The sequence below is a fragment of the Saccoglossus kowalevskii genome, chromosome 8 (assembly GCF_978046115.1).
Source record: "Saccoglossus kowalevskii chromosome 8, keSacKowa6.1, whole genome shotgun sequence".
Classification (NCBI taxonomy): domain Eukaryota; kingdom Metazoa; phylum Hemichordata; class Enteropneusta; family Harrimaniidae; genus Saccoglossus; species Saccoglossus kowalevskii.
The window spans coordinates 24,893,729-25,468,420 of record NC_140648.1 but is presented as its reverse complement, the minus strand read 5'-3'; the positions used below and the strand labels follow the sequence as shown (position 1 = coordinate 25,468,420).

The following is a 574,692-nucleotide window of genomic DNA, read 5'->3' as shown; positions in this document are numbered from 1 at the left end:
TATTTCATTTCAAGTGAGAATAATCTCTCATACGGTATTTGACGTTATAACACAGCACATCATGTTTGATACACGCACCATGCAACATATGCAATATGTAGTGTTTGTGTCGATAGTGATGCTTTGATTGTATCAATCGTATAGTTTCCCTCAAATGGTTAACCAAGCTTCTCCTAGAAATATCCAATATACAAAACTCTAGTACAGCTAATGCATGCTGGATAGCCTTTTAATTTTGGATTCCTTTTCCCTACCCATAATGCCTCAGTTTGAAATAAAAATACATTTTAGCAGAAATTAGGAACCATCGCTTGAGATTAATATTTCTGTGTTTGTGCAAAAGTTAAAAACTGAAGCAACCAAGTCGTCAAGCCCATTTCCCTCAAAAATTTTTTTTTAATGTTAAATTTTCAGGGGGGGGGGGGGTAAATATTGGAAAACCAAACAAAAAGGCTTACATTTGGGCTACATTGTTCTTAGAGTTAGTGTGGTTATTATTAGGCCCGAAACAGCATATTTTACTGATTTACTGGTGTCTCTGTACACTCTAAATTTGTATAGCTTGTTACAGGTATATTCTTTAAATTGTTGTATAATATTATCATACATCTCAAATAAAATACACAAATGTTTCATTTATCTTTATGTTTATGTTTATTTATTCGTGTTTATTGTTATTTATTCTTATTATTTATACAATCCTATTCTCGCATCTTTCTAAAACAATCTTGTTGATGCTATACCGAGTACAGAAGAGTCTTGTTGGTTCGGGGGGTTCTCTTGATCAATGATTGGCATTGTCTGCGTTCAAAGTTCGAAACAGGGACTTATAATTTGGTTTCTGTTCGTATGTTTGTCAGAAGTCATATTTCACAACCCTCTTGATCAAATTTGTTCATTTTTTGTATGTGCCCAGTACTATATGCGGGACATATGCACATGCTGTGGTTTCATGATTCGAGATAACAACTGGCCGTCAGTCGTCTTGTTACATGTACAAGGTAATTCTTTTGTGCATGCAATTAAAGATTGACTTCCTATTACAATAATTACATCAATAAAATTATTTTATTGTTGCCTTGCCCGTATCATAAAAGACGGAAAGGAAAATTTTCTGTCCGTCGTTGTCGGTGTCGTCATCGTTAATATTTATTATTGTATAATTCTATTCCAAACTTTATCGAACTTGGTCACCTTATTCATCAGTATTAAGTCTTCCCTTAGTAAGAACAACAGATGTCCTGTATGCAAAAATTGATAAAATATTTTGACTGTTGCTACTTGACTGATCACTGGTGATACACATTCAAAGGTCATTGATCTCAGTGGAAATATGCATTGTTGTATGTGTTCAATGAAGCAAATCATTTATTTTGTAATAATATCGTTGGTAATGTATCTCCCAAATCCCATGGGTATACTAGACTGGGTTGCAAAACCAACTCATGGTGAGAGTTGTTGCTCAGTCTGATACACAATTACAAACCTACCAATAAAATCTTCACAGAAAACAAGATGTCAGATAATCAATATAAGCACTCCTACTAATTGGGTGCCAAACTTTTGATCAGTTACCTGAAGCCAATAGAAAATCTGTTTTAGTCCAAAATTATCAAATATAACAATGCAAAAATACATAAAGAGCAAAACGTTGCATCCACATTTTGAAAGGAAAATTTTACTCAAAAATATGTATTCTATATTTGACAAACTGTTCATTTGACAAATGAAAATCAAAATTCACAGAAATTTATTTCAGCTATTAGAACAGAATTACAGAGCTTTTATAATACTAATTTAAAAACAAAGATCACAGAGCTGGCAACATGATACGAGAGGCGTTCTAAGTAATGTCTCTGACCCATTTCCCAAAGCAGGAGATTACTGAAACTTGGCACAGTTATTAGTCTTTCTCTACATAGGAACCACCCAGAGTTATGCATTTCTCCCATCGTTTGATGCAGCTCTGGACACCGTTTTTGTAGAGCATCCTAGATTGGTCCTCCAACCATGTCGTAACTTCAGAAATCAAGGCTGCATCGTCTGGGAAACGCCTTCCTTTCAAAAACAACTTCATGGCTGGGAAGAGATGAAAGTCAGAGAGTGCAAGGTCAGGAGAGTAAGGGGGATGGTGGGGATTTAATAGCCACACGCCCGTGCTTCTGATCTGGCGACATGCTAGTTGTGGACCAGAGTGTTGTCCTGCAGGAGGAGGATACCCTCTTGATTTTGATAGCTTCTCTTAATTTCATCAAAAGTGAAGCGTAATAGGCTTCTGTAGTTGGTGGTACCCTTTGTCGGGAAATCTGTCATCACTACTCCGTCCTGGTCCCAGAAGACTGTGAGCATGACCTTGCCAGCGGAGGGCGCACCCTTGCCTTCTTTGGAGGTGGCGAGTCCAAGTGTTTCCATTGCATTGACTGGGCTTTGGTCTCTGAATCATAGTGATGGACACAAGTTTCATCCTTTTGAAAAACTTTGACTCATCTTCTTCCAAATTCATCCTCAAACACTTTCATGCTTTCTTGCTTCTGGAAAGGTGTGAGCAACCTGGGAATCCATCTGGCAGACACCTTATGCATATGCAAATGGTCATGAATGATAGTTTCCACAGACCCTGCACTAATCTTGACCTCTTGGGCTATTTAGCAAACAGTAATGCGCCGATCTTCCAAAATGGCTGCCTCAACTTGAAGGACAGATGCCTCATCAATGGCAGAAGAGGGACGACCAGGTCTGGGAGCTGTTTCCATAGAATTCCGGCCATGTTTGAATTCACAGAGCCAGCGTTTTACAAGGGCATATCACCATAAGTTTCTTTCATTTCATCAAAAGTCTTGTTTGGTGTGCGTCCTTTCAAATACAAAAACCGGATCACTGCGCGACACTCAACTGGCTCCATTTCCCACCACTGTTGTTTCAATCCCAAAACTTGTTTATATTCAAAATTAATTATATTCATATTGGAACAAACTGTGATACAGGGAATAATATTATATAACAAAGGGTCACCAGAGTTCAACTATGTTTATTATAACATTACCAGGGTAATGGTTTTTGATTAATTCATTCAATGATTTGTTCATTCATTTGTCAGTTGGTTGTTAAACCGTTAATGGAACCAGTTGTATATTTTTTTCAAAAAGTGGTTTATGAGAATAAATGAAGACGAAACTACTAAAAGATAATGTTACATAATTATTTACTGATAGGGCCATTATTTTATTTCGACTTAGAGGGTATTTGTGTAACCATTCAAAACATTTTATACAATTCGAATCAAGGCAAAAAAAGCGACAAGAAAATTGCATTCCATATTAATAAATTGAATTATAGTTTATTTGACTATACCATAAATTAACGAACTAATCGATTAATCATGCGTCTACAGTTCAGAGTCTTGACTCGCGAGGGCGCTCACAACTCCGTTTTTTCCTGAATTCTGTTCACTGCGAGCTGGTGTGATCATGGATTACTAAGAACACACGTCATACTTACAGGCATTACCGTTTCTACGACAGTTGCATGTTACAATGCTCGAATTAGTCGATTGAAAAAATAGTTGCAATAGTTGCCTGTAATGTGCGACTCTGTACCACTCACTTCCAACTGCCTCCCGCAAATATAAGCGTTTGTCTCGAGTATTGAGAGCTTACTCAAGCTAAACTTAGGCAAAGTCCACGAATACGACACTCCCGTGTGCCCCGGGTGAAAGGGTCCGTGGTTTCGTAACTTATCCTGTTATTCAATAGTTTATAGTCAGTTTTAGATTTAAAATTAGCTTGTTTCAGCATCGTAACGAACGTTTGTTTACGATAACAAACACATCGAATATCGGACTATGCTCTCTTGACGACGACACTGCGTCTGTTGCGTCATGGATATAATCGCAAAAGATTCCATGTGTTCGAAGCATCAACACAGTGCGGATGCGCTATAGTTTCGGTGGCGAAATTTCTTCTTTTATGGGATTATTACGGCATACACATGTATACCAGCAGCCAGAATGGTTTTACCACCACCGGATACATCATAATGACACGTTTGTAAGTAGCACAGTGTTCTCTATCCCGTATATTGAATGGATCGAAGTGATCGTGGTGTTGAGGCTCAAACTCGCTCACGACTCAAGCCGGAAAGTGTTATAACTCGTGTGATTATTATTGAAATGTGAGCGCAGGTTGTTTGTACTCAATTAAAACTTAACTGCACTTGAAAGTGATCAGCAATTCCTGTACAGATGAACGTCATGACTGTGGTGATTATTAATTTTCAGTTACAAAACAATTTGACAATACGTTTATGCAATAGATATAAGTTCACAATTTGCTGGCTATTATACGTCCAACAAAACATCAATGTAAATGATTTTATGCATTCCACGGAAGAATTGCATCATTATTCACGTCATTTTAGAACAAATAATGACTGACCGTCAGTCATCCTGACACAATGTAGCTGTTAGCATTCAATTAAATGACGGCTTCTTATTATTACAATAATTGTATCAATGTAATTCATTTATTGTGTATTACAACATTGTGATGGTTTTTGTTTAATTCATTCATTCATGTTCATTCGGCGGGCCTTTCATTCATTCATTTCTTCATTAATATCGTTAACGAACCATTAATGGACTAATTAAAAGATTCACTGGACTATTCACTCATTTATTCATTCATTTGCTTGTAAGGCAACATTACGTAACTATTCACTAATCGGAGCGATAATTTATTTTCACAGTTCCAGGGCTTTTGCATAAACTTGCCCGAAATTTGAAAAATTATGTAAGCCGTTTAAAACAATTGGAATCAATGTCCAACAGAGCAAGGCCTCAAATTTAGTTAAACCAACAACAATTAGCATTCCATTAACCTAAATTGATGTATAGTTTATTTGACTATACCATAAATTAGCGAACCTATCGATTAATTTTGACTGATCACTGGTGATACACATTCAAAGGTCATTGATCTCAGTGGAAATATGCATTGTTGTATGTGTTCAATGAAGCAAATCATTTATTTTGTAATAATATCGTTGGTAATGTATCTCCCAAATCCCATGGGAATACTAGACTGGGTTGCAAAACCAACTCATGGTGAGAGTTGTTGCTCAGTCTGATACACAATTACAAACCTACCAATAAAATCTTCACAGAAAACAAGATGTCAGATAATAAATATAAGCACTCCTACTAATTGGGTGCCAAACTTTTGATCAGTTACCTGAAGCCAATAGAAAATCTGTTTGAGTCCAAAATTATCAAATATAACAATGCAAAAATACATAAAGAGCAAAACGTTGCATCCACATTTTGAAAGGAAAATTTTACTCAAAAATATGTACTAGTATTCTATATTTGACAAACTGTTCATTTGACAAATGAAAATCAAAATTCACAGAAATTTATTTCAGCTATTAGAACAGAATTACAGAGCTTTTATAATACTAATGTAAAAATGCACTTTAAAAACAAAGATCACAGAGCTGGCAACATGATACGAGAGGCGTTTGTAAGCCCTCTCTCAGTGACCTTTGTAACCAGTGACAACGGGTCTCCCTAACGTCACAGTAGAGGCACTCGAAGCAGACAAATTTATAACACAGGTTTGGGTTATGGCATGGACAGCTTCACCGATATTTACCAGTGCAAGGGAGGTGTATGACCAAACACAAATGAAATAGTTTCTCACAAAAAATGATTTAATAAATAACAACAAAAAATTGCACACTGGCTAACTATACACAACATCAATATAAGTTAGCCTAAAGCAGCAAAAGGTATACAACAGACTACTTAGTAAATTCAAAATAGAAAATACTAAATGCCCAATTCAATTTCTCCTATCAGTAACAAGAATCCACTCAAAATTTACAACTTACTACAAAGTCAGTAAGTATAAAAATTTAGTACTCGCCCTTTAACAAATAGGCCAAACATAAGCATAGTTAAAAGGGTCTATGTAAGATATACCACAGAACAATCTATGTTTAGTTCTCCATACAGGAATATGTAACAAACGCAATAGAAATACGGTTTATGCTCCCTAACGCTTAAACGCACAAACCCGTATAACAACAATTTTAGCCGGAATGGCCGAAAATGTAAAACAGAAAACTGAGCGCGCGGTATGCTGAATAGTGCGACGGAAAGGCCAAATATTAAGTCAGTCGCACAGACAATGAAAACGTCAAAACACACGATAAACGCTAAGTAGCCAGATTCATTGAACAATCAAGAGAAAATTACTATAAATGCAACTAGTTATTCATTGAATCCGGTACTCACGAAACTCTTCACTGATAGTGTACTCTATAGGGCGGTAAATTCAAAGGACGATAAAATACACTATGTTGTAACAAAAATTAAAATTATATGCTACAATAAAAACAACTCATACGGGGAAATTACTAAGGAACCTTAGATTATAAAACATATGGCATGCACTATCGAAATGGGTCCAACTGAAGTTTTTATGGACACAGTATACGGGACTCACGTATCTTCAACGGCGGTTCTGTCGGTCCACAAACTTGATTTCTTCGTGCACAACAAACAATGCTTGAAAAACTTCAAATGATCCGGAATTTCTGTCACATCCACGCTGAGTTTCTCTGCAGCTTGATTATTGAGTTTCCGAGCACATAGTCCGTCAAAAATGTAGAAATATTCAAAATGTTCCAGAGACTTCTTGTCGCACGTCAGCTCACAACATCCTCCTGCTGCTCTTGCCTCCAATGCATGGGCGACATACGGGGTAGTGCAGACTGAGTTACCCACTCCTCCACCTGAGCTTTGTCATGCTCCATGACGCTAGCAGCTATACCCATCACCTCAACACCAGGGACTATGGCTGTCTTCTCACCTTCCTTTACCTCTGAACATAAAGCTTTAACTGATTGTCTTCCCATCTTTACTGTTTCGACAGGCGGTACCCAGTCCATCCAATGATGGTGGCCCTCACTATCGGTGGAGTGGCCTTGAGAAGGTCTTCGCGACAAACCATCAGCATCTCCGTTTAATCGACCTGGCCGGTACAATATCTCAAAATCAAAAGCAGCAAGTGCTTGCAACCAACGATGCCCTGTAGCATCTAATTTCGCAGTTGTTTGGATGTATGTAAGCGGGTTGTTGTCTGTGATTACAGTGAACTTCCTTCCATACAGGTAGTCTTTAAAGCGATCAGTCACAGCCCACTTGAGGGCGAGAAACTCCAGCTTGTGAGCTGCATAATTTCTCTCACTCCGAGATAAACGCCTGCTAGCATAGGCTACAACCCGTTTCAGTTTCCCCTCTTGCTGGTACAAGGCTGCTCCCAGCCCCAAAGTACTGGCATCAGTGTGCAGCTCAAATTTCTCAGCATAATTAGGATAAGCAAGCACAGGCGGGTGGATCAGTCGATCGATTAAAGTATCAAATGCGTGCTGGCACTCGTCTGTCCAAACAAATGAGGGCATTTCTGCTGCACGAACCATCCTCATTTTTCCTTGCTTATTTACTCTCTGATATAACCCTATTGTCAGGTCGTTCAAAGGCTTGGCAATCTTTGAATACCCTTGAACATAGCGTCTATAGTATCCTGTGACCCCCAAGAAAGTCTTGACCTCACGAGCATCCCGAGGAACAGGCCATGACTTCAGAGCCTCTGTTTTGGCTGGATCTGTCTGTATCCCTTCAGCTGAGACAACATGCCCCAAAAACTTGACTGACTTTCTAAAGAACTTGCATTTCCGAGGCTTCAGTTTCAACCCTGCCTGTTGTAACTTCTGAAATACCTTCCTCAACATGTTGAGATGATCTTCCACAGACTTCCCATAAACAATTATATCGTCAATATATAGGCAGTCTTCTCAACATCTCTAGGATCCATCATGATCTGCCAGAAACCATGTGTCAGATCACACACTGAAAATACTGTTGCTCCTCTCAAGGCATCAAAGGCTTCCTCAATACGAGGCAAAGCGTAAGCATCCTTTATTGTCTTCGCATTTAACCTACGATAATCTATGCACAGCCTCATAGAACCATCCCGCTTGCCAACCAAGACAATGGGTGCAGCATAAGGGCTGTGGGATTCCTGAATAATCCCACAGTCTAACATTCCTTTCAATATCTGGCGCAACTCCTCATACATCCCTGGGGGAATACGTCTGTGTCGTTCACTCACTGGAATATCATCCGTTAATCGAATCCTGTGTTGAACTAGGGCACATACTCCCGAATCATTATCATTCTTTGAAAACACCTGGTGTTCTTCCTTGAAACACTGTTTGACAGCAGCTATTTCTCCTGGTTTTAGATCGGCCTCTGTCAAGTCAACATCAACTCCTTTATCATTATCTGGAGATACCAAAAGCACCATGTCATACTCTTCTATGGAGTCAAATAGCTCCAATGGGAATGACAGCTTAAGCTCAACATATCCTATATAAGGAAGGACCTCTCCTCCAGCTCCTGTTACCACAAACTCACTCGGCAAGGGATCCACAGGGCAGTCCTTGAAATTCTCCATGTAACATGAATGCGAAATGGTTGACACCTGAGAACCAGAATGAAGAAGACATTTAAAAGGTTTCCCATTAGCAAACATTGTCTCTTCGGGAGCAATGCCCACAATCCGCTTCCATGGATCAGTCTTCATCAGGTATGGTATTCTCTCCTGCTTAGCAGACATAGCAAAACCTCCTTTTGAGGGATGCCTCCCCTGGTTAATGGGTGGCCTAGCAGCTCCACTTGGACCATTTGGCTGAAATTTCCCCTGGACAGAAGTTTCAGCTGTAGTACATGTGCCCACCTTAACATTTGTCTCAGGGCATCGCGGAGAAATATGTCCCTTTTCACCACAATTGAAGCATACTACTGGTCCACCAGAACGTCCACTTCTTTTTTGAGCCAAAGGACAACGGCTGACCCTGTGACCAATCTCACCACAACCGTAACATCTCATAGGTTCTCTCTGAGTGCGTATAACAGGTTCAGTATTTGTATTAGTACCCGTTATTTGAACAGGATTTACAGCAGCAGCTGGTTGTGTTGAGTTGTGTGGCGGAACACCAGAGAATGACTGATACTGTTGTGTGCTATGCATTCTCAACTCTATTTCATTCTGTCTAGCCCACATTTTATCCATCTGTTCCTGTACATTCGCCATCATCTTAGTACTCATTGATACTGCCTCAGTCAACAATTCCATCTTTTTATCATCTACTGTGGTCTGTGCACTTTTTACATGAGGACTTCTTTTAGCCGACTCCTCCTTATCATCCACCCTCGTCTGGTGTAGTCTTGCTGCGACCGTCTTCTTAGGGGTATCCTCTCTGCACTCCCTTTTCAACCAATCAGCGTTCTCTTGTTCAACCACTCGTGCCTCTAACCAGAGTTCGCGAAAAGGCTCTTTATCCAGGTATTTCTGTCTTAATGTCTGTTTTATAACTGGGTCTTTCAAATGGGACCAGAATGCAGTCTTGAGTGTTTTGTCCACATCAGCCTCTGCTATTCCTCCTCGTTCTTTAACAGCATTCAATTTCAGCTGCAGTCTCATACCAAACCGTTTAACATCTTCCGATTCTTTCTGGTCACAGTTCCTATTGAAACTTTGCATAAATGCATAACCATCACCTACCTCTCCATAGGGGTAGTCCAATGCCTTAAATATTTCATCAATTGTTGCATGGGGTCCCAAATTAATAACGTATTCACCTGCCTCCCCTTTCAAACTTCGACGTACAGCAGCTGTTAGAGAGCTAGCTGACAAAGTCGGGTCAGTCTTAAGGCCTTCAATTTGTGCTTTCCAAGCTCTGTAGGACACATCTCCCTTGCAGCCTTCTCCAGAGAAACTAGCCACTGGCGGCTTGGCATAACTCTGATGACTCGCCACTCTACGCATATGGTCATCTGCTTCTCTACCACGATCACTATCCCAGTATCCTGGGGTAGATGGAAGTCTATTATACTCTCGTCTCTTTTCTCTTTGGCGGCGCTCTTCACTTCGTCTCTCCCTTTCTAGACACAAGACTCTTTCAAATTCCTGGGCTTCATCTTTTTCACGTTGAATATTCTCTTCCTTGTCTAGTGCTTCACGTGCTTTTCTCCTATATTCCTCCTGTTTAATCTCATATTCCTCCTGGTCCAACTTAATATTCACCAAGTCTAAAAGGCTACACTTATCATCCTCTATCTTCGCTTTCTCTTGTTCTCTTTCTTTACTACGGAGGGACTCCCTCAGTCTGCTATACATACCATGTGGCTTAACATTCATGGGGGTGTTCCATCCATTAGCCTTATCGTCAACATTCTTTAGACCAATGCCTCCTGGTTCTTTACCTCCAGTAGCCATATTATAGTGGTGTGTGTATCCCTAGTATCGAGAAACCCCCACCAGGCAATAAGCTCAAATAATCACAATACACTTCCAGACTCAAACTCACAGTAATATAGTCACCAGTGAAAAAACTCACAAATCAGCGTAGGGGACAATAAAACTTGAATGAAAAAAAACACTGTGCAACACTACGTGTTTACAGGTCAACAATATAATATGTAAGGTATGATTCGCACAATCACCCTACAAAATAGGCAGAGAAAAAAAAACTAAGCCTACATACACCACAAAAAAAAATCAACAAGCGCGCATAGCAGGATGCAAATCACAGGTTCAGTGACATAAGATCTCACTAGGCAAAAAAATACAGTTTCTCCACTCTACAAACTAAAAGGACAGAGCATGTGAAAAACTGGATTTTCTCTCACACCTTTTGCACAAGTAAAAAAAAATTCTGCTGTCAACAATTTGTTTACACCATAACACGAGCCCACGTTGGGCGCCAGTCTGTAAGCCCTCTCTCAGTGACCTTTGTAACCAGTGACAACGGGTCTCCCTAACGTCACAGTAGAGGCACTCGAAGCAGACAAATTTATAACACAGGTTCGGGTTATGGCATGGACAGCTTCACCGATATTTACCAGTGCAAGGGAGGTGTATGACCAAACACAAATGAAATAGTTTCTCACAAAAAATGATTTAATAAATAACAACAAAAAATTGCACACTGGCTAACTATACACAACATCAATATAAGTTAGCCTAAAGCAGCAAAAGGTATACAACAGACTACTTAGTAAATTCAAAATAGAAAATACTAAATGCCCAATTCAATTTCTCCTATCAGTAACAAGAATCCACTCAAAATTTACAACTTACTACAAAGTCAGTAAGTATAAAAATTTAGTACTCGCCCTTTAACAAATAGGCCAAACATAAGCATAGTTAAAAGGGTCTACGTAAGATATACCACAGAACAATCTATGTTTAGTTCTCCATACAGGAATATGTAACAAACGCAATAGAAATACGGTTTATGCTCCCTAACGCTTAAACGCACAAACCCGTATAACAACAATTTTAGCCGGAATGGCCGAAAATGTAAAACAGAAAACTGAGCGCGCGGTATGCTGAATAGTGCGACGGAAAGGCCAAATATTAAGTCAGTCGCACAGACAATGAAAACGTCAAAACACACGATAAACGCTAAGTAGCCAGATTCATTGAACAATCAAGAGAAAATTACTATAAATGCAACTAGTTATTCATTGAATCCGGTACTCACGAAACTCTTCACTGATAGTGTACTCTATAGGGCGGTAAATTCAAAGGACGATAAAATACACTATGTTGTAACAAAAATTAAAATTATACGCTACAATAAAAACAACTCATACGGGGAAATTACTAAGGAACCTTAGATTATAAAACATATGGCATGCACTATCGAAATGGGTCCAACTGAAGTTTTTATGGACACAGTATACGGGACTCACGTATCTTCAACGGCGGTTCTGTCGGTCCACAAACTTGATTTCTTCGTGCACAACAAACGATGCTTGAAAAACTTCAAATGATCCGGAATTTCTGTCACATCCACGCTGAGTTTCTCTGCAGCTTGATTATTGAGTTTCCGAGCACATAGTTCGTCAAAAATGTAGAAATATTCAAAATGTTCCGGAGACTTCTTGTCGCACGTCAGCTCACAACATCCGCCATAACAACCGCCTGCCTCCATCTCGCTCTTAGGTAGGCTCGTACCAATTGCAAGAAGGCCGGGGGACCAATCTAAAATCCCTGCAACTCTAAATATTTAAACCCTAACTACGAAATTTATATCATCTAAAATTATAATAATACTATAAATAATACAACCTATGGAGCAAAAAAAAACAACGCGCTGACACAATACAAAGTCATTGGCAGTGCGCAGCAAAACCCTCTAAAAAAAAAAACTGGTCATGCCCTACGCGTGTTGAAATCATGACGTCACTCACATAGCAACTTTCCAAGACCAACTTGTCAACAAAAGTCACGCCGTTCAGCCCATACTGCGTCAAATTAGAACACACTCATAAATGTTATAACACAAGAAAATTCCCTATCAAAATAGCATGATAACGAACAAAAGAAATACTGCTTACTCCTAGGAATATACAAGACAAATATATAAATAACTCAAAATATAAATATAACTCAAAAACTAGGTCACCGACATAATTTATACAAATTATCCTTGACACCAGAAAGATCTTCAAAACAAAACGCGCTGGTTAATACAACTCAATGCTGACTAAATAATAAAAATGAGGGTCTCGTTCACAATACAAAATGAACTACTCTAGGTGATTTTAACCCAATCATGTGTGGCCTACCTACACTAATATCCTCCTTTGAGGACAACAAATTAACCCCATGGGTCTAATACCCATTGGCGCAACTCGACAGAAGTCGTGGTTACACGTTCTAAGTAATGTCTCTGACCCATTTCCCAAAGCAGGAGATTACTGAAACTTGGCACAGTTATTAGTCTTTCTCTACATAGGAACCACCCAGAGTTATGCATTTCTCCCATCGTTTGATGCAGCTCTGGACACCGTTTTTGTAGAGCATCCTAGATTGGTCCTCCAACCATGTCGTAACTTCAGAAATCAAGGCTGCATCGTCTGGGAAACGCCTTCCTTTCAAAAACAACTTCATGGCTGGGAAGAGATGAAAGTCAGAGAGTGCAAGTTCAGGAGAGTAAGGGGGATGGTGGGGATTTAATAGCCACACGCCCGTGCTTCTGATCTGGCGACATGCTAGTTGTGGACCAGAGTGTTGTCCTGCAGGAGGAGGATACCTTTGCTGATTTTGCCCCGCCTCTTGATTTTGATAGCTTCTCTTAATTTCATCAAAAGTAAAGCATAATAGGTTTCTGTAATTGTGGTACCCTTTGCCAGGATATCTGTCATCACTACTCCGTCCTGGTCCCAGAAGACTGTGAGCATGACCTTGCCAGCGGAGGGCGCACCCTTGCCTTCTTTGGAGGTGGTGAGTCCAAGTGTTTCCATTGCATTGACTGGGCTTTGGTCTCTGAATCATAGTGATGGACCCAAGTTTCATCCTTTTGAAAAACTTTGACTCATCTACTTTGCACATCTCCAAATTCATCCTCGAGCACTTGACGCGTTCTTGCTTCTGGAAAGGTGTGAGCAACCTGGGAATCCATCTGGCAGACACCTTATGCATATGCAAATGGTCATGAATGATAGTTTTCACAGACCCTGCACTAATCTTGACCTCTTGGGCTATTTAGCAAACAGTAATGCGCCGATCTTCCAAAATGGCTGCCTCAACTTGAAGGACAGATGCTTCATCAATGGCAGAAGAGGGACGACCAGGTCTGGGAGCTGTTTCCATAGACGTCCGGCCATGTTTGAATTCACGAAGCCAGCGTTTTACAAGGGCATATCACCATAAGTTTCTTTCATTTCATCAAAAGTCTCCTTTGGTGTGCGTCCTTTCAAATACAAAAAATGGACCACTGCGCGACACTCAAATGGCTCCATTTCACATCTGACTCAGTTCAAACACCTGTAAATAAGAAACCACAATTAGTTCAGAGCTGTTGTTTGCAACATAACCCATAGAGATGTAAATCATTAGACATGCAAAATTTCATCTAGATCAGACAACTGGAAGTGGGTCAGGGGCAGTACTTATTGAACCCCCATTGTAATATTCATAGAGGGCGTTTTTTTACTTTTCAAATAATACAGTAGTCATACAATGAATATAATAAGGCAGTTCATATTAGTCTCAGTAAATCATTAATTTTTGACAGACACCTGTACAAAATACTTGGGCAAAAGCCAGCTAAGATTTTCTGTTGTCTTTTCTGTTATGAATCTATTCATGATCACGTCTAAATGCAGCACAGGTGAGGCATTTGTTTTTATATTAAAATATCTGAATTACTTTGAATAAAGCTTGAAATTATTTACCTAAAAATAATTAAACAAATTACGCACCAATGTTTTTGTAAGATATTTACATCAATCAAGGACATTCGGTAGACTGTTTTCCCACCACTGTTGTTTCAATCCCAAAACTTGTTTATATTCAAAATTAATTATATTCATATTGGAACAAACTGTGATACAGGGAATAATATTATATAACAAAGGGTCACCAGAGTTCAACTCTGTTTATTATAACATTACCAAGGTAATGGTTGTTGATTAATTCATTCAATGATTTGTTCATTCATTGGTCAGTTGGAACCAGTTGTATATTTTTTTCAAAAAGTGGGGTCTTAGTCTTTTAATAAGTTATGAGAATAAATGAAGACGAAACTACTAAAAGATAATGTTACGTAATTATTTACTGATAGAGCCATTATTTTATTTCGACTTAGAGGGTATTTGTGTAACCATTCAAAACATTTTATACAATTCGAATCAAGGCAAAAAAGCGACAAAAAAATTGCATTCCATGTTAATAAATTGAATTATAGTTTATTTGACTATACCATAAATTAACGAACTAATCGATTAATCATATGTTTACAGTTCACAGTCTTGACCCGCGAGGGCACTCACAACTCTGTTTTTTCTGAATTCTGTTCACTGCGAGCTGGTGTGATCATGGATTACTAAGAACACACGTCATACTTACAGGCATTACCGTTTCTACGACATATTGCATGTTACAATGCTCGAATTAGTCGATTGAAAAATGAGTTGCAATAGTTGCCTGTAATGTGCGACTCTGTACCACCCACTTCCAACTGCCTCCAGCAAATCTAGGAAGCAAATAACACCGAATAAACGGCAAGGTAAAGACTATGTCTAATTATAGTAAATACGTACTGCGTGCGTGACTCGAACCGGCGCTCGCGTACGGCACCTAATCGCCTAGCTACACGCCACTACACGTCTTCCCCTCGGCCACCGGGCATCCCCAAAAAAGGATGCTTAATAACCGAGCTTATTACGTGCAGAGAACGTGAAACCCGTCCACGCGATACGCGCCACACAGCATGGCCAGAATGCGGCAAAGGCCTTCAGATCTGGCTGTAGTAGGATGGTGAAAGTAACGGTACAGCATTTTAACAGTGAATAAGTACTGAGAAATAATTTTTAAACTCATAGTTGCTGTCGACATAGGAAGTAAAGGAAGCAAATAACACCGAATAAACGGCAAGGTAAAGACTATGTCTAATTATAGTAAATACGTACTGCGTGCGTGACTCGAACCGGCGCTCGCGTACGGCACCTAATCGCCTAGCTACACGCCACTACACGTCTTCCCCTCGGCCACCGGGCATCCCCAAAAAAGGATGCTTAATAACCGAGCTTATTACGTGCAGAGAACGTGAAACCCGTCCACGCGATACGCGCCACACAGCATGGCCAGAATGCGGCAAAGGCCTTCAGATCTGGCTGTAGTAGGATGGTGAAAGTAACGGTACAGCATTTTAACAGTGAATAAGTACTGAGAAATAATTTTTAAACTCATAGTTGCTGTCGACATAGGAAGTAAAGGAAGCAAATAACACCGAATAAACGGCAAGGTAAAGACTATGTCTAATTATAGTAAATACGTACTGCGTGCGTGACTCGAACCGGCGCTCGCGTACGGCACCTAATCGCCTAGCTACACGCCACTACACGTCTTCCCCTCGGCCACCGGGCATCCCCAAAAAAGGATGCTTAATAACCGAGCTTATTACGTGCAGAGAACGTGAAACCCGTCCACGCGATACGCGCCACACAGCATGGCCAGAATGCGGCAAAGGCCTTCAGATCTGGCTGTAGTAGGATGGTGAAAGTAACGGTACAGCATTTTAACAGTGAATAAGTACTGAGAAATAATTTTTAAACTCATAGTTGCTGTCGACATAGGAAGTAAAGGAAGCAAATAACACCGAATAAACGGCAAGGTAAAGACTATGTCTAATTATAGTAAATACGTACTGCGTGCGTGACTCGAACCGGCGCTCGCGTACGGCACCTAATCGCCTAGCTACACGCCACTACACGTCTTCCCCTCGGCCACCGGGCATCCCCAAAAAAGGATGCTTAATAACCGAGCTTATTACGTGCAGAGAACGTGAAACCCGTCCACGCGATACGCGCCACACAGCATGGCCAGAATGCGGCAAAGGCCTTCAGATCTGGCTGTAGTAGGATGGTGAAAGTAACGGTACAGCATTTTAACAGTGAATAAGTACTGAGAAATAATTTTTAAACTCATAGTTGCTGTCGACATAGGAAGTAAAGGAAGCAAATAACACCGAATAAACGGCAAGGTAAAGACTATGTCTAATTATAGTAAATACGTACTGCGTGCGTGACTCGAACCGGCGCTCGCGTACGGCACCTAATCGCCTAGCTACACGCCACTACACGTCTTCCCCTCGGCCACCGGGCATCCCCAAAAAAGGATGCTTAATAACCGAGCTTATTACGTGCAGAGAACGTGAAACCCGTCCACGCGATACGCGCCACACAGCATGGCCAGAATGCGGCAAAGGCCTTCAGATCTGGCTGTAGTAGGATGGTGAAAGTAACGGTACAGCATTTTAACAGTGAATAAGTGGCCATGCTGTGTGGCGCGTATCGCGTGGACGGGTTTCACGTTCTCTGCACGTAATAAGCTCGGTTATTAAGCATCCTTTTTTGGGGATGCCCGGTGGCCGAGGGGAAGACGTGTAGTGGCGTGTAGCTAGGCGATTAGGTGCCGTACGCGAGCGCCGGTTCGAGTCACGCACGCAGTACGTATTTACTATAATTAGACATAGTCTTTACCTTGCCGTTTATTCGGTGTTATTTGCTTCCTTTACTTCCTATGTCGACAGCAACTATGAGTTTAAAAATTATTTCTCAGTACTTATTCACTGTTAAAATGCTGTACCGTTACTTTCACCATCCTACTACAGCCAGATCTGAAGGCCTTTGCCGCATTCTGGCCATGCTGTGTGGCGCGTATCGCGTGGACGGGTTTCACGTTCTCTGCACGTAATAAGCTCGGTTATTAAGCATCCTTTTTTGGGGATGCCCGGTGGCCGAGGGGAAGACGTGTAGTGGCGTGTAGCTAGGCGATTAGGTGCCGTACGCGAGCGCCGGTTCGAGTCACGCACGCAGTACGTATTTACTATAATTAGACATAGTCTTTACCTTGCCGTTTATTCGGTGTTATTTGCTTCCTTTACTTCCTATGTCGACAGCAACTATGAGTTTAAAAATTATTTCTCAGTACTTATTCACTGTTAAAATGCTGTACCGTTACTTTCACCATCCTACTACAGCCAGATCTGAAGGCCTTTGCCGCATTCTGGCCATGCTGTGTGGCGCGTATCGCGTGGACGGGTTTCACGTTCTCTGCACGTAATAAGCTCGGTTATTAAGCATCCTTTTTTGGGGATGCCCGGTGGCCGAGGGGAAGACGTGTAGTGGCGTGTAGCTAGGCGATTAGGTGCCGTACGCGAGCGCCGGTTCGAGTCACGCACGCAGTACGTATTTACTATAATTAGACATAGTCTTTACCTTGCCGTTTATTCGGTGTTATTTGCTTCCTTTACTTCCTATGTCGACAGCAACTATGAGTTTAAAAATTATTTCTCAGTACTTATTCACTGTTAAAATGCTGTACCGTTACTTTCACCATCCTACTACAGCCAGATCTGAAGGCCTTTGCCGCATTCTGGCCATGCTGTGTGGCGCGTATCGCGTGGACGGGTTTCACGTTCTCTGCACGTAATAAGCTCGGTTATTAAGCATCCTTTTTTGGGGATGCCCGGTGGCCGAGGGGAAGACGTGTAGTGGCGTGTAGCTAGGCGATTAGGTGCCGTACGCGAGCGCCGGTTCGAGTCACGCACGCAGTACGTATTTACTATAATTAGACATAGTCTTTACCTTGCCGTTTATTCGGTGTTATTTGCTTCCTTTACTTCCTATGTCGACAGCAACTATGAGTTTAAAAATTATTTCTCAGTACTTATTCACTGTTAAAATGCTGTACCGTTACTTTCACCATCCTACTACAGCCAGATCTGAAGGCCTTTGCCGCATTCTGGCCATGCTGTGTGGCGCGTATCGCGTGGACGGGTTTCACGTTCTCTGCACGTAATAAGCTCGGTTATTAAGCATCCTTTTTTGGGGATGCCCGGTGGCCGAGGGGAAGACGTGTAGTGGCGTGTAGCTAGGCGATTAGGTGCCGTACGCGAGCGCCGGTTCGAGTCACGCACGCAGTACGTATTTACTATAATTAGACATAGTCTTTACCTTGCCGTTTATTCGGTGTTATTTGCTTCCTTTACTTCCTATGTCGACAGCAACTATGAGTTTAAAAATTATTTCTCAGTACTTATTCACTGTTAAAATGCTGTACCGTTACTTTCACCATCCTACTACAGCCAGATCTGAAGGCCTTTGCCGCATTCTGGCCATGCTGTGTGGCGCGTATCGCGTGGACGGGTTTCACGTTCTCTGCACGTAATAAGCTCGGTTATTAAGCATCCTTTTTTGGGGATGCCCGGTGGCCGAGGGGAAGACGTGTAGTGGCGTGTAGCTAGGCGATTAGGTGCCGTACGCGAGCGCCGGTTCGAGTCACGCACGCAGTACGTATTTACTATAATTAGACATAGTCTTTACCTTGCCGTTTATTCGGTGTTATTTGCTTCCTTTACTTCCTATGTCGACAGCAACTATGAGTTTAAAAATTATTTCTCAGTACTTATTCACTGTTAAAATGCTGTACCGTTACTTTCACCATCCTACTACAGCCAGATCTGAAGGCCTTTGCCGCATTCTGGCCATGCTGTGTGGCGCGTATCGCGTGGACGGGTTTCACGTTCTCTGCACGTAATAAGCTCGGTTATTAAGCATCCTTTTTTGGGGATGCCCGGTGGCCGAGGGGAAGACGTGTAGTGGCGTGTAGCTAGGCGATTAGGTGCCGTACGCGAGCGCCGGTTCGAGTCACGCACGCAGTACGTATTTACTATAATTAGACATAGTCTTTACCTTGCCGTTTATTCGGTGTTATTTGCTTCCTTTACTTCCTATGTCGACAGCAACTATGAGTTTAAAAATTATTTCTCAGTACTTATTCACTGTTAAAATGCTGTACCGTTACTTTCACCATCCTACTACAGCCAGATCTGAAGGCCTTTGCCGCATTCTGGCCATGCTGTGTGGCGCGTATCGCGTGGACGGGTTTCACGTTCTCTGCACGTAATAAGCTCGGTTATTAAGCATCCTTTTTTGGGGATGCCCGGTGGCCGAGGGGAAGACGTGTAGTGGCGTGTAGCTAGGCGATTAGGTGCCGTACGCGAGCGCCGGTTCGAGTCACGCACGCAGTACGTATTTACTATAATTAGACATAGTCTTTACCTTGCCGTTTATTCGGTGTTATTTGCTTCCTTTACTTCCTATGTCGACAGCAACTATGAGTTTAAAAATTATTTCTCAGTACTTATTCACTGTTAAAATGCTGTACCGTTACTTTCACCATCCTACTACAGCCAGATCTGAAGGCCTTTGCCGCATTCTGGCCATGCTGTGTGGCGCGTATCGCGTGGACGGGTTTCACGTTCTCTGCACGTAATAAGCTCGGTTATTAAGCATCCTTTTTTGGGGATGCCCGGTGGCCGAGGGGAAGACGTGTAGTGGCGTGTAGCTAGGCGATTAGGTGCCGTACGCGAGCGCCGGTTCGAGTCACGCACGCAGTACGTATTTACTATAATTAGACATAGTCTTTACCTTGCCGTTTATTCGGTGTTATTTGCTTCCTTTACTTCCTATGTCGACAGCAACTATGAGTTTAAAAATTATTTCTCAGTACTTATTCACTGTTAAAATGCTGTACCGTTACTTTCACCATCCTACTACAGCCAGATCTGAAGGCCTTTGCCGCATTCTGGCCATGCTGTGTGGCGCGTATCGCGTGGACGGGTTTCACGTTCTCTGCACGTAATAAGCTCGGTTATTAAGCATCCTTTTTTGGGGATGCCCGGTGGCCGAGGGGAAGACGTGTAGTGGCGTGTAGCTAGGCGATTAGGTGCCGTACGCGAGCGCCGGTTCGAGTCACGCACGCAGTACGTATTTACTATAATTAGACATAGTCTTTACCTTGCCGTTTATTCGGTGTTATTTGCTTCCTTTACTTCCTATGTCGACAGCAACTATGAGTTTAAAAATTATTTCTCAGTACTTATTCACTGTTAAAATGCTGTACCGTTACTTTCACCATCCTACTACAGCCAGATCTGAAGGCCTTTGCCGCATTCTGGCCATGCTGTGTGGCGCGTATCGCGTGGACGGGTTTCACGTTCTCTGCACGTAATAAGCTCGGTTATTAAGCATCCTTTTTTGGGGATGCCCGGTGGCCGAGGGGAAGACGTGTAGTGGCGTGTAGCTAGGCGATTAGGTGCCGTACGCGAGCGCCGGTTCGAGTCACGCACGCAGTACGTATTTACTATAATTAGACATAGTCTTTACCTTGCCGTTTATTCGGTGTTATTTGCTTCCTTTACTTCCTATGTCGACAGCAACTATGAGTTTAAAAATTATTTCTCAGTACTTATTCACTGTTAAAATGCTGTACCGTTACTTTCACCATCCTACTACAGCCAGATCTGAAGGCCTTTGCCGCATTCTGGCCATGCTGTGTGGCGCGTATCGCGTGGACGGGTTTCACGTTCTCTGCACGTAATAAGCTCGGTTATTAAGCATCCTTTTTTGGGGATGCCCGGTGGCCGAGGGGAAGACGTGTAGTGGCGTGTAGCTAGGCGATTAGGTGCCGTACGCGAGCGCCGGTTCGAGTCACGCACGCAGTACGTATTTACTATAATTAGACATAGTCTTTACCTTGCCGTTTATTCGGTGTTATTTGCTTCCTTTACTTCCTATGTCGACAGCAACTATGAGTTTAAAAATTATTTCTCAGTACTTATTCACTGTTAAAATGCTGTACCGTTACTTTCACCATCCTACTACAGCCAGATCTGAAGGCCTTTGCCGCATTCTGGCCATGCTGTGTGGCGCGTATCGCGTGGACGGGTTTCACGTTCTCTGCACGTAATAAGCTCGGTTATTAAGCATCCTTTTTTGGGGATGCCCGGTGGCCGAGGGGAAGACGTGTAGTGGCGTGTAGCTAGGCGATTAGGTGCCGTACGCGAGCGCCGGTTCGAGTCACGCACGCAGTACGTATTTACTATAATTAGACATAGTCTTTACCTTGCCGTTTATTCGGTGTTATTTGCTTCCTTTACTTCCTATGTCGACAGCAACTATGAGTTTAAAAATTATTTCTCAGTACTTATTCACTGTTAAAATGCTGTACCGTTACTTTCACCATCCTACTACAGCCAGATCTGAAGGCCTTTGCCGCATTCTGGCCATGCTGTGTGGCGCGTATCGCGTGGACGGGTTTCACGTTCTCTGCACGTAATAAGCTCGGTTATTAAGCATCCTTTTTTGGGGATGCCCGGTGGCCGAGGGGAAGACGTGTAGTGGCGTGTAGCTAGGCGATTAGGTGCCGTACGCGAGCGCCGGTTCGAGTCACGCACGCAGTACGTATTTACTATAATTAGACATAGTCTTTACCTTGCCGTTTATTCGGTGTTATTTGCTTCCTTTACTTCCTATGTCGACAGCAACTATGAGTTTAAAAATTATTTCTCAGTACTTATTCACTGTTAAAATGCTGTACCGTTACTTTCACCATCCTACTACAGCCAGATCTGAAGGCCTTTGCCGCATTCTGGCCATGCTGTGTGGCGCGTATCGCGTGGACGGGTTTCACGTTCTCTGCACGTAATAAGCTCGGTTATTAAGCATCCTTTTTTGGGGATGCCCGGTGGCCGAGGGGAAGACGTGTAGTGGCGTGTAGCTAGGCGATTAGGTGCCGTACGCGAGCGCCGGTTCGAGTCACGCACGCAGTACGTATTTACTATAATTAGACATAGTCTTTACCTTGCCGTTTATTCGGTGTTATTTGCTTCCTTTACTTCCTATGTCGACAGCAACTATGAGTTTAAAAATTATTTCTCAGTACTTATTCACTGTTAAAATGCTGTACCGTTACTTTCACCATCCTACTACAGCCAGATCTGAAGGCCTTTGCCGCATTCTGGCCATGCTGTGTGGCGCGTATCGCGTGGACGGGTTTCACGTTCTCTGCACGTAATAAGCTCGGTTATTAAGCATCCTTTTTTGGGGATGCCCGGTGGCCGAGGGGAAGACGTGTAGTGGCGTGTAGCTAGGCGATTAGGTGCCGTACGCGAGCGCCGGTTCGAGTCACGCACGCAGTACGTATTTACTATAATTAGACATAGTCTTTACCTTGCCGTTTATTCGGTGTTATTTGCTTCCTTTACTTCCTATGTCGACAGCAACTATGAGTTTAAAAATTATTTCTCAGTACTTATTCACTGTTAAAATGCTGTACCGTTACTTTCACCATCCTACTACAGCCAGATCTGAAGGCCTTTGCCGCATTCTGGCCATGCTGTGTGGCGCGTATCGCGTGGACGGGTTTCACGTTCTCTGCACGTAATAAGCTCGGTTATTAAGCATCCTTTTTTGGGGATGCCCGGTGGCCGAGGGGAAGACGTGTAGTGGCGTGTAGCTAGGCGATTAGGTGCCGTACGCGAGCGCCGGTTCGAGTCACGCACGCAGTACGTATTTACTATAATTAGACATAGTCTTTACCTTGCCGTTTATTCGGTGTTATTTGCTTCCTTTACTTCCTATGTCGACAGCAACTATGAGTTTAAAAATTATTTCTCAGTACTTATTCACTGTTAAAATGCTGTACCGTTACTTTCACCATCCTACTACAGCCAGATCTGAAGGCCTTTGCCGCATTCTGGCCATGCTGTGTGGCGCGTATCGCGTGGACGGGTTTCACGTTCTCTGCACGTAATAAGCTCGGTTATTAAGCATCCTTTTTTGGGGATGCCCGGTGGCCGAGGGGAAGACGTGTAGTGGCGTGTAGCTAGGCGATTAGGTGCCGTACGCGAGCGCCGGTTCGAGTCACGCACGCAGTACGTATTTACTATAATTAGACATAGTCTTTACCTTGCCGTTTATTCGGTGTTATTTGCTTCCTTTACTTCCTATGTCGACAGCAACTATGAGTTTAAAAATTATTTCTCAGTACTTATTCACTGTTAAAATGCTGTACCGTTACTTTCACCATCCTACTACAGCCAGATCTGAAGGCCTTTGCCGCATTCTGGCCATGCTGTGTGGCGCGTATCGCGTGGACGGGTTTCACGTTCTCTGCACGTAATAAGCTCGGTTATTAAGCATCCTTTTTTGGGGATGCCCGGTGGCCGAGGGGAAGACGTGTAGTGGCGTGTAGCTAGGCGATTAGGTGCCGTACGCGAGCGCCGGTTCGAGTCACGCACGCAGTACGTATTTACTATAATTAGACATAGTCTTTACCTTGCCGTTTATTCGGTGTTATTTGCTTCCTTTACTTCCTATGTCGACAGCAACTATGAGTTTAAAAATTATTTCTCAGTACTTATTCACTGTTAAAATGCTGTACCGTTACTTTCACCATCCTACTACAGCCAGATCTGAAGGCCTTTGCCGCATTCTGGCCATGCTGTGTGGCGCGTATCGCGTGGACGGGTTTCACGTTCTCTGCACGTAATAAGCTCGGTTATTAAGCATCCTTTTTTGGGGATGCCCGGTGGCCGAGGGGAAGACGTGTAGTGGCGTGTAGCTAGGCGATTAGGTGCCGTACGCGAGCGCCGGTTCGAGTCACGCACGCAGTACGTATTTACTATAATTAGACATAGTCTTTACCTTGCCGTTTATTCGGTGTTATTTGCTTCCTTTACTTCCTATGTCGACAGCAACTATGAGTTTAAAAATTATTTCTCAGTACTTATTCACTGTTAAAATGCTGTACCGTTACTTTCACCATCCTACTACAGCCAGATCTGAAGGCCTTTGCCGCATTCTGGCCATGCTGTGTGGCGCGTATCGCGTGGACGGGTTTCACGTTCTCTGCACGTAATAAGCTCGGTTATTAAGCATCCTTTTTTGGGGATGCCCGGTGGCCGAGGGGAAGACGTGTAGTGGCGTGTAGCTAGGCGATTAGGTGCCGTACGCGAGCGCCGGTTCGAGTCACGCACGCAGTACGTATTTACTATAATTAGACATAGTCTTTACCTTGCCGTTTATTCGGTGTTATTTGCTTCCTTTACTTCCTATGTCGACAGCAACTATGAGTCCAGCAAATCTAAGCGTTTTTCTCGAGTATTGAGAGCTTACTCAAGCTAAACTTAGGCAAAGTCCACGAATACGACACTCCCGTGTGCCCTGGGTGAAAGGGTCCGTGGTTTCGTAACTATTACTGTTACTCAATAGATTATAGTCGGTTTTAGATTTAAAATTAGCTCGTTTCAGCATCGTAACGAACGTTTGTTTACGATAACAAACGCATCGAATATCGGACTATGTTCTCTTGACGACGACACTGCGTCATAGCGTCTGTTGCGTCATGAATACAATCGCAAAAGATTCCATGTGTTCGAAGCATCAACACAGTGCGGATGCGGTATAGTTTCGGTGGCAAAATGTCTTCTTTTGTGGGATTATTACTACATACACATGTATACCAGCAGCCAGAATGGTTTTACCACCACCGGATACATCATAATGACACGTGTGTAAGTAGCACAGTGTTCTCTATCCCGTATATTGAATGGATCGAAGTGATCGTGGTGTTGAGACTCGAACTCGCTCACGACCCAAGCCGAAAAGTGTTATAACTCGTGTGATTATTATTGAAATGTGAGCGCAGGTTGTTTGTACTCAATTAAAACTTAACTGCACTTGAAAGTGATCAACAATTCCTGTACAGATTAACGCCATGACTGTGGTGATTATTAATTTTCAGTTAAAAAACAATTTGACAATACTTTTATGCAATAGATATAAGTTGACAATTTGCTGGCTATTATACGTCCAACAAAACATCAATGTAAATGATTTTATGCATTCCACTGAACGATTGCATCATTATTCACGTCATTTTACGACAAATAATGACTGACCGTCAGTCATCCCGACACAATGTAGCTGTTAGCATTCACTTAAATGACGGCTTCCTATTATTACAATAATTGTATCAATGTAATTCATTCATTGTGTATTACAACATTGTGATGGTTTTTGTTTAATTCATTCATTCATGTTCATTCGGTGGGCCTTTCATTCATCCATTTCTTCATTAATATCGTTAACGAACCATTAACGGACTAATTAAAAGATTTACTGGACTATTCACTCATTTATTCATTCATTTGCTTGTAAGGCAACATTACGTAACTATTCACTAATCGGGGCGATAATTTATTTTCACAGTTCCAGGGCTTTTGCGTAAACTTGCCCGAAATTTTGAAAAATTATGTAAGCCGTTTAAAAAATTGGAATCAATGCTCAACAGAGCACCGCCTCAAATTTAGTTAAACCAACAACAATTAGCATTCCATTAACATAAATTGATGTATAGTTTATTTGACTATACCATAAATTAGCGAACTAATCGATTAATTATGTGGTTACAGTTCACAGTCTAGACTCGTGAGGGCGCTCACAACTCTGTTTTTTTCTAAATTCTGTTCACTGAATGCAGGTGTGATCATGGATTACTAAGAACACACGTCATACTTACATGCATTACCTTTTCTACGACAGATTAATTTGACAATACGTTAATACAATAGAAATAAATTGACAATTTGCTGGCTATTATACATCCAACAAAACATCAATGTAAATGATTTTATGCATTCCACGGAACGTTTGCATCATTATCCACGTCATTTTAGGACAAATAATGACTGACCGTCAGTCATCCTGACACAATGCAGCTGTTAGCATTCAATTAAATGACGGCTTCTTATTATTACAATAATTGTATCAATGTAATTCATTCATTGTGTATTACAACATTGTGATGGTTTTTGTTTAATTCATTCATTCATTTCTTCATTAACATCGTAAGCGAACCATAAATGGACTAATTAAAAGATTCACTGGACTATTTATTCATTTATTCATTCATTTTATTGTAAGGCAATATCACGTAACTATTAACGATAATTTATTTTCAGTTTCAGGGCTTTTGCGTAAACATGTCCAACATCAAATAGTTTGTAAAGTTTTGAAAAAAAGGTGTACGCCGTTTAATATTAAAAATAATTCGAATGAATGCACAACAGATTACCACTTTCAATTGAATTAAATCGACAACAATTTGTGTTCAATTAACATGAATTGAATTATAGTTGATTTGGCTATACCATAAATTAACGAACTACTAGTAATCGATTAATCGTGCGTCTACAGTTCACAGTCTTGACTCGCGAGGGCGCTCGCAACTCTGTTTTTTCCTGAATTCTGTTCACTGCGAGCAGGTGTTATCATGGATGACTAAGAACACACGTCATACTTACAGGCATTACCGTTTCTACGACACAGTTGCATGTTACAATGCTCGAATTAGTCGATTGAAAAAAAAGACTTGCAATAGTTGCCTGTAATGTTCGACTCTGTACCACTCACTTCCAACTGGCTCCCGCAAATCTAAGCGTTTGTCTCGAGTATTGAGAGCTTACTCAAGCTAAACTTAGGCAAAGTCCACGAATACGACACTCCCGTGTGCCCCGGGTGAAAGGGTCCGTGGTTTCGTAACTATTGCTGTAACTCAATAGATTACAGTCGGTTTTAGATTTAAAATTAGCTCGTTTCAGCATCGTAACAAACGTTTGTTTACGATATCAAACGCATCGAATACCGGACTATGTTCTCTTGACGACGACACTGCGCCATAGCGTCTGTTGCGTCATGAATATAATCGCAAAAGATTCCATGTGTTCGAAGCATGAACACAGTGCGGATGCGCTATAGTTTCCGTGGCGAAATTTCTTCTTTTGTGGGATTATTACCGCATACACATATATACCAGCAGCCAGAATGGTTTTACCACCACCGGATACATCATAATGACACGTTTGTAAGTAGCACAGTGTTCTCTATCACGTATATTGAATGGATCGAAGTGATCGTGGTGTTTTAGGCTCGAACTCGCTCACGACCCAAGCAAAAAATTTTCATAACTCGTGGATTATTATTGAAATGTGAGCGCAGGTTGTTTGTACTCAATTAAAACTTAACTGCACTTGAAAGTGATAAGCAATTCCAGTACAGATTAACGCCATGACTGTGGTGATTATTAATTTTCAGTTAAAAAACAATTTGACAATACGTTTATGCAATAGAAATAAGTTGACAATTTGCTGGCTATTATACGTCCAACAAAACATCAATGTAAATGATTTTATGCATTCAACAGAACGATTGCATCATTATTCATGTAATTTTACGACAAATAATGACTGAACGTCAGTCATCCCGACACAATGTAGCTGTTAGCATTCAATTAAATGACGGCTTCTTATTATTACAATAATTGTATCAATGTAATTTATTCATTGTGTATTACAACATTGTGATGGTTTTTGTTTAATTCATTCATTCATGTTCATTGGGTGGACCTTTCATTCATTCATTTCTTCATTAATATCGTTAACGAGCAATTAATGGACTAATTAAAAGATTCACTGGACTATTCACTCATTTATTCATTCATTTGCTTGTAAGGCAACATTACGTAACTATTCACTAATCGGAGCGATTATTTATTTTCACAGTTCCAGGGCTTTTGCATAAACTTGCCCGAAATTTTGAAAAATTATGTAAGCCGTTTAAAACAATTGGAATCAATGCTCAACAGAGCACCGCCTCAAATTTAGTTAAACCGACAACAATTAACATTCCATTCACATAAATTGATGCATAGTTTATTTGACTATACCATAAATTAGCGAACTAATCGATTAATTATGTAGTTACAGTTCACAGTCTTCACTCGCGAGGGCGCTCACAACTCTGTTTTTACTGAATTCGGTTTACTGGGAGCAGGTGTGATCACGGATTACTAAGAACACACGTCATACTTGCAGACATTACAGTGTCTACGACAGATTGCATCTTACAATGCTCGAATTAGTCGATTGAAAAAAGAGTAGCAAAAGTTGCCTATAATATGCGACTCTGTACCACTCACTTCCAACTGTTACATAACTATTCACTGATCGCAGTGTTATTTTTTTTTCACAGTTACAGGGCTTTTGCGTAAACATGTCCGATATCAAATAGTTTGTAAACTTTTTAAAAAAAAGGTGTACGCCGGTTAAAATAATTCGAATCAATGAACAACAGAGCACCACTTTAAATCGACAACAATTTGTGTACAATTAACATAATTGAATTATAGTTTATTTGACTATACCATAAATTACCGAACTGATCAATTAATCATGCGTCAACAGTCCACAGTCCACAGTCTTGACCCGCCAGGGCGCTCACAACTCTGTTTTTTTTTCCTGAATTCTGTTCACTGCGAGCAGGTGTGATCATGGATTCCTAAGAACACACGTAATACTTACAGGCATTACCGTATCTACGACAGATTGCATGTTACAATGCTCGAATTAGTCGATTGAAAAAAGAGTTGCAATAGTTGCCCCTAATGTGCGACTCTGTACCACTCACTTCCAACTGCCTCCCGCAAATATAAGCGTTTGTCTCGAGTATTGAGAGCTTACTCAAGCTAAACTTAGGCAAAGTCCACGAATACGACACTCCCGTGCGCCCGGGGGAAAGGTTCCGTTGTTTCGTAACTAGTGCTGTTACTCAATAGATTACAGTCGGTTTTAGATTTAAAATTAGCTCGTTTCAGCATCGTAACAAACGTTTGTTTACGATATCAAACGCATCGAATATCGGACTATGTTCTCTTGACGACGACACTGCGTCAGAGCGTCTGTTGCGTCATGAATACAATCGCAAAAGATTCCATGTGTTCGAAGCATCAACACAGTGCGGATGCGTTATAGTTTCGGTGGCGAAATTTCTTCTTTTGTGGGATTATTACTACATACACATGTATACCAGCAGCCATAATGGTTTTACCACCACCAGATACATCATAATGACACGTTTGTAAGTAGCACAGTGTTCTCTATCCCGTATATTGAAATGATCGAAATGATCGTGGTGTTGAGGCTCGAACTCGCTCACGACCCAAGCCGAAAAGTCTTATAACTCGTGTGATTGTTATTGAAATGTGAGCGCAGGTTGTTTGTACTCAATTAAAACTTAACTGCACTTGAAAGTAATCAGCAATTCCTGTACAGATTAACGTCATGACTGTGGTGATTATTAATTTTCAGTTAAAAAACAATTTGACAATACGTTTATGCAATATAAATTGACAATTTGCTGGCTATTATACGTACAACAAAACATCAATGTAAATGATTTTATGCATTCCACGGAACGATTGCATCATTGTTCACGTCATTTTACGACAAATAATGACTGACCGTCAGTCATCCCAACACAAGGTAGCTGTTAGCATTCAATTAAATGACGGCTTATTATTATTACAATAATTGTATCAATGTAATTCATTCATTGTGTATTACAACATTGTGATGGTTTTTGTTTAATTCATTCATTCATGTTCATTGGGTGTGCTTTTCATTCATTCATTTCTTCATTAATATCGTTAACGAGCAATTAATGGACCAATTAAAAGATTCACTGAACTATTCACTCATTTATTCATTCATTTTATTATAATGCAACATTACGTAACTATTCACTAATCGGAGCGATAATTTATTTTCAGTTCCAGGGCTTTTGCATAAACTTGCCCGAAATTTGAAAAATTATGTGAGCCATTTAAAACAATTGAAATCAATGCCCAACAGAGCAAGGCCTCAAATTTAGTTAAACCAACAACAATTAGCATTCCATTAACATAAATTGATGTATTGTTTATTTGACTATACCATAAATTAGCGAACTTATCGATTAATTATGCGGTTACAGTTCACAGTCTTGACTCGTGAGGGCGCTCGCAACTCTGTTTTTTTCCTGAATTCTGTTCACTGCGAGCAGGTGTGATCATGGATTCCTAAGATCACACGTCATACTTACAGGCGTTACCGTATCTACGACAGTTGCATGTTACAATGCTCGAATTAGTCGATTGAAAAAAGAGTTGCAATAGTTGCCTGTAATGTGCGACTCTGTACCACTCACTTCCAACTGCCTCTCGCAAATCTAAGCGTTTGTCTCGAGTATTTAGAGCTTACTCAAGCTAAACTTAGGCAAAGTTCACGAATACGACACTCCCGTGGTCCCTGGGTAAAAGGGTACGTGGTTTCGTAACTATTACTGTTAGTCAATAGATTATAGTCGGTTTTAGCAGTTGATTTGGCTATACAATAAATTAACGAACTAATCGATTAATCATGCGTCTACAGTTCACACTCTTGACTCGCGAGGGCGCTCACAACTCTGCTTTTTTTCCTGAATTCGGTTCACTGTGAGCAGGTGTGATCATGCATTACTAAGAACAATAGTTGTCTGTAATGTGCGGTGATGCCTGTAAGTATGACGTGTGTTCTTAGTAATCCATGATCACACCTGCTCGCAGTGAACAGAATTCAGGGAGAAAAAACAGATTTGTGAGCGCCCTTACACTGTCGATGTAACAGACCAGGAATTTTCCGAAACGGACCAGTACGAGATAAACGCACTCAATCGTTTTACTCGAATCACATTATTTCTCTCAAAAAACGACCCAGCGGTACCTCAAGTTCAACGGGGCCCACCTCAACAAAATGTTCAACTACCGCGCCTATAAATAACACCGTTTCATCGCGACCCGCTTACTTGGAGTGAGTTATAATTATTCATAATGACGGCGATGATCAAACCGTACACCCAATCAACCAAGCTACCCAGTCGTCATGTAAATCATTTAAAGACCCGTTTCATGTAAATAAACAATGTATTTTACACGCGTTGTATACGTCGCTATGAGTCCCATATCCAACAGAACGCGGCGCGACGACTGTCGCCCTTTAAATAAACAAGTTATACTACTTTACCCGCCCCAACTTCGTCATCTGCTTTAACGCCGCCATGTTGCTCCATAACAAACGCATGCGCTATCAACTGCGAAGTATGCACTCTGACCTTTGAAGTATGAATTCTGAAGTCTGAACTCTGACGTATGAACTTTGAAATCTGAAGTCTGAATGTCCCTTCTCGGTTTTCGTTAAAATACCAAGTCGTGACCTCGAACCACATCGAGGTCACGACTTGGTTAGCCTTGCTCAACTTGTTCGTAACCAGTCTTGTGATTGGTTGTTGACAAAATGCTGAACAGGCCACGAACTTTTGAACAAAAATAATAGAAACAATGTAATAAATTGAAATATATTGAAATATATTTAAATTGAAATATATTTAAATTTGGTTCTCCCAGGCTGAACTGTGCCGTGCGTACGGGCAAACCGTTAGAAATTCCTAAATGGAGTCAATTTGTGTAGTTTTCTTGATTTATTCTGCAGATATCGGTAAAATGTAGGTAAGGCGTAGGCGAAATTTGAAGGAGCAACTAATATTCTTCAACCTGGTATTTTTTTTAGATTTTATTTTTCATTCTTTTCGTCTGTTTTTTCGAGTTTAAAAAAATGTGAGCTGGCTGGAGCCTTCGTCCCTTGTCTATTTCTTAGACTAGATACCAGCCGATACCCCCCCCCCCAAACTCATAGGGAGTGTGTACAGTTGATCATAGTTCCTGGGCTCCATGTGGGACAACCATGCGCGTTTAAATACACAGCGACCCTGTCCGCGTTTAACAATTATTTACTGAGGCACAGGTTCACGCTTCTGCTTCAGAATTTCAAATAAGTAGTCAAGGCAAATAATTCAGCAAACACATTCCTGGGTCAAAAGTGTGTCGGGCCGCTGTGATTTTCAACCGTCATTCAGTTGATTCTTTGTGCATATCAGTTGCACTCGAATCGCAGCAGTCAATTTTGCTCTTTGTTGAACCCGTCAATGTAGTATTCAAAACCTTAATTTTCATTTATTTAAATTATACAATTTGGAAAATATGTTTGGCTTACACAACATAACTATTTTAAAAGTATCAACGAACGAAACGCCTGATCTTGCAAATTTGGTGTTTTTCGTTTGCGTTGCCCATACCTGACCCGACCCTAATGCCAAGACACGTTCCTGTTAATAATTCCGTTGCCCATACCTGACCCGACCCTTACCCTAATGCCAAGACACGTTCCTGTTAATAATTCCGTTGCCCATACCTGACCCGACCCTAACCCTAATGCCAAGACACGTTCCTGTTAATAATTACGTTGCCCATACCTGACCCGACCCTACCTTAATGCCAAGACACGTTCCTGTTAATAATTCCGTTGCCCATACCTGACCCGACCCTAACCCTAATGCCAAGACACGTTCCTGTTAATAATTACGTTGCCCATACCTGACCCGACCCTTACCCTAATGCCAAGACACGTTCCTGTTAATAATTCCGTTGCCTATACCTGACCCGACCCTAACCCTAATGCCAAGACACGTTCCTGTTAATAATTCCGTTGTCCATACCTGACCTGACCCTTACCCTAATGCCAAGACATGTTCCTGTTAATAATTCCGTTGCCCATACCTGACCCGACCCTTACCCTAATGCCAAGACACGTTCCTGTTAATAATTCCGTTGCCCATACCTGACCCGACCCTAACCCTAATGCCAAGACACGTTCCTGTTAATAATTCCGTTGCCCATACCTGACCCGACCCTTACCCTAATGCCAAGACACGTTCCTGTTAATAATTCCGTTGCCCATACCTGACCCGACCCTTACCCTAATGCCAAGACACGTTCCTGTTAATAATTCCGTTGCCCATACCTGACCCGACCCTTACCCTAATGCCAAGACACGTTCCTGTTAATAATTCCGTTGCCCATACCTGACCCGACCCTAACCCTAATGCCAAGACACGTTCCTGTTAATAATTACGTTGCCCATACCTGACCCGACCCTACCTTAATGCCAAGACACGTTCCTGTTAATAATTCCGTTGCCCATACCTGACCCGACCCTAACCCTAATGCCAAGACACGTTCCTGTTAATAATTCCGTTGCCCATACCTGACCCTACCCTAACCCTAATGCCAAGACACGTTCCTGTTAATAATTCCGTTGCCCATACCTGACCCGACCCTTACCCTAATGCCAAGACACGTTCCTGTTAATAATTCCGTTGCCCATACCTGACCCTACCCTAACCCTAATGCCAAGACACGTTCCTGTTAATAATTCCGTTGCCCATACCTGACCCGACCCTTACCCTAATGCCAAGACACGTTCCTGTTAATAATTCCGTTGCCCATACCTGACCCGACCCTTACCCTAATGCCAAGACACGTTCCTGTTAATAATTCCGTTGCCCATACCTGACCCGACCCTTACCCTAATGCCAAGACACGTTCCTGTTAATAATTCTGTTGCCCATACCTGACCCTACCCTAACCCTAATGCCAAGACACGTTCCTGTTAATAATTCCGTTGCCCATACCTGACCCGACCCTAACCCTAATGCCAAGACATGTTCCTGTTAATAATTCCGTTGCCCATACCTGACCCGACCCTTACCCTAATGCCAAGACACGTTCCTGTTAATAATTCCATTGCCCATACCTGACCCGACCCTAACCCTAATGCCAAGACACGTTCCTGTTAATAATTCCGTTGCCCATACCTGACCCGACCCTAACCCTAATGCCAAGACACGTTCCTGTTAATAATTCCGTTGCCCATACCTGACCCGACCCTAACCCTAATGCCAAGACACGTTCCTGTTAATAATTCCGTTGCCCATACCTGACCCGACCCTAACCCTAATGCCAAGACATGTTCCTGTTAATAATTCTGTTGCCCATACCTGACCCGACCCTAACCCTAATGCCAAGACACGTTCCTGTTAATAATTCCGTTGCCCATACCTGACCCGACCCTAACCCTAATGCCAAGACACGTTCCTGTTAATAATTCCGTTGCCCATACCTGACCCGACCCTAACCCTAATGCCAAGACACGTTCCTGTTAATAATTCCGTTGCCCATACCTGACCCGACCCTTACCCTAATGCCAAGACACGTTCCTGTTAATAATTCTGTTGCCCATACCTGACCCGACCCTTACCCTAATGCCAAGACACGTTCCTGTTAATAATTCCGTTGCCCATACCTGACCCGACCCTAACCCTAATGCCAAGACACGTTCCTGTTAATAATTCCGTTGCCCATACCTGATCCGACCCTAAACCTAATGCCAAGACACGTTCCTGTTAATAATTCAGTTGTCCATACCTGACCCGACCCTAACCCTAATGCCAAGACATGTTCCTGTTAATAATTCCGTTGCCCATACCTGACCCGACCCTAACCCTAATGCCAAGACACGTTCCTGTTAATAATTCCGTTGCCCATACCTGACCCGACCCTTACCCTAATGCCAAGACACGTTCCTGTTAATAATTCTGTTGCCCATACCTGACCCGACCCTTACCCTAATGCCAAGACACGTTCCTGTTAATAATTCCGTTGCCCATACCTGACCCGACCCTAACCCTAATGCCAAGACACGTTCCTGTTAATAATTCCGTTGCCCATACCTGACCCGACCCTAACCCTAATGCCAAGACACGTTCCTGTTAATAATTCCATTGCCCATACCTGACCCGACCCTAACCCTAATGCCAAGACACGTTCCTGTTAATAATTCCGTTGCCCATACCTGACCCGACCCTTACCCTAATGCCAAGACACGTTCCTGTTAATAATTCCGTTGCCCATACCTGACCCGACCCTAAACCTAATGCCAAGACATGTTCCTGTTTATAATTGTAGCTCAATAATGATACTCTCTTGTGCACTGTCTGCGGGTAAGTTGGAATGATGTAAAATGATTAAACAAGTCGCGTTTAATTAATTCCCACAATTACAAGTTATTAATTGTGAAAATATATGTGTGGACAAATATTGGAGACTTATTTTGGTGTAGACAACTCGCGTTTGATTAATTCCCACAGTTACAAGTTGTTAAATTGAGAGAATAAATGTATGGGCAAATATTTGATACTTATTTAGGTGTAAGAACTCGTGTTTGATCAACTTCCACCATTATACTGGTATCATTGGATATTTGATTTAATTGTGAAACTTTCTAACAAAATGTTAACTGCTGGCTTCGAACCCTCAATCAACAATTCCGCAGACACAGTATAAATTCAACAACACCACAGAAGATATTCGTCTGTTGCCTGAATTGTTTTCGTAATATACGGAACGCGGCCATCGAGACTTTAACAAAACTTACCTTGACTTGGGTCTTGTTTATCTCTTGTCACAATCTGGAAACTGTTGAACAAATTGTGAGTCGTCCAGTTTAAGACGTAAGTTATTTTATTATTTATTCATTCAGCTTTGCATGGTGGAGTTTCGTGAGGTTCATTAATTTTTCGTTCCTTGCTTACTTAAGCTTCTTATGGTTTGAGGGATTTTAGTTTATTTGACCTACGTTTCTACGGTAGCTCTGAGCGGGACTCGAACCCACTGCCTTTTCAAGCTAATTTTGTTTTATTTCGATGGCACGCTTGTGTCCTTCGCCACGACGTTGGTCGTTGAGTGGTATTCTAACTACTTCAATGTTCTGATGCCATGACCCAGTTTCAACCACACGGCCATTTTGCAACCAAGTGCGTGACGTTTGGCGTGACCCCACTGACTATATGATCGTTTTTGCTAGGATTTATTACCGTTATTATCATTATATTGTCACGTGATTTCTTCCACCTTATGTGTAATGTCTTAAGTATCTTTATTGTAATTTGTATATACCAATTCGTATATACCGAGGAAACGACCCTGATTGAAGGTCATATATTTTGTGACGTCACCAATTCGTGTGTAGGTACGGCTTCTAGAACTGTGCCAAATACGCCATAAATTCTTTCTTTGTCGACACCCACGCGATGTGTTACGTCACTGCGATGCTATGCTATGACCTTTGTTTCTCCTGTTTTACTTCACACTCGACTGAAGCTAGCAGGCAAAAATATTGAGTGTGCACCTAAACCATATAAAACATACATGTATTGACTACAATTTTTGATAGGTAACATTTAATAATTAGCAGACAATTTAATAATATGGTAATCATAATTATGGTAGAAAGTCCCTATTTGTTAGCAGACACTAACTAATTAAGTCACTAATTATAGTAAAAATATTGAGTGTGCACCTTAACCAATTATGTGGTTTGAAACATACATGTATTGACTGCAATTTGTGATAGGTGACATTTAACAATTAGCAAACAATTTTAAAATATGGAAATCATAATTATGATAGAAATTCCCTATTTGCTAGCAGACACTAACTAATTAAGTCACTAATTATAGTAAAAATATTGAGTGTGCACTTAAACCACTTTCGTGGTAGAAAACATTCATGTATTGACTACAATTTATGATGGGTGACATTTGATGAATAGCAGACAATTTTTAAAAATGGCAATAATAATTATGGTAGTGTTCTCAGTTTCGCATCATAGACCTGACAATTTAAATCACCAATTTTATTAAAAATATCAAGTGTGCACTGTAATTGAGCTACCAGTCATTAATTATGACTATATTGATGAGAATGTCGCAATGTATATGCACTCTAGCATTACGGTAACTTATCAACCTCCGCTAGGCTTCTGTCGATATGATCACCATACTGCTATTGTGTATACTTTGTGGTATTTTTGGAATAAGTTTAATATTATTATACATCTTTTCCCTGATTTTAATAATAATTAATTAATGAAAGATAACACAGAATCGCAATATAGAACCGTTATCACTATGCACTAATGGCGCTATTGTGTCCGACGTGAACAAAAAGAATGTGACGTTAATATGACACATAATTTTCCAAATAAGGAACACGTACAAATGCATTCATAAAACTTTCGAACACATCTGTGTGTTAGACGTTTCAAAGATGGATGAATTTTAGATAATAGGCGCTAGTGTTTAATATGTGCTCGTGGTATATATGGGTGTTGTACGGCAACCGAGATGGCTCACAACATGCTATTTATAAAACAATTTTTACAATTAATTTTTATTTTTTAATTTATTTTTAAGAACCATTTTCGGTTCTGAAATCGATTTTTAAAACCCACTTTCGTTTCTGATATCTGTTTTCATTATAAGAAAACAATTGTTTAAAGCCATTTTAAAATCCGTTTTCGTTTTCAAAATCCATTTTCATTTTTAAAATCCATTTTCTTTTTCAAAATCCATTTTCGTTATCAAATTCTATTTTCATTTTCATTTTTATGAGTTTATTTAACAGTTTTCTGTAAAAAAATAAAAAATAAACAAAAATCCAATTCCAAAAATGATTCATTTCTGTCAAAACAAATTTCATTGTGGTACACAATGACTATAGATTTCCCTAATTTAATTTAAAAAAAAAACATATTCACTAACAAAATATAAACTGTGATTATTTTTGTGTGGTAATTATTGATAGGTCAAAAATGTTCAAAGCCTAGTGATAATCATGCCAACATTTTAGTGAGCTTTTCCATTTCAAACTTGTTTGTATTAATTCTCAAAAATTAATAGGTAATTTTGACTGATGACTTATCACAAAACATCCTATGCTCCTGGGAGTGCCTACATTTTCCCTTTAGATTATGTCAAGAATACACGATGAATGCAGTAAAACACACAATATCTGCAAGATATAAAATCGTAATGTTAGGAAAAACAAAATGGATAAGTTTCAGATGATGTGATCTCAAATGAAACACTCATGCACTACTGTCTTGTCATATTTGTCTTAACAGTGTCTTATGCCATAGCAGTTACCCACAAAGATGTGCATTGTGTGATACATGAAGCCCAGTAAAGGGTGGGTGGGGGTTAATGACATGAATACCATGGCTTTGAATTCTGAAAAAAAGGAATTCTGAAATAAGAAATATTTGAAATTACCGAAAGGTAATTCTGGGATACTGGACGGCCTAAAATTTTGTGGCTGTTTCGCAACAGCTAGATTTTTTAGTAATAGTCACTTAGAGATGCTTGCATTCCTAGGCTGTTTTCCAGCACCCTCGTGATCAGATGCTTGTATTTCAAACTTTGAGCTTATTGATGGTAAAGCCGATCAAGTTATAATCAAGCCGATCAAGTTGTAGGTAGGCATAACTGAACATAGTAAAACTAAGCTAATTTTTATTAGTCTACTGGAAAAGTGCCACAAGCATCAAATCCAAGATCGGAAGGTGCAATTGGCAATTACTCTATCTGGATTAGACACCCTTTCCATGATGAAACTTTCTGCAATTCATTTCCACGAATATCTGTCAAGTCATTAAAAATATTGTTGATATCACTATTGGTATCCATTTTATATTTAATTCTTTTGTAACCCGTATTCGATGATTGTCATCATATAAGTACGCATGTCCAGTGTCAAGTTTAAGGTAGCGGGACTATTATTTGCATACTTGTTTTCATCTTCTAATTGTGACTAAATGACTACAAATAGACCCAGGAAAGTATATATTTTTAGAATCGCCAGACTTCAAGCTTTTCACAAGTGTATTGTGCATGCCCGTATCTGCATTCTACGACGCGTTACTCAACCAAAGGTGAAAAATTACTTTTTCTGTAAAAAAAAATAATTACGCATTTATGCTGGCGATAAGAAGTATTTTTTTCACTTTTCCTAGTTGTTCAATAGTCTGGTAAATTGAATGTGTCTGGTCAGTTTTATTCAAGCAACGCGTTTTAAAAAATAGTGTGCTGAATTTCAATTACTGTTTTAGTCGCATTGGCCCCAACTCAAACCACAACTCGTTGGTAAATAATCGATGAAATAGTTTGTCTGGACACATTCAAGTTCCTCTCACTGTCACCTTAAAGCTGTGAAAATTTGGTGTTAATCCGACGATAATAAGTATACGTTATTTTTTGTTAAAGACCTTGTATTTTGAAAAACATAAACTCCTAGAAAACGTCCATGAAGTAACAGCAAAGATTTCCAAGCTTGTTTATCGGCACAATCAATTAGTTTTCCCATCAAGGTCTGTTTTAACATGTGTAGGGACATCCAAATGTGTAAGGCTATTGGAAACCAAAAAAATAAAGGAATGGGATAGCTATAATTGGATAAAATTGGCAGATGAAAACACCAAAATCAATGATTTTTTTCAGTGGCTGTGTGACCTTGTGTCTGACACATTCATATGCAAATGACTAATCTGTGAAACAAATAGGGGCGGAGACAAACCACTCAAATGTTTGGAAACACTAATTGTGTGTCAGATAGCTACTGATAACACATCCTAACATTGCTTTGTCTTGAGTTTATCTTTGAAACTTATAGACACACAGATTAAACCTGTGTTGTTGATTTTGGAAAACACTACTGAAGCTGCCTTGCTTCCCTTCAGAAAATCTACATTTTAACCAACTTACATGACATTCTATGTTATGTTGACTTTATCACATGAAAGTTTATAGTGCATTTCATCAATTAATAAATAAATGTGAAAATCGTAATTTTCAACACAAATAATAGTCTCGCTACCTTATCTGAGAGTGTAAGTGGTTCTGAAATTTGGAAATTTTCATGTATAATTTTTGGTTTTATAAATCCATCAAGAAAGTCACCTATCTTGCTTGGATTTGTAATTCTTCTTCTATATACCTCCCGATATATCCAAATTACAGATGTTTCTACCCATTCGACTGACCGTTTATATAGTTTAGGTATATTACCTTTTCGTTTATCAAGTGAAAATCCCCTTGTGGTTTTTTTTTAATGATTTTCTTGCTTTATTTTATCTGCTGTTTGACTGGTTTTAATTATTATATTGGTTTCACTTGCTTTATAACTAGGATTTTCTGTGAAAACAGTTCATATGGCATGGTAACTCTCATGCTGTTTAGCATCTCTAAGCATGTATCTATTGAGAATGGTGCATCAAGCAATATGCACTTGGCATATGAACAAATTGTGTGTGTCATTCTGCTTTATGAATAATGTATTTGGAGACAAGACTTTTTCAGTCCATTGTGTAAAATGATTTTTGTTTCCTTGTCATAATAAATGTATAAATTGTATTATTTAAGTAACTGTTCTAAAAGGTGTTCGCCATTACTATCAAGTGGGCCATACGGATCAATTACATATATTTCCTGTAGTTTAATTTTGACAATAAATATATTCAGTGTGACCCCCCTAACATTTGAAGGTGTATAAATATATTCATAATTAAACCAGTTTCTTTGCCTATAGGGCATTAGTAACCCAGCACTTGACAGTTTTTTGAGTGCTCAACAAGCATCTTGCACTATCATTGTATGTTTACTACTGGCTTCAACAAGAATTCTTATATACGATGTAATCAAAAAGTCATCTAGCCAATGTCCATTTATTAGATAAAAATATGATGTTTTTCTATATTTATCCTTACCACCAAAATATTACCAGTATCTTGCATATCCTCCGCCATTGTGTCATACTTTTTCTTTCCAATTGCTATTACAATTTTATTTTTTACCACAACTATTTATATCATTATCAGAACTACGTTTAAATTTAATATCGGACGATGTATATTTACTCTGAGTTATTCTGTCATAAAATGCAATGCATTCCTCTGCCTCACAACAGTCAGTGTGAAGTTCACTAAAAGTACAAAATGATTTATTCTGTTGGCTGCACATGGATGTGAGCTCCCACTTCCCAACATTTTAATATAAGTCTTCTACTGTACGTTTCCGGAACTAACAAATTTACAAACAACAATGGTCTTCGTTGAAAATACAGTTCTTTCACCTATAAAAATTCGAAATTCATCAACAACCGTGGAAAGATCTAGATTTGCTGTTAGTTAGAAGTCAGTTTTTTTTTGTGTGTGAAGTATTATTGTTCGACCTACTTGTAAAAGAAAGGTAAGGTTCTGAACTAGGTTACTGTAATTAGTAATTGGCAGTCCTACCATAATTATGATTTCCATATTTTGAAATTGTCGGCTAACTATTAAATGTCATCTATCACAAATTGTATTCCCTGCATGCATGTTTCATACTACATAAGTGGTTTAGATGGAAACTCAATATTTTTACTGTGGTTAGTGACTTAATTAGTGTCTGCTTACAAATAGGGAAGTTCTACCATAATTATGATTTCCATATTTAAAAATTGTCTACTAATTATCAAATATCACCTATCACAAATTGTAGTCCATGCATGTATGTTTCATACCATATAAGTGGTTTAGGTGCATGCTAAATATTTTTTACAGGAATTAGTGTCTTAATTAGTTAGTGTCTGCTAGTAGACAGGGCAGTCGTACCATAATTATGAAATTGTCTGTTAATTATTAAATGCCACCCATCACAAATTGTAGTCAATGCATGTATGTTTCATACCACACTCAATATTTTTATTAAAATATTAGGAATAGTGTTTATATACACGCACATAGAAATACACTTTCGGAGGGAGTGAATACATTTGTTAAAATTGCTCTGTTTAAGGTAGAGATGCAGTTTACCTGACAGGTATTTTAATTAGTTAATTAGGAAACCAAGATGACCTCCCTTGTCCACAAAACTATATATTTTCGGAAAGCTTATTTTATGAATTTTAAAATTTTGTTAGTATTTTTTTTATATGGTCAATGTAGTTTGAAATATGTACAAAAATGTGCTTTTTTGGTCAAAAGTGATTTAAAAAAAAATATCTTCTAAACCATGCTTCTGTTTCCTGTCAAAATTGGTTTATGGGTACATCTGTTTACTATGAAGAAAGTGCCGTCTTGAAAACTGTCTACCAGTGGTCAATTTTGCAGGGCAGCAGCTCAAATTTCACTACTTCAAGTTTATGCATAAATTAACATCCAGGCTAGTTGTCTGTACGATTGTTGTAACACTGTTCAACCGAAAACAATGTCCCGACGGCGTTTTGAAGATAAACACATTGTCAATCATTTGTGAAAATTTCAAAACAAAAGGTCAAAGCGTCTAAGCTATTTTTTTTAAGTTCTGGGATGTGCACACAAACAATTCACTCAGTAAGAAGTTTGCTAATGCTCATAATTAAAATGGCTGTAACAGTTCAAAATTTAAATGTATTATTGTTTTGTTAAAAGTTAAATATAGTGCATACTATGGAGATCCCGTAATTTCTTTTTTTCACCAAGTTTCTTTTTTATTATTTATGTACAGCCTTGCTAAATCTTGCTAAGCATTCAAAAGAAAGAATGTTTGCACCTGTTATCTATATTTTAAAATCGTTTTTTGAATATGTTCCACTATTCACAATTCTACAAAATTTTCACAGTCTATAGCCAAGATTGTTTGGATAATAAAAAGCAAAAAAAATCACTCCCAAGTGTCCACGAACCTGCATCTCTACCTTAAATGTATATTATGCATTCACATTAATATATTGAAGTTAAACCATGATTAGTTGATGCAAACCGATATGATCAACTTTGATTCAAATCATTGTTATGCATGAACGACTGTGGCTGCCAGTGTGTCTGCTAGCTTCCACTGACCGCTAGGAGTGTCTGCTTGCTTCAGCGGAGTCGATTTCACGCATTACGCGGGATCTCGTGTCGAACGGGAAAAAAAGGTCTAGTAATTATCGCTTGAGACTTCAAAGGCAAGTACCATATTCACTGTTATCATACCAGCTTGTCTTGAAAACAACAAATTAGTCTCAAAAAAGAACGTTTTGAGAACCTTGGGAGTGAACAAACTATCGTGTAACCCCTCAAAGGGGAAGTCCCGAGAAAGAAAGGTCACACAGAGGCTGATCACACCAGTCTAATAACCATTTGAATGTGTCGCTGAAGTGCTCCACTACGTTACATTGAACTTAACTGGCAAAAAGACGCAATGAGTCAGTCAATATCGACGAAAATATCTATATAGAGGTATCTGTCCTCGTCATTTTCATAGTTGTCGTTGTTGCTTAAATATGGCGGCCATTGTAGCCAAGCTCGGGACTCTCCACATGTACTACAATAAGGAGTATAGGGAAAGACATATTATTTAAAAAAATATGCGTCTTTTAGTTACCCCCATAGATTAGTCACAAAAAAGAACGGTTCTAACACCTTGTGTGTGTATCTTCTCAAAAGTTTGTCTTTTATCTACCCCTTCCTGTATAGAGTTATTATTATCAACGACCTTCATTACCTATTTACAGAATGAATTGCGCCGCTCATAACCTTATGTATACTGATGTTAAGCATACATTAAGGAAGGTCATTAGTGCGGAAGTCCAAAAGAGGGACTTAAGTATCTTGGGCATATCTATACCTAGACGTGCATATAGTTGCTTATTTATTTATTTTCAATAAAATAAAAGAAAAAAATAAACAAGGAACTGTATGCAAGTCTATCCTATCCCGATATTTTGCACATAGCTGGTACTTGGCACATACGCATTGATTGTGTGTTCTGATCAAAGGTGGTTGAGTGATAGCATCTACAAATACACTAAACTTGACATGACAAGCACACTTAGACTGATTTGCGTCACATTCAGTATGAAGGTTGTACATGTTGAGTGCCTGATTTATGTCTTATGTTTTATTGATATCATTATTGGTATCCATTTTATATTTAATTCTTTCGCAATACGTATTCTATGATTGCCATCATATAAGTACGCATGTCCAGTGTCACGTTTAACTAAGAGTGCCTGGTGTCTGCTCATTAGCCAATGGATTTCAGTGTCCTTATTAGTCAAGTATTAGCTAATTGCTTACGGTATACAGTTACTAACCGTGAGAATATATACAGTAGCAGAGTATTAATAAACCAATGGCTCTCGGTGTACTTATTACTAGAATATTAATCAATGGTGTACAATGTACTCATCAACCAAGTATTAACCATTGGCTTTAATGTACATTTTAGCTAAATATTAACTGTTGGCTCTCAGTGTACTTATTAGTAGAATATTAGTCAATGGCTTTCAGTGTACTCGTCAACCAAGCATTAACCTTTGGCGCCCAGTGTACTTATTAGTAGAATATTAGTCAATGGCTTTCAATGTACTCATCAACCAAGTATTAACCATTGGCTTTAATGTACTTTTTAGCTAAATATTAACCGTTGGCTCTCAGTGTACTTATTAGTGGAATATTAGTCAATGGCTTTCAGTGTACTCATCAACCAAGCATTAACCATTGGCGCCCAGTGTACTTATTAGTAGAATATTAGTCAATGGCTTCCAATGTACTCATCAACGAAGTATTAACCATTGGCTTTAATATTCTTTTTAGCTGAATATTAACCATTGGCGCCCAGTGTACTCATTAGTAGAATATTAGTCATTGGCTTTCAATGTACTCATCAACCAAGTATTAACCATTGGCTTTAATGTACTTTTTAGCTGAATATTAACCATTGGCTCTCAGTGTACTTATTAGTAGAGTATTAATCAATGGCTTTCAATGTAATCATCAACCAAGTATTAACCATTGGCGCCCAGTGTACTTATTCGAAGAATATTAGTCAATGGCGTTCAATGTACTCATCAACGAAGTATTAACCATTGGCTTTAATATTATTTTTAGCTGAATATTAACCATTGGCTCTCAGTGTACTTATTAGTAGAATATTAGTCAATGGCTTTCAAAGTACTCATCAACCAAGTATTAACCATTGGCTTTAATATTCTTTTTAGCTGAATATTAACCATTGGCGCCCAGTGTACTCATTAGTAGAATATTAGTCATTGACTTTCAATGTACTTATCAACCAAGTATTAACCATTGGCTTTAATGTACTTTTTAGCTGAATATTAACCATTGGCTCTCAGTGTACTCATTAGTAGAATATTAGTCATTGGCTTTCAATGTACTCATCAACCAAGTATTAACCATTGGCTTTAATGTACTTTTTAGCTGAATATTAACCATTGGCGGCCAGTGTACTTATTAGTAGAATATTAGTCATTGGCTTTCAATGTACTCATCAACCAAGTATTAACCATTGGCTTTAATATTCTTTTTAGCTGAATATTAGCCATTGGCTCTCAGTGTAATCATTAGTAGAATATTAGTCAATGGCTTTCAGTGTACTCATCAACCAAGTATTAACCATTGGCTTTAATATTCTTTTTAGCTGAATATTAACCATTGGCTCTCAGTGTACTCATTAGTAGAATATTAGTCAATGGCTTTCAATGTACTCATCAACCAAGTATTAACCATTGGCTTTAATGTACTTTTTAGCTGAATATTAGCCATTGGCTCTCAGTGTACTTATTAGTAGAATATTAATCAATGGCTTTCAATGTACTCATCAACCAAGTATTAACCATTGGCTTTAATATTCTTTTTAGCTGAATATTAACCATTGGCTCCCAGTGTACTGATTAGTAGAGTATTAACCATTGGCTTTATTGTATTTTTTAGCTGAATATTAACCATTGGCGGCAAGTGTATTTATTAGTAGAATATTAGTCATTGGCTTTCAATGTACTCATCAACCAAGTATTAACCATTGGCTTTAATATTCTTTTTAGCTGAATATTAACCATTGGCTCTCAATGTACTCATTAGTAGAATATTAGTCAATGGCCTTCAATGTAATCATCAACCAAGTATTAACCATTGGCGCCCAGTGTACTTATTCGAAGAATATTAGTCAATGGCGTTCAATGTACTCATCAACGAAGTATTAACCATTGGCTTTAATATTATTTTTAGCTGAATATTAACCATTGGCTCTCAGTGTACTTATTAGTAGAATATTAGTCAATGGCTTTCAAAGTACTCATCAACCAAGTATTAACCATTGGCTTTAATATTCTTTTTAGCTGAATATTAACCATTGGCGCCCAGTGTACTCATTAGTAGAATATTAGTCATTGACTTTCAATGTACTTATCAACCAAGTATTAACCATTGGCTTTAATGTACTTTTTAGCTGAATATTAACCATTGGCTCTCAGTGTACTCATTAGTAGAATATTAGTCATTGGCTTTCAATGTACTCATCAACCAAGTATTAACCATTGGCTTTAATGTACTTTTTAGCTGAATATTAACCATTGGCGGCCAGTGTACTTATTAGTAGAATATTAGTCATTGGCTTTCAATGTACTCATCAACCAAGTATTAACCATTGGCTTTAATATTCTTTTTAGCTGAATATTAGCCATTGGCTCTCAGTGTAATCATTAGTAGAATATTAGTCAATGGCTTTCAGTGTACTCATCAACCAAGTATTAACCATTGGCTTTAATATTCTTTTTAGCTGAATATTAACCATTGGCTCTCAGTGTACTCATTAGTAGAATATTAGTCAATGGCTTTCAATGTACTCATCAACCAAGTATTAACCATTGGCTTTAATGTACTTTTTAGCTGAATATTAGCCATTGGCTCTCAGTGTACTTATTAGTAGAATATTAATCAATGGCTTTCAATGTACTCATCAACCAAGTATTAACCATTGGCTTTAATATTCTTTTTAGCTGAATATTAACCATTGGCTCCCAGTGTACTGATTAGTAGAGTATTAACCATTGGCTTTATTGTATTTTTTAGCTGAATATTAACCATTGGCGGCAAGTGTATTTATTAGTAGAATATTAGTCATTGGCTTTCAATGTACTCATCAACCAAGTATTAACCATTGGCTTTAATATTCTTTTTAGCTGAATATTAACCATTGGCTCTCAATGTACTCATTAGTAGAATATTAGTCAATGGCCTTCAATGTACTCATCAACCAAGTATTAACCATTGGCTTTAATATTCTTTTTAGCTGAATATTAACCATTGGCGCCCAGTGTACTCATTAGTAGAATATTAGTCAATGGCTTTCAATGTACTCATCAACCAAATATTAACCATTAGCTTTAATGTACTTTTTAGCTGAATATTAACCATTGGCTCCCAGTGTACTGATTAGTAGAATATTAGTCAATGGCTTTCAATGTACTCATCAACCAAGTATTAACCATTGGCTTTAATATTCTTTTTAGCTGAATATTAACCATTGGCGCCCAGTGTACTCATTAGTAGAATATTAGTCAATGGCTTTCAATGTACTCATCAACCAAGTATTAACCATTGGCTTTAATATTCTTTTTAGCTGAATATTAACCATTGGCGCCCAGTGTACTCATTAGTAGAATATTAGTCAATGGCTTTCAATGTACTCATCAACCAAGTATTAACCATTGGCTTTAATATTCTTTTAAGCTGAATATTAACCATTGGCGCCCAGTGTACTCATTAGTAGAATATTAGTCAATGGCTTTCAATGTACTCATCAACCAAATATTAACCATTAGCTTTAATGTACTTTTTAGCTGAATATTAACCATTGGCTCCCAGTGTACTGATTAGTAGAATATTAGTCAATGGCTTTCAATGTACTCATCAACCAAGTATTAACCATTGGCTTTAATATTCTTTTTAGCTGAATATTAACCATTGGCTCTCAGTGCACTTATTACTAGAATATTAATCAATGGTTTTCAATTTACTTATCAATCAAGTATTAACCATTGGCTTTAATGTACTTTTTAGCTGAATATTAACCATTGGCTCCCAGTGTACTGATTAGTAGAATATTAGTCAATGGCTTTCAATGTACTCATCAACCAAGTATTAACCATTGGCTTTAATGTACTTTTTAGCTGAATATTAACCATTGGCGCCCAGTGTACTCATTAGTAGAATATTAGTCAATGGCTTTCAATGTACTCATCAACCAAGTATTAACCATTGGCTTTAATATTCTTTTTAGCTGAATATTAACCATTGGCGCCCAGTGTACTCATTAGTAGAATATTAGTCAATGGCTTTCAGTGTACTCATCAACCAAGTATTAACCATTGGCTTTAATATTCTTTTTAGCTGAATATTAACCATTGGCTCTCAGTGTACTCATTAGTAGAATATTAGTCAATGGCTTTCAATGTACTCATCAACCAAGTATTAACCATTGGCTTTAATGTACTTTTCAGCTGAATATTAGCCATTGGCTCTCAGTGTACTTATTAGTAGAATATTAATCAATGGCTTTCAATGTACTCATCAACCAAGTATTAACCATTGGCTTTAATATTCTTTTTAGCTGAATATTAACCATTGGCTCCCAGTGTACTGATTAGTAGAATATTAGTCAATGGCTTTCAATGTACTCATCAACCAAGTATTAACCATTGGCTTTACTATTCTTTTTAGCTGAATATTAACCATTGGCGCCCAGTGTACTCATTAGTAGAATATTAGTCATTGACTTTCAATGTACTCATCAACCAAGTATTAACCATTGGCTTTAATATTCTTTTTAGCTGAATATTAACCATTGGCGCCCAGTGTACTCATTAGTAGAATATTAGTCAATGGCTTTCAATGTACTCATCAACCAAGTATTAACCATTGGCTTTAATATTCTTTTTAGCTGAATATTAACCATTGGCGCCCAGTGTACTCATTAGTAGAATATTAGTCAATGGCTTTCAATGTACTCATCAACCAAGTATTAACCATTGGCTTTAATATTCTTTTAAGCTGAATATTAACCATTGGCGCCCAGTGTACTCATTAGTAGAATATTAGTCAATGGCTTTCAATGTACTCATCAACCAAATATTAACCATTAGCTTTAATGTACTTTTTAGCTGAATATTAACCATTGGCTCCCAGTGTACTGATTAGTAGAATATTAGTCAATGGCTTTCAATGTACTCATCAACCAAGTATTAACCATTGGCTTTAATATTCTTTTAAGCTGAATATTAACCATTGGCGCCCAGTGTACTCATTAGTAGAATATTAGTCAATGGCTTTCAATGTACTCATCAACCAAATATTAACCATTAGCTTTAATGTACTTTTTAGCTGAATATTAACCATTGGCTCCCAGTGTACTGATTAGTAGAATATTAGTCAATGGCTTTCAATGTACTCATCAACCAAGTATTAACCATTGGCTTTAATATTCTTTTTAGCTGAATATTAACCATTGGCTCTCAGTGTACTCATTAGTAGAATATTAGTCAATGGCCTTCAATGTACTCATCAACCAAGTATTAACCATTGGCTTTAATATTCTTTTTAGCTGAATATTAACCATTGGCGCCCAGTGTACTCATTAGTAGAATATTAGTCAATGGCTTTCAATGTACTCATCAACCAAATATTAACCATTGGCTTTAATGTACTTTTTAGCTGAATATTAACCATTGGCTCCCAGTGTACTGATTAGTAGAATATTAGTCAATGGCTTTCAATGTACTCATCAACCAAGTATTAACCATTGGCTTTAATATTCTTTTTAGCTGAATATTAACCATTGGCGCCCAGTGTACTCATTAGTAGAATATTAGTCAATGGCTTTCAATGTACTCATCAACCAAGTATTAACCATTGGCTTTAATATTCTTTTTAGCTGAATATTAACCATTGGCGCCCAGTGTACTCATTAGTAGAATATTAGTCAATGGCTTTCAATGTTTCAATGTACTCATCAACCAAATATTAACCATTAGCTTTAATGTACTTTTTAGCTGAATATTAACCATTGGCTCCCAGTGTACTGATTAGTAGAATATTAGTCAATGGCTTTCAATGTACTCATCAACCAAGTATTAACCATTGGCTTTAATATTCTTTTTAGCTGAATATTAACCATTGGCTCTCAGTGCACTGATTAGTAGAATATTAGTCATTGGCTTTCAATGTACCTTTCAACCAAGTATTAACCATTGGCTTTAATGTACTTTTTAGCTGAATATTAACCATTGGCTCTCAGTGTACTCATTAGTAGAATATTAGTCATTGGCTTTCAATGTACTCATCAACCAAGTATTAACCATTGGCTTTAATATTCTTTTTAGCTGAATAATAACCATTGGCTCTCAGTGTACTCATTAGTAGAATATTAGTTAATGGCTTTCAATGTGCTTATCAATCAATGTAACTGAATATTAACCATTGGCTCTCAGTGTACTCATTACCAAGTATCGGCCAATGGTTTTCAGTGTACTCATTACCAAGTATCGGCCAATGGCTTTAATGGTATTAATTAGGCAATGGCTTTCAGTGTACTATGACTTTACTAAAACCATTAGTCAAGTATTAGCCAATAGTAATGTACTCATTACCACATTATTTAACTAGTGATTTTCAGTGTACATAATAGTTAACTATTAGCTAATGGGTTTTAGTGTACTTATTAGCCATGCATTAGTCAATGGTATTCAGTGTATTCATTATCCAAATATAATTACACATATAGTTTACATTGTACCATTAAACTAGTACTGTTTCTTCTTTGATCGTTTTAATATTCGTTATAATTATTGTTGATGTTCATTATCGTACATGTACAGACTATGGAAAATCTACATAATTCTAATTTTTTTGTTTCAGGCATGCTGTTCACTTTTCCAAGCAACTAATCCAATGATTTCAATTTCTTCGTATGTCTAAATTTTACTGCGTGAAAACGTATTGAAACACAATCAGTATGGGTTGGAAGCGTGATCTAATTTACCTTTGTGCAAACATAGGTAAAGAAATCACAGAAATCGATCTTGAAAAAATGAAATACTTGTTGAAAGATAAAATACATGCAAGACCTTTAGAGCAATGTCACAATGTAAATGACATTTTTATAAAGCTATACCAGATGGGGTCTATTAATGACAGTCAAATTGGTCTAATTTTCCAAATTCTTGAATTAATCGAACAGCAAAGTCTGATAAAAGTAATCGAAAAAAGCGAGTTTTACAAAAACCATCCTGATTGCAGGTCTTTCACGCAATACGACGAACCGATTTCAGCACATCGTATACTCTTATATTCCGTTGCTGCTAAGCTTAGAAAAGCTGATTTTGAACAGCTTAAGTTCCTGTGGAGAGATCAATTGTCGGCGCAGATGATGGATTCAAAATCCGTCTGGACTATCTTCCGTACCCTGGAACAAAGAGGTGTGATATCTGAAGACAATTTGATGAAAAGCCCCGGATTATGTGAGAAACTAAATCTCATGGGAAGAGACGATTTAGTTGAACTCATTTCAAGTAAGTCTCTATATGTCAACAGTAAATAATTTACAGACAAAAATATTACAAGTCTGCGTGGAAAATACATGTATATATTGTTGTCTGAAAGAATTCATTATATACATAACGTGAGCGTGAAAAATTGTATATAGCGTAAATATTGACAATTATTTAGATACAATTTGAGTATGCTGTTTTTATAATTTGCAAATAATATTTATCTTACAATTGAACAAATGAAAATTAGTTATACATAATGTTGACAGTACAATTTATTTATATATACTGGAAGCAAAATTGTATATAAATAAGTAATGCAGTCTGTTTTATTATATAACATATAAATTTAGGGTTACTTAGTATGTTATACTAATCATTTGTAATAACATTTTATTATAATGTATATATTACAAATAATTTGTTTATTACAACAACATGTCAAATTCTTTAAGTATAATATATTGGAAGCAAGTATATAGTATGTAATCTTAATATAATATGCGCTATCTTGTATTAAATACAAATAAGTTTAATAATTCACTTTATTATATATAAACAACTTGTTTATATTAATAAATGCACAAAACGCCACCCCATTGAGAGTACATTTATGTAATTAGACCATAACCATGAACCTACTAACATATGTATTGACTGTACATCACTGTCTTTATTGAATAACAATAATCACCTGTTTATGTTTGTAATTGACATTTGACATCTACTTCAATTATTCAAACTTTCTGAAAACACTAGTTCTAGCACGTTAGTTGACTGCTGCAACAGTATTTTGTCTAAAATATGTCAATGTATTTTGTGACATAGATAGCAATGGTCCACACATTTACAGTATTGCAGTTTGTCTAATGTAAATTCAGGTCGTTTATGGATCGGATATTCAGATTTCTATGTTTTTTGCACTATGATTTAATTTTCGGTGTTGTTCACAAAAATTACATTAAAACATATGGTCACAAAACTACTTTTAGTGTAAAACATGCTATAAACCACGAGAACAGAGATGTTTCAGCCATTTAACGTTGGTATGGTTGGTGGCATGTAGTGAAAAACAGTATGTATAAGATGGGCAATTCCTGATAATAATTTTCATAATAATGCCCTTATATGAATTCCTATTAAAAAATTGTTTCAGAAATTATCATTTTTAGCAGTTTGTAACACAATCGTCTCTAAAACTATGATTTGTACCATGTAAAAAACATTAAAAAGCTATGGCATATATCCACATGTATAACTAAATAGCACTTTTTGAAACAAAATATTGTGATAACATGGTCAACCTATTAACCGTAGGATTACGACTCTAATAATTGTTTTCTTCTAAGTGGATATATCCCCAATAACCCCCACCCCTCTCTTTTTTTTTTGCAGAAAACACTTCCCAAAAGCCCAGCGATGGTCAATTAGCTTGTGGAATAGAAGAAGAAGGCAAAATGGATTATACATGCAGTGATGACTCGCTGTAATAAAGTCTCTTGTATACAGCTTTCTAGTAGTGTGATATCATAAACATTAAAATGCGTAGCAACCCAGCGATGTTTAAGGGGCATGTTGGAGCCAAGACAATCTCTCCTTGTTACAAAAACTAGGACTGGTGTCAGCCAGTGAATTAAAAAATAAGAAAAATGAACAAAAGGGCATTTACCTAAAAATCGTAGGCGAAAGAGTATTTATCACTTCAGTAAGTGAAGGTAAATTGTGTGAAGATCTATAAATGAATCATGAATTGGAAACAAATGTATGATACAAATGACAACCGTTGGGGTTAATCCTTAAGGTTAGTGGCACCCCAGCAAGCTTTGTATGATTATTTCGAAGCTGGGGGAATCACTGCTGGTGAACTTAATTTATCGGGAAACATGTATACTTCTCAAACGTGAAAAGCCAAATTTAATAGGTTTTGTATCCTTTATTAAGCAAATTTATTACTGTGAAAATATCAATGGGGAAAAATAACAAATTAGGCTTGCACTTTAAGAAATGGGTTCCTATAATAACAGATGCGAGATAAAACTTTGTATTTAACATGGAAATTACAGTAATATGTACTTACAGGTGTTGCTTGATTTCTGTACTTAATCTGTATACGGAACATGTAATTTGTCAGATAATCTGTAATGTACTTATTAGAAACTGTAGAAATTTGCCCAATAAAACTTCTTTAAAATAAAAAACAAAAAATTACAACTTGGGATAGAAGAACATGATGTAAAAGATACATTAATGCCGAGCTATGATGACTCGCTGTGATTCCGTTAACCGATTCATTAAAAGAAGCTCTTAGATCTAGAAAATTACATTAGAAAAATGGAAAAAAAAACATGAAAATTTACAATAATGTGTCCAATTAAGCATTCAATTGTATACAGACTTACCAATGATAATGTTAATACACGTTCTACGAGGCATTGTATAGAACATCGTTAATTTCCTTTAATGTTTGCCTCCTGTCCCTGTAAACTTTAGTAAACCTGAGAATCATGGTGAATATTTTCTCTACTGGTATACTGTCGGCATTATACACTGGGCATTATATTTAAAAACTTCAACCAGAAAATAAAATTCATTCTGATGTGACCTTGGTTGAATAAGTGCCAATGAATTTTTGCAATGACGCTAAATTGTAATGCATGAATTGTAAGGCTTGTCATGCTGAGAAACGATTTCTACACAATGCCTCATATTGTAATAATTTTAACCTATTGAAACATTTTTAATTGTATATAATAAAGATGATTTTTAATGCAATTTTAGCTATGATATCTTTTATTCAGTTCAATCTGATTATTAACCCCGAAGGAAGAGTAAGGACAGGCCATTTTTCTGGAAACATTTGATATTTTGTATATTTGATATTTAGGTGCTTTTGGTGAACATCTATTCAATAACCCGTGTTTCTGATAATAATTTAAATTCTCACGCATTGTAATTTTTGGTGAAAAGTGTATCTTGAAATATTATCAGACTGGTTAAAGTTCATTTTTCAGTGTTTTGTCTGTACATGTTTCCTTTTCTTTTTCTTGTATGTGTCAACCTGTCATTCATGTTTTTTCTTTGTATCTAGCTATAAAATTAAACGTATATGCATAATTTATAAAGAGGTTTTACTATAAAATATCAAACGAAATGTGACTAAACTTTATAAAATCCCTGATGTCTTAACGCGGTGAAATGAGGTTTAATAATGTCATTTAAGGTAGCGAGACTATTATTTGTGTTGAAAATTACGATTTTCACATTTATTTACTAATTGGTGAAATGCACTATAAACTTTCATCTGATAAAGTCAACGTAACCTAGAATGTCATGTAAGTTGGTTAAAATGTAGATTTTCTGAAGGGAAGCAAGGCAGCTTCAGTAGTGTTTTACAAAATCAACAACACAGGTTTAATCTGTGTGCCTATAAGTTTCCAAACATTTGAGTGGCTTGTCTCCGCCCCTGTTTATTTCACAGATTAGTCATTTGCATATGAATGTGTCAGACACAAGGTCACACAGCCACTGAAAAAAAATCATTGATTTTGGTGTTTTCATCTGCCGATTTTATCGAATTATAGCTATCCTATTCCTTTATTTTTTGGTTTCCAATAGCCTTATACATTTGAATGCCCCTACAGCATGTTAAAACAGACCTTGATGTGAAAACAAATCGCTTGTGCCGATAAACAAGCTTGAAAATCTTTGCTGTGACTTCATCAACGATTTCTAGGAGTTTATGTTTTTCAAAATACTAGGTCTTTAACAAAAAATAACGTATACTTATTGTCGTCGGATTAACACCAAATTTTCACAGCTCTAAGGTTACAATGAGAGGAACTTGAATGTGTCCAGACAAACTATTTCATCGATTATTTACCAATGTGATGTGGTTTGAGTTGGGGGCAATGCGACTAAAACAGAAATTAAAATTCAGGACACTACTTTTCAAAACGCGTTGCTTGAATAAAACTGACCAGACACATTCAATTTATCAGACTATTGAACAACTAGGAAAATTGAAAAAAAAAATTCTTATCACCAGCATAAATGCGTAATTATTTTTTTTACAAAAAAAGTAATTTTTCACTTTTGATTAAGTAACGCAGAGTAGAATGCAGATACGGACATGGCAAACACGCCTTTGTAAAGCTTGAAGTCTGGCGATTCTAAAAATATATACTTTCCTGGGTCTATTTGTAGTCATTTGGTTACAATTAGAAGATGAAAACAAGCATGCAAATAATAGTCCCGCTACCTTAAACAACCTAAGCATTTATCATTTACATTGGTTTTGCATTGAAAACTATAATTTTCATTCATCGTACGGCATTTTATCGTAGTCAACCAATGTTGTATCGATTTTACGAGCAAACTCAATGTACAGCGTAACAACAGTCATGGTTTTAGTGAAGAGGCCACAAGCACGCTGTATTTATTTATCTACCGAGTTTATGATGTCATAAACATGGTGTCACGTGTTACATTACATCGGGTATTGTCTTCAATTACAACGCTAGTTGATATTTCCAGACGGGCGTTCATTGGCGCGTTTGTTGTATTAGATTGTAGTTAAAGGAACAATTGTGAGATAATAACTTTGACGATAACAATTAGCGGTATTAAATCTATAAGATAACGCTATCAAGTCGTTACATCAAACTACCTGGACGTAAAGGAGCACGCAAACTTGCGTTTTAATTAGAGCAACGTGAAAGCAAATACTAAATACCGAATAAAACTATAACAACTGTATGTATAACTATGAACAATATTTATTTGTATGATGCAAAACTACGTTTTCATTTTGATAAAAAAAAAACGTTTGTTTTTCCAAAAAAATGTTCAGAAAACCAAAAATTAATACGCTGAATTGTAGCCTGAAGTCTACAAAGACATAACAATGTCACGAATATCTCAAGCTGTGATAATATTAGAAATTTCGAATGAGGATATGACTATACGGTTTTTTATTTTCCTAACCGGATAAAACAACCTATAACTGAACCATTGACCATGGCATATTCACTTCTGTGTTGAATATTTAAGATATAGGATAACGATGCAGAAGCTGTTCTCCGTCAACCCAGAGTTATGGGAGAAGCAGAATTGTAATTGCATATTACAGAGTTTGATATGGCATGGAGTGTGTACAAATCTTTTTGCAATCTGGGCAGTCGTTGGGTTGGTGTGGCTTGTTAGCTTGCTTATATATCTGGTAGCGTCGCGTATGTGCGGGTGTTTGAATACGAACATAACGTTCAGCACCATCAATAAGGTTTGATTGGCAAACTTCACTTGCATAAAACGCATAAACGTCAATTGCAATTGACCTCACTGTGATGACGCATTCGTTGTGGAATACGGGAAAAAAGGCCCGAAGCATGCACACTGCATACACAATATGCTAATAACCTTTAATGAGTTTATATACATATATCATGAATATTATTTTAAAGGGCGGTAGTCGTCTTGACCCCACTCTGTCTACTGTGGTTATTGGAAGACTGTACACGATTTCTAGCATACTAAACTTTAAAATTTAAAAAGTGTCTCCACTTTTTACACTGTTAGCCGGCGTGAGTGTTGGCATGCCTAAATAGGTTTTCATTGTATACAGCGCCACCAGTGGCTGTTCTCGGCTCCATGCGTCCAAGGCAGTACGTACTTATCCCAAGACGGAAACGTAGCGTGCATGCCATCTACAAATGTTTGTATCAGCCAAAATGCAATTAATGAAGATAATAAAATCTACAAAATTGGAAAAGTTGTTTTTTAAGGGTGGGTAGTTATTGGGAATGTCTGTAAAATGGGCGAAGCTGTTTTTGATTGCTAGAAAGGTTGTGAATGCGAGGAATTGTCTGAAAAGTCAGAAATATAGTTTGAGAAGTCCTGCATTTCGGCTACCGTGTCGTGAAATTTACTTTGGGAGGTTGTAATGTAGTTTGGAAAATTGGTAATACATGTATAGTTTAAGATAGCTATTTTGTATTGAGAGAAAGAAAAAGGTTGAAAAGCCACGAGTCCATCTGCAAATTTGACAAAGCTGCTTTTAATGATGGTATAGTTGTTTGGCGAGTCTTCAAAGCAGTTTGAGATTATTGAAAAAGAATAAATGTAGTTCGTGAGGGCGGTGAAGTTGGAAAGTAGATTAGACAGTCAAGAATGTCGTCTGCAAAGTTGCTTTTGAAGATAAGAAAGTTGTTTGGAAGGTCCCTAAACAGTTTCACAAGACAAGAAAGCTGCTCACAATGATCCTGAATGTAAGTAGTAAAATAAAGAAAGTAGTCTGAATAGCAGCAAAACTTGCTTTTGAAAGGGGAAAATTTGTTTGTAAAGTCGCAAAGTACAAAATGTCAGAAAGATTCTCTATCAATGTACACTTTTCCTAGTCTTTTTACTTCACACGTAGACTAAACATTGTAGACTAGAAGATTCACTCCATTTTAGATCACCTTCTGTATATATACCGGTAAGATTGTTTTTACAACTCAATGCGTTAATGTTCAATAAGGGCATAATACGATGTACATGCATTAACAATACATTGTTAACATGACATTCAAAATGGGTTATATGTTCTATTCAGTTATTGTGATTTCAAATGAAAATTAACAGACTGGCAAGAGCCAAACCATTCTGTCTTTGTTCCAAATTACAAACAAAATATGTAAAAGTATATCTAGTAAATAGGTAGATCACAGCCAGTGGACCATTCTAAATTGTGTATGTATTAAGCAACTGTGAGTAAAATGTCAATGCTAAGTTTGATCAGCCCAGACATGTCTGGGAAATGGTCCAAATATTGATTTCGTTTTTTTAGGACAAAAATGGTCACCAGTCAATCAAAATTATAATAAACAATAACAATCAAAGTGTATAAATATTTTATTAGGACTTGTCTTCAGCATGGTTGAGGAGTGAAGATAGGCAGAAAGACGCACCTATGGATGGATGGATGGATGAACAAATGCAGCCCAACCAAGTATAAAAGAAACTATCAAAGAAAAAAGTAATACAATGTCCAAGTGATAATAATAATTTATTTGACAATAAAATTCCAAGAAAATATTTATCGAGAATAGACAGCGTATAATCTAACCCAGAAACATTCCACACAAACATAACTAACTTGTCATGATGATAAAAATTATTGCTTATAAATGCAATATAACTATGCATTTCAAAATATGACTAAAATTCACCTTATCTTGTTTGCGAATTTGCAAAACGTCAATATTATGAAAATGCTTTCCATGTTTTGATGCACAAGTTGACCAGCCACTGTACTATATGTGCCTCTAATGAGTAGTACTATGTGAATGTAAAAGTGATATTCTCCAAGTCTGCCGACCACAATATACACAGTACTCCTAAAGCACCAAATAAAAAAAATAAAACATTACAAAAATAAATTTGATGATTGCTTGTCTGCATTTTAGACTCAATACTGTAGACTAAGACTGTACCACAGCTGCATACTCTCCACATTGCTGTATTGATCGGAATGCTTGAGGATGACAGAAAGATATCTCAACAAACTCCACCTGTCAACACCAAGAACCTCAGAAGGATCCTGCTTATTATTTGGCCTGAAACTATTCTACAACCAACAAATGCTTGCTCACTGCAACCAGGACAACAAGGAAACCATCATCATGCAATGGCAATGGAGATGGAGATGGCCTGGACACATCACCCGCACAGCCCTGCATTGGACACCAGAAAGATGATGTAAATATGGAAGAGGAGCTGAGGACCATCCAACACACCTGAGGAACTATACAGAAGCTAGCCCAGGACAGACAGAAGTGGAAGACCGTTGTTGCTGCCCTACATGCCAAGTCATATCTCCATTACAAGCCAATGCACTCAATACATTAATGACATAAATTCAGTACAAGTTTAATTGGTGATGGTTCAAAACTTATGGTGCATAAGAGATAAACCAAAACAGTCATCTTTGGGTTAATTGCACTGTTGGAGATGTCCTTTTAATAGAGCAAAACTTTCACATTCGATTATCTATGCTGCAGTAAAGTTAAAAAAAGCAGGATTCTTACAACAAATTATATCTCTCTCTTTACGGAAGTAAGCCTTTATCAGCTGCCTGCTTATCTGTATAGAGAAAACAATTAATCATAAAGTAGAAATAATTTTATATATTTTGTTTGGATAATTACAGTGTCCACCGTGACTATCATGAATGGGATATTATTAACTGGTGCAAAATAACCAAACTTAATATCCTATCATTTCAAACCTTTTACAAATTACACCAAGCATTGTATCATAATGGTGAGTAAAGAGATAACAGTACACTGGTGTATATGCAGTAAAAGTTATTGTGCTCACAAGTTTTAGAAAGTTGCAACGAACCTATCTGTGTATCCAATCGTAATTCTGGTTTCTCTGACCATAGTTGATGACCTTCTCGTGTAAGAAATCTCTTGACTTGTTTGCAGAATATACATGTTACCACTAGATGGCGCTCTCTTTTAGCTGCATAATTTAGTGAATTGAATGAATATATTAAATAAAAGATACTATGTTAGGTAGGTCAAAGTTTATGAAAGAAATAAAGTCCAAAATGAATTTCACAATATAACCAGGGGTTTCGTTAAAGCCGGCCGCCGGCCATATGGCCTGCTACAAGCCCAAATTGGCCGTCTACTTTCTGGTCTGACCACCTACACCGGTCACACTGCTGAGAGCCTTTTTATTTATTTTTTGGCCTGTTGTTACAGGATGATGGCCTGCTATTAAATGCATTTGTGAAACCTCTGATATAACATTTAGCTACTTTTTTTAAATGTTATTCGTTTATTGATATGAGGTTATCACAAGAATACTGCAAAGTATACACGAAAGCAGGACAGGTAATCACTGCATAGTCGTTGCATTCCTGTATTGCTCAAGTGCAAAATTTGCAGTATTCTTGTGATAACCTGATTATTATACATCTTTCCCTGCTTGTAGTACTAATTAACAGTTTACATCCCGAAATGGCAACAAATAATGCAATCTGGGTTTACATGCATTCTTAAAGATAAATATGGTGTAAATATGGTATAAGGTGTGATAAGGTGTAACATAACATGTCTGACCTCTCATTCTAACTGTTGAAGTTATTCCAGGAAGTAGTAAGGTATGACATCTTTTACATATTGTTCTCTTGACAGAGGGATCTCTGAGAAATAACAAAAATATACTTAAGAGTGGGAGAGTCATTATTTTTCATGCGACAAATGGCCTATCATTGTTTATAAACAAGTGTATATCCATGAGCCTTTGCATTTTTATTGTCGCTTAGGACTCAATTCCCACACAATGCACAGGTGATGAATTCTCTGCTTTAATTTTAAGAAACTTAGTTAGGTAACTATAACAATAACAACTAAAAATGAACTGAATGTTAATTAATTGCTAACTATGAAAATTAAATGAAGTGATCAAATCAAAACTAATATAAAGACATTTTTCTGGTCCAAAGATTTTTACTGATAATATAAATCAACTTTTTTCTTGTATTGGTATGATACGGAAAAGAAAAAGCTGTGACTAAATGCAAATTAGCTAATTAAATTTTAGACTACCTGGTAGTATAAACTACAATAATTATGACCTGATTTATCTACCCAAAAAGCAAGCATGTTCATAGTTTTGGCTGTGAAAAAAAATATCTCTGTTTCTTGTTTCCGCACGCATCATTTTGAACTATGCGCCCCAAACATTTTTTTTCCTTCTAAAGCATTCCAAAATTTTTAAAAAAAATTTAAATTTCCATGAAACGAGAAACAGAGAATTTGTTTTTCCTGGCCTTACATTCATTTGTATAAACTGTTGACAGTGTTTCTCACCAGGAATTAAATACATGGTGTGGAATTATTCCATTAGTTTAGAAAGTATGAGACAATTACCCATCCATGTGTAACTGAAGACTATTACTATTATAGTGATTATAGTGTACTCAAATGTTTGAATTTTATTCTACAATTACAAATTGTCACTTGTATTTGGTTACCTATCTGTGAAGTGATTGGTTTCATGAGAGTAAAAAACATGTTTCATGTCTGGTGAGAACAATGTGTTGATGAAATAAGCCATGATGGAAATAATTAATTAGCATACAAACTAGCTAAACCACCACCACCCACTTTGGTGATTAATATCAGTATGGCCCCTGAACCAATATATGACTTGTCATTGACGCACAGTGATGTATTGTCATGCAACTAGTTTTTCAATAGCACGTCATTGATGCAAAATCATACATTGATATTGTACATCTTTAAAAAAAATCATACTATACATACAGAAGTTCTAATTTGATAAAACAAAATTCATATTTTATGAACAAATTAATAAAACAAAGAAAATCAGGGAACTCAACATTTTAATTTTGGGCCTTCAGTTCACCTCATCTATAAGTCATATAGAATTTTTTTACTTCTCAAAGTTCTCTGTCCCCAGCAAATTGACTCAACTCGATTTTTGGGATTCCATTTTGACCATAGATACCTATTAAATCAGTCCTGTTAGGAGGACTGATAAATATGCACACAATATTAGAACCTGTTCTGTTCATCTTTACAAACTGCAAGCTTGTGGTACTGTGAAATACTTTATTTTAGCTGGAATTAATTTTCGCTGAAAAGACTTTTTGGGTGTTTTGTATGGAATTTATTTATACTGATTTTGACGAGCTGAATGTAAAAGTATATTTGCTAGATTTTATTTTATTTTATTTTATTTTAAATAGCGAAAATTAATTGCAAGCGAAAAATAAAGTATACTACAGTAGTACAAAGTTTAAATTCACTTCTTGCAAAAATCTACAAAGCACTCAGAATAATTACCAGTCATGAAAAGACACAAGAATTACATACAATTAAGAACAAAATGTCAACCCATTTGAGAAAGCTGTTGAAATATACACAGAACATTCTGAAAGTAGTGAATTAGTATGCAAATTAGATAATTATCCATGTGCAAGTTTCACAGCGAAATTATAGAAAAATATATAAAAATGTGTTAAATGTTGCACCAACTTTTTGACTGAAAAATTTAAGTTGACTTACATTCTTAATACTAGTCTCTTTGCTATAGTTTTCATTGTTGCAATATAAAACCTAGATAATTCAATGTTATTAGGATTCTGCACCAGCGTAGAATGAGCTGCCTGGAAACAATAAAAAGATTATATAAATGCCTCTGAAGATCCAATGTTCATGTGCATGCTTAGACGCTACCTTGGGATGTCTGGTGTATGGTAAATCCAATAACTGTGACATGATTATTTCTCCTTTTTTCAAAATGATAATAGCTTTTTTTACTAATTTTTTTCACAGAACATGCAAATTGGCCAATTAATTTGTAACTTATTACGCAGATATTCAACTACATAATAATATAAAACATTTATATGGAAAAGAAATAGATCATTGTACTTGACCATGGAAGGACTAGTAAACATGAACATAGTACAAGAATACTATGAGGTTATTACGAGGATACCTCAAAGTATGCATGAAGACAGTACAGCGCAGATGCAGCAAAGGTCTATGCGACGGCGTACTGTCTCAGTGCATACTATGAGGTATCATAATAACCTTATTATTATACATCTTTTCCTGCAAAGATACATCATGGGATGCCGAAACCCAAAAAGTTTAGAACAGAATCAGCGAACTTCTTTGTGTGAAGTCCGGTCAAACTCTGGTGGCAGCCATGTTTGTTTTTTTATTATTAGGGACACTTACATGTGTAGTCATTCCATATTTGGAATTCACATTTCCTTATATGGTAGGATGAAAATATCCCATAAAATACTGCAATATTATGACACTCTGTAACTTACGTCATTACAATGACAGATGTATAATAATGCAAAGTATGCACATTGATTGATATAATCACTATACGCACCGCCTTCATGCACACTTTGTGGTATTTTCATTATAACATGTAGGGGTAATTATGTGAGATATAACAGCCCAAAATGCCATTCATGGACATCCAAACACTTTCTTACACGCCCATATAGCATTTTACAGAATAATATATTCTATTGTTGTTTTCTGTGTCAGATGTAGAATAGAATAGAATAGTATATTTGACTCAAATTAATGTAAAAACTCTGTGCGAATCCCCCTTGATTCTGGCTGCTGGCCATTTTCGATCATGAAATTGTCGGATATCACCAGAAAACACGCGATTTGTGCAGTTTTGAATAAAACCTAGTTAGCGATTATGAACAATGGTTATTAACATAACACCTGACCCCCTCTGCACTTTTTGTTTCGCATTTTAAGGTAGGAAATCGACATTTGAAACCGACAGGGTGTCGATTTACTAGGTGCAGTGTTTCACAACTTGTTTATTTATATACGTATAGCAGATGATTTTTTTTGAAAATTAGTATTTATTGATTTTCAGCCCCCAAGTGACTGTGGTTTCTGTGCCAGAATTGGGGAGGGGTGATTTCTAGCTCACAAAATTTATTTCTATGGTTCCCAGCAATTTGATGAGCTATCGAACATTCCACATCAAAATCACACCTCCTCTACAAAATTGGAATACTTATAACACCAGAGTGTTTCTAAGGTAACAGTGGAACTTGTTAGAAATTGGAAATTGCAAAGGAAAAAATCATGGAACAAATAGTTCTTTTTATACTTCTGTCCGCCCACCCCAGCCCCCTGTTCAATTGCATGCGCCTCTCAATGAATTCAGTATGGGTATGGTTACTAAAAATGCCATCCTCCCATCCATAGTTTGTATGGTCCACCCTTTAAAAATTCTGACTCCTGTACTTAATAATAACTACGTTCTCACCTGATACAAAAAATTCATTCTATGAAAAGCCTCTCTGTTTGGAACATGGTACTTCCTTTTTTCAGCCTTTTTACCTTTTTTGTTTTTCGTCATATTTCGTAGATTCGAAATTCAAGATGACAACAAGTATGTTTCGACTTCACAGGTCAGGTCACAAATCCGGGAGTTCGTGATACTATACAAATGCATGCGCATGCGTAAGGTCAGCAAAATGGCGGCCGCTCGTCATCTGTGCAGTAAGTTTATTTTGTTCGTAAACATAGCGGATTTCTGTAAGAATTTTGCAATGTTTGTGCTCACTCCGAATTTATTTTGATCATATTACATTCTCAAAATGATTGGTTTATTATTTCTCCAAAAGGTCTATGTGGAGGGCCGCCGTTGACGAGCCATGCCGGTTATCGTGTGTTGACCTCGATCTGGTGCACCGGCCAACACGAGACTGGTGTTTACAGAAACACGAAGTTCCGTCCATATCATAGTGGCTTTGTAGGAACTGCCTCGATGGCTCGTAAACTTACGAATTTCTATACGTATAAGTGCAAAGGACCGATTGTGGAACACCGGATAAGAAGTTCTCTATTTGTAACGCGACAGGTAATTTGTACAACTTTAACTTGACCTTCGATCTTAACTTAGTTTAGACCCCTGCTGTTTACATGTAAAGTAAAGGTCAGTTTCATCATGGAGCTCCACTTTACTGACCAGATTTAAATTATACTAGCAAAAATAATAATAATAACCATAAATATAAACAATATTCCTATACAATATATTTTGTGAAGTTTGAATTAGTTTTACCTAAATTTTTATGTTTTATAATTTATGATGACTTTCTGAGATTATTTATAGGTATTCCATAAATAAGGATATTCTGTATCTATAATGTAGTAATCTAGACCACAAAGTCAGCTAGCGTACAAGTATTAATAAAATAAATGCAATTAATTTACCGATATTTTCTATATGCAGCCTTCTACATCATAATTTATAGTTAGGAGCATGCGGGCTCCTAATTTATTTTGGGAGCCAAGCCAAAAATGAGGTAGTCAGCTGGCTCCTTTTGTAAATAAATTTAGGTTGCCAAAGCAACTATTTAGGGGCCAAACTTAAATTTTTTCACATTACAAGAAGAAAAAAAAAACAATAACATTTAACATACTGATTTTATTCTTATTTTATGATTTGCAATGTCAACAAAACATTATTAATATTCCATGATAATTGAAATATTGGCTGTTGAAATAAAATATGTAAGAATTTAAGAATTCAGAGGCTAAGTTTCAAGACAGGATACACACAAACAATGCGCAGACATTAAACATTAAAACAAATTACCATACTTATAAATCTAGAGTACGTAATTGGAAGTGTGTGTCCTAATGAATTTATTTTTGCCCATAATATTTTTACTCTCCATTTAAATATCCTGTATTTTTTCTTAATTTGTCATGTGCACTGTTTGGCGCCTGTTCATATTTTTTCTCTCATCATGGCGTTTATTCAGTCGCATTTGATGAGCCATCTTACAATTGTAAAGGTCTAATATGGGTGCAGCTTATAATAAATCTAGCCCAGTTTTAAAGCATGTTTTCCAGATACTTACAAATCAAGATAAAAATACCAAACTTTCACAGCCAAATAATCCATTGGGGTAAGAAAATTGACATTCAACATTTTTGCATGGAAAAATCCCTTGCATTTGAATACCTCATCACACATAGAATCTCAAACACTTTTCCAGAGTATTTAAAACCAAAATCATCATACAACTCTGGAGCTAATCAGTGACTGCCTTACAGTTGTATGGTACCGTGTGGTTTCAAATACCCCAGGGAAGTGACTATGATTTAGAGTGATTAACCAATAGACCCATCTCACGGCCATGCTGGTGTTTTTTCAATAGTCCTATACTGTAAAACAATTTATTTTCTCTTGCATTTAATTTTGTTGATGTTTTGAGCAATTTCACTGGGTTTTGAATTCACAAACTTGTCAGGGAAACAATAAGTTCACATGGATTTAGCTAATTTTACTTATCAACAAAAATAGCAAAATTAAAAACCAGTGAACAGTTTACTGTTACATGTAAAACAGAATGTGGTGGAGTATTCTGGATCCACTGCATAATTTATCAGAGTGGGTTATTTATATTCAGTCATCGATCGATTTCAGGAGCACAATTTTGAGTATATAACCAGTGTTCTCCCCAGGCCTTTCAAGCACTGCGGGCCCGCGTCGCTTAGACAAACAGCCGCGTCGCTTTTGTTTCGCCCGCGATCTTTGAAATCCTGCCCGCGATGCTTATTCACGTTGTATTGTTTACAAGTGTCAGCTTCGTCTAGCACATCTTTAAAACAATAACATGTATTGATCGAAAGGTAATCCCGCCTTTGTACATAGTTAGCCTTACAAAAACAGTGATAAAAACGGAAGTCTACAAGAAGTTACCAAGTCTATCAAGGATGCGGAGCTGGCAAACCCAAAATACTAGGGTAGTAATAATTTGCCCATTGTGTCGGGATGGTCTATCCCGAGTTGCTGCACTGCGGTTAATTGTGTTTTTACTATTTCATCGCCAGTGACACTAATTACCAAGAATTAAAAAAACAAATAAAATTAAGTCGCATTGGAAAGAAAACTGTAAATAAATCGGAGTAAAAATTATTCAACTGCAGACGAGATGGACGAGGAAAAAACGAACTCTGACCTCTAGAAATACCTCATTCATAGTGCGTCATTACCGAGGAACGCCACCCTAAGGCGACGTAACACATGTAGTGACATCACAACCGATGCATGCTGGGTTACAACGGAGATTCTGATTGAGGTAACAAAGATGGCGGCGCAGAGTGCACGTTTTTTCGCGATGTATAAAAACAACATTTTGTTGGCGATTTTGATGTCATTTCTAAGTTAATCATCAATGAATCGTTTTAATTAAGCAAACATTCTAAGTTTGTGTATTTTTAAACAAAAAAGTCAGGAACCGATGATCGCAACAGCAGCGGTGAATACCCGTTCAACGCAATGCCGTCAACTGACAATGTTACGTGATCGTAGCGTTACACAAATAATAGACAGATCAATGAAAAATCGCTGACTTTAGTTTTGAAATGCCGTTGTAGAAAAAAATGTCATTATTGATTTATTAATTTCTTCATATTTTGATAACCCGCAATCATGCAGATTTTACAAATTTAACAAACAAATCCCCCCCCCCCCCCCCCCCCCCCCCCCCCCCCCGTATGTACTGGCAGTAACACTGGCACTAAAACTGACTGTACTTGTACACAAAATAATGACGAACCAGTTACCTCCACGGATAAACAATATATTCACGATTGGCTATAAGTATTTCCATTTCTTTCCTATTCTATTTCAAACATTATTTGACTTGATGCACACATAAAACACAATGAATTTAAATGATATAAAATATATGAGATATGTATCTCTCCTTCATTGCAGTTATAATGTTTGTTGGGGAAACTAATTATTATGCAAACAAAATTATGCAAATAAAATGTATTGTTATGTAAATTAGCCGCGATGCTTGGCTTAGAGTCTGGGGAGAACACTGTATATAACTGTATATCATATGAAGTTATTGTTTATATCATATAGAGCTAGTAGATATTCCTAAGATGGCAAGTCTGGGGTTTCATCGATGTAGATATGGATTCATTTATTTATTTATTTCATCACTATACTAAATACTATTGTTTGTCTTTAGATTACAAGTAAAACAACCACAGTTTATGGTGAAGCCAAGCCAAATGTGGAACCTATTTCTCAGACATCAGTCACAAATACAGATAAAAATACGCCAGTTAATTTATCAGACACATTGCCCAGTAACAAGACAAGTGCATTGAATACTGCTCTTGTAAACAATATTTCTAAAATTTCCCCCTGTCCACTGGAGCCTGAAGATGGCAACAAGGATGTGTTTACACTAGACAAGAGCTGGACCGAACAAAAATTAGATTTTTCCAAACTACCTTACTACTATATGCAACTAGGAAAGAGTCGACTTACAGGTGAGTGTCTGTGAGCTGCTAGAATTGAAGTCACTTGCATGGAATTCTTCCAACTCATCTGTTATTATTCCAGTATAGTGCTTTCCCCAATTGACATAACATTATGATATGCTAATTACCTTCATTCTATTCATTGTTATGCTAAATTGGCTGTATTGTTACAGTAATTGTGGATATGTATTATCATCATACAACTTTGTTATTGCATTTTATAGCTGTTGATATTCAAATGCCGTCATGAAGTTATACTGCAAAAGTATCAGTTGTTAAAGTCATTTTCAAGCTCAGAGCTAGCACAACAAAAACAGTACAAGTTATAGTGATTGTAGTCAAATAGTGATACTTTCTGCATTTGTAATTAATTAGGTTGTTGTTCTATTTCCAGCTCTGGTGGTGCTGACTGCTGCTGGTGGATACGTAATGGCTCCTGGTGATTTTTATATTGGAACATTATTATTCACAACACTTGGGACATTCTTGACGTCAAGTTCAGCCAACGCTATAAATCAAGTATGTTTGCTATGATGAGTTGCTTGTAAGCATTTTTCCCAATAATCACAAATTTAGCTCCAGTTTAATTCTCATACAATATGCGATATGTAGTAGTCAACTTTTTCCTCTTTCCTAGTTTATAGAGGTGCCATATGATTCCCAGATGGCAAGAACAAGAAACAGAGTACTAGTTCAGCAGTTGATCAGGTATATGTTTTCTAGTTTTCACCATTACAATATATCATGTTTAAGTTGCCTCTTATTTATCATTATACCATCTAACAATTTCATTAATTCACAGTCCACTTCATGCCGCAACTTTCGCTGCTGTGTCTGGGATTGCTGGAACTGCCATCCTGGCATTGGGATGTAATCCATTAACTGCTGTACTGGGGCTTGGTAACTTAGCCCTCTATACAATGGTGTACACACCGATGAAGAGAGTCAGTATTCTGAATACATGGGTAGGTGCTGTTGTAGGAGGAGTACCACCATTGATGGGATGGGCCGCTTGTATGGGGCATCTTGATCCTGGTAAGTACATTCTCGGCTAGCGCTAGGCTAGTGCTTCTAATCAAACTACTGTTTTAAATTGTATTACTCAGTCCTCAGTTGTGTACAGTGTTACAAAATGTATTTATCTCAGTCAGGATTTTATTAAATTTCATATGATTTGCAACAATAAACCAGTCATGTCTTTTGAAAATGACTGGCTAGCTAAAACTGAACACTGTAACTTAAATCAATCAGTGCAGTTTGACAATTAGATAGTGACACATTTGTATTAACTGAGCCAAAATGAAGTGGTGACAAAGAAAGTCAGAGACAATGTATCTGATGATTATTACTTTGAATTACTTTAAATTCAAGAATTCACGCTAGCAGCCTGGTGTTCATAAACATGCACGTCCCATATAGATCCTTATTATGACAATATTAAAAGCTCCCAATTATTGTTTCAGTAAACCACCAAACAAAAACAAAATGTTGCACGCTGCTTTTGTTGATCTGCCAAGCAGAATCGATTTCCACTGTAAGTGTTTAAGGGGAGCTATGCTATTCAAATCTCTACAAAATTATCTGAATTACAAATGGCATGCCCTGGTTAATGTTCTAAAACTAAACATCTTTTTTCTTGTAGGTGCATGGCTCTTAGCAGGATTTCTTTATGCATGGCAGTTCCCTCATTTCAATTCCCTCAGCTGGAACCTACGAGGAGAATATTCTCGTGGTGGATATCGTATGATGGCGACTACTAACCCAGCTCTCTGTCGCCGAGTGGCTTTACGCTACAGTTTCGGAATAATTGCACTTTCAACACTTGCGCCAGTGGTGAACCTAACCACATGGGCATTCGCCGTGGACTCGCTACCAATTAATTTATACATGTCATGGCTAGCATGGAGGTTTTACAAGAATAAAGATTCAGAATCTGCCAGGAGACTTTTCCGCTTCAGTTTGCTGCACCTTCCTTTGTTGATGCTGCTGTTACTCATAAGTAAAAAGAAGCTGTATGAAAAGAACATTGATGCGAAATCCAAAACTGTTTAGTGTATCATACGTCATTAGTTTATTCCCAAACCACATCCAACATTCTAAAAGAATACATCAGTTTACCTCTTGCGAACTTGTTACTTACAACAAATGTCGTTGTGTACTTTGTGTAAAAAAAACACTTCCCTCTGGAGATGCAACATAACACATCTCTTAACTGAAATTCATACTCAGGGATTGATGTATCATCAAATTGCATAATGTAAATACTAATGATTGTGTATGATAACAGCTAATTATTTATTCAAAAATTTTCAATGGTTTTGGGGTTATTAAAACTATCCAGCTTGCAGTTGGTGATTGTGTAAACAAAGACTTGAATGCTGAGATGCTGCCAGGAACATTATACTATGAACAGTATCAGTTGAAGTACAAGCATTGTAAAATTGAGTTTTTGCTGTTATTTTCTATTTTTAATTTATGTGTAGTATGGACATTTTAATTGCTGAAGTTATTATTGAATGCTCAACCAAATTGTCTTTCATGTGCAAAGACAATTAAGACATTACATGCTATTTCAATTATAAAAAAACATTAACATGAGTGTTAAGAAAATTTGTAAATATAAAGTATTGTAGGTACCCATAACTGGTAGATGATTTAATTTACTTTTTATTTTGCCCACCACCAGTTCAGTGAGTTACAATTGATCGACAGGACACACTGATGAGCAGTGCTCAAAACAGCCCAGTGATTTAATGTACAATTTGTCTACAGGACACACTGATGAGCAGTGCTCATACACACTCCAGTGATTTAATGTACAATTTGTCTACAGGACACACTGATGAGCAGTGCTCAAAACACACCAGTGAGTTAAATGTACAATTAGTCTACAGGACACACTGATGAGCAGTACTCAAAACACACCCTGGTGAGTTAATCTACAATTGGTCTACAGGACACACTGATGAGCAGTGCTCAAAACACCCGAGTGAGTTAATGTACAATTGGTCTAGAGGACACACTGATGAGCAGTGCTCAAAACACAGCCCAGTGTAATGTACAATTGGTCTACAGGACACACTGATGAGCAGTACTCAAACACACTCCAGTGGGTTAATGTACAATTGGTCTACAGGACACACTGATGAGCAGTACTCAAAACACACACCAGTGAGTTAATGTACAATTGGTCTACAGGACACACTGATGAGCAGTGCTCAAACACACTCCAGTGGGTTAATGTACAATTAGTCTACAGGACACACTGATGAGCAGTGCTCATACACACTCCAGTGATTTAATGTACAATTTGTCTACAGGACACACTGATGAGCAGTGCTCATACACACTCCAGTGTGTTAATGTACAATTTGTCTACAGGACACACAGATGAGCAGTGCTCATACACACACCAGTGAGTTAATGTACAATTGGTCTACAGGACACACTGATGAGCAGTACTCAAAACACACACCAGTGAAGTTAATGTACAATTGGTCTAGAGGACACACTGATGAGCAGTGCTCATACACACTCCAGTGTGTTAATGTACAATTAGTCTACAGGACACACTGATGAGCAGTACTCAAAACACACCCTGGTGAGTTGATCTACAATTGGTCTACAGGACACACTGATGAGCAGTGCTCAAAACACCCGAGTGAGTTAATGTACAATTGGTCTAGAGGACACACTGATGAGCAGTGCTCAAAACACAGCCCAGTGTAATGTACAATTGGTCTACAGGACACACTGATGAGCAGTACTCAAACACACTCCAGTGGGTTAATGTACAATTGGTCTACAGGACACACTGATGAGCAGTACTCAAAACACACACCAGTGAGTTAATGTACAATTGGTCTACAGGACACACTGATGAGCAGTGCTCAAACACACTCCAGTGGGTTAATGTACAATTAGTCTACAGGACACACTGATGAGCAGTGCTCATACACACTCCAGTGATTTAATGTACAATTTGTCTACAGGACACACTGATGAGCAGTGCTCATACACACTCCAGTGTGTTAATGTACAATTTGTCTACAGGACACACAGATGAGCAGTGCTCATACACACACCAGTGAGTTAATGTACAATTGGTCTACAGGACACACTGATGAGCAGTACTCAAAACACACACCAGTGAAGTTAATGTACAATTGGTCTAGAGGACACACTGATGAGCAGTGCTCATACACACTCCAGTGTGTTAATGTACAATTGGTCTACAGGACACACTGATGAGCAGTGCTCATACACACTCCAGTGTGTTAATGTACAATTTGTCTACAGGACACACAGATGAGCAGTGCTCATACACACTCCAGTGGGTTAATGTACAATTAGTCTACAGGACACACTGATGAGCAGTGCTCATACACACTCGAGTGTGTTAATGTACAATTTGTCTACAGGACACACTGATGAGCAGTGCTCAAACACATACCAGTGAGTTAATGTACAATTTGTCTACAGGACACACTGATGAGCAGTGCTCAAAACACACTCCAGTGAGTTAAATGTACAATTGGTCTACAGGACACACTGATGAGCAGTGCTCATACACACTCCAGTGTGTTAATGTACAATTGGTCTACAGGACACACTGATGAGCAGTGCTCATACACACTCCAGTGAGTTAATGTACAATTGGTCTACAGGACACACTGATGAGCAGTGCTCATACACACTCCAGTGTGTTAATGTACAATTGGTCTACAGGACACACTGATGAGCAGTGCTCAAACACACTCCAGTGAGTTAATGTACAATTTGTCTACAGGACACACTGATGAGCAGTGCTCAAACACACTCCAGTGTGTTAATGTACAATTGGTCTACAGGACACACTGATGAGCAGTGCTCAAACACACTCCAGTGTGTTAATGTACAATTGGTCTAGAGGACACACTGATGAGCAGTGCTCAAACACACTCCAGTGAGTTAATGTACAATTTGTCTACAGGACACACTGATGAACAGTGCTCAAACACACTCAAGTGAGTTAATGTACAATTTGTCTACAGGACACACTGATGAGCAGTGCTCAAAACACACTCCAGTGTGTTAATGTACAATTTGTCTACAGGACACACTGATGAGCAGTACTCAAAACACACTCCAGTGTGTTAATGTACAATTTGTCTACAGGACACACTGATGAGCAGTGCTCATACACACTCCAGTGTGTTAATGTACAATTGGTCTACAGGACACACTGATGAGCAGTGCTCATACACACTCCAGTGTGTTAATGTATAATTTGTCTACAGGACACACTGGTGAGCAGTGCTCAAAACACCCTAGTGAGTTAATGTACAATTTTTTGGTATAATTCACAAAAGGGGTACCCCTTTTCAATGATGCAAATACATAGTAATTTATTTCAATCCAAGGATCCGCAAAAGATATTGTTCGAAGCATTGTTCAGAAATAAGCAAAATTATCACGTGCGAGACTCGCCTTCCTTCCAGGTAATAAATAGACTGACCCATGTGGTTGACTTTCAGATATCATGAAATACATATTTTCAAACTAGCAGAAATGGGTTTAAAATGTTGACTACATGTATACCAAACGTGTTTAATTCCATCTTCTGGGTCATATTTACTACAAAAATTTTATTCATCTTTTCCTTTGCGACATTTAAATTACACAATCTTTCAGAAGCACCAAAACCATGTTGTGTGCCAGCATCAACAGTAAGGCGGGCCGAGGGACGCTGAAAGCGAGTAAAAGATTGTACAGCTTTAAAGAAAAATTTTAGACAGGTGTGTTATACTTGAAACAACATCTGCGCTTTTTCTGATTGCTTATCCCGAATGGTTAGCAAGTAATGTAAGTAAGGTGCTCTGATCCATGTGTAAGCGGAGTGTCGATTTCAAATGGTTAAACCTCAGATTGTAAAATGTTGCTTGCCGTTTACGAAGAACGTGAAATATCTTGATTGTGTAAACAAATCCAAAAATTTTAATTCATGAAACATGCCAATTTTTCAGGTAACAGTGAATCGAATTCCAAGAACTTATTTGGCGGAATGATGGGGATACTTACCATACGCTCGTATATACTAGTACACATTTCCTGCAATGAAGAAGCGCCACCATCGACATTATACAGAAATGTACATGTGTTCAGCGCTGCTAATTCCATACCGAAAGCCACGGTGACTAGTATACCGTGCTAAAGACGGAACAGTTCCTATGATAAAAATATGTATTTATTTAAACTACATATTAATTTCTTCCTTTTTTTTTTTATTTTAATTATTAGTTTAGCACTTGACTGTATGTTCTCTTCAAACAGAATGATGTCAATAAAGTATAAAGTATATGATAAGGAGACTGTGCCTAAATGTAAAACTGACCGGAAACTCTGTTTATATGTAGTATAGCACGTGTTCGTAGATAAACAGTCTCGTTGCCGTTACCGTGACAACACGCGTGGACTACACTTTAGTGGTTCATCTAAAGTCAGAACCAGAGAGACGCAGTTTTCATAAACACGTGCAAAATGGGAACAACATCCGAGGACAACACATAATGACGTATTTGTACACGTCATTCTGATCCTTGGTCCGATCCATTATGGCTAGTAGTAATAATCTTATTGTCCGAATACAAATTTCTCTTATGATGCAATCTTACTCAAATAGCCATTGATGTAACTACGTAGAATACTATTATTCATTTCAGGACACGACTTATAATTAGATACAATGTATATTGTATATTTATAGTGTATGTAACACGCATGCACTTCATGAACAAATAAAAAACGCTCGTTTGACTCGCTATATTCGAGAGACACGCAATATTCTCTTACTTTGGCAATTAATCAAAGGCACGGGGACTTTTATGCCAAATAATGCAGTTATATAAAGGGCGGTAGTCGTCACGCTGCGCATGTGCGACATTTGTGTTGTACATTGATTTTCCTACAATCCAATGCGCTCTTCTAATGAAATCACATGAGGTTCGCAACTAGCACTAATTGCCGCTCGTGACTCCTTCATACCTTCTAAACACTTAATAAACTACCTAATTAAAGCTGGGCAACATCTCAGTTTGAACTCGTTGATCTGTCAAAGTCGCCATCTTCAGTTTGTCTATACGAGACCCATATATATCGCGCATGCGTGGAGCGACGACTACCGCTCTTCAACCAAAGTTGAGTTTGTGAAGAAATAAAAATAGTTACTAGTACTAGACAACTATTACGTATACATCACCAGAAGAACACCGGCTGAGTCGTGTAAATGATATTTGGCCGTACAGTTGCAATTAGTTGATTAACATAAAACAAAGTAACAGTACATGTAGTGCCCCCCCCCCCAAAAAAAAACGCACAACTCGTATTAACTATTCGTAAAGACATTTTTGTCTGTGTGTAGTCTTTATTTTCATTTAATTTGACAAGTTAAAAAATACGAATTCTATCAAAATGCAATAAATAAAATAATTCAAAATATTTACTTTAGATAGCCACCAGGAAAGACACTTATATATTTATCATCCTCACGAAAATTCTGAAAGCATAAAAAAGTAGTTTTCTTTTCTGGTGCGCAATGTAAATACAAGTATTAGGAGGCTTATCAATTAAATACAAATATTGAATTGAAGTTTTAAAATTATACTAAAATTGGCCAACTTTGTAAAACGATTACCCAGAAATTACCAACTTTATATTTCGTCTGCTGTCATGAATTATGCAAAGTCACCTGACGTGCTGCAAAATTCAAAATGGCGGACGGATCTATTAGAAAAACAAAATACTACCGGTAAAACACTTGTTAGTACTTGTATATTGTATTTACAATTACAAATTTATCATGAATATAATATGAATATGTATGAAGAGTGTAGTCGTTACCATGGTAATTCCAATTGCTTGAAATTGTCTCACAAATGAACATGTCATTAAACAGTACATGTACTAAGAATTGAGCGCCTTCTAGTTATAACAATGCTTGTAATTGTGATTGAAATCTAGTGATTGTGCTTTGGCCATTCCAGCTAATACTTTCACGTTGAGCCTGACAATTCAGACGTATATAGTGCCATCTATCGACTGCCCCAAGCAAGATGCCGCAATTTTCTTAAAACAATTCAAATACAGAGATTGGTGTCACGTTGGCACCACATTACTGGCCACCGGAAGTGCATTAAATACGTTAATATGACGTAGACGCGCACTGTACTGAACATTTTTCAGTCGTCTTGAAAATTGTCCTTAGCTTTCGAAACAACAAAATGATGGCTATTACAGTAGTTATATTCTTCAATAAAAGTGTAGTTAAAATTAAAGACTTGCGCAAAGACATAAATATACAATGTTGATAATAAAGATAGAAACTCTGGAAGACGGGACAGCATCGATGTGTCAAACGCAAAACTTAATTACTGTATATCGAAATATTAATCTCAATTAGTCGACAATTGTCATTTTTCGTCAAGGTTCCATCGCGGAAATAAAAACCATTTCCCGTTCACTGCGAGATCCCGCGTTATGCGTGAAATCGAACGTAAATCAGGACAAACAAAGGTCATAGTGTCGTAGTGGCGACAAACATCGCGTGATATTCGACACACACCGTAGTATTTTGGGATATATTTCCATGCTTAACAATGTGCTTCGTTGAAGTAAGGGTATTCAAACGCAATATTCTCGTGTTAATAATCGGCCTTTCGATGTCAGCTACAAAATAAAGAAGTTCAAGTTCAAAATCAAATCGTTCGATTTTTGCGGTAGACGGTTCGGTGCGCGTCTTTCACGCAATTCGCGAGATCTCGCAGTTGGACGGAAAATCACCTATTCAGTGGGCTACGAACGTCATTATTCGGAATTGTGAGGACGCGCGGCCTAGTATTCCAAATCGATCTTGAATACCAACACACTTTTTCTGTAAGTCACGCCTTTTGGTGACGAATCGTTTCTAAACAGATGGCGCAAATGACGTTAGGATCGTAGATTTCGTTCTAATCCACCAATTAAGATTATGATTTCTGAGAGATTTTACTAATATATTCTGGATGACAAACGTCTACACCAAACCAAACACAGTGAAAATGCATAGGTGGGAGGTAGAATATGCAGTTTGAAAAACAATCAATATACACTACTTCGGTTTAGGGTTCACGACTTCGATCGATAATTAATCATAAATTATCAGTGTATTGATACAGCATATCATCACACTTAGTTTTGTCACAGACGCAAAGACTGCCTTTTTTTAAGATCGTGGTGGAAATGCGTTACCGACAACGTTTTTCTGTAATTCGGTTCATCGGGTCCATAAGTGACCTGACCCGAGACAGTTACAAAACATAACGAGCGCAGTGAAATGGTTGCTATAGTAGTATATATTATGGGCGATCGATTCAATTGAAGTTCCCCTATAACGAGACATTCCAGTGGAGGTACATTAAAAAAACAAATTATGTTTTTAGCTTGGCGTTTGAGACGAGTTGACACTGAGAATATTATTACATCCTCTTACTGTATCATTGTCATCTGGATAAAATTTAACATTCTAATAATTTCAGATTTAGTAATCTACAAAAGCAGAGGTTTGATCGTTTGAAAACTGACGACTGGTTTGAGAATACTTACTTCGTTAATAATGGAGTCTCCACTCTTAATGTGTACCTGTAACGGTTAGTAATCTCAAATATATAACACAGTATTAGTCTTTAGAAAGATTGCTACTCAATATGCCACCATTGCATGGCGTGTTTTCAATGAAACTAATCAAGTGATAATCTAGAGTGTACGAGACATTCCACTCGCTATGATACGCCATCCCACTCACTACATTGATAGCAATGTCTCATTGAAGTCAGCTGCTGCCAGTTGGTTTGATAGGTTGAAAGCAAATGCCGTCGACGTAAACAGTAAAGATCGCGTGATTGTGGATGAATTCCCAGCATGCAGTATTTAAACTGGCAAATGTATATAGAGTATTGTGATTTCTGAGACTATTATGACAACCAATAATGTGTAACGTTTGCATAAATGTGATTGAGCAATGAGATATTACATTGTATTTATGCATATAGTGAACGGAGTCATAGACGCCTGTGACATCCCCATAGTGTGTGATGTTTGCATAAATCTAAAAAGGTAATGAGATATCACTAGCACAGTGCCTAGGCATATAGTGAGTGGAATGTCACATAGGTGTTTATGACATCCCATAGTGTGTGATGTTTGCATAAATCTGAATAGGTAATGAGATATTACTAGCACAGTACCTAGGCATATAGTGAGTGGAATGTCACATAGATGTTTATGACATCCCATAGTGTGTGATGTTTGCATAAATCTGAATAGGTAATGAGATATTACTAGCATAGTACCTAGGCATATAGTGAATGGAATGTCACATAGATGTCTATGGCATCCCCATAGTGCGTGATGTTTGCATAAATCTGAATGGGTAATGAGATATTACTAGCATAGTACCTAGGCATATAGTGAGTGGAATGTCACATAGATGTCTATGACATCCCATAGTGTGTGATGTTTGCATAAATCTGAATAGGTAATGAGATCTTACTAGCATTGTATCTAGGCGGCTGATCTGCACTGGCTCGGAAGATGAATTCTGATTGGCTAAAAAAACAAAAAAACTTGTGGCGTTGAATGCACGTTCATTGTCAGTATTGTTATGCAAATTCAAACTAGCTAATCATTTACAACCTTCCGAGCCAGTGCAGATTAGCCCTATCTAGGCATATAGTGAGTGGAATTTCACATAGATGTCTATGACATACCATAGTGTGTGATGTTTGCATAAATCTGAATGGGTAATGAGATATTAAGAGCACCGTCGATCGAGTTGCTAGAAGCGATCGAGCGTGGATAAAAACTATACAGAAATAAAAATATGAAAACACAGTAGTCTTTGATTCAGAGCATGTCTTCCACGTAAAGCCTCGTCAACCACACAAACGTGCCTCCCGTCAGCATCGAAAAGGTGAGCCCAACCCACATCAAAGCGAACGACCAACTGAAATTGTACGTCCAGTTAGGCGGTGAACCAAGCTCAGAAGGCCACCATTTGATATGATGCGTTGCCATAGTTATGTAAAGACACAAACCAGCCAAAACAAAAAATCCTGTAAAACAATAAAAAGTTCATATAATATTTTTGAGTAGTTGGGTTTTCTGTCTATCCTCGGGGCGGACATCCGGGCATTTTCTACCGCCTGGCAACCCTCGCGGTGAAAACAAAGGCCCAAAAACTCGCAGAAAACGGTACTTTGCGATGGTTGTTGAGAGTCCCCTGAACAGTGTAACAAGATTAGCCCTACGTGTGTAACATATATGAATTTGGTTGTTCGGGTTTACTTCAAAGTTGAGTTTGCGTTGTTTTCTCGAGTTTTCACCGGCTCCACCGGCGTTCCACAGCAGCGCGCACAAAGCCCATAGAAATACGTGGTACAGTGGTGCGCGTCTAGCAACGTAGAACGTCCGTGACGTAGCTCCGCCCCCGAGGATAAGTAACACAAGTATTCTGGAGGAGGTTCACAAATCTTCAGTTGCGTGTAAGGATTCGCAAAATCACGATTGAAGGAATGTTCTCATTTTTTAAATAAATTAGCACGAGGTATAAGTAAATAAACAAATCAAAATACGCCGTAATTGTAATATACGAGCTATTAGTAAAAATTATAAACACATCTCAACGTAGAGTTATATATGTATATGGCAAGAACACAATCGATACAAAATAAAACGTGTGTGGTCAAAACTTCTTGGGTGGCAAATTGTCTACAATTTTCATGAATGTTAGGCTTGAATAAAAGCGTTATATTTTAAAAATATACGACTGTCATCTGTCACTGTTTATATACTAATTTATATAATGCGACGCTCGAATTAAAACGATGTATTGCAACAGATGCGACTAAAATGATGCATTTTGATAGAAGTGTCTCTCCCGATACATCGCAGGTGCTGTAAAAGACGTCAATTGAATAGAAATTCGGGTATCTTTTGTCGGGAAACCTTTTGTTATGCAGGGACGTTTCGTCCGACACTCTCTTTAAAGCGAACCTAAATGCGGCCTTAATTTATAGTTGTGTATATTCTAAACTGTATTCGAAATAATATTGCAGTGGTTTAATTTTGTTTTAATTATAACTGTAGCTTGGATAGACATTTGAAGTGCTTGCCATGGAGGCCATTCATGGAGGGGAATAATTAACGAACGAACATATTTAACATCCGGGTACTTTTCAAAGCTATGACGTTTTAGTATCTGATCGCATTCGTATACGCCATTGTACATAGCCGTTCATGCTGCCAAGCATTGTGTACTATTAGTATAAACTCAACTTTTATATGCACAATGTGCTTTTTAAAACTTGGGTTAGAGCCTTATGCGTTTGAACCACAGTATTCTGAGAGTGAAAGCCCAATTGCGTCAAAGTACCGTACTTTCCCGATCGTAAGCCCCTCCTGAGTATGAAGCCCATCCCTATGTTTTTACTTGTTATTTATCGAGTTGAGGGCATTCACGATTATAAGCCCAGAGTGTTTTTACTGGGCGTCGACGATATTCTTTAAAATATGCGTGTAAAAGGTGTGTTTCATTTCATAATAATCGTGATTGGCATGTTAGTTTGGTTCATGCTTTTAGTTTTATGAGAAAACTCGCATTAATTTCAAATTCAGAGTGCATGGCGAACGTACACATTGTGATTCGCATCGTTTCTATTCTGTCATTTACTCAGGATGAACATCGATGTTGCAATTCTGGAGTAATCCATATTTCTTTGAGTAGTAGCCTTCGAAAAGCCAAAAATGTGATCGTCAAGGCGTGTACCTGGTTATTGGGCATGGTTTACTTTGAGACTATCATGAAAGGCCTAGGGTTTGAACGATGAGACATGTTGGCGACCGAGAAAGGTGTTTAAATTCTTCCTCCACACTCAGTTTACCCACGGTTACTATTAACCGTCGTTTATATTTCGGAAATTGCGAATCGCCAGTTTTTAGGGAAAAAAATCATCGTTTTTTCGTTGCAATCAGTGCTACAGATCGCATTTAACATTGCGGTAATTCACTTCCGCATTGCGCTAAAAAATCATCGTCAATAATCGGAAAATTTCATCATTACGACACATCATTTTGATTGGTTAATGAAAGACATGACCTGTTATGTCAAAGGAAGTTGTTCCAGGTCAAATCGTGCTGAAAAACCTCATGGTGGAAAATTGTTTTGCGTCGAGAGTTTGCGTACGATCGAAAACATACCAAAACGAAGATAATGATAAATGCCTTCGTCCACTGTTTCCTCACAGACCCTACCCATTATTTCACCGTAAATTCAGACGGTATGTAAATCGTATTGTAATAAAATGTGTGTGTTTTTTATGAACATGTTTGTTTCTTCATTGTAAGTATCGTTCAAATCAATGACGCATTTTTTTTTCAAAAATAAGTATTATTTTCCCGAGCCCGGCGTGGTGAACGAATATTTTTTTTGGATAATTTTTCGTTGTTTGCAAGATGGTTACAGTGTTTAACCCCAAAACAAAATCATTTTTTCTGAGTTGGTCCTCGAGTACAAGCTCATCCCTTACTTTTCCTTTACGTGTTCATGCCTCCGGGCTTATGATCAGGGAAGTACGGTATACTGTGACGATTCAGATCAGTCCAGTGTGAGTGATGAGAGTATATCGTCGACGATGCCCCTTGTTCGGATGAAAGTTATATTTCAAATTACACGGAAGTCTGAACAATCTGCTTGGTGTTCCTGTGACACTTGTCCCATGATTTGACAGTGCAGCCCCGTGAATACATGGACGAAAATGTTTCCACCACCACCCTACGAACTCAAGATTGCATACTCCAGCATCCATACTTTGAATAATTTGCACGCCGCACAGTGCAGTACTGGAAACAGCATTTATTAGACAGTTAGACAAAAAACAAAACAAAATGCCTGTCTCGATCAATCGCACATCCATAATGTTTGTATGTTGATATGCTTGTAAATAACATTAACGTAAAAGTCGAAACAACCTAGACTAGAAGTCAATTCAATCATCCAGCCAACTATGGCTCCCTAAGTTGGTTATATTTAATCAGATACTATTTCGTCATCATGCTTTGTTACCTTACCTGTTTATACCTCATGAGGGCGTTTTTTTATGGCAAGATGGCGCAAACGGAAGTCCTTCGCAGGTTTATGGTTTCTCATATTTAAATCATCATAAGTCTGAAGATAATCATTTTTTTTTATTTTTTTTTTCAAATTTATAATCAATATACATAACTTGATAAATACAAACACCAAAATAAGCTCTATTTAGTTCCCCTTTAAGGTGAGTAGACGGGGGTCCAGCACAATATAGAAAATAGATAAACACATCTACATTTTGACCTTTTACATATATTTCAGCTATATATTTTGATGAAGTCACGGTTAAAAGTTACACCACCTGGTCATTGATGGACAACTACGAGTTGAGTACCGGTTACACGGAATGGTTTGGTCTGAACTACGTCGATTTCAGAAATGGTGATATACTTCGCACTCAAAAACACTCCTCATTGGTTTATTCTAGCATAAATTTGGCTAATGCATTTCCAGTCCCGACCCTATGGTCTAAAACAGAGCTTTAAAATCGCGTCTACTACACTGCCCATTCTGTCGTGTGTGTTTTTTTTTCTACTTTTTTTTTATTAATACAAATACAAAAAAAATGAACAAAAACGGTTGATCGTAATATAAATACAAAACACAAAAACAAGGTCAAAGTCGCTCATGTTATACAGTGGCCCCTCGCTAAGTCGCGGGTATCGGGATCCAAGCAAAAACCGCGACTTATCGAGGGCCGCGACTTACCGAGGGACCTCGTGAAAGAGGGAGATCGTGCATTGAAAAACATATAAAAAGCGCATATAAACCCTCGGTTTAGCTAATTGATGTATCATCATATGTGTCAGGCAGTATTCCAATAAAATCATGATTATGTTTGCTGTAAACATTGCGTTGATTATTTTGTTTGTGTCCGATATTATGTGGGTCGCTTGCTGTTGCTTGCGACTTCGACGGTAACAGCTTCCAAAATAAACTAGTTTCATCGCAATTATAAACTTGTTCGTCAAAATAACCACCTTCATAGATAATTTCTCTCAGTTTTTCGGGAAAAGTTCTGACAGCGTCCATGTTCACAGATCGAGCTTGGATTGAGACTGCGTGTGTCGATAGCGTGTCCTCTTTGCCATCGCAAGAACCACCCTGAAGTGGCCTCAAATTCAAAGTCGTCATATCTGAGTTGTGTGCTTTGCATTGGGTGATGGGACCAGATAGTGGAGTTCTGTCAGACCGTTCTTGAAGAAACGTAAACAGCTTTATCGGTGTCATCATTGTCGGACACTTTCGCATGTTTTTCTGTTCAGTCCCGCCTCTTGGTCAACTTTGAAAACAAATTTACTTTTCATTTTTTACCCACCCACGAATAGTGGGCTCAACCACGGCTAGATCACGTGCAACCCATAACTTGGTTTCACCTCTACTTGACGCGGTCGATCGCCGTGAGTTTATGGCGTACGAACAGGCTGGATAGTTTTTGCTTTGACATGCTGCTCAATTGAGAAATAGAGATCAGAATTCTATGAATTCAACTCATTGTAGCGAGTTTTTTTAGAGGTATACCAAATGGGACCGGGCAAGAAGTATGTACGGTCACTACTCGACACCCCTGTTGACACCTTGAGTAAGGCCGCCGTCACCCATTTCGTCTCAGCAATTGACGGACAGTAGGTGTTAAGTTGTCTCTTTAACGGTTAGTTAAAAACACTATGCCACGAAACATTAGTCTTTGTACTTCAAAACTGCTGTCAAAACACAAGAGAAATTTTGGGAGCCATCCAAGTACCCGCGACTTAGCCGAATCGCGACTTACCGAGGCGCGACTTAGCGAGGGGCCACTGTATATGTATATATTTACAGTATTATAATTTTTCTAGGCATTTCATTATATTTTCCCATTTGTTAACAAATATTTCGTGTTTGTTATATTGTTTTGCGGTCGATTTTTCTAGGTTAAAGGTCTGTTTTACTCTTTCAATGAATAAGTTTAAGTTCGGTTTAAAATTATTGAACCTCGCAATATATAATTCGTATTTCCCAAGTAGAATTAAGTGCTTCCACAGGGCTTGAAAGTTACTTTTGCCACCAGAATTAAAGATTACCTCTTTTTTACAAATATTGATATTTTCGGCACATATATTTATCCAAAATATTTTTAATTGTTGCCAGAATTTCTGGCTTTCTTCACATTCCCACAGCGTTCCAAGTGTTTTTTTCTTGTTTCTACTTTACGATTAAGTCCGATTAGTGTAGCACGAAGAAATCAATTGACTAACACCAATTAGAGCAGACGCTACATTCAAACTAGGTATTCGTGTCAATGATTTCGTTTTAAGGTTCATAAGTAGGGGGTTGTTCAAAGTGACGAGATCATTGCAGATAACAAAGGTCACAGACATGCCAGGCACGACTAACATAGTATAATGCGCGGTATGGATGAGGAGTTTGTGACTCATGTACGAAAAATTCAACCAGGTATGGGATCACATACCGTAAGTGAGTATGCTTAAAAAGTGAAACAATAAACAAAGGAACTCAAGGAATTCGAACCAAGATAGATTGCCGTATGTCAGTATGAGATTATTATTATTATTAATATCATTATTATTATTATTATTATAGATGTAATAAGTTTCATAAAAACGATAAACACGGTTTTAAGGATCTGTCACTTATATTTTTAGTTTTTCATTTGCACTGTATCATATCACTTCTTTCACTGAATCTGATGTATTTGTTGTGTATTACCTAATTCACGGAAATTTGAGTTTGCATTGTTAAATTTGTCATTAATTAAGCAATAAAAAAGTTTTCATCTTCTAACATCCCACATGTTTTGCATAACACTTCATGGAGTGGTGTTTGTGGCGTATTTGTCTTGCTGTTGCAATTTCAATTAGTTAGGAGCAATTGTGCTAGTATGATGGTATTTTAATTCCATCATTATGAAGTTGCTTATACGTCCGAAGCTTTGAATTTCATTCAATTCCATTGTTTTAATGTAATATTCTTAGAAATTAGGTTATAGCTCACTTTTCTGAATTGCATTAATGTCAAATATCGTACAAAACCTTTATGTCATTAAGTTTATGAAACCATAAGATATGGCTCTGTGTTGTTCAATAGATAGAAGTGGTAATCAACCCAATTCCATACGGCATCCAATATTAACCAAATTTGTAGTTTGCGTATAGTATTTATCGTAATAATCGTTTAGTCTCATGTAAAAGTTGTCAGGGTATTTTAGAACCTACTGTTTTACATTCGTATATATCCTCCATAATTCTGATTCACATAGTAGTCGTGGTCTGCATTCACGATCATTATCATGTGAATAGTAATATTGAAGTGGGGAAATAGTATATACAAGTAATAACGTACCTCCAAAAAGAAAAAACGTTCCCGCTGCAATAAACCACGGTCTCTTGTGTATTCTTGTTGTACATAGTGCTAGAATATCGCCTAGGAACACTAAAATAAGTCCAAATATGACGGATACAATCGCCGATAGTCGAAGTGCTGAAATCAGAACAAAATATTGTATACAGCTTTCTTGAAATTATTTTTTATTATAATATTAAAGAAATGTTTTTTTTTTTTAAGTTGCATTCCCATTTTGTATGATCTGTAGAAAACCTCTCACCGTCTCCTATAAAAACAGTAAGGGTCTTACAGAAATGTAGTGTTGATTCAGACAGAAATGACAATTATGGTTGATTTGATTTAATGACTAGACACCACGGCCAGTATAGGCTGGCTTCAGTACCCAAATATTTTAGGATTTGTTGACAAACCAACTTAATTTATTATTTTTCACGGTAATCCCAATAATCAATGGGAGGTGTCCTGTATATAATACAGTCGGAATGCTATAGGTATTCTCCTAAATATTGAAAGGCTTATGTTTTCACTAATTTCACAAAACCGCAAATTTGGCCGAAAAATAATATTGATATTTATCAATTAAATATTACGGACGTTGAAACTAACCTGCCTAAAAACCCGTTATGTCACGTCTGTGAATATACTTTGCATTCGGCAAAACTTAATTGTCCACGTATTTCCTTTAATTTGTAGCCTTGTGGCTTAATTCATTTCATGTCCATTAGTGTGTATTTGTAATTAATAACAACGCATGGATAATAATTATTAATTGATTGATTGAGTTGAAAGACATTTAATATCGCATCAACGGGTGAATGAATGCGATTCAAGTCAGGCGTTCGAAAAAGTAACGGCTTTCTATAGTTACGTAGTTGTGTGGTCAAGTATATTACCACTAAGCATATACTTCAACATAGACTTGTAATATCACTTATGATTAATAATGTTGATGTGGGCTCTTTATAATAAACGCAAGGCCGTTGTTTGATATTACAGGGGTATAATGTGACGGAATTATGCCAATGGCTGAAGTGTAAATCAGAATGTAACGAGTACATTACGTATTATATCGCATGCGGTAAATGAAATACATACATTGGTACAAGTCAAGCAAATACCTGGACATTTTATTACTATTTTGAACAGTGTAATGGCTTTTGTTGAGACTAACACGCAATGATATTCTCATTACCAGTGACAGTCTTTCTATCCATACAATGGATGTCGATGTTTCTATGTGTGAGATTCCACCATCGTGGCATTCACATGACATAAAATTAATGAACTGCAACAGCTTTAAGAAATCCTCTCGTTGGATTGTTTATGTCAAATGTGACCCACTTTCAGTCGCCGTCACGTGCAACACGCGTTCGCAATTCGTGTAAACAAACAATATATTCCACACGCGTCGTATACGTCGCAGGGGACCCATTAGTCCAACACGACGCGGTGCATCGATTATGGCGCAATAAGATGTGATTCTCGTCACGGTGAATAGTTTGAAAGTAAAATGTAGATTCAATTCACTTGTAGATAAATTTGTTGAATTCGGTATTTTCTAAATTAATAATGATTTAAAGCGCCGTGTCATGTTTGATATGGGTCACATGCGACTTATAGAACGCGTGTAAAATTAATTGATACGCTGAATACAAACGCGTGCTAAGCGAAGATTGCAACTTTGTATTAGCTATGATTATAACATCAGTGACTCTTCGAATTGAAATTGCGAAGTCGTCGTATTTATGTATGCATGGCGCGCCATGTGGGTATTATATTTATGTCCAATCCTTATTTTACAGTTCTCAGTTGTTGTTTTTCAAATTCCTTGAACGCTGTCAAGTGTGAATGAAGCACTAATTGCCGCATTTTTTTGGACGAATGATATTTTTCACAAGAAAGTTGTCCCAATATCGAGTACCGAAAACAGAACACCCGACTTTCTAACACCATTATTGTATTGAAACACTCGCTAAACCATATGAATGTCGTTCTAGTGCATACAAAGTCACTACATAGCTATGCTTTCGTCCATGAACAGTGAGATCACATAGAACTACTACGTTAACATGAATAGGTTCGGCTTAGCTCATTGACAGTACCGTTCACTGTTCGAAATTATTGGGATAGTTTTTGGTATTCATTCATTTTGTCCTTGAGTCACCTTGACGTACAATACATTCATTATACTGTCAACTTTTGGAATAAATAGTACTAGTGTGAACTGAACGGCCTCGTCACTTGAATACAAAATAGGCGTGTATTTTTTTTATTTTTTTTGGGGGGGGGTAGTTTTCTTACGGAATCGCGGCCCTGTTTTATATGCTGTATGGTAGATGGTCAACAACATTTTTATATTTTCCGTTTCCTATTTTAGATTACTTTCATTCACTATACGATAATAAATGTATATGAGAAGATTTATAAATATGTTTGTATGGGTTTCGCATAAGAACAAATAATTTACCTAAATGTATTATATATACAAGTTAAGAAACATTCCAGGTATGCCACACCGACCTTTGCAGCCAGATAACATCACTACTTACCATACATTGTCAGTTTGTAATCGTAGCCCGGGGATCCCTTTTCTGGAATGTTTGTGAAGTTGAACGTTTTACATTCCATTCCTGTATAAGATGAATAAAAACAAAGAAAAACAAATATTATTCTGTCATGTCTTCTGTAAATAGTATTGCAGTACAGTTTCCATTATAATGTATTAATTACTGGTGTAATCTCACACAAGCACCTGCGGACCTTAACCAAGGTTCCCCCAAAGTCGCATTCGTGAGTGAATAAATCTCGGCCAGTGGAATAGGCCTTCCCATTGAGTCTGTGACACACTCACCCAGGGTAGAGGTCGACCCTTTTGATGTTCAGCCTAAGGTAGGATTTGAACTTGGGTCTACCGGCCACGAGTCTGATGCGACAACCACTATGCTACCAGTGACCAGTAATCACAGGTGTTTGTATAACGATTATATTGAAGCTAAATCTTCTAAATGTTTGTGATAAATGATGTTTTCAGAATCGGGGAATAGTAAGCGACGACACAGTCGCCCCACTGCGTCGTGTTCTATCGGTCCCACACTACAACACGTGTAAAATAGACTGACTGACTCACTCGAACGCGCGCTGTATGATGACTGTGGTGCTTTAATTAATAGGAACTCTTAAATAAATAGCAGAGCAAGTCCGGAGTTCCATAACACGGGCTAAGGTCGCTTGAAATGATTTAGAAACCTTGGAGAGACTTAAAGGGTCATTTGTCTGGGTCAAGGGTATTTTGTATTTACATGGAACGAAAGATTTGAGGAAATTGTAAAGAAAGAATTGTTTGGAAATAATCGTACCACTGACCTGTGGTGTTGAATGCATGTTTATGTTTACGTCCATGGTATAGAAAACCTATCAACATCCATGGTATAGAAAACCTATCCACGTCCATGGTATAGAAAACCTATCTACGTCCATGGTATAGAAAGTCTATCAACATCCATGGTATAGAAAACCTATCTACGTCCATGGTATAGAAAACCTATCTACATCCATGGTATAGAAAACCTATCTACATCCATGGTATAGAAAACCTATCAACGTCCATGGTATAGAAAACCTATCTACGTCCATGGTATAGAAAACCTATCTACGTCCATGGTATAGAAAACCTATCTACGTCCATGGTATAGAAAACCTATCTACGTCCATGGTATAGAAAACCTATCTACGTCCATGGTATAGAAAACCTATCTACGTCCATGGTATAGAAAACCTATCTACGTCCATGGTATAGAAAACCTATCTACGTCCATGGTATAGAAAACCTATCTACATCCATGGTATAGAAAACCTATCTACATCCATGGTATAGAAAGTCTATCAACATCCATGGTATAGAAAACCTATCTACGTCCATGGTATAGAAAACCTATCTACATCCATGGTATAGAAAACCTATCTACATCCATGGTATAGAAAACCTATCTACATCCATGGTATAGAAAACCTATCTACATCCATGGTATAGAAAACCTATCTACGTCCATGGTATAGAAAACCTATCTACGTCCATGGTATAGAAAACCTATCTACGTCCATGGTATAGAAAACCTATTTACGTCCATGGTATAGAAAACCTATCTACGTCCATGGTATAGAAAACCTATCTACGTCCATGGTATAGAAAACCTATCTACGTCCATGGTATAGAAAACCTATCTACGTCCATGGTATAGAAAACCTATCTACATCCATGGTATAGAAAACCTATCTACGTCAATGGTATAGAAAACCTATCTACGTCCATGGTATAGAAAGTCTATCAACATCCATGGTATAGAAAACCTATCTACGTCCATGGTATAGAAAACCTATCTACATCCATGGTATAGAAAACCTATCTACATCCATGGTATAGAAAACCTATCTACATCCATGGTATAGAAAACCTATCTACGTCCATGGTATAGAAAACCTATCTACATCCATGGTATAGAAAACCTATCTACATCCATGGTATAGAAAACCTATCAACATCCATGGTATAGAAAACCTATCAACATCCATGGTATAGAAAACCTATCTACGTCCATGGTATAGAAAACCTATCTACATCCATGGTATAGAAAACCTATCTACGTCCATGGTATAGAAAACCTATCTACGTCCATGGTATAGAAAACCTATCTACATCCATGGTATAGAAAACCTATCTACGTCCATGGTATAGAAAACCTATCTACATCCATGGTATAGAAAACCTATCTACGTCCATGGTATAGAAAACCTATCTACATCCATGGTATAGAAAACTTATCTACGTCCATGGTATGAAAAAACCTATCTACATCATCCATGGTATAGAAAACCTATCTACATCCATGGTATAGAAAACCCATCTACATCCCGTAGCATTGTGGTAATATTATTTAATGGTCTAACTTCACTGAAAATGCAATTCTGGGTCACGGTGTCTCAACATAGCAATTCGTTACACAAACGTGACATAACTTGTCTTATAACGCCTGTAAGCACATACATATGTCGTTGCGTTGGGTTTGATCCCCAGTACGTTCACCTACGTCACACTGCAACTGAAACTCAGTCTGTTGCAATGTGAAATTTAAGCAGTCGTCCTTTCTTTAACCACAATTAGTGCATACGCAGTGCCACGCATGCGTTCTGTAGAATAGATCGCATACCAGAACATGTACGTGAAGTCACGTTGTGTACGGTGATAGTAGCGTTGGTGGTGGCGACGGCGGAGGAGCAGGATTTGAGGATGAATAATGATGATCGGTGTGGGGTACGTCAAATATCAAATCCCACGTCCTATCCACATACTTTCTTATATGATACAAGCTTGTTTCAGGGGACGTAATTCAACGGATATCCGTGCGCGTATTTGTAATCACTTGTAATGTCCAGTTCAATGGCACGAAAACCAAACATCCATAGACTGCCACATCAGTGTAGAAAATGAGCTGCGGCAGCTGAGAATCCTCAATCCGCATGGTTACCTTCGGTATGGCAAGTACACTCGACCGGCATCAACTATGACGATACTGCAGCGAAATGTAACAACCAACTGTTTGAATGAACCCGTGAAAGGCGAGATTCGACAGCCTAGATTCTGAGCAAATACGATGTATTTGGTGATATGTAATTTACCTGAGTCTGCCGGTACAGTGTCCGGGTGGTAACAGTTCCTCCATAAGCCGTTGTGACTTTCAAGGTAGGTCCTCCCAGTTGTGTTGGTGTGAGTAACAGTGGTCCAGTAATCAGTCCCCGAACCGACTCCCAGAAACAGAAACGCCGCGGTGCCAAGAACAGCTAAAACTATGAGGTATTTAGTATACGGGTGCCAGTCTTTCGATGACATCGCGGATACCGTAACGCAACCCCTTCGTTATAACCACAGGGATTCGCACAAACCGTGATACTCTCGCTGTTTCGTAGTGAAATGATTAATCGGTTTTCGCCGGGCATTCTGGGAAATAATTTACATAACAACACTGGTGCGTAGCACATACAGCTGCCATGCGCACACTGAGTGAAAGTGAACCGAGGTCAACAGAGGTTATGTATAGGTGTGCTCCATTGTTGCTGCGTATTTCTGCATAGTCGACGCATAGACGAGTTGGTTTTCTTTTTATCGGTTGATTGTTCCTCGTCAACCTTTGGAGCAGATTCCCGGATGTAGCACAAAGGGTAATTCTACACTCCGTTATACAACCAGGACTAAAGGGTTGGTCATTAGAAACTCTGGATCGTCGATGGCAAAACAAAAACTATGCATCTTTTTAAAATCTTCCACTGCCAACACCGCAGAATTTCCATTAGGAAAGAGTTTATTTTGTTCAACCCCTAATCTTTACCCAAGCCCCCCTCCCGCACAATTCAATTGCAATTACATTCATTATGAGGGGCATATACAATTAAATTGGAGAGCGCTGGAGGGTAGGGATGGGTTTACTGTCATAATAAGTGGTGAAAGGGGTTTAAAAAAGGAACTCTTTCCATCCATGGTTCGAATAAATTGATGTTTTTTTAAAGCTTGAATAGCTTTTTCTTAGTTTTTTTAAAAGTATTTTTTTTTTTGTAGTTCAATGTTCAAATATGTCACGTGGTCAAGGGCTGTTCAACAAAAATTATAAAATGAACAGTGTAATAACTATATTTCCAGTTACATTGTGAATAGAACATGAGTAAAACATTACTATTCATCTAGTTGTTTTTCATATCGATTAATTACAATATAGTTGATTTGTGTTATGTTAATGTCCATAATAAAGGTTACGATGTCCACATTTCACATATAGAAATCAATTTAACACTGTTATTAGAAATACTTTCTAGTTGTTGTTTTCTTTTTAACAAATATGTAATCGGAAAATGTCTCCCTTTCCTTTGAAACATATTTTACGTTGAATCACCACAGTCGTCGTTCACATTTCTAAAAAGAAAATGTATTTTATATGTGTTGTACATATTCCATGTTACCCAGACCCTGGCAGGGTGTGACGACTCTGTCACTCCCAAAATTGCAAACCACGTTGAAAGTGATGCTAACAATTCATTGTTTATAATTTGCTAAAATACGCAACTGAATATAATGAGAGATTTAACATATTGACAGTCACGTGATTAACAATATATGGCATAATTATCCACGAAAATATGTATTCTCAGAATTCATATTTATAAACGTTGCAACATAGTTTGGACTTTGGGCGGTGTTTACTTTTTATATCAACCTGTGGAAGTTCAATGCAGTTCGATCAAAAATATCTTGACGCCACTTTGAAGTCGCATTGAATCAAAACAAGTCTAATTAAACAGAAGATTTAATACATATAAACAGGAATAATATTATGTAAAACGTTGAAAAAAAATCTTTAAAACCTTCCTCGCTGACATTAAATAATTGGGTGCATGCATGCCGTATGTGATAATCGTTTTACAAGAAGTATATTTTCGCACGTTGATAACAATATCGAAACATCTTATCCTCCAAGTAAAGTACGTACTAAAATAACTTGAAGTTGCCAGGATTTCTTTTTCAATAAATTCCTACCATTCATTGTTGCAGAAATGCCATACGATAGCCTTTGACCTGTAAAAGAATCGCCAATGAACTTTCATACATTAACTTTTCTTATTAACTAACAGACCGATGACCCACATTTGTTGACAATTTCTAAATATATTGTTGCACAGTGTATACATGCCAAATTTAATATAAATTTTATAACTTACAAATCGGGAATCATTCTACCTTAACTCTTGATATGATTGCTGACCACTGATGCACTCAGTTTCGGAAAGGTCAAGTTGTTGCCCGCTGTTCCCACGGTGTTATTAGTTTTTAGAAGACAATGGCTGCTCTCGCTGAAGACGATTTGATTATTTCCGTTCGTATATTTTAATGTATTTTACAAACTTGAAATTTTACCTGGACCGCGGGATGAATTAAATTATTACACCATTGCTATTTATCGCGCCCTCTTTTGGCAGAACGTTACTGTGACGTCAAAATGAAGATGAAGGCAATGTCGTTGAATAGGAAACTGGATTTGGATGTATAGTCTTTCGCAATACGATCTTCTTTAATGTACGACTACAATACGAAACGATATCGACGCTTAAAGTGTTCACGTCCTGGAAGTCATTCGTTACTAGAGAGCGCAGTTCATGAAAAAAAGTATGGACATCATTTTATCTGATTTATAATTTTCTCGAAAAAAAATAAAACGTATTGTCTTCAAACTAGATAAATAAAGTTGAATAATCGTAATTTGTCCTCCATAACATAGTATGGATTATATAATCCCATTTTAAAGACATCTAGGCAACTTTTGAAGTGAACTTTGAAGTTATGAAAGTCAATTAATTTACTTAATCGTATATAATCCAGTATTTGAGTTTTTAATTGTTGTTTTTTTGGTCATCTTTACGGCTAATATGTTTGGATATTATAACTCATTCAATTGTCAGCCAAGGCACACATGATATTGGCAACATCTGGACATGGTCTATCTGTATTTCAATCCGTGTGCTATCATTGCTAGCATAGATATACGTAACTTAATTATGATCATTTGCACAAAGTCATGAGTAGTAAACAAAACAAAAAATAAGTGTAAAATGTTTAAAATCACTGATAAATATAATTTAATGTTTTCATATTGGGGCTCTGGCTTATATACTAATGTTGTTCTTTTCACCCACAATCAGTATACATGTTGTTATCCATAATCAGGGCAACCATTCTCAACGCAAAATTTGATAAACAGCCTTAGTATAAAATAAGAGAAGAGTTTTTTTATTGGAAATATGTCATACCACAGATTTCTGTTATTGATTGATAACATTCCACTCCTTTGAAAATGTAAAATACAGGAAAAATAGTACAGGGGAAAGGTTTACTAAAGGATGGTTCTCTTAAAGAGCACCAAAGCAAACTCCTTTGGAATATAGGCAACATGCAACTGCCTACTCCACGCTCAAGCTCTCGGTAACGTGATATAATTCAAAGAAGTCAGATAAATTGTACGTATGTACCTAACCTACCATATATTGGTGATAGAAATACAGGAACATTCACATCACACCACAGAACTATGTGGTCGAATGAATGGCTAAACTGACACATGTATATTGGTAGAATAATTACCCATTATTATATTTAATGAGCGTCGGCAAGCGGTATTTTCGTAAGCTGAAATCAATTGTTTTTATTTCCGTAATAATGTAATTTAAATAAATAAAAAAATGTAAATTCGTAGACATGGGCAAGGTGTAAAATGTAATCAGTTATTTTATTCGTTCGTAATTTGTACAAAGATCGTTTTTTGTAAGCGTGTGAAGCATTTTCCACATTAAATGTCGTAATTCGTATGCAATTTCCAATTTTGATTCTTAAACTCAAATTATGAAAAATATTATAAAAATATAAAATGTAAATAGGAATTTGCTTTATCTGTAAAGTGTAAACCCCAATTTTTTACTGTAAATGGAACTTTCATTTTATTTCCTGTAAACACGTAAAATGCTGTTTTTTCCCTATAACATGTACCAGATACCCCTTTGACCCCCTCTTTAATGTCCACGTGAGTACAATGTGGTAAACTGCTAATGAAGTCGGAATGAATATTCATCAAAACAAAACCATTGACAGTTTCAATGCTGAGAGTACATAAATAACAAAACGATCGAGAAATATCAAAATAATTTACTTGTGAACATGTAGATGTGCTTTTAAACATGAATTCAATAATAGTGATCACGCAAAAAAGATAAAACGGTCCACATATATCGTCTAGGTACGACGATAGTTAATAAACATTCGATTCAAGTTGACACATCTTAACAAGCACCACTGGATTACTGCCCTCTATTGATGACTTATGTCTCATCCACCGTTTACTACAGATGGCGCTGTTAGCTACACCTACATGGTAACTGGAAATTTGTTGACGCAAACCTCGTTCACTAAATTCACACTGGCCAATCAGAATGTAACATGGTAACGAGTCGTTGATCGCTGTGACTTCTGACGAATCACATATGTTGGTATGCAAATCAGTGACGACAACTTGCATCACATGAGATAACCAAAGGGGTTTCTTCACTTGAGGGTCGGCAAAGGATTATTTTCGTAATCTGTAATCAATTGTTTTTATTTTCGTAATAATGGTATTTAAATAAATAAAAAACGTAAATTCGTAGACATGGGCGAGTTGTAAAATGTAATTAGCTATTTTATTCGTCCGTAATTTGTACAAAGATCTTATTTTTGTGTAAATCAAAAGCATTTTCCAAATTAAATGTCGTAATTCGTACGCAATTTTCAATTTTGATTCTTAAACACAAATTATCAAGTATATTATAAAAATGTAATTAGGAATTTGCTTTGTTTGTAAAGTGTAAAAACCTATTTTTTACTGTAAATGGAACTTTCAATTTGATATCCAGACCTGTAAAAAACGTAAAATGCATTTTTTTATTTCCTGTAACCTGTACTAGCTTTCCCCTTGCTCCCTTCTCACTGAACATTGCGTAGTTCCTAGACACATTCTTTCATTGCCTCGAAAAGTTTTTTTTTTTAAATTGAACGGGTCTTAATTTATTTTTTCCAATAGATTCCCATGTATTAACTACCGTGACGAAATCTACATACAGTAGTATCACGGGCGCGGAGGAGAACAGACACGAAAGACAGCGACAGAAGCGACTGAGGAGTAAAGCATCTACCAGCTCACTCGACAACTCAGTTTTCATCTGCGGGGACTGTGACAGTGACTATCACTCGAGGATCGGGCTCTACAGTACAGCCACCACAGACGCTGCTCAAGTTCAACCATATCATGGCGCAACCCATCGTCTTCCTAGACGGACGGAGGCCGGCGATAGGAATATCACGTTCATCTATCGGTGATCTACACCCCAGTATTTCCCATATGACTTTGTATAGAAATTAGCAATCTATTTGCAAAATGTAAAAAAAAAATCATAGACTTTCGTGCTACTTTAAACCAGGTCGCGTATTGGGGCTTCGTTTTTACGCTATTCTTTTAATTTATTTCTACTAAGCAAAACTTGTATATCTTTGCGTCTCCAATTGAATAACACATGGCGATATGCATTATCACTTATAGTAATGATGATTATGGTTATTCAGTATAATAAAAATCGACCAAAATCGACCAAATATTAATTTTTCAATTGTAAAGTATTGATGTTGATTTATCCACGTGTGTTCAAATGTCGCCCTTGCTCAATACATAATTAAAAAATAGGCTAAAAACGTATATCTTGTCTCTTTTCTTTATTTTTTATCTGAATTTGCCAAATCCTCTTTTATTTATTGCAATGTCTTCATAGTACAGCCATCATGATACACAATATGGAATGCAACGTTAATTTTCTATTTAAATATGCGTCTTTGGTAACATTGTCAAAATTGTATCAGTGATTGTCATCGTCTCGGAGTTCTCTTATTTGATTGGTCTAGACAAATCACTGTGACGCGAAATGAAATCTGGCTACTTGTCTTGGGATTGCTGTCGTCGGCAGAGGGTGCAAATTATGTAACTACTTACTAGTAGTCTTACAAGTATAAATAGTCTTCGTCACACTTACGACGGCAAACTAGTGGGGTCACGCACACGAATCAACTTTTCTTCGTTCATTTTATTCGTGTATACCGGAATACACCGATAGCTTGAAATATCGTTTCATTAAAAAAAATACATTATTATTCAACGGCCCACTGAGCCGTGATTTAAGGCACGGTCCATGATACATTGCATGGTAATTACATTTAAATCTACCTGGAATGCATCACAGAAATAATATCATTTATTTCATACGTACTTGGCGATATTATTGAAGCGAAAACAAAAACTCATATAACGAGTAAGAAAAATTCCATTCCATTAACGGTTGTCCACCTGGCAAGCGTTAATAATTTCACTGAACTATGATACCATCATGGTGTACATACGATAACCATGTGTATGACTTCTAGATTATTTTATCGCGTGAATGGTTGTAGACACAAGTTAACTGATGCGATATTTTATTTATCATTACCGTTTTTTTTTTATTCAACATGTACTGAAGAATACCACGAGTGGATTTATAGACATGCGCACTTGGCAGGAGTCGTGTCTGTGTGTTGAAATGGGCATCAGTACAATCAGTTTACAAGTTACGAATTATGCACGACTCTATAGAATCAACCTGAATCAGATTTTTCACCTCCCTCTTCCAAATGGAATGATTTCTTAGTTTACAAACAGTTGAACATTACAGCAAAAATTCGGTATATTACCGGGAATCATTGCTGTTAAAAGGCTCGGTACCCCCATCCCCATCCAAGTGTCAGGGTGTATTATGTGAGGTCTGAAGTTCATGGCGATGTCACGACGATATGTCTCCTATGTCGGACTTGAGCAACTTCTTGGACTTATTTTAAATAACTCTTTATCGTGGACGAAATATATAAATTCTCTGATTAGTAAATTATCATTATTTAGACGTATGTTTTTTTCTTTTACATGTCTGTACTCATGACACTTTAATATTCATTTTACCCACTGTTGATTATTTTGCGGTGGTTCTGGGTCAGTGTGACCTTGAAAAAAGTTGAGTACTGTTACCATAGCACTATATATATGTGAACATATTTTTTTTCTAGGTTGCATCAGCACGTTCAATCATGGCATGATAAATGAATTCAGAAAAGTTTTTAGTATATATGAGTACACTTGTTGGGTTCATTAATGATATAAATTTGTCAAATGTTAAAAACGTTGTTAATGCGCGCGTGTCTGATAAAAAAAGGCAACCCATACAAACATAGAATTTATCCTGGCTTTGATTTGCCTGTTGTGGAGATGTCTGTAAATTGTGGGATGAAATTCGAATTCTAGTTTATTCGACAAGAAACATTGCAATTATATTTAAATAATTTTCTTGACCAAAAGTTTTAAACTTAAAGAGAGTGGACAATTTTGGAGATTGTGTTAAATTATTCTGTCATTCTTGCATGTCAATATCTCCAACGTCATAAACCGATCAATAATACTTCTAACTTTACGTATACCTACTGTAAATAACAAATGTTTTACGTTCATATCACTTGCGACGGAGATCCTTGCGCAAAATATTGGTGAGTTGGAGAAGACTTTTGAACGAAACGACGAAATTTATTTTATATTTCAATTTCGTTATCTAAAAAGAATTCCCAAAATTTCGCTTCCGTAAATCAAAGCTTTAACATAATATGAATCAAATATTGATCATAAAGTTATATCACCAAATCCTGAAATTGCTTGCTTTACTGGAAATAATAAAATATGATCATCATACCCAACTAAATTCAAAACAATATATGGTTACCGTTAACGAGTGTTTATGCGTTATATTGATTATGGTGTTACGAAATGTCTTTGACTGGAGCTTACATTCAATAATTTCTTGCTCGAAACACAGTTTTCACTTGTGAAGAATAAGGGCAGAATTTGATAGGAGTCTTCTGTGTTCAATGATCTAACAACAGACAAGCTGCCCTCCTGAACAGTTTTAAAACTCGTTTTTATAACCATGTGTTAGAGAACAAATTTGGATTAAATACGCCGACACTTCGAAAGATCGAAATTCGACTTCAAGGTCGAACAAATTGTCTACTTGAAATAAAGTTAAGTATTATTACTAAAAAAAATAACCGTCACGTTAAAATTAGTAAAAAAAGACAAATTTACAGAATTGTAATTTAGTCAATGCCTAAGAACATGCTATCAAGGTATTCAATGATGGAAACTATATCATACCATTATACCCCACGCCATAGACGGAGAACGCGACCAAACCGAGAAGAGGTTGCGATTTACGATTTTCGCGTGTGTACATAAGGGTGATTGGAAGGGAGGGTTCAGATAAAAGTGACACTATGTCTTTGAAATTGAGTTAATGACTCCACGTACGAATCACAAAGCAGTAATCTTCTATCACAATCGCGAAACTGCTAATAAAATGATGTTGTCGTCGTTATTTCCAAAAGGTGGATTTTCTGTACGTTGAACCTATTATTCCAAGTCTTTTCTTTATTGCCTGTCGTCGTTGTTACTTTACCCTTAACACATACGCGTACAAAGTTGTAAAATTATATTGCCCGAAAATTGTTCCTACCCAGTCACCTTGAATGAATCGTATTACAATAAAATGTAGGAATATAATTAGATTTTTTTTCTTGGCTGTCTCCATTATACTCTTATCCTGGTATGGTACGTTTTTACAGTCTCTCGTCTCATCTGATTGCTCACCGTGTTAGTCTTCCCACGCACGCAATTAGCCGACAAAGCTTTTTGAGTTATACGCATGCTCAGTAACTATTGGCGACGACGCCTAGTCCAGATTGCGTAATATATAGGTATATAGGTATATAGGCAAGTTGTCGGTAACCTCGTCTCTGAAAAGTCGGTGCAATGATGAACACCGTGTCACTGTTGTTTGGATTTTTGTTGGTCGTACTTTTACCACCGTACACGGAACAACAAGGTAAGACTACACCGCATTCGCATCGGATTCTCGGATTATTAGAACTTGAAGTTTAGTGTACACAAATATGTATTTTGGTTAAAATGCTTTGTGCAAACACACAGATCCGTCTTTCATACAAAGTTTGATCGTAAATGTCAGTTTAGTGTATAGCATTATAGACAACGGAGTTGTTAATTATATGAAATTGAAGAGCGGTGACTGTCACGTGACGTTCGACATGGGTCCCACGCGACGTTTAGAACGCATGTCAAATAAATTGTTTGTTTACTCAAAATTCTAACAAATCAATGTACGTAAACATAACGGTTAGATAGCAAAACTACAAATCTACGAAACAGTGTTCAAAGTTACCATGTTTACGCAATAGAATGAGTGTTATGCCATGCACCAGCGCTAATAGTATGTATTATGTTAAGGTAGAAAAGTCTACTCATGATTTCACAAACCCAGAATTTATTCATTTCCCAATAAATTGTGCATCCGGGCAATATAAGGATATTGACCAGCTTAATTTTCCCGAAAATGATGATTTTGTTTTAGTGAATAATGGCCATTTTGGCAGCATTATAGTGCTTTTACCATGGGTCCCGATGGCAGAGATATTATGCCATATCTCAAATTGTAGCATGGTGACGTAGGCTGAAAAAATTATATATTGTCATATATTATATATTTAAAAATTCTGGGTTTTAAAAAGTGTCAAAAAATGCAATTTTTTTAACACTGTATTCTATGGTACTAGTTCTAAAAATAGCATTTTTTGCAAAATAATAGGACAAGTTTCTCAAAATACGTCACTGTAAAACACGAAAAAATGTTATTTCATGTTGCCATGGGCCAATAGTTCCGTGTTTTTACATAATAAACAAGAAAACATTGTCATGCGATTTATGACCAATTTTCTCAAAAATTATGATTAGGCTTCTACCTTAAACTGTATACGTTATCAGCTCTTAAGTTACAAACGCATTGTAATAAGTTTGTTTCTGTTTCATCCTTTCGCTTTGATATTTGTTCGTTTTGGTATAATGTTTCATCTTTTTTTTTACCCATTCCTTGTAATCGGTTATGTAGTTGCGTATTTACATGATGCTTCGTCATTTTGTTTTATAAAACGCCAGCCTCGTTTTAAACGTTTTTTTTAATGCTTGAATGGCAGTTTTATATATTCCTAGTATCATATTTTGAAAGGTATTACAACAACATGTTATGTTTCATTTAAATCTGGCATTTACTGTCACTTTAAAACTTCACAAATTGCGTGAACAAGTTACAGATGACCTGGAATGACACCAAAAACGTAATCAACGTAACTTCCCGGTGTGAAAAGAAGCTTCAGATGTCGCGCGGAAGGCCGTGGTTCATGTAAGATTTGTTAGTGACTTCTGTTATTGATAATAGTGTTGCAACCTGTTTCAAATGTACAATAATAATCAAGCTACAAAACGCTTTGAATGAGTTCTTGGTGTTCACGTCACGGTAACGACTAAATTAAGTTTACTCACCGCATCTCCTTTAATGTGTCGCCACGCCTATCACATGATGCCGGCAAATCCGTTCTTTTGGTTTCTCGCATGGATGTAGTGTTTCGCACCAAATCTTATTTGAAAAACTTCACTACCCCGCCTTATTTTCAAGAACTCTGCGAATATACACGGCAACATTCGGAAGTTTTATTATTTTTCTCATCTCAGTTGATCGACAATTGTGTTATGGATGTGGCACAAGTAAACTTTCAATTTATTTACACGTTATTAAATCAGTCAATCGAATAACTCGTATTTTCATTTTTTTTTTGAATAAGAATTCATGTGCCCTGACAATGTGAAAACTTGTGTTCTTTGTTGCATCATTTACAATAATAGGTGATTTTCCGTACAATTGCGAGATCTCGCGAGATGCATGAAAGACGCGCGTCGAACGTCTGCCGCAAAAATCGAACGATTTGATTTTGAACTAGAATTTCTTTATTTCGTAGCTTACATTGACCGGCCGATCTTCGACAGAGGAATATTGCTTCCGAATAACCTTACTTAATCGAAATTGCCTATCATCAAATGTGGACAGCACATTATTAAGCATGGAAATGTCCCCCAAAATACTTTCGCGTTTGTCGAATCCCACGCGATGTTTGACGCCACTACGACGCTATGACCTTTGTTTGTCCTGTTGTTACGTTCGATTTCACGCATAACGCGTGATTTTCGCAGTGTACGGAAAATGGTCTATTGAGCTACTAGTATCTCAAACAATTGTTGGTCTAGCAACTTGAATGTGTTACCACACAAGTAACTGCTGTAAAATCATTTATTTTTGCTATTTTATAAAGGATGATTGAGGAAAATAAAATCCAGTGAAAATACTGTTTTCCTATATTTACATTCAACTGATGAACAAACACTGAAAATGAACTTCAAAAATGGCCAAACTGCAAGTGTCGTTTTTGCAACAAATAAAATAATTCCAGAAAACACAGTGTTGTACAGTATTATTAGATCACCTGGTTCTTTTCCCTAGTTCATAAATGCTTCCGTGTACTGAACGAATAATACTCACAGTATAACATACGATTGCGTCAGTGCAGAATGTGGAATTGATCACATGCACACGAGTAGTTACGCGAGATGAGAACACATCTATCCGTGTCCACGTACTGTACTCACCATCATAGGTCGGGCGAGGACGTCGCAATATGTTAAACTGTGAAAATAAATTAAGAATTTTCAGCAATTTAAAACAAATTTGTTATGAGACATGTCCTCAGTAAACATAGTAGTTCAAATCATACAGGTATCTAACATACTACTCCCAAAGCAAATGTAATGTATTCCTGGTGGGAAAATGCAGCAGAAAATAAAACGTACTTTCATATACTTTCTTTACATCTGTCGAATATGACGAATTAGTATAAAAAACCCTGTTTGATAAAACCAATGCTAGTCGGTTTCCAATCACTAAAATGACGCTTATATCTATATAATGAAATAATTCGTGTCTTGGCAAAACTTTGTATCGAGTGTATTATCTAGTGTAAGTATTTTTAGTATCTATTACTCTGCGCATGTCTTTATCAAGTGTTACACTGATTTGTATGATCCATGATCCATGTCTGTAATTATTTTGTTTTTCCACCCCTTTGGATTAGTGACGGTTTCCCCGAGGAATGGAAATAATAAATATAATTTAATAATGCTGTCTCATACTGCATGTTGATGAATACATTGGACACGAAAAAAAAAACGTGTCTTTTGTGACACGCAGTTGAGTATTCCTCCCATGAAACAATGACATTTCGTATTGCGCTGATTGTTTTAATACGTGCAAAAAACATTTCTTGCATATGTGTGCCAGTGTTATTAATTTTTCATCGAACGAATATTATACAGTGAGCTGCAAAACAATATTCATATTTTAGGATAAATTATAATTTAATGTGGTCTTTACAGCAAGCGCAAAAAGGATTCGTACAGTTGGCGAACTCCCTTGGAAAGTAACTATGAATATTGCAATATAGGGAGGGACTTTGTTATTGACGCTATCCAATGATCTAATGTTATAAAAACGATTTTCTAATTTTTGTGAAAATCTCACTTCCCTTGGCGCCACTTGTTTAATTAATTTTGTCTAGGTACGTAATATGGACATGTTAAGATCTGTTTTCATATTACAATATTGTTGTATCTAAACAAAGGCGTACAAATATTATTTGCAGTCGTATTGCCGTCTGGGGGAAGTCGATGCGGTTATACATTGATAAGGACCCCAGGGAAGTTACAAGATACCCGTACGGAAATTCGATTGCGTCCGCTATAAACATGTCATATCAAACAACAATATATTCATCCATATTGCATCTTTAATTGCACAAGGGCAGTAAACCAGTAATTTAAACAGAAAAACAATATGTGTTCTCCAAACAAAATGGCGACCGATTGGCAGCTACATCAATCATTGAAACGTATAGCTACATTTCTGGCTATTAATCAAATAAATAACATGCTCGTAGAATGTGTAAACACAATTCGGTCACAATGCAGACATGCGGGCAACTCTGAGTTGTTAAGCTCACAGTATAGTTTACATAATTATGTTACCATGGAAACCAAATGATTTTTGTTATCTGCGTCGCATATAGCGGCAGCAGTGAATATAACTAAATAACAAGCGTGAACGTAGCTAGCAACTCCTGAACACACAGTGGTGGAAATCTGATGATTTAAAAATTGAATAGTCAATGTTATTAAAATTATTGTAAATTATTCGCGTTCTTATGGCAACTTAAGATTTGTGACCATTTGAATTTGAGGGGGGGGGGGAGTGGCTTAGAACTTTTCAAAAAGCCTTGAAGTTTTGAAAAAGTAGATCCTGCACAGTGAGTATGCATATCTTATCTTACAGATTTACAAGTTATGAATTAATGAACTGAATAAAATATCCCGCCGTAATCGACCATGCGCCCCCTCCCTGGGTATAATTAGGCTTTTTTGTTTTAATTATCCCCTTATTGATGCGTTTGTTTTTTTAGTTATTTTTATAATTTTATTTACAGCCATGGTTGGACATAATCGCTGTATTCATGCCTTCTCTGATTAGTTGACTAATCTGTTTAGACCTTTTAGCGTTCGTTGTCAGAAAAGTAAAAAATAGAATTAAGAAGAAAGATTTGAAAATATAAAATAAAATAATAACAATTAAAAGAATAACAAAGAAAAAATACCCAATACAATTCGATTTTAATCACATGATCCATACATTATTGAGTATTATCTGTTTCAGAATGCGGCACTGGGCAAAGCATTTCGAAGCGTGTTGTTGGTGGAAGTGCAGTATCAGATGTACATAAATGGTCATGGAGTGGAATTCTACAATATAATGGTGCAGATCTATGCGGAGTTACCTTGGTAGCAGATAGATGGGCTGTTACCAGCGTGCTGTGCATGTAAGTACAATAATCTTACAATAAATAAATAAATAAATAAATAAATAAATAAATAAATAAATAAATAAATAAACAAACAAACAAATAAATAAATAAATAAATAAATAAATAAATAAATAAATAAATAAATAAATAAATAAATAAATAAATAAATAAATAAATAAATAAATAAATAAATATACAAAGGTAAAAGGGGGTTTATTCCAACAGCAATCCGATACCCGAATATTAATATCATCTTCCATTGAATCATATAGATTACCATTAGCATAAGAATGGTCAAATATGTGAATTGAACTAAACCATTCACAACTAGGCTAGACCAAACCAGACCAGACTAGACCAGACAGGGCAGAACAACAGGACATATCACATACAAGTCAACATAAAGACCAGAATATATCAGACTAAACCAGATAGAGCAAAAGAAGACACACCCCATACAAGACCACACACCAGACCAGACCAGACCAGACTAGACCAGACCACACTCGATATACTAGTATATTAAAATGTTGGATAAGAATAGACCATTAGATCAGTTTTGACTAAATTGGGCTAGACTAGACTAGATATACTGTGAGAGAGTTTACTGGACTAGGATAGGTGACTTGAAATAGAATAGAACACATTAGACTATATTAGATCTGTGCACAAATGCTCAATCACAGCTACTCTCATTATATAAACCCTTATACTATACACAAATTACTGTATGAATACAGGGTGAATTGGAAGGACACGAGCGCGTTCTCTGTTGTATTCGGCAAGGGGGACGACACAGTAATGAGATCTTTCACCGTGGATGAAATACGAATCCATCCTAACTACGATGCCACGACATATGCCTACGACGCATGTCTACTAAAATTGTCGGCGTCAACAAGTGGTGACTTCACGCCGGTATGTTTGGTGGAGGATGACGTTGATTACGACAGTTTCAAAGAATGTTGGCTCACGGGATATGGCAGTACGTCTCCAAATAGAGGTGAGACATGCGTAGTACTGATTTATAGGCACTGATCTAAAGCTATCAGTTTTTATAATTACGAATAATATACCAGCCAGTGACGCAAAACACCGTTCCTATAGCTTGCGCCCTCTAGTGACGGAGCGCTTTCGTGACGTCAAAATGACGTTATTGATTAAAGGCTATGTCGTTCAAATCGTCAACTGTGTTTAGTTGTGTAACCATCGAGAATATAGTGAAATCTCTCGAACACGTGACCTTCATTGATGGGTGACTAAAGATTAAAGTTATATCGACGTTCTTAACGGTTCTCATATCAACCGTTTACGTCATAGAGTGCCTCGTCACCAGAGGGCGCATTTATGAAAAGGGTCACGTGTATTCCATTTTGGCTCAAAAGTCCCTTGCATACAAACACCTAATTACACTGAGAACATAGAACACTTTCCCGAAGTTGTTGAAACCGAAATTGTCATCTAACTTTAAGACCACCGTATATTGGCTACTGAGTTGGATGACGTGAACATTTGTTAATTTGTAGAATGGCGGATGGCGGCCTTCATATAGTAAATATCGGTACTTATTTTATTATCACGTGCACGCCAGCAGACTATGATCTGCGTCACATGCTCATTATATCTACTGAAAACCTTTTAGCTCTAGTTCTCTAGAAAATCCTTGATTTAACTTAGACTTAGTGAATGGTATTAATACAAAACTAAAATTTTTCATTAAAAATTGTATCATACATACAATGATGAAGGATCCTGACAATGTTTATTTGGAATGCCTCGTAAATTACGTTATAGTGCCATCAAGATTTGGAAAAAATAATCAGCCATTTTCATAGAAACAATAAACGTGTATTTACGACTTTACTGTAATATGGATTATTTATACACGAATTCACATATAACTAACATAGTACTATGACCTGGTTAATTCTTATCCTATCAAGGTTACTATGGCAATCGACCTGAGCAGATTCACGAAATATTGTTATCGTTTGTTAGCAACAGCGAGTGCAGTAGCAGGTACGCACAGACGACTACGAGAATCACAGAACAGCACGTGTGTGTAGGAGGAGAACGAAGCAAAGGATATTGTTTTGTAAGTATTAATAGTGTAATTTTGTTTTTGCTTTTTTGATTTGTTGAAATTACGTGGTTTTTGTGTATAATGCGTTGTATTGTGTTTGTATGCTGTGTATTTGCACTTGAGATAGTGATGCGAGAACCAGCAATTATGTTTACACTTGTTTTTTAATGATGATGAACTTTAACCAACATACTATTTTTAATTTATCGCATGATCTATGTGTCATGAATTAGTTTTCGCGTATCTGTTGTCCGACTTATTTAGCTGGTTACCAGTGAATGGCTGCGTTATATCTGTCATCATTTAGGCTCATGCCAGGTCCTGGACGGAACTTGACTCAGTGATTTGGAACTAATTACGATATAACCGTCGCCAACCGGACTAATTTCTGACGTTTGATATTTGCAGTTATTAATATAGTGAACGATTAATCAAAAGATATGACGTATCCAGTACTTAGTGTGATTGGCAAGTTGAATGTGTGAAGGTTACGCCTTAAGTCTTTAAACTTCTTTGTAATTGGTTAAGTTTTGATACGTAATAAATGGTCTAAGTCCTTGGTCCCGAAGAGAGCTCCACGAGGCGAGAGAGTCTTGGTCAGTCCGGGGCAGAGACCCCGACGAGGCAGTTTGCCTTGAGGACTTCTCGATGTGGCTAAAGACTAGCTATTGAAACGTATTTCGTTGTGTGCGTCTATTGACTTTCCCGGTTCGGTACCACAAGCAGACGTGATATAGAGACATATAAATTCCCCCTGACATATGACTGAACTATTTAAATACAACAACCTATTTCAGTTATATTTTCATAATTATATTGATATCGCTGCAGACAAATTTCCCATTTATACCATCCTGAATGATAACAGTTTATGTATAGTTTAATCATTAAACCAAGGGATTTCAAGACCGTAGAATTCATGCACGTGTTACGAATATGCCTTTTTTGGTAGATGTAATGAGCTCGTTAAATAAGATCGCACTCTTATACAGATGACGTCATTGTCACTTTTCTGGTGTAATGACTATAAATAAGGTTAATTTTTTAACATGTTTATGTTCTTAAAGATATATGTTTTTATCTCTTTTCACCTGACACTGGCTGTTATCACACCCGCCCCCCCCCCCTCAGGATCCATAGGGGGCCGCATGCGCGTTCCCATATTCTCGGGAAAGAGGGTACTGTTTGAGATCTGTCTCGGGAACATTTTCCCGAGAAAATCGTAGAAAAGTGGGTGCATTTCAAAACACTTCTCGAGATATACAAAAAGGGGGATTTAAAAGGAGTTCTAGACTGAAAAGTTCCTAAATAGGGGTGAAATTCATCGGAAAAGCCTGTGAAAGGGGGGGTGGTAAATTTTCTTATTTTCCCTAGATAGGGGGGGGGGGTAAAAAAAAATGAGGGAACAAGCATAGACCCCCCTTAAATATAGGGAGTGGGGGGCCGGGTTATCACACTACTGATAAATGTTATCTGTATTGTATGAGAAGGTTAGGAAAATAAATATGTGTACGTCATATCCGTTTTGAGTTTCAAACATTTTCTTTATGAATTATGCTATTTTTCGGTTTTAGTTGTTTAACAATTGTGCATGAATTACAGCAGTTAAACGTAGTCGAGACGTAGTTGAACACAATGAGATTGAAATAATAGGAAACAAAAATGACGTTTTACAGACGGCCATCATGTGCTAACGTCGAAAGTAATAGTAAACTCTGTTCATTCAACAGGGGGACAGAGGTTCGCCACTCAGTTGTAAAACAGATGATAGCGGTCCATGGTTTCTCGCTGGCATTTTCAGCTTCGGATTCGGCTGCGGTTCTGGGTATCCCGATATTCTTACAAAAACATCTTCTGTTTATAGTGGGTTTCTCGAAAACGTTATTAATGGCGAGGATCCGGAATCAAGTATGTAAACATGTTCAGAATATCATCAAAAAACGTTTTGATTTTGATGAAACATATGTTTAGTCTCATTAACATTTAAATCTGGTATCCTGACAACAGATAGTTAATACCACATACACATATCGTTAATCCTCCTGTCTGTTATTTATTACACAGTACAACATTCACGTTATAACATCATTTGTGCTTGACTTTTACAATGCGGCTTTATGTTATGTTGTTGTTCAAAAATTAAAGTATGGTCACCAAACTACTTTTCAAGAAAATGGACCAAATTGCGATTTGACCGGGATATGAATACTATGTTAAAGATATTCATAAACATTGTGCTTTGTGACATGTGTTGATGATGGGTACTTATAATTGTCATAAATGTTTCGGAAATTCTGACGAATACTATTAATGTTTTATTCAACGAGTATTTCTATGAAAATAATTCTAAAATACCAATACTATAATTATAAGCTGTTATACCTCCTTCCCAATTGCGAAACTTTTTAAAAACCTGTGTTAGACATCTAATTTATTAAAATATGTGCCAAGTACGCATGGTGGTTAGAAGCTATCCTTATTTCAGGAACTCTGGATTGCTATGATATGGAGGAATTCGCCTGCCAAAGTACACAGTGTATCTCTTCTGAATTTCGATGTAGTTCTACTATACCGTACTGTACTGATGGAGCCGACACCAAGTTCTGTGGTGAGTTGAATGTCTCTACCTTATCATGTTCAAAAGATCCCATGCATATGGTACATTATATAACACATTCGTACATCTATAATTAGAAGCAACCAAACGTAAATAAACGATTCTACGCAACGCACTATTTTGTCTTTAGAAGCACCGACTTAAAATTAATCCAACCTAGGAAGATACGAGTACACATTTGAGAATATGTGCCTTTCGCTTGTACAATCCGTGAATATTCGTATTTTGCGAGTGAATATTGAAGCACGTGTCACACCTATGAATAAAGTTGTGTTTGATTAAATAAAAGACTTGTTTAATCAAAGACAATAGAAAGAGATCTTTCTATTGCCGTTGGTTTAATTGTCAGTTTGGATCTTTATAGTCGAAATGCATGGGCGTGGGAATTATCCTGTTAGATGCGTATTTACTCATTATACACTAATACGATCCACCAGCAATGATTGGATGGCCGTAGAAAACGGTGAAACTTTAGCCAGCCAAAAGACAAACTTTTGTTTTCTCACATTAATGCAACGAGGGTTTATCCGTCAAATATAAGCAACCGAAAAATCAACGAATTTCAGGATTATACTGGTGTTTACCACTTTCTGGCAAAAAACACTTAAGTGATATGATCTTAAATCGATTGGTTAATGTATTGACAAACGTGTGAATTTAAACACAAACACACTTATTCTTATGCATAACAGCTCAAATTATGTATTTTACATTGAGTGAATTCCACCATACTAAGTTTCGGTTCATAGTTCATAAGTACCCTTACACCCCTTACCCTTACCACATTTACAGGTGACTCTGTAGAGCTGTTCAATCCTATCTATGGCAGCTCGTTTGATGATGTACCACGTGACATTTATTCACCAATCACGCTGGACAAATGTGCTGAAACGTGCCTGACATCTGAAGGCTTTATCTGTCACCACTTTGACTACAACCATGACACATCTACATGCAGACTGAGAGCTGAGAACTTTCTCGACGTCACACTCTCTGCGACCACAAGGACCGACTTTCTCAGTTTGAAAAATTGTGGTGGTATGTATATTCTGCTTAGGTATTTATTTATTTACCTTTGGATTTCAGCGACAGATAAAATATGATGGAACGGATTGTTTACACTTTGTTTTAGATCTTGTTATTGTTCTGAATAACGATGTGACGATTTCATCCTAAATGCCTATGTACTACTTCGTTGTCAGGTTGTAACCAAGTGATCGAAGGATGTCGAGATGGCATGGGATTGGGACTGTTTTCTAGTCCCAGATACTTTCTGTCTAACACACGGAGAAAACGGTGTTCTTTTACTTTGAAAACCCCTGCCGGATCTAATATGGAGATTGAATTCAAACACATGTTTGATGACACAGATCAACCACAGTGTAAGTTCAACTGCAAATCACAGCTTTCAATCCGTCACCCGGGAAGCACCTCCAATCTGTTGGAATTCTGTCTGAATGGAACAAACATCCTCCCGACTACATTTGTAGTTCCCGCGAACGAGGTCGAAGTTGAATGGTTTACACAACGCCCTCAGATGTCGGGATTCATTGGGACGTTCAAAGCGATTTAAGAACGGCCATTTGCAATCTGATTTACATGAGACACGTTGTCTATTTATTTAATTATACATTTAAATTTTAACAAACGAGTGTTCAATAAACTATTAACATACATATTAATTTCTCAGCCGATTACGCTCATCGATATTACACTGCGGATTGGAACGCCGTATAAAAGATAGAAGGTGATCATGCTCATAAGCATACACGTGGCGAGAGTATGTCGATATTTTCATTTCCTTATTCACGTTTAAAAAAAAAATACATCGACACTTTAATCGATGTTTTACCGTCCATAATTTAGATTATGTAATTGTAGAATAGACACCATCACCATGCATATCCATATATATATATATATATATATATATATATATATATATATATATATATATATATATATATATATATATATATCAGACTATCCACAAAGGGGTGTCATGTTTATTGACAAAGTCTACTCATAATGATTACCAAATTTGACCATAAATCACACGACAGTATTCATTGGTGCAATTATGTACAATCATGGAGCTGTAGTAACATGCAACATCATTCTTTTGTGTGTTACAGTACTGTATTTAGACAAAATTTGGCCAAATATTATTCAATTTTTTTTATTTTGAGAACATATCCATGAAACTAAATGTATTGTTCATCTATTTTTAAAACCCAGATTTTAAAATTATTCAGGATAACAAAAAGTATCTCGTCACTGACGACATATAATTTTTTACATTATGTCACCACTCAACAATTTGACATATCAGTCGGAACCCTTGTTACAAGCATTATAACTGACAAAAGTACCCTCTTTTTCTAAAATCTAATCACGAGTTTCTTGAAATGAAAACTGGTAACCCCAAACTTTTGAAATGTACAATTCATCTTTATATATATTTATTCGTATTTATACTTTAAAAATGACCATTGTTCATTCATTACTACTAAGCGTGTGCATACTCAAATGTATACCCAATATAAATGCCGCCACTTGAAAACAACTTAAAAACGATGTCGACCACTGGTTCATAAAACAGATGGTATTGCTATGAATATCATACAGATAAACAGTCATATATTTATAGAAATCCAGATATATAAACTTTATTAATATATTAGTATGTAAATCGCATTGTATGGTGATGTACCGCTGATAAATGAATCATGGAGTTTGGCAAGATTTAACCGTAATTCTCATCTACAAGTTCCCCAATGACTGTCAAATCAAAGGTGTATTAAAGTCTTAATCCAAAATATTAGCAACAATACGGCCTTTCATGGCAGACAATGGTGCACATAATATTAACACCTCTGATAACGGTTTTATACGTAGAAAACGATGAACAGGTCATTCAAATTACGTTTTCCATGGCGCACTAGTGAAATTCCGTGGTGATTTGCGGAGTTGCGCTTTAACATATACGGTAGTCATGACATAACTAGGTGTACTTATATGCATATATGCACTCATGGTATAGCTAATCACTGAAATGGGTTAATTCCTATATATTTAAGATATTTGTCAGTCGAAGTCATTTCCTATTTGTCTTTCAAGGTCGTATTTGTTGTAATTGTTTTTATCATTGTATTCATGCAATCATATTGTGCAACCAGGCGACCAACGCATTTCATGATAGCATACAGTAACATGGTAAGCCAGAAATGAGAAGTGCTTATATATTCACTAAAGATTTGAAGAAACACGTTTACAGTGATGTTTTTTTTTTCAATTTCGCTTTGTTGTGATACTGTTAATGATTGTACATGCGTTGCTTGGGTAACTAATGCATTATTGCGATCTCTCTAGGTGTTCAAAAGTCTGTTGCTGTTATATCGAATAAAATAATATTTCTATGATTTAACTTGATACTAAATTTAAATGTTTATTCATTTCATCATTAGTTTCACCATGATAATCGGACGATATTATGTTATAAGATCAGACGATTCAAGTTGTCCTAAGTATGGAATTCACTACTGTGTTAGGATAAACTTGGTGTCTTATATTATGTAATTAAAAATATCATATCATACTTTAAGGGGACATATGTAAGAACAGTCATTATTCACTCTGCTGAACCAACTGGATTTAGCCCTAATATAGTGAACTTAAAACTCGACATAGATTTTATTAATATTATTACTATTATTCAAACCACGTATATAATGTTTCTATGACATCCACACACACAAAAAAACATCCTGTGATCAGTGGCAATTCTTGAAGACTATCAATACAATATTAGTTACAAATTCGTCTAATGAGTACTAGGTTACAAATGCAACAATACTGTCAATCTTAACAAAACAATCACCGAGGTTCGTTATGCTTAGCGTGTGATGACCAGCAGAAACGTTTTCATCAATATGCACTTTTGATCTTTTCACTGATAACTTATTGTCTAACTTAAAACTTAAAAGACAAGGGGAAGCTTGTGATAAGAATACCGCAAATGAAAAATTTGAACGTCTATAGGACTGAATATCAAACTGGAATTCAATTGAAGCATTTGCTTTCTTGCAAACCCAGAATCCCTTAACATCTCTTCGCTGAATGCCTGACATGTGTACTTCTCCATACTTCCAGTCTTTTATGCTTGACGGTTTTAGATCGTGATCTGCACTGTTGCTGAGTATGGGTGTATAAGAAGATTTCAATGTGGACCAACACTGCGAATGTAAAATTGTTACAGATTCAAACAATGGTGGAGTATGTAATAATTTGGAGGAAACGTTTCTTCGCTCACTCGGCGTGCGTCGATTTGAAATTGTTAGATTTTGTAATGCATCAACGAGAAGGTACCGAACAAAGACGGCCACCATGTCGTGTGCCTTTGTGGATGGATGTTTTCGAGTGTCACTATGAACCCATAAGTCACTAGCATTGTTCATTTTTATAAGAGGACACACGGCTTGTGTCTCACTGATGGATGGAATGTCATAGTATTCACTTAATGGAACACTGCCACTTTGTTCATTTGTCCGACAGTATTGTGCATTAATCATGTCGCCTTTGATAAAATTAATGTAAATTAGCTGTGGGGTATTCGGAAGTGACATCACATATCGCGTCAGATCTTCCTGTCCATTTGGACTTTCACCATTGTCATTGACTGCAAACTCCCAGAAGAAAATATCAACATTGTTTGTATCAATAAATCTATTTAAACATAGAAGACACATCTTGCTATTCAGTGCCCCTACTGCCCCATTTCTGACATTGACTTTGATCCTCAACAGCCTTTGCAATGATTTTGCAATGTCGTATACATAAACGTCTTTCCATTTATCCAACCCACCGCCAGCAGAGATAGATCCTCCAAGTACACCAAGTGTTAATGCTCTGCCTGTGAGTAAGACGTCTTGAAAAATATCAACCATTCTTTCTGTTGACGTTTTGTGAGCCAGTCCCATATAAAGCATTTCATCTGTTATTCCAAGTTCTTTTCTCTTGACTTCCAACATCGAATGTTCCGCGGAAAGAACCAATTCCAGCTGCGTGAGTTGTTCTTCAATTGTTGTGTGCACACCCTTGGCTCCATTATCGTCAAATTCTTTGGGAGGTACCCATACTGTGTGTTTCAATTCAACACTGACTTGCAATTGAATAGCAACATATAACATTGCAGACGTGCATGTTACTAAGAATATAACAATCTTGAAACAGTCAGACATCATGGCTGAAATAAATAATGACGTTGTTTAGCCCACAATCAAGTAATTGATAAAAGATTACTATATTAAAGGGCGGTGGCCGGCGCACCGCGTTCTGTCGGATATGGGACTCATAGCGACGTGCAAACACGTGTAATATACATTGTTTGTTTACTTGAAATTTGAACACGTCCTTTAAAATCTGTTTATTGCATTGTCTTACGGATTCAACCGGAGTACTACAACTAATCTGGCTTTAATCTGGAGCATAAATTTCTACATCCAGTTTCAATATCCCGATTTCATAGTTCAACACCTCATTAGTCAATATTATAAATACATCTTGAAAATCCATATTTTACTTTAATTTTGGACTTAATAATAACATCCAATGCGGAGGTATAGCAAAACATGCATGAAACAATACATTTTCTTATTCATGTGTATGGCAAATAGGCATTTGGCAAGGACTCACCTGGAGGAAAACAAATGTAACTATCGGTGACATTGCCCTGGATCGCTTCAAATGAATGAATGTATTGTTGGACTATATGGTAAGATCAACTATATACATTAGGCATGTGATCTCACGGCAGCTGGTGCAATTGGAGTGAATTTAAACACTTTTAAAATAAAAAAATAATTAATCGTGCAACATGAGTGTATAATCTCATTGGAATTATGTACACACACCTTCGCAGTATGTTGGTATTATATTTTCATATACCATCAGTAAAAAGTCAAACGTTCTTGTGTGCATGGTATTTGATCCGTAAGCACATGTGATTCAAAGCATTTCCCTGTAGAAAGTGTGACTTTCTTGCCTATATGTATTGAACTGGTGTTAATACAAAGAGTAACATACAACGCCACTCACCTGTTGACAACCACAGTGCAACTGTGCACCTTGTTACGATTTAATTAACCAATAGGTTTAGTCGCTCCAGTTGTTTTGGTAGACGTGTGGTATTATATTACCATATTGCGTGTGTTTAATAGCCATCATACTATAGAACTGAATATACAATAAACATATTAGACAGGGACAAAAATCAACAATCACGGCAACATTAAAGGGTGGTAGTCGTCACGCCGCGTCCAGTTCCTGTATGGGACTCATAACGAAGTATACAACGCGTGTAAAATACATTGTTTATTGACATGAAATTCGAACACGCGCTGTGCGACGACCACCGCCCTTTAAAGCGGGAGGGTCGTCACCTGCACACGCGCGGGAATTGAGTCCCAGGCGACGATAACAACACACGCTAAAACGCAAAGGCTCATGGGTAGACGCTTGTTGTAAACAATGACACGCTATGGCCATCTGACGCATGCACATGTGACGACTCCCCCGCTTTAATTAACACTCTTAAGTTCTTTGGAGCCGATATGAACTTTTAAACGTAGTTAACAAGAGTAAATTACGTGTTTTTAGCGTTCAAATTATTAATTGAAATAAGGTCTCATATACGTAAATTCACAACAACAAACGTTCAAAGTAAGCAAACAGAGTACCAAGCAGAAATATTCTGCTGACATCCCGAATTATACTCTACTATCTTCTTTGCATATACGTTTCTAGTATTTTAAGAAATAAAATTTGAATTGCAAAGCCCGATTTGTGGCGTCAATTGGCGTTTGATATATAAAGCAAGAATCTTCCACCAGGGGAAATTAATACATCAAAATGAACTAATGATGAATAAAAACACATCACAAAATGTTTTGGAATTGTTGGCGCTTCAGCACGTGTAAAATAAACTAATTTGCAATTTCCGTTTTGACCATTCACGTTGACTAAGCTGATGTTTGGAGAAGAAAACACGTTCATATGGACATAAGCTAAATGTTAAAGTTTTGTCATTTGAATATATCATTTGCAGGGAATTTTGTGGAGTTTCAAATGTACTTGCCATGCAGTGGTGTGATAGATGCCTAATTCGAGAACAATGTTAGTGATGATTGTACGACGGGGTACAAGTATGTGACAAAGTTATAGCACAGCGATCTAATGGTTATTTAGTGGTGTTATAAGGATGTTGTATTTTCAAATATCCATAACAATAGGAAGAATTTAAAAGAGCTACACTGAAGAAAAACAAATTTGTTATATGATGAAATTTATTTGTCTAACGACGTGTTCGTTGGGCAGACCCAAATCATCTGTAGATGTATAGTTTTTTTTTCATGGGGGGGGGTCTTTTGAGGGCATTTAGAAAGTCCTGTCAACAATTCTCAGCACAAAAGTTGAACTGGTAAAAGGGCAATCATTTCCTTATTTTTAAATGGAATATGATATGAAACCTTATGAATATCAAAAACATCATATAACCAAAAAATCTAATGACAGACACCGTGTTCCAGAAACATAAATGAACAGTATGTTTATTTTCACTTTTTATTTGATCCTTTAGCCGAACCCAACCATGCTGTTTTACTAGCACGGCCATAACGCATATTGGGATCTTTCCTTTTGCCCTGATAAGATAACCATGTCCAAACACATCGAGACGTGTGCCAAGTTTGAAGGGGCTGGCTATTTTTCCATTGTTGTTATATTGCGAAAATTTACAGCGTTGCCATGACATATGACCTGGAAATATAATCAACCGTGCCACATTGGGAACATGTGTGTCAAGTTTGAAGGGGCCGGCTATTTTTCCATTGTTGTTATATTGCGAAAATTTACAGCGTTGCCATGACATATGACCTGGAAATATAATCAACCGTGCCACATTGGGAACATGTGTGTCAAGTTTGACAATGCTGGCCATTATTACCAAACGCTTCAGCGTGGTATTAAGAGTTTGTTTTCAGGGTGGGTGATACCAAGGTGGGAAATGGATGCACATAAGGGGTTAATTCCTTGAATTGCAATATAGAGGGTTCAGGCCGAAATACAATATATAGTGTTTTCATGTTTCGTCTGATATTTCTGTGGTATTCTGCTGCTGTAAGTAATGCACGATTTGTTCCGAAATTCAGTATTTTGTGTGCATTCCAGGGTTATTCGTTTTTTGCTGAAAACACCCCTATTTTTTAATGGCAGAGTCGAATAGTCTCACTCCCACTGGGAAATCTGCATTGTTGCTTGAATGAGAGCTAATTAAACACATTTCCCAGACCGGCGAAAGAGTATGCAACAGCCAATTTTAACAGCCTGTCACATGATTTTAGTCTGAATGTCAACAAGAAAAGAGCCTAGTCCATTATACACAGGAGTAATTGGGAGTAGAATATGTGAGGGATAGTATTAACTGAGATGTGTATACTGGATAGTAATAACTATCATACTTTTGCACTCTGAGCATTCCTGTTTTAGTATATTGGTTTGAAAATGTTGAACTTGCATGATTTGCAATGTGTTTTTTTTACTGAAACTCCCCTATTGATCGAATTCCGGGTTTGAACGAGAATGACACACCACGTGATTCATTTGAATACAATGCTGAAGGCAAGCATGCCGTGCTACTGTGGTACTCCACTGACGGGATGACTTACTAGTACTGCATGCTACAACTTCGCTTCTGATGTTGCTTGCTAGCCGTGGATTGAATGAATCTTGATTACCGGTTAAAATGTTGCTCATTTGGCGTTGGTAATCTTTATTTGGAACTGGGTAACGCCGCAACGTCGCCAGCAGAAACCTCCTGGTACTTCGTACTATGATAAAACTCAGTCAACATACATCAAGTTCTCTCAATCGTAGTATTCCATGTGATGTACACTTAATATGCAAAAAATTTTGCTAAACTGGATAAAAATAGCAGACGAACATTTATTTACAAAATAAAAATACTTTGGTTGCCAATGAAAACAAGCCGGTAAAAACAAGCAATATGTTTTCGGCTGTTACCATGGTAGGACATGAACGTGAAGCTAACGTCGGTTTATAAGTAAAACCGGGCACCTTATACGAGGTTCGCAAAATAACATTCAGTCTTTAGAAGTCACTTTATTTTATTGCTAGGACGTATTCAGCCATTAAATGTATTATTTCCAACCGTTTTGCGATAGTATTTTCTAGATTGGTGGCAGCATTTAGATTTTATTCAAAGTTCAATTGGGATTACGTTGACAGTGTAACAATGTCGGCGCCAGTGATCTCTTACCAGTGCGCAACGTAGACAGAATAAAAGGCATGATCATTTGGCCACTGCTATTACAAGACTGGTAGGAGGTAATAAATTTGGGGCGAAAGTATTCAAAAAACAGATTTTGGCTGTTGCCATGGTAGCGGTGGGTCAGGATTGTTTTTCCAATTAGTGATGGTACGATCTGCCTATCAAGTTTGAACAAAATCAGCCAAGCCAAAAAAAATCACAGAAGAGTTAAAAAGCCATTCCTGGTGAACTCTAACTTTGGGGTAAAATTTCTCATTAATGAAAAAAGATATAAAAAATTCAAATAGTAACTTTGTACCCACACTCAAACCGAGTACAATGAGCTATGTCTGAGGTGTTGTATCACAGGGAGTTGGACAAACTTATGTATTTTAATAAATTATTGAATAATAAAATGTTATATAACTTTTCTTTTACCCCCCCTCCCCTTCCTGGTATCTAAATCAAGTAATCACTATTTTTATTTTGTAAACACATTTCCGTCTGCTATTTTTGTCAGGTTCAAATCGTTCACCAATCGTTCATTTTTGGCATGTTAGATGTACATCACATAGAATACTAGGAATGGGAGAACTTAATGTATGTTGACCACCTGGAAACTGAGTTTTATCAATCTTTAAGGGCTCTCTGAACATCCACCCGCAGCCTGGACCCGCAGTAAAATCAGCCTTTTCACTTTGGCGCGTAGATGTTTTGACTTGACAAGTTGTTTGACAGCTAGCAAAAAGATTGTGCGACGCGCATCGTCGGCGGCGTCTTTTTTATGACGTTTTGAACACTTAGTCAATTTGAGCAGTATTTATTCGGACAATGACTCAAGTTTAGACGTATGATTATTTTATTTTCACACGTATAGTGACACGCGTTCTACACTGACACGCGTTGCTAGGTCGCAGCACTGTCTTGGAGCATATTAATGGGCAATTGGGTTCCCCGACCTAAATTTCTATCCTGATTTGTTGCACGTTCTTTCGAATATGAAATAATCAAATATGGGACATATGTAATAATAACAGAACCCCATACTCTCCCAGTGGCTTCGCTCGTGAAAGTACGGCAGCAGGATACACCGCATCACTCGTGAAAATAACTTCCATACGCAATGAAAGCCACGGGGAGGGTATGGGGTTCTGTCATAATACTTCATTATCACTGAAAACATTTTCCCCCTGAAATAAATTCCAGTGAAAATGCCATTTCCCTCACACTCTATTGAGACACAGCACAGTGAAAATTGGATTCACATGTAATGCTTGAAAACATGTCAGCAAAAATTAATTAAGTGAAATTTTACGTGACTTCATAAGAGTTGGAAATGAACAAATTACACCCGACCCTACCACTCCATACACAATGTAAACTACACCCCAAAACACCCTTTCGCCCATGGGTACTATCGTGTTTCACCAGTATATTCTATCTGACTTCAGGAGAAATTGAAATAAACGAATTAATTATAATTTCAGCCTCTAGTTGAGCACTGATTAAATTATAAACTACCTCGTCTTTATGTCAACTTTAAGTTATTCATTGCCTACATCAGTGACTTCAAAATATATGTTTCAATCCCAAGAATTTAACTCGCTGTTAATTGCATGGGAGTGCCAGTCTTTCATGAATTTCTATTGTCATGTCAATTTCTTGCGATTACTGGGAACATGAAGCTGTAACTAAATCCTGGTATAAGCACCGGTTAGGCAGGCTTGAACTATGCATGTGAAGCCACCTGAGAGGTATATTCAATCCAATAGATTTCTCATTGTTTGGTAACTATTTGCTGCAAATACAGCAAAAATCAATATAAAAATATTACCCACACAGCATTCTACAGGTTACTTGTTCCTTTTAGTGTTCTGTTGCAAACATGAAATGAACATTCTTTATGCACACTGCATTGCTCTCATGTAGGTAATAATTTATATCATAAACATTTTGAAGATAATTGTAAGTATCTCCACGACTCCAATTGCACATGCCTTGGCGTGCTCAAGCTACTGATTAAAGGGCGGCAGTCGTCGTGTCGCGTCCTGTTCGATATGGGTAAAATACATTGTTTATTTACATGAAATTCGAACACACGCTGCGCGACGACCACCGCGCTTTAATGTGTCGACAATAAACCGTTTACTTTAAAGTTACTGATTAATATTCTCAAAAATATATCATGATATTCAGTGTCACTGCCACTTAAACACAATGTTGAACGGTGGGAATGTAAAATTCGCACATGATATTGACATTGCGTCCAATGCATATGCCAGGTGGTCTAGCTGGTAATACACATATTTGCGTTTCAGGCGGTGTGAACAGGTCTATCAGATGCATTACCCACAGGACAAACAAGCTGTTCACCAGTCCCTGTGATACTCGCCAATCATTTGAATATGGCTCGCCACCTTCCTTTGATCATATCTGTCCATTCACTAATTGAGGGCAATTAGATATTTAAGGGTCCACAGCAGTCCCCAAGCAACCTGTAGCGTGGTGCATTTTCTGAATTAGGAGCTTTGGATGATAAAGCCCAAGAAGTTATATTCACTACCTATCAATCATATGTAAGGTAGGTATAGCTGAACATAGAACAACAATTTTCAAACGATAAAAACCTTTCGATTTATTGTAATCATAACAACAGCAATTACAAGATATACATTTTCTGACAATTTGGTGATTCAAGAAAATACAACAAAAACAAGATATTTTGTGAAGGAAATTGGCTTTTGTGCTTATAAAAGGGCTAAAAAGTGAGCACTCCACAAAACAGAAACACAGTCACAACATCTGTTTGGAATAAATTTTATTTATTATCACCCATAATCCAAAGCATTTAAACTCTTGCTGATTGAAAAACAAATTTATAATTAAAAATTTGCATTGATCTGTTGCTTCAAGTTTTGGGTACATTTTAGAGATGAAATAAAACTTCATTTCGAAATCAAAACACTAGAGGGGGATCTTCACAAAAAAACAATAAAAAACCAGGGAATAAATTGCGTGAGCTTGAAATCCATTCTCACATGGAAACCAACTGATGGTGCTACAACTCAAAACTTGTCTATACATTAGTCATGAAAATACAATGATGCTGAATTAGCGCTTAAATTGTGGATTTGTTTGCACATTTCAAATCAACATTGGTGTCATTACCACTTTATGGCTAACAATGATAAAACTATTAGTGATAATAAAATCTTTTCATACAGGCAAGTATGTGTGCAGTTTGAGACAGTATGATTGTTTGTATGTCTTGTCTCCAATTAAAGAACAAATTTATATTACTTCAAATAGTATATCACTTCAAATAGTGGAGCGTCAGGTGAAAGAGTTCTGATTGTGAACAAGACTTAGAGAACATGAGTTGTACAGGAAGCTGGTCAGGTGTGGTTTACGCATGTCCACAAGCAGCCATGAATTTCTAACTTTATATTAAAAATTAGATTATAATTAGATTCTTATGCATTATAATTAACCTCAGTGATAGCTGCAAAATAATGCATTGTGGGACATGTATACAGAATTATGGTAAGCTATTTTTTTTATTTTTGTTTTTACTTTTTGTTTTATCATGCATCAGAATTCAAATGTCAAAATGACTGAAATTCTGCATCTTTCACTTGACCCCTGACCTCAAGGTGAAAATGAAAGTACCGGTATAACAACTTGCTCAACTCAGGGAATTTTTACCTGGACTCCATTGATTATTCCTGATTAGATCATAGAAAATGGAAAGATTAAATTCATCTTGCATTCAAAATATTTTCTTGTTCAATGAAAGGGCGGCAACCATCACACAAGTTCATGTTCAATTTTTTTGTAAACAATGTATTTTACACATGTTGTATACAAGTCGAACACAACACAGTGTGACAACCACCGCCCTTTAATACTTTAAAAAAACCTACATAAGCATCGAAATAAAATCGGGAACTCAAAACCAAATTATTTAAAAAAAAAATTACCTGTAATAATCAAGAATTAATAAGATCCATAACAATATGCAAATATGATAATGACCAATGACCAATGGCATAACAGAATGTGAATGATGGTTATCACCCAGTTTGATTTAAAAAGACAAAAACGTGTAATACACAGGCAAACAAATCAACGACATTCCCTGTTCAGTTTTTATAGTGACTCCCAACATTGGTGCCAAATAATTATCTAAATTCATGTGACAGACATGATACAAATTGGAGCAAGTTTATTTGTGTGATTTCTTCTTTTATTCTGCCCATGACATTCACATAATGCATTTAGAGCAGGAAAATGATGATCAGCCATCTTGAATCAGATTCATGTGCAAATGTGTTACATGGTGCAATGTTTGAACATGATTAGTCCAGCCATGTTACTAATATGGCTCTAAAAACAGCATTAGTTAAAAACAAAATGGCCATCAGTCAGTCATTTTGAATCAAATCTGAGAGAAAAAAAATCATGTTTCATGAACGTACCATTTTTGAATAAAATATGTTCATGCATGACCAAGATCCAGTTCCAGATTTGCTTGACTTTGATGAACTGTTAACACTAAAATGGCCGCCATTTGGCAATCTTGGATTGAATCATTAAACAAATGCATGCGCATATGTATAATATGATGAGTGATGTGTGTGTGAAGTTTGAATAAAATAGGCCTAGGCATTTCTGAGATACAGATGCAGATGGACGCACAATGGACATATGGTGGTCAAATTACAAGTCCCTATTTTGGACTATCGGTACTTTTGAACGAACTTGTGCGAATTGAAATTGAATCTTCATCGCGTATAATGCCCTTATCTTCTAACACCTTTTTAATATGAATATAAGAGTGGAAAATATGAAGTATGTAAAGGAGGACTAAAAGTCTGGATTTTCAATGGCATGTTTATCATTACACGTGAAGGAGACTGTAATGGCGTAACGGGTTCCTGATGAGACTTTCTCAACGTAGTGAAGATTTTCAGATCCTGAGGTGAACAGAGACAGACGACCTGAAAGATACGAACACATACAGTATAATATTACCCACTTGAACACCATAATTTGTTCTACTAAAATAATGGTACAACAATTTGGTATATTACTCGATAATTTTTGGACCAAATTTAATGGACATAATTTTCCATTAGCAGGTTTTTCAAAGCAATTTCCAGCAATGATGCAGGTCATTAATTGGTTTCCATGGAAATCTTACATGTCAAATCTTACCTGAAATTGGTACAAATATATTATTGTTAAATGATTATTTTGCTGAAGCCAATTTTTCAAAAATTTGTTTTGGGGTCACTGAAAACCATGAAAATCTAAAGACACAGTCAAATCGACTTTTGTAAAATTTTGTCACCATGTTGTATGGGACTCATAGCAACAGATACAACACATGTAAAATACATTGTTTACATGACAACCAACGCAAATCTTGAAAATTCCTAGCGATGAAAATTAAACAGACTTACAGTTATTCTGTAATACTTTATACAAATTTCAGAAACTTGTTTTGTGTATTCTTTGTTAAATGAATGCAACAGGAAATTTTACTAAAAATCTGAGCGCTCAATGTACAAACAATAGTATTGATGCACAGTAAAAGACAGTGTTTTAATTTTCACTCTATTTCACTCATATTTTTGCCACAATAATGTCACTCAGGTGATTTTATTTTGAACAAATAACAGAAAATTACCATAGGCATTCTATTAGAAGTGCCCATACATTTATTGTATAATATGACCTCGGTAACTTACATAAGCAATGAATAATAGAGCAAATACAGTATAAGATAAATCATGTGATGGGTAATATGGCATATAAACTATGAGTTTGAAGCAAGAGTGGTTATGTGCAGTAAACCACAAGGGAATCATGACTTTTCAGATATGTATCACAGTTGCCAACCTTTAGTCCTTTTAGCGTGATCGCGAAAACTAACCTGACCGCTTAAGAAATTTCGACTGGACGCATCTGTGAGCATTTGACTGCGAAGTGCGAAGGCAATACTTTCATCCATGTTTACTGAAAACAAGTCTATTTAAATGTCTAATGTATATAAGTAGTCTTTCAAAATTGCCTGGACCTCAGAAGTGAAAGGTCAAGTACATTAACATAGATAAGATATGATGTATACAGCTGCACTCTGATTCATTGTGAATGCTGTCAACAACTTTTAATTAGCATAATCACCGGAGTGATTCTGCTCCGGTTTTCACTCCAACGCAGGGGGTCACCTGCAGATGCGTCCAGTGGGGATTTCTTTCGCAGTCACGCTAGCTTTTGCAATCGCGTTTAAAAAGGCTAAATTGACAATTATATTATTTTGGTAAAACAAAAAAGAAGTCCCGACGTTGCCAGTCTAGCTTGTTGCCAGTACTCTTATATACTGTAGAATACTTTATTTTCGCTTGGAATTTATTTTCGCTATTTTCGCTGAAGGGATGATTCCGTGAAAATAAAATCCAGCGAATACACTTTTTTTCCTATATTTTACATTAAGCTCATCAAAAATCAGTGAAAATAAATTCCATACAAAATGCCCAAAAAGCCTTTTCAGCGAATATTAATTCCAGCGAAAATAAAGTATTCCACAGTACTTCAACCAACTTTACAACCATGGTAATTCATCGACCAATTCAAAACAAATTTAAAATTTTGTTATCCACATGAACTTGTGTTTCTTGAAGTGTGTGCAAGTTTGTTACAGGTGTGCGTGTTCTATCCCAAAGTTCTACCCTGGCATTACTGTGTATGATCATATACCAATATATCTATACATTATTTATATTGTGTATTTTGGGATAAAGAACCCAACCACAAGGTCGGTGATTGTACTTTATTTTGGCCGTTGCATTTCTGTATTACGTTTGGTGATTCTACCACACCATAGTACCTCACCGTATAATTTATCTTGTACATGCCAAATCACAACATCATTGTAAAATTTAATAAATCTATGCTAAATTACATATTTACCAACTCTAGGCTCCACTGTCCAGTTTGCTTCTTTGTCCACAAATACAAACCTGCCTCCATCAAAATCTTTTCCATAGTCAGTTAAATAGACCAGCGATGTGTAGTCAAAGGTTTCGTACGTAACCTGAAAATAGAATTTGTTACATTCTGTTTGACCAATGTGTTGAATAATTCAGTAAAACAAGAACAATCAGGAATTTTTACAACAGAACTTTGTTGTCTTTATATGTTCATACACTTTTTTCATTTGTACTAGCGAATTTATAAACATTGTCCCAATAGTTATTAGTTTGGCAACAATGTAGACAAACATAGATTTGGTATTGCTGGAATGAACAACCGCACTAACACATGTACATGCACACAGTTTTGGATGTGTGTGTATATATATATATATATATATATATATATATATATATATATATATATATATATATATATATATATGTATGTAACCAGGTTTTTTGCATCTTCTCTCATAATCTTTTTTAGTAATAATTATCGCTGTGTTCCACTTATTTTATAATAGCTGGTGAGCTAGTCTATTCAATTCACAGTGTGGGGCAGTAGAAAGCATGATAAAAATATATAATAATAGCACAAATCCAATAAATGGACAATGCTAATGTGATATTTGGGTAACACATGAACAACAGGCTGGGTTCAAGCCCAATTTTAATTAATATAGATCCTACTTTAGGCTTAAAATTTTTTTTTTACATATTTTGTTAATTGTGAAAGCCAACAGTTAATACAAAATGAAATGTACATACTACATGTAATAATAAAAAGCAAAGTACAAAATAATAAAAAAATATAGTACAAATAAAAATAAGTATAAAAAATCTAAAAAAATACATGCTGTACAATAATATATCAGATTTTAAACAGATTTGGTGTAAGCCATAAATAAAATTCAGCTTACCTAATCAATATACAGATTAATTCTAAACAATTATTAGATGTTAAACTAAACGTACATATAGCAAGCTGAGTATAATTGACATATGGTACCTACCTTATCAATATGCGGATGCCAGTATTCATCATGAACTGTCTGTGCTGGTTTATTATTCATTCTTGAGAAGAACGTCGGGTGCGTGAGATGTAGTCTACTTTTAGTTACACCAAACTCTCTCGATATCACAGCTTTTATCTTATTTTTCACATGCCTATATAAGGAAAACATTTGTAACTATCTCATTAATTATAACACTGAGAAATGATAGTAGCTTCTAAATTGCCTAGCTACACATCACAGCATACATCTCTTTGGTAATTGCCGAAAAATGAATGCATAATAACTGTGCTTATTACATGCAGATACATGTACTCTGAAAACCTGTCCATGCTAATCCATGTCACACAGCATAAGCTTTGGCATAAAGGACATCCAATGTTTAATGTACATTTACAAATTCAAGTAAAGGGTTGACCGTTAGATGGAGAGAGAATAAAAAAACAAATATTTTCTCTTCATTTTAATTTTCCTGTATCTAACGTTTTTTTGTTTTTTTCATAAATATATTTTTTTTTGTGCCTTTTTCCCAGCATGGCTTTTTTGCCCAATTTTCTGTGTAGATGTTTTAGTTCAAAATCACCCGTCTTGATTTTTTAATGACAGTATTATTTTCAATTTTTACATCATTGATCATCAAAAATGCAGTGATTTATAGAATTAAGATTGGCAGTTTTAAAATGAAATAGATGTGTGGTCACTAAACAACTTTTCGCAGGAAAAAAAAAAAGGTAAAACACCCATGAAAATGTTGATTTTTGAGCCATTTGCCATTGGCTTCTATGTAAAAAGCTTACATCATTCTCAAAATTTTGTTGAGTACATATAGTGAAAAATTAAGTACTTTAATGTTATGTGTCTTTATGTTTGTTTGTCCCAAATTATTGTGAATTCTAACAAATACTATTCATTTTTTATAAAATAAAAATTCCACAAACACAAATTTCTAAACAGTTCCAGGGCTATTTTTGTCTGTTTTCAGACTGGTTTTCTCCCCCGAAAAAACCTAAAAATCAATGACTGATGTCTAAATCAATAATTATGTAATGCTTTTAAAACAAATAAAATGGATAATTGTTTTGACATTATTTGATAGGTTGAATACCTGCGAACGACCTTAACAAAGAAGACTGTATACTGTAGAATACTTTATTTTTACTTAGAATTTATTTTCGCTATTTTCGCTGAAGGGATGATTCTGTGAAAATAAAATCCAGCGAATATACTTTTTTTCCTATATTTCACATTAAACTCATGAAAAATCAGTGAAAATAAATTCCAAGCAAAACGCCCAAAAAGCCTTTTCAGCGAAAATTAATTCCAGCGAAAATAAAGTATTCCACAGTAATACAATTTGGGAGACAAATCCTGAGTGTAGATTTGTTGATGAGAAAACTTCACTGAACTCACTTGTAAACTTCTACGTCGTCTTTTTCAAATATATTATCAAGGTTTTCATTTTCAAGATACCTGAAAAAACAAAATATCAAAAGAGAATTTGTTAAAAAAATTAGCACCATAATCAATGCAGAATACAATCATTGGATATATAGCGCCATCTAGAGTCGGCTTATTGTAGCAGTACTGTAAAACGTGTTTAAATAGCTACATGCCATTTTAGCAAATTTGACTCCATGCATGAATTAACTGAATCTTAATTTAGCTAAAGTGCCAACAATCTCATTGTGAGAATATACTTTATTTTAAATTAGCAACATCTTGAATTAGTGAAATTACAGATTAGCTAAAATAACATGCTAGCTAAAAAGACATGTTTACAGTATATTATTAACCTTACAATCAACCATGTTCCCTTGGTGATTTTCTGAGGGAAACTACATTTACCGAGTCATTTGTGAGCGAGTTAGTCTCTATCAGTTTTTCAAAACTTGAAACAGCATACTTGTATGTTGTCACCAAGAAATATCTTCCACATATATGCATGGAAACCAAATATCATAAATTATATTTTGTCCAATTTGAGTGTGTGTGGAAATGAATACTTGTTTTCCATATTTTAAGAACATTTTAATATTGAAAGTAATGTACATGTCAAATGCAGAATAAACATATTTGGTACAACTAAAGTTGTTATATTATAAATTATATTTTTATTTTTTTCTAAAATCAGTGAAAATAAACTTTATATAGAACAGCCAATATGTCTTTTCAGTGAAGGTTAATTTCAGCTAAGATTAATAAAATTTTTCTAAAACTGTATATTTCTTGTGAAAGGAAATTAATTAAGATCGATCACCCACCCCTTCAGACTAATGGTATCTAAGCAACCAGAGAAATCAAGAGGAACTTTCTCAGCCCATTGTTGTCTTCCACATAGCAACATAAACTATGGAGTTTAGGATATTGCAAGGTGTTTTGTTATCTCTCACAAGTATAATGTCATATTAAGTCTGAAAAAGTCTGGCACTAAAAACTGTCAATATTGAAGTCAGTTATTACCCATTAGGCTTTTTTTTCTTGTGAGTACTTTTTTCTGAACTCAGTGTAAAATTCAGGTTAAAATCTTTAAGTTACGTTAAAATGTGAAGGTAAATCAGATTTTTGTTTTGTGTAAGTTTTGACAACAGTATACTGAAGTCATTAAAGGCATGGCTATAATTATAAATAAAAAAATCTACAAACCAAACTGTTTTCATTTGTAATCAGTCTCATTCAAAGCCAAATGAGATACATCATAGATTGGCCAAGTCGGTATACCACTCCACTCCACTTCGCATAGCATTCACAGATAAATAATAATAATAATACTAATAAACTTAGAATGCATAAAAACAGCCATCATCACTATATGAGCTCATACAATGTGTAACTGCCATTCCAGTTTATAAATATTTAGCTTTTTATATAATTTATAACATACATGCCTTTGCTAACTTCAGTGTAATATAACTTACTTGAAAAGGTTAATGAAGCTATTTCCTTTGGAGAGAGCACCTGAATGTAGATCTAATATAGATGCCTGCAACGAAGAACAAACATAGCTAAAATACCATCACCGGGTATTCTCTAAAAGTGATGCCTCACAGTCTACTGATGCGTATATATTTCTTATGATGTACAACTTATAGAGCTTTTGCCTCAAAAAAAAAAATGTTTCTGGTCAGGCACCACCACTTGTGTGGTGTTAGTCGATCTTTATTTTGCAACTGCACAGGACCTTGAATTGATGAATTGTTTGAACCACAGTTCCTTCACAATCTAAGCTAGTTCACACCTTTTGACAATAACGTTTCATAACCGGTTGTGGAGGGACTGTGATTGAACCAGCAAAATTTGTGCCTCAAAAATCGCCTATCACTGTTTTTTGGAAAAATAATTTGACAAGAAACATTTTTTTAACCTTAAATACCAACAAAATAAATTTAAAGCAAGCTTATCAAAAAAGTATTATTAAATTCAGAACTGATATATTCATTGATTATAATTGAGGGAATATGCTAAATTCTTATTAAATAGTCTACAATTGCTTATTCCGCTTTAAATAAAAAGTTTGATTAAAAGTTAGTAAATTTTCAATGAATGAAGATGAATATTACATTAAAATAGATTACAAATGAAAACAATAGCTTTTGTTTTCTTAATCTGTTGAGTGCCATAATTTTGGTACGGCATTTCTAGAATTTTCTTCATAATTTTTGAAAAAATGGACACAACCTTTCATTGCCTACAGGTCTTGATCGAAATAAAAAAAAATATGGAAATAATCATGTGATTTGTGAATGTGACAAAATGTGGCTATGATGCTCAAAAGAATGAAGACGGATGTCCGCCGTGTCTTGTTCGATATAGGACTCGTAGCAACCCACGTAAAATACATTGTTTATTACATGACATATCGACCACCATCCTATAAATAATATCCCAGTCACAAATCCAGAGACTTACCCCTCCATTGGAACCACCTAATGCAAGGCCATTTTTGGCAATTCTAGAAAACACAGAAAAATATATGCATAAATTTCACTGTGAACTAATTGTGTTTTTGTTAGAAGCACGACAACATTTAGTGGCATGTCTAGATCGAGAATTATTGGTATCCTAGATGTTTCAATTCTAACCTTTTCACCACCAGCTCCTTATTTTCATTAGAAATTCACAAATTAAATAATACCGAAGATTGGGACAAAAATAGCCATATTTTTTGAGTAAAAACTGTAAATTGACTCAAATTTTGTCTGTTGGCTTTAAAATTAGGGTTCATTTGCAGAAATATTGAAAAACGTAAAAAAAGGTGCAGAAAAAATTCGGCAAGAAAGTCTGGTGGTGAAAAGGTTAAACCATGTATAGAATTTTGTTTATTAGGTACAATGACACTTTCTTGATGTCATACCAGCACATCTTGTTATTCTACTGTTTTAGAATTGTTCTTCCATTCTCTAGATCGTTTTCACCTGCCAGTACATTGCACATGACAAGACAGTTCATGTAAACATACAACAGTAGGTGATACCAATATCACTTTGTTGTAACAAGCATATTTAATTATCACAACAAAACTTGACCCACTGCCAGTAAATGTCTCATAAAAAACTTCTAAAGCTACAGTATCACATGATTTCAATCAAAATTTATTCACAGGAAATATCATAAACCAAACAATTTTCAGTCCATGTTTTCACTTAAAAAAATGTTTTTGTTTCTAGTCCTGATATGTTCCAAAAAATGAGTTTGTGACATTCTATTTTTCACTTTTACTTTTGCAAACCCAGAAGAAAAAAGTTGTGATCGACATTTTTTTATTTATATATTTATAGACACTTACTGTAGGAGTTGTCTAGCTTCTTTTTCTGTTATTAGTCCATCAATAACAAGTCTTCCACACCGCGTTGGTGTACAACCTGCAAAAAAAAAAATAGTGAATATAAACATGCCTTTGATGTTTGCAGGTAAAGTATACTAGTATTGTAAACTGTTAATTTTATAGAGAAACAAGTTTCATGAGTCAGTCAACATTTTTTTGCAAAAATTTCTAGCCTTTATAGGTTACTTGACCTTTTCACTACCATTTCAATTTTTCCATCACAAATTCACAAAATAGTCCCTTTTATAGTCTGCACTTTCCTTTAGAAAATTGGGACAAAAATAGAATTTTTAGAAAAAAATGAAAAATTTACTCAAATTGTGTCTTTTGGCTCCAAAATTAGGGTTCATTTTTAGAAATATTGAAGAATTTTAAGAAAAAAGTGCAGAAAAATTTGGGGACAGAAGTTTGGTGGTGAAAAGGTTAAACATTATGCCTTGGGAGTGTCTAAAAATGGTTACTATCGGCAGATGGTCTTGTTATAGAGGTGGTTAATAACACAGGTTTTACTCTGAAAACAATAGCCGCCTTCTATAAAAATATTAATTTGCATTTATTTTAAACGTATGCACACTAAGACCAAGAGGCTTTAGAGGGAAGCTATGTTTTTCAATTTTGTTATGTTATATTTGAACGATTTTTTGTGATGTTGAGTTATACTGCCCATATTCAAATAATAATAACGTTATCACAAGATTTTCAGACATCAACCTACGATCACTGCCTTTTTGCATAGTTTTAAGGTATTCTCGTGATAACCATAATATCCCACAACTCTCGCTATAAATGAAAATAATATTGAAATGCTTTCATATGACACATTACCTGGGAATTTTTCAAAGTCATCATAATCTTTAGAGCACGAGACCTGAAAAGTTTTTTTTTGATAAAATTCTTTCTGTGATGCAAGTATTTTGAAATCTTCTTTGCTTCGGATGAACATTAAACCAATTAGAAACGCTGCTATAAATAGTACTCTGACAAGGGCTCGACTCACTGCCTTCTTATAAACACCCGGGTCTGTTTTTGTTCTGTCAAGTAATAATTAAAGGTTATTTGCAGATAATCTACACATATGGTGAAAGTTAATTAGATAGACATATGGTGGAAAGTATTAAATCAAGAGCAATCAGAATTCCAGTAAGACTATTTTAAATCTGGGGGGGCCTTAGGGAAAGGTGTGTCAATAAATAATTTCTCTCTTTTTTTTCATTTTCAACAGTATATGATGCAGCACATGGTAAAATTTGTTGGAAACGAACACATTTATGTTACATGTATTGTAATTGTGGCACAGGAACCATATAAAACAAATACATCTTGGCGCAATGACAGGAGTGCTTTAACAATCGAATGCGTGGCACGATGACAGGAGTGCTTTAACAATCGAATGCGTGGCACGATGATAGGAGTGCTTTAACAATCGAATGCGTGGCACGATGACAGGAGTGCTTTAACAATCGAATGCGTGGCACGATGACAGGAGTGCTTTAACAATCGAATGCGTGGCACGATGACAGGAGTGCTTTAACAATCGAATGCGTGGCACGATGACAGGAGTGCTTTAACAATCGAATGCGTGGCACGATGACAGGAGTGCTTTAACAATCGAACGTGTGGCACGATGACAGGAGTTCTTTAACAATCGAACGTGTGGCACGATGACAGGAGTTCTTTAACAATCGAATACATACAAACCTACTGTGGTTATACAAAAACATCATTGCTCAGAAAAAATTTTCTGGTCAATTTGTAAATCTAAAATTGTTGCGAGCACACATTTGTTTTCAACTTCAATCAATATTGTGCCTTTATTTTGATTTTTTCATAAAAATTGAATTTATATATTGTTTTTTTATGGATGTGTGCGTGCTGACTAAAAACATTAATCTATTTTTCAGGTCATTCATCCTACCACAAAATGACCTGTAATTGTTGTTTTTTTAAAAACAAGGAACCATTTTAAGTACAACTTGATAGAAAGGTGGTGATTTATAGACCTAGCAATGGGTGAGAGTAGGACAGAAATATAAAAAATCAAAAGAACAAAACAACCTGTTTTCAAAAGATAGCAGAGTGAGAGGGTACAAAAAGGATGTCTAGAAAACTATATGCAGCTGAGAAATGTAGATTACCGAGAGGTACCAGTTGAAAAAGATGATTTATTCAGAAAAATGAACTGTAAGGCGTTGGTTTGTGTGTGTTTCGCTGAGTTAATAGATGTAAAACTATTAACTCACAAAATACCCACTAAAAATATGAGAATATTATGCCATACTGTAGAATACTTTATTTTCGCTTGGAATTTATTTTCGCTATTTTCGCTGAAGGGGTAATGCCGTGAAAATAAAATCCAGTGAATATACTTTTGTTCCTATATTTCACATTAAACAAATCAAAAACCAGTGAAAATAAATTCCACACAACACGCCCAAAAAGCTTTTTCAGCGAAAATTAATTCCAGCGAAAATAAAGTATTCCACAGTAGTTAAATATAATTTGCAAATTAGTTTTTCTTGCTCAAGGAGATTTTTTTTATGTTGGAAACATGGATGACCAGTGTGCTATGACTCTATGCATTTGGATCTGTCTTACCTTCTGGCTTGTTGATCTCAGGTCATGCAATACTCGCAAACACACAAACGATAAACGCACATACGCTATCAATTAGGGAATCAGGGATTGACTGACAAAAATACAAATAACAGAACAATACCAAGTACAATAACACTGAATTTTGGAAAACAAGTTTTTAGTTATTGTTTGATGCAATTAACCTTTTTTTGAAACTAGCTAACTAGAGTGCGCGAATAAACATTTTTTTTCATTGAGGTTGCTCTGAATGCTGTATGATTAGATCAACTGATTACTTTGTTTTAAAATATTGTTGGTTACCTGTTGACTTTGAAACAATGTAAATAAAATATGTCAAGGCTGTAAATATCTGTTTGTAATTAACAATATTTTGAAATGAAATATGTAATTAGTTGTTCTGATCTCAATGACAAAATGTTTTTACTGTAAAATTCCAATTGACCAATTTAACAATGGTGTTGTGACATCATAGAGAAAATAAATTATTATTAATGCATAGGTACAGATATATTCAATCATAACAAAATTAAAAATATATATAAAATAAAAGACATGACTATATAAGGGGTTACAATTTGAAAAAGTGGGGATCTGTAGAAAAAAAAATTTTATGACTGGAGAACAGATAATAAAATACACAAGAGTTTTAAAATGTTGAATTTTGATGATTTTTTGCAAATTTTAAAATTGAAACAGACATGACTTTAGATAGCACGGAAGTAGAAATAGAACCGTGCTCTGACCGCCACTGTGTCCCGTTTACGTATGACCCTGGTGTAATGATTTACCATGATAACATCGTATGATGTTGCTTTTCAGTTCACACGAGGTGCATGAAAACTCACCTTACCAGATGGGATTTTTTGGCACTCTCGTTATTGTCCTTATCATCGACGACATTTTCTTTTGTTTTCTTATTTTCTTTGCGTTGACGGGTTGACATGCTTGTAATATGTTAAGATTATAACATGTGTCGGCGATCCTGATAAATAGGTCAAATATAGGACAAACCGCAAAATAAGGAAACTAGCCCGGGCTCAGTTCAGGGGCAGAGGTCAAAGTTGACGCATGCGTAACTCTTCAAGGTATTACTTCCGGTTGTAGACGACTTTGTGTTTTGAAAGCGGGAATTTACAAAGTGTGTTTAGGCTGCAGTAGGTTCGTGCACAGTCCCTGTGATAGAGGGACTGTGGTGTGGGTATATTTTGTAGGTACGTAAACAGTTACAGATATGTCAGTTGTATGACAGATGGTGACAAGTGCTTGCACTGCACTGAAGAGGGGGGGGGTAGGTGGTACAGTTTTACGGGAAATAAAAAGGGCTTTTTACAATTTACAAGGAAAAAGGACGTTTTTACAGTTTACAGTTAAAATTTAATTTTGCAGTGAATTGTGTCATCTAGTCGTTTTACGGTTTCAAAAATGTAATTTCCCTGGATTATTCTTTACAACTTTTTTTATTTGGATGTAAATTCTTGTACGTACCGAGAAAAAAATGACACATTTTTACAGTGTACGAAAAAAATATTTGATTGATTAGGTTGTACGTCTAGCCTGTGATTACAGAATTACGGAATTTATTTTTTTCAATTTACGTTGTACGAACAAAAAAATATTGCAATAACCCACCACTGAAGTGTTGCTTTCTACTCTAGTCCTCACTTAAAATTGTTCTCAGTTTTGCGGAAGCCAGTGCACAGACTGTTTGGCTGCACGATCTGGAGCTTAGTTGGTGTATCGAGTCAGTTATTTTCGGGGTTGTTTTCCTTGATTTAATACACAGGACCTGTGTTTATTTATTAGTACTAGTATGTAAATTTCACTGACGGACGCCTTTACTGTATTTTATATTATCAGCGGCGATAATAAGAAAATTTATAATAATATACATGTAATAACTTCATTGTTATCGTATCTTTACTAAGATATTGACTTAAAAGATAATATAAAGAATGCTGTTTAAATGAAAACAACAAAACATCATAATGGGACTGTGGCAGCGAGATCCAACCTCTTTTAATTGTGAACTGATCGAAATGTATCCTCTTAGTATGTAATAAATATTTTCAACTGTTTATCCTTCCATGGTAACTAAGAAACACATTTCAACACTACAACAAAACATAAAAATATATCCCGGGCTCCACCCCCAAGTTACAACATACATGTATTTTGTTTTCTTTGGTGTAAGAGTGTTCGATGCAAAAGAAACGCAAAATATTTTCGATATAACAGCAGGCGCAAACTAGATTTGTAAGGGTAATGTCCTCGGTATAGTCTTTATTAACTTCCCCCCCAGACGATTGAAGCGACCACAATATGACTCCTATGGATAATTTGCAATTCCCTTTGTATACGGTAGTTACAAAAATATTGCTGTATGAACACAGACAACAACTTGGATAGCTCTGATTCCATAGCTCTTCTTGTGTCGGTCTGTAGTCTTGGTTATGTTATTTTAATCATTTCTGATAAATTTGGTGTCATTGAATTTGTTATTTTCAGACATTAGGGTTTTGATTTACACAGAAGAGCTATGGTTTCTCCTATAAACAAATGTGTGACGCCAAATGGCACTTCCATTAGAAAAGCTACTACTAGTGTTTTGCTATGGACTTTGTGGTATTTACTGTTGTTGTCTATTTTCCCTGCATCCTACAAACATGGAAAGACATTTATTTGTATATTTCTCTAAAACAACTGTGGGCAGTATACGGATGCATCTGAAGTAGACAACGAGTATTTCGCTTTACAGGAGTATCTAACAATACCTTCTCCAGTGACCTCACATTGTCCTTGGTTCGACCTCCAGAAAATGGCTGCCACAGGAGAATCGTGCGGTTCAGAGCATTAAATCCCATGAAGAAGAAATCAAACTAATGGTTTTTGTCAAGGTTTTGGTGAGAGTTCATTTAACATATTATTGATTTGCATTAGTGTGATGTGATGCCAACAAATATTCTGCTTTGTCAACTTTTATTTGCGACGCCATTTGGCATCGCACATTTGTGTGACCCAAGTCTATGGGAGGAACCATAGCTCTTCTGTGTTGATAACAATCTAAATATTTGAAAATAACAAATTTAATGACACAAAATACATCAGAAATGACTAAAATACCATTACAAAGACTAAAGACTGACACAAGCAGAGCTATGGTTCCACAGCTACAAAATTGAATTACTGGTAGTCCAAAATCAAGTGGCGCAAGGGGAATTGAGATTGTCTCTATTCACTCTATCAGTGGTGTTTGTGCTTATGTAAATGACAGAGACATGTCTATGGTAAAAATAAGTCATCCAGCAAACAATGAACAGAAAAGTTGGTTGAGGGCGCTTCTATTTAGATACGCAGTACTACTGAGTGGAGGTGGTTTGAAATGGAAAAAGAATTGCATAAAATCACCCATCAATAAGGCTGTAGCACCTGCTCTCATTCTCAAGAAATGCACAGAATTTTACAGCAGGAGAGATACTGAGCTAAGAAATTGCAAAATGTTTGCATATCTTAGTGTCGTCTGCATATCTTACTAAGAGCAGGTTGTACATTCATACCAAAAGTAAATGCTTAATCACCACTGAGGGCAGTATTGTAGGTCGGTATCATTACTCCAGCAGCTTAACAACTGAGCTTCGTATACATCCGATACTATGGTAAATGGACTCTATAGCAACTATGGAAATTGACTATTACGAATACATGTACATATGTAAGCTTGCTCTTTGAAAATTGAAAATATATGCAAGAAATGGGGAAATTTTGAGAGTGATATTTGTCACCTTTACATAACATTTTATTCTGAGCAGGGATTTTTTAAACAAGTGCAGTGCTCTCATGCCATGGCCATGCACCCTCTTACCCTAGGGAGCAGATCCTCTGGCAACCATGAAATTCTCATTGACCAGGGATCACATGTGGACACAGTCTTCAACTGTGACCTGTCTGATAGTAATTTTGGCCCCAAGGAAGCCATAGAATGCTCCATTTTACCTCCACACGCTGGTAGGGAGAACCCTATCTCCCCCACTTAGTGGCGCCACTGAATAGACCATTTTCCGTTCCGTTATGCGTGAAATCGAACGTAAAAACAGGATAAACAAAGGTCATAGCGTCGTAGTGGCGTCAAACATCGCGTGGGATTCGATAAACGCGAAAATATTTTGGGGGCATTTCCATGATTAATAATGTGCTGTATACATTTGATGATAGACAATTTCGATTAAGTGAGGGTATTCGGAAGCAATATTCCTCTGTCGAAGATCGGCCGGTCAATGTAAGCTACGAAATAAAGAAATTCTAGTTCAAAATCAAATCGTTCGATTTTTGCGGCAGACGTTCGACGCGCGTCTTTCATGCATCTCGCGAGATCTCGCAATTGTACGGAAAATCACTTATTGCAGTGCTCTCTCGTGCAGTTTTTTTTCTAGAAAATCACCTGCTGAGTATAATATAATATACCATTTTGAAGATGCATACCTGCCCATTTGCAGTCAGTCAAAGCATAATATACAAGACAGAATTTGTTATTATTAACAAAAACCTGTCAATAAACAAGCTGCTCTCTAGTTGGTCTGACCATTAGGTGTATGAGATGGGTAGCCAATCAGGGACATTCTTGTAAATAGTTTGGCACTGACTTCCATTTTGCAGATTTATTTATTTTTCATTTATCGGGTAAGTAAATGTTTTGTGGAAAAACAGTAGTCAAGTTAAACAAACTGAGGATTTGTGATTGGCTATAAAAATCTCCCTTTAAACAGTTCCATTTTATATAGCCTACCCAATGGCAGATGGTAACATGTCAATGTCAAATGATTTTGATGATTTATTGTTTACAATAAAGGGATGACAATAACAAAACTCAAGAGTTGAAAGCAACAACGTAGTAAAATACCAAATACATCTTAGAATTTATTAAGAAATGCAGTACAATAAGACAGAAAGCTATGTAGGTGAGAGACCCGGCATAAAAGAAATAGCGTTAAAACCACAAGAAATGACTGTACAAGTCAATAAACCGGTTCTATCACAGTTCTTCTGGTAACCGTGGTTCTATACAGACTTGCACAGTCACAGAGATTCCAAAGAGTTTCTTCTTTACTTACGCCCTATTGACAGTCAGTACACTAATTGTCAGTGACTGTATGGGTGGTTACAATGATGTTTAGACTACAATAGCGGTGTCGCTGTTAATGCCGTCTTCTAAATGTGTCAGATAGTGTGTATTGACCAGGATGTGGCCATACTGTAATTAGTTGAGACTTGCACCATTTTCATCTCTGTCCTTGTCAATTATAAAAAGAATTAACCAAACTGTTGCAAAGTTTGACACAATGAAGTTTGACACAATCTGGCGACCTTAACTTTAAGGTCACAGCCGAGACTGAAGTTGAAACGATCTCGATTGGCCTTCAGATAATTTGAATAAAATCTTTAAGTTACAAGTAAAGCTCAAAAGGATAACGCAGACGCACTTGTGTCCACTCGAAACAACTCTGGATTGCTTCGCACTTGTGGGTTTCCACGTGCGTATGGGTAATATTAAGTGACACGAAGCAAAAAGTCATCGATACATTCACGCCCACATCGACGGAAACACGGTGTCGATACATCGACCTTTGCAGGTCTACATAGTATTTGAGATCGTTTCCCATTCACGGGAATATTCACCTGTGTCTATGCGATGATTGAACGGCACCCAGTCATTGAGTACCTGGTGCTGCAACATAATGGAATCGTCTGGGGAGTTACGGTGTAAAAAAGACAAAGCGACTGTTGGGTAAATATACTACAGTAGCCGTTCACACATCGCTGCACTTTCAGGGGTTTTGGATACTTTGACAACGGGCCAGTACAGCGTCGTTGAGATGTAGACCATCTCTCAATATCATAGAACTTTTGAAGTCAAGTCGTGTGATTTAACAGGCATCACCATGACGACGCGAGACGAACTTATTGAAGAACTGACAAACGGCACAGGCGGTCTGGAGGGACTTTTTGAGCGAAAGCGGTCCAGCATCAACATGTTAACGGATCCCCGTGTGTTGGCTCACCTGCGAACGGTACACCTGCAAGCACAGGCAGATAACGAATCTCCGACGACCGACGATCAAGAGGAGACTGTCAAATTAGATGGATTGGCGGATAAAATCGCCAGTTTTAACAGACGAAACCATCTCGGTGCCTTTCAGATAACTCTAAACGAAGTAAGTGTTATAAAAACAACAACTTTGAAAAAAAGTCAACTTACAATGCATTCGAAAACCTCGGGGATTTGCGCGACTATGAATGGCATTTTTTAAAGTATTGCCTCTCCATTTCTTTTTATTAGGGACTCAGCTATGAAGGAGCTTTGCGATTTTACTTGGAAGACGCGAATGAAGATCGCCAGGCCAGTAAAGCAGTTAAACTCGACAATGAAACCACCGTGGGAGAACTAATTCCAGTGTTAATAGAGAAATTCAATCTTCAGAAACAATTGCTAGAAGAACCGGCGAGAAAACGGGCTTTGTATCAAGTCATTGGCCGAGGTAAGGACTTCCAAAATAGATTAAATTGTTTCTTTTTTCAAAACGTTACTTGGTTCCCTGGTTTATTTTCCAGGTCACCTGTTCCCTCCCGTCGCCGAGAGACCCACTAATGGACCTCTAAATTTCCGTTAGTGTTTCTAATTTGTTAAATGGGGCCGGTGAACGCTCTTAAGCACGCAGCGCATGGATCCAGCAACCGAAACTGTGGGACGAGAAACAATCATGCGGGTTCCGCTGTTTTCTCCAAAGCTTTGTTTTCTTTTTTAAAAACCGTTATGTTTGTTTTATTCTTTGTCACGTATTTGTTACTTCAAATCACGCACGGGAAGTCTGCGTTTTTAACGGATGCACAACTAAAAACGGTGTTTACATTTGACTTACATAACCTTGTGTTCTCGGGTCCAATATTTGTGAATATGTAAGATTTACAGTCGTACATTTGTTTTGTTTTTAAATGCCAACACTATTTAAAGCATGCCGTGTCAGGTGTCTAGTTGTGTTGACGTTCGGCCGTGTTAGCGGTGATTCAGTCAGTAACAAGTGGGTTTCCATTACACATATCATGCTACATTGTTTTCGCCGGATTTTTGTCACCTGAGCCTACAGTAACGCGCATTATTTTCCGTATACGTATTATTCTCATACGTTTGCATTCACAACACGCCTGCCAAGAAAGCTGTCTAAATTTCCGATTTTAAAAAAGCATCAAAACAACGCACAAATAAGACCATAAAGCGTTGTTTAAAAAAAAAAATCAATCAGTATTGTGTCCTTCTTCTCAAGGATCTATATGTTTTTTTATTGTTCTTTCTTTTTCACCAGCAAATTAATAAAGAAACGACATTTAAAGTTTAAAGCGTAATAAAGCGTGCTCACGGCATTGACACTAGACCAACTCTTACTTGCTTTTATCATGGCCTGTTTACTCTCTTGATTCATAAAAGTCAGTACAATTTACCTGTATTTGCAGTTGTGGTATTAAGTTGGCAGCTTCTTAATAATGATGTCTTTTCAAAACTGCCGAAGTAGATGAGAGATGTTGGTGACTTTCTTTATTATGCTTAGTAATCAATTGTTTAAGATTTTTATATTTGAACAAGTATGAATGTTGGAAAATCCTTTGTCCTTTTTTAGTTAAGATCTCATTCAAAGTACCCACCATAAACATAAAATTTGAAGTATTCTAAACAGTTTTTTTTGAAGTCACGCAGTTATCTCTCAACGTTGTGTTTTGATATGGGTCCCATGTTACCTATACGACGCAAGTACTGTAAAATAGTTAATTATTCACTGGGTTTTAATTTTGCTTATTTCGCTGACTGGAAAATGCGCTAAATTAAAACCCAGTGAATATGTAAAATTTAGCATAGAACACATTATCTAAATGATAAAACCGTGAATTTAAAACCCATTGAATATGCCTGAAATGGTAAATCTGCGAAATTTAAACCCAGTGAAAATTAGTCATTTTGCAGTAATAGTCACCTTATCTGCACAGAATTTAAAATTAAACATATTAATGATTTGATTGGTTTTAATTTCACAATGAGATCTACTGAACTGAATTCATGTGAACAAGCTAAAATATGAATTTTAAATTTAAAACCCAGTGATTATGTTTTTATTATCATTATAGAAAAAATTAAATACCAGTGAAAAATTATTTTTCAACAGCATTTGTATGTCTGAATATGCTATGTATTGTTTCATTGATCAAATGAAACCAGTGATAGAATACTGTAGAATACTTTATTTTCGCTTGGAATTTATTTTCGCTATTTTCGCTGAAGTGATGATTCCGTGAAAATAAAATCCAGCGAATATACTTTTTTTCCTATATTTCACATTAAACTCATCAAAAATCAGTGAAAATAAATTCCATACAAAATGCTCAAAAAGCCTTTTCAGCGAAAATTAATTCCAGCGAAGATAAAGTATTCCACAGTAACCCCTTTTCAGGATCAATGTCAATGTGAATGATTCCTGATTGAAAGGATTTATTCATTTACACATGTAATGCCTAGTAAAATCACCCAATTTTGCTATATAGTTTTCCTTAAAATTTTTTTTTTATTTTTTGGCAAAAACAAATTATGATGCAGTGATGGATTTATTTTTAATAGACAGTTCTAATCATCACCACATTTTTTTCTTGTTTAAATAACCAAAAAATCCCCCCAAAACATGTGTGTATCCATTTTAAACTGATACACATCGTAGATCCTTTTAGTGTCGACGCACACATACAAACCAGAAACAGATGCATTTTTTTGTTGGTCTCACCTGGAGTTACATTTTTCGTGCTGGTCTAGAAAGAAAAAATAAACATAAGGTGGCAATCATCAAGACTTATCAAATCAGACACATAAGCAGTTGACTGTAGAAATCCACTTAAACCATCGTGTGATCTCAATTTGTGAATACGCTACACATAATTAAATTGATTTGAAATTTAAAACTACCTAGCCTCTAAGCGTAATTCTCTTTTAATAGGCCATTTTCCGTTCACTGCGAGAATCACGCTTTATGCGTGAAATCGAACATAAACACAGGACAAACAAAGGTCATAGCGTCGTAGTGGCGTTAAACATTGCGCGGGATTCGACAAACGCGAAGTATTTTGATGGACATTTCCATGCTTAATAATGTGCTGTCCACATTTCATGATAGGCAATTTCGATTAAGTAAGGGTATTCCGAAGCAATATTCTTCTGTCGAAGATCGGTCGCTCGATGTGAGTTATGAAATAAAGAAATTCTAGTTCAAAATCAAATCGTTTGAATTTTGCGGCAGACGTTCGACGCGCGTCTTTCATAAATCTCGCGAAATCTCGCAATTGTACAGAAAATCACCTATTCAGTACAGTGTATTTACAAATGAGCGCATGCATTCTTTTGTTTGAAATGAGAAATAACGAATCGTGTGCTGTTATCTCATAAGGAAACAATGGACATCATAACCTAAAGATTGATTGCAAATTACAAATTATTGAATATTGGTTCTGAACTAAAGATTTATTGCGCACAAGTCTATGTAATAAAACATTCGCATTTTAACGAGTGTATAATCTACTTAACAGTATATAAGCAATAAAAAATGACAACAAGTCGTGATATGTTACTCATTTTTATTGTTAATATATAATCAACTCCACTAAATAATGATTTACAATTTATTAATTAATTTCCGTTTTTGTTTGTTTCTTGTACAGCACATTTTTATTGACATTAAATCGTAGTCCACACACATAGCTCTATAACTGTTCATCCCACTCTCCATGAAAACATGCAGGCACTTGGCTGGAACAGTATACCTCACAAATTTGAGATGTCAGTTTGTTGATTATGAGTTTTATTTTATTTTTTGTTCTTAAGGTGTATGTAATAACAGTAATTATAATTATTAGATGATATTTTAGAATGAAGGGTTTGACAAAAATATTAATTAAAATCAGAGAAAGTTATCGTCACCAAATGAACAAATCTGATAGAAGTTCACGCAAGCTGCATAACGTTAATGGACCTACCGATATGTTACCATGGTATGTTGCCATGGTATTCAGAAGAGTGGACGCAATGACTAGACAGAATGCAACACTATTTAAGAGATTCAATGAGATCCTTCATCCATTAGGTATTTGCATCTAAGGACTTTACAATTCTATACTTTTCTTAAAAATGTAGTACCGGGTAGTGCCTCAAAGCTGAAGTAAAGTGTAATCAATTTCCTCGCTATCCTCCCCTGAAAGCCCAATATACAAATTTTACAAGTAGATGTAAAGTGAATGGTTTTTGTCTCCTGAATATTCACTTTAAAATGAATGAGGAAAACCATCAGTCAAATTAAACAGTGATGTTTAAATTCACAACAATACCTCTGCATTAATATTTGAGAACATATCATTGATATCGTTCACTATTTTAAACAAGCACATAAAAGAAGAAAATAATTAAATGTCTGTGATTGCAGGACCTACCAATCAGAATACCTATTTACCTACCTATACTACTTTATATTAAAAATTCCAGCTGGAATTTTTTTTAGAATGAATAACGAATGTGAAATACTTAATTTGTATAGTCTGATTATTTCAACGTATTATTTAAAATCACTATCACATACTGCATCACATCTCTGTTGCCTAGAAACAGTCGTCATGGTAGATTACAATGCATGGTTGTATATTTTCTCTATCAGTATCCCATGTGCTTACAGAAATTATAGAGGTGGGTCTATGTGGAAATAAATTATATTTTTATGATTCAATAAATAATAAATACATTTTTTGGTTTATGTGCAGTAAAGTTCAAGAGCAATATGGTATTTCGATATGGACACCTGTACCATCTCACGACAATGACAACACAGGAAGAGGGTCTTCAATCGCTATGAAATATAACCATGTTTCACTCTCCTTGCATTTCTAATGTGATTCTATGTACTTATCATTCAAATTCAATTTCATTATTTTGACATTTTGATTATATTCACTTGGTTTTAGCAAATTCACAAATTTTCCTGCCAAACAAAGAGTTTGGGTCGTTCTTTTGTACCATCCTCTATGCTTGAAACTGGATGTTGATAGATAACACTCATTCTTTTTAAAATTTTATTCATCTGCATTTGTGATGTCAAATTCACTGTTGTTTTGTTTTGTTTTGTTTTTTTTTTGTTTTTTTTTGTTTTGTTGTTTTGTTTTGTTTTGTTTTGTTTTGTTTGGTTTGGTTTGGTTTGGTTTGGTTTGGTCAAACAAAATTTCAACAATTGTTTGAGTTTTTTGAATGTTACATACATATTTATAAATTACTGTAAAATACTTTATTTTAGCTGGAATTAATTATCGCTGAAAAGACTTTTTGTGTGTTTCGTATAAAATTTATTTTCACTGAATTTTGACAAGTTGAATGTAAAATATAAGAAAAAAGGTATATTTGCTTAATTTTATTTTCACTGAATCATTCCTTCAGCGGAAATAGCGAAAATTAATTCCAAGCGAAAATAAAATATTTTACAGTAACCATGAATCTCATACATGGGTAACCTGAAAAAAAAAAAAGCTTTTCTCAACTATCACAAAATGAAGCTCAAATAATTCTTTTCACAATTAGTTTGAAAATAAGAAGCGTAAGAGAAATTACTGTAAACTAATTTAATTTTGTGGGAAACAAATTACCATGAATTATGTGAGTTATTGAAATTGGGTATTTTGACAGCATCATAGCAGGTTTACTTAGACACAAAGTCAAATGAACTTTTGATGAATTTAGTTCTCACAAACTTTCATATGTTAGGCAGTACTGTAAAATCTGTATTAGAAGCCCTGGCTTCTATTAGAGCATCTACACATATGAGAAATGATGAATTTTTGGTTCTCAAATATTCAAAAAGAATGGGGCGACTTCTATTAGGGATGCGGCTTCTAATACAGATTTTACGGAAATTTTTAGCACCAAAATTTAAACAGTTTACAACATAAATTATAAATGTGTTAATTGCAATATTTATGGGAAAAAACGGTGGCTTTTAAAAATATTAAATAATAGCGAATAAATAAATTCATTGAAACTTGAAGCCAAATTATTATTATTCCCTAATCCCAACAACTGAACTCTATTTTGTACGCATCCATTAGACTTTGCATAGTCTGGGGGATTTCTTTTCTAAATTTAAATTAAATAAAAAATATCACAAAATGAAGGTGTTAACGCAAATCCCCTGTAACCGCGAAATCATGGTAGTTTATCGCTCACCCCAAATTTCGAAAAAACTATTTTTTGTTACATTTGTATTATTATAATTTAACAGAAAAAAAATTATCACCAATCTACACATCAATGTAAGTTTCACAGTATAATTTTTCGTTTCTTCTGCTATGAGATGCGAGATCCACATTTTCTAAGTAATATTTAATTTTTCAGCATATACTGACTTGATGACTGGGTATAAACACATTCATCATTGTCAGGTATAAGTGTCAGCTTGTCATGTGCAGTTCCCTATTCATTTCCTCTGATTTATAAAGCCATACGACTTATGTATAGTGTCTAGGCTTCCTCCTAATTAAATTCTTCATTTTCATTCTGTACATTCTGTATTCATGGTGAGGACCATTAGCATTCCAGCTGTAAATCTTGCCACGCAACCCAGTCAAAACTTATTCCTCAGTTATCAAACCAAAATTATGGAAATTAAGTTTATTACAAATTTTACATTATGTTTTAATATTAATGATAACATTCTACTGTGTAGGACTTAATTATTTCACTGTTTATTATGCTACTAATAATAAGATTTTGTATATGGTCAGTTCAGATACAGATAAACCAATGCAAAAAAAGGGAAACAAACCTAGCCGATATACAATAATTACTATTCTTCTATAAGCATGCGTGCCTCTAATAGAGAAAATACGGTATATTTGTTCTTAAGACTTTGCTGCTAATGGCATTTAATAGAACAGGTTACTGATGTAATAGAACAGAATACCACACCCACCATTATACACTGACAAATCATCAGGGCAGCAGTGACTAACAATAGGTGCAGTGATTAACAATCACCATTTTGCCAATTTCAGAAAACTGAATTGTTATTTTTTATTTAATTGTTATTTATTTTGGTATGAAGATCTCCTATTTGTTCTGAGAATCAGAAAAAGTAAGGGAAGTCATATATGGGAATAAACCTCAGTATATTCTATTGTATCAAATTATGAGTTCATGCTATTCAAATAATTGCTCTTGTAAAAATACAATAGACTTCAATACATTGATAAGCCTGCCTAATTTTGACCTGTTATCATATTAACCATATTAAGTCACCTAGTCCTAAAATTGTCCAATTCTGTGTCTTTAGAAGCAGTTTTTTTCGTGATCACATACAGGTATATATAAATAGGTGATTTTCCGAACAATTGCGAGATCTCGCAAGATGCATGAAAGATGCTTGTCGAACGTCTGCCGCAAAAATCGAACGATTTGATTTTGAACTAGAATTTCTTTATTTCGCAGATTACATTGACCGGCCGATCTTCGACAGAGGAATATTGCTTCCGAATACCCTCACTTAATCGAAATTGCCTATCATCAAATGTGGACAGCACATTATTAAGCATGGAAATGTCCCCGAAATACTTTCGCGTTTGTCGAATCCCACACGATGTTTGACGCGACTACGACGCTATGACCTTTGTTTGTCCTGTTTTTACGTTCGATTTCACGCATAACGCGTGATTCTCGCAGTGAACAGAAAATGGTCTATTGATGCCCTCTCTGAAACCATTGCATGTGATCAAATATGAATCCGTGACGTTCTCTATACTGTGAAATACTTTATTTAAGCTAGAATTAGTTATCGCTGAAAAAACTTTTGGGATGTTTTGTATGGAATTTATTTTCACTGAATTTTGACAAGTTTAATTTAAAATATAGGATTTTATTTTTACTGAATCATTCCTTAAGCGAAAATAGCAAAAATTTGATTCCAAGCGAAAATAAAGTATTCTACAGTATGTGAAATAAATAATTCTGCAAGTCACTCAAAGTCCTTGAATGTACCTTATAAGTAGCCCATCTGATTGGCTGGGAGGTTGTCATACCGCTTAAGTGAACTTTCGAGAGAAACATACAAATCTGAGTAGCCAACATTCCTACACAACTACTGGTGGTTAATCACCCCCTTAGGTTTTAGTCAAACGTACAAACACTTCACACTCTTTGACCAGTTACCTGTTTGGATTTGAAAAAAAATGGAAAATCTTGAAAGGGTTTATCAAGGGTTAAGATGATGGTTTTGACTTTCTGAGTAGCCATGTTTTGTATACAAGTTTCTTCTCAAAGCCTCTCCTGTGATGCTAAATAAAAGTAGTGTGTACACTTCCCAATTTGGCATTATAAAGATCGATGACGTTTCGTCGTTGTACTAAACCATGAGTGGAATAAAAATATTACCGTAAAATTCCTAATTGAAGCCGAGGCTTTAATTAAAATTAATTTTTTAATGGGCGACTTCAGATGCGTGAAGTCTTGGTGTGGCTTTAATTAGGGCATTCACTTCGGTAACAGTGGTAATTTTTTTCAGAAAACAAAGGCCTGAAGGGATAATGATATGCTAATGAGATGCACGACACTCTATTGCAACATGAAAAGCTACATGAAGATTATAATGTGCCAGGTTCGATATTGGTCCCATGTGACATACTGTAAAATACTTTATTTTCGCTTGGAGTTAATTTTCACTATTTTCGTCGAAGGAGTGATTCAGTAAAAATACAATCCAGTGAATTTACTTTTTTTTCCTAGATTTAACATTCAACTCACCAAAAATCAGTAAAAATAAATTCCATACAAAATACCCAAAAAGTCTTCTGATATGATTAATCTGTGCTATCAAAATGGATGAGATTTAAACCAAATTTGTATGAGTTTTTATTATTTTATGGTAAAGGGGGTTCAAAATAAAACCAAATGTCTTGGACATCGCCAAGATGACACATATTTGACACATATATATGCTATAGAGTGGGGTTACATTATAAAGATGTCCTATTAATATTTTGTAAGTTTCTAGTAGTCAAATTGGACTACAAACTTTTAAGAATGGGCACCACAGGACAAGATATGGTAGGATGCGTGCCTTTCCGTTGGGGTTCTGCTAATTTGAAGCCCAAGTAAACATTATGATATACACAAGTATCAGAAAACGTACATTTCTGTGACTATCACCAGCTGCCTTCTGTGAATCACAAACTCTTTAACTATGAAATCTCATTAAATTAAATTTGCATAAACAAGTTCAAGTTCATGTTCAATTTCCTGAAAACGTGCACAATGTTGATGTACATGTGATTTGAAAAGATTGATCGCTCCGCCTGATCACCTATAATACAATACAAATGATTTTATACAACAAATTTTGTTTTGAAAGATGTGGCTGTCTCAAAATGATTTTTTAACATTGCATTCAGTAGAATTTCATTTTTAGATGGCTCATATAAGTTTCATACCACAATTATATTGATTAATTTTAATAAGACGCTGGCTCATGTAATCACTGGCCCATAAGTAAAATTCCCTTTATTTTGAAAAAAAAACTACTTTTGCTGTGATGGCATGCTTTTATTTCAAAATGTTTTTTATTTATTATGATATCAGATTATGAAAGCCTTAGATTTCTTAGTGGAATTTTAGTGAAAACCAGGTGGTTTTAAAATGGCGGAGTGATACATTTAGAGTGAGTAGTCAACTGGGTCAACTTTTCTAATATTGCCAATACAAGTTTAGTTGAATCTGCTTTATTTTCAAAATTTTCAACATCTGTGATGATGCTGTTTAATTTTTTGTTTTTGAAAATTAGTCAAATCACTCTTTAATTTTTGAAAATGTTGGATACCAGGATTCATTGATTCTGCGTGTAAAATGAGCCATGCTTTTTAGGTTTAATTGTATACAAGACCTGTACATTATCATCTATAGGAAGTTTAATTGTAGTCCTATATAGAGATGTACATTGTCATCTATGGAAAGTTTAATTGTAATCATAGAGCTGTACATTGTCATCTATAGAAAGTTTAATTGTAGTCCTAGAGCTGTACATTGTCACCTATGGGGAGTTTAATTGTAATCCTAGAGCTGTACATTGTCATCTATGGGGAGTTTAATTGTAGTCCTAGAGCTGTACATTGTCATCTATGGGGAGTTTAATTGTAGTTCTAGAGCTGTACATTGTCATCTATGGGGAGTTTAATTGTAGTTCTAGAGCTGTACATTGTCATCTATGGGGAGTTTAATTGTAGTTCTAGAGCTGTACATTGTCATCTATGGGGAGTTTAATTGTAGTTCTAGAGCTGTACATTGTCATCTATGGGGAGTTTAATTGTAATCCTAGAGTTGTACATTGTCATCTATGGGAAGTTTAATTGTAATCCTAGACCTGTACATTGTCATCTATGGGGAGTTTAATTGTAATCCTAGACCTGTTCATTGTCATTTATGGGGAGTTTAATTTTAGTACAAGACATTAGTATCTAGATTATATTCATATGATTAACATTTTTGAAAAACAATTCTGTATGTTTATTTTCTGAAAGTTGACAATAAATGTTACAACTCTCAATACATGCAGTACATGACAATGTTTTTGTAGTTAGGAGTACATTGTATATGAATTTAGGACACTACACAAGGAAACCTGATCTAAGCTTTCTCATTACACATGACAAATTGAATTGTTTCAATCAAATTATTTCATGAACGTGTGAGAGTATGTACATACACAGTACCGTAGATCATAATACCTGCACACAGGTGGGTGGGCGGTAAATGTTGATCTCAATCAGTGTGCCCACTAACAGGACTGATTTTGTAGAGATTAAATTTAAATTTCCCAAATTCAAGTTTAGTCAGCTATAGCTGCTCAGGAGGTCGGTCTTCGAGACTATAGGTGACTTGTTTTTATACTTAATATTTTATTTGTAAAATGTGAATTTTATTTCACCAAATTATATATTTCGTAACTATAGTAAGATGTTTTTCAAGATTCCTATAGCAATATACTGTGATGTATCAGTGAATTAGCACAACTAGGTATGTCACAGCAAATTTTTGTACGTCAGAGGAGTGTCTCAGAGGACACACTGATTTCAATTCAACTCTATTATAATCAGTGATTATTCTGAAAATGTTAACCCTTTGAGCGTCAAAAGTCAACTACAGTAAAATACTTTATTTTCGTTTAGAATTAATTTTCGCTGAAGGAATGATTCAGTGAAAACAAGTCATTGAAAATGACACAGTCCCCGTTAAGTTCTCTTTGTGCTCGTCATATTAAAGCGGAGGGGTTGTCGCGAGCATGTCCTTGAAACTTGAGTTCCAAGTGGCGTATACAACAGATTGTTTATTTACATCAAAACACATGTTTCGTGTCATAGTAATATGGCCAAAATAAAAACAGTCGTTATTCAGCAATCTTTGATCTGATTATGAAACACACTGATATGTAAGATGTATGTGCCAAATACGAATGAAAATGGTACATAAATTGTGGAAATATAGTAGTAAGGCCAAAAAGTCAGATAGTTGTCAATCGGCCATCCTTGACCAGATTTTGAAACGAATTGTCATGGACATGCATCCTAACATGTATAAAGTACATGTATGTGCCAAATTTGAATGAAAACTGACAGAGCACGTCCAAGATACTGCATAAAAAAACAAAAACAAGATGCCTGCCAGTCGACCATCTTTGATCCAATTGCAAAATAAATCGTCATGGACATGTATCCTAACATGTATAATCTATGTACCAAGTTTGAATGACAACTGACAAAGCATGTCCAAAATACAACATTTTCAAAAAACAAGATGACTGCCAGTCGGCCATTTTGAATTGAATCGCTAAACCACTGGATGTGCATATGTCCCACATAAGGTACTAGGCACATGCAAGGAATGAACGGAATCGGTCCACAGGATTCTGAAATATGACGGATAGACTGACACACGGACAGACGGAGACACAGACGATCGGACAGACAAACTCAGGAACTCACGGACGGTCGGGGACATGTATCCTAACATGTATGATCTATGTACTAAATCTGAATGAAAACTGACAAAGCATGTCCAAAATACGACATTTCAAAAAAACAAGATGGCTGCCAGTCGGCCATCTTTGATCCAATCGTGAAATAAATCATCATGGACATGTATCCTAACATGTATAATCTATGTACCAAGTTTGAATGAAAACTGACAAAGCATGTCCAAAATGCAACATTTTCAAAAAACAAGATGGCTGCCAGTCGGCCATTTTGAATCGAATCGCTAAACCACTGCATGTGCATATGTCCCACATAAAGTACTAGGGACATGCAAAGAATGAACAGAATCGGTCCAAGGGATTCTGAGATATGACTTTGGACGGACGCACGGACACACGGACAGACGGAGACCGAATTATAAGTCCCCGTTTTCGGACTTCGTCCGAACGGGGACTAATAAAATCCAGTGAATATACCATTTTTCCTGTATTTTACATTAAACTTGTCAAAAATCAGTGAAAATAAATTCCATACAAAACACCCGAAAAGTCTTTTCAGGGAAAAATAATTCCAGCTAAAATAAAGTATTTAACAGTACAGGTACCATCCACATTCCATTTAGATTCTGCTACTCTCCACATAAAATGTTGCGAAAATTTTGCTTGTTTGTTTCACAATTGAGATTGAATTCAGTGAAAATTACAGAACATTTGAACAAATTTTAAAATATGATAATTTTTATTGGTCTATGGAAACTGATGTTAGATTGCATATATTGCATATTATTTCACAGTTTTCTGAAAAAAATTACCGGTACCCTAATTAGAATGGGCGAAAACAAATTGATGCAAATGTGACTTTCATTTGTCCAGATTACAAAATCCATAACTATAGTATGTTTTTCAAAATCATTATATGAATGTATGATCCTCCGTTGTGCCAATGACATGCCGGGAAACAGGCATAACTAGTTACATCACAAAAAATCTCTGTGCATCTTATCCTATTAGATAAGACCTGTCTCTAAATCTGTTCTTAGTTCAGTTGTGCCAATTTTCCTCTTTATCTAGGTATTGGATTAGATTACGCTTGATTAAATTGACCTTAATGTTAATCAGTTATTTTAAACCAAGGTTTTCTAAGATGGGAGTATGCAAGGATATGGTATACGATGAAGATCTCATGCAAATTGAAGAATCAATTTGTGAGACGATCGCAAAACCTACATTTTAGTGTTAATCTTGGATTATTTTGGTATTGATGCAAAAATATGTTAATTTTGTGTTTTTAAATGCAGTTATATATTTCGCTCATTTCTGTTTATGCAATTGAACCTTTTGAAATGACTGCTGCATTCTGTGACTTTATTGGTGCTTAAAAATACGTGCTTGATGATGTTCACTGAAATGAATCACTTTTAAATGCTTGCAGAGTCCACGAGTTGACTTTTCATGAGATCTTCATCCCATATAATCATACATGGTTATAAAAGTTGCATATCCTTATTTTATAAATCTTTGTTCACAGTTAATGTAGTCTGATTTCAGGAGTAATGAAGTATGTGTGCATGTATTGTTACAATTTCACATGTGTTTACGTATGACCAGAGAAACTTCATCATAAATTTTCTGTTGTGCTCATTCAATGGCTTTTAAAACTCATTCATCTCTGCACTTATTACCATTAGCATGTCAGTATTGCGTAAATCATCTATAATCTATTAGCAAACATATTTATCAAACCATAAACAAAAGGGTTTTGCAAACTGAAAAGTTGCCTCTAGAGGGCAGTGTATCAATACTCTTGTTATCAGATTTTATATACCTGCTACCCCCTCATGCCATAACAATGAATTGTCTTGTATTATTCAAATACCAATAACATCTGGTAACTTGCTCAGATTTGTGGCTCAGTTTTTTGAGGAAAAACTGTCCTTTCAAACTTCATTTTTTGCTTTTTGCTTTCAAATCTTCTACAATTTTGATTTATGTAGCTTCAAACCACAATTTTGAATTATACAAAGAATTACAATTCTCCCAATGAAATTTGTATTAATATTGTTTGTACCTGCTTAATTTTTTCTATGAATCTGGTTATTTTAGGGCAGTAATGAAGTTGGCAGAGAAATTTTCACTGCTGGAATATCTCACAAATTTTACTGACTTGCGATATACAAAATTTTGTTTCGTGAAATTAAAGCAGATTACCGGTACTGTAAAATGACTAATTTTCACTGGGTTTAAAATTCGCTGATTTACCATTTCAGGCATATTCATTGTTTTAAATTCACGGTTTTATCATTTAGATAATGTGTTCTATGCTAAATTGTACATATTCACTGGGTTTTAATTTAGCACATTTTCCAGTCAGCGAAATAAGCAAAATTAAAACCCACTGAATAATTAATCTTTTTACAGTACATTATGTTGCACTACACTTTCAAATAATTTCTCAATACACCCTTTGCTTGACGGATTCTGTTGATAATTCTGAAAGGTTTCACAAAATTTACATTCATGGCAAATACCATATTCTCTCTTTTAGAAGTACATCTCTTCTAATACATTTATGCTGGAAACAAAAATTGCATTTATCGTATGCTAGATCATTAATATATGACTTATTTTGATCACACATTAAAAGAACAAATATGATTTTTAATCCATCAATGGATTTCATGTTCTTGGTGCATCCCAGGTGTTGAAGGTTGGCCTATTATCTAGGTACATCAATACCCTGTGTGATTGCAGTTCCTATTGTTAAACTCACGGATTGAATAATTGAAAATTTAGGGGGTTCTCGTACAAAGTAGTATTACAGACATCAAAAGACATAGATTTTCATGATGACTGAATGTCTCCTTAATTGTCAAAGGAAACTTTCCCACATTAATACTTGAGTGTTTGTTTTGTATCTGGCTTTTAATGTTCCCTCTATACAGAACTGATTTTGTAGGCATTATGAGTCAAAATGAAATAGGTCAGCTTATTAGCTACTGGGGAAAAAGCTGTTCAAGACAGTTTCTTGAAATTAAATATTGATACAATTTAGACAAATAACTTACCATACTACTAAACATTTCACTACAATTAATCTATTTTAATAGATCATTTAAGTTCCACAGTTGTAATGTAGCAACAATTTATTTTAAACACTTTGTATCAGTTGCATGGGACCCATATCAATGTGGAGTGACGTCTGTAACCTCTTTTGCCATATATGGTTTGCCATTTTGGTTATATTTATTTTAAATTACTTTTATTCCACACTCTTGGTATTCTTTTGCTCTAGTGTGGGTATAAACAAGTTGGTTGATTTGATGATTTGCTTTGACGAAAATATAATGTGACACTGAAACATGTGTTTGACAGTAACCATGGCAACATGGAGAAATATGCTAAACTTTTAGCTTGTTAACAATGTCTTAGTGCGTAAAATAACATTTGTAAATACAAAATCTTTTGAATTTACTTGTTAACTAATTAATTAATTAGTTAGGCATTAATTAGGTATTGCAAAAGTATGTAAGAAGTACTACATGCCTAAATATTAAATATAGACGAAAAAATAATTATAATAGTGGTCACACACACACTCAAAATTGCCCTTTATTGCCATAACATTTCACAACCAGTTCCCTTTTTTCATGGCAAATTCACATAATAGTCCCGTTTATAGTCTGCACTTTCCTTCCGAAGATTGAGACAAAAATAGCCAAATATTTTGAGTAAAAACTGAAATTTGACTCAAATTTTGTCCGTTGGCTCCAAAATTAGGGTTCATTTTCAGAAATATTGAAGAACATGAGGAAAAAGTGCAAAATAATTTGAGCAAGAAAGTCTGGTGGTGAAAAGCTTAAGAGCAACTTTGCATAGATGTATTCTACCTATGATAAAATGATATCCTCATCAAAACAATACAGTCAGTTAGCATTATGTTACCGGTAATGCTGTCAATTCACCAAAAATTATATCGCTTTCATTGACATCATATAAGGGACAACATCAAAAGTTCAATGTAGGATAACAAACTTAATTCCTTTAGTTTTTTCTCAAACCCCCACACCCCCCACTGAAACTTAATTGATGAATATTGATCATGGCGTCAGAGTACATTCACCATTAAATACAAATTGATAATCGGACAGTAGTATGGCATAGCAGTTGCTTGTCAGGTGGATGGGAAAAAAACTTAACAAATATATACACATATTTACACTTGCACCTTTAAACTTTTTGAGATCAAAATCCCTCCACCCCCAAACTAAAGCAAATAAGTTTTTTATCTGACATCGATCTTTTGACGTCGCCCCTAACAAGGTATGTGTGTTTTAATTTGATGGATTATGTCAGCGTTCTAATTTCCTTTTTTTAAGAGAATCAAACTTTGACTTCAATGGTGTGTTGTCATTCATTCAAAAAGAAATTAATTTTAAGTCACTCTATCAATGTCACATTGATGTCAATCTTTAATTTCCTGATGCCCCCTTTGTAATTAAATATCACATTAAATAATGCATACCCGGTAGATGAAAACCATTCCCAGTAACAGGTTGGTGTCATAGCGCCGGTGTGAATATATGATCACAGACAAGTAGAATTGCTCAACTTGTGAACGGGTGAACAGAACAGCTTGGAAGGGATTTGAGACAATCCTTTTGGAATAGATGATGCTTGTTGAGTGGAGTGAATAGATGATCCAAGGTGATGGAAAACAGAGTTTTGAACAAAGATAATTAGCATATAAAAAATAGTTTTTTTAATCCACACAACTGATTAGACACGAGGCCTTTCATATTACTGAAATAATATCAGATTATACATCACTTTATAAGAAATAATAATAATAATATAAACAATTTGAAATGATATCATTGGTAGTTACTTATTTATTTAGAAGTCAGCTGACTCAACTGTATTCTCTATGGGGTACCAGTAGTTTCTGGTTTAATTACACTACAACATTCATTGGCAATCCTCACACACGAAAGAAGATTGCATTATCTTATTGATGTTAAAATTCCATCAGCTGTGATTTACATAATTACTGATTTATAATTTATAATTGTATGGTTCATTATGTGTTGTTTATTATTATTATCATTAAAATTATTAGTTATTCATAACATAATAATTGTTGTTTACAGTAGTCAATATTTATGCATATTTATCTCATGGTAGAGCGCATAAAAATGATTTAATTAGTGTCTACTTTAAGTTTTTTAATAACTTCACCAAATCGATAAAGTTTTTCACAGTCCTCTTTAATAATGGTTGTGTGATTAAAACTCCCTATTGGCAAATAAAATATTCATTGTTGAACACAGGAGATGGAGGGAACACAATGCCATCAAAAGGAGGCTCGTTAACATATATGTGCTTTTACTACACTATACAAGCGGTTCCGCTTAAGTGGACACTACCGTACCTTTAAACCGTGCTGTACAGTTCAGCGGATTGTTTCGTTCACACAGTTTACTCGTTTTGCATCAACGTTGTTATTTTTCAATTATGCCCAATTCCAGACATTTACCTTTCGTTTGAGGATTTTTTAAAGTGAAGTCCAAGGTATGTGTCAGCTTGATTATATGTTTTAAATTCATGTAAATCGGATTACTATGTTGGTAAGGTTGTCATGCCGTAATGGGATTTCATTTTGATCTAGTACCGTAACACTAGAATTGGTGGCAGATCTCTACACTCGCACACACAGGTAGGTAGGAGCTCTCTGTTATTGAAGTCCATTATCCATTATGCGTTCGGTTGTGTCAGCGTTTTAGCTAGACTGCATGGCCGACAGGTAGGTTAGCATAATTTCATTTCTCACCTGGAATCATGATACTAAAAATTTAATGAAAAAAAATTTCAAATTTCAGTTCTCATTCTTTTTTAGGCAAAGCCTTTAAAAAAACAAGCAGTGTGTTGTACTTTTAAATAACCAGTTTGTTGATACTGTTGTTTTTTGTTTAGGTGTTTGGTTTTTATTTTGTTGTCACACCTCAACAGAATGTTTAACCTACAGTATTATAAGTCAAAGGGAGGAGGAAGAATAAGGCCCCCCCTGATGCTATCAATTCATAAAATTCAAGGATAAAACAAAACAAGATATGTAGATTCTTAGGAAGTTTAGTAAGAGTAAATTTTCTGAGACAGATGTATTGCGACCATTATTTTAGACTCGATAAGTTTTAATTTTCTAACTTATGGCTATTCACTGTAATTGGTTTCTCAACGCATGACCCAACATTAACAAATGGTTGACCCTAAACTGAAACAGTTTGTATTAACAATGGCATGCAGCAAGGTTGTCCGAATAGTCGCTATCTGGATAGAAAGAATCCTTTTTATTTATTTTTTTTAACCTGAACTGTTTTTGTTTGTTTTAAGTTTGGAAAATTCATGTTTATTTATTATAAGGTTTTTTTTTTACGAATAAAGATGATTTCACTGAGTTTAAAGCCCACAGTTGGTTGTTTCAGTGAGAGGCTTAATTTTGTATCATGTCACACACTGGCTTATATCCAAAGTTCAGATATGCCATGGCAACAATCACATAGAAAACCGGTCTTTTTTTGAACGGTAAAGAAAACATGATTTACATTTAAATTGTTTCTGTTGTACTTCCCCATTTATGATATTTCCGATTAAGAGTTAGAATTGCGTCTTTTGAAAGCAAGGAAAATAATCTTGAATTTGATTGTAAATAATTTAAATCTAGTTAATGTGAACGAGGAGCTTTTATCATATTGGGGCTGTCTGTCAGTAAAAAAGTTTTATATAAACATACAAATCCTTTACTATAGGTATTGATAGATGAAATCTTCTAAACTTTAGACATTCTAACTGTCCTATTGTCAGTTATTGTCACTTTTAAATCTACATATTTTTTTTCCATTTTTGTGAAAACAATTTATCAAAACCATTTGCCGGTAGCCATTTGGTTAAAAATTAACAAAGAATTAATAACGATAGTGTAAAATATGATGGTGTTTAAATCAGAGTTGCTGGATATAAATTTGCATATATCTCATGCTGACACAAAACAACCTTTGCCTGAGGCATCTTACTACAATATATTATTACGTCTCATAGCCCTATTAGCCAATCAGGTCAAATGACTACAACATTTTCTGCTCATCAAGATATCGTACATTGGTTTGTTACATTATTAGTGTTCTATATAAATGCTTGTAGTCAGAAAATAATCTTTAAACAGCATGACTGTATGCTCTGGTCAGTGCATAATCACCACAGTGCGTAAATAGCTACTGTAAAAAACTTTATTTTCGCTTGGAACTAATTTTCGCTATTTTGGCTGAAGGAATGATTTTGACTTTCAAGTGTTTCTGAGCAACATATCAAATCACACAACACCATCTTCCAGTGTGTTGGATTACCTGTTACTCAAAGAATGTTACTGTTTTGGACGCCAACTAATATTACGGAGTAAGGAACACGTGATTTAAAACTTCATTGTTTTTGCAAATAATAAAACAGCTCACTTTCAAGTGTTTCTGAGCAACATATCAAATCACACAACACCATCTTCCAATTTTTTTATTGACTTTATTGACCAAAAATGTAGGAGAAAACTGACAATACTTTCAGACTCGTAAACAGTATAAAGATTGTGGCAATATTAAGTGAAATATATTACCGGTACTGTAAAAGACTTTATTTTCGCTTGGAACTAATTTTCGCTATTTTCGCTGAAGGAATGATTCAGTGAAAATAATATCCAGCGAATATACTTTTTTTCCTATATTTTACATTCAACTTGACAAAAATCAGTGAAAATAAATTCCATACAAAACACCCAAAAATTAGTTCCAGCTAAAATAAAGTATTTTAAAGTAGTTTAAGTTTGATGTAAAATACAAACTTTCTCACTAAACATCGCCCTCTGTTGACAAATTTATCAAACCTTCAAAATATGTGCGCCTTCCAATCTTTTAGCCAAAAACAAATAAAAACATTCACCTCATTTTTGAAAACAATTTTAAGAACTAGTACACGTAGCAATCAGTGTTGTTCAAATAATTTCCATTTAGAGCCTAGTATGCATACAAATTGTGTGTAAATAATGTATGTTCCATTGATTGTATACGTCACATGGGACCCATATCGATCATGTTGCATCATGAAAACAACTACCTTTAAAACTTGTAAACACAATGGTGTAGCATAATTTGTGATTCCTTGGTTTTGATCGATGGTATTCTCTTGTTAGACAATCCGAAAGACTGCACTTCGGAGCATTGATCATGGTGTTTTATTCTATGTTTGCTGTGATATTTTCGGCATAGGTTATTAGTAGAATTACTGGTTTACATCAAATTACAGTTTGGGTGTAACGTTTCTTGTAAAAGTAACTGTAACTTTGCACCGTGATTGTTTTGATATGTGGCGTTGGACTATTTGCATACCTGTGTATTCTCTGTTGTGATAGCTCAATTGTCGCTTGAAACAACAGTAGCATATTAATCATGTGTTGTTTTGAAACTGTTTCACTAAGGTATCTAGGAATTTCCTTGGTTTGTGAACTTCTTTCATGCGAATGCAGTCGGTTTTCTTTTCATCAGGAATGGAATGCCAATTATGTGGTTCTTTTTTATCGTTTTGGTATGCGAGGTAATGTTAGTATAATCCTAGAACCTATTTTGTTTAACTATATGGTGCGGTAAATATGGTTACATCTTTATTCCAAATTTTTTAAGTCATACAGTTTTCCATGCCCATATTTGTTTCTGTTGCATGCACAGTTCATCTACTGCAATGCTGCGACAAAACACTATAGCTGTTTGGTGATTCCATTCTTTGTATGGGTAAACTACCTGTTGATTCAGAGAGTGTCATCCTGAGTCAGTGCGAGGAATAAAACTGTTGTTATTCAGATATCACTATGTATTTAAACCCAGGTAGAAAATTGGGGGGAACTCTGAAATAAATGACCTGCTTTTGACCCATAACAAAAAACTTTATTGCCAGAGTAATGTGTCTAATTTAAAATAAAAATACCATTAAATAATAGATCACTCCCATTTAACCCTGTATTTTCTCACTCCATTAAAAAGAGAACATTTAATATATGACATTGGTCTTGATAATTTAGTAATGAATTTTTGTTTTACTCTTGTTGATAAGTCTTTAGTTTACCTGTGAACATATTACAAAGTTGTTTCTTTATTTAATTTTACTTTTATTTGACTTAACGCCATGTATTGAATGACGAGTTCCCTGTGTACTGTACATGTATATATACACATCTCATCGTTCAAGGGTAAAGTCACTTGCAGACATAAATCTGACATGGGCTGCTGATTATTGTATTTGATTTTTAGTGGGGTGGTAATTTAGAACAAAATAAAACTCATTGAAGTGAAAAGTCAACAGTTAAATTGCAACATGCTGTCAATCTGCACTCAATGTATTGCCCTAGTTTGGTCCATGTCAGTCTGAACTCGTTCAGTTGGCTGGGTTACTGACTCTGACTTGAGAAAAAATGTAGCACGCTCATCACAGTGGTGCGTCTAGGGCGTTGTTTCACAACAACTGTGGTTTGTTATTTTCACCTTATTGATGACTCTTTCTTGTTGAAAACTTGCTTGTATCGTGGCACGTTTCCTCCACAATGGATGGTTGTACTGATTTATTGCACCATGTCTAGTCCGCCCCTCCTGTCTCGCATTGATACCTTACTTGGTTTGAAAGTTAATGTGTGTTTTTTTTACGTAGATTTATGCTATATGTTATAACCCTGTTGTCGTTTCCCTGGCTGATTGTATAACCAAATAATGAAAGACGAACCACCTCTTTGCAAGCTGCTCTCTGTGGATACTCCTTTTCCTCTGTTCACATGTAACTATTCTCATTTGATTTTTCCCACAGCTTTGCTGATGTTATTGCAGGCTCTTCTTCTTTTAAAAGGTTTTATGCCAGGCAAGAGCTGCCTAACTCCCCTGACATTGAATGTTACAGTTGTCTTTCCAGACCTTTTTGTTCTTATGTGCAAAGTGATTATTACTGTAAAATACTTTATTTTCGCTTGGAATTAATTTTCACTATTTTCGCTGCAGGAATGATTCAGTGAAAATAAAATTAAGCAAATATACCTTTTTTCTTATACTTTACATTCAACTTGTCAAAATTCAGTGAAAATAAATTTTATACGAAACACACAAAAAGTGATTATTATGTAAATCCTTTTATATAGAATCAATATTCTATGTTTTTGGGGAGGAAGCTGTATGGCTATCTTCCTATCATAATGGTATTGTGGCACCATTGTTAATTTATCAGTAGCTTTATACACAATGATCGAGGTATATCTATAGTCAAAATAAGTCATATTTTTAATGATCCAGTATACAGTATATGCAACTTCAAATATATCACTGTTTTAATGGTAAATTTAAATCTGAGAGAAAATCAATGCTTTTACAGTAACTTCTTTTTTTGGATATAATAAATTCCACTTCATACAAAATCTTGCATTTATTCAATTTTAACTAGCATTTAACATAAACAAAAAGTTTGTGACTTTTGTCCCAAAATATGCCTGAAATTACTTTGGTATATTTTAAACTGATTTAATTTGGCGAGGGAAAATCTTCTTGAGGAGTTTAGAAATGAAAAACTGTAGTATTGGTTATCTATGACTAGGACTTGCAATGACTGAAATGACATCTTAATCAAATGATTTCTGACAGCACAAGAAACTGTTGGTCCTGATAAATTAAAATGGTTTCTGTCGCAAAAATGAAAGTGACAAAAAAATAGAAAAATAAAAATCAATAACTTGAGACCTGACAATTTTTTTTCTTTTTAGCCGCATACAATTATTAACATGTACATTACTTGTGATTGGTCTACATTCAAGATCTGTTTCTAGTCCCGGTGCGTGTGTCAGTTTTAATGGGACACTCACATGTTCTTTTTTAGACGTGCATGTATTTGGAAAAAAAACAACGAGAAACATAAAATAAAAAAAAAGAATTAAAAAAACTCATTGGGAAATACAAAACAAACAAAAAAACATCATCATATCAGTTTTTCAAGAAACCTTGGACCAGAAACACATTGTCTGTTGTGTAAAACTTATTGAATGTATTTTCAATGCTCTGAGTGATTGCATGGTGGTTTCGTCTGTATTCATTATTTCTGAGTTCACAAAATGAAAAAGCAGGAAGTGCCATGTGACTAGGTTACTATGGAACCATGCTCCGTGAACATTTCCCACTGTTGTTGTAGAAATCTTCAGAAAATTAATTCTTTGAATATTGTGGAGCAGTTGACTGATTTGAAAAAGGGATTCAAAAATATGTACATGTACATGTATATGCCTATAGTAGACATTTTTCTGGTTCATACAGGAGTCATTTTAACCTTTTGAATGTCAAAGACAAATTTTGTAACATTTTACAAATTACTTGACGTCATTTTTTCCAAATTGTTTAAAAAAAATTTAATTAGGCCCAGTAGCAATGGGAAATTTTGTGCATTTTGTCCAAAATTAACATAGAAATTATAGACAAATACATATTAATGTGCAAAATTGTTGCACCAAAATTTGGTTTGCCATTCCAAGAGTTAGTGGATTGATTTTATACATGTACAGCAGAAATTTCTTTATAGTTTTTAATAATATACTGTGGAATACTTTATTTTCGCTGGAATTAATTTTCGCTGAAAAGGCTTTTTGGGCGTTTTGTATGGAATTTATTTTCACTGAATTTTCACGGTATCATCCCTTCAGCGAAAATAAATTCCAAGCAAAAATAAAGTATTCTACAGTACATCACTTTTAATATGGGGTAAAATTAGAGTGCAGTATATGTACCAGATAATGTATAATAAGGTTCATTGCTTTTCCCAGTTTACATATAGATTAAATAAACTTTTAATTTAAAAATTTCAATGGCAGACAAGGTGAGTATCACACAGTCAAAATAGATGTTACTTCCTGTCAAAGACTTTAATGTCAAAATCAACTTTATTTGCCTTTGACAAATCAAAGCATTTTTTTTCCAGATTTTGTCAAGAAATTTATCAAGAGCTGTAACCATTAGGTCTAAAATTAACAAAGAAATTGTCGAAAAATACATAAAAATGTGCAAAACAATACACCAACATTTTGGTAGAAAAAATATGGTGGCCATTATAACTTTGGAGGAGTATTGTGGTTAGGCTAGAAAAAAAACACTTTTTGCTTTGGTCAGCATGTGTGTCAGTAAACGTTTCAGGACAAGACACAAATAGTAGTTGTGCAGAGATATCCATCTAAACCTAACAGTTTTAAGTAAACAGAGATAATATGAATCCTTGGTTCATGTATTATGAGCATATCAGTTTTCAAATAAACTCTCTTTGTTATGCATGGTGTAATTCACGGCATCCCAGTAATTCACCTGCTTTGCACTACTAAACCCAATCAGATCTCAAGATAAAATCAGGATATCTGTATAGTAAACATCCAGAAACTGAAACTGAACTTGACCTACTGATGGAGTTGACATTGACTGCGTGTCGTAGTAAAAATCTGTGCATGAGTATTGGTTTTGTGGGTCTGTCCACTTAAATTTGGGAACAGGGCTTTGGTTTTGATCAGTCATGGGAGAGTTGAGCCAATCACTACCTGCAGTGACTGGAACCGTCCCTTAAAATCAACAGGTAGTTCACCCCCACAATGGAATGGAATCACCTATGTGTCCTCAGGTTTTTTTTTGTTTTTATGCAAATCAGATCATTTTAAAAGGCTCACAGCTCTTAAGAAAACAAGTAGATAACCTATTGTTAGGTAATTTCCAATATCACTGATGTGACAATGTGGAGATAAAACGGAAGGTGTAAAGCTTTCGTTGTAAGTTGTATACAAAAAACAAGTATTCAAATTAGTTGTGGTTTGTTTAGGCTTGGTATTAAGTTACATGCTATACAGTAGGGAGTAACTCCACTTGGGGATTGCTTAGTGGTGTTGAGTTGACGCCTCGTACTATTCACGTTGATCAACGATGCACACTCGGTGCATCATGATAACATCTTGGTGAACATACACGGTGAGTGTCTCCCATTCAAGTTGTAAATAGCTCAACTAGTTCGGTGAAAAGTATCGTCGTCATTCAATTGACAACTTGATATCTGGTTTACTCTGCTCCGGGTACCTGCTTGCCAAGTTTTTAAAACTTTTAGCACTTGATCTATCGCATTTCTATGCAGTTTTTAGTTGCAGACAAGGTCAGGGATCTACAGATTTAATTTCAGAATGCTTTACTGCTCAGCAAGAAATGTATTATTGTCAGTGACCTGAAAAGTACAGGATTGCATCAAATATTTACGATCACTTTACAAACGTAATGGTACACGAGTTTTGTTTTTTACGACCAACTCACTAGAGAAAAATGGTATTTCGACATTACTAGCAAGGTTATGTACTCTTTGTACATTAGACAAGGTTATGTACTCATTACAGAGCTGAGTATATTTCTGGTATTTCCAGTGTGCATGGATGTTTGTTATTACTTAACCCTGATGCGGGGACGGTAAATTTCTCCCAAGCTTCAGGCATTTTGCCTGTATAATCACAGTAAGTACATTGCGTGAATTTTGCCGGTTTTTGCCAATTAATCCCCGGATTATCATCTTGGTCATGTTGCTAGTCATTAAAAATTAATTCAGACCGTTAACAAGACTAAAATGTTGCTTATACATGACACACATTGTTTGAACATGTTTTTTCAAACAAATTTTACTGAATGATTTCATGTTTACCTACAGCATTGTCTAGTTCTTTGGGTGGCAGCCAAAACATGCACAGTTGACAGGCCTTTAAACCAGTCGATGAGTTGATCACGTTTTATCACAGTAAATCCAAAGTGGTGTTGTAGTTTTGTCTCTTCTCTAACTTTTGATGTGTTCTAGATGTGGAGAAGCTCATTTTTATGATCCTTAGAATGTGATCAACTGGTAATTACCAATCAGTTGACAACAACCATCTCAGCTCTTTAAAGTTACACAATAAGACAAGTAAGACAATAAAATCGTTTTAAAGGTAGTAGTCCACATAATTGAGTTAAATACAATTAAACTTAATTTGACATCATTGATTTTAGTGCTAAAAGTTCATCAACTATTTTTGCTGTATTTTTATTATTATTTTTTCTCCCATTTACTTATTAAGCAAATGCACTTTTTAAGAGCAATTAATTTATTTGTTCTGAGACGCTTCCTATTATTTGTGCATTGGTTATCCATTTGTCTCATTTCATTTTTAAAAAATACAAGAACCAATCATATAATATCTATTTCGGAAAAAAACAAAAACAAATATGGTTCCAAATGAGTGAACACCTGGTGATATGCTATGTAACATGGTAGCATGATTACAGTTTGCATGTGCCTATTAAACCAGTATGTATAGAAACTGTCTAGGTACCATTTGCATGTGTCTATTAAACCAGTTGAATATGTATAGAAACTGTCTAGGTACAGTTTGCATGTGCCTATTAAACCAGTTGAATATGTATAGAAACTGTCTAGGTACCGTTTGCATGTGTCTATTAAACCAGTATGTATAGAAACTGTCTAGGTACAGTTTGCATGTGCCTATTAAACCAGTATGTATAGAAACTGTCTAGGTACAGTTTGCATGTGCCTATTAAACCAGTATGTATAGAAACTGTCTAGGTACAGTTTGCATGTGCCTATTAAACCAGTATGTATAGAAACTGTCTAGGTACAGTTTGCATGTGCCTATTAAACCAGTATGTATAGAAACTGTCTAGGTACAGTTTGCATGTGCCTATTAAACCAGTATGTATAGAAACTGTCTAGGTACAGTTTGCATGTGCCTATTAAACCAGTATGTATAGAAACTGTCTAGGTACCGTTTGCATGTGCCTATTAAACCAGTTGAATATGTATAGAAACTGTCTAGGTACCGTTTGCATGTGCCTATTAAACCAGTTGAATATGTATAGAAACTGTCTAGGTACAGTTTGCATGTGCCTATTAAACCAGTTGAATATGTATAGAAACTGTCTAGGTACCGTTTGCATGTGTATAGACATACTGTGGAATACTTTATTTTTGCTGGAATTAATTTTCGCTGAAAAGGCTTTTTGGGCGTTTTGTATGGAATTTATTTTCACTGATTTTTGATGAGTTTAATGTGAAATATAGGAAAATAAGTATATTCGCTGGATTTTATTTTCACGGAATCATCCCTTCAGCGAAAATAGCAAAAATAAATTCCAAGCGAAAATAAAGTATTCTACAGTAGTCTCGGTGTTGTTTACATATACATAGACAGCTGTCTAGGTGTTGTTTATATGTGCATACCCAGCTGTCTAGGTGTTGTTTATATGTGCATACCCAGCTGTCTAGGTGTTGTTTACATATACATAGACAGCTGTCTAGGTGCTGTTTACATGTGCATACCCAGCTGTCTAGGTGTTGTTTATATGTGCATACCCAGCTGTCTAGGTACAGTTTGCATATGCATAGAACTGTCTAGGTACAGTAACATGAGAAAATACAGTATTGGGGGAAAAATTTGAACAAATAAATTGCTGTCGGGCATATGTGAATTCAATATGTACAAAAAAGCAAATTACTCCAGCCCCTTAATTTCAAAAGGTAAATATAGATGATTCTGAAATCATCACAATTCATTGCATTACTGTAAAATACTTTATTTTAGCTTGAATTCATTTTCGCTGAAAAGACTTTTTTGGTGTTTCTAATGGAATTTATTTTCACTGATTTTTGACAAGTTGAATGTAAAATATAGGGAAAAAAGTATATTCGCTGGATATTATTTTCACTGAATCATTCCTTCAGCGAAAATAGCGAAAATTAGTTCCAAGCGAAAATAAAGTCTTTTACAGTACCGGTAATATATTTCACTTAATATTGCCACAATCTTTATCCTGTTTACGAGTCTGAAAGTATTGTCAGTTTTCTCCTACATTTTTGGTCAATAAAGTCAATAAAAAAATTGGAAGATGGTGTTGTGTGATTTGATATGTTGCTCAGAAACACTTGAAAGTGAGCTGTTTTATTATTTGCAAAAACAATGAAGTTTTAAATCACGTGTTCCTTACTCCGTAATATTAGTTGGCGTCCAAAACAGTAACATTCTTTGAGTAACAGGTAATCCAACACACTGACGCACAGTAATCGTAGAGTAGAGCTCCTGACACATGAGCCCCACACAATAATGTTCACTGAACTGAGATCACCATACACTTAGTTTAGGGTGTGCACATAACCGGAAAATGTCTATTCTTCTTACTGCTCGGATGCCATTTAATGGGTGTTATTCTCCACCATTGTTCAAGATTTTTTTTTAAATTCAGGTTTACGCCACCGTGTGAGGTCAGTGTTGAATTTGTCCCGAGGCGTATAGCTCGCTCAAAAAATACACTACATGTTGCTTTTCATGTTTTTTATATATCGGTTCTCTCGTGATTGGGAAGTTTATATCATAACAAATTCTTTGTGCGAGCTGTTTTGTTTAATTGTAATTCATTGCAAAGTGATACATGGCCGACGACACGTGGATTGTTGAATACCATGTTTACCATTCCATATGCTCATAAATTAAACAATTGTATATATTTTTTTACAGATGAGATTTTACTTGACAAAGAAGAATGTCCATTGGATATTGCTCTGAACTCCCGAGTGACTCCTCGATTTGTCTTTCGTATGGACCCTCATCGCAATAGTCCTGTCACCCACCCTGAGACTGTCCCCACACCAAGCCCTTCAAATAAACGCCGCAGCCTGTTCACAAAATTCCAAAACATAAAAAACACTATGAGTGAGAACAATATGGCTCAGAATAGCCTCCGGGTTTGCCATTCCGCTGAACTGCTCACCAATGGCATGGACTGCAATCTCACGGACGACTCAAGCATAAGTAGTGACCTGAGTAGCAGCATATCAAGTTCTAGCATGACGGGAAAGAAAGAAAACAAAGATAGAATAGCCATGACAAACGTTCAAAATGGTGGCGCCACTGGTTTGCTCATCAATGCTAATCTGCCACAAAATAGAAAGAATGGCAAAAACAAGACAACCCGTCAACCTGCTCGAAATAAAGCAAAGAAAAATATGAAATCTTCGTCATCTATGGCGCTCATGTTTCAAAGAAGATTCAGTCTACGTAAGCGAGATAAAGACGAACCTGTTACGTCGATGAATGTGGAATTGTCCACTGAGACGGCAACACCTGGTGTATTAAAAATCTATGGTGATCAAATTCGGCCCGGAGCTGAGTATAAAAGTGTACTGGCATCAATGAGATCTTCGGCTGTTGAACTTGTCAAGGAGGTGCTAGAAAGGTACGGTCTCGCAAGAACTTCATACAAGGAATACGTTCTTTGCGATGTGATTGGCAAGTTTGTGAAATCTGAAGAAAAAGGACAACGTTGGCAGATGGAGTGTGTGCGAGTTGTTGAAGACAATGAGAAGCCTTTAGTTTTGCAGTCATTCTGGAAACCCGGGGAAGGTTTGTCGCGAAGGTTTGAAGTGCGAAACCGATCCTTGGTTGCAGAGGAACTTGGTGAAATTGACACTATTACATCTGGTATTAATGCGAATGCAAGGCGTTTACAGCTATCACGAGTGAAACTAAACCGTAGTGGGAGCACAGATGCATTGTTGGATTGCTTGGATAGCGAGGACCATCAAGATTCAATAAGCTCCACAACAGACAATGACTCTTTCGATAAAAGCTCTTTACAACAATTAGAACCAGAGGAGACAGAGAGTAATGACGAACCAGCGGCGTTTTACAACATAAAACCTCCGATAGACTTTCCGTATTTATTGACAATTCGGGGTTTCTCGCCTAATAATGATCTCTTGCTTTATGTGCTGAATGAACAAGTAAGTATGGTTGGCAAAATACAAGAGGGTATGAAGGAAGCCAACAAACCAGATATACAATTAGCGGCACCCGATGTCTTGTCGCAACACTGTTGGGTTTCGAAGAAGCCAGCCAATAGGAACTACAGGGTCAGGGACAATCCTGAAGACTGCGACATGATGGTTTCTGTAGATCCTCTTCCGAATGCCAAGGTCACCATTAATGGAGTCGCGATCACTAAGGAAACCGAACTGAAACCGGGTGATTTAGTCGCTATTGGACACCATTATGTTTTTCTCTTCAAGGACCCGACAATAATGAGGGAAATCCCGCAGAACTTGGCGTGGTTGAACTTTCAATCATCGTCACAAATCCAGGAATTAAGTAATGTTGAAATGCTTGTGAATCTTCGAGAAACTTTCAATGAACACCTCCGAAAGAAATCCCAGGAATACGACAAAAATGACGACAGGCTTAAGATAGTGTACAGTGCCATGGAAGAGGATGACCTATTGGAAAAAATTACATTTCTGTTAGATATTGACAGTACTGATGTATTCAAATTAACACCTGCCTACTTAATATGCATGTGTGTTGAATATTCAGCATATCATTGTGACCAATCAGCAACCAGGAAATTACTACTCAAGATATCAGTATTAGTACAGAGCATAGCATGGGTAAGCTGTTTTGATTTTAAACTTGACTTTCGTCTACCAATTAAGTTATGATTTGTATTAATTTTTAAGTACAAAAACAGGGTTACTATTGTTGGTCCCATCAATCCAATCATTCAGAATCATTTTTAAGATTTGAAATAATGGTACCCGGTATATGCATACGCATCAGTTTAAATTGAAACCTCATCAAATATGGCCGACTGGCAGCCATGGTAACCAATTGGACCTATTCCAACTGTGGCAATATAAACCATGGTTATTGGGCCCAGACAATGAATAAATCTTTTGAAATCTGGCTTGAATTCTGTTTTATTCAGAGTGAAAATGATATTTATTTAGACATAAAACGGAAAGCCATTTTTCAAAAAACAAAAAAAAACAAAAAAAACATGAATGACACCAGTGAATTGGAACAGTTAATAAATTCACTGTGCCTGTGCAATGTAGTGAACGAGTGTATGTATAGAGTTGTTCAAAAATGTTTTTAAAAATTATGTTTATTAATATAGGATGTATATCTGTGGATGTATTTGCTAAAAACAAATATCTAAAAAGATATATGATGAAAAAGATTACAGTGCTGCTTGGTGTGTCTTAATGAATAAAATGCTTGGTCTTGGATGTGTTTAAATGCTTCATTGGAGTTTGATTCATTATGCAAAATTTTTTTATATTATTTATATAATATAATTAATTACTATAAACAATAGTCCAACCATGCATTTAATCATTCTACTGTAGAATACTTTATTTTTGCTTAGAATTAATTTTCGCTGAAGAAATGATTCAGTAACAAATAAAATCCAGTGAATATACCATTATTTCCATATTTTTACATTGAACTTAACAAAAATCAGTAAAAATAAATTCCATACAAAACACCCACAAGGTCTATTCAGCGAAAATTAATTCCAGCGAAAATAAAGTATTTTACAGTATTTTACATAGAAGTACCGGTACCTGTACTCCTACGGGAACTATCCTTATGTAGTGGTACATCTCACTGAATGATCGTTGATTTTCAGGTAATATCTTTGGGTTAAATAAACATCCTAAGTAATTGTCGGTCCGCCAGGGGTAAATGTTGTCTATTAATTATTAATGTTGATTGTTTTCCATCTCAGGCTTTTCATTGCCAAATTGCATGACTACTTCAATAATTTCTCAACTACTTTGAAAATTTGAAATTAATAATTCAATTGGGGGGATGACAGTTTATGATCCCCCCTAATATTAATATTAATGAAAATAGATGCACTTTAAAAGCTTTTTTTTTTAAATGCATATACGTATTTGTTCTATTAAAAGCATATCTCTAATAAAAGCACATGTTAGCATTTATTGTACGTGTATACTGAATCACTCAAATAAGAATTTTGTTGATGATAGTTAGTCTTTCATGTAAGCGCATACACTTCAATAATACATACCGGTAAATGGTCATTTTTAAGCTAGTCTGAAACACAAATGATATAATGTTTTATGCAGGTCCTGTTAATATTCATCTGTAAGTACATTTGGTATGAGTTTATGTGAAAACTTAATACTGTAAAATCTGTATTAGAAGCCGCGACTTCTATTGAAATGGTACAATGCAACAGAGGGGATGCGGCTTCTATTAGAGCATCTACACATATGAGAAATGATGAATTTTTGGTTCTTAATTGTTCAAAAAGAATGGGTGCGACTTCTATTAGAGATGCGGCTTCTAATACAGATTTTACGGTAATAGTTTTAGAAAAATGACCACATGACCAGACTCAATTTGTTTTATGATTAATATCCCTTATTGCGTCATTGGATAAAGAATAGAAAACCACAATCGGAAATATGCATTTTTGTGCTGAGAAATTATTAATTACTTTGAATTTTTACTCCTAATAGGATAAAACAAAGGAAATTGCCAACAAGCAGCCTTCTAGGTAAGTGCACGTTAATCGTTTCTTTTTATAAGAAAACCATAAAAACAATTTTATACGCTTGGTTTCATCATTGTAATCCTAGCAGGTGGGACATTATACCTAGTGTAATTTCGATATAATACATATTGGCATACTACAAAGAAAAGTGTTAGAGGGCATACTTAGAAATAATGTCGAATAAAGCGATTCATACTGGTATTTGCCAGAATTTTTGAAGCCTGGTTTATTTCTCTTACATTTATCACACAATATATACATTGTAATTTGACTTGAAATACCTTGTGTTACATTATGTAAATTAGAAAAACATCTCAAGGTTTTGGTATGAGAAATATACTGATCACCAGTGCCTATTGTGGTTGTTACACCAACCCATGTTCAAATCCTACTTGCGATTGAATACAAAAAGGGTCAAAAGTTCACCAGTCAAGATTCATTCGTAGCCTATATGTTACTTCTAAGCAACTTTATTCGTTAGAAGCTTTGCTATCTTCACCAGGAATGTCAAATGTTAATTTTGTTCTTGTTGATGTAAGTATAAAATTGTGCGTTTACTGACATTTTACTGGGCAAATTGGTGATGTCACTGCCCAAATTGGTGATGTCACTGCGTAAATTGGTGAGGTCACTGAGAAAATTGGTGATATCACCTCACAGATTGGTGAGATAACTGAGCAAGTTAGTGATGTCACTGAGCAAATTGGTGAGGTCATTGAGCAAGTTACATCAATGCATAATTTGGTGTGGTCACTGAGCAAGGTGGTGATATCACTATGCAAATTGGTGATGTCACAGCATAAATTGGTGATGTCACAGCATAAATTGGTGATGTCACAGGATAAATTTGTGAGGTCACTAATAGGATACTTGTTACATCGATTAAATGTATGTGACTTAATTGTTCATTGTAGACCCAATGACGCTGTGATGTCCATGAAAGAGCTGTTCTCAGATCTACAGGGCATACTCTTCTGGATGGCAAATGCCTTAGAAATGCTCAATCACTTCCAGAATTGCTTAAACGATTATCTAATGAGTCCAGAAGAAGGTTTACCTCCTGGATCACGGTCATCGCTAGCAACGGCAGACGATGAAGTTCTCTCAGTTTTGGAAGAAGTGGTTATGTACACATTTCAACAGACTGTCTACTACCTCACTAAGGTAAGGAACCAAGCATTATTATTTGGGGTAGCATTACCAGGACAGTTTGGTATTAAATTAAAATTGCACAGATGATTCATTGCGCTGAGCATTTCAAAACAGGTATTTATAGTTTTTTGACACCCCCCCCCCCCCACAAAGGGTTTTGTGGAACTCCACCCACAGCCCAAAATGATTAAGTCTGTTAGACCCCAAAACAATGCCCAATCATCAATGCATTAAACAATCAACTTTTGACCAATCACATGTTGTTGAAACATCATGTGACACCTTCCCTGTCACAGATGTCTGATTGGTTTTATTTGATTGGTTGATGAGATTCAAACAAATTTACCCATAAATTTTTATCACTGGATTTATCGACTGCTGTTGAGTTTGCAATAAAAGATACGTTGCCTAGGTGATGAAAATAAATGAAAACTACGTTAGTATTATAGTATTATGTTGGTAGACACCTGTTGGATTACATGTCCATATGAGGTGATGTGTTGGTAGTTTGGGTTAAATATATCAGAATGGTGTATTTAATATAGGACAGTGTTTCATGAACTCATAGAATAAATATATTTTGAATGCAGACAGTGTTTCTGGAGTTGGGTTTATTCTTTTGCAGTACTGAACAGTACTCCTCTACTGAAAATGAAAAGTTAACTTCTTTGTTTAAGAATTAATGTGGCTGATATAAATAACAAATTTGGAAAGGGCATCAAATAAATGTACCCCATCATTCATTATCAAAATTTATTTTACACAAAGATTTGGGTTTTTAGAACTTGACAAGTTGATGCATAACAAGTAGTCCCCCTGAAAAATTATTTTTCAAGTTTGGTGTAAGTTATTGATGTAAAGAACACTCAGTATTTTGAAGCGCTGATAAAGGTGTCAATATTACCCTTTATAACTACGGGGTCAAAAAGTAAAAAAGACAACTTGGTGTCTACTAGTTACAGTGATATGAGTTAATAAAACCCTTTCATTTAAGTCAGTTTTGAGAAGGAGATTTGAACGAGGGCAGCTACTTATCGACAGTGACGAGGATAATTTGCAGGTGTCACGACTGTTGGTATGTTAAGGAGACGACGAATGATTTCGAGTTATTGATCTGTAGCAAGTAATTGTCTTCTATTGTGGCCGGGAATACCATGTCGCACATGATATGAATACGTAATGAGCGTTAGATGTCCCTTTATTGAGTCACCGATGTCATATGCTGGAACAAATGGTGTAATAACCATAGGCAACTTTCAGAAATACCTAAGTGCGTTTGACAAAGAATCCTTATAGAGTGACATTGATCTGTATGTGTTTGTATGGCTGCAAATGCCGAGTCAACAATGATTTTTCCACTCTTTACGGACATTGGAGTCTGAAGGAGGTACAAATCAAATATGAACCCAGACGTACACTTAAAGTTCTTGGCTTCTTCATTCTTTTATATTTTTACAAAAATAAATAAATCCCAAACGACTTGAAATTTGATATCCTGATATAGAAGGGCAAGGATTCACGCATTTTCTGATGGCTGAAGCTGGTGGTAATATTCACACATTCTGCGGAGAGCCAAATGAATGGGAAAAACAATGTCTGCAGGCTATGTGTTAAAAGAGGCAAGATTTTGTTTTGTAGGAGCACTGTTATTTATCTCTTCTTATTTGGAGCATGATCATTGTGGTGGTGGTATTTCTAATTTTTTTTAGTTCACCTGTTGATCAAAAAGTCAATATTTGGCTAAGCAAAAGAATATGTATTATTGGAATTAAGAACGAAAGATTTTATTAATGGACTACCAATGTCAAAACTGTTGGACTCAAGAACATATTGTCATTGGATTTTTACAGCTACTAGGCATAGAAATTGTGCCAACATAAGTGCCTCCAAAAACAATCATATTTGTATTAAGTATATGTATTTGCGCATTTTTTTTGTTTATGCTGAAAATAATGTTGTTTGAGTCATGTGTATTTTTTTGGTTTTTACTTGATTTTCACTAGTGCTTCCTGACTGGAAATTATAACCCCTATTAAAGTACCGGTATAAGATACCCATGGCTAAAACTATTTTTCGTTTTGCACTCAGTGGAAGCCCAGGAAGGTGGTTGCATATTGAAAATGCCAGAATTGAGGCCAGTGAAATGAAACTTAGAAATGAAGTGATGAAACAAAATTTTACTTTAAGACGGTTAGCAACTCAATCTGAATTCCTGAGATGGACACAAACATATCAGAACACCTTCTGCACAAACACATTCTCATGCTGTTATTAACCATTTCTTTTCAACAAACCTTGATAACAATACCCTGTGTTGAGATCATTGTTGTTCCATTGTTGTAACCTGTCCCCTTCAGTGACAAAACTGTGAGCCGTTGTGTTTTGTTATCATGTTCAATTGGTTGAATCAATACAAAAACTGAAAGCCTTTGTTGTAAGGGGGTCATTGATTGATACATGGATACTAGATACTGACGTTTTCCCTGCAAACTGTTTTTGCGTTTAATCAGAACAATTGGGCCAGGAGTCCCTGCCCATAGACAGAATAACAGTTACCCGTAGTTGTACAATACTTGCATCATTTATTCTTGATGGCAACTTTTTCATGTTGCCATGATTACTATTGAAATTGTACAAAATATGATTTAATAGTCTTGAATCTGCTTTGTTTATATCATATAAAGTGAAAAATCAGTTGAATGAGAAAATTTGTAATTTAAAAATTCAATAAAATGATCTGTTTTTTGTTTAAAACAAGCATAACAGGTGGAAGTGAATAAACAGATGCTTTTATAATATGATGCGTGTGAAAATGAACACAAGGGTATGAAACTGTTGGTTAATTTAATTGATGTAATTCATCACCCGAGATGCACCATTTGAACTTTGGAAGCTCTGTAGAGCTATTAAACAGCTGTGAAATTTATTTTAATATCCTTGTAGCTCGACATTAAACTCTTTTCACCTACCCGAATGTTTTGATTGAAAATTAATTTAGTGAAAATTAAACCTGCCAAGTAACTAGGTAGTTGAGCAGTGTGGACTGGTGAAGCAAAAATTAATCACTCCTGGTATTTTTCCATGCTGAGGCAGGTAGCTGCACATTCAACACGTATTCTGGATTGCTTGATGAAGAATTTGTATCTAAATCTGAGCTTAACCTGAATAGGAAACTAACAAGACTTATTACAATAAGTGGAATCCTTGTATCTAAACTGAATATGAAACCAACATGACTAGAAGGATTGGCTCTTATTATTGGCAGTTTTATCCTGCCCCTTAGGTTTACATACATATAGGTCGCCATGCATGGTGAGAAAAAGTATGAGATTACAACAGACAACTGCAGTCAAGGGTAAAATGAGTATTGAACAGGTTGACCGGTATTGAACGTGTTGACCCCTTTCTACTTGACTACTTTGAACTTCAATAGAAAGTATTGTTTTGTGAGATGAAATCCGATCACTATCGGTAACCTCAAAGGTAATCTGTACATGCCACCCATGGCCTTCTCTGTCCTCAGTGTACATTAAATAACCTAGGAAACTGAAAAAAAGATGTCCATTGGATACTAATATCTCCAATTAAGATGGCTTGATACAGCTTTATGAAAGGCCGGAATATTGTTGCATTTTGCGAATAGATTGCTTATTACTGTGCAAGGTTATATGTGAACAAAAATGGGGGGCAGAGACCTAATTATTGAAATAAATATGATATCACTGTATGTGGATTTAATAGAGGGTCAGCAAGGGGTATTTTCGTAAGCTGTAATCAATTGTTTTTATTTTCATAATAACTTAATTTAAATAAATAAGAATTGTAAATTCATAGACATGGGCAAGGTGTAAAATGTAATCAGCTATTTTATTCGTCCGTAATTTGTATAAAGATCTTTTTTTTATAAGTGTATAAAGCATTTTTCACATTAAATGTCGTAATTCGTAGCAATTTTCAATTTTTTTTCTTAAACACAAATTATCAACTATATTATAAAAGTGTAAAATGTAAAAACCTATTTTTTACTGTAAATGAAACATTCATTATATTTTCTGTAAAAACGTAAAATACCCTTTTATTTCCTGTAACCTGTACCAGCTATCCCACTTGCCCCCCCCCCCCCCCCATACATTGGACTGTATGGGGGAAAGAGTGAAACACAACCTGTTGAATTAAAAAAGTCTTTGTGATTTTGACTTGAGGAATCTGGCTGTTTTAAGTCATTTGTTTGTTTTTTTTTATTTAAACAATATTTTTATTTTGTTTCAATAATGGACATACAACACAAAATATTACATCACATAATGGAAAAATAAAGAGAAAAAAAAAAAAAAAAGAAGATCTGGTATAACATCTAAATTTACCCATTATCTAACCAATTAGTTAATGGTTCCCATTTCTGATAATGGATAAGCTCTTTGTTTTTGTTTATTGCGATTTGTAATTCAATATTTCTATTTTCCCTGATCCAACTTTTATATGCGTATTTTGTTGGATGAACCTTTTGAACCCTACATGTATATACATATTTTTTAAATAATAAAATAAAATGATTTAACAGTATATTTTCCGGTTCACATAGACCTATAATAATATTTTTGACATTACAAACCAAATTGGCAATAAGTTTGCAATCACTTTGCAACAGTCTCCACAGTCTCTTTACAACAATACAGTTAACAAATAGGTGTTCTAATGTTTCTTCTTCTTTTTCACAAAAAGAACAGTGGGGGGAATTGATTATTTTCCATTTATACAGTTTTACGTTAGTTGTTAAAACTCTGTGTAGAATTTTGTATTGGAATGTTCTAAGATCTGTGGAGATTGTTGTCTTGAAAGGTAGTTTGAAAATTACATTTTGTTTCATCCCATACAAATGTTGGAAGTCTATGGCAATATTTGGCTCTTCAATAATGTTTTCACACAAAGACTTGTACACCTTTTTGCTCGTCAGTGTATTAATTGCAACATACTTAGAATTCCATTTGACTTTGTTTTGAAAATCACACCACTCATGGGTATTAGCAGAGATTAGGCCTTGTATAGTATGGTATTCTGTCAAAGTGATACCTTTTACCTTCCAATATTGCCAGTCATGAAAGTTTCCATAAAAATCGATTAGGTCTATTATTCTTAATACTTTTTTCCTTGCCAAACTTTTCAGATAGACTGTACGAAAGCCAATTTTTAAAAATCTATTGTTCCATAATATTTGTTTATCAATTTCAGATGTTGTTTTTGGAGTGTATGATGTCAGAGATGACCATTCCCGGATGATATCATAATAAAAGGGTGGGATTTGATTTTCAAATTCTGATTCATCATAGTTGCAAAAAAACACAAGGTCCCCAAACTTTTTCAATAGTCCCTTCAATATATCCTTCCATCGGGCTTGGCTATCAGAAACAAACCGTTTCACCCACATAATCTGTTGTGCTTTAAAAAAGGAGTCCACCTCAATCATATTCAATCCACCTCTTTCAATATCTGAAATAAGGATGTTTCTTTTAATTTTATCCTTTCCATTCCAAATAAAATTGTAAATAATACTATTGATTTTTTTTATAATAGATTTTGGCACAGAAATCATTGATGCTAAATATATGAATTGGGAAAGGCCAAAGGTTTTAAGGATCTGTATTTTACCAATTATTGAGAGTTTTCTTCTAGACCTTCTTTTCTTCTTTAAGTCATTTGTCTTATGCTAAAACAAAGGTGAGAACGGCTGCACGTCCACGTCAAATTTACCACAATCGGGAAACTGTATTGACAAACTTTAATGTCATATCAACCCAAGAAATAAAGGTTAAGGTTGGTTGGTGTGTTCAACCACGCCGTCTTGATGCTGGGATAGTACGTTAAATTGACATATAACGCCAAAATGTTAGGTAGATGATGTAATATGGTTTCTATGACAACATGCATTACAGCAGTACAAAGACTGGTGCAGTTGACAAGGTTGACACAATTTAACAAAAGAAGAAGAAAAAATGTTTTCCTTTTTCTCTTACAGACACTCTACGTAGCACTGCCAGCTGTTTTGGATACCAATCCATTCACAGATGAAGATGAGACTAAAGATGAGAGCAAAGATGGAGTAGAGAGCATCATCAGTATCTTCCAGTCAACCTTTGACCTTGTACATAATTTACATGTACATCCCCAAATCATTCATCAGTTATTTGCATATTTATTCTTCTTCACCAACGCATCATTATTTAACATGTTGATGGAGCGAGGTGAGTTGTCATAGTTACCGGTTCATGTAGACATACATAGTTAACCGGTTCATGTAGACGTACAGACCCATAATTGGGGAAATCCTACCTGTACTTGAACTCTTGATGAGTGCATCACAGACTTGATGGGGAGGCCAAAGTCACTGTATCTTAGGTTAGTGTGTCGCATACTCAATTGGGAAGGCTAAATCCACTTGCCAAAATTTATTCACTAACGAATGTGACTTTGGAGGAACCTCCGTTGAGGTCTGCTGATGCTTATATTTGACCAGGCCTGGTTGATACCAGCATAACACATCAAATTGCCATACTGTAAAAGGGTTAATTATTCACTGGGTTTTAATTTTGCTTATTTCGCTGACTGGAAAGTGCGCTAAATTAAAACCCAGTGGATATGTAAAATTGAGCATAGAACACATTATCTAAATAATAAAACCGTTAATTTTAAACCCACTGAATATGCCTGAAATGGTAAATCAGCGAAATTTAAACCCAGTGAAAATTAGTCATTTTACAGTAATGTCAGGATGACAACTCATGCATGGCCAAACTACCACAAATGTGGAATATGGTTTGTGTGTCAAAATAATCAACAAAATTTATGTGATTTTTATATCATTTGTTCGTATCAGGATGGAACTAATTTTCATCATCAACTCTTTTTGTCAACTGGAACATCATGGCAGTCAATCAGTGCTCTTACAATTTAAAAAATTATATGTAGTGATAAAAATATAAAGTATAACACTCCAGAAATAGTTTTTCTTCATTTTCATGAAAATGAAGACATCATAATCATCCAAAAGTTTTTGGTGAGAGGGAGATTCAATTGGTTCAACTCTTTTCTGCACATTTCAATGTTTTTTACTAGGAACTGGTGGCAAATTCTACAAATGGTCAAAAGGAGTTCAAATTCGCGGTAATCTTGACCTGATTGAATCATGGACACAGGAACACGGGTTACATGATGAGGCAGCTAGCTTCTTGAAAACATTATCCACAGCGTCTGGTCTCCTAGCAACACCCAAAGTACAACTCTTACATGTGAGTAAATATTAATAAAGATAAAGTTTAATCTCAGAAAAAAATATTAAATGACAAACACCACAGGCTTTTTCCCACTTTTCTCAGCTTAAAGATGTATAATTAAGTAATCAAACTACATGCATGTGTATGCATACCTGGACTAATCCCATTCACATGTATCATGCACCTTGGGATACATATGCATATTCATTTTTTCCACAATTCGATTCAAGATGGTCGAATAGCCGCCATTTTCTTTCAGGTAAATATGATACTACGCTGTTGGTTCAATTAGGAAAAATTCTCCTTTTTTTTTCAACTCAAGATTACTATTTAATATACTATTTATAAAAAATGAAAAAAAAAAAAACAGGTTACAAATCTATTTGTAAAAATATAACAGTTTGCCCTATACTGATACAATTTGTTGAAAGAACACATTCTTTTGAAAACTCCTGTGAGTCAACTTCAAACTCACACATGACATGTCATGATGAAACCTGAATCACCTTTAACTTAAGAAAACAATTTTCGTGAAATTGTTCACTGTAATCCACATTTCCCAAATACGTGAATAAATGTTTGTTTGTTGTGATTCAGATGGACTGGAGTTGCATCAGAAGGGAGTACCCAGCGTTAAATGCAGCCCAAGTACAGCAGATATTGAGTGAATATCACTTAGGTTCCAATAAAACAAGACCTAGAGGCTGGTTTCCACCACCGGAAGAAGTAGAACCAGCTTTACGAACAAGTAAGATCTTTTTCTTCACAATCCCTTGTATCCATCTTGATTAAAGCTTAATTTGTCAGTATTTTAACCTTTTCACTCTTTTCATCACAAATTCACAAATAGTCCTGTTTATAGTCTGTACTTTCCTTCAGAAGATTGAAACAAAAATAGCAAATTTTTTGAGTAAAAAATTAAAATGTACTCAAATTATGTCTGTTGGCTTCAAAATTAGGGTTCATTTCTGTGAAATATTGAAGAATATAAGAAAAAAGTGCAGACAAATTTGGACGAGAAATTCTGGTGGTGAAAAGGTTAAACTATTGGACACCTTGCCCTTTACTTACAAGTCTTAAAATTCAGCCTTAAGCATAAATATTTAATATTTATTTCTGCCAACCAAAATGTGTTCATATTTGAGTAGCTGAAGGACAGATAAAATGGTAAATGCACAATTTTTTATAATACTAGTATTGTTTTGACATACTGACAGATTATGAAATCAATGAGGACTGCATGCAGGACTATCTTGTGGAAGGTGGTAACAGTTGACAATGGTGGTTAAGGGTCAACATTGTCAAGGGTGGTTGAGGGCCAAAGTTGACAATGGCGGTAATAGGGTCAAGGGTCAAAGTTCACAACTGTGATAAGTGGGTCAAAGTTCACAACTGTGATAAGAGGGTCAAAGTTGACAATGGTGGTTAGAGGGTCAAAGTTGACTATGGTGGTCAGAGGTCAAAGTTGGCAATGGTTGTAAAAGGTTTAAGGATCAAATTTGAATGGTGGTGAGCGAGTAAAAGATCAAAGTTGACTAGTAAAATGTTTAATGTTCAAAGTTGAAATAGTGAAGGTTAAGGTTAAACAGTAGTGAGAAGGTTGAGAGTTAAAAATAGAAATGGTGAGGGTAAAAGTTGACTTAAATGGTGATGAGATAATTTAAATTGGAAAATAAAAAAAAATTTAACATTAGTATTTACACATATATTTCTTATTTTTAATTTTCAGGTGAAATTTTAGAAAGCTTTAATAATCATCCTCCACTGGTGTTGCCTAATGCTGATTTTATGATGGATTTAAATAAACGAGTTACACAAGCATCATTTTATGACAGTCTGCAGTCATTGGCTGATGACCTTACAAGTGTCACCATCTATACAGGTGAGAGAAAATATTAGCTGGACTATTCTAACTCACCTAGGGAGTATGGGTATGTAATAGCTTGGTATTAGGGATACAATAATTCAACTCACTTAGGGAGTCTGTGTATAGTACTGTATGTATTAGGGAAAAGTTTATTCAACCGACTTAGGTAGTCAGGTTATGTAATAGCTTGCAGTGATAGAATTGTAGTGATAGAAAATAATATAACTCATGTTAAGAATCTGAAAATATCTATTTCTTAATTCAGATTTTAATCATATGTAACCTTTCCCAATAAAATTTAACAATATTGTAGCCGCCGTTTAGTTATATTGTATTTTTATCGTACGTTCGACTTTTTGTATTTATGCCCTCTAGTGGCTATACTATTTCACGCTCCGATATACGTTCTTTTTCTGGAACATTTAGACGGAAAAGTCAAAAGTCAGTTCACAGTTAGCGCTTCGACGGAGATGGACCCAAAATCGTTTTTACCTACGTTAAGACGAATAGAAGCCGTAAAACGTGTAACTGAGGTCAGTTACTCCCTAGACAGTTGTTAATAATGGTCTGATGTAGCTATGTACCAGTTTAGTTTGTAATTCAGTTAAGAAGTATTTGGACATTATATTTGTATTGTTGAGGTGAGATCGCCTTCGTGTGTCAATGTATTTCATACTTCAAGATACTGATGGTAACGCTACGTAAGGGACGAGTAACAACGATTAGTGTCTAATTAGAAAGCTATACACGTACAATGGTGCGCGCATAAATATAATGCAAAGCTTAGCTCTAAGGGACGGTTCTATGGCCAGGGCAAGTAAAATTGCCATTCAGTCAACTAAATAGTAAACTGAGTTTAAAAGTTAAACTCTAGACATCCTTGCAACATGTGTAAAATTTTCCTTGTACAGTATGCTAACAGGAGATTGTCTTATTCTGCAATTTGAATTATGCCATGCAATGAAATGAAATAGTGATGGTATTTGTGTGTTATTTCAGGGAATAGTCCAGTTACTGAACCACAGGAGTCTGCCGACAAAGTGATGGCTAATCTGGTGAGAAAAGAACTGGCAGAGAATGATGCTATCTCGGTCAAGATGAAGAACAAAATTAATGATGTCTCTGCTGTAAATAGACACTATAATAAACCTTTTGATGATTGTCGCCGTCATTCCACGAACAGTTACACTGAAAATCAATGTGGCACAGAAAACAATAATAACATGGGATCAAACTTGTACATTAAACAAGTAATGTCTCCTGAAAGTCAAGTTAGATTAAATACACATGGTGTTCAAAAAACTGTGAAATTTAACACTCAAGCAAACCAGTATCAGTCTCTGCCACCTACTTACATTGGGCAGAAAAAACAATCTTACGGCTCTTCATACAAGCCACCAGTACCCATGCATAGTTACCAAGGGAGCCAAAGCCCTAGTAACCAAGATTTTAAATATGAAGTGTCATGGAGACAGGAAGATGGTCATTATGAAATAAAACGTGTGGAGAACACTGTTTCAAGTCCCCATAGAAATCAACAAGTATTTGTTTATTCGCAAGGTTGCTCAGAGTTTAATCTGGATGATCCCCAGCACTTGGTGCACATTGTTAAAGTCCACCATGATTATGATGAACCATATGAAACGGATGATGAGAACTGTGACGATAACGTAGAAAATGATGCTAATCACACCGCATCAGCTTGCCAAGAACTCACAGTCAAACAGATAAATGCTGAAACCATTGCAACTGATCATAACACTGATAGTGCCATTCCAGTTGTTGCTATCACCCCACCAGACACTGAAAAAACAATGTTGCCATCAAAACCCAAACTGTCGGACTCGCAGTTGCAATCCCAGTCGCAGCTGAAACAGCAAATACATCAGTTTCTGAAGCAACAGCAACAGAGAAAACAACAGATGCAGCAAAAACAGTGCCAACAATTACAATCGTCTCCATCTGCGACAGGCAGCCCTGAACTACTGACAGTATGCAATAATCAACAGCCTACATCTCCGACTCATTCCCCCTCACCCCCCACCTACTCACCTCCTCCCCCGCCTGCCAGTACATCATCCACCAAGCCTACAGTATCGAGAAATGTGCAATATAAATTGGAGGGTAACTCAGATTACATAGAGCCGCTGTCGTTGAATGATATGGAGAAGCTCGTGGAGGATGTTACCAGTGAGTCAGAATCTAGCGAAGATGGTTAGGAAATATGTTATTTGTCCCGTCGCTCAACAAAACATAAAACAAAACTAATACAGAAAAAAAAAATAGTTTTGTTTTATATTTTGTTGTTGTCTCTTGTTTTTATTAGCATCCCATTTCTTATAAAATAAATCTGTCTTCTTATCTTGTTATATGAACTGTACATGCTGGTCCTGGTGTGTGTGTTTGTGCTCCAAAATTAGTTTTTGTTTTGTCCGAGTCTCGTTTTGTCATATATATGTTCAGTTATGAGTCGTAATTCATCTCATGATTTCTCACAATATGAAAGTATAGTTTTACTCTGCTTATAGATAGCAAAGTGTTACTGAACATTTTGTTTTATAATCAATGAATGAAAGTTTCAAACTTTCAAACCCTTTTGAACATGAATGGAGGTTTTGTGTTCATGAATTCATGACAAAGTAACTGATACTGGTAGTGAGGCCAAGAAAAAAAAGTGCTTTCGGTCTATTTGTTTTTTAAAATCAAGACACATATTTATTTGAAATCAAGACATGTATTTATATGTATGCTCAATATGATTTTTCATTTTTTCTGAATTTATGACAAAACTACCTTTTCAAGAAGGAAACCACACCTTTTCCAGTTTTTACAGTTGAGTTGTCTGATACCTTTTTAGGAGTTACTGAGTCCGAAATGGACCTGTTATTGCATCGAAATACGATGTTGCAATCTCCAAAACAGTGTCTAGAAAGCATGGAAAGATTAAGAGAAACAGACGATGGTCAGGAAGATGTATTCGTAGTGGATTTGGTCAAAGAAGATAACGGCATTGGATTAGGACTTATTGATGGACTGGTAAGATATGAATCATTCTAAATCCAATGGGAGTAGAATAAAATTAGAAACAGAATAGAATTAACACTGATAATGATATTATTTTGATTTAAATTGTGTATTGAAGTTTTTAAAATAAATTATTTTTCAACATATTTGACGCATAAATAAAAATGTAGAAACTTAAAGAGGAACCGATGTATCGGTTCCCCTTTAAGTGTTACTACAATCTCTGGTAATGCTATTTTTATAGTATCGGTTCCCCTTTAAGTGTTACTACAATCTATGGTAATGCTATTTTTATAGTATCGGTTCCTCTTTATGTGTTACTACAATCTATGGTAATGCTATTTTTATAGTATCGGTTCCTCTTTATGTGTTACTACAATCTATGGTGATGCTATTTTACAGTATCGGTTCCTCTTTAAGTGTTACTACAATCTATGGTAATGCTATTTTTATAGTATCGGTTCCCCTTTAAGTGTTACTACAATCTATGGTAATGCTATTTTTATAGTAACACTTAAAGAGGAACCGATACTATAAAAATAGCATTACCATGGATTGTAGTAACACTTAAGATATGTTACACATTATTATACTTTGAATAAATTATTCATAAACAGGAAATTCAAACTTTTACTGAGCAATGATTCAAAAGATCGATGTCGGATAAAAAACTTATTTGCTTTAGTTTGGGGGTGGGGGGGTGACCTCAAAAAGTTGACATCCTACAAAAACGATTTTATTTTTTAATGTAGTCAAAAAAATGAAAAAAAAAACACATCCAAGACAAGAGAAAATGGTTTGGTCCGAGTGTAAATATGTGCATCAAATGAGGTCAATTTCAGAGTATTGACCTAGAACATGCGCAGAACCCAGAAAAGTAGTTTGCGCATGCGTATATTCCGCTTCATTATTACAACCAACTGCTATGCCATACTGCTGTTCGATTATCAATTTGTATTTATTGGTGAATGTAGTCTAACGCCATGATCAATATTTATCAATTAAGTTTCGGGGGGGGGGGGACTAAAAGAATTAAGTTTTTTATCCGACATTGATCTTTTGACGTCGTCCCTAATTGTCCCGACTATGTTATTGTAGAAAGAACTTTTAGACATCATACTTTACCATGTGTATAACTGTATTTTCAGTATACTCCTTTGCGATCAGCTGGTATCTACGTACGTACACTGCTACCCAAAGGTGCGGCTGCCAGAGATGGTAGACTCAGACTTGGAGATAGAATACTAGCAGTCAATGGTACTAGTCTAGTTGGTGCCGATTATCAGAGGTAAGCATGTGGCAGGGTATGATGGACTGATGAGCTGGACAATTTTACTACTTGTCCATCAAAGTCACTCTTCTTGGACAGCGTTTGAAATTTGACGTTTTGTACATTCACCTGTGTTAAGGTAGAGATGCAGTTTACCTGACAGGTATTTTAATTAGTTAATTAGGAAACCAAGATGACCTCCCTTGTCCACAAAACTATATATTTTCGGAAAGCTTATTGTATGAATTTTAAACTTTTATTAGTATTTTATTTTTATGGACACTGTAGTTTGAAATATGCACAAAAATGTGCTTTTTTGGTCAAAAGTAATTTAAAAAAAATTAGCTTCTAAACCATGCTTCTGTTTCCTGTCAAAATTGGTTTATGAGTACATCTGTTTACTATGAAGAAAGTGCTGTCTTGAAAACTGTCTACCAGTTGTCAATTTTGTAGGGCAGCAACTCAAATTTCACTATTTCACTATTTCAAGTTTATGCATAAATTAACATCCAGGCTAGTTGTCTGTACAATTGCTGTAACACTATTCAACTAAAAACAATGCCCCGACGGCGTTTTGAAGATAAACACATTGTCAATCATTTGTGAAAATGGTCAAAGCGTCTAGGAGCTTTTTTTTTTTAAAGTTCTGGAATGTGCACTAAAAAGAAGCTGAGATAATTGCTAATTTGCATAACAATTCACTCAGTAAGAAGTTTGCTAATGCTCATAATTAAAATGGCTGTTAAAGTTTCAAATTTAAATGTACCGGTATTATCATTTTGTAAAAAGTTAAATACAGTGCATAATATAGAGATCCCATCATTTCTTTTTTTCACCATGTTTCTTTTTTATTATTTATGTACAGCCTTGCTAAATCTTGCTAAGCATTCAAAAGAGAGAATGTTTGCACCTGTTATCTATATTTTAAAATCGTTTTTTGAGTATGTTCCACTCTTCACAAATCTACAAAATTTCAACAGTCTATAGCCAAGACTTTTTGGATAATAAAAAGCAAAAAAAAAAAAAATCACTCCCAAGTGCCCCCAAACCTGCATCTCTACCTTAAATCGTTTTCATTTAACATTCATTTAAGTTTATTAGGGCATGCTTGTTTTGTAGGGTGGGATGACGGCACACAAAAAAAAACGGATAAATTAATCAACAACAAAGTATAAAATAAATTTCATGAAAGCATTGCTCTGAGAAAAAATGATTTTTTTCTGCCTTGTCCTCTTTCAGGAATTTTTAACAGTTAACTCCCTAAGTGTATTATTTTGTATTACAGTGTTTTAATGGTTGTCACTTCTATTAAATTTGGAACAGTGATGATATAATATAATAGTACCGGTAATTGCATCTTTAAAAATATAAATTTCTATCAGCATGTAGCAATAACATTTCATGAAAAACTAGTACAAATAAGATGAAATATGAAATGAAAGATGAATTTACATAAATTTACCATACAACGCTGTACATACACTTAGATGAATTGATAATTCCATTTTAGGATCTCCTGAATTGCATGTGTCCACTGGTGAAATCATCATGTAGAGCGCCCTCATTTGTATAAAGTGAACTGTAGAGGGCGGCAAATGTTGAAAGCATCAAGAACATCAAAATCATCTTCCACAAAATAAGCTTACATATTTTTTGTTCATATTTGGTTCAAAATTATTGAAAAATGATATTTAAAATGTGTGTGAGGAAATTATTATTTGTATAGATCTTAAATGTAGGAATCAACCTAATGATTTTGTTGTGTTTTCCTTGCAGTGCCATGCAGTTGATAAGAAATGCAGGTCCAAGATTACGATTCATGGTTGCAAAGTCTGATGTTTCCATGGCAGCCAAGATAACTGCATCAACTACGTGTTAATTCCAAACATGAAGCCTGAAATATCTAAAACCTCTAATGCCACTTTGTAATAAAGCCAACAAAAATAGTTTATTTGTTTCTTTTCATCGTGCATGTCAGTTCAAAAAGAGCTGCTCATTATTTTTCTGCTAAAAGTGAAAAAAAAATTGCATCACTACACTATTTTTTAAGAACATCTCTGAACCATAAACAAATGTTTTTTTCGTTTTTTTTTAAACATTTATTACAGACAATCCCTCCTATTCTAGTTCTCGTATCTAAGCTCTGGTGCTAACAGGAAGTACTTGAACGTTTTATAAATGTGATAGGAATGCATATCATCTATACGTTTCGCTCCAAATCGTATTCTAATGAACTTGAATAAATTATATATTTCATATATAAATTATATGTTAAATATTTTGGTAACAAGCATTCCTTCTACGCATTTGGACTTCATGGTGATGTAATATTGTATTCTCTTGCTTGTTGCCATGGTTACAAAGTATCGAATATGATTTAATACTAAGACTGTATGCCAAAGTCTTATATTTATCTTTGCTATTAAATAATATTTCTCAAAACTGCATTGTATACTTTTCCATATACCTAAGGCATTTATTTTGACACTTTTCTGTCTGATGACATGGAATAAATTTTTATACTGTGAAATATTTTATTTTAACTGGAATTAATTTTTGCTGAAAAGATATTTTTGGTGTTTTGTATGGAATTTATTTTCACTGATTTTTGACAAGTTGAATGTAAAATATAGGAAAATGGGTATATTCGCGAGATTTTATTTACACTGAATCATTCCTTCAGCGAAAATAGCGAAAATTAATTCCAAGGAAAAATAAAGTCTTTTACAGTATATGATATACATATGACATTCTATATTCAGGATGATTAATTATGAATGATATACCACTGAAGTGTAAGAATCTTTACTTTGTGGTATTTGTGGTACCTATGTGGTATTTTTCATGGCAGTGTACTTTATGTGATATTAGTTCCCACTAATATTAGCTAATATATGGTATATTTATCTTACTATGTTAATGACATGTAAATTAGTTCCATATATGGTGTTTAGTTGTATTACACAAATGAGGTTCCATATAAAGTGTGTGTAATTGGATTATGTAAATGATGTTCTGTATATGGTGTTGTGCATGTTTGTTATATAAAAACATATTTAGAAATATGCCAATATTATTTCAAATTTATATTTATATGGTTAATATGGTCTGTGATTTCACTAGTACTTTTTAAAGAATTATTTACAGCATTAATTTATTTTATTTATTATTTGCTCACATATAAGTGGGAAGAGTATATTTGGTTTATGCTAATTAGTGAATGACCATATATGGACTTTCTATTGACTTGTATATAATATTTATACATGGGACTTGCATGAAAGCCATTTTTTTATGAATACTGATATTTCTTGTTGCTGTTCTGTGAAAATTTATGCATAGTACAAAAATGTATTTTGTGCATATTTCTTTTTCATCAGCATACCAATTGCACCTTTTTTGGTGTTGCCAGGACAACCTGGTGTGCATTTTATGCTTTCATCATCATCATTGCCAGCATTCATCCAGCTGTAGAACAACATTGTTTACTAAAATCTTTAAAGCAGCATCATATTCTGTCTTATTTAGTTCAAATTTGGAATTTTGAAGGGAAATTAGGGGAAGAAACAATTGGAATCCTGAAGGAAAATCAGGTATGCGATGGCAGCTGAAACTACCTCATTGTTGGGTAGTAGTTACCTTATATTTAAACCAGTGTGATACAGGCAACATATATACATCATATTAAAATGATTCAGTATTCTGGATATAGTTGTGATGTTTTTTTTTTAAATAATCTGACTTTTTAAATTGTACATAAGATTTTTTCTTGGTAAATTTTATTTATTGTAACTTTATTATATTTTTATGCTGTGATGTTAAAATTATTAATTTTTGCACATCCAAATAAATGTGTTTTATACTACAATTTCTTTGTGTTTTTCAAACTATGGTGAGAATATTTTTCACTCGTTAGGGTTATATACCTTACTTTTAAAAGTGGGGTAGTGGTGGGAAATATAATTTCAGAAAATTGAAAATTTATCTGTAAATTTGTATTCGTTCAAGAATACCAGTTTAAACTTATTGGTATGTTATGTGTGAAATTTTAACAAGATACCTGCTTGTGGACTCAATTTACAGGTGCTTTGGATAAAATAACCGTTGACATACAAGGACGCCCTTCCTGCCAGACTCAACCTGTGCGACTGTGGCCATAGAGGGCTATCCTTGGGGGCGGACATCCGGGCATTTTCACCGCCTGGCAACCCGCGGCGGTGAAAACAAAGGCCCAAAGCTCGCAGAAAACGGTACTTTGGGATGACTGTTGAGACTCCTCTGAACAGTGTAACAAGATTAGCCCTACGTGTGTAATATATATAAATTTGGTTGTTTAGGATTACTTCAAAGTTGAGTTTGTGTTGTTTTCTCGAATTTTCACCGGCTCGACTGGCGTTCCACAGCAGCGCGCACAGAGCCCATAGAAATGCATGGTACAGTGGTGCGCGTCTTAGCAACGTCTGAATTAACTTTCAATCTTACTCCTCATCACTTTGTAGAGCACTCTGAAGACTGTGAAATGTGCAATAATATCGATGAGGGAGAAAACAAATAACATGCATCAGAGATGGAAAAAGATCTTCATATCAACTGTTAAAGATTGTATTTTGGGTGCATAGCTTGAGTGAAGCATTTGCACACACTTAGTTAGTTTGTGCTATGGCTCTGGATCAGGTCAGATTCAGCATGTACATTTGCATATGTTTCATTATCTTGTTTCCATTTATTATTGTTTTAAATTCACTAAATAAACAAAGGAAAGATCTTTGTTGATTTTAGATTCACAGAAACCCTTCTTCAACATTACTAATCTTTAAATATGGATTTTTAGTACTTCACTGAAAAACAACAAAAAAACAATTCAAAATGCACTAATCACAGACAATAGAATTATTTCCTACCCACAGTACCTTGCAAAGGCCTTTAAGTATGATGTAATAATGTATGTCACCTTCTATGATGTATAGTTTAATAACCTATTGTACCACAGTATAATATTAAATCAATAAGATTAAATGTACAATCTGTGGTTATTTGTAAATGTCTGCATTTTTAACAAACAAATTTACCCAAAACTTGATATTTTTGTAAACATATAAAATTCCACAAATTGTTCAAAATCCTGTACTGAAGTGGGAAAGGAAACCGAGAAAGAGGAAGCTGTCAATTCCTGTGTGCCATTATATCTGTGACATGAATAAAATTGGCCATTTTATTTATGTAATGAAAAATAAAATGACCACTATACTACCCATTAAAATGTTTTATCAACTATCCGCGAAAAAAAATTGCATTTATTCTGACCAGTATAAAAATAATGGTCATTATAAGTTTCAGTTTAAAAAAAACACTGGTCATTATTCTAGCCAATAAAAACATGATTTGCAATATAATGGCCACATTTTTAAATAACACTTCGTATTACGGAAAAAGTTTTTAAAACATGAATGGCAAAATGCAATGAGACAAAAACAAAAGATTCCAACATATTATCCTCAAGTGGGCGCTGTTCACTAGCTGCATACATCTCATCAGTTTCATTTCAGGGGTAATTTGTTGATCAATGACTGACTAATTATAAAAGAACAAGCATTTTGTTCTCCAGATATAATTGTATTAGTCAACTAACATTTTTCCAGTCTGACTACTGTAAAATGACTAATTTTCATTGGGTTTAAGCTTAACTGATTTACCATTTCAGGCATATTCAGTGGATTTAAATTCACGGTTTTATCATTTAGATAGTGTTCTATGCTAAATTTTACAAATTCACTGGGTTTTGATTTAGCGCATTTTTCAGTTTACAGTATTTTCTTTAGGGGGAGGTGCCATGGTTACCATAGTAATGTAGTCTACAAACTTGAGATCCACACTAGCTTTTATTCCTTCAACAAATTGTTATACAAAATTTAAAATTAAATAACTCTAATCACACAATAATTACAACAAACATGACATTATATAGCTCCTGTATAATGTAAATTATGAAACTAATTTCATCAATTGTCAAAGTAACAATAACACTCAATGCTTAACGTGTCAGTCCAACTGACTTTCGCTGTTCGTAGTTGTTTTGTACAATTTCAGAGAAAACGTGCAGAAATTATTTGAATTAAAAACTTTCGTTAAAAGTATGGAATAATAGCCTGATGTTTATCTTTTTGTTTTCTACCAAATAATTTTATAACACCACTATTAATCTGCCAATCAGCCAATGAGTATTCTTGTTGTATCAACCTCATTTCCATATAATAAAAAAAAAAACATTGACCAATGAACATGCAGTTTTACACGCCTTGGATTCTCACTATCTCGAACACAGCACGTCGAATCATGCCAAATGGAATCACCACATTCCGTGTTCTACAATTTGAAATGTTCCTTGTTTTACTGGAAAGTGATTTTAAAAATAAAGGGAATATAACAATCAAACATTATACACTTTGTCTACCAATGTATGTACGCCCAATGAATTACATCTTCAAAGGTCGGTGGCCGAGTTTGTAAATGTCTTTTATGCCAACAACATTACGTGGAAACATTGCAAAAATCACAGACGTTGTCTTCAAGATAATGAGAATTGATGAAATACAGCAATCTAACACAATAACAATTATCAATTAAATATTTAAAACATATACAATTTTGAAAAATTCAGCCTATATCTTTGATAGACAAATTTACAAGGCATTCAACGATGTGATAAATTTATTGAATTTGTCCATGGCACTGTTCTATGTATACAAATCAGTGAACGGCTATTTCTCAGTACTGTAAAATCATTTATTTTCACTATTTTAAAGTTTTGAGCAATTTTACTGAGTTTCAAGTTCACAAACTTGGCAGGGAAAATTATTATTGTACATGTTCATGTCAATTGAATTAAGCAAATTTCCCTTATCAGTGAAACAGCGAAATTAAATTATTTAATAACAGTGAATAATGAATGTGTTTACAGTAACTCTTGATTCAGTTCTTTGCAACTAATACACAAACATGAAGTTAGCAACACATTGTTAGCATGATATTCAGAAAAAGATAACATTTAAGAACAAGTATATTATTGTACATAAATGTTGAACTACCCATGTACAGTATTATGTTGCATTATTTAGCATAATTGAAAATTGATCAAGAAAGGAATGCGTTGATCAAATGAAATGTTGAGAATGAATGAATGTCATGCACTGATCGACAAAAATCAGTGAAAATAAATTCCAAACAAAACGCCCAAAAAGTATATACAGCAAAAATTAATTCCAAAGTATTTTACAGTAATTAAGACATCAGTTGTAGTGTCAAAGTGTTATAGTTTAATAATGATTGTACAATAAATCATAGTAAACAGAGACATTAATTAAAATGAGTGAAAGTGTTGAACGGGTCCCGGTAGGAGACGGGTGTGAAATTAATTAGGAATGACTGTCACAGTAAGGCAAAGAACAACAGTTCTGTAGTATAAAAAATGGTTAGATAAGGCAGGAAGTATATAACCATAGGATTAATTATGATGCTAACTTGATGGTAAAACAGTTGCAAAGATTTATCTCAAATCATCCTCAGTATATTGTGAAATTGATCTTACTTTTTGAACAGTTCCAATAGACCTTATGTGTAACACATGCAGGTTTTAAATCCTGACATTTTCAGTGACATCATTGCAATTTTTGGCATGTTAATCAATTTTTGAACTTCATTGAAAACAGGTTACAGAAAATATTTAGAAAGTCTCATTGATATGAAATTTGTCGTACCAGGATGCGTGACCTTTTGGGGTCGTTCATATGACCCACTGAATATTTTTTTTATGAATTTATTATTAAAATTTTTGATACACATGGCAGTTTTATACTGTGCGTAGTGAACAAATCCAGGATGGTAAATTTGATCATGATATGCTGTCGTAGGTAATATAGTAGGTATTAAAGCGGGAGAGTCGTAACCTGTGCACGTGCAGGAATTGAGTCCCAAGCGACGATAACAACACATACTAAAAACGCATAGTTTCATGGGCAGACGCTTGTTTGTAAACAATGACACACTATGGCCATCAGACCCATGCGCAGGTGACGACTCCCTCGCTTTAAACTCAATAATCCAATACTTGGCAAATACAACAAATTAAAACATAAACCATATTAATCAGCAACACCTAACATGAGAATCCTTTTTAGGTTAGACCAATCACTGTGTAATATATCAGTGAATGGTCATACAATTTAAATAGAAAATAATTAAATCTGCATAAATTATGTACATTATTTGCTTATTTACATCATTAATATCCAGTAATTAGAAATGGAAGCAACAAGTTCAAACTCACAGCTAAAAAGTCCTTTCACCACCAATGTTCCAGTACCATCCAATAATCCATTTTATCAATTATTGTGTTCAATTCCTCTCAACATTTTGAATACAAATTGTAAGAAATTTAGTTTTCTTTGATCGAAAATTATCCCCATAACTCATGAAAATTACAGAATTTGTAAAAAAAAGTTGTGCCATTCATTTGGGCGGGAAACATGTCTGGGTAGTGAAAGGGTTGATACAATGACTTACTGTAAAATAAATTATTTGGCTTGGAATTAATTTTCGCCATTTTCGCTGAAGGAATGATTTAGTGAAAATAAAATCCAGCGAATATACTTTTCTTCCCCATATTTTACAAACACCAAAAAATTCTTTTCAGCGAAAATTAATTCCAGCTAAAATAAAGTATTTTACAGTACTTATAACTGAACACACAATAACATTGATGAAAGTATAAAAGAAAAGTCAGGTGCATTGTGGGTGAAAATTGTTAATACCTACAGTAAAGTCATTCACATAATGCACATATATGTGAGTGAATTTAAATTTGTATGTTGAGGTCATTCATATAGCCATTCTCCTTTGCAGAGACTATGGGTCTTTTATCACTAAGCTAGGTAGTCACCAGAAAACTCCCATCTATTTGTGGCTCCCTAGGTCAGGTCATAAGCTCAAAGACTCTACAAGGGAGAGCGACATATAGCTGGAAACTTTCGACTATTACAGGAAACATTTGACTCTTGGTTAATCTTGGTTAAATTTAAATATTGTGGATTTTTGATCATATAAATTTTGCAACCATTTCTATCTCTCGGTTCAGATCATCCCTTGAAAGTGTGGATGTCAAGCACAGAATCAATTCCTGATGATGTCATCATACTATATATTGATATTGTTCAAATAACTCATTAAAGGGTAACGGGGTAGTTGTCATTGCATGTGCGAGATTTAGGTCCCATGGCAAATTTGTTTTAGACACTACCAATATATTAACAGGCAATTCCTGGGATGATTGGTGGAACACATCAAAGGAGTTAAAATTGGTAGTTAGTGTACATTGTGGCCGATCAAAACTTGAATTGATGCTTGCCACTGTGAGAGCATGTGGAAAAATAACCATTTATCCAAATAAACATCGCACATGCATGGCACGAACACCACTGCCCTTTAAGTAATAAACCTTTGAAAAAATCATTGTAATCATGAATCCTTGGACAAATATTGTAAAATACCATGGCAACAATAAGACATCCAGTTACTATGTAACATTAAGTAGTACCGAATAATAATATAATTACAACTTTTTACAAATTTGCTCAAAAAACTAGCAATAATTTCAATGCATTTGAAAAAGCAGATTGCGAGTATGGTAAATTCATGAATATTAGAAATAAGAGTTAAAAGTTAACTTGATAAATGGTCCTGTTTAAGAACCAGCACATGGCAAGATATGTGTGTGTGATGATAAATATGACGAAAATAGAAATCTGTCTTGAGAATTTTTAACTGTATATGCTGAAATGCATACATAATTACTGTCTTAGTTTAAGGAGGTCCAGTTGTTACAGAGAAAATTACAAATTCTTGTACTTTAATTGGTTGACAGTTGAATTATTCGAACAAACGAAAATCTAGTTTGTCAACTTTTTGTGCCAACCAGCTTATCTGATAATCAATATTGTGCATGAATCAGCTCTCAATCTGCCTGTGACAGTATTGCCTGTACCTGTAAGTTGCTTTATTAACTAGAACATGTATACCAGTAACAACAGTAGTAAAAGGTATCTTCAGTTTTTGCAATCAGTCACTGGGCATTATACACACAAAATGTAAATCCTTCGATAGAAACCATCGTCAATAAATCAATATTCATCAAGTACAAAATATTTAAGTTTTCAAACATTCATCAAAATAATCTCTATTTACTGTCTTATAAATAATGTAAGTATGATAATGTTAAGCAGTATTTGCCAAATCTGTGATGTATCATCGCCTAACCAGTATATACACTACAAAATATTGATATTGTGGATGGGTAATGGAAAAATTAGCTTAAAATTATTAAGCACCCTTTTTTAAAATAAGTTAGATTTGTAAACACTCACTGAGTTAGTGGGGCTTTGTTGGTCCTTCAATGTCAATTACATTGTAGATATGTCTGTTTGTCTGTCTGTCTGTCTGTCTGTCTGTCTGTCTGTCCGTCTAAAGGACAAGAACATCCAGTTCTCTCAGAATGAAATGTGTTGAAAGGTTGACAAAAGATACAAAAGTTTAAAATTTTTTAAAACAAATTTTGTGTTTTGATGTTTTACAGATTTTCTTGATGTAAATGAAACTTTAACCCACCGTTGAGGGACGGTGTTTGACCTCACTGATCACTCCAGTAAAATAGTGATTCTGAAAATATTTTAATTTCCCCATTTCCCATGTGACCGTGAATAAGATACATATATTTGGCAAATTACACAATACTTTCAAAGCAAAACATTGAAAAGTAATCAACCTTCAAAATTGTAGATTGCTTTATTTTAGCTGATTTACCCAACAACCAAACAAATTCAGAGTTAAAATAAAGCAATCTACAGTATTACGAATAGTTCACTAAAAGGAGTGAAAATAAAATATTCTGATATTTAAAAATTTAAAACAAATTATAACATTCGTCTTTTTTAATTTATTATATATATATACTCACAAAAAATTGCTGAGAATTATTCCAAGAGTAGATTGGCTCATTGCAACACCAGGACAAAATGTAAACTAAGCAAAGCGTGTACAAGGTATACTGGGAAAATACATCATGTAGACACTGAATACATTGGCCCCTGTCAACAACATTTGTATTAAATATACCCACTCAATAAATATTTTACAATTTATTTTACAAAAGCAATTCATGAGACAGCATCTCTCTTCAGTTGCATCGTTTTGTACAATCTAATGACATCGCCAAGATGGGCCAGACAACAATGATTGGTAAACAATCAGTTATTCAGGTAACTAGTTGTCTGTTATCTGTAAACTAGGTATTCCCTCATAGACTGCTTTTGCCTTATGTAACATAGTCTCACTATGCATATAAAAATAAATATTAAATAAGATAAGAAAAAAATATAGTTGCAAGTGAATTTTCAATAAGACTTTATAATTTGAATTTTTAGATGAATTTATAACTAAACACAATGCTTTGAAAAAAATCTTTCTTATTATTGGTATATTGGTTCACTTGTTTAAGAGACTTGTTCATTGAATTAGTTTGATGCCAACACTGGCAGCATGATTAGGAAATAGCAATAATTTAGGGAAACAGAAAATGTATGAAACCAGAACGATAAATGTTAATGTTTCTGAGTATAATTGTTTGTCTACTACTACTACTAATGACATGAATGAGTACCCTGTTATATTCTGGCAGTATTACAAACATTGTTTCCCTCTGAATGCCAACCATTAGCATCTTTCAAAATATAAACCTGTAAATTACCATTTGCACCTTTTTTTTTGTAAAATTTTGATTGAGACCCGTACCCAAAAGAAAATTTGATCAGTGGTTACAAATTATGAAAGAAATAACCAAAAGAAATATGCAAAATGCTCCATCAAAATTTGTATGAGAAAAATTATGGCATTCAAGGGAAAGAATGTTTTATAAAGATAATTTATTTCATATAATGTTGACCATGGAATTTCCATTACATGTGTAAACATTTGTGCTAGTGCTATTTAAAAAAAAGAGAGTATATGACCCCCCCCCCCCCCCCCCCAACAAACACTGAACAAGTTCGCCTCAAAATGTCATTTCCAGTCAGATGCAAAGATCATGTAAAACCATGCCTTATGTGAGATCTTGTCAGGTCACGCGAGATCTCACCAAGTCTGGTGAGATCTCACAAGGTCTTGTCAGTGACTGAAAATGAGCAAGTGAAGATTAACCATTTATTCTTTGTCTTCTCCTATCAAGTACGCTGCGATGGCATAAAAGTGAAAGAATGCACCTGCTACAACAAACAGATGCCAGATAGCATGAGCGAACGGTATACGACCATCACTTTTGAAGAATATCACTCCCACGATGTAGATCATACCACCAGTGGCTACTTCATGAAGCCCTTCATGTGATGAAGTCTGTTGATAATAAACCCATAAATTGAGATACAAGATTTGACAGTATCAAACTAACAAATATAGTGCTAAATTGATGTCACTGAAACAAGCGTTGGATTGTTCACCCACCAACAGGGAACGTGAGCTGGGATTAGACCGTCGTGAGACAGGTTAGTTTTACCCTACTGATGAGGCAGATGTATTATAGAACTTTTGTGGCATTGAAATAATTTTGCTGATGCTTTCAGGGCAGGTAAAACTTCCTTGGGTTTCACAACAGATCACCGATCAACAACACCAAAGTGTAGAAACAGTTGAATTTGAAACAAAATTAATTGTCTGAGTATACCATAGTTTTGGTTACTCACCATGGTAAGCAGTGAAAGAGCAGGACATGTACCCATTAGTAGATATAACACAGTCTCAAGTTTTTTGTATCTAAAATGGAAAAAATACTATTAGTATTATCATACACTTTGTATTGCCCAGTCTTGTTTACGTTATGAGAAGTGCGCCCTCACATCAGAGCAATAATTTCCCATATCACGCCCAGCCCAGTGCACCTGGCTTTCATCAATCACAACAAAAAGCACCATTCTAAATTACATCGTGTGTACACCTATAAGGTGTATGATAACAACTTTATGGACTAAATACAGCTTTTGCTGTTCTCGATCGTACTGCTAATACACCCTCGCAAGCTTGGGTGCTCCTGCCGCCCGACCTCGGGCCGCAAAAGATATATCTGGTTCATAAAGAATAATGTCACACAACATCCAACCTGATGTCGCCCTCTAGTGGCAGGCTATAACTCAATATCCATTTTATTTCTGTCAAGGGGAACATATTCCATGCGAAATTATCAATGTCAACCTCAGTCACTATGGAAACCACATCAATTGTTCAGCGGCAACATCTAAGCTACCTGGTACTTTGCATTTCAGAGTATTCATGACATGTGAAAATAGATTGTACAAGCTTGCACTAAATTTGAAGCTGAATCAGCAATTTATGACGACAACATTTACAAGTTATCAATTCTTAAGAAAGTGCTTGCCATTTATTTATTTTATTTCTAGCTTTGTCTATTTTTGGTTTGATTTAAACTGTTTTCTTGACCATTCATTTATTGTCCGTTTTTCTTCATACTTGGGTCAAATAATATATCAATCGATGTACCGGGTATATCACAGGAGGGTCACATGTTTGGGTGCCCCAGATTGAAATCCAGAAAGAAGCGTCTTTAATTTACACCCAAACAAGTTTATTAGAATGCTTTGATAAATATAACTGATGGAGATTTCTCGTTGTTTTTTGCAGAGAAGATTCTTTAGGTAACTATTGTCAGTCTAAAATTTTATACGCATAAATTGAGTTCACTTATTGCAAATTTTTTTCCTCTTTTTATCTTCTTAAGTAAAGCCATACACGTAGTTTACTTTACAATGAAACATAAAATATCCTCAACAAACTAGCTGCTCTCTGATTGGTCCGACTGTTAGGTGTTAGGGTTGGGTAGCCAATCAGGTACAATCTTGTAAGTAGCTTCACATTGACTCAATACTGTAAAATGACTAATTTTCACTGGGTTTAAATTTTGCTGATTTACCATTTCAGGCATATACAGTAGGTTTTAAATTCACGGTTTTATCATTTAGATAACGTGTTCTATGCTCAATTTTACATATTCACTGGGTTTCAATTTAGCATTTTTCAGTCAGCGAAAAAAGCAAAATTGAAACCCAATGAATAATTACCCCCTTTACAGTAGGTGGTTGACAACATAGTGTACTGCTAACTGGCTACAAGCACTTCCATCTCAATCTGGAAAATTACTGACCTGACAAAAAGAGGCCAGCCTTCCTGCTGGGAGGCACATCAACCAGTTAACAAAGTACAGATAAAAAAGTGTTCACTACATTACAATTAATTGTCTATACAAGTGGCAAGCCAATCCAATATCCCAATTCTAATTTTGCTGCACGTACGTGAAGACATGTAATAAACACATGAGTTCTAGACTTACTTCTCATAGAATGTGTAATTGTAGATGATGCCAAGACCGGCAAATAACCATATTAACCATCGCATGTGAATGCCCAGGAAACCCATATCTTTGAGATGTAACCTATATAGAAAGTAGAATATCATGATATATACATAATACAAGTGTACATCTTTTGAATTTTTAATATCCAAAACATATTTTTATCAATGATAGTTTGATATTTCCATGAATTATGATATTGCAGCAGACAAATAATATGTGAATGGTAATTAAATTAAAGCACCGCTATTAGCAGCACAAATTCAAATATCATTTTAATAAACAATATTTGTTTAGAGAACACATTGTAATTCTCACATGAGTACATAATGAACATGTTAGTATGCGACAACTCCAACACTTTAGTAGACCATTTGCAGGTTTCTATGCCATGTGGTATTTTCGTCTAAACGCATTATAATTATTCATCATTTTCTCGTTATTGCGCAATCAAACAACATATCACGTACACTTGATACTCTCAAATCAACTGTTCACATATAGGTACAAATAGCTGCCAAGACTGATTGGTAGTAGGTAATTATTCACAATAACTGGATGTTTTGAGCAGTATGACCAAGGACGTTAGGCAAAAGTTTTGGATCAGTGATGCAATCTGCTTGAAAAGATTTAAAAATAATATTTGTATTAAATATACACACAAACTAGATACTGCGCCATTATATCTATATTTAATTGCGTCCTACATTCGAACCTTTTCAAAAAGCAAGTGGCCATGTCTTGTACCACTACATGTCCGAGTTCGATCAAAACATGTCACCACAGAATTTTTTCCATTTCTAGAATGTTACTATAAATAACTTATTTTATCCAAGAATGAAAATATTCATGTATTATTTCTAGTATTGTATTAACCCAAGCACTTTTGCCTACCTCCCTTGGTATGACCCATCATCTGTACCACAGTCTACCCTGTGTATAGCGACCGCCCAAAGGACTGCATTAAAATGGTCTTTATAGACAGGTAGTCTTTATACATGTATGAAGGTTGGATTATTTTTTATTGAATGACCAACTCATACATGTGACAGAAATAAATGAGATTGTACTTTTGCAACGAATACACATTTATTTGTATTGGTCAAAATCAAACAAGTTTGACTTGAAGAAATTCAAAATTGTTTTATAAACAAAATGCTTATTTTTTTGGTCTGTAAACAAAAGCAAGATTGTCTTTATACACATAAGACATGGCGCGAGACCTTCTAAAACTGGTCACTATAAGTAGGTCTTTATACACAGGTTAGTCATACATTATGACGTGAGACCATCTAAAACTGGTCACTATAAGCAGGATGTCTTTATACACAGGTTAGTCATACATTATGACGTGAGACCATCTAAAACTGGTCACTATAAGCAGGATGTCTTTATACACAGGTTAGTCATACATTATGACATGAGACCATCTAAAACTGGTCACTATAAGCAGGATGTCTTTATACACAGGTTAGTCATACATTATGACGTGAGACCATCTAAAACTGGTCACTATAAGCAGGAGGTCTTTATACACAGGTTAGCCATAGAGACTGTCCAATACCTAACAGACATAGTGGTATGACAAGTTAAATATAGACAAATTATTAATGACTTAAAAAACAAGTGTTAAAACACCTGTGTATAAATAAGAAAATTAACGAGTTTTAAATGTATTCAAATTAACATCACAGACATCTCATATTTGCGCTGTGTTTGTTTATAACTGTTTATTATAACCCAATTAGAAACTGTGTATCTAAAACATCAATGAAATGGGTACAATGCCGTTTATTCAATACTCATGATACCCACTGAGCGACAGTTCCATTTCGCAAGGTGTCACCACTATGCCTCGGTAGGTGTCACCACTATGCCTCGGTAGGTGTCACCACTATGCCTCGGTAGGTGTCACCACTATGCCTCGGTAGGTGTCACCACTATGCCTCGGTAGGCGTCACCACTATGCCTCGGTAGGCGTCACCACTATGCCTCGGTAGGTGTCACCACTATGCCTCGGTAGGCGTCGCCACTATGCCTCGGTAGGTGTCACCACTTCGCCTCGGTAGGCGTCACCACTATGCCTCGGTAGGCGTCACCACTATGCCTCGGTAGGTGTCACCACTATGCCTCGGTAGGTGTCACCACTTCGCCTCGGTAGGCGTCACCACTTCGCCTCGGTAGGCGTCACCACTATGCCTCGGTAGGTGTCACCACTTCGCCTCGGTAGGCGTCACCACTTCGCCTCGGTAGGCGTCACCACTATGCCTCGGTAGGCGTCACCACTATGCCTCGGTAGGCGTCACCACTATGCCTCGGTAGGCGTCACCACTATGCCTCGGTAGGCGTCACCACTATGCCTCGGTAGGTGTCACCACTATGCCTCGGTAGGTGTCACCACTATGCCTCGGTAGGTGTCACCACTATGCCTCGGTAGGCGTCACCACTATGCCTCGGTAGGCGTCACCACTATGCCTCGGTAGGTGTCACCACTATGCCTCGGTAGGCGTCACCACTATGCCTCGGTAGGTGTCACCACTATGCCTCGGTAGGCGTCACCACTATGCCTCGGTAGGTGTCACCACTATGCCTCGGTAGGTGTCACCACTATGCCTCGGTAGGTGTCACCACTATGCCTCGGTAGGCGTCACCACTATGCCTCGGTAGGTGTCACCACTATGCCTCGGTAGGTGTCACCACTATGCCTCGGTAGGCGTCACCACTATGCCTCGGTAGGTGTCACCACTATGCCTCGGTAGGCGTCACCACTATGCCTCGGTAGGTGTCACCACTATGCCTCGGTAGGTGTCACCACTATGCCTCGGTAGGTGTCACCACTATGCCTCGGTAGGCGTCACCACTATGCCTCGGTAGGCGTCACCACTTCGCCTCGGTAGGTGTCGCCACTATGCCTCGGTAGGCGTCACCACTATGCCTCGGTAGGTGTGCGAGTATAAAAACCAATATGAGTTTACAAAAATGACTAATGAGATCGTTAGTGGCAACAGATTTCGCTATTGTGCAATGTTATGTTACATCCCTATCACTATGGCAACAAAATTGCGTATCTCACCATATTTTGAAACAGTTGAATATATATATACATACCATAGCAGGGGATTTTCTAGAAAAAAACTGCAAGAGGGAGCACTGCAATTCAGCGGCGCCACCAAGTGGGGGGGGGGGGGGAGATAGGGTTCTCCCTACCAGGGTGTAGAGTTTTTGATAATTCTAAGTTAAAATTGAGCATTTTATGGCTTCCTTGGAGCCAAAATTACTATCAGACAGGTCACAGTTGAAGACTGTGGCCACATGTGACCCCTGGTCAATCAGAATTAAATGGTTGCCAGAGGATCTGCTCCCCAGGGTAAGGGGGCGAATGGCCATGGGATGAGGGCGCTGCACCCCTGTTCCCTTGTTTAAACAAATCCCTGCCAGAGCCATTAACTCTTTGAGCACCATGATTTTTCTCGCCAACATTTTGCCTATTTCTCTGTATTTTCATTGAATTTTTTTGATCATTTTGGAATAAATGAACATAGTTTTCTATTGGCTACAGGGCTTGATCAAATCTGTGAAAAATGTACTAGTAACATGTTTTATTTACTGTATAATACTTTATTTTCACTTGGAATTAATTTTATTTTCGGTGAAGAAATGATTCAGAGAAAATAAAATCCAACGAATATACCTTTTTTTTCTATATTTTACATTCAACTTGTCATAAATCAGTGAAAATAAATTCCATAAAAACACCAAAAATGTCTTTTCAGCCAAAATTAATTCCAGCTAAAAAAAAAGTATTTTACAGTAGTGAATGGTGACGAAAGTTTACTTTTAGGTCAACTTTTTATCACCATTCACAAAATATAAACCTCCAAAATTGTTTACATATTTTTTTCAAAATTTTTATAAAGATCTATAGGTATATCTGGTCTCAAAAATTTACAAAGTAATAAAAGTAAAACACATAAATATACGCAAAGTATTGCCACAAAATGAAAAAAATTATGGCATTCAAAAAGTTAAAGCATGATTCAAATATGCAAATTATCAAGCCTCTTCCAAGGATAATTTATGTAGTGTCGAAAGGAAGGGATAATAACTCACCATGGTGTGTAAGAAGCTGCAATAAATAAATAGATAATGGCTCTGTCACCAACATGGAAGAAGAAAAACAGATTCCTGTAATGAAGATAGAATATACCATGTCAGTTTCATTTGTCAAACATTCATCAAAGTATTAGTGAAGAGACTATTACGAGGTTACCATGTGGATGCCACAAAGTATGCACAAATAGAGTACAGTGGAAGTTTCGATTTAACCGCTTTGGGTGAGATGCCCAGAACTGAGCAAAATAGTGAAAATGACTGGAACTTTCTCGCCCGAACCTTTTTTTTTAAATACAAGTACGTCCACCATCTTGGAAATACTACATAATTGTTTCACATTTGGAATAAATTTTTCCCAATAAGGTGATGAGCAGATACCCCATGCAATACTGGAAAAATTAAAACACACTCAAACTTGTGGGGATTCATTAACAGATGTATAAAAACCCAAATTTCACAAAAGTTGACCAAATTGACATTTAAGTTCAAACCTGCCTATCCATTTATTTTATATATATACATGTATAAACATGGTAACTGAGACGATAGCATTACACCACTTGCTATATGTACTGTAAAGGGGGTAATTATTCACTGGGTTTTAATTTAGCTTATTTCGCTGACTGGAAAAATGCGCTAAATTAAAACACAGTGAATATGTAAAATTTAGCATAGAACACATTATCTAAATGATAAAACCGTGAATTTAAAACCCACTGAATATGCCTGAAATGGTAAATCAGTGAAATTTAAACCCAGTGAAAATTAGTCATTTTACAGTACTTAAGCGCATACCCTACTTAATAGCACAAATACAGTATTTCAAAAGTACCCTGTATACCATATTAGTAGCGCATACACTTCGGTAAATTGCAGAGGTGTTTCTATGTTCAAAGTATGTAATATTTCAATAATGTACTTTATTATATATGCAATTGTTGTCTTACATGCACTTCTATTGGTGCTTCTAACAGAACAAATACAGTCCAAATAAACCATATTTCCTTTATTACAACCACATCCTTGATAGAAGCGCACCTAAATCACCAATAACATTTAGTTATTGTAATGTAGCTGGATTATTAAAATATACATTTGCATATAAACACCAGACATATCTCTTTCATTTACGTAAATACATACGTTATTGCTAGGGTAAATATTGTAACTTTGTTCAATCCATTTCATTTTAAGTCTGTATTTGTTTTCTAGACAGCTATCATGTACATATGAGAAACATAATATGACGCCTACATGATTTTATTTATAACATCCTTCTAGGTAACTTGTTAACAGAAATTAAACACTGTTGGTTCAGCCCTGGGAGACAGTTCACATTACATGTAGGCACTGCCACTGTACTGTACACTGTCTGGTCTGAAGTAAAATTCACATACTTTGAAGACTGGGTCTGTATGGTCCACACGATTTTCTGTTTCTGAGTTCTGGTATATGTGGTCTGAAATGGCATACTTCCATGTTTTGAAATTATATAGCATTTAGAAAGACGAAATTTCATAAAAAACACAACGCTGTCACATTTTACAAACGATAACAACAACACAAACATGTAGTAACCAGGATAACTTGTTGTGATCTTTATTATCATCAAAATTTTGCACAATATTTTTTACCGTCAAAATTTTGTTGCAACACTTTGTATATTTTCATTTAATTTTCTATAAATCTTTCGATAATTTCTGACCAAATGAAATAAATTTTCAATTGGCTACAGGCCTGTATCAAAATTTTGAGAAAAATTAACAACAAACTCATTTCCTGTAAAATACTTTATTTTAGCTGGAATTATTTTCACTAAACAGACTTTTTGGGGTGTTTTGTAGAGAATTTATTTTCACTGATTTTTGATGAATTGAATGTGAAATATAGAAAAAAACAAGTCATTGTCAATGGCTAGTCCCCGTTCCGTTCATATTTGAGTGACATATACATTCAAAGCAGCAACAATATGGATGTTGAACTGCATTCAGTAAAACAAAATAGCCACCAGTCAGCCATTTTCAACACAATCCAAAAAAAAATTTAAACTAAATTTGCCCACGCATGACAGATTCAGTTCCGGTATGGTGAAAATGTACAATTTTTGTGAATTTTTGACCTTAAAAGGACTGGCCCAAATGCGCAGGCATATGTATGATATAATGTATGATGTGTATGTGAAGTTTGAACTTGATCTGTCCAGGCATGTCCGAGATATGGATTGAAAACTAAATTCTTTAAAACAAAATGGCCGCCAGTTGGCCATTCTGAACTTGATTCGAAGAAAAATTGGTATGCATCAAGCTTATATTATGTTTAATATATGCACTAAATCTGAACAAAATCCATCCATGCATGACTGAGATCCGGTTCCGGAATTGTGAAAATACGTGATTTTGATGCATTTTCGACCTTAAAATGGCCATCATTCAGCTATTGTTAAGCGGATCATGAAACAAATGCACATATCTATTTGTGACATGATGTACCATGTGTGTGTGAAGTTTGAACTTGATCAATACAGACATGTCTCGGATACGGATCCAGAACTGAATTCTTTAAAACAAAATGGCCGCCAGTCGGCCATTTCGAACATGATCCGAAAAAAAAATGACGTACATCAAGGTCCTATTATGTTTAATGTATGTACCAAATTTGAACAAAATCCATCCATGCATAACTGAGATCTGGGTCCGGAATTGTGAAAATGTGCGATTTCAATGCATTTTCGGCCTTAAAGCGGCCGCCATTTGGCTATCGTTAATGAGATCATGAAACAAATGCACATACATATTTGTGACATGATGTACCTTGTGTGTGTGAAGTTTGAACTCGATTAATCCAGGCATGTCTCAGATACGGATCCAGAACTGAATTCTTTAAAACAAAATGGCCGCCAGTCGGCCATTTTTAACTTGATCCGGAAAAAAAAGGGCCTGGATCAAGGTCCTATTGTGTTTAATGTATGTACCAAATTTGAACAAAATCCGTCCATGCATAACTGAGATCCGGGTCCGGAATGGTGAAAATGTGTGATTTTGATGCATTTTCGGCCTTAAAATGGCTGCTATTCGGCTATCGTTAATCGGATCATGAAAAAAATGCATGTGCGTATGTCCCATATAATGTGTGATGTATGAGTGAAGTTTGAACTTAATCGGTCCATGCATGTTCGAGATACAGGTGATCACGGACGCACGGATGCACAGACGTTTTCGGACTACGTCCGAACGGGGACTAATTAAAAGGTATATTCGCTGGATTTTATTTTCAATGAATCATCTCTTTAGCGAAAATAAATTCCAAGCAGAAATAATTAAAAGTATTTTACAGTATTTATTTTGTGATTTTGGTGTTCAATGGGTTACAGGAAAGATAAAGTCTATACCATCTAAACAAACGGCCAAGGATAACTTAAAATACAATAGATTTAAAAGAAGCATGATTGTGAAAGCAATAAACTGATTGTAGTGTCACTGCAGGATGTCACAAAATTTCTATTGACTGATGACACATGCCAGCAGTTGTAATGCTTTGAAACATGTTACCTAGCAACAATAAATACTAAGAATATCTAACATAAATGTACACAGTGAATGCATATAGATCATATAATAATATATTTGTTGCACTATGTATTGGTTATTTAATTAACTTCAATCATAAAATACATGGGTGTCACACAGTTCTCTTCAAAAACGTTTTTTTTTTGTCTGAGGCTATTTATCTTGGAATATTTAATTGTTGGATGTAATATTTCATTTTTATTTATTTTTCATTACACTAGCTCTTTTGTTCACTGTACAAAAATGTTTTTATCTGGAATGTGTCACTGTTTGTATTATAAGATTTGATATTCAGTGTGAATGAGGGAGTCCACATGTACTTGAGCAATTTACTAAAATCTGAACAAAGATAATTTGACATTGCCATAGTGGATAAAGAATTTTATTCAAATTTTTAAAAGAGACCATATGTGTGCTACTGATTTAATTCAAAATGACCAACTGGTAGCCATCTTGATTTATTCAAGTTTACAAACCAAATTTTCAATCATGTTAAAGAATTCATTTTGTCAAAACAACTTGTCAACAAACAAGCTGCTCTCTGATTGGTCAGACTGTTAGGTGCTAGGATTGGGTAGCCAATCAGATACACTCTTACTCCAAGTAGATATTGGCAGACAATACTGGAAGAGTCAATCATGCACACAAATTGCCATTTTTAAGGAAAATTACTTTTATCCAAAACAAAGTAATAAATCATGAGATAATAAACTTGAATGAGATTATATACAGCTATATCCTATGATTTACTGTCTGCCAGGTTTTCTTTATTAAAATCTGGGCTGATGCGCAAGCCATACACAAGTCGTACAGTATTAGCCCCTTGACAGTTACGTCATTGTGGAGACACAATAATAAATGAAATATCATGCCATGTCAAGAGATAATGCAAGAGTCATGTCTTCACTTGTTGCTAGGCAACCATCTGGACAGTGCTTTAATGTCAATCCTGTTTTAAAAGGAGGGTATACATGTAGATTCACGTCACCATGAATGTGTAGTTTTTTATATTTTTTACTAAACGTATTCGATGTAGTCTAGTGTACATACTATAGATATCTTGATATCCAACATATTAAATAAACGCCATGGTGTCTTCGAAGGGCAAGGAAATCTACACTTGTAAATTCAACTTAGTCTCACAAACTGATTCCTATTGTGAAATTGACAATAATGTGCACTTGCAAGAATCTAAAACATAGACTGGAAGAGTCTTATCCCATCAATAACTTACAGTTTATTAGTGCTGCATAGGTCTTAATTGTTTAATTGGTTCTATTTTCGCAGATAGTTAAAAATTAAAACCCAGTGATTCAAAGTTAACAATAGAATGTAGCGTATACCTCAATAACCAATAAATTTGAAATCTAGTGAAAATTCCCTGCAAAATCAAATCTGCTAAAATTAAACCTAATATTAAATATTTATATTAAAATGTTAACCACCATACATCAACCCCATGCACATATATATATACATGTATATAATTAGCTTGTTTACTTGTGTATACAAATGTACAATAGCAACACTGATGGCTATAACCTTTGATTTTAGGGAAAAGCTGTCACCATGGAATGGAATTATCAGATGTCATTGTGTACATTGCTATGCATTCATGTAGTTATTAATATTTATTCATTTATTTCAAACCAATTATCTCCTGTTAATTACCTGCATAATTACATCAAATAATATGTTTCTCTTTTGGACAGTTAGTAGTTACGCAAATTAATTATGCATATGAAATATGGAAATTATATTTAAATTAATTTAGTTTGGGTTGCAATTATTGAATATTGTACAAAACAATGCGTTTCTTTGAGTGGGAAAAATGACACATAATATATTTCAAATCAGTTAATTGTTTTGAACTCGTATTTAATTTGACCTAAATTATAAATTATGCTGTTTAAGGTAGCGAGACTATTATTTGTGTTGAAAATTACGATTTTCACATTTATTTATTAATTGATGAAATGCACCATAAACTTTCATATGATAAAGTCAATATAACATAGAATGTCATGTAAGTTGGTTAAAATATAGATTTTCTGAAGGGAAGCAAGGCAGCCTCAGTAGTGTTTTCCAAAATCAACAACACAGGTTTAATCTGTGTGCCTATAAGTTTCAAAGATAAACTCAAGACAAAGCAATGTTAGGATGTGTTATCAGTAGCTATCTGACACACAATGAGTGTTTCCAAACATTTGAGTGGTTTGTCTCCGCCCCTGTTTGTTTCACAGATTAGTCATTTGCATATGAATGTGTCAGACACAAGGTCACACAGCCACTGAAAAAAAATCATTGATTTTGGTGTTTTCATATGCCGAATTTATCCAATTATAGCTATCCCATTCCTTTATTTTTTTGGTTTCCAATAGCCTTACACATTTGGATGTCCCTACACATGGTAAAACAGACCTTGATGGGAAAACAAATTGATTGTGCCGATAAACAAGCTTGAAAATCTTTGCTGTTACTTCATGGACGTTTTTTAGGAGTTTATGTTTTTCAAAATACAAGGTCTTTAACAAAAAATAACGTATACTTATTGTCGTCGGATTAACACCAAATTTTCACAGCTTTAAGGTGACAATGAGAGGAACTTGAATGTGTCCAGACAAACTATTTCATCGATTATTTACCAACGAGTTGTGGTTTGAGTTGGGGGCAATGCGACTAAAACAGTAATTGAAATTCAGGACACTATTTTTTAAAACGCGTTGCTTGAATAAAACTAACCAGACACATTCAATTTACCAGACTATTGAACAACTAGGAAAAGTGAAAAAAATACTTCTTATCGCCAGCATAAATGCGTAATTATTTTTTTTACAGAAAAAGTAATTTTTCACCTTTGATTGAGTAACGCGTCGTAGATTGCAGATACGGGCATGCAAAATACACTTGTGAAAAGCTTGAAGTCTGGCGATTCTAAAAATATATACTTTCCCGGGTCTATTTGTAGTCATTTAGTCACAATTAGAAGATGAAAACAAGTATGCAAATAATAGTCCCGCTACCTTAATCATCTTCAGTAATATAACCATATTAATTGTTTGATATTTTGAATTTGTGGGGGAAGGGAAGGATCGGGTCTTCTCAGTCACGGAAGTGAAAACTGAAACAGACAAGTCATGTAAACTGGAACTCAATCTCGTTTATTCTTCAACAATGTAATACAGATGTTAACTCGTAAACAACTGCAAAGCAACTGCTCAAACGAGCGCAAAAACATACAATGTTGCCAATTGCCAATATCGCGTCAAGTAACAATTTGTAGGGCGGGAGGCTTTCTCATTGCTTGATTACAAATACGGTGTTTACTCCGACGTTCGGAACAAATATTGGCCAAATTACAACTGGGTGTGCTAGTTTCTCATAGCATTACATGCAAAAAATGAAATACGAAGACAACACGGTTATGAATAAACGATCAATAATTCAAATGAATCTCCCCACAGAATTGTTAAAATCACCTTTTGAGCAAATAGTTCAAGTTTATTGCTATTTGGAGACTAATTTGTGAAATATGTGATGTCATCTATGTATGTGTATGGAATATTTATCAATGTGACTAATTTCTGTAAATCAACTCACATTTGAATGCAATTGTAAGCAAACAAAATTCAGACAAAGCAAATACTAGAATTGTTATAGGCCACTAAAAATTATTGAAATTTTTAGGGCACATATATTTTTTACATAAGGTCAAAAAAATGTCATCACACGCACTAGTTTGAAAAATGCACGTTTTTTGGCCATTTTTGCATACTGGTAACATTTTTTATTTCAGTTTCAGAGAATGTGTTGTTGATCCAAACAATAAATACTAAAGGTTAAATTTGTATTTGTATTTGTATTTATTTATTTACACCAGAAAAAGAAAATATACATAACACAATTAATTTTTCCTTTTTACCACTGCAAAGGATTCTGGTGTGGGTCATGGAAATAGCTCATTTGAGCTAGTCGAGTCCTAGACCCGGAATAAGAAATAATACTGTACTGACGTGCGGATTATCATAAATTTATCATATACATATATTTTTATCGTGAAGTGGCGCAACATTATAGTTCAATTACTAAATATCAAAATAAAATAAATAAGTCATTGAAATTGCTGAGTGAATATAAACATTATTTTGTCGCACAATAAATAAATCACTAAATTTAATAAATCATTTTCTACAAAATAAACTAATCACTAAACTGCAAAATCAAGCAAACAATCAGTCTGTCAATGAAAAAAAATATCAAAAGGTAATCATATATATGTATATGTGATTTTTATACTCTATCCTGATATGGTGAATAATCATAATTCAATTGAATAAATAAGTCACTTAATTGCAAAATAAATAAATTAATATTTTTCTAATCGCAAAACAATCAATCACATTGTACAAACTACCAGTCAATTAGTCGGCTTGTCAATCAGTTAATCAGTCAGTCTGTAGTGAGTTGTCAACCAATAGTCGTGTAATTAATCTGAATATTCAGATATAAGTTCAGCTTTCAGACAATTTTTAAAAAAATATCTACTAATATTGGCATTTTGTAGTTCTGGTCTTAGTGAATTCCAATGCTTAATTGATGCAAACTTTATGTTATGCTGGGTTATAGAAAGTTTTGTTTTTGGTATAGAGAGGCTGCCACTTCTATTTATTTTAGTGGGATAATTATGAGAAGGAGTGTTGATGTAGGTATCAGGACAGCGTGCGAAACGATTTTTATTTAAATCGAAAATATATAGACAAGAGTGGAATTTACATAGTTTGTGAATGTCCAGAATTTGAAGAGAACGGAACAGTGTTGCAGAATGAGAGTTCCATTTTGAAAAAGTGATAAGCCGCACAAGTCTTTTCTGGAGTCGTAGAATCGGTTCAAGAAGGGTAGGATAAGCGTTTCCCCATATTTCAACACAGTACGTTAAATGTGGAAGAATCAGGGTATTATATAATAGAATAAGAATATACTTTGGGACATAATGTCGAATTTGTGAGATTATACCAATTTTAGAGCTAAGTATGTTAGTGACTTTGTTAATATGAGATTTCCAGTTCAAAGACGAATTTATATTGACACCCAAGTAAGATACTGATGTTACGCCCTCTAACGGTACATTATCAATTTCTAGGGATCCATTAATATGAACTTGTTTTTGTGGAGTTTTAATTACCATATAATTTGTTTTGTTGGCATTAATTGTTAGTTTGTTAGCTTTACACCAGTCAACGACTTTTTTAAATTCTGTATTAATAGTATTAAGATTAATTTGGTTAGATTTATGTGAGTTGAATAGGTTAGTGTCATCTGCAAATAAACGAAAATCAAAGGCATTGGTACTGGAGTTAATATCATTAATATAGAGAAGAAATAATAGAGGGCCGAGTATTGAACCCTGGGGAATTCCACATTTAACTTGGTTTGGGGGTGATACGGTACTATTGACATCCACTGTCTGGAGACGATTTTCTAGATAACTGTGAAACCATTTAAGTGGCAGGCTCCGAATCCCATAATGCTCTAATTTTTGTAATAAAATGTGGTGGTCAATTGTATCGAATGCTTTCTTTAAATCTATAAATATACCAAATGTGATGTAACCTGCGTCCATTTTGTCTGTGATGTCAGTAATTAGATCTACAAGTGCAAGTTTGGTATTGTAATGTTTGCGAAAACCGTATTGAGTCGGCAAAAGAATATTAAATTTATCAAGGAACGCTAAAAGTTGGGATTTAACAACAGATTCAATAATTTTGCTTAGAATTGGCAATAAGGAAATGGGTCTGTAGTTGCTTATTTCTAAAGGTGAACCTTTTTTATATATGGGGGTAATTTTAGCGATTTTTAGTAGATCTGGGAAAATACCTGTAGTAATGGATAGGTTGATGATATGGGCTAGGGGACTAGCAATGTGTTGGGCAGCATGGATTATTGTTTTTGGATGAATATGATCTGGGCCCATAGCTTTGCTGGGATCTAAACGCCCGATCTCATTAATGACGTCATTTTGACTAACTGGACGCAGGAAGAAAGAAGCTGTGTAATGATTATCAGAAAGGTAGTTTGTAAAATGTTCAGGAGAATTGATTTGAGCAGCTAGGGCTGGTCCAACATCAGTGAAAAAATCATTGAAATTCTGTGCAATATCGATATCCTTTGACAAAACTTCCCCCGTATTGGATTTAATAACCTGTCTTGGAGACATAGAAATATTATTGTTTAAAATGCTATTTATAATTTTCCAGGTTTTATTAGTATTTCCAGTCGAAGACTGGAATTTGGCTGAATAATAGTTTTTTTTAGCTTTTTTGAGCAGTTTTGTCAGGAGGTTTCGGTATATCTTGTACTTGTTACCAACTTGAAAATTGTTGGGAGACCTTTTCATTTTAGAAAATAATTTGTGTTTTGTTTTAGTTGAAATAAGAAGACCTTTCGAGAGCCAGGGCTTACAAAACGATTTGCTATTAACATTACATTTTTTAATTGGGGCGTGCCTTGATGCAATAGCACTGAAAGCATCACAGAAAATCTTGAGTGCCCGATTTGGTTCATCACAATTATAAATTGGCTGCCAACATGTATTGTTCAATTCGGAAACAAATTTGTCACGGTTATAATTTGAGAAGTCACATTTGTAAAATATCTTGCCTTGATTGAAATGATGATGTAAATTTTCGTATATAGAAAAAATGGGAAAGTGGTCACTTATATCTGAGAGTATTGTGCCACATTTAACAAAGTGGTCAGTAATATTAGTAATCACGTGATCAATAGAGGTACTTGTGTCATTCTTGTTGGTGTATTAATTAATTGTGAAAAGTTATAACTGTGCAAAAGTGATGCGTATGTGGAGGTAATATGAGTATCTTGATTTACATCAATATTAAAATCACCTAGAATAATACATTTCTTGTTTAAAGCAGATATTTGACTAAGCACATGGCCAAAACTTTCACAGAATTCATGAATTGGAGTATTGGGTTTGCGATAAATTACAGCAAATACAATGTGTTTCTTTGCAATAATAACATCAACAAAGACAGATTCACAATGGGCTATTTCATAACAATGAAGGTGTGAGAATGATAATGAGTGGTGGACGTACAATGCCGCCCCACCACCTTTAGAATGCTCACGGCTTGACGTAATTAATTGGTAAGAGGGAAGTGTATAAAGGGAACAATCAGAATTCTTACGTAACCAAGTTTCGCTAAGGGCAATAACAGAGAAATGTTGATTTATATTATTAAGGAGAGAGACAAAATCGTCAAAATGTTTTGCAAGTGATCTGATGTTGAAATGAATAGTAGATAAAAAATGCTTATTATTGAAATTACCTGAATTAAATTCATCTACTGAGTATGTTTTACAGTTGTATTTGATTGGTTGTACGTCGAGTGTGTCAGTCATTTACGATAAGAGTGGCAATGTTATTAGACAATCTTCTCTAAGTCTGCATTTCTCAGTATACGTATGACTTGGTCTTCTGGACTTTTTCTTGCGAAAATCTTCCCTCCATTTGTCCAAATAAATCTCCAGTTCTTTGCCTTCCGTGCCTGATTTGCTTGGTAAAACATTTGCTTGTTTTGTTGTGTCAGGTTTTCATTAATGAATAATTTGGTATTTCCACTAGTGCCGATATCACGACTGGTTTTGCCTTTAAGATGTTTCTTGGACATATACAATTTATTGCGAACAGTGCGTCTCGTAAATTTAACTATGATCGGTGCTGGTTGTTGTTGTCTGAGAGATGTGCTTCTGTTATGTGGTAGCCGATGTGATATGTCAATATCGTTATGTGTGATGTGAACACCGACCGCTGACGCAACTTTCACCACTAAATCATCCGTATCTTCGCCATCCTCTTCCGTTATACCCGAGATTTCAAGATTGTTCATACGTGTGTATTGTTGTAATATGTTTAACTCCTCTTTTGTTTCATCTAATCTCAATTGCAACCTGTTGTTTTCCATTTTCAGATCTGTTATTTCCTCTTTAAAAGTGTCGAAAATATCACTTACGTACGTGACAGATCTCTGCAATTCGGTGATTTTCCCCTCCATTCCTGTAAACTTGTCAACCTTTCTCGTGAGTTCAATTTGGGTAGTTTGAATGTTGTCAAGTTTAACATCGCCATCACAACAGTCATCACATAGTGTTCAAATTTAAACAAGCAATGTATTTCAATGCGTGTTGTATACATGTACACTGCTATGGGCCCTATATTACTTTCGTAATTTCGTTTTATTCACTAACGAAACAATGAGTTTTGCTGATCATGTTCGCCAGCCAACAAGACAAAAAGGCAGAATCACAAAACTGAAAATAACATCAAGATGCAATAAAAACTAACAAAACTAGCAAGAAAATCACGAAACCGCAAGAATCAATCGATGCACGCAAAAAAAAGCTAATAAAGAAAAGCAAAATAAATAAAACATTCACTTGCGAAAAAGCCCACCTCGGACAACAAGGAATGAAAAGGGTGGGTGGGTGGGGAAATCGAAAAGTTCACGGTTGACTTGAAAGCAACAAAGGACGCTACTAACTAACAATACAAAATTGCGCATGCGTGAAACAATCAATTTGCATAAATACAACAAGACAATTGCGCATGCGCGCAGTGCAAATAATAAAATTCACGGGAATAATTAACCATTTTGAAATACAAAATTACACTATTACACACAATGCAGCATGAGGACCACCACCATTTGAATGCTGAACACAGACCTTGTTGTTATGGTAATAAAAAAAAAAAATACAAGAAATTAAAATTACATCACGACATCATTTTTTTAATGGTTTCTAAGACGAGAAGTAAAACATTTTTAGCCTTAATAATATAACAAAATTTCAGTGACATCTCATATAGTGGGATTTGGCAATACAAAAAATAAAATTTAATCAAATCTCTCATCTAAAATCCGTACAGCGTGTGTACTATTAATATACCAGTAATGATCACCGTACTGGTGTCTTTGATTCACAGTTTACATTTTGCTCTAAACATCCTTTAGATAAGTTGAGAAATGTAATTTAAGTTGAAGAAGTATGGGAATTGCCGTTTCCTCTCTCTCTCTACATATGTATACATTGGTGAGTGGTATTTGACACCAACGCCAGGTGATTATCTCATTAATAGAATGCCTGGCATACCAGGAAACACTATAAAACAATCAAACTTTGATCTAAAGAGATTACAGGGGTCCCACACAAGCAGCACAGATCTGACTTTGTTTTGTTATTCAGACATGACTAAAGTGAAACTGAGTGTTTCTAGACCATGTTAAAGAGTATATACCGGTACACTGCATTCTTTCAAGGTGATAACCATGAATCACATGGAAAAAATCAAATTCTAAAAATAAACTAAGAACCTACAAACTTTTTAAAACCAAAATTGAACAAGAAAACTACTTAACAATTATGAAAAACAATGAACTTCGCAAATCCTTAACAAAATTTAGACTTGGCAACCACTGTCTGAAAATTGAAACAGACCAGCATATTGGTTTGGATTTTAAATACAGAGTCTGCAATATGTGCGACAATGACCATGTTGAAGATGAACAACATTTTGTCATAAATTGTCCTCATTACAACGAAATAAGATCTAAACTTTACATGGTAGCTAATAAATGTATACCAAATTTTGACAAATTTAGTAATGAAAATAAATTCATATCATTACTAAGTTACTAAGTAACGAGAAAATGTCAATTCCTTTAGCCCAATATTTAAAAAACTGTTTTAATACAAGACAGCAGCATCTACATAAACTAAGCCAGTAACACATTCCTTGTATACAAATTTATCTATCAAATTTTTTTTTTTAATGCTTTTTTGTTCCCTTACTTTTTATGTAGTTATTTTTCTTTTAATAATATTTGATTTGTACCCCTTTTCATCCCCTCCGGGGGGATGTTGTGTGTTAATAAATAAATAAACAAATAAATAAATAAACAAATAAACATGGTAGAAATAGTTTTGATTTTGAACAGTCAAATTTTACTAGCCAGGGGAAAGCGTGAAATTGGATTGTAGGACAAAGAATCAGAGTGACGGTACATTCTCGAAACTACATTTTCAGTGCTGTTGTTATTATGTTGTAATAACAAATCTTAATGATTGACAGCATTGAATATAAAATAGTTCCAGTAGATTAACTAGTCGATACATCTTCCAGTGAATTTGCATCAACAGATTCAGCCTGTGCGACACCATGCAGTATTATGGTAAAGGGCAAAGGCCCTGTGCACCAGGTTTTTGAATTCTGTAAACAAACTACATGCACGCATATTATCGGTATTTGAGTTGTATGGGACCCATACCAATGCGTTTCTTTGCTATAATATTTGACAGTGCACAAATTATGCAGGGTTCTTTAATATATCAACGAAGGGCAATGCACAGTGACGAAATAAGTGAAAGATCTGCCCACACTTTCGGTGATGTCGTTGCTGACCAGCAAAATTTTTTGCTGTAACTAAAAAGTTAACAATGTGCCACCTGCTTAAATCATCACCCATAATGCTAATCTCATCCTTATAATTATCACCCCGCCATGTTTATTATATAGTTCGGGTTTGACCCTACCAATGACCCTTGATTTGCATAAATGCATAATCAAGCTGTGGCAGAGGTGATTTGAAGAAGTGCCATCTTGTGTGGAGTGTTAACTTCAAATTCATGGAATGTGTTACCCATAATGCCTTGCTACCATAGTTCAAGACTGACAGTTTCTATATGACTCGTAATAATCTAACTTACTTTGCTTTACCAGTCCATGCCAAGGTGTGGAAAGTTGTTGAGACCGTGAAAAGTAATGTAAGGGCTGAACTATAAACAAGTACACTATACATCTGTGTAAAATTTATAGCTTGTTGTAGCATAAGCAGACCACCTATCACACTGGGAATTATCCATAACTGTAAAAAAAAAAAAGTTTGTGACTTTCGGTTCTGTGTGAGATCTTGCGTAATACATGAAAGGTTTGAACCAAATGTCTGACACAAAAATAGAAAGATTTGAACTTGATTTTCTGTTGTTTTTTTTCATAGCTCAGTGTCAAAATGCTAATTTTTCAGAAGGGAATACAGTGATGAAATATATTAGGCATGGAAATACATTGGCATTTGTTGGATCCCACGTGTTGTTTTCATGTCGCTATGATCTTTATTTGTTCCGTTTTTGTTTGATTTCATTTTTATGTTCGATGCAGGGTCTCATACTGAACAGAAAATTGTCTTTTGTAGCACAATAAGACCACCTATCACACTGAGAAATATCTATAACTGCCAACAAAAATCTTATTCACAAAAAGGGATCATACTAAAACACCTTGATACACTGAATCTTGCTTAAAAACATTCAACAATTAAAGGAACTTGACCAATTACAATGTCTCAATGGATACTTACCCCATGCGTCACACAGTTTGCTAGATGTTCTAGTTTGGTTGGCTTATATGGATTGTTACCAACAGCCCGATTGTTCATGAATCTGTTAATAGAAATAAATATAATCATTCGTTAATTTATTCAAGCTATCTATAATATCATACCATTGCCCATATTTAGAGATCACATTACATCATCGCATAACAATTTGCGTTAAATTCAGTAAAAAAAACAACTATTCTAAAGTTGCAGGGTTTGTGATGTAAAAATAAAAGCTCGCCAAAATTCAAATGACCACTATTCGCCCTCCTGAATCTGATCATCAAACAAACGCATGTACATATGCACGACATGATCAGTCAAGGCATGTCAGAAAAATTACTTTGAAACAAAAGTCATTAAAACAAAATCAGTCAATCTTTTTTTAATTTAAAAAACAAAACAAAATGACATGCATCAAGGTGACTTCCATCATGTCCAATGTATGTTTCAAGCTTAAACGAAACACATCCATACCCAACGAACAAGATCCAGTTCCAAAAACTTAATTTTTAACATCATAATGGCCGCCACTGGGCCATACTGAATCTGGTTGTGAAACAAATACAAGTGCATATGTGTGAGATGATGTTTGAAAGTCAGAGATAAGGCTCTGGAACCACAATCATTAAAACCTCCATTTAAGTGATAGTCTCTTTATTGATTATTATCAACATGGTTAGGCTACGTACTAGCTGCAGTGTCTAATAAGAGCAATTGAGCCTTGTCTGGCAATTGTCAGATATTCAGGTTTAAATAAATAGTGAATATATTTTTAGGATTTGAACTTCTTCAAAGAATCAAGGTGTTCACTAATTCGCTCAGTATAAAATAATCAAGGGAGATATTGCTATTCACCGTTGTGCAAATTTTAAAGCCTCAGTTGTTGATCACACACTACCTGTTGATGACCATTACTGGAAGCAGAGTCAAATAGTCTTGAAGAACCAACACAGTCAATGGTTGTTATATGGTAATAAAAACCCAGGAGAGCATCCAGCCTTAGTCGGCTATATCAAATACTTTAAAGTTTCAAAAAGCATGCTGATAGCATTAACCAGCTATCACCAAAGTATGCCACACAAAAAAACCTACTACTAGCATCAACCAGCTACCACCAAAATATCACACATAAAAAAACCTACTACTAGCATCAACCAGCTACCACCAAAATATCACACATAAAAAAACCTACTACTAGCATCAACCAGCTACCACCAAAATATCACACATAAAAAAACCTACTACTAGCATCAACCAGCTACCACCAAAATATCACACATAAAAAAACCTGCTACTAGCATCAACCAGCCATCACACAAAAATACATGTTGATGACTACCAAGAAATGAAAGTACTGGTATTCAAATACTGATATTCTTCTTAGCTAGAATGAAGAGAGCTGTAAAACAGGGGTACATGCGAAAGCTTTGACACGTACAATTGTATTCAAATTAGCCAAAAAGACTTTACGGCTCTGTGCTAAGTAATATAGCAGTGGATGTGAGAGATTCAATCCAAATATTAATGGACTACCCCGGTATATAAGCATATATAAGCAGTATTTTTGACCAGTGAAGCTGAAAGAGGAGAAATGGAAAGGTTTAATTTTAACAGATTTCACTGGTCTATAAGAAAACTACATTTTAATGTTAAATATTCACTGGTACATTCAGTTATCAACAAACTAAAACCAGTTAAACCTCACTATTGAGTTGTTTAAAGCATGTCAACATTAGTTTTTGTCTTTTATTTTCTCCTATATTAAAGTATGTTACTTATGACTGTGAATTTATCACAGATAAAATTTTCATAATCAAACAGCTCCACTATCAAACAATGGGTGAACCAGAACCACTCCCGGTGAGCAACTCAATGTACATAGTTTCCAAATCTGCAAAATATTTACATAGATCATACAGGGTTTAATTATTAGCTAAGATTTATTTTTGCTTATTTCGCAGCTAGCTAAATGCACTAAATTAAAAACCAGTGAATATTGAATAACAATCAGAATTGATTGTTTTTTCACAATCCGGTGAATTTGAAATCTAGTGACTATTCCTATAACATTACCAGTAAATTTAAATTAAACAGTACATACATGTACTTGAATTGACTGGAACATTTAGGACATACAATGTACAAATATTCCAATCCCAAGTTTCAAAGTTACTGACATAATTCCTACCCGGTACTCAGTAACTCTATGACAATCTAATATTTGATACCGTACTAGTATAGACTTTTAAGGATAGGTCATTAGAAAATCAGGGGAGGGAGGAAAAAAACATTAGAACAAAACTGCACAGTAAAGAAATCATGGAAATCCAGTAACAAAAGAAAAACAATTTTACACACCTAAATTTTAGGAGGAAAAAGTGCACATAGTGGGAACAAATCACAGGTAATTCATAATGCGAAGAAAATTGGAACAAAACTAAAATGAAATTCATTGCATTGCTACAGAGTACTATATTTTATTAAGTTTGGGTAAATATTTGTTTAAGAGTTTTCATTACAGAGAAACTGAAATGGAAGTATAATTTGAAGTATATGTATCTTGTTTTTTTAAAGCGATTGTGTGTAATTTAAGTTTTGAAATGTAACAGTACTTTAGGCCAGTGGCCATATAGTGCGGAATAAAGAAATAATAATAAGTGAAGGAAAAAAATATTTTGCACAGCCCCCCACCCCCCCACCCCCGAAGAGTTTCAAATGCAGGTGCAGAATCTCAATGTCATAACCATTTTAATATTGTAGATCAATGCTTGGCAAAACACCATACAGCGACATTGACTCCTACACCATAGTAATTTATGGATATAGTTCATGTACTACTGTTACCATGGGTGATGGCACAAAAGCACAGATATGTATCCATGGAGGGGTCCAACTTGAAAAGATATTCAGTGGTAATGTTTTGTTGGACCATTTAACTACAGTTTTTAGTTCAATAGCTGGACTGAAACAAAGATATGTTTGACTTAAATAAATGTAAACCTTGTACTGGGAACTAAAATGTAAAATTCACCTACACTCACACCACATCAGTAAATTAATATACGAATTATTGTGATAAATGAAACTACACAACAAGATACCAGTAACTGTGTACACAGTGAGTCATTTCAAAACCTCACCATACCAGTGGTATCTCAATTTACGTTGGACAAGTCTATTTGTCCAAGTGTGACAATAGGGTCCCTTGTGTCCCCGTCACGATAGAAAAAAAATCCCAATATTATATTACAAGTCAATTGTTTTACCCCATAGCGTTGGCTTTCTTTGTTAATAAATTTCGACAATACATATCCACACAACAAAATACGGAACAGAATGAAGCAAAAAACAATGTCATAAATTAAATGTAAAGATCGTCAAATCGCGGTAACTTCCTTTATGTGTGGGGACTTGTGTGTGTCCCCCGCCTCTTTCCAAAGAAAACGGCGTACAAAACAACAACATATACAACTTTCTCTACCTTGTTCGAATCTGGTCGTATATTTTCCACAGAATACAATACGGACCCTCTTGCCGGTGTTGCTGGTGGCAGTAACACATCCCAAATGCTGTAGGACAAGTGCGAATACTGCTATAACCCTCCGAGCAAGTGCGTTTCAGTACGTCTGGGGTTTTGGTGTGCGACGGCAACTCAGAATACGGGTCGAAGGTCAAAACAAGGGGTCATGGGTAATACTAACGCGCTTATTTTTTACGATGGTTTTTTTTTTTTTTATTAGGAACTCATACAACGCTTTATAAGGTGAAGTACAAAATACAAAAGAATAAATCAAAGTACTTAAATCTATGATTTGGATAATAAAATATTTGTGTGTTTAATTTTAAACTTGTCGTTGTTTAAGATTTTTTTGCAAAAACGATTTCTACATGAGTAAGTCAAGGCGCTACTTATTTGTGTTTTTTTACTTACTAATAAACACACTGATTTAAATTATGAGTGTTAAAATTTGTCATCCTCCAGACTGGAAATTGAATTGAAAAAAATAGTTTTGCGAAATGTGGGGTGAACGCGATTCGCGGTTACAGGGGATTTCGCGCACGGGCGCTTGCAGTAGGGTTGGGTGGGGTTATATACTAATAGAAATAAAGCCTTAGTACTGTAAAGGGGGTAATTATTCACTGGGTTTTAATTTAGCTTATTTCGCTGACTGGAAAAATGCGCTAAATTAAAACACAGTGAATATGTAAAATTTAGCATAGAACACATTATCTAAATGACGAAACCGTGAATTTAAAACCCACTGAATATGCCTGAAATGGTAAATCAGTGAAATTTAAACCCAGGGAAAATTAGTCATTTTACAGTATATAACCCTACCCAACCCTACCCTTAATCTAAAATCCTGTCGCAAGCGCCCGTGATTTCGCGTTAACACCTCCATTTCGCTATCTTTTTTATTTAATTTTAAATTTAAAAAGAAATAAATCGCCCAGACTGTGCCAGTCTAGTCATCCTCATATATGCGGCTATCGATATGCATGGAAGTAACTATTTGAGTTAATAGACAACGCACACGTATACGTAACATCCGGTACGTAAAGATACTGTGTTATCGTCTGATTATCTAAGGTTTGACCACATCCCTCTATCCCCGGTAAAAACGCTAACAACGCAAAGGCCATGAGGTAGACGCTTGTTTGTAAACAATGACACGCTATGGCCATCTGACGCATGCGCAGGTGAAGACTCCCTCGCTTTAAAAATACATGTATTGAGGGGACACTACTCAAAATTAAAAATAATGTAAATATTCTTTCTACGTGCTTTTTTTCAAGTTACAAAGATGCGGAATCACCGTACTCAGCTCAGTACAAAATAGAGTGACGGTGACATATGGTGAAATATATATTTATATATAACACGCCATACAATACATCAGATTTTAATCAGAATGTTGTTAACACCCATCTGTGTTTTTATTTTGAGACCTTTCAAAGATTGTTTCAACAGATTTGAATATTTTGTAAGCTAAATGTTTTCACGGTACTTCTTTTTTATTTTCACTTAGTGCCTTGTCCTTTTCTTAAAGCATGGGAGTCGTCACCTGCGCATGCGTCAGAAGGCCATAGCGTGTCATTGTTTACAAACAAGCGTCTACCTCATGGCCTTTGCGTTTTTAGCGTTTTTACCGGGGATAGAGGGATGTGGTCAAAAGAGTCTATCCATGAGCCTCTGCGTTTGTAGCGTGTGTTGTTATCATCGCTTGGAACTCGATTCCCGCGCGTCCGCAGGTGACGACCCTCCCGCTTTAATTTTACCATCCCAGAGTTTGAAATGATCTGCTCCTTAAGGCTCTTGGGGGCCACTCGCTACATGGACATGAATATGCATAAAAAATAAAAGACACAAATATCTAAATATATTGTAGTATGGAATCGAGGTCGTTATATTTTTTTTCTAAAATTTTGCTTGTAACACGCTCGACGGCAATAACTACAACGCATAACTGCACTTCGCGAAGACGACACGGCAAAACTATTAATGATTAATTATAAAACTAGTACATTCGAGAACTTAAAAAGTCACTTAAGAAATCTTAACAAAAGTAATACTGATATTCAAAAGTAGGACAGACACTGCGCTGATTTTAACGAACCGACACAATTATTGTATGGACACGTGACAGTGATGTCACACATGCATAAGAATAATAATAACAGTGTGGTCATGCCATGGAAGGTCATATATTGTCAGATTGCATGAAATGAACCAAGGCTGTGTACGTACAATCACAGTCCCTCTATGATAGAGGGACTGTGGTACAATATACATTCCAGTGAGAAAAGGAGTACTCGCTCACAGAAAACAACACAATGGAATATTTGTGTTATTTGAAATATAATTTATCAACTTATTTCGTTTATCATCTATGCGTAAGTTTAAAAAAAAATATTGAATGATTTAACAACGCCCAAATTACATAAATCGATTATACGGAAGTCTAATCTTATAGCAGAAGTGGTGTTGTTGTTGTTTTATTTTGCATATACCAGGGAGCTGTAATGAGAGTGACAAGCCAGCTTGTATTAATCCTTAAATGCCTTTTCAAGGTCATGCTCTTAGCTTTTGTCCGGGCGATAGAATACCTAACAGCCGTCGTAATAATGCAGTCGGGACTCAATGTTACACAAATGTTGTTGTAAAGGATGACGAGTGCATGTCCGTTTTATTTTTCGTTTATGCAATATTAGCTTCACGTAAATTCCGGATACATTCCGATGACTACGTATGCGTAGTTTATTATGGTTCAATCATAATTGTATAACCCCGACCAAATCTAGCAGCTGGTTAATATAACTATAATAGTGTATCGACCGGAATTCGGTGTCATGCGTGAAATTCATCACGAAACGAAAGATTGAGGAGAAGCACGCGTCATGATTGAATAGGAATAAGACATTGCCACATGTCACTCTGACAATAAGCTACTGTCACTACCAGTAGAACGCTACAATCGAGATGCGTAATATTCGAAAAAACAAAACACACTGACTGTTTAAATCAAATGAAAAAGAAAATCTCAGTCTTGTTGTTTTTATTGAGCAAAATCAAAGAAATTGTGTATCACATGGATCGCGTGGGGCGATTTTTAAATACGCGGCTAATGCCGTAAAAGCAATTACAGCATTACCCGGAAGTGGCCTCTCCGCATCTGTAAGTCAATAAACACGAAGACGGACGGTATACGTGACGGATTCGGAAGATGCGGCGTTAAATGTTATTAACCAATCAACGTCGATTACTAGACTACTAGAGTGACCATTGTTAATTACGAAAAGTGTGTTTTAGCAACAACAGATATGAAATACAAATTATTTAAAAAAGTAGGTCGACGTTAATCTGGCCAGATTGAAAAAAAAATAAAAGAGTATAACCGTGATCGGAGATGCGGCTTGCACTCAAGGAAACTGATAACCATCGTCACGATAATATGATAGATCAGTACACGTGGTCTGTGTATTGTATTTATTTGTAATTGCATGCACGTCTATGTATTTACAAAATATGGCTGTTGCTACTGTATATTGGTAACCGGCATTACTGAGCCAGTAGGATAATTCAGAGCTCCGTCAATTGAAATGGATATCGATGACGTTTAAGACATGATCATTTACGTTTTTAACTGTCCGAGGTAATTACAAATAAAGACGAGTATGTCCATCGTATATGGCCGAAATAACGAAAATGTATTTAAGTCGTAACAATTATATAAAACGCCAAATAATTCATTTTTGCGAATATTATAACATATATGTAAATTGTATTTATCGTACCTCGATTTAAGCGGCTGCGACGTGGAATGTCGGTTGCAATCTCCATTCGCAACATTGTCTCCCATTTTTTCCTCTCTTAGTCGCCTCTTTCTAGTGTTGATGAATTTTCAGCGCATGGCGATGAATTCAAAATGTCAAGATGGGTGTGCGACTGCTTAGTGGAGGTCGATGCTACCATCTATCATCGCTTTCATCTATTTCTCCTTTATTTATAAGTGTGTGGTGTTTTGTGAGGCGCGCTGTTATACCGCCACCTACAGTCGCAAAAGTGAACAGCAAAGGTAGTGTAAAAGTGGGAGGGGCGGCAGTTCATAGAATAGCTTTGTCCTAACGGCTTCTCATCACAGGCGGTATCTACGAACAACGCTTATACTTTCTCGGCTGTCAAGCGTACGTTATATATTTTATAAAAGTGTAAAAAACTTTACTCACCTTTCTTACAAATTATACTGCATTTACTAATTACAAATTAATAGTTGTTGTTAAGTTAATTATAATAAATAAAATCAAAGGTACATTACATTAATGTACCTCTGTTACAATACTAGTAGATAAACTAATCTCAGACTAGTAATGCAACTAGTCTGAGAACTAAATATATAACACATCCCCGATACTCAACTGAAGCTTTCGACTAGGGTTATTCAGAGCCGTGAATACATCACTTCTTATCAAGAGTGTGAAAAACAGAAGTACGTTCTATTTGTGTTCTTGAATTGACAAATAAAAATAATCTGACAAATATAGCCCTTTAAAAGTGAAGAAAAGCACAAAGTTAAACTTGTGTTTTTCCCAAAAGATTCCTATTTTGACCGGGCTTTTTACGCATTCACTCTACCAACCAACAAACAAACACACACTTGTCTTCGATTTCTAGTAATATACACCCACTCTAAAAATCGTTACATGCGAGCAGTTTGAAACAAACCCCAATCTATGCTTTTGGGAGGATGTGCCTGTGCGTAGAAGATGTGTACAAACTGTTTTTGTGAGAGCCCCCAGCGGGCACATATAAACATTTTTCAAACAGTTTGTTTATAGCCGGGCATATGTTGACCTGTTTACGTGGAAGCACCTCAAAGTAGTTCCTTCATCTGACAGTATAATACAGCAATCCATATGTACAACATCATTTTAGACTATATTTCTAATATCTTAAGAAAGTATAACTATTTGAATTGTCTACCGCAACTAAGGACAACAGCCGAAAATAAAAAAATACACGGCGGATTAATCCCGGAACAAATACTGTTAGGTAAACATGGCGTCTCATTTGCATATGCGTGTCCTTACCACAAGTGCCTCAGTTACGTACGTTGGAATACGATTAACTTCCCGAGTCCTGGGACTATACTATAGCGTTTGTACTTTTATTGACAGGATCCACTACTTTGCGTTGACGCTAACAGGATGTCCATCTCCCGAGGAATAACCGCAGTCACTTCTATGATTTAGACAAGGAGCAATACTGATGCTGTACAGTCGCTGAAAATCGTCGTCCCTTCGCTTAGCTTCGACCAATACCAAACCAACCATGGGGTTTGGATCGGATCGCGCGGACCAAAACTTGAAAAGCAGTGTCTCTTCGTGCAAAAACTTTCAGCCGAACATTTTTAATAAGACGAAATGCCAGAACTGCTTTAGGACACGGGAGGCACATCAGCTTGAGAACGATGGGGACGGGCAAGTATGTATTTTAGTAATTTGCATTTTTGGTAGTGTTTATGATCGCGCCCAACCCATGGATATATTGGTAGCTCGATGATTAATTAATATGTGTCCGTTGGTTCTGAATCGCCAAACGTTTATATGTTAGTTTGAAAATAACTTTTGTTATGTCTATCACCTGTAGGGATCGAGGAAAGTTCTAGTGTGTGGATTTCTGTTTGTAGCACCAGGACTTGACGTGAACAACCCGTATGCACGTTCTCGGGTGAGTGAATGGTTTTAGTGATCGATCTAATCTCTCGCTGTGTCGATTTCACTGTGTAGTATCTGTGCGTGCGTGTGTGCAAGTCAACGTAGAGCACCACCGGTTCTGTCATCTCTCGGTGCCGTTAATTGTGACGGCGTGTTACGGACTGACTCAGTCGTATCAACATGATCGCCTGTCTTTCAGTATGTAACACTTGTGTGTTGTCATCCAAAATGTTGCTACACGTACAGCAATGTTGACCTTCCGTAGCCTGTCTGTTATTGTTGTTTCGTACTGTTTGAAACCGCTCTGTTATGTTGTGACCTGTTTATCCTGTCTGGCCCACCGCCCATTGTCACTACTGTCACATAAAGTCAACTCAGCGATGACTTCAAATCATTACATAACTCAACCAAGCTATGTATAGAAACGTCAACATTTTTTTTAATCTATAATCTCTAGAAGTGTTAGAATGTATATATATATTATAATTTATCCGAAAAACGTGAGTAAAATACAACAGGTGTCACTCCCCTCCGGATTTTACAGTTTGAGTTTTAGAATGTAATAATGACTGCAAAATGATTTTTAATAATTTTATAATTCTTTTAAATTGGATGTCTTGTTGAACTTTGCTCTGTGTTAACGATTTATGAACTAAAATCGAAGTGTGCACTTGTGTTGAGTTTGGAATGTGTTAGAAATTAATAATAAAATAAGAACATCAAGTAGTCCTACCCACATTAGTCGTCTTGGCTGTTGTGACATCCTCTCATTGTCGTATTGAAAATTTTACAAGAATGATCTCTTTTTTTTTATCAGTATAAATTTAAAAAGCAGAGAGAAAGTAAACAAAAATACATGTTGTTATAAATGTTCACAGAATCAATGGTGGATAAAATATAAGAGATACAACATTTATGATACATGAACTTGTGGCCATGTTCAAGGCATAAAATGTATTTTGAATTCACAATAAATATTTAGTGGGCTACCCACTGAAAGTGATCAAAAGACAGTCAAGAAAACTCTTGTGCAGTCACAACAACAGAGCCCTTATATATATATATATAGCCTTTTGAGTGCCAAAGTTAAATGCTGTCTCCATCGATAGAATAAATCCCTGTAATTTTTTCTTATATTTTTTTTTCAAAATTGTAGATCAAGGCCCTTAGTAACCAATAGGAAATTATGTCCAATGTCATCCAAAACTATATGAAACATACATAAAAACATAAATTTTGGCACAAAAGATATGGCAGTCTAATGATTGAGTACACTTTTGCATCTCAGCACATAGGCTTATTGGGTTATGATGTATATATTATGAATATTTATTTTATTATATTTTTAATATTCAAAGATTGCATTCTCTGAATTCAAGAACAACACCAATGTTGTAATGTCTTGTCTAGTTAGTGCTTCCCCAATAACAGTGGACTCCGTCAGCCATGGCCCAATTATCACAATACCCCAATTAAGAGATATAATATGCCCATAATAACATGTAAATATGTTTTCTTGTTTTAGAAATGGCAGCGACGCTGGTTTGTTTTCTACGAGAACGGGGATTTGTGCTATTCGCTGGATGATAGTGTAAGTTGTGTTTTTATTTGGGGTCTTACTATAAACTTTAGAAAATAAACCAGAATTACCTAAAAAGGACTTTCTACTATCCACTCATTCAAAATGCATTGTAGTCATGGTAACATAAATGAGACTACCTTGATGATTTTGGAGTGAGGTTGGGACCCGGATGTACATGTATAATAGTATTATATATATGTATAATAATATTATCAAATTATGCCCTGTGTTTCCATTGACTCACATGGGTGCATGAAAATTGATGAGAACATCGTGACTATAATGATTAGACAAGTGATCAACACTAGCTCATGCCCAGGGAGATGATTGCCCGTTTTCCTCAGTTGCATCATTTTTTTTTTTTGAATATCAAAACTGACTGTTGTATGATGGGTAAGTGCTCCTGTCTTCATAGCTTTTGGTGTTGATGATTGATAATGAATCTCTCAATGCAATTACCGGTATAGCTACTGTATGTGTTTTATTAGAAAGACCTACCGACAGAAACTAAATAAATCAAATTTTGCTTTTACTGTGCAGTGAATACAACTTATTTTGATCCATAGACCCACCTCTGTCATTTATGTAAACATACCTACATGTGCTACTGATTGAGCAAATGCAGCGTATATTTGCATTCAACAAAATGACGCATGTAGTACCGGTATAAACTTACTACGAAGACAAAAAAATGCTTTTAGCATTAGTAATGAAACCATGTGAATAATTTTAAGACGTTGGTGTCAACAGATGTACAGAAATTTACTGTCAAAGCATGAGAATTGAGAGCTGCATTGTCAAGACATTTTCAATATATGACATCAATGTCACCTGTGTGGATCACCTGACTACTTTATTACTTTCACTGCAACAGGTTTGCGTTATTGTCACCACAGCTGGCCATTTGTGATTATCAGTTTGTAACACTTGTCTGGTGTGAAATTTGTTTAAGCGATCCCATGAGAATACTGATGGCATCTGTATAGTTGGTGAAACGTGCTTGGTGTTATCTCGCGGGGTTTAAAATGAACTCTGTCAGGATAGTTCTGTGACATACATTTGTCCCTGGTTAAGTTCCATAATCTTGTTATGACAACCAAAAGTTAAAATCCTCAATTTTAGTGTCCGATTGATAAAATATGTGATTTGTAAATTTCATTTCATTGATTAATTTGATTTTAATTACATTTGTTGTATTTTCATAATAAATGTATTTTTTTTCACTTAAAAAAATTTAATATTCATTCAAAATGATTGTTCAAAGGCAAACTGATATTTCTCGTTGTTTCAGATGCGTTTTTAGTAATAGAGCAATATGGTAGGACATATCAATATGCTAAAGTAAAGTCAGATTCATAAACAGATTAATCTTTTCAACACCATTTTTTAGCTCCGCTGTCGACTTTGTCGAGTGGAGCTTATCATATGAGTGATTGTTCGTCGTGGTAGTCCATTTGCTTTGATATTACATATATAGGTTCTACATGTGGACCACTTAAAGATTTGTTCATTTCATGATGATATCTTCAATTATCTAATTTTGATGATTATTTTTGTCATTTTTGGTAAAAAGTGATATTTTTGAATTCTTGTTGAAAGTCCCATTGCTTTGATACTATACATATTGTTCATTTTCTAATGATATCTTCTGTTCTTTAATTGAAATGTGCATTGCTAACAGCGGAGCTATTTCAGCCGACTGGCTGCTTGTTCTAATATTCTTCAATATTTATGGAAATGAACCCTAATTTTGTAGCCAACAGAGAAAATTTGAGTAAATTTTCGGTTTTTACTCAAAAAATTTGGCTATTTTTGTTCAAATCTTCTGAACAGACTATAAACGGGACTATTTTGTGAATTTGTGATGAAAAGAGGGAACTGGTGGTGAAAAGATTAATGGCAACGTGTCATGACATTTGCAATTTCTGAACTCTTTTCTCACCCAGTCTACATGAAATCATTGACATGCTTTACAAATGGTAGATAGAGACAGGCTGTACTGGACAATAGAGTTAAGATGTTACTCACAAGGAGTCTATAGACTTTCTTTGAGTTGTTGCATGTACTTGTCAACTTCTAAATAACCTCTTTTTCCTTTTGTGTCTTTCGAATGAAAATGATACTGTCTGTCAGAGGGGGGGTAGGGGGGGGGTAGGATTGTGGAATATAAACATGGTGTTTTTTTTTATAGCAATTTATTATTTTTAAGTTACTTTTATTTAATTTATTATTTTTATTTTTTCCGGTGTTTTTCTCAGCTTAATCCCAGATCACTAATAATACATGTGTTGTTTGTTGTACATACATCTATTAAAATCTTGGTTTTATTAGTTTTTATTCTCCAGGCGGAAATCGCACTCAGGTGTGGGAATTTGACAGTAATTAGCATATCAATGTGAGTCAGATTTCAAATAATCGCTTTTCATCAGCACCCTGAATAAAGAAGTTCTGTTGAAAAGATCATGTGACTAATTTCTTGTCAGTGGTTGGCTTTTATTGTCGGTCATCAGTGTCGGTCAGTGTGATTCCGTCATGTTTTACTTTATAGTCACAACTCCTGATTTTATACTTATTTCATAAAATATAAAAAAATGAATCAGTATGGAATTTGATAATGTGACACTCATAGTAAATGTATAGTCTCGCTTAAGAAGATGTGGTGTCAGCTTAAAATTGAAATGATATCATTTACGCCAGATCTTTGGTGAAGCATATATTATTGTCATTATATTCATGAAATAACAAGACAGTGACTTAAATGCAAAGAATGGACATTTCTCGTATACAGTTTTCTTATAAAGTTACATTGACAGATGAGATTGTGTAAATTGCTGGATAGCAGGCTGTCTTGGCCTTGAAATAAACCTTTTGAGGATGTCATTGACCTTCCATCAGGCATCTAGGAATGAGTGAATGAAATTCTCAGACTGTTGATCACAGTGGTATGTCAATGACTGAACATGTATATAATGTCAGTATCAAATTTTATAGTAATGGTTATGGTATTCTAATAGTCAATCACTGTCAGTTACTCTACATGGATAAAAACAGATCATATTTATGGTTAAGAACTGCTCAATATTCGTGAGTAAAAAAAAAAGAATTTATAAAAGCAATTTTGAGGGGAGGCAAGGGGGGTAGCTGGTATGGTTTTACGGGAAATAAAAAGGGCTTTTTACCATTTACAAGAAATAAAAAGACGTTTTTACAGTTTACAGTGTTAAAAAATGGAACATTGAATGGTCCGAAGAGCTCTCCGACTCAAATTCTCCGCTATTACTGCGCCGTGTGTAGAGACGCATGCGCATATTACCCTCTTCATTTGGTAAGAGGGCCTTTTATTTTGTAGTGAATTGTGTCATCTAGTCGTTTTACAGTTTTGGAAATGTAATTTCCTTGGATTATTTTTCATGATTTTTTTATTTGGATGTAAATTCTTGTACGTACCGAGAAAAATGACACATTTTTACAGTGTACCAAAAAAATATTTGATTGATTACGTTGTATGTCTAGCCTGTGATTACAGAATTATGGAATTTATTTTTTCTATTTACGTTGTACGAACAAAAAATATTGCAATTACGTTGAACGAAAATAATCCTAGCCCCCCCCCCTCAATTTTCAATAATTGTCTTCACTCAGATACCTCTTTACTAGTACCGAGGTAGGTGCTATATTTTTCGAATAGTAAATTGCTTCATTAGAATCCAATGTTTTGAGACAGAGCCATGCACTATTTTACTGGAATAAGTTTCTTAAAATGTGGGATATCAAATAGAATGTTCAAAGAGGTTAACATGTGTTTGATAAAGTCATGTAGTGTTGACATCCATGATGTAAATATTAGGGTGCGGTCCGCTATGACTGGATGACTGTTATCAACACATACTGTGGAGTGTCATTTTAATGAGATGTAGATATTCTCGGTGGACATCCAGGCATTTCCACAGCATGGCAACCATCATGGTGAAAACAAAGCCTGAAAACTCTCAGAAAACAGTACTTTGGGATGGTTGTTGAAACTCCCCTGAACAGTGTAACAAGATTAGCCCTGTGTGTGTAACGCATATAAATTTGATTGTTCAGGTTTACTTCAAAGTTGAGTTTCTGTTGTTTTCTTGAATTTTCATCGAATCTTCCTCTGGCGTTCCGCGTTCCTCAGCAGCGCGCACAGAGCCCTTAAAAATATGAGATACAGTGGTGCGCGTCTTAGCATTGTAGAACGTCTTGTGACGTAGCTTCGCCCCCCCCCCCCCGAGGATAGTGATATAATTATGACGATTTTATATATACTCTAAAATTTGGCTGTGTTCTTATTATTTCATTTTTTCTCTCTCCGTGACATGCTTCGCTGATCATAAGGTTGACAGGTGTGTCAGACCAACTACACTGGCGACTGATGGCTCCCAAACAAATGAACATACCCACAGCTGTATTAACAATTTTATGGTGTCAAAGGTCAGGGGTGTTTCAGTACACTCCTTCACCCATCAATCAAGTCTCCTTGGACATTATTTCTTTAGTTAATTAATATGCATGTCAGTCATGGTTGGATAGACTTCCTCCTTTCATGGGTGATCGGATGGCACCAAGACTTAAAGGCCCAACAGGAAGTAGGCAGGAACATCTTTAAAAAAAAGGATAATATATCCTTCAGTTGTTAGAAGGGGTTTTACCTCTGTCATCTCTGAAAATTATTGTATTTTAATGCTCGTAAGTAAATATTATGGACAATATTTAATCTAAGCTGGTACTGAAGTTTAGATTCAATTTATTTTGCTGATCACATGGTATTCTCATCAAATGTTGTAGATGTTATCCTATGCTATAGTAAATATAATCGCTAACATATCCTCTGAATTAGCATTTGCTATTAAGTTTTTCACAACGGAATATTTGATTTTAATGTCTGTGAATACGTGAAGAGTTTAGTTGTGGCTTTGATGCAAATTTGGTATGTGGGAGTAGGTAACAGTATGGTCGTATGGTCCTATATATTATATATAAAGCAAATGTACACGTAATCCCCGCTAATGGCTTTTTGTTTTTTCCTGAGGTTGAACTGGTGACAGTATGTACCATGCACCAACTTCGAACAGACTTTCAAATTGTCCAAATAATCATCTTCAATATGATAGGCACATACAACTGGCACATGATCTATTGTAGGATTTCTGCAAGGTCAGACGTCCCGTAATACAGTGACATTTATCAGCTGTATTGCGTTTTAATAGTCAAGTCACATTAGCAAAATACACTTTTGTTGTACTGACTTCTCAGCAGTAGCGTACCGTGATTTAATAGTATCCATGAAATGTAATTAACTTCTTTGGAAGCTGTTTTCTATTGAAAGGGACGGAGACTAATAATTGGCAACCATTTTCTTTTGTGTTTTACCCATAGTTCCTCACTGTACTGAATATCAGTAATCGTAGCTCTGAGATTGAAAGAGTCTGTTGGTTATTTAATAGTAGACCATCAATTGAGCGCACACATCATCACAGCTGTAAACTGAAATTGAGATCTTCAGCAAAAAAAAAAAATGAAAATTGTATGTTTTGATGGTGATGTGCAATGCACATTATCTAGCATTCCTAACAACATCAGTCACTTCTACATTGTATGTGACCAACACAATCGACATTGACCATATCAACAGCATATCATATATTTGTGTGTACTGTCAAACAGATGATATTCTATCTATATCGAATGTGTTTATTTTGAACACAGACATCTTATTATATACATGTATCAGTGATCAATTCTGATTAGATATGAGCATTTGTTTCCAGCTGTTATATGCATTGTTATTCATTGTGTGCAGAGTTTCTATAATATGGTCAGTTTTAATATGTTATTTATGGAATTTACTTTTGCATACAACCCCCCCAGTCAGTTTATCAGTTACAATCCCGTTTATTACGGTATGTATGTCATCCGTTCATTGTGTTATTCCTTTATCAATCTGTTATTTGGTTGACCTATTATTAATTCTCCTGATTTATGTCTTTATCAGTATATTACAGGTGTATCATTTTTATTTATTTGATTGTTAAAAATGATGTGTTTGCGATGTTTTGATTGTCATTTTCCCACCCTCACACCGAGACAATATCTTATACTGGGACGGGTAGTACTGTATTTTGTCAATCGACTGGAGATGTTCTTCAAATAGGGCAAATATGGTACCTGCACCTCGACTGGAGATGTTCTTCAAATAGGGCAAATATCGTACAAGTACCGCGACAGAGATGCTCTTCAAATAGAACAAATACTGTACTTATACATGTACCTCAGTTGGAAATGCACTCATTATAACAAATACAGTAATGCTTTTCTGTTCTAATAGGAAAAGTGGCTGATTTTGTTTAAATAACAGATAAATGATCAGTTTTAAATGATTGTTATTGCATGCATATACTGTATTTGCTCTATTAGTTAACATGTTCTTATGTGAATGACGTACATGTAAATCATATTTTAATGATCCGGCGTATAATAATTGGAATCTCTGGATTCTATGCGTACTTGTCATATAGAGCAAATGTGGCTTTACAATGTACTGTAGAATACTTTATTTTCGCTGGAATTTATTTTCGCTGAAAAGGCTTTTTGGCCGTTTTGTATAGAATTTATTTTCACTGATTTTTGATGAGTTTAATGTGAAATATAGGAAAAAAAGTATATTCGCTGGATTTTATTTTCACGGAATCATCCAGTGAAAATAGCGAAAATAAATTCCAAGCGAAAATAAAGTATTCTACAGTATATGCATATGTATAATCCCCAATCCCTAAAGTATGTGTGGTATTGGGTACTTATACAAACACTGTTTTGGATTGTGTCGCCTCAGTGGATATGCTTCTAATGGGAAAAAATATATGGTAGTTACTAGATTTTCATCAAATATTTTGCTAGCAAATGGAGAAAATAGTACACTGTCACCTCTTTGGAAATACACAGTGGTGTAAATTATCTTAACTCAATGGTTGTGTTGTTTGTTTACTGTTCGTAATCTAGAACATTACCACCATGGCCCAGTGTATCAAATTGTCCGGACACTAGCCATATTGTTAGGTCAGTGTAACGTACACTGGAGCTGCTTTCCATAGTATTCACCACTTCGTATCAGTACGTGTACGGTTATTGTTTCCAACAAAGATGAAACTTTAGATTCTGAAATTATTACTGGTTGTTGTGCCCCAAGGCAGTATTTTGTTGGTATTGTTTTGTTGGATGGGATGACCATGTTACAGTCAGTGTATCAAGATTTATGGTTCAAGCAATGCATTACTGTCATAGTAGCAAAATTAAATCCATGCATTGAGGTCATCCCTCTGACAAGGGTTTGGAAATTTCCATGCTGTGCATAAAAACACATCTAATCTGCTAAGTATTACTGGTACCGTAGGACACTTGGCTTTGCTTATGATCAAACATGACTGCAGTGTTATTTTAATATTTCGAAAGATCATAAAATGATTCTTGGTCAAATTTTCTTTTGACTGTACATTTTGTTGAATTAAGTTCAAAAGGTTTTGGAATTACTGTTAGGTAAGCTAATACCAATATTCAGGTTTATTTATTTATTAACCGAGGCTGAGACAGTTTGCCTCTCAGTTATGTTTTATCATTGCCACCTTTGCCTAGCCTCGTTTCATAATGTGCAATTCTGTAACACTGAGTATGGCTTTTCAGCTGAATTTTCTGAATATTTTTGACATACCTCATGTGAAAATATATCTAACCAAATGTATTCAGTTCACAAAAAAAATAAAAAAGATAGTGTACTTCTAATGAAAAAAAAAAAACGGTTTATGAACTACCATTGGAAGTGAGCTTCCAATAGAATGAATTCAATACATACATGTTTCTATTGCATATACATTGTAATAGAGAAAATATGGTATTCGGTTTTAATACAAAACATTTTTGTCCGCATGTCGTGATACTGTGACATTGTAAATGCGTTGCTAGCTTATAAGTACAATGATGAGAAAAAAAATCTTTTAAATTTCATGTACCACTGCAAGGCTTTCCTTCATGTTTCAATAGATGTCCTATTTTATAATAATGCAATTAAATGTAGTTGTGCTTCTTTTGTCAGTTTTTAACATCTAATACATTGCTGCGTCGTCTATAGTATCAGATACAAAGCGCTCCTAGGCACTGTGATACATCATATCTTTGTGTTCTGTTGCCATATTTTATTTTTTAACTTTCAATTTTATTCTGAAAGTCAGTTACGATCCCTTTTTAAGTGAGGAGTCTGAGGAGTGTACATCAAGAGTTACCACAGCTGGTGCCAGGCGGATCTCAGCTATGATTGATGGCTAATCCACTAAGACGTCATTACTTGTTTGATTAATATCTATATAATATGAACATATTTCATAATACTTAAGGTTTTGAAGTGTCAAGTATTATGTTTATTGCAATAAATTTATTAGCTACGGTATTTGCGAAAATATTTGCATCAGAAATTTCTTGTCAATAGCCGAACATCACTGATATGGGTTGTGAATTTTCAGCATCATAGGGTGTCATCAAGTTGATGAATCGTTTGTTTGACAATTAAAAATTATATAACAAAATCATTATTCATTGTGACATTCGTTAAGTTAACATTAAGACCAGTCACTGGTAGCATAGTGGTTGTTGCACCAGACTCATGATTGGTAGACCAAAGTTCAAATCCTACCTTAGGCTGAACATCAAAAGGGTCGACCCCTACCCTGGGTGAGTGTGTCACAGACTCAATGGGAAGGCCAATTCCACTGGCCGAGATTCATTCACTAACGAATGCGACTTTGGGGGAACCTTGGTTAAGGTCTGCAGGTGCTTGTGTTCGACCGGGCCTGGTTGATGCCAGGATAGCGCATTACAAATTGCCATTTGACAGAGAGATGGCCACACAGTTCTGTCATGTAGTCCCAAACATGAATATGACTTCTGTGGCAAAATGCACTATGTGTCGTCACTAGCACTTGCAATTTGCACATACAGAAAAAAAGTCAGGAGAGACAACAGTGACACTCAATGTCCGGAACTGTCGCCTGGCACAAAAAAATACTTAAAAATATAAATAAAATAAAAAAATTTAAAAACAAAAACAAAACAAAAAAAAACAAACATTAAGACAAGATGTACAACAGGTTCTTGAGTTCTGAATTTCTAGGACGACCGTTTTACTAACAGTTATTAATTGGAACATCAAACAATTGAACACTCATCTTTAGTTTATATATATAAATAGTTGTGTTTACCATGCATGGGAAGCAGAATTCAAGCCACAATGCATGATGGGATATATTGGAATTAGGACAGTATTAAACTAACTTCATAAACAGTGCAATATGTCAACTTTCGAACATTATAACTTGCGAATGTCCTAATTGTCAGATTTGATTTTTGGTCAAGTTTAATACTGAAAAAAAAAAAATTTCAACTAAGCTTTGTCGACAATACAACATAATTATATAAAATTGTTTTTCAAAAAAATGTGATTGGAAAAAACATGATATCGTGAAAGTCAATGAATTGAATTCAGAGTTGATCGTGCTGTTACCCTTGTTTGAACCTCAAATTTTTGTCTTGATTTTTGTTTGCAATGTTGGAGAATCATTTTTGCATTTGTATATCGCTGCGTTATGTCTCAAGCCAGTATGCCATCGCGGAGTACTAGACACGCACATAATAGTATGTTCATTTCCTAAGGCGATTATATATTTGTTATGCTTGATCGAGAATCAAATACTGTAGAATACTTTATTTTCGCTTGGAATTAATTTTCGCTATTTTCGCTGAAGGAATGATTCAGTGAAAATAAAATCCAGCGAATATACCTTTTTTCCTATATTTTACATTAAACCCATCAAAAATCAGTGAAAATAAATTCTATACAAAACACCCAAAAAGTCTTTTCAGCGAAAATAAATTCCAGCGAAAATAAAGTATTTCACAGTAGATAATTAGACATTTATAATAATACCAAAAGTATGAAGAAAAGATTATTTGCAAAATAAAACAGTGAAAATGTCACAATGTATCAATAATAGGCATGGTACATGTAGTTGACTGACCTGAAAGTTGCAGTAGAAGATAAAATGGAATACTGTAAAATACTTGGAATTAATTTTCACTATTTTCGCTGAAGGAATGATTCAGTGAAAATAAAAGCCTGTGAATATACCTATTTTCTTGTATTTTACATTCAACTTGTCAAAATTGAGTGAAAATAAATTCCATACAAACACCTAAAAAGTCTTTTCAGCGAAAATGAATTCCATCTAAAATAAAGGATTTTACAGTATGAGAAAGTACATGTAGGCAAGTAGCTAGTAGACTCTCATCACCGTTTAGAAGTAAAAATTTATACATGTAAATTGAGGTCAAAAACTCGATTAAACCTCAAAATTGTTAAGTGAGTTACAAATCACTTGTTGGTGGAAATATAATGGTAAAACGTAGGAATTAAAGTTCGTTTTATTAACCAGTTTAGTGTTTGCTATAATCCCATTTGCTTTTATGGATTTAAATTGGACGTGGATGGATTCAACTTATTCCTCGACAACGAGTGAGTGGCAGATTGCTATTGGTGCTTCAGGTAGTATTTGCGTTCTCTTTTACTTTTTGACCTTCGGTAAAAAAACGTACTAATAGTTCGCCATTAACTTGAAGTGTTAATACGAACAGTATTGCTTAAAGTGCACGTTCTTGTCAGATTACAAAACGTTTCAGTTTAATGAAGTCAACGTAGAGATGCAGCCTTATACTTAGGCATAGGTATATTATGGTGATTGCAGTCTGGAAGTGTGAGCAGCTTCCTACCTGCTACAAGAAAGAAATGAAGGGACGGTTCCCCTAAAAGAAAATTTGAGCAATTGGTACTTTAGGACCTCCATCTATTTTATATAGTTCATTCCTGATGAAATTTGCATATTTAAAACATAGTTATCTGCTGATAATCATCTGGAATAAAATTAACCTGTTTTCCTTTAAGGTTTCTCATGAAACAAAGCAAGATCTTCTTCGCTGATATTTGTACTCCATTAGTGCACTTCAATTGTCACTGCAACTGAGGTTCAGAGAAGCTTTGGTTGAATCATGGTCAACCTCTGATTCTTGTCTTTTTTTTTCTAATAATCACGTTAAGTAACATAAAGGCTCGTTTATGGTATTGGGTGTATACAAGGGCTTTAACAACATTTCTTGATGGTTATTTGTAATAATTTTTTGTGTGATATATGTATGTATGTATGTATATGTTCTACCCGTTTAAAGGCTTTAAAATCGCCTTCATAAAATAATACCACCATGTTTCGTGTATTGGAAGAATATCTCTAATAAATAGACCAAATGGATCATTAAAGTATGACTGATTTTTAAACCATAAATACATCTCAATCTTTTCTGTAAGGACATGTGCTACTCACAAAGCTAATTAAGTGTATGTAATTAATAATTAATTAATAATATTATACAGGGTATAATTATATATATCATATTTGATCCATTAGAAGTGCATGTGCTTAAAGTGCTCTTTTAGATAGCTTCTTAATTGAGAAAACATAATATTCTTAGGGGTGTGGTGTTTGAAAGGGTGTCTGGACAATCATGGTGAATGTTGCATTTATTCAAATATGCAATTAACACACTTTTAATACATATAATGTGGTATAAAACATGCAGTTCCTTTCAAAGGAAAAAGAAAGGGCAATTTTCTTTCACAAGTATATTTGCAAAGAAATTATTAAGTGGGTCTGTATGCATGCGTGCATTTCAGACTTTTGGCGATTATATTATAGACTGCATGCATTATGACTGACATAAATTTTGTTGTCCCACTTTGTTATTCAGTGGAATACATCAATACAAATGTTTCCTTGTCCAGGACGCAGAATGCTTTTGAGTACTTGTTAATTAGACTATTATAGGAAATTTAATTGCTTTGAAATATAAAGCAGGTTTTTGCAAGGCCCTGAATGTTTGTAGTATTCATACCGTTGTATTACCAATCTTTCCACTATGATTAGTTTCTGAATATTTCTTAATGGTCCTTGATCATGCTGTGAATTATGAATCGCTCTGTCCAATCATTTTGTTTGGTAATTTTAGTTCCTATCCACAGTAATATTCTTGTTATATTAGTCGCATTGTTCACCACCGACCACTTCATTTCTTTAAATATAAAAGTAATAAGAACAAACTTATAATATCAAATTATCCAAGTTTTACTGGTTAAAATTAAAAGTGTTGAAACAATTTTAATTCTCACTGGGTTTCCACTAATGTCAGAAAATATACCTTTTTGACTAATGCTGGATTGTTTTTTTTTTAGCCAGTTACCAATATGTTTTAATCACTTTGCAAACACCTTTATGTAAAACCACAAAAATTTTCAGATTCATGTGGAATTTAAATATGCAACAATAACCTGTGTATATTATTTAAGAAATATGTTCTTTTGATGTTTTTAAACGATGACCATTTTCTGAATATTTCATAGTTTGAAATTACTCTTTACTTGTGACAAAGTAGCGTAATTTTATTACAGCAATATAATATTTTTTTTTTAATTTTCATAATGAAGCATTATCAATTGTCTTTGTTCATTTTTTCATTGAAAATATTTTTTTATAGTGTTTCTTTGTGAAATTGCCCATTGCCAATTACCGGTAATGCTAGAAAACTGTTCATGCCAAAAGGTACAGGGTGCTTGTGTTGCAAACGCTGTAAGATTTCTCAGTGAGTTTTTGTCTCATTGTACTGTACATATATGATGAGATGTTGCCTGCCCTTGTATTCATTTACCCTTTAATAGTACTTATCAATATCCGTTGCTACTAGAGATTATCAAGTATCCACCTCAATAATTAGTTTACTTTGAATTGATCGGAAAGAAAAATGTTTGCAGAATGAACTGCAACTGTTGCTAGCGAACCACTCAGCGTTTTTGACATTTGGAAGAGAATTAGCGTTCCAACGTTGTTTGTGTTTCGATTTCCAGTTTGTTTTTTTCTGTGATTTTTTTGAACTATCGAATATGGTATCTACCAGTCCTTAGAGCATGTACCAAGTAAAGAAATGGTTTTCTGTTACTTCAAATAAAACGGTGGATTTGAAATCTTAAAAATGAATGATCGACCGTTGATAGTTATAATTATATGTGGTGCTATTTGGCGTGTTAATGATGCATATGGAAAACTCAGATAATTTTATGACTGTTAAAGTGTTTATGTTATCTAGCAAATCAAAACTATGAAATTACTAATTAGACAATGATTGGTGCTTTAATGTTTTTTGGACGAAGTCTGAAAACGGGGACTTACTATTTCACCCCACTCATCTGTCCATTCACATAAGTATTTCAGACATTTCTGTGACAATTTAATTCAAACTTCACATACACATCACATCATATCATACATATGCACATGTATTTGATAAAGTAAGAAATGCTTTAATGGTGACCAATTTAGTGCTAAAAAATTCATCGAAATCGAGCATTTCTGTCATTTCGCAACCGAATCAGTCATGGACATATTTCATTCAAACTTGAACACAATGCATGTAAGCATGTTAAGTTGCTTTACTTTCACTTGTAATCTATGTTTTTCTGATTTTGCTATGTCTTATGTTGAGTACATAAAAATAATGTTGAAAAAATTTGACGAGGACTCTGTCATTTTCAATGAATGTTGCTCTGCTGATTTCCACAGAGAGTCTAGCACTCGCTACCTGCATTCACCTAGGTACATCCGCGTTCCGCTCAAATGCTTGATAGGTAATCAAATAACAGTGCTGAGAAAATGTGGTTTGTCGTGCAAACAATCAAACTGTTCTGCCACCGTAAGGTACGATGAATAGATTCCATATTAAATTCTGTAGGAATATAACGTAAATAATGGCTTCTTTCACTGCCTTTCAGTATTGCTTATTACTCTTCTCCCATCCAACTTGAGCTAAGAAGATTTCACGATAACGTAATTTACACAACAATGGTATTGTTATTATCTAATAATGTGAATCCATGCTAATTACGCTGCTATCACTTGAAGCATACTGTGTTCAATTTCAGCTGAAAGGAGAACCGATATACACTTTTACAAATCATGAATATGAAATATCATTTATTTTAAAGGGTTATTATCCGTTGATAAGAATGATACGATGTGAATGGTTTAAATTGATGACTTCAAGACACTTGGCCGTCCTTCACAGCACGCTGCTGTTTAGCAGAGTCACGGCATTTGTTCGTGGCTTACTGCTGCATAGCGTACTGTCAGGCATAGCAAGATTCGCATCGTTCTGCGTAGCTTGCCGTTGTGTAGCACACAGCCCGGCTTAGTAGACTCAAGTCATTCTGTGTGGCTTTCCACTTACTGACAGGCTCAGCAGAATCGCATCATTTTCCGTAGCTTGTCCCAGTGTAGCATACTGACAGGCTTAGCAGAATATACAAAGGTCGCAACCTGAGTATAAGCTGGAGATTGTTGCATCTGAGCGTGGGTTGAAGGGGTCTGTGACCTCGTACACGTACAATATCCTAGTCTGTCTTGGTTAGTCTGTTGTATTTATGTCCATTAAATATAACAACAAACACATTTTTCATATAACACTTGTTAACTCTAAAACATCTTGTTTGAATGAAGGTTATTCTCTTAAAAAACTTTAACGAAATGAAAGTCATAACTGACTGGTGTCTGGCATTAAGATGAACAATGAAGTCTTTATACGGCTCCACATACCGTCATGCTCTTACGGAGAGCAGTTTCATTGATGGCTGTGTTTAGCCATATTTTGTGGTGTGGTTCACGTCTACATGGCTACGTTTTAACTGTCATGTACACTATGGAAAGTGAAATGCATCCCAAATGTTGGCATCAAGTACTAAGCATAAGCCTTTAAAAACTGAAAGTTACTTTACCGAAACAATATCACAGTGTCATACAGCCATTGTCATTCAGTTGACCGCAAGTGAACAGATCGGCATTGACTGTAATACAATTCAAGGTCATTATACGCCTTTTTACTAGGTTTAGAAGTTATTTTCGCTATTTTCGCTGATGGGATGATTCCGTGAAAATAAAATCCAGCTAATATACTTATTTTCCTATATTTCACATTAAACTCATCAAAAATCAGTGAAAATAAATTCTAAGCAAAACGCCCAAAAAGCCTTTTCAGCGAAAATAAAGTATTCGACAGTATTTAGCTCTCAGCTTTTCTCGTTACCATTTCAAAAAATCTTGACATAAATAGAATGGCAGTGTACAGTAGTACAAATGTTTATTTACTACTACACGCACCTACAGTGGTACGTTGTGTTCATAAGGTAGCGTGTTTTCGTATGGCTGACTGAACACTGATGCATTGCTATTGTTCATTGCAGGCTGCACAATAGCTTTTTCATGTAGATGTCTAAATGTACATGTATCTTTAGATTGCACACCATGCTTAGACTCCACAAGTGATGATATAAAAAAAAACTTGAATAGAATATATCCAAGGGGTACTCAAGATTCCACTTTCTCAAAATAAAATATGAACAGGATTAACGGCTGCTAATTTATGGAGCAGTATTGGTTTGAGAGTATTTTTTGTTATTGGCAGTTTTACATTCTGAAGTTTTTGAATTATAAACTTTGAGTCTAGTAAAAAAATATCATGATATTCAGGTTCTCCAGTTCTACAACCAAACCTACGTGCTGCTTTAATGTATGTATGCTTGGGTTTGAATTACGAGACAAAGTCGCAAATAATCACGTTTCATGTGAGCAGGCATAAAACAGCGTGAATAGTGAAAATCACAGAAATTGTGATTTCTTGTTGTATTTTTCCACAGTGAACTTTGATTTAATGAAATTTAATTTGTTTAACATCGACCTTTTCACCACCAGACTTTCTCACCCAAATTTGTATGCACTTCTTTTTTGTATTCTACAATATTTCTGGAAATGAACTATGTCTAGTTAATGCTTTATGGCCTTTGAATTATTTTGTTATTTACTGTGGAATACTTTATTTTCACTGGATTTAATTTTCGCTGAAAAGGCTTTTTGGGCGTTTTGCTTGGAATTTATTTTCACTGATTTTTGATGAGTTTAATGTGAAATATAGGAAAACAAAGTATATTCGCAGGATTTTATTTTCACAGAATCATCCCTTCAGCGAAAATAGTGAAAATAAATTCCAAGCGAAAATAAAGTATTCTACAGTATGTTATTTTGTGGTTATTTAATTCTCCTATCACAACATCTATACAATAAATGTACTCACAACATATTCATTTTTATCACATCTATAAAATACAAGCAAATGCATTTTTCTTTGTTTGTATTCTGTGAAATGGGGGTGGGTAGTTTATTTTTAGTAAATTGACAAATTTCTTTTGTGGAAAATATAAATATACCCGGTAGATTACAAAGCCAGGACAGATTTGTATTGTTAGCACACATTGTGAAACCGTTCTATAGGGGAGAGTAAGGTACATGAGGTAAGATATATTGTTTATAGCGTTTGTATCATTTGATTTCATTTATTTAGTGCATATGTACCCTTTTTTATGACTGTTTATAAAATCATATTAAGTATTCATAACCCAGCAACAACATGCAATTATATAAACATTTATTCTAGTGCAAGTGACCTAAAAGAGTGAGAAATGGGGATGGAGTTGATGGTGGTGAGTTGGGGTGGGATGTGTTTGTTAGTGTTATTGTTTATAGCACATTTCTTGTAAGTTGTTCCATTTCCCTACTCCAAGTTATCCTTTTTGACTCCCATGTGCGAAGCACAAAATGGGAGTCTTTGCAGTTAGTGTGTCTGTATGTGTGTGTGTATGTGTGTATGTGTGTATGTGTGTGTGTGTGTATGTGTGTCCGACTGTTCCACTGCTATCTCAAGAACCATACATCGGTTTTTGATGAAACTTGGTGCATAGATGCTCTGGGCCAATGCGCAGATTTGATTAGGTTTTGGTAAAAATCCATGCTCGTTAATTACCTAATTTGCATGATAATTAGTTAATTTTTAGCTGTTCTATGACTGTTCCACTGATATCTAAAGAACCACTCATTGGATTTTGATGAAACTTGGTACATAGATGCTCTGAACATATGCGCAGATTTGATTAATTTTTGGTAAAAATCCGTGCATATTAATTACCTAATTTGCATGATAATTAGCTATTTTTTAGTGGTTCCATGACTGTTCCACTGATATCTAAACAACCACTCATTGGATTTTGATGAAACTTGGTACATAGATGCTCTGAACTAATGCTAGGTTTTGATTAGTTTTTGGTAATAATCCGTGGATACTAATTACCTAATTTGCATAATGATTAGTCAATTTTTGGTTTTTCCACTGATATCTCAAGTACTAATCATCACATTTCAATGAAACTTGGTACATAGATGTCATACGACACTGCACAGACCTGATAGTTTTTATGGTAATATCAGTACATATTAATTACCTAATTTGCATAATTAATTAATTTTCAGCATTTGATATAAGTAGTTAGCATTACATTTCAATGAAACTTGGTACTTACATACTCAAGGACTATGCAGAGATTGATTGTTTTCGATAAATATTTGTGCATATTAATCACCTAATTTGCATAATTAGTTAATTTTCAGCTTTTCCACAGGTATCTCAAGTACTAATCATCGCATTTCAATGAAACTTGGTACATAGATCCTTTAGGACTATGCAAAGACCTGATTAGTTTTAGGGTAAATAATTGTGCATATTAATTACCTAATTTGCATAATTAATTTTCAGCTTTTCTACTGATATCTAAAGTACTAATCATCACATTTCAATGAATCTAGAATTATGCAGACCCAATTAGTTTCCGGTAAATATTTGTGCATATTAATCACCTAATTTGCATAATTAACCAACTTTCACACTGATATCTCAGGTACTATACATCACATATCAATGAATGTACATGGATGCTGTAGGACAATAGACAGACCTGAATAATTGTGGGTTAAAATCTGTACATATTAATTACCTAATTTGCATAATTAACCAATTTTAAGCTTTCACACTGATATCTAAAGTACCGTAAAAACTCCAAAATTTCGACCGGTTTTAAATAATTGGTGTTCGATATGTGACGTGTTTTTATAGTCAAAATTAAGGTGCATTTTCGGACGGTCGAATTTTTCAGAATAGAAATCAGCAAATGAAAAAATGGGGATGATAGACAGTGTGCTTCATTAGTTTTTAAAAAATGCAATGTCCGTCAATTGACGTAAACTTCCTCATGTTTCACGGTAAAAGCAAAGGTCGTGGCCGAGTTGTAACTCAAAATCTAAACAAAGTCATCAATCAGTGAGTATTATGACAAGCAAAACAAAACATCAAGACGCGGAGAAGAGGTCAGCACAAAACTAATAGGTCAAAAGACAAAGCTGTCTCGCACTACCTAGAAAAACTTGCGAATGTTCGAAGTACAGGTACCCATTGGACAAAAGATGCATGGAAGTTTAGCAAACTATCTCCCCGACCCAGTGCAATGTATCCGGTTAGAATCAAAGCTCACGTGTCCCTTATTTGAGGGACCAAATTCTGCCGTAAATTCGCCCTTGGATTAAAAAATAAAATGGGATTTAAGAAAATAAAATGGGACTTTTAAGGTGTATTTTGGCGTCATTTTTCAGACATTTCAATCAATCCTGCCGGCTAAAATAGAGTCTAAGTTTTACCGTAGTCATTGACGTCTGTCTATTCAAGAGTACACGTGTATGATTTTTATCGTGACTAGCGTGAGCGGGTAAGCTTCCTTTCAAGAATGAGCTGTTATCACTGTGAACAATGTTAAATTATTCTTCAGATGACCAGTTTATTTTTTAAAAACAACTAATTTTTTTATTTAAAAAAAATCATGCCGTTTTCGCATCAAAATCCAAGCCAAAATATCGTACTACAACACCAATCTCTTCCGCATTGCGTTCAATAACATTAACATATTTAAATAAGCTATGGTAATTTGAACACGTTGGCATCATCCAGCTTTTTGATTGGTTAATTAGCGATTTGACCTATTTGACCTAAGAGAACATGGCGGATATCCTACAGCATCAAACGTTTATACAAGACCGGAATCATTCGCTTACGATGAAACTAAGTTGACTTTTATTTGTATTTCATAACCATTCAACAAATTTATTTTGTGTACATTATTATAATCACTACTGAGTACAGTAATAATCAACAATTCAGAAACGCAGCATGCCGAGATTTTTGTGTTCGTTTTTATTTCAAACTTCGTTTATTTAGAATATATTTTCGTTACCAATAAAATAAAAATCTCTCAGTCAATCAGAAACCCGGATTCATGCCTTCGAGGAAGGTCCCGTTTGAACGCTCACATCGTGTTTTTTTTTCGTTTGGGGGAAAACTAAAACTGGTCGCAATTTTCGAATAAGAATGAGTCGGCAATTTTTAGTGGAGTCGAAAATTTGTAGGTAAATAAAACACAGAAACCGGCAAATAAATAGGCGGCCGAATTTTTAGAGGGGTCGAAATTTTGGAGTTTTCACGGTACTAATTATTCCATTTCAATGAAACTTAGTATAAAGATGCTCTAGGACAATGTACAAACCTAATTAGTTTGGGGTAAAAATCTGTTCATATTAATTCCCTAATAAGCATAATAATTCATAATTTTTTGGTTCTAATCACATTTCAATTAAACTTGGAGACATAGATTTTCTGTTACATTGCGCAGACCTCATTAGTTTTACACTCAAATCTGGTCATATTAATTTTCTGATTTGCATAATTAGTTTTCAGCTAAGTAATTTCGAATTATATTTAATGTGTCTCCAATACTCTCAGCACATGGGAGTTCTTTCTAAGCTTTCTTTGATTAGGGTTTACGTGTACTTTATAAATATTTATTCTAGTGCAAGTGACCTAAAAGGGAGAGAGATGGGGATAGAGTTGATGGTGGTGGGGTGAGGTGTGGTGTGTGTGTGTTTGTTAGTGTTATTGTTTATAGCACATTTCTTGTAAGTTGTTCCATTTCCCTACTCCAAGTTATCCTTTTTAGGGTTTACGTGTACTTTATAAATATTTATTCTAGTGCAAGTGACCTAAAAGGGAGAGAGATGGGGATAGAGTTGATGGTGGTGGGGTGAGGTGAGGTGTGTGTGTGTTTGTTAGTGTTATTGTTTATAGCACATTTCTTGTAAGTTGTTCCATTTCCCTACTCCAAGTTACCCTTGTTAAGGTTGACGTGTACTTTGTTAAGGTGTTGACATCATCATTTCTTTCTATTGAATTGTTCTTTTGTTCATTTTCTTCTTCTTAAAAATCAATATCAGATCATATTGGTGTGAAGTCAGTATTTATTCTTTGCATTTGGTAAGACAACCCCACTGAACTAGTTTGTTTGCATCAGATTACACTATTTTTTGTGTGTCTTCCAAAACTTTGACCCTGTGATTTTATGTTATTGCACGGACTCTGTTAGTCTTTGTAATATTAGACGAGTGCATTGTGCCATGTCGTGGTGAGGCATGTTAAATACCTGTGGTGAAACTAAGACTTTGCATACATATATATCAATCCTTGTCTGTTTTACATTATTCGCTTCATATCCAACCAATATCCGCCACCCCCTCCTGAGGATATCCCTACAAACCCAGACATAGATTCAGAATACAAAGCTTGCTTTGACTTATGCCGTTTAGCATGCTGTTTGTACTCCCTTTGTATTTTGCTTGAATTCTATGGTAGGATTGTGACAGGAGCTTTGTTTCTTATGGGAGGAGGGACAATTGAGGTGAGGCATCAGAATGCCAATGATGATGACATAGCCCCTGTTAGTAAGGATAAAAAGTACATGTAAGTGCTGTGCTAATAACTTTTGAGCATTTTGTCACCACAAAGCATTAAAGTACTACTTCTTATATTGGCACATTTGTACATTAAAGCAGATTCTTTTAATTGGTCAATTCTTATCACATGACTTGTAGTGAATTAACATCCCAAATTAATGTAGCTGTCCAAACTGACACACAGTTGTTCAAATTGACAGGTCACCACAACCATTTTCTCAAATAAAGTTAACCATTGTATCTGACAATCTCACTGATTGTTTTTAATCTCCTAAGACATTTATTTAGTTCATTACTGAAACCTACGCGTGTCACTTAGATTGATTAAACTTGCGTATGTACAATATTCTTCGCCAGGAAGATTCTCTTATTAAAGTGCCATACCATTTAGTTAGTATTTGCAAATGCAACTCCAGTAAAAACTGACCTAATTCAGCAGTTTGTTTGAGAGTACAAAATGTAGTCACATACCTTTTTCGTCAATTTTGACATGTTTACATTTGCATATTAATTTAGTTCTGATTGTCTGGGGCAGAGCTACGTCACAGAACGTTCTATGTTGTTTTGACGCGCACTACTGTACCATGTATTTCTATGGGCTCTGCGAGCTACTGTAGAATGCATGTCGAAGTTTTTTGTGAAAAAAACACAAACTTGACTTTGAGGTGATCCTGATCAATCAATTTTATATAGGGGCGAGTAGTTTTCTTACAATGTTTGAGCAAGTCTTAAACTGTTAACCCAAAGTACGGTTTTCTGACTTTTCGGGCTTTGTTTTCAAAGTCGATGGTTGCTAGGCAATGGAAATGCCCAGAATAGCTGATAATTAAATGTAAAAAAAAAGTCATTTTGTGACTGGTGTCCAAATAGATAAAATTATGCTGGATTTCAGAAAACTGTGTTTCTTATCAGCATAAGATTATGATTATAATTTGAACCGTATTTATTTGAAAGATTACCATGGTTGATGGTTCAGATCTGGGTGATCTTTTGGGACGCAAAAAGAAATAAATACCGCAAAAATTATCACAGTAGTAAAAATAATGTGCATGATGTTTCGGTTCTGGTGAACTCCTAAAATATGGCTCATTATCCAAAACATTGCCATGGGCGATCTTTTAGATAAATACGCTAGATCTACTCAAATATGACTTTCCGTAATACCCCCTTTTTCGTTTATCTAGTTAGGTAGCGATGAACAAGTGCTCTCTGCTGCGTTTTAACAAAATCCTTTAAATTGATCAGTGTAGAACTATGCGGCTTACCGTTGAACGGTATCCACACAAAGAAACGCAGGATGAACCATTAACCCCACTGACGTTACTTGCCAATTAGCGTTCAGTTTTTCATTGAAAACGCATCTTTCTAAATGTATCAGTATTGACAATGTACTCGTACATTATTGCTTGCAAGTTCATTCATGATTGGATAACATAGAATACAGTGACTTTTTTTTTGAAGGGCACAAGGAGTTTATGCTGACCTCAAATACGTGTATGTAGTCAACGAGTCTTTTGCATGACCCATATACATGTAGGTCACACATCCTGGCATTTTATGGGGTGTTGATGTTTGTTTGTTTTTTAATTACTCATGTTTTTGGAAAATAGTTGAAAAATTCTCATTTACAGTGAATTTGTACGCCTACATGTAGAAAGTACATGTACATGTACCATGATTTGTGGCTTTTTAGGGGTCAAGTACACATATAAGTATGGAGGGAAGTTATTATAGTTGTAGTTCTTTAATGCTCTCAACGTCATGGCAACAATACATTAATATATTCTGCAATTTTTGTGTGCTGTGTAGAATTAGAAGGCAAATATTTCAGAAGCAAGTTGTATTCAACCATTTCACATGTATCCCCATACTACAATCAAGTGCATTTGTGTTGAGTAACCATGGTAACAAGATGGTTGGATTGGGGGGGGGGGGTGTATGTGAGCACACAATGCATAGACCTGTGAAATTCAAGTAATTTAGTAGCCCACTCTGTCAGATTTCTGATGTCAGATATAACTGTAACTTTTACAGCCAAATTATTTTTTACTGAATTTTTAATTGACCTTAACCAAGGCTTTCTCATAGGTGCATCACATCGATTATTGAATAAATAATGGAACGAATGAAGTGTCGTTGGTTTCCAATGCTCAATGCCTCATCCTCTTCTATATTGATTTAGAACACCATTCCTCTCTGTGCCTTTGGTTGTACATGTTTGGTGTGTTGTGTTATTGCAAAAAATATCATGAGAAATTACTTTTATCATAGAAACCTAATAAAAGAAAACATTTTGTTTCTGGCTAGTGTGCACGTCAGTTCGAAATGGCTTGCTCACAACTTTTTCTGGTTTCTACCAAAATGCCTATAAAATAAGAAAAAAAAAGGTAAAAAAAAATGCTTGTCACTGTACCTCTTTCCAGAACTTCTAAAAAATTTGTCACTCCTTATAACAAAAAATATAATATAATTTTTTGTTTTCCTTGACTTTTCTTATTTTGCATGAATCTATAATATTGAAATAAGGTATAAAGAAAATGACCGCATCTATTTGATCCTCACGAAAATACGAAAACTTTGATGGCATTCAGCTATGTGATAGAGGGACTGTGCTTGTACACTTGCTTCTATGTAGTGTGGCACTCTTGAGTATCAAGTCACTGCACCAACATGACATGGTAAATTTAAGATGAACATTTTCTGTTAATATATAAAATATGGTTACGCTAACATACCGATATTTGTGATTGGTGATTTTTAGAACAAAATAAATAGTCTGAATGAACCGATTTCTCAGCTTTGTACTTCTCATTGATATAAGACCACAGAATATATATATTTTATGACTATATGGTTATAACAATAAAGCACAGTTATGTTTGTGTACATGTATTATTAGATTTATTAATAGCCAACTGAAGGTTATTTTATCACCTGAGTAAAAATCCAACCAGCACCAGTGTTCTTTTTCTATTATCAGAACAGAGCCTGACCTTTGACCTGTTAACCTATTTAATGTTGTACCTGCATGTCAAAGGTCATGATAATTATTTATACATGGTGAATATTTACATTGATAGTTTTCAGTTCCTTGTGTATTTGTATTTGTCTTGATACATTTTGGTGGATTCTAACCGAAGCAGAACTTTGAATCCAGGAACTGAAGGAAATATTATTATCATGCTTTCTAGCAAAATTTCAAGTTTAAATATACCTCCATTTTAATGATTAACACAGTGATTTAGCGATTCATTACTAAAATCAACAGCCAGCGTGCCCAATTACAGATTTACTCTAGTCTATTTTCTTGTTCTAGCAATTCATATTTGTATTTACCCCGGTATATAGAATACAATGTTTAATTCACCTCTATATTGTAATTCATTAAAAAGAAATCATACTTGACCTGTACATGTAGCACTTTCAAAGAATTTTGTTTTCCAAAAAGTATTTTTAGTCTAAAAATCAGAACAAAAAACATTTAAAAAACAGTGTACCATTTGTCAGAAAGCAAAATTTCTATCAAAACACAATCACTTGTGATATTTCATGGTAAAACACAGAATACGAATACGACCAAGTTAACTCCGTAGAAAAGATTTGCGTGAATAGGTTAAATGCATTTTATCTGTTATAATCATGAAAGCTGTTAAAACTTGTTCAGTCCTCGTTTTACCTTTAAAAAGTGCTAATCTTCTCTTTTTATTTTCGCTGCCATTAACTTCCATTTAATGATATCAGGGCATTTGTTTGGGCAAAATTTCCTGAAGGTCACCGTGACACACTTTCTTAAATGAAATACTCACTGCTATATGTACATGAAATGTTCATAGCAAAATTTTGAAATGTTTGTCACTCTCGTTATTAAATCTGTTTGTGTTGCTAATCCATGGTATTAAAATAACAAGAGTTAGTATCGAGTTGAAGATGCCCTTTTCACTAATTTATGACTAGGGTTGCATGAAAAGAAAAAGCCATTCTTAGCTGTAAATCACTTTAATTTTGTGAGAAACAGATTTTTTACTAAAAATTATTTGTGAACATCGAGTCTCAGTGATTGTAATGAAATTTTGTCTTCATGAAAAAAAGAATCCTAACAGTGAAAATTTATAGTACATTGTATGTTGGTTTTGAAGAACCATGTATAATTTCCTGTTAAATGGAAGGTATTGTTGACGTCATGTTGCACAGGAAATAGGATCATCTAACTTAAAAATTTATCATCGTGATAGTTATTTTCAAGTCCAGAGAAATTAGAAATTGTATTCAGCGTTTGTATGATCTTATAAGGGGATTATTTCATAACAACAATTGCAACTTTTTGTGAGGTATGTATCTTAGTTGTGTAGCTGGAACTACACATGTATTTAAAAAAAATAGGTGAGAAAATATCAAATCAAATTTGTATAATAATAATAGCAGTGTTTACCCTTTGTCATTGTATAATTATGTAAATATTTGACTGTAGACAACGACTGTCTATCACCTGTCTAACACTGCCTTGACGACACATACATGTAAGCTACTTTTGAAATTAGAAGCTTGTCCGTGAAGTAGTTGAGTATATTTCGTGACTCAGAAGGAGATCTGAGCTGGACATTACAAACAGTTTTCAAATGTAGTAATAAACGACCTATGCAAACATTGTTTTGTAGATCTTTGGAATGCATTTGGTAAATAAGGAATGACCCAATTTGGGTCTCATACATTGTTTGTCACTCACCCAAATGACTTTGATTTGGATTTTCTTGTTAAAATGTCACAATATTATTATTAAGTGTTTAAAAATAAATTTCTACTAAATAATTCATATGCATGCATAATCTGATTTGACGTGATCTGGCATTGCTTGTGTCATTTCATGCCATGTCACATTTCATACGTTAATATTGAGACGAATATTTCAATATTACTGTATATATTTTTTCTATTATAAGCGCATCTCTATAAATAAAAAAGCACATAGTCCAAAAATTGTATTTATTGTATATTGGTTCATTACATTATGACTTGTTTTAACCTTAGACATGTCTCTTGTTTTCATAAAAGCACATACATGTACAATATACTAATTAATTAAGCAAGTACAATACAATGTATGCATAATTTTTTTTGAAGTTTCTTCCATGTTTTAAACCAGGTTACATGTATTAGGAACACTGCATGACCTACTTGTACAAACCCCATACTGAGCTGCGCTGAGAACAAGGTACAGTTTAGTGCTGTTGTGTTCAGCAACCTAATAATGTTTTGAGAATCAATAAGTATCTCATAAAATGGCACACAGGGACCAGGCGATCAATGCTTTAAATTACGCAAGTGTATTGATTTTTCGATTAGTGATCCTTTGAAATCGTTTTGTTAGGGGTATATATATCAGTTCAGCACTGTTGGTCTTTCAGCATGTGTTGTCCTTGTTGTCGTCAGCAGTATTAATCACTGTTGCGATATCTTCAAAATGTTGGATATAGATATCATCGTGTCAATTACCGAGAATTTAAATCTTTATTACATCTCAGAAAAGATGAGTACCATAGTTCTTGGCTCCAAACATGTTGATCTCATCGTTATAGTAATTCTTCACGGAAATCCATGCTCATGTGGTAATTGTTATCAATCCGGGTTTATTTATTTGAGATTTTTAGCTCCGCTGTCGACTTTGTCGAGCGGAGCTTATCATATGAGTGATTGTCTGTCGTCGTCCGTGTCAATGTTTTATTTTTTCGACTTCTTCTTGAAAACTACAAGCCTGAATGCTTTGATACTTGGTGTATATGTACCTTGGGTAGACCTCTCTTAGGTTTGTTCATTTCATGTTGATATCTTCAATTCTCTATTTTTGGTGAATATTTTTGTCATTTTTGGTAAAAAGTGATATTTTCGACTTCTTGTTAAAAACCGCAAGTCCGATTGCTTTGATATTACATATATAGGTACTACATGTGAACCTCTCTCAGATTTGTTCATTTTGTGATGATATCTTCAATTCTCTATTTTTGGTGAATATTTTTGTCATTTTTGGTAAAAAGTGATATTTTCGACTTCTTGTTAAAAACCGCAGGTGCAATTGCTTTGATATTACATATATAGGTACTACATGTGGACCTCTCTCAGATTTGTTCATTTTGTGATGATATCTTCAATTCTCTAATTTTGGTGAATATTTTTGTAATTTTTGGTAAAAAGTGATATTTTCGACTTCTTGTTAAAATACGCAAGTCCGATTGCTTTGATATTACATATATAGGTACTACATGTGGACCTCTCTCAGATTTGTTCATTTTGTGATGATATCTTCAATTCTCTAATTTTGGTGAATATTTTTGTAATTTTTGGTAAAAAGTGATATTTTCGACTTCTTGTTAAAAACCAATAGTTCAATTGCTTTGATATTACATATAAAGATACTACATGTAGACCTTTCTCAGATTTGTTCATTTTGTGATGATATCTTCAGTTCTCTAATTTTGGTGAATATTTTTGTCATTTTTGGTAAAAAGTGATATTTTAGACTTCTTGTTGAAAACTGTAAGTCCGATTGCTCTGATATTACATATATAGGTACTACATGTGGACCTCTCTCAGATTTGTTCGTTTTGTGATGATATCTTCAATTCTCTAATTAATTTATTTTGGTGAATATTTTTGTAATTTTTGGTAAAAAGTGATATTTTCGACTTCTTGTTAAAAACTGTAGGTCCGATTGCTTTGATACTATTCATATTGTTCATTTTCTAATGATGTCTTCAGTTCTTTAATTGAAATGTGCATTGCTAACAGCGGAGCTATCTCAGCCGATAGGCTGCTTGTTGAATTTATATCCCCTTTTGAATTTGCAAGGTTTCTTTAATTTTGAGATATATGAACAGATTGTACATACATGTATTGCATAAGCTTTAATACAAGAATGATAGATGTTGTCTGTGGTCTAAATAAAACATATTTCAATGATCCAGCATACAATTTGGCATATATGCATTTCTATTTAGAGATGCCCTTCTATTGGAGAAAATATGGTGTAATACAATCAATTTATATAATTGACCTGTTCTTAAGATGTCACACCATCTCTGTTGTAGCTGAAGGCAATTCTGACAGTTTGAAAAAAAATGTCAGTTTCTTCACGCTGTCAATAATGGTGTAATGCCTTTAGGATGCAGAAACGATAATGAAATCTTGTGGTCATCAAGCAGTTTTTTTTTGGTAACAATCACATTTAAAATGAGAAAATTATAAAATATTTTCTTTTGGGTTTTTATATGGTGCGTGTGTTTCATCAAGATGCTTTTGGTGACATGGAATAATACCATTGTATGTTGATTTGAATCCTAATATTGTTCAAATTTTTTAAAAACAATGTCATTTATTTCAGCTAGTTTTTAATGAGATACTGTGAAATACTTTATTTTCGCTGGAATTAATTTTTAGCTGAAAAGGCTTTTTGGGCGTTTTGCTTGGAATTTATTTTCACTGATTTTTGATGAGATTAATGTGATATATAGAAAAAAAGTATATTCACTGGATTTTATTTTCACGGAATCATCCCTTCAGCGAAAATAGCGAAAATAAATTCCAAGCGAAAATAAAGTATTCTACAGTAATATTTTCCCCATTATAACTGGTATTTTTATCCCATAATGCATTGCACAAATGCTCAGTAACATGTTCAGTAAATGCGAAAATTGAATTTAGCTCTAATCTCTTCACACAACTGCCATTTTTTTTCAATATTTCAAATTAGTTTACCTGTAATTATCATTTCATAAATGTCCTTTATGTTCCATCTTCTGCTTTGTAGACGTCATCCTCCTGTCAATCAATAGAATAGGGTGCTTCATATGGGTCACATTTTTCTTCAAAACAAACATTCTGTATACTCATATCAGCGTCCAATTGAGTTGCTTCTCTACATGTGGTGATAAAGCATAAATCTTCAGAAACGTAGAAATAAAAATGAAAAAATTAAGCAGTGAAATATTTATGTGGTTATAGTGGTTCTTTTGGAAATCTACAATGAAACTAATAAAATTCTTTTTGTTTAACATCAGATGCTTACATGTCTGATTACTGCCATGATTTTTGTATCAATCTGAGCCGTAGACCAGAATTGTCCCTGGTCGTAGTTGCAAGCAACTGTTGTTCCCAAACCATGAACAAATGTTTTTGGATTATAATGTGCATATTTCTAGCGGGAAATGTGACATAGTGAAGTGCTGAAATGTTGATCCACCTTTTCAGCAATATTTTTGCAGATTTGCTTTTGTTTGGAGACCAAAATAATAATTATCATTCTGTTTATTATAAACAATTTTTAATTTCTTCAACTGAAACCTACATATGTGTTTGTTGCCGCAGTATTGTGTTTTTATTTTCTGGTTAAACAATTTGATCAAAATTATGAGTTCGCTATTAAAAAAATGAAATAAATATCAGTTGTATATATTTTTGTATAAAACTATTTAGTCCCTCTGGTGGGCGCTATACACAGGTATGACTATACCAGAGGTATATCACTTTGTTGAAATGATAGTGTTTTGTAGCATGTGAATGTGTAAACTTTGTCATGATACTGCTTGTTCATACAATTTGCTCTTGTTTACAAATAAATTTGAACTATGAGGAGCAATCTCCGTGGAGTTTTTTTCTCAAAGTTACGATATATACATATTTTGGGTAAAATTAAATCAAACATTCGCATATAAATAGCTGTTAATATATTGATCCTGTAATGAAAGGTGTTCATAAGTTTTAGGATTATTTGAATCCTCGTTGAATGTGATGAAATGCTCACTGCTAAAAAAGTCACAGTGACTGCTATCTTAAAGACCTCTGTCAAGAGTCCACTGCTACAGAAGTCACTGACCCGCTGACCTACAGACCTCTGTCAAATGTCCACTCCTACAAAAGTCACTGACCGCTGACCCACTGACCTCTGTCAAGTGTCCACTGCTACAAAAGTCACTGACCCGCTGACCTACAGACCTCTGTCAAGAGTCCACTGCTACAAAAGTCACTGACCCGCTGACCTACAGACTTCCGTGAAATGTCCACTGCTACAAAAGTCACTGTGACCGCTGTCCTACAAACCTCTGTGAAATGTCCACTGCTACAAAAGTCACTGTGACCCACTGACCTCTGTCAAGTGTCCACTGCTACAAAAGTCACTGTGACCCACTGACCTCTGTCAAATGTCCACTGCTACAGAAGTCACTGACCTGCTGACCTACAGACTTCCGTGAAATGTCCACTGCTACAAAAGTCACTGTGACCCACTGACCTACAGACCTCTGTCAAATGTCCGCTGCTACAAAAGTCACTGACCCGCTGACCTACAGACTTCCGTGAAATGTCCACTGCTACAAAAGTCACTGACCCACTGACCTACAGACTTCCGTGAAATGTCCACTGCTACAAAAGTCACTGTGACCGCTGTCCTACAAACCTCTGTCTAATGTCCACTGCTACAAAAGTCACTGACCCGCTGACCTACAGACTTCCGTGAAATGTCCACTGCTACAAAAGTCACTGTGACCGCTGTCCTACAAACCTCTGTCAAATGTCCACTGCTACAAAAGTCACTGACCCGCTGACCTACAGACTTCCGTGAAATGCCCACTGCTACAAAAGTCACTGTGGCCCGCTGTTCTTCAGACCACTGTGAAATGTCCACTGCTACCAAAGTCACTGTAACCATTGTCCTGCAGACCTCTGTGAATTGTCCACTACAACAAAATATTGTGTTTTCAAAATTGTGATTATTTTCAAATTCGGTATCTACCGATCGGTTCTATTTTTGGCATAATCCGGTTCACAGCCTACTCTGTTTCTAACACATAGACTAGTCCATTCATCTAATTAATTTCTTTTGAAATGATATAAACTATAAATTGGGGGTTTAATGCTCACAAATAAAATCACGTCACACTAATGAACCTTGCTTTTATTTGGTTCTTTAAAAATATAATGATTTGTTTTCAGTCATGTAAATGCAAAACAGTGAGTAATTATGCCGACCATTTCATTGTATATTATAGTTCAGAATTTTCAAGGACGTGGACGCTTATTGCTATATGTATTCAATACAGCAATTTAATTTTCATCTCTATTTATGCCAGCCGCATCATTTTATTTATGCCGACCATATTTCATTTATTCCAATCACGTCATTATGCATATCATACATTGATACTGAGATTTCTGTTATGGTTGGTATTCAACAAATTTGAATAAAGTATTTTGTGTGTGTGACATTTTATGAGTTTTTACTTATATACTTTCTTAAATTAAATTTCAGCTGTACAATGCAGTGTGATTACTTTTTTTCTGCAACTGTAATTTCTTTTATTATTTTTATGCATACGTATTTTTTTAAAGTCCTATAAAGCAATTTATTTTTTTTGCATTATCGGCGGTATATCAAAATTGTATTTTCCAATAAAAAATTTACTTAGCAGGTGAACAAATATAGTACATGCTGTTAGAACAAGTTTCATAACTTTGAAATTGGTCTTTGGAATACTGTAAAACCATTTATTTTAACTGGCGTTTAATTTTACTATTTTGAGCAATTTCTATTGTCCTAGAGTCCTATTGTTATTCTACATGTTCACAGTGATTTAATTTAGTAAATTTTAGTCATCAATGAAAATAGCAAAATTAAAAACCATTGAAAAATTATAATTTAGCTATGATTTGATGTGGATTTTTATCTAAAACCCCAACTAGCTATACCAGTAGTAACTGATGTAATAATAGTTAATAGAAAGTGACTAGCAAAAAATAATAGCTAATATGAGTGACTACATGTAGTTACAATGACTAATACATATTGGCGTGTACCTACTGAGTCATGTTAATAGGGCTCCTCATTATCTTATTTGATAATTTGAAATTTGCTCCCTTCATCAATGCTTTCAAGATGTCATGTCAGGAGATTGAGTTCCAGATCAACGTCTTCTGTAGACATGGCAACATTTTCTTGCTGTTTGGCATCGCAGAAGATTGTCACCAACTTTAATAATCCATTCAATTACTTGACTGTAGGCAACGATATCCTTACTCTAACGTGTACAGTGAGTCAGTATCCATGGAAACTGAAAATTAAGTATTTGCAACAGAGTTGATTGGATGCTGAGGATGCCATTGTGGTATCCATGGTAACGGGCACCAGCTGTGGTTTTCTGTAGTGCGAAAGATTACTGAGTATTTCATACATGTAGTAGCATGAGTTGAGTCAATGTCAACAATGCAGAGTGATTCTAATTGCAACAAAAAACCTGCACAGTGGATTAATACCATAATCTTCACGCAGAAATCAGCGATTATCAAGATCGTGTTCTATACTCTGCTGTGGTTGCTTGCCAATTAAGCGTTTTTGCTTTTTTTGTTCTGTGACATGATTCGCATGTACAATATGGCTTGTTGATTGCTATTGGTATTCAGATGTACGTTTGATGTGACATGTCTTTATGCTGATTCAAAAGACTACAATATGTGAATGAATTATTGTCGTCGAATATAAACAGTTGCAGCCCCTATACAAGAAACTGTAGAATCGCTTTGTGTGGGTTTGCCGTAGGCGGTAAGGTAATCTATACAGTACAATCAGTCGTAACGATCTTTGCTCTCAAGTACTACACTGTAAAATACTTTATTTTCGCTTGGAATTAATTTTCGCTGAAGAAATATACCTTTTACTTATATTTTACATTCAACTCGTCAAAAATCAGTGAAAAAAAATTCCATGCAAAACACCTGAAATGTTTTTTCAGGAAAAATTAATTAAGCTATAATAAGTATTTTACAGTATTATGTTGTTTTTTTCTGACTGTGTATTGAGCTGATAATAATCCATGTTAAACTAGTTGTTGTCAGGCCCTTCACCTTTCCTGGATCAGAATGAAGTCTTGCCACACTTGTTTTGATCTTTCCTCTAAGCGTAAGCACTGAGAAAATGTCTGCTATGTCACATCTGTTTAAACAAAGCAACCTTCCCTCAGTTGCCCAATGAAGGTTCCTGAAAGATACTAATTCTTCGAAATTTACATTTATAGGTGATATTTTGTTCTTTTCAGAATTACATGTACTCTATTTGCTCTTTTAGTATTAGTATTTGCTCGTTTGCACTTACAAAAAAATTACAATAGTGATTCTATAGTGAAAATAAGTGTTTGTTGTGAATAATATCATAATGATTCTGCATACAACAATTGTGTTTGTTTGTTTATATGCGCTTCTAAAAAAATAGAGAAGATACAGTGCATGTGTATTTCATTGCAGATCTGTTGACTTTTTCAACAGTTAAAGGGCAATGGTTGTCAAGCTCCAGTGTGCTTGATATGGGACCCATGGCTATGTACACAACGTGTGTAATACACATTGTTTGTTTATAAGTAATTCGTACATGTACTGCGCGATGAGCACATACCTTTAAATTTGCATAATTTGTTCGTTATTTTTCTATATAATCTAATCAAGATCTTTAGCCTTTAAAATCAACCCTTTGATGCAAATTTACCAAAGAAATTATAAAAATACATAAAAATGTGCAGCATGAGTATAATCGTTCGAGTGCCAGGTAATTTTCCAGTACAAAATTTTGTGCAAATATTTTTACATTTTTTACAAAATTTCATCATCATTTTGGATCATACAGACAGTTTAAGATATTGAGTTTAGTTTTTAATCAAAAAGTTTGTCACTTTTTATCTACATTTCATGTGAAGAGAAGCAGACTATGAAATAATTTTGTTGATGGTGCCAAAAGTTGACAATGGCGCTCAAAGGATTATTTGTATTTATGATTACAATGGTAAGCTTGGTTCAGTGTATACATTTCATAGGCTTAACAGTTCTCATGCCTTCAGGATCATAAAAAGTGAACGATTCTTTCCATTAAGAAATTATAAGATCATATTTTATTCTGAATTATTTAGTGTGATCTTAATTTTGCAACAAAAGATTATTTTTGTGGGGCTTTCACTTACCTCTCATCGATCAAATCACTATAATACCTAAATTTGTATGACAACGTATAATAACTTTGTTTACTTGAATTTTTACATATGAACACCAAAGTCAAATTTTACGACTTATAACCAAAAATTCTACAAGAATTTTAGCAAGACGTATAGCCAATAGAAAATTTTGCTACAAAATTAACAAGAAATAGAGAATACTGTAGAATACTTTATTTTCGCTTGGAATTTATTTTCGCTATTTTCGCTGAAGGGATGATTCCGTGAAAATAAAATCCAGCGAATATACTTTTTTTTCCTATATTTCACATTAAACTCATGAAAAATCAGTGAAAATAAATTCCAAGCAAAATGCCCAAAAAGCCTTTTCAGCGAAAATGAAAATGATATGAAAAAATCTGCAAAATATTGTATATAATTCGACAATTTGGACTTAAGAATCCAGTAGATCACTTTATTACGCAATTGGTAGATTTTTGTGATACATGTACATAATTGTATTTTTCTGTCAAACGATTGTATAAAAAAAAAGGATTTTTGTAATACTAATAAGCATGTAGCGTTGATATAGCCACAGATAAATCAATCGTTTAATCTAAATAGCTGTTCTATTCAGAAATGACAAATACCGGATACTGTGCTAGTATGGTAGGCATTACAGACACATCTCCAGCAATTGGTTATAACAGTCTGTCCATCCAATTCTAGCGCAATCACTGCTACAACACTCCACACAACACAGCTAATAATTGACATTACTTTATTAGATTAGTTAAAAGAAATTTTATGCGATTATATGTGCTCAGTGGCCATGAAAGTACTCGTGTTTGGTAAAGAAAAAATGATGATGGAATTTGTTTTAGATTGACAACATTTTGAGCTTGCAAAAAAGATTAAAATAAAATTGTGCTAATCTCGACTGGTGCTGTAGGTCATTGGGCTTCTATGGGTTAGCACGTCACTCCAATCTCATACCAATTAATGTCGCCTAAATCTTGTTGGTTAATGTTTTAATGTAATGTTTCTGTATGACATGATTGATAACTTCAATTTCTTGGCAGTGCCCAGAGGGGAATTACCCTGCCTAATTAGTTGCCTGGTTCATCTTGTTATCAATCAATTTGAAGAAAAAAAACCGTTTTCTAAGGATTCTACTCGGTCCACTGTCTATTAGATGATGGGCGTTTTTAAGGAGATGATCTTTTTTTCATCATTTATACGATAAGCATGTACAACGTTGATTGATGAAATGAGTATTGGTAATTGTATGCTTTGGACCGGGTTTACAATTACGAACCTATCTCTTGCGGTTAGCGCCTTGTGAATTGCCACCAGGCTGAAGACTTACCGACTACGTAAAACTATGACACTTACTCGCTTGAACACAGACAGTAAATTTACATCGACACATAAAACGGATTCATTTAATGCTAAATGTTCTGAACTTATTAATAATTTACTACCAACGCTGCAACATGGAAAGGTTTAATTTAAGTATGGTCATTTTACATTGAAGATTCAACTGGCTGCTCAATGAAATGATCAGATATTATTGTCAAAACCTGGTATGATTGATGTTGTGTGTTTAAACTCTTTTTATCACAAATTTACAAAATAATCCAGTTTTATATATTCTGCATTTTTCGGGACAATCACTAAATTTTTTGAGTAAAAACTGAAAATTTACTAAAATTTTGTCTGTTGCCTCACAAATTAGGGTTTATTTTCAGAAATATTGAAAAATAAAAGAAAAAGTGCAAAAATTTGGGCGAGAAAGTTTGGTGGTGAAAAGGTTAAAACAAACTTTTTTCAATACTTCAGGAAGAACTGCATCTCAGTTTCTAAGTGTGGGTACACAATTTCCAGAGAAAAACAATACATGTTTACAAATTGAGTGAGATTAAAAAAAATGCGAGTTATTGTGAAGCTATTTCGATGATTGTACTTTATTGGCTACCCAATGCCAACACCCAACAATCAGACCAATCAGAGAGCAGCTAGTTTATTGTCAGGTTTTTACAATGTATCAAATTCTGCTATGTATAAACGCTTTGTTTCAACTGAGCGATGGTGATTTACATCATCGCAGTTTATTTTATTTTTTTTATTCATTTATTTATTTCAAGGACTATAGCTTATTTACAGGCTCTGAATATACAATAAATACTCATACAATACAAATAATACAATCTTCACATGAACACAATTATACCGGTAGAAGTTTACAATTTTCATTGCATTCTATTCGAATATGATCAATGTGATTATATCCTAATATGGTCAATAACATTCTATCCTAATATGGGCAATTGCATTCTATCCTAATATGGACAATTGCATTCTATCCTAATATGGTCAATAACATTCTATCCTAATATGGGCAATTGCATTCTATCCTAATATGGGCAATTTCATTATATCCTAATATAAGCAATTGCATTCTATCCTAATATGGGCAATTGCATTCTATCCTAATATGGGCAATTTCATTATATCCTAATATGGGCAATTGCATTCTATCCTAATATGGGCAATTGCATTCTATCCTAATATGGGCAATAACATTCTATCCTAATATGGGCAATTGCATTCTATCCTAATATGGGCAATTGCATTCTATCCTAATATGGTCAATAACATTCTATCCTAATATGGGTAATTTCATTCTATCCTAATATGGGCAATTGCATTCTATCCTAATATGGGCAATTGCATTCTATCCTAATATGGGCAATTGCATTCTATCCTAATATGGGCAATTGCATTTTATCCTAATATGGGCAATTGCATTCTATCCTAATATGGGCAATTGCATTCTATCCTAATATGGGCAATTGCATTCTATCCTAATATGGGGAATTGCATTCTATCCTAATATGGGCAATTGCATTCTATCCTAATATGGGCAATTGCATTCTATCCTAATATGGGCAATTGCATTCTATCCTAATATGGGCAATTGCATTCTATCCTAATATGGGCAATTGCATTCTATCCTAATATGGTCAATAACATTCTATCCTAATATGGGCAATTGCATTCTATCCTAATATGGGCAATTGCATTCTATCCTAATATGGGCAATTGCATTCTATCCTAATATGGTCAATAACATTCTATCCTAATATGGGCAATTGCATTCTATCCTAATATGGGCAATTGCATTCTATCCTAATATGGTCAATTGCATTCTATCCTAATATGGGCAATTGCATTCTATCCTAATATGGTCAATAACATTCTATCCTAATATGGGCAATTGCATTCTATCCTAATATGGGCAATTGCATTCTATCCTAATATGGGCAATTGCATTCTATCCTAATATGGGCAATTGCATTCTATCCTAATATGGGCAATTGCATTCTATCCTAATATGGGCAATTGCATTCTATCCTAATATGGGCAATTGCATTCTATCCTAATATGGGCAATTGCATTCTATCCTAATATGGGCAATTGCATTCTATCCTAATATGGGCAATTGCATTCTATCCTAATATGGGCAATTGCATTCTATCATAATACTGTATGGGCAATCAGTTTTTATCTTAAAGTTGTATAAAGTTGTATTTTTTTTTATCAATTGCAAAAACTTGAATCTGAAATTTACGATGTTCATGAATTATACTACATTGTATTTGAAATGTGACATATTTTGTCGTTTATCAACTATAAAGCTAATATTTGTTTCCACAATAATAAATCTTATCAAGCATTATTGTTTCAAATTCTACTTTTGGTGCATGTTAAATACAATTATAAACCGAAGAACGCTTGTGCGCAGTGACATACTAGAGTAAAATCATACTTCTATAAATTCAAAAGGAAGACAATGACAATACAGGAAACAACTTAGGAGTCTACTATGCATTTCATACTGGTATTAATGGTACATGGTAAATACTTATTGATTATTGATTTTATGATACGGATCATCATCAGAATGGGATGACACCCAATATACCTTAGACTAGATCACAGATGAATACGGCAAAACATGTCAAATGCAAATTTCTTGCAAATACAGTATCTGTAACATTTTTTATACGATACCTACTACTTGACATGCTGAGAGGCTACAAACAAAATGTTCATAAAACTTGATTATGGACAATGAGATTCTTTCTTAATATGGGCAATGCAATTTTATTTTAATGTATGGTAGGCGATTATTATGCAATTTCTTTTATGAATAAGGCTTCTAAAATTGTATGAGATCAAAAGCTTTCCCTACTTGAACGCAAAATTGCCAATAAATATTTCACAGATTTTTTGAGTCAAAAGTAAAATAAGACAAAAGTCAACTGCCTGGTGCCCAATTAGGCTGCTTTTTCACACTTTACACAAGATTTATTAGTGGTCATTCCATTTGTTTATTAACTAGTTGCAGGAAATTGCAATTTTTGGAGCTAATAATCTTTTGTCTGTTGCCAAGAGGGAAGTTTGCTTGGATTACGAGGAATTCCATTAGTACATGTACATGTATTCAGTTCATTACAAATATCTTTTAGAACGATTTGGCGTTGCGTGCAAGAACTGGTTGCCATGGCTTTTTTTTCTAGAATTGTTGGTTTCTGTTGAAAATCAGAAATTTAAATCTTATTAATCATTGTCCCATTATTTTATAATCGTATTAACTTCATGGTGATGACTCTTGATAAAAAAAAAAATCATTAATACAAATTAAGTATGACATATGCATGCAGTAATATGACATATATTTACTATTTGACCCGGTTACCATAATAATAGAATGTGCAGACTTCAGTGAGCACCTCATCCTGTCTGCTTGACAGAATAATTACTGAGTGTCAATAACATTTTTGAGACCTTAAAGAAGAAATTGAAGCAGTCATACCGGGTTGATTTGAAATGAGGGCGAATATTATGGAAAATAGAGGAAAGAAAGACTAAAGTTTACCAAACAAAATACAAAACAAAGCCTCCGAGTAGTTAATGTTCAACCAAATGTGCTAAATTATGGTAACATGTACCGGTAATTAGTTATCATCAAACACACTGTTTTTAATATGCCAGTTATCTACCAAAAATAAGAGTCTTTTGGTTTATGAGCTTTCTTTACTATCTATATCAGCATAAGTGTGTGGTTTACCATCTCCATATAAACACAAGTGTGTGGTTTACCATCTCCATATAAACACAAGTGTGTGGTTTACAATCTCCATATAAACACAAGTGTGTGGTTTACCATCTCCATATAAACACAAGTGTGTGGTTTACAATTTCAATATAAACACAAGTGTGTGGTGTACAATTTCCATATTAACACAAGTGTGCGGTTTACCATCTCCATATAAACACAATTGTGTGGTTTACTATCTCCATATTAACACAATTGTGTGGTTTACAATCTCCATATAAACACAAGTGTGTGGTTTACAATCTCAATATAAACACAAGTGCGCGGTTTACAATCTCCATATAAACACAGGTGTGTGGTTTACAATCTCCATATTAACACAATTGTGTGGTTTACAATCTCCATATTAACATAAGTCTGCAGTTTACAATCTCCATATTAACACAAGTGTGCGGTTTACAATCTCCATATAAACACAAGTGTGCAGTTTACAATCTCCATATAAACACAAGTGTGTGGTTTACAATCTCCATATTAACACAAGTGTGTGGTTTACAATTTCCATATAAACACAAGTGCGCGGTTAACAATCTCCATATAAACACAAGTGTGTGGTTTACAATCTCCATATAAACACAAGTGTGTGGTTTACAATCTCCATATAAACACAAGTGTGTGGTTTACAATCTCCATATAAACACAAGTGTGCAGTTTACAATCTCCATATAAACACAAGTGTGTGGTTTACAATCTCCATATAAACACAAGTGTGTGGTTTACAATCTCCATATAAACACAAGTGTGCAGTTTACAATCTCCATATTAACACAAGTGTGCAGTTTACAATCTCCATATTAACACAAGTGTGCAGTTTACAATCTCCATATTAACACAAGTGTGTGGTTTACAATCTCCATATAAACACAAGTGTGTGGTTTACAATCTCCATATAAACACAAGTGTGCAGTTTACAATCTCCATATTAACACAAGTGTGTGGTTTACAATCTCCATATAAACACAAGTGTGTGGTTTACTATCTCCATATAAACACAAGTGTGTGGTTTACTATCTCCATATAAACACAAGTGTGTGGTTTACAATCTCCATATAAACACAAGTGTGTGGTTTACAATCTCCATATAAAAACAAGTGTGTGGTTTACAATCTCCATATAAACACAAGTGTGTGGTTTACAATCTCCATATTAACACAAGTATGTGTTTACTATCATCATACACAAGTGTGTACAAACTAAAAACTTACTGTACTTACTCATGCAAATGACAAATAAATGTCTGTTGTCAAAATACATGGTATTGTAATGATCAGGCATACCACATTGGAGAGCAAATACGATACTTGCTGTCATTCTGAGTAAATCTTATTCAAGTATGCACGTAAACTAGGATGACTTGTGTTAAAAAAAAGCTCATATGTTAGAAATATTTTTAAAAATAAAATAATTGTCCCCTCTGAGGTTATGTAACCATAGTGACTGATGAATACCGAGGTTTCAAGTATTTATTTATGTTGTAAACTGGCTTATAGAACTTGAATGTATATATCAAACATACTTCATATGATTTGATCACTGTTTATGAGTGGGCATGTATTTCGTCTTCGGGCTATAACAGATTTCAACTCGTCATCAAAGTATTTGGTTTACTCATCTCTAGCATCCACTCTACTATTATAAATTAATTATTAAAAATATATAAAATGTCACATGACCTAGATGCTGCAACAGCTGTTCATACAGTACTGGTGTCATTGTTTCTGTTTCTCAGTGTTTTCCCTCCCTGTATTAGTCAATTTTGTGAATAACAGGACTACGTACATATTGCATAAAAACATCTCCTTCGTTCTGGAGTTGGATATCTTGGTAAGTTTTATAGTATAACCTGTAATTTGGTTATAATTCTCGAAATATTCATATTTTATATTTCCATAAATTATTAGCTATACCACCAACGTATATGTTATATGCAGGAGTTTCTTTACTATCAACGTTTTTGAGTGTGTTTGAATGATGGTTGTGATTGAATCAAGCTATGTGAAAAGTTGATGTCTAATAATAAGATTACTATCATAGACTGTTAAACACTTACAAAAATAATATGCTGTCATGTGACATATGCATTGTGATCACATCTGTTTTATATAATAAATATAACCAAAAAATGGTTGTCGTGGTAACAATGTGGTCAAGAGAAATAAGCGGCTATAGTGTTTTTTGATCAGGATGTACATTGCAGGTTGAAAGGAAATTAAATGTTGTCTACCGGTATTGAAGTTTCAATTCTACACTGTGTCCTCTAGGCTCTAATTTCTTGGCATCATTTAGCTTCTCTGTTGTATATCGTGCAAGCTGAGTGGGTTTCCAGATACCATCTAACCCCCTCCCAGACTGAAAACAGCTTATACTTTGAGTGTGTACAAAGATAAGCCTAAAATTAATTAAATTGTTTTAAACTTAATTATGTAAATTTTTATTGAAAGTTCAAATGTGGCTTACACGTACACCAATGGCAATCTGTAAATGTTATTGTTTCAGTGATTTTGTCTACCGAGAAAACCAAAGTTGCAGAGATTTCAGCAAACTGTGTCACATTTGCTGAATAGTTATTACCGTACATTGTTATAGTGCTATATGATATGTTTTAAATAATGATTCTGTATTGGAACCGAGAATTGCATTTATTGTATACTGGGTCGTTAAAATAATTTAATTTTAAAACTTTAATTTTGAATATAGTCGTTTGTGTAAAGCTTGTGTGCTATTAATGTCAAATATTTTTAACATTTATAACTCAATTTATAAATTTGTTGTGTATAGTACCGGTATATGATTATCGATACACACTGGACAACAATAAAGACATAAATATAATTTCTTTCAATCAGTATCCATCTAATGTAGATACATATGCATGTAGTACCTATCTAAGTGGGTGTTGTCTATACTTTGGGTTTATCTGGTCTCCTCATGTGGGTGTTGTCTATACTTTGGGTTTATCTGGTCTCCTCATGTATGTGTTGTCTATACTTTGGGTTTATCTGGTCTCCTCATGTGGGTGTTGTCTGCTTTGGGTTTATCTGGTCTCCTCGTGTGGGTGTTGTCTGCTCTGGGTTTATCTGGTCTCCTCATGTGGGTGTTGTCTGCTCTGGGTTTATCTGGTCTCCTCATGTGGGTGTTGTCTAATTTGGGTCTATCTGGTCTCCTCGTGTGGGTGTTGTCTGCTTTGGGTTTATCTGGTCTCCTCATGTGGGTGTTGTCTGCTCTGGGTTTATTCGCTCTCCTCGTGTGGGTGTTGTCTATACTTTGGGTTCATCTGGTCTCCTCGTGTGGGTGTTGTCTACTTTGGGTTTATCTGGTCTCCTCATGTGGGTGTTGTCTAATTTGGGTCTATCTGGTCTCCTCGTGTGGGTGTTGTCTGCTTTGGGTTTATCTGGTCTCCTCATGTGGGTGTTGTCTGCTCTGGGTTTATCTGGTCTCCTCGTGTGGGTGTTGTCTATACTTTGGGTTTATCCGGTCTCCTCGTGTGGGTGTTGTCTATACTTTGGGTTTATCTGGTCTCCTCGTGTGGGTGTTGTCTACTTTGGGTTTATCTGGTCTCCTCATGTGGGTGTTGTCTACTTTGGGTTTATCTGGTCTCCTCATGTGGGTGTTGTCTAATTTGGGTCTATCTGGTCTCCTCGTGTGGGTGTTGTCTGCTCTGGGTTTATCTGGTCTCCTCATGTGGGTGTTGTCTGCTTTGGGTTTATCTGGTCTCCTCGTGTGGGTGTTGTCTGCTCTGGGTTTATCTGGTCTCCTTGTGTGGGTGTTGTCTGCTTTGGGTTTATCTGGTCTCCTCATGTGGGTGTTGTCTGCTTTGGGTTTATCCGGTCTCCTCGTGTGGGTGTTGTCTGCTTTAGGTTTATCCGGTCTCCTCGTGTGGGTGTTGTCTGCTCTGGGTTTATCTGGTCTCCTCGTGTGGGTGTTGCCTGCTTTGGGTTTATCTGGTCTCCTCGTGTAGGTGTTGTCTAATTTGGGTTTATCTGGTCTCCTTGTGTGGGTGTTGTCTGCTCTGGGTAGGCGTTGTCTACTCTGGGGAGGTACTGTTTAATCTAAGTGGCTCCTGTTCCTTATTGGTGAGAGTCATCTCCTCTGGATGGGTATTTTTCACTCTGCGTGGGTAGTAGGCATTTTTTAATCTCATCCTGGGTCGGTGTTGCCTACTTTGGGTTTATAAGTTGAGATGACAGTTACAATGTAATGCACACAGCTGCCAAGCTATTTATTCATACACAACAAAAATATTGCATTTCTCAGTAGTTTTTTTATTTCACACAAGTACAACAATCATACATAAATGATTGAGGGTCTGAGAATAGTGTAACAAATCACTGTTGTGGAGCAGCTGGGAGTCGAGATCATCTCTCTAGACTAACCCCAAATACCGATGTTTTCTTATGTGTGAAAAATCACAAAAAACATAAAACACACTGTATCTCAGATTTAATCAAAATGTATTACCCTCTTAAACCATTGCTACAATTATTTTGTCCAGTTGAATGCATGCTTTATATTTTCTTATGAGAGAATGTGGGAAAAAAATAAATTTGATATTTTTAAAGAAAAAAAAATTCTTAAACAGCCAGTAATGTTTATAAACACACAATGCCACATCTAGTTTTAAATGTATACAGCTTTTATTTATAGATGTGAAATGACACAATATATAATTTTTTTCCTCCGTGATCTACAAGTTGTACTGTATGTTCTCACAATTTTTAACTTGTTGAATACTGTGGAATACTTTATTTTAGCTGGAATTAATTTTCGCTGAAAAGGCATTTTGGGTGTTTTGTATGGAATTTATTTTCACTGATTTTTGACGAGTTGAATGTGAAATATAGGGAAAAATGTATATTCGCTGGATTTTATTTTCACGGAATCATCCTTTCAGCGAAAATAGCGAAAATAAATTCCAAGCGAAAATAAAGTATTCTACAGTATCTGCTCATTGCAACTGATGCATATTTTATGTGTAAATCACCTGGCAGCGCTGTATTAACTTTTTGTAATTTTTCAGCAATATTAAGAGGATCCTGATTACATATAAATACTGTATTTTCAGATTACTGAAATCCAACTATTAGAAGCATCTGTTTCTTGTTATCTTTCAGAATCGAACCTGACGCAGTTCCGTTAATGTCCAAAAAATTCTAATTTCCTGGATGTTTAAGCTGTTATTATACCTGGCTTAATTTACCATGGAAAATTAATTCAAATTAGACTAGCTGTTTCGATAAGATTGACGTACTGTAAAGCCAATTTAGTTTGACGAAAGACAAATTTTGAACGTTTCAGTCGAAATGTGGTTGCTTTGTAAGGAAATTGTGGATGTATATATAAAGAATTTGTTGATAAAACTTAAATGAAGTCATTTATAATCATTCTTATAAATATTTAAAAATATTTAATATGTATAATCCATTAAAACCAGTAAATAAGCAAGGTGTTCCATGATTGGCTTGTCATTTATGTTATAGAGTTGGGTGGCCAATCATAAATAGAGTTGGGTGGTCAATCATGAATAGAATTGGGTGGCCAATCATGAATAGAATTGGGTGACCAATCATGAATAGAGTTGGGTGGCCAATCATGAATAGAGTTGGGTGACCAATCATGAATAGATTTGGGTGACCAATCATGAAGAGTTGGGTGACCAATCATGAATAGAGTGGCCAATCATGAATAGAGTTGGGTGACTCATCATGAATAGAGTTGGGTGACTCATCATGAATAGAGTTGGGTGACCAATCATGAATAGAGTTGGGTGGCCAATCATGAATAGAGTTGGGTGGTCAATCATGAATATAATTGGGTGACCAATCATGAATAGAGTTGGGTGGCCAATCATGAATAGAGTTGGGTGACCAATCATGAATAGAGTTGGGTGACCAATCATGAACAGAGTTGAGTGACCAATCATAAATAGAGTTGGGTGACCAATCATGAATAGAGTTGGGTGATCAATCATGAATATAGTTGGGTGGCCAATTATGAATAGAGTTGGGTGGTCAATCATGAATATAATTGGGTGACCAATCATGAATAGAGTTGGGTGGCCAATCATGAATAGAGTTGGGTGACCAATCATGAATAGAGTTGGGTGACCAATCATGAATAGAGTTGGGTGACCAATCATGAATAGAGTTGGGTGACCAATCATGAATAGAATTGGGTGATCAATCATGAATAGAGTTGGGTGGCCAATCATGAATACAGTTGGGTGACCAATCATGAATAAAGTTGGGTGGCCAATCATGAATGGAGTTGGGTGGCCAATCATGAATGGAGTTGGGTGGCCAATCATGAATAGAGTTGAGTGACCAATCATGAATAGAGTTGGATCTCTTAAAGCCTAGTGTTGTTTTTTTGTGGCAAGTTTCGAGGTATGCCAAATAAACTCTCGGCTCACATGTAAATAAATAAATTAAAAAAATATTGAATTGTTGAAAGTGTGGCATGTACATTGTAATTTTCTAGTTTGTTGAAAAATAAGCACATTTACCATACCTGTACTTGCATGGTCTAATGTAAATGTTGTAGTAAGGATATGTCTATGTTGTCAAACTGTTGTATTTTATTGAATGTCATACAGCCAATGCAATTTTTGGTTAATTTGTTTATTTTGTTTCTATTATTAAAGCAAATACATGTATGTTATGATAAATAAAATGAAATTTAACGACTGTCTGAAACGCCACAAGCAATATTTATATGTAGCTTTGGAATAAACGAGACAGAACTTATGATGCTAGTTGAATATCACCATCCTTCACCTTTAATGCTACAACCATATGCCGACTCTGATGAAAGATGTGTGCATGAATGAAAAAGAGATGATTCAGATTACCATAGTAACTCTGTTAGAATCATATCGCTAAAACAAGTTTTACAGTTAGATTTTAAACTGAAATCATACAGATAGTGATTACTTGTGATATTTTGTATGCACACACCTGATGGCAAATTGCTTCTAATTGTAAGAAATATATAAATTTTTATTTTACACTATAAGCAGATTAGTTTAGTCGTCAGATTGAAGAATTGTAAGAGGATTTGATATTTCTAGCGGGTACTGCGCTTATAATGTAACTGCTCTAAACATCTGGCACATTAACGATATTACTTGTATAACATTGCTATACATGTATATGTTTGGATTTATGTATTTTCATCATATATCGAACATGCTCCATGCTGTTGTGCATGTACTGCCGGTGTTTTTAACTGCACACCTAGAATGTCTGGTAACGTACTTCTGACATGTACTACCTGTATTTTAACCGTGCAGTTAGGGAGTCTGTTGAATTCACACATGGTGATCGCTGCATCTTGCATATATTATTGGATTCTCTGTTCTTGTAATAACTGGCCAGGGGTTACACGCAATTAGCAATGTCTGCAAGCCTTCCAGCTTGTTGGTGGCTTCACTTGACTGCATACATTTTCTCTGTCTTCAAGTATTCTGTCACTTGAAGTGTTTTGTGAATATGCGATCATGCGTTACGATCGTTCGTGCCTGTGAGTACTCACTACTGCCGCAATACAATACTTGTTCATACATTTCTACAGACGTAAAAAAAGATGGCAATAATAACTTCATTAAACACGACTGAACTACCAGAAAGTTCACTCCAACAAAAAGCAAAAAAAAATTCTAAATGTTGTATACACAAGCGGTTTGTGGCGGAAATATCCGTCTATTCTGGATCACGAATGCAGCCATGAACTTTATGCCCTATTGAACACTTTGAATTCTGTAATTTTTTTCGCCTAAAGTTTGGTACAACTTTTCATACATTTTTAAGTATTTTTCTATAATTTCTTCATTAACATTGGATCAAATAAACTTAATTTCTCTCAGCTACAAATATTGTAAAAAATAAAAAATAATTCATTTTTTTTGTGCGATATGAGATAAAGTTGACTTTCCATATTCAAAAAAAACAAAATTATTTGTGGCTCTAAATAATCCATGCTATATAACTGTCTTTCCCGTACTGGGTGATACAATAGATACAAGTATACTGTCCTCTCACCTAATATATATTAAAGGCCCATGTTTTTTCATAGATTGAATATGAAGCAAAATAGACTACTATATAAATAGACTGTCACTTATATTAACTTATATTTCAAGTGCAGATGAACCAAAAATTTCTTTTTACAATCGCACACTTGTCGTTTCTCCAAATGTACTTTTATCCGAGTAAAATATGGTACTTCGTTCTAGTGTATATTCTAAAACAGTATTAGTATGTCATCAGTGCAGTGCTGCTATTTCAACACATTTCTCCTTTCTGAAACTAGTTGATTGCTTTTGGTTGCCCTGGTCCCCAATCCAATCTCTGTGTTTGTACAGCTCTTATGCATGTTTGTATTTTAACTAACCAGCTGTCCTGCTGACACAAGTACATTGCAGCTTCTTGAATTGGATTATGCATGTTTGTTTAGCACCTCTTTCACAACAAGTAGGCTGTGGCCAAATAAAATTCTCAGCTCTAAGACATGGGCAGATTTCAAATGAATCTTGGTTTTGTTGTGTTAAAGATCTGTGGCTTTGACATGTTTAACAAGGGTCTTAAAGAACTTATTTTTGACCATTAAGTACAGTATCCTCGTCAACTATTTTGTATGTAACATTTTTGGAAAAACTTTATTTATCTGTAATAATAATATATTCAAATTTATCACCCTATAACCATGGTCAGTTGTTAGGCATATCTGAAGCTTCATCAACCATCTCACTTGACCTATCATGATCTCCTGTAGCTGCTTTCTTCACTTGCTTCACCTCCAATCTCATGCATAGTCCGCAAAATTGTCCAACCTGTATTTCCTTGGCCGACTTTTTTTTTGCGCTGTATTCATCAGTGGTCTAAATTCTCTGATTTTATCGCAGGAATATCATAACCGACAAAATGATACTGATATTCAATGATGCTGACAGTTCAGAATTGTGTGGAAATAAATCAGTTTTGAGCCAATCTTACGAATGATATTTGCAAGACTGATCTATATACATAATTATGAGTTTGTCCAAGGAGTTCACTAGTTCTGGTGACAAAATAACAAGAATGTGCGGTTGACATTGCAGAAAGTTTTTTCTTTATCTCGTTCTGCATCAGTGCAATTTCAGGTCAACAGGTGTTGGTATGTGCGCGGAATATCACAGTAAAACCCATTTCTTAAAGTCAATACATGTAGGGATTTGCAGGAGAGTTGTTCAAATTTACATATGTATTAAACTGCAAACTCACTATTTAATAGTGTTCCTCTAGAGGTTTCTTCACTTGTCACTTACGATTTATTCTTCTCTGTAAGTTCCTGTCATTCCCAAATTACGGCCTGAGTGATGATTTAATCAGCAGCACTTACCGTACTCTTTTAAGATATTTAAATGTTAAATTTTATGATTTGCTGATCTATGAGTATTCAAGAAAGCGACTGCGACTTCCTGTTTTTGAGAATCTCAGCAAAATATTTGTGATTTTCGCTGATTCCAAAAAATTTTGAAAATGTGGCTTTCACGGAATTAATTAAACTGGTTCACAGCACCTACTAAAAATCATCAACTTTTGAAGATGTACAGTGATACATTGTGTGAGATAAAGATCTCATGTCAATGGTGAGCTTTTCTACCCAATAGAAATTAGAATCACAGAAAACAGAGTAGACTAGGAATAAGTTTAATTTTGTAAAAAGTAGTGCGAGATATCATTAGTGTTTTCAAAAATACAAAACACACATATGCTTTGGAAATACATAAGAGTATGAGAAGAAAAAAATAGCCTGAGATTCAAAGTAAGCAGTTCTTACACAGACTTTGCATTTAGTATTTAGTATTTCTAGGAATATTTGTTTGTCTTTTACTAGTAATTTATAATTACCTATTTATTGAATTTAGATCTCCTTTGCAGACCATCTTATAGGGACAAAAAAAAAAATTCTTTTCAGTAAACAGGTGTTGGTTCATAATGACTCGCTCACAACTTTTTTTTCCAAGACTGTCACAATATTGTACAAATAACAAAAACAACCCCTTCTTTGTAAAAAACAAATAAACGGAAAAAGCTCAGCATACCATTTGCATACCTGTATGAAGTACAACTTTTATAAATAAATATGTAAACTGTATAACTATCAAATATCAATTTTTCCATCCATCCATCACTGTCACTGGAAACATTATCTAAATGGCAATTTGAACCTTTCAATGTGATTCTTATCCTGCATCCGTCAGTCCGGGTATGACTCACAACTTGACAACAAATCACCCATAAAACATTTTTTATGATACTTGTATGGAATAAAATAGCACCATTTAATTTATTGTGTAAAAAGGTGTCCTACAATAAAATTGTCATTTTCCGTAGTAAAGTGCTTTCACTTTTAATGCAACCTTTATTATGTTGATAAGTACTAAAGATAGCCTCTTCGTGGCTGGGTGAAAAGTGTTGGAAGTCTGATTGACTAATGTGTGAACTCCCCTATGTCTCTAAAGTAAAGAATAATTATACTGCAAAGAAACTCTAGTACTGAGATATTCTATATTGTATTGTATTATAAAAAGAAAGCTGAATATTTTCCAGTACAGTGCTAGAAATAATCTTTTGGAGTTGTGTGTAGTGGGATTGCTGTTCACAGTAACTCTTGGGAATGACTACACTTCTACATCTATTTTTTATTAAAAATCTGTGTTGTGAAATTACTTTTACAAGCGTTTCTTTTTAATGTACCAAAAATACTCTTGTACATATAATATATTATATAAGATGTATTTGTTGGCGTTCCTCTTGGGTCAGCACTTTCCACTCCAATCTTTTCAACGACATCGTCTATTTCAATTATTGATAAATTACGTCTGGTTTGTTTCACAGCCTGGTACTATACCCCAAGGTGTTGTCAACATGTACGATTGCTCTGATGTCTATAAAGCTGATGAAAAAACTGGGCACGAACTCTCCATGGGAATTGTTACCACGGATACCACCACATTCATTAAAGCTGAAATCCGAGAGGAACGAGACAGGTCAGAATTTCTTTTGTGTTATCAGTCACGTAATACTAGAGTTTAAATAAACAAATATGTACAAGAGAACTGGTGATGGTTGTAGAACCATAACTGCCTCAGCTCAAAGATTGTTATGTAATACAGGGGAATGTAAAGGAGAATGTATTGTAATGTTACCTCTGTGTAATTTACAATATATCTGCATTAACCTTCACTGTGAAGGACAATATGGGAGTTGACTTAAATGACTGGTAGAAGCAAGGCTGGTCAAATTTTGCAAAATAGTAGTTAGAATTTCCAGATAAGCAATCGACACATTGTGGGATATCAAAATATGGATGATAAACAGAAAGTGATATTTCCAGAGATGTAGTTGGAATTGAAGCAAAGGAGTGGCCTATTAATCCATGAAACATACTCGCACATATCCGTACATATCATCTTGTCTTATTGTGTGTGGGCAAAGCTGTCATGCACACAATCGGAAAAATATGTTATTACTGTAAATAATTATGAACAATAAAAACTGAAATTTAGAAAAACTATGAACAATTAAAAATGAAAATATGTGATTTGCTGTACAGTTTCCAGAAAATTATTACAAGTCCCAGAAGTGCATACATTTGTAGAGTCGTCAAAACGTACAGTTTGGTGATAGTTGGGAATGATACCAAGATTTAACAATTCCATGAGAACATCGCAATGTTCTTTTAACACATGAAACGGATGTGCATTGGTCGAACTTTGTATGGTTTCAATAGGCATACAAGTATATATTTTGACAATAAACCCCTCATTCACATTGTGCAAATACAAACAAGATATTAAACCTTCTTGATAGTAACAAGTAAGTGTTGCATAAACCCGAATGAAAAGTCCAGAGTCACAGTGAATACTTCTAGCGAGTCACACCTCTAAAAACTGCATTACTTTGCCAATGACATTGAACATTGCTCTTCCATAAATCAGCAGTTTCCATCTTCAAATAATCAAAATAACCTTGATACCCTGGTGAAGCATGTCTATTGTTTCACAACGACTGTCCCAAGGGATTTTTGTCTTCTCAATTTCTTAAGATAAAAGTCCCAAGGTTGTTTTGTTTACTAGAAGGACATGCCTTTTGGCAGCATTTTTTGTATAAATTTCTATTGCACAAACAAGTAGCAGATACTGTTACTGAAGCACATAATTTGCATGAATTTTTCTCCATGGCCATTCACGCAAACTGCAAACAAAGTCTTTTACCTCATCCATAGTTGTTGACACTTTGCAACCGCTTTGATGGATGTATTGTGATGTATTTTGACCCCTGGAGACCGACCTTGCATTCTGGCTACATTTACTGCTCTTTCATACCAGTTCAATTTCCTTTCATTATTACATTCAAATTTCATGATATTTAATATTTAAAACCAAACTTTATTTCACAGTCACTTTAGTTTTCACTTTTCTAAAATTATTTTACTGATCAAAAGACTTTTCACTCCCATCATGCAATCTCCCATAGTACTTCCGCAGACACAGTGGCGATCGCCAACATAACTACAAATAACCTCGCTCTCAGGAGCTGAGGAATAATTTGAGGTAGAAATGAAGTAGAAAGTACAGCGCCCTCTTTGGTGAAATGCGTAGTCCTTTTTATCATGTTGATTGAAAGATACTGTAAAGGGGGTAATTATTCACTGGGTTTTAATTCAGCTTATTTCGCTGACTGGAAAATGCGCTAAATTAAAACCCAGTGGATATGTAAAATTGAGCATAGAACACATTATCTAAATGACGAAACCGTGAATTTAAAACCCACTGAATATGCCTGAAATGGTGAATCAGTGAAATTTAAACTCAGTGAAAATTAGTCATTTTACAGTAACTAATTTTTAAATTCAAAATGGATGCCCAAGTCTTGGCTGTTTTTTTATAAATGTTCATAGCAATAGTAATTATTAATGTTTTGGTGCATATAATTGCAATATTTAGATTTAACGCCATTATTTTAATGCCTCATTTTGCATATTTTTAAGTAGTTTTCTATAATTTCTTTGTTTGGACCAAATTGACATACAGTAAAAAGTTTTTTTGTTTTGTTTTTCGAGTTCATAAATCACATAGAATAGAAATGGAAGTTACCTTTTTCGAGTGTGTAAATTAAAAGAATACATTTTGATCAATTTAATAAATAGTAATTCGATATTTCAAATAAAAACAAACAGAACATTTGCCGAGATTTAATTTGGAATCGACAGGTTTATAGAAAAGTCATATCACAGTGACCACAGATGTGAAAGACAGTATTCAAATCTGTCAAAAAATAAATTACTGAAGGGATACATTTAATAGTTAGTGTTAGAAAATTAACTGGGTGTGGAAATTAATAGTTATCGTGGTAATTTTGTGTTAATTTTATTTTGTGGGAGGTGAATTGACTTTGGCGCTAATGATAAATATATTAATTTTTTTTTTTTTAAACCCCTCAGGTGGTTTGCTGTACTAGCAGAATACCCTGCCATCAATAGGCTTGCTGCTAAGTCCAAGAAGAAACGAGAGACCCCAGCCCGCCATCAACAAACAACGGTAAATACCTCTCAAATAAATAAAAAAAACAAACAAAAAAAACAGCAATTAAAAAGAGGGGCGACTGAGCTTGTTACCATGGAAACAATGATGTTGTGATTTCTCAAACTGTCAAAAACTACGTTTTTAGTTACTCCCAAGTTTATTTTCTGACTTTCAAATAACTTTCTGTAAGTTTCTGGAAGTTTAGCTGTTATAATTCCGATTTAAATTACGTCATATCATAGCATGACCACTTCTCAAGGATTGTTTTTCTTTCATTGGCACACCCAGATGTTTATTTGAGTTTGTATGCCGGGAATGGAAATTGGATCATTTTTTTCCTGGGGCATGCCACTGGATGTACTCAAGGCTTGTTTCCCTGTTTACTTCCTGTATTAGGAAGATGTGATGAGCGAAATCATTAATATTGCATCCGTTGTGTTTTGTGACGTCTGTAACATGTACGTGGAATAAGTTTGTGTCATTTAAAAGTCAAACAGTATCACATGTATTACATCATGAATCTCTGTAGCCATAGAAAGACAAACTTACCAATAGTTTCTTTATTTACAGAGTAAATTATTTACCAGGTGACAGGGATAATGATATTACTGTTATCTTTCTTTACTTTTTATTATATCATATTTTTAGCTTCGCTGTCGACTTTGTCGAGCGGAGCTTATCATACGAGTGATTGTCTGTCGTCGTCGTCCGTGTCAATGTTTTACTTTTTCGACTTCTTCTTGAAAACTACAAGCCTGAATGCTTTGATACTTCGTGTATATGTACCTTGGGTAGACCTCTCTCAGATTTGTTCATTTCATGATGATATCTTCAATTCTCTAATTTTGGTGAATATTTTTGTCATTTTTGGTAAAAAGTGATATTTTCGACTTCTTGTTAAAAATCGCAAGTCCAATTGCTTTGATATTATATATATTGGTACTACATGTGGACCTCTCTCAGGTTTGTTCATTTCGTGATGATATCTTTAATTCTCTAATTTTGGTGAATATTTTTGTCATTTTTGGTAAAAAGTGATATTTTCAACTTCTTGTTAAAAACCGCATGTCCAATTGCTTTGATATTAAATATGTAGGTACTATATGTGGACCTCTCTCACATTTGTTCATTTTGTAATGCTATCTTCAATTCTCTAATTTTGGTGAATATTTTTGTCATTTTTGGTAAAAAATGATATTTTTGACTTCTTGTTAAAAACCGCAAGTCCAATTGCTTTGATATTACATATATAGGTACTACATGTGTATCTCTCTCAGATTTGTTCATTTTGTGATGATGTCTTCAATTCTCTAATTTTGGTGAATATTTTTGTAATTTTTGGTAAAAAGAGATATTTTTGACTTCTTGTTAAAAACCAATAGTTCAATTGCTTTGATATTACGTATATAGATACTACATGTAGACTTTTCTCAGATTTGTTCATTTCGTGATGATATCTTCGATTCTTTAATTTTGGTGAATATTTTTGTCATTTTTGGTAAAAAGTGATATTTTCGACTTCTTGTTAAAAACTGTAAGTCCGATTGCTTTGATATTACATATATATGTACTACATGTGGACCCCTCTCAGATTTGTTCATTTTGTGATGATATCTTCAATTCTCTAATTTTGGTGAATATTTTTGTCATTTTTGGTAAAAAGTGATATTTTCGATTTCTTGTTAAAAACCTTAAGTTCAATTGCTTTGATATTACATATATAGATACTACATGTAGACCTTTCTCAGATTTGTTCATTTCGTGATGATATCTTAAATTCTCTAATTTTGGTGAATATTTTTGTGATTTTTGGTAGAAAGTGATATTTTCGACTTCTTGTTAAAAACTGTAAGTCCGATTGCTTTGATACTATACATATTGTTCATTTTCTAATGATGTCTTCAGTTCTTTAATTGAAATGTGCCTTGCTAACAGCGGAGCTATCTCAGCCGATCGGCAGCTTGTCTCTATTAGTAGTGTGACACCAATAGAAGCGTATATGAACCAAAAATTGCATTTGTTGCTTACTATTAATATCATTTAAATATTTCTTGTTTTGACTTCAGAAACGCCTCTGTGATTCACGTCAGCACATTACTACTAATATAGCAAACATGATATAGAAATTGCTGGTGGTGACAGTACATACAATGTTTACTGTTTACATTTTTTTATTATTAACTGTACATGTATCATGATTACAAACCATCCCTAGTTGGCAGCTCTGACTAACAGTTTTGATGACTACAATTCAAAAACTGCAAATGTCTTAATTACAAGCCGCACTCATAGTTTAAATGATTATGTTTTGACTGTAAAATCCACTCAAACAAACCTGTGAGTTAAAATTTTAACACAAACTGTGGTTAGAAATAGGATTTTAGCAGTTGTATATTTTGTCACAGAATTAATATTCCAAGTTTGGAAGTAAAAGCTGTGTGACTATCTTCGTATCAAAATACTGTAAAATGACTAATTTTCACTGGGTTTAAATTTCACTGATTTACCATTTCAGGCATATTCAGTGGGTTTTAAATTCACGGTTTCGTCATTTAGATAATGTGTTCTATGCTAAATTTTACATATTCGCTGGGTTTTAATTTAGCGCATTTTTCCAATCAGCGAAATAAGCAAAATTAAAACCCAGTGAATAATTAATCCTTTTACAGTATCAAATAGAGCGTTTATGATGTAGCTTTCATCTAAAAATTGAAAACTTTTTAGATTCTCATCTTTTTCTGGTGTTCAATGATAAAATTTGAAACACAAACTCACAGTGTGACAATTACGCCAGTTGAGGATCTCTCATGCTGAAATTCAATTGTACCATTCTCTCTGTGCAAGAGATAATTTGATTTCCTCAATCACGCCGTACATGTACATCACTTTATTTTAGTTAATGCTTTATTTTCTCGCTGAAGAGACAATTTCGGCTTCCTGTGATGTAATCTCTTGCTGTGTGTAAAGATGAAAACGGGACAATAAAATGAAGATGAACAGCAACCACTTACATAAGATTTATGGATGCCGTCACCTATGGCATTATGCTATGTAGCAACTTGGCATTTTTTGTACTTCAGTATCTTTAGGTTTTGAGCCAATACAAAGCTACTTACACCTAACAGTCATTTAATAGTCAGATATTTTGTCGCACGAAAAATTTGTATCAAATAAATGACAGTGACTTTGTGATTTCCCTATAGTGTTTAGCCTTCTCTGACGGCCATTTTGAATTGAACATTAGTCCCAAAAAAACACAAAGTATTGAAGTTCATTCGTTAACAAATTGTTCAGCTGTACAGTTTTTTCTTCTGACTTCTAAATAGCCAGACAGAGAAATAATTTAGCAGAATTTAAAAAAAAATTTAAAAGTGTTGTCAGAGATATTCATTCTTAACAGTTAATATTATGGCATTAACGTATCTATTGTATTAGCGCATACACTTTATAAATATCAACTGTGTATCTAATTGGTCATGGAACCTCATATTTGAATAATGTAGTATATAACAAAATCTAACTGTTGATTTAAATCTAATCACATCTAATTAGTGTGCAAGTACAAATGTAGGCCTAAGAATATTGTTATACCCTGCCTGAGTTTGTTTCTATTCCAGAGTTTGTTTCGCCTGACCATAAAGTTGTTATGATTTTGCATCTTATACAGTGCCAGTTTGAAATTTACATCATTTTGTTTTTATTCTAGATACCTGAGAAAGTATCAAAACCAGAATTTCCAGTACTAAAGAGTGTTCCAAAAGAGCAGTCTGTCAGGGGAACGCCGCGTGATCGCAGGCCAATATCAGTTGACAGATATACTGGGTTTGTTGATGCATTACCACGGCAACAGAGGAGTATTTACGACAATGATAGGCAGCGCTCGAAAAGTGTTACTCGAACGAGTCGAATTGACAGTAAGAATGATTCAAGCAGGTTCATCTCTGTTGGTGGGAAGACGGGAGATCGAAGTAGAACACCATCTGACAGTTCTGTGTCTAGTGTCTCCTCATGTAACAGTGAAAGCCGAGGTGGAAGTGTATATGAGAGTCTTCGACAGAAAGCGGAACAGCCACGATTTCATGGACATAAAAAGCAATATGAATCATTAGCAAGTGTGCCAAAAGCTAAACTCACTGATTATCAGCCGCAGGAAACAACTAAACAGACTCGGAGACGTTCAGATACGTCAAGACCTGAATTCCAACGAGAACTCTCAGAGAGTCATGACCTTTTCCCAACACTGAAGGATCAATTTGAGCATCCGGAAAAACTGAAAACCGGATCTGTAGATAGCCGTCGAAATGTGAAAGAGCCATGTGCTAGGAGGTGGTATGGCGGTACTGAATATCCCCTTCCTGACGCTTACAACGAACGGTCTTCTTGGAATGACAGTAATAAAAAGCAGGATGAAAGGTTGAGAACTGACTATGTAAGAAGTGATCGGCAAACTGACCGAAATATTTCTCAGCGGCAGCCATCTTTGAGAGGAAGTTATGAAGACATTGCGCCGAGTAAACGCACAATTGAAAGACGACGACACCAACAGGAAAGGAGGGCACGACATACTTTGGACGTGAGCGCAATGTCGCCAACCAAGGAGTCAGCACTTCAATTTATTAGTGACAAACAATCAGAGGTGAGGTGTCGAATTTAATTTGATATGCTTAATTTTATTTGTTTAATGAAAGAATGAACATGATGGGAAATAATTTTAACAGAGTAGCCCTATCTGATCTTTATAAATACTTTATAAATACTTTATTACTGCTTGGAATTAATTTTCGCTACTTTTGCTGAAGGGATGATTCAGTGAAAATGAAATCCAGTTAATATACCTTTTTCCTATATTTTACATTCAACTCATTAAAGATCAATGAAAATAAATTCCATAAAAAACACCCAAAAGGTCTTTTCAGCAAAAAATAGTTCCCGCTATTAAAATAAAGTATTTTACAGTACTTGACTTAAAAGTAAAATGTAAAGACCACCTATCCAATATGACCAGTGACTACTCTGTTGAAACTGCTTTCATCGATTTAACCCCTTATAAAGATTGAGAAATGATGTCATGTTTTATGTGTTACACTCGTCTATCTATGCACTCAATTTCAATAAGTACACAATGTACAATTGCACTAATCAATTAAGACAAACAAACATATTTATTATCATCTCCAAATTGCTTCTTTAAACTGAAAAATTACGGTACTGCCGTATTGTTAGAAACAATTGAATTAAATCACCCTCAATATAAAGACCACCTCAGGTGGTCTGTATATAAAAGTACATTTTTTTCAGGTACCTTGGGTGGTTCGCTATACACATTCCACTACATTTTGTTGTGTCATTGTAGATTCATTTTGTTATTACTTGTCCACGGTTCATGTTGAAATGTCCTCTGCATAGTGACACATGACAAGAGTTTGATTGGTTTTTGTATTGTATCGGTATTGGTAATTAAAACGTTTGACATACAATTGACATTGTTAAGCTGTAACTGACTGTCGTTCAGTGAAAAAGCTTACAAAATAGCCCAATACGTTGTTATGTTGTCACATTGTGAAATCTAGCATGCGTAATGTGGCCCTGTTGATGTTCTCTCACTTAGTATTACAATATGTCCTTTATTTTACATGGATCCTTTCTATTGACCACCACCGCTTTTCCATAAAAGCATCTTGGATGAGAAAGGCACTCTCAAGTAATTTCCGATGGCACTCAGGTCGCAGTGTTTCTCTTCTGCCAGGAATTCTGATTGATAAAGTCTTTTTCGTAGAATGATAAAAAAAAAATATAGAAAGTGTTATTCAAGAATTCACTTTAAGTTGAACCCAAGTTGTTTTAATGGCTTCTGGGAAAATAAGAATTGACTGTAAAATGTTAAAGTATATGTCATGATCTTTTGTGCAGGTATGGTTGTGACATTCTGTATTCCCACTCTGTCTCAGGGTCTACTAGTATTTATGTCTCAGTAGTCTATTCAGCCATAAATATGTTTAACTGTGTACCCACTAAAGAAGAATGCAAGTAAATTAATTCAATATTTATTGGAGAGGGGTTGGTTGACAGGTTTTAACAGCAGTCAGTGGGAGATAACAAACTACAATTTAAATTTCTGTGTTTTTCCTTTTTATTACACACTTCTTTGACAAATTTCTTTGCCTACGCTAACAACTGTTACTACTTTGAACTTAGACACCAAATATACTGGTAGTTTAAATAAGACATTTTTTTAGAGCTCCAACAAATTATGAGTGAAAAGAGCGCCCTCTAGTGATGGGATATGCAAACCATGTATGTGCTCCATTTAATATTGCGCTAAAAGCTTTCAAAGATTCTAACTTCCAATTCAATCAGGATTCATTTCACTCTTGTCGTTAAGTCAAAATAATAAAAAAAGAAACACCAGTAGCAAAAAAAAAAATTGCTATCAATCCATTAGTCTGAACTGGTGATTAGTTTAGTACACAGATGATTGATTGCAACCAAACACTGTTCACTCATTATGCATTTACTATATGCATGTTTACCAGACGTATAATTTGATAAAATATGCAACATTGCAGCAATGTCTCTTACTCATTGCTTGGTTCATGGTGCAAATGTTTAAATAGCTAGGGGGTCTTTAGTTTGTAACGAAAAAGATTGCATGCTTTAACTCAACCATATCATACCGGGGCTAGATTAAATTCCAACGTTTCATTATTTCTCGGAAATGGGGAACAGCAGGGTGTGATGAAACATAGATCTGCGAAGTGATAAATTACATCAGTGAGATGACTTCATTAATATACTTTCTGTTGGGTCAATTAGCATTTCTTGTCGCATGTTGTATAAAGTCGATTTATCTCAAGTAATGAGGGAAAAATAGGTGTGATATAAATTTACGTTTGATTAATTTCTAATTGTTGAGGGAGTAAAAAATAAATGTTTAATTTTAAGTCCTCATCAATAATCATTGTTGGAGAAAGGTGATATGCCACTAACCCAGAATAAATGAAGGTTCATTAAACAATTGCAAAATGTTGTTGCAAAACTACCATGGAAATGAAATGTTGTTGCTGACTCTGGCAGCAATCTTGAATTAAATTGTCACAACCGAGAGTATAGTAGTTTAACTAACCCTGAATAAATGAAGGTTTATTAGACAATTGCAAAATTTTGTTGCAAGACTACCATGGAAACGAAATGTTGTTGCTGACTCTGGCAGCCATCTTGAATTAAATTGCCACAACTTAGAGTATAGTAGTTTGCTGTGTACCCAAATTTTTCATTTAGATATTTGAAAAATTAATATATCGTGAAGATTAAGCATACGGTACTTAATTTCTAAGTCTGGTGTTAAAATGCTTCGGTTGTATCTGCATAAAAAGCTGTTATCTCTGATATTGTTGATTACCTGTATTGTTGTCCTACAGAGGGCAGTATTTACTGAGACATAATTATGGTGTGCACATTAATATCTTGAATTGTATTTTCTATATGACTACAGAGAATGTATTTTAATCAACCTGCATGGCAGTCTTATTTATTGAGGTGTAAGATTTTAACAGTTTACTGTCTCCAAACTTTTTTTCACTTTTGTTGATATTAAACAGTTAATGTTTCAAATTTTTTATTTTATTTTTATTATTCTTACAATTACCACTATTAAAATTACAATTTTAATAGTGCACTACACTATGTCTCAGAGCATTTTACATAGTTGAAATGACAGTAAAAATAGGATTAAAAACAGAGTTAAATAAGATTGTTTTAAAAAGAATGTTTTTAAGTGACTCCTGAAAGGTGACTGTTGATGAGCACGAGCTTACACTGACAGAGAAAGTCGATTCATAAAATCAAAGCAGTCGGGAATGCCTGTCAGCCATATGCTTTCCTAGTAGTGATAGTATCTTAATGCTGTAATAGCCTGCTCGCTGATGACCTTGGAGTACGTGATCATTCATACGTTGTCACAGTGGATTAAAGATTATTCAGAGATTTGTCCTGGATAATTTTAAAAAAGTGATTAGACATATTTTTTACCTAATGTATTACTCAACACGGAGCTAGTGGAGATATGAGTATCGGTATGATATGATCAGATTTACTGAGCGATGATGAGACAAGCTGCGGCGTTCCTTACTGATTGAATTTTCTTTAGTTGATGCTGGGGCTAATCTGCACTGGCTCGGAAGGTTGTAAATGATTAGCTAGTTTGAATTTGCATAACAATACTGACAATGAACGTGCATTCAACGCCACAAGTTTTTTTGTTTTTTTAGCCAATCAGAATTGATGCTGTGGTATGCCGTATAGGAAAAAACGGTAGTCGAGTCAGGGTGTTGCGAAAATGTGTACAAGTTTCTCAGTACGTCTGTGAAGTAAAAGACTCTGGATTTCCCTAATTCTGTACATAGCGAAAAATGTAGCTTTACACATGGACATTATTGGAGATTTTTTTCATCGCATTCAAAGAAAATTCTTTTTTCCTGAAGCTACTGGAACAATGTTCAGCCTAATCTTAAGGATTTTAGCTCCTTCGGGTTTTTCTTGAGCAAGACATAAATTTAATAACTGGGTCTAATAGTGGTGATTTGATAGTTTCCGATTTGAATTGAATTTCACTGATTTGTGGAAATTATATCAAGGAGAATTAAAGGGCAGTGGTGGTCATGCAGTGAATGTTCAAAATTTTGTGTAAAACAACCATGGATTGTACATGCATTGGGTTCTTTTTATGGAGCAATATTGAAATCATTTATCGTTGACTTTACAGTGTTCCTTGGTTTATTTGTTGCTGTGGAAGTACCATCTATAATGAGATCTGTAAGTGTGTATGAACCAACCTAAGGGATGTAGACATAATGTATATGTATGCAAGTCTGTGGAGTATGCAATGAAACGTTGTTGGTTCTCAGTTTATACATTTGACTAAAACACTTTGGTTCCATTGCACTGAAACCAAAACACACCCAGCCTGTGTATTAATAGATAGGGTTTATGTTTTAAAAGAGGCAGACAGCTGAAAGAAGACTTTGCAGTCTTGTTTTCATTTTTCACGCTGACACATTCAGCATTGAATGAGGTTGTTGTCGGTTAGAACCATTTTTGGGTTGTTGTCGGTTCAAACCATTTCAGGGTTGTTGTCTGTTCAAAACGACTTAGGGTCATTGTCAGTTAGAACCACTTTAGGGTTGTTGTTGGTTAAAACCATTGTAGACGGCTGCGGGTTATTAACATTTAAGTGTTGATTTATGCAAGTTAAAATTGCTCCGCTGTTAGCTTTGTCAAGCAGAGCTTATCATATAAGTGATCGTACACCGCTGTTGTCGTACGCATCAACTTTTTACTTATTCATCTTCTGATTGCTTTGATACTTAGTGTATATGTACCTTGGGCAGACCTCACTTAGATTTTCTCTAATTTTTGTGAATATTTTTGTCATTTTTGATGAAAAGGGTATTTTTGACTTCTTGTTAAAAAACGCAAGTCTGATTGCCTTGATATTATAACATATAGATACTTCAAGTGGACCTCTCTCAGATTTGTTGATTTTGTGAGGATATCTTCAATTTTTTCATTGAAATGTGCATTGTTACATGTAACAGCAGAGCTATCTCAACTGAGAGGCTGCTTGTATCTAGTCTATGATAACCTTACCCATTGTGCATTAAAACTGTCTGATACAATGATATTATCAATACCCTGAGCCAATTGTTACTTTTGATTGCTGTGTCTCCCCTGGTGCTATGTTTAAAGATGCTTGCCAAGCTGTTACCGTTGTTGTAATTTATCAGTGTGGTTTGTTTCTATATTTTCGACAATTTTATCCAGAAGTTACACCAGTTACACCTGGTAGTTGTTTGGAGAATCTGATGAAAATATGAATGAAAGTGATTTTTCAAAAATTGGCATAAAAACACAGCAAGCAGCAGGCTGAACTCAACTATTAGACATTCCACCACAATGATGGTATGTAATCGCCTTCTCCACACGATGTCTGCGGAATGACAAAAGCCATAATTCTCTTAATCGTTCATAAAACTACAATTTACGTCTCTTCCTGTGGATTCTAAGATTGTGTGCAGTGTGTTACCTTTTCAGGATTACTTCCTTGAATAATTCAATGTTAATTAATTATTGACTTTGTTAACTCATCAGGGTCTGCCAGTGTGACAACACCTATTAACCTCAAGCCTATTTCTTTGTGTTGAGATCAAAGAAAACTGATTAATTCTTAACTCTTCGGCCTTGCACCTTGATTCTTTATACACATGGTGTTTAATATCTGCTGTCTTCTGATGTGGACTTTGTTTTTTACCACTGCTATAATTGTGTCACATTCTCCATATTTAGAAATTTTCATGTCAAAAATAAACTTATATCACGTTTTAACAAAACCAGCTTTTTCCATATTTTTACAAAAATATTAATAAAGCAGACCTGTAAGTAAATTATGATCCAAAATCAATGATTATTAAATAATAATATAAAATAAAAAATGCTGCACCAAAATTAGTTTAGCATGGGTTAATAGTGTTAAAAATATCTAGTTGCTTTTCGATGATCATAATGCAGAATAGATTTTGGCACAATACCTCTAAAAGAATTCCTGTAGGCAACCGTTTTAATGTTTAGTCTGATATTACTAAATGAAAATACGGGTTACCTATAGCACAGTTTTTCATGAAATCGATCTCGGTTTTTGTGATGTCATAAGCAGAAGAATGGACCATGTGGTACTGTTTGAAGCGTGGTCAAAGATTGCCACCTTCGAATTAGGAAACTGGATTGTAATTGTAACATACTTCAGTAACTTTCATACCATTTGACGTTTTATTGGCCTAAAAAACAATCTTGAAATCTGACCTACATTACGCTTCCCATAAAAAACCTTGTCTAATTTACCAAAGCCATTAATTAGGGTAACAAAAAGCAAACATTGATTAGAAATCTTGTTTCACATCTAAATAGGAAGCTGAGCTGCAAACAATAATAAAACGAGATTGTGTTCTTTAACATACAAAAATTAGAAAATATGATTATGCTAAAATATGTCGCTGTTTACATTTCCAATTTTTCGGATAGTTTCCATAGTAACCTCGTAATAGTTCTAAATGTACGTGCATGTCAACACTTTTTTACCTCTCAGATTATAGGGTAGCACTCATAGTATTACAATAGTACGTGTCAAGTCATACATCTAGCGTTTGTAGGAGGACAGGATCATACCAAGATCGATTTAAACAGGCTGGCAAGTTAATCTTGCACGGTATGCGGGTAATCGTCCGTTGTACAATAGATCAAGTGAGACTGAATGTCAGTTCATAGTCACATGTCACGTGTTCCATTCTGGGTATTCTACACCGCTCAATAGAACATCCACATTGTGTAAACACAGAAACAATGCTTATATGTCAGCAGTATTAATTTGCTAACATAGCTACCTGGTGGGGCTTTGAAACCGCTGTCATCGATGGTTTAAATTCTTCTCAACAGTGCAGTAACACTGCTGCCTCAGTGGTAGTCGTATCTAAGCAGAGCAAACAGTTTCAGCTTTATTAGCAACTGAATGGCTGTCACTCATAATGTGAATGCTGGGATTGCAGACAGGGTGTTTTACTGATCAGTTCTTACTTTACTATGTATGAGTTTCCAGAGACAATGAATTCTCAGTGTATCGCAGGATTGATCATTTCAACTTCAACTATCGTTCTAATTAATTCAACATTCAGGATGTGGACTTCAACACGACATCGTATACACGATAAAAACCACTCATCAAGCGGCTGTGTATTGGAATTTGTAATATACATGTATGTCTGAGGAGCGGAATTGACAGTCGTCTCTCAGTACTGCGTTATACATGTACATTGTTGTTCTGCATGGAAACTTGTGTATGTTTCTGGTTTGCCGGTGGAGCAGTGATTGTATTTGTTATGAATGCAATGTACACAGCCCAATTAATGACGTGCATGGTTTGGTATCGTAGGCCACTATTTACAGTGGGGTACTCGAACAAATATTAGCCATACATATTGTTTCTGTGGTGATGTCAGAGTAGCATGTTGTCAGCATTATATTGATCCAAAGACATTCAAACAAAACTAACTTACTTTGAAGAGATTTTGAGTGTGACCCCAAACGATGACGTGTAATGATTAGCCTAGATCCCAAACAGGCTACAAAGAACAATTCGCAGTCATTGTTGCTGAGGCAGTTTTTATCTCTCTGTCACATCTGTTCTTATGACAGTATTTTTACTAATAACCAGAGTGTGTATTTTGGACACTATAAAAGCTCATTTCACAGCTTGCAAAAAACTGATGCCAGAGCAATTTAGTGTTGTGTCTGTGCAGGGTGTGCCATCGTCAGTGATCAACACTGTTTAGAAGGATACCATCGCAGTATTCCAACCGTGACATATACATGTACTACTACCTACCCGAGTTCTCATTAATTCACCTTAAGTGGTCATTACCGAAGCAGAGTTAATCATTTTGCATTTCAAAGTATATATCATCGATATGATGGCATTTAGTACGCCATCCGCCAAGGGTCATAAATGAAACTGACAGGAAATTGCGCTGTGATTCTGTGCACGTAACTGCTAAAAGTCTGACCATGTACATGTTCCACGTCTTTGTGCAGGAGCTTCCTGAACCAAGGAAAAGAGCAAATTCTGATCCCAATGTATCCGATGATATCACCAATCTTACACGCAAATATGAATTTCCTGGACTTGGGGTAAGTGAACTGATTTTTTCAATTTTTTTATCCTAATTTTTATTATTATTTTCATAATTATGGAAAATATTACAAAACAATGTTCAAAATTTATCTCATGTTCCCATTAAAAAATAAATTAATGAAAAATTATAAATTAATTGTGGATTGATTGACCTTGGAAGTGACCTTGGGTTCAATTTATTTTATTGTATTGCAAAAAAGTTGAATAAAAATGCTTACCAAACATGGTACTTGTATAGGTTGTCTACACCAGGGTTATTTGAACTTGTTATTTGGTGAAGTCAGTTCAGTTTTCAATTTGTGAGAGTTTATACTGCAACATGTTTATTTTGTTTTTGTAACACATTATGATTAAACCACCGTGGGGACTTTATTTCAGATGCATGCTGGTAACGACATTATGGTAATTATATTTGTGCCGCTGATTTGTGATAATTCACATGTTTGTGTGATTTACTCGTGTTTATTGGGAAAACTAATTCCTTGCAAACTTAATTTAAGGCATTACTGTTCGAAAAGCCATTGCATGATGAGTGGGCACTAAAAACAGGTAATTGTGTCAGCACCATAAATGGCCTACAAAATATAACACTGTTTTTTTTTTTTTTGATGGGTTTATGTGTGTTTACTCTCTCTATGTAAATTATTATTGTCACATGGGGTGTGTTTATGCATGAATAACAGATTGCACAAAAGTATGCTCAATTGTTTGGCTGACATTATTTTTTGAGTTTATCTCTTTCTCTCTCCTTGTGTCAGGAGTTGCCATCGTGATATTTTCCTACAAATATATTTTCTATATATGTTTTCTGTTATTGTTTCATTCTGAAACTATTGTTGTCAAAACAAACAAAATCCTGATTCAAACATGTTGGGAGTGAATTGACATATAAGGTTGCCCTGTTTGGTTATGCAATTAAACACTTTACTGTCTTAGCCAATCAATCAAAGCACAACTTGCTTGTTTATTGTGTGATTTAGCAGGACTAACAAGGCTGTCCCTGATTGGCTACTTAACTCCAACTCCTAATTGACTCACCAATCAGGGAACATCTACCTTTCATATTTACTGAGTGTATTTGTTGACTGATCAATTCAACTGAATCTTTAACTTAGATAATTCAGCTTGATTTTTGACACTGATTCAAGAGAAAATAACCAAAAAGGGGACAAGTTGAAAGTGTAAATTATTTGGGTATTGAGACTGTTATGTGAAATATTTGATGGTCCAAGTTGGGGGAAATGTGTAATAAACAAATTTAAATGTTTTTATTTTTAGTGTGTCCGAAGGTTGGTAATCATTTTGGGTTCTATGAATTTTACTTGTTAACGCTTTTAAGTAATTTCCCATAGATTCACAAAGATTCACTTCCATCCAAAATTATTATGCTTCAGAATAATGATGAATCTGGAAAAATCATTTATGCATACATAGACCATCAAATATTTTGCATAAATAGTCCGGGGACCTCGTTGTAGCTCTATGAATAACCTCAGAGTACAACTTCAATTAAAATTTAATTTTATAATGAGTTGGATTATGCAAATTAACTGCTTAAATATTAAGTGTTTTATCTGCATGAGATCATTATTTTGTTTTTAATGACCTCCATTATTGTAAATTACATTATTAAAGTGTGACAAATGTAATAATAGTGTAAATCTAATTGATAATGAGTCAATGTGAGATGGAGATGGAGACTATGACGTGTACTTCCTTCTTGTCACTTTCAGGAAATCATTCATCTTAAAAAAGGGTGGTTAATTAAGCAAGAAAATGACCCCAAGGTGAGTTGTAGACCATTTGTATTAATCCTGCATGAATCTCCTTGCGTTTAGCAATATAGGCAATTGTTAGTCTAATTTATGTACTTTCTGAGGTCTCCAAGACCTATACAGGTAGTGCCTAGGCAATCAATCTTTTGGATAGGTAATTTGCATAATTTTTACATGATGTATTTAAACTTCTCAATTAACCATTTCTCGGACTTGAAAAAAAAAATATGTTTGAATTAACTTGCTACTAATAAACTTAACCAGTCACTTTAACCAGAGAGGTCTTGAGGACCTCAGAAAGTGCATGGATTCTAGGCATTTATTGTAGATGTCTTGGACCTCAGAAATCACATAGATCCTGGGCATTTATTGTAGATGCCTCAGACATCAGAAAGTGCATGGATTCTAGGCATTTATCGTAGATGTCTTGGACATCAGAAAGTGCATGGATTCTAGGCATTTATTGTAGATGTCTTGGACCTCAGAAAGTGTATGGATTCTAGGCATTTATTGTAGATGTCTCACAAAGACCTCAGATAGTGCATAAATTCTAGGCAATTATAGGAGATGTCTCAGACCTTGTAAAATGCATGGATTCTAGGCATTTATCATAGATGTCTTGGACCTCAGAAAGTACATGGATTCTAGGCATTTATTGTAGATGTCTCACAAAGACCTCAGATAGTGCATATATTCTAGGCAATCATTGGAGATGTCTCAGATCTTGTAAAATGCATGGATTCTAGGCATATATTGTACATGTCTCAGACTTCAGAAAGTGCGCAGATCCTAGGAATTTATTGTAGAGGTGTCGTAGACCTCAGAAAATACAGATTCTTGGCTAGCAAATATGAAATCATGTGGAATTTCATAATACAATTTTATTCGTAGGAGCAGAATAGTTCACAGAATAGTTGTATTAACAACGTTCGTCTTAGTTTTAAGGTTGGACACTTTTGACCAAAGTTATTCCCAGTGACTTTTTGAAAAAAAGAACTTGAATTACAGACCTTAATTATCTTGATAAATTTTAATTAACTTTCATTCATTTTTTAACACAAACTCATTGTTCCCGGTAAGGTACATACATCCATGCTCCCTTTTCATGATCTCATTTGCATTTTGTCATTAAATATAACCTTTTGCACAATCAAATATCAAGAATTTATTGTGCCTCTAATTCTTCTCTCATTTTTACCAGTTGCATACATGTGTGACCTCTACATGTATCCGTGCAATCATTAGTGTCCACAGCTTGTTGGTGTTTAGAAATTTTGAAATGACCTCTTATATGTTATTATAATAAATTTGTTTCGGTTATTAACCTGATATTTACAACATTGTTTGTTCTACATATATTGAGATTGACATTGTTTACTAGCTACGGCTAAGTGGGAATTTGTCAGTTTTGACAGCTTAATCTTACGTGTCTTTCAAATGACATACTTATAAAAATCGCGATGTTGTTGAGATTCAGACATTCTTTAGTTGCCCCATATGATGGGCAAATTTATGGAAAATCAATCTTTTTTTGATACAACTGATATAACATTGTCATGAGTCTATTTGTTCATTCGTTCATCGGTTTGCATTTTTTTTTACTTATCCAAAATCAAATTGTTTTCAAATGTGTTGTGCTACTTGCCATGGCTCTTTCTTTTGATTTTTCAAAAAATAGCAGCAATTATCTATCTGTGGAAATAGTTGCATTTGGGATCCAAAATTCAATTTTTGTCTTCTTGAAAACTGCCATTCAAGCTGCTACGATATTTGGTGTTATTCATTCACTTTAAACAATATCTGTTTTTTGTTTGTGGCTAATATTTCTTGTCATTTTTAATATATATAAAAAATGTTATGTGGGGGTCGCTTGTGTCTTATTGATGTCTGGGGTACTATTCAGATTGATTTCACAGCCTTTTAGTTTGGCATTTAACACAGTACAAGCAATACGGAAATGTTATTAGTCAAGCTGAAATTTTGCCTGCATGAATAATTTCACAATTTCACTTCTTTCAAAAACTTCAATCATTGAGTCACTTATTATTATTTTTTACTTTAATTTCCTTCTGGTCATCAAATTTAACTCTTGCTGCCAACATGAATGGCTACAGTTCCTGTGACATTTCAAATAATGCCTATTTATGTTGCACCATACATATATATATATTCAGCGGATTGCTCATTGACGCTTCACATCGCTGGGACGTATGAATCAACTCCCTGGGGAGCATATAGCCTGAGCTGCTCGAGGCACATCACACACATGGCGATCACTGCCCTACCAAATTACCAGTCACTCCCACTAGCACAGAAGAAGTTAACAACATGGAACCCCATCACGATTCAAACCATCAACAGAGACATCACTATTCTACCTCCATGTCTCCTTCAAATACAAATGCATTCCATTGATAGAGTTTCTTTCTTTTTTTTTCTTTTTTTTGAGTTTGCCTTCAGGACTGACTGTATGGTGATATCTTGAAGCCTTATTATTAGCTCCATCATGATATCTACAATTTTAAAATTCAAATCAATATAATATAGTATTGCCCCCTTCTAAGTTTAATTAATATAATATTGCTTTAATGAGGTCAGCTGCTTTGGCACCCCCCCATAAAATATTGGTAATCCCTCACCACTATCATGATATCAACTACATTGTTGCTAAATATATTTAAATAATAAGAATAATAAATATTTGTAAAACATAATTAAATGGATTTAATAACGGAACTTAATTAACAGAATGACTTTAATATAAAAAAAGTTGAACGTGAAAGTAATGTAATACCGAAATGTGGTTTTAGGGTAAATAAGCTTCCTCTGCAGGGTAATTAAAATCGGTAATTATGTTTTGCAGGATTGGACGAAGCACTGGTTTGTTTTATCCGACCACACACTCAAATATTATAGTGATTCTAAAAACGAAGAGGTTTGTACAAATTTTTTTATATTTCTCATGAATGTATTGATTTCAGAATATTATATAAAAATCTAATGTCCGTGTTTTATCAAAATATCTATACCATGGCTTATAACATTTTGTTTCGCCAAGAACCAATCATTACACTTTTATAAACTACATATGCAGATTAAACTGCATTATTTTAATAAGGCTGGCTCTGATTGGCTGATTCTAACAAATTCTTGCTTGAATATATGGGAGTAGCCATCTCACTCGAAGCATTTGAAACAACAGTGTTGAGATTCTCAAGTCGTATCATCACGGAATCATTGGGGCTAATGGTAGAGTGTCGTAGTTACGACATCAAGCGTTTTCTGCTATGAATTGCTGTTTTGAATTTAAAAATTTGTTTACATGTTGCAGGCTGAAATAGAAGATGGTTGTATAGAGTTATCTTCCTGCGTGGAAGTGACGGAAGCTAAAGTTAGTAAAAACTATGGATTTATAGTAAAAGTAAGTAATCCCACAACTGTCAAATAATTAGAAATATGTATCATTAACATGATTGGGTTGTATCTAATATTAACCCTTTGAGTGCCAAAGTCCTCTACTGTCATCTTTTTAGCTCCGCTGTCGACTTTGTCGAGCTGAGCTTATCATATGAGTGATTGTCTGTCGTCCGGCATCCGTCGTTTGCGTCAATGTTTTACTTATTCGACTTCTTCTTGAAAACTACAAGCCTGAATGATTTGATACTTGGTGTATATGTACCTTGGGTAGACCTCTCTCAGATTTGTTCATTTTGTAATGATATCTTCAATTCTCTAATTTTGGTGAATATTTTTGTCATTTTTAGTAAAAAGTGATATTTTCAAAAGATGATATTTTTGAATTCTTGTTGAAAACAGCAAGTCCCATAGCATTGATACTATGCATATTGTTCATTTTCTAATGATATCTTCTGTTCTTTAATTGAAATGTGCATTGCTAACAGCTATCTCAGCCAAGAGGCTGCTTGTTTAAAATAAAACTTACTTTGTGGGTATTTTTTCCCTCAAAAAATAGGAACAAAATAGCAATTGTGTCCATTTCGTTCAAAATTATCAAATAAATAATAAAAAAACACGCACAAATTTGTTGCACCATAATGTTGGTAGGAAAAATCATGGTGTTTAAAGGTTATTGTACCAGTTGATTGACATTGGCAGTTATTGACACAGTCATTAGAAAAATCGTGCAGCGGAAAACAAGCATTTTCCATGTTTTAAAGAACCATTTTCCAAAAATATCATGATACAATTCTGAGTATAGTCAGTTGAAACACAGATTACTGTCAATTTTGTGATTACGGAATATATTTATTTTTGCAACCTTCAATATAATTCAGGGATGATTTAGTAACATGATTACTGTGTCAAATGAATCAGTGGCCTTCGCACAATCCATGAGAAATGGCCTCTAGTCAAAGATGAAACAAACTTTCAATTAAAATGATATTTTCATAATTGTGGCTCGCAATCATGGTTTCTCCACTCATGACATATCACGTGTCTGTTTTCTGACCAATCACTGTGATTATTTTAGCATCTTGGTGTAGAAATACAACTAGTTTTTAAACAGGACATGTTCCATCGCAACAAACTTGACAGCATTTGTAGAGATTTTTGTTGTTGTCATAGTAACTTACTATTTTTAAAGGTCACAATGAAATGTACAGTACACTGATACAAAAGTTAGTGTGACTCCCTGTCCTACAGCTTTCGGTAAAATAAATATTGCAACAATTCTTCTTGAAAAAGGTGTCTCTTAAAAATAAAGCGATTTAGGCTTACAGTTTTCAGTCTATGTTGATTCTTTAAAGTTTGCACTCATTGATGATCTGTCATGTCTAGACTTGTCACACTGTGTTTCTGGTTGTTTTTGTAGACTCATGAAAGCACCACCACACTCGCTGCTATGACAAACGGTATTCGCAATAACTGGATCCAAGCAATCCTCAAAGCCATGGCGGCTATCCCTCCTCCAGAACTCCCACCTCTCCCCCCACAAGCAGTGAGCGTTAATCCACCAGATAGCATTGAACTTGAACAAACTGACAAGTATTATTCCAGAGAACGTCCAGCTTCGGTTAAAGAGAGACTGCAACAAGAAGAGGAATATTTGCCAGCGACTAGATCATCGTCAGCTCCACAGCCAAGGGATTTGATGGAAAAATCAGGTGGACGTAATTCTCCAGTGCCTTCTAGGAAATTTCTTCCAGATGTTGACTACATGTTAGGGAGAAAACCAGCAAATGAAACACCCACACCTGCCAAAAAGCTTGCCACAGAAGAGAGTACAAAAATGAGAGTGGGAAGCCCAATTAAGTTTGAGAGTAATCCTGTGTATCTGACAAAGCTCGAAGCAATACGGAGTCCAACCACTTCAAGAAGATTTCTGGCTGATCACACGTCTGAAAAACTGGGCTCCACATCACTTGTCAGTAGTGAGCATCGAGAAAAAACGGTTACCGAGGAAACAAGTGATAACGATTCAGAAGAACAAGAGGAAAGTGAGGATGGTGAGGAAAGTGACGTATCGGAGCAAGAAGAGCCTGAAAAAGAACTAACAATTGTAGCAGTTGAAAAAGTAGAAAAAGCAGAAAGCCAGAAACAAGAACGGAGTGATGAAAATGAACACAGTGAATCAGATATTTCTGATGATGCAGACTTGGAGTCTAAGGATATGGGAGGAGATAAAAGTGGAGAATCTAGCGGTGAAACATCTGGAAATATCACATCAAGCTCAGGTGATGCCATGCTGGTGGAATTACTTGAAACTGAAGTAAGTATAAACATACACTGTACTATGTGAATACAGACAGGTTGATTCTTAAATTGAGTTCGAAGATCAATGTGGCTGACTAGGAAATTATTTTTAAAGCTTGATATTTTGAAAGATTCCATTAGGTAAATGAAAAAAAAGTACTTGGTGCCATAGAAACAATGACTTGTTGATTTTCATATAGCTTTAAAAAGGGGCTCCTCAATCCCAGATTGCACTATGAAATCATGGAATAATATTTTCCTATTGTCTTTTTTAATTCAGTAAGAAAATAATCTAACTATCAATGATGCATTTTTAGCCCTGATCAAGATGAGTCCAACAGTCTTAAATAGTTGTACTTACTTTCGTATATTGCTAAATAATGATCCAAAATATCAAAAAATCTACTATATTTTATTAGGAAATTGTGGTTTAACAGCAACCCAAACTCCACCTTGCCCTAACAGACAGTCACATTGCTCTTCAGTTCTGTGAAAATCCATTTGATAAGACTTGTCTTACACCTATAGAGGTTGAGGTCAAAGGTTAATCCAGCTGTAGAAATTGAGGATAAGGGTTATTTCAGCTGTATAAGTTGAGGTTATTGCTTCTGAAAATGCAAATATGATTCCCTAACCTCAACTCAAGTTTCAATAGCCCTCATGGTTGAATCACAGATATTACAGTGTTATTATAGTGAACACGCTATGGATGAATGGCATTAACAATATTACCTACTCGGAACAACCATTTTTGCATGGGGGAGTAGGGGTAAAGTCAAAAAGAGGGATCATTTTGTCACTGAATATATTATTTGTTTTGGGAGATTTCAAACCAGTTAAATCTGAAATACTTTATTTCCACTAGACCAAAAGAAGCAGAAAAAGCCTGCAAACAATTTGACAAAAAATAAATTAGTCTTGTTTCTTATTGTCAGTGAATGAATGGCCAATCTATTTGCCAATCAAAAAATATTGCCCTGAGAGAGATTAAAATTGTTGTTGCAATACAATTTTTTTTCATTTGTTTTTCAATTTATCTCCTAAAATAATAGTTACCATAGTAACTCGCATGATATTGTCAATATAGCCAACACATGACAAGTTTGGAACACCTTCTGTACGTTGTTCCCAAAAAATACGAACAGTGTTCTAGATTTTCTAGATAATTTTGTTTTTGTACTGTCATCTCATTATTTCAAGTTGTTCACTCGAAGGATAGGATAAGTAGTTGTAGATTGTATATAAACCAAGCCTAGCTGCTCCCTCTCGCATTTTAGTGCCTACAGTTATCGTGTATGCATTTATCTTGTTATTTGACTCAGGTGATGGAGCAAGTATCATGGCTGTATCCTAACACTATTGATATGCGTTGATTTTTTTTCTAATTACGAAATTTTATTATCACTAAGGTTGAATCTCTAAAGGCTCAGCTAGAAAAAACACAAAAAGAATTAATTGATTCGCATCAGCAAACTATCGAATTGAAAACTCAGATGACAACGGCAAGACGGGATCACCGTGAATCGTTCAGTGAACTGGAAGACGATCAAAATAAATATTTAACTCAGGTAAGTCTGCATAATGTACCTGGTTTGTTTATTTACCTTCTCTTTCAAAGTTCTTTTTCGAATGCTAAGGTTAACTTTTTTTACTATTTACAAAATAAAGCCACATATATTTTTTTAAAAAATTTTGAACAAAATCAGTAACCATTGCGAGCGAGCAAGCATCAGTTCTGTCAAGAACTTTGCAATGTACTAATATGTACAGTTTGTTTTGGCAATTGATATTTTGTCTCCGCACAGAAATACAGTTTGAAAACAAACATAATTTTGTCTACAAAATTATGCTAAGAATGTACGCTGTCACTTGGTGTATCTAAAATGATATAATGCTCGTTCCAGGGCTTACTGCCTGGTACTCTGAATATTTATCATGACTGGAATACTGTAAATGCATTAAATTTACACAGGGTTTTAATTTCACTGATAAGTAAAATCTGCTAAATTATATCTACATGAAATAAGTGAAATAACATTAAAACTTATTGTTTCCTTGACAAATTCGTAAAATTAAAACACAGTGAAGAGAAATGATTTTACGGTAACTTTATTTTGCTGCTTTGGAATATACATGTATGCTATTGTGCACATGGTGGACTTATTGCACAGCCTTATAAGGTCTCAAAAACCAGGAATTTCAACAATTCAAAGTAATACTCTCTGCAATATCTATCTGAATGTACTAAGTATTTGACTAACTTAGGGTATTAATCGTTAACTCAAGATTTTTTGGATGTTCATTTATGCTTTAATTTCTTTCCCCACAGATCGAAGACATGAATTCAGAGCAGAACCAAATTGCCCAGCAGTATCACCATTTGAAGATTGAACTGCAGGAGGCTAAAAACCTAAATGAATTATCTAAAAATCAACTGCAGCAGCTAAAGAAACGACTCAGCGATGCCAACTCTGTTATTCATAGGCAGGAGAATGATATCGGCACTTATAAAACCAAATTAGAAATTGCTGTTTCTGAGCTAACTGAAACTAAGGAGAAAGCCAGAAAGTTAGAAGGAGACTTGAGAGGAGAAAAGGAAAAATCGGTGAAAGTTATTGACATTTTGAGAGAAAAGAGTGAACGTTTAGATTCTCAGGTGTCTGAGCTTAAGACTATGCTGAAAAAAGCAGAAGGGGAGATTCATGTGAAAAGTAAATGTATACGAGAATTTGAACGATCAAGGAATCGGCAGGATTCTGAGATAAAAATAGAACATCTCACGAGTAAGTTGGAAGAGGCACGACAGAGGTTAAAAGAAAGTGAACGTGACTGTATTTTAAATGAGGAAAGGTTTGAAAAAAGGTTTCTGCGACTGCAAAACAAGGGACAGTCAGAAAAAGAAACTCTTGAGAAAAAATTAGCTGACGCTGAAGAGAAAGTTGCGTCCTTAGGTCAGGAAAAAGAATGCAAAGATAGAAATGAAAGCCATAAACTGAATGAAGAGTTAGAGGAACAGGAAGATAAAATAGAAGAATTGTTACATCAGTTGAAAACAGAAAAAACTGAGAAATCAAAACTACAAGAGAGATTAGACGAAGCTGATAACCGATTAGCAGAACTGACACTCAGTTTACAGGGAGATTCGATCAGCGATGTCACTGCCAATACTTTGAAATTACAAAGTGTAGAGAGAAAACTTGGAGAGGTGGAAAAGAAATTAAAAGATGCTTTAGAGGATGTTGAGAGAGAACAAGATGTGAATGAACATTTACAAGATGAGTTGAAAGAGATGAAAGCAAAAGTGAATGAACAACAAAAAATGATAGATTCTTTGAACGCAAGAGGTGAATCTGATAATGGTAAAGAGAGAATTAGCAAACTTAAAAAAAGTCTAGAGAAAGCTCTTGCTGAAAATACTGTTTCAGAAGAGTACCTTGAGAAAAGTGCTGAAGAAATCGGTTGTCTAAAAACTGCCTTGCAAGAAAAGTCAGATGAGATAGAAAAACTGTTATTGCAATTAGAAAATATCTCCACAGAGCGAGAAGATGCACAACCTAGGTTGCAATCAAGTGAGATGGAATTGAAGGAACTCAGAACACAGCTAGACCAGGTTTTAGCTGAAAAAGAGAAATTGAAAAAACAGTTGGATGAAAGTGTCGAGCAAATAGAAAAATTGCAGAAGGATCTTGGAGAAAAAGATCTTCTACTTGAAGATTTGAATAGGAAAATGAATGCTAAGGAAGAGGAATATGAAAAGCTGAAGAGAGATGTTGAAAAATGTTACGGAGACAAAGGAAGTCTGAAGGAGCAGATACTCCAGCACACTTTGGAAATATCACAATTGAAAGACGAATTGCAAGAATCAAAAAGAACTATAAAGGAACAAGAAGAACAACTCGCACAAAAGAAACTAGAACTGGAAGACGCAAAAGAAAAAGTAAAACAGCTGGAGGATGACTTTGTAAAGCTTCAGAACCAACATGATGAAGAGATTTCAAGCAAGTTGCAGGAGTTAGATGAGAGAAAGGCAAAAATAAATGAATCAGAAAAAAAACTTGCAGAGTTGGCGCAGACTGTGGAGTTAGAGAAGACAAAGGTTTCTACCCAAGAATCCTCAGTAATGAACAAAGACAATGAGAAAGATACCAACGAATTTGAAAATAAACAGTTGAAAAGTAAATATGACAGTGCCATGCAAGAGGTCAGGCGCTTACGTGTGCAGCTGAAAGAGGCAAATAGCAGCTATGATGAACTTGAATTTTCACTCTTGAAGAGCAAAGAGGATTATAGGTGTGCTGAGGAGAATAACAAAGAACAGATGCATCTAATGGGTAACAGGATTAAAGATCTAACATCAAAACTTGCCTTGGCTGATAAAAAACTGAGGGATAGCGAGAAGCGAGTCAGCAACCTAGAACGTAAACTAGCTGGAGGTTCTTTAGCAAGCTCTCGGTCATCTTCGAAGGAGCTGGAGACTAAGTTAGAGGAATTAGAAATGCAACTTTGTGATGTTGAAGGAACATTAAAGGCTCAAGATGAAGAGACAAACAGTCTGAAGGGCAAGATTGGTTCTGTTGAGGAAAAGGTCTCTGCAAGGGAAGAGATGTTGTCATCTTCGCAAAACACTTCCACTGTTTCTGATCCAAGGATAAACAATCATCAAGAAGCCAAACCTGTTATAACAATAAGTAATTGCCCTCCAACTGTTGAAAAAGTGAGCGAGAAGATGCAGTCATCAAGTAGCACTGGAAGTGAATCAGATGATTCTGACAGCTCTGTGCCACGGGAAAAGGTAGAAAATCCAAAACAGAAAAGACTTATGAGAGTAAAATCATTGGAAACTAAGCTTTTGGATACAGAACAAAAATTAAAAGTAATCACTGCCAAACTAGTGGATGTGACCACTAAAGATCTTGACAATAGAAAATCATTTCATGCCAAGTGTGTTTCTGAGAACAAACTCAAAGAGCAGATAAAAGACTTTAAGAACAAAATTGAACTTCTCACAAAAGAGTTGGAACTTGAATATAATGTAAGGATGAGAATTGTTGGCGATGTCAGCAGTCATTTAATTGAGCTTGAACATAAACTAGAAAGTGTTGAGACAAATGTGTTAGATTCAAAACATAAACTTACAGATCTTTTGCAAGAGTTACAGGGACACAAAGTTCCTATTGACAAGAACGTTTTAGACCATTGTTCTGGTACTCTCTTAGAGGTAGAGAAACAAATCCAGGAAACAAAAGATGTTACCCTCAAAGTGGAAAGGGCTCTTGTTGTGCAGAAAGATGAACTTCAAGAAAGAGAGAATCCAGAATTAACTCGATGTAAACAGGCCCTAAGGAAATCATCTGCTGAAAGTCAGTCATCTGAGATGTCTGTTGGCAGTCTGAAAAGTATGGATGATGCAGTTACAGTTGCCATGGATTTACTTCGAGATCAGCTGGCACAGACGGAAGAAAGGTTAGAGGAAAAATGTGAAGAAATCGATGTGAAAGATAAAAATCTAAAAGAAGTGAAGCTTGATGTCTTTGCTGATAGGCTGGCCTTAGAAGCTGTCAAGATGGGTCAGTGTGAATATGTGCTCCATTTATGCAAAGAAAAGACTGCTGCTCAAGCACAGTTACATCAACTGCCAGTTCGAAATCAACTCAGGATCTCAGAAGATGATAGAAATGTTGAAAATTATGCCAGTGCCTTGTCGGCAAAAATAGTTAAACGAGGTGAACTTGGTGCAGCACTATCCAGAGCAAGAACACAGATGCTGTCAGTTAAGATTCCTGGCTGTGCATTGGAAAATAAAAGACATGATGATGATGGTTCAGATAATGAGTCAAATATCACTCACTCCAAGAGAAATCTTTCACCAAGGAGAGCTATCTCTGAACCACTGCTGAGATCTGTTTACTCAGATGACACTTCACAAGTGGGTGAATATGCAACAACTTTGGCACAGCAAGCACTGAAAGAAGGTGAGATCACCTATGTGATTGAGAGCAAAGTCAAAGACATGCATCATCAGTTGAGAAATGCTTACTGCAGATTAGAACATCAACAAAAGAAATTAAGAAAACTTTCAGCACTCTGTGATGAAGGAAAGGTAGATGAAATGAAGGTACTTGTAAGTGGATTCACACCTGAGACATCAGAAGACGCTGGGGAGGTTCCATTGGTCATTTCATCCTCAGAAGAAATGACCGAAGAATGTAGTGAAGAGGTGACAAGTTTTGATGACAGAGAACTAGCATCTTATGCGAAACGCATTGAGTTGGAGGAGACATTGAAGTTTGCAACTGACCATGCAAGTGATGAAATTGTGAAGGCAGAAATGTTACAGATACTGCGTAGAGTCATGGATATGTATGAGAAGGAGATCAACATTGAAAGGGCCAGTTGCATGCAAATGTTGAAGGTCCAACGACAAGCAGCTGAGAAAAAACATGCTGATATTGAACGTTCTATCAGAGATGAGATGGGCACAGTAATAGATACAATCAAAGAGCGATATGAAACTGAATTAAATAAACTTCAGGGACAAAATGAACACATTAATAACAAAGGCCCATTTTACAATGATCAGCTAATGAATCAGTTTGCAGGAATTGTGGCCCGGAGGTCATTCCTGAGTAGCAACATGACTCACTGGGGTCATGCAATGCTTTCCATGAGATATGAGGTGAAACCACAGCATAGACGACATAGTCTTTCAGCACTGTCTTTGTATTCGGCTGCTGCTGATAATAACCTAATGTATCCCAAACGACTTTTGGCTAAATGCAGTAGCATGGATGACTATGCTGAGATGTTGGCGCAAAGAGCTATCTTCCAGGCTGAGCTGACCTACATTTTAAACATGTTGCACAGTGAACATGCACAGCAATTGAATGCATTACGTGAAGCCTATGAGACAGATTCCAATGGTAAAGTCATTGAAAGCATCACAATGGAGCATGGAAGAAATCTTACCAGTGTGAGAGAGCGGTATGAAGATATCATTAAAGATGAGAGAGAGGAACAAGCTAGAGAGATGTCCAAATTCCAGGGAGAGTTGGACAGAACGAAGAAGGAGCTGAGTACTGTTCTTGCTGAGCTGAGGTCAAAGGAAGAGTATGCTAAGACCAGCGGTAATCCAGAAATAAGTTTTACTTTAGAAGAAGATCCAAATGATCAAGTGGAAGAAATGACTGCCAAAAGATTGAAACATTTGAAAGAAGAGTTAGATGATGTTAAAACACAATTAGCAGAAACTACAGTTCAGTTGAAGTTGAAAACAGATGAGCACATCAAAGAAGTTGACAATATTACTGATGTTATGGAGAGCCTAGTTGCTAAACAACAGGAGGAACTTGAAGAAATTAGAGGGCATGAGAAGAATTTGATTGATGCACAAGATAAACTTAATTCTGAACACAAACAAACTTTGGAAGAGCTAGAACGTAAACACTCAGAGGAAATGAATCAAGTTGTCACTGGGTACCAACAGAGGTTATCAGAATTGACAGAGCAGTGTAATGTCAAGAAAGAAGAAATGGACGAACAGACAAAGCAAGTGGAAGAGCTGAAGGGAGGGTTGCATAAGTATCAGGAACAAATATGTAAATTGAAAGAGCTTGAATCCCTGAAGGAAGCTGAAATTGAAGATTTGAAAACACTGCATATGAAAGAAGTTAAAGGATTGAATAAAACTATGCAAGATTTTCATAAACAAGTTACTGAGGAAAGTGAAATAGCTCTTCAGAATGCTATCGCAGAGTTGGAAGAAAATCATGCAGCGACTGTGAAGCAAGTGGAAGAGGATTGTGAGCAGAAGATTGGAGATGCCGCCGTTGAGATAGCAGAGATTCAGCAGCTGGAAATTAATGATTTGAATGAACGCCATGATAATGAACTGAAGGAACTGACAGAGAAATGGGAAAAGAGAGTGAAAAATGTTGAAGCTGAACTACTTGACAGATTGAAGGAGAGTCATGAGGCAGAAATAAATAAAGTTGTTAAAGATTATGAAGAAAAAATGAAACTTTTGGAGACAGAAATTGTTGAAGGTCTGCGGCAGAATGAAGAAGAGCGGTTGAATCAGCTCCGAGAGGAGTATGAAGATAAAATGAAAGCTTTAGAAATTGAGATGCTTGACAGATTGAAACCAGATGAAGCAGATAACGATGAATTGCAAGCCATTATTGAAGATTATGAAGTCAGACTCAAGACCGCTGCAGTGGAAATCCTAGATTTGAAGGAGCTGCATGAGAGTGAATTAAAAGAGATGCAAGAACGTCATGATGATGAAATGACGAAACTTGAAAAAGAGTATGAGGAGAAGCTGAAAGACATTGAAGATGATATGACGAACATGGAAGATGAACTGCAGAAGGAAACTGCCGAGTTAAAGACGCGGTACGATGAAGACATTACTCGAATAAAACAAATGTATGCATTAAAGAACAAAGACGTAGATGCTAAAAGTGACGACAGTGCTGCTGTGCAAGAAGCCAAACTGCAATTTGAACAGAAAACAGCTAATATGAAGAGAGAATATGAACAGAGAATGAGTAAAGTTAAGGTGGAACACGAAAAGAGAATGTCTTATATGCAAGATAATTACGAAGACGAGATTGGGAAAATTAGAAAGGACAATGATAAGAACCTGAAACAGGTTGAGCTTCATCATGAAGAAATTATTTCAAAGATGAAAAGAGAGCAAGAAAACTTTCAGTTGGAATTTGAGCAGAGGTACGGGAAGGAAATCAACAGACTGCGAAATGAACAGGAGTACAAGATTGCTGAACTGGAGCAAAGCTACGAGGATGCTATAGAGAATTTAAAGAGAGATCACAAGAAGGAAGTTGATTTGATTGATCAAGAACACGCACAAGAGATCAATGATTTGAAGTCTGAGTACGAGGAGAGGCTGGACCACTTCGCCGAACTGCATGAAACTGATCTGGCTGTGGTGAAGGGTAGTCTGTTGACAAACCATCTTGAGGTGGAAGAACCAGTCTTCGCCATGGCAACTCCACAACAGCATGCTCAGTCCTCTGTAGCAGCTCTCAGGGAAAAATATGAGAAAGAAGTTGAACAGTTGAGGGTGAGTTACTTCAGTAAATGATCAAGTATAGTATCTTATATGCTGACTTTCAAGGTATTTTTCGAAATGGCTGAAAGTGTACTAATATGGAACTTTGTTTTTGAGCAACACTGCTTTCCCTTGATTTTTATAAATATTCATAAATTTGCCATAAATGGCAGTTGAATTCAACCAGCCCTTCGCAATTAACTCATTTGAAAATGCTCTAATGTAATGTAATTCTGTCAGCCAGTAGAAATTATAAAATTTATAAATATTTATAAAAATGAAGGGAATGGGTTTGTGATTGTGCGAGTACCTGCAAAAAGATTGTTTGTCGACCTGGTTAGATAAATCATAATCCTGAGTAAGAGGATGCTCAAAAATAAGATGTGCCTCATTGTCTTGAATATGACAACGGTGAGGTATGTAGATGCACATCTTTTGCAAAAGTTGATATAATGTTTTGTTTTTCTAGAGTGGTGATAGTGGAATGGTGAAAGTTGAAAGGTTACATCGGGAAGCTGTCGAACAAATGCGAAAGCAGCATAGGGATGAATATGATAAGTTAAAACAACAGAAAGACCGGGAACTCGCCCAAGAAACCCAGGCAACACTTGCTGGTAAGTATATGCTATTATTATACATATAGCATTGAAAACAAGTGATGTTATTGTAACAGCCATATTTGCTTTTGTTTGAATGTTTAATATTTTCCTTATTTAGGGCGGACTGCAACACCAACATTGAACGTCACATTCTAGCTCTTTCATTTGTTTAAATTAGACTGCAAACAAATTTCCACAGTTCAAAAATGTTTTCTCATTGTCATTTTGGGTTTTCTCATTAAAATATGTCTACAAGCGGGACAAAAATGTATAATAATGAGTTACCCAAGAATACCGCAAAGTATGCACTCAGGCAGTACTGGATTGCAACAAGGAAAATAGTAAACAAATTTTCAATCGATGACCATTGTACTCATATACACCAGAATCAAATGCTTCAAGATATTATCCTACAATTTTCCTTAAATTTATGTAAAGAAAAATTTGAGTATCACTGTTTGTTTTTTTCACCAGCTATGGAAAAAATCCGCAAGAAACACACGGAAGACATGGAAAGGGAAAGATCAAAGCATCATCTGCATGGTAATGTAAATGCGACGATAGCGACATTACGACGAGAGCATCAGTAAGTTATTGTTAACACTTTATGTGTTTCAGGGCAAGTTTAAATAACTATTAAAATTGCTGTTATTTCTCTACTCATGTGCATGACCTTTGACCCATTGAATGTTTGGATCTCCAGCATGTGAATTTCATCTATTATGAATCATTTTCATCAGAATAATATTGGGTGGGTGACTTCTTACGTTCAAAAAGGATTTAGTGGTTCTGGGGGGGGTGATTGTTTACAACGGTATTACTATAAAAAACATTAATGTTTTGTAATATTTTATATATGATGTAACAACAATTGGTATAATTTCTACTTTCTCGCTTAAATGCTGATAACAATTTATTTAGACATTCAATAAAAGGGGATACATTTGATAAAGCTTAGGGAGTCATATGCTATATTTTCCACCTGGCTAGGGAGTTTGTGTGAATAACTTCCTCACTCTAGGGAGTGCTTCTCTGGGTCTCTATTTGCACGTTAACTTTCATTGTTTTCATTTATCACTGCTACAATGGGATTTCTCTTATCTTTGTACCTCGGTGTACAGGTCAGCTTTTCTATAAAAATTACGTCATCTACATTTAACTCTAGCTTATGTTATAAGGTTGGTAAAACATCTAACTGCTGCATTTCATTCTCTCTTTTTAATCCTATGATTGTAGTTCATTTGTTGTTGTTTGTTTGTTTGTTTGTTTGTTTGTTTATTTTGTCATGATTTATTTTTGTTATTGTAGTTTTATTCATGGAACCACTTTGAAAATATTTCTTTTTTAAGTTTTAATGTTATAGTTATTTTTTTTTTTAATATTTAGAAATATACATACCACAGAATGGATCCTTTGCAAGTTCAGTATTTGGAATGAGATTTTGGTGATTGCTTAGTAGAACACTAATTATGTAACATGCAAAGTGTCTATACTATTATGTATTCAGTTTGCTAGGTCTGGTAGTCTGAATATCTATATTCAGTTGGGAAGGCCCTGTAACTTGAATATATTTTCAACTCTTCTTGCCTTAGATTTTGAAATATACCGGGGGTATCTATTATGTTATTTATTTTATCTATTATCCATATTGCATAAAAAACACTACAAAAATAAATTGTCAAAGCTGTTGAACAAAATTGTAATGCATAATATGAAGAATCCAAATCACTTGAAACACATCACCAAAATGATCCCTTAGTGGTATGTGTATTATCCAGTTGTACCCCTTATGTTTCTCCATTTTAATAACTATTAACCTGTTTTATCTAAGATTTTTCTAGTCCTACATGTAGCATTCCTTAGAGGTAAACCAATCACACATCATTTCAAAGTGGTTTCTTCTGTCATTTTGTTGTTTTTTGTTCCTTTGGTATATCCCATGCTTACATGAATCAATTCGTCTCACAGCAACAACCACAATTTCATTTCATGCACACACATTAGGGTTATATCATGGAACCTGCTGCAACAAAAGTGAGTATGTACACGGACGACGACGACGATGACGACGATGACTACGACTCCGACTCATGTTTTGTATGAAAGTCAATCCTATCCCATCCTGCAATTCAAAATGGCTACCATCTTCATAAACTGTGTATTCTATTAGAGATAATGACGTTATTATTGAAATTCTGTCATAGAAAACAATAGAAAACAATCAAAGATGGTCGTCAATGAATCAATTGGAATCAAATTACATCTGAATTCATGTCAGTGCTGCGTTTTTTTTAAATCTTCATCTGGATAGAAGTAAATTATTGACAGAAAACAGCTGAAAAAATGTTTTTTACAATTCTTTTTTTTTTTAATAATTCTTTGACGAATACAGTATTCGCTCAGATAGTACTGCTTCGCAATGTTGTCTCAATAACCCCATGCGTAATCACAAAATATTTAAATATCAAAGTTAATAATTTTGGAGTCTCGTACCTCAATAGCGACTATTTTGGATTGTTTGGGGGAAATGCAATGCTGTGATGATTTGTTTTAGGTGACAAATTATCGCAGAAAAAAATATATATTTAGTTACCATGCTATCATTATTGCAGCTTGAACTTGAACTTGGTGATTAAAGTGGGCAAGGATTGACTTCTGATAAAACACTCTGAAAGTGTACGATGATTTATCTTGAAATGGTGTAGGTACTGACATGGGATATATCATAGGTGGTCTGCATGTTTCTTTTATCACCAAGTTAAGTGGTCATTGAACCAAAGTGAGGCTCACACTGATTTTCTGATTGGTTTATTTCAATCATGTGAGTCTGTTCAGCCTCACTTTCAATCTTTTGACCATTTGAATGTACAGGGTTTGATGCATACATTACTTGGTATTGCAAAACGTCTCTTACAACTTGTTAAAGCACACAACTGTTATTATCTGTTGCACATTTGTTATTCTGTTCCCAATGGTGACTTCCTGGTTTTGAAAACGCTTTGCAAAAACCTTTATACTAGTATTAGAAGAAAAAAAGAAATCTCATCACTATGATTGTTACTTACTGGGTATAGTGGGATAATCATTTCTTGGTCACAGTCAAGCTTTTTATTTCTTTTTTGAATCTTCACAGTCAAATTTAAATATAAATTTGCATGATCTTGTCTTTGGAGCATGCAGTGTAACACCAATGTACCAGATTGTGGAATTACAAAACCATTCGCTCTTGAAATATAGATTTGTTGGTTATTCTATGAAAAATACTTAATTTGTTGTCTTCTTGTAGGGAAGAACTTGAAAAAATTGAAAATGAAATGATCGCTTTATCAGAACAGTACTCGTCAAAATGCATGGAGAACTCGTTACTGGAAGAGCAGTTGGCTACTTTGTATCGCTCGCTGGATGAGAAGAAACAAAGTATCCAACACTTGACAAGTGAGAACATGGAACTGAATGAAAAGATGGCTGAGGAGCTTGCTAGCTTGAGGAGTACCCTTGAAATCGGTGGCGCGATTGGTGACATGGGTGCAGAGGCTGCTAACAATTTGGAAGTACTTGAGCTGTATGACCTTAAGGTAAAGACAGTTTGAGTTTTTTGTTCACAGAATACAAGACACAATAAATTACCTCCTAGCTTGTGTTAAAGTACCAAAGATGGATGTAACTTGACAATGCTCCGTTAATTATAAAGGCAAATTGGCATCTTCATAGATTCTTGCAAATTAGTTTAATTTTGAGTAACCTAGGTGTGCTTTGAAAGATCTGTCAAATTAGCATATTTGCATGACAACATTTCAATCTGTTGAATGGACACCTCAGCTTACTTGTTATTAATATGCTAATTTCAAAGGTACCTTTGATAGAAAATAAATATGAAATATTCATCTTTCATTGTTGTAGATTTCTCTCAGAATCAAAGAGTCTGAGGCTTTGGTGATGCAAGAAGATATAGAACGACTACAATGCCAATTAGCCAATACAAAGCAGGTAAGTGTCATGTGACTTGAGTGTCTAACTGCGTGGAATTATTTTCTGTCTTAGAATCATTTCTATCTCAGAGTCTCTTTCCAAATTATAATGATCCAGCGTAAGTGCAATTTTTTTATTTATGTATGATGATAAGCCTAGACTAATCTTCGGTATTTAGCTTTAGGATTTTATTCAAAAAATCAGGTAATTTTTAATGGACAGATGTATCCACACAGAGTAAAATCAAATCAAACTCAAATCTTACAAATCATTCATCAGGTTATGTTACAGTATATTTGCTTACTTGGGCGATGTTGTTATTGTTTGATTTTGCAGATTAGTTTGTTTGTTGGGTAAGCTTTACTCCAACAGTATCTAAGCATCTCTCCATTTGCATATCTACATTCCAGGAAGAAAATGAAATGTTTGCGGAAAAGTACAGAAAACTGAAACAGGATCACACCAGGGTCGAAGAAAAGGTCAAATACTTAGAGCGGAAACTATCAGAGGCTTACGAAAGACTGAAAGATACAGAAGTACGAAAAGTTCCAGCACCGCATACGTTTGAAGCCAAGACGAAACAAGCATCAAAATCCAACTTGGATCGTGAGCGATCTTGGTCGGAAAGTAATCTAACATGGGAATCACCAAACACTTCCAAGTGGCGTTCTGAGGAAAATCTTCGAAATTTCAGTCCGGATGATCGGCGGCTGGGAAGTTTTATTCCTGTTGAAACTAAAAAATCCAAAGGTTAGTTAGCTAGTTAGCACGGAATACATGGTATCGGTAGTGGGTGCTTGTAGGGTTCAGTTTTAGCATGTAGACACTTGAGTAGATTTCATATTAAAAGTAAATTGTACTCGATGAATATAAAAAACCCAAATAATACTATGATAATGCTTGTTAACATTGCTGTTTCCCTTGTCTCTTCATGTGCTAGCTGACTGCTGCTTACCCAGCCTTATACAGTAATGAATCATTTCGTTCCGACACGTACATTTTTGTTTGCATTGCAACTCACTTACAAATTCACTTGCATGTCACTGTCATTTATTTAACAAAAAAATCAATAAATAAATAAAATGCGAAAAACTAACCCTTCCCCACCTTGTCAGTTTCATGTGAGCACTCTCTCAACACCCTTGTCATGTCGTGTATGTCCATTTACAGCCAGCTCAGTACGCACACCCACATACCAGAGTAAGAAGAAGCCATCATCCAGTGGAAGCAGGAGATTAAGCCAAAAGGTGCAGGTGTGATTTAAGTCATTCTCCAATTACTTTCTTTTATAATTTCCTGTATTCTCTTAGTGCACCTGATTAAATCAGTCCCTCCAGTATTGACCTGCCCACCCTCCCTTGAGCATAACAATGTTTTCATCAGTTTTCAGACTAGTGGCTCTTCTAAATACTGTCTTCCCCCTCCCCCTCCACCGAGCATAACATGATTTGCCTTTTAGCGGCTCTTCCAGAATCAAGCTAACCCCCCCCTCTGGTACTACAATACATCTAAACATGGAGAGTGAGGTGTCACTATGATTACCATGGCAGCAGCCTGCTACTACATGTTTTACCGCCCTCTATATGTTCACCTATGTTGTAAAAATTCCTCATGGCAATACTGAGTAGATATGGTTTACAAAACAACTTCAAATTCTGTAAAATCTACACGATATTTGTTTATTTCGATTTTGTCTTTGATAAGCATGTAAGCCTTCTAATCTATGTTGTCACATAAAGCATGTTTCTATACGTGTATGCACATATCCTTCTTCAGCCTTTTCAATTCTAAAGGCAACATTTATCCCTGCTCACACACACACAAAAAAAAATATTTTTGCCATATTATCTTCAAAAATATTTGGTCAAGGAATGGAAAATTATGACCATGTGTTTCATAATTAATAATATAAAATAATATAAAAATACATATGAATTTTGCACTAAAATTGTGACGGGAAAGATGATGACTTTCAAAGAATTAAAGTTGCACTCTGGGAAGTATATTTCTCTAAGATTTATCCCTACCAGTCTAGGGGATATATTATCTCAACCAGTCTAGGGGGTATATTATCTCAACCAGTCTGGGGGTATATTATCTCAACCAGTCTAGGGGGTATATATTATCTCAACCAATCTAGGGGGTATATTATCTCAACCAGTCTAGGGGGTATATTATCTCAACCAGTCTAGGGGGTATATTATCTCAACCAGTCTAGGGGGTATATTATCTCAACCAGTCTAGGGGGTATATTATCTCAACCAGTCTAGGGGGTATATTATCTCAACCAGTCTAGGGGGTATATTATTTCAACCAGTCTAGGGGGTATATTATTTCAACCAGTTTACAGAGTTTATATTATCTCAACCAGTCTAGGGAGTATATATTATCTCAAGCAATCTAGAGATTCTAAAGCTTTCATAAATGACAATATTATGTCATTTTTACTTAATTTGTGCTAAAATACAATGTAACTTGTATAATTTGTACAAATTTCTGTGAAACTGTGCCTGTATCTAATATTTGTCTTGCAATTTGTTTCTGTACTAAATGTCCATCTCAGAGTGAAACTTTAATGTTGCATGTAATATTTCATTTTTATTGATTTTAACTTTTATTCTCTATTCGTTATTTGTTTGGTGGTGTGTGAAAAAAGGGATTTACTGTTTCTTCAATTTTCTGCTTAACTACCGGTATCCTAAGTTGCGATAAACGTAATTTCCGATGATAGTATTTATAATGTAAAGCATCGCAGTTGTGTCAGGGCACATCATATTCGATATGGGTCCCATGCAACATAAGTAACGCTTGGATAATATTGTGTTCGTACGTGTACATAATGACGACTATGAAGTTTTATTCATTTATTACTGAATTAATTACATGCACCAAGACATGGGATGGGGTTAATACAACTGTTCCTTCTTTTCTCCTTAAAAACATCTTTTGTTAGAAGGCGGTGGTCATCGCAATGTGTCGTGTTGGTCAATGTTTTCAACACATGAAATACTGTTTATACCAAACTCCAACATGTGCAGTGTAATGATCACTTACCTTTTAAAAACATGTTTTCATTGTCAATAGTTTTTTGTTTTGTTTTTATTTGAATGTTTGTATTTCATATTTATTTTTTTATTTCACTTTGATTGTTTTTTTGGTTTCTTTTTTACAAAAATGGTAACGATAATGAGGTCATAGCTTATGTGTGTTTTCATCTTTTGTCAAGTTTAGCTTTGTAAATGCATAAATTGATTCGTCTCGCTAACACTGCTTGTTTGTTTCACTCTTACTCTAGAATGTTGACAAAGCGCCATCCTCAGCTCATCAAAAAACAGAAAGTGGAAAAAGGTAAAAGCGATTTAGGTGATGCAACTTCTTCCATCGGCCTGCATCTCTCAGTACACCTCATATAGCATACGTGGTGGCTATGGTGACTGGTTTGGGATCCTGTAGTCATGGCAACCACTGTATCTCTATATCACATGTGTATTGTATATCAAACTGACTGCTGTAGCCGTAGTAATAAATACTGTCTCGTTGATGGAGATGACTTTGACTTTTGAGCATTTTTTGATCACCTTGACAATGTTGGAGTGCAACTATCTAGTGCCTTTAATTGATATCGCATCGTTGACTTTTGCCCTTACCGATGTCATTGACTTGGTATACACGCAACTTTAGGTTACGAAACACAATAGTCATTGACGACAAATCCTTTCAATATTTACAAAGAATGTTGCCATCAGTGTTTGTTTTTTAAAAGGAGAGAGAGACGTCAGTTAAAAAACTCAGAGATTATTTGACTGTAGATGTCGGCACGTTGTTCTCAGATACATCGATGGACATCTTGTTATGGCAAGTTTTGTTGTATTGTCTGAAGACCTTATTATCTCAGGGTTTTGATTGGACGTTCACTTACATGCAAACAGACAAAGCAATATCATATGACATTTAGGTAAATATGTAATATTTGGCTGTGAACTATTTTTGAAATGCTGTTGTCACGACATCAGATTTTTTTTTAACTTCCTTGGAAACTTTAGTATCTTCAAAGAATTCCTGCATTATGACAATAATGAATATTCATTTTCATCTTTGACCTTTTACCTATGCCAGAATTTGACCTTTGTCCCTAATTTGAGGACATGATTTTTTTCTGTTTTGATATTTTGAAAATTTTACTGAAATTGAAGCAGCAGCTGAGTTATCTAGTGCAAAATAACGCTATCAGAAAATTTTTCTTATTTTTATTCTGAAAACATCTATAAAAAAAAAATGTTCTGTTGACTTGGCTTTAATCCAAATTATCATATTATTATAATATTTGTTTAAGTTTTATATCCTATTTCAAAATTCAGAAATACGAAAGTTTGTTTGGTTAAAAAAAAAAAAAAAAAATAAAATCACTTGCAGTATTATGGTAGTTCATCTCCCTCTTCAGGGTTGAGGGCGGTATTTCATTTGTATCGTGGTAGAATACATATATTTTTCAGTTATAATTTTTAATTATTACTACTATTTTATTGACAGCTATTACGATAAGCAATCTGTATTTTTTGTTTATATAATTATAAGAAATGTATCCAGTTGCTTGAGGTCAATATACAGCATATTGACTGCACAATATATTGGAGGGCAGGAGCAACTTATATTGACCTACCGGGGGTATATATTATTTTCTTATCCTCTGAACCAGATAAGACTGTGGCAGTTTGATATGCCTGTATATATATATATATACATTTATATGACGTGGATATTTCAATTGACGTGTTAATATATCTCATATATTTTTGCCAAGCTTATTAATTTTTTTTGAAATAATTAATTGTGCTATATAATAATTTATGCATGTTCGAAGTTTTTTTAAAAAAAAAGCATTAATGCAATATTGTTATTAGAAAATTGTATTCAATCCCATAATTTGATGTTTTAATTTAATCTGTATTCATGTCATTGTAGTTTTAGTTGTTATGGTAACCTATCTATCACATGATCAAAACTGACCAGTAATTGAGAAGAAGGTGCTTCAAGTTGATTTACTGTTATGTAGATGTTTTTTGTTTTGTTTTTTTTACAGACTTTTTTTTTTTTTGTATTTCTTATTTTAATTTTCTTTTGCTCTATCATGACTGCCAACATTCCTTCTCCGAGAGTACTAGCATTCCTCACATTCATTGGTAACAGTCAGTTCACTCAAACTTTGTTCCTTTTTCTCTTCATTGGAATTACGGTACTCCACATTTGTTGTTTGTTTGTATATTGTTTCTTTCCTCATTTTGTTAAGCGTGGGTGTGCTTAAGCTTGTGCCTCTCATTGATTATCATTATATCTACCCTTTCATCTCTGAGATAGAATGGACTTTCCAAAATATGCATCAATAGAGTCTAGCATACATTTGCCTGTTTTTTTCACAACAAACGAGTTCATTGGGTCTGCTGTAAAGTCCGCATTATTAACCAATTATCACATGTTGTGCTGTTAACGGAACACCTTTATTATAAAGCAGAATCTAAGAAAGATAAACGAAAAAAGCTAAAACATCCCAATTTATATACTGTATGCGCGTGTAAACCTAATTTATTGTATGCTGTATCATTATAATATTAGATTATAAAATTAGATGAATTCATGTACTTCTATCACAGATGGGTCCAGCGCAAATTTTGTCAGTTCCTCCTCGCAAAACACTGTTCCCTAGTCAAATCATGAACACATCTAATGAGTGGTTCAAGCTTCAACAATCCTAAGCCGTGTGTTTTTACTATTATGTGGTGTGAGAGTGAAATTATGTCAAAGTCGCACATATTTTTTGTTTGTTGGTATGTTAACTGACTGTTAATGTGTTGATGACCTCAACCGCAGACTTCAACTTGACATGCATATAGTACATTGCAAGATGCAATCAATTCATGTACATTTCATGTGTAATATATACAATGTAGTTGCATATACATGTAGATTTAACTGTGTAAATGAAAGCAAGTATTGTACAGAGAATTTATAGTGTCTTTTCTTATTGTTTCAGTATTTTTTACTGGGAAGAGTAAAATTATATAATAAAACTCTGCATTTATTACAGATTTGTGTAATCGTTTTTTGTATGTGGTGTTGGTCTTTTTGTTTATATAAACGAAGAGGGGAGGGTGCCAATATCTCGTATTTATAATAAAAAAAAAGTATTTTGTGATTTGTGGCTGTGAGGGCGCCATACTAAAAATAGTGGGTCACCGGTCAACATTCAGCTGAATTAGTTCTGTGTCTACTTTAATAATAATAATAATAACTTTATTTAATTAAGCGCAACAATTCCAACATATGAAGATCAAAGGCGCTGATACAATAAACAATCAGTCAAATATTAAAAGCACATTTAAATAAGTGCGTTTTCAGTCTGGATTTAAAAATGTCTACTGAAGGACTAGAACGAACAGACAGAGGTAATTCATTAAAAAGTTTAGGACCTAAATTTTCAAAAGCACGGTCTTTGTATAACACCTTGGACTTTTTACTACACACCTGACGAGTTTTAATAAGAAACTTCGATTCAGATCTTAAACTACGACTAGGTACATAAAATTTGATTAATTCACATAGATAATTTGGGGCAAAACCATACAAAGATTTATACACTAGTAAAAGTAATTTGAAATTGATTCTTTGTACAACTGGTAACCAATGAAGTTTAATAAAAATGTCTGTAATGTGGTCATATTTTCGAGCACGAGTGACAAGGCGGGCTGCTGCATTTTGTACACGAATAAGAGGTTTTATCTTAGTTACAGGGAGATCAGACAGTAATGAATTACAGCTGTCTAAGCGAGAAGATATGAATGCATGTACCAACTTTTCAGTATCAGATTGGGATAATGATTTACGAATACGATTAATATTTCTTAGATGGGAATATCCAGATCTACAAATAGTAGAAATGTGTGTTTCCATAGATAGCTGCGAATCAAACAAGACACCTAAGTTTCTAGCACTTGACGAAGCACTAACCAATTCTTCACCAATTGCGATACTAGACAAAAGACACAAGTCTTGTGAGAATCTCAGAGACGACATGCACACAAATTCAGTTTTCGACACATTCAAAAGTAAGAAATTACAAGACATCCAATCGCTAACATCTTGAATACATGTCTGAAGTATCACCCGGGCGCGAATTTGATCATCTTCAGAAACCGATAAATAAATCTGTGTGTCATCGGCGTAAAAATGATATTTTACGCCGTGACGTCGCAATAACTCGCCCAATGGACGCATGTACATTGAGAACAATAATGGCCCTAAGACGGAGCTCTGTGGAACACCGGTTTCTAATATAGACGTTGTATCAGAAAATACATTTCCAATTTTCACTTTTTGAATGCGGTTACTCAAATACGACTCAAACCATTTGATGATGAGACCATTTAAACCAAAATTTGATCTCAACTTTGACTAGTTTGTGATGTAGAAACTGTAAAGACCATACTTTAGTAATTTGCTTGATACATAAGATCAAAAAATATTCAAAAAGAAAATATTTGTGATATAAAAGGCTGCAGTTTCTACATATTTGCACTCACACTCTTACAAATAAAACCATACTTTAGTTTTTCCATTCATTTGTAAGAAGAAAAAAATACAAAAAATAAAATATTAAATATATAGAAGAGTAAAAAATATTCGTCTGTGAATAGTTACGTATGTTTTAATGAGTGTAAATACAACTTGTTCACCCAATGACGAGTTATGGTGGCGCTGTTTCACTAGATCCAGTAAATTTGAACTGAAAACAAAAGTAGATGTCATTATGATACGCCTGAGGGCGCACTAATAAAACAAAAATGGCGACGCTCATGGAAGGTTTCGAGTTGTGCCCGCTTTCAAATGAAAATGATCTGTTAGGTATTACTGAGGACAACAAACAAGATAGTCGTGTTATCGTTACTAATCGCAGAGGTGTGACGATTTACAAGGTAAGTGAGATGATGGCTGTATTCCGCGTGTAGAGTGAGTGTCATTGCCCCCACGTGGTATATCGGCCATTCTGTTTGGTACATTACTATACTATATGTACTATTAAATGTGGACGGACTTTAATAGCAATGATTGGACTAACCCTGTGTACATGGCTGCTTTGGGTGTAGTATTTGGGACCTGATGACACCCGAGTGTGAGGTGCCGACAAGTTCCCAATAAGAACGCCCACCTCCAATTCTGTACACACGGGGTACATAATGATTGTATGGTATACTGAACTATGACTGTACCAGAGTATTGGTTATTTATTTCAGGAATCTTTCGAATAAAGGTTGTGCTTGCTGATAGTGCATATAGAAGATGTACCATCTTCATTTACATTCAGCTGCCTTGTGTTTCCCAAAATCAAACCATTGCCTGACAAGAAACATGAATTGAGTTCACTGTAGTATTAGCAGCTCTGATGCAACAATATGTTACAACCAAAGAGTATGCAAGTCTATACAGGGAGTAAACACACAGTTCACCAGTGATACATGTACATGTTGTTGAGGTAGATCACAAAATTACCATTTAATATGTGTTTGGAAGGCAGGGCAGACTACTCAGATTTAAACTGCTGAGTGAAGAGTCGCCTTCAGAACCCAGAACCTCCCCGGTGAAAGGCGAACACACTTACCACTGAAACTTGGTGATACATTCTTCAATCGACACAGATCAAATACATGCTCACTAATACATGTACTTTGTATGTTCTATGTATTTTCACTACAATATGTGAATCTAATTCGTGAAAACACAAGAAAGAATATTACAGCAGACATGTGGGCAAATCTAATGTGTCGTCTATTCTAAAAGGGGAGATAACACTTTGCTATTTTTCGTCGAAGTATGTCAGTTAAAAGTTGAAATAATCTCAAGGGGTCGAAATACTCTGGTGCACACTGCACTATGAACATTATTAGGTAGTGCAAGTATAATCAAAATATAATGTGCACGCTGTGCATGTAGAAATTAACACAACATTTTCTCATTATATTCACTAAGCCTAAATTAAGTTCAACCAACATTGTAAGACAACTAAAAAATCAATCGATATACCGTAAATTTTATTTAAACTTTACTAATAAAAGTGGTGCATTTCACAACAAGTTAGTGCAGGTAAATTTCAAATTCAACATGCACACTGTGCATGCTGGGAAAAAAATTCTATTTCATTCCCTGATCTCTCATTCTAGTTCAGTGCTGAAAAAAAAATAACATTATTTATGCACCCTTTGACCACTTAAAATGTCATTAGATCACATAGAACTGGTGTGAATATCCTTCAATGAATTGTGTGTTTCCACTCTACCAATGCAGCTCATTGGCCTTAACAACATGGATTAAAGCTGCAAATATACTTCAAGTTAGTTTTCACAGATCATACTGACATTTCTACATCCAATGCGTACAAATATTTACCCGGTAGTTATTATTGTCAGCAGAATCAATCCTTTGAGCGCCAAAGTCAACTTCAACACCGTCCACAAAATAGTGCCATTTATAGTCTGCTCTTTTTCCCGCATGAAATGCTGCGAACATTTTTGGGTCAAAAACTAGAAGCATTATCACGTTTTGTCTGTTTAGTCCAAAATAAGCATTGAATTCAGTGAAAATTACAGAAAATCTGAACAAATTTACTAAAATTCAAGCGGGATAAAATCTGCATGCTTTAAAAATATGGTATATCTTTTGGTAGTGATGTTGAAATATATAAACTGTTGAAATGTCATTTTGCTTGTATATGTATTGACAAACATTGAATTTTCTGAAAGTGGAAAAAGTAAAGAACCCTCAAGCCCCGACATCCAAAATATTGAATCATTTATTGTAAAATATAATGTATTCAGAATTGCGTGCTAGTATTGTTTTTCAAAGAACAAAAAATTACTATACCCAAAAAATAATGCACTTGCTGAAAAAAGTATTACCCCCGGTAATCCTAAAGTTGGCGAAAAGATTATTGTCAGACAAGACCTTAACTGGATCCATTTGGTTCAAGTCGAAATAACACCCTCAATGTGATACCCTTTTCAGCATTATTTTAATATTTAATGTCACAAACTGTTATTTTTTATTTATATGCACAGTCTATTGAATTATTACAATTCGTAGAAATTCAAATATTATGCGATCTCCGAAATCAAAGTAATTGTTTTACTTAATGCTTGGCTCAGAGTCGGTGATTTACATTCTCAAAAGAATTCTGTTCACACCTCTTGACCGTTGTCTCCGGCGTCAGTTGATATAAACATTTCGACTTCTTCTTTAAAACAGCAAGTGCACTTCAGTGGTGTATATTTATATATATATACCTTGGGCAGATCTGTCTCAGATTTGTTCATTTCGTGATATCTTCAAAATTCAAATTTTTATAAATTTTCATTTTTAGTAGAGTGCTATTTTCGGGTTCTTCTTGAAAATGGTTAGTCTGATTGATTCAATATTTTATGTTGAGTCACCTCATTTCATGTTCATTTTGTGTTGATACCTTCAATTCTCTAATTTGAGTGAATGTTCTTGGTGAAAATAGCTATTTTCAACGACTTCTTTAAAAATAGCTATCCTAATTGCTTTGGTATTATATATGTAGACACCTTGGATGGATCTTAGTCAGATTTGTTCATTTTGTGACGATAAGTTAAATTTTCTAATTTAAGTGAATATTTTTCGTAAAATACAATATTTCCAAGCTATATCAAGTGACAGGCTGCTTGTTATTTTGTCTATTCACAAGTTGGAACAAAGTATGGTGTTTTATGTTGTTTAATTATTCATGCATGAAAACAAAAACCACAATTTTTTTTACTTTTTAGTAACTGGATCCGCTGGTCTTTATTTAGTCAAGGAAAAATCTAGATTATAATGACATTAATTATGAAATTAAAAAAAAAAATGAATAATTATGTAATCTGATCATACCATTTTTTTACTTCAGGTATCTCACCAGAAACCTCTTCACAGTTGGTCGACTAAGGCTAGTTTGTCGTTTACTTGTCCTGTTGTATTAAATCATACAACACTGGAGTATATAGCAGTACAAAACCACAAGGTATGTATATCATTAAATTATGTTTAACTCTTTGAATTTCAAAGTAAACTTTCACAAAATTGGAGCTCAGGGCTAGAAATTAACAGACTACCAAGTCTTGTCCTTAGAGCTTCTATTTTTCAAATGTAGTAGAAACTGACACTGTTTTTACATGACCGTACTCACTATGTGTTCTACACAAATGGTGCAATGTGACATTTATTTGTGTTCATTCACACTTTCTTGCATGTACCATAAAATCTGTATGAGAAGCTGCATCCCTAATAGAACTACCGGGTAACACTCATTCTTTTTGAAAAATTGAGATCCAAAAATTCATCATTTCTCATATGTGTAGATGCTCTAATAGAAGCCCCATCACTTCTATTGCATTGTACCATTTTAAGGTAGCGAGACTATTATTATTTAAAAAATAGTGTGCTGAATTTCAATTACTGTTTTAGTCGCATTGCCCCCAACTCAAACCACAACTCGTTGGTAAATAATCGATGAAATAGTTTGTCTGGACACATTCAAGTTCCTCTCATTGTCACCTTAAACCTGTGAAAATTTGGTGTTAATCCAACGACAATAAGTATACGTTATTTTTTGTTAAAGACCTTGTATTTTGAAAAACATAAACTCCTAGAAAACGTCCATGAAGTAACAGCAAAGATTTTCAAGTTTGTTTATCGGCACAATCAATTTGTTTTCCTATCAAGGTCTGCTTTAACATGTGTAGGGACATCCAAATGTGTAAGGCTATTGGAAACCAAAAAAATAAAGGAATGGGATAGCTATAATTGGATAAATTCAGCATATGAAAACACCAAAATCAATGATTTTTTTTCAGTGGCTGTGTGACCTTGTGTCTGACACATTCATATGCAAATTACTAATCTGTGAAACAAACAGGGGCAGAGACAAACCACTCAAATGTTTGGAAACACTCATTGTGTGTCAGATAGCTACTGATAACACATCCTAACATTGCTTTGTCTTGAGTTTATCTTTGAAACTTATAGGTACACAGATTAAACCTGTGTTGTTGATTTTGGAAAACACTACTGAGGCTGCCTTGCTTCCCTTCAGAAAATCTACATTTTAACCAACTTACATGACATTCTATGTTATGTTGACTTTATCACATGAAAGTTTATAGTGCATTTCATCAATTAATAAATAAATGTGAAAATCGTAATTTTCAACACAAATAATAGTCTCGCTACCTTAATAGAAGCCGTGGTTTCTAATACAGATTTTTCAGTAGTATGTAAAACATATTGGACAGCCCAATGTTACCACAAGTCTACTAAGGCTTCAAAGAAATGTACCAACACAACTTTTTCCATATTTTTTCAACTATTTTGATCAAGCCATGTTTTTATAGTGGTACATGTATGGTATCTGTTCACTGCAAGATCCTGCGTTATACATTTAATTGATTGTAAAAAAGCATCAAACAAAGGTCACAGCATCGTACAATCTGATTAAAATCTGATGTAGTGTACGGGCTTTAATTATTTTGGCTATAAACTTATTTTAATTTTATTTTTTTATTACTTTTGTTATTAATGCCTTTTGTATGTAGGGCGGAATTAAAAAAAAAATCACAAAATCAAAGTAAAATAATAAAATAAAAAGGCATTAATAACAAAAGTAATAAAAAATAATATTAAAATTAAAGCCCGTACACTACATCAGATTTTAATCAGATTGAGAATAGTAATGGCGTCCAAACATTTGACAAACACAAAACTATTTTTTGGGTAATTCCAATCCTAATTATATGCTTTACACATTGGATGATGCTCAATTACAAGATGATGCGGAAAGATATTATTTAAATTCATGGAGTTCTGTTTTGTTGTAATTTTCACAACATACTATTGCCATTCATGTGTATGTGTTTCTCTAATTTTTATCAAATTCAAATCTGTCTCAATATTAACTCATTATCATCCCAACTTTTCTTAGAGTCTCAGGATCTGGAAAAGTGATGATATAGATGTGAATAAATGGAAAAGGTCACAGCTCTCAAACCCAGTCTACAAAATACTTTCGAATCCCACGCAAGAACCTGTCATTGTCTTTGAAAATGGCGCCGTTGAAAGGATATCATCTATATTGCAAAATCCAAGCGATAATTTTATCAACCTGCTAGACGATGATACCACTATTTTATCAGCTGAGCTTTCAGAAAAGAATTTTGTGGTTTTAGTTTTACAGAATCAAAAGGTTAGCTTTATTTCATTACTTACAATAGATAATAAAGGATGAGACTGGTTACCATGGCAACAGTGATTACAGGTTTCATCTTTTCAATCACTGGTAGATCTTCATCATTTGAATCGTTTCATCAAAGATAAATGTGCTCTTTCTAGATGGTTTATTGTGATGTTTGTAATCTTCTCATTTTATTATCCTTATTTGTCTTCAGTCGAAAGCCATTACGGTGAATATTCACAAGATTGGAGAAACTGACGATGTCGAACACAAATCACAGATTTCAAAATTTGTTGTTGAGAAACCTGCTGTATGTAGCAAGGCTGATTATCTGTGTCATTGTCTTCAGTTACAGAGTGACTATGTATCACTACTAGTACTTTGTAAGTAACAGTGCTATATTTATGAAAGCTATGATTTTCCAGACAAAACTGAGTTTAAAATAATTTAATTTAGATTAGCGGATATTTAATGTTGTTATATTTGATGATACCTTTATGTAATTTGCTCATTCAGTATACCTAAAGTACCGTACAAACTCAATTAATTCGCAGTCTCTATTAATTCGCACACCCATTTTATTTTCGAACGCTAATTTTTAAATGTATCCTTTTAATTCGCGGCGCTCAAAAACATGTTTAAAAATTGTATCCTATTAATTCGCGGGGCAGATTAAAGTGGATAACTCAGAATATATTGCATGAAGACATTAAAAATGTATATTTTGTTTGAGTTTTTATGTTATCAGTACTTGGTCAAGCCGCAATCGCAGATGATCTCCGTCATCACAGCCTTTCAGTTAGCAAGCAGTTTAGGTTCGGTCAAGATTTGACCTGAAAAAAATCATTCCCCCACGACACGATGTTGGGCAAGATTATTACTTAGTCGATAAATATCCATCGGTCAGCACATCAATTACTAATTTCCATGATGGAAAGTTGGTACAGGGCTTTTCGTCGCTGTTCACAGGGTTGCATCGACCATGTGTCCGCCATTTTGGAAAGAGATTTTATTCTATGACGTCATTTAAGTGAACCGCCCTATGGTGCGTAAATTGACGTTTTTGATTGGGCGGGTGATTGACCTCGTGTCACATTTTCATTATAACGGATTCGGTAAAAAACACAGAGTTAAGTGGTCATGTACGTTCTATAAATCTAACCTTGCACACATAATCTTGTACTAACGGGTTTTTTGTCCAAGAAAGACGTTCCCTTTCATTTATTCCCCAGTTAACTCTTCACGTCCATGGTATTTGTGAGAGTTGAAAGATTTTTTGAATAAATGACAAGTAACTTTATTGATTTGCTTCAAGCTGGGTGGCCCGAATTTAAATATCAGTGCATGAACTCTGGAGGTCATTGCCCAATGCCGCACATAACTCAAACACGTGGTTATTAGAGTTCAGTCGAAATGTACATGAATAATGCGATCGAAGTGCGCTGCCCAGAGTTTATTATATTATAGTAAAATTTAATTTGACATATGGTATGTTTATGTTTGCGTAATTATTACGAATGCAACGCTTCACTGCCGACGACCTGTCGAACAATTAATAATTTGTGTCTGATGGTGGCAGACAGTGCAGCCAGACGGCTACTTTGTAGCCACGTGTTCATTGTTTGTTTGTGTACAGAGTGACCTTTTCCATTTCACTGTTCCATTTCAAGTGTAACATGGTGCGTGGTCCTTGACGCAGTCCGTGTTCTCCGCCCGACTATATGCCATGAATGTCGCCAGCCATGAGTCTCAGAGGCACTAAAACAACGTCCTGTAATCGTGTTCATTGGAAAACAAAACAAATCACTAATAAATTTATGAAAACAGCTCCTTTTTGAATCGATCTAAAAGTACTCTTTTAATTCACGCACCAAAAACCAATAATTTCTGTTTTTACGCTATTAATTCGCGCACTTGAAAAAATAATTATTTTTACTACCGCGAATTAATCAAGTTTTTACAGTAAACTTCTTAATATTCCTGAATTGTCTAATACGAATGATCAACAGTACAATTTTAGTATTAAATGTTACTTCACAGAGTGAACAGTGGTTTAGATGTTTGATTAACCACAATAACAGAAATCGCTTTTTGTGTTATTCTCAACATTCAACATGTTTTTGGCATGTTTACCAAATATATTAGCAGTGTAGCGTAGCGTAGCGTAGCGCAGTGTGATGCGATGCGATGCGATTCGTTGCGATGTGATGCAGCGTAGTGATTATAATAAATAAGCTTTGTTTGTAATTGTAACACAGATACTGAGAATGTCGTGTCTGTAATTGTTTTTCTTCTTCTGTTTGTTCCAGGGAGTGATGGAAGAGTCAGTACAACTGACATAGACTGCTGTGATGTCACAAACTCAAGGTCACTACCAAGTAATGTATTGTTTACAATTGGTAATCTTGGCAAATCATCACCAGTTGCCATGGTAATGTTAGATGATGCATATATTGCTGTTATTGGCTGTAGGGATAAAACACAAGAAAAAGGTAATTTTGAAAGTACTTTTTTGTGTAATATTAAGGTAGAGATGCAGTTTATTTGGCTTGCTTTTTAATTGAGTAATTAGACAATGAAGATGGTATTATATATCCAACATGTTATATATTTTCTGAAAGCTTATTATACAAACTTTGTAAAACTTGTCTTTATTTTAAATACCCAGAATGCGTTTTTGATTTTGGGTCAAAAATATGCTTTTTTGGACAAAAGTGGTTTAAAAAAAATTAGCTTAAAAACTTCAAGTCCGTTTGTGGGTAAAATTACATCACTGGATACCTTGGTATATTACTAATTCAAATGCGTCCACTCATCTCTCTAACGACTTTCAAAGTCGCACAGCATGATCTCAAAGTTCACTCTTTTCTATTTTTGCATAATTTATATATCCATGTTAATTGCGGACTTGTTATTTTTGTTCCACTCGCCGTAATAAACTGTCCTGACGCATTTTGAAGGGGGGGAACACCTTGTCAATAATGTGTGAAAATTTCGAGGCAAATGGCCAAAGCGTCTATCAGCTATTTTAATTTAAAACCCAAGAATTCACCAAAAATAGAAGACGAGAAAAAGGCTAATTTGCATATTTGCGCGTTAAACCGGGAATTACTCCTTTGTCATACTTTGTCATACTTTCTAGACTATTGAAATTGAAAGTTAACGTATAGACATAGACATTTTATGTAAAATCGTTGGACCAGAACAACTGCTCTTGAATATATAAATCAGAAACACGTCATTCATACCAGTTATTTGATGAAGTCAGTAAAAACACGTGTCAATGCCCAGTAAATATGACGTCATCTCATGAATTATTAAACAGGGGGCGGTCCAAGGAAGGTGACCTTTTATCACGATCAAAACATCATGGCTTCTCTTTGATGTATTTTCAATAAAAAATCTACGAGTATTTCAGAGCCTATGGTTTACCGTGAAGAGTACAAAGTGGGATATTAAATTATTTATCCTCGATGATTTTTATGTAGTATTGAGAACCAACTCCAGGAAGCGAACGCACAATAATGAATAATCGCGTAATCCTAGAATCGAAACGCGAGGCACAGAAGTTTTGTTCAGCGTTTCCAATCCCATTTTTCCCACTGCAACATATTTGTTAAAAGAAATATTTGAATTCTGTTCGTTTTTTAAGGAGGCAATTTTTTATTTTTTCCGATTTTGGTAACGCCTTATTCAGGGATTTTCTAAGACAGTCGCAGACAATCAGCGCACGAATGTACGTACAAAACATGCTGTTGTACTACCGGCGACGGTCGCCTGCAAGAAGAGAGCTCCAGCTCCTAACGTAAAAGTTTTAAAATTTCGACCGGTTTTAAATAATTTGTGTTGGAAATCTGACATGTTTTAAGAGTGCAAAATTAAGGTACATTTTCGAATTTTTCTGAATAGAAATCAGCAAATGAAAAAAATAGGAGTGCTAAACAGTGTGTTCGTTAGTTTGCGAATGATCGAAGTACAGGTACCCATTGGACAAAAGATACACGAAAGTTTGTATCTCCCCGACCCAGTGCAATATATCCGGTTAGAATCAAAGCTCACGTGTCCCTTATTTGAGGGACCAGATTCTGCCGTAAATTCGGGATGGGGTTTAGAAAAAAATAAAATAGGACTTTTAAGGTGTTTTTTGGCGTCATTTTCGGACATTTCAATCATTCCTGATGCCTAAAATAGAGTCTAAGTTTTACCGTAGTCATTGACGCCTATTCAAGAGTATGATGTTTATTGTGACTAGCGTGAATGGGTAAGCTTCGTTTCGACAATGAGCTGTTATCACTGTAAACAAGGTTAAATTATTCTTCACATGCTCAGTTTATTTTTTGAGAACAATTATTTAAAAATAAAATCTCTCAGTCAATCAGAAACTCGGATTCACACCTTCAGGGAAAGTCACGTTTGGACGCTCACATCGATTTTGTTTTTTGTTCGGCGGGCTGATGCCTTCAGTGTAGCTTTTGCTTCTTCCGACATAGAAATCATCTGAATCTTCTTTCTACCTCTTTTTCTTTTCACACCACGCATAATGTAATGATAAAAATTAGGAAAAAACGCTGAGGAAATATGTATAATGTTTGGTTTGCTAGCGAGCGATAACTGATTTGAGAATAATTGCACATGCGCGTGATTGAATGAACTATGACCCGTACAATCTCGATTTGATTTGCATATTGTCAATCAAAAGTCCTGTTATTTGATTACTAATGCAAATTAGGCAATTGGACATAAACATTGCCACGTGTGAGTGTTTTTTTTATTTTTAACCAGAAAATAACCAGCAATTTTAACGGTTTTCCAATAAGAATTCATTGGTCAAATTTTCACAGAATGTTCTTTAGATAAAAATCTATATAAAAAACGAAAAAAACTATTTTTGATCGAAATTCACAAATAAACTGCATCTCTACCTTAATTGTGGTTTGTTACATGGATGGCTTCTCTGAAAAAAATAATTTTTAAAATTAAATGTTGCAAATGAATTTGGCGTTATTCTTGTTTAGCAAGACTTGTTGTATTGGGTTTGTATGTTCATTATGAAAGTGATGAAATAGAGTAGTGCTTGGTCTCAGATTTGCAGAGCTTTTATGTAACTGGTTCATGGTTTTTGAGAAGCTTGAACTTTTGACTCACAGTTTAGACAATTTTGTAGATGGTTTAATAGCTTAGCTTTGCTCATCACTCACATTACTGTCTCTAGGAGAGCATGTGTTGGCGAGCCAGAAATTTTCAAATTACTATACCTTTGGGACAAAATGAAGAATCGTATTTCAGGGAAGTTAGTAAAAAGAATATTTTAAATATGGAAAATTAAAATAATTGATACCACTTCATGAGGAGTCCATCGTAGAAAGGTTTTGATAATGGGGGACATTTCTGTCTCCTTGGTACATGAAAATAAATCGCAGTATGCTTGTCGTAGTGAGTTGCAGGTATGAGTAGCGGATTACTGTAATACTGATTGTTCTGCTTTAGGTAGTCCTGTGGTTGTATTTTAATGATCCACTATAAAAAAAAAGCAATATTTGGTTTATATGCACTTAGAGATGTGCTTCTAATAAAACAAATACAGTGTAAGTGTTTGCCCCTATTTGTGTTTACCTAGCAATGTAATCATATTTACCAGTAGAACTTTTAATGTTCAAGGTCTTACATTCTAATTTTCAGAATCACTGACTGTGTTTGATCTGCAATTTGGAACAATACACGGCAAACAAGAAGTGAAAAACAAGATTGAAAACCGAGCTTTCCGTAATCGAAAATTGTTCAAGTGTGGAGACTACCTCTTTGCTGCAATTGGACGATCAGTAATGGTATACAATTTTAATTGTACGCCTCTAAGTCTGGGTAGTGTGATTGGTAAATGTGCCGGCAATGACTCGCTGATGTCAACCATAGTATGGGAATCGGGTGACGATGCGACGAAGAAAAGTAAAAAAAACAAAAGTAATGAACTTGATGAGTATTTTTCCAAGTTGACAGACGAAAGTAAAGTGAGTACTAAAGCCGTACAAGTAAATTGTTCTTGTTGACTGTCAGTACTAATATTGTCCTCTCTACAGAGTGATCCGTTTTAAAAGCAAGTTTTAAAGCAAAGTAGTCGCCAAACAAACAATATATTCTGTGTGTTGTATACGTTCCATGGGAGACACATCAACTGTGACACTTTAAACTCAGAAGATAAAACTTTTGTACACGAAACAAAGACTAATACACTGCACTGTTAATATTTACTGTAATGTTTTTTAGCATACAGGTTGCTCCAGCTAATTTAGGGACAATGTTTTCACTAATTCAGGAAATTTGTATCCGATTTTTGACTACTTAGCTGAATTTAAATACACTAAAATGTGTACATGTTTGTTGCAGACACTAACGTTAGCAGAGTTCCAATCGATATTCACTGTAATAATGGATGCAACATTGCCACCAAACAAGGTGGTATTTACAGTATTAAAACTTTTACACTATATCACGACAAGAGCACTCGCTGATGAGCGTTTCTGGCCCGATAAAGAAATATTGCAACTTATAACGAGAAGTCAAGTTGGATCAAGGTATGCTAAAATCTCAAAGAAAAATATTAAATTTTTTTGAATTACTGTTCATCATTTGATATTCTGTATGTGAGCAGTTGACTACCATAATAGAACCCGGCATCCAATCAAAGGATGTTTTCTCTTGTGATATTAAAGTTGGTTACACTATGCACTCAGATTATTTTGAAGAATAACTCATGCAGACATGTTTTCTTCTACATAGAATTATAATTAGGAAATGAATCTATTTATTTATCTGTGTGGAATAATCCATATTTTTTTTTTTTCAGTTCCTGCCCTGATTTGTTTACATTGCTGGTTGCCAAGAAAGACCTGTTTCTGTTACATCATTGCTTTCTACGTATCAGTGATATTTCAGAAGAGTACCTCGTGAAATGTCTGCAGTTGTATCTCAGGTATGGCACAGTTGGTATTCAGTTCTTCATTCTAACATGCTTTCATTGCCAATATATTGCCAAAACACCTCATTTTGTGATGGAATCACCTTATATTATATTGTACTTTTGTGGAATGGTACAGTATAAAACAGTATGGTTTAACGTTTATCCTACCAGCCCTGTGTATGTTTACATTTAATGACCAGATAAAGTTGCATTCCCACTTTGTATTATATGCAGAACACCTCCCACTAATGGTGACCATGAAAAATGATGAAATCAGTCGCCTTGACAACAAGTTGTGAAATATTAGAACATTGAAGCTAGCCTAATCACCAAATCAGACATACTTGTCATTGTTGTAATCACTAAAGGTCACTTCATTTTACTTTAGCAGATTCTCCAAAATTTGTTTTCAAGATTCTATTGGATAAGATTTCTAATGAACCGTTCAATATCCAATGTTCTTGTAATTGTTTAATACAGGGGTCAGTGAGTTTTTTTTCTGCAGGTCATACAACAAAGGAATGCAACTTAAAAACATTCTTTTTCAACTTGAAGCGTTCAAGGTTCTCATAAATGTGTCCTCAATTTCCTTGATGAACTTGTTTCTTCCAGTATCAAAGAAGATGGACCATTTGATGCAGTAATGGACCAAATTAAAATCAACGAAATGATAAAAAAGTTGCCAGTTTTGTTATCAGAATGTCCAATACATCCGTGTAAGGCATTTTATATGTATCCTTTTAATCATGTGACTAGGATCTGTGTTCTGATTGGTCAAAATATATCTGCAGCAATCCAATGCACTTTTATTATACATGTGAGTGCTTTTTTAGAAGAAACTGCTTTGAACTTTATCTGTCTAAGTAAAGATATAGAGATGTGTACACCAGTGGCCGTATATTGAAAACGACCACATCCTCTCCATGCATCAGATTTAATCTAGTTACTTCTGTGTGATTTGTTACACAACTGTTTTCATCTCTTTAAAGGCCCAGGTTTACTATAAATACGCTCCTAAACAATAAAAGTCGAAAATCAAAAGTCAAAAACACGAACCGGGGAAAGGGACGTGCTACTAATCTTGAATAATTAACTGCTGTCAATCAAAGTCATGTGATCGCTGAAACAGGATGCATCATAGGCTATTCAAGTGATTAGCAACACTCATTAGCATAGCCACACCTCCAATTCACACTTGCCCCGGGCAAGTGAATTTGGCCTTTAAGGAATTGTCTTACCCTGTTTAAAATATTTACTTTCTACCGGTATATTCTATAATTGCTGAATACAAGTTTGACTTACAGTGGTGAAAACCCTAGCAACGCTTACAACAAATGTCCCTGCTTGATACGCTGATTAGGGCTTTGTGGAGACATTCCTTTTCATGGTGATTGGTTTGTTTTTCTTGTTTTAGACGATAAAACTGAGGACTTTGTGGATTAGGGTCAGTGTCAGTCATACCTGGTCTGATTTTAAGTTGTCACAAAGGTGCAACACGGATGGTTTACAGTTACACACCATGTAGTTCATGTCCAACAGAAGATAACCGACTGATGACCATTTTAGTTCTAAATAATGTTCTGCAATTGTGGAAGCAATTCTTTGGTGTTCATGACTGAATTTCATCCCAACTGTTGATACATTGATAGAACTACACAAGTCCTTGATGTGAATGGGATTCAAGTTCAATGTGGTGGCCATTTTGTTTTCAGAATATACTGTTCTAGAGCCAAGTCTACAACATGCCAGACCCGATTAACTCTGTGGGAGAGTAGTTTGTGGATATGTACTGCTCACGCTAAAGGCAATTATAAATGACAGAGAGACACACGAGCGTATTTTACGTTAGCACAAACACAGTATTGGTTTATTGCAATACGGAGTAAACTGACATAGAGTCCTGAGCCAACTGGTAATACATGAAATATAACAGAAATCATGGGTATTTATACCCTCTATGCGAACGTGAAAGGAAACACATTTAGGCGTAAACTATAAGTTTCAAATATAAGCGGCAAAACGAGGCCGAACTGTGATTGGTCAAAGTTAAAAACTTGTGATAGGCTGCTCACTTCACCACCAGAATCCGTAGTTGGATATAACGTGAGGATGAATCGAGATAATTTATCATGGATGACTCCGCTAAAAACTAAATACATCTTGGGACATGTGCATTTTAGTCCATTGGGGTATGGGATTGTCTTCAGTATCAGGTATTTTGTTCTGAATTTTCATAATTCAGGATGTGTCAATATTAATCAGTTTTACACTTGATTGTGAAGAAGATTTAATCATTGAAATGCCAGCACAACAATCTTGTTTCAAACTTAAAAATTATTATTATCTGGGACTTATTTTCCACCGTTTCATGGATTCAGTAAATTCTTTAACAATTTGATGTAGTAATCAAATTCTACTCTGCCCTTGTAATGATGTGTTTATAGTAGATTATCTCAGGAAATTGACAGTGGAACAGTCGATGGTGAGTCAGCAATTTTTGTGTGGTTTGAAATACATTGAGAATTTTCTTTTATGGCTGAATCAAAAAAGGTAGCCATGTCACCAACCTACCTACTTTGTGACACAACCAACACATTGGACTTCATCAGCAAAAAATAGAAAACTACAAATTATTACATTTTTTGAACACGGTCATATTTATAAATGAAAAAATAATGTTTTTCTGATATTAAAAAATTTTGATTTTGCCAACATTTTGCAGATTTTTCTAGAATATCTTCACTTTCTACTAATAAAGACACCTGTCTGCAGAAAGAAACCAACTAAATTTCCAGCTTTTGAACGGGTAAGTGTTGCTAGATTTGGAATGGAACACTTGGTGAGATAAACTAATCTTACAACAGATGATTTTATTGTCCATTGAACTGAATGTATTAAGGAGTCAATCGAGAGTGAAAATCCTTCATTTGGTTCTAAAATGGGTGTCTTAAACAATTGACAATTTACAGTAAAAAAAAACAATATTTCTATGTGATAAAAAAAAACACTCAAGGATTTCAATTCAGTTTGCAAGGGTAATTAAAAATGATCGAAAGTATGCTGTTATATGACGTTGATTATAACATGCAAAAAAATCAATTCTTTGGTTTGTTATTGAATGCACATAAAATAACAAACACAAGAAGAAAACCTAATTAATAAGGACATGAAAGATTAATTGTTCAAAAAATGATTTTTAAATTAGAATACTGTGGAATACTTTATTTTCGCTAGAATTAATTTTCGCTGAAAAGGCTTTTTGGGCGTTTTGTATGGAATTTATTTTCACTGATTTTTGATGAGTTTAATGTGAAATATGGGAAAAAAAGTATATTTGCTGGATTTTATTTTCACGGAATCATCCCTCCAGCGGAAAAAGCAAAAATAAATTACAAGCGAAAAATAAAGTATTCTACAGTACTAGTGGTATGCTAAAAAAATTAAAAACTAGTGAAAATTATTATATCTATTATCTATATGTGGTGGGTTATATCAGGTATAATCCAGCTAAATCTGGCTTGATCCAGTAAATGTCGCATACCAGTTCATTTCATGATGGCTTATATCTAGTGTAATCCAGTTAAATCTGCTTTAATGCAGTAACTGTCACATACTAGTATCTTTCTCGATGGGTTATATCAGGTGTGGTCCAGTTAAATCTGGTTTAATCCAGTAACTGTCACATACTATTACATTTCACAATGGGTTGTGTCAGGTGTAATCCAGCTCAATCTGGTTTGATGCAGTAACTTTCACGTACCAGTACGTTTCAAGATGGGTTATACATGTATCAGTTGTGATCCAGTTAAATCTGGTTTAATCCAGTATCTGTCAAATACGAGTACATTTCACAATGGGTTATGTCAGGGGTGTAATCCAGCTCAATCTGGTTTGATGCAGTAACTTTCACGTACCAGTACGTTTCAAGATGGGTTATACATGTATCAGGTGTGATCCAGTTAAATCTGGTTTAATCCAGTAACTGTCAAATACGAGTACATTTCACAATGGGTTATGTCAGGGGTGTAATCCAGCTCAATCTGGTTTGATGCAGTACCAGTTGCCTACAGGTACATTCATGGTGGTATATATCCAACTGAATCTGGTTTGATCCATTATCTGTCACTTTCCAATAGTTTTCTTCTGCACTGTAAATGTATCTTCTCTCAGACTGTAGAATGGATATGCATGATACTGGATGCACAGTTTACACAACTGTTAATATTCCCGGATGCCAGAGATTTACTGTTACAGCTACATGAAACAGTTGCCGATAAGGTGAGAAAAAATATCACTCCATTTACTGTTCGCTAAAATGATCAAAACTATCAGGGTATTGATAAACAAAAGTATTCAATTGCATGAACTATAGAGGGCATGCTGTCAATTATATTTATATTTCATGTTTTAAACTTTCAGATGGTTTTCTTTAAAGAATTGGGCAGTGTTGAGTTATTGTTAAATCAACTGAAGCAGAGAACTGAGCTGCCATCAACACAGCGTAAAAAAGATGACACAACACTTTATAGAATAGAAATTCTAAAACTGAAAATCCAATAAAGAAAGTTAAATTGTGCAAATTTATAATTACTTTATAATATGCAAAATAATATTACCATGTATTGGTTGAAATTGATTGAACCTATTGTGAATGTCAAATAAAAGTTCTATGTTTAATTTGATTTTCATATTCATTTCAAGACCACGTCCATGTTAGATCTTTACTTTTGCTAATTCTTTGCTTGTCGCCAATTGTGAGTTTGTTTGAGACTTAGCTGCAATAATTAATGTCACTTTACCACCAATGGCTAAAAAGTAATCTTTTTACATTCGTCATGATCTCACCTTCTCCATATTTCGATTACCAGTTGCATTTATCTTGTTTTACAATCTTATTTTCTTCCCATTAGCCACAGCTATTTTACACTCATGCAAATACTAGCTGATGGTGTAAAAGAGTTTCCTAATTAATTAAGAAACTACTAAGGGCCTCAAAGACGTGTACAGTAAATAGGTGTGCACCAATCTGGATCATCACATAAAATTTTTATTTAATCTAATCCTGCAAGTGATTTGATAAGATTTGTGTAAACTGATTTTGCCATGACCCAATACTCAATTGATCAGTCACTAAGTACACTAAATAATTACTTTTATCTTTGAATAAGCTAGTTACTATGAACCTTTGTAGTGTATTTGAGCAACAGTCTCCATTACCAACGACCAGTATCTTTAATTGATGCCCTAGGATGAATTACTAACAAAAATCTATGGGTGATTTTCATGTTATTTATGTGTAAACTCAACTGGAATGATAGTGAAATACAGCACATGTGAACATCATTTTGCCATGTGTTCATTCTCATTGTGAGTGACTGGTGTCTCCTACATGAAGAATGCACATCTACCTGTGCTAGCGTGAAGCAGCATGCATATATCGTTGTATTTATATATTGTGACAGACTTCACGGATATTAATCGGAAACCTCTGAATTATGTCTGGGTGTGTTCAGATTCTTTTGTACATGACCTGATTACTAAATTGCTAGGTATGTAAATTATAACATATAGGAGATAATATTTTGGTAATCATTGTCCAAAGTGACTATCGGTATTCAAAATAGACGTTTTGAGCAATGGAGCTTTATCGTTAACTTATAAGAAAATGTTTAAACGTATAAATGTCAAATTGTAGCATGGCAAATTGTACCCAACAAAGTTTAGCGTTCTCAATCAAGAAGTGACCACAAACTACCCGTAACAATATTCAACACTGTTATGTTGAAAAAGGCTTTCATGCAATGAATCAGTTCAACCATGGAGGTATAGACTGTTTATACCTCCATGGTTCAACACAATAAAATAGTTTAATTATAAAAGAAATGAATAATGAAAATAATGTTGCACTGTGCTGATAAATAATTCACTGAGTTATTCTCGCAATGTACGTCCATGCACGGTAGTCGCAATAAGTGATTGCATATGCAACGCTTAATTTGTTATTGGATACCCTCATGCAGACGGCAGCTGTAATCTACACCAAGTGCTAAGTTGAAATACAGTTGAACGACGCACTCATGATAGCAGCTCTAATTTTCCATACTCCCTGATACAGCACGCGACAAGTAGCATCGCTCAGTAATCAGTTAATTGATTCGTAACGATGTAATGGCTTTTGTATAGTTTCTGTGACCCCACAAAATTTACTGTTTCCACACAAGGCCATGGCGTTACTCATTCTAATAATCACATGATCCCACATTTTCTTCTTTAAAGATAATCCTTTATCTCACCGTGATCTCACTATAGTTACAAAGTGTCACAAGGTTGATTTAAATATTTGAATAAATTATACAAATTCCCAAATGTTGCGTTCCTAATATCACTCCTGTTGATTCTTTTACTCGGGTCACATAATTGTTTATAGTACTAAATGTATCCTCGGGGGCGGACATCCAGGCATTTTCTACCGCCTGGCAACCCTCGCGGTGAAAACAAAGACCAAAAACTCGCAGAAAACGGCACTTTGCGATGTTTGTTGAGAGTCCCCTGAACAGTGTAACAAGATTAGCCCTACGTGTGTAACATTTATGAATTTGGTTGTTCAGGATTACTTCAAAGTTGAGTTTGTGTTGTTTTCTCGAGTTTTCACCGGCTCCACGGCGTTCCACAGCAGCGCGCACAAAGCCCCATAGAAATACGTGGTGCAGTGGTGCGCGTCTTAGCAACGTAGAACATCCGTGACGTAGCTCCGCCCCCGAGGATAGAGTGGTTGTGACCAGTTCAGCAATATGTTTGGGAATACGAATACTGTAGAATACTTTATTTTCGCTTGGAATTTATTTTCGCAATTTTCGCTGAAGGGATGATTCCGTGAAAATAAAATCATGTGAATATACTTTTTTTCCTATATTTCACATTAAACTCATCAAAAATCAGTGAAAATAAATTCCATACAAAACGGCCAAAAAGTCTTTTCAGCGAAAATTAATTCCAGCGAAAATAAAGTATTCCACAGTATACCAACACAGCATATCGGTACTAGAGAAAACAAACTACCGTAATCAGGTAATGAAATTTAATTGATCACAGAAAACAAATACATTACAAATACCGGTAACATTGACCACTCCCCCAAACAAGAGAAATTCATTTGTAAATATATTCAGCTCACCCAGGATTATGAGCACCTAGAGCTCTATGTTTATGTAAACCTCATATTGCCGTTATTTACTCAATTACGACTTAATGAATGCAATTACGGTATGCTACTCGTGTTTTGAAATCAACTCAACAGAAGGCTTGGAAATGGTTACAAAAAAGTTTTGTGTTTAGACGTGCCAGCATCCTGAACAATGACTTGTTCGAAGTATAAAATAAATTTAACCCGCCACGGCCGGCATACTTGTATTGTACTAATGTATGGAATCGCTGTATCAAGGAAATGTTTCACAGAAAGATGTTCAAGCAAATCTAAACGATAATAGCATCACAAGACATTTCTGTCTTACTCAATGTCATAGTATACATTTTAAGGTTAAAGTTCAAAGTTACATGATGTGTGCATGTGATTAACGCATCTCCAAGGGAAACGTTACCTGATTTATGTTTAAGGTCAAAGGGGAATGTCACACGGTAGCCGTACGTTTTCATCAAAAACTATGCAACCACAAGGCCTAAACTGTGGCTCTGAATGTTAATATAAAGGTGAAGTAATCTTAAAGCGGGAGTGTCGTCACCTGTGCACATGTGGGAATTGAGTCCCAAGCGATGATAACAACACACGCTACAAATGCAAAGGCTCATGGGTAGACGCTTGTTTGTAAACAATGACACGCTATGGCCATCTGACGCATGCGCAGGTGACGACTCTCCCACTTTAACATAGGTTTGTATCTGCCTGGTCATGTCTGTTTTTGTTTGTCAATTAACATCTCTGTACGCCCTTCTGTGCAAACAAAACATGGAAACGGACATTTTACTGGTGCTATGATGTAAAAACATTTTTTTTGCATGTACAAAGGCAAGATTTTATTCATTAAATAATTGCGACTACAGGCAGATCATCTTAGTCAAACAAAGGCAGCCATACTATCACATTGTGCAGCCTGCACAGCCAATCACTTGGCTTGGGAAATATGCTGGACTACACAAAATAAAGAAAATTGAAAATTTATAATTGTATATACTCGTAAATTATGCCCGAAAGTAACTGAATAACTGTCGCATGCACGGCAGTAAATTAACCAATGATTGAAGGAAACAATGTTGTGGGTTTTACAAAATGGTTTCTATACATAGCAAATAAACAAATTTGAATAAAACATGCATGCCTTCCAGGATGAATGTTATTTATCAATATTTTATAAATTTTCATAAAAGCTGTTTATACTTACCTAAATTTGGTGTAAAATTGCGTTTTTTGATTTTTCATGAAAATTTGAATTTTATTCTATTTTTTCTGAAATTTGAAGGAAAAACCTAAATAAAAATGTGCTTGCACAGTTTTAACATAAGTGCTATAAGAATATTTCTTTTCTTGCCCTTGGCTTACAAAGTTTGCAGGTAATGTGCGAGCACTCGTATTTTCCGGATTCAAAATGGTCTTCTACACCCCTCTGACATAATGGTTTCTTCCCAGCACAATCTGACCTTTGACAAACCATTTGCAACATCTTTATTAAATTGCAATTACTGTAGCTTCAAAATGACAAAACATCAGGTTGATAGTCGGTGACCTGAATGTAAAAACAACCGTGAAACCCAAGCCACCAAAACGTACAAGAATTGATTTTTCTCCAAAAAAAATACATGTTGTCATCGTTATTCAGTCGCCCAAGGGTAACTGAAATTGTCTTCGAGTCCTAGCTGGGTTTTAATTTTGTGACTGCATATGGACTATTCTCTCAGTAAGGGATTGACCAATAGATATTTTGGGAATGGTAAATTTGAACTCAAAATCTACACAGTAAATTCAAGAAAAACTTATCTTACGAGGAAATTGACAGAAAAACAAGTATAAAAGGAAAATCGCGCAAATAAGATAGAGGATAAGCAAACAAACTCTACAGAAACATTGTTCTTCCAGAGTTCCTAATGGATAACCCTTAAATTCAGTTTGAAAAGACATTACTTTCTCAAACTCCTGCCTAATTAATATAGTCAAATCCTAGTCAGGATTACTTCAGTAAGACATTTTGTATTCATTAGGGGTTGACCATTAGAAATTCTGTGGGTGGTAGCTTAGAGGCAAAAAAATAATTTTCACACAATTTAAAAGCTAATATTTATAAAAAAAAAATCGATAGAGGAAGGTGTGTACAGCAACATCACTTGCTCATAACTATGTTCAGGGAAAAGATAGTTTTACCAGCCCCCCCCCCCCAGAATTTCTAATAATGGCCAACCCCTTATTTGTCATTTTTGTAAACACAGCAACGTTTGCACTACTCGAGTAGTTGGTTTACTGAAGTGTTTGCTCACAGAACAACAATTAAAATTGTTTTGCGTCTATCAACAACGCTCAGCACGGCCTTGTAATATAATCTATCGATTTTAATATCCACATAGCAAAATATAGGTTATATCCGGTAAAATTCTTTGGACTAATATGCTTTTCTATTGACTGTTCCCACTAGTTATTTAAAACGGGCTTGCAACAAAATCCCGTATTAAAATCAAGCTGTTTCATAGATTATAATGAAATCCGATTTATTTTGTCTTTTGTTGACGAAATATATTTGTCAAAATTGTTAATTCTTAATATTGATTGCTTAATAAATTAAGCGCTTAGCTGTCAGATTTATTTAAGTGAATAATTTGAAATAATCACACTCGTTCATGCGTTGATGCTTGCAACATTAGATATGTTAATGAGGCAAGATGGCGAAATATGGTGAGCGGCGAAATTTGAAGTTCTCCGTAATTTTCGTGGCGTTTGTGATTTCTGTCGTCGAGTGCGACGAGTCCAGTAAGGATATTGTCGTAATGGTGACAACAAATCTGGAATATTGCACATTTTTCAACAACAGGGCTCCCACGTATCAGCCGGATTTGAAAAACTGTACGTGGTTTAGCGAGCGAAGTTGTTGCCGACAAGCTGAGATCGCCGCCACTTTTGGACGTGTGAAACCACTGCAAGGCGCCACGCCCGACTGTATTCGCATGATAAATTATTTGATGTGTTATATGTGTGCTCCACGACAGAATAGTTTTTACAGGAAGGAAAGATTGACGGTATGTGAAGATTTCTGCGATCTGATTCACATTGCCTGTGGTGAAGCCATTTTGAAAGGATCGAAAATAGGCGAGCTTTATACCAACGGAACAGAGTTTTGTCGTAGTCGTAGATTTGATGTCATACAGAGTGGAGAGTGTTTTAGTTACGACGTAGAATGGGACAAGTATATTGAATCGAACGGGAACTCGCTGTTCACGAAGCATGAACGATGGATAATGATCTTATTCTCAGCGGTGTATCTTATATCAAGATCTATCGAGGTTCACTAGAGCGAGAAAAAAACATCGTCTGACTTCCGAGTTTAGCGACAAAACATACATCACCGCGGTGTTTTTTCCACAAAGGTATCAGAAAAAAAATAAAAACCGATACGTGTGTATACAATGTAGTTTTATACGTGTAACTAGACAAACTTATTTCGGATTTTTAGTTTTAACTGATTGATTGCAAAAACGTCGCCGATTCTTCATCGGAATTCGCCGAGTCCTCCAAGGACAGCTTTGCGGGCAAAGCTAAATCTACGGCGTCGACATGCAATGACTTCGTAGCTACTTATAATAATTTACACGATCTCGAGAGAGAAGATAATTTTATCCAGTACTGAATTTATTTGATATTTCAAGTTTCTATAGTCGCTAGACTTAATAATGAGAAAATATGTATTTATGAATTTAGGTAATTTCTGTTCCCTTCATAATTAAATAAAAACCTACTCAAACTATAAGTAAAAGACAGAATTGCACAGCCTGAAGACAAATCAATAAAAAACAATTTATCCATATACTGATAGATCATGCTTATTAGATCGAATATCTAGATAACAAAAAAAAATACACTGTACAGAGACTGCTTTTAAATGTTGATTTTAAGAAATAGGTTCAAACTTCTAAGTGATGATGGTTTCAGGTTTTGTGTATCGGATATGAATTTAATCTAAAAGGTTTGACCATTAGAAACTTGGGTGGGGAAAGTAGATTTTAAAAGAGAAAATCTATATATACAGATTATTATTATTTTTTTGTAAATCCTGCAATGAAAACGACAGAAGAAAACTATATTTATAATAAAAAGAAGCCACACATATTTGATATAGATGAAAGCAAAAACAAATTTTACTGCAACATCCAGAAAAAATTATATATTTCCAAAAATAATTTAATGATTGTTCTATCATCTCCACAACCTCGTTTTTTAATGGTCAACCCTTTTAAGGATAGTTTAACATTATTCTTGGTTTTAAATTCTGAAGAAAAAGTCTAACCAAACTAGTTTTTGAATTATGAACTTAATTGCTTATTTTCCTACCATTCCAAAATGACCACCAAAGTATTTTATAATGCTATAGGAAAATCAGTTATTGTACATGTAGTTATTATCCTCATTCGGCTGTGTTCCCACGTTGTACAATCTGTAGAAAACCTCTCACTGACCCCTATAAACTTAAGGGCTTTTGATTTTGAATGGTTCATGATAAATTGTATCTAACAAAATAGTGGAATTGAATGTAGAAGACTCATCTAAAATATGTGCGAATGGCCTTGAGTGATTACTAAATGAAATTTATTTCTGATTTACTAAGATTTTCGGTGGAGGCTACCTTCAGTGCAATATTTCGTGATTTGTTGACATACCAACTTATTTTGTCATTTCTTATGATAATCACTGGGAAATGTGCTGCATATACAAATGTAATACAAAATGGGAATGCAAGGTTTTTGTTTCCCAATAAGAATTGTAAATCTCAAAAATGTGAATCTGCTAATTAAAATGAATTTTTCTTAATTTAGGAGTAAAAATATCCCTACAAAATGTGTACAACTGGTCGTTCATTTAAAGGGGGAGAGTCGTCACCTGCGCATGCATCAGATGGCCGTAGCGTGTCATTGTTTACAAATAAGCGTCCACTTATGACCCTTTGCGTTTTTAGTGTGTGTTATTGTCACGTGCGCAAGTGACGACCCTCCCGCTTTAAGACAGTCACCATTGTTATGGTACCTATATTTTTAATTTGTAAAAGGAGTTCAGGTAGTCTTGTATAACAGATATCTTAAATCCTTCTTCACATATGCTGACAGATCGCTTTGTAAATATTTCTCATTAGTAAGCTAAACCTGAATTCTGTTGCATTGTTTTATGTAAAATTAACCAATTCACCAAATTCACTTACAGAGTCACATTTAGAAGGTATTGTTTTAACACAGAGACCTTGTTGATTTATACTCCTGTGAACACCATATAAATGTCAATTTCCATCAACTGTATGATTGTTGCCTCCTGGACTAATAACACAAATTTGCACTTCTTTTTCAAACAGTTTGTCAAAAAATGCTTCGAAATATTAGCTGGGAAGGAGAATCTTCTTGTTTTGTCTGATAGATTCTTTCGATGGATTTATTCAAGCCATTGTCTGGCTGACGAAGCCTTCAGCATTCTGTATAATTGTGTTTTTTAAATTAGATACGAGAATCTGAGACACGTTAGAATAGAAATCAGCTGGAGGGAACAGAGTATGTTGCGCTTAAATAAATTTAGACTTCTATTAACCAAGTAAGAATATGCTATGAATTCATACAATGCCTAACATAATAGTGTGTGTGTGTTTGAGGGGTTCTTGAATAAAATACTTGTGTCGATGTAAATAGATTGAATAGAGTAGTTCAGACTATCCTTCTATACTGCTGCGTTTATTTATTGTTCCCATTTTTTTCGACGTAGATTTGATGATGCACAGTTTTTACATATGAATGCCATTTGAGCTGTTTTGTTAAAAAGTGTTTGGATATAAAGGCACTGTTTATAATGTGGTTATGTTTAGCAAAACTGTTTCTAAAGGAGGGGGTGCGTTACATATTTGACACTAGAAATGTTCGCCTATTCGTAATTTCAAAGCATTTGCAGGACAAAATTTTGCAAAATTCACTGATTCAGTGAAATGTTCAGAGTGACTACTGCTTCACTGCTATAATATTTTGTGATCTTTCCTATCTTGTGAAAATTTGCTCTTATAAAGTTATTTCAAGGGTCGACCATATAAAAAAAACGGGGGGGGGGGGGCTGTAAAAAAAGGGGGGAAAAATCTGCATTGATTGAATATATTTTTATTTCTAAAAAAATGATGTACATTTGTGGAAAACAAATTATACAGGTAATATTGTGGGGGGAAAAATCTCGCTCAAAAGTAATGGAATAATAATTGCATAATTTTGTTACTATATTCCCTCTCAGAGTTTTTAATGTTCAACTCCTTGTTCAAGTTGGTGAGAAATGATGGACACTCCCGATAAATACAAAGTAGCCTAACGATGGTTTTGCTTCAGGTATTTGCATTTCCTGATGCCATTTGAGATTAGTTTTTTAACCTTCACACTGTCAGTGTCAATTCTCGTCACCTGCAGCAGAACACTTTAAGCCATTGCAGCTACAATTGCATTTTGATGGAATTGACAGACGCATTTCATGAAAATCACTGTGATGACTCCTGTGTAATGAACCTCCAACATTTTCGGAAAAATTGTCAGAAATTAAAGCAGTTTACATTACTTCTGTTGTCTGTGTTTCAATAAAAGATGTAGAGAAATTTTTTAGTAAAATCTATAAGAAATTTATCAAAATCAAGATATTCTTAAAAATTTGCACTAATAAATAATGGGGAGATGAATGGCTATAAAATAAGTATATATGTAATTTTCTATTTCTATAGTGATGTGACCAATATTTTCAGTTTGGAATAACAAATCTGAATATATTTGAAATTGAAAATCTGTCAAAATGTAAAAACTGACATTTCTGAACTACTGATTGCCATTTTGCTGCACGCATTTTCCTGTATAACATGGTTACCATGGTAATGTCATTCACCGTTTCAATCGTCAACATTTATTTCACATCATTAATAATAATGCAGCCTCGCTCATTTAATTTTTGTACATGCATAAAAGCAAAATGTCTTGTTTGAAACGAGTCAGCGCATCCATTGCGTTGTATACAACTCATGTAAAAACACATTAATTATTTAATTTAATTTCACTGATGAGTAAAATCCACTTAATTAAATTTACCTGGACATGTTAATGTTAGTTAATGAACTTTTATAACATATGCTGCATAAAAACAATGATGTTTTAAAGAAATGTCTTCTAAAAAAAAAATTGTACAGTTGTCCTTTAATATTTCATTATTCCTGATTAAATTTACTATGTGGTTTGAAAATAATTCTTAAGAAGTATTGAACTTTTGAAGGACTGCTAGGTATTTAGCCACATGTATTGATCTGTGGGTCTTTGTCAGAAACTGTTTTCACTTATAGGAAAATCTAAAAAAAGTCGATATTGAAATAAGGTAATCATTCATTCCTACCTATTGAAAGGCGAGATTGAACAAACCGGTAATAGACATGCTATTTACCAGAGTACAGTATTTGCTTTTTTGGAAACACATCAACAAAAAAATTGCATTTATTGTATATTAAATTATTAAGAATTAATTTTACCATGAATACATCTCGGCCATTTATGTGCAAGTTTGTACTGCTAATAGTATCGTTAAATTTCCCTGTGAATCCAACCCTAATTTTGCTGCTGTCCACAAAGTCAATTGAATATTTTTTTAAAAATATCAATTTATCAATTGTTAGATAAAATTTCTATAAACCATTAAATTGTCACAGTCATTGCTTCATTCCATAGTCGATGTAAAACGTGAACGCTTTAAAAACATATTTTTAATGTTTTGTGCAAAGTGTAAACTATTTTCACTGATTTCTCTGTAACATTTTAATATTTTCCCTGTAGTGTGATTCAGGTGATTCATTATTTATTTGATGTTATTTAAGTTTTGGTAATTTCAACCTTTTGACCACCAGAGTAAAAACTGAAAATGTTGGCTCCAAAATTAGGGTTCATTTCCAGAAATATTAAAAAATATAAAAAAAAAAAAAAAAAAATGCAGACAAATTTGGTGCGAAAGTCTGGTGGTGAAAAAGTTGAATGTCCATTATTCAATAAAAAATATGTATCGTAAAAAATAAAGTATATGAAAGGATAAATAAAAGCTGTGTATATAATTCAGCAAGTATAACTGGATAAATGAGGCTCATCTCAGCCTTGGCGAAATATCAGTGTTCACATTAAGATAGCTACAGAATAAAGTATATTTAATTTATAATAGTCTTCAACACAAATGGCTACCAAACTCTTGTTGAGAGTGAGAGAGAAATAAGACTTGTTTTTCCTTGCTAATACTGTTCCATTCTCGCCCATATCTACTACCGGTAGTGTTAAATAGTTTATTTTCGCTTGAAATTAATTTTTGCTGAAGAAATGATTCAGTGAAAATAAAATCCAGCGAATATACCCTTTTTCCTATATTTTACATTCAACTCGTCAAAAATCAGTGAAAATAAATTCCATACAAAACACCCCAAATGTCTTTTCAGCGAAAATTAATTCCAGCTAAAATAATGTATTCTACAGTATTACCCTGACCTATCTGACCATGGAATATATATAAATATAGAGACAGTGAGAGATCTATAGCAATGTATTTTCAGGATGCTCTGGGGTATTAGAGAATCGGTTACAAAATGACACATCTTAGATTAGTGCTTATTTTTGTCTTATGACTACAAGAAAACATTGCAGAAATTGAGTATATATGCTTTGACAGACAATTTACCGCTCTGATTGAATTCAACAATAATAAATCCGAGGAATGATTCGTTAATGTTTCACCTTGCAACAAACAACCGTGGACTTCTTACCAATACTAGTATGTATGTTTTTGGTCATCAGTTCAACCATGTGCATCACAGAGCTGCAGTTTTATTTTTGTTAAGAAGAAAAAATAATTTTTCATGAAAATGACAATTTAGAATGAAAATAAAAAGCTGTTTTTAGAAAAAAAATTGTTGCAGAAATATTTTTTTTGTAAATTTGCAGTAATTTAGATGAAAAAAAAACTGGAAACAACTTGTACCATGAAAATTTTCAAATTTTGTAACTTAATCGCTTGAGCAAACAATGACTTGAAATGTGCTATTCTATTCTATTGTCAGCTTTACAAAACTATACATACCGGTAGCTATAGTTGTATAGGAAATATCATAATTGAAAACTAAATATGGTTATTTATCCCCTGTCTCTACTCTAACTCAAAGCATATTATCGATTATTAATAATTAATAACTTTATGAATATTTTATTACTTCATGCATAATTAATGCAAGACATTTTATGTTCAATTAAACATATTCCCTATAGGTTAGTGTATTTAATAATCAGTAAAATTCATTCATTTTATTCTCTGTTGCAATTCTCATATTTCACAAATTGTTCCTGCCAAAATAATATTTGTTGTTTTTTTGTCAAATTAATATCTGTACTAAAATGTAAATTTTGAATATTATTTTTTATAATTGAGAAAATATTCAAATATATGTATATTTTAATCGTGATTTTGGCCATTTATTGTATACTATGTAATGGAATACATTGTAGATTTGTAATTATCTAGTTGTTCTCTGGAGAGACAAGAGTGAATGACTTCAGTATTGGTACATGGTAAGATTCAAAGCATTTCTATGAAGGGCCTTGTATCTAGTGTGGAGCGGGGTCAGGAAGAAAAAATCATTCACATAATGACGGAAAGAACAATATAAGTAGTACTATTTGATTTTTAAAATATTATGCCAAAATATCTTGTGTTTGATGAGAATGCTCATTATAAATTGATATTAAGTGACAAACCTTATTAAATTGACAGGGTCTGGTTTGACTCTTAGAATTACAAAATTGAGTATAATCCAGTGAATATATAAAACCACTCTGTTTGTGCATAAGAACCGAATATAAATTTTGATTTATTGTATACTAGATTTTTAAAATATGATTTGTGATGATAGACATACTTCTGTTATTTACATATGTGATACTAATAGAGAAAATACAGTACTGTAAAATACTTTATTTTCGCTTGAAATTAATTTTCTCTATTTTCGCTGATGGATGATTCAGTGAAAATAAAATCTAGCGAATATAACTTTTTTCCTATTTTTCACATTCAACTCATCAAAAATCAGTGAAAATAAATTCCATATACAAAACACCTAAACAAGCCTTTTCAGCGAAAATTAATCCCAGTTAAAATAAAGTATTTTACAGTATTTGTTTTTGGTAAATGTATTCCCACAAATTTTATTTCAAAAAATTGCCCCATATCTAGAAGAGTAAGCTTTAAAAACGTAAAATTTAATTTACACCTTTCTGTTATTTACATACGTGATACAAATAGAGCAAATACGGTATTTGTTTTTGATAAATCATTCCCACAAATTATATTTCAATAAATTGCCCCAAATCTAGAGGACTGAGGTTGAAAACGTAGAATTTAATTTGTGTGGCCTTATCTTTAAAGTGTCACAAGGTGCGATTACTAAATAAGAATGAGTTCAGAATGCAGGTTTTTCAAATCACAACATCCCCTACAGTGTAGTGTCTTATTCATTCGTTCACTTGATTGATGATGAGTCTTAATTCTTGATGGGGGAATAGCAATTACAGTAATTGAATCACAGTCCCAGAATTCTCAATACAAAAGTAATGGGGAAAACACACAATCTGATAGCATCTGACAAGAATTCCTAATCACTTTCCGCAGTAGCTAAGGTGTATGCATGCTGAATTTATTAAATTTACCCCACACATTTTTCCAGGGGCATTTGTATTTTCAAGATAACATTCACATGCACAGCAGCAAGGTTCAGCGTTTAGTTCAACTCATATCAAATCCGATTCAGCTCTTCATCGACCAGAAAACTCGACACAGAGCAAAATACCTTACTCATTCCCTCACTTAGTAGCAAGAGATCTGTTTTATAAGGTTTCATTACATATTTCAACGTCTGTCTCCAATTTTAATTTCTCACATCCTCCCCGTCTCCTGCGTTCTCCATTATTCTTCGCTGACCTTAAAAGATTTCAATTAATGTCTCTGAATAAGCGCTTTGATTGTGGAGAAAATTTCTATTATCACTGTTCTGTCTCATTAGTGATTCTATATCAAAAGCAGTTGCTACAATGAAAATACCCTGTGACACTCAAATGCTAAAATAACTTGCTATATAACTAATAAACCAGTTTAGGATTCCAACTTAGAAATAGAATTAGGGATGAGCCAATTATTAAATTGGGGTGGATATTTGTCAGCATATAAAATGGATTATAAATGCTTTGTACAATATAAATAGTAATTAAAATAGGTAATTTGTGATTTCCATTAATGGAAGTAATTCTATACAATTATTTATGGTATAATATTTTAGCGAAAACGTTTGAATTCGTGTGACCTGCTCATCTCATTATCGCTTAATCGTGAAGAACCTCTTTAAGCACATCTCCTATAGACCAGCATATAAACCAAAAATTTATTTTGACCATAAATTACTTTCATAATTCAATAAAGTGCTACTAAAGAGCAAGTATGACACATTGACTTGCTGCTTTCTGTAGGAATGATAAAAAATGAAATGCAGACTGGAGATTGATGCTGACGTACGTTCTATCATCTCTATTTTTCATTAAACTTTTCACCACCACTTCCCTCTTTTCATCACAAATTCAAAAAAATAGTCCTATTTTTAGTCGGCACTTTCCTTCATAAGATTGAAACTGAAAATTGACTCAAATTTGTGTTTGATGGCTCCAAAATTGGGGTCCAATTTCCTCCAGAAATATTGAAGAATAGAAGAAAAAAGTACAGAAATATTTGAGCAAGGAGTCGGGTGGTAAAAAGGTTAACTGGGTAATTAGTAGAAATTGATTTATTTTACTTCTAATTGTAGAATACATCCATTCATTGGAGTTGTGGACCAGACAATGATGGCACTCCTTGTTTAGAGGTGTGTGGATTTGAATCCCAGACCATAGACTGTATAGTAAGAAGGGTTTTTTCATCTGATGAGGCAACTCGAATGGTTTTTCCATCCGAGGCTGTCCCTCTGACAGCGGTTAAGAAGATCTTTGACAAGCTCCATTGTGCTTCCTCTCCCATCGTGAAATAACGATTATTGTTATTATTATATCCAAGTTAAAGCGCGGTGGTCGTCGCGTGTTCGAATTTCATGTAAATAAACAATGTATTTTACACGCGTTGTATACGTCACTATGAGTCCCATATCGAACAGGACGCGGCGCGACGACTGCCGCCCTTTAACACTATTCTTTACAAATGGTACTTGCAGAAAATAAAACCACAAAATTTCTGTTGTTTTAACCCTGAATTTCTTCTCACCAAGTGGTATTTTTTCATTTGATATCTGACAGTAATCCGACTACCGGGGCTAGACTTTCTCATCTATTTTGACAGGGGTTGGTATGTAGACTAATATTATGAAACTAATATTTAACAATCTAAACCTGTTATTAAATACTGCCTCTCCAAAATTTGCTTTATTTTTCTCGAAATGTAACCAATCATGGTGGTCAGGTCAACATGGTTAAAGGGTTGACCATAAGATCAGAGCGAGATGATAGAATTTTTTTAAAAATAATCTGCGCAGAGAAACTATAAAATTCTATATTTTAAATAGAAGAGGAAAAATAAAATTAACAGCATAATCATCTGAGAAACAAAATGTCGCTCAAAAAAATAATTTTTACTTATTGCCCCCATAGTTTCTAATGGTCATCTCCCTATCTGAAAGAAAAAAAAAAATCTGAAAATTGGACAATATCTGGCTGATCCTTTAACACCAAAATGTACTGACTAAAATATTTAATAACATGTTTTGTAATTTCTGTATTTTCACATTGTAAACTACATGGTATCAATCAATACAACCCTAGTAACCTCTCTATCGTCAAGATCATCTTGGTAAGATGCAAGTCACATTCAAATCACCATGGTAACAAATCTTGGTATCATACACTCTGTAACTCTGACAAGAAAGATGTATGTATCTGTTCACCATTTCATTTTCATTTTCATTATCATTTTCCATGTATAAATATTCTACGGTATTTTTGAAATAGCGCCCCAAGGGGCGGAGTATATTGTTTTCTTCATTTTAAGGGCTGTAACATTCGAAATTCTCACTACCCATTCTAATCATCAAATTTCAAGGTGCACTGCTCCTGCACCAACAGTGAGATGATTTTCAATGCTTTGGTGAAAATGTATTGAAGGGCGGTGGTCACCGTGCCAGGCATGTGCGAGATATGGGTCTCGTATGAACAAAGATGACGACTTTGACTGTTGCACAGATCAACTGAGTACAAACTGAGACGTTACCAAGTTTTAACTATGTAATTTCTTTGGTTATTGGAAGGTATCGATGGTACTTTAGTGTACTAGTGATTTCCATTAGAAGAGTGCATTGAATTGCAGGAAAATTAATATTTATCAACACGAATGCGCGGCGCGACGACCACCGCCTTTTAAAAAGTTGTGACCACGAGTTAATTCAAGCATGATTACTGTTTGTGTAAAACACGTATGTTTAATTATTTGACTGACATTCTAAGTGGATTATTCAGAATATTGCATTGTACTGATTGTTGGTGTCAGATTTATTCAACTTTCACTATATTGTTTAAAGCCTAAAGAGCGGACAGTTGGATCCATTACTGTTTGCTGTAGTGTTGTCCAGATGGTTCATAAAAACGAAAGTTTTATGAAGATTCATCACGTTTGACATCTGTTAAATGAGGGCGCTGTTGTAATACTTACCCAATCATTTATCTGCACTTATCTGTGGATTGACACAGAGCGCCACCAATGTGCAAGTTATGAACACCTACTGAGACGCTGCTAGAGGAACAATACCTCAGAATATTTCTTGTCATATTGATTAATTAAATTAGCATGTATGGACCAATGACCATATATTACATACAACATACTGCAAGAACATTGTTTCCAAGAAGAACTTTTTTGTTTATGCTATGACTATCTTATTCACATGCCTGAACACCAAACAACTTTGGCTTTTGAGTACACTGTGAGTAAAAGTGAAAATGAGAGATATACATTTACCATTGGGACGCTCACACATGATATATTACACACAGCATTGTGAACTAAATCAATTTGTGTGGGATTTTCATCATTTGTCTTCAAACAACGAAAGTATGAATAACTTTTGTTAGCAACAATTAATTTGATGGAGGAGGCTGAGTTAGAGTCGGCACAAATAAGGTACACAATCTGAAGGAGACTAAAATTTGCATCATCAGATGGCTGCTGCAGCAAATTACACCTATAAGTTAATTTTAAAAAGCAATTTAGTAAATTAAAAAAGGCCCAGTCGAGTATCAATAGAAAGACCCTCAAGGAAAAACCCCTCGGCCCATGACGTTTTTGCGTCACCGTGTACACAGACAATTAAACCAACACCTCCAACAAGATAACCTTCGCAGCGGAACTGAGTAATAGTATTGAAATTATCCTTATAAAATACTAGTAATCGTTCCTTACTTCAAAAAAACAGACCATCTGTTGAATTAACGATCATAGTCACCTAATTAACAACAGTGTGACTTGTTTTCTGTATTTTCATTACAACGGTTTTCAATGCCTTCAGCGAATTGAAAAAAGGCCACACTACACCTGTATCTCTGCTTGTTTCATAAGTGTTGTATAGTCCAGTCAGGAGACTTTCGTAGCATGCATTGTACCACCACCCTCCCTTCCAACTACTCGCACAATTATACGCATAGCCGTCGTTGTCCTTATCATACGTGCTAAACGATTGCCCGTCCGAGTATCGCAGCGAATCTCCAGCAGTTCCAGAATATATTCCCAGATACAGTCTGTAGTTTTCAACCTCATTGCCAATCCGAAACGAATCGTACTCAGCATACGCACTCTGTCCATTAAACCTCTCCAAATATATAAGCAGTTTGAATGCAGATTGGTTTATCATGCTATATATGTTGTCGTTGCCTAGCCAGTATTCACCATCGGTGTTTCCAAATCCTTCTTTATAATCGGCCCAGTTTCGAGTAAAGTTAACTGATCCGTCTTGTCTTCGTTGTATGACGGTCCATACACCGGATTCCGTCGTCTCACAGTACGCATCAAATGGCTGTGCTGCTCCGACAGGCTGTATTGTATACACTCCATCTATTCCTTCAGGGTACTCATCACAACCTAAATATAAATAATATTAATATTAACTTTATTTCACAGGGATAAAATACAAACAAATCAACATATACCTTTTAAATCAAAAAGTGTATAAAAGGTGTATCTCATTTTTAAAACACTGGAAATTATTTTTTCGACTTATAAACGGTACGTGACAGCTGATGAATGAAAACTTTCTGAACTACGCTTTGATTGTGCTACCATGGACCAAATAAAATTTTAAAAGGCCTGTTGAGTATTCCCATTCTTTATATAGGACGTGTTACGTGTCATCCGAACATGCGTAAAAAGTGACAGTTTGTGATCGTAGTCCAAGGTAATTATTCAATATAAACCAATATAAATGAAAAAAAAATTACTTTAAATATAAAGAAATAAAAAAAAACAATCCTGAGTTACTTATTATGATACTACGATGGGCCATTGTTCCAAAAGTTTGGTAATATTGAACAACTATCAAAGTCTTCGATAACTAAAGCACCTTGGAAATACAGATGGTCTTTCTCACTGAGTACATATTTTAATTTAGAACAAAAATGTGTAAAGTTTGACTGGTAATAGTTAATGTGATAGAGGTCAGTCTTTCAGAATAAACTAAATCCTACAGAAAGATTACCCACCTGACAGTGCACTGACAGTCGGATTAGTGTCTTCCGTTACGAGGAGAGGACAGTGTTGTTGTTCTGATTGTACTGGACATACGTTATCCAAACACGAACGTGTTCGTTGTCGAATACCATTGTAACATGGACTCATGGACGACCATACTTCCCATTCATTACCTATTAAGAGAGAAAGGCTTTACTCATTAAGCAATTTCTTTCGTGTATTGATCAACGTTTTTATTTTTGTTTCGGATATACAGTATGATATATCAATTGATCATGTTGTGTGTCTGTAGCACGGGAAATTATCCAAATGTTATACAGTTAAAATCACAAGCAAAATGAGAAAAATAAATTTAAATATTGGAAGTGAAAACGGCTTATAGATAACCCTTTGTGACTAAGGGTTGTTGAGTTACAAAAGCGACAAAATGTTTCCAAGTGTATTTCAGCTAGTGATACATGTATGTGCATGTTATTGTACATACATTGATCACTTAGTTATTTAACTTATCTTGTGTTTGTGATTGCATTCTCAGTGGTCAAATGAATCAATGCGAATATTGATTGGCCATTATCAATAATTAGTTAAATTAACATTGAGTAAAATTTTTTGTTGAAATGTGCACGGTCTTGACCACGTGTATGTCACATGGCTTTTTCTTTACAGTTTTGATGTCACGTGATAATTATGTAAACAATGTCTGTCCAGTTTGTGGGAACTTGCACCTCTATACTTAGTCTTTTGATATATATAACCTAAATTACTGTTCTGAACGAGACAACAGATAGAGAATGTTTTATTTAAAAACGTCACAAAACCTTCTCGCTACCTTAAACTTACTCACCGTGTGTACAGATTATGTTGGCATATCTGTTGAACACGCCATGAGTGACTGTGATTTCACAATCGTCAAGAGACTCTTCTGTACCTTCACAATTTATAACACACCCAGCACGATTCATTGGATTGGGAACTTCAGGTGACGACACTGTGAACAGATCATCCTTTATATTAGTGAACGTGCCCCAGAATTAATATAACTTGTACAGCCCGATGTCAGGTAAAAGTCCGAGTGAGTTATATAATGATCATTAACTATGAATCACCTATAATTTTCGATACTTCTTAAAAAGCTTGCTCAGTTCGTGTTTCTTATTTGCGACGTAGTGAAATGATGTATAATAATTTTGGGGGGGGGGGGCAAGGGTTATTTTCGTTCAACGTAATTGCAATATTTTTTTGTTCGTACAACGTAAATAGAAAAAATAAATTCCGTAATTCTGTAATCACAGGCTAGACGTACAACGTAATCAATCAAATATTTTTTTCGTACACTGTAAAAATGTGTCATTTTTCTCGGTACGTACAAAAAATCACATCCAAATAAAAAAATCGTAAACAATAATCCAGGGAAATTACATTTCAGAAACTGTAAAACGACTAGATGACACAATTCACTACAAAATTGAATGTCAAGACGTAAAAGAAGAATGAAGAGCATTACGAGGGTAATATGCGCATGCGTCTCTACACACGGCACAGTAATGGCGGAGAATTTGAGTCGGAGAGCTCTTCGGACCATTCAATGTTCCATTTTTTAACACTGTAAACTGTAAAAACGTCTTTTTTTCCTTGTAAATTGTAAAAACCCCTTTTTATTTCCCGTAAAACCGTACCAGCTACCCCCTTGCCTCCCCTCTAATTTGGCAAACTAGTTCAGTGTACTAGAATCCATTCAATAAACATACTACATACCAGACTGCGCACTTGTATAATAGAGATAATTACACACGACATTAGCGTCATCGATATCCCATTCACCAACGTCATTAACGTAGACCCATTCTCCAATCCAATCTACATATACTTGTAGAGTGCCGTTACCATGACTGCTTCCCGTCCCATGAATCCTGGCTTTCACTGTTGAGCACATATTAGATGTTGGCAATGATAGAGCACAGTTCTTGAGATAACAGGGCACATGTTTGTGCATTTGGTGGAAAGACATCAGACTCGGATGCTATATATATAGCTGTTTCTCTTGGCGTGTTTGATGGCTAGATGGTGCTAGACATTGACTAAGTATGAATATTAATCATATATTCATTTTTTTGGACAATTTTTTTTTTAATTAGTGCATTATTTAGCAATTGTATAAATTAAACACAAAACAGTCCTTGCTCTGTCCTGTTCACCTTTTTATTCAGTTAGAGGCTAGGAGTTACCTCATATGCCGAGTCGGGTACGAATCTCGTGTTGAGTGTTGTCATGTGAATGCTTGAACTGATGAATATCATGTACGTACCTTTTTTTATCGTCACTAGCTTATCATTAACATCTGGAATAAAGATGAGGTAATCAAGTTAATGTGGAACCTATATGTCCTAAACTATTTCTGGTCATCGACTTTTAAATGAAAACAATACACTTATAATACAATAATGCATTGTTAAAAGGTGAAATTAATTTTCGCTGAAATTTTCACTGATTTTTGATGAGTTGAATGTGAAATACTGAAAAAAAGCATTTTACTGGATTTTAATTTCACTATTTCACTTCAGCTAAAATAAATTCCACGTGGAAACAAAGTTCTTGACTAATGCAAATTAAGCACGTACGCACGAGATATATTTGGGAAAGGCGCGTCTTTGCAGTCCACGGCTTTATTAATTAGGACAGGGAAGAAGAAAAAGTTCTTGTCATTCTGCGAGACGCCCAAGTGGGCCACCACACTTTGTGTGCCACCATGATAGCACATAATTAGCATACCCAGGTGTGTTAAGCCACCAATAGTAGCAAACATATAGAAAACATTTCTGACCTATTTCGTTTCACTCAAACGAATATAAATTCCATGCTTTACACTGATGCACAATTGTCTTTACCTTGAAATTTCACGTAACATTTCTCGAACTCAATATTCTTTCCCGAACAACCATGTATTTTTTGTATGCTACTGCCAGTCTGGTTAATACATTGTCTGTTTCTTTCACGGTAACCAAGCCCACGAATGGCACTACAGTCAGACCAATGTGTCCACTGACTCCACAATTCTCCGATATCCGTATCTATTCGTAATAACGTTTGTTATCGACTTGTTATTTATTATTAAACGTGGCATCTTCAATGTACTTCGCAATGGGGGAAATTTATGACATATGAACAGTGTTAAGCAATTCAAATATATCAAGAGAGCATCAACAATAAATATATCAAGCATTCCGTTCAGTTATGATATATGAATGTGGACGAATACATACCTATAGTATCACAATTCGTGCCCGTGAAACCAAATTCACTTTTACAAGTGCACCTGTATTGGTTTATGGATACACCAACACACCACCCGTGTCCATTGCAAGGATTGCTGGCACACGGATTGTAGAATGTCTGTAAGTGATGGCAATGTTACTCTTAGTATATCTCATTTAATACAAGAATACATATTACCAAAAACATATTGTAATGTATTATTAAATATCACACAAATGTATGTTTAGTTGCTCATCTAGTGTACTGTTGCTAAAGCAGAGATTTCTCAATATATATCTCAATAACTTTACACTTGTCAAACTGTAAATGTTATACTAGTATCTGAAATTTACCTGTTGAAAAGTCGAAATACAATCGAATGGGAGTTACTTCTCGTACTTACGTTTTTGTCAGTGCCCGCTTTAGTATTAATTTGCAGTTTGTCTTTGGAAATCCACTGTCTTGACGTGGCACCCTCTTGAGAACCAACATCTGGAAACGATACACTGTATATTTCACAGAGTGCGTCTTTCCAATCATACCTGGCAGATACGCACATGTTTCCAAGACCAACGCATGCGTACATGCACATTCTCAAATTTGGAGAATGAATAATTCTTGTTGGCAAAGTCATGCAGTGAGCAGTAAGTCTTACATGGGTGACTTCGAACTCCGTCAAGTATACAAAGACATGGAGAGCGATAAAGGTGTACACTGTTGAAGACATGGTGATAACTATTAAAGCGAATATCGTACATCCACAAGACACTTTATAAATTGTCAGATAAAGTGGATTAAAAAACCTTCTAATCTATTGGGAAAATTAATTGCGTGCTGTCACAAAACGGTTTGAAGTTATTGATGACTTTTGATCAAAGGAACTGTACTAATCCTCTTCAGGCTTTGTTCAAATATCAGATCATATGTGAAGTAAATATTAGCTTATAAATAAATATGTATAGCTCAATAAATCATCAGGATCGCCCATTATAATTGTATTGATACGAATATCTATGACTTGCATCATAGATTAGATTCCATCCAACTATGTTTTACTACTCCGAAGATATAACTTCATTTTATCGGTAAACTATGGTAATGTCTCAGGTAGAAGGAAAATTTGTCATTTCCACAGTTTTTCGCATGTATTGTTAATTTCAGAAGGCCTTATGTATGCGAACTTTATGATATACATGATTGGCTTATACGAACTGCGTTTCGTGCAGAATGCAAAGTTTAATGTAGAAGAAACGACTAGCTTTATCACTGGCAAGATCTTTTGACAGATATAATGAGTTGTAGTCAAATAGGACGTAAATTGTCTGGTGTTGATCAAAGTCTCTAACATAAACCACGTGATTATGACTCAGAGTACTATTAGAGCGGCAGCCCAGAGCATTTTGATCAAACGAACGAGGTACCAATATCTGAACACATGAGCATTCGTGGTGTAACCTAACATATGCAAATATGGATGTCTGCCGGGGACCACCTGCTGCGTGTGGCCCCTGGGGGGCCTCTAAGAGGGGCCAAAAATGCACTCGATTAAACATTGGAGGTACCACCCCAAACCAATTTCAAATTAACAGGTACATCACACAGAGTATAAAATGGCTCCTGCCAGACACATTTTTTGCTGCATTAGGCCCGACAGACGCCCCAAAAGGACCCTCCAAGATTTGGGCTAGATCAAACATTGGAGGTACCACATGAAACCAATTTCAAAAGAATGAGTACATACCACAGAGCTCAGAATGTTCAATGCAAGACAAATTATCCGCTGCATAGGGCCTGCCAGACAGTCTCCAAATGTGACCCCTACGCCTACTATCTTAGATTTGACCAAGAGTAATTATTGTAAGTACCACTTGAAAATATTTTTTAATATTATGACAAATCCCATAGAGTACAAAGAACCCCATGCCTGTCAAATTTTCTGCTGCTTAAATCCAACTAGAGTTCCCCAATAGGGTATAAAAATCACATAAATGATTGTGAATGACATCGTATGGTGAACCGTGGTTACTGAACGCGTCAGCCAATCAGAAAAGTTACTATGAGCATGCGCACTGAAGTTATCAATGAGCACTGAGGTCACCAGACAGCAGCAAGTTTAAATAGACACGATCTGAAAGGTAAGTATGCTGGTTCAACACAGGCTTCCTGTGATTTTCCAGACATCCACAGGATTCTCACAGCGTTTCTAACAACGTGAATTCGTAGTGTAAGATTTGAAAAGTCCCTTTCAGCATTTACAGCAGTTGAGCTGAGAGCAAGCGTGCACGACAGGCTAGTACGCTATCAATGTTTGGTGCATCCAGAAGTGAGTTAATTAAAAAAATGTATTGGACCTAAACCTCCCATAGTGTAGTGTACATTTTGTCTTTATTTAATGTCACAAAATAATATAAATAGAAGAAAGCACTCGAACCTGTGTATTTCATATGTATATATTGTCATAACATTTTATCACCCATCCCAACCCTGGCAAACAAAAGTAGCTATCGTCCTGATGATTGAAATTCCTTGCTCAAAAACACTGGTGTAGGCATGCATGTAACTCTTGCCTAATGTAGCCGTTACATACTGGGTAAACCAATAAATATTAAATAAATTTTAGAAAATAGATATACCCGAAATGGGTGTTGACATCCTCATTGACATTCAATACATTTTGCATATCATTTTGGTTTATTCACTTCAACCACAAAAACTACTAGATATATGTAACTTGTTATTCCCAAGGTACCAATATGCATGCAATTTGACCACATACAGAGTATAATAAACATGGAGCTTCTGATAAAGTATTCACAATTGTTACCAGTTAAAATTTACCAAAAAAATTAAGTTTCAGACAACATGCACGTCCACAATGGATGGTGACAACCCAAGTGACAACATTCATAATTCTGAAGCTAATCAGGTATGCACTTATATTTTTTTCAAATGTTTATTCAGTTCAATCACATATACTTATAATAATATCATAGCTTGCTAAACCTAGGACCAAGTGATATGCGTGCAATTGATGCCGTGACTATGTGACTATGATAAGTACTCAAAAGCTTTTGATGAGGTATCCACCAACCTCTTTTTAAATTTAATCAATATTAAAACTGTTTTGTATGTGTACAATTTACTTGAGGCATACTAAAGTTATGTCATTCATTTTCAGGCTACAGACATGGTGGCAATGGATTGTGAGAACACCACTGACAACATTCATTTGCCAGAAACATCTAAACATGTATGCTTTGATTTATTCACTTCAGTTAAAATTTACCTAGCAGGACATCTGAATGTGTTGCTATCCCCAGGAGCTAATACCAATGGAATTGATCTTGCCAGCCTTACCAACCATGATGATCATAAAGTAAATATTGTTGGTGTATCCGTCATGATTAATCAGTTATCCAGCTGGCACCTAACTGTATCATTCCAATTGAAATTCAGCAACCAAAACTGATGCATCTATGTTACACATAGCTTTGTTTTATTTCAGGCAGCAAACACCTATGAAGCAGCTGATCCAGTGTGCATCATTTGCAAGTCAAAGGGAAGTGACCCACTGAAAGTATTTGGGGACAAAACATGGGGTACATTCAAAACAACAGCAGAATTTAGACTTTTATTAAAGTCAGATCGCTACAGAGATATAACTACAGAAGAAATTGACAATGCAAGGTACCATTCGAAATGCTACAGACATTTCACTGCTGTGAAAAGGCCATCAACAGCTTCACAAAGTGACCATCCTTCACCAAAAAAAGTGACTCGATGCAGAAGTTCAATGCCACCATCAGATGCAAAGGGTTTATTGAGGGGCTCTTGTATATTTTGTCCTGTACAGCGGACGACCGTCAATAGGAAGGTTGAACCATTGTCAGATTGTCTTACCAAAGATGGGTGTGATGCTATAATTGCAGCTGCTCCAAGAAGCAGAAATAAACGAGTAAAAGCTTTAGTTATGAGTGGAGTTGACCTTATAGCAAAAGAGGCCCAATACCACAAATCTTGCCATCGTGAATTCTTCAAAGAAGTCGAGGCTGTACCAAAGACTGTAGACCCATCAAATAGACGTCTACATGCAACGACCTTTGGAGCAATATCAGATCTAATCGAGATAGAGGTAATTGACAATGGTAGAGCAATGCTTTCCACCTCAATTCTCGAATTTTACAGGACCGAATTTCTGAGTGTGGGAGGAACAAAAGAAAATATTGAAAGTTATACAGTGCAGGCTTTGATGAAAAAGATAAAGGACAAATTTGGAGAGAAAATCTCTATATCTATCTATGACCATCGGAAGGGTAATTTTGTGTATAGTTCCTATATGTCTGAAAGTGATGCTAGAGCAAGCCTCCATAATGATGTTGAAAAGCACCTCCATGTGATACGAACTGCAGCACTTTATCTTCGAGCTGTGATACAGGCGATGCCCAAATGGAAAACACCGACTCCAACATCTGTAGCAGCACTCAAGGCATGCTCACCTGAACTACCTGAAGAAATGTTGCTGTTTTACAAAACTCTCCTTTGTGGCCTCCGTGAACCGTTTGGCAATGATAACAGAGATGCAGTGGATAGAAAAGTTAAAGCCATGACATCAGATGCTGTGTACAACACATCAAGAGGTGCTGTGCGACCTTGGAAACACACCATACTTAGACTGGGACTTGGAACTTTGACTGGTTCCAAATTGATCTTACGTATCCTGAATCGTCTTGGAAACTCCCTGAGTTATGATGAGGTCAAGGTGTTAGAGACTGAATTTGCATATTCGGTTGAAGAAAATGATCGAGATACTCCCGATGGTATGGAATTGAATCCTAACCAAGGCACAGGACTTGCATGGGATAACTATGACGTTAATATGGATACCATTGATGGAAAGGGCACCCTGCATGCTACAGTTGGGATCTGCTACCAAAACATGCAAGATGCTACAAGCACAAACAAGCTGGTTAATGATGAGCCGATTGTTACTGGCATCCGCGATGGGAGAAGCAGACGACAGTTCAATGGGAAAGAACGTGAAATTGTACCTTACTACAAACAGCTTAAGAAAGCTAGATTTAATTTGTCACTACTAAATGAAAATCAGGAACCAGAGAAAGTACCAACTCTACGTGTCATTGATTTTTACTGGTTGCTCCAGTCTGAAGTTGCAAAGCCTTTACCACTATTTCCTGGCTTCTATTCAAAATACACCACAGATAAATTGCCACAACAAAGAATATGGTATATGGATCCAATATCTGCCTCACCAACCAGAAATGAGGTTGTCCGTGAAACCATGAGAAGGACAATGAATGTGGCTATGGAGACTGGCCAAAACTATGGCATTGTCACATATGACCTGGCTGTAGCTCTGAAAGCATACTCTATCCAATCACTGGATGCACCTCTATTTGACAAACTCCTCATTATGCTTGGAAACTTCCACTTGGAGTTAGCCTTCTATGGCGCCATTGGTACATTCATCAATGAGAGTGGTGCACAACACCTGCTGACAGAATCTGGGATATTGGCTGAAGGGTCACTGATGGGTTTCATTCATGGTAAATACTACAATAGGTGTGTCCGGATCCATGATATCCTGGCTCTTGCCATGGAGCACAAGATTTATGACAGCTTCAAGTCAACTCTTACAGAGGAAAGACAGGATGCTGTCAAGGATCTGCTTGCAAATGTTCCCCAAGATGTCAATGCCCAGGAACAGTTCCTCCATGCACATCCACTTTTCCAAGACCATATGGAGCAGTATGACCTGTTCTTCAAGGACATGATGAATGGAAAACTTGGCCCAACTGTCCAATACTGGAGCATGTATGTCTTCATGATTAATCGAGTTCACAGAGACCTCATGCGTGCACTCCGCATGAACAATGTTGATGACTACATCACCACACTGCCAGCTATAATTGACATCTTCTTTGGTTTAAATAGCCCAACTATGCTCGTTGGGGTGTGCTCTTTCTCAATCAGCTCATGAATGCAGCACCACAGAGTAGAATGGTTCTACAATCAGGGGCTTTCTCCATTAGACGAACTGGAAAACATTTTGCCAGATCAGCAATTGACTTGACGCTAGAACAGACCATAAATAGAGATGCGGCATCACCCATGAGAGGAATTGTAGGGTTCCATTATTCACATAATGCAATCAGAAGATGGTGCATCACATCAACTCATCGGGGCATGTCTGTGACAGAGCTGCGAAGTATGGCAGAACTAGAGGCAGTGGAGCAGCCTGCAACTCAGTTACGGACCAGCAGAATTGAGAAGGACAGTCGCCATAGGGATGCCTTGATCAATGCAATCACAGAATCGTGTGACCCTTTCTCTTCACCAGCATCAACGTCAGCTTGCCTCCTGAACATAGCTACAGGCAAAGCAGCATCTAAGGAAACACAAGAGTATTTGATTGGAAGCCTGGTTGCTGGCCATACACTTCGTGTGAAGTTTCAAGAGGAATGTGCTGCAGATGAGCAAAGATTCCTGCAGCCCATCAAAAGACAAAAAGTGTCAAATTTTGCACAGGAAAACGTGAAGAAGAGGTGTCCTATTGCCAAAGGAAAATCTCCAGCTGAGAGTCTGAAAGATGTCTTCATTCACATACTTGTCATCATTTCAGAGAAGATGAACTTCAACCTCAGACACGTCATGACCTTTCCAATTACAGAGTACCCACTGTCTATCACACACTCGGATGGATCAGGTCTTAAGACAGACAAGAGCAAGTTGCTCAGGAAACTAGAGGAGCTACAGGGCGGTTTCACAGAAACACCACTACCACCTATCAATGTGACATTGATGGATGGTGGACTATTGTTGATCCACTCCTTCTTATCTGCCATTGGGAACATCACATCATATGGACACCTTGCCAGGACTATTCTAGCATATGTTTGTTCCAGCCACGGAAATGAGATTCATGTATTGTTTGATACTTATCAGCCCATGTCCCTGAAGGAGAGTGAGAGGAAACTACGTGGAGCAGATGATCGCAACTTTGTCATTACTGGTCCAGAGCAAGCACCCAGACAGAGCTGTCAGAAGTTATTACAAAATGGGATTTTCAAAGATCAGTTGGCTATGTTTCTTCTCAAAGAATGGCAAAAAGACCAGTATGGACCAATCTTAGCCGAGAAGACTCTAATAGTCTCACATGGTGGCAACAGTGTCAGTTTTGCTTTCAATGAGCTTGATTTCAAGATGACAGTTGGGCATCCAGTCCATCTCCAAGGGAGTCATGAGGAAGCTGACACTCTCCTCGCCTTCCATGCAGTGAATGCTACTGGAAATGTAGTGGTCAGAGCCTCCAATACTGATGTCATTGTTATTCTAATTGGAATTCTAGGAAGGCACCTGGAAAGTCACAGGGAAACATCATACAATCGTATTATTATAGAATGTGGATCAGGAAATAACCGTCGACATATTGATGTCAGCAGTATTGCCACTGCCCTGGAGTCAATGCAGAATGGACTAGCTGCAGCAATGCCAGGTCTTCACGCATTTACAGGCTGCGACTTCACCGCATCATTCTACAGAAAGGGTAAAGTGAAGCCACTAGAAGTTCTTCAGAAAAACACTACAGGAACGCTCACCCAATTTTTCAGCAAGCTGTCTTCTGAAGATGCACCAGACCAGCGTAAAGCAGAAGAGTTCATTTGTTCTTTGTATGGAATGAAGGGTGATGTCAAGGATGTCAATGAGGCAAGATACGCAAAACTGCTTCAGATGACTGAAAACAAGAATCAGGTAACTGGTATCTTTGGGATAGGGGCTATTTTATATTGTTGGCTGGGTAGGGTCAATCAACATAACCACATACACTTATGCAGATGTGCTAATCAAAACATGTTTTGGAGATGTAACCTCTTCCAGCACCAATTTGATAGATGGGGACATTATACATGAACAAGTAGGAGTGATGATGGATACTCATAAACTATCAAGATCGAATAGCCAATCAGAACATAAAAATGTGTACTAAAATGTCTAATTGCACTCACCGTGGTGCACACAATGTCTTGCCATGCATGCCTGTAGCTTTGGGTTGATTCATATTTCGTTCACGGGAAAGTACTTTATAACTGCATAGTAGCGATATTTTAGATCATTGAGCCTCAACATCTAAATTAGGTTAATAATAGCATACCATTGGTTTTCTTGTATTTAATAACACTTTGTCAACGACAACTCATCTGCAGTTATTAACCAATAATTAAATCCCTCATCTGTAAATTGATTTTAATCCATACCTACATCTTATTTCAGGAAGCCTCAATGACCAATGTGAAGAAGGTTGACTGCGCTCTCCTGCCACCCTGTGCAAAGACTGTGCACAACAAATTACAACGGGCCCACTTCATTAGCATTCTGTGGGGGAAATGCTGACTCACCACATCCAGGACATGGTTTGGACCCTCTTAAGTATGGGTGGAAGGACAAGAATGGATATTATGCCCCTGACTGGTTCTCAGGACCTGCCATCCCACATGATATTTTCAAGGCAGTTGAACGAATGGATGACAATGTGGAAGATCGTCAGAGTGACCAACAAGATGTAGCGACAGAGTATGATGATTCAAGTTCTGAACTACCTTGGAGTGATGACTCAGAAAGTGAAACAGAAATCTGAGCATCCAACAAACTTTAAGGATTATATTCATAGACAAAAGTTTAAGTTTTGTGTGTACTAACAGATGTGTGTTGACCAGATTTTCCTTAGCTAAGCCATTTATTTATTTATTTATTCTTACAGTTCAAATTATTTTATTTTATCTTGTTAGGTGTGTATTTATATGTAAGGCAATAAATTGTTATTGTTAAAAAGCTGTACATCACGTGTTTAAACGCAAGTCAATTTTGAGATACCCAATGGGGGGATTACGTGTATGCAGAGACCAATTTGTGCTGCAGTAACATTCCAGACACAGATACAATAGTTGGTTTTACATGGTACCTCTAATGTGTGATGTGGACCAAATTTTGAGATCCCATTGGGGGATATAGTGGTATTTTCCATATTTACTCAATCAGTAGTAAGATAGTAGGCATAGGGGCCACATTTGAAGACTGTCTGGCAGGCTCTATGCAGCAAATAATTTGTCTTGCAGGGACCATTCTGAGCTCTGTGGGATGTACTCATTCTTTTGAAATTGGTTTTATGTGGTACCTCCAATGTTTGATCTAGCCCAAATCTTGGAGGGGTCCTTTTTGGGCATCTGTCGGGCCTAATGCAGCAGAAAATTTGTCTGGCAGGAGCCATTTTATACTCTGTATGATGTACTTGTTCATTTCAAATTGGTTTGGGGTGGTACCTCCAATGTTTAATCGAGTGCATTTTTGGCCCCTCCCCGGCAGACATCCATATTTGCATATGTTAGGTTACACCACGAATGCTCATGTGTTCAGATATTGGTACCTCGTTCGTTTGATCAAAATGCTCTGGGCTGCCGGTCTATATATGGATGTACATGTATCATTCTTTTATTTGACCGTGAATTATACAAGACTTACATTTCCCTCTTTTGACCATGTACTGAATACTACCTGTATTCTTATTTGGCCTTTATGTACTAGCAACTATTTGTAAATGAAGTATGTATAACACCACACAAACTCGATATCATAGTATGTGAAGAAAATTTACACAGCGAAAAAAAAAAGGAATGGCAGACATTTTGCAATCAATTAATCAATTGTAACTCATTAATGACTAGTCCAGCTGACTTGTGTCTTTAATGCAATGCTTTCTTTATTTCTTGTAGTATACGCCACCATTCTGGTCAATATTATATGAATGTTACAAGCTGTGTACTCAATTCAATTATGATACATCGTATATACATCTGTCTGATACATGTAAACTAGGGCGTACTAGCACTTTTTGAAAAACATGTTTTAAACAAATTCTTACCGTTGTGTCTTGTTTGTGTGGTAGTGTTTTTAATGCATGCGATCGTGTTCTTCAGATGGCATGAACAAACTATAACCAAATATGGTCGATCTGTTACACAAATAACACGAGGTGGTACTCCTACTTATACATAGATTATACAGACTCTTTCGGGACTTTTAATCACATACGCGTGCCTCAGTTCCTTATATTTTAAAATCGATTTTTCAGTATGTTCCAGCCCTGACAATGCTCCGAAATTTTAACACTATCTAGCCAAGACTATCTGGCTAAGAAAAAGCAAAAAAAAAAAAAATTCACTCCAAGTGCCCATGAACATCTATATGTATGTGTGTAACATGGGGTGAGGGTGTGTTTTTTGGGTCATCACCATCATAAAATTTGTTGTGGTTACAATATGTTGAAAGATTTTTATCTGGATGGTTTCACATTTACATATGATAATCAGTATGAACTCTCCACGAAGTTCGATTTTGGTGCATTTTGTAATATTGACTAAAAGTTGGCTTGATCCTTATGGACAGAATTCAAATTTGTATTCAATAGCTTTAAAACTAAAACATAATGTATGTTGTTAGTCAGCATGAAATATACATTGCTATCTATAAAATGTATATTATGTATATGTTGGCTTTTTGTCACTATGCAGACTTGTAAACAACCACAGTTCTCAACTAGTAGAATGAACAACTTGGCCAATATGGTTCAAAACCGAGATATTCATATTGTCAGTTAGTACCTGTAACTTTTCACTTTACGAGGGATTTTGTTACAATGGCTATACAGATGTAAATGTTTGAAGAATACATTTATCATCAAGTGATGTGCACAACACTGATTATAGTCTTTTGTTTTTATGCAAATGTACGCTTCTACTGACAGAAATTTGGTGAAGCAGTGTGTGAATTATTTTGTATTTTCGATGGATTGTCATGGTATAGGTTAATCGCACCTTAGAGCCATACTGGCCTCACAACATATCCAAAATTCTGTACATAAGTATGATGGGCATGGTGATGGGAAACAGAGGAAGGAGGAGACCAAAGATGAGACTGAGTGACAATATAAAAGAAATGTGTGGGCTTGCAATGGTTAGAGCTGGAGTTGGAGACTACATGTATTTGAGAGCCACTGCTGTTCAAGTATGAACAATCCGTTGTTGATGATGAAGAGTATAGGTATGGCTGTTGTGAATAAGCAAGTGTTGCTTTATGTAAAGACACCAGTGAAATAAATGCTTTTGGTTTATTGGAATAAACTTGTGGTCTGAGCGAAGGGTTATACAAGTGGCACAATAATTAATGATAATATGAAACATGAATTAAAATCTCCCTATGTAACTATAGTGGCTGTACAATCTCATAATTAAAGCAATTGTAATGATTTACAATCTCCAAATGAATAAGCCACAGTGATTTACAATCTCCACATTAAAATGCAACCACAGTGAACAAAGACAATGAGACAAGTGTTGTTTCACATGAACTTTTAATATACTCCAAATACTATGACTAAACTGAACACCATCTACACCAGTATGTACATGTAAGTAATCTAATTAGTTCATCAATGTAATACATATATAATTCAATCATGTTGATATTATCGAATAAACACCCATTCATACAAACATCATCAAGGCATGCATGGCACAGTCCCAGTAAGTTAGCAAATTTGAGAGATATAGTATATAGTAATATACATGTAGTTGGAGCATAAACATGTCAGAGATATGGATCCAGAAGCTGATGCTTGATTATGGTTTTTTAACATTAAAATGGCTGACATTCAGTCATCTTGTATCCGATCATCAAAGGAGTACTTGTTCATATTGAGAGCTATTGTCCTGGAACAGCATTATTAAAAACAAAATGGCCACTGGTTGGCCATTTTGAATACATCTCTATATCTATGATATGATGTATAATGAATATATAAAATTTGAACATAATCAGTCAAAGCATATCAGAGATATGGCTCTAGAACTGCATTCATTAAAACAAAATGGTCGCCAGTAAGCCATTTTGAAATTGTGGACTAATAAAGAGCCATTGTTAAAAATGCCTTTTGAATAGTTACTTAGGAAAATGATTAATAAATATTATCTATTATATACAATACAAACATATGGCTTGTCATGATACTATACAGAAACATTAGGAAAACTTAAAAAAATGATAACTATTTGTTACAAAATGATGCTGATCTCAGAAAAACAAAATACAAGATAGAAAACAGATTTAGTATTTGCTCTATTTGGAGTGCATATGAAGCAAAAATTCTATTGATCATTAAATAGATCAATAAAAATAACTGGTTGGCTCGACATTTAAACATGTACATATGCTACTACCTACAAACGCAATCATGTCGTTTAGATGAAAATAAAATCTATACATAATATCAATACACTGTAAAGATACTAGCGAAAATGGAGGCCAGAACGATATTTTCTTGAAATCCAATTTCATGAAATTCAAACATGAGTTCATAACAGAATATTCATAAGGTATTAAGGTAACATGCAAGAAATAAAAGTTCAATAATTCAACCACATTGTGTACATCAACATGCAACAAAATTGATCTTCAAGTCTGTTACTTGTGTAGCATTTCTAAGCCCTTCGAACACAATATGATGTAACTGTAGAACCATCCTGTACAGGTGACAACCATGGTTTGCTTCTTCCAATAGAGCAAACAATGTTTGATGTGAATCATTTTCTCCCCAGGAGGAAAACTTAATACCTTTTCACCACAAAAATACTAAATAGTATTCTCAAAGCCACAAAATATTGAAATTTGATGTAGATTGAATGTGTCCTGTTTATGATAATACACACGTACATTTTGCTGCACTACTCTACAAATTAAGTTTAGTTCTATTATTTTTCAGCAGTTGTTATATTTTATAAAATAGTATATTATTAGTGTACATGCCAGTGAGTCTGATTAAAATGCAAAAAAATTAATTGCTTCACAATTATTTAATCACCAATTGAACATTATTAGTATGTTCTAAAATTTCAAAAATAAATTGATTGAATTTAAATATTGATCTATTGGTAATTAATATGCAAATTCAGCACTCAACACTCTTGATTGAAATTTACAATAATAACCATTTTTTCATTAGTATACAAGTACTAAATGCCATGTGACAAAATATTTGACATCAAGAAATGAGACAAGCGAAGATTAACATGCAAATTAACCAATAAATTAGCATACATTTTTACAAAAAACAAACTAGATATTGCACTATTTATATTCATTTAAAACATTACATTTTTGCCTGTAATACTTTTGTACGTCTTATTAGTGTGTTTGTTGTAATTATGTAATTAGCTGTGTAGGATCCAAGGTAGATGCAAAAGAGGTTTTAATACCAAATTGTGTATTACCAGTATAGTATTATGGCATACAGGTAAATAATTCAGGTATATCAAGTTTCTTTTTTAGTTAGATACAAAAAATACAAACATGTAGTAAACTATTTTACTACTTTTAGTTGTAGTTTTGTTTTAACTTGCACTGACTGAAATAAATCAGCATGTGTCATTCGATGTTTCTTCAGATCATTCTTTCTAGCGAAAATTTCTCCACAATAATCACACTGATTGTGTTTCACACCAGTATGTCTTGTTTTGTGACTGTCCAAATTACCCTTTTGATTGAAACTTTTGTCACATACGTCACATTGAAATGGTTTCTCTCCAGTGTGTGTTCTCTTGTGGATGATTAAACTTCCTTGCTGAATAAAGTTTTTTCCGCAAATATCGCACTGAAATGGTTTCTCACCGGTGTGAATCCTCATGTGTGTTTGCAGATAAACATTTTGTTTGAAGCTTTTATCGCATAGTTTACATTGAAAAGGTTTCTCGCTACCATGTAGCCTCACATGTAAAGTCAACGCACTCTTACGAGCAAAAGCTCTTCCACATTGCTCACAAAGATGAGGTTTCTCCCCAGTGTGGGTCCTCATATGACTATACAGATTACTCTTTTGTGTGAAACCTTTCCCACATTTGTTGCACGTAGATACCATATTACCATCATGTGACTTCACATGTCTTGTCATTTGACTTTTCACGGAGAAACGACGCCCACACTGGTCGCACTGGTAGGGCTTTTCGCCAGTATGCACCATTGCATGGCGCGCTCGATGATATTTGTCAGAAAATCGTTTCTCACACCATTCGCACTGGAACGGTTTCTCACCACTATGAAGCTTCATGTGATTAGCGCAACTAGTTTTTATAGCAAAACGTTTGTCACAGAATGTACACTGATATGGTTTTTCACCAGTATGTGAAGCCATATGAATTTTCAGATGATACTTTGCATAAAAACACATCGTACACATTAGGCATTGAAAAGGTTTTTCGCCAGTGTGCTTCCTTGTGTGTATCGTAAGGGATTCCTTTCGTGAGAAACCTTTCTTACATACTTCACAATAATACGATTTCTCATTATTATGTGTCCGACGGTGCCGTGATAAATGACTGCTGGAATTAAAAAACTTTCCACACTGTTCACATTGGTACGGTTTTTTGTCATAGTGCACACCCTTCATCTGAGACCCATCCTTGCGTTTTTTATAGGGTTTTCTTTTACCTTCCATTTTTGGGGTCTTGTTGAGCGATAACTATCTCTGTACTGGAAAACAGATTTACCTGAAAAGTGAAAAGCGTACATTTTAGAAACATGCAAAATTATTTGAGTTTTCCAAATGATAAAAGTGAATGAATGTGACAGATTTTGATTTCACACCCCTAAACTATAAACCCACAAGAAAGAAGTATATGCATATATTTACATCAACCTACCCTTACACCAGTCTATTTGCCTGAATGACCATTTTTTTTTAAAACAAAATAATCTGAATACCGCATTTGCTTTATTTGAAAGAGATTTCCAATGGAAGCGCATGTAGACGATCAGTTGCATTTATTGTATACATATGACCGTAAAATATAGTTTATCTTGTCATGTAAAGTGCAAATTTGATAAAGTCAGGATTATCTCTTGAATTAATTACAATGTGCTATGAACTATAAAAAATGTAAAAGCATTAATTTTCACTGGTATGTTATTTCGCTATTTTGATATTTGATTTAACAGTTACCGGTAGAAGCGCATCTCCAATAGAAGTGCATATAAACCTAAAATTCCATCTGTTCTATATTGAAACATTAAAACATAATATTTTGTATTTTGAATGAAAAAAAACCTCTGGAATTTATATGCGCTATTGATGGAGCCAATATCAGGGTTTTTTTCAAACAAGGGAACCAGGAGCACAGCGTCCTCGTGCCATGGTCATGCGCCCCCTTACCCTGGGGAGCAGATCCTCTGGCAACCATAAAATTCTGATTGACCAAGGATCACATGTGGCCACAGTCTTCAACTGTGACCTGTCTGATAGTAATTTTGGCCCCAAGGAAGCCATAGAATGCTCCATTTTAACTTGGAATTATCAAAAAATCCGTACGTCTAGCCTGTGATTACAGAATTACGGAATTTATTTTCTCAATTTATGTTGTACGAACAAACAAATATTGCAATTACGGAAATAATCCTTCTGTCACAATCCCTCCACAGGGAGGACTGTGATTCTGTGAAGGCTTTCTGCATGTATTAACCCATGCACCTACATGTATAAACTTTGCACTAAATAATATTCAGCCTTTCAATCATAACAAACCCACTTACTGTGTATCAGTAAACATGTACCAGGCTGCAATATTATATGCAGGGTTCTCCCCAGGGTATTATAGAGTAGGGGTTCAAAAATTTTAGTTCGCACTAAGAAAACATTCATGTATGCTTAGTATGTGCTGAATCTGACTTATTTTTTGTAAGATTCTGTCTAGACCCTTATTACAGGCTTATGAACTGTGCGTGAATGGTTAGTTTGGATTAAGCACCCAGTGGGATGAAACAAAGCAACAAAATATGATAATGTATTCGTTGTCCTAAAATGTATTATTACATTCATTTCAGTAAAGTTTAAAGGGTGGTGGTAATTGCACACCGCACGTTAGAATTTCATGTAAACAAACAACGGTGTGATGACACCGCCCTTTAAAATATCAATAATTTGATATTAAGTTGTCAATTTTGTTCTTATAGAAGTTAATATGGCATACTATACTTATTAATTTTTTTTTTTTTTCAATCTCGATCTACTTTCAAAACACAAGTGAATACAGGTTTTCCGAATCCATTAAAAGCACAGTCGGTAGAATACTCAGCCCGTGGTGCCATTGTTAAACTTATTATAATGGAGAGAAAAAAATACTTCACCATAGACACTTGATAATAATAACAAACAAACACGCATTAAAGCGGATTCAAGCAGGTCAAATAATTATAAGTGTTTTTCACCGAATCCTGTTGATGGCCGGCAAGCCCGGGTGCGGCTTTGTTTCAAATTCAATGATAGTACAATGGCTAATTACTAATTTTCGATGCCCGCAATTAACATGAGTGTTATATTTCCAAGATTTGTCTAGGGTTGTTCATTCAATCTGTCAAGCCCAGTCACGACAAGACAATATTACTGACTTACCAATGAAGAGTTTCCGTACGAATAAATACACGAGTATCAGAAACAACAGCAACAATACTGCATTTATGCGGCCATTTTTAGATATTCGTTAGCGCCCTCAATCATAATGTCTAAACGATCTTTTGTTTTATTTCACAAGTTTTGAGAGTCCATCGTCATTTCAACTTGAAGACAGAAGATCGAAAATGCAACTGATGCCAGAAAATAAATAAAATATATTTTAAACATCCGGAAAACAAACAAAATGGAAATATGATATTAAACTTCTAATTTGAAAACGACTAAAGAACAATGCAATGTCAGTATGAGTTCATCGTCACACCATGGATGAAATCATAGACCTTTCTAAGGTTTATGATGAAATGAACACAGTACGTGTCTATTTTGGTTTTCGACGAAATTCATCGTCACTGCACAGAGTAAATGGCGTCAATATTATAAAACAGGTTCACCTGTGTCTAAGTTTTCAAAATATGTATATGGGCAATTCTACTTTGTCCGAGTATTACCTCGTGGAATTGGATACTGTGTAATATAGATTGCTTATACCACAGGCATTCATCAAGGGACAAGAGGAACAATTCTTAACTTGACATACAGCTTGAAGGTGATCAGAAATGTGTGTGTGACGGACGTTACAAAATGATATTAAAAACAATAAGTAACTTTATTTTCAGATTATCTGATTATGTACATTTGTACTATGATTTCTCCCCTAAGGGGTCTAAAGGCTAGTGGGTCTAAAAACATGTAATATATATTTGAAAGCACATTCATGAAAAAAAATGTATGGATCTAATTCAGAACAACTTCTTTCCGGGACGCTGGGATCTTCTGAATAAATTCCTTCCATATATAGAATAAAATTATAGTGATTTCCATTTTTTTTTCTAAATGTTGTGGAATTGCCCATATCACATAGACACATCTCGTACCTGGCACTCGGAGGTATTTAAAGGGCAGTGGTCGTCGCGCCATGCATGCACGAAATATGGGTCTCAAACGAAAGCGACTTTGACTGTTGCTCAAATCAACGAGTACAAACTGAGACGTTATTAAGCTTTAACTATGTAATTCCTTTGGTGATTGGAAGGTGTCGAGAGAGTCGTCGGCGGTAATTATTGTACGTTGTGCCTTGGTTTGACACGTACTCGTGATTTCCATTAGAAGAGCGCACTAGGAGAAAACCAATGTCTATCAATACAAATATCACACATGCGCTGCGCGACGACCACCGCCCTTAAAGTTACCAGTTGAATATTATTTGAAAGAGGGGACCAGATTTTCTTTGAAATGTGGTTATGCAAAACTCAGATAAATCAGATCAATATATATAGTCACCGATTTACTTTTCGTACAAAATACGGCGATATTTGAGCCAGTTGCTATCATGTTTTCTATATACGATCAAAAATTTCTCACCACATCTCAAAGTTATGTTTGGTTGCATACGTTGGCATATGGGCTTTGGATTATCATGCATTATTTAAACAATCTGCTGAATACTATTTTTATTATAAGAAATATAACTTTTCGTGTTTGCATTTTCAGACAAACAAATTTCGTTTTGGGTTACAAAAAATGAAAGGTTCAATTTCATCATGTATTCGCAAATCAATAATTGTGTAAAACTTTTGAAACAAAATATCGTGATACATTAGGTCGAACGTCGCCAACGATCTTAATAACCGAGAAGATTTCTCCGGTCACGTATTTGTCACATATTCTCACAACTGCAGCTATACATTTTAGTGCTTATTAGGTTCCCTCGAATTCAGTGTACATTTCAGTGGGTTGTTCTACCGAAAAAAAGTTAAACAGCTATCATAATCAGTAAAACGTACCACCAGAGGGCGCCAGCACGACTGAAATTAATTTTGTGATAGAGAGATAGACTTGCATACAGTCAGATATAAATTAAATTAAATGATAAAATTTCAACGATTTTCAGCGTCTTTCCTGCACGTTTTGATGTTGTTTAGCGTTTCGTGATTGACATTATAAAAATGACCCACGGTTACTAGTAACCGTGAATGACCGAAGTTCATTTGCAAAGACTGTCTTAAAAAAATATATTTTATTATCATTGCTGCCTGCAGTAATTCGAAACAAAGACGAATCTGACGAACATTTTCCGTGTTTCGCGCATATTCATAGCATCAGATATGTCTCAACTCAGTCCCTCTATCTCCGGTCTGAAAACGCTTGTTTTGTAGTGTACGAAGTACGGGCCAAAATTTAAGCCAATCTCATATGTTTGCATATCGGATAGACCCGATCGCGTTCACGCACAGGAAGAAACAGTGGTTAGCACGACCTAAGAAACTAATCTTCGGTCATTTTAACTATGTTTACTCAGTGTAGTAACTAGGAAGGTACACATGTTAGTTCTACAGTTATAAAACAATACCAAAGCAAATTCAGAAAGTGTAGATTGCAGAATAACAGGAAGTAGCGCAGACTCCCAGCGTCGGTCCATTTTTTTTACCGAGAACAGTATCTCTTGATGTGTTCGCTTTGAGTTTTAGTTATAAATATAAAAGTAAATTTTCCAAATGTACATTGAATACGGCCCGAGCTAAGCGTTCACGCACATTTCGTTAGCCCGTGCATGGAGCTAAAAAAAGAGCTCCATGGCCCGTGTTAAGGATCTGGGCCTGGTCTTAAAAACGGGCAAGATTTAATCCGTACTTAGCGATTGTTAGCCCGTGCTGAGCGTTCACGCAAGTTTTCTTAGCACGGACTAAGGAATTTGACCCTTTAGCCCGTGCTAAGGAGCTGTGCGTCACCTGAATTAGTGGCACGAAGTGTGGTGATTTTGTGGGTTATACGGTCAAATTGGTCCAGATTTTATTTTTTTGGCAAGAATGAAACCCATTTTACAAATAAGTAAAAATATTTTTGCAGTATATATTGTTATTCTGCATGATGTTTCTCCATGTGAAACAATGAGCTATTTCGTTCCAACATGTTGTCATGGTGACGTTCGTGTCGCCGGCATGTGAACGTTCTCAATGTTTCTGTCCTTGTTATTCTTTGTGAAACAATTAAAACAGCGGAAAATGTTTCGTTTTGAAAAATTCAACGTGTGTTAAAATTGGTCGACTGGTTGACTATATAATTTTAAAGATAGTTTGTTCCAAAACACGTCTGCATTTTAAGATACTAAAAATGTCCGTGAAATCAAAATGGCGACGGATGCCTTAAAGATGGGTTAACTGTTTGGCAGAATGATTTTGTCTTTCATATTGTTGGTTAAGCAGAGTTTTCCAATATTTATGTTAATATTGATATTTCGACTTCAAAGAATAAAGTTGAACAGAGTTGCTTTTCATTTTGTACGTGGTCCATTACAGTTTTCGCAACATATCATAAGTGTAACGCATGTTTCTGCTCTAATTACAAGTGAATGGCATAACTCAGTCTAACTTAGAACAACCCGTTGCGAAATTAGTAAGCTAGTTTAATTGTATTTTAATATTTAATAGATTACTAAATCGACAAAACCCCCAAATCCGGGCCCCAAATAACTTCTTTATTTCTTGATTTGAATATTGCTGACGACACGTACGCATGCGCACTGATACTAAAATCATGCCTATTTTGGGTCGCATCACGGATGGTATAACTTCCGGAATACTTGTCGAAAGTAGTCAAAAAGTTATTTATTCGCTACGAGCATTGGTACAATTGATTGCATTTCGTTTCCAGACCGGGTATAGAGGGGCTGTGGTCTCATAATAGCCCCAAGACCATCAGTATAACATATCTGAATGTTCTAAGAGTACAACTTTAAAGGTGCATATTATCTCAGTATTACATTATGTAAAATAGTTATGTATGCGTTCAGCTACTTGGCGGAAAAGTAACCATAAAAACACATGCCAAAAAACAACACACACTAATTCTCAAACGTGTGAAACGGGTATCCATTTGAGAACATTTTCTAAGCTCTATGCTTTACCGCACGTAGCCTACGACAGGAGACACGTCTCAACTTTGTTATCTTTCTAAGGTCTATGGTTTAGCGTAATAGTTTCATTTTCCGTGTGTTTCCCAATATCGGTGTCACGTGATAAATAAGCTAGTGATTTACATATTCTAAATTTAGCATTTGAACTTGAGGTTTAGCCACAACTTTATACTCTCTAAGTCGATATTTGATTTACCAGGCTGGTGAATTCACGTGCACATATGCATACGCGTACTTTTACTTGTACACGGTGAATCGTTCTGATCGTTAGGATCGTTATAAATGTTTTATGAATATACATATTTATAAATGAAAATTGATGTTAGAATTCAAATTGACCAAACAGAAAAGTTACAATTAATATTAATGAGTTTGTTCAATATTATCCAATAAGCAAGCGCCCCACTATGAGCAAAGACAATATATCTCTTTCTAATGTCTTTGCTGTGAGTAAGTGGGCGGTCGCAGTTATGCCATGTGAAGGCATGCGCGCCGCGGCTCACGATGGACGTAGACAACGTTCCGGTCTCGGGCCAATCAGGAGAGCTGAAGATCAGCGCAACAAATAAATATAGAAACTTTTCATTTTGAAGTTTGAATTGTGGAATTTATAAAGATAAAGGGAATGCCTCTGTTGCGCCGAGAGTACTATAACTAATAATGCGACATATCAACAACATCTAACAAAAGTTGACTGTGTAATAAAATGATGTAAATGAACACACGAAGACAACCCAAAGAAATAACTTGTTTAGTGAATTTTTCGCTTGTAAAATCTCCAAATGTAATGGGGTTCGTAGGATGACATATTGCTCAAAATGGTGAAGTCGGAGAATGAAAACAGTTGTGAGAAACAAAGACGAGCGTTTATACAGTCGGTAAAAGTTATAATATCTCTTCAGACATTTTTAATTATTTATCGTACGATGTAATTGCCAAGACAGTCCGTCTAAAACTTCAAAAACGTGTCAACATAACATAAAAATAATACAGTTTGTGACGAAGACCTACTATCAAATACGATAAAATTATAAGTTCATTTTTAGTAAAAACTACTTTCCATGGTGTTCCATTGAAATGTTGAAAAAAATAACAAACTATGTAGTTGAATTAAAAGTCTGTCTCGTCGTCATCTACCAAGTCAAGTAATTATAGACAAATGTAAACTCGGTCATACTGACAATTTTTTTAATGGGGGGGGGGGGGGTCAGGATGATGTAAATGTCGGACTCGATTCGTGACATACAGTAAACGCAACTTAAATATAAACTGTGATAAAGTGTGCCATACTGCGTAAAACAAGAAAACGAAAGTGAATCCAAATCATCGCGTAGATGGCGCTGCTTAAATTGATTTCTGCATTGGGGGAAACCGGAAGCGACTGCATGAATCATATGTTCACAGACGAACTGAGTTCTCCATTGTGTTCATTCACTGTCAACATGGCGGGTGGGTTCAGAGGATCTCGGAGCAGAACTCGGATTTCTTGTGGCCGCTACCGGTTCGTCTTCTACCTCGCTGGATTTGTGGTGTCGATGCAGCTTCTAGTGGCGTGGAGTTTCTTCAATTTTGGAAACAGTGATGAGAGCGATCCCAGGAAACGGGATGTGTCCGGGTCGAGAATTGACACCGATGAAGTTTTGAAGGTAAGTTCAGAAAGTTTCCTCCCTGTCATTGAAGTTTTAGGCGATTCCGTTTACGTGGCTACTGTTTCCACTGGAGCAATATTTTGAATCATGTGGGAGATGCGTTCGCGTGAGAATGCCGATGTTGATCAGGCAACCGAGCGTCGTTCATGCACAACATCGCCGTACTACATGTTCGCGGCGTGTCCTGTCGCGGAGCAGTCCATCGTCGTTTCTATGATCATGGAACAGACCATTTCAGTAAGGCATGTTTCTGGCAAATATTTAAAAAAAAAAAAAAAAAAATACGTACCGCAAAGCTGTTGTCACTTTGTAAACTTTGGTTAACAAACTTTTAAAACAAGGTGATCAAAATAGTTTAAACGTTCTTCTATGTTAATCACAGCGTCCATGCGTTCTCTTCGGGTTTCCTAGTGATTAATTACGTTTTAATCTCCTCTCCTCTCCCCGCCAATGAGTGAACGTGGTTTTCTCTATTATGGTTTTCTAGGTCAGCCACCCCTCCAAGTTGAATGATGAACTTCAATGGCATCGGTATTTTCTATTAATATAAGTACATCGTGGGCAGCAGGAACATTTCTGCTGGTGGGTTCATATATTGGCTGAGAATGAAGGCAGTAAATCAAAACTAAATTATCAAAGATGGGTTTGTTATGAGGTTGTTGTTCATCTCACTGGATTGTTTTGGAATGTGGTCATACAAGGTCATCTAGGGGCAAGTGTCAGACTAGTCAATAATAAATTCCAACCCTGGCCTGATGTCTACTGTCAAGGAAACTTGATTTACATTGTTTGATAAACTTAGTCATGGTTTTTAAACTTCAAGTGCTTGCCATCATTAATTTAGAAATTAAGTTCACCACTGTCATCTCCAGTTGTAGGAGGATTAAACCGTATAATCTCTAAGTTTTAAAGTTTAAAAAACAAAACTGCTGGGTTGGGAAGATTTCTGAAGAGGAAACTTTCAATACTTGGGGTTGTCCCGTGGAATCATGGGAAACTGCTGTCTACATTGTTTACGCTGACACATTACAACCTACTTGCATACTAAAATCCAGGTTCCTATCTTTTTTTTTACACACTCTGTGGAGCTGCGATTTAACTAAATGCATATTCAGTGGGATTTATGTAGTGCATTCTATTAAGATATCTGAGAAATAAAGGGAAAATAAAATCCACCTAGTAATTGATCTCTATACAGTATCCTGAACTATATGTATCCATGACAACCATTATCAATCCCATATTGGCTAAATTATTATTATCTTTGTTCAGCTTTCATTATTTGTGGAATTGTTTAAATCTTGTATGAAGTCTGTGGGTGTGACCATGAACATACTGAACTCCATGGTGTGACTGATATGGTAAATTGAATCCATAGCCTATGTAATATAATTAAGAGCGAGTCCAACTAACACAAAAATACTGCCTCTTTATTAACAGTCTATGAGCCTGCCACAAGCAGATGCTGCTTCCCAGATCACACTTCAAAATCTACTGAAACAAAATCGCAATATAAAATTGCTCTTTGAGTTTACTTTTAAACAAACATGTTGGTTTGAAACTTATTGATAAACATGTTTGCTTAGCCGGTACATATTGTTGCAAATACATATGGTTTTTTAGTTAGGCATATTGTATTTCAGAGTTTCAGACCCTTATTGGTTTCCAGGAGTCAACACATGCAGCTGTTTCTATCACAGAGTAATGTTGTAAGGTTGTGCATGCCATGTGGTTTAAGGATCATTGACAGGTATCAGTTGTGTGGTCTGGTTTCACAGATCATCACGTTTAACTGCCCTTTGCTATGTATTGGTGCTATACTTGTATAATCCTCGGGTCTTGCAATGTTTCGTAAGTGTGATAGATTTTAATGCACAATTAATGAAACGAATTAAAGATGTAGGTATATGTATGCAGTAAAATACTGATGCATTTGTGAGATGTTATCGACATGTATTGTTATGTATTGACATGCAGTGTTATCGGTAATACCGATCACTGAATTTACTCTTTTGGAAGCACATCTCTATGTACCGGTATTTATTGTGTACTGGATCTTTAAAATATGACTTAGGCCACACCGACTTAATTTTATGGATGACATCAGCGCGCGCATTAGTTTTCGCCTGTTCTCAAAAAAAAAAAAAAAAAAATCTTCGACGACGAGTCTCCACAGATCGGTTTTCTGTCCGGAACTTGCCGACTCATATTGTCGCAAATCGCCGACTTGTCGTAAAACTCGTTTTGGACTACCTCAAAACCAAACTCCACACAGTTAGATGCACGTTAGGTAAAGCGCAAAGACCTATGGGAAGGAGATTGCCTCAAAACATGCAAATTTTGTCATAAATGGTCCAACATGGCGACCACACCACCAAAATACGTGAGCATAAAAGTTCAGAGGTAAAACGGAGGGATTGTTGTAGACAATTGACGTTGGCCAGGGAGACGTTTACACAGCTATACGAGAGGTCAGTAGCGGCAAGCGAGTTTCGCCCAGACAACTTTAAGAACATATTGTCCAGAGTGGCTGTCCCGCGTTTCTTCTGCAACGATGAGAGAAATGGGAGAGGAGTGGAGGTGTATGGTGGCCTAAAAGTCGGTCAGGCGACAAATCAGTTCGGTTGCTTTGTCCGCATTGAAGTCGACAGAACTGCAACGAAAGCAGCAGAAGCTCCTCGGCCGAAGTTCCCTTTCGGGGTGAAGAAAAGTTTCTTATTATTTTTTTTTTTCATTTTCTGATTCAGATAATTTGCTTGCACACACAGTCAGTAATATTTTAATCATGACACATTTTCATCAAGATACATGTACATAATTTTCTGCATCCACATTTTTGTTGACTCTGTTTGTGTGTTTTTCAATATCGAGCCTCTTATAATTTATTACATAGTTGAAGTAGTTCTAGAGCGATTGTGTCTACACTTAGTCTATCTGAAGTGTCACTTTAAAAGCTGTAGTTTGAATGTCAAAGTAGTTAATTTCCAGGTTGCTGTTGACAAACTTATTGTTCATTTTTAATTAATTTCTTTCTTTCAATAAAACACAGTAAGTTTTTTTTTATTATTGAGTTGATGTGTATGCCTTTGGCAAAGCTAACATCTGCCTTATCCTCTTGCCTTTTCAAAATCAAAGGTGATGATACCTGTGACAGTAATACAGTACGAAATGTGTACATCAATATGTGCCTCCTACAAATAAAGACTTGTTTTTTTGATACACTGTGGTTAAATTCGTAATAACAGCTCCCTAGTCCTGTGGTTTTAGCAAGATTTTTTTTTTTGGCAGGATTTTTTTTTTTTTCGCCCTTTCGCATTAGTTTTGGGGTCTTCAGAGGATGTCATCCATAAAATTAAATCAGTGTGGCCTTACTGTGAAATACTTTATTTTAGCTGGAATAAATTTTCACTGAAAAAGCTTTTTGGGTGTTTTGTATTGAATTTATTTTCACTGATTTTTGTTGATTTGAATGTGAGACATAGGAAAAAATGTATATTCGCTGGATTTTATTTTCACTGAAGCAGCCTTTCAGCGAAAATAGTGAAAATAAATTCCAAGCGAAAATAAAGTATTCTACAGTAGTTTGACCTTTGACCAACTCAGTCATTTACATAAGTGCTTCTAATTTATGATATTCTGTAATTTGTTTAGATGATTGAATAAGTATTTGTCATTCCTCCGTTTATTCATTCATTCAATCAATCAACTTAACATCAATGAATTTTGTTGGGGTGGCAAACTAAAAAACTTGTTTGCATCTTTAAGCCAGATCCGGCATTCTCTCATTCCAAGTATCAGAGTACTGTCAAACTATTAGCTGTTTTCAACATTGAAGAAGTGAGTGATCAATCAGTGTACACAAATAATGACACTGTGTTTATACATAAATCCCCGATTTTGATGATTTTGTGAGCAGTGATTCATGTGACAAGTAATTATACGTCTATCTTCTAATGTAATACACTGCTTGCAATATTTAGTGATATGACGGGTGCTTGTCGTAATATATTAGACAATTCTGAAAACTTTTGTAAATTGGTTTTGTTATATAATGCTTACTGAGCAGTCCTCGTCTATAGAATACCTTAAATTGGATAGGCATTTTGTGCGATGACGGCCATCCCTTAACCATGCATGGATTAGGCTTGAAATTGTTTTCTCAGATATTAATTTTTGTTTTGGAATTTTTTGTTTCATGCGTTTTCTTGATGAATAGACATACAATTTAGTAACAATTTAATGATATAAATATTGACCTATATTTTTCCAAAGTTGGAATGCTCGGTATTCTCGCCTTGTTTAAATAACTGGTCATATATAACATAATAACAAGAGGTCTCATGACAGAACCCTAGGGAGTCGTGCACTCACAGCTGAGTGTATGGAGATATCAATGATACCTGTCTCGATGTGAAATAATCTCAATATTCTTAAGAGTGATAGAATTTCACAAAGATCACTTGCAAGCTGTAAATTACTTACATCGTTACAGATTCCATTAATTATGCAATTATGCTATTAGCATTCAAATAATTGTGAAATGTTTAATTCTTATTGACTGACAACTTAATTGGCATGTCAGGAAAGTAATTTTCGCTGCATTTCGCTGCTATGACTGACCGACTAACAAAGTTAATGATTTATTGATAGTTCTCAAATACCATGGTATTTTTTAGGAACAGTGAAGAATTCTACTCTTACTTTATAACTCATCATTATTTCTGTGTAAATGACTTAAAATTTATTATATGATAAAATGTTTTATGTTTGCAATAAACAATTTTTGGCAAATCTTGAAAGTTATTGTTATTGCTCTGTTAGTAGCGCTCACATATAAAAGATATTTTGATGGTTGATGATGCTATTTTAATGATTCAGTATATACAAATTTTTGGTTTACTGTAAAAACTTATTTTCACTCTGAATTTATTTTTGCTGAAGGAATGATTCAGTGAAACTAAAATCTAGTAAATATTTTTTTATACATATTTTACATTCATTCAGCCCAAAATTAGTGAAAACAAATTCCATACAAAACACCCAAAAAGTCTTTTCAGCAAAAATTAATTCTAGCTAAAATAAAGTATTTTACAGTAACGTGCACTTTCATTGAATATTCTTCATTAGTGCAAATACAGTATTATTTTTTTATAATCTTTGTGACCCTTGATTTTTCCCAACCAAATTTTGATGGTTAATTTTATGTATTTTTCACTATTGTAATTTGGTTAGTTAATCAAATTCCATAATGATCAGTGAAATCGCTTGACACAAATGCTATTTATTAAGTTTTTAATTTTGTCTTTAATATAACTACCCTAATTAAAAGTTATTTAAATTTATAATTAATAAATTAATCAAACTGAAATAATTAATTATTTTACGTTATTTTGAAAATATCGACCTAGGCCCAGAAATGAACGCAGAAAATATTGGGTAGGCAATTATGGTTTCCATTTTATTTAATTTTTTCTTCAATGACTACATTTTAACTGTTTTTTCCATCACAATTATGCTTTTTTAATACATATATTTAAAATGGCCATCAAGTTAGTCATTAAAAGGTGATTTCCTCACAGTCATGATCATCAACTGTATTTTACAGGATGTAAAAAAAATGAAATCAGCTAATTTGTATAAAATAAAATAAAAAAATTAGAGCAATTTGCATAAAGAGAAATTGACTGCAATACCGTGAAATTAACAGCTGTAGCATAATATCACTGAATTGATATATTAAAAAATAAAAAATATGGGACATAAAAATAGAGTAATACAAATATTTTGTCGTCGTTGTACGGGTATTTGTTAATGTACGTTTAATTTATTTACCCTTTGTACTATGTACCAGCACCTTAGCCTGTGTGCATCATTAAATTCTAGAAGCTAGATTTACTTGTAGTAATGAGGTGTGTAGGCAGGGTTTATAACTGGAAATGCTTGGATAGGCTACCCCCCCCCCCCCCCCCCCCTAAAGAAAATATCCTGGGGCTGTGAGCAAATTTAGTTTAGTTGTTTTTGTTAAAAGGCGGTAGTCCCTGCGAGATATATGGGTCTCGTATAAACAAAGATGGCGACTTTGAATGTTGCGCAGAACAATGAGTACAAACTGAGACATTTTAATTTTACAAATTACATTCAAAAAAGTTGATTTTTTGCTGAAATAGGATTCCCGTGGTATTGATGATTTTGATAAAATACATAGTGCTTGGTTTTTCATACCAATTTACATACTATTAAATATACCATTCCCTACCAACGAAAAATATCAGCAAATGGCAAGTTATTTTTGGTATCTGGCTCTACTGCTGTAGTTCATGTTTTAACAAAATGTCATCTTTCTGTGCACTCTCTGTTATTTGCGGTAAACTGTTTAATGCTCTTTGCTAGTAATTTCCATAATTTGGCATTCATAACTACAAAGTTTTGCGAAAATCTCGGCTACATTTACACAAAATTGTGCGATTTTTTTTGTCTATCCAGATCATATACACGTTTGTTGTATTAATACACCGCGTTTGACGTAACTGGGTTCCTGCCCACGTGATTCTCTGTTCCATTACGTCAGCAATGCATAAGCTCTTTCGGTGCGCAGTTCAATCTCGATGCTTTGATGCATGTACCGCAATTTCTACCAAAAACTAAAATTTTTGACCGTCTCAATCCAAATCCTGTTTAGTTATTAGAGTAATTAAATTCTAGTGAAAATTGTAATAAAAGGATGTGTATTTGTAATTTAGCTGCTTTACCTTCTCTTAAAACAAATTTTTCGAGTCAGGGAAAATTCCTAAATGCTGCAGCTGTGAACATTTCTTATGGGAGTCGCGATGACTTTCGTAATATTTTATCTCCTTGTATGCCATTAAATCATGACAATTTTAAAGCTGAAAATTTCACGGTTTGTGAGAATTACGTACATGTGTATTTTACGCAGAGAGTTTGATTTTATTGGCTTCTCCTTTATAATAGTAAGATTAACTTCCTTCCTGTGTTAAAAGCCAGGAGATGTTTGGTCTTCAGATCCGATTTCATATCCTGCAACATTGTTACATTTAACGTATGGATTTCATTTAGGTGCTAAAAGTTATTATAACAGGTAAATTGGAGAGATTTATGATTTATGATTTATGAATCGTGATGCATCAATTATCCAAAGAACTGCAGGCTGAACTACAAATGTTTGGAAAAATTATATTCTTGATAATTGATCGCAAAGTGTGCGTGTATGAATGAATTACGCTACCGTTAATTATAGTTAATAATTAGAAGGTCATGTGACCAAGATTAGATTTACCTGTACAAGGAAAGAAATAATCGTTTTGGCTTTGTATTTCTATTTGCCTTTTCTCACCACCAGTTCTCTTTTTTTTATCACAAATTCACAAAATAGTTCTGTTTATAGTCCTTTCCTTCTGACGATTGGGACAAAAATAGCCAAATTTTTTGAGTAAAAACTAAAAATTGACACAAATTGTGTCTGTTGGCTTCAAAATTAGGGTTCATTTCCAGAAATATTGAAGAATATAAGACAAAAGTGCAGAATAATTCGGGCGACATAAGTTACATAAGTGGTTACAGTTACATATCCAGACAAGAAAAAAAAATTTCAATTTAATTTACATTTTGAAGATGACATACACTCTTTAAATCAACTTGAACCTCCTTAATGGTCATAGCATGTGTCAGTTATAGATGGCATGCTTGTCATAAGTTATTTCAAGTTGTACGTTCAGAAAAATCAAAATCAGTAAAAGAAAAAAATACAATTTGAAAACACAAATTGACCAGAACTCTTTTTTCTGATCATTTATACAAATGTACATGTATGTAAAAAACAATTTTCATCTTTCTCATAATTCAATATTTCAAGTCAGGGAAATGTACATTTCCTGTCACAATGAGTTTCATAACCCGAGTATTTTAGTGCTTGCTATTTTTATTTTATTTTACTTTCACTTAAATTGTTCAGTTTATTCTAATTTTTCAACCAATTATGAATTTTCGGTTCTTATGATCATGATAGATGTACTAATTTTATGAAATAACAAGCAGCTGTTGAACTAGGTCTGCTGAAAAAATATATTGCAAAATGACAAATAAATAGTTTCTCAATTTAGTGATTATTTCACAATTACATGATAAATCTAAAATGTCTCTTACTGGACAGGAACAATTAGTAACCACAAGATGTTGATCAATAATTTATTCCTTCTGTTAGCACTTACTGCAATGGGATACTTATTCTATCAAGAAGGTTTGCTTTTAATAGTAATTGTTCGTTGCCTTGCTGTAACAAAAATATCAAGTTTGAGGTTCGTCTTACTGTATTCTTGTGTTTAAACGTTTAACTGATATCCTCGGGAGGCCTTTTTCCTATTTTCTTTAGTAATTATAAATTTCTTTTATTGGTTTGATTGCATTGAACAGCATTACATATCAAAAGGAGAAAAAAATGATCTGTGATTTAAACATTTTTTAAACGTTACTAAGCATACTACTATACCGACCTATATATCATCTGAAAGCTTAGATATAGTTGTATACTGTAGTGTGTATATAATACCAATGCTTATCTATAGATGGGAATATATAATAAATGCAAGGACTCAATTGATGAGATATAATACATTTGTGTGACCACAATTTCTGTGGCTAAAACTTCCTACATTCAAGAAAACCCTCACCACCTACACTGATATCAATATCAGAGATTTTAATAGCTACCCTGAGGCTCACCTTAGGATAGGGTTTTTATTGTGCTTGATGTAGTCATACTTATAGTCTGCTTGGTTCTAAATATTGTCCCCTTGTAAAATGAGACAGTTACATATCCAGACAATAAGATGAGACAGTTATATATCCAGACAATAAGATGAGACAGTCACATATCCAGACAATAAGATGAGACAGTTACATATCCAGACAATAAGATGAGACAGTTACATATCCAGACAATAAGATGAGACAGTTACATATCTAGACAATAAGATGAGACAGTCACATATCCAGACAATAAGATGAGACAGATACATATCCAGACAATAAGATAAGACAGTTACATATCCAGACAATAAGATGAGACAGTTACATATCCAGACAATATTAAGATGAGACAGTTACATATCCAGACAATAAGATGAGACAGTTACATATCCAGGCAATAAGATGAGATAGTTACATATCCAGACAATAAGATGAGACAGTCACATATCCAGACAATAAGATAAGACAGTCACATATCCAGACAATAAGATGAGACAGTTACATATCCAGACAATAAGATGAGACAGTTACATATTCAGACAATAAAATGAGACAGTCACATATCCAGACAATAAGATGAAACAGTCACATATCCAGACAATATTACGATGAGACAGTTACATATCTAGACAATATTAAGATGAGAGAGTCACATATCCAGGCAATAAGATGAGACAGTTACATATTCAGACAATAAAATGAGACAGTTACATATCCAGGCAATAAGATGAGACAGTCACATATCCAGACAATAAGATGAAACAGTCACATATCCAGACAATATTAAGATGAGACAGTTACATATCTAGACAATATTAAGATGAGAGAGTCACATATCCAGACAATAAGATGAGACAGTTACCTGTCCAGACAATAAGATGAGACAGTTACATATTCAGACAATAAGATGAGACAGTCACATATCCAGACAATAAGATGAAACAGTCACATATCCAGACAATATTAAGATGAGACAGTTACATATCTAGACAATATTAAGATGAGAGAGTCACATATCCAGACAATAAGATGAGACAGTTACCTATCCAGACAATAAGATGAGACAGTTACATATCCAGACAATAAGATGAGACAGTTACATATCCAGACAATAAAATGAGACAGTTACATATTCAGACAATAAAATGAGACAGTTACCTATCCAGACAATAAGATGAGACAGTTACATATTCAGACAATAAAATGAGACAGTTACCTATCCAGACAATAAGATGAGACAGTTACCTATCCAGACAATAAGATGAGACAGTTACATATCCAGACAATAAGATGAGACAGTCACATATCCAGACAATAAAATGAGACAGTTACATATCCAGACAATAAGATGAGACAGTTACATATCCAGACAATAAAATGAGACAGTTACATATCCAGACAATAAGATGAGACAGTTACATATCCAGACAATAAGATGAGACAGTTACATATCCAGACAATAAAATGAGAGTTACATATCCAGACAATAAGATGAGACAGTTACATATCCAGACAATAAGATGAGACAGTCACATATCCAGACAATAAGATGAGACAGTCACATATCCAGACAATAAGATGAGACAGTTACATATCCAGACAATATTAAGATGAGACAGTTACATATCCAGACAATAAGATGAGACAGTCACATATCCAGACAATAAGATGAGACAGTTACATATCCAGACAATAAGATAAGACAGTTACATATCCAGACAATAAGATGAGACAGTTACATATCCAGACAATAACATGAGACAGTTACATATCCAGACAATAAGATGAGACAGTCACATATCCAGACAATAAAATGAGACAGTTACCTATCCAGACAATAAGATGAGACAGTTACCTATCCAGACAATAAGATGAGACAGTTACATATCCAGACAATAAGATGAGACAGTCACATATCCAGACAATAAAATGAGACAGTTACATATCCAGACAATAAGATGAGACAGTTACATATCCAGACAATAAAATGAGACAGTTACATATCCAGACAATAAGATGAGACAGTTACATATCCAGACAATAAGATGAGACAGTTACATATCCAGACAATAAAATGAGACAGTTACATATCCAGACAATAAGATGAGACAGTTACATATCCAGACAATAAGATGAGACAGTCACATATCCAGACAATAAGATGAGACAGTCACATATCCAGACAATAAGATGAGACAGTTACATATCCAGACAATATTAAGATGAGACAGTTACATATCCAGACAATAAGATGAGACAGTCACATATCCAGACAATAAGATAAGACAGTTACATATCCAGACAATAAGATGAGACAGTTACATATCCAGACAATAAAATGAGACAGTTACATATCCAGACAATAAGATGAGACAGTCACATATCCAGACAATAAGATGAGACAGTTACATATCCAGACAATATTAAGATGAGACAGTTACATATCCAGACAATAAGATGAGACAGTCACATATCCAGACAATAAGATGAGACAGTTACATATCCAGACAATAAGATGAGACAGTCACATATCCAGACAATAAGATGAGACAGTTACATATCCAGACAATAAGATGAGACAGTTACATATTCAGACAATAAAATGAGACAGTTACATATCCAGACAATAAGATGAGACAGTTACATATCCAGATAATAAGATGAGACAGTTACATATCCAGACAATAAGATGAGACAGTTACATATCCAGACAATAAGATGAGACAGTCACATATCCAGACAATAAGATGAGACAGTCACATATCCAGACAATAAGATGAGACAGTTACATATCCAGACAATAAGATGAGACAGTTACATATCCAGACAATATTAAGATGAGACAGTCACATATCCAGACAATAAGATGAAACAGTCACATATCCAGACAATATTATGATGAGACAGTTACATATCTAGACAATATTAAGATGAGACAGTTACATATCTAGACAATATTAAGATGAGAGAGTCACATATCCAGACAATAAGATGAGACAGTTACATATCCAGACAATATTAAGATGAGACAGTTACATATCTAGACAATAAGATGAGAGAGTCACATATCCAGACAATAAGATGAGACAGTTACATATCCAGGCAATAAGATGAGACAGTTACATATCTAGACAATAAGATGAGACAGTCACATATCCAGACAATAAGATGAGACAGTTACATATCCAGACAATAAGATGAGACAGTTACATATTCAGACAATAAAATGAGAGAGTTACATATCCAGACAATAAGATAAGACAGTTACATATCCAGACAATAAGATGAGAGAGTTACATATCCAGGCAATATTAAGATGAGACAGTCACATATCCAGACAATAAGATGAGACAGTTACATATCCAGGCAATATTAAGATGAGACAGTCACATATCCAGACAATAAGATGAGAGAGTCACATATCCAGACAATAAGATGAGACAGTCACATATCCAGACAATAAAATGAGACAGTTACCTATCCAGACAATAAGATGAGACAGTTACCTATCCAGACAATAAGATGAGACAGTTACATATCCAGACAATAAGATGAGACAGTTACATATCCAGACAATAAGATAAGACAGTTACATATCCAGACAATAAGATGAGACAGTCACATATCCAGACAATAAAATGAGACAGTTACCTATCCAGACAATAAGATGAGACAGTTACCTATCCAGACAATAAGATGAGACAGTTACATATCCAGACAATAAGATGAGACAGTCACATATCCAGACAATAAAATGAGACAGTTACATATCCAGGCAATAAGATGAGACAGTTACATATCTAGACAATAAGATGAGACAGTCACATATCCAGACAATAAGATGAGACAGTTACATATCCAGACAATAAGATGAGACAGTTACATATTCAGACAATAAAATGAGAGAGTTACATATCCAGACAATAAGATAAGACAGTTACATATCCAGACAATAAGATGAGAGAGTTACATATCCAGGCAATATTAAGATGAGACAGTCACATATCCAGACAATAAGATGAGACAGTTACATATCCAGGCAATATTAAGATGAGACAGTCACATATCCAGACAATAAGATGAGAGAGTCACATATCCAGACAATAAGATGAGACAGTCACATATCCAGACAATAAAATGAGACAGTTACCTATCCAGACAATAAGATGAGACAGTTACCTATCCAGACAATAAGATGAGACAGTTACATATCCAGACAATAAGATGAGACAGTTACATATCCAGACAATAAGATAAGACAGTTACATATCCAGACAATAAGATGAGACAGTCACATATCCAGACAATAAGATGAGAGAGTCACATATCCAGACAATAAGATGAGACAGTCACATATCCAGACAATAAGATGAGACAGTTACATATCCAGACAATAAAATGAGACAGTCACATATCCAGACAATAAGATGAGAGAGTCACATATCCAGACAATAAAATGAGACAGTCACATATCCAGACAATAAGATGAGACAGTTACATATCCAGACAATAAGATGAGACAGTTACATATTCAGACAATAAGATGAGACAGTTACATATCCAGACAATAAGATGAGACAGTTACATATCCAGACAATAAAATGAGACAGTCACATATCCAGACAATAAGATGAGAGAGTCACATATCCAGACAATAAAATGAGACAGTCACATATCCAGACAATAAGATGAGACAGTCACATATCCAGACAATAAGATGAGACAGTTACATATTCAGACAATAAAATGAGACAGTTACATATCCAGACAATAAGATGAGACAGTTACATATCCAGACAATAAAATGAGACAGTCACATATCCAGACAATAAGATGAGACAGTTACATATCCAGACAATAAGATGAGACAGTCACATATCCAGACAATAAGATGAGACAGTTACATATCCAGACAATAAGATGAGACAGTTACATATCCAGACAATAAGATGAGACAGTCACATATCCAGACAATAAGATGAAACAGTCACATATCCAGACAATAAAATGAGACAGTTACATATCCAGACAATAAAATGAGACAGTCACATATCCAGACAATAAGATAAGACAGTCACATATCCAGACAATAAGATGAGACAGTTACATATTCAGACAATAAAATGAGACAGTTACATATACAGACAATAAGATGAGACAGTTACATATCCAGACAATAAGATGAGACAGTTACATATTCAGACAATAAAATGAGAGAGTTACATATCCAGACAATAAGATAAGACAGTTACATATCCAGACAATAAGATGAGAGAGTTACATATCCAGGCAATATTAAGATGAGACAGTCACATATCCAGACAATAAGATGAGACAGTTACATATCCAGGCAATATTAAGATGAGACAGTCACATATCCAGACAATAAGATGAGAGAGTCACATATCCAGACAATAAGATGAGACAGTCACATATCCAGACAATAAAATGAGACAGTTACCTATCCAGACAATAAGATGAGACAGTTACCTATCCAGACAATAAGATGAGACAGTTACATATCCAGACAATAAGATGAGACAGTTACATATCCAGACAATAAGATAAGACAGTTACATATCCAGACAATAAGATGAGACAGTCACATATCCAGACAATAAGATGAGAGAGTCACATATCCAGACAATAAGATGAGACAGTCACATATCCAGACAATAAGATGAGACAGTTACATATCCAGACAATAAAATGAGACAGTCACATATCCAGACAATAAGATGAGAGAGTCACATATCCAGACAATAAAATGAGACAGTCACATATCCAGACAATAAGATGAGACAGTTACATATCCAGACAATAAGATGAGACAGTTACATATTCAGACAATAAGATGAGACAGTTACATATCCAGACAATAAGATGAGACAGTTACATATCCAGACAATAAAATGAGACAGTCACATATCCAGACAATAAGATGAGAGAGTCACATATCCAGACAATAAAATGAGACAGTCACATATCCAGACAATAAGATGAGACAGTCACATATCCAGACAATAAGATGAGACAGTTACATATTCAGACAATAAAATGAGACAGTTACATATCCAGACAATAAGATGAGACAGTTACATATCCAGACAATAAAATGAGACAGTCACATATCCAGACAATAAGATGAGACAGTTACATATCCAGACAATAAGATGAGACAGTCACATATCCAGACAATAAGATGAGACAGTTACATATCCAGACAATAAGATGAGACAGTTACATATCCAGACAATAAGATGAGACAGTCACATATCCAGACAATAAGATGAAACAGTCACATATCCAGACAATAAAATGAGACAGTTACATATCCAGACAATAAAATGAGACAGTCACATATCCAGACAATAAGATAAGACAGTCACATATCCAGACAATAAGATGAGACAGTTACATATTCAGACAATAAAATGAGACAGTTACATATACAGACAATAAGATGAGACAGTTACATATCCAGACAATAAGATGAGACAGTTACATATCCAGACAATAAAATGAGACAGTCACATATCCAGACAATAAGATGAAACAGTCACATATCCAGACAATAAAATGAGACAGTTACATATCCAGACAATAAGATGAGACAGTCACATATCCAGACAATAAGATGAGACAGTAACATATCCAGACAATAAGATGAGACAGTTACATATTCAGACAATAAGATGAGACAGTTACATATCCAGACAATAAGATGAGACAGTTACCTATCCAGACAATAAGATGAGACAGTTACATATCCAGACAATAAGATGAGACAGTTACCTATCCAGACAATAAAATGAGACAGTTACCTATCCAGACAATAAAATGAGACAGTTACATATCCAGACAATAAGATGAGACAGTTACATATCCAGACAATAAAATGAGACAGTTATATATCCAGACAATAAGATGAGACAGTTACATATTCAGACAATAAAATGAGACAGTTACATATCCAGACAATAAGATGAGACAGTTACATATCCAGGCAATAAGATGAGAGAGTCACATATTCAGACAATAAAATGAGACAGTTACATATCCAGACAATAAGATGAGACAGTTACATATCCAGACAATAAGATGAGAGAGTCACATATTCAGACAATAAAATGAGACAGTTACCTATCCAGACAATAAAATGAGACAGTTACATATCCAGACAATAAGATGAGACAGTTACATATCCAGACAATAAGATGAGACAGTCACATATCCAGACAATAAGATGAGACAGTCACATATCCAGACAATAAGATGAGACAGTTACATATCCAGACAATAAGATGAGACAGTTACATATCCAGACAATATTAAGATGAGACAGTCACATATCCAGACAATAAGATGAAACAGTCACATATCCAGACAATATTATGATGAGACAGTTACATATCTAGACAATATTAAGATGAGACAGTTACATATCTAGACAATATTAAGATGAGAGAGTCACATATCCAGACAATAAGATGAGACAGTTACATATCCAGACAATATTAAGATGAGACAGTTACATATCTAGACAATAAGATGAGAGAGTCACATATCCAGACAATAAGATGAGACAGTTACATATCCAGGCAATAAGATGAGACAGTTACATATCTAGACAATAAGATGAGACAGTCACATATCCAGACAATAAGATGAGACAGTTACATATCCAGACAATAAGATGAGACAGTTACATATTCAGACAATAAAATGAGAGAGTTACATATCCAGACAATAAGATAAGACAGTTACATATCCAGACAATAAGATGAGAGAGTTACATATCCAGGCAATATTAAGATGAGACAGTCACATATCCAGACAATAAGATGAGACAGTTACATATCCAGGCAATATTAAGATGAGACAGTCACATATCCAGACAATAAGATGAGAGAGTCACATATCCAGACAATAAGATGAGACAGTCACATATCCAGACAATAAAATGAGACAGTTACCTATCCAGACAATAAGATGAGACAGTTACCTATCCAGACAATAAGATGAGACAGTTACATATCCAGACAATAAGATGAGACAGTTACATATCCAGACAATAAGATAAGACAGTTACATATCCAGACAATAAGATGAGACAGTCACATATCCAGACAATAAGATGAGAGAGTCACATATCCAGACAATAAGATGAGACAGTCACATATCCAGACAATAAGATGAGACAGTTACATATCCAGACAATAAAATGAGACAGTCACATATCCAGACAATAAGATGAGAGAGTCACATATCCAGACAATAAAATGAGACAGTCACATATCCAGACAATAAGATGAGACAGTTACATATCCAGACAATAAGATGAGACAGTTACATATTCAGACAATAAGATGAGACAGTTACATATCCAGACAATAAGATGAGACAGTTACATATCCAGACAATAAAATGAGACAGTCACATATCCAGACAATAAGATGAGAGAGTCACATATCCAGACAATAAAATGAGACAGTCACATATCCAGACAATAAGATGAGACAGTCACATATCCAGACAATAAGATGAGACAGTTACATATTCAGACAATAAAATGAGACAGTTACATATCCAGACAATAAGATGAGACAGTTACATATCCAGACAATAAAATGAGACAGTCACATATCCAGACAATAAGATGAGACAGTTACATATCCAGACAATAAGATGAGACAGTCACATATCCAGACAATAAGATGAGACAGTTACATATCCAGACAATAAGATGAGACAGTTACATATCCAGACAATAAGATGAGACAGTCACATATCCAGACAATAAGATGAAACAGTCACATATCCAGACAATAAAATGAGACAGTTACATATCCAGACAATAAAATGAGACAGTCACATATCCAGACAATAAGATAAGACAGTCACATATCCAGACAATAAGATGAGACAGTTACATATTCAGACAATAAAATGAGACAGTTACATATACAGACAATAAGATGAGACAGTTACATATCCAGACAATAAGATGAGACAGTTACATATCCAGACAATAAAATGAGACAGTCACATATCCAGACAATAAGATGAAACAGTCACATATCCAGACAATAAAATGAGACAGTTACATATCCAGACAATAAGATGAGACAGTCACATATCCAGACAATAAGATGAGACAGTTACATATCCAGACAATAAGATGAGACAGTTACATATTCAGACAATAAGATGAGACAGTTACATATCCAGACAATAAGATGAGACAGTTACCTATCCAGACAATAAGATGAGACAGTTACATATCCAGACAATAAGATGAGACAGTTACCTATCCAGACAATAAAATGAGACAGTTACCTATCCAGACAATAAAATGAGACAGTTACATATCCAGACAATAAGATGAGACAGTTACATATCCAGACAATAAAATGAGACAGTTATATATCCAGACAATAAGATGAGACAGTTACATATTCAGACAATAAAATGAGACAGTTACATATCCAGACAATAAGATGAGACAGTTACATATCCAGGCAATAAGATGAGAGAGTCACATATTCAGACAATAAAATGAGACAGTTACATATCCAGACAATAAGATGAGACAGTTACATATCCAGACAATAAGATGAGAGAGTCACATATTCAGACAATAAAATGAGACAGTTACCTATCCAGACAATAAAATGAGACAGTTACATATCCAGACAATAAGATGAGACAGTTACATATCCAGACAATAAGATGAGACAGTTACATATCCAGACAATAAGATGAGACAGTCACATATCCAGACAATAAGATGAGACAGTTACATATCCAGACAATAAGATGAGACAGTTACATATCCAGACAATAAGATGAGACAGTTACATATCCAGACAATATTAAGATGAGACAGTTACATATCCAGACAATAAGATGAGACAGTCACATATCCAGACAATAAGATGAGACAGTTACATATCCAGACAATAAGATGAAACAGTCACATATCCAGACAATAAAATGAGACAGTTACATATCCAGACAATAAGATGAGACAGTCACATATCCAGACAATAAGATGAGACAGTTACATATCCAGACAATAAAATGAGACAGTCACATATCCAGACAATAAGATGAGACAGTTACATATCCAGCCAATAAGATGAGACAGTTACATATCCAGACAATAAGATGAGACAGTCACATATCCAGACAATAAGATGAGACAATTACATGTCCAGGCAATAAAATGAGACAGTCACATATCCAGACAATAAGATGAGACAATTACATATCCAGACAATAAGATGAGACAGTCACATATCCAGACAATAAGATGAGACAGTTACATATTCAGACAATAAGATGAGACAGTCACATATCCAGACAATAAGATGAGACAATTACATATCCAGACAATAAGATGAGACAGTTACATATTCAGACAATAAGATGAGACAGTCACATATCCAGACAATAAGATGAGACAATTACATATCCAGACAATAAGATGAGACAGTCACATATCCAGACAATAAGATGAGACAGTTACATATCCAGATAATAAGATGAGACAATTACATATCCAGGCAATAAGATGAGACAGTTACATATCCAGGCAATAAGATGAGAGAGTCACATATCCAGACAATAAGATGAGACAGTTACATATCCAGACAATAAGATGAGACAGTTACATATCCAGACAATAAGATGAGACAGTTACATATCCAGGAAATAAGATGAGAGAATCACATATCCAGACAATAAGATAAGACAGTTACCTATCCAGACAATAAGATGAAACAGTTACATATCCAGACAATAAGATGAGACAGTTACCTATCCAGACATAAAAGATGAGACAGTTACATATCCAGACAATAAGATAAGACAGTCACATATCCAGACAATAAGATGAGACAGTCACATATCCAGACAATAGGATGAAACAGTTACATATCCAGACAATAAGATGAGACAGTCACATATCCAGACAATAAGATGAGACAGTTACATATCCAGACAATATTAAGATGAGACAGTTACATATCTAGACAATAAGATGAGAGAGTCACATATCCAGACAATATTAAGATGAGACAGTTACATATCTAGACAATAAGATGAGAGAGTCACATATCCAGACAATAAGATGAGACAGTTACATATCCAGACAATAAGATAAGACAGTTACATATTCAGACAATAAGATGAGACAGTTACCTATCCAGACATAAAAGATGAGACAGTTACATATCCAGACAATAAGATAAGACAGTCACATATCCAGACAATAAGATGAGACAGTTACATATCCAGACAATAGGATGAAACAGTTACATATCCAGACAATAAGATGAGACAGTCATATATCCAGACAATAAGATGAGACAGTTACATATTCAGACAATAAAATGAGACAGTTACCTATCCAGACAATAAGATGAGACAGTTACATATCTAGACAATAAGATGAGAGAGTCACATATCCAGACAATAAGATGAGACAGTTACATATCCAGACAATAAGATAAGACAGTTACATATCCAGACAATAAGATGAGACAGTTACATATCCAGACAATAAGATGAGACAGTTACATATCTAGACAATAAGATGAGACAGTTACATATCCAGACAATAAAATGAGACAGTTACATATCCAGACAATAAGATAAGACAGTTACCTATCCAGACAATAAGATGAGACAGTTACATATCCAGACAATAAAATGAGACAGTTACATATCCAGACAATAAGATGAGACAGTTATATATCCAGACAATAAGATGAGACAGTTACATATCCAGACAATAAGATGAGACAGTTACATATCCAGACAATAAAATGAGACAGTCACATATCCAGACAATAAGATGAGACAGTTACATATCCAGACAATAAGATGAGACAGTCACATATCCAGACAATAAGATGAGACAGTTACATATCCAGACAATAAGATGAGACAGTTACATATCCAGACAATAAGATGAGACAGTTACATATCTAGACAATAAGATGAGACAGTCACATATCCAGACAATAAGATGAGAGAGTCACATATCCAGACAATAAGATGAGACAGTTACATATCCAGACAATAAGATGAGACAGTTACATATCCAGACAATAAGCTGAGACAGTTACCTATCCAGACAATAAGATGAGACAGTTACATATCCAGACAATAAGATGAGACAGTTACATATCCAGACAATAAGATGAGACAGTTACATATCCAGACAATAAAATGAGACAGTCACATATCCAGACAATAAGATGAGACAGTCACATATCCAGACAATAAGATGAGAGAGTCACATATCCAGACAATAAGATGAGACAGTTACATATCCAGGCAATAAGATGAGACAGTTACATATTCAGACAATAAGATGAGACAGTTATATATCCAGACAATAAGATGAGACAGTTACATATCCAGACAATAAGCTGAGACAGTTACCTATCCAGACAATAAGATGAGACAGTTACATATCCAGACAATAAGATGAGACAGTTACATATTCAGACAATAAAATGAGACAGTCACATATCCAGACAATAAGATGAGACAATTACATATCCAGACAATAAGATGAGACAGTCACATATCCAGACAATAAGATGAGACAGTTACATATCCAGATAATAAGATGAGACAATTACATATCCAGGCAATAAGATGAGACAGTTACATATCCAGGCAATAAGATGAGAGAGTCACATATCCAGACAATAAGATGAGACAGTTACATATCCAGACAATAAGATGAGACAGTTACATATCCAGACAATAAGATGAGACAGTCACATATCCAGACAATAAGATGAGACAGTTACATATCCAGCCAATAAGATGAGACAGTTACATATCCAGACAATAAGATGAGACAGTCACATATCCAGACAATAAGATGAGACAATTACATGTCCAGGCAATAAAATGAGACAGTCACATATCCAGACAATAAGATGAGACAATTACATATCCAGACAATAAGATGAGACAGTCACATATCCAGACAATAAGATGAGACAGTTACATATTCAGACAATAAGATGAGACAGTCACATATCCAGACAATAAGATGAGACAATTACATATCCAGACAATAAGATGAGACAGTTACATATTCAGACAATAAGATGAGACAGTCACATATCCAGACAATAAGATGAGACAATTACATATCCAGACAATAAGATGAGACAGTCACATATCCAGACAATAAGATGAGACAGTTACATATCCAGATAATAAGATGAGACAATTACATATCCAGGCAATAAGATGAGACAGTTACATATCCAGGCAATAAGATGAGAGAGTCACATATCCAGACAATAAGATGAGACAGTTACATATCCAGACAATAAGATGAGACAGTTACATATCCAGACAATAAGATGAGACAGTTACATATCCAGGAAATAAGATGAGAGAATCACATATCCAGACAATAAGATAAGACAGTTACCTATCCAGACAATAAGATGAAACAGTTACATATCCAGACAATAAGATGAGACAGTTACCTATCCAGACATAAAAGATGAGACAGTTACATATCCAGACAATAAGATAAGACAGTCACATATCCAGACAATAAGATGAGACAGTCACATATCCAGACAATAGGATGAAACAGTTACATATCCAGACAATAAGATGAGAGAGTCACATATCCAGACAATAAGATGAGACAGTTACATATCCAGACAATATTAAGATGAGACAGTTACATATCTAGACAATAAGATGAGAGAGTCACATATCCAGACAATATTAAGATGAGACAGTTACATATCTAGACAATAAGATGAGAGAGTCACATATCCAGACAATAAGATGAGACAGTTACATATCCAGACAATAAGATAAGACAGTTACATATTCAGACAATAAGATGAGACAGTTACCTATCCAGACATAAAAGATGAGACAGTTACATATCCAGACAATAAGATAAGACAGTCACATATCCAGACAATAAGATGAGACAGTTACATATCCAGACAATAGGATGAAACAGTTACATATCCAGACAATAAGATGAGACAGTCATATATCCAGACAATAAGATGAGACAGTTACATATTCAGACAATAAAATGAGACAGTTACCTATCCAGACAATAAGATGAGACAGTTACATATCTAGACAATAAGATGAGAGAGTCACATATCCAGACAATAAGATGAGACAGTTACATATCCAGACAATAAGATAAGACAGTTACATATCCAGACAATAAGATGAGACAGTTACATATCCAGACAATAAGATGAGACAGTTACATATCTAGACAATAAGATGAGAGAGTCACATATCCAGACAATAAGATGAGACAGTTACATATCCAGACAATAAGATAAGACAGTTACCTATCCAGACAATAAGATGAGACAGTTACATATCCAGACAATAAAATGAGACAGTTACTTATCCAGACAATAAGATGAGACAGTTACATATCCAGACAATAAGATGAGACAGTTAGATATCCAGACAATAAGATGAGACAGTTACATATCCAGACAATAAAATGAGACAGTTACATATCCAGACAATAAGATAAGACAGTTACCTATCCAGACAATAAGATGAGACAGTTACATATCCAGACAATAAAATGAGACAGTTACATATCCAGACAATAAGATGAGACAGTTACATATCCAGACAATAAGATGAGACAGTTACATATCCAGACAATAAGATGAGACAGTTACATGTCCAGACAATAAAATGAGACAGTCACATATCCAGACAATAAGATGAGACAGTTACATATCCAGACAATAAGATGAGACAGTCACATATCCAGACAATAAGATGAGACAGTTACATATCCAGACAATAAGATGAGACAGTTACATATCCAGACAATAAGATGAGACAGTTACATATCTAGACAATAAGATGAGACAGTCACATATCCAGACAATAAGATGAGACAGTTACATATCCAGACAATATTAAGATGAGACAGTTACATATCTAGACAATAAGATGAGAGAGTCACATATCCAGACAATATTAAGATGAGACAGTTACATATCTAGACAATAAGATGAGAGAGTCACATATCCAGACAATAAGATGAGACAGTTACATATCCAGACAATAAGATAAGACAGTTACATATTCAGACAATAAGATGAGACAGTTACCTATCCAGACATAAAAGATGAGACAGTTACATATCCAGACAATAAGATAAGACAGTCACATATCCAGACAATAAGATGAGACAGTTACATATCCAGACAATAGGATGAAACAGTTACATATCCAGACAATAAGATGAGACAGTCATATATCCAGACAATAAGATGAGACAGTTACATATTCAGACAATAAAATGAGACAGTTACCTATCCAGACAATAAGATGAGACAGTTACATATCTAGACAATAAGATGAGAGAGTCACATATCCAGACAATAAGATGAGACAGTTACATATCCAGACAATAAGATAAGACAGTTACATATCCAGACAATAAGATGAGACAGTTACATATCCAGACAATAAGATGAGACAGTTACATATCTAGACAATAAGATGAGAGAGTCACATATCCAGACAATAAGATGAGACAGTTACATATCCAGACAATAAGATAAGACAGTTACCTATCCAGACAATAAGATGAGACAGTTACATATCCAGACAATAAAATGAGACAGTTACTTATCCAGACAATAAGATGAGACAGTTACATATCCAGACAATAAGATGAGACAGTTAGATATCCAGACAATAAGATGAGACAGTTACATATCCAGACAATAAAATGAGACAGTTACATATCCAGACAATAAGATAAGACAGTTACCTATCCAGACAATAAGATGAGACAGTTACATATCCAGACAATAAAATGAGACAGTTACATATCCAGACAATAAGATGAGACAGTTACATATCCAGACAATAAGATGAGACAGTTACATATCCAGACAATAAGATGAGACAGTTACATATCCAGACAATAAAATGAGACAGTCACATATCCAGACAATAAGATGAGACAGTTACATATCCAGACAATAAGATGAGACAGTCACATATCCAGACAATAAGATGAGACAGTTACATATCCAGACAATAAGATGAGACAGTTACATATCCAGACAATAAGATGAGACAGTTACATATCTAGACAATAAGATGAGACAGTCACATATCCAGACAATAAGATGAGAGAGTCACATATCCAGACAATAAGATGAGACAGTTACATATCCAGACAATAAGATGAGACAGTTACATATCCAGACAATAAGCTGAGACAGTTACCTATCCAGACAATAAGATGAGACAGTTACATATCCAGACAATAAGATGAGACAGTTACATATCCAGACAATAAGATGAGACAGTTACATATCCAGACAATAAAATGAGACAGTCACATATCCAGACAATAAGATGAGACAGTCACATATCCAGACAATAAGATGAGAGAGTCACATATCCAGACAATAAGATGAGACAGTTACATATCCAGGCAATAAGATGAGACAGTTACATATTCAGACAATAAGATGAGACAGTTATATATCCAGACAATAAGATGAGACAGTTACATATACAGACAATAAGCTGAGACAGTTACCTATCCAGACAATAAGATGAGACAGTTACATATCCAGACAATAAGATGAGACAGTTACATATTCAGACAATAAAATGAGACAGTTACCTATCCAGACAATAAGATGAGACAGTTACATATCTAGACAATAAGATGAGACAGTCACATATCCAGACAATAAGATGAGACAGTTACATATCCAGACAATAAGATGAGACAGTTACATATCTAGACAATAAGATGAGAGAGTCACATATCCAGACAATATTAAGATGAGACAGTTACATATCTAGACAATAAGATGAGAGAGTCACATATCCAGACAATAAGATGAGACAGTTACATATCCAGACAATAAGATAAGACAGTTACATATTCAGACAATAAGATGAGACAGTTACCTATCCAGACATAAAAGATGAGACAGTTACATATCCAGACAATAAGATGAGACAGTCACATATCCAGACAATAAGATGAGACAGTTACATATCCAGACAATAGGATGAAACAGTTACATATCCAGACAATAAGATGAGACAGTCATATATCCAGACAATAAGATGAGACAGTTACATATTCAGACAATAAAATGAGACAGTTACCTATCCAGACAATAAGATGAGACAGTTACATATCTAGACAATAAGATGAGAGAGTCACATATCCAGACAATAAGATGAGACAGTTACATATCCAGACAATAAGATAAGACAGTTACATATTCAGACAATAAGATGAGACAGTTACCTATCCAGACATAAAAGATGAGACAGTTACATATCCAGACAATAAGATAAGACAGTCACATATCCAGACAATAAGATGAGACAGTTACATATCCAGACAATAGGATGAAACAGTTACATATCTAGACAATAAGATGAGAGAGTCACATATCCAGACAATAAGATGAGACAGTTACATATCCAGACAATAAGATAAGACAGTTACCTATCCAGACAATAAGATGAGACAGTTACATATCCAGACAATAAAATGAGACAGTTACTTATCCAGACAATAAGATGAGACAGTTACATATCCAGACAATAAGATGAGACAGTTACATATCCAGACAATAAGATGAGACAGTTACATATCCAGACAATAAAATGAGACAGTTACATATCCAGACAATAAGATAAGACAGTTACCTATCCAGACAATAAGATGAGACAGTTACATATCCAGACAATAAAATGAGACAGTTACATATCCAGACAATAAGATGAGACAGTTACATATCCAGACAATAAGATGAGACAGTTACATATCCAGACAATAAGATGAGACAGTTACATATCCAGACAATAAAATGAGACAGTCACATATCCAGACAATAAGATGAGACAGTTACATATCCAGACAATAAGATGAGACAGTCACATATCCAGACAATAAGATGAGACAGTTACATATCCAGACAATAAGATGAGACAGTTACATATCCAGACAATAAGATGAGACAGTTACATATCTAGACAATAAGATGAGACAGTCACATATCCAGACAATAAGATGAGAGAGTCACATATCCAGACAATAAGATGAGACAGTTACATATCCAGACAATAAGATGAGACAGTTACATATCCAGACAATAAGCTGAGACAGTTACCTATCCAGACAATAAGATGAGACAGTTACATATCCAGACAATAAGATAAGACAGTTACATATCCAGACAATAAGATGAGACAGTCACATATCCAGACAATATCCATTCAAACTTTCTGTTTGTTGACTTAATGTATAATCTCAGTTTTATTGAGTAGAATATATTTTTTCATCAAGTGGCTGTATTCATGTTTCCATAATTGATGATACAATTTCAGAAAAATAATTATTAATTCATCATTGAAACCAGAAATGTAGGATTAACCCAAAAATAAATATTGTGTTACTACTCGTGCTGCAATTATTTGACTAAAACTCATACTTCCTGTCAGCGTGACAATAAGCAAAGTGTTTTCAAGTGTCTTTGTTATTTAAGTGCGTAGTATAAAAGAATTCCATATGTAAAATTGAATTGAATTTCACAAAAATATGTTCTTTTTGTAGTTACTGACTTGTTAATTATTGGACCATATGGGAATACTGTCGACAGGAGTTGACACAAACACTATAGAATTCTATTGCACTTTTTAGTTTCTCTATTACAAGTACTGAACAATCGGCTTACATTATGGCCTCTATGGCCGTTCTATGTTTTATACAAATGTATATTTTATTTGTCTGATTGTACTTCTATGGTCGTTGTAGTTTTGTAGTAAAAAGTGATACATCAAAATAGCCTAGTTTCTCAGTGAAGAAGCAGCCATTTTTAATACCATAATTTTTCCCACTTTGATGCTATATTTTGAACATCTTATAAATTTTTGATGTAATGGACATAATTTCCCATTGGTAATAAGTCTTGATGAAAATATTTTGCAGATTACTGTAAAATACTTTATTTTCGCTTGAAATTAATTTTCGCTGAAGGAATGATTCAGCGAATATACTATTTTACATTCAAATCATAAAAAATCAGTGAAAATAAAATCCACACAAAACACCCAAAATGTCTTTTCAGCGAAAATAAATTCCAGCTAAAATAAAGTATTTCACAGTATTACATGGTTTATTTTACAGTTTTAGGACCATGTTAGATAAGAATTTTCACAAACCGTAAAAAACCAAAAGCCGTAACAGTGCTTACAGGGATCTGTGTAATGTTTTCTGAAGATTATACAAAGAATCTAACTTCTTAACAAATCAGGTTCAGAGAGGTAAATATATGCTCAGGTTGTTTTTGTCAGTATAGAGTTGCAAGTGAAATTACCCGATATAGAGATATATGCGAGTCTGAAAGGCAAATGGGATTAATTTCAAGAGTGCATTTGTACTACAGTGAATTTTATTATTATTAGTAGGAATTACATGGATATAAAAACGAGTTAACATATATATAAAAATATGGTATTTATAATAAAATTAGGTACTTTCAAATTTTTTTTTATCATTACCTATAATGGGTTTTAACACATACTGTGTGAAACGTGTGCTATTTTCGCTTTGATTAATTCTTTTATGCAGAGACAATTAAAGTACGAATGCCATTAAGTAAAGTACCATAAACTTAATTTAGAAACCAATTTTGATATTAAATACAGACTTTCTAACTTAGCGAATTCATACACTCACACTGAAAATCTAATGGGATTGAAATAATTTACCAGTGTTGTACATTTTGATTTTGACCTTTTACCGTTTGCTATTTTAGTGTCATGACCAAGGCAACATGTTATACTATGCAAATTAAACCCTTACGAGAGTTGAAGTATTTTTCACTGTACTGCTTAACACAGTTTAGATAAGTGTGTTTAACTGGAGATTGAACTTGGCTAAACATTTTACAGTTTTTGACTGCTTTGGGCAAAACACAAAATGAATCTTTGAGTTTCAAGCCACTGTCTGCGTACGCGTATACGGTATCAGTCATGTATAATGATATCTGAAGATCCACTCATTAGATCTTCAATGAAAATTTGTATATATGTGAATACAAAATGAGTATATATGTGAAATATGTGCATATTAATTACCTAATTTGCATAACAATTTGCCATTTTTTTATTATTATTTCATAAGAGTTGCTTATTGGATTTTAATGATAATTAATACATAATGTGCTCTTGGATACTGTGCGGGTATGATTACAGTTTTTGGCTGAAATTTTGCATATTAATCACCTCATTTGCATAACAGTTAGCCAGTATATTGACATAACTAGTATTTTGCAGGTAATACACACAGATGTAAAAATCTTTTCGTACATCTAGGACATAAACCAGAGTTTCTTCACAGGAAGTGAACATAAACTAGTCTGAGTACTTTATGTACAACTCTTTGCTACATCATTTCAGTTTTATTGATTGGAATAATGGCGGCAGTTATCAGTGATCTTTCATCACAACTCAGTTTATGCCTGCATTTAAAAAACTTTCATTAAGTAATTTGATCTGAGCACCACCACCTTTATTGATTTTGTAGAAATTATTTCTCGCATCTGTTTTTCTGAATAAATTTGAAAATAAAAGTTATTTTGTGATTCTCCCCTTGACCTATGAACTCCTAGCAGTTGAATATTTTAACTCCCATGATGCTCATGGTAAATTCACTGAAACACTGAAGCATGAATTCTACTGCATTGCCTCATATATGCTAAAAATATGACATTGACACTGTGCTTCTTGTGAAGATGTACATTGTAATGGTTTCAGCCAAAGTAGCCAACACTACGTTGCTTTTTCTTAGTCAAAGTCAAACTTGTTTACCACTTTGCAAAATTTGTCGGCTTCATGTATGAAATGTGATACTGTAACATACGCTTTTTATTGTGCAATATTTTATTCTGTCGTTAGTGGGTAATGACATGCTTTTAAATGATTACCATTTTCGCAGAATAATAGCTCGAAAATTTGGTTTAGCCGTTGGTTGGCGAAGAGATGTAATTTATTATAGCCCAATGTATTTGCCATTTACGTTTGGCATAAGGTTAGGAGAATCACACGGACACTCAACTGCCGCAAACATCAACTAAGATGGGTGTGTCATCAACGTTTGTTGTGTACCATGTGTATGAATTATGTGTATGTTTACGGTTCAATTCAACAGCGCCCTCATCACAGTGTATAAATGATGGACATGGTTAACTAGTGAAAATACTGAAAATTTAAAAGAATTTATTATGTGTATTATATAACGCTTAATGAAAGATCAAAATAAAAAAAAAGTATCCAAACTTGTTTCTTGGAAACAGTGACTTCCTATTTAGCATTCAACTCTACTTTGTTGAACATTTCGGAAAAATTTGAAAAAAATATACATTCAATTCATAATTCAAATACTACGTTACCCATGTTTTTTCTTTGGAAATTCAAACACTATTTATTTTAGCGAAATAATTCCTATGCCAAAAGTATGCTTAGACGCAACCATCTTTAACATTCTACAGAATTATACAGGATATATATTTTAAAAATGTTCTACCAAATTCAACAATTGAGCCATTTTTTTCTCTTCGTAATGTGTATTTTGTTTGTAACTTAATTTTTTGATCGTGATAATGTTTCTTAGTTGATTTCAAGGTAGCAGCACCAGCCATATGACAGTGTATATTCAAATACTGAAGTGCCAATATTGCAATCTTCATTAATATATTTTCAGTTTAGGTTGTACGCATTTAAACGTAGGTGATAAATTAAATTTATTGATTATGAACAGGTGTGTGGAATTGGAACTTGTTAGGTCTATTTGGTGTGCATAAACTATATATAGTTAAAAAACATAAACTACTTAACGTGTTAATTGCTTTTAGATTGACCCCCTAAGGTACTCTAAATACAACATTGACTGCTCAGGTTACCATGCATTTCAGTAAAAGTACACTTTCGGTTACTGATTTAAACATGATGCTAGGGACATTTATTTTTTGTTACTCTGTTGTTTATCTGTTACTATTTACAATCTTCTCATAAACAAATGATTATCTTGATTATGCCCCCCAACAAATATTCGCACGTCTGATTATCATTCAAACCAATTGAAAATATGTACATCACAACTATTATTATGGTTTTTGTCAGAATTTTAGAAAAAAAAAACAAAGGATAAATTTAATATTCATGAAAAAGTTTAATGATAATTTGAAAATAATCAATTATTTTTTTTAACCAATCGCAAGTAGCAAAGTGATTATTGTATCATACTCATGATTGGTTATTCTCCCCCCCCCCCCCCCAAGTTCAAATTCTACCTTCTGAGTTATTCTGGGTAAATGTATTGCAAACTCAATGGGGAGGCTAAATCCACTGGACAAGATTAAATCACAAATGAATGCAACTTTGAGGAATCCTTTGATGTCTTCAGGTGCTTGCATTTGCCCAGGCCTGCTTAACGCCGGGACAGTGCATCAATTTGCCATAATGCCATTATGATAGAAAGTTGGTCACACAGCCCTGTCACATAGTCACAAACATGGAATGTCACTCACACTTGCAATAAAAAAAAGAAGTCAGGAGAGGCATTAGTGACATTTAATTTACGAAATGTCGCATAGCATAAAAAAATAAATAAATAAATTGTTTGGTATTTGAATTGACTGTATTTTGGGGTAAAACATGTACATTTGATTTATCTTATAATATAAATGGCTGCAAACCTAGCAGTATGCATTCAATGCAATAAACAATAAACAAACAATAAATCAATAAATACAGGTATGTGTAATTTGATTCAAACATACTCTAGCGACAGTGGCTGTGGCAATGAGACAGGATGAAACATTATTTGTTATTTTTGTAATCATTTTATCATTTGAACGCCAGTCAATTTTTGACACCATTCACAAAATTAAACTTTTTTAGATTTGTTGCAAGGCCAGTAGGCTACAGAAAGTTATGTCCATTTGTTTCAAAATTTTCACAACAAACTTCAGAAAATACATAAAAATTGGCAAAATGTTGCAACACAAATTTGTTGGGGAAAAAAATATGGCGCTCAAAGTGTTGAAACCTACTGTCTTACAGCATGTACATTATTGAGTCAGTGTCAATGAACATAATTATAAATTATTCTGTAATGAATTCCGTATAAACCCTGGGTAATAGATATAATTTGATAATTACCCCGGAACATGCAATAATTCATGTTTAGTTTAACTACCTGCTGTATTAACACAAACTTGCGTTTTCACATTCCTGCTAATCTTGACTGACTTAGGGAGTACTTTTTTCAAATCTTGTGTCTGTAACTGTATTATTTTCCAATATAACACTAGTTATTACATTTCAATCACAATTTACAAATTTGAGTGATGGATAATAAATTTGCAATCTTTCAGGACCGCAAGTTGATACATTCTTATAAGCAGCGTGAATATCTTTTCTTTGAGTCTAACACAATTGTACAAAATGTTGTAATTCTAATAAACTTTTAATAGAGTATGCGGTAGTTTGATCATGAGTGACATCACCTAGGCATTACGTAATGCCATGGAAGTCATTTTATTCAAATAAAAATATAATTGATTGAAACTAGAATGGCGACAGATGTATTTATATGGTGTTCGTATTTTCGTAGAAATCACGGCAAATCACTGAAAAGTAACGAAGTAATTTAATTAGGGTTCAAAATTGTTTTTATGTGCCACATTTAATTGTTGCACTCACTGAACAGTGCTGTACGGTTATGTCAGTTCTATTTTTAATAAGATTTTATAATCCTGATGAACTATAGCATATTCATTTCATTTTGTAGCAGTTTTGTTTCCAGCTGTTTTTTTCACAAAGCCACTTTTGAATTTTTAGATTGATATGCTAAAGTGAATTTTATGAAACATGCTAAAACAAGGATTATTTGGAAAATAGATTTCTGAAATTATTGGATGAAGTTTGGATACGTTGTTAGGATGTATACATACAATATTTAATAATCAAATATAATATTGCGTGAACTATTATCAAATTTTGATGAAAACTGATGATGTTTCCTCGATCTTTGAGTTGGTCCGTTTCTTCTGTACAATAGCAGATTTTACCGTATTTGCTCTATTACTATAAAATCTGTACTAGAAGCTGCGGCTACCATTAAAATGATACAACGAGGGATGTCACATCTACACATATGAGAAATGGTGAATTTTTGAAATGGTGATATTGCTCAAAAAAGTGTGTGCGGCTTCTATTAGGGATGCAGCCATTAATTAATTCAACATTTATGACGGAGGTGTATCCACATATGGTCAAAATAAATTATATTTTAAAAATTATTTATTCGAGATATTATTCTCATAGAGCTAAGCTAGCAAATAAGATATTGAATAATTTGTAGAGTGGCTCTATGATGCTCTGTGCTCTAGGGCAGAGGTGAAAGTCTACCGGAGAATCAGCCTTGTGGCTAATACCCCCGTGAGCAACCTTTAGTGATCTACTGATGTCACAATACTGTGTGGGTTAATAGTATTAGAATTGTGTAATCATAGTAAAATTATTTATGCCTTTGAAAAGGGTAAGGTTGAGGGATATTTTTCGATGTGAACTGCTTTTTCCTCAGTTGGAGGAAGTAGAATTATGTATGCACATGTTTACATGTATTTACTCTATTGGAAGTGCACCTCCAATATAGTGCATAAACATGTACTGCATTTACTCTATTAGAAGCACACCTCCAATAAAGTGCATAAACATGTACTGCATTTACTCTATTAAAAGGGCACCTCCAATAAAGTGCATAAACATGTACTGTATTTACTTTATTTAAAGCACACCTAATACATACATACATATGTTGTGTAAATTAAATTTAGTTCACAGAAAAGTATTTTTGAGTGTGTGCTTCTTGTAATAAACAAAGGATGTATAAAGTGAAGTCCTTTTGTGGAAAAAGTATGGCTACATAGTCACCAGTGACTCGTCTGAAAGCATTCATTCTCAGCAATTAATTGTAACCAAGCAGGCATGAATGGTACCACGTATGTCTGCACACAGAGAACATACAATGTACATGTTATTCAGACTATTTACTTTTATTCAGATCAAAGCTGTTGCCTTTAAAAATAACAAATGACATAAACTCTTATGTGTGTGTCTCTTCTAATACTTCTAGATAGAACAATTCTTCTTTGCAGAATAAATAATATATCTATATAATAAAATATTAAAATTTGGGCTAGAAGTAAAAGCGCAAAATCAATTTACCAACATTTACTCTATTAGTAGTATATGAATTTAATATGTAAATTGGAGAGGTCAAAATAAGTAATATTTTAATGATTCAGTATAAACAATTGTGAGCAAATACAGTAATAGAGCAAATACGGTATTGTATTTTACGCACTGATTGCTAGTTCTTTGTGCTCGACATCTCCAAACAATGTATAATTCAGTCTTTTTCGTCTGAAATTGACACTACCGGTAAATAGGCAAAAAATAAAAATTTTAATGGGACTAAAATGTGAGATCGGGTTAACGATGGAATTCAAATTAATTTGCGTCATTATATGTGAGATGGCGAATAGAAATAACTTTAACCTTAATTAAGATTCACTTCATAACAGAACGCGTCACTTGATTGACAGCTGTCAATTCATCACTTGTTCACACAAATTAGTGAAAATGCAATTCGTCAATTATCTGTATTGAATATTCAACTCTTATTTCTGCAAATTTCTGTGTTAGTTTATCGGTATCAGTTTAAACAGAACTGTCATATACTGTATTTGCTCTATTAGTAGTGCATTCATTTTGATTTACTACATAACCGATATAAGTGTATCTATGGTTAACCTTTTCTCTTTTTATCACAAATTCACAAACTAATTCTGTTATAGTCTGCACTTTCCATCAGAAAATTGAGACAAAAATAGCCAAGTTTTTGGAGTAAAAAACGAAAACTGACTCAAATTTTGTCTGTTGGCTCAAAATTAGGGTTCATATCCAGAAATATTGAAAAATATAAAAAAAAAAGTGCAAAATAATTTTTGGCAAGAAAGACTGGTGGTGAGAAGACGATGGTTGTCGTAAAATGCATGTGCGGAATTTACGTTAATAACATTGTGTTTTTCCCACAATTAAATGATGTGGATGCAATGTGCACTAAAAATCATCCCATGAATTGCGTAGTTAAACCATGATACTGTCGCTTGTTTGTACTCCTTGATCTGCACAATACTCAAAGTCACCATCTTTGTTCGTATTTGTCCCATATCTCACACATGCGTAGCATGACAACCACGAACCTTTGAAATGATACATTATACAGTAATTGTATCGTTTGCTCTATGTTATTTTTTTGTTGCAGATGCGCTTTTAAGGTAGAACCGCTACACAAAAGTAAAAATATTTTTATTTTCTCAAATTTTACATTTTTGATATATCATATTACAAGGATAAAGTAATAAATTACAAATATGTGATTACCATACTCGTTTTGTAGAAAATCATTTTTAATGTCAATGTTTTGTCTGTTTTGGGACATTTTACTGTATCGCAAGGATATACCTCAATGTCTTAAAATTTAGCTTGGTGACATACATGTACATGTATGGTAACAAAAAAAGATATATAGTATCTTCCAAGGTGCTATTTGAAGTATTAAAAAATGACAATATTTTTAGTTGCTATGGAAACTTCTGATAAAACAACATTTATGCTTATTTTTTTTACTTTCTCAAAAAATAGATTTGCAGTGAACCAAAAAAGATCACATACTTAAAATGATTAATTGTAAACAGATTTTCGTCACTGCTGTAAGCGCTAAGATATGCGCACATTTAAAAAACTCAGGAGTAGCACATTCTACCAGATTCTTAATAGAGGAAAGATGTTAGTTTTAAATTTCTTGAATAAACAAAGCAACATTTCTAGAGAGCCGATAGTTTGTGAAAAATTCTTTCAGTTGGTAATGATGGTGAATTGATAATTATGAAATCTTATCTAAAGATCCATGTTGTGTGGGTGAACCTCTGAATGATATAGACAATATACCCGTATATGTGTAATCCCTCTGTGTGTAAATTTTCAAGGTATAATATTCTAGCTCACTAAGAGAGTCATCGCAATCGCAAATGTGTATCTATCCACATATGCGTACAGTTCTAGTATTTCAAAATAAACTGCATTCCCCTTTCTGACCTGTTTTACCCATGATGGCTATTTATGTCTTAAACTTGTTCCCTGTATGCTGTTTATTTTGTGTAACTTCCATGGAATTTCCTTCACTAAAATCAAACAAAGCTTTAGTCGTTGACATACACATGATTACATGAATACTACCATGTATAAATCCTAGTATGTGATGATATGCAAGTTTATGCCATGTGTTTTATCCTGTATGTTTCCAGACTACCCAGAATAGAATAGAATAGAATAAAATAGAATAGAATAGAATGGAATGGAATGGAATGGAATGGAATGGAATGGAATGGAATAGTATAGGATAGAATAGTATAGAATAGTATAGAATAGAATGGAATGGAATGGAATGGAATGGAATAGAATAAAATAGAATGGAATAGAATAGAATAGAATAGAATAGAATAGAATAGAATAGAATAGAATAGAATAGAATAGAATAGAATAGAATAGAATAGAATAGAATAGAATAGAATAGAATAGAATAGAATAGAATAGAATAGAATGGCATGGCATGGCATGGCAGTTGATAAAGCCATTCAATATTTTTGATGTCAAACCCTTAGTATCATACATTATCGTTATTGTCAGTTTGGTTCTTGCACGTTATTTGTGTGACATCGCTGAATGACAATTTACAATTTCCAAAATATGCCGTATATGGCTAGTTTGGTGTCTTGGCTACTAGTATTTATTTTCATAATATATGGTAAATATAAGTCGGAATGGCACTGCTATATACTGTCACACCTATAACAAACTCATTTAGGAAACATAAATGTGAAATGTTCACTATAATAAAGCACATACTGGGTTTGTTATAAGAGTATTTATTATATCAGGAAATTCTGTATAAAGGTGTTTATAATTAGGTTACAGTGTATTTTCAAATACCGTGTTCACGAAATTGTTTTTTTTTTTGCACGTTCACACACATTCAGATTAAGATTGAGATTCAATAGTGTTTCATAGTTGTTGACTTTAACACAAATCTATGACTAAAACAAAATGTGTTACAGGTCTCATACTACAATTAAACTTTCCTTATACAGAAATGTAAAAACTTAGAAAATAGGGCTGTTTAATTTCACACATGGAATCAATGAGTCAAGTGTCTCCCATTTTATAAAAATTGAAGTGGGGGAAGAATTTAGCTTTTAAAATCAAAACTCGAAACAGTCTCACCAGTGAAGCCTTTCATCTAAGTTATTGGAAATATTAGAAACCTTGATCCAGTAGACTACTCACTCTAAAGGTATCGATTCGCCATTTCCAAACCAGCTGATTTTCACTAGAATTCCAATCACAAAGCTAAAGCTAGCTTATTTTGGTGCCGGTATCATGTTAAATAAAACAGTTTGAATATAAACACATTGTCCTTTGCATACAGTTGTTTTATAAAATAAAGTGGTTTATATTCATGTGTGCATACATGACCTCCGCATGGACACAAATTTAATTGTGGTGTGAACCCTAAAACATCTACCAATCAGCTACTTTTAATACTGTAAAGGGGGTAATTATTCACTGGGTTTTAATTTAGCTTATTTTGCTGACTGGAAAATGCGCTAAATTATAACCCAGTGAATATGTAAAATTTAGCATAGAACACATTATCTAAATGACGAAACCGTGAATTTAAAACCCACTGAATATGCCTGAAATGGTAAATCAGTGAAATTTAAACCCAGTGAAAATTAGTCATTTTACAGTAATGGCAAGGTCTTACTTATTTTTCTATGTTTTTAAATCTTGTGGTTTTCAGAATGATTATGCTTGTAAGAGAGTTTGTGTGTTGATGTATCAAATTATCTGCAGTGAACATCAGTGTCAAGTTCAAAAATTAATAGAGGTCCAATTTTAATGAAAATTTCAAATAAATCATGTATTTGGGTTCAAATAGCATCATTAGTATTTGTTCATGCAAATATTTGTCAATTCGTCGCCTGTTAAAGTGTTTTTTGTCTCCAGCAAACAAGAGTTTTAATGGTCTGCCCTTGCTTGTATTCGGACAACAGTGAATTAATTGTTTGTTCAGAATTAGGATAAAATTTCTATATTTTTTGTGATTTCAAGAAGATTCAAGCAAAATTTATTATTTTATTATTAGTTAATGCTACTATTTGAGAATCAACATTGGTCAAAATTGACATTTTGACATATCTCAAAATTGTGCTTAGTAACCTGAAATAAAAACGTCATAATTTATTGTACATGTATATAATGACCGCAATTTTAATTTTTCGGTGTCCTAATGACGTAAACTCATAATAATGAAAGTATTTGATCATAGCGTACATTTAAGATTTTTCATTGAACGTTTGTATCTGCAGGAGTTTGCCACTTGTTTGGGTTTTGTATCAAACCACCCCCACTTTTATTACTGAAACCGAATAAAAATTTCTTGCATTTGAATAGACTCAAGCCCATTAAATACAAACACAAAAATTCTGTTATACCATTAAATCTTTATAAAATGGTTATTTTTAGTTTGAGTATTTGTTCGCTAAAAAGAGCAATATGGTTGTAGGTATTATATGAAAATTGTATATAAAATTTGTCAATGATGAAAGTAAAAATATGGTAGTTTTCATGCTTCCTTCAATCAATGTTTGATCAATATCGCTAAGGGTGATTGATCATAGACTATTCAAATGAATTTAAAATTGTACTGGTATTATTGCCATACATATACAATCATATGCAATCTGTTGGCTCTGAGCATGTATAATTTGAATAATCTTAAATTCAAATATTAATCATCAGAGATGTGGACCCCCCCCCCCCCCCTAAAAAAAAGAGATTTGTTTGTGATCAGTGTCTTCATCAGTTTAAAAGAGCAACTCATAACATTTTGGGGGTTTCTGCCAAAATATTGTGAAAAATAAAAAAAAAATGAAAACATCTATATTTAGCTCCGCTGTCGACTTTGTCGAGCGGAGCTGATCATATAACGGATTGTCTGTCGTTGTCTGTCGTCGCCCATGTCAATGTTTTACTTTTTCGACTTTTTCTTGGAAACTATAAGCCTGAATGCTTTGATACTTAGATTTGTTCATTTCATGATGATATCTTCAATTTTCTAGTTTTGGTGAATATTTTTGTAATTTTTGGTAAAAAGTGATATTTTCGACTTCTTGTTAAAAACTGCAAGTCCAATTGCTTTCATATGACATATATAGGTACTACATGTGGATCTCTTTCAGATTTGTTCATTTTGTAATGAATATTTTTGTTAAAAAGTGATATTTTCGACTTCTTGTTAAAAACAGCAAGTCTACATATTGTTCATTTTCTAATGATATCTTCTGTTCTTTAATTGAAATGTGCATTGCTAACAGCGGGGCTATCCCACTCCCACTGTTAAAACTAAAAAGAAAACTGTAATAATCAGAACGAATGGAAATAAGACATATGTCCTTATCACATTATTCTCACAATTGAGTGTTGTTGGCGTTTCTCAGCATAGTGAAAAAAAAAAAAAAATCTTTCTGCTTTTGCTTCATAAATCCTTGGTTTAGTGTTAAGTTAAATTTAAAAGGTCTTTGTATTCGAATTCAAAAATATTTGAAGAGCTGATCTTAATATTGGCTCAACTACTTTAAAGTAATCTGCTGGTAGATGCACCAACAAGAGTTCATTGTATGTTACCTTTCAACTGTTTTTATGTAAACGCTCATATTCAAATAGTTCTGGTTGCATGTGATATACTTGAGTATATATTCTGTGTAACAAGGGTTCACCTGATACCGTTATTATTGTTTATAGAGGGAACCTTTTTAGAGTACTAGGTATTTTGATGTTGAGACGTTATCGATTGTAACAGAATAACTCAGACATTACTCAACAAGCTGTAATACAAACAGTTTCAAGTGTTCGCCAATCTAAATTGTTCTTTGAAAACCATTCCACTATGTTTAGTGGTTAGAATGGAATGATAAACTTGGTGGTTTAGTATTGTCTCAGCTTCTAAAGTTCTCCTAAAAATACTGTAGAATACTTTATTTTCGCTTGGAATTTATTTTCGCTATTTTCGCTGAATGGATGATTCCGTGAAAATAAAATCCAGCGAATATACTTTTTTTCCTATATTTCACATTAAATTCATCAAAAATCAGTGAAAATAATTTCCATACAAAACGTCCAAAAAGCCTTTTCAGCCAAAATTAATTCCAGCGAAAATAAAGTATTCCACAGTATCTTACCCTGGTAATGAGACTACCGGTATATTTAGAAAATGCTCTTGAAGTTTCAGTTTTCAACTCCATAATTTTTCGATGCAATTTATTCTATATTTTCACTGTCATTTGTTCATTATATAGACATAGTTTTCAATTGCCCTTTGGTCTTGATGAAATTATTTTGAAAAAGTTAAAAAAAAATGATTTTGGCATTCTCACATCTCACTATTTTGTGTATATACAATATTAATAAATTATAAAAAACTGAGAAAAATTTTATTTTTAATTCTATGATGGCTTTCCTGTATGTTATGCAATTTGGACAACATTTACTAATGAATAAACAATTCAAGGAGGGGAATCTGACATTACTGTGAAAAAAAAAAAAAATTGATACAACTGCATTGTGGGTAGATTTTGTCACCAATTTTGAAGCCAGTTTGTTAACTTTTAATATTTTTGTGTGGAGTCTACCATTTTTCCCTCACCCAGGAATTCTATTCAGGAATTATTGATATCATGTAGAGTTTTCCAACATACATGTATTTACATGCAATAATCAGACATTGATAAATAAATGATACTCTGCATACATACAATAACTGATTCTTTATTGCCTGCAGAACATAGTGGGTGTATAAACCTGTTTAAAGCCGGTAAAATCAGAAATTTATTCTACTTCAACGCCCACATGTTTTATCACTTTTCATTCCTAACTCAATTATGCATGCCGTGCGTGAATTCTCTTGGCAGTACAATTTATTTGTTTGTTCGTTTTTCCTGCAGTTTGAGCTACAGTTAGAGGATATGTTACAAAGTTTGTCTTAATAGTCACTTATTAAAGCCTACCACTGTAAGTTCACACCAGACTTAAAGGTACAAATTAACACTTTGAGCACATCAATTTTTTTTACCTTTCTCAAAAAAAATGCATAATTTAAAAAAAAAATACAATTTTCATTAAGCCATAATGATAAATTATGTCTATTTGATCAGAAATCATTTAACAAAAAAAAATTTGCAAAATAGGATATCTATTTATTGGAGAGAGAAATGGCATATTCCAAAATGAGTTATTGCTTTCATAGTGATTGGATATAATTAATTAATTAATTTTAATTAAAATTAATTGTCTGCTCCATATCTAGGTACATGTATGTAATGTGACTGTGCCAATGTGAAAGAGATAGAATCAAAGCATTGTATTCCCAGTTGAGGAGGCCATTACCTTGGGTTAGGGGAATGGGGTAGTGGGGTGTTAGTGGGTGCATGAGGAGGTGTTTCCACTCAGCTTTTGGAGCTTAATAATTAAAATGAATTCTCTTCTCTGGTATTTTAAAAGCGTGTTTGCTTAAGCAGATTACATAGTCCTCTTAATTATTAAACTGGAATCAATTAAGTAGTGAAATATATTCTTGCTATTATGGTTTACCAATTGCTGCAAATCTTACTACTTCATGGGTGTAAATGGGCATACTCCTGGATCTGTCTCTGTCTATCTCTCATGATTTCACTCCATCAATATTCCTGTCTACCAAGTCTGTGTAATATTATAAGTATTTATTGTTAACCTTTTCACCACCAGCTCCATCTTTTCATCACAAATTCACAAAATAGTTCATTTATAGTCTGCAGTTTTCTTCGGAAGATTAGGACAAAATTAGCTAAATTTTTTGAATAAAAACTGAAAATTTACTCAAATTTTGCCTGTTGGCTCCAAAATTAGGGTTTATTTCCAAAAATATTTAACATTATAAGAAAAAAAAGTGCAGAAAAATTTGGGTGAGATACATGTGATTGCCTTTGATAGCTTTGGCATTCATTGTTCTTTATTGATTTCATATTCTTTTAGTTTCTCGTACTACATGCTAACTTTTCCATCATTAGTTTAGTGTAATTATGTTTTCACTATCGATTTGTTTTATGTTCAGTCGGAAGATTCAGTTTCATGCACTATAGCACTTCTCTGTTCAGTGTAAAAAATGACAGTATTCGAATGTGATGTCATTAACCCAGAATGTGTTCATTCTTGGTGAAGTAGTTTATTGCATAGAAAGTAAAATTTGACTGTTGACTCTTTTTTAAGGAAGGCGTTTACTGCTTTTGACAGAACGTTAGATGCTATTGTTTTCGATGATAGATGTATATTAAAAATAATGTATTCCATTCAAAGAATATTTTCTATTGGCATATTGTACCAACAAAAGAATTAAAAAAACTACCCGGTAATATGTGTATTGATTTTTATATGGAATAATTTGAATGGAAAAATAAAAATATCTACCGGAATGTGCTCAACTTCCATTCCTGAAAAGTCATGACAATAAAATATGTCATACTAATTGCTTGTTTATTATTGGTTTGCATATTGATTACAAATTTGTCAGGTAACGTTTTGGATCAGTATTGTGTATGTAATATGTGATACCGGTAATTCTTGATGGAAATTTCCGTAATTCTTGATGGAAATTTCCGTATTTAGGCTAAACCATGAAAATGAATTTGATCCTAAATTAAATTATCAACCAGCTTCTCTAAAATATACAAAATAGCTAATTATCATGAAAAATGAAATTGCCTCCCCCAAATGTAATGTAATGTAATGTAAAATAATTTTTATTTATTTCACAATAATAGAATAAATAGTTCAGAGGAGCTTGTGAAATTATTTTTGTTGCATGCTGAACCAAAAATCATTTTGGATAGAAAACCTTAACAATTGCAGGTGGGTTTCAAACTCACACACCTTTTAACACAAGCTATCTTTGCTTCCACAAGCCCCAGTCCACTAAACCACCAAGCCAGCCAATGTCAGGCCTAATGTCTTTCAAAAATGACGGGTGAGCTAAAAATGGCTCTCTCAGTAAAGTGAGTGATTAGGAAGCTGTGCTGTCAATTTTTTTACAAAATTGTCTCAATTGCGAGAATGATGATCATCTCTCCTGGGTCTTGACTTGCAAAAATGATAAGTGAGAGAGTGGTATATGTAAATGAGTGATGAGTCCACTCTTCTTGAATGGTATACCCTGTAGTATAGAATATAGAATTATACCGGTAATAGTTTTAGTTTGTCATATGATTTTTAAAGATATTTCAGGATGAACTTTAACCTTTTCAAAATCAAAGTTGACTTTCATAAAATAATAATCCTTCATATTTTTTTTCTTAAATTTTGATCAAACCCTGCAGCTCATTAAAATGATTTTTATTTGATTCAAAATTTATAAAAAAGTTATAGAAAATCACATAAAAATTTACAAAAACGTTGCGCCAAAATTTCATTGGGGAAAGATTGTTGCATTTAAAAAGTTAATTGGGGTTTATGTGTCACAGTTAGTTGACTTTTAAAATATTGTTTATTTTTTCTGCCCACATCATCAGCTGTGCCCTGTACATCATCACAAGTGAATTATCGGTAACTCAAATATAACTTATTGATTTATCGTGGGTGGTTGGGTGGTCTTGCAAAAAACAACAACAAAAACTTAATATTCCCTCTTCAATCTCCCAACATTTTATAATTACCACTATTTCAGTCTAAACTGAATTGAAAACAAATCTCTTCCTCGATGAAATTTGCTTTTCAAACAGTCACCGAAAAGTGAGAGGTTAATTGAGTGCCTGAAGCTCAAGATTTCCAACATAGCAAGTGATGCACCAGTTAAAATGCAACCTCTGGGTAACGAGACAGCATATATTTTAATCTCGGCTAGCTAATCCACATGGATTTACATGTATGATAACAGAATTGACAATTCTCTAGGCAATCTTTATTTATTTGACATATGATTAATGTCTTGGAGGAATTTTAATTTTTCTCCTTCTCTTCTTTATCCTAACTGCTATCACTGATAACCGATGAGATTACACAAATATATGACAACAATTATCTCGTACTTTTTTTTCCCCTTTTAAATAATAATGCAGACCATATCTCTGTATCTCCTTCGTGAGTTGTGTTATTATAAGGACATTTTTCACCTGTTTTTCTTCCTCTGTGACAAAGTTATCTGTAAGATTGATCAGGCTGTAGGTCTTTATATTTTTTTTTAATAAATCTTTAGGCAAATCAATTTTATAGAAATATGCAGGTCTCCTTAGTGGAAAATATCTCACTTTATACATAATCTGTTATTTTGATCCACATGTAGATGATTTTCAGGATTTATTTTATTTGTAATCAGTTATGATTTTTGTATTTTCTAAAGAAGTAATATACTAGTCAATGCAAAGCTACTTTTATAAGATTGTACTTGATTGGCTACTCAACCTTAACACCTAATAATCAGACCAATCAGAGAGCAGCTTGTTTGTTGGCAGGTTTTTTCAATGTATCAGATTTTCTCTTGTACATGTATATATGCGTTGACTGTAATATATCAGTATCTTATACATATGTATAAAAAATATGAACTTATCAACTATAAATTAATTTTTCTGGCTTTGAGATCACTTTTTTTAAGCACTGAACAATAAATATATAAACTACTATTTTTGACTTTTTACATTACCAATAAGTTAAACAGTCATGTTCATACTGATACATGTACTGATTATTCATGAATATTCATTAGGTCAATATATCAAATATATACACCTGACTGCATAATGAACACTTGATCTCATGCCTACACTGTTACATACCTACTAGATATTGAACTGTTATCTCCTTACAGTTTATGCACATGAAGCTTACATGGAAATATCTGCACTGATCCTTATCTTCCGTCTGTCACTTTAGGGTTCATTAACCTTGAAAGTTACCTGCAAATTCACTGATAAACAAAAAGATATGTTTTTTTTTCCTAATAAGGGTTATAGATAATGGATGCTGAAAGTGCTGCTTAATGATACATTGTGTGTAATGTAAGAATAAAAACATGGGTTGTGGCTGGTTGAGATGGTGTGGGTGTCGGTGGTGGTGGTGGTGCTTCTTGGGATAAGCAACTTTTGAGGTAAACCAAATTGTCTGTGGAAGATTTTAAACAAATTATCTTATGCTCAAAAGCCAAATCACTACATTTCTATATCCAGATTAAGAAAACAAACTCCAGATTTTGTTGCATGCAAAATATTACTGTATTTGTCTCCATTGAAGAGAAATATGAAGTCACATCAAAAAATGGGATAAATACCTTAAAACAATCAATCTCCGTAAGAGAGTTGTGTATAACAAGAATTTGTTAAATTCCCATGTGCTGAAGGTATTGGAGGAATATTGAAGTAGAAATAGGGAGTATATTTTAAATTAAAAACTTAAAGCTAAACAAAAAAACCTAAAATCTAATATACACCGGTACACTGTAGTTCTGCTCTGAAGCTCATTATAACAGTCTTGAAGTTTATAATGCTAACAAAAACTCTAGAAATATTAAAATAAACAAGATAGATTTAATTGTACATTGTTAGTTTACAGCCTGTTTTATCCAAAAGCATCCACATATACAAATATATGCAGCTAATTTATGCAAACTAGGTAATTACTATGCATCATTTCATGATTTTGAAATTTCTAGTGCCAAAAACAGTTTTCAGAGTCTATCGTAAACATGGACAGATATCAATACAGTCTGAAGATTGTCCAGTGTAAATTAAAAATTCTTTGGTCTACAGAAAATTATTAATTTTGTAATGATAGTGATTAGTCTATTATTTACAATGTTATGTGTGTTTATATATAGTGGCTAATTTTAAGTTTTAAAAATAATTGAGCTAGCCCCCCCCCCCAAAAAAAAACACATTTAGCAACGTGTTATACAATGTATAACATTCATGGTATTGGTAAAGCGGTTAGTTTTTGGGGTCGATTCCCGGAGCCGACTGTTTATTCAGCATTGTAAATCAATACTAGAGTCTGCCATGTCTTTCAAATAGTAGGTATTAATAGGTTTGAAAAACTGGTTAATCCACACGTATTTGCAGCTAGCACCTACGACAAGAAAGTCAGGAGAGACAGCAGTGAGTTAAATGTCAGGAAATGTCACCTGACATAAAAGTATTTAAAAAAACAAACATGCATGATTTTGTTATTACTTAAAGGTTGGTAGCCGTCATGCCACGCATGCGCGAGATATATGGGTCTCATATAAACAAAGATGGCGACTTTGACTGTTGCACAGATCAACTAGTACAAACTGAGACGTTTCCAAGCTTTAATTGGGTATTTTTTAGGTGATTAGAAGGTATCGAAGGAGTCATCGGCGGTAATCAGTGCAAGTCGCGCCCAGGTCAAACCTCATTCTTGTGATTTCCATTTGAAGAGCGCATTGGATTGTGGGAAAATCTATGTTTATCAAAACAAATGTCGCACATGCGCAGCGCAGTGACCGCCACCCTTTAACTTACACACAAACAGCACAAAAGTTATTTTAACACTAACAAATTTTCTAAAACAAAATCGCGCATTAACCAGAATTGAGTTTTAGGACAATTTACTCTTACTTGAACTTTCAACTTTTGTCTGTACAATAACAAGCACTACATGTGTTATCTGTCAGTCCTTTTCTCATCATATTATACACACAGAATTTTAAGTGCCATTCTTGGTTTATATATTTGATCAAACACTGTCTTTGCCAATGTCAAATTTTGAATTATGGTAATTAGTACGATAAATAAAATTATAGTGCATGATAAGAGTCTGAAAAAAAAGTGATTAACGTTGCTTTATCTAATCTGAGGGTTCTTTTATCTTGTCAGATCTTTGCTGAACATATTAATCTTTGTTGTGGGACTCGTTATCAAAACGTAATTATTTGTATACCTCCCTAGAACCATTTACAAATGCATGATAATGATTGTGCAAACTGCAATAAAAATTAGATTAGCAATTCCTAATATATATATAATATATATTATGAATTATTAGATTATTAAAATACTAAATCATTGAAATGGAAAATTTTTTTACAATTGAACTTTCTGCAACGTAAATAGTTAAAAACAGTAAAGCAAAAGTTAAATAAAATAAAATAAAATAAAATAAAAATGTATTTGTATTTTAGAATCCCATCTCTGATAGAAGCGAAAATTATATTAGATATTAATCATTAAAATATGATTTATTTCAACCAAAGACACATCTCTGTAATTTATATCAGTGCATGTGCTACTAATCAAACAAAAACTGTGTCACTTTATAAGACTTCCAAAGTAATGGAAGTGGGAGAAGTAATTGAGTTATGAATTTATATTTCATACATATACAGTGTCCTATGTCCACAGTGACATAATCCAAGTTTAATATAAGGTAAGCTAGTATCTTTATCTTCTAAACTTTTTCACCACCAGATTTTCTAGCCCAAATTTTTCTCATAATTCTTCAATATTTCTGGAAATGAACCCTAATTTTGAAGCCAACAGACAAAATTTGAGTCAATTATCAGTTTTTACTCAAAATATTTTTTTGACCCAAACTTCTGAAAGGAATTGCAGACTATAAACAGAACTATTTCGTGAATTTATGATGAAAAATAAAAAAAAAAAACTGGTGGTGAAAAGTTTATAGTGCTAATAATGTGCATACAGTATTAGTTCTATTAGAAGTGCAAATAAACCAAATATCAATAAAATTTGACTTACAATATACACCCTTCTGTATTAAAGTGACTTATTAAATATATTGCGCTACTAATAGAGCAAATATGTACTTATTTTAATTACTTATATTTTATGCACCATTGTCTTTTTGATATCTATGTCTGAGGGTTATTTTAGATGAACTCTTTCTGTAGCATGAATAAAAATGTACAAGTACTTGCATAAAATATTTATGATTTGAAAATTAATGCATCCCCAGCACCGTTCAGAGATGAGAGAAATTGAATATACTTGTCTTCAAAGTGATTCATGAAACTTAAACCAAAATCAGTGGATTTTATCAGCTATTGCTAAAAGCATTACTGTACGCAGATTGAAAATCATTTAACACAGACTTTTGCAAACTGGCGCAGATCTTGCATAACAACTTAGGAATAGACCTATTAAAATTGTAAACTAGGGATAGAACAGGGGTATTTTTCTACAATGATGATGCTCAGTAAGTACCGGCAATCTTATTACGTCAATGCGAACCTGTTTGCAATAGTGTGTCTGATTGGCTATACCCAAATTTCAGACCAATCAGAGAGCAGCTTCTTTGTTGACATGTTTTTTCGACCTATCAAATTCAGTCTTGTATATATGCTTTGACTCAACTACAACAAACAGTATAGGTGGTGAATACACAGTTTTCTCATTACTATATTTCAATGTGTTTTGTTTAGTATGGGTTCTATGCAACATTTACGCGTACTAAATGTCTGTGTGTATTTGCGATGTAAGTTGTATGACTTTTCCTGGCCGAAAAAAAAAACAGCCGCAATAATATATGAGGTAATAATCTTTCTGGATTGGATGCGGCTATTAATTGCGGCCTGAGGTTGTGCGACAGAATCTTCTAAGCTTGCGAGGGCGTGTAAGCCATGCGACCGAAGGTAGCTTAAGCCGTATTCAGTTCTATAAAAGTTTAACAGTACAATTTTACACAATTTAGAATGGCCGTTTAGTTGATGATGAAAACCTCACTGGGCTGGACGGGATATGGGAAATTATTGCCCTGATGTGAGGGCGCACTTCTCATAACGTTACAAGGCTGAGCAATGCTATGTATATGACACTGTGAAATACTTTATTTTCGCTTGGGATTAAGTTTCGCTATTTTCGCTGAAGGAATGATTCAGTTAAAATAAAATTCAGCGAATATACCTTTTTCCCAACTTGCCAAAAATTAGTGAAAATAAATTCCATACAAAACACCAAAAAGTCTTTTCAGCGAAAATTAATTCCAGCTAAAATAAAGTATTTTACAGTAATAAGCATTTTTGAGTTTTTTTGGGTTGACGTTACCTGTACAAGTGACAAGCACACAACTGAGATTATTAAATTTAATAAAAGATTCTACTTATCTTGCTAACCACAAACAGAAATGAACGTACTCCTGGTACATTGAGTGATTTCAATTTCAGGCATCATTTGAACACTATCTGAAAAATGTGTGAGTACATGATGTGTGACAATTAGCATAACATCATCAATTTATAACTTATTTGCTCATTTCGAAGCGTTTAACGTCAGTACACATAAATCAAACGTTTGTCACTTTAGGGGCCGACCATTTGAAATCATGGGGGGGGGGGGTGACCAGAATATTTGTAACAAAAAAATAGCCAGCTAAACGCCAAGAGAGAAAAATTGTGTTACAGAACATGTTGTGTCATACAAGAAACATAAGAATGTTCAGACCGGACACCACAAAAAAATAAAATTGCACTAGTCATACTGTTTCATAGGAATTACAGACACATTATGTATTATTCATTAAATTGATTTATGGATATGCATTATATATACAAATATATCCCTGCCGGAAGGTGTTTTATTTCATCCATTTGATTGTTAAGGGGTGAGCCAGTTGTAAATGGGGGGGGGGGGGTTATATTTTACCTACTTGCAATTTTAATTTTATGCAGTAATTTTTGTTTTTCAGCATGAAGTTGCTATATTTTCATTCTCTCTTTGTCATTCGTTCTGTTGTCATTTCTCAATATAATCTTGAAACATTTGTGACTTTGTAACATTGTTATCTGTCATGCAGTGCATCATGGGGAAAAGGCAATCAGATATTTGCATCCAACAAAAATGGCAACAAAATGGAAAACATTAATCCACTTGTATTGTGCCCGATTATCATCCTTGTTTTTTTACAAATTCTTTCCAGCAAAACGAGGTACATTTCTTAAAACACTCAATGAATTGCCGCCTCAGGTCACTTGACCACTACTGAATAAACTAGTTGGTTTAATTCAAGGTGCTAGGAATTTTTGTCATAGTTTTGTTCATCTTTGGATTTCTCCGATGCAGATTTTTTCTTCAAGTCCACTTCTTGAATTTCAAATGGTTCAAGGTTAAGATTCACATAAGAAAAAAGGTAATACTGCTTTCTTCAATAGAATCATCTTTGTCATTTTTCCTTGATCTTTTTAGGACATTAACATTTAAAACACCAAAGTGAACTTTTTGGTCACAAAATAAATCAACATAATGTTTTCAAGACTTTTTAAAACCTGTTTAGGGTGTTATGTTCATTTGATCCAAAGTTAACGATAAAATTATGGAAATATACAAAAAAAAAACTTCAAAATATTTTGGCAGAAGAAAGGTAAACTTTGACCTAATTAAACCATCAAATTGCAAAAAGTTTTAGTTAAAAGCTTATTATTTTGTGGAAGGCAACATTGAGTTGGTATTAATGTTAAAAATATTTTAGATAATTCTATGGTGTGGCTGAAGTGATTTGATTGCTTTGTTTATGTCATTACAACTAAATACTACCATCGATTTGTATTATTAGATAAGTACATGTCTAATTTAATCAGTCTCTGTAGACATACTTTCTGAAATACCAGCCTTCTAGAAAACGGAACCCCTGGCTATAAAACACCTTTACAAATCCCTTCTTTATTGATGTACTTACAATGAAAAATAATACCATAATTTGAGTTCCTGTGGTGTTTCTGATTTCATTTCTTAGAAGAAATTAAATTATTGAGAAGGCAATTACTATGGTTGATTACTATTAGTGGCACATGGATTTACGTAAATGACAGAGGTGTGTCTATGGTCAAAATAAGTCATGTTTTAATGATCCCACTAATGGAATTTTAGATTTATGTGACTGTGTTTCTATGGACACACTTCTAATAAAAGAATATGATGCATGGTGCACTTGTGAAATGTATACAGATAAAACAGCAATATTTCTTAATACTCATATTTCTCGGTGTAGATTCCTGAGAGAAAAAATTAAATTCCATTGCAACCCTAAAAGATTTATGTCAGTGAATCCCATTGGCTTATCACTTTACCATATATAATTTGTGTCAGTGAATCCTATTGGCTATCACTCATAACTTGTATCAGTGAATCCCATTGGCTATCACTTTATATTCTGTCAAACCAAATTTGACGTCTCATTGAGATTGTTTGTGGCAGTACAGGGATAAAGATATGTGAAAGTTGGGTTTGGATGATGTAATTTAAAAATTATCTCCATGAGGTTTCTATAAGACACGGAACTTAAACTGGAATTGCCCAATCAGTTAATTTAAAGATATATGTGTCTGCAATAGGATTAGGGTATTGAGATTCTAATCCTAATGTCAATACATGTTAAATTTAATTTTAATAGTAAATTTGAGTTATTTTAACTATTTACGACTTAATTACACTAATTAAATTCCTATACAAAATGTTTAGGATTGCATTTTAATTAGTCCCTGTTCGGACGACTTATAATTCGGTATCCGTCCGTGTGTCCGTGCGTCCGTCTGGAGTCATATCTCAGAATCCCATGGACCGATTCCGTTCATTCTTTGCATGTGCCTAGTACTTTATGTGGGACATATGCACATGCAGTGGTTTAGCGATTTGATTCAAAATGGCCGACTGGCAGCCATCTTGTTTTTTGAAAATGTTATATTTTGGACATGCTTTGTCAGTTTTCATTCAAACTTGGTACATAGATTGTACATGTTAGGATACATGTCCATGATGATTTATTTCACAATTGGATCAAAGATGGCCGACTGGCAGTCATCTTGTTTTTTGAAAATGTCGTATTTTGGACATGCTTTGTCAGTTTTCATTTAAATTTAGTACATAGATCATATATGTTAGGATGCATGTCCCTGACTGTCCGTGAGTTCCTGAGTCTGTCTGTCCGACCGTCCGTGTGTCCGTCTGTTCGTGCGTCAGTCTATCCAACGTCATATTTCAGAATCCTGTGGACCGATTCCGTTCATTCTTTGCATGTGCCTAGTACCTTATGTGGGACATATGCACATGCAGTGGTTTAGCTATTCGATTCAAAATGGCCGACTGGCAGCCATCTTGTTTTTTGAAAATGTTGTATTTTGAACATGCTTTGTCAGTTGTCATTCAAACTTGGTACATAGATTATACATGTTAGAATACATGTCCATGACAATTTATTTCGCAATTGGATCAAAGATGGTCGACTGGCAGGCATCTTGTTTTTGTTTTTTTATGCAGTATCTTGGACGTGCTCTGTCAGTTTTCATTCAAATTTGGCACATACATGTACTTTATACATGTTAGGATGCATGTCCATGACAATTTGTTTCAAAATCTGGTCAAGGATGGCTGATTGACAGCCATCTGACTTTTTGGCCTTACTACTATATTTCCACAATTTATGTACCATTTTCATTCGTATTTGGCACATACATCATACATATCAGTGTGTTTCATAATCAGATCAAAGATGGCTGAATAACGGCTGTTTTTATTTTGGCCATATTACTATGACACGAAACACGTGTTTTGATGTAAATAAACAATCTGTTGTATACGCCACTTGGAACTCAAGTTTCAAGGACACGTTCGCGACAACCCCTTCGCTTTAATATGACGAGCACAAAGAGAACTTAACGGGGACTGTGTCATTTTCAATGACTTGTTATCCTAAGTAACTATTTAAAATAGCTGGGCAATGACCTTCATTCAGTAGCATTTAAAAAAATGTTTATTCAATAATATTTAAATGTTTAGGTAGAACATAAGAATATACACACACACATAACAATCATAAAATGGAACCACTAAAAGATTCTACGATGGAATATAAATATACATGAACTGCCAGTAGGTTATAAGCATAGAGGATACGTTAAACAGTTTGTTAAATGTCCTGTTGGTCTTTAGTTCTAAGGCAGAATACAGTTACACTATTTACTACTTTTGCATTTTAATTGAGTTGAATTTAATTCCAATTTTAATAGAGTTTTAATGTAATTTAACTGAATTTACAAAATTTAAGTTAATGGCTTCACTTTTTGTTAAAAACTTGTACGTATATTGTATTTGTCGGCATGTACATGTATAATAATTTTATTAACACTTACACATTCCCCGGAGGGATTGGCAATGGTTACAAAAGTTTAAGAAGGAATGAAAGGTTACAAAACAGTAAATAGATAAAATAAAACAATCTAAGCTAATACGTGTGTGTGTGTGTGTGTGTGTTGATAGCTCTACAGGTTCCAGTTCTGGTTTAGTTTGAAAGCGGTTTCAGTTTCGTATTTTATAGACAACCCTCCATGGGATAGAAACCTAATCTCTACTCATGAGTACAGTTGATGTATCCTGTAAAAAAGACAAATTACTGCGGAATACAAGTTAGTATTGATTCTGCTTTCGTACTCAAATAACACTGTATGACAGGTATTAAGTGTTTGCTGTCTAGGAGTTTGCACTCTGTAGTCGTGGTAAATCTTATATCATATACCATGATGGCAACTCATCAATCAACGCTGAGCATGCATACGTTTAAGGATACATATTCTAACTGTGTAGTATTCATTTATTCCACTTTTTTCCCCTCAAGATCTTGGTGTCAATTTCAGTATATGCAACTGATTTTTGCTGAAGAGACATTTTGGCTATTTTTATTATTAAGTTTATTTTCACTGATTTTTGATGAGTTGAATGAAAAATAAAGGGAAAAAAGTATTTTCACTGGATTATATTCCTACTTATTCATTCCTTCAGGGAAAATAGTGGAAATCAAGGCTTCAATTAAATTGTTAGCTCCGCTGTCGACTTTGTCGAGCGGAGCTTATCATATGAGAGTGATTGTCCGTCGGCATCCGTCGTCGTCCGTGTCAATGTTTTACTTTTTCGACTTCTTCTTGAAAACTACAAGCCTGAATGCTTTGATACTTGGTGTGTATGTACCTGGGGTAGACCTCTCTTAGATTTGTTCATTTCATGATGATATCTTCAATTCTCTAATTTTGGTGAATATTTTTGTAATTTTTGGTAAAAAGTGATATTTTTGACTTCTTGTTGAAAACAGCAAGTCCAATTGCTTTGATATAGATACTACATGTGGACCTTTCTCAGATTTGTTCATTTCGTGGTGATATCTTCAATTCTCTAATTTTGGTGAATATTTTTGTCATTTTTTGTAAAAAGTGATATTTTCGACTTCTTGTTAAAAAGCACAAGTCCAATTGCTTTGATATTACATATATAGATACTACATGTGGACCTTTCTCAGATGAGTTTATTTCGTGATGATATCTTAAATTCTCTAATTTTGGTGAATATTTTTGTCATTTTTGGTAAATAGTGATATTTTTGACTTCTTGTTGAAAACAGCAAGTCCAATTGCTTTGATATTACATATATAGATACTACATGTGGACCTTTCTCAGATTTGTTCATTTTGTGATGATATCTTAAATTCTCTAATTTTGGTGAATATTTTTGTCATTTTTGGTAAAAAGTGATATTTTTGATTTCTTGTTAAAAAACAGCAAGTCCGATTGCTATACATACCATACATATTGTTCATTTTCTAATGATATCTTTAGTTCTTTAATTGAAATGTGCCTTGCTAACAGTGGAGCTATCTCAGCTGAGAGGCTGCTTGTTTTATATTAAGCATAAGATTTTATATTAAACTTGAATTATTTTGAACGTTGGACTGGTACTAGAAATGGTGGATTTGAATGTTTGTGGGAAAACTCTTGAAATATATACATACCCGTCATCGAAAGTTGTTGGAAATGAGTTGTACCGGTAATCAATTTCATGTAAATTTAGTCGGCTTAAAATCAAGGGTAAGATTCTGGTTGTTGTTGAGAACACCCCTCACACACACACACACACAGTAAGGATGTAGGGAATGTAGACGACTTACAAAGGAACAAAATAAATTATTTTTGATTTCTTTCATTGGGACACTGATGAAGTATACATTGTATATAATTATCCATTAACGTTAACCATGCCTCCATAGAAACTATTTCTGAAGGCATGTGTGTCAGTATGGTTTTAAAAGTTACTTAGAGACACACTAACATCTACCAAGTCTCAACTACCAACTGCTTTCCGTATTGTGGTATACAGGAATTACGATTTCAGAGAGAAAGATCTTGTAAAACACTCTTAGTAAAAAGAAAAGAGTTCTTTCTTAGTAAGAATCTAATCTGAAGTGGTAGAATGTGAATAAAGATGCCATTGTAAATCTTCTGACATTACATAAACCTTTTATACCTGAGAGGAATGTTAAGTGTAATGCAACACCTCTGATTTGCTGGGTCAGTACAGAGAGCATGGGGGGTTAATTCACTGTAACAATGGCATCCATTCACAACCATCATTGCTTGCTATTTGTTGTTCTTATCTTAGGTTCAGCCAGCCTCATTCAACAGGTGAGGGCTTCTGAAAGTTAAGAAATAAGACTCAGTTCGGTTTGTTTGTTTTGATGTTGAAATTTAGTACCATGATATTCACACCTTAGTTTTGTATAACATGTAACAGGTACAGCGCACACATGGCATATCCATGTTAGGAATTACTATAATCTTCGTTGTTCATTGATGGATTAAAGCAGGAGGGGTTGTCACCTGCGCATGCAGGGGAATCGAGTTCCAAGCGACAATAGCAACGCATGCTAAAAACGCAAAGTTTCATGGGTAGGCGCTTGTTTGTAAACAGTAACGCGCTATGGCCATCTGACGCATGCGCAGGTGACGACTCCCCCGCTTTAACCTCTTTGCATATGTGCACAATTGGTTCACTCTCATCAACTAAAGCCATGTTCACACTTGCTAACAAACGATAGGATAGATTGCTTTGTAAATATATTTCATATGAAGATAAATCTGCTTTCTGTTCATACATCTCAGTGGTTTATATTAATAACCAAAGACATTAGAAATGTCTTTGATTTAACTCAGTGTTTACACATTTTTCCCTGTTCTACTCATCTATCTGTTGGGTCCCCACAAGAGGGCGTTGTTTTAATCTTAAGATGCTGTTCATGGCTCACTCATCTCAGGGTTAAACACCAAGCGTGAGGTTAAGACAAGCCTCCTCCCAGACTCCAAACTAAGCTATCCTGATTTGACACAAAGTGCGAGGTCATGCCGAACCCTCCTGACTCCAAGCTAATCTAGCCTTGTTCAACACTTAAGATACGCTGTTTTTCAGCAGTCGGTTAAAATTAACTCTGGGTCAAACCTCATGTTTATAACACATGTACACCACATATGTCGCCAATCAGTTCCAAACTGTTCTTATTTATAGATAACTGATACAGAGCAGTTTTGAGACAATGTATATTTTAATAGAAAACCTCAAACACTTTATTTATTGTGTTATGGTACTGTGTGTAATACAACATATGTAATCAATATCTGGTCCTAACACAAGTGCTCCATTGATCTAAGTCTCATTCTGACCATACAGAATCAAGTGATCTGAGGATCTGTTTAACGCTTTGAATGCTAAAGAAAACTTTTTTCACCATTCACAAAATAGTTCTATATACCGTATGTGCTTATTAATTAGGTAATTTGCACATATCATTATAACCCTTTGAGCACCAAAGTAAACTTTTGTCACTATTCACAAAATAGTTTTTTATACTGTTTTGTGCATATTAATTAGATAATTTGCATATCATTAACCCTGTGAGCACCAAAGTCTACTTTTGTCACCATACACAAAAAAGTTCTTTATACCGTCTGTGCATATTAATTAGGTAATTTGCATATCATTAACCCTTTGAGCACCAAAGTAAACTTTTGTCACCATTCACAAAATAGTTCTATATACCGTCTTTGCATTTTAATTAGGTAATTTGCACATATCATTAACCCTTTGAGCACCAAAGTAAACTTTTGTCACTATTCACAAAATAGTTCTTTATACCGTTTTGTGCATATTAATTCGGTAATTTGCATATCATTAACCCTTTGAGCACCAAAGTCTACTTTTGTCACTATACACAAAATAGTTCTTTATACCGTCTGTGCATATTAATTAGGTAATTTGCATATCATTAACCCTTTGAATGCTGAAGTAAACTTTTGTCATCATTCACAATATAAAATAATGTCATATTTTTCTCAGAATGTTTTCAAAGTTTCGATGTAGAACTGTAGCTAATGGAAAATTATGCCCATTTGGTCCAAAATGATCAAAAATATTATGCAAAAAAAATTAAAAATAGGCAAAATGTTGTACCAAAATTTTGGCTGGAAAAATCATAGCACTACTGTTACAGTAAAATACTTTATTTTAGCTGGAATTAATTTTCGCTGAAAAGACTTTTTGGATAATTTGTATGAAGTTAATTTTCACTGATTGTTGATGAATTGAATGTATAATATAAGAAAAAAATGTATATTCGCTGGATTTTATTTTCCCGACTCATCCCGTCAGCGAAAATAGCAAAAATAAATTCCAAGTGAAGATAAAGTATTTTACAGTATATAGGTGAAATTGGGACAAAAGTTTCTGACATTTGCCACTTACTGAAAATGGTTAATTATTTGCTTTTGTGATTATTCCCGCCAAAATTGAGGTTCTGCACTTTACAAATTCTTACATATTCTTACACATTCTAACAAAAAAATTTTCATAATTTTATGAAAAGTCTATTTAGTATATCATAGAAAGGCATTGCCCTATAATATCATGTCCACAAAAATTGTGTGCACAAATAAGAGAAACCTTCAATGAATTTGTGATTGATGAAATTCAAAATAAAAATGTAATAATAAAGTATCATCTATAATATAAAAATTAGATTTCGAAATTAGCGACGGCTCTGTGACTCGGATCTCTATTTATCTCAGTGTGTGGCGTCAGAATAAAAGTAACCGTAAAAGCGCTCCACAGATAAATAGCTAATGACATCGTCATTGACAGGAAGTCCATGCAGGACATACTTCATCAATTTAACCAGTAATTTTTTGTCCCATTCCCCATGTGTAATGATAATTGCACATAATGGAGAAATGGTAGCCTAAATTGCTTTCTAATTGCCAATCTATTTATTCTAAAAGTTTCTTGATAAATCTAACGACGCTCTTGTAAGAACTCTTTAACCTTGCCCGCTATTGAATTATTTCCACAGAAAATCTAATAACTGTTGTCACATGTAGTAGAATATTTTAATATTACTCATTTTTTGTAAACAGCATAATCTCTAGTAGTTTTTCAAATAAAAAGTCAAATATTGATATCAAATTTACTGTATATGAACCAAAACTTGTATTCATTGTATGCTAGCTCATTGAAATATGTCTTATTTTTAAATAAACAATTGTGATTGGGCGACACATGATAGGCAGTTAAACTGCATATAGAGTGATCAAATAATATATGCACGCATGAATGTACTGACTTGATTGATTGATTTGCCATATTCAGATTGTAATTTTGTGAAGAGAATTAGTTATCCATAAAGCCATCTCTTTGAAACTGCCAGGGACACTTTGGCTAAAATCCGGGTATCAAACTTTGAAAATGGGGCTTGAATTTTACCTATGAACATGATTTATTAAATGGAAAATAACTACCCTTCCCATGTAAGTACTGGTAGTGTCAAGAAATTATTCCCTAAAAAATTGCTACGATATGACCCAATTCATTTGTTGAACACAATAAAACAGCAAGGGGACCCAGTACAATGAATGACATAAACTGGGGAAAACCCTGAGGAAACTTGCCACAGTTCTAAAAGTTTCTAAAAAAAGTTTTGTTTTTTTTCACATAGTATATACATATTCAAACAAAGCAATTAATTTATACCCCTAAATTTGTAACGTGCCCAGCCAAAATATTTTAATATGCATACCCAGCTTTGTGTTGAGTGCCCCCTAAGCTAGTGGTACTGCACATACATGGACCCACCGATCTCTCTAAAACTATTGGCCTATTGCTTTTCCCTCACTACAACAGTATTTCTCCATATGCATGTTACAATAATATCTTTATTCCAGAATTTAAAATATTGAGTCTCAGATAATAACTTTGTGAGGTAACAACCCCGGACAAATACTCAAACAAATGGGAATACAACTCTAAATAAATTCTTCAGTGAAAAATAACTGCATTCATCTTTATCATAAATTGCTGTGCTATATCGTGTATCTGTGTTAACCTAATTTTTGGTAGACAGACAGACTTTAATACTGTGACTGGTATGTAACTGAATACTTAGGAACCAAGACATACAGATATCTACTGTTCCACAAGACTATTGCGTTGCATACCTGGTAGAAAGTTAGAGTGTTCATTGTATTAGCCCTCAGGTTTTATTCAAATATCTCAAAACGTGACTATGATAGGAAATTATCCATAATATGATTTCAAGTTTTCAGTTTACAGAGGTTCGGACCAAATTGAAGAGGGTATAATTTTTTGTTATTCTTACTTTTTATTTTATTGTGGATCAACACCATGAGGATACTGTAAATGAAAAAAAAATTGGATCATCTAAATTTTTTTTTGAGAAACATCGAAAGTGGCACATATTTGTATTGGTTTCTGTAAAATTACGTTAATTTATTTGTATATCTATCTCAAAGTGATAAAAATTTGTACATTGTTGTGAATTCTAATTTCAAATCATTTTAGAATACATTGACATTTAAATTTATTGAATTACTAGAGTGTATTAATAGTTTTCCATTATATACATGTACAATGGTAACATCTTTCCCATAATGCATTGCGTGTACATGTATGTGTAGTAACATCAGCTCAGTAATAAGTGCAAAATTTGAATTTGACACAAACTGCCTTCTTGAGACTTTTAATATGTATACATGATGTATTGTATGTTGGTTTATATGCCGTGTCATTATCACCCAGCTGCTCCACCATGCCACACTACCGTTTCATCATACCACCAACACGCCCTTGCTCTAATCCCACGTAGATTATAAATATTGATTAACCACTCTACTTCATTAAAAATGATTGTACTTAAAGATTTGTTGATTAATTGCCAGGAGCATAAATTCAACCATCTTGATCTATCAACCCACCAAATTTTGATATTGAGTCGGCAGTTTCATGATGAATCTGTATTAAAGTACATGTCTTGTTATATTTATAAAGCATTAAATATCATTTAAGATTCAAAAGTGACCATAAATTAATTAATAAAAGTTACTGCCAATCTGTAAGTATATAATTAATACATCCTCATTTCTTAATCAAAATAAATTTCTTTTTCAAAATTCTGCCTGTTATTTTTAAACAAATATTAATTTCGCTACAAGCTTAAGTGATACGTAGTAATTAAGATAAAGTATAAACACTGCTGGGATCTTCAGAGCTGTAACTGCGAGTGCGTTTTATAACACTCTCGCTGTTAACAATCACTCATACATAAATGCAGGTACCTCTAGGTGTGTTGCTGTATTGGCCTACAGCGCTTCCTGCTGTTCCTATACCTTCTAACTTTGTAAAGTTCAGTGACTGGATACAGTTGCTCCATATGTGGAGATTATCTGCTGAGATCTTCAGAGCTGTGACTGTGAGTGCGTTTTATAACGCTCTCGCTGTGAACTATCACTCATACATACATGCAGGTACCTCTAGGTGTGTTGCCGTATTGGCCTACAGCGCTTCCTGCTGTTTCTATACTTCCCAACTTTGTAAAGTTCAGTGACTGCATACACCTGCTCCATATGTGGAAATTATCTTGGCTATGTATACTGTATAATACATCTCTCAGCAGGGTGTCTGCATTTTTGGAATTGGTTAGATTGATTTCCATGAAACACTTTCAAGAACCGTTTTACCGTGGTGGCATATACTTTACAAAATGTACTTGTTAAGGTTGATCAATAACGTGGGTGTTTTCAAAGTGGACGTGCATGAGTTTTCACCGGCTGAGAACACATTCTATTGCTATTACTATGTTACATCTATAGGTATCGAGCAAACAACTGAAACAAATATGTTCTAACCCTTCATTTTAGCTTATCTTATTAGTGATTGTCTGTTGGAGTTAGCTTCGCTGTCAAATTTGTCGAGTGGAGCTTATCATATGATTGATTGTCCGGCGTCCACGCCAACTTTTTACTTTTTCTTGAAACTTACAAGCCTGATTGTTTGATACTTGGTACCTTGGGTAGACCTCACTTAAATTTATTCATTTCATGATGATATCTGTAATTCTCTAATTTTGGTGAACATTTTTGTCATTTTTGGTAAAATGTAATATTTTTAACTTATTGTTGAAAACTGCAAGTTTAATTAGTTTGATATTATACATATTGATACTTCTGGTGGACTCTCTCAGATTTGTTCATTTTGTGAATTTATATTTTTGTGAATTTATATTTTGTCATTGTATGATGGGAATTATTGGCAGTGATATTGTATCAATAAACCATAGTTTCTCTATTAGAAGTGCATCTCCAATAAACATAAGTCATACATTATATTTCCCTAAATTCAAGCTTATCCAAATTACATTGTTTATCTGAAGCTGACCATGGCCTTCTCTATGAACACATGCGTGATTGTTTTTGGAAAAGCTGTATTTGACCTCGATTAAATTGAATTATTTGATATATCATCATATATCACACCATAGCCTAACTGACAATACATATCCTGTAATATTTCATATAATAGTTTAAAGATTCCAAAAAAACCAAGAATGTGGTCAATTAATTTTTTTTACACCATAACATTAAAGCGGGAAGGTCGTCACCTGCGCACACGTGGGAATTGAGTCCCAAGCGACGATAACAACACATGCTAAAAACGTAAAGGCTCATGGGCAGATGCTTGTTTGTAAACAATGACACGCTATACGCAACTGACGCATGCGCAGGTGACGACTCCCCCGCTTTAAGAAATTTTTTAGCTCTGCAAGTCAGGCATGAATTATGTAAGCCTTGAGGCGACATCTTACTTCTGAAGCAGAACTACTGCCGGGTTTGTAACAGCAGTCGTTCAGTTGGAACAAGCAAGACTGGATCAGTAGACTGACAAGTTATCATAGACACACATTAATGGTTGAGCAAATCCCTGGGCATTCATGGTGCTAATTATTGCTTTTACTGCTAGTGCCCCATGGCTATTTAGGTTTCTCAGTGATGCGGTTGAAACATTCTGAGTAATCTGGTTTTGGAATTTACATGGTTAATAAATAAAAAGAATTAGCATTTAATTGATAGATTGCTTGTTTATATTTTCACTAACCAGTCACCACCACTACTTGGATATAGTTGAGTTATTGACTAATAATCTAGTATGGGTATTGCTTTCCACAACTGGTCTCTGCCGTGAGTTAAATAATAATGGGGTGACCCCAAGGTGACCTTATATCGCACAGCATAATTGGAGAACCTCTGACAACATTTTTTTGTATGCAGGCAAAGCAACCAACCGATCACAAATTTCGCTTGGAGATGATACGCCAATACATAGATCATTTGTTTACACAAATAAATTTTAGCAGTTCAGCGTCATAGGTCATTGATTGACAGCAGTTAATTATTCAAGCTTAGCAGTGTGTTTTTTAACCGGTTCGTGTTTTTGACTTTTATTAGTCAAAATCTCAACTCGTACACTATTTATTGTCATAAATACAACATATAATCATTGCTGTGATATTCATAGTCACATACATCCATTTTGGTATAACATAATCGACCTGTAAGTTGAAGAAAACACAATTTTACCAGAGGTTGTCTGGAGCTATTCACTACAGCGAGACTTGCAAAGAAATAATTCCTATTGATTAGAAGCGTATTTTTATTATACCTTGGCCTTTAATTGTGCATGTTTTGTTTTGAGCCAAAATATTCATTCATTATACTCAGATCATAATATTCATTCACAAATTTAATGATCTAGTAAATTTATAGAGAGATATAATCTGAAGCTCGTCATTTTTTGAGGGGATGTATATGTGAGAGCTTGTCTTGCATATCAAATATCCTAAGTGTACATGTAGATGGTTTGTTCTTTCTACCTGGCAATCCTGTATTGCCTGTTAATTGGTTTGATACTGTCAGCAAAAAGAGGTGACTCCAGCACCAATGTATTTATTACTGTGTCTAATTCCAAGAATACAGTCATCCAATCCGTCAAATAATCTATTTATTCCTATGCATCATACTTCAAAGCAATCACATTAAAATCCACTGTAGGTATATGCACCATTTTTTTAGCTCCGCTGTCGACTTTGTCGAGCGGAGCTTATCATATGAGTGATTGTCCGTCGTCTGTCGCCTGTCGTCCGTCGTCTTTCGTCCGTGTCAATGTTTTACTTTTTTGACTTCTTGAAAACTACAAGCCTGAATGCTTTGATATTTGGTGTATATGTACCTTGGGTAGACCTCTTTTAGGTTTGTTCATTTCATGATGATATCTTCAATTCTGTAATTTTGGTGAATATTTTTGTCATTTTTGGTAAAAAGTGATATTTTAGACTTCTTGTTAAAAACCTCAAGTCCAATTGCTTTGATATTACATATATAGGTACTACATGTGGACCTCTCTCAGATTTGTTCATTTTGTAATGAATATTTTTGTTAAAAAGTGATATTTTCGACTTCTTGTTAAAAACAGCAAGTCTACATATTGTTCACTTTCTAATGATATCTTCTGTTCTTTAATTGAAATGTGCATTGCTATCTCAGCCGACTGGTTTAATATACATTTTAGTCCTCGGTTGAACAAAGTTTGAAACAGGGACCATCTGTCTGTCCAGAGTCATATTTCAGAATCCTTTGGACCGATTCTGTTCATTCTTTGCATGTGCCTAGTAATTTATCTGGGACATGTGCACATGCAGTGGTTTACTGATTCCATCCATTTTTTTCCCTTCAAATTATATATGTTAGGATACATGTGCATGACAATTTAGTTTGAACTACCTGCATTCTTGCTTTTTTACCATACTACTATATCTATGTGCATGAGCTCGAACAAAGGAAATTCAGTTTGGATACAAAATAGCATATCCTGTTTAATTTCTGACCATATATTTTGATTTTGGAAGAGTCATTATTCTAATTTCTGTTGATACTAGCCATTTATTCACTCTCAATTACTAACTGTGCTTTTGGTCCATAACTTTATTTTTGGCATGAATAACATTTCCCCTAATTCCAATGGGGACTATGTTATTAACAATAACTTGTTTATTGTTATTTTTGTTTATTTGTGAATATTTGTTTTTGTTTTACTTGACATTATTATTATTGATAATTTTTTTTATACATATACATGTATATCATATCTTGACCTAATAATAAAATATAAAACAATAAAAAAAATTGGAGCCTATACCAACATCGGATTGTAATGAGATTATCTTTAATGCTAACATTACGTGGTTCACAGCTGCATTCTCAGCTAAGTAGCTTTACCTGCAGTTGTTTTCCATCACAACGCAGACATTATTATATACCTGCTATAACAACTTACCCAACACACCCTTAATGCTACAAGAACTTGTGTAATATTCTAGGCGGTGGACATCCAGGCATTTTCAAACGGCTTGCAAATACCACGATGGAAACAAAAGCCGAAAACTCTCAGAAAACGATACTTCTGAATAGTTGTTCAGACTCCCCTGAATAGTGTAACAAGATTACCCCTGCATATCCACCATATATAAATTTGGTTGTTCAGGGTTACTTCAAAGTTCAGTTTGTGCCGTCTTCTTGACTTTAGCTGTTTTCACTGGCTCTTAGGCCAGACTTCCACAGCAGCTCACGCAGACCTCTTAGAAATACATGGTACAGGGGTGTGCGTTTTAGCAACATAGAACGTTCTGTGACATAGCTCTGCCCCTGAATATAACTGCAGTTTTATACCTTTAAATGTTTGAAATACTGTAAAATGACTAATTTTCACTGGGTTTAAATTTCGCTGATTTACCATTTCAGGCATATTCAGTGGGTTTTAAATTAACGGTTTCGTCATTTAGATAATGTGTTCTTATGCTAAATTTTACATATTCACTGGGTTTTAATTTAGCGCATTTTCCAGTCAGCGAAATAAGCAAAATTAAAACCCAGTGATTAATTACTCCCTTTACAGTACGCTATACTAATAACAAGACAAGTTACAAGTCATGCATATAAAAAAATACTTCACAGATGTCTTTTGATGGACTTATTTATAAACCAGGAAACATGCATTATGCGCAACAGAACATACAATTTATGTAGCAGGTTTTGGCCAAATTTGATTAACTTCATCTTAGGCATAAAAATAATAGAGGAATATGAATACGAAAATAAAAACAAAACTATATAATTGAGTATCTCCACTAGCAATTCTATATGTTTATATGGACTTAATTTTTTAGCGAATTTTATTTTATACATTGTATCAATGAAAATAACAAAATTAAAAACCATTGAATAATTAATTTGTTTACTATTGTCTGTTGTGAACTTATTTTTAATAACTGGTAATACATAAATTACTGAAAATAGTGTGATATGGCCGTTGGTGAGTTCCATTCAGATAAGACAATGTGACATATACTGCACCATCATTCTGTTCCTATGATGTTCGTCACAGTTTTCTGTTTCTGTGTTCTTTGAAGTGTCTTTAGTTGGAGATATGTTTAAATAATCTATAACATATCCATATTTCCAAATCTATTTTTTTTTTTTATCTCTTTCATGTTACATATATACTAGTACATCACATCTGAATTGTTTGATGTGGGTCCCATGCAACAAATGCAATACAATGTATATGTGGTGAACATGTGGTGCAAGCAAGTGGTGTATCTGAATAGACCATTTTCCGTTCACTGCGGGAATCACGCGTTATGCGTGAAATCGAACGTAAAAACAGGACAAACAAAGATCATAGCGTCGTAGTCGCGTCAAACATCGCGTGGGATTCGACAAACGCGAAAGTATTTCGGGGACATTTCCATGCATAATAATGTGCTGTCCACATTTGATGATAGGCAATTTCGATTAAGTAAGGGTATTCGGAAGCAATATTCCTCTGTCGAAGATCGGCCGGTCAATGTAAGCTACGAAATAAAGAAATTCTAGTTCAAAATCAAATCGTTCGATTTTTTGCGCCAGACGTTCGACGCGCGTCTTTCATGCATTTCGCGAAATCTCGCAATTGTACGGAAAATCACCTATTGTATGCATGAAAATCATCACATGCGATATGAGCAAATTCGGTGGACATAACTTTACCGAGCTGATTCATGCGTCGATCTAATGGTGTTTGTTGTCACCTCTCAGTGTATTTACATTCTGTTGCAGTAAAATTTATTAGTTTTCTTCTAAGCTTTTTTGAAGAAGTGATGCTTGACTATCACACAATAAATCTTGGTTATAGCTTTATATGTTATCAGCAAACAATATTTCATCTCAATTGTGACACTAGTGAATAAAATTAAGCTGTCAGAATCAAATAGGTATGTAGGCATTACACCATATGTACATCTATATGCACATGCAAATCCAATCCTGTCTATGGATTAGTTTGACGTAAAATTCAAATTAAACAGTCTGGTTATGTCTCAGACATATTTTTAATGATCAACAACAAAATTCTCTGGAATATTGAATATTTTTGGCAATAACAAAAATTGGCCAATTGTTTAATAAATATTAAAATAAAATATTTATTTTGTTAAACCTTGCTTTGAATAATACGTAAGTCACAAAACTGTCATATACTAGCAACCGAGAAATATTAAATTATCCTAGCCCGTGTAATAAAACATAAATTTTATTGTAATTTTTTTACTTACATTTTTACACATGAATCTGAATAATTTCAACAATGAATTTCCTTGAGGACATGAATAATTTTATGAAAATTTATAAAATGTTAATAAAGCACTAATAAAGCACTTTCATTGGGTATAGAACCTATTCGGTACCATACTGCACATTACCCATAAGGCTTTGCAGTTTGCTTCAACCATTGACCAATAAACTGCCAGTCATGGATAGTCCCATTCTTGGCTACCTTGGACGGATTCAATTTCTTTCAATTCAGTCATGTTTTTCTACTTAGAACAAATATAGATGGAACAAATATAATTAATGTATACGATGCATGTAATAGAAATTTATAATTTTAGGTGGAATTTCGCATTTCCCACTTATTTTATGTTATTTTCTCTGTCTGTCATTGGAAACATGGCCTACTGTCATTTTTTTCTTATCCATCAGTGTCAGACCTTACGCAACAAAATTGTGATGAAGTCAGAAAAAATAAATTGAATAATCAAAGCGTTTAATCCACTTTGAGTAATACAATAACCAAGTTACCATGTAAGTTTAGTAATAATATTCTGTCTCGCAATGGTGCCAAACTGTTCTTTAAAGCAAAGCGCAAAATGTCTTATGATGGATGCAATTTTAGAGTAATTTTGATGCATTTATACAAACATCTATCAGGTAGCTCGTCTGGTAATTGCCATGGCAACATTACACTGTTGAGTGAACAGGGAATTATATTAGAGATATTTGTTGGCAAGCATTTCAATATACAATTTTCTGTGCTGAAGGGCTTGGTACGAGAAAGCAATTTTTTGGCAATTATTTATGGTACCATGCTGCCGTGCCTGCAAGCTTTGGAAAATTGATACTTCCTTGGAACACACGGTACATGTACATGTAGCATTTCTTACTTGCTGATATACTTGATTGTTGGTGAAATTGTCTTCATTTTGTGTCATCAAAGATGACTGAACACTGAGCTATTTATTTTTGATTGCATCTATAGGTGACAGATGCTCTTCTGTTCATCAACTTTCACATTACCAAACTTCTTCCATACTGTACACCAGATTGCTTGTGTTGTTTAGTGTAAAACGTCACTAGGATGAATAAGGCCTTCTGTTAAAAAAAATCATAATTTTTAAAATCATTACATATTTTTGATTTTTTGATTAGTGAAAGCAATTTGTTTGTAAGGGTTACTAAAAATGACTTTTAGTTTCCGCCATATGGTTACACTCTACTCTGGCAACAATTTTGAATAGAAAATTACCAAAATACATAAAACATAAAATGGAGGTTTATAATTTGAATTTTGTTTCAAATAGACCCAAGGAAGTGTCAAGTGAAAAATATGTTGCCATGGATGGCAAAATCAATATTTAATTTTTGAGTCTCTCGCGCATGTGCAACTGATTTCAGCTCAACGGATGAGCTATTTTCAGTGATGCTGTCTGGTGTCTGTCATGGATGAGTTCTCATCAAAAACTGCTAGACCATTTGATTCGGTTTTTCATGTCTACATATACATATATGTACATGTATTTGCCTTGATGGAGGTACATGTAGATGAACTATCAACCATCAAAACACTACTACCCTTTTAAAAATAATCAGTAAATTCCATTAAAATTCCATAAAATTCTATTCAATTCCATGAAAGTTCAAAAAAATGTCGTAATTTTAAAGAAAAATCATCAAAGTTCTCAGGTACAGATATTTGTTATAAAAAACCAGAATGGTTATTTGTTATATTTGATCATGTAATATACCAGTATATATGATAAACAAAACTGTTTTCTCTCTTATCAATCCTGTTTTGGTTTGTAAAAATATATTCCATAAACTATAAATTTGCAATGTAAGGCCAGACTTTTATTATCCCTTGTTTCGCGGAGCCGAAAATGAAATAAAAATAAAATTCTATTTTAGCGTAATTTCTTGCGCCTGTTGACTTGTAAGCGCAAAAAATTACTAAAAAAATATTATTTTTATCTTACTTTTTTACCGCCCGCCGCATAGCAAATCAAAGTTGCATTTTCGTGGGAGTATCATGATCAAAGTACCGAAGTCTCGCACAGATGAGAAACAAGGTTATACATGGAATTAAATTTTATTTCATTTCTTCTCTCCGATCAATGATCTCACTTACAATTCTTTGAGAATCACACAAATCTAATGGAAAAAAAGAATTAATTTTATTTATTTTTCATCATTCTAAAAAAAATTGCCTTACAAAAACTCGAGAAACAAGGAATAAAAAAAGTCTGGCCTAAACTGTTTCAATTGCGTTAGGGATAAAATTTCACAAAATTTGTAAAAATCAGTGAAAATCAAAGTAGCAGTAAATTTTTCACTTGAGTCCTAAAGACATGTTTTTAGTCGTGAAATTTTTTTCATCACAAAATCTGACACTCTGGTGCATCTTCTGTGTTTAATTACACTTTATTTGTCATACTAGAGCATCTTCATGACATCGTGACATCACTCGTAACTAATAATGTTGAAAAATTTAGACGTATCTATTCCAAATTAAAACATGTTTACGGTCTGTTTTACATGCTGTAAATGTATATTGGTGATGGAAACTGAAAAATAGAAAGTACCGTATTGCTGGCAGGAAGTGCACTACAGTGAGTTCATTCACATTGGCGATTACTTTTGTCGGTGCCACGACCAAATCTTAGCTCATTAGTTTGCTGGAAAATAAGATGTAAAACAGAGATTTGTTTCCTTTCCTCTCTAGAAACATTACTCCTCAGGATTTTTTTTTTGTGTCTGCGAGCGACTTTAAAGTTGCTATATCATCACATAACATGCACAGTAATAGTCCTACCATTAGATTTATGCATGTGGTGAAAATAGTGCTCTAGGTAGTTTGTTTCCGTTAATCAGTGGGATATACCATTTGGAACAGCATGCACATTTTACACTCAATAGCATGCATGCTTACTCTGACTTTACCTGGTAAACTCTACGTCATTGTACAATGTTTGTTATTCAAGTCTGCACAAATTTTAACCCTTGTCCTTCTTTACGACAGTCTCTCCATTGACATCATTTCCTTAAAAGCACAGAAACTTGACATATTGATGTTAAATAATAAGTTTGGTTGGCTCTGTATTTGTATGCCATATCTGCATATTAGTTAGGCAATTTGCATAACAATAAACTGATTTTAACTAATTTCTTGAATGTGTATTTTCATTTTTCCCCCAAATAAATTGAAATTTGGTTAAATGTTTTATAATAGTTTGGAATTATTTTGTTCATAATAATTAGTTTGTCTTATAGACATATTTAATTTAACTATTTTGAGCAAATCTGTTGATACATGTGTAGTAACATACTGTACCTGTTTAGAATCACTCTGTGGTTGTTAATTAGCTAATTGTACTCACTCACTCACTCACTCACTCACTCACTTGCTCGCTCGCTCGCTTGCTCGTTCGTTCGTTTGTTTGTTCGTTCGTTCGTTCATTCTTACCTACAAATCTAAAGATATGTCCACTGAGTACTGACAGTTATTGGCTGATGTTGATGTGTTAAGAGCGGCTCCAATATCTTGTATGTAATTACTTTCAGGATGTCACACGGTTCGTCATTAATATCTATCCTAGTAATTGGAAGAAATTCACAGGATATAAAACCCTGGTATAATCACTAATCTGAGAGATTGCGATGTGACCTGTTTAATGTTATTAGAATTGTAAGGCTGACAACGTTGTGGTTATAGCCAACTGGAATTGAAGTGTATTATGTTTGACATTTATACGTGTATGTTCAGCTGTATTGGTCGGCTGGATGTTTTATTGCGAGCGTTCTGGTACACAAAAATTGCTGCTCATCATCCTCACCACGTCTTTCAGCATGTTTCATTGTAGAACGTTATGATTGCCGGTCTGTATCCAGGTTTTCGCGGCTAATGTGATTAGAAACAATTTAGTTCAGACTAAATGAATGATGTAGTGTCGAACTGAAAGCAATTATACTCGTACCGTGAACAAATATTCCACACGCTCAGTCACCCAGTGGAGGAGGCTGCAAACTTAATTGGATAATGTCTGCGAGTGCCTTACTACACCTGATGATTCATAATGTCACAATTGGCGATGGATAATTGCATAACCCTAGCCCTGCCATGTTATGATGATTGCCACTGTGCACTATACAATGCGTGTTCAATTTCGACCAACAAGCTGCATAAGAACTGTCGACTGTCAAAATATTTCTTACATGTACATTGAGAATATTTTGAAAATTTCCCTCAATGCAGTGTATGATGAATGTATCTATTGACTTTGTATTGATGATGACACGCAGAGCTTTTGGTAGAGGTGTTTGCCAGCATTTTTTGTAAAAACAAGTTCTTAAAAACCGAATATTTTTATATTTTTGATGAATCTACTACTTGGGTACTATAAAACTTATCCTCATCAGTGATAAGATCCAAACATAGGAGGTGAGACACTTAAAATACAATGTAAACAAATCCAAGATTATTTGTTTGTCCACTATGATGTTTATGTAACTATGCATGCATTTATTACTGCAAGACTGTGCTCTGCTGAAACAGTTCATTCATTCGCCATGCTGCTTGTTTATTTTTTTCATTTGCATTAACTGTTCCACCACTAGTTTCCTCTTTTCATCACAGGTTCACAAAATAGTTCCATTTATAGTTTGCCCATCCCTTCAGGGACAAAAATAGCCAATTTTTTTTAGTCAAAACTGAAAATTTACTCAATTTTGTCTGTTGGCTCTAAAATTAGGGTCCATATCCAAGAATATTGAAGAATAAAGTGAAGACAAATTTGGGTGAGAAATTCTGGTGGTGAAAAGGTTAATGTGTCCCAATAAGTTGGCAGCATACATACATTTGTACAATGCATATTCATAACTATGACTGTAGCACAACTTAAAAAACTAACAAATGACCTTTTGATTCTAATACAAAGCAAAAGTCAAACTTGGTTTGTGAAATCATTTATTTGACAATCACAGTTAATGAAATGCTTGGGACATCCTGATAAATTGAGCAGTCATTAAAAAAAAATGTTCAGTTAATGTTTTCTTTATTGAAAGTAAATAGTATTTAATTGAGAATACTTTTTAAAGTGGGGTCAGTTTAAGGTCATTTATTTTCTCCTTGTAAATGTAGTAAAACTGATTGCTTTTAGAGGAAGCGTATACATGTAGTGCATTTAATGAAGTGGGTCTGACATGTGGAGACAGTAACAACCTTTAGACTCCCCACGTTACAGAGACATGTGTACATTACAGTGACTCATACACATTACAGCAACTTGTACCTGTTACAGCAACTCGTATACGTTACAGAGACTTGTGTACATTAGAGCGACTTGTACACATTACAGAGACTTGTGTACATTACAGCAACTCATACACATTACAGCAACTCGTACACATTACAGTGACTCATACACATTACAGTGACTCGTACACATTACAGCAACTCGTACACATTACAGTGACTTGTACACATTACAGCAACTCATACACATTACAGCAACTCGTACACATTACAGTGACTCGTACACATTACAGCAACGCGTACACATTACAGCAACGCGTACACATTACAGCAACGCGTACACGTTACACATTACAGCAACGCGTACACATTACAGCAACGCGTACACGTTACAGCAACTCATACACGTTACAGCAACTCGTACATGTTACAGCAACTCGTACACGTTACAGCAACTCATACACGTTACAGCAACTCGTACACGTTACAGCAACTCGTACACATTATAGCAACTCGTACACATTACAGCAACGCGTACACATTACAGTGATTCGTACACGTTACAGCAACTCATACACGTTACAGCAACTCGTACACGTTACAGCAACTCGTACATGTTACAGCAACTCGTACACGTTACAGCGACTCATACACGTTACAGCAACTCATACACATTACAGCAACTTGTACACATTACAGTGACTCGTACACATTACAGCAACTCGTACACGTTACAGCAACTCGTACACGTTACAGCAACTCGTACATGTTACAGCGACTCGTACACGTTACAGCAACTCATACACGTTACAACAACTCATACACGTTACAGCATCTCGTACACGTTACAGCAACTCGTACACGTTACAGCAACTCGTGATTACTATTGTACATACCAAAACAACCAAGTTTAAAAAAATTTTGCTGAACGAATATGATATATCATAAACTGAAAATTCTATACTTATAACACACCTAGTACAATGTATCTATCAATATACTTTATCAAACAACAATACTAAAAATTGTATGTTCATGTCCATATCGTGTTGTTAATGGTTCTGAAGGTATAATTGTATACTCTTCTTGACTGTACTAGATGTTTATCTACAATCGTCAGTATTATATTTTTCGCAGACACAACTGTATTTTAATCATGCCAGGTTAGGCTTCTCATTATCGTCCTCAGCGGTTTGAAACCTGCATTGGCCTTACATATTTGTTTTTGTTACAGTTTCGTGTACAGGTAAAGTGCGAAGCATATGGTAGAATGGAGAAATGTTTTGTTTTCTGTTTCAGAGGATTTCTTGTTGCTTCAAATCAGCCTTTAAATCATGTATTTGAAATTTTTTTTAAATAAATTTTAAACATTGATCTTGTATCTTGTTTTGGTATTAAAGCGCGGTGGTCGACGCGCAGCGCATGTTCAAATTTCATGTAAATAAACAATGTATTTTACACGCATTGTATACGTCGCTATGAGTCGAACAGGACGTGGCACGATGACTGCCACCCTTTAAATAATCTGATTACAATTTTTTTTTTTGCTTTTGGGCTCAATCAGCATGGAATGATAAAGATTGATTTAAACACTGTATTAAAAGAACTTATTTTCACTTGTAGTGTAATTATACTGTTCACTAACAATATTTCCTAATCACTGGTTTTTAAATTCGTGGAGTTCTGTATTTAAAATTTTACATGGATTTATTTTTAATAGCGAATTTCACAAAAACAGCGAAATTAAAAACCCAGTGAACAATTTATAATTTTACAGTTTCCCATAATGACACCATTGATATTTTTCTAGTAGCATAGTTGCACTGCTTATGTAAATGTCAGAGAAAGTCTACGGTCAAAATAAAATATATTTCAATAAATGGAACTTTTGGTTTATATGCACTTAAGAATATTGAGCTTATAGAGTAAATACATACAGTACAACATAGCAGGCGCTGACCTTTGCTTTTCAGTCGTGCATTATTTGGATTACCTGGTTAGCTGTCTTTCATGACTTTTAACATTTGACTTTTAAAAAATTGAACTAATCTCTGCGATGACTGTAGAGGTACACAGTCCCGGGGGTTAGTTGATTGATTTCATAACACGCTGGCATCAAGGTGTCTCAAGTGCTTAATGTTATAAAAATGTTGTCAGTTGTCAGCCTGCGAGTGTTTTTGTTACCTTGCCGTAACATCAAAGATGTAAGGAAAAGCTATATTAAGAGGAAAATGTCTGTCGTCGTTGTTGTCATCGTCGTCGTCGTTAATAATAATTGTTATTGTGTGCACAATAACTTTACTAATTTTATTCCAATTTTTTTCAAACTTGATCACCTAATTCATTATTATAAAATGTTCTCTTAGTATGAACGACAGATATCCTGTGAGAAAATATCATGCAAAAATTGAGAAATTCTGATAAAATATTTTGCCTGTTTCTACTTGACTGATGACTGGTGATACACATTCAAAGGTCACTGATCCTAGTAGGAATATGCATGGTTGTATGTGTTCAATGAAGCAAATCATTTCTCATGTAATAATAACATTGGTAATGTATCTCTCAAATCCTATGGGAATACTAGACTGAGTTTTAATGCCAACTCATGGAGAGAGTTGAAAATATGAAAACTATGAAAACTATGAAAAAGGAAATAATATTATACAACAAAGGGCAAGGTCACCAGATTTCAACTATGTTTTTTTCAGTGTTGGTAGAAACTATTTTGTTCAGATATGGAGTCATATTGGAATGTTTCAGATGCCAATATTTGGCCATATTTTAAATCGTTGTGCAATGTGTGTTTTGCATTTGATATGTTTATCACGAGATACATGTGTAATCACTGTAGTGCTTTTAAAAGCTGAACTGGTGTTATCTCCCATGGTTACTTAAAAAGACGGTTAGGAACCGAATCACATTCTTTTCATTAGATATGTGTCGCGAGTAAACATTTGAAACAAAAGATGTACTAATCCAGGATAAGGATCGAGTAATCATTAACATAAAACGAAGACAGAAAATCACGCAAATATGACATAATTTTTTCCCAGAGTTCCTTGCAATCAACAACTGCACATCATTTTATTGTTTAAAAAAGTAATAACTACATCCTTGTTCTATTTGCTCCATTGTTTTCTCATATTTATATATAAAAATGTTTCCAACACATAAAAATATTTTTGATGATGGAGATATCGATTTTGATGATATTTTGGAGTTCATTGATGAGCGAGACGACAGAATCTTCTTTTGGTAACTGGGAGTCTGCTAACATTGGTGGTTAATACTGTATTGTTTTTTTCATTAGAAAATGGAAAATGTGAAGAAGATATCATTATGAAAGTTTACAGATTCATATAAAATATTAAAACCGTGCAGTTCTAATCACATGACCTCAAGGCATGCTCAGCAAACCTTTTTGCGATCGGCAGGTGATGGCGTGTTTTATAAATGATAACCACTTGCTCAGAATAAACCATGGTTTAAAATCAAGTGACGTAATTTTTACCTTGCCCGTACCATCAAAGATGGAAGGGAAAGGTATATTAAGGGAAAAATTTTGTCTGTCGTTGTTGTTGTTGTTGTCGTCGTCGTCGTTAATAATTGTTATTGTGTGCATAATAACTTTACTAATTTTATTCCAAACTTTATCAAACTTGGTCACCTTATTCATCAGTATAAAGTCTTCCCTGAGTTTGAACAACAGATGTCCTGTATGAAAATATCATGCAAAAATTGAGAAAATCTGATAAAATATTTTGACTGTTTCTACTTGACTGATCACTGGTGATACACATCAAAGGTCACTGATCTCAGTGGAAATATGCATTGTTGTATGTGTTCAATGAAGCAAATGATTTATCTTGTAATAATATCCTTGGTAATGTATTTCAGAATCCCATACTGGGTTTCAAAACCAACTCATGGAGAGATTGCACAGTCTGATACACATTTGCAAACCTACCAATAAAATCTTTACAGAAAACAAGATGTCAGAAAATCAATATAAGCTCTCCTATGAACTGGGTGCCTAACTTTGATCAAGATCTAAAGCTAATAGAAAATCTGTTTAGTTCAAAGTTATCAAATCAAAAACAATACATAAAAAATACATTAAAAGCAAAACATTTCATCCACATTTTAAAAAGAAAATTATTCTAAAATATATGTATTCTGTATTTGACAAACAGTTCATTCGACAAATGAAAACTCACAGGAATATGTTTCAGCTATTAGAACAGAATGATAGAGTTTATATAATACTAGTTTAAAAAAACACACTTCAGAGATTGCAGTGTTTGAAGATGTAGATTCTCAGGAGGCAACAGTACTGTTGACTTCTCCCTCCACTGGACACCAACTATTTAAGTTGATTTGCATACAAAGCAGAGCTTGCAACATGATAGCTATTCATAAAGGATGTTTTTTTTTACTTTTCATATAATACAGTAGTCACACAATGAGGCAGTTCATATTTGTCTCAGTGAATCATTCATTTTTGACAGACACCTGTACAAAATACTTGGACTAAAGCCAGCTAAATTTTTCTGTTATCTTGCATGTTTTATGAATCTATTCACATCTAAATGCAGTACTTTTTTTTGCAATGAGACATTTGTTTTTATACTAAAATATCTCAATTACTTTCAATAAAGCTGGAAATTATGTTCCTTAAAATAATTAAACAAATAAGGCACCAATGTTTTTGTAAGATATTTACATCTTTTAAGAACATTCGGTAGACTGATTCCCCACTGTTGGTTCAACCCCAAAACTTGTTTGTATTCAAAATTAATTATGACAATGCATATTTATATTGAAACAAACTATGATAAAGGGAATTATATTATATAACAAAGGGCAAGGTCACCAGAGTTCAACTATGTTATAAATCTAAATCTAAAAGTAATTCGTCATTGGGGACTGACAAATGGGTATCCTCTGCCGAATTAAAATTAAATTATTATACACTGTTTACTGTAAAGTGCTTTAACTTTAGAAGAGATCAATTTTCATAAATTTTGCGAGTCATTTTTGGGCAGTGAACATCTCACTGAGGTACGAAATAAAGTCACATCGAATTCTGCAAAATTTGGTTTCTGCGAACACCATTAAAATCGTCAAATTGTGAAAATTCCCAGCAATGAAAATTTTAAAAATTTACACTTGAAAGAAATGTTCAAGCAAACCGGCCCAATACATATTGTGGTAAATCTTTATTATTTTTACAACATGTGGACAGACAAAAAGCAGGATATATTTTATCCATTACCAACTGATAAAAAATAATTAAACAAGCGGAAAGTGATGGGCTGAGATACTGAAATCCCATTGCCTATATATACCCTGGTAATTGTAAAATAAATCAATTTAGTGGAAACCAGCTGGATATTGGTTTTAGTAAGAGTAATTATTCATTCGTGCGATGCTAAGTGTCCTATGCATGTAGAAGTTATTGCTCTCAGGAAATGTTTTTTTTTCAACATAATTGGCCATGAGGATTTTATTCCATTCATTTATAATTTAGGGACTTTTATTGATTAGTTTTTGCCACATTGTACTTGTATGCAAAACTTACAATTTACCTCACAGTGTGACTACAGCCTATTGCTAGTACACTTTCATGCAAAGTTTGTAACAGTACAATGACATTTCATTGTACTTGTCAAGTTTAAATTAAGTCAATAATAAAATGATTATTAATTTAATGCATGACTGAGTGTTGATTAATCTGTCACAATTACAAGAGAAGTCATCAACCAATAATGAAATCTTGATGGTTATTTGAATAAAATAAGCTCGCATTTTATTATTTATAATTAACAATGATTTCTAATTAGATGAAGTTTATTTAATTAGAGTGATTACTGCAAGTTCAATCGGTTTGTCATTTGTAATTACTGTGACCAGTTTTATGCTAAGATTACATTTGCCTATTTCATGTGGCAATGACAAGTTGAATTTACAATAATGACATTTTAATGATTCTGGAGTATTTACTGGCTCGTGTTGTTAAAATAAATAATGGATGGATGGATGGATGTGGATGGATTGATGGTTGGATGAATGAATGAATCGATGGATGGATGGATGGGTGGATGAATGAATCTTTCTGCAAATTTCTATAAATCACACCCAATAAACACTGCTACCATATAAATAATTATATACCGGTACTTATTTCTGTCTGATAATTTTTATTAAATTAAAAATTTATTTGTGTATTTTATATTTTATTGCGAATCAAAAGACTATGAGATTGGATTAATTTTATATCAAAGTAATCTTGAAAATAATTAACAAACAAAACAAACCTATATCCTTCCTACTAACACATGTATGCATTACCATTTTCAGAACACAGGAAAAAAATATCTCTCACTTAAACCCAAAAAGTACTTTTAACGACAGTGTAATGACCCCTTCAGCTGACCCCTAGAAGTATGCTGCTTATTTACATGTATATCCGAGATTCCATGTAATTGAACTTAACAAATTTCAGATATTGACCTTGTCATTTTCTAGATATTAACATATTTTTTTTACTTCCAAGTGTTTGAAATAAGCTCATCATCTCATTGGTTAGATCACATCAGAGAAACGTGTGTATGAAATCAATATTTTCAATGTATATGATTGACCTATGACCTCTGACCTTTGTAATTTCAGAGTGTTAATGGAATCCATAAAGCATTCACTCTGATATATGTGATAATTTGAAGGTATTCCCCAATCTAAAGACTCTAAGGCTCCCTTGGCTTAATAATCATAGTAAAATTTTCAATGACTTGAGACCAGACCACTAAAAAAAAAAATTGCTCCATGGATATTGTAGGTAAAATTTTAGAGGCTATGAAATGAATCATTATTTTCTTTTTCTCTGGTGAAATTTATTTTTACAAAGTGCGTTTTAAGAAGCTTTAGATTCCACTGTTCTGAATCACTTCATGCAAAACCAAATAAAAAAAATAATTAAAAATACCTGCAACACAACTAGATATGATAATACTACTTTGGAAATTTTTTTATATTATTAACTTATACTTATAATACAGTCACTCCCTCCTTGCTCCTCAAAAAAAAATGTTTACAAGCAGTGAATTCGTAGGGATAATATTATCAAAACTATTTTTTTTCTTATGTAAGCATAACCATTTGCAGTAGTAATTTGTAATTAAAACTCTTAACCTGCAGCAATAGCTAAGAATTCAATATATGTGTTTACATCAGATGTTTGAAAAAAATACCCACCATGCATTGCATAAGTTATGTTTATTTTCATCCAATCAGTAATTAACCAAGAAACCAATGACATCTTGCTAATGTTTACTCAAAAGCGTCAAATATTGGATTGAGATAACCGGATTTAATTTAAATTTAACTCGAAAGAAAACGAACGTGTGGAAAGAGGCAGGGGCCAAGATTAGATTGTAGACAATTTAATCAGCGCTTTCACTGCGTCTGTTGAATTTCTAATTCCCTGGATCAGCTATGTTCTCAACATGAAATGCCATTCGACAATTCCCATGATGCATTACTTTGTATCAATGTTGTCATCATGCTATACAAGTGTATTTTCAAGGCACCCTAGAGGTTTATGGTGAGTGCACAAAAAGCAATTAATTTTAAATTGTTGAAACACTTCGTAATTCGTGAAAAAAAAACTGTGATTAAAGTACTATCGTATACTAGGATTTTCACTAGCCTGAAGACTTAATTCTCAGAGTAAACCATTTGATTTTATATTCCCTCCACTCTACTTTTCCTATAGGGTATTTTGTTCACTTTGTGATGTCATTTTGTATCTATGATGTCATTTTGTTGACTGCATCTATGATGTCATTCTGTGGACTGCATTCTGTGGACTGCATCTATGATGTCATTTTGTTGACTGCATCTATGATGTCATTCTGTGGACTGCATCTATGATGTCATTTTGTTGACTGCATCTATGATGTCATTTTGTTGACTGCATCTATGATGTCATTCTGTGGACTGCATTCTGTGGACTGCATCTATGATGTCATTTTGTTGACTGCATCTATGATGTCATTTTGTTGACTGCACCTATGATGTCATTCTGTGGACTGCATTCTGTGGACTGCATCTATGATGTCATTTTGTTGACTGCATCTATGATGTCATTCTGTGGACTGCATCTATGATGTCATTTTGTTGACTGCATCTATGATGTCATTTTGTTGACTGCATCTATGATGTCATTCTGTGGACTGCATTCTGTGGACTGCATCTATGATGTCATTTTGTTGACTGCATCTATGATGTCATTCTGTGGACTGCATCTATGATGTCATTTTGTTGACTGCATCTATGATATCATTATAAAGTTTTCACAAATATGACATTTATTGATGTATGCGCACCACCTAAGGAAAGTGGGCAGTACGCATGATGCTCACACACTTTTTACAATTACAAATGTACAAGTATGCAACAAGAATCTTCAATTGCAACATAATATTTATCACAGATTTAACAAAAACTAGCTCTCTAAAGTTTATAAAAAAGCCTGAAACATCATTTTGTACTGCAAATTCTGCAAAATCGTAAAATTTTTTAGCAGGAATTTTTTATTTGTAATCTTTACCGAAAATTACGAAGTCATAAAAATGAATGCCTTCTTTGAAATTACATCCCCGCAAAAACTCCTATGTTATCAAAACAAAAAAAATTGAAAAAAATCTGTGAAACTGTACTGGAAAATAACTCTGCAAACCTAATAATGTGAAATGGTTTGTAGAGTCAAAGATTAAATGTATTCATAACCATGCAATATCCCTGTAGTGGTACGTGTTCTTTTGATAGTGCCGCTATAGAATTTTATCTGGCGCCGTCTAATCATTAGGAGCAATGAATCATGGGTAATGGTTAAAAAGGTATGAGAATGAATCATGGGTAATTGTTAAAAAGGTATGAGAATGAATCATGAGTAATTGTTAAAAAGGTATGAGAATGAATCATGGGTAATTGTTAAAAAGATATGAGCTATATGTTTTTTTTGCTAATTTTGATGTTTTAAATCCTTGTGAATAATAATAATGTTTATTCCCCTTTATTTCCTCTAAGATATGAGAGAACTAAATAATATACATTACACAATAAATTTATTTGAAAGAACATGTTTGGAGAAAGTGGATAATTATGGCAGTGTAGAATAAGTAGCCCATTTTTAGGACGCAGTCCGAAAACGGGGACTTATGTTTTGACCCTTGTGCGTCCGTGTTTTCGTGCGTCTGGACCTGTATCTTAGAAATGCCTAGACGAATCATAATCAAACTTCACATATACATCATACATGATATTATACATATGCACGTCAATTTGTTTCACGATCTGATTCAAGATGGCAGCCATTTTTGTGCTAAAAAATCATCAAAATCAAGCATTTCGTTCAAACTTAGTACAATGTACATACATTAGACATTACAGGTTCCTGATGCACATCATTTTATTTTTCAGATCGGATTCAAAATGGCTGACTGGCGGCTATTTTGTTTTATGATTGGGCTTCTAGAGCCATATCTCTGACATGCTTTGACTGATTATGTTCAAATTTTATATATTCATTATACCGGGGTACATCATGTTATAGATATATACATGTATTCAAAATGGCTGATTTTGTTTTAATTAATGCTGTTCCAGAGCAATATCTCCCAATATGGACAAGTACTTGTTTGACGATCAGATACAAATGTCAATCATTTTAATGTTAAACAATCATCATAATTATATCACTGACATGATTATATTCCAGCTACAGTGTATATTACTATAAACAAAACTATATATCTTAAATTTGATAACTAATGGGGACTGTGTCATGCATGGCTTGTTTGATACAGCCTTTCTGATTGGCTAATGCTTTCCTTGCTCTACAACCCCAATTGGTCCCAAGTCCATATCCCCATTAGCATATTTACCTGGAAACTGATTAACTTTTCCCCCAGTCAAAATCAACAAATCTCTTTTGCTAGTTCTAAATAGCATATGGGGGCTCAATCCCCCTTAAGTTTAATATATGTCATTTCATAATCTGTCACAACATCAGTGAAAAGAAAATTATGATATATATAGTGAGCAAAAACAAAATGTTTTTATGAGAGATTGACAAAGATAGTGTGATATGTGATGGATGACACATACAGGATATTAAAATTTGAAATAATAATTATTTATCTATTTTATTGCAACTGAAATACCAGAAGGTTCAGTTGAGATAAAGTCTTATCTGTTTCACCTGCTAACTGTCAAATTATTAATAAATTTATTGCATTATTAGCGATATGAATTTATGCATCACTGAAAGCGTACGGTTCTGTGGCTATGACATTTTGTTCCCCAGTGCCGCTCGATATCGTATGTTATAAATAAGATCACAAAGCATTATGACGTTATTAATTATTAGTGAGGTCGTTGACCCTCAAGTTAGGTCACATTTCGCAAAGAACCATTTTTCCCATGTTTTCAATTTGTTTGTTATCAAGACTTGTTGCCAATGGGGAATTGAACCAATTTATTCGTAAATTAACATAGAAATTATGTTAACACACATAAAAATGTGGAAAATGTTGAATCAAAATGTTGGCGGGAAAAATTATGGCATAGATAGATAAGGCTAACTAGTAATGATGTGAAATATGCTAATGTACTGCTAGTTCTTGCAGACAAAGAAAATATTAGAGATTCTCAAACCTGTTCCCATGGAAACAATGACTTTGTTATTTCCCAATAGTGTTAACTCATACTCTGTCGGCCATTTTTAATTTAAAATCGTTAAAAAATACATGGTTAAGTTTTCACCGAACTTTTAAATAGCCTATCACAGAAAATTGTTATGATTACTATTCTACAATTTAAATGTTCTCTTTTCGTCTGAATATCCTCATTAGATACTTTTTTTTTTTTCATTCATAAAATTATGTAATATGTCACTAGGTAGGAAAGCCATTAAACAATCATCAAACTCATAATTGCTATCAAAGATATCATTGACATCTGACCTTTCTGTCACACTTATACCAAGCAAGGAAATTAGTCTGGCAATGAAACTGATGAAAACAATAACTGAAGAAATATTATCTTTCTTCTAGTAATTACTCCAGGGAAATTCTTTTTGTAATGTTGGCCATCTGTCTAATATACACGCTGTCTGTGTTGATAAATGAATGAAAATGGTTATATTTTTACACAAGATTATTCTTGTTTGACTTCCCATCATTCCCAATGTTGACAAATATTAAAAATATGTGTATTAAATGAAATTTACATCGTTGGAAGGCAGCTAGAGATGCATAATAAAATCTAATTTACATATTTAATTATTAAAAGGGGCTGCAGTCCTACTATTACGAAGCACACAAAAGTGAAAAAATTTAAAATATAAACTCAAAATTAAATTGTGTTTTAATATATGTTTATGCAATGCATTCTCTATGACACATCCTGTGATGTTTATTTGACTGGGGAACACTGGCCACGGGCGGAAGTCGGCCATCTTGTCCACCCGTTTCTGCCGATGTTGTGTGGCTCACTTTCGAATTTCATGCAAACAAACAAAAAACAAATGAATTTTATAGAAAAATCAATGCAGACACTACATTAATGCTATCAAATTTTGCAGGCAGTCAAACGAACACCGATAAAGATGGTTTTGACCCGGACACCAAAGTGCATGTCACCTTGGCTCTTGGTGGGTAACATATTCCCCACTAGATTAAATTTTACTGTCTTTAAATTTCAACTTTATTGACCCTCTACAACGATTCATCTTTGAAATGTCATGTAAAAGTTTCCAGAGCTACACCAATAATGCTCACTGAATACGTATTTCGTTAGTTAAAGGGCGATGACCCCCCCTGAGTTTCTAATAGTCTACCCTTAAATGCAGTACATACAATATACATTAGCTGAGATGTCTTTTTATTCATCCCTGGATTGTTATTGCATTGACATGTGCATATGTGATATGTCAGCCCTGAATGCCCACAGAGTTCCAGCTACGAGTTACATTTAATTGACAGCAGTCTGTGTGTATAGTAAAACAACACCCTACAACGATAATCAAAACATTGAACAGCAGGAGAAAGTTGATCCTTGAGAGTGTGAAATCAAAAAAATGTGTTTTAGATTTTGTATCATGAAAATATGTCTAAGATATCTTACTTGTATTTATTTCTTGTATGACCTACATTAATTAGCAACATAGAGGTATTGAATTAGGCATGTACGTCTAGTATGACTACATCATCCATGTACAATTTAAACTAGATGTATTGACTTGCAGAACAAAACCTAGCCAATCAGAAAACTTGTTATAACATGTGAGTTCAATTTAAAATATTGCGTTTGATTCGCTAACTCAATTATTGCTAGCAAACCTATCAAGGAAGTGCTTTATGTACCAAATTCCTGTTCTTATTGTCATAGCAGATTTTTGCTGGTACATTTGTCAACTCTGAGTATGTAATCAGTGAGCAGAATTACCGGTATATGATGTATGATCTTTCCAGTAATGCAGTGACCTCAATATCAACTACAATAAAAATATATAAAATTAAAAAAAAATAGTTTTTATTTATAAATTAAGTAGGTGCATTATTTCACTTTTGCTCGTACATGTATAATTTATTATGGATGATCTTTACAATAATTTTTTATATCATTTTTAATTGAATTTATCCCTATTGTGTTATTTTTATGAATCCCTGACGTTAATAAGAAATATATTTTAACTGGGGAATAAGTGAACTGACATGATATATGACTTTTTTTTTCATAATTTGCTTTTTTACTTTCATATCTCACCTCTGCACGCCTTTGGAATGTCAATGAATGAAACCCAGCTGAGGGAATACATATTTGACATGTTAGGTGGTTGTGGTATAAGCTCCTTGATAATCGGTACTCTAATTTCCATATTTCACTCATCACTATATGTACTCTGTTTTTCTGGTAGTATAAGGTGTGCTTATTGTTAAAATGAGCCATTATTCTGTGTGCACTTAATTTATAGCGTATACACTTGTATAAATTACAGAGTTGTTTTTATAGTTGAATTAAAGGGGGCATCTCCATTCCCACAACAAATTTGCTTTCTGGATTAAAATTACAATGGATAACAAAAGTTAGATTAACATTATAAACAACATAAACGTTAGTGTCCCATGATTTTTTGGTGCAATCCCTGGGTTTGGCAGGCTCCCCTTTAAGTATTATTTTAATGATTTGCTATATAGCAAATGCGATTTTTAGTAAATATATACACTTCTACATAAGATGCACAAATAAGTACTATATGTATTATGTATTACTGATTGATCAAGTATAATGTATATACAAATTTTGAGTTTACGTAACATTTATTGCGAATGTGCTTCTAATAGTGCAAATATGTCAGATTGTAAATTAATATATTTTCCCCATTTTGGCTGAGGGATGATTCAGAGAAAATAAATTTAAGCCAATATACACTTTTCCGATATTTTACATTCAACTCGTCAAAAATCAGTGAAAGTATATTCCTTACAAAACACCCAAAAAGTCTTTTTAGAGAAATTAATTCAAGTTAAAATAAATTATTTTACAGTATACACTTTACTATACTATTTATCTTACTACTTTGTAGTCTATTCATATTGTACCCCATTTATGCATTTTATCGTATTGTTCGGACTGCTATGTTATTGTCATTTTTTTATTGTAATTTTATCATATTATTTTGTAGTCATTTTATTTTATACCCTATTTATGCTTTTCTTTATTGTGATCTCGTCATTTTTGCAGTGGATTGTTTAATTCTATGTTATATTTTATATCTATATGCTGTGCATGAAAAACCATTTATGGATGTACTGTTCTAAATGAATAAATTACAAATTACAATAGTGTGCAGTTTATACAAATGATATTTCCTGTGGAATTATGAAATTTATTTTACTATGCAGATTTATCATCTATAAACTCTGCATTAAACTGAGCAATATACAATCAGTAATTCTAAAAATCCCTTAAATTCCATAAGAGACAAATGTTCCTGAATGTCGCAGATTTTAGCATTCATCGCTGTTAATGGTAACTTGTTATTCTTACAATATACTCAACACCAACCCAAATAAATTGGTCCGTCCCTACAAAACTCTAAGCGAAACTGCCTTCGCTGGATACTTCCTGAAATTCTACTTTAATATCTCAGAAGATCAACTTTAATAGCAACCTTACATCACCTCTAGATCCTTCCTTGTACATATTTCATACAAAATGACAGATTCTCAAAATGTATTACATTATGGGAGTATACCTTAACTACCAATAAAATGTCATTGGGGGTCATCATATGGCTTTCTGATTCTGAAATAATTCTGCATTGATTAATAGTTGTGGATGTGGATGCTCTTTCAGTAAATATCAGGTTTATTGAAGAGAACTATTATAAATCAACGCAGAAGTAATGAACTCCTGATACCCTTACATCTGAAAATATAAACAGTACAAATTCTGGCTATAGAGGGCGCTGTTTACAAAAAAAAAAAAAAACAACAAAAAAAACTTTTTTAATGGGTTCTCTAAAGCAGGTAATCTGTTGCTGTTGTCACAAGTTAGTTAATATTCAGTCAGAAAATGCACTTTCAATACTTAATATATGCGTCATCAATTAGATATTCTGCGAGAAAGAGCCCAGTCATTATTTGATAAGTCCAAAACCCTATGTTTAAAACATAGACCGCTCACATTGTCAAACGAACAACAATATTATAACGATTGATTGTGGAAAGGTGTGTACACAGCAATGTGGGGAGTTAATTATTGTTATAATAAACATCATTGGAAATATTGACTCTGCTTGCATGATTAATAATCATGACAATCTGTCTGACAAACTCGTGTCATCTTTTTATTAATTTGAAATTCTCATTTCTTTCATTGCAGGGAGAAAGAACTCCACAAGACAAAAACAGAAATCATCCAACTTTACAAAATAACAAACTTTTAGTTGTCCAGAATCAAGTGAATGAACATAGAAATAATTTTCCTGGTTCCCATGACAACGGAGTAAGACAATTTAACCAGGATGATAGGACTAACCGGTTAAATGAAGTAAATAAAAATATTTATAATAATATTAATAATAACCGGCAGGTGGTAAATAATGAAGGACAAAATAATATTTTGCATCAAGATCAATTGGTAAACCAGGAAACAAATCAAGTTGGAGTTATGGATTTTAGTCCGAAATGTGCAATCAATGGAAAAGACACTTTGTCTGCTTTGCATCGAGCAAAGACGTCAGTATGTAAGCAGAAAATAGTGGATACTTACTGTGAAGTAGAAGATGGGATCGTCTACCCTCAGATGCTGCCAAGATATTGCCCATTGCCAGGTAACTATTTTATTAATAGTCACACGAACAAAGATTCTGAAGTCATTCATTCTATTTCCTGTTTTGATGAAATTCAGGAAAAAAAATACGATAACTCAATTCATACAAGTGTGCATCCTTCAATCTATTTCTATTGCTTGGTTTCATGATGTGATGTTACCATGGAGTTTAAATCTTAGAGCGCAAAAAAAAATACTCATGTTGGACTATACTCAAATACATTGTACTCAAGCTCAAGTCACATGCGAAACAGCTGTACATTTTGTACATGTACCTGAAACTTGACTGGACTGATCAATTTTATGTGTTTACCGGTATACTGTATGCATGTACATATATTCTCTGGTCCGATTCAAGATGGCTGATTCGTATTTTTGATATTTTAAATTATACACTAAAAAAAATAGACAGTTGTATTATTTTGTTTCATCTTGTAGTCTGTCAGTCTGTAATTAGTCTTACATTTATTCTTTATTTACTTGCTTTATGGCATGGCTGTGCACTTGAATGGACTCAATTGACAGTGTGCTCATTAGCTTGTATAATGTCTGTCTGGCAGCCATTTAAAATTTCACAAAATGTTTATTATGGGTCCTATGCCATGTATATGATGCAAGTAAAATGTTGATTTACATGAAATTGGAACATATGCTTTAAAGGGGGGGGGGACAAACAAACAAGTGTCTACCCATGAGCCTTTGTGTTTTAGCATGTGTTGTTATTGTCGCTAGGGTCTCAATTTCCGCGCATGCGCAGGTGTAACACAACCATAGTGTTGGGGAGTCTCATCTGCACATGTGGCAGATGGCCATAGCATGTCTACCCATGAGCCTTTGCATTTTTAACATACGTTGTTGTTGTTGTTGTTGTTGTCGCTTGTTACTCAATTCCTATGTGTGTGCAGGTGAAAACAACTTTGCTTTTATTAAAATAAATTTGTTAGACGTTACTGTATATAACCTTCCAAATTACGAAGAGGTTCAACTAAGTCTATCGTGTTGATATCAATCTTATTCTCAGGTAAACCTGCGCTACAAGTAGAAATGGTTGGAGAAGATTTCAATCCTGCTGTTGATAAACCAGTCAGAATTGTTTATATCCTGATCGTTAATGGTCGTGCCTTTAGACAAGTTAGAAGATTATTCAAAGTTCTTTATCATATTGATCATTATTTCTACATACATGTGGATGCGGTAAGTACAGTTCGTGAATGTCTGAAACACTTTTAGTAATATCCTAGCCTGGGTATACCCATCTTTTAATCCACTGGATACTCACTCTCCAAACATTTCTGATATTGTCTCATTAAATTTATTGCAATGTCTTGAAGAATGGGTATACGGTAGCTGATGCGGAAAATGTATATTCAGAGAGGTTCAAGGCAAATTAAAGATTATATGTAATTTTCCTCATATTTTCATTATTTCATCAAACTATTTTTCAAGATAAATTATGTAAAATTTTTACTCTTGTTTTCTATGGTGAAATTTTTCTTTCATATCTCAAAATTTTGTTTGGGCTCAAAAGGTTTTATTTCTACTATTGATAAAATCCTAATATAGTTTAAAATCTATTTAAAAATTGACATATAATTTCAGTCTCCTGAATGATAATAATTTTATACAATGGGAAGTTAATTCTCCCCCACAATGCATTGCACATATGTGCATTAACAGGCTCAGTAGTTCAAACTGCCTGAACTGCCATCCATTGTTTGGAAAATTAGCATATTCAAATTAGCAGCATGCTATTTTTATCAGCCAATCAACATCACAGTTACCAACTCGATAACAGAGGTGAAATATCAGCAGCAACTCCAGGTGTGACACATAACAGAGGACAGACAATAATTCTATAGGTCAAAATATTTTATTATTTTCAGAGGTCTGATTATCTGCATAGAGAATTGAGTCAGATGGCCCAGTGGTATCCGAATGTTCGACTCACACCATGGAGGATGTCTACTATATGGGGTGGCGCAAGTCTATTACAAATGTTATTAAAATGTATGCAAGACTTATTAAATATGACAGATTGGTACTGGGATTTCTTTATTAATATCAGTGAATCTGATTTCCCAATTAAGTAAGTATTACGCTTTAATCAAACGTTCTGAGAAAGTCCAAGGTTATTTAAAGTTTTTCAGTCACAAATTTTGCATGCATGCTTTTTCAAACAGTACTTAACTTTATTCTTTTTTGTTTTCAAAACAATCAAAATGTAGATGGTATAACTCATTTATTGGAATCAAGCAGTGTACACTCGCACAAACAGTTCTGTACAATAATTTTGTAATCACAGACTTGGATTAACTGAGGCACCTGACAATAGAGTTAAAGATACAGATTTAATAGTGCAGCTATATCAAGGAAATAATTTGCAATGTTAGCTGAATGGTGGTGGGGAATTGCAAAGCCAATCTCTGTAAAATAGTAAAAAAAAATTTTGAAAAATTTAAATCATTGCAAAGCACAAAAAGGGAGTCTTTGCAGTTAGTGTGTCTGTATGTATGTGTGTGTATGTGTGTGTGTGTGTGTGTTTTCATTAATATAAAATTCACAAACTAGTATTTGTATTACTGTTACGAAAATAATTTGTCACTTCATCATTATTAAACTTCTGAGCACAGAAATCTTTGTCAACATCACATACCGGTAATTTTTTTAACTTTAACTTTTGATCAAGATTTGTAATATTTGATCCAATTATATAAGCAATAACATGTCCAGGCTGTTTTGTTGTAAATTCCACCTGATTTTTAAAATATTATAGAATAGATTCATACCAACATTTTCATGGAAGTAATATAACTGTAAAAAAAGATGAAACATGTAGTGAAGTGAAGCATACTTTGATGTTATTGTGGAAGCATGATATATATTTTCAATTCATCAGAGTGAATACCTTTCACTGTGCTTATTGCCCATATGGTATTCTCATGCAATATTGCATCACGATAATGTCATAATCTAAATTAGAATTTTGAAAATAATAATACATTTTCAGGTTCCATTACTCATTTTTCACCATTCAATCGCATCCTCCTTCAATCCTAAAACTTTTCCTTAATTATATCGGGCTGTTACACAGATTTAATCAAGAATATTTCCCGGCATAGCGGTAATGATACAGTATTGTGCGCTCCATTGCATACAGTGGTTAACAAAATTAGGGTTTATAAGCGAACAAATCCCAGCAAACACCGAGGTCACTTTAACCTTTAATGTACTTGTTTGCCACTTCCCAGGAGTGATATCTTCAAAGTCACTTTTTACAAAATACAATTCATGTATGGTATATTGATTAATTAAAGCAGGGGAGTCATCACCTGCGCATGGCGTCAGATGGCCATAGCGTGTCATTGTTTACAAACAAGCTTCTACCCATGAGCCTTTGCGTTTTTAGCATGTGTTGTTATCGTTGTTTCGGACTCAATTCCCGCACACTTTGCAAAACAAATTTTGTAGCAAAAATGACTGCATTCATAAGATTAACTATTAGATTTTAATCATTATCAAATCACATTGAATATGAGTTATGTCATTATCACATTCTGAATATGCATGAGGTCTTTTGATTCAAACAAACAAATCAGTAATCAAAAACTAGAATAGCGTCAGACGTCTGTATAGCAGTTGCGGCATTGAAATAATTTTGTTCGGGAAGTAAACTTAATTATTGAAAGTTACAATGAAGTAACAAATTTGGCGGTTGACGTCTGCTCATTATTTCACTGGACATTTTTGGAATTTGATAATTTAAGAGTGCTATATTTCTTTGGTTTTACCAAGCAAGTGTGTAAATATCTGATGACAAAAGTTGCCTATGATATCAACACAACACTAGTGTGATGGCTTATATGCATGGGTATATTTAAAGGGTGGTGGTAGTCGCACTGCCCATGTGCAACAGTTGTGTTGATAAACATTGATTTTCCCACAATCCAATGCGCTCTTCTAATGAAAATCACAAGTATGAGGTTTGACCTATGCGATACTTGCACTAATTACCGCTGATGACTTCTTCGATACCTTCCAATCACCTAAAAAATACCTAATTGAAGCTTGGTATCATTTCAGTTTGTACTAGTTGATCTGTGCAACAGTCAAAGTCGCCATCTTTGTTTGCGTGAGGCATGTTGTTTTCACTGGCTGTGGCTGCCAGGTGGTGAAAATGTTCAGAAGTTCGCTTCAAGTAATACTAAAGATAACCTACCAATACTGTCTGACGTACATGTACCTACGAACGGATATAAACATATCTGTCCCCTGGATATATGCCACACAAGATCAGGAAATGCATGGCATGATGAGCTGCTTAGACAGCAACGAACTCATCAACTATGAGACGATAATCGCCCTTTAATAATGTACGATTTATTTCAAATGATCGTTGTTAGATGGTTTTTCTTAATTTTAGTTTCAGTTCATCCTTGTCTAATAGGATCAACAGATAACAACAAACTATAAGGGACTGTTTAATCTCTATCCCATAATTTACTAACTGCATCCATGTGTGTTATTTATTTCAGAACCAATGATCAGCTAGTTTCCTTTTTATCCATGAATAGAAACTATAATTTCCTGAAATCTCATGGCCGAGATGACACCAAGTAAGTTGAAAATAATTGTTGTCAGTAGTAAGTCCTCATCTATTTTCATGTGTAGTAGACATCAAATAATTGGATGAGGTGTATTATAAAACTCCTACCAATCGCATATGTTTGTTTCCATAAAGCATGTTTTAGCGAATTTGACCCCATTGCATGAATTAAAAGAATCTGTTTTTTTAGCTATAGTGTCAACAATCCCACTGTGAAAATATGATTTATTTTAAATTAGCAACATCTTAAATTAGCAAAATTACAGATTAGCTAAATGTTGTTGAATCTGAAACCGTCCAGTTTTTACTCATGACTAGTTTCTAGTAATATTTACCTTTTCACCACTTTTTGGTTTATATTCTTCAGAATTTCTAGGAATGAACCCAAATTTTGCAGCCAACAGATAAAATGTGTGTCAATTATCAGTTTTTACTCAAAAAATTTGTCTATTTTTGTCCCAATCTTCTGAAGGAAAGTGCAGACTATAAACAGGACTATTTTGTGAATTTGTGATGAAAAGAGGGAACTGGTGGTGGAAAGGTTAAATCTAATACTTACACTGACCAGTGCCTACTCATAATGACTAGTCTAAATATACTAATACTAATTTTTGACCCAATTACGTATATGCTATGAATTTTCTGAGTTTAGTTTTAAATACTCCTAGTTGTCACCTACTTCATGTTCTGAGGTGAACATTTTTTGTGAATATCATATTACCTTGTAACACTTTCTTGTTCACTAGGTTCATTCGCAAACAAGGCTTAGATAGAACATTTTTAGAGTGCGACAATCACATGTGGAGACTGGGTGACAGAAAACTGCCGAAAGGTATTACAATAGACGGCGGTTCTGATTGGCTTGGTTTGAATCGACAATTCTGTGAATATCTGATAACATCAGATGATGATTTGATCACTGGACTCAAAATTTTCTATAAATATACCCTGCTGCCCGCTGAGGTAAGTTGAAGAATACTAGTATTACATACTATATGCTATTAAATGGCCAACACACATACAGTCTTTTTTATTTAATTTCTTTTAAAAAATTATCTGTATTATTATTTTGATATTTATAAAAAAAAATTCTTAATCAAATCTGTCATTTTACAAAATAAATTTGACAATTATTTTTCCTTTATTAATAAAATTAACATTTTAGCAAGTTATTATTGCTATATTTGATGATTACCAAACGCTTCAGCGTGGTATTAAGAGTTTGTTTTCAGGGGTGGGTGATACCAAGGTGGGAAATGGATGCACATATGGGGTTAATTCCTTGAATTGCAATATAGAGGGTTCAAGCTGAAATACAATATATAGTGTTTTCATGTTTCGTCTGATATTTCTGTGGTATTCTGCTGCTGTAAGTAATGCACGATTTGTTCCGAAATTCAGTATATTGTGTGTATTCCAGGGTTATTCGTTTTTTGCTAAAAACACCCCTATTTTTTTAGTGGCAGAGTCGAATAGTCTCACTCCCACTGGGAAATCTGCATTGTTGCTTGAATGTGAGTTAATTAAACACCTTTTCCAGACCGGCGAAAGAGTATACAACAGCCAATTTTAACAGCCTGTCACGTGATTTTAGTCTGAATGTCAACATGAAGAGGCTAGTCCATTTTACGCAGGAGTAATTGGGAGTAGAAAATGTGAGGGATAGTATCAACAGAGATGTGTATAGTGAAAAGTAATATCTATCCTTCATTTGCATCTCTGAGCATTTCTGTTTTAGTATATTGGTTTGAAAATGTTGAACTTGCATGATTTGCAATGTGTTTTTCTAATTGGGACTCCCCTATTGATCGAATCCCGGGTTTGAACGAGATCGGCACACCACGTGATTCGTTTGAATACAATGCTGATGGCAAACATGCCGTGTTACTGCGGTACTCCACTGACGGAATGACTTACTAGTACCGCATGCTACAACTTCGCTTGTGATGTTGCTTGTTAGCCATGGATTACATGAATCTTGATTACCAGTCAAATGTTGCTCATTTGACGTTGGTAATCTTTATTTGGAACTGAGTAACTTCCTGGTACTTCGTACTATGATAAAAATCAGTCAACATACATCAAGTTCTCTCAATCGTAGTATTCCATGTGATGTACACCTAATATGCCAAAAATGTTGCTGAACGATTTGAACTGAATAAAAATAGCAGACGAAAATTTGTTTACAAAATAAAAATACTTCGGTTGCCAATGAAAACCGGTAAAAAACAAGCAATATGTTTTCGGCTGTTATCATGGAAGGGACATGAACGTGAAGCTAACGTCTGTTTATAACTAAAACCGGGCACCTTATACGAGGTTCGCAAAATAACATGGCAGTCATTAGAAGTCACTTTATTTTATTGTTAGGACGTATTCAGCCGTTAAATGTATTATTTCCAACCGTTTTGCGATAGTATTTTCTAGATTGGAGGCAGCATTTACATTTTATTCAAAGTTCAAAGCTGCGTTGGGATTCCGTTGACAGTGGTAACAATGTCGGCGCCGGTGATCTCTTACCAGTGCGCAACGTAGCCACACTAAAAGGCATGATCATTTGGGCACTGCTATTACAAGACTTTGGCTGTTGCCATGGTAGCGGTGGGTCAGGATTGTTTTTCCAATTAGTGATGGTACGACCTGCCTGTCAAGTATGAACCGTGACAAAATCAGCCAAGCCAAAAAAAATCACAGAAGAGTTAAAAAGCCATTCTTGCTGAACAGTTACTCTAACTTCGGGGTCAACTTTCTCATTAATGAAAACAGATATCAAAAATTCAAATAGTAACTTTTTGCCCACACTCAAGCCGAGTACAATGAGCTATGTCTGAGGTGTTGTATCACAGGGAGTTGGACAAACTTATGTATTTTAATAAATTATTGAATAATAAAATGTTATATAACTTTTCTTTTACCCCCCTCCCCTTCCTGGTATCTATTTCAAGTATTTTTGTCAGGTTCAAATCGTTCACCAGCATTTTTGGCATGTTAGATGTACATCACATAGAATACTAGGATTGGGAGAACTTAATGTTTGTTGACCACCTGGAATCTGAGTTTTATAAATCTTGAAGGGCTCTCGGAAGATCCACCCGCTGCCTGGACCCGCAGTGAAATCTCCGATTAATATGGAGCCGCAACCATCAACATCGATATACCATGAGGTTTCTGTTGGCGACGTTGCGGCGTTACTCGGTTCCAAATAAAGATTACCAACGCCAAATTAGCAAAATTTAACCGGTAACCAAGACTCAGTCCATCCACGACAAGCAAGCAACATCACAAACGAGGTTGTAGTGTGCAGCTCACGAGTCAGCGACGACCGATTTCAACGAAAGTCATTCCGTCAGTGGAGTACTGCAGTTGCACGGCATGTTTGCCAATGCACAGATCTGTGGAGGAACTTTTAACTTCAACATCAACCGTGTATCGTAGTCGCCCAGTTTAAGTTCTGGTTCTGTCGTGGTCCCAACTAAAGGGCGACAGTCGTCGTGTCGCGTCCTGTTCAATATGGGACTCATAGCGACGTATACAACGCGTGTAAAATACATTGTTTATTTACATGAAATTCGAACACGCGCTGCGCTACGACCACCGCGCTTAAACATCCACGAGTTATTTATTCGGACAATGACTTAAATTAGACGTCTGATTATTTTATTTTCACACGTACAGCGACACGCGTTCTACACTGACAAGCGTTGCTAGGTCGCAGCACTGTCTTGGAGCATATTAATGGGCAATTGGGTTCCCCGATCTAAATTTCTATCCCGGTTTGTTGCACGTTCTTTTTTTAATATGAAATAATCAAATATGGGACATGTGTATAATAACAGAACCCCACACCCTCCCCGTGGCTTCGCTCGTGAAAGTACGGCAGCAGGATACACCGCATCACTCGTGAAAATAACTTCCATACGCAATGAAAGCCACGGGGAGGGTATCTGTCATAATACTTCATTATCACTGAAAACATTTTTCCCCTGAAATAAATTCCAGTGAATATGCCATTTCCCTCATACTCTATTGAGACACAGCGCAGTGAAAATTGGATTCACATGTAATGCTTGAAAACATGTCAGAAAAAATAAATTAAGTGAAATTCTACGTGACTTCATAATAGTTGGAAATGAACACATTACACCCGACCCTACCACTCTATATACAATGTAAACTACACCCCAAAACATCCTTTCACCCACAGTTACTACCGTGTTTCACCAGTGTATTCTATTTGACGTCAGGAGAAATTGAAATAAACAAATTAATTATAATTTCAGCCTCTAGTTGACCACTGATTAAATAAACTACCTCGTCTTTATGTCAACTTGCAGTTATTCGTTGCCTACACCAGTGACTTCAAAATATATGTTTCAATCCCAGGAATTTCACTCGCTGTTAATTGCATGGGAGTGGCAGTCTTTAATGAATTTCTATTGTCATGTCAATTTCTTGCGATTACTCGAACATTAAGCTGTAACCACATACCGCCTAGGTGCTGTAATTAAATCCTGGTGTAAGCACCATATGAACTATGAACAATGTATGTGAAGCCAGCTGTGGGGTATATTCAATCCTATAGATTTCTCATTGTTTGGTAACTATTTGCTGCAAATGCAACAAAAATCAATATAAAAAATATTACCCACACAGTATTCTACAGGTTACTTGTATAATTATAGTGTTGATAGCCAGTGCATAAATTATGTTAATTAGAGTCAATCTACATTCAGACATGGTCGGCATTGACCAATCAGTGTTAGCTTGAGTTTGATTCAAATTCTGTTCAGCTCCTGTTTTCACTGTGTTTCTGTATGAGTCACATTTCAATACCACTTGTAATAGTAGAATCATTTTGGAAATAAACTGTATGGAGTTTGCCAAATGCTCCTACATGTTCATGTTTTGTTTTTTGAATTTTATTTAATCATTTGTTATTGTCTGTATTTTGATACTTATCATGTACAATATGTTTACTTTAAAAAAATCTAAAATCTGTTTATAGGTTGACTAACAAAATAAACATGACAAGATGGTTGGCATTACTAATTACTAATCGTGAAAAAAATACTTCTCCAGTTTGTTATATATCTCAAGGGAATTGAGGGCAATACCCCAACGTCCTGAAAATATATGCATTATTATAGTTACATGTAAATAATAGGGTAATCATTTTGTTTACAGTCATTCTTCCACACAGTTCTTGAAAACAGCGAGTTATGCCAGACAATGGTTGATAACAACCTGCGAGTTACAAACTGGAAGCGTAAACTGGGATGCCAGTGTCAGTATAAACACATTGTGGACTGGTGTGGGTGTTCACCAAATGTCTTCAAACCAGAAGATCTTCCAAAAATTAAGGTAAAAACATTGGATTTCAAATCTTTCTAACAGTTAAAAATGTTTAACCTGGATCATGACGGTAATAGCAAAGAGTTATGAATGTCCTACATGCTCCCTGCATATAACCAGCCAAATGTTTAGCAACATGGACGGCAATTTTGAATAAAAATTGAAGTACTTATACTGTAAAAAGTTTAATTTTCACAACTAACAGCTTTCATAATTTGATGGTTCAGGGTATTCACAAGGAAAAGTCAAGTTGCTGTGACTCTTTAGGACAACAGTAAAAGTTGTCCTTAGGACTCCCGATGACTCTGGTAACATGGAAGGCAATTTTGAATAGAAAATACTGTACTCTAAACAGTTTAATTTTCACAACTAACAGATTTCATAATTTGATGGTTCAGGGTATTCACAAGGACATTTCAAGTTGCTGTGACTCCTTAAGACAACAGTAAATATTGTCCTTAGGACACCCTATGACTCTGGTAACATGGAAGGCAATTTTAAATAGAAAATACTGTAATGTAAACAGTTTAATTTTCACTACTAACAGTTTTCATGGTTTAATGTTTATGAGTGTTCACAAGAACACCATGTCATGGTGCTGTGACTCCTTAGAACAGCAGTGAAAGTCACCGTGACTCCCTGGGATCCAAGTGAAAGTCACTGTTATAGCTTCTTAGGACCCCAGTAAAAGTCATGGTGACTCTCTAGGACCCCAGTGAACGTCACTGTTACTCTTTAGGCCCAAGTGAAAGTCTCTGTGACTCCCTAAGACTCCAGTAAAAGTCTCTGTGACTCCCTAAGACTTCAGTAAAAGTCACTGTGACAACATTTTGAGATTTTCACTGACTTTTGAAATGTGAAAAAAATTGTTTCTCCCAAAATTGATGCAGTTTATGGTATTTTTCCGACAGCTTTCAAAAAATTGTATGTCAAATAGAGTGCATGTGATGTTTAAAGCTACATGCAGTCAGAATCACTTAAATTCTTGTGTTCCTATCTATTTTAGACTGCCAGACCAACTTTTTTTGCCAGGAAATTTGAGCCATCGATCAACCAGGAGGTGATCAATAGACTTGACGGTTGGCTTTACGGTGACTATCCTATATCCACCATAGGATTGGAGTTATATTGGCAGAGTATATTTCACATGGACGATGATATATCCATACCATCGGATGCATTCTGGACCGCTTATCAGTCCTTCATTAGAATATCATCAGAGAGTTTTCGTACGTCTTTGCAAGCCATTGAGTACAACGAGGGATGTATGTACGCTTTTAATATGGCACCCGTAGAAGTGAATATGTTTATGCGAGCCGACGACTTCCGAGGATTGATGATTACTTACGAAGGGATGTCGCGAAGTGGTCGTAAAGACTGGTTAGAGTCGTGGCTGTTACCGCAGAGATATTTTAATATCATTGAACCGTTGGGACCTGCTGGTAGAATTCGATCAATCAAGGTACTGTGTGTTTTTTTAAATGGCGGTGGTCATCAAGTCGTGTTCTGTTTGCTATGGGACTCATAGTGATGTACATAACACATGTAAAATACATGCACTGTGCGACGACCACCGCCCTTCAACCATTGAATGTCATCCTTTTTCCAATCCAAATTTGGTGATACATTTTTAGCGGCTATTTCTTGCTTTCATAATAAATATTCAGGTGGACCGCTTTCAGTTCATGAGTTGAAATGGGAAAATGACAGATTGCTAACACCTAAGGTGGCAACTGCTTCCAATAACTTTCTTATGGTACTTTTTGTGTAGACCACAAATATGCATGATGGTAAGGTCATAGTGGTAGTTTTTATGACAAAAAATAGAATCAAAGTTATAGTTTCAAGAATACATGTATAATGAATAAACATTTTTCTTTCAAACTTTGTGGCAAGGTAACAAATCTTGAAAGCTTTTGAGGAACAGGCCATTAACCTATTTTTATACAATCTATATACATGTAATTACTTTTAGTATCGACATAGTGCTGTGACTGCCATGCTGGTCTGACTCATATAATGCATGGTTGATTACCACTTTAATGTTGTCCATCTATTAATTCTGTCAATTTCTGCCAGTAAGATATTTGGCCTAAAACTGTTAATTTGTTGTGTTGTGTCTTTTGGTACAGGTTGGAACACAGTATGATTTGAAGGAAAGAGTGTTTCGTAATGTCGGAAACATAATGGGCCCATACGATGATCCTCGCATATTGCTGCAAATTGACCAAGGAACCCAAGCTACTATAACGTGTATGTGGGTCGACCCGATTGATCAAATTGCAGATGTCAATGATATCAACCTGGAAGCCGATTCCGAAATAGGATACTACAAGACTGAAATGCACAAACCGCTGAGGCCTGGAGAGTGGACTATCAAACTGTATCATAACCATCGCGTGATTGCCGAAACCAAGTTCATCATAATACCACTGTATGTGAGAAATCTTCAGCCCGTTACGCTGACAGATGTTATTGAAATGCACAACGGCCCGCCAAATGGAGTCTATGCAGCTAGCGAAAAAACGTTTCTTGATCTTCAATCGCCGAAAGATTCCCAATCCCCAGCTGCTGAGCTAGCATCGTTGAATGCAAAGAAAACAGGATTTGAGCTAAGCCAATGGATTGATGGACTTCTTATGAAGTACTGGAAGGTACACGAAACATGTGTAACCATTCCGAAAAGGAGTATTGACATGACTCCTTCGTGTTCTAAAGTACAACAATGTCATGAGACTAAATGGAGCACAAGATCACCTGACCCCAAATCAGAACTTGGACCGATTAAAAGCAATGGCAGAATCAGGTAGTCTCTACAGAATTATAGAGAGAAAAAAAATACTCAACTTATTTTTGTACCAATCCACTAAGTGATTTCTGTATTTGTTCTATTAGAAACGCATCTTCAATAGAAACACATATAAACCAAAGGTCACATTGGCTGTATACTAAATCATTAAAATATCACTTATAAGCGCATGCACTACTAATAGAGCAAATACGGTATCTGGAATATTTTAAAAATTTGAAATGATGCATGTACCTTCCTCTGTTGGTATTTGCAGCCTGTTTTTCATAAAATATTAAATACTGTGCTGTCAAATGTTTACTTTTATCTTTTTTCTCAAAATATGACAGAGTTTTAAAGCACTTTATTTATTAAACATACCTTTTTCTTTCAGAACAATTTCTTGTGTTTTTCTGAATACAATATTTCTGAATAGCGAATGTTTTTTGGTCTGAAAAAAACATAAAAGTTGCAAAATGTTGGTGGGAAAGATAGTTTTAACCTTTTCACCACCAGTTCCCACTTTTCATCACTAATTCACAAAATAGTCCCGTTTATAGTCTGCAAGTCTGTACTTTCCTTCAGAAAATTGGGACACAGCTTTTTGAGAAAAAAAAAGAAAATTGTCCCAAATTTTGTCTGTTGGTTGCAAAATTAGGATTCATTACTAAAAATATTGAAGAATTTAAGAAAAAAAAGTGCAGAAAAATCTGAGCAAGAAAGTCTGGTCATGAAAAGGTTAAAACATATACCGTATACTCAATTAATTCAAAGTATGTTAGACAGGATTAGAGTCACCATTGCACTATTTTATCCATTTCGGCTTATTTAATACGTGGTGCAGTAAACCGTAAGTCACACCTTTCAGTGTCTTAGCGTTTTTGTGATCAAAAATGACGTAAATGGGTGGAAGTGATATTGCTCTAAATGACAACTGTGTTTGTTTGTTTGTGCAGTGGTTCCTCATTTAGAATATAGGAAATTTTTTTTAAATTTTATTGAACCACTACAGATCGAAATGAACAACAATTTTCGGCCTATTTACGTCACAGAATTGCTTTAACGCTATACACGTATGAATAGTGTATTGCTGCACTTTTTTTAACTCAGTTTTTTGAATATAAACATTTGTTTACTTGAGAATACTTTATTCTGTAAATACTGTAATAAGAAATATAGGTAGATTTATTCATGAAATATACCTCAAATGTTTGTTAATTGTATACCATATTTTTTCAGTTTACCTTTTCCTAAGCTGTTCATTGCAATATTCATCATTTACTCCACTGCAAACGATCTAATACTTCTCGCGAGGCATTCTCTGACCGATGATACTAGTGTGGAGCTTTATCTGGAAAATGTCTTGCCCACAGAGCTAGGCCACTCACCATTAAAATACAAAATCAACACTCGTGTCAATTTTAGAGATGGTGAATGTCTTGCAACCTTTGATTATTTATAGAAAATAGCAAATTTTTTAAGTTACAGTACGCAACACCCAAACTTGCAATTCCATGCTGAAAGGCCAAAATCTTGTTCTTCGGTCTACCAGAAATTTGATATCAGTGGTCAGTTTTTGAACCTTGTCATTTTCATTCAATAACTGAACTCCACTCCACTCATCCAGTCCCCTATACATTGCCTCAAGTGGTCAGTCTTTAGTTAATCATAAGCTAGGGGGTCTTTAATCATAAAACAGGGCAACAGTATGGCTGCTTGTAATTATTATAAAATTAGCATCTTTTTGTATTGTCTTTGTATTGTGAATGTCTGCCTTACTGCTCACCACACCTGCACATTTGTTTTGAGCGATTTCAATGGGAAATTGATGAATTAACATGAGTGATCTTAAAACATGACATTTACTTTATAGCTGTCTTTGTTTTAGGCAGTTAAAGGGTGGCAGTTGTCGCACCGCTTCCTGTTCGATATAGGACTCATAGTGACGTATACAACGCGTGTAAAATACATTGTTTATTTACATGAAATTCGAACACGCGCTGCGCGACGACCACCGCGCTTTAAATTTGGTATGAAGTATGATCACCGCCACACATAATTTTGTCTACTAAGTAAGAACCAATACTGCAAATTGTACTAGTTTTACATTTTTTCATGGTCAATAAAACACAACAAAAAACCCGGAGAAAATTATGTTCTACACAGTACATCAAATAATTAATACCAGCCATAATGCATTATGTAATAATAAAAAAAAGACACAACTACAAATTAGTTGATAGTGTCAGTATGAAATAAAGTTCTATTTTCCGTGTACTGACTTTTCACTGTTGACTCCTTCCACAAAATAGGTGTACATTTACAAAAACTAAACGAGTATTACTGATATCCAAAATCTTGCCATAATTTGTTGTGCTTTTTATTTTAAATTACCTCAACGTTATTTTCTTCATTTTAGAACATAGAATAACACACTTTTGTGTTTTAGTTTAATGTTTGCATCCATGTGTCGTATACTGTAGAATACTTTATTTTCGCTTGGAATTTTTTTTGGCTATTTTCGCTGGAGGAATGATTCAGTGAAAATAAAATCCAGCGAATATACCTTTTTTCCTATATTTTACATTAAACTTTCAAAAATCAGTGAAAATATATTCCACACAAAAAAAACACCCAAAAAGTATTTCACAGTACTTGACAACAGAACCTTCCACTGTTTTTTTTTTTTTGTAATAAAGTGTATTTTGTGTTATTGCACATTTTATCCATGATTTATCCGATGAAGGTATGTAAATGATATTTGATGAAGATAACATACAAATTGAATAAGACCGACGAATTGTAAGAAGATTGCTTAGTTGCATGACAAACATACGACTTTAGAAATACTAATGTTAGCGTGCAAGTCTGTGAATGAACTGCCGAGTGTTTGTCTGTGGCTGTTTTTGCCAGTCTCTTCCTTTTTCGTAGAGCATTTGTTTACACATGTTTTAGTCTCGCTCATTTCTATGAATACAGCCAACCATTTCTAAGTGTCCACTGCATTCTACGGGATGTTATTGATTAAAATGTTTGACGTGTACAAATCATGTACATATCACCGTTGTATACCCTCATCTTATAAATCTTAATTTTAAAAAATAAATTCTGTATTTTTTTTTAATAATTTCTTACATTTTTATACTCATTTTTTTGTTTTTTGGTTCACTGCTTTACCAACAGAAAATTTAGACACAAAACTATTTGAACTCAAAGATCAACATTCTTCATTTTTCCAAAAATCAATTTCCATATTGTGGTTTTTCCTATTTTTCTAACAGTTTTGATCAAGATCTACAGTCAGTGGGAAAATATGTCGATTTGATTCCAAATTAACCAAATAATTATTAAAAAAATGCCCAAAATGTTAAGTGTAGGCAAAAAAAAAAAAATATATTGAAAGTATTTAAAATCCAAATGAGTGAGTCGAACAAATTAAATCGGGTTGATCATTCATATTTACATAGTTTATTTGGTTTGATGAAATGAAAAGTAAATAAAAATATGGTACTACATGTACATATATGTATGAATAAATTTGTTTACTACATTATTTACTAATACCGTGAGACAATATGACCTTACAAAGCTAAACAATAATGCAATATTGTAGTGACACAAAACTTATGATATAATTCATGATAAATAAAAGGCGTTGGTTGTCGTGCCGCATCCTGCTTGATATGGATCTTGTTTACAACGCATGTAACATTGTTTACATGAAATTCAAACGTGCGTGATGACCACCGAATTTTAAAGCTGTAGCGACGAGTAGAATGCAGACTGAGCAGCACGATGAATAAGAGAAAATCATTATAAAAATTGCTTGATGTAAATAATACTAAATGTGTGCCGTCTCCCACCGACATTTAAATATATATTTATTTTTAGGTTGTTTATTCTTAGATTTGTCATTATCCATTTAATATTTTAGAATGTAATATTTGTATGTGCAATGTGTTTTCTTTTGTTTCTGTGTTTTCAACAGGGTAGGATGTGTGTGTGTGTGCGCCCTCTATTGACAATGTGTTTTGTTGATAGAGCGCGCTCTTCAAACTTTTTTATTACTGTTATCTAAACAGAAAAATTTGATAAATGAACAAGATATAAAAAACTTTATATTAGATTTATTAGTTCCAATTTTAATGTAATCATTGTCTCTCTTACTTGGCCAGCTTTGGCTGCCTGAATAAATTGATTTTTTTTTATAGTAATGTTTTAAATGTCTTTAAATTTAAATAGCTGGTGCGAAAGAATTTGTGCATCACTATTCGAAAATATATTTTCTGAAAGTGCTGTGTTTTTACCTAAATATTTATCAACTCAAACAGCAGTGCAGTGACTTTGTCTATTCTGATTTGTGTCTACGTAATGCATGATCACTTACCACAATGGAAGGAGATGCAAGCATAGACATGCTATCCAATCCTTCAAATAAAAAAAAAGTTAGGTTTATCAAAATATATTTATGAACATAAATTTGTTAACAGCAGTGTTCCTATCAATTTATATATTGTCGTTTAAAATAACCTTAACATGCTTGCTTTTTTTTTCTTGTCTATCAGTGAAAATGAAATGAGTTTCCTCTACGACCAATTCTTCATTTCATCAAAGTCAATGAAAATAAAACCTGTTGTACAACAACGATGGCTACGATAGCATATAAACACATGAGTGCGAAAAACCTGGTGGTTTATGTGCCGTAGCCATCAAGCGACCGTGATTTAACACATTTTTAGCACAGCTGTCAGAAATTGTCAATAGAAATGTGCGTAGCTTTCTTAGTAGTTGATTTATTGTATATCAAGAGTTGTCAATGCTTTAATCACATATTCCATGCTATCACCAGGTTACAGCATTAAGCCACTGACATTTGTGAGCGCCCTTTGGCCAATTCATGATGGACATAACCACCAATTTCTTGGGTGTGCTCAACAGCACTGTGATAAGAATTAATACTTAACCTAGTGGTTTTTACATTTGTTTCAAAGATGATATATGTCAAATCCCTGCCTGTACTAAATGTCTTCCAGATATTCTGCTTACCAGATCCACATATAACAAAAAATAATGATATTATACTTTGTATTCTCATATTTCTAATCTTTTCTCCCAAAAAAGAATAAATATTTTTGATTGATAAAAAGACTTGACGTGGTATGTTTGCACTTACTGTAAAATACTTTATTTTCGCTTGGAATTAATTTTCAGAATTTTCGCTGAAGGTATGGTTTTGTATCATCAGTATTGCTAGTATATCTGACATGTCATACTCACCTTTGCAATGTTATGTAAATGTCATCTTCATAATTCCATAGAAAGGTAAGTTTCTTGGTTTTGTTTCAAATAAATAAAATTACATGTCATATCCCCTTGCTAATGCCATGCATCGATACCACTCTCATATTGAAGTATGAATTCTAATTTAAAAAACAAAAATGAAACAAGATCCCTGTACAGCATTTGTTTACATGTAGGTCATTACTAGCCTACACTCATTTCTAAACCTTACAGGCTTGATTTCCACAATCTAGAACTATTTGGGTATAAATTGTCTATTGAGACGTCCCTGTATTGTCTAGCAATACAATGCTCCTGTGAGATTCTAATATGCAAATTTCATATTTCCTAGTACAGGTATTTAACCATCACACTTTTAGTACCTCATTTTTAGCTGAGCTGCTCCAATCAAATATTCTGACTATAAAGTTAATAATTCTATTTTGGTTTGTTATGCATCCTTGCGTCTCAATTGTAAACCAAGATAACAGCCCTTCCTGCTGAAGATCTCTAATACCCCTCCTTGAACTTTACAGGGGAACCTCGTCTTGTGCTCTTGTGTAATCTCACATTAACTTCCTGTGTTGGCTGGGATGCAGATGGCTGAAAAATTGATGATGAGCAACATATAGCTGCACTCTCCACACTAACTTTCTTCCCAGAGGGCCTGTAACACTAAACCCCATTAGACTTTTTCGAACTTGTTATACCATTTGCATTAGTCTGAACTTTCAGACAGCTGATTCCACTAGGTTTGCATGGTAAAAAGTTGATGAAGCATTGTTCTTGTATTTCTCCTCTTCCGAGGAACCCCCTGGAAGTCTAATGATCTGCCTACTTTTGCACCTCACAATCACCCTTACGTGGCTTAAAAAACCCTCAATATTGGCCATAGATCCTACCAAGGTTATCTGTGTGCAATAAGGACTTATTCAACACCTGTTTCTGAAATGTTCGCACAGATTTGCTACCCAACAACAATCTTCTCTGATAGAAGAATCTGTTGTAGAGGTCATACTACCAGGTGATCTTTCTAAAGTTAAAGATGATCTTATCTTTACTTCGAGCATGATCACTCCACAAAGTAACCATGACTTTAATATGTGCTGTCAAATTAATCATATCCATGATACTTGGTCCCAAAACACTAGTTTGCCAAGATCTTACATTGCCTTGACCGATGCACTTAAATAAATGCTATTAAATTATCAATATTTTGGACAGAAAGTGCCTAGTTCTACCTCCCTATTCTAATGAAGTAGAAGATAAAAAAAACATAACACCTCCCCAGATGATGTTTTTGAAATCTATTCTTAATGAAACCCCAAAACTAAAGTTCATTATTGAATTTATTGAATTGATGTGTTAGAAGATGAAGAATTCAAGCATCAGTCATTACCAAGTCTTGTCCAATATTTAATTTATGTGAGGTTCAGCAACAATTTTTCTGCCAAAATACTTGTCTTGGAAGATGTTCTTCAGTTCATAATCTGAATCATGGGGTCTCTTCAACCGTTCTGGATCTGCTTATAGTCAAATGAGCTATGTTTGCTCATTTTCATAGATTCTCTGTCTGGGCCATGTCTATCATCTTTAGCCACACCAACCAAATGATCCCCCGTTGTTCATCTCATCTGTTTGACAACAAGACATTGTTAGAAGACATTGTTAGATCTCACTACCACCACTGTGTGACTACTAAGGTACAGGGCCTATGAGCCTTGCAACAAATCTGTGTTGGTTTCTATGGTTCCTGGTACACAGTTTTCCCTTCTGTCATCCTCTGCACAGAACCAGTACAACCACCAGTGGCGGATCCAGCAAAATGTATTGGGGGGGGGTCCAAGCTACGCTTAGGATATACGGAGCGTAAATCGCAGAGAAGCTATGCGTAATCCGTATAATACGAATCGTCATGCGTTTGGGGGGGATGCCCCCCCCCCCCGATCCGCCACTGACAACCACCACTTATGTCATTGGCCTTTCTACTTTCTATTTAGCTGGAAGTTAGACCCACCACTCACTCAATGACACCCATAAATTAAAATGAACGGCTCCATCGGTATCCACTACAGGATTCAATCAGATCCAGAAACCCATTGATCAGTGACAGACCCATTTGCACGCTCTGTGACAGATTGTGGATATAATGTTTTTCTTCCCGTCTCCCCAGTTGGTAGCATTCAGTCCATTGCCAAGTGATCCAGTAAAAGTGACGTCAATTGAGGCCGAGGTCGCATTGTTTACGTGGGTACTATTGTTGGTTTCAACGCCAGTTACTTGTTTCAAAAAACATCAGGAATGTTGAGACCAGTGGTAGACCTGTAATTCCTGCACCCATCTGTCCAGCTAGATTAATTCGTACCATAAGATTTTTTTAAGGTTTACGGTCTCTGCAAGGCAATATATGATAGTTTTACTCATTATTTTGGTGTGTTTATACATTCTATTCAAATACAAGTAGTACACGATACACACCTGTGAATGAATGAATTAATGGATGGATGAACAAACGAATGAATAAACGAATGTATTATATATAACTATGAGAAGTGAAGTGAAACATCTTCTGGCCTGTATTCATTTACTGTAATTCGGTAGAGAGGTTCATAGTTTGATGGCTTTAAACTTGAAACTGTACTGATTTATAGTATAGGTTTTGAAAAATACTAGGTATTAGTATGGGAGATTGATATTGGGTTATTTAACTTTACTATTCCAAGACACGCTCTAATCATAATAATTTCAATTCTACTACATTGTGCATAACACGGAAATAACCTTACTGCATAGGACGGTTCTATAATAGCTGGTTGTCATTCTTACAGCACAAAATCAGATATGAGGCAATCCCGAACAACGAAATGTACATATGTTTTACATGTAGATGCAGTCTTGTTACGCTGTTCAGGAAAGTCTTAACAACTTTCCCAAAGGGTAGTTTCTTTCGACTGTTGTTTTCACTGGCTGTGGCTGCCAGGTGGTGAAAATGTTCAGAAGTTCGCTCCAAGTAATACTAAAGATAACCCACTGTCTGACGTGACTACGAACGGATATAAACATATCTGTCTCTTGGATATATGCCACACAAGATCAGGAAATACATAGAATGATGAGCTGCTTAGACAACAGTGGACTCGATCATCAACTATAAAGCTGAAACCCTTTGTGTCAGCAAAATTTGCAGGATAAAATGCAGGAAATAGCGTTTCAGAGAGTATATAAAATTTGTCCCCGAGTAAGATGGCGCTTTTGGCGCGAGGGATGGTGACCAGATCTTGCCCCATACACAATTTCGTGCCACCGCCTCTGAACATGCAATCCATGCCAATTCATGACCATTGACGTGAAACATGTTCTTTCTTGTACTCCCTCAGCTTTCACTGATAATGTTGACTTTTAGGAGTCAAGCAACACATCCTTGACACTGATAGTCAGTTTGTCAATCCTTTTTGTGGTAGTAGACTATCTGAGGGCAATGCCTGACAACCCAGAGCTGCTGATGTATATCATATTAATGATCGCCCACAGACCTACGCCAGCTCAATTCTTCATACTCAGTATATGCCCATTCTGAGGGACCTGCATCACCATAGCCCAGTCCCTTTACCAGAGTATGATCTGGTTATACCAGGGCCACTAGGTACTATCAAACTTGGTGTCGTCGAAATGAAACACATTCCTTTTATCTCCCTATGCATCAGTTTGTTGATTTCTTCTACCAAGCAGCTAATACTGATTAGAAGGCCCCATCTACAGCGGGAAACATAAAGTCAGATTGTTATCAACCTCATCTTGAGTACTGGCATCTAGCTGAGAAGATAATGCATACTTTGCTGTAATCTCTATATATTCATGTGAATGAAAGACGCTGAACGAAACTACAAAATACTAGTATGTAGTGTGTTCTACAACTCAAGCATGAACAATAACTTGAATAAATTTATTTTTACTTCAATCTCCATAAAAACGAAAGAACATTCCCAACTGTCTTAAGGACCTCTTCCTGGACCGTATCGGTTATCACAGGCTGGCACTGACTGTCACAGGACAGAGAGCCACAAACTCACACAAACAAATTACTTGCTTTTCTCTTTTGTACATGATCATAATAATAACTTTATTGTCAACCTATCTCCATTGAGATCTGGACTAACATACAATAAACATTAATGATACAGAAAAAATATATATAAAATACAAAAAAAAAGTATAACCGAAAAAGTAAAAAAGAAAAGTAAAAAAGTCTTTTACCAAGCAGTAAATAAATAGTTTACATATAAATGTAAGAATGCATTATATTTTCCGGACAGCTGGAAATTTCTGTATATTTTCTTTTCTCACAAGGAAGCATTTGTGAATGTATTTTGATATTTTGAGAATCAGTTTTTCATCTTTGTTATTTAGAAGAGTTTCTAATTTCTCTCTATTGGTATTGTTAGGCTGTATTTTTAATTTTTTGAATATATCGTTTCTTTCATTTATGTATAATTTACAGTTTAGAAGAAAGTGTATTTCATCCTCTACTTCATTAGTTTTACAAATGAGACATTTTCTGTTGGATATATCTATGTTGCTGTGTCTTCTTGTTTCTATCTGTAAAACGTGCGCACTGATTTTTAATTTTGTCATTGCAGCTCTATGTGATGGGTTTTTAACAACTTCTAAATATTTTTCAAAACTGTGTTTATAATATTGTCATCGTTGGCATCTAAATCAAGTAGATTGAAAATGTTTCTAAGACTGGTGACCCATGTCAAGTGACTTAAGTTTGTTTCCTGTAAATAGTTTTAGACATCAGTCATTTTACAATTTAATATTCACACCGTTATCGATTATAAATGTCTAACCACGTTCAATCATTGTTATGTGCAGGTATTTCTGTTGGACAATGTTCTGGTCTTGTGACTGTCAGGGTTATTGTAAAATTCAAGTTCAAAGGAACATCGATACCGTGAAAATAATGATGAGATATAGCATCTATCTGACTTGCATGCTCACTGGTTTCGCTGGTTTCATACTCTAACCCATATTTATCTCGTTCAGACAATATCTAAAAAATACAAATTAGTGTAAGTAATTGACTTGTAATGAACTAAAGGGCGGTGGTCGTCGCGCCGCGTCCTGTTCGATATGGGACTCATAGCGACGTATACAACGCGTGTAAACTACATCATTCGTTTACATAAAATTCGAACACGTGCTGCTCGACGACCTCTGCCTTTTAAACTGGAAAATGTCGCTTGTTTAATTTGTTTCAATCTTGTTACTGTCAGTTACCTACACACGTTCAGTCCCAACATAAACTGATGATGTAATAGACTTTCGAGGATTTTTTGTTTTACATTTGAATGATTAACGCATCGTAGAATGCAGATATGGGCATGACAAGCACACTTTTGAAAAGCTTGAAGTCTGGCGATTCCAATAATATATACTTTTCTGGGTAGCCTTTTGTAGCCATTTAGTCACAATTAGAAGATGAAAACAATTACCTTAATTTAAACAAGTTATTTATATTAACTAAACTTTATTAATATTTTACTCTATAAATCTTTGAAACTACTTACTCCGAACAGCTTTACACAGGCATGCAGTCATAGAAATAAAATGTACGTTTATATGTATTTGATTACAACCTATCGGTTTATGTATGAAACTAAGTTGTCGTTTTATAATATCGCCAACTTATCAAGGTTGAAACAAATATTTCACTACAATATCTTCATTGCAGATGAGTGTGTTACGGGATGCGAGTTTCAAGCGCGGTGGTCGTAGCGCAGCGCGTGTTCGAATTTCATGTAAATAAACAATGTATTTTACACGCGTTGTATCGGATACGTCGAACAGGACGCGGCACGACGACTGTCGCCCTTTCAGGCGAACACCTGAAAAATAACAGTGCGTTTTTCAGAACATGTCAACTTGAATTAGAACACGTTATGAAAGTTTAGTTACAGTACCCATAGTTGCCGCATCGCGTTGTGCTTGACATGGGTCCCATGTGACGTAATTCCTCATTTTTTTACGTAATAGAATCATCATAAGATTTATTTGTGTAATATTCTGGGCACTTCATCCACGCCATGTTTTAAAAACACTCCTCCAGCCCCCTGTTTTAAAACGGGTAATCCCGTAACTAGATACACATTGAAATGTTTACAGATTAAAGCATCAATGATCTATGGGGATGGGAAGAGACATCATAACGATCCCGACTTCCTACAGAGTCTGACTATCCACACAGTCATCTCCTCACTGATCACCATGTCGGAGTCAGCAGTCATCTCGGAGTCCCGCCGCCGCCGTATGCGATCCGCAACACCAGAATCATTTGCCGGGTTATCAATAGATTATATAGAATCTTTAGAGATTTTGTACCAAGCTGAGATTGAAGACGGAGACACGTCGACAGAAACAAGTACGACTTTATGGCAGGTATGAACGCATTGGCGGTTATCGTTGAATTATGTGCAATACCAAACTTAACTGTGTCTGCATGTACCGCAATTTATATAAAACATTTAACACGACTACCATCGGTCACCCCAACCCCCGTTTGTCGTCACTTTCCAATCTATCCTAAGACGTTTGTATGATTGAAAAGTATACTGATTTCCATTAATTTAGTTAACAACTGTAAAAACATTTAGTGACACTGAATCAGTTTGAGCACTGCCTCTCTACACATATTACTCACATATTTCTCCGTTTCAATCGATTGTGAACTAATAACGGATCATCGCAGGAATCCCTATCCGCGTCTCATTGAAAAAGGCGTCAATACATTTACGCAGCTTCACTCCAAATTGTTAAAATTTCACGAGAACATGTTGCATACAAGCTTGTCTAATTAATGCCAACTAAACAGTGAGTTTCCTGACTTTCAACTTGGGTGAACTTTAGTTTTGTTTGGAAAATTCCTGTCACTGTCACTGTTGATTGCTCTTAACAGTTCCAGTGCTGCATTACAATGATTAACTACTGTGTACGTGAACTTTTATTAACGATATATAGCAGGGTTACGATGACACTTGTATACACGTACCGCAATGGGTCAATACCAAATTGAAGTATTGACCTCGTAAACTTTTCATGGATGGCCCCGTTTGCAAACGTCAAATTATTAGACGTATGTATCATCCAATCTATTGTATGTATCCAAATTATTTTTAAAACGACATGGTTAAACTGAAATACTTACCCTCCCCGTAAAAATACATTGTACAATAAATCGCGCTCTCTTGTGGCCAAGCGAGTTTGTGACGTCATATTAACGTGTGTACATTTTGGTTAGAGATATTACGCTACACGTTTTGATAACACGAAAACGTTGTTATGACAGACAATATTGTAGTATTCGTTTGATGGAATATTCAAAACTCTAAAATGAAAGCGAATACTACTGTGTGCTACCAAACTTTTTATTTTATTTTATTGTAAATCGTACTATAATGTTTTCACCAGAATGTCTCTTAATGACCTATTTTCCGCTTTGTGCCTAGTTGCAATCGGTTGCTAGTCACCATATTCAACTGTCAGCTTGACCTGTGTTACGTGACTCAACTGGTGCGTGAAACGTGGTCGCGTGTGATCTCGCAGTTTGCGGAACATGGTTTGCAGTATCTTTTCCCCATTTACATTGCTCTGAAACGATGCCATGATCAATACATTTTTACGTTCTTTGTCATAAGTATTAACCTAACATTATTTTCACAATATAGCATAATGATATGAAACGTATACAAATGTACCACTATCCGGCATTCAAAGAAGTTCTCTGATATCGCATTCACGCATAGGGATTTACTAGAAATACTACGAAACACAATCTTTTGAAAATACAAGATTTTGTTTCCAGTAAAACGAGTACTCAACATTTTAGAAACATCATGGATCGTTAAAGGCCTGATCGAAGCGCCATTGCTAGAAATATAGAGGTCTGGCTATTCAAATTCAGAGTACTATTGGATGTCTGCTAAAATCATGCTAAGACACATTAATCTGAAATTTGTTATAACATCTATGTGTAATGTTTTTAAAAGTTTACGAAGCTCTTCGTGATTATGGTATTGTGGTTTGGCTGCCGGTTTTGAATTCTTCTAAACAGGAATTCGAAGTAGTCTTCACATACGCCATATTGCATTGGAACGTTTGTTTCCCAGGAGCGCTTTAACAGATCGACTGTATGTTTGGCATTTAGCACATATATAATAGCCACATCTTCTAATGAGAAAAATAATATAATTGTGATATAGGAGTTCAATGGTTTAACCACCATCACATTTGGGTCTCATAAGTGCTGTTGACGATAAACAACGGAGCCGAGCATGTTCGGTCTGAGGTTCGGTATACACTCAGCCCCTACACTTAAACTTTGTTATGAGTTTACACATTTTGCTATGCATACACTCTGGTTTCTTACCCCAACTCACCACGCCAATGGCCAAGTGGTATATTTTTCAGATTGCGTCGAATGTAACCTTGACATCGTGTGCAAGTCCAGTTTCAATTACTAGTAGATTTTTTGGCCGCCCGTGTATATTTTTAATGTTTTACGTTTGCTATATTTTTTGCAATGGTCCCAAATTTGGTTACATTGTGCTTAGAATATATGAATTTATCGGCGGATGGGCTTGTTACTATATGCGGGTCACGGCCCAATTAACGAGCATGTAGACCCCGTATATAGTAACGATTCCCTGTGTCGTTCATTAAGGGAGAACCAAGGACCTGGCAGTTTTACCAGAACAATATTCTACCTGCATTTCTGCGATTGGGTTTTGGTTTCCACTTATTCTGCATTAAGGTAGCGGGACTATTATTTGCATACTTGTTTTCATCTTCTAATTGTGACCAAATGACTACAAAGAGACCCAGGAAAGTATATACTTTTGGAATCGCCAGACTCCAAGCTTTTCAAATGTGCGTTTGCCATGTCCGTATCTGCATTCTACGGTGTATTACTTAATCAAAAGTATGATAAATGCAGGTAATGCTGGCGTCAATAACCAATCAGCTCGAACATTAATTCCGGACACTAGTTTGTATCCGTTTTTTTTTATATGAACGGAAACATCGTTGCATTACTATGAACATCGAATTATTATTGATTTGGTGACTACGCGGATTGGTCTTTTAAAACTAACGGTTATCTGCCTAAATATGCTAAATTATATTATAAAGACATGCATCTATAAACAGTTGTTCGTTGTCGGTTGGCTTAGTGTGACCCCGGCGGATCGCGTTTTTGTGAAGGGTTGGTGTTTTTGTCCGGATTTGTGAGGGTCTGGGGCGCGATTCGCAGCTTGTCTCTTATTTGGTTTTGTGCTGCATTCAGGGTGGCGGCCCCCATGTGGTAAATGCTGACTGTGGACAAAACCCAGTACTAGATTGAAGTGAAATTAACTTTTTGTTATTCCACCTTTAGCGGAGATATACGTGTAACAATACACAAGCGTTTCCATAAAATAAATTTGGAGACGTTTAATTAATATACAATTAGAATTTCCCAAGAACGCATTCCAATACGCGGTACGCAATAAGCGTACTGGTAAAGCTGTCCTGCTACATCCGGGAATTCTCATTAATATAAATGCCTATGAATACATCACGTGATCACGCTGTGAAAGCATGATTTTTTTCCTCAGTGTCGGGGAATTGTTCAGTAAGAATATATTTCTCAGTGTCGCAGAAATCTTGCAAACGTTATGTTAATTCCATTACATGTACATTGTATGGAATTTATGATAATAATGCCAACTTCAAAATGTTTAATTTGGATTTGTTCTTCGAAATAATTGTAAATGTTAACAGTGATTTGATGCTACTGTAATTGCAAAAATATGGCGTTTATCAAATAGATCTCCGAAATTCTGTTCCGGTTGTGCTAACCCGACAACAAGTTTCCAAAATTTACTATGAACTGGAGTTGTTTTTCAGTGTCAACAGAGCTTTTGGAACTTTGTCCACAAAATCTGAAACGCCCAGTTTTTGTGGAATATGTGTGCAATATGCGAACGTTTGTGAGGCACGTGGATTAATTTCTTGAAATTACAAATAACACCTTCTTATAAATCGCATTATCAGTGGTAGAACGTTTTGTGACGTCAGAATGGGTGAAGGCAATATTGATCAAATCGATGACGTTTTGGTTATGTAGTCGCCAGTCACCGATAATATAGTAAAATCTTAAACGTAATCTTTTTTGATGACAGATCAAAAAGGTATCGACGCTTTTAGCTACCTTCATATCACCACGGTTACTAACGAATTCTTCTATTAACCGTGGTATTGCCCATCACGTCAGAAGAGATGGGCACTAGAGGGCACGATTTATAGGAAAGGTGTGTCCATTGGGGATATGTATGTAGTTAACGCATTCTATTGTCATGTCTTGCCTCATAAATTATTCAAACTCACTAATGAGATCACAAATAATTGACCACCTTCTTGAGCGATGTATTTAGTTCTGTTTGTGCTATAATACTCAGAAATTGTCTCCAAATAAATGTATGTGGACTTGTGATCTGCCGATTCGACCGTGAACTGCGCTTCCTATCACAAATAGGTAAATCGAAATGCAAAATTTACCAGGATTTGAATGTATCTTTTGATTTTCATTACATTTTCATAATAAATAGCCAATAATGCAGAAAAAAAATATAAACGGTATCTTAATACAGTAGTCATTCTCAGATCCTAATATGGGAAGTCTCTTACTATAAATATACTTCTTTAATCCTGGGTGGAGGTAATTGAATGAATTTATAAATAGCATTTTGTATTTTTAAATAGGTGAATGGGTGCCATTACTTTATTATGGTATTTATGGTCTTCTGCACCATGTTACTTAATACACAGTGCTTATTTCGGGTTTCACTAATTATACGATTACGGGCAGATACACATCATTGAGTGCGTATGCACAACGCGTGACATCATTAAGCATCGTCCCGAGATGTGAAGTGTTGTTGATGAGTTTATCCGTAATTAAGTAAATCTTTACAGCGTCAAAATGATGGTAGGCATATTAAGCTTATGAACTTTTCAATTTTGAGAACGTTCAACTATTGCAAACTAAAATGCCGATCGGTTATTTGGTTCTCGGTATTTTGAATGCGTGTTACACTGTGATACTATATTAACAGGTAGTCGAGATGTCTTACATAACGGTGTCATTAAGATTGCTACTAATTATAGACCATGTGAGTGAGCACTGTGTTAACGAACACGCATCAGATATACATTGTATTGAATATGAAATAAACATGATTGAAATCTTACTAGGGTTAACCTAATAAATGACATATTTTCTGCCGTCATTTTTTTACCAACATTTGTTTACAGTGATGAAATTTATTTTGAAAAATGCAAGATCAGTGTGTGGTTCCCCTATATATCGCAATGTTTTACTGAAATTTGACAAACAAAATCTACCGGTAACACCCTAACGGTTATGTTGTATACTGGTTTTTACCCTCCCCCACCGTTAATCTTGTACATTTTTCAATTAGTTTCTTTGGCCTCGCTTTTTCACATTTCCCATTTTCAACGTAATGATTCCAAATTCGGCTTCGCTGGATCGTTATCATATGCGGGTCCAATTAGCGAGCACGTAGGTCCCGCATAAAGTAACGATCCCCTGTGTCGTTCACTAGGGGACAACCAAGGTCTACACTGATAATGTTTACCAGCAATATTCTACCTGCATTTCTACGATTGTGTTTTGTTTTGAACTGATTCTGTAATAAATTATTGTGCTAGTTGTATGTAATGATGTCGCTAAGAGTAACATTTGAGTTCGAACACATGTTTTTATATAAACAGAAATTGTCGCACTATTGTAAACATCGCATAGTGCAAAAATAGTGAATAATATCATTATTATTTTACACTCACTGTCCACCATTGGTGATTCTGCCGAGTAGTCATTTCGCTCAGACTTATGATCGGTAGCCCCAAATTCAAATCATACTTTAGGCTGACCACCAAAAGGGTCGTCCCCTGCTCCGGGCGAGTGTGTTGCAGCCTCAATGCCAATTCCACTTGCCAAGATTTATTCACTAACAAATACACAGGTGCTTGTGTTCGACCGAGCCTGGTTGACGCAAGAAGCGCATTAATTACCATTAGATAGAGAGATGGTCGCACAGCCCTGTCATATAGTCCCAAACATAAATATAACTTCTGTGGCAAAAATGCACAGTGTGTCAGCACTAGCCAGGAAAGACAACAGTGACATTCAATGTTCGGAACTGTCGCCTGGCACTAAAACAATTTATATAAAAAAAATTAACATTGCTCTGCTGATGGGAATCGACCCAAATTTACCAATGTATTCTAGAAAGCGTTTTAATAATAGCTATATTTTACCATATTTTGTAAATATGGTGTACAAATGCTTATATACCATGACGGCATTTAAATAATATTGTGTCCATATATGGGCAGTAAAACTATTAACTAGCTTAGGTTTGCTATGGGATTAGACATTGTTACGCATAGTACGAACTTTGGGTAATTATCGATATTTAGTACGGAGAAAGAAACGGCGGACTGGAGTTGACGTAGTCTGTGTAAGGGTCGGTTCATTTATCGGTAAGTCCAATTCATTCTGTCCGTATTCCATCTTTCTTTTATATCAATATACATTGTCAAGACAAAGACAAAAACTGTGAATGACGTATTATCTGGCGAGAGGGTCTGCAACGGGACGATGCGGCAATACCACGTAGTTAGCAAAAACACTTTAATGAATTAAGCCTGAAGTAACGCATAATTGACGCATTGGCAGATACCCATCCGCAAAAGTAGATTGATCCGTCCATATTTGCATAATATTTTATATATAAGGGCATGTTCTACAGCAGATATCTTCACTTCTCATCTTGTATTGACTGTCGTTTCATCCACATCGCCTATATCTCATCCAGCAACATGGCTTTTGCAGGGAAATGGATCTTCGTGAAAAACGAGAAGATGAGAGAGTTTGCTGTTGCTGCCGGAGCTCCACCAGAGAAAGTTGACCAAATGATTGATGTACCGATAACAGTGGAGTGCACCAGAGATGGCGACTACTATCTGATGTCTTTCACTGGACCCAAGAAAACTATCGTACAGAAGTTCAAACCAGACGAACCATTCACTGAAGAAATCGGTCCATTCGGCAAGACGAGAGTAGCTATTGCTAAAGTAGAAGGTGACAAGATGGCCATCAGGGGAGTCAACGAAGGCGAAGCAGTGGAAAAGAGAGAAGTAATCGGCGACGAACTGATCTTCACATTCATCAAACCTGGTGTTCCATGTGTTGCTAAGCGCTACCTAAAAAGAGTTTGAACATTACTCTATGGCATCATACAGGGATCATCGACTATCCTGAAGTTACCATATTGTCAACGACAATGTTATTTAGTGACTCTTTGCTGCTGAGACCGCAGCGACCGCATATTAACTGATACCATTATGCATTTTCTGCGCATTTCATTTGTAAACTGTGAATTAACAATTATTGGAAATTATTAAAGGTCTTTCATAAACATTACATATTCAATTTGAGGGTGATTCTTTTGCATTTTTTGAAATGTCGAATCTATGTCTGCTACAATGTTAATGTTAATATGTGTACTCGGTGAATTCTAACTTGTTTATCGTTTACCAGTGTAACAACATTTACTGACAGTCTGTATGTATTGACAACCGTACCCACGCAAAATGATTATGCTCCACTTCCCACCCACGCATTGAGACAGTTAGCACGGCAATTTAATGCATAATCAATGAAAAGCATAACCCAATCGTAGAAATACAGGTGAATCAGCTTGAGAGAGAATATTGTTCGCTAATTGAACCCGCATATGCAATAGAATAGAGCACCCTGATAAATTCGTGTTTTCTAGGAACAGTACTAGTGTAAACTAATTTTGGAACCATTACGTACGTTAGAAAATGGTATAAGTGAAGCAGTAAAAGGAGAAACGGGGAGGCCGAAAACAAACTAATTGAAAATGAACTCTGTCGTGAAGCTATAGTCGCATTTACTCTGAAAAATATACTAAATTGTACCATTAGCGCGAGGGTAGAGACCAGAGTGTGTAAATGATCAAATTTAATGTGTAGACTCATACCGTGCTTATGGGGGAAACAATCATACTATTATTACACTACACTCACTGCAACCGTGACGACCATAGGTGGCTACGTAGTAGTCGTTCATAGTCCCGCTACCTTAAGTAACCGAGTAACTTACTCATAACTTTGTTACCCGACAGGGTCTTGTAGTTCGATCATATTCGAATATACAAATGAGTCATATGCAAAGCTGTGTGGAGTTCGAGCGATGATAACAACACACGCTAAAAACGCAAAGGCTCATGGGTAGACGCTTGTTTGTAAACAATGACACTCTATGGCCATCTGACGCATGCGCAGGCGACGACTCCCCCGCTTTAAATATGACAGAAAACACTGCAGTATTTTCGACTGGAATTTACAGGATAAACTGAGTGAACACCATGCAAATGTATCCCGAATGTTTTTAGAACCTGTTTTGTAAACGATTACAGAAAAGTGTTTTCCAGCTTCAGTAATTCATTACTAGTTACCACTTTTGGTGGCTCATTAAGGCAAAGCATTGGATTTCTCAAAACCAAGACACATTCACATTGTGGATCTATATCAGAAAGTATTATTTTTATTTTTTAAGTGTGCAGATTATATAATTTGTGAAAAAATGTATGACGTTTGTTAAAAAAATTATGTTGTACCTTTTCTACACTTCTGGTTTGATGCTGACTAACGCCATTCCAAATCGTATTCACGTTTTGATCGCACCAATGTCAAGTATAATAATTAAGTTCTTTCTAATTTGGTACGAACAGATATAATGAATTTCAAGGCTTTTCTATCTCACTGAACAGTATTTCTCACATAATCACAAAAAATCATTTTTTGGTCAATGATAACAGCATGATGACCACTCATGCTACTGACGGTTTGTAAATAATGAGCAAAAATGTATAATGTATTTGTTTTTAATGTAATCGATACGACTTTACATTTACTACGATTGACACGTAAATGTTAGTAGACAAGCTAAAAATAACATCAATATCTGACTGTCAAAGAGTCTTAAACAAACTTAATGATTATAAATTTCCATACCATCAGCAAACAACAAACCGTCAGAATTAAGATTATCACAAGTGTCATAAATAAAAAAAAATGACCAACGTAAGATACATGGGGTACGCCAGAATGTACATCTGCCCACTCAGAACATAAATTCTTTATAAACCACCTTATTGTGCCGGTAATAGGGTTATGACGTCAGCCATTTATTGAAATTACCACCTACACCAAAACAGTTAGCTTATGTAGCAATAACTCAATGGAAAAAAACATTTCAGGGAAATCGATGTAAATTATATCAACTCACGCGAACTTGTCAGGCCCAAATTGCATGTTGGTCAGGCTGTTACAAGATCTACCGGTAAAATTAGGAAATATATCTTCGTTAATTGGGCGTGTATACAAAATAGTAAGTGGAACGGCAAGCTCGCACGCACATTATTTTAAAAATAAGTTAGGCAAGCAACCACATCTTAGTACTAGTACTTTGCAAGTTGAAATGCCAGATAATTCATCCCTAACTGAATTGATCTTATTATCAAGATGGAAGTGGTCATTTTGACCCCCTTCTGAGGGTCTCGACATATTAATTTTTTGTAGTAGCATTATTAATTATATGAGCTACCTATTTAACTATAACAAATGTTAGCAATCACGTGACATTTGCGCCATGTTTTTTCCCCAGAAAGACACTTAAAAAAAACAAAAAACACTTTGGCCGGCATTTGGGATTTTTGCAAAAAAACACACACAATTTAGGACATTTTTTCCCATGAATGTTTTAACCGACCAACTTGCTATTTTGCATGTATGGCCAAAGTATCTTCTAAAACAAATAACATGTAGTGGGTACTTATTATGACATTTTCAGCCTTCAAAGTTGACACGACAAAGCATTACCTTTTTTTATTTTCAATTTTATTCCCTTTATTCATTCTACTATATTTTCAATTCATTGTTCAATTCTTTGATCTATTCTTGTATTTATTGTTCTATTTTTGATTTATTCTTCGATTTATTTATTTGCGTTTTTAAATTATGGTCCTAATAGCACACCATATATAGTACATTTACCTAATCCATTATCATATCATAATACTAATGCCAAGACAGATTAAATTAATTGGCCAAACCTTTTTTCAGAAAACCTCGAATTTCCCCAATAAACATATTATATAATTTTAAATTCTAATGTGCTAGAATATATGCTTTTTAAATACCATACAGGCTGCAAAACTTGGTAGGGTCCAGCACCTGGATTCAATATTAGACCGTCGAGGAGAGTGTCTGAATGAGACGGATGAATATGGCATGTCAGCGTTACATTACGCTGTCCACTGCAACCAGGTTAGAATGGTGCAAGAACTTTTACTTCGCGGTGCAGGTAAAGTTTTGATATTCACTTTGCAAATTGCTGAAACACCACAAATATCCACTCACATAAATCCAAATACCCCTGCACATGAAGGTGGGGTGGTTGTACTCGGAAATAGCATTCTTAAGGAATTGCTTGCCACCAGAAATCAATTCAACAATCTTATTTCGGCAACACGTATTTGCAAAAAAAATATACCAATTTTTGGCCTTGATTCTAAATTGTAGATCAAGTACCACCATTTACACGATAACACTTAACCATGTTTATTTTATTTTGTAGATAAGTTTTGGTGGTAAATCCATTCATATGGAAGCACAATATCACACCCTGCATATCTATATATTATATATATATATATGTTATATATATGTGAATTACTAGTATATGTTATAATATAATTGATTACATAATAAGATGGCGTCATCGACTAATTTTAGAGCAATTACGTCCCCGTGTTTGGACAATGGCGCACTTTCTCAACTTAGAACTGTTTTGCTTTGTCTTTCGTTTTGATAAGTGTATAACACAAAGAAACCTGGTACATTTAAAGTCTCGAGATCCCCCACAAACTATACGGCGTAATTCGCCCATTTTATTTGATGTGAGTAATAATGCCATATCCAAACATGAATCGAAGATTGTTAATTGCGTGGGAAAAATAAATAAAATTTGAATGAAATTTTAAACTGAGTTAAGTTAGAAAGACTTCTCAAGACTTGCCAGGCGCGTTTAGTCGTTTACAATTTTGAATATTTCTAATAATAATACACTAATAATGATTACGCATCTATCAATAATTATTGACGTCGCCATTTTTGCCATCTGACAGTCGATTTTAGGTACTGTGCCCTCACCGAGTTATTTCAGTAGCGAATCAACATTTTTCGCAGACGACTTTTTTAAATTATCTGGTACATTGCAGATATTGACGTCATTATGGAAGAGTATTCGGTCACACCGCTACATATCGCTGCTAAGGGAAATAACGAATATCTGACAAAGTTTTTAGTTGGACATGGTGCGAATATCCACAGTAGAGACAGCAAAGGAGCAACCCCTCTGCACTTGGCTGCCAGGAAGGGTAATGTCAATGTCACAGAGGTGTTGTTGCAGTGCAAAGGTGCCGACCCCAATGTCCGCGACGAAGACTTCTCAACCCCATTACACCAAGCGGCAAGCCAAGGAAAACTGACGATTTGCAAAATATTGGTACGACAGATTCTTTTTACTGGTTTTAAAATAGCATTTGATTCGTGCAATGAAACAATCAGGGAAATCTTGCCGCGTCGTGTACGATGTGAGTCCCGTGTTACGTATACAACGCGTGTAAAATAAATTGTGTATTCACACGAAGTTCGAGCGCGTGCAGAAGAACGAATCAGTCTCTGTCTACTACTCTGCTTGTACTCATGGCAAAGCAAAGGCGTGTATTTACCAAATGACGTTACCCAGTATTCGGTCATGTGATTCGATTCGGACACAAACTAAAATGGTGGCAGACGTCTTTATAATGGTTGTGGCGTTGAAATGATTTCTCATTTATTCAGGCAATACACTTCATTGAGATTCACAAAAAAAAAACACCGAAAATCACAGCAACGTTAACGCACTTGGGGTCGAAACTGTCTTTATCACCTTCGTTTGATCTCTTTTCACGCGCTGTGCCGCGTTCTATAATTGCGCCATTTCTATTAGTATGGTTTCTATACCAATATCTCGTCATAATCGTGAGAAGGGCTATACATATTCTGAAAGCATAGATACAAGGAAAAAGTGAATAATATTAGCTAACAGAATATGTGACATTATACAAATTATATAAATGATGTTACAAACATGATATTTGGATGTGTCCACATACACTATTGATACAACATACCATTTTTTTATATTTTATAAATCTCACAATTGAAACTGAATCTATTCTTCGATTGAATAACGATGTACTATGACCATTCATTGGCTGGTTAGATTCAACTGTTATTGAAATCAAAAAATATTTATCAAAATGAATGGAATGCGTTTGTTGTGTTGATAGTGCCTCGGTTTTCAAAATACTTATGAATTTTTAAAAATAATTTAGCCTGACATCAGACCCTACTTGTTGTTGGTTTTGAAGTAACGCAGAGGGCGCAACTCACGCGACCTTGTCGGGCTAGAAATAATTAATTATACAGCGAAAGGCATAAGGCGAAGATGTTATAAACGTTTTATAAATATATGTATATCAAAATGACTGGTAGTAAAACATGAATGATTGTGGATTGCATACATCGTTTTTTATTTACAGATTGATCACGGCGGATTACTACGAGCGAAAGAAATTAACCACACTACTCCGCTCATACATGCCGCTAGTGGAGGTCATACCGATGTCATGGCACTAATTGTGGAAAAAGGTATGATATGAAAGAATAAAATAAATTCGTCATGGTCGCTGGGAAGGTAATACTTATCTGTTGCTGTTGAATTATATGGTTGAAATAGTAGTTGTTCTAATTAAGCTTTTCTTAACTCGATATTTTATACTCAATTTCAGCTATAGGGGTGGGTTATCATCCCAAAGAACTGATAGGCGACTCCGATGACGAGGGTAACTCCGTCTTTCACGTTGCCGTCGGAAATGGTCACTTGGAGGTGTGTTATAATAAATTACCATTCCTATGGTTTTGTCAACATATCAATCAATTATCGATTGATCGATCAGCCAATCAATATATCAACATATCAATCAATAAGTGAATGAATAAATCAATCAATCAATCGGCCAGTCGGTGTCATTCAATCAATTAGTCAGTGAATCAACTGATGAATCACAATTTAGAATTTGCCATATACCATAAGATTATGTGATGAAGTTGTTAAAGCGGGAGGGTCGTCACCTGCGCACGCGCGGGAATTGAGTCCCAAGTGACGATAACAACACACGCTAAAAACGCAAAGACTCATGGGTAGAAGCTTGTTTGTAAACAATGACACGCTATCGCCATCTGACGCATGCGCAGGTGACGACTCACCCGCTTTAATATTTCCGCAAACAATATTGTCCGTCTTTGCAGGCTGTTAGGCTTTGTCTGGATTACGGTGCTGAGGTGGATATGAGAAAAGGTAATCTATTCACAGCACTTCACATATCAGCCGTCAATGGTTATCTTGATGTGGCTAAATTATTGGTGAAAAGAGGCGCTACAGTGAACGCCAAAGACGACGAACAGATGACGCCACTGCATAGGTAAGACGGCAGCGGCACGTGATCTAGTTGTTGGAAAACTGAGCTCAACTCCTACAAGGGGTTTGTAACACGACACCCGCGGGGAATACTCCCATAGTTAGGTATGGGCCGTTGTTTTGACCCCTATTTTCACGGCCGCTTTTCAACTGTCTGCGGAGCACACCCGCCTGAAATCAAAGTGAGTGAGTGAGTAATATGAGGTTATTACGAGGATACCTCAAAGTATGCACGAGGACAGTACAACTGGACTATCGACCGACGCGCAACAGAGGTCGATGCGCGGCGTACTGTCTGAATGTATACTTTGAGGTATTCTCGTAATAATCTTATTATTATACATCTTTCCCTTTCAAGGAAACACCATGGGAATGCCAAATCCAAAAAGTTTAGAACAGAATCAGCGAACTTCTTTGTGTGAAGTCCGGTCAAACTCTGGTGGCAGCTATGTTTGTTTTTATTATTATAGGACGCTCATGCGTGTAATCATTCCATATTTGGAATTCGCATTTCCTAATATGGTAGGATGAAAATACCCCGTAAAATACCGCAAAATTACGGCACGCTGTAACGTATGGTGTTACGGTGACAGATGTATAATAATAGAAGTTATCAGTATTCATATAAACGTTCTTCTTTTTATATCAGGGCTGCCCTGTACAACCGTTCTGATGTCATTAATTTATTGGTTCATTCTGGCGCTGATATCGAAGCAAGAGATTTTGAACATTTCACGCCATTGATGGCATCGGCATGGAAAGGGCAATGCGACGCTGGACTCTGCTTGTTGAAAGCTGGTGCCGATATTACTGCGACGGACCACCTGAAGAAAAGTTGTCTCCATTGGTCTGTTGAGGGGAGCTTCCATGGATACATAAAACTGATGATGGAGACTGGCGGTGGGATTCTTTTGAATAGGAAAGACGTACACGATCAGTCAGCTCTTCACTATGCTGCAAAACTTGGCAATAATCTGGTAAAGTGTTTCCCTTCTGGTAAAGTGTTTGAGCTTAGAGTTGCGAATTTGGAAACCAAACCTAACTAGGGGCTTCTACTGGAGTATTGATTTCCTTAGTACTGACACGTTAGAACGTTATATTTCGATAGCGGGCGGTGATATCTCGAGATAGCACTGCACCAATCGTCCAGAGAAAGACCTGAGCGAATAGGCGTTGGGTCACGTAAAATTGATTGACCTTAGACCAAAAAAAAACTTATGTTGCCCTCAAGTCGGAAAATTAAAAAATTGGGTCGGTCGGTCGGATTTTTTTCCAGAGAAATACAGATGAACCCGAGGTTCAAAGTCGCGATCCGATATTTCATATTTTTCGGTCGGTCGCTGAGAGCAAAAAAACATTTTTTTTGGCCTTATAAGACAAAATCTAATTTTTGATCAGCAAAATCTGATGCCTTGAAATATTTAATAAACATATGACGGCACCATAAAAGCCTGCTCACTTTGAACTGATCTGTTAAATCCTTCTCTTCAGATGGATGACGATATTTGTCAAGCCGAGTTCACACAGTTCGATTTTTTCTGATGAGGCTCTTTTCATAAAATTAAGGTCGTATGAATCAGCTTTTAAATGGAGTGGGTGTATAGCGACGGAACCCCGCGTATGTTTTAGGTTACTTTTGTGTTGATGTCGACAATCTTCAATATATGTCCTTTCTTATATGTTTTCTTGCATTCAGATATTGAAATTTCTAATTTCCCATGGTGCATCACTGGATTCCAAAGACCGTGAAGATAGAACAGCGCTTCACATTGCCTCACAGTACGCCATCTTGTTTATTTTCATCTCTCAGATTTGATCTGTTCGACAATCGCAAGAATGTGGTTTACCGGAACAATACTTTTCTTTTCTCTCATTTTTGTAGATACGGACACGTGAACTGTGTACGTTCATTGGTGGAAGCGAGTCCCACGCAACTAAACGAAGACGATGGCGATGGTTACACGCCACTGTTGCTGGCCAGTTTCTATGGAAACGAGAAGGTTGTGTCGTATTTGTTGAAAGTGGGAGCTGACATCAGCAGCAGGCACGCCAGTTCTAGTTTGAGAGAGAATACAATCGTTGAAATTGATTGTGTTTTTTTAATTATATTTACCGAATTTTCTTTATTTCTAACAGAGACGACAGTCGAATGTCTGCTCTCTCATTGGCTGCCTATTCTGGCCACGTGGATGCTGTTTTAACGTTGTTGAAGAACCACGCAGATATTGATAGTATGGATAAAAACAAGGTTAGTTGAGTCACTTGCTTTGAACTTGGACTTATTTATCGACATGCACAAAACTGTCATATAATTAGCAATCTATCCTGTACTTTGACTATTCGAAATGACATACACACAGACTGCAGTATGCGGTAGTTGTTATACTCACGTGCCTTGGTTTATTACCGAATTCCTCTTTTATAATGGTCGTTGTCGACGATTAATACAATTAATGCATGTCAGGTGTTCCAGGAAAACACTGTAAGACCGCGTAAATAATCAACCTACATGATTACAAATGTTCGACCACATATTCTGAAACCTTTCTCAAATTTCTCTACAGAATACACCACTGCACCACAGCGCCGCCAGTGGTCACATTGACGTGACATCATTACTTCTCAACAAATGTGCTGACGTCACGCTTGAAAACGAAACGGGACAAACGCCACTCGAACTAGCTATTGAGAACCTTCAAGCTGGCACTTCCGCAGAAATACTTCAACACAAAAGGTTGAATAAATAGACCTTGGACGCAAATGGCCGCCGAAATCTCGTTGGAAGCGAGAGAGTCACGAGACTTATTTTTGTTCTATTCTCTCCCACCATCGTGTTTACTGTTCCACTGTAACCATGGTATTTGTATAAGTGGACACGATCGCAGCGGCAATTTGCTTCTAAGTTATATTTAGAATTTATCAATGGTTTCACAATTTTTTCTCGAGGACACATATTGCACCCACACCACATGAAAAATACGTCAGCATTTTACGTTCGTAGTGAGAACCCTGGGGTTCCCCGTTTTTCTATCGTTCTGATTCTAGCCAAATTTCGATTATGATTCTGTCTGTAGTTGGCGCCTTTCTCTTTCCCATATCGGCAGTGACGGCGAAGAGCCCATCAAGAAACTGATTGAAAAGCTCCCAGATGTAGCATTGGTTGCGTTTGATCAATGTGTGCAGTATTCTCACACTGATAAGACGGACCCTGAATTAACGGTAAACAACCTATCGAATCCCATCGTGACCTATACCGAATGTATAAACTCATATCACCTACCCCAATAACGGTAAACAACCTATCAAATCCCATCGTGACCTATACCGAATGTATAAACTCATATCACCTACCCCAATAACGGTAAACAACCTATCAAATCCCATCGTGATCTATACCGAATGTATAAACTCATATCACCTACCCCAATAACGGTAAACAACCTATCAAATCCCATCGTGACCTATACCGAATGTATAAACTCATATCACCTACCCCAATAACGGTAAACAACCTATCAAATCCTATCGTGACCTATACCGAATGTATAAACTCATATCACCTACCCCAATAACGGTAAACAACCTATCAAATCCTATCGTGACCTATACCCAATGTATAAACTCATATCACCTACCCCAATAACGGTAAACAACCTATCAAATCCCATCGTGACCTATACCGAATGTATAAACTCATATCACCTACCCCAATAACGGTAAACAACCTATCAAATCCCATCGTAACCTATACCGAATGTATAAACTCATATCACCTACCCCAATAACGGTAAACAACCTATCAAATCCCATCGTGACCTATACCGAATGTATAAACTCATATCACCTACCCCATTAACGGTAAACAACCTATCAAATCCCATCGTGACCTATACCGAATGTATAAACTCATATCACCTACCCCATTAACGGTAAACAACCTATCAAATCCCATCGTGACCTATACCGAATGTATAAACTCATATCACCTACCCCAATAACGGTAAACAACCTATCAAATCCCATCGTGACCTATACCGAATGTATAAACTCATATCACCTACCCCAATAACGGTAAACAACCTATCAAATCCCATCGTGACCTATACCGAATGTATAAACTCATATCACCTACCCCAATAACGGTAAACAACCTATCAAATCCCATCGTGACCTATACCGAATGTATAAACTCATATCACCTACCCCACTAACGGTAAACAACCTATCAAATCCTATCGTGACCTATACCGAATGTATAAACTCATATCACTTACCCCAATAACGGTAAACAACCTATCAAATCCCATCGTGACCTATACCGAATGTATAAACTCATATCACCTACCGCAATAACGGTAAACAACCTATCAAATCCTATCGTGACCTATACCGAATGTATAAACTCATATCACCTACCCCAATAACGGTAAACAACCTATCAAATCCCATCGTGACCTATACCGAATGTATAAACTCATATCACCTACCCCAATAACGGTAAACAACCTATCAAATCCCATCGTGACCTATACCGAATGTATAAACTCATATCACCTACCCCATTAACGGTAAACAACCTATCAAATCCTATCGTGACCTATACCGAATGTATAAACTCATATCACCTACCCCAATAACGGTAAACAACCTATCAAATCCCATCGTGACCTATACCGAATGTATAAACTCATATCACCTACCCCATTAACGGTAAACAACCTATCAAATCCCATCGTGACCTATACCGAATGTATAAACTCATATCACCTACCCCAATAACGGTAAACAACCTATCAAATCCTATCGTGACCTATACCGAATGTATAAACTCATATCACCTACCCCAATAACGGTAAACAACCTATCAAATCCCATCGTGACCTATACCGAATCTATAAACTCATATCACCTACCCCAATAACGGTAAACAACCACAGGGAGCCCAGGAACTATGATCAACTGTACGCACTCCCTATAAGGGGGGGGGGTATCGGCTGGTATCTAGTGTAATAATAACAACCTTTATTGATATCGTATCCATTCTGGGATCTAGATTAGAATACAATAAGGATATAAGGAACAATAAAATACATAAGTAATAATAATAATAAAAAAGAAATAAATAGTAATACTGTGAAAATATTATTATATAAATATTTTTTGGTGTTATTTTGAGGCAGCTGGTAAATTGCTTTTCATGAAATTCTCTCTTTTATTGACACAGTCGCTGATAAACTTGGCAATTGCTTGGACGGTTTCAGAATTTTTGTTATTGAGAAGTGCTTTCAGATTACCGGATAAGTTTACGTTTTCAAACAAAGCATCTCTTTCAAATTTGTACTGGTTACAATTGAAGAGGAAGTGTTCTTCATCTTCAATTTCATTGGAGTCACAGACAGGGCATGTTCTATTTAAGACATCTATGTTGTGATATCGCCCAACTTCAATCTGAAGTATGTGGGCACTTATCCTCAGTTTAGTCATAGATGATCTGTGGACGGGGTTTTTAATAATTTCAAGGTATTTTTCAAGTGCAAAATCAGTTTTCAGCTGTCTGTAGGTACGAAGTTTATTTTTGTGATTAGTGCTTTTATTGTCATTATGCATTGTTTCTGTGCAGTGTTTCTCAAACATATTTTTTAGTTTTTTTTGTAGCTAATGGGATAATACTGTTTTTTTCGCAAACATCACTAATTTCTAAAAGGTTCAGTAATTTTTTTATGCCTGTGGTCCAATTACTGACGTGTAAGAAATAGACAAGGGATGAAGGCTCCGGCGAGCTCATATTTTTTAAACTTGGAAAAACAGACGAACAGAATGAAAAATAAAATCTATAAAAAATACCAGGTTGAAGAATATTAGTTGCTCTTTTAAATTTCGTCAAAGCCTTACCTATATCTGCAGAATAAATCAAGAAAACTACGTTGGCCCGAACGTACGGCACAGTTGGAGGCGTAGCCTGTTCAGCATTTGTCAACAACCAATCACAAGACTGGTTACGAACCATATGTGCCGTGCGTTCAGGTAAACCGTTAATTATTCATAAATGGAGTCCATTTGTGTAGTTTTCTTGATTTATTCTGCAGATATAGGTAAAATATAGGAAAGACTTTGGCGAAATTTGAAAGAGCAACTAATATTCTTCAACCTGGTATTTGTTATAGATTTTATTTTTCATTCTGTTTTTTCCAGTTTAAAAAATATGAGCTCCCTGGAGCCTTCATCCCTTGTCTATTTTTACACTAGTCACCAGCCGATACCCACCCCGCTCATAGGGAGTGCGTACAGTTGATCATAGTTCCTGGGCTCCCTGTGAAACAACCTTAAAAATCCCACCGTGACCTATACCGAGTGTCGGTAGCAGCCCATATCACATATTATAATAACACTAACAACATATCGAATACCAGTTACAGTATCTCGACAATAGCTGGTAGCAACACACATCACCTATTCTAGCAATGGTAACAACCAATACATCACGTACTCCAATCCACCCATCAAATTCCACCTATTCCAAATGTCGGCAGCAAACCATATCACCAACAACAATAACGGTAAACAACCCATCAACTACCACATATAACGAATGTGGGTATCAACCCATGTCACCAACCTAAATAATAGTAGTCTATCTAATATCTTCTACTAGTATCCCGAATAAAAAAAAACCTATTCGAACATTAACCGCAATGTCTCATATAACTTGTTGCTTTTACTGACTCGTCACGATTGTGTCGGGAGTACACATGATTACTCGTACTTCGTAACACTCCGACATTCAATGTAATACTTTCGGTAAATTATACTATGATTTTACGTACTGAAATGTATTGATTGTTTTGTACAGGATTACTTTTTCCCCGATTTGTAGAAATCTGAAAAACGCGTTTCATAACTTGTCCCTTTATTTAGTTTCATGTCGTATCCAAGATGGCGGCATAAACGTCATTTTGACATCACTGAAGCACGCCGTCACTAGAGGGCGAGATTTGAAGGAATAGTGGATCGTAGTTTTGATAAACTAGATGACTGGTCGTATTATGTTTCTAATGTTGCGTGTTATTGTTTACAGGTAGTTTACGACTATCACTTCGTCTTTCCAAATCCAGATGACAATTTAAAAAAGAAACCGAAGCAAAGGTGGAGTGCGCTCAAGGTGACAATATACAATGTCTGTTTGACGATATTAAATGTTGTTCTTCTTCACCATGTTTAGTATTATCACATTGTATAATCAAAGACAATAGAAAATTTAATGTCTTTGGTATAATTGAGGCAGACCATAATGTCCTAGCAGAGTCTACTAGATTGTTACTGTGAATGTTATATGATAGGCCCATATGTGTAGCAGAATGTGTTCACTTTTTTTCGAGACACCTGACGCTACTACGTTTCTGTATGCCTTGAGGGCCGAATACCGTTCTCTCGGCTGATTTTGTATAGTGTTTGACTGTATGTTGTGGCTGACATTTGTGTGTTTTATTTATTTCAACTTCCTTAATGGACTAGGAAAATAGATGTCGATCGGGCATTGCAGTATTTCTAAGTTGATAATGTTTTGCATATTTTTCAGACAATGGTTAATCACGGCAGAGAATCGTTGTTATCGCACGAACTTGCACAAAAACTGATACGGAGGAAATGGTAATACTGTCAGAATATTTTTAAATGTGAATATCATATATAACCAAGCATTTAAAGAGTTTACCAACATACTTTTCGATCGCCTACAACCAGTGTAGATTGCTAGGAATTATAAATGTGATAATATAGTTACTGTATGTGATCTATAACAATCGCTGTGCTAAACGTTTCAGGCAGTGACCCTTCTAGAATCTTTCGGTTGGTGTCGTTTATTCCGTTTCATGTTCGACTTCTGTTTCATATTGCAGGACGAATTTTGCGTTCCCCTTTCTCATTGCCGACTTTATATGTTATTTGTTGTTTTTGATATTACTTACTCTATATGCCAATCTTAATGGTCATATCAATACATGGATTCTAGATGAAAGGGGATGTCCGGCAAATGACACAGAGTATTATGACATGGTAAGGCTACACGTGGCGTGCCAACCACTGCAAAGCATACCCACATCTTACGTACGGAATTACTGGTACCAGACGATACCTGGATTATGGTTGTTGTCAGTGCATACATATTCGAAAAAGTGTGTGTATCAGTCATATTCAATGTTCCCCTCATGTGTACGGATCGTTTAAATACAAACCCACCATGATTCTTTCACGTTAGGAATTCCTGTTTTTTTTTTTCACCTGGAAAATTACCAATGAGCGTGTTTTTAACATACCATGTCGCTTGCTCGTTAAAGGGAGGTGGTCGTCGCGCCGCCTCTTGTTTGATATAGGACTACCAGCGACGTACACAAAGTGTAAAATACATTGTTTGTCTACTTGAATTTCGAGCACGCGCTGCACGACGAACGCCGCCCTTTAACTTTTCGCCTGTATCTGGATTTTTGCTATATTAAATTTTTCAACATTTGTGGATGTCGTGTAGTAGCTGATTACGATTAGGGAAAAAAGTCCTATAATTGAGTGTTATAAATCACCACTCTCAGAATTAGAGATATTATGACATCATAAATAGTTTTACGTTACCGCACCACAATATCCACAGCTTCATATTGGATTCAGCGAAGGGTCTCGACGCGAATCAGCCTCGCCTCGCCAATTATCTTGCCATAAAACCTTTCTAATCTAATATGGCGATGTGCCGGGTTCATTATCGTTTAAATAATAGACCAAGAACGGGGTGTGCGCAACCGATCGAGACGCAGCCTAGCGAAAAAATCTGAATATTATAGCAAATATGCACAATGTCCCCAGAAGTCGCTATTATGTCGTTTACGCGTAAAGCGTAACACGGACGGCTGCGTCCCGCCCTGTCCCAATCCCGTTATCACATAATATTGTCGTCTTTTTCTCTGCAATCATATCATACCAGCTACAACTGCATAGTCTGTCTTATACTATACATGGTTAATGTCTATGATGGGCATTATCAATTAATCAATGCGATACACGGCAAGTTTCCACATAACATGACGTCATTGTACCAAACTGATTTGTATTCTTTATTGTTGTTTTACAGGATGGCAAACCAGTAGCCCAGACAGATTTCCTAACATTGGTGCAACTTTGTATTTTCATCTACTGTTTATTCCAACTCGTGAAAGAAATAATTGAAATACACAACATGGTAAATTGTTTGTTTCATATATATTGCTGTTTGAGAATCTAGTATATATATAATATATATATTATTACTATATATATACATATATATATATATATATATATATATATATATATATATATATATATATATATATATATATATATATATATATATATATATATATATATATGACGACTCCCCCGCTTTAAGGTGAAATATGATACACATGATTTGTCCTAGCTTTTGATTTTTTATCAAATTAAAGGGGAACCTTCCAAGCCCAGGGATTGTACCAAAGAATCATGTGACAATATTGTTTATGTTATTTACAAAGTTGATCTATTTTTTGTTATCCATTGTAATTTTAATCCAGAAAGTAAATTTGGTGTGAGATTAGGCTTATCTGGAAGTGCCCTTAAACTCAATCTCCCGACAGAAACACTTCGCGTTTAGTCCACGCATCTATGGCTGTCGACTTTTTACCCCTCTCCGACGATTACTGGAATGATACTCCTTAAACCGTGGTTCTCGACATTTTTCGGCTTTCCGACGATTATCGGATTAGTTATTTATGCTGGATTTTTTTTTTACTTTTGCTAATCCACGGATATTCGTAGTGATTTCTTTCAGAACAATGCAAAAAAAGCAACATCAGGTTCACAAATACTGCAGGTAATCACATGAGATAAACAATACATGGACGACGGTAACGCATCGCGTGGGTGGCCAGTTACAGTAACACCGGTGTTTCTTTATTCAGTTTTCCTAGTGATTTCATGGTACATTTTAATGGGCTATTAAAGGCCGTGTAATTTCTACTGATATCGATGTTGTTTCAATAGACGCACAAATGCCACTGAGATCTCGTTCAGAGCGAGACTTGTTTTGGCTCCACAAATAGTGTTGCTGAAGACCTAAAAACGAGTGTCAGTGCAGTGCGTGCACGTGTTGCGTTCGATTATGCAAATTTCTCACTGACAGCGCCTGGCGGCAAACTAGCGATATTTACAAAGTACAACAATAAAATACAATAAATAATACAATGAGTACAATAAAGAAAATTAAGTTAACTGAGTTAAGTTACATTTTTTCAAACAAAACATTTACTTTTTTCAGGAATGGGAATATTTTAAAAGTTTCAAGAACTACACTGATTGGTGTTTATACTTCACTGCTGCCATATTTGCCCTTCCACCAGGCCAGAAACCATGCGATTGGCAATGGCGTAATGGTACCATTGCCGTATTTCTAGCCTGGATGAATTTTATACTGTACATTGGAACGTAAGTAACTCACAACATGCATGAATTCATGTACAATTTTACCCAGCATTCGGATCCATTAATTTCTGAGCAAATTGTTAGGATGTTTGAAAAAACAAGTTGGGGCACGACATTATATTTTGAGGAGATTTCAATTATAGATACTCAAATGTTTTCGTGCGTACTAATCATCAGTCTACATATTTTGTGTGATTAACAAGGTGTTTATTCTCTACTATGAATCTGTGTTAAAACAAAATTCAATACAAAAAACAATGCTTCATCGTTGAATATATGAATATTTTATGTATATGCTAAACATTGACTTGTTATTGTTACTGAAATATGATATGTGCTTAGCTTAAAGGGTGTATATTTCTCTAAATCATATTCATATCTTTGCGTAGGTTTGACATGTTTGGAATCTACGTTCTGATGTTTTTCTCAGTTTTGAAGTCGTTCACGAAAGTAAGATTTACTTTTAATTCTTTTCGAATCTGTTGAGTATTCGTTATGAACATTAATAATTATCAACATATATCTGAATATTGTTATGTTTCCACACACATTATCATAATTATTTTGCAGGTTATCGTTGTGTTCATTTTATTCGTCTGTGCATTCGGGTCTTCATTCTTCATAATGATGTCACGTTTAGTAAGTATACGCTTTTTCGCAACATGTGATACTATTAAAAATAGTTCATCTATTTAAACAATTGTGTCCTGGCCATCAATCTATAATAACAAAACACAGCGAAGTGAACAAGTTGACTCAAATAATATATTTCTTGTGTTTCTCCAGGAACAATTTCAAGATTTTGGACAGTCTTTACTTAAAGTATGTTTAATGACAATTGGAGAGTTTGATTATGGTGAAATGTTCTATTCTGTAAATCTATATCCATTCTCAGCAACTTCCCGTATACTATTAGTTATATGCATACTACTTATGCCCATTGTACTCATGAATCTAATGGTAAGTACCTTTCTTGGACATAATTGCAAACACTTCTGTCACATGAGATTATCTGATTCTATTGAAATGCAACTCGTGGTAAACTGACATGTGTAAATAATCAATGTATATACCCACGATTCAAATCCATCAACTGTAACTACGATTTGTTGGGGTTTTATTCTCTCTACAGATTGGTATCGCTGTTGGTGACATAGAGAAGGTACAGAAGAATGCATATATGGAGAAACTAGAAATGATGGTACTGACGATTCAATAATATATTCTAACCAATGAATAAATTGTATAAATTCACGCATAATAATAATTATATATAACTTTGAGATGACTGTATTCCCTTTGAACTTTGTGACTTAAGCTTTGGATACATTGTTAAGCGTTAGCGTAGAAATAATTTTCTCTGTTATTAATTTTGTGTCGCATCGCGAAAACAAAAATACTGTATTTTTAGGTGAATCTTATTGAAAACATTGAGAAAAATCTACCATTATGGATGAAGAGAAGAGTTTATGTTGCCATGGAAATAGTGACGCCAAATAAAAAAAGAAAGAAAAGAGGCCCGAAGGTATTAATTAGGTTTGAAAACCTTATTCACTGTCATTGCAATTTCATATTCAGATACCAGTATATCAATGTTGTGCAGGACGACTATTGTATAATTACCAATACATATATCAATAAACTGGTATTTGACATCAGCCATATTAATTTACACATAATTTATTGCCACAGATACGACGCCCACTCTACAGTAGTAGCAGATCCAGAATGAATTCCAAATTCAAGAGTGAAGCCGAGAACGAGAAAATGAAATCTAACGAACGATATGATAAATTACGAGAGGGGCTAGTTAAACTGGATAATAGGTATGACGTCATCTGCTATATGTAAAAGCTCGTGGAAATTATTCGAATCTTCAAACTATATCTATATCATCAACTGTAATTCTCTTTCAGACAAAAAACGATATCGATGCTGTTGGAACAACAGAATGAACTGTTAGGAAAAATGAGTGAGAAAATGGGAATTAGTGCTGATGAATGAAGACCACGTCACGTGACTTGATTGAAACTGATGACGTCACTGTGACATATGCATACAGTTAAATGACCATAATGAATCGCGTGCATGTGACCGATTTATCGCATCAACATAGGGCAATGGCTAATAATAACTAAATTTCTGTTATAATAAGGACCAGCAATTAATTTTACTACATAAATAATATCATCAACGCGCCTTCAAAATACAAATAAATTTATAATGTAATTAATATATATATTAAAGTCCGCTCTTTCAGAAAAGAACGCAATGCATCAACAAACAATAACGATTCTGGACAATTATTTGATGCGATATTTCAAATTTGAGCTTGTATTAAGATCACATTTCTTATACCAAGTAATAATCAATATTGCTATTGTTTCAATAATATCTAAATATTCGTTGGACTGACACGTTTTTTACAAAATGGAGAAGGTTTTGGTTTGACGCATTTGTATAACAACTGTGTGTGATACAATTTATAGTATACAATCTCGTAATTTCATTAATTTAATTTAATTTAGTGTTTTGTTTAAAACGTTATTGTATTCATAACTATTTAAATTACTTATTTCACTTATTTTGTGAAGCCGAATCTAAAGCTTATTTTAAATATGATGGGTATAAGGCACAAAGTTGTCTATGCACAAAAAAGAACTGTTGCATTGTATGCCTTAAAATAATGGAAATATATTCTTAGTATTTGGGACAGCGTTAAATCTTTTTTTAAATGAAATTTTGTTGGGACGGAATTGTTATTACATATACATGTAATATCTAATAAATGCATCATTTTCTGCATATACAGTTTTATTTTAATATTTTACAAATATGCTGAATAAGAATGAAGTTATAACACTAATAATACGGCTAAATAATTAAAGGCTGCCAATGCGAGGTTCCATGTTTGTCATTTCATTGCAGAATATGCAAATGGGGGAAGAGTTCACAATGTAATATTAACCACATATAGTAATGCACGCAACACAAGTTTCAGGCAGATTGGATTCCCGACCTATCGAATACAACATCTCAGTGCAATCATGTCTTCAGCAGTTAAGATTCTCGGCAACCAGGGTATGAATTTGTATTTCAAAATCAAGAAGATACCAGACAATTACTTCGATAGAGCAGGTGAGGTTTTATTCTGTGGGACTGACGAGTGTAAAGTTAATTAGAGAACGTTCAATTCATATATTGAACGAATAATATATGTATTTTTACCAGGTGGTACGCAATTGTTGTAAGGAAGGGTGGGATTCCAGCTGTGGAGCGCCTTTTGTGTTTTTAGTACTTAGGCCCAACGATCCAAGTTCAGTCGAGTACGAAGCTCATATATAGCTTTTCTGCAATGTTATGACATTACACTAAAATAAAGCATCAGGTAATTCCTAAATTGCCTGACCAGTCATTAAAAAGGTGTTTTATCAGATACTAATATGTATAATTGTTGAGGTTAGAACATAATTGTTTTGTTAAAAAGAGATACTATAAACTATCGTTGATTGCTTTATTTTTCCATGCATGGTTGACTCCCTAGTTTACAAACTAGTTACGTTAATGGTAATAAGTGCTTTTGAGATGTATATTGCGGGGTGCTTGCGGATAGAATTTGCTTGCTTGTTTTGAAACACTTTTCATCATCTCTTGGCTGGTTTTCATGAGATGTTGTATTGTGTTATATTTGTCTTCGGAATTGTGAATTTGCTTGTAGATTTTTTGTCGGAGTTTAATGCTACCACTTTTTGCATGAGGTACGTGCGTGTGCCGTTTTAATGTCAAATGAATGCCAATGTTATAGCTACAGTGACTGTATTCGAATGCAAGGCAATAGTTAGGCTAGTCTGTATCTGTAATACATTTTTGTATTGTGATGGTTATGTCAATTTTAGAAATGCGTTTAATGAGTATACAAAAAATGATATTCATCAATATAGCACAAAACAACATATATCACCGTAGTTCGAAGTTAAATTCTTTATCTCATAAATCTTTGGCAATATTCAATACATTATTGCTTCACTTTTGGAAATGTTTTTTACATGCCTATCCACAATGGCACTTTTTATACCCTGGCACGTTTCCAGCGGGGATATAGTGATATAATAGCGCCCATAATCCGTGACACCTGGCGGCCATTCATGATATAAAATACATGGCACATAAAGTAAATATAGTTATGCCAGAAAATCATTTCTCAATATTGAAATCGACAACGGAAATTGAATTTTACCCCATATTTTCAAATGCGCATTTGCGAAATTGAAATACAAAATACGTTATAGAAAATTACATTAGAAATCAAAATTTAATGTGTGTTGGTAGGGCCCGACCTAGTGTCGACGTATACGCAGTGGGACAGACATATCAACCAACAATATTTCAAAATGGGTATTGAGGTAGAGGGTGTGTCACCTTGTCAGTTTATTGCTAGTAAATGCTTTACCTCCAAATGTATTTCGTGGACGTAATACGGAGTAATTCGGCGGTACTGTGTTTACAAAATTTTTATTTTCAGTTTGATCTTGATACGACCTTCAATAGATTGTTCAATCCCTATGCCTACAAAATTTGTAACCGCGAGACTGTTTTATTCGTAATGTTGTGACATTGTATTCATTTTATTAGCAACAAAAGACAATATATAAAACCAGTGCAACGAGTACAGCGCCATATTACTCGCGATCTGTGTCATAAAGTTTCGTTGATCAACACCTCCACCAGATACATGAAACATAGACAGATACATTCGTTCTTGAAACCGGTCATTCATTTAAGCGTTGAGTCTACCAGATCTAACCGGTAGTTCTAATTCCAGTATTTCTTTCTGCACCTTGATGTTAATCGACATACTGCACGCACCAACCCCAACCGCCGCGACTATCACGGGTGAGCTTCGTACTGTTCTATGAGCTGTTTCTTCCTTTGTCAGTGCAAGTCATGTCGACATATTTCAACTTACAGACAATAGAAAACGCCGTAATATTAAAGGTGTGGCTCAAATGACATTCTCACTGTTCACCCAAAGTAGATTACTCCAAAGCAATCGTTTAACCAATTCGACTTTTTCAGTTTTCAGCTGTCTTGGGTTTCTGTCCGGTTGCTACCTTGTATCAAATCTCGCAGGTTGGTTTTTTTTGTTTATCTTGAAAACAGGTCAAGACACATATGAAATAATGGAATAATGAAATTGAACTCCAATATTCCATTTTCAATTTGTCACAGTACGCCCTCAGTCCAATTTAATACATTACGCTCGTATTTTGAAAGTTGTGATAATGATAATAACTGTGATAATGAGAATAAAATAACGAATGGCCACAGTATGTAGGGCAGATGTAGGGGTAATTTAAAATGGAATGAAACCGCTGTGGCTTTATTACTTATTGATATTTTTATAGCCTAAGTGTAAATTTCAAAGATGAAACATGACGTTTTGCCATAATTCCATCTTGTTTATTTGATACACACAAGGAAAAATGAATGGTCGCCAGGTGTCACGGATTGACCGTTCCCATGGAGTCATATGAGGACACTATTGCAAATAGAAACATTCATATAGTGAATATCAGCACTTTATCTGAGGTCTCATTTAGCACTCACTGGTTTAGAGTAAGGTTCATTCTCGGGGTATAATAATGTGAGCTAGTTGCATGTCGTGCTTGGTAGTTGTGGGGTAAGGGATCGAGATGTCGATGGATATCATGATCAAAACATATATTATTTACATATATGACGATTAAAAATTCAAATTCGAAAGTGTGGTTATTTACTGGGTTGCTATTTCACTTCTGCTCAGACTGTCAAATCGTCATGATGTGTTCATAAATTCCAATTTCGATTATGTAATTGTTAATTCATTGATTTCTTAAAACAGTCATTTGTCATATATATATAAGTCATCTGATTAAGTGATATTTCAAACTAGCTTGAATTTAAATATTCCATATGCGGACGTTGAGCAGGCGGACAACGACAGAACCGCCGAACGATAATGTGTGTAGAAGTATGCAAAGAACGAATATAGTGTTTTACGACTGCCAAATTTAGGCGGAAAATCTGTCGGTAATGCAGTATTATGTTTGCTTCCTTTTGAGATGCACTTCTGTTATTCCGTATATCAAAGTGTGATTACAGCAAGCCTTGGAAAATTCTGCTTAAAATTAGCATATGCACAAATCAAAACAATAGTAATGAAAATATCGCAAACTATACTAAAAATGTACCGAATGGTATAACATCAACAATAGGAATTGAACTGTGCTTATAACACTAAAAGGCTTAAAATGACGTCATCAATATGGCCGCCATTATTAATTGTGTTACATTCCAATATATAGTTTATTTCATATCTAATACATGATCTTTGAAAATTAAGTGTAGTATTCTGCAGCTATTGAGTGTGAGTCATACTTACAAAAATCATATCAAAAAGAGTGTACTGCTGTAAGATATGTGATTCAATAATTATAAGAATAAATATAAGAAGACAATTTTCATATTAAAAGTCCTACTTTTCTTATATCATATGCAAGCGTTGTGCACTGCTCCATGGAAATATTCTAGGCTATATCTATAGTGATCTGATCTATGTCCTCATAACTGTTTAGATTACTACACTGTTCACCATCTTCACAGTGATACACAGGTGAGCAGGCCAGTCCATCCTTATAACAGGAGCAAATATGTTCATGATGGCATTTAAAGCTCTTGTATTTACGGAAATAAATTCCCAGTTTTTCAAAATGTCCCCATCTTTCATAACCCAGCCATAACTAACAGAAGCAGGAGTTTGCTGTTTAGCTGTTGCCCATTTCTTAACCTGCCAAGAAGCACGTTCAACATGTTGAGCAAACACATTTTCACCTTGTTCTAGCCACGTAACATATTAAGCAATTGATGTTGATCTTTATATTTGTTCTTTACATCAAAAATACCAGCTATAAAATTCTTGATGCATGTTTCTCTCCATACCACACTAACTGGTGCCATCTGAGGCTTGTATTTTACTAATCACTTCTGTGATTGCACGGCTAGACAACCTGTCACATTTTACAACAAAATGCCAGGGATGTAAGAGTATGTCTATATCTGCCTGAGATTGGGTTGATGCCAAGTATGTGATATCTTGTATATCTTAAGTTTGTATGTTATGCATTTTGCCATCAAACAACTTGGTTAACTTAAACATATTTGATGTTTAGGGACATTCTTCTCCAGATACTCAATTCGACAAACCCAGATACTCAATGACAAACCCAGGAATGTCTTTCAATGAGGTACTGGTCGTCCACCCCTATCTGGTATTTGTGACAACTCCCCAATCCTTGTTGTCGTGTTCGCTTATTTCAAATAGGAGAAAGAGGCTCATCATACTTTACACAAAGTGTACCTCCTCTGACTGGAAAAACAAATCATTAAATGGCTTCATTTGCTCATCTGCTGTAATTAAACAATAGCATCTATGTTATGTGTAGATACATTACAATCAGTATAAGGAAGGTATGGTACTTTATCCGATGGTCAGCTTTTGTAATGCATTTGCTATCTTCCTTGAACTGTTGATGGAACTGGGTAATTAAGCACACTAACAAGATTACCATCTGATCGAACTGAAGTTAAAACAAGAGCTTTTTGGTAGAGCATGGTGATACAGTTATTCCCCGAGTCTTTTCTGATATGTGCACATGTTTAATACCTTTGAATGTTTTAATCCCGGAATTAGAAATTGCATCATAAAATGACCTTTGGATTTCATCACCTTCTGTATGACTGATATGATGTTACCAAGTGTTTCACTAAATCAGTTCTTTTCTTGATTGCATTCAGGATAGAATTATTGATATTCGTTGTAGCAACCATAACCTATATTTATAAGTAGTTTTGGGTATGATTTCACCAAGAATGGGTCTATCATGTTATCTTGTATGTACTTCTCAATTTACAGTGTGTGTGCGAAGCACAAAATGGGAGTCTTTGCAGTTAGTGTGTCTGTATGTGTGTGTGTATGTGTGTATGTGTGTATGTGTGTATGTGTGTGTGTGTGTGTGTATGTGTGTCCGACTGTTCCACTGCTATCTCAAGAACCATACATCGGTTTTTGATGAAACTTGGTGCATAGATGCTCTGGGCCAATGCGCAGATTTGATTAGGTTTTGGTAAAAATCCATGCTCGTTAATTACCTAATTTGCATGATAATTAGCTAATTTTTAGCTGTTCTATGACTGTTCCACTGATATCTAAAGAACCACTCATTGGATTTTGATGAAACTTGGTACATAGATGCTCTGAACATATGCGCAGATTTGATTAATTTTTGGTAAAAATCCGTGCATATTAATTACCTAATTTGCATGATAATTAGCTATTTTTTAGTGGTTCCATGACTGTTCCACTGATATCTAAACAACCACTCATTGGATTTTGATGAAACTTGGTACATAGATGCTCTGAACTAATGCTAGGTTTTGATTAGTTTTTGGTAATAATCCGTGGATACTAATTACCTAATTTGCATAATGATTAGTCAATTTTCGGTTTTTCCACTGATATCTCAAGTACTAATCATCACATTTCAATGAAACTTGGTACATAGATGTCATACGACACTGCACAGACCTGATAGTTTTTATGGTAATATCAGTACATATTAATTACCTAATTTGCATAATTAATTAATTTTCAGCATTTGATATAAGTAGTTAGCATTACATTTCAATGAAACATGGTACTTACATACTCGATAAATATTTGTGCATATTAATCACTTAATTTGCATAATTAGTTAATTTTCAGCTTTTCCACGGGTATCTCAAGTACTAATCATCGCATTTCAATGAAACTTGGTACATAGATCCTTTAGGACTATGCAGAGAGCTGATTAGTTTTAGGGTAAATAATTGTGCATATTAATTACTTAATTTGCATAATTAATTTTCAGCTTTTCTACTGATATCTAAAGTACTAATCATCACATTTCAATGAATCTAGAATTATGCAGACCCAATTAGTTTCCGGTAAATATTTGTGCATATTAATCACCTAATTTGCATAATTAACCAACTTTCACACTGATATCTCAGGTACTATACATCACATATCAATGAATGTACATTGATGCTGTAGGACAATAGACAGACCTGAATAATTGTGGGTTAAAATCTGTACATATTAATTACCTAATTTGCATAATTAACCAATTTTAAGCTTTCACACTGATATCTAAAGTACCGTAAAAACTCCAAAATTTCGACCGGTTTTAAATAATTGGTGTTAGATATGTGACGTGTTTTTAGAGTCAAAATTAAGGTGCATTTTCGGACGGTCGAATTTTTCAGAATAGAAATCAGCAAATGAAAAAATGGGGATGATAGACAGTGTGCTTCATTAGTTTTTAAAAAATGCAATGTCCGTCAATTGACGTAAACTTCCTCATGTTTCACGGTAAAAGCAAAGGTCGTGGCCGAGTTGTAACTTAAAATCTAAACAAAGTCATCAATCAGAGAGTATTATGACAAGCAAAACAAAACATCAAGACGCGGAGAAGAGGTCAGCACAAAACTAATAGGTCAAAAGACAAAGCTGTCTCGCACTACCTAGAAAAACTTGCGAATGTTCGAAGTACAGGTACCCATTGGACAAAAGATGCATGGAAGTTTAGCAAACTATCTCCCCGACCCAGTGCAATGTATCCGGTTAGAATCAAAGCTCACGTGTCCCTTATTTGAGGGACCAAATTCTGCCGTAAATTCGCCCTTGGATTAAAAAATAAAATGGGATTTAAGAAAATAAAATGGGACTTTTAAGGTGTATTTTGGCGTCATTTTTCGGACATTTCAATTAATCCTGCCGGCTAAAATAGAGTCTAAGTGTTACCGTAGTCATTGACGTTTGTCTATTCAAGAGTACACGTGTATGATTTTTATCGTGACTAGCGTGAGCGGATAAGCTTCCTTTCGAGAATGAGCTGTTATCACTGTGAACAATGTTAAATTATTCTTCAGATGACGAGTTTATTTTTTAAAAACAACTAATTTTTTATTTAAAAAAAATCATGCCGTTTTCGCATCAAAATCCAAGCCAAAATATCGTACTACAACATCAATCTCTTCCGCATTGCGTTCAATAACATTAACATATTTAAATAAGCTATGGTAATTTGAACATGTTGGCATCATCCAGCTTTTTGATTGGTTAATTAGCGATTTGACCTATTTGACCTAAGAGAACATGGCGGATATCCTACAGCATCAAACGTTTATACGAGACCGGAATCATTCGCTTACGATGAAAATAAGTTGACTTTTATTTGTATTTCATAACCATTCAACAAATTTATTTTGTGTACATTATTATAATCACTACTGAGTACAGTAATAGTCATCAATTCAGAAACGCAGCATGCCGAGATTTTTGTGTTCGTTTTTATTTGAAACTTCGTTTATTTAGAATATATTTTCGTTACCAATAAAATAAAAATCTCTCAGTCAATCAGAAACCCGGATTCATGCCTTCGAGGAAGGTCCCGTTTGAACGCTCACACCGTTTTTTTTTTCGCTCGGGGGAAAACTAAAACTGGTCGAAATTTTCGAATGAGAATGAGTCGGCAATTTTTAGTGGAGTCGAAAATTTGGAGGTAAATAAAACACCGAAACCCGGCAAATAAATAGGCTGACGAATTTTTAGAGGGGTCGAAATTTTGGAGTTTTCACGGTACTAATTATTCCATTTCAATGAAACTTAGTACAAAGATGCTCTAGGACAATGTACAAACCTAATTAGTTTGGGGTAAAAATCTGTTCATATTAATTCCCTAATAAGCATAATAATTCATAATTTTTTGGTTCTAATCACATTTCAATTAAACTTGGAGACATAGATTTTCTGTTACATTGCGCAGACCTCATTAGTTTTACACTCAAATCTGGTCATATTAATTTTCTGATTTGCATAATTAGTTTTCAGCTAAGTAATTTCGAATTATATTTAATGTGTCTCCAATACTCTCAGCACATGGGAGTTCTTTCTAAGCTTTCTTTGATTTATCTCGTTTTATCATGGTGGACACCAGTTATTACTGTTTCCCCGACTGTGAATATTCATTATATATTCCAACGAAGTAGAGACGAACCTCTTCTAGTCAAATTAATTATCCCATTATCACACGTCTTTTCCACGAAACGAAACGAAACCTTAACCCTAATCCTAACTCACATGAATCAAGCTGTACAGTGGGCAGAAAAGATGTGGATACTAAATATTCTCGACAAATTTATTTCTGTGACGTGGCGATGTTTGAGGTCATTCAAAATTTAAGGTTAGGGTTAGGGTTTCAATTCGTGTAGTTTCGTGGAAAATACTAAGCCCTATCACATTTGCTGTTCATGATAATAGATGTGTTAACTGCCATGTCCTTCCAGGTTCCTTTGAAACGTCAGGATGTTTACTTCACAGAAAATTGACCATCATGGAATGGCTCTTCAACTGCTTGTTTAAGTGATGTCAGCATTTCAATTGAATAAAGTGTAGGCCATATGTAATAGTTGTGTTGTTTAGCTGCAAAACATGTGATAGCATGTTAGCTTGAGTACATAGGTGCACTTTCCACTCTGAGTAAGATCATTATCAAGCAGGATATGTAGTGCAGCTAGACAATTGTCACAATATCTGAAATCTGAATTTGTCACGACACTAGGTTCTGAATATCTTGAAAAGGGGAATGATATTATCTTAAACACCAGCAACAAAAACATTGATTTTTCTGCTTGTATTGTTATCCCCTGTATATGCCTCCTGAACATTACACAGCTGAATGATTATAATCATTTTGTTGTTCATCAAACCAGTTCAGAAAGTTAGTTACAAAGAGTTGCTTTAGAGACTTACCCATTGTGGCATGATAACATTGTCTGCCAGCCATAATATTTTCTACCTGATGTATGTCAATCAGTCCACCTTCACCCATAGTTTTCCAATACATGCAATAAAAGTACACATGGTGTGAAACGTACCCAGTCGTGGAACAAGGTTTTGAAATTCATTCGGCCTACACATCTGGACAAATAAATGATGGTGAAATGGAATCCTGCCCACATTCTGCTGCTAAATGCCTTTCCTCTCTTCAATGCTGAGAATACTTTGATTATATCTGGTGGCGACGCCTCAACAGATGATGCATTTCGTGCCAGTGACTGAATTGTAGCTGCATGAACTTGAACATGTGCATAGTGAGATTGGGCACGAGAAAAACATTTCAGGGTATCTGGCATAGTAAGGCCCATGCAATAGTTTTGACATTATGAAATGGTTTGACCATGTCTATCTGTTCAGTCACAACTTGCTATGCATTGGCAATTCCGCGGGGCCTAGGTCTTTTATATGGCAAAGTTGAATGAATGGTAATTGTACTCGTGTCATATGTGGCTGGTGATGTTCTTATGACACAACTCTTGCCATGGAATGATATGTATTTTTACCATCAGCAGTTTTAATGTTGATCTACTTTTTGTTATCACTTTTTTGTGTTGAGCCATCTATCGTAGAAATAAGACTCCATCTAGTACACTAGGAACATCTTCTGAACAGTGGTAGGAAAAACTGATTATGAATATTCCATAGTTCATGGGTATTTAGATACTCTGTTGTAAGTTTCATTTGCACTATATCCGTACGAAGTATACTGATACCTTTGTGAAGTATCTGGTTTTCAAAATTATTGTTCTTACTCTCTAACATTTCTTTATCTATTTTTGTTTCCATCAACATATGTATCTTTTGAAGCGGCAGTCCAACTGTACTAGAACAGACAAGATCTAGCAATTCGTTCTGGTTATCAAATGATATACAGTCTCCATGTTTTGTTTTTAATGAAAAAATACCATTGCTCCATATATAATCTTTGAATTATAACAACACTGCTGATACTGCCTTGTCGTGGATGTATTGTACCAGTTCTGTCGAGGTCTGGAGTTAGGAAGCATTAATATTTCTTTCAGATGGATAAGTTTGATAGCAAAATCAGAAAAAATATAAATATTTAAAAGTCGGATATTGTATACACGATTATTCGTTTCATTCGGCAATCTGGAGCACATGATTTTTAAATTAGCCGGCATATGCGTTGCAGGTCTTTAGCCACCGACCAGCCATACAATGAGGCTACATACCATGTTTACACGACGGTTCCATGGCAACTAAAACAGATGGCACACCTACACATAATTAAATTCGATATGAAATGTTAAGCCTACTACACAATTGAAGACAAGATCACGCCCTATCCATCCAATGTTCACACTGTAAATGCGCCACCTTACATCGCACGAAATCAGTGTTTTCGGAATTAACGGCAAGATCTTCATTGCAAAGAAGGTTTTGGTGTTCATGAAAGTGCTTAGTATTGTGTCAGTAGTTCGTGCTGATAAACACAGCGCTATAGCTTTTACCGACTATAACTATATATATGACAATGTGTTATTTTCTTATGAATACATTTAATCGACACATGGACACCCCCGAGTTGTAGGTATTTTGGAAATCGTGATACAAACAACAGAAAAGCGATTTACTTAAAAACTTTGACCTCGGGCAATTAATCTTACACAATGATTTGACAGGGCATAAAAAATAGGTTCATGGATTCAAGAAGTTATTTAAAAATCTAGCTTTTTACGTGAATATAAAGTTGGCGATCAGCATAATAATTCTCTTCGCTAAACACTTCATCAGATGCTCATCCCAACCGCATTCAATTTCAATGAAAATGGAGAACTTAGCTTTGTAAACACTTTCACTATGCTTTCTGCAATCCGACCACGGAGCGTTGAAACAAAATATAATTCCGATAAATACAATGATACATGACAGTGCTCACATTTGTGAAAACACGCGTTCGAACACTGTAGCGCTTTAAACAAAACCAAATATTTTCCATGATAAACATATTTTACAGACACACCATTCATGTGAAAAGACAGACCCATATTTCTATATTCTTTTTTTTCAGGACGATTGTTAACATGGAGATTATTTGATGTACTTCATGCACCATGGTATGTTATGAAATCGCCAGAAGTGAACTTCCATGATATGGCTAGTTTGGCGAAGGAGAATACCTTTATGGTAAAGTCAGTAATGTGTCGAGTGCTTCCGGATTTCTATACAAGAATGATGCATTCATCAACACCTATTGTTCGAATAAGCATTACTGGAGTTGGCAAGACGTCATTTAGTAGCACATTTCAACTGATGGATAACGCGAATAACAGTTTATTGGCCCATACAGAACAGAGAGTGATTTCTATCTCCAAGCAAACAAAACAAGTCGGTAGCCTACCGGAATGGTTTATTGAAAAATACAGGCAGTTGATGGAAGATATTAAACCAGAGTTAATGAATAAGATTATCATGAAACCGGAGAAAACGTACAAGTTCAGCACCCAAGTACATGAAGAAGATAGTGTGATGAACTTTATGTACGCAGCATATGCTGTGTATTTAAAGTGGTGTGAGGAATGTGCTGCTCGTGCTACTGCACGTGGCATATATCCTTCATTTAGAGGTAACATTAATAATTACCGGATTGAAAGAATGTGCCAACTTTACATGCGCCATACTACGATTGGGGATATGATTACTACTGAAACCTGGGAGGCCAAAGATCAGCCTGGAAAGCTGAATTTCATAATCACTGAAGCAGAAAAAGATGTTTTCCATGGCATGTTACACTATAAAGATAAAGACAACTATTGAATCAATTTGTTTTGTATGTTAGTTTTTAAAAAAACAAACCTTCTTTCCCAAATAAATTATAATGTTAGCTCTTATAAAGAGTTCTATGGTTTGACTTCACTGAAGAATACAGACATAGCTTTGATTATCGTATTTTATCATTGCTGTGTATTTGGAAGGTATGCACAGGTAATGCAACTTAATTTTTACAGTGTGTTCACATGGTTGGTGAACATTTTATGACTGCATTTCCTATAAGTTAGTGTTGAATTCATAGTGGTTCAGGCATTTAGTTGCATAGTTATAATTATAGTGTTAGTGTTTAGATTTTATAAGTATAGTTATAGGACTGATTATAGTTATTACATTGTTATATGGTTATAGTGATGTTACACGTGATTGTTGTTATGAATACAAGTTCGAATAAAATATCGATACGAATACGAATACAGTTGAGTCATTGCGCGTGTGTGATTAGTTACATGATTATGAGTACGACGGCGACACGAATATGTTAACAACTACAATAGGAGTATATGAATGCATTATTGAAGGAATGCTTTTGTGTGCGATCACGATATTGGAGTAATACATATATATATATTTATTCGTTATTGAATGATTACTGCTGTCTTGCGTCACAATTATCTTTTTCGAAGCTTTCGAACCCCCAGCTATTTTTTTTTATAGCACAGTCAAGATCCATTTCTCGTTACAGATCGCAATGCAGTTTTGATCTCCGATCTTTGGACCTTTACAAAACCCAGATCAATCACTTGGCAACTAAAACGCGCCAATCATGTGTGTTACAAATAACATAGAATCTTTACATAATAAATCTTAAAACACTGTTTACACACCCCACAATGGAGTTCCATAGTGAAGTTCCCGAGTAAACCTTTATTTTGTAGTATACTTATCCTATTTCTGTTCCAGTTAAAACAAGTGTTCTTCACCTGATATTGTATGTGTAAGATGTTTAATTTACCAGAATGTCGTGCATACTGGTTGTTTACAATATCGAACCGTCAGTAATATGACTTTTATTTGTTAACTTAGGATACATTGGTTTTCGAATTTGTGAGATATTCAAAATTCTAAACAGTTTGGACAACAATTTATATTACTACATAAGGCACAAAATAACACTCCGCGTACACTATACTACTTTTATATGGATTTCTTAATGAAATGAAATAAAACAGTTTAACATTTCTTTTTCTGTGGTAAGTATTCAGTCTTGTGGAAGAGATAATTAAACTAAAATTGCAACATCTGCATTATTATAGGCGTTTACTACTTGGGAGAACAGTTACTTACAACTCGTACTTCTGCTCTGTAGACTCAAGTACAAAAAAACAGCCATGCTTACCCAACAATTGAAAACCACGTAATTAACAAAATACAAATAAATTGGGAAATAGTTATTTATGGTTGTTTCGAATTTATTTATTTTTGTTTTAAATTTGTGAAAGTTTATATTGTAATTATTGATATTAAAAAAATATGCAGATATACAACAGGCTTAATTATCATTCAAAACAGCCAGTAGCAAATCATATGAACATGAAGTTATCACAATAATTACTAATTCATTTGTAAAAGTTTATATTGTAATTGTCATTCAAAACAGCCATGCCTTTTGATTTATTTTTCATTTTTACAGGTATCAATGTTTCGTGTTGAGTTGCGTTAGTTATAACCTGGAATCCATTCATTCCGAGTACAATGAACACTCACAAATGTCCTGGTGAATTACTATGTAACTACGTTATCGGCACATGTCATCACTGATTGGCTATCTCCATGACTTCATTACATTACCATGGGAACTGGCATGTGCAGACTCGCCATACAAAAGGCCCACAGACAGCCCTTCAGACCGAATCCCTAGTCTATTATTCGTAGATCACAGAAGACATCTAGTCTACGTCAGTTGAAAAGCTTATTTACATTTTACTGTTTTATTTATTTCAAACGCGTGTGGTCGGTGCATTTGAGTGCGTTTATTTCCTTTATGTTTATATAAAATTACAGGGTATGTACTGCAATCGATCTGCAACGAATACTTACACGTCCGGGCCATTGTTATCGGTAAGGGAAACACAAATAGATACGGTTGTGCAGATGTTATTATTATTATCATTGACACCACGCCCCAGTTGTGACGTCAGGCTTTGCATACATACACACTACACCTAGAAACGCGTGAATATTTTGAAATATTTGCAAATATATGTATATGGAAACAATTAGGGTCTATAAGCTTATTAAAAGGACATACACATCGACCTTTTTCTAGTAGAGTTTACTGAATGAACAAAACAAGTAGTCTCCCGCATAAGATATCATCACAAAATGAACAAATCTGAGAGAGGTCCACCTGTAGTGCCTATATGTATAATGTCAAAGCAATCAAACTTTCGGTTTTCAACAAGAAGGCGAAAATATCACTTTTCACTAAAATAAAAAAAAATGTTCATGAAATTAATGATATCATCACAACATGAACAAATCTAATCTATCTAAGGTACATATACACTAAGTATCAAAGCACTCAGGCTTGTGGTTTTCAAGAAGAATTTGAAAAAGTAAAAAATTGATTGTCCGTCTTCGTCCGTATCCATCACTCATATGACAAGTAGCTTGTTAGATCTTGATCTGTATATTTATATGGTTGGGTTTCTAACAGCATAAAGAAACCCAAACAAGATAACACTTCTAATGGGAATCTGTCGCACTAATTTTCACTCTGAAACACTTTCATCAAAAAGTGGTGTATCCTGGTAACATGTAGATAATTGTTCCCGAGATTCATGGAATAATATAATTTGATATTTATAATTTTCTTGTAATCAGCAATACATAAAACCCAAAATGTGAATATATTTTAGATGAAAATAATATCATTTATATTTAAACTACCTACAATATTTTGTTGAATGTGACTTTTATAGTACCTTGACATTTACAGTACACTGCTGGAGCTCGCCCTTCCCAGCAATTTAAATGACCTTGCTGGCACTTCCCACTTTGAGCAACATATATATTAAGTTGCTAGAACTCTCCACCGACAATTACAGTACCTTGCTGGCACTCGCTATCTCCAGCAATATTAATAGTACCTTCAAGTTGCTGGCACTCACCACCCGCCATGTCATTTTAGGGATCTTGCTTGCATTCGTGATCCCCTGTAACATTTATGGTACCTTGCTGGCAGTCAACACCCGTTGTGTAAGCCCTATAGTTGTCCCATAAGGCATTGCTTTGGGCATGCGCAGTTGCGTTGTAATATGGCGTCTGCCTTATAATAAATATAGTTCGCCCAGTTATCCGTTTAGTATCGACTCGTGTTATAGCCATCCTAACACGAAATGGTGTCAGAAGTGAACCTGAATATTTGAAGTAACACTACAGTACCCCATACGCTCGCCTCCTCTAGTGGATCACGAGAAAATGATACTTGCTTCCATGTTCCGTTTCCCGACAAGTTGGACCTCTCTGATGATAGAAGTCGCGCTGCTGACTGGGAACTTTTTGAACAAGTTCAGACGAACTTTGAAATATCGTCAGGTCTTCCCACAAGCATTCAACTCACTCAGTTTTTACAGTGAAGGTGACAAACAAGCAGTGGCGGATCCAGCAAAATGTATTGGGGGTCCAAACTTCGCTTAAAATTTACGGAGCATAAATCGCAGAGAAGCTATGCGTAATCCAGATGCATTATCAGTGGATAGCTCTTCATATTGCCTTGGCGCAGTTTTGAGACAACTGGATAATGACAATATTTGGAAGCCAGTTGCACTCGCATCAAAATCTCTACTTCCAACTGAAACTCGCTATGCGCAAATTGAGAAAGAATCTCTAGCTGCAACCTGGGGATGTAATCTTTTCGAACAGTATCTGATATGACTAAAGTTCACACTGGAGACAGATCATAAACCCTTGAACGCACTATTGGGATCTAAGGCACTCGACGAACTGCCACAGCGCATCCAACGAATGAGTATACGTCTTATGCCATTTGACTATCAAATTAACTACGTCCCTGGTAATGAACTGTATATTGCAGATACTATATCACGAGCTCGATGTCTAACGTGGCTTCGATTACAAGCGATCCATTTGATGATGATAAAATGGATGCTTACGTAAATCTTGTAGTGGAGGGATTCCCTGCAACAGATATATACGATTGAAACAAATTCTTGATCACCAACGTGAAGACGAACTCATTCAACAATTATGTGTGTATGTCAACGAGGGCTGGCCAGACAGAAGTCAGCTGAAAGATGGACTATTGAAAGAATATTGGTAATATAATGCTTATCTTACTATAGTAAATGGTCTCCTACTGTACCGCTCACGTATATTCATTCATTGCGTATAGACATGTTAGATCGTATTCACGAGGGTCACCAAGGAATCGTGAAATGTCGACAGCATGTCTCACAGACTATTTGGTGGCCAGGAATATCTCGTCAAAATTTCCAGTAAGATCGCCAGAATCTCGATAGAACTGCTGAAATCTTCTATATTACCTTTTCTACTAAAATTGGTATCTACTAGTTGTTGACTATTTCTCTCGATTTATAGAAATGGCAAAACTCTATGATTTGACAAGTGACACAATAATCAAGCACTTGAAATCGATCTTTGCAAGACATGGTGTTCTTGAGACCGTCGTCAGTGACAAAAGCACACAATACATGTCTACACAATTCAGTACCTTTGCACAGGACTATGGGTTCATTCATATAGCCATGAGCCCCGGACATTCCTCAGGCAACGGTGAAGTGGAAATAGCTGTAGCAACTCTCAAAAAATGCTAAGCGAAAGATCCATATGCGCTCTCTTGAGCTACCGAAGTACTCCTCTCGCTTGCGAAATCAGTCCAGCAGAATTACCTATGGATCACAAACTGAGAACCAAACTCCTGGTCGTGCCAGAAAATCTAGAGCCGGTTGTTCCTGATCGCAATTTGCTAAGATCTAAGGAAGAATACATTCGTCTCCGTACAAAGACAAACTTTGACAGTTGTCATCGAGTCAAAGAACTTTCACTACTACGACCGAGAGGTGAAGTATGGATCCCAGACCGAAAGGAAAGGGGAATAGTAGAATCATACTTGGTGAAAACACCTACTGGTAGTTTTCGCAGATATCGTGTTCAACTGAATAAACTTCCAGCTGACAGTGTGAAGACTCCACAAGACTCTGTAACGGACAATACTGAACTTAGAAACCCTAAAATACACTCTCCAGTAAATCACATAGTGAAACAGAGCCCATTAAATGTGATACTAGTGTTATGAAACACCCCTATATAACCCGTTCAGACAGAGTATGCAAACCCAATTCTAAGTATACTGACACTCAACATGCATGTGTTCATATTGCAGAAACTATAGTTGGATCCTTATTCCCTATCCGTTATTTGGCATGAGCCAATGTGTTAAACCGTTATCTAGTTCGAAATATTCCCTGTGTTACAGTTCCACGTTCGATGTAATTATATTCTTTCTAGATTTGCAGAATCGTTTATGCTCGTTTTAGGACACTTGAAAGCAAACAGTGGACTAGACATAAAGAAAGGGAGATGTGGTGTAAGCCCTATAGTTGTCCCATAAGGCATTGCTTTGAGCATGCACAGTTCTGATACTTGTAAGGCCTTATAATAAATATAGTTCGTCAAGTTATCTGTTTAGTATCGACTCGTGTTTCTGCCATTCTAACATGACACCACCCCAACAACATTTACAGTACATTGTTGGCACTCGCGACCTCCGGCAACATTTACAGTACCTTGCTGGCAGTCACGACCTCCAGCAACATTTATGGTCCCTTGCTGCCACCCGCCAACTCCACTGACATTTACAGTATCTTGCTGACCCTTCCAAACTTCTGTTCCAATAGATGTTTAAAATCACTTTATTATTATATGTACTGCTAAAGAAGTGAAGATGCTGTACGAGTATTACATTGAACACTATATTTTATTGCACACTTAAACAATTGTCCTCAGTCACAGTGCATAAGTTCCTGGCTAAGATCATTATTTGATTTTAGCTTTTTATTTTAACATCTGTCGTACATCAGAGAGTCCAATTTAAGTTGTTTGGTTTCTAGGCTTTGGGAGTTCTTCCATCATGTCAGGATTATTCTGCCAATCATAATCCGTTCTTGTGATATCATGAAGTGAGTGTTTCTCATCTGTAAAAACAATATAATCACATGGTGAATATTGAGTTTCAATTACCGTCAGACGCGATCTAATTATATTTGCGCATGCGTAACCTACCTAGTAACTGGCGAGGGTAGGGCAAAAATAATAAAAGTCAAAAGACACCGGTAGACATGCAAATCGGAAGAAGTCAGCGGCATACTTTTTAAAGATAGCAGAGTGAGTGCGGGTGGGTACAAACAAGGGCAGCTAAAAGAACTAGTTAAGACAGCGGAGAAACGTGGATTTTCAGTTGAAAAAGATGATTTTTCAGAGAAAATGGACTGAATAAGAGATGGTACGTGTGTGTTTCAGTAAATGATCTTAATGACATAGTATGAAAATATTACACAATAGCTTAGGCAGAATAGAGGCTAGTACGAGTTAGTTTCAAGATGATGGCGGTTTTATTTCACGGGGATTTTTACGTTGCGAGTTGGAAACATTGATGTTTGGTACACTAGGAACGTTCAAAATCTGTCTTACCTTCCGGTTTGTTGACCACAGGTCACGCAATATACACAAGCGCTATCAATTCGGAAACAGGAATTTATATCAACCAAATAACAAATCTTCACGATTAAATCTTGGGGAAAAATATTTCACACCTGCAAAAAAAAAAAAAAAAAAATACACAGTTTCTCTTCCATCGCCGCACCCGAAGTTTCGTGACGTGAGGCTTTGCGATATGCACGCAGTACATGTTTACTTTGATTTGACATATATATTTTCTGTGCCGTTTATTCTACATTATTTACAGAGTTTCTAATGGTCTACCTGTTAAGTTTTTATGAAACTTTTCGGTATTTGTTTTGAACCACAACAACTTTTCTTATTTCAAAGTACTTCCCATCCATTCACCTGATAGGTCATGTGATAAATTAATAACAAATATTCATGCAATAAATATTTTTAGTTGAGTATACAACGAAACAGTACATCAACCAGAGGAAACGTCCAGCACGAATCATCAACTGAAACTAAAACGAATGATGATTGTCATTGTAGTGTACTCATCAGTGGGTTCACATTAATGTTATTAAGCTATAGAGCCTTATTGTATGTTAACCCGGAAGTACTATTAATTAATTCATTACATCCAAGATGGAAGCCCAGAGCTGAGTTCAATCTGTTGTGTTTGTGTATTTTAATTCAGACCATCCACTGTCTTATTGAAGACAGGGACTGTCCAGTCACAGCATGAAGTGTGTTTCCTGTGTTTATGAAGTGAGACGTTCAAAATGCTATTCATCGCCAAACTAACGATGAGGCATCATAAAAACACCACAATGACTACTTCACCAGTGCAATCTTACAAAACACAATCATACAGTAACCAACAATATTTGGAAAAATAAGACAACTCATCATGAAATTGAACAAAGTTCTGAAGATATGGTGATCTAAATAAACACGTTTGGCAAATCCAGTCAAGTCAAAATGGCACTATGTGCAATATCATCACTTCCATCAGGCTTACTGCTGGTCAGCGCACGTGATAATGGACCGTTGTGCCAACAGCAGGGCGAATGGTAAACCGTGTTTTTGACACGTGATGCTTACATCATAACACGACCATGACCCTGACTCGACTTGACTTGACCAAGAACTGTTGGTGTCTGGTACAAAAAATCACATGTCAATGACTTCTGGGCATGCGTAGAACGCTTTTTAGTCACTGGATTCAACATTATACTGATGAGGAGGTGCAGCTAGAACATGTTTCCCAGCGATTTAAACACGAGTTTTAGTCGTTATATATACTTTTCCGAAAACTGCATCCTTAGAATTACATACAAAATCTAACAGTCTGATTGCACGTTTTCATTGACATATTGCCATTCATGCTGTTAGCTGCATTGAATAGGATTCACATAAGTAGCAGATGGTGTCTGCCATCTAGGAGCGGTTTTCAGAACAACTACTATATAATTTCCGAAAAGCAGTGCGTTCAGAAATAATATATTTCCCAAAAGCTTTGGGAATAAGGTCCGTTTAAAGTCGACAGCAGAGTTAAATATGTTTATTTGAAGGAGTGGTGAGAATATATTGTCTGCAACAAACGCACACTCCAGGATGCTCAATAAATACACAGCAGGAACAGGACTTTCAACAACATTAGCACGGAATTATTGCTAGCAGAGTGGTGCACACAGTGCTGCTGATAAATGTGACACACTGGCAAGACGGTCGTTAACAAATACGTGGTAGGTGAGTCATTATTTCCCTCACGTGATGGGCGAACATTTTAACAACACAAATTGGAGCTTGTTTGTCAACGAGAGCTGATTTCATTATTTACATACTTGGGGCAGACATAGAATAAATTGCTGATCTGAACTGCAGATATATGAGGGAAGGTAAATAAATACCATCAAACCTTTCAGTCACATACAGGTAAGTAAAAGCACCACTAGTTTCCTGCCTACATCCAAACTGGTGGCCGTAATAATTATACAACTTTCATCTCCAGCATCCTTGCACTTCAATACCTGCCTTAGTTCACTCAATTCAAGTTTTAATGTCATTTAGGTAGGTACAATGCTTGTCTCCCCTTAAAATAACAGTTAAAACCAATATCTCTTCGTAATATATCGAACAAGATAATCCTCTCACCAACCGCTACACTGTACCATAGATGTACTCCGATTATCGCTCAATTTCCACCAAATTTATAGTAACTATGGGATCAAAGTCACCCCCTTAGCTAAATTAGACTATCTTGCATGCCCCACTTATCGCTTGTATCACGGAGAAGGACAATAGCATGTTAAATTGTTGGTGGTTTCATGATTTGTGAAGTTATTTTATTCAATAATGGCCGTGTGATATTCAGAAAATAGAGGGCGTCGCACAATAATTGAGCTTACTACTTAAGCGGACACCCGAATTCGTGTCCTACTACATGTAGCGAATTTGTTATTTCGGGAAAGAACATGACAGTGTAGTACGTCGTAGGTACTTCTATTTTCAGTTCATATAACGCTCACGACACGCAAAGACAAGCTTATAGTTAATTTTCTAAATGAAAATAGCCAAGATGTCGATGAATCTATCATGGAGGGGTTGTTGTTGTGGGGACACATCGAGTATGGCTGATTTTGTTATCTGACTATATGCTAAGGCAAATATTATGTTAAATACGAATTAAATAGGCATGCATCGAATAGAAAGAAATTAGCAGTCACAAAAATAACTGTCCAAGGACAATGTAAATGCCTTGTGTACAAGGGAAGAGCTCGACACTAGACCCAATCAAACACGCATGGCCTGAATAACAAATGCTACCATTCATAAAGGACCTGCCATATACATTTACAGACTACGATTTTAAAACTTAAAAAACTTAACCAAGCGACACAAACATAATACCATAAACTATGCATGAGTATAGTAATTTCATGCACACTTTCATCCATGCACACTTTTCAACTATGCAATATATTTTTGAGGAATCGACATAGAATGAATAAAGAGGACTGCAAATCGGACATCTTTATTCGAATTTCGAAACCGGAATTTGATATGCACCTGTGACCAAATATGCATAATCCCGGTACAAGGTGTTAATGCAATCGTCCTGTTCATCACCGAGAAACGGCTCCGGGTACGTTTACAGACTGCGTTTTCAGGATTTCGCACAAAATAACATACCCCATGGTAATATATATGATTACAGTATTAAATATAGTGCAAAAAAATGGCCGCTAATCATTCGTTTGTATTCAAACAATATGACGTGCACCTGCAATCCTTGATCCTGATACAATGTTTAAAATAAAATGTGTCTGTTCATCTCTAAGGAATGGTTCCAGGCATGTTTGATAACCAGAAATCAAATGGCGATGACGTATTTGTCATTAGTCTAGTAGGAAAATAGAGTTGCCATGCATCCCCATGATACATTTTTAATCTGCATTTTTACAATCCTCAGGTGTGTGAGAACAGAATTCATTTGGTCCTATTTCAAAACAAATGTCACATGTGGGCCATTCAGCCGTTTTTTGTCCGCCATCTTGGATTTCTTAGGTCGCAAAAGTTAGTAGGGGCAGTATAAAGAAATTTAGTTGCAGGTGCAAATTGGATATTATTGGATATGACCTGTCATATTAACTCATTAGTAATTCAATTAGTTTGTTGATGTGTCATCAGAGTCAAAAGGTCACGTTAAATAGACACTAAGTCAATATACTTATTTTTACCCTCCCTACAAGTAAATGTATCTCTTAGAATTCGTCTTTGCTTGATGGAAAGTGTACATGTACAGGCAGTTTTTAAAACAAAAGAAATTATTCAACTTTAGTACAAAGTTATTAATTTTTTTATGAAAATATTAGATAAATGTTGGCATGCCTGCCTGCTTGTAGTTAACTGGTGGTGAATAATTGTCTTTTTTAGGTAAAGACGATAGACTAACGATTGTGTGGTGAAAGTGCATGGTTAGTTGTATTTGCTGGTGGTTGTTCGAAAGCAAAAAAACACAGAACTGATCAAGATCGCAATTTAGAGGAACTGTAAAAATCTCCTCCTGTATGTATATTACATGTGAGTGGCATACAACATGGTGGATTTATACCGTTTCACAATATAGGAAAAGCTTGAGATGGTCTATGGGAGAAACAGCTCCTTCAGCCATATAATGCACCTGCTCGTATGCAGCAGGCTGTGTGTAGGTTATTTCTAGACAGTCTATACAATGTGGAGACTTAGAAATCACTATCACTATCATCGGGTATGTTATCAAGTCTTTATCAAAGATCAAGATCGTTTGAAATGTATTGTACCAGCGATAAAACAACGATTAGATTCCCCTAAACCTCTTCCAAGAACGTTTTTCCGCCATAATGCATTTTTATGTGAAAAGCGTGAGATGAAAGTGTCTCGAAAGACTGAACTTTGTGTTCAGTTTGCATCTTTCAGGGGAAAGGACGCAGCTTGGACTCGTATAGAATCCCAATCCCTAGAAGTAAGAGACAATTGTTTACAACGCAAGGTGACAGGTGAAGTCATTTCATAGATCATTCAAACTGAGACATGTGCTTCATTTACGTGATCAAGTCAACACTTGAAGTTCATCAACGCTTGTTTGGTGTAGTCCTAGATTTTAAAGTGTAGACAGAAGGAGGTTGCATGAAAGTACTCCCCCTCATTTGAGTTCTCAGAAAAATACCAAAAACTGTGTGGTAACTCCAGGGCCTTTTCACACTGTGATGAATTATATGGGCATGTTGGAAGGTCATGAATGCATGAATTCAGGCTACCTGTATACCTTGTTGCCTTGGTAGAGCGGATGGCTTTTTCAATAAGTCCAACAAAGCTGCACTACTACATTTCCTCACAGATGATGGTCAGGATGATCCTTATCCAAAAGGTGCCCCACATATCCAAGATGGTAATGCACTTTTTCATTCTCTGATAAGAATATCACCTACGTTTTGAGAAGTATGTCTGAAAGTGTGAGATGGTGGCCAAGACAAATTTTATCTTCTCAACTGATTCTTACCATCCTGATTCTATCAAAGCTCAGGAGAGATTATGTCGAGGATCTTTAAAGCAGTATCTTATACAAAGGCCTGCAACAGTGACTTCAAGCTTTTCCTGGCAAATGAACACAATAAAACTTAGGTATCCGAACTACCATTCTGGTTACAGAGCAGCAATGTAGCAGAATATCGCATGGATCAATGTGGAACAGCGCTGTTGGTAGTGGATGGCAAGACATACCATTTGTATCTATCCGATAGTGGGATAAGTAATTGAATTCTTTCGAAGGCAGGAACAAGTTCGACCCCCTCAAGAAATTAAAATGATATCCAATTTATTTAGGTATTTGTTCTATTATCAATAACATCCTCTGACTATTTCTTTATTTAAGTGGGGTTGTCAATATAATTGCACTCTTCTTCTTTCAGAATGGTCAGAAGCCAGGAAAAATTGATAACTTTAAGGCATTCACATCTATTGCCATTGTACATGGAATTATGTTAAGGAAGATGGTTGAGGTATGATGAACAACTGACAACAACACACAAATTGACCTCACCTGGTTGTCGCCTTGCCGAGACAACTTAATCCCACATATTGGTCGAGTGAACCATTGCCTTGCTATCAACATGCCAGCATATATTCTAATCTTCTTGTCTCAAAGCCATATGATCCTCGACAAAGCTGGGAAAGAAATGGTAGGGCGTTTTTGAGCCTATTGTAGGCTTGTGCATCATATAAATATAATATCAATTAGGAATCAGTAGAAGTGAGTGTACAAACGAATAAAACAAGGATCGTAATAGTCCAGGACTTTTTGTAACATATCATATATTTTACCATTGCAAAAAGGGAGAGAAACAAGATGTGTCAAATTGTAATTTCACGATAAATTAATTACAAATATGCATCTCAATATTTTCATGTATTTTTACAGACAGGATTAAAGATGTTCGTGTTAGTTGAAAAACATACCTTATATGTAAACTTTCTCTCCTGCAAATCTGAAACCAATAAGAAATGCAGGGCAGATAACGACGACAAATTTAGACCTTTGAAGTGTCATTTTGAACCATGATTGTTGTGTGATTGTGTGATTTTATGATTTCCAATGATAATTTGTATCTGTAACAGATAAGGCTCTTTATATTTCCCCACCCTTAACTTTTGTGTCCTAAGAAATACAAGATGGCAAACAAGAAACAAACAGCTAAACGATCCACATGTGACATTTTTTAGAATGGGAACAAAGGAAATTCCATTCCCATACACCTCAGGGATTATTAAAATGTATCATGGGGGACCCCTATCTTTCTCTTCAACTACATGTAATCTCATCAGTTAAAAATAACTGATAACTTACCACGCAAGTTTGATAATGCATTGCCATGCCATTTTCTAGGGAATAGTATAACAATACCTCTGCCAGATTTCCAGTCAATGTGAAACAAATTGCATAAACTGATTTTAGTTTGAAGAACCCGTTATAATTACTGATTACCGATATAATTATTTGTTTTAATTTCAGTCATGGATATCACTTGCTATCAAATGTTATTTTTGTTGGTAACATCTTCAGCTTGCATATTGTATGGTGCTAGTATGATGAGCAATGTCAAATGGCCACACATCGCTGAATGGAATTCTTTTTTTAAAGTTGAAGAAGATCGAAAGGCTAATTTATCAGTTAAAGACAGAATTATATTATCTGATCGAAAACCTTCTTTGGAAATTACAAATAAAAAAGATCAAACCGTTAATCTATTAGTTAAAGAAAAAATTAACTTATTGGAACATGACATTTCTGCAGAACGTTCGATGCTAGAAGTAAAAAGAAAAGAATTCGGAATTACAGCTGAGATGGTTGTTAATGCACTAGCTCACAAAACATCAACAGAAAGAATGATGAACATTTTTCAAGACGTTTTGCTTACTGGTAGAACAATAACACTTGGTGTCCTTGGAGGATCAATCTCCGCTGGCGGTGGACTTGAGAACTGGAGAGAAGTTTATATATATGATATTGCTGATTCATTAGAAAGATTGCTGAGAACCACAGTTGATGTAAGAAATGGAGCAGTTGGAGGTTTAACCAGCAAAACTTGTTTGTTATGTTTGGACAGATTTATTAATACAAGTGATGTTGACGTTTTCTTCTGGGAGTTTTCAGCTAATGACTACGTCGACAATCCAAGTCCAAATGAACAAAGTATGTTGACGCGATATTTGTTATCTCTTTCTCATGAACCACAGTTAATGTACATGAATTTCATCATTGGAGCGATGATCCAACAACGTAAATGTTCATCTAATGAACCAAAAGGAAGTATACCATTAAGTAAAGTGTATGACATTCCATCTATCAGCGAGTCTGGTGCACTGTGTCATCGTATACAAAATAACAATGCAAGTGATTTATGGATCCACACTGACAGTCGCAAACATCCAACGAGAAAGGTTCATGACATGATGGCGGTATTTGTACGTTATCTTATATTGGAAACATTACAAAATTTGACGGTCCTGGCTGAACAGGCTTTACACAATCCCTTAACATTCCCACGTGAAAATCATTTCTTTGATACTAGTAGATCACAATTTACCCATTACCAGTGTTGGTCCACACTAAAATCTGCCTACACACCGTTGATCACCAACAGTGAAGATAGTGACCTTATACCTGTATTCACAAAAGATTGGCATTATGGACAACTAATTATGTCATCAGGCAATAAACGAAGAGATGTAAAGGGATATTGGCATTCCCAGAAAGCAAATGCTTCCATTGAATTCCAGTTTGTTATCCAACCCTATAAACAGTATAAATTTTCAATTGCTGTATACCCACCATACCATGACCATTGTCGTTTGTGGTTTAAGTTGGACAACAAAATATTAACAATCCAAACAAAAGGTGATATTGTCAAAAATGTATCTGCTGGCCACCACACATTAATAGTTATTAACCAAGGTAATTGCCACACTAAGATTGCTTATATTATTGCGTATAATAATGCATAATCAGTAATCGTTGAACAAACCAGTGAAAAATATTGTTTCACAGATTCTGCTAATGCTAAAATTATATATAACAAGAAAATGGGTGTTCTAAGTTATCTGGAATGGTCAATATATTCCCCATACATCGCATATTCCCAAGAATGCCGTGATTATTTATTCATCGAAAAATTATGTGTATTCTTATTATTACATGCTATGAAATTGAGTAGGTAAAATAAAATTCCAATTAATATAATTTTCTTTGAATATATTAAGTATGTGCATTTTAATTATTATTTCAATAATAGCACATGTTTGATAGGGTAATATCACAATTTGCTGCCTGCCCAGCGATGGTGGTCATGAACATAATATTGAAGATACCAGAGCCGAAGGCGAGAGGTTTATCAGTAGTATGGTCTTGACAACAGCAGACAACAAATCGTGATATTGCCCGAATAAACATGTGTTATTTATTTGATCACATCGAGCAGACACCAATCATACACAATCACATCTACCCATACATCACTCACACCCACTCTCCCACAAAATAACAACGCTTATATTTGAAGTATGCTACTTATTTTATTTTATGTATTTTAATAAGTTTCCCGTTACTTAATAGCCTGCATACATTGTTTGCTGACAAAAACTGCCTGTATACACACAGGAAATGTTATTTTCAGCCATGGATATTCCTTTTAGTAACTCGGTTATACAGAGTATAACATTTTTGAAATGAATTGCCGTAGAAGTGACGAAAATTACTTTCTCACAAAAGTACCACACCTGTCACACAGCTTAGAGCGTTTTCAATCGACGTAGGACGCGTAGAAATGCACACAGCTATTGCTTCATATACTCTAGGAAGACTATGTCACATGTATTTTTGCAATTAACTTTAGAAGGTATTCTGGCATATGTTGTTATACTAGTTGATATATAATAGTACATTTCATTGGGTAATAAATAATTTGAATCAAAACTGTACTTGGAATTCGGTAATTCTCAGGTGGATGGGCGTGCGGGACATATTTATTTGATGCCAGAAGAAGCTGATCGCTTTAGAGGGCGACATGCCAGTTCTGCTTCTGAATAGATGGACAAACATGTATATGTATTGGTAGAGGCCATTGATTGGATGTTGCCTTGGACGAGCAGGTGTATACAGCAGGCGACCTGGTTGAATGAACACGTATATGAATTGGTAGACGCCACTGATTGAGTCGTTCTAGCGGGTACATGTGGCAAACGATTTAATTAAACATCAATTCTATTTGTAGGATGTTGATTGGTACACGTATTGTATAACATGGGCTCGTCACTGTATGCTGCTTACTAGTATTTTCCATGAGACATTTGTGTTGCACCATACTATGGGGTAGTTGCCGGAGGGGGGGGGGTTAAATAGTTGAATGCGCCGCTGGTTTTACCCTCACATATGGTTGGGATGATCTTTTGATCATTTAGGGATTCAGGGTCCAAGCCCTTTCTATCGTATTTTTCTGCAAGTCGTTTGAAACAAGTCAATTTATCCTAAAACTTATGTGACAAAACTACATCCCATATACGTGTAAATGTGATTGCGGCAGAAAGAAGCGAGTGCAGCTTCAGAGCCAAGATTAGTCTTTTTGCCAAAATCGTTTCATGGTCAAACGCTTCGATGATCAGTGTATGAATTGTAGATCCTGCGCCAACGTATTCAACGTATTATCTTCAAGATGACGTGTTTAACAGCGTAAACAGGAAAGAGCATTCTATGCCCACATTTGAAAAGTTAGTACTATAAGCGTGAACATAAAACAAGCCTGACTAACACAAAGAAGTACGATACAAAAATTCCATTGAGACGCTGCCAGTAGTAACGTATTATGAGCACACCAACTTTGAAATAAACACTTTCTCTGCAAGGTATTCCGGTAATTCACCAGCCTTGCACTACTGGGATTTCAGTACTCGAACCATTGATTGAGTTACCAGAACTATGGTTGTCATCATTCACTGGAGAATTGAACTAATCACTATCTGCTGTGACTGAAATCGTCCCTTGACATCAACAGGTGGTTCAAACCCAAGAATCATGTGCCTATTTTGATCCATTTTGTTTTATGCAAATCAAACATTTTAAGTGGTAACTTCTAAGAAAACAGAAAACCAATTGTAATATACAGTACCCCACTTGTTTAATAATAAACAGGAAGCAATAAAGCTTTAGTTGTGAGTTACATACAGAAAAATATGAATGAAATTTATAAAGAACTGATAATGAACATGAACAATATGTATAGTATCAAAGCAATAGGACTTGCTGTTTTCAACAAGAAAAAAAAATATTCATTTTTTACCAAAACTTACAAAAAATATTCACCAAAATTAAGAATCATCACAAAATGTACAAATCTGAGAGAGGACCTCATGCATTGCCTATATATGCAATATCAAAGCAATTGGTTTTTAACAAAAAGTCGAAAATATCACTTTTTACCAAAAATGCCAACAATATTCACCAAAATGAGAGTATTAAAAATATCATTACAGAATGAACAAATCTGAGAGAGGTCTACCCAAAGTACATATACACCAAGTATCAAAGCATTCAGGCTTGTAGTTTTCAAGAAGAAGTTGAAAAAGTTGAAGCAGGCGATGAACGTCAATCACTCATATGATAAGCTCCGCTTGACAAAGTCGACAGCGGAGCTAATAAATATAAGAATTGAGTAAGGGTGTGTAAGGCACTATGGGTAACCTAAAATGCACAGTGTCTTACAGATATTTTCAGAACCACTGAGGATGTCTTACGACACTACGAGTCTCAACGTGTAAAGAACAACTGAATCTAAGAAAACAAGTAATGTTGTAAAACATGTTGTAAAGTAATGAATAAAAACAATTGCCTCATCAAAACTATCGAAGACAAAACTAGACCTTTCGAAGTTAATGTCTTTTTAACCCAAAACACTGGAAAATACAATAATAATTATTATAATTTCTTTTCTCTAACTATATAATGTTTTTTTCACTCAGATTTTCAGGAAACGTGTATAATTTGATTGGTAATGTTATAATGTGCAGTTAATAAATAAGTCTATAAACAAACTGGTTGTCCTTTAAAGCGTGATTGCTCATTGTGTTCATGGGAGAAACCAGTTTTGAAAAAAATTGATGATTTTTAGCTCTACAATAGTCACCATTGACAATCATGAAACATGGTACGTCATCATCATCTTTCAAAGTTCACATTTGGCTGCAGCACACCAGCTCAAAGCGTTCCTATTCTTTTCTCTTTGACTGCTACTCTCCATTGATTGTTTGACCCTTTTGAAAGTAGTCAATCATGGTTGAACACAGAGGCCATCACCTTGCCAACTGATGCCACTCGCTTGAACTTCTTGGGCGGTTGTGGTCCCTTGTTTGCTCTGCTCTTTTGATTCTGGATCAAAGTGGTGAACCCATGTCTCATCTCGGGACACAAATCTCTTGAGAAAGTTGCCAGGATTTGACTGGAAACGGGCCAAAAGTGTCCTTGAAACGTCCAACCTGTTCAACTTCTGATGTGGAGTCAACAGTCGGGGCACCTACCTTGCCGTGGTGGCAGACCTTGGATCATCTTTCGTGCTCTCCTTGCCTTGCTTAAAGTTAGCAACCCTCTTCTTTACAGTGGAATAAGAAGGAGAGTCCTCACCAAGTGTCGTGACCATGTCTTTGTAGAATTCAGCAGCTATACCGATCTTCCCAAACCCGTTTCAGCCACCTCCTACTTTACTGAAAAAATAACCATTGCTAAAACAAAAACGTGTTTTACTTTTTTAGTTTCAAGATCCAACCCATCGATTTGAAATTTTGATACAAAGCGTGAAGTATGTCTTTATATTATTTTCAAGGAAGCTATCATTGACGTAGTACATTCGCTAAAAATGATGTTATTGTGTTTGTTTTCAGAAATGGTGATATCACCGCCTATCAGACTGTTTATCGTTTATCCCAGCATTGTAGTACAGACAAAATAAAGTATAGGCCATATACAGAAGCGGATAGGGACCTATCTAGTACGTGGATAAACATTATGTCAAAGAAAGCAAAGTCACCTTATTATTCCCGGGACGGTGTTATCAGTTTCAACTTATAGCTAAGACTTACTTTGGAAAGATTGTTTACTTTGTTGATTATGTCTTACGATATTCAACCTTCTAACAATTCATATAATCATAATTACTACAGGTGGTAAATCGAACGGACGGAAAATCACTGACGGGCAGGGAACGTTTTAGGTAAGGGTGTTAAACATTCCAGAATTTCTATGGCACCGCAATCAGAAGTAATAGATGAAATTTACAATTCATGCAGGTATTCCTGTAATATAATATATATACTATCTGTGATTTCAATAATAAATATCTTATTGACAAACAATAATCAATGTACATTGTACGGTGTGAATGGGTAGATTGACATTTACTGAAAAATTCTAGAATTTGAATAATCCTGAGTGAAAGATGAGTTGTCGTTTGGGAAAATTTGGGATTAGACTTTGCCGTTCATGAACAAGTCTATATATATTTCATATTGCTTCAGCCTCAGTGAGTAACTATGTTGTTATATATAAACATAATCACGCTTTGCATCGAATGGGAGACGTGGTTTATGAAGGAAATCGCCCGATGAATACCACAATTCTATACAAAATCCGGGGCTGATGTAAACAGAGTCGGTAATGTTGTGAAACACTTACATGAACACATGTTATTGAGTAACACCGACTTCACATTTGAAGACACCTTGAGGCGTGAAATTTAAATCGCAAAGTGTATATAAGTTCATCATAAAACAAAATTCTTCGACTCTTGAGTGGGAACCGTTGCATTCAAGTTTTGTTAAAAACCATGATAAAACCTGGCAACATGGCAATTTCGCATTTGTCTCAAACTAACACAGTGGTAGCATTTTTCCACGGGTCTGCAAATTGCAGTTGTACTGTGTGTGCATTTGTATCATAGATTATCAAGACATTTCATTTTGAATTCGGCATTTTGCCGACGACGATGACAGCTACTGCCATGAACGTTCTAAATGAAGATCAATCAGAACAGATCAATAGATTTAGACCCAGTGAAAGCGTGAACATATTTTTACATTATATACCATACAATACAGTCTTCCCTACCACAGGAAACCCTAGAACTAATACAATGCTTCCCGAGTAACAGTCTCTAAAATAGATTATATAAATTGACAGCCTGGTTTCGAAAATAATATCAACGCTACAAATTTGATGCACACGGAGTAATTGTAAACATAGTTTAAATTCCATACATTAAGTAAAATTGGTTGGTTCAGACTATTTATAGGGGAGGAAATACGAATTCACAAATTCGATGAACTACATTAATCTATCGAGACTGATCCACGTACCTAATATAATATTCAGGTTTTGTACCTGAATGAATGAAAGTGTTACATCTCTCTGATAAAAGGTGTATAAGCATTGAAACGCCAATTTACCCGTCGTGGCCTTATTTCTGTAAACAAGTATTTACTATTACCTATAAATGTATGATCTATTCAGGTGACAATTGAATGTCAGAAAATTTCTATTCAAACATATTCCGCTTTATTATTATTAAACTCTGGGAATGAATTGAAATGTACAGTGTTATTGTTACAATGGGGCTAGATGAAAGGTGCAGTCTACGAATAAAGCTAAATGTCTTTTTCCGAAGAATTTCATCAAAAGATCTAATATAAAGATTAACAAACCCTGCCCTATTACTCTGTACAACAGAATGTGAATACCCAGATAATGTACGAAATACATGTGAGTGTGCTCTCCTAATAGAGTTAAAACTACAAAGTGTAAAATTAGACCACAAAAATGCACAATACGGAATATAACTAAATACAGAAAATAAATGACGTTTAACAGCTAAGGACGCAAATTTAAAATCGCGAATAATCACGTTGCCTCTCGCACAGAAGAGACGAGATTTGGTCTGAATGTCAACATTGTCATTAAGGTCACTAGTGATCAAGTGTCCCAGATATTTATATACAGGGACGTAATCAAGTAGTCTACCACTTAAATAAATTGACACATTTTTAACCTTCGAAAACGAGCCAAACTTTCTCTAATTTTGATGACACAGTTGCAACAGCAACCGAACGATAATTAGACTGGTCACAGGATCTTTTGAAATTGGGACTAAAACAGTAGACATAAGCTGATTAGGTGCAAAACCATGAATCAAAATTGCAGAAAAACAAAAGGATAGCAAAACATAAAACATTAGGGAGCAATCAGTGACAGAACGGAGAATAGGGTAAAACTGATTTGTCAGAAACAAGTGTTTTCCCGTGAATACACCTAAAATAAACATTATTGTCAAATAAGCCAATCAGAGTTCATGGAAGCAATTTCATGAATAGTTCGCCACTTTCTGGTTGAGAAAGTTATCTACACTCAAGTGTACTTATTTCAGGTAAGTTGTATTCAATGCATACGTTGTACAATATACATTTTTATATTATATAGTAAATTACGACAACGCGTGTTCTGAATAAATATGTATGCTGTGTGTGAATTAAAACCATTTATTTTATTTTATTTGCATATTTGAATATTCAACAAAGTTAGCATTTTTCATTGCGATCGTATGTATGACAACCATATACATCTGTCTATTATAGCGTGCATAGTGATCCGTAAGAATACTGCACTACAGTTCAACCTGACAGTCACAATGTACGTGAATGAGTCATACTTCAAATATTGTTTTTCTCGTTTTCGGTGATCGTGTGGGTAAAATTTCACATTTCCGGCGAAAATTCACATGTTTTATAATATCGCACTAATAGGTATCTCTTCGAAGTTTATGCTATTTATTTGTGGGGGTGGTGGATGTTACATGAAATATCTTTTGTCATCTCGTTTTGACACAGTTTTTTTTTTACAATCCATTGTGCATTCCAGCAGAATGATGTCCTTTTGAAGTTAGTTAGAAAAAAAGTAGTTTCACGCACGTAATCCAAGATGGCGGCCAAATGACGTCACATATCGGAATTCTGACAAATAAAATGTGCATGTTAAATTGCAGGTCAAACTATCTTTTAGTTTTAAAAATGCATAAGAACTTTAAGTTTTCACCGTGAAGACTAGTAGAGACGATATGTAAATAATGAACATTGGTTAATAGCGAGATGGTGGTCGAGTTCAGCTGACTACCGATCCCCCCTCCCGTGAATATTTGTCCCAATGTTATATATATTATACCAAATAAATTGAATTAGACTCTTCTAAACGTTAGGATACCTCTGTAAATATAATATGTCTATAACAGTACCCAACAAATACATATAATTAAATAACACTATTAAATACAAGAATGTCTTAATAACTGGTAGCAATACTATGCAAGTGTCTGTTATTTGTTTTTTATCACGCCAATTCCTATAAAATGATGACAATACAACAGCAATCTTCTCGGTGTATACGCAGTTGATATAAAGAGCTTTATTTATTTGTTAATTTCAGTCATGGATATCACTTGCTATCAAATGTTATTCTTGTTAGTCACATGTTCAGCTTGCATATTGTAAAGTTCTAGTATGATGAGAAATGTCCGATGGCGGCCACACATCGCTGAATGGAATCCTTTTTTTGACGTTGAAGAAGATCGAAAGGCTAGTTTACAGAATTTCTTTCCTGGAGCATGACCTTTATGCAGAACGTTTGATGCTGCAGGTGAAAAGAAAAGAATTGGGAATTACAACTGAGATGCTTGTTAATGCACTGCCTCACAAAACATCAACAGAAAGGATCGTAAACATTTTTCAAGACATTTTGCTTACAGGTAGAACAGTGACACTTGGTGTCCTTGGAGGATCAATATCCGCTGGTGGTGATCTTGAGAACTGGAGGGAAGTTTATATATATGATATTGCTGATTCATTAGAAAGATTGTTGATAACCACAGTTGATGTATGATGAATGGACCCGTTGGAGGTTTAACCAGCAAAATGTGTTTGTTAAGTTTGGACAGATTTATTAATACAAGTGATATTAACGTTTTCTTCATGGAGATTTCAGCTAATGACAACGGCCTTGGTCCAAAGCATTAAGAACTGTTAACAAGATATCTGATGTCTTTTTTTCATGAACCCCAACTAATGTACATGAATTTTATCATTGACAATTATAAAACGTAAATGTTCATCGAATGAACTAAATGGAAGTGTTCCATTAAGTAAAGTGTATGACATTCCATCTGTAAGCGAGTCTGGTGCACCCTGTCATCGTATTGAAAATAACAATGCCAGTGATTTGTTGGTCCACACTGACAGTCGCAAACATCCAACGAGAAAGGTTCATGACATGATGGCGGTATTTGTACGTTATCTTATATTGGAAAATTTGACAGTTTTAACTGAATGGAATTTTTATAATCATAACAGCCCGTTAACATCATTCCCACGCAATACACAGTTCTTGCCATGTATCCATTCCCAGTGCTGGTCCACATCAAAATACGCATTCACACCATTGATTGTCAACAGTACTAGTGAAGATCATGATCTGAAACCAGTATGCATTATGCATTATGAAGTGAATATGTCAGCAGGCAATAAACGAAGAGGGTAAATGTAAAGGGGTATTGGTATTGCCAGAAAGCATATGTTTTAATTGTATTCCAGTTTGTTCCAACCCTATAAACACTATAAATGTTCAATTGCACTTTACCCAGCATACCCTGACCATTCTCGTTTGACATTCAAACTGGACCACACAATAATAACAATGAAAACAAAGGGAGATATTGGCAAAAATATTTCTGCTGGCCACCACACATTAGAAATTTTGAACCAAAGTGAATGCTTTAATAAGTATCCATATTACTGCTCATGGTTGCATGTGTACATGGTATAATACATTCTCAATGTTACAGCCCAGATACTGATAATTATAAATGTCAAATAGTCTGCCCAATACATATTGCTGCAGCATTTTTACCAAAGCCACTTCATTCCAAGTAACTTTGTAACACAAAACCAATTCATGCCACATGGTCACCTCACACAGATCTTATTTTAAGTTATTACTAATAATTATTAAAAACGAAGTATGTTTTATTATCATATACACTAGTCCTTATTTAATGACCAACAATCAAACTCAATTTTCTTTTATTTTTGGGAAATACTGGCAGGAGTTGTTGCACAAATTTATTATGACTTTTTATGGAAAAGAAAATACTGTTAGTTTACTCTGAAAATGCTATTGTGATCGTTGTTCGTGGGGTTAAAACAACAGAATACTTTGACAGAATGTTTTTATATGACCTCAAACCTTGCAAATGGAATCATATGAAAAAACGGTTTTCAGTGCCGTGTGACAAAGTTGATTGATAGGTCATACTTGTTTACAACTTTGGAAGGACAATTGAAATCTATCAGGTGTGCTTGTGATTTATATAACATGTTTACGATCTACTGACTTGCCTATGTCAGTGCCTGCATTTCATCGTGAGACACCTGCTAGCAAGACCACATTCTTCTGTGGAAACTCATCATTCTGTGATACTGTATCGTTCATTCTGTATGAACTGCTCTGCGATCTCCTATCAGCGATGCCCTCCAGAATAACAACATTCCCTTGCAAGCAAACCTGCATCTCTTCGTTGTTGTGTTGCAAGAAGCCATTGACTGTCATCAATTTCTACATCCTAAATCTGTGAGTTTTTACCGATGCACTTCCCTATTTTAGTGAATTGATCTATTGTATTATTCTGTCTCTTGTTACTTATTATTTTGAGAAGTATTAAAGCCAGGAGCTTTAAATTGATATTTTGGTGTGTGTGTATTGCCAGGAGCTTTAAATTGATATTTTGGTGTGTGTGTATTGCCTTGTCTACCCTATTCTAGCAGTGAAACAATAAGCAGGTCTTACACTGTGACAATGATGAAAGATGATACATTCTTTATCCAATGTCAGATGTTATTTCAGGTTAATCGTTTTGAAGTACATTTTGTTTGCAAAAACAAATAGTTTTTTCCTAAAAGAACCACACATAAACATGTACATGTGGTAGAAACTCACTTCTTATTACCTGAGCTAGGGTGTTAAGTACCACACGTGCATGCAAATATTCTACTTATAATTATATAAGTGTTCAGTAGTTGTTCTCAAATGCTTTCTAAAGTCTGTAGATTGTTTCAGTGCTTTAACAGCCGGGCTGCCATTCAAGATGAGGGCGAACGCGAAAATAATGATCGTGTGTTCACATAGTTGATTCTTTTGCATTGTAAACACACAAACATGTTTAATCATTCCGACGACAATTCTGCTTACTCGCATGTATATGAAACATACGTAGATGACAATATTATAACAATAAATCGGGAACGAGTAACCACTAAAAGGGCAACATAACAATATTATGTGTAAATGTTACAATATTTATGACTGAATGAAGATCTGAAAAAACTGCCATGAGTTATTGATGGCGTCTTCAATGAAGTTGATGAAGCCGTGTAGTTTTAAATAAACATGCCCCCTGGTAGAGCAACGTGTCAGACGAAATAAACAGCCAGAATGGATATCAAATAGCTTCTCCCTATGTATACCACAGACAATTATGCTAAGGTACATGATCATACAAAATGAGGTTTTTTTTCACAAACCACCTTAACATGATTTCGGGAAAAATACCAAATTTTGTTACATGTAAGGTTTATCAAATTACGCAATAATCCGCCCCGAACGCTTTTATAGGACTTGTATCTTCGGAAATCCATAAGTGGTTTGGCCTCCACGATACCCGAAACCAAGATCATCAATCCAAGTGTTACTACTAAATGATTTCTAAACCAATGGGAAATGGTAAAATAAGTTCTATTGAAACTTAAAGAGTATCAGCATTGTATGTGTACTTTCTAAAATAATTGTACACATGTACACATATATTATAGTTTTTACTCCTTATTTCACAATTCTTGGAAATTGAATAGTTTTAAAAATATTATATGATTGCCCAGTATATCATGGAGGCGTATGGAGCTTCAATTGAAGGACAAACGTTTATTTGAACCGTTACTTTGTGTTTATAATATTTAATACTTGCATTCGAATTGAGAGTAGGTCAACTTGTCTATTAAAGGACTTTGAAAGTACTCAAACCACACCTATTTCAAAAGCTTGAAACTAAGAAGTAGCATCTATGCATTGAAAACGCACTATGACGGAAGGTATGCTATGCTTTATGTACAGTTAAGATTGTATTCATATCTAATGTGCAGTCGTCGGGAACACTTCCATCACAATATTGATATGTTTCTTGGGTAGGGAATTTGTCTTTCAATCGTATAATGTTAAGGCGACAAAACCTCCCTTTCTCGCAACATTTAAAAAAATGAATGTGCGTTATGGCATAGATCGAGATTATCGTCGAATTTTAGTGTGACCATTCAGAGTCAAAACAAATGCTTTACGATTTCAAATCTTACCCCTCATGATAATAGTAGAGTGGAATTTACACTTCATTAAATGTCTGTAAAACTCTCAGGAGTGGTTCATCGGATAAGGTGAAATAATGTAGGGTTTAGTGTGCTTATCGGAATAAGAGATGGACCAACGCCCTCAATGGCATCATATTTATATTTTATGATAAAAGCAAAACATTTGGTTTTGGTGAACATAAATGTAGGATTTCTTTCAGAGTTTGGGCTAGGTTATAACATATTACATTCTAACCAATATTTCGAGCAAGAAATTGATTGTTAGTAAATATTAGACAATTTAGAAAGTGATATTCATGTATTCCATATTTTACACAAAACCAATTGCTTTTTCTGTTTTCCAACTATTTAAAGAACATCTTTCAATATAAAATAGTAATTGCATTTGAAAATAGGCGACTTTAGTAGGTCTTGATCTTCGGGTGCTGTAGTGTACTGTACCCTATACAAATTCAATGTCATTGGACGATTTTTCCCAATATACCATTAGAATGACTTTTCAAATCAAGTATAACTACACTAAAATCCGTTATTTTTTGCCCTGGTACATTTACTATTCAACCCTAAAAACAGAAGTGTTCCATTTACTTCCCAATGCGTGTTTTGTTCCCAAAACATTACAATAAGTATCTCACACTAAATAAATGAAACTGTCAACAACAAAACACACGAGTTTAGGATTAGGATTTATACTACTGACAATGGAAACATAATTGAGGAAATGTTGGTACAGGTCGTAGAACACTTGTATAGTCGTACATCTCCTCACTCAATGAAGACCGCCAAGCATCGGTACACGATCTATAAAGAATATTCGAGCCAGTCAAACTGCCCTTTTGGAACACTTGAAACGAGCTACCTACCAGGCTCGTCATGTATGAGAACATACCCTCATCAATATTCAAGAACTACCAAGTCAAGGTGGCTGGACAGTCAGCTGATAGGAGTTGCACACCAAAAATGGAACACATTGCCAGGCATCCAAATCATGGCTTGAGTTGATTGATTCACCGTGGATGCATAAAACAATACATAGGTTCTTTTAAGTTTTTCAAGGTCCGTCCTTGTTGTACAGAACTTTTTCTGTGGTGGAATTTGTTTTCGAGAATATGAATTTGTGAGATATACATATAGTTTTTTTTTTCCATATGAATGTTTCAAACTTTGTTTATATCTATATCATATACACTTTTTGACCAAAATGTTGTTTTTTAAACCTAATCTGTTTTGAGAAAAGCTTCGAAGTTGTCCATCTCTTTTTTTAAGCATGTCAAATGTTACCAAATGCTTTTATTATAATTTGAACAATTACTCAGGTGTTGGTATGTATCTGCTGGACTATAGTTGATTACCATCCATCTCAAACAACGTAGTATACGCTTTGCTGTCATTTGAATACGAACAAACTAGCATATTCAAATCACGACTCATGGCTACACACTATTCGGAATTCGGCTGGCCGACATTTACCATGCTGGAGGTGAAAACAAAAAAGTTGGGAATTGAGTTGAGAAACAGCTAAAATGCTTGTTAATTCACTGGCTCACAAAACATCAACAGAAAGAATGGTGAATATTTTTCGAGAGGTTTTGCTCACAGGTAGATATATACATATATATATATATTCGATATTGCAGATTCATTAGAAAGATTGTTGAGAACAACAGTTGATGTACCGGGGCGGATATATGATTCTGGAATTTGGGGCGCGAAGCCCTGTTGGTTGTTAAAAATAGGGGGCTCGCCCCCCTCTAAATCCGCCAATGATGTAAGAATTGTGCATTTGGGGGTTAAACCAGCAAAATATGTTTGTTATGTTTGAACATATATAATAATATGTGTTTCAGCTAATTACTCTGGACATAGTCCAAAAGACCAAGAACTGTTGGCAGGATATCTGTTTTCTCTTTCCTATGAAAAATAGAATAGTAATAGATGGAAAAAATGTTATAGACCATCGTCTGGATGGTTTCCTATCTGTCACAGAAATCCCTCGAATTGTTTGTAGTGTTATATATGTATATGCATCTCAGGAAAGCACCTGGTTGGACAACAGTACACACATTAACCTTTTATGAATTTGTTCCTGGTGTCAATACAAATATAATATTGCCGCCAGTGAAACTTCAGTACACTCAGCAGAGGCATCCAAAACAACATATAATTTACTAAATACGAGACTATCACTGAAATGGTCAGCGACTATTACTATTGCCGTCGGGTGATTTGTTCAAGTCGAAAATCCGTCAATTGCAATACGACCAATCGTAATGATCACCTGACCAGCTAATTTGTATATTTGTATATTGTTACACATTGCTATCATCGAACAACACCACACACATAAAGATTTAAATATTCATACATATTAACTGTGTATATACTGTCTCGAATAGTTTAAATTACGTTTACATTAAATTCTCATTGAATTAAACATATGAAAATAAACATATGCGCAGATCAATGAAATAATTAAACTGATAAGCTACAAATAGCATCATGCAAGAATCAAACCCACAATCTCTATGAAGAACCTTTTCATTAACATTAGTGTTTGCTTCATGGCCAGAAGTGTCAAGTGGTTGACAATTTCATCTTGCATATTGAAAGTACTAAATGCGAATCTTTATTAGGTGTGTTGGAATTTTTTCTCTGAAAGCCAAATTCCAGATAAGTGAGTTAGTAGTAATATGTGTTGCTGACACCCATATAACATTATAAGTTGAGAACATATCTTCCAATTACTACAAAGTCACTGCTATCTGGTTCATCTCCATTGTTAATATTGCACCTTGGCAAAGTATGACAGCCACCCTACTCCAGCCATTGATATGGGAATACACCGTGTCCCAAAAGTTCGTTTACCTTATTGTTCAGGCATTTTCCCGCATTATTCTCACATCCGTCACCACCTGGTCAGCCAGCTGGCATCTGGTTGTCCATCTGTGTCATATGTGTGGGATGATTGCATAAAATGTTCAGAATATATCAGTATGTCTTACTGGCTTGAGAGATACCCACATGACCACACCATGGTCACAAACAGTAGTGTGGGCAAATCTTTTGAGCAGGTTGCCACATCCTTGGGGAGGACTGCACATTGGGTTTTGAAGTGGTGCAAGCGTCACAAGCTAGGTACAGACCTTGAAGATAAGCCCTCGTCCTCGTGTGCTCACTGCAAGAGCCAGGACATCATCAGGGAGACCACATGCAGAAGGTGACAGTCATGCGGTTGAGTCGCAGACTCAAAAACATTGACGAGAAAGGTTCTAAGAGCTATTGACCAAGAAAATTTGTTTGAGAGCATACAAATCACCTAAAATACTAGGAAGTGTACCAGCTTTACCCCCAAAGGACTGGGAGAACAGAATTTCAACTGTAATTCCCAACACTTTTTTCAGAAGCAGGTTTTGTATAGATAAGAAATTAAATGAAATGAAATGCGTACATGATAACTAAGTGGGAAGACTAATTGTATTGGAGCAAAGGTTTTCTACAATGAACTTGGCCAGTTAGAAGTTAGTTGACCATGCTAAACACAATCTGTTTTTGTCACTTAGAGTGGCTTGTATACACGCGCTTTCTGTAATGAAAAGTGTAATGAAGGGACTACAGTGGGAAATTGTATTATGATATGTGGATGAAGAACTTGTTGTAACGATGGTAGGACTAACTCAAATATCGGGCCCAAAAACGAAATTATACTTATATAGTTTTATTTGAAAACCAAGTACTGGGAATGTGTAAATGTTAAAAGATCTACCTGTATCCAGGACCATTACAGTAGTCAATTAAGTATGCCAAAATAACAAGATAGAGAAGAGTATACTTTTAGCCAATGAGGCGAAGAAAAAGAAGATGGTGGTTCCTAAATTAACAAATTCCCATAAAGATTTAAGTGAGCATCCAGTCACTTTGAGAGTGCAATCATTGGACGCAGTTTGGAGCTAATTTTTTGGGGTCTGTGAATGGGGAGTAATTTGACGAGAATTTCTAGTGTGCAAGTTTATATGTTCGTAATTTACCCACACTTATATCATCTGTTAGTAGTGGACTTTGTGAATTATATAGACAGTATCTGTATGGAAATTCTTGGTCAGTAGTGGCTGTTGAGAATACAGTTAGACCAATGTGAGAGGTGGCCCTATGACTATCATTAACATGTAAGGCATAGTAGGCTTAAGAAATTGTATATAGCAAAAATAAAACAAAGGATTACAAGGATATCCCTTCGATAGAAATACATCCAAATGTAGTGACTGGGGCCTATTCTTATTTAACCCTGGCCACCAAGAGCTGTTGAGAAACATATAAATGATAAATGGGACAAATACAATATGGAGTTGAGCAACACAATGAAATAAACAGACAGTGAGACACATGGTCCTATTTTAGCTGTATACTGTGAGTGCACTAATGAAATGTACAGCGTTGCGCTTAGTTGCAGTCACATACATTTTATTGTGCAAAATCTGGGGCTTGAATGACTGCCCTGATGACAGTTAGGAAAGAAACTGTAACTCGATTTTTTATTATCAGTTAACCTTCGAATTACGGGAAATATTACAACGTTTAAACGAAACAAAATTTCTACAGTTGCCGGTAAGTCGCAATTCGCTCAACAGTTAATTAAATTTTGAGTTACTAAATATGGACGTTCAACAAAAAACAAAATAGGTTTTATATGAAACAATGTCGCATAATTGTTTAAGTTACATAAGCAACAATAGTGTCAATTTTAACATAACAATTAGCTATGTTTATTATGCTTAATTTGTGGTGGCCAGCAGATATATGTTTACCAATACTTATTTGTGTCTTGTTCACAGATAACTTGTTGTCAAATATAATATTAAATTGACAACGACCACGTTGAGGTGGATATACCACGATTGAAAACTTGGACTGTTTATAGGCTTGAATATTGAATTGAAACTGAATCATAGAGTTTGCTTGTTCACTGTACCAATAACCTTTCACGTCTTTTCGTTGAACAACTGATGTATTTACTTTCCCATACTTCCATTCTTTTATGGTTGCCGGATATAAGTAATGATCTGCGCTGGTAAGAAATGGTGTATACGCTGATTTCAATGTGGTCCAACACTGTGGGCTAAAAAATGGCAGTGAGTCGAATAATGGTGGAGTATTTACGAATGTGGTGGAAGTGTTTCTCCGTTCATACAGTGATTGTTCAGTCAGAATTGTCAAATGTTGCAATGCGTCCACCACGAGGAACCGAACAAACACCGCCATCATATCGTGCGCCTTTCTGGATGGATGTTGTTGATAGTCCCCATGAACCCATAAGTCACTAGCATTGTTCCTTTGTATAAGATGACACACGGCCTGTGTCTCGCTGATGGATGGAATGTCGTAGTATTTACTTAGTGGTACACTGCCACTTTGCTCACTCGTTTCACAGCTTTGTTTTATAATCGCATTGCCTTTGATAAAATTAATGTATATTAGCTGCGGGTAATTAGAAAGTGACATCACATATCGCGTTAGTTCCTCTTGGCCATTTGGATTGTGATCATTAACTGCAAACTCCCAGAAATAAATATCAACATCGCTTGTATTAATAAATCTATTCAAACATAGAATACACTTTTCACTCGTTATACCTCCTACTGCACCATTTCGAATGTTCACTTTGGTTCGCAGCAATCTTTGTAATGCTTCTGCTATATCATATATGTAAACATCTTTCCATGTGTCTAGACCAGCACCAGCAGAGATAGATCCTCCAAGAACACCAAGTGTTAATGTTCTGCCTGTGAGTAAGACGTCTTGAAAAATATCAATCATTCTTTCTGTTGACGTTTTGTGAGGATGTGCCCGAACAAGCATTTCATCCGTTATGTCAAGAACTTTTCTTTTGATTTTCAGTATGGAACGTTCAGTTGAAATATCCTGTTTCAACAAGGTAATCCAATCTTTAACTGATGTCTTTGTGCTTTCACATTTACATGGAATAATGGGTGACCATTTAACAGATCTCAATATAATTACTCCATATAATATCACAGATACGTACGCCACTAAGAACATGAAGATTTTGCAACAACGATAAGGCATCATGGCTGAAATAGATATTAATATTTGCTAAATGTTTAATTAAATATAATTGAATATTTCCATTAGCAGCATATTGAATTTGAAACAAGCGATTTTGACAATTTGTTCTAAATGAACGACGGTTGATATCTTATATATTAAGGATGATTAATATTAATTAATGAAGAAATTAGCAGGTTAAAGACACATATTTTTTCAATACGGATGTACATGGATTAATGACTAGTGTGAGTTATATCAATACCGGAATATCATCGGAACGTATCAAGCAATAGATCAGATACTTACCTGCACTCAGGAAATTTATTAGTTTGTTGATTACGGTTGATCACCGTCTTTATAATGGAGGATCAGTTGAAGTTACTTTAAATACCATACTACTGAATAAAAGACATATTTATGACTGTGGTCACCGGGCAATGTAAATTATTGTTGTTTGTGTGATTTCATATTTATTATTAAACTGGGATGTGAAGAAATACTTATTCAGATCTAAAAATCTTTTTTTTTAAATACAGTTTGTTGTAATACAACTTGTCGTTATATTATGAAAAAATTGATAGTCTATTTTTAGTAAGTTGCAATCAGAAGAATTAAGGTATGTTATATTTAGTAGTAAAAGGTGAAATATACGATTAGATATGTTTTATTTGTTATCGAAGTGGAATCATCGTCAGTTGTGAAGAATATTTTTTAGAATAATAATTAAAATAAACAGGCAAGCTAGCAAATTATTTTGATATAGATCGTAAACTCTGGAACTCGGGATAAAATGATCCAAAATAACGGAAACTATTCGTACGTAACAAATGGATTGTCATTAGGGTATTAGTTATTATATCCGTTTCATTTCTCAATATGCTTTTGTATTCATAAGCTCAGCTGTTGTCATTTCTGTTTTGTCAACAGATGATTATGGTCGAGAGATTATTTTGAAAATGTAATATTTGGATTTCCATTCTGTTTAGGTCGTCCGGTGTTTATTGACAAGCAACAGCTGAATTACTTACATTGTCATGGTTACCTTATCAATAGAAAAGGCGGCCAATAATTTGTCTTTTGTTTTTACAAAGAGAAAAAAATGGGTCTGGTTGCTGCTATGCAGTTTGAATAATGCACACATTCTTATACTACATGACATATGTTCGTCTCATCTCTCATATATTAATATAATATACATGACTCCTTTGAAACAATATTACAAGTGATCGAGATGAATGAAATATGCTTTTGTGTTAACCTCGTTAGTTATTCATACTGAATGCCTTCTGTTAAGCTAAACATACTATACTAAACATACTATCAGGCAACTGTGTTGCGTGGCTAAATGTCAAATGTGAGTATACATCGACAGTTGGAAAGTTGTATAAAAGCCTTATTATGTATGGTTACCGAATTTAAATAAATTACTAACCTGTAATTACGATGTCAGTGGAACTGTGGGATACAACAAATCATGTTAAATAGACAGATACACATTATCATCAGCATGGTGGATAAATACGCATCTCACCATTCACTCTTTTGTTTGCATTTTCACAGCTGTTGTTATTATTTCTGCGTCTCTTAACGAATTATAATTATGGGAGATGCGTTTGTTTTGAAATCATGGCATATTTGGTTTACATTCTTATATATATATATCAAGGTCTAGTGATGTCGTCCTTCATTTTTGGAATAATATCGCGTCAGTGTCTGATTTGCTTGGGAAACTATCGTTATGGTTTTGAGTGTATGTGTATTAACATATCTTTTGCACATGAATGGGTGGTTAGCTAAAATACTTCCAAGGACAGGGAGCCTATATATTGGAACGATTTGACAGAAACCTGCCAACTCGAAATAGTACATTTTGCCGTTGTTGTTTACATGGCTGTGTGGCTATCTTCCCATCATGATGGAAACCAAGCATGGCTGAATACGGACACTTACAGACCATAACTACGCTTTCTCCAATTATCGTTCAATTTAAAAAAAAAATTGTCAGTAATCTTTGACTCGGTAGGATACTTACTACTTAACCCCAGATCAGAATTTATTCAGAACCTACTATAAATGATCTAGCGGAACATTTGTTTACGCTACTGGTGATCGACTGGTTCTTTGTCCATAACACATATGGTTCCAAATAGCTGGGAATTCAAATGTATATCAGGTAAAGAACAAAAATCACGATATTGTATGTTATATACGTATTACGTACGGTATACCATAATTTACATTGGTTGGCCAGTCACGCTGCTATCTCATGTAAAAGTGTAGCATGTAAAAAATATGCCACTGATCATATTTCGTGAGTATTAGTCACATAGGGTCACAGTTAGTCGCATTTGTTCTATTTTTGGCCATTTGAAAAGATTATTCACATTGTTGTAGGAGTATACGTATTTTGTATAGGCTTAGTCACATTGATCCATACCGTCCAGATTTGTTTATACTAAATAATAAACACTGTATGGACACTCTGTCTAATGTTCATCATCGTTAATTCTGCCTTATCATAATGTGCCATGACATTATATACGTTGTCGTTTGAACAATGTTTACTGTAAAACATGTCTTTTTAGCTAGTATTTTATTTTAGCTAATTTAGCTAATCTGTAATTTCGCTAATTCAAGATGCAGCTAATTTAACAGAAAGTATATTATCACGGGGAGACAGTCGACACTTTAGCTAAATTAACATTCTGTTAGTTCATGCCGAGAGTCCAATCCGCTCAAATTGCATGCAGCTATTTCAACGTGCTCTAAAGTATGTCTAATCATAATGTACTATGACATTATATATGTTGTCGTTTTGAACAATGTTTATCTCAGTCATAAATTATGGCTATCACAAAGTTGTGTTATTCTTAGTATTGCTGGAAGATTACATAATATAATTGAGAAGTCGCAGTGCACAGATGTTTGGTTCGAGTTATACATGTCTTATTCTATTTTGTTCAGTAAACGAAACCGGGAGTCATGGTAGGTATCTTAATGACAGGTTTGGTGCCACGTCGAGCAGTCGTGGTGGATTATTTGCAGTTCATCAAGTTTGTATTACAGTTTACGCATAAAATATCAGAAGTAACGCTAACATCTCTTGATATTTCTACTAAAGGTCGATTTTAATACAGTATAACACATCCCATCCTACTAAATTCAAAAGTTTCTACATCATTTTCATAATGATACGTCGAATTTGTAGTGATAATACAGACTGTCGGGATCAGGCTAACAATGTATGTAATCTATTTCATATACAGGGTGCTATTTTCGTAGGGTTACTCAAGTGATGTCAATTTTGAAACCGGATTATATTACTTCTAATGGTTCCCATGGTAACGAAGATCGTACTCTACTAGGTGTCGATCATCAAATATAATGTACAGACATTTTTGAGGACATTATAGAATGCAGTCATGGTCATGTTGTCGTGTCATATTTTCCGATTATGATTTAGTCATGAAAACATTGTTTTCAAAATATTTTCTTGAGATTCGATCTCTGATGGATTTTTTTTTTCTGTATCTCAATGTTCTTTCTCTTTTTCACCACTCACTGCCTATGTGCAAACAGTGGATAGAGGGCGCTCTTCCATATAACAGGATGGTCAGACTCAAATACATATGCTGCGAGCCTGCCTGGCAGGTTGGTAGGTTGGTAGGTAGGTAGGTGGGGTGTATGTTTTTGGCACAACTGAGTGTGCGGCCGCCATGGGAGTAGAACCCACAATCTTCCTGTTGATGGTCGATGATAACTATTAGGCAACGAATCAGGCACAGTCAGCTGGTATCGGTGTCGCTGGCTGTATAATAATAAAGATAATTTATTGCATCCTTAGAAATACAGTGTTTCCATCAGTTTATAGCAACAAAAGTAAGATATTAAAAAGAAAATAACAAAATAACTATAGAAAATAATAAATGATAGATTTTAGTGTTTTGTTAAGTATCTTTCTCGTTTTTCATTAAGAACGAGCTGTGTATAAATTCTCCAACAAGTTTGATTACATTTGTGTTAGAATTTTTCATTAAGTATGTAAATTTCTGTTGGTCAGTTTTTGTTTCATCAGGAAACTGTATATTTGAGAATATATCCATTCGCAGTGTGTTATATTTTGGGCATTTGATTAGGAGATGCATTTCATCTTCTATGTCTGCTAAAGTACATTGTTTACAAATCCTGTTTCCCAAAGAAATTTTAGTTTGGGTATGTCTACCCTTTTCTATTGCTAGGCTGTGATTACTTGTTCGGAATCTAGAGACAGAAATTCTATGTTTTAGATTCAGTATAATTAAGTAACTTTCAAAGTTGTAGTTTGTTTTGAATTGAGTATATGTTATACCTCTCTCTCTACCCTCTATTATATACACACAGCGACACCGATGCCGCCTGACTGTGGAATCAGGCATATTTGATAGAATGGTCTCTCATTCTTGCAGTTCTCGCATCTGCTAGTTTAAAAAGATCGGAAAATTTGTCCCAATACGGAAAGTGTGAAGGAACTGCACAAATTTTGTCAGAGGATTACGATGATTTAAAGATCGGTGGTCTTCGCGCAGCGCGTGTTCGAATTTCATGTAAATAAACAATGTATTTTTTACGCGTTGTATACGTCGCTATGAGTTCCACGTCGAACAGGACGCGGCACGATGACTTCCGC

At 35.1% G+C, this 574,692-nt stretch overlaps 14 protein-coding genes and 2 long non-coding RNA genes across 20 annotated transcripts; 10 read left to right on the top strand and 6 right to left on the bottom strand.

Annotated features, from left to right (window-relative positions):
- The first annotated feature begins 42,938 nt into the window (after window positions 1-42,938).
- Window positions 42,939-54,188, top strand: LOC144351875 (caspase-8-like). The gene is made up of 3 exons (XM_085502410.1): window positions 42,939-43,034; window positions 50,785-51,437; window positions 52,812-54,188. The coding sequence occupies exons 2-3, from the start codon at window positions 50,882-50,884 to the stop codon at window positions 52,904-52,906; spliced, it is 651 nt and encodes a 216-aa protein (XP_085358536.1). The 5' UTR covers window positions 42,939-43,034; window positions 50,785-50,881; the 3' UTR covers window positions 52,907-54,188.
- A 4,251-nt stretch (window positions 54,189-58,439) lies between these two features.
- On the bottom strand, window positions 58,440-64,393 carry LOC102806045 (ribonuclease P protein subunit p21-like). The gene is made up of 6 exons (XM_006816275.3): window positions 64,254-64,393; window positions 62,498-62,598; window positions 60,524-60,606; window positions 59,796-59,918; window positions 59,480-59,534; window positions 58,440-58,789 (listed from the first exon to the last, which is right to left on the bottom strand). Exons 1-5 carry the CDS (start codon window positions 64,344-64,346, stop codon window positions 59,500-59,502), a joined length of 435 nt encoding a protein of 144 aa, XP_006816338.1. The 5' UTR covers window positions 64,347-64,393; the 3' UTR covers window positions 58,440-58,789; window positions 59,480-59,499.
- A 27-nt stretch (window positions 64,394-64,420) lies between these two features.
- Window positions 64,421-70,930, top strand: LOC100370708 (protoheme IX farnesyltransferase, mitochondrial-like). The gene is made up of 7 exons (XM_002734571.4): window positions 64,421-64,489; window positions 64,615-64,850; window positions 67,990-68,296; window positions 68,682-68,806; window positions 68,925-68,995; window positions 69,090-69,322; window positions 69,930-70,930. Exons 1-7 carry the CDS (start codon window positions 64,441-64,443, stop codon window positions 70,337-70,339), a joined length of 1,431 nt encoding a protein of 476 aa, XP_002734617.3. The 5' UTR covers window positions 64,421-64,440; the 3' UTR covers window positions 70,340-70,930.
- A 2,471-nt stretch (window positions 70,931-73,401) lies between these two features.
- Window positions 73,402-74,746, top strand: LOC144351873 (uncharacterized). The gene is made up of 2 exons (XR_013420466.2): window positions 73,402-74,064; window positions 74,293-74,746. It is a non-coding gene; the product is annotated as an uncharacterized LOC144351873 (long non-coding RNA).
- Window positions 74,747-75,650: 904 nt separating this feature from the next.
- LOC100370849 (transmembrane protein 235-like) lies at window positions 75,651-91,747 on the bottom strand. The gene is made up of 4 exons (XM_002734572.4): window positions 91,461-91,747; window positions 88,337-88,417; window positions 85,785-85,922; window positions 75,651-79,413 (listed from the first exon to the last, which is right to left on the bottom strand). The coding sequence occupies exons 1-4, from the start codon at window positions 91,669-91,671 to the stop codon at window positions 79,205-79,207; spliced, it is 639 nt and encodes a 212-aa protein (XP_002734618.1). The 5' UTR covers window positions 91,672-91,747; the 3' UTR covers window positions 75,651-79,204.
- An 8,511-nt stretch (window positions 91,748-100,258) lies between these two features.
- LOC100372165 (uncharacterized) lies at window positions 100,259-111,664 on the top strand. The gene is made up of 8 exons (XM_002734580.3): window positions 100,259-100,355; window positions 105,135-105,297; window positions 106,023-106,285; window positions 107,226-107,377; window positions 109,096-109,273; window positions 109,851-109,973; window positions 110,775-111,020; window positions 111,185-111,664. Exons 1-8 carry the CDS (start codon window positions 100,283-100,285, stop codon window positions 111,553-111,555), a joined length of 1,569 nt encoding a protein of 522 aa, XP_002734626.3. The 5' UTR covers window positions 100,259-100,282; the 3' UTR covers window positions 111,556-111,664.
- A 10,252-nt stretch (window positions 111,665-121,916) lies between these two features.
- LOC100372320 (2-oxoglutarate and iron-dependent oxygenase domain-containing protein 3-like) lies at window positions 121,917-135,782 on the bottom strand. Its single transcript, XM_078009125.2, has 9 exons — window positions 135,563-135,782; window positions 132,948-133,153; window positions 132,084-132,159; window positions 131,207-131,249; window positions 130,216-130,280; window positions 128,711-128,770; window positions 127,301-127,454; window positions 126,283-126,406; window positions 121,917-124,307 (listed from the first exon to the last, which is right to left on the bottom strand). The coding sequence occupies exons 1-9, from the start codon at window positions 135,658-135,660 to the stop codon at window positions 124,174-124,176; spliced, it is 960 nt and encodes a 319-aa protein (XP_077865251.1). The 5' UTR covers window positions 135,661-135,782; the 3' UTR covers window positions 121,917-124,173.
- Window positions 135,783-140,650: 4,868 nt separating this feature from the next.
- LOC100372469 (ras-associating and dilute domain-containing protein-like) lies at window positions 140,651-191,705 on the top strand. 3 transcript variants are annotated; one of them, XM_085502408.1, is made up of 13 exons: window positions 140,651-140,923; window positions 141,049-141,247; window positions 169,413-171,337; window positions 173,222-173,259; window positions 174,171-174,420; window positions 180,422-180,647; window positions 181,519-181,691; window positions 182,274-182,424; window positions 183,406-183,558; window positions 184,543-185,733; window positions 186,401-186,579; window positions 187,716-187,855; window positions 189,614-191,705. In XM_085502408.1, the coding sequence occupies exons 1-13, from the start codon at window positions 140,651-140,653 to the stop codon at window positions 189,714-189,716; spliced, it is 5,001 nt and encodes a 1,666-aa protein (XP_085358534.1). In that variant the 3' UTR covers window positions 189,717-191,705. The 3 variants fall into 3 exon arrangements, with proteins under 3 accessions (XP_085358534.1, XP_077865256.1, XP_085358535.1); XM_078009130.2 differs by having other exon boundaries at window positions 184,543-185,757; XM_085502409.1 differs by lacking the exons at window positions 140,651-140,923; window positions 141,049-141,247 and adding an exon at window positions 165,618-165,840 and having other exon boundaries at window positions 184,543-185,757.
- A 1,992-nt stretch (window positions 191,706-193,697) lies between these two features.
- Window positions 193,698-228,967, bottom strand: LOC102806589 (monocyte to macrophage differentiation factor-like). 2 transcript variants are annotated; one of them, XM_078009126.2, is made up of 7 exons: window positions 228,727-228,967; window positions 221,410-221,491; window positions 220,760-220,917; window positions 206,409-206,483; window positions 202,278-202,379; window positions 200,620-200,689; window positions 193,698-200,272 (listed from the first exon to the last, which is right to left on the bottom strand). In XM_078009126.2, exons 1-7 carry the CDS (start codon window positions 228,789-228,791, stop codon window positions 200,084-200,086), a joined length of 741 nt encoding a protein of 246 aa, XP_077865252.1. In that variant the 5' UTR covers window positions 228,792-228,967; the 3' UTR covers window positions 193,698-200,083. The 2 variants fall into 2 exon arrangements, with proteins under 2 accessions (XP_077865252.1, XP_085358532.1); XM_085502406.1 differs by lacking the exon at window positions 228,727-228,967 and adding an exon at window positions 224,912-225,081.
- A 1,102-nt stretch (window positions 228,968-230,069) lies between these two features.
- LOC100372617 (uncharacterized) lies at window positions 230,070-324,751 on the top strand. Its single transcript, XM_078009123.2, has 22 exons — window positions 230,070-230,413; window positions 230,579-230,659; window positions 232,172-232,237; window positions 282,117-282,268; window positions 284,725-284,821; window positions 288,513-289,442; window positions 297,443-297,538; window positions 297,921-297,944; window positions 299,276-299,329; window positions 302,181-302,252; window positions 302,649-302,738; window positions 304,152-305,048; window positions 306,442-306,600; window positions 307,362-314,114; window positions 314,572-314,716; window positions 315,176-315,287; window positions 316,706-316,735; window positions 317,988-318,276; window positions 318,602-318,688; window positions 319,081-319,420; window positions 319,841-319,923; window positions 321,966-324,751. The coding sequence occupies exons 1-22, from the start codon at window positions 230,261-230,263 to the stop codon at window positions 322,020-322,022; spliced, it is 10,767 nt and encodes a 3,588-aa protein (XP_077865249.2). The 5' UTR covers window positions 230,070-230,260; the 3' UTR covers window positions 322,023-324,751.
- Window positions 324,752-326,505: 1,754 nt separating this feature from the next.
- Window positions 326,506-343,577, top strand: LOC144351880 (nucleolar protein 11-like). The gene is made up of 13 exons (XM_085502970.1): window positions 326,506-326,637; window positions 329,622-329,735; window positions 331,692-331,952; window positions 332,155-332,323; window positions 334,250-334,432; window positions 337,620-337,945; window positions 338,322-338,509; window positions 338,782-338,907; window positions 339,508-339,627; window positions 341,299-341,377; window positions 341,618-341,701; window positions 343,066-343,173; window positions 343,315-343,577. Exons 1-13 carry the CDS (start codon window positions 326,506-326,508, stop codon window positions 343,453-343,455), a joined length of 2,031 nt encoding a protein of 676 aa, XP_085359096.1. The 3' UTR covers window positions 343,456-343,577.
- Window positions 343,578-378,468: 34,891 nt separating this feature from the next.
- Window positions 378,469-381,739, bottom strand: LOC102808218 (uncharacterized). Its single transcript, XM_006816286.3, has 2 exons — window positions 381,645-381,739; window positions 378,469-379,746 (listed from the first exon to the last, which is right to left on the bottom strand). Exon 2 carries the CDS (start codon window positions 379,692-379,694, stop codon window positions 378,564-378,566), a length of 1,131 nt encoding a protein of 376 aa, XP_006816349.1. The 5' UTR covers window positions 379,695-379,746; window positions 381,645-381,739; the 3' UTR covers window positions 378,469-378,563.
- A 5,320-nt stretch (window positions 381,740-387,059) lies between these two features.
- LOC100373063 (xylosyltransferase 1-like) lies at window positions 387,060-492,664 on the top strand. The gene is made up of 10 exons (XM_085502807.1): window positions 387,060-387,263; window positions 474,326-474,448; window positions 474,536-474,776; window positions 475,797-475,969; window positions 476,659-476,861; window positions 479,308-479,388; window positions 480,125-480,341; window positions 484,563-484,739; window positions 485,737-486,192; window positions 486,863-492,664. Exons 1-10 carry the CDS (start codon window positions 387,060-387,062, stop codon window positions 487,538-487,540), a joined length of 2,553 nt encoding a protein of 850 aa, XP_085358933.1. The 3' UTR covers window positions 487,541-492,664.
- A 13,007-nt stretch (window positions 492,665-505,671) lies between these two features.
- On the top strand, window positions 505,672-506,341 carry LOC146739474 (uncharacterized). The gene has a single exon (XM_085502969.1). The coding sequence runs from the start codon at window positions 505,738-505,740 to the stop codon at window positions 506,134-506,136; it is 399 nt and encodes a 132-aa protein (XP_085359095.1). The 5' UTR covers window positions 505,672-505,737; the 3' UTR covers window positions 506,137-506,341.
- Window positions 506,342-509,280: 2,939 nt separating this feature from the next.
- Window positions 509,281-525,019, top strand: LOC146739473 (transient receptor potential cation channel subfamily A member 1-like). Its single transcript, XM_085502806.1, has 23 exons — window positions 509,281-509,311; window positions 510,228-510,514; window positions 511,596-511,704; window positions 511,845-511,942; window positions 512,365-512,537; window positions 513,183-513,510; window positions 514,230-514,312; window positions 514,416-514,577; window positions 514,670-514,781; window positions 515,098-515,267; window positions 515,608-515,752; window positions 519,609-519,692; window positions 520,110-520,180; window positions 520,429-520,585; window positions 521,649-521,756; window positions 522,852-523,018; window positions 523,405-523,465; window positions 523,586-523,654; window positions 523,802-523,975; window positions 524,148-524,216; window positions 524,427-524,540; window positions 524,708-524,841; window positions 524,932-525,019. Exons 1-23 carry the CDS (start codon window positions 509,281-509,283, stop codon window positions 525,017-525,019), a joined length of 2,994 nt encoding a protein of 997 aa, XP_085358932.1.
- Window positions 525,020-543,662: 18,643 nt separating this feature from the next.
- Window positions 543,663-550,094, bottom strand: LOC144351876 (uncharacterized). Of its 2 annotated transcripts, none has more exons than XR_013420470.1 (3): window positions 550,015-550,094; window positions 544,458-544,579; window positions 543,663-543,961 (listed from the first exon to the last, which is right to left on the bottom strand). It is a non-coding gene; the product is annotated as an uncharacterized LOC144351876 (long non-coding RNA). The 2 variants fall into 2 exon arrangements; XR_013420468.1 differs by lacking the exon at window positions 550,015-550,094 and adding an exon at window positions 545,535-545,615.
- Between the last annotated feature and the right edge of the window lie 24,598 nt (window positions 550,095-574,692).

Coding starts and splice junctions, on each gene's coding strand:
- LOC100372320 (XM_078009125.2), bottom strand. CDS start 135,660: ATGTCAACCCGTCAACGCAAAGAAAATAAGAAAACAAAAGAAAATGTC. Junction 132,160..132,947: donor TGACTTTGAAAAATTCCCAG/GTAATGTGTCAT, acceptor TTTTTTTTGCAG/GTTGTACACCAACGCGGTGT. Junction 131,250..132,083: donor GAAGCTAGACAACTCCTACA/GTAAGTGTCTAT, acceptor TGTGTTTTCTAG/AATTGCCAAAAATGGCCTTG.
- LOC102806045 (XM_006816275.3), bottom strand. CDS start 64,346: ATGACGAAAAACAAAAAAGGTAAAAAGGCTGAAAAAAGGAAGTACCAT. Junction 62,599..64,253: donor GAATGAATTTTTTGTATCAG/GTGAGAACGTAG, acceptor TATTGTTTCCAG/GCAGCTCATTCTACGCTGGT. Junction 59,919..60,523: donor TTCAACAGTTAGAATGAGAG/GTCAGACATGTT, acceptor TAAATTATGCAG/CTAAAAGAGAGCGCCATCTA.
- LOC100372165 (XM_002734580.3), top strand. CDS start 100,283: ATGATGAACACCGTGTCACTGTTGTTTGGATTTTTGTTGGTCGTACTT. Junction 100,356..105,134: donor ACCGTACACGGAACAACAAG/GTAAGACTACAC, acceptor TATCTGTTTCAG/AATGCGGCACTGGGCAAAGC. Junction 107,378..109,095: donor GAAGCAAAGGATATTGTTTT/GTAAGTATTAAT, acceptor TTCATTCAACAG/GGGGACAGAGGTTCGCCACT.
- LOC144351880 (XM_085502970.1), top strand. CDS start 326,506: ATGGCGACGCTCATGGAAGGTTTCGAGTTGTGCCCGCTTTCAAATGAA. Junction 331,953..332,154: donor TAGTTTTACAGAATCAAAAG/GTTAGCTTTATT, acceptor ATTTGTCTTCAG/TCGAAAGCCATTACGGTGAA. Junction 341,702..343,065: donor AATTTCCAGCTTTTGAACGG/GTAAGTGTTGCT, acceptor ATCTTCTCTCAG/ACTGTAGAATGGATATGCAT.
- LOC100370708 (XM_002734571.4), top strand. CDS start 64,441: ATGCGCATGCGTAAGGTCAGCAAAATGGCGGCCGCTCGTCATCTGTGC. Junction 64,490..64,614: donor GGCCGCTCGTCATCTGTGCA/GTAAGTTTATTT, acceptor TTTCTCCAAAAG/GTCTATGTGGAGGGCCGCCG. Junction 68,807..68,924: donor CAGCCAACGCTATAAATCAA/GTATGTTTGCTA, acceptor CCTCTTTCCTAG/TTTATAGAGGTGCCATATGA.
- LOC100370849 (XM_002734572.4), bottom strand. CDS start 91,671: ATGTCATCGAAAGACTGGCACCCGTATACTAAATACCTCATAGTTTTA. Junction 85,923..88,336: donor TTACAAACTGACAATGTATG/GTAAGTAGTGAT, acceptor TTCTGATTTCAG/CACTTCGACTATCGGCGATT. Junction 79,414..85,784: donor AACGTTTTTTCTTTTTGGAG/GTACGTTATTAC, acceptor ATTGTTTTACAG/GATTTTTTGTTTTGGCTGGT.
- LOC102806589 (XM_085502406.1), bottom strand. CDS start 224,991: ATGTGTTACTGCCACCAGCAACACCGGCAAGAGGGTCCGTATTGTATT. Junction 206,484..220,759: donor GCATGGACTGGTAAAGCAAA/GTAAGTTAGATT, acceptor TCTTCATTACAG/GAATCTGTTTTTCTTCTTCC. Junction 200,690..202,277: donor AATTACACATTCTATGAGAA/GTAAGTCTAGAA, acceptor TTTCCATTTTAG/ATACAAAAAACTTGAGACTG.
- LOC100373063 (XM_085502807.1), top strand. CDS start 387,060: ATGGCGGGTGGGTTCAGAGGATCTCGGAGCAGAACTCGGATTTCTTGT. Junction 479,389..480,124: donor CATGGCCGAGATGACACCAA/GTAAGTTGAAAA, acceptor CTTGTTCACTAG/GTTCATTCGCAAACAAGGCT. Junction 484,740..485,736: donor AAGATCTTCCAAAAATTAAG/GTAAAAACATTG, acceptor TATCTATTTTAG/ACTGCCAGACCAACTTTTTT.
- LOC100372617 (XM_078009123.2), top strand. CDS start 230,261: ATGGGGTTTGGATCGGATCGCGCGGACCAAAACTTGAAAAGCAGTGTC. Junction 282,269..284,724: donor ATCCGAGAGGAACGAGACAG/GTCAGAATTTCT, acceptor TAAACCCCTCAG/GTGGTTTGCTGTACTAGCAG. Junction 318,277..318,601: donor TTGAGCTGTATGACCTTAAG/GTAAAGACAGTT, acceptor TCATTGTTGTAG/ATTTCTCTCAGAATCAAAGA.
- LOC146739473 (XM_085502806.1), top strand. CDS start 509,281: ATGGTGCAAGAACTTTTACTTCGCGGTGCAG. Junction 510,515..511,595: donor TGACGATTTGCAAAATATTG/GTACGACAGATT, acceptor TTTTATTTACAG/ATTGATCACGGCGGATTACT. Junction 524,842..524,931: donor CTAGTTAAACTGGATAATAG/GTATGACGTCAT, acceptor ATTCTCTTTCAG/ACAAAAAACGATATCGATGC.
- LOC100372469 (XM_078009130.2), top strand. CDS start 140,651: ATGACGACGCGAGACGAACTTATTGAAGAACTGACAAACGGCACAGGC. Junction 141,248..169,412: donor GTATCAAGTCATTGGCCGAG/GTAAGGACTTCC, acceptor ATTTTTTTACAG/ATGAGATTTTACTTGACAAA. Junction 183,559..184,542: donor AAGTGTCACCATCTATACAG/GTGAGAGAAAAT, acceptor GTGTTATTTCAG/GGAATAGTCCAGTTACTGAA.
- LOC144351875 (XM_085502410.1), top strand. CDS start 50,882: ATGGGTTGGAAGCGTGATCTAATTTACCTTTGTGCAAACATAGGTAAA. Junction 51,438..52,811: donor TTTAGTTGAACTCATTTCAA/GTAAGTCTCTAT, acceptor TTTTTTTTGCAG/AAAACACTTCCCAAAAGCCC.
- LOC146739474 (XM_085502969.1), top strand. CDS start 505,738: ATGGCTTTTGCAGGGAAATGGATCTTCGTGAAAAACGAGAAGATGAGA.
- LOC102808218 (XM_006816286.3), bottom strand. CDS start 379,694: ATGGAAGGTAAAAGAAAACCCTATAAAAAACGCAAGGATGGGTCTCAG.